The sequence below is a fragment of the Phasianus colchicus genome, chromosome 2, assembly GCF_987193195.1.
Source record: "Phasianus colchicus chromosome 2, bPhaCol1.hap1.1, whole genome shotgun sequence".
Lineage (NCBI taxonomy): Eukaryota > Metazoa > Chordata > Aves > Galliformes > Phasianidae > Phasianus > Phasianus colchicus.
In genome coordinates this window covers 36,953,742-37,489,085 of record NC_143437.1, presented here as the reverse complement: position 1 = coordinate 37,489,085, position 535,344 = coordinate 36,953,742, and the positions used below count along the sequence as shown (strand labels likewise).

General features: G+C 36.0%; 3 protein-coding genes and 2 long non-coding RNA genes across 11 annotated transcripts; 4 read left to right on the top strand and 1 right to left on the bottom strand.

The window, feature by feature from the left end:
- The first annotated feature begins 10,451 nt into the window (after window positions 1-10,451).
- Window positions 10,452-76,011, top strand: ACTN2 (actinin alpha 2). 2 transcript variants are annotated; one of them, XM_090135391.1, is made up of 22 exons: window positions 10,452-10,890; window positions 32,467-32,581; window positions 33,183-33,302; window positions 39,344-39,430; window positions 40,465-40,552; window positions 42,678-42,756; window positions 46,038-46,119; window positions 50,451-50,536; window positions 51,957-52,049; window positions 53,171-53,401; window positions 54,456-54,603; window positions 56,204-56,354; window positions 61,610-61,718; window positions 62,056-62,196; window positions 62,576-62,758; window positions 64,419-64,553; window positions 65,018-65,197; window positions 66,137-66,283; window positions 71,035-71,112; window positions 72,198-72,263; window positions 73,074-73,232; window positions 74,590-76,011. In XM_090135391.1, exons 1-22 carry the CDS (start codon window positions 10,756-10,758, stop codon window positions 74,746-74,748), a joined length of 2,772 nt encoding a protein of 923 aa, XP_089991517.1. In that variant the 5' UTR covers window positions 10,452-10,755; the 3' UTR covers window positions 74,749-76,011. The 2 variants fall into 2 exon arrangements, with proteins under 2 accessions (XP_089991517.1, XP_031448165.1); XM_031592305.2 differs by lacking the exon at window positions 71,035-71,112.
- LOC116228466 (uncharacterized) lies at window positions 68,338-84,863 on the bottom strand. Its single transcript, XR_004166776.2, has 3 exons — window positions 84,001-84,863; window positions 70,965-71,106; window positions 68,338-68,777 (listed from the first exon to the last, which is right to left on the bottom strand). It is a non-coding gene; the product is annotated as an uncharacterized LOC116228466 (long non-coding RNA).
- A 137-nt stretch (window positions 84,864-85,000) lies between these two features.
- On the top strand, window positions 85,001-133,681 carry MTR (5-methyltetrahydrofolate-homocysteine methyltransferase). 5 transcript variants are annotated; one of them, XM_090135387.1, is made up of 33 exons: window positions 85,001-85,167; window positions 90,304-90,515; window positions 92,297-92,386; window positions 93,247-93,316; window positions 94,376-94,468; window positions 94,560-94,666; window positions 95,929-95,988; window positions 96,333-96,427; window positions 100,736-100,836; window positions 101,179-101,240; window positions 102,084-102,151; window positions 103,414-103,490; window positions 104,775-104,887; window positions 106,273-106,413; window positions 106,867-107,052; window positions 107,633-107,812; window positions 108,682-108,798; window positions 108,923-109,063; window positions 111,386-111,475; window positions 112,169-112,321; window positions 112,875-112,982; window positions 117,302-117,402; window positions 118,769-118,836; window positions 119,687-119,807; window positions 122,744-122,825; window positions 123,581-123,679; window positions 124,601-124,676; window positions 126,063-126,218; window positions 126,949-127,145; window positions 129,562-129,762; window positions 130,904-131,096; window positions 131,849-131,961; window positions 132,095-133,681. In XM_090135387.1, exons 1-33 carry the CDS (start codon window positions 85,140-85,142, stop codon window positions 132,179-132,181), a joined length of 3,786 nt encoding a protein of 1,261 aa, XP_089991513.1. In that variant the 5' UTR covers window positions 85,001-85,139; the 3' UTR covers window positions 132,182-133,681. The 5 variants fall into 5 exon arrangements, with proteins under 5 accessions (XP_089991513.1, XP_031448144.2, XP_089991516.1 ...); XM_031592284.2 differs by having other exon boundaries at window positions 90,301-90,515; XM_090135389.1 differs by lacking the exon at window positions 85,001-85,167 and adding an exon at window positions 85,338-85,354 and having other exon boundaries at window positions 90,301-90,515.
- A 21,066-nt stretch (window positions 133,682-154,747) lies between these two features.
- LOC149918962 (uncharacterized) lies at window positions 154,748-160,181 on the top strand. Of its 2 annotated transcripts, none has more exons than XR_016464685.1 (3): window positions 154,748-154,883; window positions 158,547-158,665; window positions 160,077-160,181. It is a non-coding gene; the product is annotated as an uncharacterized LOC149918962 (long non-coding RNA). The 2 variants fall into 2 exon arrangements; XR_016464686.1 differs by having other exon boundaries at window positions 158,544-158,665.
- A 4,277-nt stretch (window positions 160,182-164,458) lies between these two features.
- On the top strand, window positions 164,459-519,560 carry RYR2 (ryanodine receptor 2). The gene is made up of 105 exons (XM_090135386.1): window positions 164,459-164,682; window positions 259,011-259,130; window positions 272,012-272,116; window positions 289,469-289,489; window positions 296,425-296,439; window positions 305,978-306,052; window positions 306,711-306,789; window positions 307,917-308,029; window positions 320,579-320,678; window positions 324,429-324,525; window positions 330,226-330,300; window positions 331,163-331,319; window positions 334,006-334,170; window positions 335,588-335,709; window positions 339,035-339,218; window positions 339,909-340,044; window positions 345,058-345,153; window positions 351,473-351,591; window positions 351,988-352,121; window positions 353,795-354,036; window positions 356,593-356,785; window positions 358,343-358,559; window positions 359,793-359,897; window positions 364,087-364,190; window positions 368,774-368,857; window positions 370,330-370,489; window positions 376,183-376,330; window positions 382,322-382,530; window positions 384,994-385,168; window positions 387,815-388,023; window positions 388,864-389,216; window positions 389,605-389,719; window positions 390,027-390,187; window positions 390,854-391,013; window positions 391,290-391,376; window positions 392,097-392,323; window positions 392,802-393,600; window positions 394,109-394,309; window positions 394,437-394,542; window positions 398,359-398,502; window positions 402,417-402,690; window positions 405,485-405,599; window positions 406,192-406,324; window positions 407,484-407,587; window positions 409,485-409,620; window positions 410,227-410,413; window positions 410,871-410,976; window positions 411,591-411,711; window positions 412,914-413,083; window positions 414,071-414,291; window positions 415,601-415,691; window positions 417,754-417,894; window positions 418,680-418,843; window positions 420,997-421,075; window positions 421,729-421,818; window positions 423,024-423,161; window positions 425,303-425,380; window positions 426,653-426,728; window positions 428,114-428,240; window positions 429,082-429,197; window positions 430,630-430,694; window positions 432,340-432,461; window positions 436,168-436,217; window positions 441,627-441,687; window positions 442,354-442,592; window positions 444,395-444,476; window positions 445,218-445,348; window positions 447,026-447,346; window positions 448,663-448,903; window positions 449,296-449,383; window positions 450,866-450,958; window positions 451,277-451,447; window positions 452,424-452,483; window positions 455,396-455,530; window positions 458,357-458,469; window positions 464,004-464,100; window positions 467,130-467,233; window positions 467,836-467,887; window positions 468,029-468,082; window positions 469,722-469,745; window positions 478,054-478,153; window positions 478,383-478,462; window positions 480,641-480,717; window positions 482,050-482,123; window positions 490,253-490,333; window positions 491,008-491,096; window positions 492,939-493,067; window positions 494,143-494,247; window positions 496,074-496,155; window positions 497,180-498,483; window positions 498,843-498,907; window positions 500,685-500,832; window positions 502,507-502,593; window positions 503,422-503,640; window positions 505,323-505,453; window positions 506,009-506,051; window positions 508,168-508,301; window positions 510,060-510,120; window positions 511,401-511,547; window positions 511,627-511,761; window positions 513,382-513,538; window positions 514,739-514,803; window positions 516,496-516,596; window positions 517,329-517,380; window positions 518,276-519,560. Exons 1-105 carry the CDS (start codon window positions 164,635-164,637, stop codon window positions 518,369-518,371), a joined length of 14,892 nt encoding a protein of 4,963 aa, XP_089991512.1. The 5' UTR covers window positions 164,459-164,634; the 3' UTR covers window positions 518,372-519,560.
- The last annotated feature ends 15,784 nt before the right edge of the window (window positions 519,561-535,344 follow it).

The window sequence follows — 535,344 nt, the reverse complement described above, 5'->3', positions numbered from 1 at the left end:
GTGAGGATGGAAACTGCAGAGCTTCCTTCAGCCTCTCATCTAAGGTTTGGTTATCCTCAGGTTAAACACATGCTCCTAACATTAAAAAAAAAACAAAACAAAACAACAACATGTTGTCCCCTACCAGTTTGCATTCAGGGCAGCAGCGTTTGCACCTTGAAGTGAAAGCCAGAAAGAGAACATGTGCTGTTACAGTCCAGGAGAAACCTGGAAAATTTTTGATGTGAGCAGATGGACAAAATTATGCCAAATATAACAATTCCGGCACCAAGTGTGCAGAATTATTCCAAATATTGTTGAGAAACTGTATGCCAATGTCAAAAATGACAAATGATAAAACTGCCATATGTGATGATAATTTAGCATACAGTAGAAATAATATATAAAGGTATAAACTCAGCTTTGCAAAATATTGTTTATGTGCTTAATGTTATCCATTTATTGTTCTCTTTCTGCCTTCTGTAATGATGTAGCTGTTGCTCTTTGCGTTTGGATTTCATTGTGAAACGATCAGGCAGTGCTCTTCTGCAGTGTGTATGTTGGTAAGGCCTTGAGGCCTGTAGTCCCTTCATTAGGAGCAGAGAGGTTGGAGTCACTGTATTATGTATGAATGCAAATATATCAAACTAGAGAGTTAAGATTTGCTTACCCCATCTTTTTAGCTATGGGCTTGGTTTTTTTTTGTACTTAAACTAGTGTAGCTCAGGAGTAACTTTTATGATGTCAGTAGAGTTGTGCAATTGTGCAGCTGATGTAACTGGAGGCAGAAACAATCAATTGCAGTTCAGTTTTGGTTGAGGTTACAGAAAAATGCAGTACTTGTTGCTGGAACAGGATTGAAGTGAAAATAATTTTTCAGTTGGACTTGAACGGCTGGGAGAAATTTGCTTGCTAGGCATGATATCAGGCATATCATCGACTTACTGACCACTGTGGCAGGCGGTATCATGTTTCCTTGTCTTTTCTTGGAAAATGTACTGCAGCTTCCCCCAGCCATAAATTCTCATGGGTAGCTGCATTCCAGATCTAAAAATAAATAGAAACCCTCTGGATGGGCAGAGAGAAGCTATTTTGTGGATGTCACTTTGTAATAACTTTATAATATGTTGCTACCAACTGAAAGTTTCTAATCAAAATTATTGTAGAGGAGGGTTTAGCATGTTTGCTCTAGAAGTGCTTCACTTAGGCACACGCAAAGAAGACATAGGTTTGAAAGCAGTAGGCAAGGGCCACCTCTGTGTTTCCAAATTTATTTAGCCAAGATAGGTCTACCCTGTCTCAAAAGCACCAGGGAGAGTAGAGTTCTTAAAAATTGGAGGAAAGAAGCAGTTCTTTCATTGCTGAGCTGCTGACAAATTGCGGTGTTTCTGATGTGTGTTGTGTGTATTGTTGTAAAAATCAACTAGAAAGTTGGATTTTCATGACTGCAAAATTGTTGTCAGACAAAACAGGAAAATATCACGTGGTTGCTGTGACTATGATAGTATGTTGTCATTTTACATTTATCAGGCTGAAAAAAAGTTATGTTTTTGTATGTTAGCTACCTACTGCTACAAAAAATATATGTGCCGGGTACTACTGAGAGAGAAGATGATATATATCTGCAATGTAGTAGTTCTGAATTCTGTTGTTTAATGCACTGGGAGAACTTGGTAATCAGTGTGTGGCAGTGTGGCTGTTTGGGTCTTGGATGTAGTAAGCAACAAGGAGACTGTTGTGTACCAGATGTGTAGCAGGGCTATAAATTACAGGAGAGAAAAGAAATGGAAGGTTGGGAGAAGGTAAAGGTGATTACTAAGAAACCTGCTTTTGAATGCAGCATGCTTTTCTTACTGCAGTGTCTTGCTATTACCACTCTCAATTGCCTCTGTTATTTAAGCGAGTGGCAAGTGTTGGAATAACAGCAGATCTTGTATGGTGCAACAAGCCATTCCTGACCTGCAGCTGTTCGAATCTCTATTTACTTGCCAGTCCAGCCAGTTGCTGTTTTTTTGGTTATGTGATTTCACTTTTAATTTTTTTATATGCTGAGATGAATCACATCTTTTTCCCTGAAGAAGAAACAGTTTAATTACCAGCCAGACACATTAAATAGAAATTTCAGCCTTTCCCCATGCCAGCCGTTGAAGCCATCGCCACTTTCACTCCTTCATTTGCCCCAGTCATTTCTAGCCTACACACTTCTCCCTTTTCCATTTCTGATGAACATATTGTTTAATCTTGAACAAGCTTGCAACTTAAGTGATAATACCTGAAAACAGTAGGATCCATGTTCAGTAGCAGAGGGCAGAAAGCATATGTGTTGTTTTTGCTGCTTGATTATATTCAGTTACACTGTAGAATCATGGGATGGCTTGGTTTTAAAGGGACCTTAAAGATCATCTAGTTCCAAAACCTCTGTCATGGACAGGGCTGCCAGCCACCAGCTCAGGCTGCTCAGGAGCCCATGCAGCCTGGTCTTGAATGCCTCCGGGGATGGGGCACCCACAGCTTCACCTGCCTCACCACCCTTGAGTTAAGATTTTCCTCCTAACATCTAGCTTAAGTCTCCCCTCTCACAGATTAAAGCCATTCCCCCTTGTCCTATCACTGTCAGATTGTGCAAAAATTCAGTCTCCTTCCTGTTAATAAGCTCCCCTCAAGTACTGGAGGACTGCAGTGAGATCCCTCTAGAGCCTTCTCTTCTTCAAGCCCAGCCCTTCTGAAGAAGCCCAGCTGCTCTCCCACCTTGGAACAGGTGCTCTGATCATCGCCATATATTTACTGTGCTGGAACTCCAGCTGGATGCAGTACTCTAGGTGAGGTCTCACAAGGGCAGAGCAGAGGGGGCAATCACATACCTCTGTGTGCTGGCCACCCCTCTTTTGATGCAGCCCAGGATATTGTTGGGCTTCTGGGCAGCAAGTGCGTGCTGCTGGCTCATGTCCAGCTTTTTGTCCTTTGGGTCCCCCAGGTCGTTCTCTCTAGGGCTGCTCTCTAGGAGTTCTCTTCCCAGTCTGTATATATATCTGGGGTTGACCCAACCTGAGTACAACATCTTGTACTTGGCCTTGTTGAACCTTGTTAGGTTTGTGCTTCCACATTTCAAGCCTGTCCAGGTTTCTCTGGATGACATACCTTCCTTAATGTATATATTTAGTTATCCAATTTGTAACCTTTGTTTATTTATGCATCTTCGTGTAGGAATGAATTATATGCCTAACACAGTGCCATGTGAACACTGGCAACAATTGAACAACTTTTTTTTTTAATATATGTATGCATATTTACGTATGTATGAGAGAGATTAATGCTAGAATATCTAGAAATTATTGGACAAAATATGTAAATATCTGCAATTACAGAAATGCCCCCAAACTTGCTTTGTGTTTCAGTACAGTTTTAAAAAATGTTTGGGTTTTGTATTTGCATTCCTTGTGCCTTGGAAACTGTTGATGCTATTATGTGCTTTGGGGATTCCTGGCAGGGGGAAACAAACTGTTGTTAAAAGAAATATTGTGTTTGTTTTGGGTATCAAGAACATGCAGCTGAGTGTTACTGATAAGCCCAGATCTCTCAATCTGTTGATTAGCTAGAGGTACCATGTTTTTAGGGTTTAAATAGTGACCCTTTCATCTTGAGTTGGTGTAAAGACTCAGTGCTGCCTTTCATGACTTGAGAAGTGGAAATGTACTTGGTAACAGCTAATAATTTAATTACAAAAGTATTTCTCAGTACTTTCTCCAATGCATTTCTTACTCTCTGTGTGTTTTGTGTATGCCAGTGCTTGAAGAGAGTTCTCTGCAGAGAAACTACTTGAGCTTCTTGAGTGGAGGCTGCAGAGCTTATATTATTGTTAAGCTGCACTGGAAACATTTGTTGCTTTCCTTGAGATGTTGTCTGAGCTTTCTTCCAATTGAGAATTTATTTGTAATTATTTTCTTAATTTATAATGAATTTATAATCAGTTATAGAGCAGATGGCTTAAAAAAGATCACAAGGGTGACCCATATAATGGGGATTGTTGAGCCACGGGAAACGAATGAATGAAAAAGTGCCTTGGTGTTCCAGAAGCTCATTCGTAACTCATTGGTCTCCTCTAGAGAAGTCCAAGGTACGTTTGAATCGGTCCATTTGTACTGCAAGACAAGCTTACTTCTGAATGTGAAGAGCCAGAGTGAAGCTTTGTTGTGCTGGATATAAGGACATTGTTCTGGAAAAGGAAAACTTGTGCTATACGTGTTGCAGAAAGAACACGTTATCTATGTTTGGCAGTAATTCATGTTGAACTTGATGCTGCCTTATACAGGACTGAATTTGCCCCATCTTTGTAGAGTAAGGAGTTAGTATTCATTTTTACCAACTAGCGATTCATTCAAACACGTTGTCATCTTGAGTGCGTGATTTCACTGATGCGAGTGAAATTACATTGGTGTATCTGGAAGGAGGAATGAGGGCACAGTTACTGCAGCTTGTCTGAGGTCATTCGGTGAATCTGTACCAATGCTGAGATTAGAGCACAGCAGTGTCTGATATCGAGTGCCCATATCCTGTGACTATAATCTCTACTTCATACCTCAGCGATTTAAAACCTGCCAGGTCTCCTCTGTGCCCCCATGATAATTATTGTCTGGAAACTCTGACTTAGTTGACAGCCTTTCTTTCTAGATAAATAAAGGCATGCTGTGTATCTATCCCTTATCTCACATGTACATCCAAGTTCTTTTTTTCCCCACTGTGACTAAAACGAATGCTGAATAATGTCGTGCTTTAAAAAAATAATTCTCAAATCAGTTGGGTCAAAGGCTGGCTCACTGAGGGATTTTTAATACTGATAGTATTAATGAAGTGCAAACTCTGTAGTCAGCTGCATAGCCGAGTTCCCCGGTTTCTCCCTTGCTTAGTATCTTTGTGTTCTGAGGCTAAGCCAACATAAAACAGGAATGCAGGCAGGATTCTGAGAACGTGATGGTTTTTCTGGAGGTTTGTAATAGGCCGTGCTATACTTCTAGCCCTGCTCTTATATTCTCATCACTGAGCCATTTTTAAAATCCTGGCTCTGCCTCACCATTTTTTCCAATCCTATGCCAGCACTATTTGTAGTTTCCCCACCTGTTACCCTGAGTATTACGTGGTGACCGTCTGCGTATTGCTCTACAAATTCCATCTGCTAACAGACTGACTTACAGCACTGCAAATAAGTTACCATATGCATTTCCCAGTTTTTTGTTTGGTGTTACATTTTTCATCTATGCAAAATATCAATGAAAGCTTCTGTGGTTTGTTTTTTTTTCTGCTCATTATCTAGTCTGCTTTTTTGAGTTGCACCTATCCATACAAAACCTATTACACAACAGAGGTTCAAAAGATAAGGGAGTTCAGGTATCGTGGGTTTTGTGTGTGTGTGAAATATTTAATAGAGAAGATAAGGACTAAGGCTTAGTGAAGGCTCTCCTCATCCCTGAAAGGTATGATTTTATGTAGTGCTGCCTGGCAATAGTTGTCAGTAGAGGGTTTGTCCTCTGCCCTGCCTTATCTTTCAACACTGACTTTAGAGTTTGTGATTATTATGTCTCACATACTACTGACAGATGCCAGATTTTGAATGTTTCTACTCATATTTGTCTTGAAGCATTTCTGGGAGCCAGGACCATCTGTTGCACCGACTACAAGACTGCAAATGTAACTCTAGGAATTGTAGGGACATCCTCTCCAGTGTATAAGGGACCCTGAATGCCTGATCAAGCCTGACATACTAGCTTCCCCTCAGGCATATTTGGGTGCAGACTAAACACAGACCTCTGAGACAAAAATGGAGATGAGGTAGATGAAGCACACGGCAATTAGACTTGTTCTGTAGGCTCATCAGGGCTTTTTGAGATAGAAAGCCTCTGCTCCATAGAATTTGTGATGAAGGTAGACATGAAGATCCAAAGCAAGCATCGCTGACTGTTTTAGAGATGGGAAAGTTCGGCACAACAAGCCTGTTTCTCTTTCAGTTGGTGGGATCAGTCTGATGGGCCAAGTCTTAGCTTTTGGGGAAAAAATTACTTGTAGTGATTTGCTCAACATTATGTAGAGCATTTAAACTGGGGTAGATCACACAGTGTGTCAGCCTCGTGACTTTCCTTCCACACAAAGAGTTGGCAGCAGTCAGTGGTCCCAGTACAGTCAGCATTTTCTCCATACTCCTGAAGCCCTTGTGCTTTAGTAGTATCTGTCCTTCCTATAAATGTTTCTTGCTACACTTTATCCACGGCTTCATTTCAGGGGCAGAGTAAGTTGTTTCTAAATATAGATGGCGAAGCACTTTGAAATCTTTTCAAGTCAAAAAAGCAATGCATTTTTTCTCCATTTGTATTTCCAATACTTAGAAAAGAAATATATAGTGCACACTTAGCATCTATATAATTAATATTACCATGCATGAGTAGGGTAACGATTTTTCAGAGTGAAAGACTGTCTGTCTTGGTGCTAGATGTGGCAGGGCTACACTCTGTGTCCACAGTGCTGCTCTGACTGAGCTCAGGCAGACTCAGAAGTTTGGTTCCCACATATATGCTTCTCTTTGCTCTCTTTCCTCCTGCATGTGTTCATTTCACTTGTTATATGCAAAAGGACATCTTAAAAAACAGATATGACGTGCTTTGAAAACAACTGCTTTACAATCCATTTAAGCTTCTATAGCAGATTATGTAAGAGAGCACTCTGATTTTATTTTATTTTTTAATTTTTCATTGTTGTCTTTTTTGGAAAGTCATCCTATTGGGTTTGTCCTTTTCACAGAGAAATAGGCTGTGCCTATAGATAGGTAATCACACAACTACTTTTGATTTATAGAGCTCTCATAAGGTCTTTTATCGTCCTGTGGCCCTTCTGAGACATTTTTGGCAGGTGTGGGCTATTGTGTTTTTACAGAAATGTAAAAACTGGAAACTAATGGTGATCACTTTCATGTGAGCTGATTGTTTCACAGATGACTATTTAAGCAGAGAAATCTGGCTTATTTCTAAAGCTCACTCAGTTCAAATAGAAGAATGATGTGGAGAAACGTTGAAATTTTCAGCATTTTTGAAATTTTTATTTAAAAGTTGAGGTTTTATCTTTTGAGAGTTTGTGAGAGAGAAGAACAAGAAATAGGCCAAAGGGATTGGAAGTCTGATGAACACTGAGGATACAGGAGAGCGATTTCTTGAAAGAATTTTCTGACAGCTTTGGTGGAGCAAATGGAAGTTAAAAATAAACAATGTGAAACAATTTCTTTTTCATTAAAAAAGTGTGAAAGGCCAACACAGGAGGTGAAAGCCGTGCTTTGATTAGTTAGAAAAGCCCTTGGATTCTCAAGGAGCTTAGTGCAATTTGTGCCAGGAGACTTTTGCCTTGTTAAGTTGGAGCTGTGATAAGAAATACTGAGCAAGTTCCCACAGATCTGTTGCTCCTGTTTGGGAAGTTCTGTGGCTTTGTGCTCCTCATACATTGAAAGCACAAATAATATCTTATGGCCCTGGTGTTTCTCTGGGGTAAGCCCTTATGAAAATTGATGTTGACGTGAACTACAGCTGTATGCCTCTTGTGAAATATAAAGCAAGAATAGTTGACAATTCAGCACAGCTGTCTCCATTGCTGAGCACCTAGAGCCTTCTTATTTATATTAATCTGTTTGAAAAAACATGAATATTCCTTTTTATCTTACCATATAATAAGCAGCCTGTGTTATTTGTACCTCAAAACTATCTGAATCTCAAAATGTCCTGCCATGGCAGCTTAAAATGCTTATGTGGGTCACCATGTTCCTTTTTTCTTGCTTATTTCTGTTTTCTTTTCCCTTGGAGACATGTAGTTTCTAGCTGTGCAACTTTGCCAGCTTTAGTGGAGGTAGTCTTAACCTACCCGTGATGTGGGGATAAGCTGACTGAGAGCATTACTGCCTGTCCATGTCTGCTTAATTTGTACTACTCTGCTGGGCTCAGCTTTCTTTTCTCTAGGTGATCTGGAATGGGCAACTCCCTTTCCACTTTGAATTTGGCCTCATAATTCCATTTTGGCTCTCTTTCCACTGTGGACCTTCATTCATATGCTTCTCATTACCATCTGCACAGTTCATTTATGAAATTAAATTAAAGTAGTAAACAAAATACCAGATACTCCTCCTAACGCTCCATCTATAAATATCTTCTCTGCCTACTCATGTTGTCTGATTAAAGGGTAGTAAGCAGTTATTTAGAGAACCTAAGACAGACCAGATTCCATCAAAGGAGGTTGTTCTTTTAAAATCAGAATATTGCATTTAGCTGCCTGTTTCAAGCTCGTCTATCTAAAAATGTGTATCGTTAAAGCTGAAGCTCCCTCTTTTGACATTTTCACACACAATCGCAGAATGGCCCGCGTTGGAAGGGACCTCAAGGATCATGAATCTCCAACCCCTCCCGCCAAAGGCAGGGCCACCAACCTCCCCATCTAATACTAGAAGCTTTCAGAAAGGAAAAAAAATAAGCATGTAACCCTGTTCATAGCAAGGGCTTGGAGCTAGATGATCTTTGAAGTCCCTTCTGACCCAAGCTGTTCTATGGTTCAATGGTTTTCTGCAATAAAAATTCTGAAATACTGTTTTTCATCCTGAACATACTAACATAACTTACCCGATGTGGATTTTGAAGTATTTCTCCCTTATGTAAGATGTAAGATCTTGAACTTTTAGTGCTCTCAGACTACCTGAGGTTCTCGGTGTCAGTTGCTTCATATGATGATGATCTTTTGTTGGTTTTGTTATTAAAGTGATGCAGTTACCTAAGTACAAAGTAAACACGAAAAAAGGTCATACCTTTGCAGCAGTGGCTAGCAGTATTCTGAGAAAAATTCAGTTATTAATACACATGTATCCCTCTTGCAGAATTCTAGGAATTAAGGGTAGATAAAGGGTAAACAAAAGCCTGCGCACAGCATTCATCAATGTTTGCTTCATTTTAGAGGGAAATACTATAGCAAATCTGAGAATGTTTGTATTGAGCAGGTGAAAAGCATGCGTTTCTGACCATGAATTTTATTTTTAAATTCTTTATTGCATGGCAAGTACACCAAACTTAGGAAGTTAAGTTTGAACTGATGTTATCAAACAGTTGTATTGCAGTCGTCTTCTGAATTCAAATTTGCAACCTTAGTGCTGCATCTGTGAAGTTTTTTGAGCTGATGGGTAGTTGCTAGCTGTGTACGTATGTATGATCATCTAGATTGTGTGGGCTTACAGGACAGAAGGCAACATGGCAGAAAGCAGAGTTTTAACTAGTAACACAGTGCAAGACATACGCTGTCTAGCTGTTACTTATTCACATTGATTTAGACATCTCTGTTTGCCTTTACTGAACATACTTCTCTTGTACCTGGCTTTGTCTTTCAGGGCTTCTAAAAGCTCAGCTTTGGTGAGAGTTTTTTTCTTTGTAAGCAAGCTTCAAACTGTATCCAGCATGGACACTTCTGGAGAGGATGACCTTGGCTGATGGTAGGTGCAGGATGCAGTGTAGTGAATTTGCCAGTACCCAAAGAAACATTCAGTTGTCACCAGGGAAGGAAGAGAGAGGAGAGGGAGAGGAAATGAGCTTGTCAGTATGTTTGATCTCAGTGCTGTGTTCTCACATTTTACCCTGTGGAAAACACAGATAGTTGGTTGCTGTCACAAATTTGTAAAGTTAATAGTTCCACAGATGTTCTCATGCTCTTTTTGGTGTCTGCTTTTGGGATGCAGTGAGTGTCTTTCCTAGATGAAAAGATGTGTGTTGCTCTTTTAAGTTGTGCTTGCATACTTCTGCTCTAACTCCACACCCGGTCTCTGCTGTTTTATCTCCTGGGCGTCCCTTTCTGCGCTGGCTCTGGTGAGCTGTAATCTGAAAAGCGGCTGACCACAGACTTCACATTGATGATAAATAATGTTGTACCACATCAGCAAATTATTACATGGGTCTTGAGAAATAGTACATGAAAGTAGATTTAAAATAATAATAAAAAATCTAATTAGAAAGGCAGATGATTAGGCAGTGTGTTTTTGTCAGAGTGCTTACGGGAGGTGAATCCCCTGGAACAGGCTGCTCGGAAAGGCTGTGGATGCCCCGTCCCTGGAGGTGTTCAAGGCCAGATTGGATGGGGCCCTGGGCAGCCTGGTCTAGCATTAGGTGGGATGGTTGGTGGCCCTGCGTGTGGCAGGGGGGTTGGAGATTCATGATCCTTGAGGTCCCTTCCAACTCTGGCAATTTTGTGATTCCCCTCTTGCTGTGACGGTCTGTGCTGCGGACAGCAGCAGCACGGAGGTGGGTTCGCCGGTCGCAGCGCGGACCAGCGGCGCTGCCGGGCGCCTCTCGGCGTCTGCCCCGGCAGTGGGGGGGTGGGGAGTACGAGTGCGGGCTCCTGCGGCCGCCTCTCGGAGCGGCGCTGGGCGGCCGCCGGCAGCCACGTGACAGCCCGGCGGGGATAATAAGCGGCCGCAATGAGCAGCGCTGGGCTTCTCCGGAGGGTCGGCCGCAAGGACCTGCAGCAGCAGCAGAGAGAGCGGGTGAGACAGAGGGAGAGCGAGAGAGGGAAGGAGGATCGCCAGCCATCCGCGACTACTTGACAGTTAAAGCCTCCGCTCTCAGCAGCTCATCAACATTAGCATCCTGTCTCCTTGGGAAAGAAAAAAGAAATACACACGTTGCTATCTTCAACCCATCAGCAACCATACTAAGCTTAAATATATATACATATTTAACTGCTAATAGGCAAAGCGATTGAAGCTGATCCCTGTGTAGAATGAACAGCATGAACCAGATAGAAACAAACATGCAGTACACCTACAACTACGAAGAAGATGAGTACATGACCCAAGAGGAAGAATGGGACAGGGACCTGCTCCTGGACCCAGCATGGGAGAAACAGCAAAGGAAGGTCTGGAAATAAAGTAATGTGTGTCTGTGTATGTGCTTCTTTGTGGAATTCTGGCCTCACTTGTAGCCATGCTGCATCTGGAGTTGCTGGTGCTATGCAGTAAGGTGTTCTTATTTTAGAAGAGGATGTAGGTATAAGGTACATATCATGCCGTATATTAAGGGAAAAGCACTCACTTCTTGTATTCTTAAGTGAAATCTATGTAAGATGATAGTAATTAATGAGAGTCAGAAGTGTGTTTTTATATTTTACTGAGAATGTTCTGTCAGTACCTCCACATTTGTGTATTGTTGATAGCGATTCCAGTGTTTTGTTTTGTGGTTTTTTTTAACTTCATAGGTCTTCCTTTTACAAAGTAGTTTCTGAAATGTTGTTTGTGCCTAATGGCTTCTCTAAAGCAGTACGTTGCAGTTATAACCTGAGCATGAAGTGGTTCAAAATTGTGCCGAAAACCCATCAAAATTTACATGCAGTATTTCTGAGTTTTATTAGAAGTTACTCTCAAGATGGATTGAATAATTTTAGAAAGATGTTGTTGTCTGGAAATATATTTAGCATAGGTTTGGAAAACTATTGAATGAGTTACATTCCCATATGCCATTCTGTGCCTGGGCGAAAAAGCAAGTCTGTAACTCCTTGGAATATGTTGTAGAAGAAACTCTTCTCACCTTCTAGGTTTAGGAAAGCAATTATGTCACCAAGTACTTCTTATACTGTTTCTGAACATAGTCATGGGTTGTAAGCTCTTGTTTGTTCAAGAATTGTGTGAATGTAGCACGGAAGGACATTGTCAGTGGGCATCGTGGGGTGGGTTGGTGGTTGGACTGGATGATCCTACTGATCTTTTCCAACTGTAATGATTCTATGACTTCTTAGTAGTTGTAACCCTACCAACAATCTTGTTAGCAGTTTGGTACTTTAGTAATTGCTGCCCCTATGGTGCCTTTAAAATGTGAGAGAAGAAATATCTAATTTCAGAACACTGAGTTTTAAGCAGCCTATGAGAGAGAGGGATGAGAAATATTGTAAAGGATTTGTTACTTCCTAATGATGAAAGTGATGTTGAAATTACAGCTGACAGATCTAGGATTACAAGGTTATCTACTAGTTACTGGAAGGAAAAAAGGAGAGAGGGGGAAAAGCATTAAACTATAGGGCTATATGCTTTTTGCTAAACTCCAGGAAGTTTGATTAGGATAATTTTTAGCCTGTGTGAAATCAAGAAAAAAGAGTTGCAAGGATTTTATCTGAAGTCAGAGTCTTACCCAGTATTATAGTCATGGCTTCTATATGACTGTCAAAGAAAGAGCTGTTAGAACTGCTAGGGCTGTTGTGTTTGCTTTTCCATAGTAATTGGTAGAGCTGATATTTTCCTCTTGTTTTCACTTGTAGCTTTCTGCTTACTGTGAGTTTTACATAATTTTGCTCATTTTCGTGCATTGATATCTGTATAGATCCTGTTGTACAAGTATAGTGTGAGAAGTTCAGCAGCTGCAACTCCTAACCAATTATTATACACCAACAGTGATGCTCATTTTAGTTTGATGTTCTTTATATGGTGAAGTATTCTATGTTTTGCAGTGAGAATGACAGTGATTTAAGTGTTAATGATTAGAAACTGCTCAGCTGTGGTTACATCTGATGAAGATTCAATTGCCCAGCATTTCAAGAAACCCTGTGTTTTCAAAAAAAAAAAGAAATAATGGACTGGTTACTAGGCAATCATCACTCTAATGAAATTTTCCTAGAATACAAATAAGTAATAAAAAGGATTTGGGTTCTGTAGGCTTTCTTATTTTTGCAGTAAATCTCTTGACTATTACGGAAGAACAGAGAGTAGTTTATGAGGCACCATAGCAAGTTTTTTGTTTCCATTCTTCCAAACTAATAATGCTTCAGCAGAAAGTCTGGTTTCTACATTCACAGATGAAAGCTTACTTTCATAGGGTAGAGAGATAGTACCTTTGCTACATCAGGACTTGTTTTTAATATTTAAATGATATTGCATTAAAATAAAATTTAAGAGGGCGATCCTCATTCCTTGCATTGGAAAAGAGTCTGAATTTATTATGATAAGGAAGTAATTTCACGTAAAGGGTCTGAAACTTTTTACAATTTCAGGGCTTCTGTATTCCAAGTAGCACTAAGACAGTTGCAGAAAGTGCATTCTCACTTCCCTTATTTCTTAGGAAAAGATTGCAGATACATGGGCACAAATCTTTGTTCAAACTGGTAACATAATATAGAAAAATGATCTCAGTGGAGCCCTGGCAGTTGGCAGCATATATTTTCTATTAGACAGTCTTGGAACAAACCAGAAATAAATACCATTGTTTCTATTGTGGGCTGCCCTCTCCAGACTTGCCATTTCAGTGATATGCCTGGTATGAGATCTGTCAACAGATGCTGGTAACACATGATGACGTCCATAGGATTACAATGGCCGTGACGCCTAATTATAACCATGGTTCATAGAGTATTATGGTCTGCTGTTATCCAGTCTCCTTGGTGGCTGCAGGTGTCGGAATAAATATAAAGTATGTTATATGAAGGGAGTCTCAGTAGTAGCTTAGCTGTGACTCTCTGGATATGAACACCAATTTATGTGCTTTGGTTAGGGTAATATTTAGCTTGTGTCAAATCAAAAAAGTACAGCAGTTTGATTGTTTGCTGTATTAGCTGCTACTAGTAGGAACTTAAACAGGATCATATAGTTGGAAACTTCAAATGGCAGCTTTAAACAAAGACAGAACAACAGGTCGGTTTGTCTTTATAATATTTGGGACAGACATACTGTCTTTAGCAGGAACTAGCGAACTGCAGCCTTGGTGTCTTTTAAACATGTAGAAGGAAATGATCAGACTAGAAACTTCTAAATTTTGCTGCTTTTCCCAGTACAGTTTTATTGACCATGTGTGCTTAAACAGCAGCTGAAAGATCTGTGACACTGGCCATTTGCTTCATCAATACTGTGTAGAAATCAGAAAGCAGATTCTGGCTGACCAGAAAGACTGGAATACTCTTCTTGACTCTTTAACCTTAATCAGGGTCAGTTTACCTCCTTAGACTTCAGTTTTTCTGCTGGTTAAAAAAAGGACAAAAAAGTGATCATTTGTAACCAAATGATAGTTGTAGTTCATTTTATGGTATGTTAGAGTAGTCATTAGCCCTGTTTCAATCACAGCTATGCTGAACTGGAATGGAATTAAAAATCATCCTCAATATTTTTTGAAGGAACATGGAAAAACTGCAATTCCTCTTAACTTAGGAAACCTAGGACAACTCTACTTAGAATGCAGATATGCTGTATTGTTCACAGCATGTTTGAACTCCCAAGATTGCTTAGTGAGCTGTGTGTTAAACAGTGCTTTTTCTTTTCCCTCTTCTCTTATTAATGCAAGAAAAAAAGTTATGATGGTACAGAGTACCATTGTATCACGGTATGCAAAAAGTAGGACAGGATTACAGAACAGAGACCAAATGGATGTTCTGACAGTGTTGAACTTAAGAGAATACCTGGCAAGTCTAAGAAAGGGAAGGGGTGTTTTTGAAGAACATCTAGAAACAACTGTAAACTCATACAGAAAAAACTTTCTTGACTTAGGAGGTTCCATGTAGACACCTGCAATGAAGTTTATACTTCTACTAAATGGAAACATCACTGTGCCCTAAGTAAAAGGCAGTCAAAATTTGATACATTTTATTTTTAGATAACTGTTATAAATAATTTATTATAGGACTGTACTTCTTTAAGCTTTGACATCAAATGTTTTTTTATTCTTTTTTAAAAGAAGTTTTAAATCTTCAGGACAGAGAAAAGATCTGAAGGTTATGAACAGGTGTGATTCTGTCTTCAGGACAGTTGTATTGTAAAGGACTTAGCTGACTCCACATTGGTATCTCATATGTTTCCTCCAGATGTTTGTGCATGTCTCTGACACTGTTGCACTAATGTATGTAAAGAAAGAAGTGAAAACACGTTCCTGGCCTTACTGATATTATTATAGAGCAGTGTTCACGTTCCAGCTTGCTTTATGGTCCTGATACCACCACCTTGTTGATGCAGAAGAGTTTTAATGTAGGTGTCAGAAGGCCAGTGGTATTGTGGAGTGCATTAGGAAAAGTGTTGCCAGCAGGTTGAGGGAGGTGATTGTCCCTCTCTTCCCAGCTCTGGTGAGGCCACATCTGCAGTGCTGTATCCAGTTTTGGGCTCCACAGCACAAAATGTATGCCAGTGGAGGGCTATGAAGATGATTAGGGGACTGGAGCATCTCCCTTAAGAGGGAAGGCTGAGAAAGTTGGAGACAAAAAGATTGAGAGATGATCTTACCAATGCATTCGAATGTCTTAAGTGTCAAGAGTATGGGACCATACTGCTCAGTGGAGCCCAGCAACAAGATAAGAGGCAGCAGGCATAAACTAAAACACAGGAAGTTCCACCTGAAAATGTGAAGAAACTTTTTTTACTGTGAGTGACAGAGAGGTTCTGGAGTTTCCTTCTCTGGAGATATTCTAAGGCCATCTGGGTATGATCCTGTGCTATGTGATCTCAGATGACCCTGACTGAGGACAGGAGGCTGGACTGAGTGATTTCCAACCTCAGCTATTCTGCGAGTGATGGTCTTTTGTGATGGAATAGAATAAAGAAGACTTGGAGTATTTATTTAGCTTGATATTGCACTCTGTGGATGCAGATTTTGATAACACTGAGTGCAGTGCATGAGTGATGACTTCAGGAAAGTTTCTCTAGGGTAGAAGTTGGCTTTCCAGTTAGATTAGATTTTTAGCATGACCTATAAGGACTTATCTGCATTACCTTATTTCACTGATAGTACAGCTCCTGTTGTCCTTGCACGTCAAATGAATGAATAAATAAATAAAGCAACAACTGTAGCAAATTCTTTGGAAGGTGCTACCAGAACTGTGTATTACGGACAAAATGCTTCTTTTACTTGTCTTGGTGGAACTTAATAATGTTGAGCAGATTAAAGACGTTGATTGCAGCCTGAAAGAGAGATTGACCTTGTGTTCAGTCTGACTTCAGTGTCTATAAATAGAGTTACAGTCAGCGTCCTGGATTCACTCTGAAGTCTGTGTGGTCTTCTGTGGATGGAATCTAAATCAATGTCTTATCAGAAACCTTTTCTTGGAAAAAGTCTGCCTGTGAATGAAAAGACAGATAAACTTGTAGAAGCAAATAGCTACATTCCTCAAACCAGGAACAGGAGAGAAATGGCCATACTTGAATGAGTGAAAAAGAAATGCAAAGCAGAAAAGCATTGACAGGAAAGCCTGGATGCCACCAGGAATATTCAGTGCTGTAGAATCAGTGGATTTAGAGGCTCTGAAATAGTTATGGAGAATATGGCTCTATCTACAGTGCATTCCAGCCTGGATCTTGCTTTCTTTGTGATGTTCTACGGAAATAATCAGTTGTGGAGTGTTCTGATTGTTTTTCTCAGACTGGAAAATTATTTCCTTGGATTAGCAGCCTTGGAGTTCAGATCTCACAGCACACAAAGAGTCCATCTCTTTTCATCTCTTGAGGTTTTTCAGTGAGGTGATACTTCTTACGCATAAAGATCTATGACAACCAGAAGTGAATATAGGATTGTGAGGGAAGGAGATGGTGCACCCCTTTCTAACAAAGTACCATTATTACTCATTGCTACTGCTTTCTATTATTAATTAGCTATTTCTTAGGAAGATTGGTGCTCTGGGTTGTATAGCTCCAGAACTAAGAACTAATTTCAGAAAGGGGTTTCATTTGTAAGGAAGCAAGTCTACCATGTACCAGTGTTGAAAGCAGAATGACACTGTGTGGAGAAATCATGATATACTGAGTCCAGTAGTGTAATTCTCTGTGTACTTTACCTTTTATCCAAATAGTTTCACATAAATGTCTTGGAATTTCTGCAGGTTAAATACGGGGTTTTGTATTGCTAATAGCAGTTAGAAAAGCAAACTATTTCACCTTTTTTAAACGTTTTATTTTTTCTTAGTAATCACTCAGCATTGTACCTGCCTTCCATAGAAGTGCAGTATGATTCCAGATGGTATATGCCACCATAGGTGCAGAGACTGTGCCTTTTGGTAACGTTAAGTTTTAGCACTTCCAAAGCCAAACGCTTCTCCAGGTACATATAGAACTTGTTTTTAAAACAGCAATTGCCAAAAGCTCTAATGTTAAGAATGCACACATGTAAAGCATGCATTCTTTCCTTTTAAGCCCTGCGTGCTCTTTAAGTGTCCTTCTTGGGTAGATGACCCCGTATAGGAGGCCATAGAACTTGGTAGTCAATGGACGGATTCCATTTTTGCTACCAGTATGTCCTGATTTTTCAGCATACGCTCTGATTATATTAGATGCTGATGAAACAGAAGAATGTGTAGTTGCAATGTCTCTGGTTCTATGGAGAGTTGTCATGTTGGTAGCTGGACTCTGTAGAGAAATATGGGATGTGTTTAAGGCTTACCCTGTATGATTGGCCTCCTAGAGATTAGCACTTGTTAAAATAGTAACATGTTAAGTTCCTCTTGCTGATGTTATTTGCCAGGAATGGTGTTTGAGAAGAACATGCTGAAAGGATAGTAGAATTATAATATTTTGTCAATTTGCCTCATAACCAATCTTGGAAGCTATCAATGAGATGTTCAACTGAGAGAACTCTGAATACTGTGGTGCTTGTATTTGAAGGAACATTCAAGCAAAGCTATTATGAAATTCACTTAACGAGAAATGATTATGGAGGTTGAATGAAGATTTTCTTTATCAGTGACAAATGTGACAAAGTGATATATTAATTTTTTTCCTTTTCCTGTTTAAACTCAACGTCCCCCCTCCCCCCAACATCCCCATTGTAAGCTCTGTATGCTTTTGTTAGTGTTGTCAAATGGGTAATTCCTACAGTTCCAGCTCAACTGTTAATTTCTACTAGCCCCCAAAGATCTGCCTGTAACAAAACTGTAAGCCTCACCAACCTCAGTGTAAAGAATTTCTTCGTAATGTGTAATCTAAATCTGCCTCCTTCACTACTGCTTATCGTATTGCTACACACTGATAAAGAATCCCTCCCTATCTTTTTTATAGGTCCCTTTTACATACTTGAAGGCCACTATTAAGGTCTCCCCAGAGCGTTCTCTTCTCTATGCTGAACAACCTTAACTCTCTCAGGAACCGTTTTATATCCAGAAGCAAAGGCTACTGCCTTCCTGCCTGCACTTACAGATAGGCAGTATACAGCTTTATCTGAAACTTGTATAGCAAAATGTCTGCAGATACACCAATCCAATTAGTAAGACAATAAGGATTGGAAGAAAGTATGAATCTAAGTGGGTTTCCATAAGCTGCAACGAAGGTGCTTAAGAGCTAGAGAAAAGCTGTGTTTTAAGCAGTGGGCTTTGCTATAATCTCTTGAGAGAAGGTCTGCATCTTTTGCTCTGGATCTGTGTTTGGGTCATCGAAGAGCTGAGTGGATAGGTATGGGAAGTTTGCTTGGAAGAGCACTAAGGGTCCTCAGCTCTGAGAGTGCATTAAACGAGTCCAGACCTGTAAAATTTTTAGCCCCGTTTAAGCAAAAATGGGGCTCAGATATGTTCTGTAAATTAGTGAATCCCGATAAGAAAGTATCTTGGTTACATCACCAGTTCCCAAATCAAACTAAGATAGCTCTGTGGGCTAAATATTGACTGCTCTTGTTAGTGGGACAACACAGTTCAAAATCTTCCTCCAAAGTGTCTTCGTCCTCAAGTAAGACAAAAGGGATTCATCCCTGTGACGAAAGAAGTCAGATACTGAATGCCTAATAGAAATTTAGTCACTGTTGCACAAATTCAGACACATTCAATGATGTTTAGTATAAATGAGGCATAGCAACTGGATTTTCTTTGGTTATGAAAAGTGAATACTATATAGATAATAAATACTATTCAAGTAAATTCTCTCTATATAGTATTTACTCTTCATTAAGTAGTATAGTAGTATTATACTTTATATAGGTAGTATTTTAGAAATTGTATTGCAGGGCCTGCTTACAGGAGGATGCAAACTGAGTTATGGATCTGAAATGGAGGTGGATCAGTGAAATTTCACTTGTGAAAGTGGAATACAATCAGATAGAAGTTTGTGCTGCTAAGCTTTGTCCCAAGTAAAATGAAGTCTCACCTGCATGTTATTTTATATTGCTGCAAGTAGGAAAATATGAAAATGTTTTATACAACTGGCAAAATTGAGTCATTTTGTATTGTTTTACTGTCAAGTACAATTGTTTTTTTCTGAGTCCTAATTTTCTGGATGAACAATGTCCAACCAATGTGGTACTTCTCTTGAGTGAGTAGGGAAATATTGTTGACTCCGAGTAAATATTTTATGGCATTATTTATCTCAGTTAATACCAGAAGGAAAATGTATTCACATCTAGTACTTCATTTCCTCCTAAATGAAATTTCATTGCTAGTAGCTCAGGGTGATTTTCATATCTTCAAGTGTTTGAAAAAGCACAACATCATTGAAAAACTTTGTTAAAAATATGTAACATTTGTTCTTATAATATATTACTGGATTTGCTGGGTATGCCTCGTATTGAAAGGCTGAAGCATAAAACTGACTGTAAATCTGTACAGGTGCTATACAGTGCTCTTTTTTCCATCTAATACCATGAGACATCTATTTAAAGATAGAAGTTACCTCTTTCCACATCATTTAACCAGCAATACAATGTAATGACCGCTCTCTGTTACTGTTTCCGTACATATTCTGTTGTAGCTCTTTGCCCTGGTAGTACAAGTACCTCTTTAGTACAAATTGGGATAACGTGATCCCAGTAATCCTCAAACTACTGATGTGAGAGGGTTACAGGATAGGTGTTAATGCAGTAATGTTTTCCCTCTGTTATTGTAAGTACTGAGCAGAGCATCTGCAGCGGTAAAGGCAGAAGAATTTGAAATAGAGTGTTCAACTGGAAATTTTTAATTGAAGTAGTAGCTTGTAGAAAAACACTTGGTGCTTCAGAAGGTGGCAGTAGGAACTGCTAGTTAATAGTGGCTAATAATGTTTGTTTTTATATTTGAATCTTAGATGTCCATTCATGCTGCAAAATAGTGGTTGTACTATCTGTGTGCTGGTTTTACAGATGAAAAGTGCTAAGTGTTTTACTTGATGTGAATAAGATGTTCTGTTCATGTCAAAAGCTTTCTCCCAACTGCTCTTAACTGTCAGAATTCCTTCAACTTGCAATTCAATGCCAAATCAGTCTGGCCACCCCTTACTTTGATAACAACTAACGGAACCTAATGTAGAGTACATGGGTTCTACTCTGAGCTGCCTCCTATAAAAGCTTGTTCCTCTCTACTACCATAGCAGGAGCCTGTGGGAAGTGGCTACCCTAGACTAAAATTAGCATCTCTGTTTATTCCTTAAGCGTCTAAGGAAACGCTCGTATTTTTATAGGTGTTGAACACTCAGGCATTTCCAATGACATCAAGAGGAACCTCTGAAAATCAGTCTGCTATTTTGGTACTCACAGAAAGGCCTAACCATCTAGCATTAAGTGATTTCTTTTTTTAAACTCAGTTTTATGTTTAATCTTGACAGCAGTGTAACTTTTCACTGCTGTGAGACTTAAGATATCGCATTCTGGCCTATGAGGCTAGAAGAAAATGGGTACCCAGCTGCATTAAATGCAAATAAAAAAATAAATAGTTGTGGAGTTCTGGGATTATTTTACCTAGACAGGTTTCTTTAGCCTATGGAAAATACATGTAATCAAAATTGATCTTCAGCTGTATTCCAGGATGTAGTTCTACCACACGTCTTCTTAAATGGAGCAGCTGTTCGCCCTTTACTCTACTCTATTTTGTAAATTTACAATCCCTTCTGTTTTATGATACAGTGATTTTAGTCTGCAGACCATATCTAATAATAGAATGGCTTGGGTTGGAAAAGACTTAGATTATTTATTTCCAGCCCTCTGCCTTGTGAGGGTGATGTTGAAATTATTGAAAAAAAAAAATTGCAGTAATCCCATTCACCTAGTTACCACTTCTTAATGCTAAATCAGTAATGCAGTTTGCAATGCAACATCACAAGCAATTCTAGCTGTACATGTATGCATTATGTATAATGCACGTATCATCCACTTGGTGTTAAAATTAGAAGGCAAACAAAACACCATAATCGAGGCTGAAGATTGCTTGCTTTTCTTTTTCCTATGGTCTTCAATTCCATACCCCAGCACAGGTATGAACATGACTCCTGCTAAGGAGTCATACTATAAACAAAGGACTGTGTTCTTAATTGACAAAGCATCTCGCTTATCACAAAACTGTACTGTTGAAACCAGTTTATGCTTTCAGCAATTTACAACCTCAATTGTTTGTTATTTACCCATCTATTCTTAGCTAAGCTGTTGAGAACATGTTAGTTAAATTCTGTATCCATTTAGAATCAAGCTATCTAAAGAACCTGAGTAGTGTTTTGGAGTCTAATCTGTTTGTATGACAATATCAGTAAAAATAATTTAGGAGCTCTGAAATTTTTCAGGAAGTCTTCTGATTTACAGGATATTTTGAATGTTTTAGAAAATGTTACTCTATAGCTCATAAAAACATTAGAGTTTAAAACATAAGCCCAAAGGTACTTAAGTAGTACCTTTAACAGCAATCAGTTTTTTAAAAAATGTGTTCTTAAACACAAATCAAAATTGAAGAGTGTTATTTCCTAGTCACTATCTACTGAAATTTTTGTGTAGATTACAAGTGAAACTAGATTCATTGGTATTCAAATCTACTACATAACTGTGCAAAGACATTATTTACTGTGTAAATATCTCAGGATCTGTGACTTCCCCATCATATGTTGATGTCAGAGCAATACAAAGATGCATGTGCTGGTGTATGTGCAATTCAAAAGTTTTCAAAACCTTTTGATTTTAACAAAAATATGGAAGATGTATTTTTATACTTATGGAAGTGTTTTAAAAATGAACATACTTATATCCCACTTGGATTGGTGATATTGACCAGTTCATAATGGATTTTCTTACCTGGCAATGTGGTATATAATTAGTGGGTAAAGATAGCATGGTGAAGTAAATCAACAGAGAAAGCAAGGGAAAGACATTTGAAAATCCAGTCAACTAAATCCTAGATTAGCCTACTTTAATTAATCCTTCTATTTCCAGAGGGCATATCTTCAGTTCCTTCCACACTACATGGATGTGTGAATGTTTTGTTCATCTCGTCCTAAATTGATTTAGTCATTTAAATATGTATTTGCTGAAACAAAAATGTTAACCATCACTACCTGTGATAGTTCAGAAACTCTTAGGAAACCAGGATGAGGACTCTAGGGCATAGTTGTTGAGAGAAGGAATGGGGTCTTGAATGGAGAATGGGAAGTACAGGCCATAAGAAGGCTAATTTGGCACTGATATTGTAGTGGTAATACATGTTCATTGCTTAATATGCTTAAGAGAAAGCCTCAAGCAAGATAAAGGACATACACCTCACCTTGAAAGCACGCCTGCAGATTTGTCACTTGTAGATCCACCACAGTGGTCAAGATATTTTTTTGGATTACCTGTGTTCCATTCTTAAACCTCACCAGGGAGTGGCAATAATAAGAGATTATATTTTTGTTTCCTAATTAGCGAAGAATTGACCATTCATAAGGCTGGAAAAGAAGAATAGAGGGAGAGAAAAAATGAACAAGCAAACAGAAAATTGGCTGTCCTACAAGTTCTTACATTGATAAAGTTCCTTTCAGAACTACTGGCATTTTTACTGTGAATTCCTTTGCTCAACACTTATTGTTGATAGTCTTGTAATGCAGGGCGTAGAACGGTGCTCCAGAATTAACTGTTTCTGAACCATGTAGAAGCAAATGAATTTCTTTTGACTCTTGACTTTTGACCGTTCAACTTTTACTTTGATATTTTGGTCCTTTGATGCGCTAAATACATTTTTTTTCCTTGTGCTTTCTAACTTCTTAACAGTTAGATCCAAGAAGTGTTCACTAAGCATAGCTGTTGTTTCTAACTAGTATTTATCTTGAGACCTCCCAAATATTATTTTGTTCAAAAGTGATACAGAAAGTACCAAAATGCAAATAGCTCACTATTCCATTAACTCCGGATGTTTTCAAGAGTATCAGAGTTACCTTGATTATTTTGTTCACTTGAGGTCTGTATATAAAAACTTGGAGAGAACAAGAGAGTGAGTGCATGAAAGAGTGATGCTTTGCCAGCATGTATTGATTCAAAGTTGCAGTCTTTATTGCATGGATGATAAGAGAGTCTGCTACAGCTTTTTTGGTAGAACATTCATTTGCTGCATTCAGCTTTTTGTGTTGTAAATACAATTCTACATCTGAAAATAAAAGCCATTGACCAAAAATAGAGTATTAAAAACTTTCAATTTGTACTGTTCCATTAGTCCTTTTTTTTTTTCTTTTGTAAGCTTTACTTCTGTTTAACAACAGAAGGTCAGAATATGCTTGGTTCACAGATTTCTTTTTCAGCATTGCTTTTTTTTTTTTTTGACTTGAAAAGTAAAAGTTCTTTTGCTAGCCGGCATTTTAAATTTGCAAAACGTAGATGAAGCTGTAAGACATTGCATAGTCACTCAATTCTAGAGGTGTGAAATTGAGCACTCCTAATAATGCATTTGGAACTCTCAATCCACAGGAATGCCTGTATTTCACCTCTACAGTGCGGTTAGGATTTTGGATGGAGGAGTAAAGAGGTTTGACTTCTTTAAAAGAAATTGTCCAAAAAAGCTGTGGATATATAAGGATTCTCTGAATCCTTCTGTGTCTTTACTCACTGTCTTACCCTTATTACAGAAAACAATTTAATACGAAGATAGTTGAACTCAGAAATCTGTTAGTAATTTCAGAACTTTGCAGCGGATACCATTTATTTATCATTCGATAGTGCTAATCCTGTACCTTGAACATTTTAATGCATTGAATTATGGTAGATAATAAAAAAAAAATCAGATATAAATTCTGTTATAACAAGAGTCACCAGGAGAAATGAATGTATATTAACATACTCTTTCTTTACATAGAAGGCACAGAAAATAGAGTTATCAGAAAAGTAGTGCATAACTGTAAATTATGTGATACATATTTTTACTGAAGTAGGAGGGAAGATGTAGAGGTAAGTTCATTGCAAACAGCAAAAGATTTGCTCCTTATTACTCATTCTAGCTAGAATAAATTATCTCTAACTACTGTAGGACAGCAACTTGTGGCTCTTGGATGAAAGCCTATCAAAGAGAGTGTTACTTGGATGCTGCTTGTGACCAACTTTTTTCAAGAATTCCTGCATATTTGAATAAAGAAACTAAACTGCAAAAATAGATGTTCACTTCCAAGAAAAAAGCTGCCTTGCAAAACTCTACCCCTTGGCACTACTTAGAAAGGTGGTGAAAACATTAATTAAAAGTTTTCCAGTCTTGCAAACCTGTCTAGTTAAAATATTCTGGTAGCTCCTGTACCCAACTCATGTTAGAAAATAGCTTTGTACTGAAGTTGCACTTATAATTTATAGGGTTAGGTTGTATGGCTGGGGGGAACCTTTCACTTTTAGGTCCCTCTTTTGAAACCAGGCCAGGTGAATAACTGACAAGGTTGCTAACACATGCGTAGTGTCTATGAGATGAGTTGTAGTCCCAGTTTAGCTCTCGAGGGCACAGGTGTCCCCATCATTTAAATGACCAGAAATGGCAGCTTCATTGGAGATGTCCAAAACTGGTCTTATTGATGAGAGGTTGGGGCAGTGACTTTTCATTCTGGAGGTGAAAGCTCAAACAATTTCTATTTGTAAAAATGTGCTCTCAAATTGCATCTGTGCGGTTATTCACAGTCATTGCTATTCTTAACAGTTCCCTGAGTGATTTTTTTTCTCCATACCCAAATGGCTGGCACATTTTATATTTCAGGAACTGTTCAAGGAAGGAAAGATAACTGGCATGCAGCTAGATTTACAGTAGTAGGTAATAGATGTTTAGCACATCTGATATTTTGAACGTAAAATTAACTTTGAGAACAGATACTGAAGATGTGGCAATCTTTTATTTACATGACATAGCTCTATCAATTTTTTAAAATCTTTTTTACTACACTTTCTTTATTGGGATTTTTTTCAGGATAGCATTTGAGTACCTTAAAAGCTGTGGTGAATTTTCACTGCAGTAGTGTTGTGGGGTATGAAGAGTTTATGATTCTCATTATCCTTGAGACATGAGACACTTAAAAGTACTCAACTATGTCTTACATCTGCTCCTATTGTTGTTAAGTGGTTTATGGTCCCATTTAAGAAATCATGGATCATAAAATGCTCAGCTTTTATGCCTATATGTATATATATGTTAATTCATGTATGGTGTGATAAAGTTAGGAAGGCTACATAAGCATCACAATAATACAGACTTTGGGCACTGTATGTACACAAGGAATATGTCATTACATCTGCTTTCATTTTAATTTGCTTTGTGTTTAACTTTCTGTGACCACTCTCCTGCCTACTGACTTTGATTCTTCTTTATTCTGTTGCATTTCCTCAGCCTTCTTTCTTTATTATTCTATGTTCACCTTTCCATTTCCTTTTCTTCGATTTATCTGCCGGATCTCCCTCAGTACTGTATTTTTTTCCTAAGGAAAATTATGGGGTCATAAAATAGTAGAGGGGAGGGTGGATCACTGCAGAAAAAGCACCCTGGCAGCATAGGTTTACAGCTATCTGTTACATGCCAAGTACTTGAATTACTAACTGGTAATTGTCATTTGCTGAATGATTTCTTATTTTGCAATCTTAAGGCCTCTCTATCACAGAACCTGGAAGGAAAACTAGTTTTGGCTATTTTCCCTTTTTAAGGCTGCAGTGTAGTTGTCAATTAGGATTGGAATCTTCCATGAACATTGTAGGAAATATGACTGGGTGAATCCAGGTAGCCATTTAGTATATTCCTCTGCTTTCGGGCAGAAACAAGTATACTGTTCTTGACATATTTAACCAACTTCTTGATAATCTCCAAAAAGAAAGCTGCTATATTTACCCAACTGATCTCTTTCACTACTCTGCTTATAGAGTTAAAAATTGATGTAAATCTTTCTCATGCTTGTTTAAGCTCATGACTCCTCACTAGCTTGAATGCAGAGAACTGATTTATTCTCTTCCCTGTTGTGACCTCTTAAATGGTTGAGACTTAGTCTTATTTTGAACTTTTATTGATTAAAGATTTTTATTGGATTCTTGTCCTTTTTATTTCTATATCACTGTCTTGGGTGAGGTTTTCTTATTTGAGTGAACTGAAATTTCCAACATGGAAAGTAGATTTGGACCGTAATTGCCCTACGGATTGATCCTGATCACTTTTTGGTTTCAAATGGGATTTTAAACATTACATGTACTCCTACTTTTTAAGGTCAGCGTTTCTGATTGAAGATACATTTGAAATAGGCAGAATTATCTACAACTGATTTAAAAAAAAAAAAAAAATGCATGAGTAGACAACCCTGTGGCATTGCTCGTATTTTGAGAAGTCACATTCTTGGATTATTTAGGTACCTGCTGCTGTAAAACTTTAATAAATGATATCATCAACAGTAATGAAAAAGGAAGGAGCTTCCTGCAGGAAACAGAGCAGCAGTAGCATTATACCAGTGATCTACTGAAGTACTGAATTCTATGAAGACTTACCTAAATTTTCATGCTCAGAACTGATTATTCTTTTTCACGCATTAAGGCTTCCATGCCTCAAGACCTCTGTCTCTTTCAGACATCTTAGGTGATCTGATAAAGATATTGTCAGCCTGTTCCTAGCAAAGCAATATTGTAACTATTTTACCCCCTTCTAAAGGCCTTATGAAACCTCACCTTCATTCCTTTCACCTTTCTTGAGGACAGTGCGTGCAGAAAGCTATGCTCAGTTTCCTTATATCTTGCTATCTCGCGAGTTTTCTATTTTATACCAACAGGGCAATGTAACTTTTCTTTCAGAGGAGACAACGGAGAAAAGTCTATAATCACTTTGTAATTAATGGCTCAATAATCTTAACGTTTCTCAGGGTTCAGGTTTGCCGGATTATTCTTGAAGGGATATTTACATGCTCTGTTTGGTTTTGTTTGTTTGTTTTATTTAATAGCGAGCACTGTAAAACAGACGTGCAATCATTCAGTGCTAGGAGGTGGTCACACATTTTACAGGAAACCCTAGACTTACATAGGATTAGGCCACCTGCTCTTTAAGGATTGAGGTTTCCCCAGGGTGTTCCATGCAAACAGAACACAGAAGAATGCTAGCATGACTTGTACTGTATTCTGTGTGATGAATGCATCCCTCGGATGATGTCACCAATGAAAAATAAACTTAAGGAACTGGGACAATATCCCTTTAGGAGCTGATCTGCTGATAGAGGAAAGTACAACATGTAATCTCTGACACCGTTTGTTCAGCTATATAGAGGGATGTGCGGAAGCAGGGAGGGCTTTATTCAACTTGAGATTTGGGGATCTTGTGGTAAAGCTTCTACTAACTTTCCTTGTGAGATGGTTTAATGAGATGCTGTCTGTTGTTCCTAGGAATCTGGCTTTGAGATACTGCCTGTGGTTTGAGGATTCCTTTTTTAAGGCTTTTTGGAACATGCTAAACATTTCCTTCACCTTAGACTTCTGGCATTCTTCACCATACAGTGAAACTGTGCTTCATTTGAGTTGTTACTGTGCTTGAGTCTATTTTAGAGCAATTGAATTGTACATGGTGAACTATCTCTCCTCTTACAGTTACTCTAGTAATGTAACATATTACAAACATGTACCATCTATTGCAGTGGAAACAAGGGGACAGTTAATGATTCAAACCAGTAAGACGTAACATTTTAGTTGTTCTCAGTTCAGGAAAATATAGTTCTGCATTAAATGAGCAAAAGGTAGAAGTGAAGAAATATAATCAATGCCATATGTAGTCACTGGTTTAAATCAAACTAGTTTATCAAGGCTGAACGATCTTCTGCTGTTTTACACCTTCATGCTCCTTTCGTGGGAGGGAGCAGAATTAAATAATTAAGAGAATGAGGGCTAACACAGACTGTACCTCAAGCCTGGGAAGAAACCCTGATCCTGAAGTCATTAGAATGTGGACACAAGAGCTAGGAGGTCATGTTGCAGGATCATGTCTTGTATTTTAAAACATGCATAACAGACAGATGGGCAGCTCTTCAAGGGGGAAACCTCAGTCTTGCCTGTGGGAATGTTCTGGCAGTGCTCTCCCTAACGCTCTTACCGTGTGCTCTAAGCCCAGTAATATTCCATATAACTACAGAATGAATCACTGCATCCCATTTAGACTGGAAGTAATGAAACCCCCCAGCTAGCACAAGCAGAGGGGAAAATTACTTTAGGAGAAGGGCTGTAAAGCACTGTCTTAAGAAACAGCTCTATTAGACTGAGATAATTAGAGACAGCATGTTTGTATATAGAAATGTATTTATACATGCACACAAACATGCTGAATGCTTATAACTGAGACAAATTGTCTACAGGTGTGGTTTCCTTCTCTGGGTATTAGAATTTAAGATCTGCTTAAAATGAGTAATACTCTTCTTTTCTTAACAGATACAGAAATTATTAAGCTTCCTATTAATGCAATCTTTTTCATAAATTTCCTACATTAAAATTGGATTTTTTTCTTATGTTTTCTTATGTAAAGATTACAGAAAGGCTAGACACAAAAAAAACCAAATGTGTTACTCAGGCCAGTTGTCTTTCCTCATTTTTAAGTCAATGTGATTTTTAAAACTTATTATAGCAGACAAATTTGTTTGAGTTGGGAAGTGTGAAAAGTTGTGTTAACCTTTGTTATGAGCTACATATACTAAAAAGGACATGGGTCTCCAGCACTTTTTTGGGGCCAGATCCACTTTTGAGTGCAAATGGGTAAATCAAATAAATCTTTCTGAAGTTGTGAGTTTAAGGATTTCTGAAATTATCTTCTGTGCGTATCTCCATGAAAGTTATGTGGTTATTTTGGTGAGGTACATTTTAGACTGATTGTCAGTGTCCAACTAGAAATTTACTGTATATCTTCAGCGTGTGCTCATCATCATCATTGTCTCATCTGCCTCAAGGATAACTGTATTGGAGAGGATGGTAACTTGTGCTGTCTCAATTCTCTTTATCCTTATTATCACAGACACATACAAAGCTTCTTACCATAGTGTCTTTCTGTTTTTCCTGCCTTGAAGCATTATCAAAAGTGAGTTATCATTACACCCACATGAAAATGCATGTGTGGACTTTCTCAGAAGTGTAGGACAGTTGAGCTCTCAGAGGTATCACTTTTTCTGTTAAAGCACATCCTTCATTGTGCCTGTATAGCAGTGTTTGTACTATGGAGCAGGCATACTCTGTTATTTCTTGGCATTACTTGCAATTGATTGATAGTTAATTGGGGTTATCTTCTTTTTCTGTCCTTTGATTGCAATTCTTCTTGTAAAGTGATTGTAAATTAAGTGGCCTGAGTAAATTGACAAATATTTTTTTTTTCCTCTGGTATTTTCTTCGCAGTCACAGGTCCAAATACTGGCAGTCTTCACAGTGAGAATATAGTAGGCATAGAGTAGGCATGGAGTTTTAGTGCATTAAGAGGAAATATGAGGGTCTGCAAATTTCTCGGCTTCCTGCCTTACATCTCTTCCTATGTAGTCTCTTATAATGTCAGCTAAGTTTCTCTGGTAGTAATAGATTTAGAAAGGAGGGGTTTGTTTGTTTGTCTTTTGTAGAGTCATCCATGGTAAATAAATTCTAAAAAGAAATATCTAGCTTTCTAATCACTTATAGTTTCTGGTATTCAACTTGGTGCCTTCAGTCCTGCCTTATTTCTCTGAGCAATCTGATACTCTGAGATGTGTCCAGCAGAAAAAGGAATTTGCTTTGTGTAAGTCATTTAATAGCTTTTAAATCCCAATGGATTACAAAGTTGCAGGATCCTTTATGCTGGCTGTATCTTGATCTTCAGAACTTAAACGTGCTTTGAATTGCTTCTTAATAACTATTAATAGAACTGTTAAAATCAAAGTGGTGAGAATTCAGGTTTGGAACAAGTGGTACCATAATGAGAAGGGAAGGATGAGGTGTTAAATGAAATGTGAATTGTGGAAAGTGTTAAAATTTAGTGGTAGCTTTTATACTTACTTGCAAATTTTAAGTTGACTGATTGCATCACTGAAACAAATGGTAAATGGTTCCTTAAGTAATATTCCTACAACTGTCTTCAAAGAAAGTAAGCCGACATGGAAGGCACCGGGCTCTGAAGTGATACAAGAAGAGTCTGCTGTAATGTTCTGCATTTACACTTTTCGTGAGACACGAAGGAATTGTTACGAAGGCATAGCAGCATTTCATAGATAGGAGTGCACTGGTCAAACGATGAAAAACTGTGTGTAGATAAAAGATCTAAATCTCTTATTTTAGATATGGAAGATAAAACTAGACTATACAAACACAGTCTAAATAAAGAGTCTGTGTAAAGTGCTTCAGCAGAAGTTGATTTCTCTCATGAATGGGGGCATAGTAGGTAACTCCAAGTTCATCATTCAGAATGCTACAGGTCTAATGATAAATGCCACTGTTGCTGAAAACAATTGTAAATAGCGTACAGATGTAAAACGGCAGCCAAAAAAAAAAAAGGGACTGATATAAAATTATTTATTGAAAGCAGCTTGACTGAGCAGTGGTAGCGTCTCTGTTTATATCATAGCAATGCTGGGTGTCTTCACAGAGTGATCAATATTGAGAAAAAGTGTGGAAGTGTGCAGATCAGGAGGAAGAAATGCTGTCTAGTGATTGTCTTGTTACCTAGAGATTCCACTGAGTGCTGGAACAGCTAGTGTGAATTTTTAATTTTTCCACCAAGATTCAGTGAGCTTCTGTGACTCAATGCTCTTATTTTTCTGCACTAAGTATGATGAGCAAATTTTCTTTTCTGCTGTTGGGTGTGTAGTTGTGCTCATTCTTTCTGTCATGGTGATCTCAAAAGGCTTACTGGGATTATTTGAAATTTGCAGGCACTCTGCAGCTTATCCTCTCTTTTTGACTGGCTATATCCCCAGTATATTCATTACATCCTGCATTTTGTCTGTGAAATATCAATGCCTCACAAAATGACCACAGTTCCCATCACATTGGGGGAAAATTTTGCATTTTGGTCACTTGGTAGGTGCCCAGCTGATCCTTTAAATGGAATAAAGATTAGGAACCTGAAGAAAAAAAATGCAGAGATGAACCTGGAGGTACCAGAACAATGCACATGTCCTGCAAGCTGTTCTTTATTACTGTGGGAGCTCTGAGACAAGCATCCAGCAAGCTGCAAGAATCCTCTATGTACACTGAATCAAAGAAAACAACAAAAATGAAAATAGATATAATGTTGCACTTTTAAAAGAAGACCAGTTTTGAATATTCTTTGTGTACCATCTTAAAGTATGAAATTCGCCCACTATATTCATGATTTAGTTTCAAGGAAGGTTTTTGCTCTTTCCTATTCTGTTTCTGGGATCAAAAATTAAGTAGTCTCATCAGCAGGTGAGAAGAAAGGAGGCCAAACAAAATTTTGCAGTGAAAATAGAGATTTAGGATATCTTTTAATTTTTAAAGTAATTAAAAGTTCTTAAATTTGCAAACAGAACGCAGTGCAATATTGCTTCTAATTGAGCAATTATTTGCATCTTCATGAAAATCTACAAGAAGGATCATAAGGAGGATGCAGGAAACTACAGGCCTGTCAGCCTGACCTAGGTGCCAGGGAAGGTTATAGAACAGATCATCTTGAGTGAGATTACACGGCGTCCTGGCTTGTGTCAGAAACTGCAGCCAGCAAGAGCAGGGAAGTGATCATCCCCCTGTAGCTCTGGTGGTGCTGTACCTCGAGTACTGTGTTCAGTTTGGGGCATCTCACTACAAAAAAGACACTGAGGACCTGGAGCATGTCCAGAGAAGGGCAAGAAAGCTGATGTAGGAACTAGAGCACAAGTCTTACCAACTGTGGCTGAGGGAACTGGGATTGTTTGATATGGTTTTATTGCTCTCTACAACTCCCTGAAAATGGAAGGTGTAATGAGATGGGAGTTGTCCTTTTCTCCCAGGTAGGTAGCAATAGGACTAGAGGGAATGGCCTCACGTTGTGCCAGGGGAGATTCAGATTGGATGTTAGGAAAAATGTTTTTTCTGAAAGAGTGGTCAGGTGCTGGAATGGACTGACCAGGGAGGTGGTTGAGTCCCTTGAGGTGTTGTGTTAAGGAACGTAATTTAGTGGGGAAATATTGGTGGTGGTGGTGGTGGTGTATGGTTGAACTAGATGATCTTGGAGGTCTTTTCCAACCTTGGTGATTCTATGAAAATCTGAGATAAGAATTTTGAACTCAGTGATGTATAAAATGATTGGGTGTTGTACATCCAGATTTCTTAGGCAGCTATGGAAGTTTCTGTTGCATTGTTTACTCAAATGGCTTAGCAGTTGTTTTGGAAAATGTATGTTGATAAGGTTTTAATTATTCATTTATATTTACTTTTACAGACGTTTACAGCTTGGTGCAATTCCCACCTCAGGAAAGCAGGCACACAGATTGAGAACATTGAGGAGGACTTTAGAAATGGCCTCAAACTGATGCTGCTCTTGGAAGTTATTTCAGGTTGGTTGAAATTTGCTATGTTTGCTTCTCCGTTGTTCAGAGATGCAGTCACCAAGGTACACTGAAAATGCTTCTGAATGGGAAGGGAATAGCTCATGTTCTAGACGCACAATGAGGGTGAAAAAGGGAAACGAGGCTTTTTATGAGATTTTGGTGGAGAAGGTTTTAAAATGATCATTCTTTGTAAAATGGAGAGTCATATTTTCTAAAATAATTGTTTTTCATGATAATCTAAGAATGTAAATTCAATCAAACATGTGAATTTATATTCTGAAATTAGTTAATCTACTGCACTGAATAAGGATGTTAAAAGCTGTCAATCTTGGTCACATTTGAGAGGATGCTATGGCTACTCTGGATAGAGTCCAGGTTTTCTTTACAGTTAGGCAGGTAATGGTGATGAGAATATCCTTCCCTCTGACTGATCAAGTACTCTAAAGTAGATGGTAACAGTGAAATAGAGGTCTAGACACAAGAATCACTTGCATACTTTTCAGATGTTTTCAGTGTACAAAGCATGCTTGTTCTTGAGTTCCACTCACTTGAGTGTCTGTAGCCAAGTGTATATAACAATAAGTGCATTCATTTTGTTATCCTGTAGGGGAAAGATTACCGAAACCAGACAGAGGGAAAATGCGCTTCCATAAAATTGCTAATGTCAACAAAGCTCTGGATTATATCGCCAGCAAAGGAGTGAAACTTGTGTCAATTGGTGCAGAAGGTATGTAATAGAACTTGATGGTGGGCCTAACTTAGGTTTTAAGTACTCACATTGCAGAAGTTTTGATAGAGACCCTGGTTCAAATTGTGCTAGCTATCTATGTGTGACTTAATACAGCCTTTATTACTGATGGCTGGCTTATATCTCTGAAAGAACAAGAGATGGAAATGTGTGGACACCTGAGGAGAGTAGGGGCATGACTGTGCTCTAAGATTTGTTTCTATTTGAGGTTAAATTGACTTGTCTGTAATTGTTTCAGTGGGTGTTTAAATGACAGTTTTTTCATTTGGAGCTTTACTTTTTTCCTATATGTTATTAAAAATAAATTGCCATTAGAAAGAAAAGGTTGGATTCTGGGGTATGCTTTATTGAATCTAAGATCTTTTTTTTACCATTAGGAGCTGGGGCTTATTTCCATTTGATTATGGGCATGGGAGGTGTGCTTCTAAAATTCAAATGTAGAGTTAAGGGGGTGATCAAAAGAAATTCTAGCAGCCTGAGAGACTGAACATATGAAGAAAGTGGGATGGAATTTATTAAATAAAGTTGTTACTTCGTTGATGTACTGCTGTGTAAGTCTTAAAAATAAAATAAATAAATAAAATTAAAAATAAAATAAAAAACATGTAGCTAGCTGATAACTGTAAACTGAGCAAAGGAAGACAGGCTCTGACTGCAAGTGAACCTAGGGCTTCTGTGAGATTCAAATGATGTTATAAAAAATACAAAGGTCACAGAAGCACAGAATTTCAGGGATTGGAAGGCAGCTCAAGAGATTGAGTTCAACCCCCTGCTAAAGGAGGTGCTCTACAGTAGGTTACTCTGATAGGTGTCCAGGTGGGCCTTCAGTGTCTCCACAGGAGAACCCACCATCACTTTGTGCCAGTGCTCCATCACCCTTACCTTAAGGAAATTCTTTCTCATGTTAGTACAGAACTTCCTGTATTCAAGTTTTAAGCTATTACTCCTTGTTCTATCACTATCTACCACCAAGAAGAGTCTGGCCTCATCTGTTTGCTTCCCAACTCCCTTTAGATACTTCTAAACATTAATCAGGTCCCCTCTCATTCTTTTTTTTCCCCCTTTCATCATATGGGAGGTGCTCCAGGCCCTTAATCATTTTAGTGGCCCTCTTTGGTCTCCTTCTGGGAGATCCCTGTCTTTTTTGAACTGGGGAACCCAGAATTGGACACAGTAGTCTAAATGTGGCCTCACGAAGACAGGGAAGATCACCTGTTGGGCTGCTGGCTATGCTCTTTATGACTCTGTAGAATTATCTGGTCCATGCATCTGTAGAAGCAATGAAAGAATCTACTAGCATTTGATGATTCTACAACAGATTTATCTAGCCCTCACTAAATATGTTATGGTTTTGGATCCAGTGCTTCAAACTCCAAAAGAAATGGGAGTTTCTCAGGGCAGGGCATTTGGACTGTCTGGACTTATCCTTAATTTGTTGGTATCTGATGTGTGTGGGCCATCTGAGTCCAAAATCATGCCATCTATTTTTAGACATATAGCAGGAACATTTTTGGGACTATATCATCAGTGGGTGTTGTAGTTTAAATTCATAGTGGTCAGCCAGGCTCCACGCACCCACTCTCTCTCTCCAACCAATGAGATGGGGAAGAGAATCAAGAAGACAAATATGAGGAAACTCGGTGGGTTGTGATGGCGACTGTTTAACAGGTATAAAAGCTGCATATGCAAGCAGAGCAAAATAAGGAATTTGTTCACTACTTTCCATTGGTAAGCAAATGTTTAGCTATTTCCAGGAAAGCAGAGCATAATAGTTACTTGGGAAGGCAAATGCCATAACTCTGAATGTCCCTGCTTACTCCTCCTTTCCCTCTAACTTTTATTGTTTGAACGTGCCACCATATGGCATGCTGGGATCAGCTGTCCTGGCTGTGTCCCTTGTCTTCTCTGCCAACTTTTTGTGCACCTCCAGCCTCCTTGCTGGCAGAGGAGTGTGAGAAACAGAAAAGACCTTGACTCTGTGGGAATCTTTAAGTTCCCTTCCAACCCAAACCATTCTATGGTTTATGTTATCAATACAATTTTCATTACAAATCTAAAACAAAGATTCAAGATTCTATAAAGAAAATTAACTCTATCCCACTAAAAACTAGTACAGTGGGAAAAGAAAGGCAATTCTCAAAATCACTTCAGATCTCAGAAGAGCTCTAATGAATTTCAGAAGTCCTTGTGCTCCTCCATTAATTGTACAATAGCCAGGGGCAGCTCAGTTAAATGAAGTGGAATGGAAAAATTTGCTGCTCCCCTGACTCTCTGTGGTTAGGGGTGTTTTAAGAATGACATGGCATTAAGCAGAGGGTACTGAAGAGAGAGTTTATGTATAGAAATGAAAATCAAACATAGAGGAGCTTGTCTGATAGTTGGTGTGGAAATAGAATACAGAATATAGAGCAAAAGAATGGTATTTTCTGTCCTGTTGTGCTGGGACTCCAGCCCTTTCTGACATAAAACAAGAGTGTAACAGAAGGTGACCTTGTCGTCCTTCTCTGATCACAGTTTGCCCAGTAAGGTACTGTTTTCACTCCTGAATTCTTCAGGCAAAGTTGTAGCATATAAGTTGAGATGCATCAACTCTTATCTGCTTATCTCTTATCTCCACTCAGCAGTGGAGCAGGCACACTCTCTGCTATCCTATATCCATCATTTTTCTTAATTATTGCTTCTGGTGGGGTGCTCAAAGTAGAGAGCAGCATGTGAAAACAAAGCACCTGTGTTTTCTCAGATCAGCCATTAGAAAAGTTTAAGCTAATCCTGCTGCTCCCCTTGGAAACATCTGTTGTGAATTTAGACTGTCGAAACAGGTAATTCCCTCTGGAAGGGAGGAATGACAAGGAGCAGTAACCCATTACAGATGATCTGTAAGGTGATGTCCATCCATTCTTTAATATTTCTTGCTGCATGTAACAACAGGCTACAATAAGGGGGAAGATTAAGGGGATGTTCTTGACTGTGCTGCAGGCTCTTATTGGCTGTTTCTGGAATTCTCAATCTGTAAGAAGAGGGGATTAGAAGTAAAGCTTCATTCATTAATATTTTAAAACTATTTTAAAACCTTGCATGGAAGCACAGGAGAAAAATACAGTGTTACTGTCATAGCTTACAAGTAAAGATAGACCTGTCATTGTAAGACATTGCACAATCTCAAGTATGGCTACTAATGCACATTAGATTACATCTGTGTGGGCAGGAGCAGATAGATTCGTGTGCCTTCCCCTCCTACTCTAAACAGACTGAACACAAAGCTAGCTTTGGCCGAGACACGCTTAGTGCCCTATTAAGTTTATTGCATCCTTTCTGCTAAAGTTCTCTAAAGCACAGTGCTGTGCTGATGCAGCAATCTAGTCTTGCATCTGACTGGATATAGTTTCATGGTGTAGGACCTCTGGCACCAGTACCTGTTTAAACAGTCCCTACTCCCCTTTGTCTTGCATTCTTGCTCCCACACTTCTCTGCCCTACCCTAGCATTTGGGCTGACAACTGTTTTTGTAGCTGTCCTGGGGATTGGATCAGTAATCTGATCTGGATTTAAAACACATTCCACCTCTTTTTATTTTGTTAGTTTTTTCAGCATTATTGGCTGGACACTCATTATAGTATGATGGTGGAAAGTAATGCCAGCAAGAAGGCAGAATGCAGGTTTTTTGAGCAGTATATATTGTTATGAATATCTTAACCTCCTAACTTACTACCCATCAATATGGCATGAGCCATGTGGGCTTGTCTACACCCATCAGTTTTGGCATTCTCTGAGTTACATGGATATCTGGCATACTTTTTAATTTCCAAAGCATGAAAGTTTTATATCTAAACCTACTGCAGATCAAGTTTTATTATATGAAATACTGAGCAGAGAGCACGTAGACCCAAGAGGGCCAACTGGCGTTTAAAATCGGGCCCCCCCAAAAAAGATTAAGCTGACCACAAGGTTGAGGGGGGGAAAGAAGTAGCTATGAGCCTTAATTAAGTTTTGAGATTTGAAGATACTTGAGGTCTTTCAAAGCAAATGAGATAGTAATAGTGCATGAAAGACAGGCAAAGTCAGGTTAGAATTCTGGAAAATGAATGTAGAACCCAAAGAGGAAAACAGAAAAACTATCCATTCATTTAAAAAGTTGAGTTATCACACTAACAAAGTATAAACATGTGATGGGTAAGATGTCTCCCATCACATTTGTTAATTCCATAGGTTCAAATGACAGCTTCTGTTGCATACTGGTGCAAACTAGTGTGTATCTCAAGTCCTGGGGCCACCAGCTGTTTTGTTCTTTGAAAGTTGTCCCTGGATTCAGGCGACTTTAAAGTAGCAAAGTGAGTTCAGTTCCTTCTGGCACCTCTTTTGACATTCCATGTTAGACTGATGAAATTCTTTCTGTTCCCTCCCCAGGAGAACATCAGTGGGCCCACAGGCAGCCACAGCTGCTCTACTTCTTGCGTGGGGCTGGAAGTGGCTTTCAGGCAAGGGAGCAGCTGGTGCCTTCCATGCCCCACTGCTCATTTGGTGTGACTGGAAAGACAGCCTGCAGCTCCCCTCCATCATCCTCCTTCTTCCTTCCCTTCTAGTGCTGGACTTTCCTTATAGTCCATTGTGTTCTTTCAAGTTTGCAGACTGATTTCATATTATCAACACACTGAAGTGTTTTGGTGGTATATTTTTTGTAGTTGAAAAACTGAAGCGGTTTTGCTAGTAGTGTTACAGACAACATAGGAGAACTGGATTCTGATTGGCTGAAGGGATGCCTCTGTATCTGTGAGAAGGGTTGGAAAAAATATAGTGCTAGTGCCCTGTAGACTCTAGCAGTCTCAAAACAAGTTAAAAACCCGAAAGTCATAGAATCATAGAATGGTTTCGGTTGGAAGGGACCTTTAAGATCATCTGGTTCCAACCCCCCTGCTATAGGCAGAATCATCTCCCTCAACTCCCTGATCATGCTTCTCTTGATGCAGCCCAGGATACAGCTGGCCTTCTGGGCTGCAAACACTCATTGCTGACTCATGTTGAGTCTTTCATCAATCAGCACTCCCAAATCCTTCTCCTCATAGCTGCTCTCAAGCCATTCTCTAACCAAACTATATCTGTGCTTGGGATTGCCCCCACCCAGATGCAGGACCTTGCACTTGGCTTTGTTGAACTTCATGAAGTTGGCATGGCCCACCTCTTATGCCTGTCCAGGTCCCTCTGGATAGCATTGCTTCCCTCTAGTGTGTCAGCTGCACCATTCAGCTTAATGTCATTTGCAAATTTGCTGAGGATGCACTCAATCCCACTGTTGTGAGAAAAAGAGGTTAAAAATCTCACTTTATATTAAAGATATATAAACATGAATAGACATCAGTGTTGTAAGACATCTACGGTCTCATGGTCATGTTTCTAAACTGCTCGGTAGGAAGCCATGTATCTTAGTCTCTGGAGATGCTGTGTGCATTGAGCTGTTCTTCGTATCTAGCCTTTGCTGGTACCAAGGGATAGAATTTTCAAAAGGGCCAAAACAATATTGGTGGACTTGTGAATATCATTTTATTTGTTAAAGAGGTAATCTGGGTTGTAGATTTCGAAGTCATTTAAAAATTTCTGTCTCCCTGACAAATTCTTGTTTTCTACTTCCAATTGCTAATATTCTGTAGTTTCTTACAATTTGGTGTAAAAGCATTTTTTTTTCCAGTTCTTTCATATTTGAAAACAGCAAGGCTGATAGTATTTAAGCTTTAAATATGTATTTCTCCTTAGGCAATATCTATAAAAGTCAATCTGAAAGGTAACTTTCTGAGACAGTTGCAAATAGCTGGAGAACTGGCTTACTGCAGGGAAGAGATAAAGGGACCATAACCTCAGTAATCTTCAGTCCTACTGTCAGGGTAGCAGAAACATGAGTCTGTTGAAAAATGAACCCAGGTGAACTCTGTGTAGGCAATAAATTATCGTGGAAATATATTTATTAGATACAGATGTTTAGGAGAAAAAAAAATGCATTTAAAAATATGATTTTTATCTTTTCCACCTTAGAAATTGTTGACGGCAATGTGAAAATGACACTGGGTATGATCTGGACCATCATCCTTCGCTTTGCTATTCAAGATATTTCGGTGGAAGGTAAGTGTAATGCTACTATGTTAAACAGGAAATTTGTTTTAAAATATTATTAAATAGATTGTATACAAGTGAGATGAATGTTTTAAGAATGAACTATTTTTTCACAGAAAGTGAACCATGTCTTGTGACAAAATATATTTCTGGAGGGAAGAAGTAATTACTAAGATGGAGAAGTTCTGGACATGTCTCTCAATTATAAGAGAGAGAGAAACAAGTCAACGTTCCGGAGTTTTAGTAGCCTGAATCTGTGCTGTACTCAGTGTAGCTGTCCTATTTCCAAAATGCTTTTCTAGACCTGTACATTTCTATCCTTTTTTTGCTACTTTATCTGACTGTTTTATATCTTTCTGTCATGTTTTTTCTCCTCTACTTCAGGTTTTTTTTCTTTCACTTGGTAGCTCTCTCTAGAAAGTGCATCCTTTCTTTAAATTCTTTATTTAAAAGTATTCTTTAAAATAGTATTCTTTAAAACAAGTTTTATCCTATAAAAAGTCTAGATTTCTAGAAACTAATCTCAGTTTTCAACAGAAGGTGTGCCAATTCAAGGTTAGCATGCTGTTCTGCCTATAATTTGTCAAATGTTAACTGCAGACATAGAAATCTCATTGGCTCAGATGCCTACAGTGTGCATATAATGAGGATAATTTATTCAGAATGTATTCCTTTGCATAAGCAAATGGATTGAGAGCACAAGCATATTTCATGTAGGTGCCAAGTGAATCTGTTATGTTTAGTTCTATTACATTTGTATTCAGGTATTTTTCTCCAAGTATACGTTCCGCTGTCCAGTTAAAGTAATTTCTTAAACTCCTAATATTTCAGAAATATTATGTAGGCTAGGACTCTGAGTTGTTCCAGTTGAGCTGATGTGTCTGTCCTAATGGAGCATCTTTAGTCCATTTGCATGACAATCTCTTAGGATTAAATGTTAGTTTATGCTAACCAGTTTTTGATGAATGTCCACCTTTAAGATGAGAAGAAAAGTATTACTTGAGCTCTTTTTACGTCTTCTTACACTCTGGTGTCTGTTGCAGAGACCTCTGCCAAAGAAGGGCTGCTGCTGTGGTGTCAAAGAAAAACTGCTCCTTACAGAAATGTGAACATTCAGAACTTCCATCTTAGGTAAATTTTCATTATTTCAAGAGGTTAGAAGCAGTCTTACATATATTAGGTCAGTTTTTTTTTCCCCACAATTGGGTAGGCATATTTGACAGCAGAATTTCACTCTTCACTGTTAACCTGGGCTTTTCTTCAAATTCTTATGATCTGTATTCAGAGTCTTACTTTGGTTAGCCTTCTGTGTTATTTACCCTGGTTTATGTTTATTAATATATACCCTATATATGTTTATAATAATAACATAATAATATATGTTTAAATAAACATAATAAATTATGTTTATTTAAAAAAAAAATGCTCCACACAGAACAAACATACAATACTATTAGATGTCCCTTGTATATGGGAATATCTAAGTACCACTGCATAACAATTTAACAAATGATTACTTTCAAGAGAGCCACTGCTAGGTATAGACTGGTCTTGGCAAACATACCAACGTGTTGAGCACATAGATATTTCATTTTGATGAATTCATTATTTTTTAAAATAATAATAAATAAGGAGCCAAAAAAGTTGGTAATTACCCAGCAGTAGTACTTTAAATATGTTCATTTTCATCTCCAGGATCATTATGTAAGCTGCAAAAGTTTTGGCCTGTGGTTCTGCACATTTAATAAGGCCTGTAAGGGATCTCCAGACCATTCATAGGCTGCTTGCTGCTGGGATTTCACTCAGCTGTTTCCTGTACCAGTGTTGGTGATCCACCTAATAAAAAGATGTAATTTGCCATTTGCACTATTTAACCATGGGATTTTACATTCCCTGAAACCTCTGGAGTACTTACAAGGGCTCACAATGATTTGTGTTTTTAGAATTCATTCTTCTTGTGAAGCTCCAAGAGCACATATACTGAAAGAGAAGATACAGTTCACACGTGCATCCAGAGATGAAAGAATTTGATTTATAGTCCCTATTGCCTTGAGAAATCTCAAATTTGCAATGTGTTATTTTCCTTGAAAGGATAGCAGTATATTTTAGCAAAGTTTTATGTGGATGCAGGGAGTAGTATAAATTACAGTACTAGAATCTTAGTGTTTATCTATACATACGCTGGTTCTGACACATGGTGTGGAAATCGTGTCAAACAGAAGTACCTTGATTGATATGTGTTTTTTTTTCTCTTATACAACTTCTTTGTAAAGCAGTGGGGTTTTTTGCTGTCCAGATCATTTTAGTCTAAGCCTTTTGGAAAATTCTTGTTATTTTGATACTCCTTTTGATTCAGTTTTAGCTTCTGAATGATTTGATGTTATACAGTGTACATACATTCTGTTTAGTTATATTACATTTTATTCAGTATGGTTATATTATTTAAATGATTTATCTAAATGATATATCTAGACTTCTCAATGACAGGTATTCTTGACAGTCTTTACCTTTACTATCACACAGTTACTACACAGCATACAAACTCAAGCCCGCAGTCCCAGTGATCTGTTTTCATAAAGTATCTTTCAGAGTAATTGCTTCTAGCTGAAAGGAAGTTCTCATATCTTTCCACATAGATGTTATTCACAGCTCTATTCATTTCCTCTTCTTTCCTTGAAAGGTAGTAGACATGAAGTCACAATGAAGTGTCAGACCTCAGGCCTGATCTGTCATGTCTGTAAACTGTTTTAAATAAACTAAGATAATTTTTTATTCCATACTTTCTAGGAGCACAGCATAGTTGTGTCATTAAAATTATCAGAAATAACTGACATAGAAAAAGTCAATTACTTAAGCAAATTCAAGTAAATTGAAGGTTTGTTCCCTTCTTATTTTTGCACACACATGCTGTAAGCGTAATGGGTGACTATGCACTTTCTTGAATGTATACTTTGAGCTATCCTGGAAAGCTGCTTAATTTAAGCAGTTAAAATCAGGGTCTGTTGTACGTAACGTATACTGCCTAGAATGTGTTATGGAATCTCTAAGTGTATATAGACAACAGAATAAATTATGTGCTGCAGGAGAAAGTGTACTGTGACGAAAGCTCAGAGGAATGGGAGTTGACAGAACATAATTTTCAGGATTTAACAGGGGGTTCCTGCTTGATTTTAAGCCTTGACCAAGGATGAAACTGTAAAGTGCTATGACTATTCATTACTTTTTTTCCATTCTATTTTTTTTTTCTGTTGTAAAGCTGGAAAGATGGCCTTGGATTATGTGCACTTATCCACAGACACCGACCTGATCTTATTGACTACTCCAAGCTAAATAAGGTCAACAGTCTGGATGGTAGAGCATGTTGTCCTGCAGTGATTTGGCTCACTTCTGGTTTGCTCACTATGTTTTCTAAATGACAAGCTGAGGAGTGCATGCTAATTCTAACTAATTTTCTACGCTCGCTCCAAAAAATATTATTTGGAGGAAAGGAGGCTATGACAGTCCCTTTATCTTTCTTTCTTTTCCATTACAATTACTTCAGTATTAATTGCAGAAAATCCATTTCTCAGCGGCCAGGCAGTTTGTCTTTTATGGCATGCTGTAAGGATGTTAAATCAAATACACTGGAATTCTCAATTCACATTTGATGCATAGTATAGGCCATTCTGCTATGTGTCCACTGTAAATAACTGTGTAGATTGCAGAGCAGTAAACAAGGACAAGATAATTAATTGTAGGATTGATTAGAACAAACTCTACTCGAGGAATATGCAATTGTTAGGATTACATAGAAAATATCCACCAGTTCTTACTTAATATTTCATTATACTTCTAACTACCCTTCCAGAAAGTGCAAAAGAGTTAGATATCATAACTTATTTAGGTAGCATCGCATGGGGATTACAGACCCATTTTGTTACTTAGAAAAATGTATTTGTTCTAAAAGATATGAGCTACTGTGGTTTAAGAGTGAGTAATGAAAATCAAGTAATCATCTTGGAATTTCTGGGTCATTTCTGGGTATTCTTAAGAATAAAAAATGAAAAGACAGTGGCATGTTGACGTTTCATGTTAGATCTCAATAAATTCGTATTTTTTTCTTCCTCCAAAATGAACATATTTTGGATTCTTTTGTAAATAACAGTGAAACAGAAAACTTAATCATGGATTTAATTTGTTGAGTGCCACTTTTAATTGGTGAGAGAAATTGGTAAATCATAGATAAAGTTTTTCATTCTGTGCCCCTCTGTGATAGATTCATTTTACTAGTGGAATCAGCTCTTATGAGAAAGCCTTTTGTGACAGAAAAGATGACAGAAAGAAGTAAGACAATTTGAAAACTTTGTCTGCTTTATTATATGTAAAATTTATTCTGGGACCCTCAAATTTTAGTGAAAATTAAATTAACTTAAACACACAGTGTTTAATTTAGGCAGTTGTTAAGACAACTGCAGACCTGAACAAAAGGACAAACAATAAACTGTCAGTACCAGATTATTCTCTAATGCTATATACAAACTTTGGTGTGGATGGACAGGTGCATGGAATAGCTAAGCTACCTGTCTCTGTATGTGTGCTCAAGCATGGCACAAACAAGTTAGTCTGATCAAGTTTGTGCTAAGAAAAATGGAACACAGTACGAAAAACTTCTTGGTAAAACCTGTCTACATACGAGTGCTAAGAAAAGGGAATAGCACATAAGGAGATCTGCTTCAGCATTACTATTTCCCTTTTAGAGGCTTCCAAAATAAGAACAGGTCAGGTTTCAAATGAGGCTGAGCTGTGGCACGTAAAGCACATGCAGAAAAATCCTAAAATAGATCTTGCTTTTCTGACCTGGCTGCATTTGACTGACTAGTCATTTTGGTTACATTAACAGCTGGCTTGGTGCCCTGTTTCTTGGTTTCTTATCTCTTGCATGCTGTCTTTTATTTTTCTCACCAATGTGCTTTGTGTGAATTTATAGCTGGAAAGATGGCCTTGCTTTCAACGCCCTTATTCATAGACACAGGCCCGATCTTCTTGACTATGACAAGTTAGATAAGGTATTTCTCTAGCTGTAGCACAGACTTTTAGTTACTGTGGCTTATAGTTTTGTTTAAAAGTATGGGTGATTGGGATCTCCAGAATCTGCTGATATTAAATAAAATTATTTCTTTATGGAGCAGCATTTACTTATGGGCGTAGTACCAGGCACACTAGGAGGTGCCCATCACCCATCCATAAGCAAAGTGTCTTAAGTCAGTAGATCTCAGATTTAGTGTCTTTCTTCCAATTTAATTTCAGTAAGAGGTTTTGTATACGCATTTAGTAAATGTTGTATTACACAGTGTCTGATGTAACAGCAGAAATAAGTTAATGGGTTTAAAATATTGTCCAGATTTCTTCTTATGTCAGTGATGCTCAAAACTGCTAAACGATGACAAAGTGAGAACTTACGATTAGAGACTTTGTGTTCCACTGTAACCAAATTGTTAGGGCGTTATTACTTATGATACCTGGCATATATATGTGAAATCTAAGTAATTACTCCCATTTTATTATAACTAATCTTAATAAGATCATTTCATAGTAACAAAAGAAGCATGCTTGAGTCTAGATCCTTTTACAGGGCGTGTTTGTATTCAAACAGAAGCCCTGTAAGTTCACTGCAGCAAACTTGTTAACTTTTTTCGAATCCCATCTAGCTTCTCCAATTTTGTTTCTCTGCCCCGTCTTTCTAAACTCTCTCTGTAGACGTTGACGTTGTTCTTAATAGCAGTGATCATTTAGCAGTTTTTGAATACTTGAAAATAATAAAAGCATTAATGTCACGAACTGCCATTTCACAAAGGATGTTTTTGCTCCAAGCTGATATTAGAAGTTTGACTTGAGAGCATCCCTCATCTGACATGATCTTCTGTTGTCAGCAATTGTTGTCTGTAGTGTAAGAAACAAAACGTGTGCTGTTTGACTGAACTTTCCCCACTGTTTCCTTTCTTTTTCCTTCAAAAAACAAAATCAAAATCTCTAAGCAAGAGAAAACTCTTGATTTTCAACAGCTCTAAAATTCAGCTTACACACATTAGTTTCAAATTTCGTTATCCAAGTCAAGACTAGGAGATTTTGCTCCTTTTGGGTAGCTGTTCTGTTTGTGATTCCCTTTTTCTATGCGTACGCTGGACCAACAGAGAAATTTTTATCTCAATAGAATTTTTATCACTGTAATACAATGTTTACTAGGTGTCTAAGTGTGATGAACTAATTTTGTGATGAACAGTCAGTCTGCTATAACCTACTGGACCAGAGACCTTGATTGTATGTTTTACTGCAATGCTTCATTCAGAATTAGCTCTTTGTGAGTATACATTGCATATATTATCTACGTTTCCCTTCAAAATGTATTGGAATGTATTCAGAATTAGAGAGTTCTAGTTTCTTATTAATGTTTACCTTTGAAAGAATAGTAATAGATCAAAGGGCGATATACCCATACTCTGCTTTTTGTAGAACAGTAGCTGTGATTCTAATTTACAATTGGGAAAAACAGAGTAAGTTTTAGTGCACCTATTGCAGTAGACTTGCTTCAAAGAAAAATCTGTGTTTTTGACTTGTTGTGTTTTCTTTTTTCATGTAGGATGACCCCATAGGAAATATCAACCTTGCCATGGAAATTGCTGAAAAACATTTGGATATCCCTAAGATGCTGGATGCAGAAGGTGAGAGCTATAGTGAAGTTTGCATTACTTAGAAGTAAGAGATCATAAAACTTCTGTTGTTTTGTATCTAGCAAATTTTCAACATTCTTTCCACATAAATGGTCATAAAGAAACTTTTCTGCTTTGCTTTCAAAGTCTTTTCCTTCTTGTTCTACATATATTGGATAGTTTCACTTTTTCATCATGCTTTATTCTTTTGCTGTTTTTTGTACTTATTATAGCACTTTGGACCCCAAGTTTGGCACGTGGCTCCACTGACAAATGAGGTTCAAATATAGAATGAAAAGATAATCCTTTCCTATAAGAAAGTATAATCTATGATTAATAAAGATAATACAACTGTTAAGAGTTTAAAGCATATTTACATCTCTAAATGAGAAGACCAGGAAGAAGTAGAAATACCTTTCAAAATATACTACTGATAATGTCACTTCTGTGAAAGAGCTTGATTGAGGCAAGCTTGTTTTCTTCACATGTAGAATCATAGAATGGTTTGGGATGGAAGAGATCTTTAAGATCATTCAGTTCCCAACCTCCTAGTATAGGCAGAGATCTCTCTCTAGACCAAGTTGATCAAAACCCCATCCAGCCTGGCTTTGAATGCTTCCAGGAAGAGAGCATCCACAAACTTCTCTGGGCAACCTGATCCAGTGTCTCACAACCCTCACAGTAAAGAATTTCTTCCTAATATCCAGTCTAAATCTACTCTCTTCCAGTTTAAAACCATTTCCTCTCATCCTGTTGCTTCCTGCCCTTATAAAAAAGTCCCTTCCCAGCTTTTCTGTAGATACTGGAAGGCTGCTATAAGGTCTCCTTGGAGCCTTCTCTTCTCCAGGCTGAAGAGCTCCAGCTCTCTCAGCCTGCCTTGTAGGGGAGGTGCCATCTGATCATTTTTGTGGCCCTCCTCTGGACCTGCTCCAACAGCTCTATGTCCTACTTATGTTTGGGGCCCCAGATCTGGATGCAGTACTCCAGGTGCGATCTCACTCTTGTCTTGATGCAGCCCAGTATACAGTTGGCCTTCTGGGCTGCAAGGGCACACTTGCAGCTCATGTTGAGTCTTTCATCAACCAGCACTCCCAAATCCTTCTCCTCATGGCTGCTCTCAAGCCATTCTCTAACCAACCTTTATCTGTGCTTGGGATTGCCCCCACCCAGATGCAGGACCTTGCACTTGGCTTTGTTGAACTTCATGAAGTTGGCATGGCCCACCTCTTATGCCTGTCCAGTTCCCTCTGGATAGCATTGCTTCCCTCTAGTGTGTCAGCTGCACCATTCAGCTTAATGTCATTTGCAAATTTGCTGAGGGCGCACTCAATCCCACTGTCTGTGTCTACTAAGATGTTAAATAACACTGGTCCCAGCACCAATCCCTGAGGAATGCCACTCATCACCGATCTCCAACTTGGATGCTGTGCCATTGACCGCAGCTCTCTGAGTGCAACCATCCAGCTAATTCCTTATCCAGTGAGTGGTTCATCCATCAAGTCCATTTTTGGACTTGACATTTGGACATTTATTTAATTATAAACTTTTTGCAGGAATCAATTTTAATGAATAGCTTCGTTATTTGTTTTCTCCAATAATCTTTCAATCTGTCTACAAATAACAAGAAGATGCATATAAATGTTTCCTGAATTTCTTCAAGATAACCAGCCTTTTGTATTCCTGGCAAAAAATAGTGCAACCATACTGGCATTTGCTTACAATAGTTCAAAGCATTCTTCCCCAAGAGACTGCTTCTGGTGACTTGACAGTAGAGTGGTGATAACGTGGCAATTATGCAAAACACACACAAACTCATCTTGTCAGCTTCCCTTAAAGTCTTTGGCAAGAAAGGTAGGCCAATACAGGATGAGTTTGAAATCCCAGTTTGTACCATCGTAATTGAATATTTTTCTTACTATCACCTGCACAATTTGTTTTCATTATTTGAATTGTAATTCTCCTTTGAATCTCCACTTAATTATTTTATTCTGAAACACTGTAAAGAATAAATGGACATGATACCTCCTGAGTATTGAACTGTCATTTTCCTTTCACTCATCTTTCTCTTGACTTTAAATGCAGGAAAAATTCCTGCATTTAAATTCCTGCCCCTCTTTTCCCCACCCTCACACCCATCAGACTTCCTAGCCCGTTGTATTATTCTTGATAGTTATGTGGTGGGGAAACGAAATCATGCTTCTTCTAGCACACTTGTGAGTATGTCATCAATTTTTACTCTAGTATTTTCAATGGAAATGTGTTTTCTTCTGAACCATGTGACAGTGATTCAAACCAGTAAATAGATTGGTCCTGAAGTTAGAAAATCTCTTGTTATTATTAAAATTGTCATCTAATGTATGGATCTTGACACACTGCTATTTTCTCACTTCTACAGTGGCAGAAATCTGCAGTTTGCATAAGCATCATCCATCATTCAACCATAATTGTTGTAAAGCTACCTTTTTCTGCCTTTGTCTGTCAAGTAATCAAAAATGTCATTTTTTATTAGTGCATTCATGCCTCAGGCACACCCTCTCTATGCTTTTAATCTTCCTTGCTCTAATAGGGATAAAGCTATCAGTCAACCAAGCCAAACTTTTATGTGATTTATGCTGTTAACAAAAGACAGACTGGCTCAAGAATAGCAAAATGTTTACTATTCAAGCTTTTGTTAGCACAAAATGTATTTCTGAACTGCAAGAGTTATGCAGGTTTCCAGTATGCATTAGTACTTTGTCAGTCACAAGGATCCTTTGCTAATATAGTATATACTCCTACTTTGTGACTGTTGATGGCTGCATTTCTTGTAGTAGAATTACTGTATTGATTTAGATGAAGTTGCTCTGGAGTGGCAGTGAAACTGAATCCAGTAGATCTATGAGCCATGCCATCTGCTCTAGAAATTTCCCTAAAACAGATATTAGCAATACCTTTCTGAATAGTCTCCATCTTCAGATGCTATACCATTTCTAAGAGCCTAATGTATTCTCCATTTTCGATTCCTAAAGCTTAGGTATCTTCACAGTGAAATCAGTAAACTGAGTCAGGATGAAGGATGATATTTCTAATCCTTGTAGCACTGAGCTGGCATCATCAGCATAATCTAATGGAAGTACCTCATAAGAATTTCTGAGCAGTAAACCCTTTTCTCTCTACACAGATGTAGTAAACACTGCCAGACCTGATGAAAGAACAATTATGACTTATGTTTCCTGTTACTACCATGCATTTGCTGGTGCTCAGAAGGTGAGGTTGTAGATAGATCAGATCTCACCCTCAACCTTCTTTGTCATTTCTTTCAGCAATTTTTGTTTTCCCTCTCTTGATCTTTCCTTCACTAGTTCTTAGGACAGCATCTTAGATCCGAGCTCATTTCCTGTTGCCTGCTTTTCTCTGTGAGACACTGTCTCTGTAGAGCCAGTAGTAGTCTATCCATTTGTTCTGTAGATACAAACTTTCCTTTTTCATCCTCCTGTGTATTTACTGATAATATCCAGTAGGTTTTTGCATCTGATCACCAAACTTGGTAGGACATTATTCAATATCCTTTGATTGAACTTTTGTGCTTTGATTAGAAGCACTTTAAAATATTAGAAGAAAATAAGCTCACAGTGATAAAGCTATTCCAATAGCAGAATTTCATCTTTTTTTGCCTGCTGGATATTATTCTTGTTGCATATGTCAAAATCTTCATAACAGATGCTCAGAAAATGAATCCTTTTCTTATGCTTTCAGGATTGTTTTTTAAAATATTAAATACTCAATGGTAAGTACAATCAGCAATATAAAACACTGCTACTATACAAAACAGGGAGATATACCGACATCTCAGAAGAGCTCTGGAATCATGTTCTAATGAGAAGAAGTGCAAGTAGAAAAGGCAAGGCAAATCAGAGAGTTGGATGTATTTTAAGCATTAGTAATATAAGGATTACTGATACATAATGTTAAAGTTAAAACTGATCCATATGTAGCTTCCAGAGGAGATCTCCCCAGATCAAAATTTAGCTTGTCTTTTCTCTGTGTTAGTCAATAAGATGTTCATGCCAATTATTAGGCAGATAGTCTTTTTAAAATTAAGGTAATTTCCTCTGTGACAATACTGCTAGGTCAAAAATTCCATATTTTTGGTAAGAATTTGTGTTGAATTTCTAGAGTATGGATTTTTTTTTCTGTCTATGCTCATTTATTTCAGCCTTGTATACTTTCTGGAGTACCTCTATGTACTCTATCTATGTTCAAGAAAACATTGACAACTATGTTGTGCTTTTATTTATTCTCCCTATCTTCTACTCCTTGTACCTTTTTTTGTTTTTTGTTTTCATTTCTCCCCCACAATATAGATATTGTGAACACTCCCAAACCTGATGAGAGAGCTATCATGACATATGTGTCCTGCTTCTACCATGCTTTTGCTGGAGCAGAGCAGGTATTAATTGATTGTTCCTTCAGGTTGCTGTGTTTTTGCTTGTTTCACTTTTCCACTGGTTTATATTTATAACAAAACAAAAAACAACCTCCCCCTCAAAAGCCCCAAACTCACTAATTTTGTATTTTGTTGTTTAAATTAACAATTGCAAGTTACTTGAGCACTAATACTTGTTTTTAACCAACTCTGAGTGTGTTTCAAATGTTGTGTAGCAAGTTGAACCATTTTATTCTAATAGATATTTGCGACTTTAATCTTGAGTGTCTTTGTTCAGTGATTGTAAAGACCATTTCAAAAAAGCTGTTTGAAGATATGTGAAATGGAATTGTTTGTTGCTACATCAGCATCTTATGCTTTTGCTGCATAAAAGTATGCTTGACTTTTGGAGACAGACTGTTCTGGACTTACTTTACTCGTGCTAAGTAGTAATTTAGGGCTGCCTGGAGATGTGGAGAGGAACGGAGGTTGTTCACAGCAGTATTTGCACCCAGCTCCTACTGAAGTCAGTAGAATTATTTGTAGACCAAAGTGTTGGTATAAGAAACAAGAACATCAACAGAAGATCTATCATACAGGATGGTATTATAACAAATGTTGCATTTCTGACTGCTCTATTTCTTACATTTCTAGACTACAAATGGACACAATCCAACTTATGTAGAGAAAAAAAATGCCTTAAAGTAGTTAATATTTTTCTTTCTTTCTCAGTGCTGAATTCCCCTTCCTATCTGGCAGGCCTCCTGCACCATATTGTAGCATAGCTATGCTGTTGTCCACTCTTCCATCTGGGTGTGCAGATTTTGCTATTAATAGAAAAGAAAGCTTCCAAATACTATTTTTAGTTGATTAGATAAACTTCAGATTCACACTTGCATGAAAGTATAAATTTGTGATGAAGAACTATTAATGTCAATTTTAAATATGGAAGAGTTACAGTGCTTTCAGAAATAAATTTGGCAGGAGTCTAGAAAAGATTTGTTGTCAGTAGTTAAGCTGCATCTGTTTTCAAGGATGTATGTGCATGTGGGTTCCTTGAATGGCATCCAGTGTTTCCTGTGTAGCTAATAAATATAATATCTCTTTAGTGTGCTTTAAAAAATTAACCTAATAGGGTAACTTTAGGAATGCCTTAAGTTGCTTTTGAAAGTAAAGTATTTATTAAACAATTATAATGACAGTGTGAAATACCCCCTTGTATAGTAAGGCTTCATTGTATGACTCAGTGTCTTATCTGCCAATCTATGCCTCATTTAATACCACCAGAGTCTGTGAGTACAGGAGGGTAACCTAGAAGCGTAAATCAACAACTATAAACCAATGCGATTTTTATTTGCAGCTGCCATGTTCTCTTTCTTTCTCCAAGCCTGTACCTTTCTCAGAACGTTTACAAGTATGTCCTGTTTATTTGCTATTTTTATAGGCTGAGACTGCAGCAAACCGGATCTGTAAGGTGCTTGCTGTAAATCAAGAAAATGAGAGGTTGATGGAAGAGTATGAGAGACTTGCAAGTGAGGTAAAGACATCTTTTTCTGTAACATGGTGATAATTACGTTTATGAAATACCAAAAGCTGAAAGATTCATGCGCTGTCTGCAAGACAGAAAGTGAAAATATCATGAAGGTGAATCTCACAGTTGTAGGGTTCAAAGTTCACTATCCCCAAAATGTTAAATCTCAGGTCATTCCCTTGCCACAGATTTCCTGTGTGACCTCCAGCAAGTTATTCAGTCTTCTTTTTTTGTGCCAAAAAGGATGTTTTCAGGACTGTCGTCAAGCTGCTTTAGGGCTAAGCTTGGTGTCTCCATAACCTCCATTGTTAGCTCTTCCTTCACCACGCGTGGAACATACAGAATTCTTTTACTCCAAGCATGCCCGTTGACTTTATGTACTGCAAGCTGCACGTGGACAGGGTCTCAGGGTGTTCACAAAACACCTGTGAACACAGGCATCCAATGAATGATCAAGGCACACTGCTTGCGTTGTTTCCGATTATTACTGGAAGATTGCTTTTTTTTTTTTTCAAAACACATGTAATATAAATTTTCTTCACAAAGTATATACTGCAGACTTTATGAATCAGCTCCTCTTGTCTTTTGTTGGCAAATTTATTGTGTCAGGACTGCACATATGTAATGCACAAGTGAGAGCTCCTTTGTCTTTATTATGCACAACCTCCAAAAACATACACAGATGATAGACACAAAGAGAGTAGTGCTGAATTGGCACTATGGACTTCTGCATAAAAATATTTACATGTCTTGAGTTACTTGGCTGATGTCCATTCTGATTTATGAACTATGACTGCTTGAGACATCAGTACCAATACTTTTTGAGAGTGGTTAGTGACACAAGGGTAACTTGTGTTTTAATTAACTGAAGTCACTTTACATGCATGTCTATGTTCATACCCTGAAAGTGAAGGTGTTTCCAGAAGTATCAAGAATATCTGAGAAAGTTAGGTTTATTGTTCTTTTGAGAAAATGTTGTTCTTACTTGCCATTAGGGCCCTGACTCCAACTGAAGTTAACAATAGTAAGATGAAGCAAACATGATGAAAACTTATGCATTCAGTATTTTTTTTTTTTTGGTTGCTCTTCCATTGCCTTAATTTCAATTGTTTGTGTTGATTTGAAAGCTTTTAGAGTGGATTCGCAGGACAATTCCTTGGCTGGAAAACAGGACCCCGGAAAAAACAATGCAGGCCATGCAGAAGAAATTAGAGGATTTCCGGGACTACCGCCGCAAACACAAACCTCCCAAAGTTCAAGAGAAATGTCAGCTGGAGATCAATTTCAACACCCTGCAGACAAAACTGAGAATCAGCAATCGACCAGCTTTCATGCCATCGGAGGGAAAAATGGTTTCAGTAAGTAAAGGAGGCATCAACATTCCATTCTCCTTTCTACCAACGTTCTCACAAAAATTTCAATATGAAGGACTGAATTACCATTTTGAGTCATCCTCAAACTTTGGTTTGCTGCTCTTTGTCAATATCAAACCACTCTCTTAAACATTCCCTTTCATTCAAAAATCTTTCTTTCCCTTAAGTATGCTCCTTGCTCTTTTGAACTCTCCTCAGTAGCAAACTGTCTTGAGACAGAGCTTTCTTTGGGCATGTTAGTTTACTTAACTACTTTTTTTTTTTTTTTACTTAAGCAAAACTTTTCACTGACATTTTGCTCATCAGACAGAGAGAAACAGCTGTGGCTCAAAAAATGCTTCTGTTTTTTTTCTGAAGATAATAATAGTCTTACTCTGGGTAAGAACATTTCTTGTTTTTACCTGTATCTATACTCTGTTGTAGCACTGTACTTTTGTTGCTTAGATTTTACAAACAGATGGTTGCATTACATGCAAAGAGTGTCTGCCATGCTGCATACTCAGAAAATAAGGGGTCTCTCACTTCAGTTTACTTCTCCTGGCCTTTGAGCTTCTAAGGAAAATCTCAAAACTTTGTACACCACAGAAAATGAAATGAATTTGTATTCCAGATAAAATAAGGATCAAATCTTCTTGATACTAATTGTTTTATTGTCTGCTTCTGAGAGCACAGCACATTAATTCTGACAACAGACAACTACATCATAAAAGAACATGTACTTGGAACATGAGAGGTAAAACTAATGTATCATGAAGACACTGAACAAACAATTTTGCTTGAAAATCATTTGTGTAGAGGATTCTTTCATGATCCTGAGCTCCCTTGGTTGGGATGCTTTTGTCAGGTGCAGTTGTTTGGACTATCTGATTTCCAGAGCTGCCTGACAACTGACATTTTCTAAGATTCTGGTATTTGGCAAAATCTGAACATCCTAACTTTTCTTTTTGGAGGAAAACTGTGAGCAAGTCAGAAATCTGCCAATTTGGATAAAAAAGAGATTATAGTTTAATTCACTCTTTCACATGTATTCTCTTAACAGGATATTGCTGGCGCTTGGCAGAGACTTGAACAAGCTGAGAAAGGCTATGAAGAGTGGCTGCTGAATGAAATACGAAGACTGGAAAGACTTGAACACTTGGCTGAGAAATTTAGACAGAAGGCTTCCACTCACGAGCAGTGGGCATATGGTAAGCAGAGATGGCTTCTAACGTTTTTCACATTTTAACCTTCAAGGTTGAACTGTCAGTGATGGATGTTTGCCAGCCAGGGGCACTCTAGAAATTAGCTTGGACAGCTTTAGAAAAGTAAAATGCTAACAGATAAAATTGGAGGTTCTCTTGCCTACAGTCATGGTCTTCATTTGTAGGCAAGTTGCTAATGAAATATAACTGTGAAAATCATACTCTTTTCTACTAAGGGAGTGAGTCAAACCTAATAAGACTATCTAAGAAATGGGTAAAGACCCATACTGGTAATGCGAATGCATTTGTACTTGTATGTACATACGAATGCATATGTATTTGTACACCAATGATCCAGCCAGGAGTGCAGTGAGTACAGAAATTCGAACTCAAAAATAAACTGGGATCTAAATGTGGAATTACTAACAGCTCTTCTGGTTGGTAATAATTTGGCCACTTGATTTTTAATAGTTCACATAAACTGCATAATAACAGACTCACTTTTGCTTAGCTCCATACCCTGGATTATACCCCATGTGTGGCTCTGTTATTTAAAGATAGCCTAACTTTAGATGTAATTGTAACAGCTACAGGACCACTTCTTTTACAACACCAAACATAACTCCAGTAAGCATAGTGACACTCTATCATCCTTTTTTTTTTTTTTTTTTTTGGCTCTGACAACCATTTTCCTGTTTCTGCCTCACTTTTGGCTGTTTCCAGCTACAGTCTTTTCACACTGTGAAAGTTAAACTGAGGCTATCCAAATAACACAGTTGCTGGAAGCGTGCATAACAGTAAAATGTTACCCAACAGATACTAGAAAAAAAACTACAGTGTTTATCAGCTCTGTGAGCCTATTTTCTGAGGATGTTCTACTCGTGTTGACATGGTATGGCTACTATACAGGGAAAAATTCACATAAGCTTGTACATAGCAAGTGAAACAACAGTCCCTTCTGGCTCTAGAATCTGAAGAGCTATGTAATGTCATATGGTGAGATGCAGTTGTACAGGCTATCTGTATAGATTATTGTCCAACACAGGAGTTACTGAGGAGCAGTATTTCAGTTTCTGATTTTGTTTTTGCTTCTCTTGCAGCTATGTTGGCATTTTCCACTTAAAATTCAGTAATTGATACAAGATGGAGCCGTGTGTCTCTAATCTAATTTTGGCAGGAAAGTGCTGAAATTAATAATGAATTGAAAAGCAGAACATGAAAAAGAGTAACTGTTCCTTAGTAGGAGTGAAGCTGAGCATAGCAGTGTGATTTCTGATTTTGTAAATCAGTAATATACTCTAAAAGATCTGTCAGAATAGTTTAGATCCTTAGTTTTTGCTAATATACCACTTTATGCCAGTTTCTCAAGTAATGCAACACTAGCTATTTTAGACACATAATCATCTTGTGCAATAATCAAGGGATTACTGAGAGATCTTTAAAAATATTTTATTTTCCTAATTAACACTGTTAGGCTGACAAATTGCCACTCATCTTATACATGTGCTTTTGACCATGCCTCAGCTAAAAGAAGTTGACTGAATTTACTATTGTTCTAACCAATAAATTAATAAAAACAGACCAATAATTTAATTTCCTGTTTCAGGCAAAGAGCAGATCTTACTTCAGAAGGATTATGAATCTGCATCTCTGACAGAAGTCCGTGCCATGTTAAGGAAACATGAGGCTTTTGAGAGCGATTTGGCTGCTCACCAGGACAGGGTGGAACAGATCGCTGCCATTGCCCAGGAGCTGAAGTATGTTCCATTTAAAGGCTTGCAGCTGCTGACATTTAACTTTGCGATAAACTCTTTCCAATGAATTTGATAGTGTCATAGGTACCAATGTAAGAATTCCAGAGATAGCTTCATAAGTATATTATCTGAGCTGGTCACTGAGACCTTTCCCTCATCTCCCCTCTACTCCCAACCAAATATAGACATGCAACTGACCAAAAATATTTGAAAACAAGCATTTTCAAATTCAATTTGAAAATGATCTTTTCTTTCTACTAATGAGTCCATTGTGTGTTCATGGGAATGCTGGAGGTGTCTGTTTCTTAGTTCATGTGGTCTGCTGAGAGGTACTGGTTATAAATTGTTAACTTAGAAAAATAGCAATTAGACAAATCACAGATCAAGCATCTTCAATTTAAAATCTGGTGTTTTCCCACAAGTATATTGGTCCTTTAAAAAGACTTGATATCCTTAAATTATCCTTTCTGTATCGATATTGAGTCATGCAATGACATCTCTGAAGATTTAATTGTCTCTAGTATACTCCAAAGCAAGCAAACACACAACCTTTCCTCCTCACTCAGCATTTTATGTCCAGAGAACATAGCTGAGAACAATTCTACAACTTATTTAGCTATATTGACATCAACTAGGTAGTTCAGAGGTGTGAAAAGCCAAGGCCCATGCCTGACAGACACTTTGTGGCAACAGAAGCCCTGTTGGTGCAGTTACTGTGGCTAGGCTCTGTTTTTAACGGTGTCTGCTTTTGTTTGTGGAAAAGCTGTTAATTCACATGGGTGGAGCACAGTTTTGTCAGCAAAGCTCTGCCCACAGTGGCAGGGCTATAGTGTTAGATGATGATGTCTCTGCTCTGGTAAAGTCATTCTCATGTGTGCACCAAGCTAATAAGGACATCTGATTTTATAATCTTATGCAGTTAACTGCAGTGGTCTTGTACTGTAAATCAGTAGCACTACTCCTGATCTTAACATCTGGCACACAATTAAATTCATTGCTCACCCACAGCACAAATCTGCAAAGTCAACAGGAACGTGTGTTAGTGGTTGAAAGAGGAGCCAGCATAAAATTCCCAGACTCTTCCTCGTGGCTTCAAGACTCCAAGTTTCAGTTTCTTGACTCCTTGAATAGACAAACCAGCTAGTACTCAGAAAGCAAAGCAAAAAACATATCCTTTGTTTTTGTTTCTTACTTTGTAAAGGACCTTAAATCATAAACATCTCCACATTCATTAACCATTAGAAAATCAAAGAGCTATCTAAAAATGTTGTTCATACCTAGTAGCAGCTGCACTTATAGTAATTATATAATTAAAATGAATTTAGAGGAAAAATCCTATCTTTAAGAATTGGTTATATGAGGAAAAGAAAAGTACGGTGGGCAGAGTAAATAGTGTTAGTATGTAGTTACTGTGTAAGAGTAGTTAGTATGAAAGAAAGCTCAAAAACAGAGGATGCAGATTTCACTGGTTATGTCAGCTTATGAAACACCTTCTGACGTATCCTGATCTGTGCTGTAAAGTTATTTGTTCCTTTTATGCTAGAATGTTTCTGAAACACCTAATCATTGTTAATTAAGCATTAGCTTTGCAAGTGATAAAAACTTTGTGAATGTAGTATATGTAGCACAGCATCTGCTTACTAGCATTTTGAACCCTGTGTCCTTTACCTTTGCTGAGGCCAGTGAACACTGTATCACGTCTATTTTAGGGTTGTCTCTTCTCAGTTGTTTCAGTAATTTGCTGTATGAAGTTAAACAAGATATCTGTGGCCTTGACGCCAAAGGTGCTGAAAACCTACTGCTTTTAAGATGCTCTACTTTGACGTCTTCTCTAATCCATACAGTACAGCTAGCAGTCCAGTATTTTCAATATTCAGCACTGGTTACTCCCTGAGACTTTGTAGCTCAGTAAGACTTATTGCTTGTGGAGAGTACTGAATGAAAGGTTATAAATGCCAAGTTTTATTATTGGCTGCAAGCAAATGGGCAGCTTATGTTTAAATGTTGATTTAAATTATTTATCCACAGCACAGTTCTTCAGAGAGCCATTGAAATTATGGAGAAAAACTAATTTCTTTTTCCAGTCATATTTTTTCATTGAGCAATAATTGAATGCTAAGGAATGTGCATTGGCACCTTATCCAAAGGCTAATGAAGTCAACGTGGTTATCTTATTGTTGGGGTTTTTTTTGGTCACTGGATCAGACCCTTACAGGAATCATCATCGTCTGAGTTTGAATTACAAGTCAGTAGAACACCTCTTTTTTTTTGCTTTAGTCATCTCTTGTCTGCCTAATGTTACTATTTGAAACTGAACAATTGTTATGTAGCCTTGAACCACAGCAGTTACAGCATTTTTTTTTATCTGCTCTGGTATTCTTTGCTGCAGATTTAAGTCAACCATGAGATAAAGTTGCTAAAAGTTTGTTGATTGGTGTGCGTGTCTGTGTGAAGCAGGTAATACAAGCCAGGATGCTGCTATAGGACTATTATGTGTTCTAGCCTGTATAGGACTGGAAGTCCTTGCCAGTGAAGTATGGAAGGACTTGGTTGGCACTGTATACAAGGCCGGAAAAAAAAGAATTAGGGATTTTTAAAATGGGACTTGCCATTTGTGACATTGCAAATGCTAAACAGGACTAGAGTGAGTCATTCATATGAAATGCTGAATTCACCTATGGTCTTATGTGCTCAATGTTTTCAGTAATCAAGATAATTTTTAGAATATCCATCATTTCTAGCGTAGCAACTTATTTTCAGCCACGAAGACAACTATCTGTAGTTGTTTTGAAGTCTTTTTACTTCTGGAAACCTGGGCTCAAATTTTGCTTACGCGCATGGTATTATAACATGAGCCTGGTTATGAAGCAGTGCTAAAGCATGGTGCTCAGCAGGTTATTTTTGTGACACTATCATGATTCATAAAATGAGCTCATACTTAAATGCTTCTCTGAATCTGGACAAGATCTACTAAATTTTTAATTTGTTAAAGGTAAGACTGAATTATATGAAAGATAAATAAAAATAGGCTCAAGATTTTTAAATTCCAAAGGCTATAGATCTCAATTAAATAGGCTGTTCCTGGAAGTTCTGTAGCCCACGTGCATCAGTGCTTTGTTTATACTTGATGAGAAAAAAATGGTAATAAGTAAGAAATCCAGTGTCTTCACAGCTTGAATGCACGAATCTCCACATTCCATCTACTTAGTGAGCTCACAGCTCACATAGGATCATCTCCTAATGGCCTCAATATGTTAAAATGCAAAAAATAACTTCCATCTGAAACATTCTAGCAATAAAATATCATAGCCTGTTTTATCCAAATGTCCAAGCTCCTGACTTAAAATTTCTTAACTAATTCATGTTTTTTACTGCATTCCTGGAAGGCTAACAGAAAGACTTGCTCCAGAGGAGGAAGCAAATTTTTAAGTTAAGGAGTCCTTGTATAGTGTGTGTAGTCCTTGTGGGCAGCTCTCTCCTTATACATAATGGGATTTTTTTTACAATGTTGAGTTATTTTTTTAATTGCTGTGGTATTCTATTTTCACTTGTTTTTATCATTTTTTGCTTCCAAAGATCAATTGATTTCAGCACGTCTGAAGCCTCTTTTAAACAAAATGATCCAGATATTTCTCAGCTTTATCCCTAACCATATTGTTCCTACCGAACTTAGAGGAAAAAGGATAAGCACTGCCCCTGGCCTACAGGGTACCTTCACAGAGGAAAACTGTCTCTGTGATTCTCTAAGTTACTGGAGGGAAGCGATCTGAACATTCCTCTTGCCTAGAGAAGGATGTTCAAAAGGATAGAACAAATTATATCTGCATTTAACATCTTGTTCAAGCCTTAGAGTAAATCTTAGCTTCTTATTGCCATACTGTCACATAATCACAATCTCTGCAATGCTTAGTACTGTGCGAAATGTCCTCAAGGAGCAGCCAAGAGCTGAATTCAGTGGATGATGATACACTGATAAAAATGAGCTTCTGAAGTGTCTAACGCATATTTTATTATGGTCATGATGGCTACAGCAGAACCACAGGGATTATCTGTCAGTGAGACCCAAAATTCAGTTTGAAATGGTGTAAAATCTCATGACAGAGCTTAAAAAGTTAGTGCAGACGGCATAGTTTTCTGTCAGGATAATAAAAGCATATTAAGTAGTTGAAAAAGCAGTGCTAACTGCTACATTCCTTTTGGGAGGACTAATTTGCACTGGCAGAAAACCTGACTCTGGAGATTCCTGTACCTAACCAGTTCTAGTGTGTGAGGAGTTCCTGGAGAGAAAGATGAAAATTGTTTCCTGTGCCCAGAGCTGGGCAGCCCCTGTTTAAGGTGGATTATGCCTTGAACACAAGCTGAGATCTGTTTATCGGTTAAATGCATACGTTGCTCTGAAAGTAATGCCTCCTATTTATTCCCATGAAAACTACACCAGATACAAAGAGCATAACAACACTAGAGCAATTTCTCAGCTACAAAACACTATTTTTCAATATAGTCACCATCGCTTCCTGTGCATTTTCACCAGTGATGAATAAGAGTCTGCACAACACACTTGTAAAAATCTGCACCAATGGAGGTGACCGACTGTTGCTATTACCACAGCTGCAATGCATCACTGCCTCACTGTGCTCACATTCACTATTTGGTCTCTATCAATACTCAGCAAGTATCAGTGAATGTCAATGGGTGCAACTTTTTTTTCTGCATGGAGGAATTCAATTCCACAACTTTGCTTCATACCCACTTCCATGTCAGACACCGTTCTATCAGACTGCCCTTCTGCTGCCATCTGTCACACAGCAACAACATGTAATGGAATGTTGGTGGGAAGGTTCAATTTCTACTGCCATACACCAACATCTGCTACTGACATTGTGGACCAACAGAATGAAATGGAAGGCATTGCTTTTGGAGCCGCGCTTATAGTTACGCAATGTGTTAGTCTGGAAAGGATCACTGGATTATTTAGAATAAAGCTAATATATTTCAGGCCATTTAGTTTAACACTACCCATCTCCAGGAAGGTGATAAAGCCTCAGACTGAAGGAGAGGTTGATTCTGTTTCTGTGCTGTGCTTCTTGAAATGTGGCATGTTTAAATCCTACATGTCTACATGCAACACTTGCTTACCTGGAGGAGAAATATTGCAAAAAAATAGAGGGGAAGAATTATTGAAGGGCAGTGGAATAACATGCACAACTGTTCCTGTGTCTCAGAAAGCTGCTCAGACTTTTGTCTTCACTTTCTCTTAGTGAACTGGACTATCACGATGCTGCAAGTGTCAATGATCGATGCCAAAAGATATGTGACCAATGGGACAGCTTGGGAACACTTACTCAGAAAAGGAGAGAGGCACTGGAGGTAAACAATATAACAATGATCAGCTCAGCTAAGAGGGTGAATTTATACTTAAAAGAAATGACTAAAGCAAGATTAGCAGATTTAAATTGATTTGCAGATAGATTACAATATCAAAAACAAGTCATTTCATCTGCTAGCCTTGAAAGGCATACATTCCTTTTAATGACTGATATGAAAGTGTCTTTAGTACTATTGCCATAAAGCAAGTGGTGAAATCACTCAATTATATGATCATTTGCTTTTGAAAAAAATGAAGCATGACTTTGTTCATAGGAATGTGTACAGAATTAAGTCTTGCCTCTAATAAAAAGGAATTTGCCTTTCCCAACCTATACAGAGGACGGAGAAATTGCTTGAAACAATTGATCAGCTTCACCTGGAGTTTGCCAAAAGAGCTGCTCCTTTCAACAACTGGATGGAAGGTGCTATGGAAGACCTACAGGACATGTTTATTGTTCATAGCATAGAGGAGATTCAGGTAAATGGTTGTCTTTTTTTTTGGCTTAGTCATAAGAAAGACAAAAAAAGAATTTTTTCTTTCTTGGAGAGTACAACATAGGTAAGATATTCTATCCTGACATTCACATTGTGATAGGTGATGTCTATAATGAATAAAGTTATTTCTTGATGGGCATGAAAGTATTCTAAAATCGTAGAAGAACCGGTAGTGTTGATAAAGTTAATGATGGATTTTTCATAAATATATCTACATGTATTATTTCATGCACATACAGATACATGTAGACAGGGTGTCTGGGAGTCTGAGAGAAGGAACTGTGCTTATTTACAGCAGATCCTCCAGATGCTGGAAGGAAAATTAGAGTTTTTATGCTCTCCCTCTCTGTTTCTGATTTTAGAGTTTGATCTCTGCACATGATCAATTTAAAGCTACTTTGCCAGAGGCAGATGGTGAAAGACAGGCCATATTGTCAATCCAGAATGAAGTTGAAAAAGTTATTCAGAGTTACAGTATGAGAATAAGTGCAAGCAATCCTTACAGCACCGTTACTGTGGAAGAGATTCGTACCAAGTGGGAAAAGGTAATGTATGCTAAAAGCATAAAAGAACGTTGTAACATAGCATTTTGATTTAGGAATACTGAGACTGTTAGAGAACTTAACAATAAATCTGTCAATTTTTCTAGATCATCAAATGCCAAAATGAACCAGTTTCTGTTTTAAAACTGGTGGAACTGGAACAAATTAAATATTTCCTCTTAAATATATTTACTAATGTGGACAGTGGGAAGAGGTTGCAGCATAAGTTATCACTTATTTCACTACAGGCATATTAAATGCAATTAAACATATTTTGCATCCATAAAGTGAAAGTAATAGATTGTATGAGAAGCTGATGTTGAGATGAAATAAATAGTAGAAAGATAAGTTAGCTTTCATAATATATTTTGAAATATTTCAGTGATTTCATATTATAACATAGATTCTAGTTCTGTAGTCTACAGTTTTCTTCAATCGTATGTGTAGTTACACTGAGAGCAAGAATCCAATTGTAGAGACTGTTTCTATTGGTGTCAACAACAAAACTTTTGGAGGTTTCATCTGCATCTAAACAAATTCCTTCTGTGATCAGTAGTGTTAATTAAGCTGTCTTTCTGTCATTTGTCCTATACCTCACTCCAAATCCCGTGCCACTCATACTGTTGGTATTCTATATATTCCTTTACAGTTTCCTTGTAGTATCTCTTAGTATTCCACTCCTAAATTAGTTGAAACTTCCTACAGTATGCTCCCCATTTATTTGCTGGGCTCACTTCACAATGTTTTCTGCTCCCGTCACTCAGTATTACTTAGGACTTCTTTTGGCTTCTTGATGAGGCAAGAAAAATGTGTTGGTGCTAGTACAAGAGAAGGTGTCTAGGCAGTGGGTAGGCCAGTGGTGCTTGCCAGAACAACAGAAGATTACTGAATTCTTTTTCTCAGTATAAGCAGTAGTTCATGTGTCTCTTCTACCCAGCTTTTGCTTTTCACAAAAGCTGTAAAAATCTAGCATCTTTGGGACCATGAATGTACTGTCTGGTAAAACTGAAACAGGCTATTAGTTTAAAAAATTTCTGGAGAGGGATTAAAGAGAAACTTTATTTCCTTAGGAACCAAGACAGATCATTTGCTAAAGGTAAATGATTTTGTAGAATAAATTAATTTACAAAATACCTAAACTTATGTGGACAAAGACATGATCTTTGTGGGTTATAAATACCATGCAAAAAGGACTAAATTCAGAATGTCCCAGGGAAGTCAAGAAGGATAAGCCAAAAAAGTATTTGCAGCATATGAGATACCTTCAGGTATACATTAAGGGTATCTTAATGGCTCTGACTAAATGAAATATTTTCCACTGTTTATTCTTGGAACTGTTCCTTAGAGATTGAATGTTTTCTGTGCTTCCACAGAAAAGCAAAATATCTGCTCTAGCAGCAGTTCAAGTTAAACAATCCTCCTGAACTTGAGTCTTGTCAGAGGTGAGAAATTCAGTCTCTGTAGTCAGGATGCCCAAGACCCTGGGAGCAATTTCTTATGTTAGCACAGAGGTAAATATAACAGCGATAGTTTTTCTGGCTTGCTCTGATGTTAATCTTCAGGTCAATAAGAAAAATTAATAACTGTAGGGCTTATTTGTTCTATTTGTTTTACAAGTATTCAGTCATGAATGTTCACACCTAATTCTTTCTCATTGTAACAGGTGAAGCAGCTGGTACCTCAGAGGGATCAATCCTTGCAGGAAGAACTAGCCCGCCAGCATGCCAATGAACGCTTGCGTCGCCAGTTTGCTGCTCAGGCCAATGTCATTGGGCCATGGATCCAGACCAAGATGGAAGTGAGTATCAGACACTCATGCAGAAGCTGATGAATAAAGTGTTTTATCATTTGTTATCTTTGTTGTGTGTACAAGGCATCAACAATGTCCGTGATAGTTTGCCAGCTGTTTAATCACAAAGAATTTAGTACCTGTTGATTCTTAGAACTGTAAGATTGTGTAAGTGGCACCCTTGATGGTTAGTAGGACACATAGCTTTGAAAAAAATATGACTAAACAGCTATTTTTCATCTGCTCTTTACAGAAAAATATTGGGATCACCAGCAACTCAATATTCCAGAAATAAACAAGTCACGTTTTTTTTTTTTAAATGAGTTTTCTGTAGTAAAGTTTATCATCTCTGTAGGAAGATTTTATTACTTTTGCTTCTTAGTCTGAAAATATTAAATATTTTTGTGAAAATGCAAGTCAATTTAGAAAATCTGAAGCTTACATTTTGCGTGGTGGGGGGTGTCTTTTTGCAGGAAATTGCCCGCAGCTCTATTGAAATGACAGGGCCTTTGGAGGACCAGATGAATCAGCTGAAGCAATATGAGCAAAATATCATTAACTATAAACACAACATTGATAAACTGGAAGGAGATCATCAGCTTATACAAGAAGCCTTGGTGTTTGACAACAAACACACCAACTATACTATGGAGGTAAGCATTTACTCCGTTTTGTACTTGTTAGCTCGTTTTGCCATCTTCTTCCTTATAACTGCCTTCCCTGATCTGAAGACGCTGCTATGAAGGATGAGATTTGGCAGACTTTCTGATAATATTGTAAAACTTTTTGTCACACATTTTATTGTCACACATGCTGATGAGAATGGCCTAGTGCAAGACTGAGAAATAAGATATTTTTAAGAACGTTTCCTGAGTCTGGTAAAGGTGGAACAGGAATTAAGTGCTTATTAGTGGAATGTAATTGGCTTGATTTCTCCTCTGGTTTGCTGCAAACAAAAAAGTTGAATGAAAATATAGCTCATCATGAGTTGTTTTCCTTCAGATAAACAGTAGTACAGTAGTGGATTTTTTTTGCTTATTTTTTGTGGGTTTTTTTTCTGTGACAAAGCAATATTTCATCTTTACTAATTTGCTATGAGAATTTACAGATTACCAGTGAAGGTCCCAGTGCTGCTGATGCGTAGGAGGACAGTTGTTACACACACTCATGGGAGATGCCTCCTCAGTTTTAAAGAATGCTTCCCGTGTCTGTAAAGTGACTTATGAGATTAATTATTTGCAGAATGTTGGAAAATGGCTGAAATTGGTAATGCAGGAAACAGTGTTGTTTGAATACAGTCTCTAACTAAACTGAGATGATAGAAAATAACAGCACTCAAGTCCAAGTCTTATCATCCAGGGAACACTTGCCTATAATTAAAAAAAAAAAAAAAAGAAAGAAAAGTACCCATTTAGAAACAAGTTCCATCTTTTCCTGAAGACTTTTTAATGACCCTGAGTTATGATGTATAGCTAGTGGTATGGATAAGGCATTACATAAGTATTTAGAGCTGGTTTTTGCTGACTGTACTTTTCATAGTTTTAGAAAAATATATTTGACCCTTTAATGAATCAGTCTTTTCTCTCTCATAGCATATCCGTGTTGGATGGGAGCTCCTACTTACTACCATTGCTCGAACTATCAATGAGGTTGAGACTCAGATCCTCACAAGAGATGCGAAGGGTATCACCCAGGAGCAAATGAATGACTTCAGAGCATCATTCAATCACTTTGACAGGGTACAGTACTCCTACCTTTTCTCATCTAACAATATTCATTGTTCCCAAAAGCAAGTCTCCTTCCATTCCATATATAATCTTAAAAATCTGCTAATGCAGTACCAATAGGCTATTTTAAAAATGGTTATAAAGATCAATTAACAAACTATTTACAACCTTAGGAAATCTTCCCATTATACACATACCCTACTCTCTCTAAATGTAATGTAAATTACAGTTCTGCTAGTATTGTTGAGTACTTGTTCAAATAACAGACAAGATTGGATACACTGTGTTTTGGAAAATAATGTGCCCCTTTACATTAAGGCAGTGCAGCATGGCTTCCACTTAATTAAACTTAGCAGTAATCTTGATTACAATATTTTTGTTTACTTCTTTGAATCACAAGTTGTTGCCCTGATAGTTGCCTAGGAAAATCCTTTATTTTCCTGTAAGTGGGAAATAAGAGTCTGTATGTTTCATTTATCTAATAAGTAATGAATAAAAAAATAGGAATCAAAACACTTTTATGAAGAAACTTAACTCACCCATTCTGTGATTTATACATTATTCACATATATAGTGTTAAAAAGAGATCTATTTATAGAAATAATAGCAAAAGAATGGATCTAATATTCTCAGTTGGAGAACCATTATTACATGAGTTAGATCTACTAGCTCTGCACTCACAGGAACACCACCTTCAAAACTCAGTTCACATTTCAGATGCTGAAAAAAGATTACCATAATCCAGCACTGGGCTGCTCTCTTTATTTCAGTATAGATTCCTGTAGTTAATCAGACTGTGATTAACCCCTAACTTGCACTGTTATCATGAGTCAGCTCCTTCAAATTATTTCAGGGTGTAGAAAATGCCGGTTTCTTTTCACCAATATCTTATCCAGCTCTATCCAAAATGGTTACCCATACTTGGACTTGATGTGTGTTGGACACTGACAGTCATCATTTAAGTATTTTTTAGAATATTCTTAACTGTTCAGGAAGAAAAGCAGAATTCAGGAAGAAAAGCTTTTTTGATGAAACACACAAGTATAGAAAAGGTAAGCCGCAAAGGAATCAGGGATGGATTTTATGGAAAATCTTAATGTGATTCTAGTGCAGCATAATTCTTTTTTGTATAAGCTGAGGAAGCTGAAGATACCATTACAGAAGCAGAAGTAGCTTTCTTGGGTAGAAAGAAATATATTAAATGGTTTCTCCAGTGCACTGGAGCAGATGACTGAGAAATTGGAGCTATTAAAAGCAGAGTACCGGTCTGGATAAATTACACATTAGTGTTTAAGATGCCCTATTAAGGGAAACTTTGCATGAAGATTTGACAGCTTCCTAAAGGTAAGGAAGCAAGGTAACTAAATCCTAGAATAGATTATAGTAGATAGCCATTTTTAGCTATATCTTTGTAGTTCATAGATAATTCTCTGCCATGCTGGCAGCAAGGCTAGTTCAGTTACCGAGGAGTTACTGTTGGCATCTTTTGGTACCTTAGAAGGTCCTGAAGGAAGATGCTAACTCCTACAGCAAGCAGCCCTATTAGGCATCTTAATGCTTTGCAGAAATAAAAAGAATTGGAGATACCAAAGATTACAATAGAGCAAAGTCTTAGGAAGGGCTGTATTACCTCAGAGAAGGTGTCACAGAGTGATAATCAGGCTGGAGATGGGCCATGACAATAATGTACAATGCAGAAGTGCTTCTCAGCTCCTAGATTTCTGCCTACCCACATCTGTGTCCTTCTCCTCTTTATAAGCAGAGGTGTAGCTTCATGCATGTGCCCTCTGCTCTTTCTTCTGTCACAAGAAGCCTGAACATGAGTCAGATTCTCCATTATATTCTACAACCTCAGCAACCTGGGTCTGAACTGCAAGTTTAGCTGCACACCTTACCTGCCCTCATGTCAGATATAATCCAAAGGCCTTAAAAATAGTCCCGGAATGTTCACATTAAGAGAATATGTTGCATATGTTCCCTTTAGTATGCTCCTCCCTACAGAGATTGAAAATTAGTCCAGGAGGACTTCAGTGCTGTCACAGTAGAGCAACTACATTCTTAGAAGCATAATGTAAGTTTAAGAAAGGGAAAAAATAAGGTCTAAAACCACTCGGCCTTCAAGCTTTCTGTAAAGGACAGACAACAGAAACACTAAAAAAAGAGAAGCTTATATCGATTAAATTGCACTGTAATTTAAAGAGCAGATATGACATGATCTGCACAGGCTAGGAGGAGACACCAAGCAAAGATGTCTGAGAGGAGCAGGCTTGTTTTTCTTTTTTGTATCCTCCTTGTTCCATTGCACACTTGAAAATTTATTGTCAGTGAATGAAGAAAACCTGGTACGCTTCAGGGATACTTCTGAGTACATGAAATAATGAAGACTCTAAACTTGGAAATTGGATAGAGAGGGCAGGAATTGATTTTTTCTTTGTTTTTTTGGTTTTGATCACCTCAGAGGAATGAAGATGAACATAAGTACTAATATGAAAGTACTGACTTCTCCCTGTAAGACAAAAAAAAAAAAAAGCAATCATTTATACAGTATATGTAATAATTCTGTTGCTCGTAGGAGCATTTCTGTACACCTGATGTAGTTTAAAAAATACACTGAGAGAATTAGTCTGCAATTCATATTGATGAATAGCCAGAAAAAAATTTAAAAACGAATGCTGTCCTTGTCCATGCTTTAAATACATGAGCACAACAGAGTCATTTTATGCATGCTATAGCTCTTATGGTGGCATTTCTGCTGTCTTAATGTGTGTTGAGGATGTCAGCAAAATACTACTGTGCAGAGCTGCTCCCTTCTCCATTGTAAAGAATCCATATTAGTACACATAAACCTAACAATTTCTTATAGAGTACTTCTAAAGACAATTTGCTTTAGTTATATATCTGAGGAAGGACGCCCTTTCTTCCTCTCCAGGAAAGAAAGCAAATAACATGTATGTGTGGTTTTTTTAGTTTATAATAAATCATGGGGCTTATTTCTGTACTTGCTAGCTCTTTGAAAGATAGCTAAGTTATTGTTTTAAATGGCTTCTACATCTTGAATATTTTGCAAGTTTTCTGGGGAGGCTACATGCCCCTGACCCCTAAAGTACACTGAGTAAGGAGGCACCATGCATTGAAGAATAGTAAGGGCAGAAAGAGCTTGTGTTTCTTTCAGTATATCCACCAGCACAGCTATGCTAGTACAAAAATTGAAATTAGTACAAAAAATGACATTAAAAGTCATCTTGTTAAAGTCAAATGGTAAGTACATTATCTCCCTTGAGGCAAGGGGGCAGCTCTCTAGGATCTTCTCTTTTCAATTGCAGGCTGATGCCCCAGAAGTTATTCCTGAGGGTGATGCTGCAAGGTAACTCCTTGCTGGAGGCTATGCCTAAAGGCACAGTCTAGTTGAAGGTGTAAATATAAATCTTTAGCGATGCTGGTATATTTCTTCTCTTAATGTGTTTGCTTAGAGGAAAAAAAAGAAAGTGAAACACAATGGCTAAATCACAGCAATTTAGAAGTGTTGAAAATGGTGCATAGCTGAATAATGGTATGCAGACAAATTGGGACATTGAAATAGTTATGTTGTTAGTCACTGATTTTCAAGTCTTTTAAAGTAGAATCCTTTTTCAGATTCAGGATATTTAGTAGATTCTAAAAAAAATGGGATAAAATGTCTGCAACTGCTTTGCATGCAATATCCAACTGGCTGTTGATTTATTCTACTATCTATTTTTGGCAAACTACAGATTTTAAGTAGGAGTCCTGCACACAGAACAAGAGCATCCTGCCACCCTTTATTTTACTAACAGAAAAAAACAACAGTTTCCCATTAAAAGAACCACATGATCAAGCCTATACAGACCAATTAATATTCATGAAAATGAAGCACACGTGGAAGACGTATTACTTTCACTTAAAATCCCACTTTTTATATAAGGCCACATATAATTCACACAGGAAAAGGAAAGGTTCTCTGGGGACTAATAACGAAACAAGGTGAGATTTCAGTGTTTTAGTTTGTATTGACAAGAAAAGATAAATGAGTCAATTATTTAAATGCTTTACAATGATAATTTGAGTACTTAATGTTGGTTTCTAAATAATGCAAAGAACCATTTTCCAATGAGTAATCTACTAAAGGATGTTAGGGGACACTTAACCTAGAATTTAATAAGGACTCTAAAATCAGTTTTCAAAGCAAAATTTATAGATCATTAACGGACTGAAAAAAAGTTATCAGGTATAAATTTCTTTTGAATCTAGGCAATAAGTCAGTTGTTCTTTTATTTGACACATGCATATTCAGTTTCGAAGTAATATCAGATCAAGAGAGAAGTAACAGTGATTGAGTGTGGAACAAGGTTTTGTACAGATTCAGTGATCTGTTTACTGCATCTCAGATACACTGTATGGCAATAAAAAATGGAAGCAGCAAATGGTAGTTCAGTAGAATAAAAACTCCCTTATAAGCAGAAGTGTTAAAAAAGTACCTGTAGAAGAAGCACGATTTTAACGTTGTAATTGAAGTCAAGCTCCTCTTCCACTAAGGAAAAAACTAAAGCACAAAACTACAAAAGTTTTACACGTTTTAGAAAATTAATTGCAGTAAGTTAACATTACATTTCCATTAAGTTCTATAAACATATAGTTATTAATAAAAATGTAGAATGTTCTTTACTAACCAACTAACCTGGTCTGTGATTTTTTTTTTCCTTCTTTTCTTTTACCTTCCAAATGCATGACGTGTTATGGGATGCTAGGATGAATCTGACAATCTACATTCTGATGAATTTAAAGCCTGTCTCATCAGTCTAGGACAGGTTGGAAATGACCTGCAGGTAGAGGAAACTGATGTTATTCTGTTTTTAGATAGGTCAATATAATAGTTTCCATTTATGAATGTAAGCACCAATGTATACAGCACAATGCTTTGAAAAGATCCTATGCCTGGGAAGGCAACTGGGTTAGATGAACTCTCTTTCAGCATACGTTGGAGCCACGTTTCTCTGTGCATTTCAAACATTTTCTAGGCTGCTTCTTTACTTGATAAGAGACAGCTGTGGAGAACTATTGGCACCCAGACTTCTGTCCATTTTCCTTTCCTCAGTCTCAGTACAAGTCCTGTAGTGTTCTCTCCTTATTTAGAATGATACGTTTCTTTCTAAACCACTGTATTATACTGCAAAACAGAGGAGATGTTTATTTACCTTATTACTATTGTACAATTTATGAGCCAGGAATGCTGCATATGGGTTACTGCCTTTAAAATTAGCAATCTCCTTTTATTTAGAATCTTCCAGTTACCTCCTCCTAAGTCTGATAAGTGTCACCCTTTAAGCCAGTATGTTCATTTCTTTGCTATAGTTCAGGGCTTGATAGCCTGTAGTCAGAAAAAGGAAAATCTCTGTATTTATTTCTCATATATCAGCAGACAGCTTTTATCATGTACATTTCTTAGCCTTGGAGTGGAGTATTTTAGTCAATGATACATTTCAGACTGTTTTTAACTACACTTATATTCACTACACTATCACTTGCAGAACCTTCAAAAGACATTGCTTATCGAGAAGGCAGTTTGTTGCATCTCCTGATTTTGACTAGTTTAGTAACAAATTTTTCTCCTTGCCTTTCTCTTTGTCTTCTCTGGTTGTGCTCTGTGTATTCCTGTGTTCTCCCTGATCTCTCCCCTGACTTTTCTTAATGTTACTTCTTGTGTTGAAAATGTCTGTTTCCTGTGTGTGATATGTTAGTTACTTCTTCCTTCTCTAAAACTGATGATAATTCTGATGACCTGCTTGGGCAATGTCAATGAATACTGTTTACACTGGATCCAATTTCCCAATGGCGTAAACTCATCTCTGAAAATGACTGTGGATGCTTCAAACCTTCCCATCCATATTCCTTATGTTATTTTGGTCAATAGAGGAAGAATGGACTGATGGACCATGATGATTTCAGAGCTTGCTTGATTTCAATGGGTTATGATTTGGTATGAATTTTAAGAAACAATGGCAATCGCTTACAGTTTGTAAAATTAACCAAAGCAACACTAAAGCTTATTTGGGTTGACAGAATACTAATAATACAATTTACAGTAGAGATACTAGTTCCTTGTTTGTTTGTTTTTTTTCTCCTCCACATTCCAATGGTTAAAAAGGAAGTTAAATGTGATACTAAACAGTACAAAATTCTTTTAATTCTTTTAATTCTCACAAACTACCTTTGGGCATTGCATTTGATTTCCTTCAGTTATTTATTTTTATAATTTCCCCCACTCATAACAGTTTGTTCTTTGTAGTAGAAAGATCTGCATAAGTTGAACTGTCCAGTATTTAGCATGAAATTTTCAGACTTTTTTCTTAGTTCTCAGCTCAATGAGTCTGCTTGTGCCTTCCTGGGATATTTTTTCACCTCCCAATGCAATACCTTAATTACAATGGGAACATTACTGATTTTAGGAGGGGAATGAGAAATGAAGTGTTAAAACAAGTTTAACAAGTATTAGAATGGGAAAGAGGAGAAGTTGAAGAAAGTTAATTGAAGGTAAATGCTATGTATTTGGGACAAATAATATTTTTTTCAAAAGCACCAGGGCCAAAGATGAGTAGTCACTTAAGATCCCAGATTTCACTGACTGTGACATTTATGTTCCTAAGTCAGTAAGATGCTTTAGAGTAGCCACTGCTCCATATTGGTTCATGAGAGGTATGGGCTGTCAGAGATTGATATTACGGTGACCTTTCTTTTTTTCTTTCTTTCTTTCTTTTTTTTTTTTTTCTTGTTTTGGATTCTCTGAAAGGGCGAAGCTGAGTTTGCTAGAATCATGTCTCTGGTTGACCCCAATGGACAAGGAACCGTCACTTTCCAGTCCTTCATTGACTTCATGACCAGAGAAACAGCAGATACTGACACAGCTGAGCAAGTGATAGCTTCCTTCAGAATCCTGGCTTCAGATAAGGTCAGTCATCTAGCTGCTGGCTGTAAGGACTCAGTAGCTCTTCCTTTCAGCCTTTACTTGCAGAAAGCCTTGTACAAGGTTTTTAGTAATAATAGAGCTTTGTTTTCAACTCATAAGGGTTCAGAAAAGCATCTACTTTTCTTCTTCTTTGGTACCAACTCTCTTAGATGAAATGTGTACAGAATTCAAGGATTGATCTGTATCCCCTCACATCACAAAGAGCTGACAAAATCAGACTTCTTAGACAATACTTAAACAATTTTGGTATAACTGCACAACAAGCCTATTTCCGTACAGTAGCCTTAATTAGAAGGGAACTCATTCTGCATTACATCAAGTTGTCTGAGTGTTTCAGTGTAGTTTGGCCTTGGATCATAGCCTGAGTCAATTGCATAAGACTTCACCTAATTGTGAGCCAGATTGTGACCTGACAGCTCGTTCAGCAGGGTGATGCAATGTGGCATTATCCTATCCTAGGAGGAGAACGCTTCCTCTAGTTATAGGGTACATGGAAGAAGATCCTGAATATAGCATGCTTTCCTCCTGACAGCAAGACCTACTGCTGAGTGGCAACACAGCAGCCTCTGGAGGACAGAGGGCTCCTGCTGCCGGAGAACCCATCCTGTGCTATTGAGAAATGAGAGATCACAGTAGTGATCAGTATACATCGGTATACAGTAGTATTTGCCCAGGCTTACTCTATTGATTTTCTCAGTCTGGCAGTTTCTACTGATTTTGTGATTCAGTTATTATGGACCACATTTGAAATTCAGGACATGTTCTCAGCACAGTTACTGTGGAACACATTTCGAATTCCAGATATGCTCTCAATAAGAATTCATATGGAAGATGAATGAAAATGTCTCAGAAAAATACAGTTTTCATTATGTTGTTATTTTAAACAATGCTGATTCTGCTAACAGTTGATATGAGTGTATCTTTCATATCATAAATGCAAATCATTAAGAGTAATAGTGCATCTTTCATAATAAATGCATTAGGCTGTTGAAACTAACAGAGTCTAACTGAAAACATGTTGGTCCTATCACTGCAGAAGCAGCAGTGAGGCACTCTAGGGATGAGCTCCTGTATTAGCAGCAGGCTATCTATGGCTGCATAGTACTCACTAGCTAACACACACAGTTACACACACTCCAGCCTGAGACTGGATTTTGAGCTAATCGGTTTGTTGATAGGATTGTCTCCTTGAACTCATCATTAAGAGTAGAGTTGACCAAGGAAAACATATGGTTTCGGAAAGTAGGCAGAACATCCAAACTTATTAGTCACATCATGAATATATTTGATGTCTCTGAAGAATACATACTGAATTTGTCCATCATTTTTCCCCTCACAGCCTTATATCCTGGCAGATGAGTTACGTCGAGAGCTGCCTCCTGAGCAGGCTCAGTACTGCATCAAGAGAATGCCACAATACACGGGCCCAGGTTCTGTTCCTGGAGCTCTGGATTACACCTCTTTTTCATCAGCATTGTATGGAGAGAGCGATCTCTGATTCTATAATTGGCTATATCCACAGTAGACACAACAAATACCACACCTGATTGCCCAGATTGCTTCTCAAAAGGTTTGACAAGCTGATAAAAAAAGGAGTTTTACAAATGCAGTAGGTACCTTCATTGTAAAGTTCTATTACTAAAGTAACTAGTGTATGTTAATGTGTGCAGCACGCTAGATTTCTGCAATGTTGGTTTTAGGTTATCTGTCCTATACAATGCCAGAAAGTATTTAAAGAAAAAGAAAAAAGAAAAAAAAATGCAAGTTATTAACTTTGGAAATATCTATTGTGAAAATAAAATGCAAGACCTAAGAACATTGAAACTGTCGATTGTTAAGAATCACAAAATATTTATCCATTTTTCAGAATGTTTCAATGCCACATATGCTTCTTTTAACAGCGTTCATAAAACTATCTTAAAATCACACATTTTACTTTCATGGAGCAATGTTATTTTCCTCATGTTTTCTGATATTACATGCTTCTGCTGATGAAATTTAGTAAAATGTTAAAATGAAGTTTTTCAGGGAAGAAATATATCAACAAGTAACTACTTAGTTACTGAAACAATTAAGAATGTTTTTGTCTCTTAAAGATGGTTTTATATTCTCACAAAGAATTGTAATATAGGTGAAAAAGGCCTGAAAAGCTGATTAAAATTGCAGGTTTAGAGTTATGTAAGCAGTGCTTTTCTCTTAAGCCTTTAACTTTTACAGCTGAGAGAGTACAACTTTTATAATCAGAAATAATAGGGAACCTAATTTTATGTGAGTTGTTTTGTTTTGAAACCCTCATTCTTGTCTGTGTTGGACAGTCTTTGTTTCTTGGTATAAGAAAGCCAGTCCCTTGTTGCATTAGTGGGAAACATTCATCTCCATTCTGCATAATGCAAAATCCCATCTTAGCAAATGTATTGTAGTTGTCTTACAGCTTTAACTGTTCAACGCTCAATTTACAGTTTGTCTTGATTTCTACTGGTTCACAGGCAGTTCAGTCTGTATTATTGTCTTGACTTCTGCTGGTTCACAGGCAGTTCAGTCTGTATTATGCTCCTGTGCACTAGTAGTTCTACTGTCTTTTTTCCATCTTGAGAAATTATTAAAAAAAAAGCAGTAACTTTTTTACTTGAATCCTACTGTCACTGAGGAAATGCAATGTAATCAAACAAAACCATTTACAAATGGTGAAGTGAGTTGTGCAGCCCAGTGCTATTAAAGCAATGATGTGCCTATTAAATAAAGTCTGCTTTTCAAAACCTTATGAGACTTCTGTCATTGGAATCATCTATTATTTTCCACTAAGGACTTGATATGCATCTGAAAATTAAAGAAAGTTTGTCTGTTGAAAGTAAGAGTTACAAAAAATGTACTTTTTTTGTACATTTCTGTACACCGCTGGAGATGTGCTTAAAGGCCCCATGAGGTGACATGGATCTAAGAATGAATGGGGTAGTGTTACCACTGAAGATGCTGGTATTAACATTTCTGTGTATCTCTTTTTCCTCATGCATGAAAAAGCAATGGTAAGTACACAACAGTGCTTTAGTTGGGCCTTGCTTTGATATCTTTGAGTGGGAAGCATTAAAAATAATCACTCTCTGTATGATTTCACTCCTAAAATAAGCATTCTACAGGTAAGATGCCTGTGGTGTGAGCAATTTTAAACTAACCCCAGAGGAAGACAATGACCAAGTCACTCTTCCTTTACCACCTTGTGTGGAGAGGCCAGCAGATGGCTTCAGAGGGAAAATCAAGGCTAGAATCAGTCACGTCTCCACCAACACAAGTGCAGTCTTGCATGCTGCCAGAAGCTACTACCTCTACTACTTCTGCTACTGACATGGTGCAGCATTGTTCTCTTTTTGTGATGACAATGCCCGTACAAGCAGAGTTTGGAGAGTCTGCCTAAGAACAATGACATTTCCAGCCAAATGGCTTTTGGGTAGGCCAAATCCTATTAAAAAATAAATCTGTCTATCTCTAATTGTCACAGTTTAATGCAACTACTGGGACAGTGCATACTGATGCCAAAGATTTATTCTGTCTTTCTGCTGTTGCTATATCTCTGAGAGCTTTTTATTTTTTCTCACTAGGATCTACCATTCCCATAAATTCTCCTGCATGCTATTGGTATGTTTAAAATAAGGAAAAAAAGTTTGCTGTTTTTTCTTTCATCTTTTGCAAACTGATCCTTAAAGCTTTTGTTTTCAATTATTATCTCTTTATGTTTAACCTGCCAGAATTTCTAATTTCATTTTCCTCGGGCAATCCAAAACAGAGGAGATCCTACCTCCTGTGAGATTAAAAAACAAACAAACAAACAAAAAAAACCCAGCAGCAAAACTCAATAAGGAGTTTTAATAAACTCTGTAGTGATATTGATTATCTAGCTGAAAACCAGTAGTGTTTGGTGGATGCCTGAGTGACCGTGATGAATAGGTATGGCAGACATAATGCTGTCAGACATTAAATTGCTGAGATACTACCCACCTGCATTTTTGTGATCCACTCACCCTTAAGAAGACTATGAACTCTCCAAATTCAATATTTGGAGTACAAATATTTCAGAGTAAATAATTGGAGTAAATATTTTTCAGGAAAAAAAAAACTGAAGGCATTCATTTATGACTGACCCCATTTGACCGCCCTTCAATTCTCTCTTTTCTGGGTTGATTTTTCATTAAGATGTTGCTTCTTCAAGCCAGGCCAAGTGCACCGGTTGCCCAGTTGTCCTTATTTGCACAGAACAGTTGATAGGAACAGCTATAGCAGAACAAATATTCTGTCAAAGTCCTTTTGGAATAGCTTCTCATCTCAATGCCTAGCTGAGAGTAGTTACCCCTTTTGATGACGGTGGCACTTAAGTGTTACTCCACAGACAGAATTTTCTTTGGCAGAGGCTGATAATTTGCCTTTTCTGAAGGGGCATAGCTCTTCATGCAGCTTTCCTGTTTCTTCACAGATTACTCCTTTCTTTCTCAGACACCAGCCCCTTTCTAACTTTTTTTCCCACTTCTAACAGCCATCCTTTAGATTTTCCTGACTGAGAATGCTAACTTAAATCTAGTTTAGTGATCTCAAGGTTCCCTTGAATCTGATTTTGATGGGGGACACTTTATTTCTGCTTGATCAGAAAGAAGTTATTCTTGTTTTATACAGAGGCAATAAACAAAGTACTGTTCCCTTTGGTCTTACATAGTATCCTTAGATTTACCTGCTGTGCTTGGAGCACTCTCTAAATTAGGCCCCTTGATGTGCAGAACTGGTAGTATGCTTCTGTACTGGCTGCACATGGAAAGGCACCAGTGCACTGTGTGCAAAATGAAGGTATAACCAGAGACAACCAGCACTTCTGGCACTGAAATCCAGTGCTTGTGGGTAGTTCAGCTCTTTGCAGCAAAGAGGGGAGAGGAGAATGGAGCCTGATTAACATTATCTGCCAGCTTGTACCCTCCTCATACCCTCAGATGGCTTTACCCTGATCTATTTGCTTTCGTGCATGTAGAAGTACAAATAAAAGAGTCAAGAAGGGAAGGGAAACACAGGATATTTTTATGTGCTATAAAACTCAGAGAGACTGTGGGCAGTCTCAAATCTGCTTTCTCTTATAGTCCTCTGAAGGCACCTAGGAGCTCAGAACATCAGCAAAGACTCTTATTATGTGTGGTGCTGTACAGTATGCTAAGACAATCTAAAGAATAGATGGGACACAGCAATTCTAGTTGACATTTCTGAGGAATTGTCAGGAGATCTTAGACTGCTTAATACATTGCAGACTGTACAAGTGTAAAAGCCCATAAATAAACATTTTAGTTTTAGAGGACAAAAAGTGATGCCAAAAAACAAAAACCACCCAGCACAAGTCAAAGGGATTTATTGTACATGATAGGCTACAGAAGAAGCTATTTACATTCACACTGAAAACCAAGCAGAGAATATGACCTGACTGTTGTAAGTAAACATAGGCTGTAAATATTAAGCCTTTAGAGTGACAAAGTGCACTCAGTTGGCCGTTCCCTGACACCTCTTTTAATATATGAGTAAATTCATATTAGATCAACTAACAAAAGAAGGAGTTGTGCTAGAGTAAGGGTCCCTATCAGTATCTCCTGTTCATGCTTTGGTTACTGCCTGCAGATGCAAGAGGCTTCCTTACAATGCTGGGTGAGATGTAGAATCAACACCGCCTGTGAGTATTTCTTCATATCTCAAGACCTGTAAGATTTTCAGCATTCTGCTCTCCTCTCTATTCTCCTACCTGGAATGAATTGAATGCATTAGATGAGAAGGGATAGCAATGCCTCAAACTACTTTGGAGAAAAAGGATATTGTGGTCTCCTGTAAAAAAGGGTAAAGCAAATGTGACAGCTATGACTGTGATCATAAGCAGTTTTCACAAAGGGATAAAATGATTAAATCTAGCAAGTTAGACTTTAAACCAAACTGATGAATTGTGCAGTTTCAAAGTCCTTTAAAGGAAAGAGGATTGTCTCTAAACACACTTTTCTAACTGTTGATAACATGCAGGATTGTTTTTCTGTGCAAGTCAGACAAAGCTAAGTAGGACATTGGTCTTTCAAGGTGTTTTACACACAAGAGTTCCCTCTGCCCTTTCAGAAAATCTGTAAAGGTTTGATGTTCAGTAAGAGAAAACTACATTAATAGAGGTTGTGCCCCCCCTGGAATGGAGCCTTGGCTGAGAGCTGGGAGTAGTTCTTGAAGCTTCCTAGAGCTAATCATGTTGTACAACCTGCAGGTGTCCATTTTTTTCTTCTCTGTTATGCTTTGTCTTTCCTACCAGTGCAGAATACACACAGTTGTAGTACGTATCTTTATCTGCACTTCTCGTGTTTTCTGTTTTTATTATGTGGCCAGACCTTCCTACAGTACTCCTCTCTTTTCATGGATCTCAAGCTGTGTTGAATACAAGATGATGTACTTGGCAGGTTGAGTGTGGTGCCATTTCTAGTGCACAGGAGCACTAGACTTGGACTTAGGCAGCCCCCTCAACTTGTGTCTGCACTTCTGAGTGAGTCTGTTTACGGTTAAGGCCCTAAATACACCAGTGGTCTCCAACTGCCCTGAGAATCCCCACTCCTTGCTTGTGCTATGTTATGCATGTGCTGTCTTGTATAGTCTGTGAGACTTGGCCTTGGCCTCATCTCATGAATACGGATTGTCAGCGTAGCGTGCACTGGACCATTGGCTGAACCTCCTAGGATCATTGGAACCACTATTTTTGCTTGGCTACTGCAGAACTGTGTCCTTGCCTGTGAGGTCACTGCTCCTGCTTGCCTCCTGCTCCACAACAAAATTCCTCTGAGCTCAATGTTTACCAGCTTTTCCTTGGGGCACACGTCCAGCTGCATGTGTCCTGAAATACACACTGGCCCTATTCCTCATTTTCTATGCTGTTCTGGGATAGCTGGCAAGCCTGCTTCTTCCTCTCTCTTTTATTGATTTGATGTGGATGCCTAAAGACTGCTACAGAATTTTATGATCATATGAAACCTGTAACAAACTAAAAGCAGTCAACACAGCCTTGTGCAGCAGTAAAGATAAGCTGTAAAACTACATCCCCTTTTGAATTCAACTCCTCTTTGTGTTTGCATTTCAGCAATTTTAGGCATTTATACACTTTTTGATCGACTCAGATTCTGTAAAGAATTGTAAAAAAAGAAATTCAGTTCACTTTAATATGTTAAGTGTTTTCAGAGTGATGGAGACTTCAAGTTTTTCTTAAAATAGTGATGTACAAAATCTATTCTGTGGTAAGTAAATTTGTTGATATTCCTCTAAAATGCATAGGCTTAATAGGTTTAACTGGAGATTGCACAGAACTGATCTTGAAGCCATCAGCTTTCTTTTGGCTACTGGTAATATTTTGATACTGTGATAGAAAATGTTAATTTGACGTGAACACAGAAAATCATTTGTATTTGGCCATTAAGATCACTCCGTAAGTGATGGGGTCTAGAAAATTAATTATTGAATGGAAATTGAATGCTTCACTTGGATATAATCCTGTGAAGTGTGACTGTTCTTTGTTGACAAGAATAATCCCACTGTTCTTTATTTATGTGAATATTGGGTCTGTTGGCTGTAGGAACAGAGGCAGGTAAATACAGGAATAAAATCCATTGTTCGGTAATGAATACTACAGAGGTATTTAAAACACACAGTCAAATGCTAAAAGAGCATCCTGATAGTCAGTGTTTGGTCCTACCTACACAAGTGTGCAATGTGAAAATAAAGGTAGTGTGCTATTGGCAAAAGAAGGTGGGTGCAACTCCTTTGGATAGTCTGTAAGTAGAAAAACTGCTGAACCAGATCTCAAAATACAAAGACTGCTTTGCTTGAAACACTGCCTGTTTTCAAAAGACCAGTAAGTTTAGTTGGGTGCAGAAGGTGGGGAAAGAAGTAGCTTGAAAATACCTCCAAATATAGTTGAAATGCCAAAATGTGATCTGACTTGAAGATTTATTTAAATAAGGATATCTATTTTGATTCAGAGTTAAATCCTGTTGCAATGTTAGCTGCACTGAAGTATTCATACCACCTTCAGAAACCAGAGTGCTCAGCATGATGACAGATGTTTGCATGCATGATAGTGTGTGCAACAGATGTTTAAATAGGGCTAACTTGGCAGTGTTACATTTGGTTCTGTTGTTAGTCTCAAGCTGACATAGGAAGCAATTTTTGTGAAATTGCATAAAGGAATACAGCTTTGCATTACAACTCTTTGTAATCATAATATGACTATGTTTTCCCCATATGAAACAGCTAGAAAACATCAGCAGTCTACAGACTATCCAAAGGAGTTGCTCCCACCTTCTTTTGACAGTAACACACTACCTTTATTTTTGGAGACATACCAGCTTTTTATTTATTTATATGCTGACAGTTCAACCCAATAATAGGGCTCTGGTGCAGAACTGACTTCAGATAAGGTATTTGAGAACTTAAGCACTTTTACAAAATGAATATTTAGTGTCATGTTTATTTTTTGCTACCCTTAAATTTCCTAAAATGAGGTCCAGAATACTTAACAGCCACTGCATTTGTTAGGTCGTGTTTGGGGAACAAGCAGTTTCCAAGACCACTATATAGGTTACCTCTAAAGACTAAATAATTCCAAGAACGATGCCAAATTAAAGTTTAATTTGACCACCCATAATGCTCCTAACTCACCATCCCAAAGGGTGTGCTGGAATAGGACGCAAGATTTTCCCAGATGATGGTACCTTTATGTTCTACTTTCCTTTGTCCCATTGCTCTAGCAATTCTAAGCTGCATCTGGTGTTACTCTAAATATCAGACAGGGAAAAGTGCTTAGACAATCTAATTTAGCAAAATGACAACAGCACTCCAAAAGACAAAGCAAAAGCACTTCTCAAGGGTAAGGGCATTCTCACTGCAAGTTCTTGAAGGTTTCCTGCAAACCAACCCTGCAGCAATATAAGGACAGTGACACACACACGACTCTTAGCACTGCTGAGTATAGTAATCACTGAAAATAAGTCAAGATAAAGGACTCAGAATCTTCCAATAAGCATCACAAATCATATTAAAGGCAATGTTTCTTCTAACTGCTCCCTTGTTGGATGATCTGGTTTGATAATCACTGCCCTCAGCCAGTCAGTGCTCTTCCCCTGAGCCTCTGGAGAGTATCTTGCATTGGTTGCACTCACTCAATTGTCCATGAAGCACACAGATTAAGCAGGATCTGAGAGTGAGGTGCTGCTGCCTTCTCTTCCTACTACTGTTCTTTCCTAGCACTGTACAGCTGCAGACGAATCAGACTGGAGAACCATTCTCACTGAAAATCGACGTTTAAGGAAGTGCCCTGTGAAGGCTAGAACCTGCACGGGGACAGGCATGGGAACATGAGAATGGAGCAGGGTAAAATTTAGGACTGTCTTTTTGCAGTGGTGCATTGTCAAACTGGCTCAAACTGGTTGTGAGACTGTGGAGTAAACGGGACTATGTGAAATGATCCTTTTCGGGAGCACCTTCAAACTTTCAGCTTTTCTTTTTCCTTTTTTTTCCCCCGCTGACCTACTTTGCAGCAGTTATACAAACAACTGCATCAGCGCACGCGTGGACGTGCTGATCTGTGGTGCAAAGATCCGTTGCCACAAAGCAACTGTGGAGACTGAGCTTGTTAGCCTGAACTGCTGTCAGAGAAAAATCCCATAGTGTTGTACGGCATGACAAAAAGGCTGGCAATTGTAGAAAGTCAAACAAGGAAATATACTCCCCTGAAATCACCTGATTGAATGGTGCTTAAAGTGTTGCTTATCTCCAACAATGTGTGAAAATTCTGTGTGAAAGTGGTAAAATTAACCAGTCTACAGAAGTAACTGATTTTTGTACATTATTCCACCTCCCGTGTTACACTTTTAAAATATATGAGTTTCCAGCCTATCAGCAACTTACAATGGAATTTCAGGGCACGTTTTTGCAGTGAGAGTTTGGGCTGATCACTGGACTGGTTTGCTCAGAGGTCAGGTCTGCTCTGTTGCAAATCTCATCATTCAAAACCAAAGCCTGGTCTCTCAATGCAAGTTCAACTATGTCCAGTTGATTTTTAGGCTTGACTGTATTTCTTATGAAGTTGAATTAGACATATATTATTTAATCAGAAAGCTACATTTCTGTATGTACTTGCATCACCATTGACTGAAGTGAGAGCTGATTTAAGTTTCTAGATCACATTGGACTCAAAGGGTTTGTAACCAACTGGTTTTATATCTTAAAAATTTACTCTCAAAATTTGAGTGTAAATATTTAGCCTGTAGGATTAATCCAACCAACCATGTAGGATGTCCATGAGCCAGCAGTGTGCCCTTGTGGCTGAGAAGGCCAACGGTATCCTGGACTGCATTTGGAAGAGTGTTGCCAGTAGGCTGAGGGGAGGTTATCCTCCCCCTCTACTCTGCCCTGGTGAGGCCACTGTGTCCAGTTCTCGGCCCCACAGCACAAGAAAGGCATGGAGCTCCTACAGCAAGTACAGTGAAGGGCTGCAAAGATGATCAAGGGGCTGGAACGTCTCTCCTGTGAGGGAAGGATGAGAGAGCTGAGCCTGTTTAGCCTGCAGGAGAAGACTGAGAGGGGCTATTATTAATATGTACAAATTACTTAAGGGAGAGTATCAACAGGATGGGGCCAGGCTGTGAGGGTGACTGAGCACTGGAGCAAGCTGCTCAGAGATGTTGTGGAGTCTCCTCTGGAGATATTCAAAACCCACCTGGATGTGATCCTGGGCAATGCGCTGTAGGTGACAGTACCTGAAGCAGGAGGTGGACTAGATGACCCTAAATGGCTCCCACAACCTCAGCCAGTCTGAGATTGCTGCAAAAGTCTTCATAATAATCACACACAACTGAAGCTCAGACACCTAAAGGAAGGAAACAATTTCTGTTCTGTCCTGATACACAGAATCTGTGGCCTCTGTATCTTCACGTACAGTACAGAATTTTCTTTGTTTGCTGAAGCTACTGAACCGAGGAAAGCAGGGCAGGCTGCTCTGCAGTCTCTTTTACATTCTTCCATTTTCTTTTCTTGTTTTGAAGATGAAACTAGTTAAAACACCAATGCTGTTCATAGTTACTACCAGCATCTGAGCTACTGACATTTGTTCTGAGTGCAGCGGTTATTCCCCTCAGTTATTCCAGCTGTTGGCAAACTTGGGCAGTAGTTCTCCTCAGTGTGACTTCTGAGAGGCTGATCTGCAGCAAGAACAGATCTGCTTCTTTCCTTCACAATGTGAGTCCTCAGATAACAAGCTGAAGGCTGTGCTGACGCAGACAGCAGAAAAAAAGTGGAACTCTTAAGGCAAAACTAAACGCGCTTTATTTGCTTTGTTCACCTGTAAAGCAAACCGTGCCTTAAGTTGTTCATTTCGTACAAACTGGTGATCCACAACACGCAAGACAGATTTCTCGTCACGCGAGATGGGTTTGCTTCCTTCCTCAGTGCCGTGGAGGTCGTTACGGGCGATACAAGCGTTCTTGCCAAGTTCCAGAGGTGCTTTTCCCAGCTTTCCCCAGCAGGGGGCGGGCCAGACTGCCGGCACGTAAGGCTATGAGGACAGCCGGATGGGAGGGAGGGACACGTTTTCCCCAACCAGCCCCGAGCAGAGCCGCAGAGTGAAAGCAAGCCAATCCCTCAGCCTGGCTTTTAGCCCGTCTGCTGCAACAGCGGCGGCCGTTGCCTCACTCCCGTGCCAGACCTCTGCCTGACCCCCGAAAAGCGAGAGGCTGCGGGCGCGTGAAGGGGCTAACGGACGCAGCGGCCGCCCCACTCGGGGCGGGGCTCGCGCGCCGGGGGGTGGCGCGGCGGCCCCGCGGCTCGCGCTCGCCCGACGGGCTGCGTCGTGCCGGCAGCATGGCGCGCGTAGGCGCGGACCCGCCGGGTAACGGGCGCGTGCGCTGTGCGGGGCGGGGAGCGGCGGCCGCGGGGGACCGCGGGGGGCCGGGGTGCGGGGCCGGGCACGTGCCGCTGCTTCGCCCGCCAGGGGGCGCGGCGGCAGCGTGGGGGCCGGGTGCGTGCGGCTGCCCTGAGCGCTCAGCCCGGCCGCGAGCGGAGCGGGGATGGAGCTGGTGAGGGCGCTCGTTCCGGAAAGCCGTCGGCCGCTTCCGTGCGTGCCGGTGCCGCGGAGGGGGTGCGCCCGGACCTGTCCCGTGCCGCCCGATGGAGTTCGGTTCGGGAACAAAATAAAAATGATGGAAAACAGAGCCCGCCTTCTGAGGCTGCCGCTTTGTAGCAAAGCCCGGGCGTGCTGGCAGCTGTTCCTTGGTTCTAAGCCATAACTCACATTTCCTGGGTTAAAGAAGATACTAAAAGCGGAGGGGAAGTAAAATCAGCCCCTTGTGGCGTTGTAGTATTTCTAGGTGGACAGTTCTGCCTGCCACCGCTTTCTGCTCCGTGCAGGGATGCCAGGCGCTCTCCTTTATAGCCCTTCTCAGGGAATTGGCTGCGCAGCCCCCGCCGTGCTCTGGGTGGTGCCCGCCGCTCGCTGAGCAGGCCTGCCGCCCTTCTGCTCGCCGGCTGTCCGGGTTCCTCTGTCTGCTTGCAGCTTTGCCACGCGCTGGGTGCTGTCAGAGCATCGCAGTCCTGCTGCTGCAGAACCTTCGCCTGGCTGAAACGGGAGATGGGAAGAGGGTATTTCAGCAGCCGTGAGCTGAGCCCAACTGTATATCCAAGAGCAAGTGCTGGGTCGCGTGCTTTGGTCGCAACGACACCAGGCAATGCTACAGGCTTGGGGCAGAGTGGCTGGAAGGCTGCATGGAGGAAAAGGATTCGGGGGTGTCGGTTTACACTCAGTTGAACGTGAGCCGGCAGTGCGTCCAGGCGGCCAAGGAGGCCCACGGCATCCTGGTTTGTGTCAGAAATGGTGCAGCCAGCAGCAGCAGGGAGGCGACCGTCCCCCTGCTCTCAGCCCTGGTGTATTCAGTTTTGGGCCCCTCGCTACAAGAAAGACATTGAGGCCTCAGGGTGTATCCAGAGAGGGGCATCAGAGCTGGTGAAGGGTCTGGAGCACAGGTCTTATGAGGAGCAGCTTAGGAAGCTGGGATTGTTTAGTCTGGAGGAGGCTCATGTGAGACCTGATTGCTCCCTACAACTGCAGGAAAGGAGGTTGTGGGTCTGCTCCCATGCATCAGTGACAGGACAAGAGGTAATGGTCTCAAGTTGTGCTAAGGAAAGTTCAGGGTGGATACTGCGAAACATTTCTTCTTAGAAAGAGTGGTGAGAAAATGAAATGAGCTGCCCAGGGCGGTGGTGGAGTCATCATCCCTGGAGGTGTTCAAGAAACGTGTAGGTGTGGCATTGAGGGACGTGGTTACTGATTGTGGTGGGCTGATAGTCAAACTAGGTGGTCTCAGAGGTCTTTTCCAACCTTAATGATTTTGTGATTTTCTAATGCTTGAGAACAGTGGCTGTTGGAGGAAAGTCCTGTTTCAGGTGGAAACAAAAGCTGCCTGTGGGAATGTTTGTGGATCCACACTGCACAGTCATAAAGCAGTAGTTGATGATGAGTATATTTGGCAGTGCAGCAAAGGATGCGTGTTCTCCCTGTCTCTTCAGCAGCAGTGCATGCCACACAGTGAGACCCTGCTTGGGTTGGAGGGGTAACAAGTAGGTTAACAATAGGCTACTGCTGAGAACCTGTCTGCTGACTCCTGCTATGGTTCCTGAAACTCAGTGCTGCCAAGGGGCATCCAGCTGAGGAAGATTTAATTAATCAAACAGCAAGTAATTACAGAGTTATCATCGGTTGTTTTTGGCAGGCTAATAGCAGGAGTGGCCTTTCTAGCTGCTGTTATCTATGGTTGTTGTTTTTCTGCATGCTATTTAATATATATACTTTTTTAATGGTGGAGAAAGTTTGGTGAGACATTTGTGAGTCAGCATTAGTTTGCTGAATTAAAATATACAATGTACAGCTGCTCTGCTGATCAGGGCAGAACCTGGTCAATCTAGTGAATGGTGTTTTAAGTGTCTAAATCTCCTTGTAATTCCTTAATTCGTGTTATGTCACAATAAAGTGATGAAACTTCTACTTTCACAACTTGGTTGGGTATTTAAAACATTGGAAGCAAATTGTAATCCTTTATTTCTTCCCAGGGACGTGTTGCAGGATGATTTCATGCTAATAAACTTATAACACAAGTGCATAAATAATAAAAAGTACCTTTTAAGAATCATAGCAGGCATCAGAAAAAAATGTGTTTTTAGGCAAATTGAAGGAATGTCTTGTTTCATCCCTTGGGCTGTTAAGCTGCTGCACTTGGAAATGTTAGGTTACAAATGGGCAAAGTTTATAGCTTTTAGTCACAGAACAACTGTAAAAGTAGACAGCTGTACTGGGGAGACATCTCAAGTGTTGGGCAAAATTACTTGGTAACATCTAGAAGTGATAAAAGTTGCTTTAGCTGGTTTCATTGTCTTTCCAGACTAGTGATTCCCTTGTTCCCATGACACATCTGAATAAAGAGGGAACCAAATTTCTAAGGCTCTCCAGTGATCTTCATAAAATGTTTTTTTTTTCCCCCAGCTTCTGGATGAGCAATTTGAGGTAGGAATAGGGCTTGTAAGTAAAATAATAAAAAGAAAACAGCAAGAACAGACTGATTTCCTATGCTTAGGAACATCTTCAAGCATTTTTTTCATTCATTCTTTAGCCAGCTCTTGCATCCTGACTTTTCTTGAGAGGGGATTTATGAGAGTTGAATGTTGAATGAGGAGGATGGTTCTTGGTTTAGCAGAACTGACTGTCAGCCTCACTTTTCTCCCAGGGGTAGAATTCAGCACTTTCTAGCATTTTTATGAATTGATCATGTCTGATTTGGACTCTCTTTGGCTTTGTCAGTAGGCTTTATTTCTGACTTGAAAATTGTGTTGTCTGTGTGCCAGAGCATATCTCAAAGCAGTGTGGGTTTCCTAATGGATGAAAAGTTGACCTTAGCAAGGATAGGTGAAATGGATTTTAATGAACTTGAAGTTGTGCCATGCATTTGTAACACGAAGTCTGTCTGGCAGTGGCAGCCACCATCGTGATTCCCACTCTATTTCCTGCAGCCTCTTTAAGATACTCCTGAAGAAGTACAGGTTTTACAAGCTTCTTCGGAGTAAGGCTCCTCTCAGCATTGGGAGCAGAGATTAAGCAAAAAAATCTGCTGCTGTGGGTAGAAAACAGGACACTAAAGTGGTGTCTCTTCAGCCAGGCAAGCTATAGAGAAAGCAGAGCAGGCTGCGTGAGGTGCAGGGTCCAAAACCAAAGAGATGGCTGAATGTCTGTGTGCTTTCCAGTGTGTGAGAGAGAAGCAAAGGGTACAAGGAGCACAGGCCTATGGCGTGGAGACTGCAGTGGCACAGCTGGTGATGCTGCAGTGGTCTCCATGTTGTGTCATTGACCTTGGGACCACTTTAAAACGAAAGCAAGCTCTCATGTGTGTCTCATTGGGTCGCAGCTCTCAGTGCAAAAGAGTTATGTTTCATATGAGTCTGCAGTGCAGGCATGCTTTCTGATATGCAATATTTGGGTCTTGCTTTTGAAAGCCTTTAGATTGAAGATTGATTTTATCTTCATGAATAATTTGATAGTTTAATATGAATAGGTTTAAGCTTTTGTATAGGAAGCTGCTAAGCCTGCCTGTTTGGTGCTCAAAATTTCAACTTGAGGACGAGGTGTTTTTTCCTTTTGGTATTTCCATCTTCCCTTCAGTGGCTTCCTACTTGTATAGAGCAAGTTTATTTGAAAATCTTATTTGGCTTCTCTTTTTGGGAGAGCTGATTTAGAGCAGTTCTTCCTTGGTTTTTGTATAAATGTAACCTTGTAATACTTGTAATACCCTGGGCCTCATCTTCTCTCCAGCATTATTTATTTTGAGTAAATACTGGTGTCAAAACAAAAGTTGCACTACAAGAATTCAGAAGGGAAGAGTCAAATCTGTTAGCGGGCACAATGATTATTAAGTACTCCTGCCTGTGAGTTGTGATGAGATATAAGGACATATTTGTGTTTCAGAAATGATGTTTTTTTTTGATGATAACGTAACATGTTATCAAAAAAAATGCAAAACAGGTGTTTGCTCAGAGTAAGCAAGCACAAGCTGAATGAAAGAGGATGAACAATTACGCTTCACTCATCAGCATGCTTGTAGAAAAATAGGTGGAGTCTCAAGAGCAGGAGTTGGATTACTTACTCTTGTGTTATCATGGGCAAGATATAGTTTGTTTTTTATTTTATCATGTTAGCTTATGGTTTTGAATTTCTGTATTATATTTGGGCTGGGCTTTCATTTAGATCGTAAAGCATTAGAATATTGTATCTTCAACTCTAATAACTGTTCTGAAACTTCAGTTGTTCCCTACTTCAGAGATAACAATGAGGAAACATTGAACAAAAATTTTCCAATCCAATATCTTATAATTAGCACGTGATTAGCCAGATTAGTTTTATTCTGTCATTGCTGCAGAGAAGATCTTGTTGTGGTTGTGCAGAATGTTATCTGGCTCTTATCTGTTTGTGTATTGTAGCATCTGTTCACTAACACAAGTACAAAATCATTATTTTCTGTTCTAATGCAAGAAGGAGGTTCTGTAGCTGTGAATTTGGGACTCAGTTGAAGAATTGCTTTTGTTGCTCCTACCTTCTGGTTGGCACTTGTGTATTACTCACAGTACGGTGCTTGATACCAAGAAGCAGTTTTGTGTCATTCAGATGTCACTCTAGTGGAAGTTATCATGCTTCTCAGTGTTGGAAACTAGTTTATATAAAAGTTTAATGTATGCCCTTCTTATATTGATATTTCTGCAGCCAACTCTATGCAGGTGACTGTACTGAGGTGAAGGACCCATTGAGTCTAATTCTGTTTAGATTGATGTGACTGGAACTCTAGGTGGAGTAAACCAAAAAGTGTTTGATTTCAGTATAGGATTAGTTATTTTATTCTCTTTCTTAAATGAGAAAAACTCAGGTTATTCAAGTGTATAGATTAGGAATTTCAAAAGTTGCTTAAATACTGGTTTTCTTTTCTGGCAGCAGATAACCAGGAAAGTGTGGAAGATGAAATTGAATCAGTTCTGCGAGAACGCATAATGATTTTGGATGGAGGCATGGGGACTATGATCCAGAGGCATGCTCTGTCAGAAGAAGATTTTCGAGGGCATGAATTTAAAGATCATTCCAAGCCTCTGAAAGGCAATAATGACCTTCTGAGCATAACTCAGCCGGATATAATCTGTGACATACACAAGGTAGGTAGTTTTGTCTCTTGACAGCAGAAGGAAGCTGAATTTGGTCTCTGTGCTCCCCATCAGCTTCTGGCTCTCCTGTCTCTTTAGGGATTAGAGAAGTGAGTGCTAGATAGCCAAGTGAAAAAGAATGAACAGATTTGACTTTTCTGGTTACGTGACCACAGCATTTGTGTCTTTGTTTCTAATGTCACTTAGCGTTGTTTTAAAATTCCTTTTTGACTTATGTTGCTGCTGCATTTCTGTTAATTGTAGATTGACTTATTTCACTATTTTTTCCTTTTCTCCTCTCAGACAGTAGTGAAAATGCATCTAAGTAGGACAAATTTGAATTCTAGGTGCATGTTTCTGTAATTGCATATTAAAGGGCTGTTAAATGTGGCTGCCTGAAGCAGACCTCTCCATAGGGAACAAATGGCTTTCTAATGAGTATGTATGCTTCCATGTTCTTTTTTTCCTAGAATATTAATGTGTGGCCCAGAGAATGAAACAGTTTATGTGTGATCATTAGGAATTTGCAAACAGATATTATTATTTCCTTATCTTCAGTTAGACTTAAGAAAACAACAACAACAAACCCTTCTTAAGTCTTGTATTTCTTGAGTTGCAGATATTTCTAGGTCCTTCTGCAATAATTTGAACACTTGAAAAGCACTGCAACTAGTTGATATTCAGCTGAGACCTTACTTTTTTTTTTTTTTTTCTGGGCATTTATTATAAAGATTTGTATGTCATTGTTTAGAATCATGATCGGTATATGTTTGCAAACCTTAGTATGTATTCTGTGTATTTTTGTGTTTACGTTCTGTCAGTCTTTGAATTTTAAGAAAGATGAGTTGAGAAGAATCTTTGGCCTATAAAAATTTTAGGAATAAATATTTGTAGATTGAGCTCAGTCCCAAGATTGTCAACTGAGCTGTAATTGTGAACTTTGGAATTTCTGTAGGCTGCTGGGCTTGTACTGTTAATCAGAAAAGCTGGTTTAACAGTTGAATTCCAGAGAGTTACTAGAGTGTTAGCGATGTAGCTTGAGATTGAGTATTTTAGGTCAAACCAAATGTATAGTTGGATAATCACCTAAGAGTTATGGATGTCACTGAAGATGAAACCTGATTAACCTGATGAAAAAGCAAAGGAGGAAAGCAATTGAGAGAGGTTATCAAAACGAAGGGCAGAATATAAAAAGGTATTTCAGTTTGCATTGATTTCAGTTTACTTCATTTTTAATTAGTCAGCCAAACAGCAGCTGAACACTTAATTATTTCATGAATATGGGTCATTAGTTAAACATTAAATGTGATCTGCACAAAACATAATTCTCCTAAACTTATATTCTGTCACAATGTTCTCTTGTGCTATAAAGTTCCATTCATAACATATAAATTTTCTAATCCTCTGCTGTTGTTTAACTGCTGCCTTTCCCAGGTCTGCTCACAGCAGCCCTTGGTTGCTGATGGTGACTGCATAACTCCCTGCTTTGTCCCTGTGTAAAAATCCAAAATGTTCTTCAGGTGCTGAAATTAATGGCTGGGGTGACTCACTAAATGTCAATAGAGTGTGTGATTGACACTAGAATTCTGGAAGGTGATTATATGGAACACTTCTGTTGCTTTGGCCCCATGCCTTAAACTGAATAACTGCCTTGAGAACTTGATCTCCTTTGATTTCAGAGGTGATTTATGACTTTGTTTTTTCAGCAGGTTGAGACAAAATAGTTAAGTTGCCTTTGTTCCAGCTCTGTTCTGAAAATGTTGGAGACTTTTTTACTCTCTCATGTTTTTCAGGAATACTTGCTAGCAGGTGCTGACATCATTGAAACTAACACTTTCAGCAGCACTCGAGTTGCACAAGCTGACTATGGCCTTGAGCATTTGGTAAGGACTCTAAATTAATTATATGTTTAAATGTTTTTTAATATTTTGGTTTTAGCAGCCAGAATTAACTTATTTGCAGGGTCTGTCAAAACTGTTTATTGCCTGCATGCTGTCTGTTGGGCCAGGTGGTAGGGTTGCAGCTCATTTCTGCAGAAATAAAGGAAGGTGATTATACTCTCTATGTGTGACAGTTGTGGTGTGCTCTTGCTAATGGAAGCACAGGCAATAATGGTCTGTCCTAGATTTTGTTTGAGCAGTAGTTCTCAGTTCTGTGAATGTGATTGTTTGGCTTCAGTGCTTCTGACGTATCAAGTGCCACAATGGAAATGTATTTTTTCCTGGAAGTTGTCTGCATAGTTGACTCTCTGACCTGGAGGTCTGTTGCAGACAGGGTAGGACTGTGTTGGTGTTAATGTGGAATTGCTTTCAAGCTTGCGTATATCATACCTGTTCTGTGGTATGTGTCCTGAAAATCAAAGAGATTTGCAAAAGAAAATAGTTGAAAGTATGCTACTTGAATAAAGAGTGAGTTTAAAAGTAGGTTAATTTTATCCTCAAAGTTCTGTTCTTTAGCTTTTGTTGACTCAGTAGGATTTAATTATTACCTTACGAAATTAAACGTTCTGATTAGCAACTGTAGGCTGGCACATGTGGGATGAGATCAGCCATCTATCTCTCTTGCTGAGATGTATAAAGCTGTTTTATCACGAAGCCTTGAAAGGAACTAGTGTGTTTGATTTGTTATAAGCAGTCTTTAGTGTGTATTACAAGCTTCAGAATGGAGGTGTTGTATTTCTTTAAGGGTGTATTACACTGTATTGAACTCAGGGTTTGTTTGTAATTGTCTGTTACTGTTCTAGGCATATAGATTAAACAGAATCTCTGCACAAGTGGCCAGAAAAGCAGCAGATGATGTAACTGCTCAGACAGGTAAACTGTACTTAAGTTCATATTCATTCGTGGTTTTGACCTCCCTTGCCACAATCTCTTAAATATTACTAACCAGAGGAGGAATATAGTCTGCAGACATGAAAACTCTTCATTTTAGCGATAGCAACTGTTTTAGATCATAATTCATACCACAGGGATTTCAGTATGTTTACAGGATCTGATACTTAATGTGATCTGCAGTAAGGCTATCTTGAGCCTGGCTGTTTTAGACTGCAGGCAATGCACATATGCTAGATGTGTTTTAGAGAAGACAGATTCAACAGGTGGGAAGTTATGTAAGTTTGAAAGGTTTAATTCGTACAGAATTAGGATAGCTGATTATATGTGAATGTGGACTACCAATTATTTCTGGTGCAAATCTCCTGGTTTGACTCTACCCAGCAGATTCTGGAATCTGCTTAATATCTGACCATCACCTGTAAATGTGCAGTCTTCTACTTTCAGGGCTTTGTGTGAGAAGATTATGACTCATTTCTACTGCTGTGTTTCAAGGACAAGGAATTTTGTCTTGTATTCTGGCATCAAATTCTATTTCAAACTAACGTGCTATTGCAGATGAAAGTCTTACTGTTGTAATTCATTGTATGCAGTAAAAATGTAAGATTTGAAATATGCTTTAAAAAAAAAAAAAAGAAACACAGCACTTTTAAAATTTTATGAACACATGCCAGACCATTCAGATCATGTTATCTAACAAAAAATGCCAGGGTAGTTCTATGCTGTGCATTTAGGGTAGTTGAGTGAGGCCTCATATGTCAGAGACAGGTGATACTTAGAAGAAAAACAAATTGAGCCAATAGCTTATGATTGTCTTTTCACAGACATTCTTCTGTCTTATATGTGTGGATTGAACATCTTGGATAGAATTAAAACAGAAAAAGTTGTCTGTACTGGATGATCTTATGTGTTAACCAACGTCCTGGTTTAAGAATAGTTTGATAGTTCTTGATCTTTTTTTTTTTTTTTGCTTTCAGAAAGCTATCATTGTAGAACTAGAGGTACTGTATTTTATTTTTCTTCTTCTGCATGTTGGCTTAGGAATTAAGAGATATGTGGCTGGATCAATGGGTCCAACAAATAGGACACTTTCTGTGTCACCATCTGTGGAGAGACCGGATTACAGGAACATAAGTAAGTATTTATAACCATTAAATTACTTGATTTAGGTGATAGATTGAAGCAGATACCTCCAGGTGAAGTAAACATAATTCCTGTTTTATAGCTTTTGATGAACTGGTTGAAGCCTATACAGAACAAGCCAAAGGACTTTTGGATGGAGGAGTAGATGTCATGTTAGTAGAAACCATATTTGATACAGCCAATGCCAAGGTGAGGCTTGTGGGGGGAAAAAAATATAAATTGGTTATACAAATACTTAGTGTACTACCTAAGGAAATTCAATATGGTACTTGAAAGAGCTATCAGCAACTGCTTCTTAAATATGTGTCAAGACTTCATTTGTTAGCTAACATGAAGAAAGTAAGGAAATATTTTTTAATGATAGAACAGCCTTTTCCAGAATTTTTCTCTCAGTATGTGGTGTTAATATCTTTCTGTTTGTACCAGCTGTTCTCATATTCCCAGAAGCTTTGCTGTATTGCAAGACATCTCCAAATGCATTTGATATTTTTATTTTTCAGTGTAAGCAAATCTGGTATACTTGTGCACATTGGAGAGGAGATGTCCAGTGTATGTGACTGTGGGAGTGGGAAAGCTTGCAAGGCTGTCTTGTTAAAATGTTTGGCTTTTTTTTTTTTTTTTTTTTTTTTTTTTTTTTTTTTGAGGGAGCTTGATACTGCCTTCAAATTTAAAAAAGAAAAGTTGGGAGTAGAGGATTAGAAGGATAAAATAGGGGGGATAAAACATTTCTTAAAATTATTCAGTGTAGTAATAGACTTGCTTAAAACTTGCAATTCTACATAGAAAAGTCAGACTGGATAAACATAGCATTTCTTCAGGCTTTTGCCACAGGCTGATTAACGTGCAGTGTTATGACTCATCCTTTACAGATTTGACCAGTCACTGTGGAGTTTTGGCTAGGACTCCATAGTTTTAACACTGTGCTGAAGGAAGTTCATATTCACGTGCAACATTCCTAAATAGGCAAGCAGTTTTCAGGAACTTCAGGGAGTCATGTCAGTCTTTACTGTTAAAATTAGTGTTGGTCAAAATTCTTTTCAAACAGTATGTCTGGATAGATTCATGAGCAGTGAATGTGTGCGAAGAATAGTATATACAACTTGTGTTTGGGGCAAGGGTTGTGCTGCAGACAGGAGGGAGAACTAAGTGCTGATGTGATTTGAAGTTCAGAAACATCTTGGTCTCATTTGATTATCCCACAGTACTTGTTTTCTACTTGTAACCAAAATGTATTTGAAAATCTAGAAGATATCAGAGATAAGGAGAAAACCTCTTGATTGTGGTGAGATTACAGGCAGTATTGGGGTTGCAAGTTGCATGAACTTGTCATAAAAATAACTAAAAATATTAATGAAAATAAAAGCTAACCCGTACAAACAAAAAATCCCAACAAACCAAAGAGCCCCCCTCCCCAAAAACCGTTAATATTTTTGCACCTTATTCTTCTCTAGGCAGCTCTTTTTGCACTCCACAAGTTGTTTGAGGAAGAATATGCTCCTCGACCCATATTTGTAAGTAATTTGTATAGTACTTAATATTTTACATATATATAAGCTAGATTTGTGAACTAGATGGTAGTTCAGTAAACCCTTCTGAAATCTGTCTTGAAATGAAGGATATCAGTGTCTTGGAAAAGTACATTTTTGTGATTGTGAATGGAGAAACTTTAATGTGCAGAGCTTTATCAAATCGGTCTTAGCTGAGTTCAACTAATTAAAATAAGCCTTACCTTACTTCGGTTGTCTCATCACTTTGAGTGGACTATAGGTTCACCTGTTTTGATTTTCAGCATTTCAGCCTTTTAAATTCTTATTTTTATTGATTTAATTCTTCTCTCTGTTCACTTGATAATTAGGTTTCTGGAACCATCGTAGATAAGAGTGGGCGCACACTCTCAGGCCAGACAGGAGAGGCATTCGTCATTAGTGTTTCACATAGTAAGCCACTTTGGTAAGCAAATGTATCTTTTGCTTAGTAAGTAGTTTGTAGAATGTGTTTCTTTCTTATTTTGACCCCTTGTTCATAGTAAAATGGAAGTTACACTAACTGTTTTCAATTTTATCGCATGTATTGCTATTTAGTTCTGCTGTGGTTCCCTCAGCAGAAGTTATGTTTCTGAAGAACACTGAACTCTTTTAAAACATTGCTGTGAATAATTTGGTGTGTTGTGTTTGCAACAACCTGGAAAACACAATTAGGTCAAAGCATTTAAAAAAAAAATTTCTGGCATTTCTTACTATCTCAGATTGTGCAAGAAGCTAATCTCTGGTGGGCAGAACATACATCTTCTTAGAGGGAAGCAGTGTCAGCTCAAAATGTCTCCGGATGGATTACAAGACAAAATAGTGAGATTTCATTCCAGTGTTCTTTTTACTGAATTTTTACAAAACTGTGTTTTTCTCCAAGATGTGCGTTTTGGTTTTGAGAGCTCCTGACTCCACCGCTTAACTCCTGTTCTTATCTGTTGAGGCCAGAAAGAAAAAAAAAAAAAGTATAAGACTTGTGAAGATGCACACTGCAGTAGATTTTGGTCGTTGTACAAGGTCTTGCATGTTAATTTGAATACTATTCCCTATTTCTCTATTCTGTGTTTCTGTGCCCTTTTCTACTTTTTCCTTGCTTCCACTTGCCTCTTTATCTTTTTTTTTTCTTTCAGGTTGGTTCTTCTCACATAAATTTATGAAGGAAACATGTATTTTTCCTAAGTTATTTTACTTAAAATATGTAATTCAGTGTTAGCAGTGCATGCTATGCACCCTGTGATGAGCCATTGTTTGTTTTTTACAATAAAATTCCAGTGAAAATGTGCAATCTGTCATCTCAGTGATACAAAAGCAGAAGACTGCATTCACAGCTTTACTGACTGCCCTTGAGGCTTCACTTTCCCAGACCAGACGGTGCTCCAGAAGTAACATATGGAGCCTCTTGGAACAGTGGTAGTTGACTCCTTTGCTCAGCATCAGTTCAGTGATATGTATTTGGCATAAGTCTATCTCAGATAAGATTGCTCATAACTGTCTTCTCTCTGAAGGACAGAGAAGGGCACTGGAGCAGAAATTAAGGATTTGTTAAACTGTATTTCATAAAAGCCGTCTTATGTGTCTGAATGCTTAGGGTCTGTTTCTCATTTGTGCAGAGGCTGCTACACAGCACTGTGGCAGAAGGTTCTTAGTTGTGGGAGCAGATTGCATTTAACAGTTCATCTTGCCAGATTGATATTGAGTGTCTTCAGGGTTGAGGAAAAAGCTGATCAGGCATAGTATCCTAGGGATCATGTTCATGTTCATAGGGACATATTTCCTTTTTAGTTTTGTGTTTTCTGTTCAGGGTGATGTGTTGTCCTTCAATCAGTTTGGTTTGGGGTCTGCCTAAAACGTGTGTCCTCTGTGTTTAGTTGACAAGATAGCGGCTGAGAAATGCGTGAGCTATAAGTGCTGAAGGATGTGTTGCCAGATGCTTGCTGCAAAGGAAGCTCAGGTGTGGAATGAGTTTTGTTTGTGTTATTTCTGCTGTGTTACTGTTAAGATATATCCTGAGTTCAGGACTCTCGTGTGGTGTTTGTTCTGGTCCCAAGGGCACTCCGCAGTCTTAGCTTTCACAGAAGCTGATGTATCACTTATAGGAAGAAATGAGCAAGGGAGGGAGATAACATTCAGGATGAGGTTGTGATGGTTATTACATCTTTCAGCAGCACTGTAAACATCTTTCAAGTTTTACAGTGCTTGTAGGATGGTTTCTAGAAACCAGGATCGCAATGAAAAAGATCTCTTATGTACTTTCTGAAAGATAAATTTTCACTTTTAATATCAATACAAACATTTTAAGTAAAAACTGCATTTTTGTATGTGTGGCTGAATGAAGGAAAGCATGATTGTACCTCTTATGTTGGTAGAATTGTGAGAGCTTTAGTCATGCAGAAGCTGTAGTACTGCTTGCATCACTAAGATGTAAGATAATGTGCTGAGCGGATTCATTTGCTGAAACTTAGTGCTGCTTTGAGGTGTCCTGGGGATGCATTCAGTGTCTTTCAAAGTTGACATAATGTATGTATGATTTCTAAGCAGAATTATTGAGTTAGTGGCTTGAAGCAATTCTTGCTCTTCCAACCGTTTTTTTTTTCTTTTTTTACATATTCCTTAGAACATGGCTCTTTTTCAGTGTGTTGTTCTCATTACACGTTCTCTTTTGCATTTAGCAAATAGGTATGTTGCTGCAGTTTGAACTGAACTTGGTAAGGAATGTTAAAGACAAGAAGGGATTCTACAGGTACATAGGTCAGAAGAGACAGGCCAAAGAGAGCATACCTCCTCTGCTAAATGAGAAAGGAGAATTGGCTATAATGGATATGGAGAAAGCCGAGGTACTCAATGGGTTATTTGCCTCAGTCTTCACACTGAGCCAGGAATCTTACCACCTCTAGGTGGGAAGTGGGGAAGCAAACATCTCCCCACTGTAAGAGTGGTGACCAACTCATTAGATTGGATGTGTACAATTCCGTGGGGCTGGATGATATGCGTCCCAGGGTCCTAAGGGAGCTGGCTGATATGGTTGCCAAGCCACTCTCCATCATGTTTGAAAAGTCCCAAGGGATGAAAAAAGGAAACATCACTCCCATTTACAGGAAGTGGAGGAAGAAGGACCTGGGGAACTACAGGCTGGTGAGCCTCACTTCTGTGCCTAGGAAGATCATGGAACTCCTGGAAAACATGTTAAGGCATGAGGAACAAGTGGGTGATCCAAGACAGTTAGCATGGCTTCACTGAGGAAAGGTCATGCCTGACCAATTTGGTGGCCTTTTGTAGTGGAGTGACAGTACTGGTGGACAAAGGGAAGGCGACTCATGTCATCTACCTGGACTTTTACAAAGCCTTTAACATGTTCCCCCACCACATCCTTACCTCTAAACTGGAGAATTTGAAGGGTATGCTATTCGATGGAGAAGGAATGGATTGCAAGGTTGCAGTCAGAGGGCTGTGGTCAGTGGATCTGTGTCCAGGTGGAGGCCAGTTATGAGCGGTGTCCCCCAGGGGTGCATCTTGGGATAATTACCCTTTATCATCTTTATCAATGACTTAGATGGTGGGATTGAGTGCACTCTCAGCAAGTTTAATAATGACTCTAAGCTGAGCAGTACAGTTGATAAAGCAGAAGGAAGAGATGCCATCCAGAGGGACCTTGATAAGCTCAAAAGGTGGGCTCTTGTGAACCTGATGAGGTTCAACAAAACAAAGTGCAGGGTTTTGCACTTGGGTCAAGGTAATCCCAGATATGTATACAGACTGGGAGAAGAACTCCTTGAGAGTAGCCCTACTGAATATAACTTAGGGGTCCTGGTGGGTGAAAAACTAAGCATAAATCAGCAGCCCGGAAGGCCAATGGTACCTTGAGTTCCATTAAGAGGGGTGGCCAGTAGGGAATTGATTGTCTCTCTCTGCTCTGCCCTCGTGAGGCCCCAGGCTGGCATACTGCATCCGAGTCTGGGACTCCTAACACAGAAAAGGTGTGGAAATTTTGAAGAGGTTCCAGAAGAGGGTCACAAAGATGATCCAGGGGATGGATCACGTCTCCTGCGAAGACAGGCTGAAAGAACTGGAGTTGTTTGGCCTGAAAAAGAGAGAGCTGCAGGGAGACCTCATCATGGCCTTCCAATATTTAAAGGAAGTTTATAAACATGAGGGAAATAAACTTTTTACACAGGTAGATGCTGATAGGACAAGGCAGAATGGTTTTAAACTAAAAGAGGGAAGCTTTAGATTAGAAGTCAGGGGATTTTTTTTACTGAGAGAGTGGTGAGGTGATGGAACAGGTTTCCCAGAAAGATTGTGGATGTGCCGTCCTTGGAGATGCTTAAGGCCAGGTTGGATGGGGCCCTGGGCAATCTTGATGTAGTATTTGATCTAGCAGTTGGAACTCGATCCTTTCCAACCCAAGCCTTCTGTCATTCTATGCAGTTGCTTTCAGGATGTTGTGTCTTTACTCCTTGATTGTGAAACAAAATTTTGATTTACTGTTCCCAGTTCAATTCAGAGTTGTCTCCTTCCACTTTGCCCTTTTCCTGTTTCTGATGGTTCTCCTTTTGCACAGGTTTGTTTTATAGATTGTAATTAAAGAAAGGGGAGATCAGACTAGTTCTCTTGAAGATGACTGTGCGAGTTAGTTGTTCCACCACTAACATTCATTTGTCTTGTGTGTAATTTTATCTGATGTTTTAATAATAATAATAAAAAAAACAACAGTATTTTAAATTCTGTCTTTCAGCATTGGCTTAAATTGCGCTTTAGGAGCGGTTGAAATGAGACCATTCATTGAAACAATTGGAAAATGTACAACAGCCTACGTCATCTGTTACCCCAATGCAGGTGTGTTGTGTGTGGGTGCTGCCATACTTAGAAGGGGAAGAAATGTAACAATTGTATCTCATGATATATGAGACTTAAACTACCTTGAGAAATTACTGTTCCTGCCATTAAGAGGAGTTTAACAATTTTCTAAACTGCTTAAAATAGCTATTGTTAGTTCCGTGACAGTGAATTTAGAACACTCTCTCATGTGATTAATAGTCTGTGAGTAATTATTCCAAGTGTGATGAGGAATTCTACTCTTCATGTAAGTGTAGCTTTCTAAAGTATGTCTTTTATGGAATGTAGTTCTGTTCTTGTGGGCTTTAACAAGTTGTAATGCAAAGAAAATTATTTTTCAAGGTCTTCCCAATACTTTTGGTGGTTATGATGAAACTCCAGAAGTGACTGCAAAGCACATAAAGGTATACAATATTTCTTGTGAACATGTCGTAATTAATGTACTTGTAGACAACAATTCTGTGCTTATATTGGATACATACTCGTTACAGTACTGCTTCTTTTCCTCATTTGGCCCTGAATGTCATTTTGATTCTTTATAGACAGTGTATTCAAGATACCAGGTTAGGACAAGCTAGTAAGAAACTGAAAACTATTTTCTCTTTGATTTGAGTAGCCTTCTTGTAACTTTATCTGTGGATGTTACTCATTTGTGCTTCTACATAATTTCCTGTTTTGGAGTCATTCAAAAAGCTGAGTAGTTCTTATGAACTTGGTGAAGTTTTACAGAGTTGTTTGGGTAGAACACCTGATGCTTGAGGTGTTCCAGTGCAAGGTATCTTTTCAAGTGCTACTTGATAAGTGCAGGACAGAACTGTGTGGCTGGTGTTGCAAAAACACAGTATCTATTGCATGTTAATTCCCTTTTTTGCTGTAGTACGTGTGGTCTTTGATATTCATATAAGTTTTTACCTGGGGCTTCATTATAAAATAGACCAGTTTCAGGTCTGGTTTCCTGAAATTAGGTGTTGGAATTTCTGGCTAGCCCTGGGTGTCCACATTTCAGAACAAATTCTAAAGAGCAGAAATAATATTTGTTTCTTCAAGTACTTTTTTTTTTCTTGTGATCCTCAGAATTGCTTAACATTTAGGGGGAAGAAAAAAAGCATATATCTGTATATATATATGTGTGTGTGTGTGTGCATATACGTACAAATATGTTGTGTGTGTATATATGTAAGTATGTATTTTTATAAGATGCCAGTATTAACTTAAAATTAAATTCTCTGTTTCCCTCCCTTTTGCAGGATTTTGCATTGGATGGTTTGGTCAACATAGTTGGAGGTTGCTGTGGTACTACACCAGCACATATCAGGTATTTAATGAGCTATGACTTAAGGTGCACTGGAAATTAAATGCTGCTTCTGAGGAGCAATATTCCATGGCTTCTTACAGTTTTCTGAGAAGATGGATGACTATAAAAAGAAAAAAGAAAAAAAAAAGCAATACATGGAGTAGAATCTGGCTTTCCTAGTAATGTCTCATGAAGAATAAGTAGAGACATGGTTCAAACAAAGATTATACCTGTGCTGTTTTGTTGTCTAAAATTCTTGTTCTATAATTATTCTTCCCTGTTGACCATTTGATAGAATAGAATTCCTATCTTTTCTTCATTACTCTGCGTGTTCTTTCTTTGAGTGCTTTCTGGCACTCTTACTCGTAACAAAACTTAAGGTTTCCTTTGATGGTTGAAGAAATTACAGTGGTGTGCTGGGGGAGTGTATGAACAAGAGATCTGGGAATGTTGTTCATCTGTGTTTATTATTCATTTGCGCTCCTACGTTGCTACTTTTCTGTTGGGAAATCGTTCAGAAAGCTGAGCAGTTTTATGAACTTGGAATTTGGATTGGGAATGTTGAATAACAGCCCTGTTGATTGTCCTGGCCCCTCAGAAAGTGTTTCTCATCTTTCTTACTATAAGTAGGTCAGTGGAAAAACTTCCCTTTTTCACCTAGGCTTAAAAGAGAAGGGGCTCTTATGGTTTATTTTTACTCTGATAACAAACTGAGAGGCGTGTAGAGGACAGCGTGTATCACTTCTGCCTGGAGCAAAGAGAAAGATAACTCATACTCATCATGAGTCATTCCAGCATCCGAGAAAAAAAGTCTCAGCTACAGAACAATGTTTACCACTTGTTTTTTTTGTTTCCCTCAGCAATTACGTGGCTTGATAAATTAGGAATACAGTAAGTCAGTGTGATTGAAGTGAGGGCTGGTGCTAATACCATAAACTTTCCCATTGGCATAATATCTTGCATTCCTTATTTGATGGATCTTCATTTTTGTAGGTTCCCTGCAAATAGTGGTAATAGGATCTTCTAGTAGTGTGTTTTTGACTTTGGCTGCACAAAGTGAAACATGCTTACTAGTCTTGTGTGCTTCAGTGCTATTATATGTCTAGTATAGACATATATAATATGTTTTTTAGTAGTCTATAAACTATACTACTAATATAGTAGTATATAAATAAAAGTAGTTTATAGTAGTAGTATATAATGGTTATATATGGTTGAGTATTTGTTAGTGTTCAATTTTAATCAAAAACTTTCCTATTTACTTTCCTCTTTCTCTAACACAGGAAAATTGCTGAAGCTGTGAAATTATGTAAGCCTCGTGTTCCACCTTCTCTCTGTCAAGGATATATGCTGCTGTCAGGTAAAATAGAATGTGGCTTTATAACTCACGCAGCCTTACTTTATAAGTTAATTAACTGCTTTCTGCTGATCGGAATGGTGCTATGAGTTTGTGATTCTAACCGAATCCAGCAAGCTTATAATGTACAAGTTTATTTAAATCTTACTTATTGTATTTTGTATAATATAATCAAGCCAGCATATTTTACTCTGAAAATCTTAAATACATTGTAGTGGTGAGTATCTTTAACTTTCCTGCACTGTGTACTAAAGATAAGCTGAAAGAAATCAGGTAATCTGCAGGTGGTGGCAGAGTTGGAAGAGTTTGAGATCCTTGTTCACCTGCTATGAAGCAGCTGCCCTTTCTTGCCTAGGGTGTGGGGACACTTGTACTGGGATAGTATTGCAGTAACACAGATCTAGAACATCTTTTGTTTTAGCTAAAGCTGAGTCTATATGTTAATAAGGTAGGCCTTCCTTTAAAGTCTTCAATTTAAACAGCTCCTTCCATATAGGTGAAACACTTTGTCATAAATTAAATCATGATTGGCTCATGATTTTATCTAGTAGCCTACTCTGTTCTGCCATAAAGCTTGCTTGTCTCTGAGTTACCTGCTACCCAAAGTTCCTCCTTGGCTGGTTTATCTGAACTTAGGATTTTGGATAAGAGATGTCCTTGTTTCTCTGTCAGTTCAGTGGGCTCTTTCTCTGGTCGTATTAGTCATGAGATAATGTAGTTAGAAATTGAGACAAGATGTGTGTATATCTGCATATGGACAGAAGCCCAGAGCATCATTGCTTTGTGTCATTTATTTTGCACAGGTTATAATCATAGAATTGTGAATTTAAAGACCATCTAGTCCAATGAACAGAGATATCTATGGCTAGATCAGGGTGCTCAGAGTCCCATCCAGCCTGATTTTGGGTGTCTTTAAGGACAGGACATCCACCTCATTTCTGAGTAACTGGTACCAGTGCCTCACCACTCTTATTGTATTAAATTTCTTCCTTATATCCAATCTAAATCTTTCCTGTTCTGGCTTGAAACTATTTCCCATTGTCCTCCTATGTTTTGTTGATTGGATGAATCCTTGAGAAAGAACAGAAACATTTGGTGTTTGCTGGAAGATGCTTTGTTGTATCTCATTGCCAGTTGTTCAGTAGACCTGTGCATGCCCTGATGTGCTGAGAAATCACTATTAAAGTAATAGAAACTTCTGATTTACAGCATAGAAGAATGCTATTGTTTTTCTTGCAGTGTTTTCTTTTATATTTTTACAAATATGTTCAAAAATATCTTTTCAAGGTCTGGAGCCATTCAGGATTGGGCCATACACCAACTTTGTAAATATTGGCGAACGCTGCAATGTTGCAGGATCACGGAAGTTTGCTAAACTCATCATGGCAGGCAACTATGAAGTATAAATTTTAACAATAATTTTAATAGATGATGTTCTCAATTTATTTATCCTTTTTCATTGATCCATTGTGTTGTGTTATTAGTGGTTCGTTTTGCTGGCAAAAAGTGCCATTCTACAAAAGTAAGAAAACAAGGATAATGTATTTTCTTAGTATCCTTTGTTTCTGCACTTATCGGCTCCTAATTGTGCAAGAACAGTCTTACAAGATTTTTTTGTTTGTTTTGACAAGTGTTACAGTAAACATGACTTTACATTTTGAATTAAATTACACAGCAGACTAGTCTATATGGTATACAGTGCTGTATCTAGGAGCAGATTTGCAGAGGAGAGGAAAATGGTTGTAATCCCTCTTACTTCCAACCTGCGCAATATGTCGGATTTGGAATAGTTTGCAGTGCTGTGCAGCCCTCTTTATTTCCGTCTAATCTCCGATCTGGTCAGCATTTTATTTGCATCTGATCTGTATATACTTTGATCACAGACTCCAGCATGCTAAATGGGAGTTGTTACAGAAAAAAGATGTTTAGACAGTAATTGGTATCTTGAAACAGAAGGGCAGGAATGTGAAGACTGGAGGGCTCATTCTTCATGTGTGTCAATTGTTACTGTAACATTCAAACAAGCAGTAGAGTAACATTTCTTGGCAGCTGAGATTCTGCCCTAAAGTATGCTCTGCTCTTGATGCAATCAAAACTGAAGCCTTAGTTTGCTTGTTAGAAAGTCTGATTCTTAAGCTCTCAGAAGTCATGAAGCAGGTTTGACCTATTTAATATGGAAAGCTTCAAACAGGTTGTTAGGATTCATGAACAGCTGTAAAACTTTTTTTTTCTTGCCTGTTACAGAGTGACAAAAAAGAGAAAGGGAGCTGATGAGTCCTGGATACTTGGTCTGAAGGGAAAGCTTTAGTTTCTTAGTGCTTGGTGATGATTCTGCAGATGGAAAAAATGCCAAATAACCTCCAAAAATAAACTACTCTGTGTTATAAAAGAGCATTGCTTGTGATGCCGAAGGCCCTTATTCGATACTATCACAGAGTCTGTTTTCCTGTAATCATGTGCAATCAGAAGTCCTTGTTACCATGCAAATCTTAGCTCTTTCAATTACGTGTATGACCAGCTGTCTAAAATCAATGCCACATTAAATTTATGTTGTCATGTTTTTGTGCACAAAATCAGTTGTGCCATGCTAGCAACTTTTGTTACATTGCTGTATGTGATAAGTCACTTCCTTATTATTTTTTGGACTGTCCTATAAACTCCTATTTTATTTTTATTTTGAAAATTTGTAGATCTATGCATTTATTGTGGAGAAGTGAAATGTGATTGTGAGAATGAGTAGGCTGTATTCTGCTGACTGCTTTTTGGTTTTAAATCTCTTCTTTAGGAAGCCCTGACTGTAGCCAAATCCCAAGTTGAGATGGGAGCCCAGATTCTTGACATCAATATGGATGATGGGATGCTGGATGGACCTTCTGCAATGACTAGATTTTGTAACTTGATTTCTTCAGAACCTGATATTGCAAAGGTTGTAATGGAGTCGCTCCAAAGCATGCTAGAGATCACTTTCAGTTGGAATTTGCCTTTCAGAAAATTTTGATTTGTTATCCGGTTTAGATGCTTAAAACTCAGATATAGATGCCACCCAACAACAGAAAGGTATCTTAGTAGGGAAGGCATCTGAAGGGAACTGAGATTTTAACAATCTGTATCCAATTTCAGCTAGGTATATGCAATTCTTTTTCATTAGTTAGAGAAGGTTGCTCTTGCAGCAGTTATGAGTATAAACAAATTGTCATAGAAATTCTTGAGTTAAACTTGCTCTGAGTTTTGTGTTTAAAAAAAGGGTATCTACAAACACCATCTGAAAACTTGTTATTCATAAATGCTGGTAAATGTGCGTGCTTTTTTATGTCCAAATAAAGCAAACAAGATACGAAACACCAAACTCATAACTTGTTCATCTTTCTGTTCCTTATAGGTGCCGCTATGCATTGATTCTTCAAACTTTTCAGTGATTGAAGCTGGCTTGAAATGCTGCCAAGGAAAATGCATTGTAAACAGCATCAGTCTGAAGGAAGGTGAAGAAGACTTTCTAGAGAAAGCAAAGAAAATTAAATTGTATGGAGCAGCTGTGGTTGTCATGGCTTTTGATGAAGTAGGTCAGGTGAGTGTTACAGCAAAGCATTTTTTTTTTTTTTGGAGTGATGTCTTTCTTACTCCTCTGCAAGACAAGGTTGGTTTGTTTCATTGGCACAGGTGATATAAAGAGGTCTATATGTAATCTTAACAGTTGTTTGTTTTACTGGTTGCATGTTCGAGGAACTTCATGTTCTGCTTCAAAGATAGTTCTGCTAGCACAGATATGTCTCTTGCTCTTCCACTATGCTTCCTTTCTTCATATATTTTTTTTTTTTAGTTCAGAAACTGAGTTTTGAATACAAATGGAATCTCTGGATTCATTTAGTTATTTCAAAAAACACATATTAAACTTCACATCAGATGGAATAGGAGCAAAATTGTTTTCAGCAAGTTCAATCAAAGCTCTAAATGAATGTGGGGTATTAATGGTCTCTTTAGTAAAAAAAAAAAAAAATAAATACTTGTGTGTGTTTGTTTTCTAATGCTTATGATGTTGCGACTGGGATTCTGTACTCTTGAGCCAGTTTAATTGTAAATGATTTCTGGCAGGCTTTATATTTTGTGCTGTGTGTAACTTTCACATCAGAATTCTTTTTCTTCACCAGGCAACAGAAACAGAAACCAAGATTGCAATCTGCTCCAGAGCATACCATCTCCTTGTGGAAAAAGTACACTTCAATCCAAATGATATAATATTTGACCCTAATATTTTGACCATAGGGACTGGAATGGAAGAACATAACCTATATGCCATTAATTTTATCAATGCTACTAAAACCTTAAAAGTGAGTTTTAAGTTTATTTTAACTCAAAGTATTCTATTGAGGTTATTTAAAAGGAAAGCAAACAAAGACTACCAGCACCACCAACAAAAATCATCACTGCAAATAACAGCCATTTTAAATTACCAAGGGGACTATTCACCTGGAGTGGAGCCAGTTCCCAGTATTGCTGTATTTCCAAAAGAGTTTTGAACATTTTGAATAATATTTTTCAATTTGCTAACTTTAATGTAAATATACTACATTAATTAAAGAAAGTAATAATCACATTCATTGTTCTAGCCAAAGGATTTCTTTGAAGGCTTGCAAAGGTTGTCCTTTTAACATAATTTCAGTTACTGTGTGCGGGTTTCTGCCAGTACCTGACCTTTTATTTAGCTAAAATTTGTGTAGGAAAGAACAGTAATGAAGAAAACCACCTGAATACAGCTAAGTAGCCAACTAGATCAGTCTGAAGATGCTCTGTCAGCAGCAGTCTAGGGTTTGAACACCTCCACAGGATATTTTGTCACCCCCTCCTGTTTCAAGAGGAGAGGCATGTCAGGGGAGTGGGAGAGCCACAGTAGTTCTGCTAGGGGGACGTCTGGAATGCTGCTGAGGACAACCTGTGCATTTAGAATAGTACCAATGAGAATGATGGTAGTTATTTACATGTAGCTGGAGTAGATCTTTCCTTTTTGTTTGTAGCTTTTCCTACAGATATTTTAACTGCTCTCATGACTTCGAATAATTAGAAGGATCTGGAACAGGGAAGAGGGTGCATAGCCAGTGCATCATCACTGAGGTGCCCAGCTCTTTTATGGACCGAATGCTGTGCTTAAGTTTCCTTTTTGGAAAGCCTTTTTCTAAAACACTGTGTGCAATTCCCACAGGAAACACTGCCAGGTGTCAGAATAAGTGGGGGTCTTTCCAATCTGTCTTTCTCCTTTCGAGGAATGGATGCCATTCGAGAAGCGATGCATGGGGTATTCCTATACCATGCAATTCGGGTATGACATGTGTTGGCTTCCATATGTTTGTGCTTGGCAAATGCAGTGCTGCGTCTGACTGCTCTGTTTGGGGGAATTCCTGTACGGTGGTGGGTTTTTTTGTTTGTTTTGTTTTGTTTTTTAGTGTGGCATGGATATGGGAATTGTGAATGCTGGGAATCTGCCGGTGTATGATGACATCCACAAGGAATTGCTACAGTTATGTGAGAATCTAATCTGGAACAAAGATCCTGATGCGACAGAGAAGCTTCTACGTTATGCTCAGGTAACTTCAAATTTTAAGTGTTGGATAGTTGTTAGCTTAACACCTGGGCTTTAATGCTGGCAATAGGTAGATGAGCCTCTGAAATGCATGTCTGTCAATCCAAAGATGAGTATTAGAAGTTCCTGATGATGCTACAAGTAGTTGTGTTGTTAGTATAGAATAAAACGTGAACTCTGTAACAGATTAAAATCGGATGGGCTTACAGTTGCCCTAAAAGATCCAAGAAAATAAAATTGGAAATGGCCAACCCACAGTCAAATCAAATTGTGGAGCTGGAGCATAATTGGAAAGTGTGCTGTGAGAGGCAGAGAGTAAACCTATCTCACTAGTGGTGATATCTTGCTTGGAGTATATGTAAAAGGTGAAGATCCTGGCTTCCAGTTCAAGTTACTTATGTCAGTGAGGATCAGCTGTTAGGTAATTTTGAGATCCTGTCATGGTAGTGTTGGTAAAAGACATGAATTAAACACTTGAAGACTTCCAGCTTATAAGACATAGGATAACTGGTGAAATCCTTTTCTGAATAGAAACTACAGCAAAAATCTCTCTGGGTCAAGTAGCTCTTAAGTGTGCAAGTGTCCACTTCATTTCCTGGTAGTATCACTTCTGTGCATGGCTTCATTTGGTACTTAGTTTACACTACGGTGCCTGCTTTTTAGGAAAAATGACCACATTTTTAAAATCACTACAAGAATACTCTCCCTATCCCTTGTGCTTAGGTAATTTTATATGGTGTTCATAATTTGTCTAAAGGCTTTCTCTTAACACAAAATAGTATTCACTAGTCAGAAAATGCAGATATTATTTTTATTTCCAATTACTGTAGGTTATTCTGCATAAAGAACATAGAATATGCAGTCCTATTTCAAGTATCATACCTCTAATAGAATGCCAGTGAAGTTTTCTCCTAGTTTCTTTGGGTAATGGTAATGTACCTTATCAGCTGCTTGAATGTTAGGCCTTCAGGGAGAGTGAAGAACTTAATCCTTGCAAATTTAGGTTATCAATTTTCATCTGAACTTTGAGATGAAATTTTTTTTTCCATAAAGTGTGTAGCTGTAAGCGTTTTCAAACAGAAGTGTCTCATTTATGGCTATTATGGCAGTTACACCGCCAAACTCTTTTTTTTTTTATATCTTTGGCATGCAGCGTAATCATGTTTTTAATTATCTGCATGTACTTTTGGCCGCTGTCTCTGGTCTAGTCTCTGTATGTCCAACCCACATTTCTGAGGGTTATTTCTAAGTTGAAATGGTTCCCTTGCTGAAATATCTGGCTAGAAGTTCAGGAGCAGTTTGTACATTTTCATGGAATAACAGAAGGGCTGAAGTGGGAAGGGGCCTCTAGAGGTCATCCTGTTCAATGTCCCTGCTCAGAGCAGAATCAGCAAGAGCAGGTTGGTCAGTGATGTGTCCAGTTGGATTTTAATATATCTAAGGATATGGACTCTACCACCTCACTGATGAACATATTCTTTCATTCTGTTTTGACAAACTGGACCTAGGAGCAAATAAGACTTGGTAATGAGAAGCTGTGAAGTTAGCTAACATCTGATAAAATTAAAACTTGTTCTGATTTCTGTTCTTAGGAGTGAGATCTTACTTCCTTGACTTTTTTTTTTTTTCCTCATGGCTTTATCTTTAAAAAATTGCTTATGAGCACTCAAAGGTATAGGAGTTAATTGGGGCCAAAAGACTTCAGATAGGTACTTGTGAGCTTCTTTGCATGAGGGCCTTTGTGAGGCTTTTTGGCTTTCCTTTGTATTCACAGCAAAGAGGAAGAAAGATAGGGAGTATGAGGCAAAGAGTATGTGAGGAGTGGAGCCCACCTATATATATGCATGACAAACAGTAGTTCTGCAGATCTTCAGATTGAAAATGCATCTGTGATATGGACTAATATAAACTATCAAAGCAGTAACTGAATTGTGCCAAATTAATTAGGATTTTAAAATGAAGTGTCATGTGTGGGTCAGAAATCAATGTAAATTATATTCCCATAATTTAAACCCCCAGGATTAGTAATTTCATCATTTTTAGGAGTGTGAAAGTTAATAGAACTCTTCCCTTTCCACACCTTCACTTCCACCTTGTTTGCATCTTTGCTGAGGTCTGTACTCTCTGGGTTATAAACGTACAAATTGTTTGAAATACATCACGTGTTTGCAGTGTGTTTGCATGTATATATGAACAAGAAACACTTCAGAATAATCTGAAATTATTTTGTGGGTCAGTACTTAGTTATCTCCATTTCTTTAAAAGTGGAATCCATAGATGTAGTTTTTGTGCTGATAAGCTCCTGTGGAAGTCTTTTTCTGTTCAGAATCATGCCCAAGGAGGAAAAAAAGTGATACAGACTGATGAATGGCGGAACAGCACTGTGGAGGAAAGACTGGAATATGCTCTTGTAAAGGTATGTGCAGAAGGTTGTCCTACCCAAGCAAATGGTCCATGGCTTTTAGAGATGTATAATTTCAGCTCCTATTCTATAAGGACTACTCTTGTCTTAAAAACTTCCCAGCTGCTATTGTTTTAAAAATTATTAAGAATAAATACCAATTAAATAAAGTAATGAACAAAGAATTACTGTGATTTTTCTTTAAACTTCAGAACTTGATGCCTGTGACTTTTAAAGTCTTATTCTGCTGGTGTTAGAACATGCTTTGGGTGGTTTAGGATTGTTTTTTTGTTGTTGTTGTTTGTTTCTGATAGAGGTTTTTTTGTGTGTGTGGTTTAACAAAACTGCACTGAGTTGCACTTGTGCTGAGGGAGCTTTTAATGTAAATGCATGATGCGTGGTTCTGTTATGATATGGTTCAGAAAAACAAACCCACTAATACTGGACATTATTACTTGGAATAACTTGGTTCCCCAGAACTATAGTCTTTTGCTTGGTAAAAAACTTATTGTAGTTACACGTTTGAGTTACTCTTAAAGTCTAGAAATACCTGCGGTTATTTTTTGTATGTTCATTGTGGCTTTTTTGTTTGTTTTGTTTTGGGTTTTGTGGTGTTTTTTTTTTTTTTTTTCGTATGATGGCAGCTAAATATAAGTTTGGTTTTTTTTTTTTTTTTGAAAGATAAAAGCTTTTCTTTTTCTTACACAGGGTATAGAGAAGTATGTCACTGCAGATACAGAAGAAGCGAGATTAAATCAGGAAAAATACCCTAGACCTCTAAATATAATTGAAGGGCCTCTGATGAATGGCATGAAAATTGTTGGTGATCTTTTTGGTGCTGGGAAGATGTTTCTGCCTCAGGTAAGGAGAATGTTATTTAATGTGTTTTCAAATTTGGCAAAAACTAACGTTGTAAATTGTAGCCAAAACATTCTATGCTGTTTCTTTTTTCAGACATAGTACTTGAATTGTGAAAATTCAGATACTGACAGAAAGTTGCCCTGTTTCTTTTGTACTTTGGAACTTGATTTTTTTCTTTTTTATATAGCTTTGCATTTTTCTTCCCTTTCTCTCTGAGGCTTTTTGCTTATTTAAAATGTAGTCTTAAATCTGGGCCCATGATAAAGAGCAAAGGGGGGAAAAAAGATCCAAGTAAAATATCATTTGATTACAAGCAGGCTGTCATGCTTAGTACCTAAATCTGGGCCTGTTTGTAGCTTCTCATTCTGTTGTGAGCGATCAAAGAGATTTCACAGCCAGCAGCCTATTACCTAACAGTGCTCTGCCAAGATGGAATCTAGGTTTGCAAAAAAAGTTTTGTTGTGTGAATGGATTTTAGGGTATTCCTGTATTTTATCTTTACTATTGATTTTTCTCCCCTCTTCTTTTTTTCTTCTTCCATTTATCTATGCAGGTGATAAAGTCTGCTCGAGTTATGAAGAAAGCAGTTAGCCATCTTATTCCTTACATGGAAAAAGAAAGAGAAGAAAGGAGAGCCAAACAAGGCAGCTCAGAGGAAGAGGCAAGATGCAGTCCTTTGTTTAGTAACTCTTTTATAATATGCAATTTCAAAAACTGAAATTATTTTTTGTTAACATTTACTCAGCTTTTATGCTGTAGAGTTGTTCCAACCATATAAAAACTGACAATCTTGGCTAATTTGAAGTTGGTCTGCAGTTCATGAAGTGCAGATTTTCTGAAGCTCTACTTGGTACATGCCTAACCTGTTGTCAGAGTGTACTGGAAGATGCCACAAATTTTTGTAGGCCCTTAATTCTGTTGTTACTTTTTGCATTTGTGTAGACATTTAATTCTAGTATTATTTATATCTTCTATTTTTAGCATTGATTGTGGCAAATTTTTCCAATGGCTTTTACTGCTCATGCCCATGTTTCCCTTTACTCAGAACTTCCCTCTGACCATTCTCTCAGATAAACTAACCAAACTACATATATATATATATATATATATATATATATATATGTATATGTATATTTTTTTTAAGATATGATGCAAGACCTTTTGTTATGATAGAATAGTATGCTCACTGTATGTGTTGCTATGATCAAGCTGTGGATAACAAGTGCTTTATGAAAAGTTAGTTGTCTTTTCATGTGATCATTGCTCCCTCTTTCTGAAGGCTACTTGTAATATAATACAGTAAATATACAAAGTAATAATACGGAAGCAGAAATACTCAACTGACACAAATAAAAGGCAGGTAATAACTGAGTAGGTAGTAAGTTCCCAGAGAAAGAATCGTGGTTGTTGCAAATAGCAGGTAAATCAACAGTGTCATATGACTGGGAAACAAACAAACAAACCAACAGAGTAGAATGTACAAAATTTTCTGCTCCTCCCAGCTCATTGATAGGACAGGATAGGGAGGACAGTATCAAGTTTTCAAATACGTTAACCAGTAAAAGCATCTCAAAAGAGACCAATAAGAACGATCCAGAAGTGCAGACAGTGAAATCTTCAGTGAAAGTTGGGAGGCATTGACCTGTGTATGAAGTCTGAAGGCAACAAAATACCATGCAATCTTGGTATGTTAGATGTACCTGTAGAGACTGAAGAAATAAAGTTTCTGCATCCTATCAAGAGTAAAAGGATCTTAAATTTCAGTGTAAAGATATTTAAGTTAGGCTGCGGAGGAAACAAAATGCCTTAATGATACTAAAGCATTACAATATATTGCCTATGGAAGTTAAGAGCTTTTATTCAGTGACTTATGATATGGAGAGGCTTTGTAGGGCACCCAACCAACCAGCTCTGTGTTTACCTGAGACTTTGCCAGTGCCAAACAAAATATCTGGCAGTGGGCTTTGTAGTCTTGTATTGACTTTGAATACCAATTTTGCCCTCTAACATGTATTGTGTTTAAATTTTTTGCAAACTGTTGTCTGTTTTACATTTTCTTTCTACCCTTTTTTTTTTTTTAAGCCACTGTCTCATGTTTGTAGTACAGTTACTGAATTTTATCTTATTGATTTTAGAAAGCTTACTGAATGTATCAAGTTGATCTCGAATCCTATCCTGTCCTATCACATCTCTCTCCCTCCCCTAATGTTATTCTTACATTTTATAAATCATCTTAGTTACTTTGGTGACTTTGCTAATGTAGGTTACCAAATTATTTTCTGATTCTTGTAGGCTTTCCTTTATAGCATCTCCTATTTGACAGGCAACAACTGATGATTACTCTCTGAGAAAAGTTGTATTAATTATCTGAGCATATGCTACAAGTGCCTTCTTCCAGATTTGATTGATGGAATGTGTGATGGGAACACTGGAAAATGAAGATATAGGACATCTGTTCTTTCTCTGTACTAGCAAGATTCTGTGCAGTAGAAAAGTTCAGAAGAAATAAGCAAAGTCTTAAAATACTCATGTCTGCTATACTGTAATTATAGGTGCAGTTTTACTGATTTAATATTGGTTAAATATTCTTCTACTCTTGCCTTTGTCTGACTGTCAAATTTATGTTGTGCAGCAACTTTTCTTTTGTCCTGTGGAACATTACATTGTCTTCGTGAGTTCTCAGAGGCAGTAGCTTTTATCATAATCTGGTGTTTAACACAAATAAGAAAGAAGAATGGCTGAGTCTAGAGAAAAGGTGATATTTGTGTGTTTTCTTTGGCTTTTCTTCTCTGGATTTTTGAGTGGTTTCTTATTCCTCCCTTCAAATATTCTTACTGTATGTCTTTCCATTTGCTGTGAACCTGTTGAATGATAAGTGTAATGAGTCCAACTAATATTTTAGAAAGAAAAACAACCTGATAATCAAACCCCACTAATCTCAAAGGAAGCATAGTCTTTTCTGCATGTAAAGACAGTGTCTTCTCTCTAACATCTTAAGCAGATCTGTTCTCTTGTCATGAGTCACCTTTCTGTGTGTCATCTCTTTCCCGCTTGTGCTGTTCCTTAATTTAATTCAGATAACAATGCTGGTATTTGGTACCTTCTGGTTTGTTCTGGTGCTGTTTGGAATCAGTGAAATTTGTTACCGTATTGCCATCCTGGGCACTGGACTAGGACCTACTGGCACTTAATTCTCTGAGTGACATGTTATAAGTGGAATCTAGGAGGTCCTTTAAAAATACCACAAGAGATTGTGAGTCACTGTGTGTGCTTGAGGGGGACAGGAGGGAAAAAGTAGAGCCCCTGTCATTTTGCTTCTTCCACATTCTGCTGGGCAAGGGTTTAGTCTTTCTTTGTGAGTATTTTTGTCACTGGAGAGAAAAAAAAACAGCTGTATTTATCCCCAAATTTAGATTTGGATTGGGAAGAAAATGACTTGCAGACTCTGGTAGCTGATCTGTCTAATGTTACCCAGGCTACTGTAACCTCCAGGATGGTTTTAGTCCCACACTGCCAGGAAATGCATTGTGTTGATAGCTACATTTGAGGATAAATAGCTGTGGCTGTGGATCTCTATCAAGATTAAAAAAAGAAGCATTTTGGATATGTGCCCAGAACTTGAGGACCTTCTTGCTTGAGACAGTTGAAAACACAATGTGCCCTAAGTAGGGTTTATTCAAAGTGCTGAAATACTGTGTGCTCTGGCCCATGTTGTTTGTTGCTCAGCTCACATATTCATTCTTCTCATAGGCAATGTTTTTACTTGCATATCAGTCACTAGTTAAATCATCAGCAGTTCTTGGGGGCAACATTTTTTGATCTCCCAATGTTTGGTTAATTTATTTCCCAACCTTTCTCTTACATTCCAGCAACTTATTTTCAGCTGCAAAAATTTGCATTTCTGTATAGAGATGGCTGACTTGCCTGCATTTTGCATTTGTAGTTCTGTGTTCTTCTGTAAAATGGGAGCACTGGGGAGATGGTATATTTTCAGTAAGCAGCAGCATTGATAAGGATTCCCAATGTCCCAACTAATTGTGTTAGGACCAAGGGAAATGGTAAATGCTATTATCACTCTATATAAAGTCACCCCAGAAAATTTATAGTGTCAAGGAATTTAATATGCTTTGGCCCTCTGCAAAGAAGGTGACGTTCTAGTGGGCTGGTAGGTATTTTCAAATTCAAGGTGCTCAGGTTTCCACTTGATTTAAATTCTGTGCAAATCAGGTAGTCCGCTACTGGCATTTCATCCTGCATCAATGCAAACATGGCTGGAGCTGCTCCAAATGACAGTGTGAATTAGACCTCTAAAAATGTATCACAAAGACCCATGTCTTACTGGAGGATTGTAGAGGAATTTCACTACTACACTTTTGGCAGGACCCTTTGTCAGGGCTGAGTGCCACCTAACTTACGTTCTGTCAGACAGTACGCGTTCCGTTCAAGGAGATTCTTTTTCCAAAGCATTTGTTCAAACTGGGCAGTCTGAAGTAGCCTGATCACTGCACTGAAATGTCTCTTGCTGTTTATGTTGCATTAAGAGTTAGTCTTTTCTGCTTCTCCTGATTCCTCTCATGGAGTTCCTCTCATTCTGCTCAGCATTGCATTGAAGAAAGATTGCCCTTGATGCATGAGCAGATGTATGATTGTGAACATTCGTACCCTATTGTTTTAAATATTTAAAATATTTATTGGTGAGTTTTGCACTTGAAACAGAAGTACTTTATACGATTCCAGTTATTGCACTACACCGAATGCTATCCAGGTCTGATTTTCTTGTAAATGGTGTTGTTTGTGTAATTTTTCTTAACAGTTTTGAAAAACATGCAATCAGTTTGCATGAACACGTCTTGTGCAAGTTCTTATTACCTGCATCTTATGAAGTAGTTGTTAATATTGATTATATAACTTCTGCTAATATTGAGAGAATACTGAAGCTTCTCAGTAATTGAATTCTTGTGCCGTTTGTTCAACTTTCAGGATCCTTATAATGGTACAATAGTACTAGCAACTGTGAAAGGTGATGTACATGATATTGGCAAGAACATTGTGGGTGTCGTTCTGGGATGCAACAACTTCAGGTAAAGAGACTAAAACTGAGTAGTTAGGAGCATAACTGTAAAAAGCTAGATAATTAGTATACTAGGCCTACTGAAGCTGTGGAGATAATAGTTAGAGATGGGCATATATTAGGAACTTTTCTTCCTTCCTGTAGCTGTGACAAGGAACAAAGATCGTACCAGTTATTACAAACGTGGGGGCAAGAGGGACCTTAGCATCTTTCTGTAATTCCTTTTTCCTAAGAAATTGCCATCTGAGATGAATACAGTTTAATATTAAACTGAAAAGTAAATGGGAGAATTAAGTGTTGCATGTAATATTACTTAAGCATATGTATAAAGCCTTAAACATAGAAGTGTATTATCTGGAGAAACCAGACAGGACAGTTCCAGTAGGCGAGACTGCTTGTGTGTGTTTTGTGGTGTGCTGGGAAAAAAGGAAATCTTGGTATGTTTTTCAAGTTGTTTGTCAACTACAAGGTTTTAAAAACTCACTGTGGTATATCTTGTTAAATAAGAGATGAGATTTTAATTCTGAGCTTCAAAAAGTGAAACTTCAAGAAAAGTCAGTACTTTCAAGGCCTGTGTGCATACAGCAGGATTGATAGCAGTGTTGGAACGAATGGTCATATTTCTGTCAGAGCCCTCTGTCCATTGTTGTGTGGACCTGAATGCTCTGGAACTCTGTCTTGTCATTCATTCATTTTGTTTTCTTTTTGACTTGTTCTTTAAAAGAGAGCGAAGATAATTTCACCATTTTAAAACACAAAGCACTGAGGGAAGTAAAAGCATTGTGTATATGCAGCATACCCTGTTTCATTACTTCTTGAAATTGTTTTTTTTTCCAACTTTTTTTTTTTTTTTTAAAGCTTAAGGAGTGGTGTTTTCTGTCACCATGAATACGAGTGAGATTGAATGAAGCCAGCAGGCTTGCGTGGCTCACTTGAAGCAGGGGAGTGGGAAATAGGTAGAAACTTTGATGATGGCTTGGGCTAATAGGAATAGAGTGCTAGCAAAAAAGTAGTCGTGTCTCACTTAATAAAATGCACGACAAAAAAGCAACAACAAAGTAAGTCAGTTCATGTTCCTGACATAAGGTATAAGTGTTGCCTGAATGACCTCAAAGAAAAAAATTTAATCACCAAAAAACCCACAATTTTCTTATCTACTGTGTCATTAGTAACTTTAGTGTATTGAAACTTTTTCCAGACTCATAGGTGTTTCTATATTAGAACTCCCGACAGTTGTGTGGAGAGAAACAAACAAAAAGTAATCTTCATTTTAACTCCAATAAGCTGTTCATAGTAAGAGCAATATGTGTTTGCCCTTTGACAGAACCATCTGACTAGTCTTTAAAAGAATCTTATCATCTCACTTCTTTTCACAGAGTTATTGATTTAGGAGTCATGACTCCATGTGATAAGATATTGAGAGCTGCTGTTGAGAACAAAGCAGGTATAGAGAGATTTCATTAGTACTCCTGAATTATTTAATTTCAGACCTTGCTCTCTGCTTTTTTCAGGTTTTTTTGTTGTTGTTGTTTTTTTTTTTTTTTTTTTTTTCCCCTGCTCATTGCATTTCTGTGCTGCCTATTATTTTATCAGACTACCTTCAGGTAAATCAAAACTTTATTAACAGTAATAACTATTTAGTATTTGGCTCTTCCATGAAATTTAGCCCAAGGAACTGAAAACCTGCATTAAAAGGACAACTCTACTTGCAGAGATGTTTTAGTATTTGTTGTTTAGTATTTGTTTTACACATGGATAAATGGAAATTTGGAAAGGTTGACTGACTTCATGTTGGGTTTTAAATCAGTATAAGAATTTGGCCTTACCAAAGCAAGGGAAGTAGAATGAATTATTCTAGTGAAAAAAAATTGAGGTTTCTGAACTGAGTTACAGTTGTTGTGAAACAGTCTTGTAAAAGATGATTTGTGTGGAACACAAGTGGTGAAATTGGAAAGCATTTGCTGTTTCTAAGAGCAGAGTTCTCAGCCTATGAGGTTTGAAGTTTGCTAATCAGAAATATTGTATGTTTATTGTGAAACTGGAGCAGTGGGTATTCAGCAGCTGTGAAGACTGAGAAATCTCTCAAACTGAGGATTCAGAATCACTTTCTTTCTTGGAAAGCTTTCTGATTTAGGTAATGTCTAATCTAGAAAACATTACCATGCTTTCTATCTCAGTGTTTTCTATCTGATGCATGAAGGTAGGAATTAAAGACTTCCACTTTAAAATGATGCATAAATTTTTACAGGATTTCCTAAACCTTTTATATGTATATGTTTGTAAATTTTAAATAGATATTATTGGTCTGTCTGGTCTCATCACCCCATCTTTGGATGAAATGATATTTGTCGCCAAAGAAATGGAGAGATTGGCAATAAAGATTCCTTTGTTGATTGGAGGAGCAACTACTTCTAAGTAAGATATCTCCTTTGGGAAGGTGGGGAATGTGTGTGATAGTAGAGGGGAGAATCTCTGTAGCCATTTCTCTTTCCCTTTTTCCTTGTTTTCTCCAGATACATGTGCTTGGTATTTATTTGCTTAAGACTATTATTTCTTTTATCAGGTGCTGAAATACAGTACTATGATGTCGTTGGAATAGAACAAATAGCAGACAAACTTTTTGTTTTTGCAAATGTATTTTGTATGTGGAAATACTACTGTGGTAACTTCTAAAAATTAACATGCATATTCATATGAATATGGTTCTGTTATTCTAAAGGGTAGAATGGGTAGCATTCTGAATATCATAGAATGGCTTGGGTTGAAAAGAGTCCCCAGGATAATCAAGTTCCAATCCGCCTGGAACAGACAAGATCATCAACCTCCAGTTCTGGTACAAGACCAGGCTGCCCATGGCTCCATCCAACCTGATCTGGAACACTTCCAGGAATGGTGCATCCACAACCTCTCTGGGCAGCCTGTTCCAGCATCTCGCCACTCTCTCTGTGAAGAACTTCCCCCTGACATCCAATCTAAACTTCCCCTCCTTGAGCTTAAAACCATTCCCCCTTGTCTTCTTACTGTCTGCCCTTGTAAAAAGTTGATTCCTCAGAATGATTCCCCAGTGTGAAAGATAATAGCACCATGATGTCTATATGACCATCTCTTGTCTTAGAGATAATAGCACCATGATGTCTATATGACCATCTCTTGTCTTAGAGATGGTCATATAGACATCATGGTGCTATTATCTTTCATGAAGTTAGTATTTTCCTGGATCATTGTTCAGCACTGTGCTGATTGGGTTGTACCTCCAATCCTGTTCAAGCAGGGTGATAGAGGATACATTTTAGCAGCTTGCCTTTAAGTAGTTACCATTTTGTATTTGTTAGGCTGAACTTTTTTTTTTGTTGTTGATACCTTGTTCTCTCTGATCCATTCAAATGAAATAATGCAGCTGCTATGATATCCTGAAGAGCAGTGTTGACAGTTTGCTGACATCTAGTATGAGTGTTACCGCGGATGTGTTTTGGGCATTGTGTAATGGCCTTGTCATGCTTTGCTAAGTGGTTTATGTACACTATCCTTCAGTAGGTGACAGCTCAGAAGGCTGCAGAGGTCATTCCTTGCGTAACTAAAAGCTGTTAGCAGTATTACTTCCTTCAGCAGAGCAGCACATAGTCCATCAGAACCATTAGCTACATGTATTTTGTATTATTGGCCTTAGCAAACAGGAAATAGCAGGATCACTACCCGTCCTTATTGGTCCTGTGGTTATAATGCAAGGTTCATTACATTCTTTTTCTTCTTTTTCACAAGTCTCTTTAGCTATGATTTCTGTACTGAGAACAAACAAGGAGTTTTTTTCTAAACAAAAAAATGGGTAGGGTATTACTCTAAGTAGAGGGCCTTAGAGAGTCCTTTTTTTTCTGTCTTCTTAGTGTCTGTAGAGAACTGTGGCATAATAATTGATGTAAAATAAGCAGCATCAAACAGATCTGTAAAATTTATAGGTAGAGATGAATGCAGATGGGCAGCATAAATTTTGCCCTTAAATGTGGAAATAATTGGATAATATATAAAATATGTTTTGTATTCATAAACAATTGTACTCACATGAACTCTATATAAATATAATCGTACACATGGTTGGACATTTACAGTTTTTTTAAAATGTGTCAAATGAAGGTATGCTTTATGGAAAACTAGATTGATAGTATGTATTTAATTTTACTTGCACAGCTTTAAGTTTAACCTCATGTATTCTGAGAAGTTGTGTATATGTTAGAGCTTGCTAATGAACTGTCTGCGTTTATTCTCTGAAATAGATAGACATCATGATTTGTAATGGGTAGACCATGCGTACTTGGAAAGGCAGAAAATGAGGTTAGTTTGAAAGAGAGAGACTAGATTCTGACTACAGAATCTACATAATGAAGTTGCACTTCAACTTACAGCAACGTTTGTGTTATTTGCTATGCTGCTTTGTGAAATTCAGATGTTGACAAATAATGGTGATGGTTTTATTGTGGTAATGTTTGTTTAAAAAAAATATGTACCTGATGATACAGTGCCACTATAGGATTATGCTCTGTTTGTTTACTTTATCTGTTTCTATCAAAATGGATGATAAAGTATCTTTCTTTCTAATAAACTGGGCTGCTACTATCAATAGTGCATCACCTAGAATCAAATTAAGGTGTTCTTAGACAATTGGTTACTGAACTGTTGCACAGTCATCATTAACCTTCTGTTCAAGTGCTTTTGCTTTTTGATAGAACCTGAAGAAAAGGGAGGTTAGGCCTGCTGCTTACTTTTGATTGGAATATGAGTATATATTAAATAAACTGGGAGTTCTTAATTTAGATGACTAGGCTGACATAGCAGGTGCAGGTCTGTTCTGTTTTATTGCCATTGGCAGAATTCCTTTTTCAGGTAAATAGGAAAGCTTTTGCCTCTGAAGTAGAGCATTATAGAAACTGAAATAATCATCACTGGAATACATTAATGTTAATCCACACACCCAGAAGATAGCATGCAGGAGGGAAAGCTTAAAATGCGCAAACAAGATTTTACCTTATTTTTTTCTATTTTTTTATTAGGTTTAGTTTGGAACTTTCTCACTGAAATTTCTGAGAATTATACTAATGAATTGCTAACTTTTAGTCAGCTGGTAAGACACTGAGGAAATATAAGCTGTCCCATTACTTGTAAAGTGTTCTGATACTCTTTGAAGTAAAGTTTTTATGTAGCTATTATTAAAAATCTGCTGCTCATCAGTGGTTTCTTGTTTTGAAATTCTGGTTTGTGCGTTGTCAGGATGTATTTCATATTTTGCAGGGGCTATTGTTTGTTTTCCTGCTTTTGTTTGTTTCAGTTGTGAAATGCTCACTCTTTCTTTTTCATTTAAGAACACACACAGCTGTTAAAATTGCCCCCCGCTATAGTGCACCTGTAATTCATGTCCTGGATGCATCCAAGAGTGTTGTGGTTGTAAGTTCTAATTTATAATTTCTCATTTATGAAAATATGTATGCCCTGCTTTTCTTTCTTATGCCTCTCATCTTTTTGTCTAAGATTTAATATTATAGCAAAAAAAAAATAAAATGAAAGAGATACTACAGAAACCACTTTCTAAACTAGTGTTGCTTCAGCAATTTTTTTATAACAATTAGTTTTCTCATTGAGCTGATTTGACTTACTGTCATTGGATACCTTTATTTACATGTCAGTTTATCTAATGGTGGTGACATGATTCACTCTGAATCCTTGACTGTAGTTCTGAGATGTTTAAAAATGAGGAGCAATGTGATTATATGTGATCTGCTGTTCTCCCTGTTTTGAGTATGTTTGTGAGATTAGAGATTTGGCAACAGGAAAGCAGTACTATGAAGTGGCTGACTGAAGATTTTTGGAATAGAAGCTCACTCTGTTAGACAAATAGATAGTCTTAGCAAAAAACCACAAAAAAAACAAAGAAAAAAATAGCTGCGTGTTGTTTATTTGATTATTCAGCCTCTAGAGTCATAGAGTATCCTTCTTTTGGGTCTTTTGAGAGCAGGAGCAATATTCTCACTCATAATCATATGTTAAAATATGTGTTGAATATAGTTTGCTATTTAGTGGCAAAGTTAGTATTGTCAGATGTAATTGGGTAAAGTTCACTGAAAGTAATGTCTGAAAGATAGCTTGGTCTGAAATTCCTACTGTGTTCTCATAGTATATACTTAGTGTGTTCTCTTTTGCAGTGCTCCCAGCTCTTGGATGAAAGTGTAAAGGATGATTTCTTTGAAGAAATATTAGAGGAATATGAAGAAATTAGACAAGAGCACTATGAGTCTCTCAAGGTACAAATGTAAATAATCTAGTTTTTTTCTTGTTTGAAGTGGTAGGTACTTACATAATTACTAACTCTGAGTTTCAGCTCTTTATGAAGACCTTGATGTATACTAGTGCTGATTTTGAAAAAATAAATAAATAAAATTCTAGCCTGTAGGGGATAATTCTGCATGAGTCTAACATACTGCTGGCAAAGTCTTGATTGTCTGAAATGAAAACTCACTGATATCTAGGATAACTCTATGAGGCTGGCAGTCATGTCAGCTTAACTAGTCTTTAGGAGACCAGTGCTCTCCCATGGCAGTAGCTCAAAACAGGGAAATACACTGAGGTAACTAAAATGACACCAATTGCTTTTGCTGATCCTGTACTGTGTTCTATTGTGTATTTCACACTACCACATTTTCCTGTTGTCTTTGTGTTGTTTTGGTTAGGGATCTGAGCAGCTTCAAAGTAGAGAACTTGTACTGCAATTTTAGGAGAGTGAAGGGAAAGCAGAAAGAAATAAAAGATGGGGAGTGGCAGTGTGTATACAGACTTTGTTTGTCTGTTTGGCTTTTCTATCTTTTTTGTAAAGAAGTGTAGAAGTAAACTGAAAGTGATCTGACTCTTAAATGGTCTTTTGATAGAGATAAAGGTTGAGGCCTCCTACTCAGAAGAATGAATCCAGCCAAGTTTAAGACTAACTTTTTTTAAGATCAGTCCACAAACTGAGATGACCAAGCCCTTCAAAACAAGGGCTCTCATTTAAAGAGAATTTTGTAGTGAATTCAGTTAGGAGTTTTTGGAATTGAAACTAGGTTTTTTTTGTTTTTTTTTTCAGAATTGTTCTGTAGAAGATTTTGACTAGAACTGTATGATCACTGCGATGGTTAGAGTTAGTTAGAAAGATGTGTGTTTTCATAAGAGTAACCTTTATGTCTGTACAGGAAAGAAGATACTTGTCCCTACAGCAAGCTAGAAGAAAAGGCTTCCATAATGACTGGTTGTCAGACCACAAACCTGGTGAGTTTATGTGTTGTAGAGGTGGTGATTTTGTTGTGTCTTTGTTTCATTTTATCTGTTGATTTAATTAATTGGATGATGCCTCATTAAACTTCAAGATGTAGTGGCATTGTGTTAGAAATAGGGTAACAACTTGAATAAACTCATGTCTATATGAGCAGACTCTTTTTCATTGCTTAAGTTCCATCTTGCTGATCTATTTCAACTTTATAATTTTTCACAGTAATTAAAAAAAAAAACAAAAAAAAATCTCAAAACAAAAATTAATAAGAAATTGTGGGAAAAAAGTCTAAAACAGAGTCACCCATCACCCCCATATAATCAAAAATCATAGTAATGCATCCTTTCCAAAATAGCACTGAACTGGCTCATACTGCAAAGCTTTTGTACTGCTTTTAGGCAACACTAGTTGTGACACACCATTTTATCAAATTCCTCCTTACAGTTTACTAGAGAACGAGGCAGATTTTTTTTCTACCTGTCTCTGTACCATTTTTGTTATTTTAATACTAAACACCAGAAGTATAAACAACCTTCCACAAGAAGATGCCTCCTGCAGTGGCATTAGCAGGTGGCCGCTTTGTCACTTCATTTACAAGACTATTGCAGGTTAGCCCCTCTTAGGCAGCAAAGCTCCACACAGCTGCTCACCCACTCTCACCCCAGTGGGATGGGGAGGAGAATCTGAAGGACAAAATATAGGAAATTTGAACATAGCCACATGTGCTAGTTCAAAGAGAATTATATCTATTCCAGTGAAAACCAGCACAAAGTCTCAAGGAAATGCTAATTTTCAGTTGCTCGTATTAATAAAAGCTGTGTTATGAAGTAGTGATCAGCAGAGATAAAAACAAATACAAAGTTTGTGGCTGTGTCATATCAAAGATCCATATCTCTCTTTCACTTCTGATGCAAACATGCAACAGTGTGTGATGGTAGCAAAAGCTCTTACAAATTTCATATTAATTGTCGGAGCTATTTTACAATACCACAGCGTATTGTCTGTATATGAAAAGTGGCATTTGTAATTACATATGACACAGGTCTATGAAATCTTTTGGGTACGGATAGGTCGATTTTGGTCTTACACTGAATATTTTGTCCCATGAAATAAGTAGAGAATTCAAACATCAAGTAAGAGTTGATTTACAGGAAATTACAAAAGACCTTACGTTTTCTATTTTGACTTTTTATGGTTTTTTAAAAATTATTTTTTATACCCAGAGTATGGTATGACTTGGGCAGGATATGGCAGTGAGAATTTGAAATTACTTTAGAAGAGTTCATTTGCAGTGGTGGAGGCTGGGAAACATCAATTATGCTGTACATATAAGAGCAATATTAAATAATTGTCTTCATGTCAGATTGTACTTCTGATTCCTACAGTGAAACCAAAATTCATTGGTACAAAAGTCTTTGAAGATTATGACCTGAAGAGGCTAGTAGAATACATTGACTGGAAGCCTTTCTTTGATGTTTGGCAACTTAGAGGAAAATATCCCAACCGCGGTTTTCCTAAAGTCTTTAATGATAAAACAGTAGGTAAGTAATGAAATTGCATTTACTTTGTGCACATGCAGCATTCAGATTATGAATATTTTGAAATAGGCAGAAATGGTGAAAATGCATTCTGGAGGCTGGTGGCCCTACCAATGGCAGGGGGACTGGAGCTTGATAATCCTTGAGGTCCTTTTCCAACCCAAGCCATTCTATGAGTCATTGGCACTTACACAAATTACTTCAGTAACATTTAAAACATTTACTGATGACACATGAGGCAGGAAGGTGCTTAGTCATATTTAAAATTCACCGCTAAAACATGGGTTGCTATTTTAATGACAGAAAATGGCAACAGAGCAATTAGCACATATCCCTGTTAAGGGCAAAAATGTCAAGAGGGCTCTTTCTCTTTTTAATACTACTCAGTAGGCTTTGGAATACATGATGAAGCTGAAGTAAATGTTTTGGATCCACTGCATTGTGGTAATGTAGGCACATGCACGCTTTCCCTATTGCTCATTTCATTCTGAGTCCTCTGCCCCAACTAGGATGGTGATGAGTGTAACGTTTGTTTTGAGATGCATGTTGTTACAGCTGTACAGACATTATCACACTGCTATGCTCACTGTTTGTTGTAGCTGACAGATTGTTGCAGTAGAGAATTTTGTGGAAAATGTACCAATCTTAAGCAGTTCTTAGACTTGTTCAACTGGTTGTGAATGCTTGTCTTTTCTAAAAGTTCTGGGTTTTTTGTTTTTTTTTTTTTTGATAGGTGAAGAAGCACAGAAAGTTTATAACGATGCTCAAAATCTTCTGAAAATATTGATTAATCAAAAGAAATTACAAGCAAGGGGTGTGCTTGGGTTCTGGCCAGCTCGAAGTGTTCAAGATGATATCTATTTGTATGCTGTTGAAGAGGCAGTGGGATCTTCAGAACCAATAGCAAAATTCTGTGGCCTGAGGCAACAGGTAAAGTAACAGAATAAAGTGATTTTTTTCTGAATTGTAGGAGTAGAACAGAAATGCTGTAATAAAATCTATGCAGTAAATAATTGCCATTATCTGTCTGCGCTTGTCTTGCCGTTTCTTTCAGTAATAACAAGATCTTGCTAGTAATGACCCAACTATTTCTAATTGTAGTATTTGTAGTAATCTGCATTGTAATAGTTGTACAGAATGCTTCGTAGACTTGGCAGCTTCAAATCTCTGTTTTCTGTCTTCATTTTATTATTTAAACCATTCTAAAGCACTGTGCTGTATACATTCATCATGTCAATCCTATGTGCTAAGTTAGTACCTGATAATATCCCTGGATTCTACCTTAAATTTCTGTTTGGGTATGTTAAAGATGAAAAATATTTTTAATTATAATATCTGGAAACTAAAGCTCAGCGGAGATGAATGTTTCTGATATTATTATTTTTTTATATGAAATTCCTCATATGAAGAGACAGTTTATAATTAGTTTGCTGCTAATTCCAGTTGTGAGAATCATTATTTTAAGTATTTACGCTCAAATCATACTGGCATTTGCATTTATTTTCATAACTTGTACATTTTCAAGATATTCTGGTTCTCTTCTTTCCCTGCATTTCAGTTTGGCTTCTTGATAGTTCATATATTTTGTCATCAAATATGGCAGAAACAAATCTAACAAATAACTTGAATTTCTGAAATACATTATTCTTACTCTGTGCCAGTATTGCAAAATTGCACTGAGAAATACATAGCTTAAAGTTCATCTACCAACTCCTGGAATAGGTAATGTATTGCATGGAGACTGATCTCAGTGTATCTTCAAGTCCATGGCAGATGTTTATATAAACAGTTCTCAGAAACATTCAGGGGAGGCTGTTCCAGGGCCTAAATACCTAGTTAAATGTTTTGATAGCCCATGTAAATCAAGTTTGCTACATTTTCTTTTCCTGTACTTTTTATCTCATGTGTTTGCAATTTATTGAGGATGTCTGAGAGATTAGGAGCACGAAACTACATTATTGTGGGTACCATTCTTCTGGAATCTCACCCATTTTAGCTGAATGTATTTCAGTCTAGTGTATGTAGTGATCCAGCTGAGGCTTCACCAGATTAAAATAGAAAGGAATACTTATCTTCTGTTCTGTGTATAAAATCTTCCTCTCAGTACACAGAGTTCTCTTCATGATGTTGTCATAATTAAGCATGAGATGGAAATCTAAAAGCTGGAGATGTTTAGTATTTTCTTGCAACTATGATCAAAACAAAAGGACCTTAAATTTAAATAGGGATCAAATGAAGGAAAACAAAAATTCTTCTGTTTTATGGTACTTGTTATAACCTAGTCATATATAGAACTTACTGAGCATTTATCTTTGGTTGTGAGAGGTGATGGTGGCTTTTTGTTTTTTAAACTAAATTTGGGATTGGGTTGAAAGCATTGTTAAACACTGAAATGGTACCACAGAATAAGAAAACTTGCAGAGGATTCTTCAGTAAAGCGATAGCCATGAATTAACTTCATTTCTTTGTAAGTTGCATAGATATACAGGAGTTGTCCCACTTTTATTTTTTATTTTATTTTTATTTTATTTTTAACAGCAGGTATGTTCCTACAATAAATACTGATTTCATCCTCAGCTTCTTGTTAGATGTAAAACTTCTCGTTAGATGCTGTTGCCAGCATTCAGTTATCTGTTTCTATTCCCTTTTTTCCATTTTTGGGAAAGGATGTGGTGAGTGGGTCTTTCTTTTTTGCATAGACCCCCTTGAACCTTGTTTGGGATTCAACTTTTCAGTAACTGTAGATGAATTTTGTTTCAGTTTGTATGTGGGTCGTGCAAACGTACTTCCCGGAGTATTGTTTTTTTCTATGCTACAAGCATGTGGTTTGTGGCATAATAAACAAGGAGTGTTTATAGACTCTCACAGGCATTCCATAGTGGGAGCTGCTGAGGAATTCTGCAGTTTGCATAGTTGAGGTGCAAGCTATCTACTATCCATTTTGTTGACGGATGTGTAGTCTGAGTGTTACAGATGGAAAATTCCTCTTCATCCTCAGTGGTTGGCACGAGAGTGTTTGCTATTTTGTAATACTTTGTCTGCAGAATAAGCTGTTAAATCTTACCAGCTGTAAATAGAACCAGAACATCTCTCTATGCCTGTTCAGTACATGGTCTCCCTCCTTTGACATTTTGTTTTTTAGTGATCTAAACACCCTCAGAAGAGTACAAGTGCTTTTCATCTAATTCAAGGAGAGGAAAGCTGTTGTGGCTCAGAGACTAGTTAGGTATTTGTCAGAAATGCTCCAAGCCCTTTAATCTTAAAAATCTTGGTGTTTGGATCAATAATGCACTAATAATATATTCTTTTAATGTTCTGGCTTGTTTGTTTGTTTATTTTACTTCAGGCTGAAAAAGATTCTGCCTGTACAGATCCATATTACTGTCTCTCTGACTTCATAGCACCACTGGATTCTGGCATTTGTGACTATTTAGGCCTTTTTGCTGTAGCCTGCTTTGGTGTGGATGAGTTATGCAATGACTTCAGGAGACAGGATGATGAGTACAATATCATAATGGTAAAGGCACTTGGAGATCGACTGGCTGAGGTATGAAGTTTTATCATGTTTCCGTGCAAATTTTCTATGTTCTAGATTTGACAAACTGCTGTTTGAAGTTTTAGCATTAGACTATTGCGTTAGTGCATGCCATGTATTGAATCTGGAGGTGAACTGGTTCCCCTGAGCTTCTCTTAAGAGAGAGCATCTTCTGAGCCAGAAGAGAGTCTGCTATCCATACCTAGCAGCTGCAAAAACTCCTCCAAATTCTTTTTGAGCATTTTGATAGTTGGTAGAATTTAGTACGTTTTTAAACAAGGCTGCTTAAACAAAACTATCTTTAAATATTGCTTCATGTACAAGAGAATGAGTGTTCAGACCCAGATTGAAACCCAAAGTATTCTTGAGTTGCTTGACATTGCACTGATGTGCTTTCAGCTTTAATGGTAACCGTGGAGATGGGTCCAGGGCACAAGTCTTTTGACTTAATGTACCTTGGTCTTAGGTGTGCTCTTAAAGCTGTAACTGAAGTGGTTTAGAAAGTTCTGTTCCTTCTCTCCAATTCTACCTCTGTCTCCATGCTTATACCTAAGTAATCAGTGTAAAATTTGTAGGAACTTCAGGGCAAGTAAAATTGGCTGTAGTTGTGTACTTTAAACTGCAAGGGAGTTTTAGAAATTATTATTTGATGCCATTGAAGGATGTTTTCCAAAGTGGAAATTTCTCCTGAATCAAGCCATTTGTGGCAAAGTAGTATAATCTGTAAGAGCAGGTACAAAGCAACTGCCACTCACTTTCAATCAGAGGAAAGATCCAATGCTGAAAAAGAGCAGTAGTTGGTATTTACATCTGGTACTAGTATGGCCAGAAAATCATTCCACAGGTAGATCTCTATTTCACATGAGGAGATATCAAAAATAGACTTATTGTCTTCAGTGTTATAATGATGTAATGCTGCCTTACCTACTGAACTTCATCTTCTTTAGTTACTGCTTTAGATTTAACTGTGTAGCATTTTAAGGTATGATAACAAAAAAAAAAAAAAAAAAACCCGTTATTTACCAGTAAGAGAAAAAACTAAAAGGTCTGAACTAGAAAAGTGAGCACGGTTTGGGAATCTTAATGTGTTTCCACAAAGAAATATATATACTTTTTGCAGAAACTACATATTTTTTTTTCACTATATTTCAAGGCATTTGCTGAGGAGCTCCATGAAAGAGTTAGAAGGGAATTCTGGGCTTACTGTAATGATGAGCAGCTAGATCTTTCTGACCTACGCAAAATTAAATACAAGGGAATTCGGCCTGCTCCTGGTTATCCAAGCCAGCCTGACCACACAGAAAAACTCACCATGTGGAAGCTTGCTAACATTGAGGAAACAACAGGTAACTACATCAACCTTACGAAGACTTTTTTTTTGTTTTTGTTTAATGAGAGAATGAAATGTCAACAAAACAAAATTGGAGTATGAAGAACTGCATGTAAAAATGGAACTGACATGGTTCTGGAAATGGCTGCTTTTCCTCTTCCATTGTTGCTTTTATTTTCCTCATGCAAGGAAAAAAATATAAAATGCTTCCCGTGGTTTTGCTAAAGGACTTTTGTCCTTAATTAGCAAATTACATGCAAATAGGACTTCGCTATACAGAGCGAAAAATTCTAGCATCCTTATGGCTACAAGAAGACATTCCATATATAGACAAAATAAAAACTAATTCTGCAGTGTGTTTCCTAGTCTGCAGTAACCTTGAGGCGGTAACTTTTAAAAAAGAAATTCTATTTGTTTTCCTCTTATATTTTACATATTGAACATTTCACTGTTAATTCACATCCAAAATACCTTCCTATGTTTTAAAAGCTCTAGTTAGCATTTCATTTTCAAAAATATCCTCCTTTTTTTTTTTTTCCTGCGAACGATTCAGTTACTCTATATTAATGCTGTAATGAAAGTCTGCAATGTATTTAAAGTTTTATGTGTTTTCTTTGGAATGGATAAGTAGATAATAGTTTTATCTTTTTAACTTGCTGGAAAGCTTATTGATTGTGAATTTGCTTGAAGCTCTCTGACAGAAAAAGATTCTGAATTTAGACTTATTATCAATCTGAAGAACAAGTATGTTTCCATTCTCTTTTTCAGGAATTGGTTTAACTGAATCATTAGCAATGACACCAGCTTCTGCAGTTTCTGGTCTCTACTTTTCCAGCCCCAAATCAAAATATTTTGCTGTTGGCAAGATATGTAAAGATCAGGTAACTTGCACAGTCTGTTGAGGCACTGTTACAGCATTCAAAAACAGCTTTTGTCCAGATGCTTCACAAGTTTTTGTCAACACAAGAAGACAGAGTTCCCAAATTTTCACAGTGTTTTGTGTTCCCTTTGCAGGTTGAAGATTATGCACTAAGAAAAAAATTGTCTGTGGCAGAAGTGGAGAAATGGCTAGGACCCATTCTGGGATATGATACGGAATAACTGTGAGAGATATGTGGGCAAGCTCTTCCTTCTGATGGTCCATTTGCAGAAGGAAGAATAAGGTGGCATCTAGTCTCTTATCACTGCTCTTAGTATTCCTTGGAAATGTTTTGTTGTTTTTGTCACTGTTCTGGTCCAAAAAAAGCCGAGAACCACAACTATCCTGACAAACCAAATGAATTCAAATGCAAGAAGAAAATCCTTCCTATTGAGAAGTTCCCTTCCATCCAGCTCAGTATTTGGTCTTATTGTTCCTAATTTTTGATCAAGGAACTTACATTTCAGATGTGCCAGGTATATGGGACCATGAAGTCATTACAGATCTTATTTGTAGCAGTGTGCAGGTAGTTGCAGGGTGAGATGTGGAAGTTTCATTCCCCTCTTGTCTTTAAGAAGGCTTTGAAATGAGGGCCATGTAATCTCACTGACTGTGGACTGATGCTCAACAGAGTTTGATTTCTGTTATTTGAATGTGTATTAGCAAGCAAGTCAATGTCATACAGAAATACGATGTGATTTATTTTATTTTTTTTCTGTGAAGTCAGCAAAGGTTTTAAACTGAGTTACCAAGAACAACTGGTGTACAAACAGATCTCCTTTTCTCAAATCTGTCTGCTCCAAATTTAGGTTTTGTGTGTACTGTTGGTTGTTTTTTTTTTTTGGTCTAAATAATAACTCAGGTTTTAAAAATACTTTGTGATGACAACTGTAGTTAAAACTTTCAAAAGAATATAATGTGCTGGAACAATATCAGAGATGCAGTATTATGATAAAACATTAAATGAGATGACTGAGCCTGTTCAGTTGTCTCATGCTTAATTTCAGCTGACCACAGTCTGTTTCTACTCTGTATAAAGTGTAATGATACTTTCCTGTTTTCCTATCTCACAGTTATATTCTGAGGATTAATTCATATGCAAACAATCTTTTGTTTCTGAAAAGTATGAGAAGCATAATTATTAGTATTATCAGGCATTCAAAAATCTTGATGTTGACCAGTGTTATACAAACTTATAAGCTTCTGGCACCTTGATTTAAAAAGCAAATAACAGCAACACTATCATAAGTAACAGTTAATACCATAGGATTATTCTTCAGATTTAACTTTAAGTGAGCTAACTGTTCATAGCTCTTAATAATTCCCTTAAGTGCCTCAAGTATTATTTAAAAGCTAATGTTATAAAATATTATGGAAGGAAAGTCTCATTTTTCTGATCTCTAAGTGTAAAGAAAAGACACATCTTGTGAAGAAAATTTACTTTTAAGTAAACTATCTGTAATCTATTAAGTTACAATTTTTGAAATCTTTGTCTGACTTTATGCTAAAAGAATAATCTTTAATCAACAGTTTAATAAAGGTTAAACTGTCAATCCTGTTATCATTTTAGAATTCTTTCAACTGCAGTAAATATTGCTGTAATGTGAGTAAATGATTTCAAAGTTACTATACATGTTGTATTATTAACCTAAAAGAATAAATGCTGCTATTGGGTTCTTAAAGTAGTTGAGCGTCATGGTTTTGGCAGGGATAGAGCAAATTTTCTCTGAAGAGGTTTGTATGATGCTGGGATTTGGATATTGGTTGAAAATAGTGGTGATAGCAGTGATGATGTTAGTTGTTGCTGAGCAGCGCATACACAGAGTCAAGGTCTTTTGTATTTCTGATATTGCCCTGCCAGCAAGGAGCTTGGGGTGCATAAGGAGCTGGGAGAGGGCACAGTCAGGACAGCTGACCAGAACTGGCCAAAAGGACATTCCATTTCATACAGCCTCATGCTCAGCAATAAAAGCTGGGGTAAAGGAGGAGGAAGAGGAGACATTCGGAGTGGTGGGTATTCTATTCTCAAGGAGTCACTGCATGTGCTGAGCCCAGCTTTCCTGGGAGAGTCTGAACATCTCATCTGCCTGCTCATGCAAAGCAGTGAATGAATCCCTTATTTATTGTTGCTTGCATGTGTGATTTTTGCTTTACCTGGTAAATTGTCTTTATTTCAACCCATGAGTCTTTATATCCTCCTTACCTAGGGAGAGTGAGCAAACAGTCTGTGATGCTGAGCTACTGCCAGGGCCAAACCACAACACTGAGTGTGTTCTTAACTGAATGCTTTGGAATGTGTCATCCTACAATTTATAAAAATAATATCTTCCTTTCTTTGCGTATTAAGAGGCATAAGAAATAACCTTGTTGATCAGCTGATTCTTGTTCCTGGAGTGGTACCTTACTAGAATGATCTTTTATACTGCCAAAATACTGTGGGGGGAAAAAGTCATAATAGTAATGAAAATTTGGCCTTGAAGTATGTAGTCTATAAAAATTGAAATCTGTTTTGGTTTCTTTTTCACACGTGCACCTTTGCCTCAGTTAATATTTGGGATGTCTCCACTCAACCATTCCGTATCTTCAGTGTTTGAAGATGAGTGTCTTATTAGTCTGAAATTCATATTGGGAACATGCAAATGTGGTCAGAGTTTGACTTGAATGATTTGATTTTGTTAGCTTATTTATTTTCCTGAAATCAATAGCAGATCATTGAGTGAGTATGGCTTTAGTGGATTCATACTGACAGAGTAAGTAGGTCCATTTCTATGTAACCTAATGGAGATGTTACCTTGTGTTATAAGCAGTGGCTTTCAAATGCTATCCCACTTACTTTATCCATATGTTGAGAAAGATCTTTATCTTAGCCTGCAAAACTTGTGAGAACATGGATAACAACAAGGAATAACTCTTCCGAACAAGTGTTTTTAACCGGGACAGTTTCGAACTGTCAGTTGTTATCCTGAGTAAGAAATATCTTTGTTCTTCTTTCCAAAGAGAAGGTAAATTATAAAGGAAAATGGTCTCATTGTTTTACTAATTGAGATGTTCACTTATATCAAGCTATACTGAAAAGCTATGGTAAGATTTTACCTCTTTTGAAGTAAGTGAAATGGAACTTGTTACTATGCAGGAAAGACAGACAACTTTAGAATGCATACAAGATTTTTTGCAGTGCTTTTCTCCGTAATACTAACAAGGATGTAAGAGATGGTGAAAAATTAAGAATGTTTTGTAAACAATTGTTTTTAATTTTCATGAATAATTTACTTTCGACACTCATGTTTTGTAGTCGAGCCAGCAGCATGGTGATCAAGTTTTGAAGCAGATAAAATTCACTGGTGACTGTCAAGAGAGAATAATAGAATTATAGAATGGTTTGGGTTGGAAGGGACCTTTAAGATCATCCAGTTCCAGTCCCCCTTGTTATAGGCAAGGACACATCCCAGTAGACCAGGTTGCTGCAAGCCCCATCCAGCCTGACCTTGAATGCTTCCAGGGAGGGGGGAGAATACTGTCCCTAAACTTGCATATTCATTATGAGATCTATTTCAGTGCTGCTGTTACTCCTGGGAAGATTGTAGATCAGTTTATTTTGTGTGGGAGTGATACTGATGGTGAGATGATACTATTTCTCCCTACACACCTCCCTGATTTATTGTGTATTTGAGAATATCTCACTGCTTGCTGATGAAATTTGAGTATTATTTGCATCTTTGTTAAGCAATATGAATCTTTCAGTTAATTTCTTTTCTGAAACACAGGTGGTGTCCAGAAACAGTAACAGTGAGAGGGGGGACTTTGAGAATATTAATTGTTAGAAGTTCTGTTTTTCAGAAAGGGTCTAGTTTACTAATAACTGTGACTGATTTTCATGAAAAATTGATTCAAATGTTGGCTGGTTTATCTGAACATGTCTTGAAAAAAACAGGGTGTTATGTTGTTGGAGCACTGGAGGAGCAAAAGAAGTAGCTTTATAGTTCAGCACATTAGTTCCATACAGAAGCAGCAGAACGTGTTCTCAGTCACTGGAGAAATTATTCCTAGCCCCCTACAAAGTCATTTTATTTGATTGTCAGGCATGTGTAGGTGCCTCTTTGAAAATTAAAATATACTGTGAACAGAATAGAAACATGTTTATCCCACTTTCCCACTTGATTTGTATACTGTCCAGTGAAACACAGAGCTGAAAAACCAATGCAGTAAGCCTCCATGTTCTTTTGTTCTATTAATACCACCGTGGTTGAATATCTTGAGATTTTTGACCATGCCAACATGCCTGTTATAAATAGCTGTGCAAATAGAGCTCAGCTGAGATTACCAAACTTGGTGTTTTGGATTTTTGATCCAACTTCAGTGGGGATGTCTAAAAGCAAGCTAGAAATTATCTCTTGTGGCCCTAATCTGCCATGACAACTGAGAAATTAAAGACCTTGTTTTCAGGAGTTTTTGCCTGACTGCCATGTCACCAGCATGGCCTTTGCCTAAAGATCCTGATCTCATGCTAGGGTAGTGTCTGCCATTCCTTCCTACAGAAAGAGCATGAAATAAGTGGATGGAACATGGAAGTTCAGATATACTTCATCTTAGTTTTTAGCTCATCATCTTTTCTGCTTTTTTATCAAACCAGCCAACCTCTTCTGTTTTTCCTTTTTCCTTCGAGCAGCCCCCTTAACCTGAATGTCATTTTCCTCAGACAGGACCCTTTGTAGACTCTGTTGAACTTTAAAATGTTTTTTAAAAGTCTATTTCAAAGTGTGAAACAGTTATCTGACCTAGGAAGAGGATTTTTTGCTGGGAAGCATTGGACATTAATGTCAATTGGAGTTAATAGCTCTACCTTTAGGAGCCTTGCAATATCTTCAAGGAATTTCTATGCAGGTACGTGTTGGAAAGGAAGCCAGAGGTGTGGGATTCACAGAAGGTAATTTAATTTCAATAGAGTGGGTAGTCCTGTAGATAGGAGATAAAAGACTGGAAGAGTTGCAGCAAGTGCATTTCTTAAAATAGAGGTATTCTCAGGATTTATCTTACAGTAAGTGAAAATAAACACTATAGCCCATATCTTCTGTCTACCATCAAAACATTAGAAATATAATTTGAGAACAAGTCTTAGGGAGTTCTCATTTATGTAGTCTGTGGTTGCAATTATTGAGTTATAGTCATATTAGTATGTGGGATAAAGGAAGAATCAGTACTTAACTTGTAGCCAGCTTACTGCTAGGGGTAACATCCAAGCTGTTGGAAAAAAAAACAAACCACAAACCCAACAAAACAACACCACTATCAACAAAAATCACCTCCTGGGAGTTGCTGGAATTATTATGTAGGTGAAAGTTCTTGACAGAATGCTGGTGTTCTGAGTCTGACAGTATTGTGTTATATGAAAATAAATCATCCTTCTTTTTCCAGGACTTTCAAAGATGTTAAAACTTTGCATCAGCTCTGTATCCGCACAGAGACGTTATTACCCAGATCAGATCAAAGTTGTGAAATATATATATCTTCGGATTTTTTTTTGTTGTTGGTTTCCTTACTCAAGGTGTTTTAAATGTCATTTTTTAAGGTGCGCAAGAGTGCAACTTCATTGAATGTTTTATTCTTTAGTACTTTCCTGTATTTAGTCTACACCATTTTCCCCTTTTCCTCCCCTACAATACAGGTGTGAAGATTTAACTCAGCTCTACTAATGATCTGCAAGTGCCACGTGTTGTCTCTGTGTATGATTTTTTAAAACAGAGTAGAAAATGTATATTACTTTTCTGTTGTTAAATTTCAGAAAGGTTCTCTTCCCGGAGAATGGATAACTGTTTTCCCTTTTAATCCAGCCATCATTTGGGAATCTAGGTTGAGCTTCACAAGTGAAGTACAAACAGAGGGTCTAAAAAGGTGTCAGCTCTCTGTGGTTGGTGGATCTTTCTGTACTTTTATTTCTGTTATGACCTTGTGAGAACAAATACATACATATCTTTTCATATTAGGGCAGCTGTGGTACAGAAAGTAAGAAAAAGCTGCACCGAATGGTGAAAACTCATTTAACAAACTGGTCTTTAGAGATACATCGGTAAAATGTGTACTGTAACTATTGTCATTGATCAGGATACATTTTTCAATTGCTGTCTTAATCTTGTCTGTGCTCAGATGCTTTTATTTCTGGAAATTGTTAACTGTGAAACCTCATGCTTTGCTAAATACTTCACAAGGTTCTTTTCGTTTAATCAGGCATATCATTTAATCAGGCAGGTATAATGTATGGCTTCTCACTAACTGCTGCTGTATTTTTGGCTTTCATAAACCTGTTGTAATTAAATAGATTGCTTTCTTTAGAATATTGTTATATAGCAATTACATTGCTTCTCTAAGGCCCACAAGATGTGAGTTGATTATCAATATCTGATTGAACATGGCCAAGTGTTTGCAGGCCAGTCTCATTAGTCAAGAAGTTTGCTGCTTATGAAAACATGGCCATCTTTACACACCTTATTTAGGAAATAAATGTAAGCATTTAATTTTACTATTATAATTTCCAGATGTTCCTCAAATTGCAGGGCATCTGAAGGAACGAAAGTCTTAATTCAGTGATACAATACTGTCTATACAAACAAGTTGAGAAGCACTGAAACAAAAAAACTTAAAACTTAATACGATGTGAGTCTACCACAAACCTACTTGAACAGTATCTTGTTCTTCAGATAAATATTAGGCAAAGAATCTATAAAACTGGAGGCAGCAGTCAGCTAAGCCTAACAAGATTTTAGGCTTGCGGCGACAGGATCAGCAGCATTTCATGCCATTTTAGGCATTACTACATGCTTTGCTTCAACCTTTTGTCAGTTTCTTCCACAACAGAATCCTGCTGCTGTATCCAAATCCCCGGTTATTCCACGAGAAGTGTTTGACATGGATTTTGTTGAAGATTTTGATGTGCACTTTCAGGATTATTTTTTCAGAAAGGTTTTATAGCGCTGTCCTGAAGATGAACATTTCAAGTTCTTGAACTTTAAAATATTTGTACTTCCTCAGAAGTCTCCAGTCACTGACACATTTTTTTACTACTTAGTAAATGGAATCAAATAGACTGCATTTCTTTCCAGCTCCAAGTAGATTGGAGGAGGGAATAAATAGTGAAAGGAGTTTTTATGGTAGTGTTTTACTCTCAGTTCTTGATTAGCGTATGTCTGCTCTCATAATTGCTGCCTAGGAGCTGAAGTGAGCACCTCTTAGAAGCAGTTCTAGTGTCTGATCCAGCTGCTACTGAAGTCCATGGAAAAATTGCTACTTATCTCAAACACAACTTTGATCAGTCCTGACGCAGTAATCTGGAAAGAAAATTCAGTGTTCAAGTCATGTCAAAAACACTTGAGGATTAAAAGGATGTGCTTTTAATCCTCCTTTAGAAGCTCATTGAAATAGATGGCTGGGACTATGACAGTAATTTTTACTTTCATTCTGGAACACTTGTCAGAAAATGGTCCCCTGTCAGGCCAAGATCAGATAAGCTTTTCAGCTGTGGGTCCAGTATGATCAATTGTAACCATCCATCTCAGGAACATTTGATTGAGGTTGCTGAACAAAACAGCATGGGTATTGATTTGGTTTTTGCAATCTGATTGATTGAAGATGTAAAAGTGCCCTGATTCAGCAGACAAGGATTAGTAAATGCAGGCAGCTAGCTTTTTGCTCCAAAAATATTTTCATGATGCCAAATCTCCTGTGATTTTAAACCTAATACTGTTGAATGAGATTTTGAGCTTCATAGTCCTTGATGCTTACGTGAAAAGTATCTTATTCTTTGGTGTTTTTCAAAAACGAGCTCCTCTTTGTTAAATTTCCTCTTTAAGTATATGTAGGTTGCTCTGAAAGTAATGTCTCCTATTTATTTCCATGAAAACTACAGCAGCTACAAAGTGCACTGTGGCACTATTTGATAGAGCAAATTCTCAGCTACAAAACTATTTTTCAACATATTTTCAGGGCAGTCCTTGTGTATTTCATATTATGTAATTCTGCAGATATCAATAAAATCATAGTACTATCGTATTTTTCATGCTATTTATGCCTGCAGGATGCTGAGCAATGGCAAGGCAAAAACTGCCATTATAGCTATTGCTAATCAATCTGAATAAATTTGAGAAACGTGCTATAGTTTATTTCCAGAAAGCTCAGCATGAAATATACGAAGTGTTTTGCTTTTGTAGCTCAAATGATGTCTGTAATGATGTGAAGTTCTTAGCAACATGTGAAACATTTTATCATTTTATCTCTTCACGTATTAGTAAAATATGCCTTACTTATAAGTAGAGTCTTAGTTCCTTCGTTCTCCCATGGTAATTTTAATGGTTATATACTTCCTTGGAAATAGGTCACTACTCATTTCTTGCTCCTGCTACTTCTATTCTTGCCACTAGAGTTTTTATTCAGGTTCCAGACTGTTATCCTTCTTCTTTTCCACCCTTGCTCATTTGCTGAGTAAAGTGGAAGTCAACGTTATCCTGATAGCTTCAGTTGTGAAATGGATGCACTTTTCACCCAGGCTTTATTGTTCATGGGAATCTTTTTAATCCATCCACCTACTGCACATCTTGGCCTTTATTAGCTGCTAATTTCCTTCTTGAAGCACCACAGTAAAAGATGATAAAAGGATTTTCTGTCTCTGCACTAGAGCTTGGTTTCACAATTCAAGTGCAGATCTACAAACAGTAAGAAACAACACCCCTCTGTGCCAGGCAATTGTACGGCAGCCATGGCAGTTCAAACGCTGGGGAGAACAATTGTTCAAGAAACAGCAGCACTAAGGGAGCTCTTGCTGAAGCAGCTGGGAAAGTGACCTTATATACAGAGCTGGTGTCCTCCTCTCTGTTCCCTGCCTGAGGAGTTGGAGGTGCTGAAAAACAAAGGAGACAAAGTGCATGAACGATACAAACTCTTATTCCACTGAGTTACAGAGGCCCTTCTTCCAAAAGCTTGTAATGGTGTGTTCACTGACTGCTAGAAATTGTTGGACTGCTTTTCTATCCCTTTCTGATGTAAGAGTTCTTTACTAGAAAGCAAATAATAATTACAGAATTGGAGAAAATAAAATGTGCGACTGCTATACAATTTAAACACAGCCCTTAGAAAATTAAGTCTGAGAAGCCATGCAAAACAAGTAAGAAGAAACAGGTATGCTTTATTTTCCTCCTGGAAACAAGTCTTATATAGGATGGTTTGTGGATCAGCATCATGATTGTTCCTCTGAAGAAGAAACTTAAGCCCTTTGCACATCTGTTTCTGTTGCAGCCATCACAAACTTGTTAATTTTTGTGATTTTTTTTTTCTTTGCTGTAAAGCACGTGCATATTTCTTGATGGGTATTATGCAGAAGCCAGCATTTAATTGGTTGGTTATTTCTACATAAATACTAGAATTACAGCTGTCAAGGGAGTGCTGCATAATCACTGTTTTCTTGCTCACTTCCTTCCCTTAGTGGCAAGCAGCATGCCTAGAGATTGCTTCGAGTTGAGGGGACAGAATTTTCTCAGCTCCCATCCCTACGTTTTCTGTAAGCAAAACAGAAAAGTCCATTTATTCCAGCATCTTCAGACAGCTCTGATACTAACTACTGTTACTAGTCCAAAAACTACCTATAAACTCTCGTACACTTCATTCAAACAGGCTCATTTTGTTGATTTGTGTATTCTGAGTCTTCCTAGTTCTCTAGTATGTAATCTGCTTCCTCAGACCCTGGAGACATCCCTGTAAGCACGAAATATTTCTAATTAAGAATGGCAATTTGCAGCTGGATTGGTGAGTGGCAGATACATTTCCATCTTTCAAATAGAATCCTCACAGCCACAATACTTCTGGATTCAGTTCTGATTCAACGTGATGGGGAGTTCCAGTTATTCTGGGGAAAACTGAATTCATTAGGGCTTACGCTCCTACTTATTTAAATAGTTATAAGTCTTGAGTTAAAAAGAGCCTATAACTTTAAATAGTAGATTCCAGGCTAGCCTGTGATAGTTAAGTCTAACTAACATTTTAATGAACTGTTATGGTCTTCATCTGCAGCTACGTATCACACATGACTGAATTGCTGTGTGTTTGCCTCATGATGCTGCTACAGGGGAGCATGTGCTGAATGTCAACTGCAGGGCAAAAAAAAATCCTGATCCATTCATACTTGCTATGGCTGTATGCCTGACCATGGAGAGGAAAGCCAAGTTTGCACAGATGTATAATTTAGACTCCCCCTGCCTGACAGCCAGAAATCGGTGAAATCCAGTTCCCATATGACCTATCTTCTGATTTGCTGTGAATCCTAAATTGTCAGTACAGAAGCAGATTTCCTTCTAATAGTTTGCATGATTTTTATTCTTGATTCTTAGGATTCTTGATTGGCTGCTACCAGATTGCAGTGATTGTGCAAGTTTTGTGTGCTGAAGCAAGCAGCGCTGTACAGTACGCAGAGAAACACCACCAGCAAAAGGAGTGGGGATCCAGCAGCTGGATAACCACATGCCAGGGCTCTTGAGATGTCTTGCTAGCCACCAATTTTTTGTTCCAACCTGAGTGCCCAGGTGAGACCTTTTAAACTAATAAATACAATTCATTCATTAAACATTCATGGGGAATATAATATGTATAATGTTTTTCATCCATTATTTGAAGCCCAAACAGTGGCTGAACTCTAATTTGTGATAAAAACGTGATCTGGTTTAGACTACAATTGACCTGGGTTTATGATATATTCTGCTGGTAGAGTAACCAGGCTGGCCTTTCACAGTAGATGAACATTGCTTAAGACAGGCACTTAATTACTCTGCTGCAGCCAGATACATTGTTCTGTAGTCCAGAGAAATTAATAGTGAACTCAAATTTGAAATCTGCTGTGTGTTCTTTCATCCTAAAATTCATGAACCACAGAAGTTAGATTACCAGACATTACCAGGCACAACCAAGTGTGTTATATTTCCAAAGGCATGATAATTTAGGAAGTGACTTCCTGATGGAAAAATGGTAGGTAAGCATAAAATCTTTCCTGCTGTCAAAAATATAACTGGACAGTATTTATATGAGCAGATGAGGTAAGTACGGTGTTTGCACAATGTGAAAAGAGTAGACTACACAGGAAACAGTTGCTTTTGGACTGTCAGCTTTGGAGAAAAGCAGCCTTGTGGTTCAGAAATATTACAGCTCCTTAGTGTTGTCAACATCATTTAAGCAATACCTTTCTTCTTAAACTGGACAACCAGATTGGATTTTATTTCATAAATATGTATTTAGGAGCTGTGCCTTTCCTACAGGCACAGCCTTATGCTCCATAAGGGAAGCTAGAGAAGTACAGAGTAATTAATCATCAATGCTTGTGCTGATCAGTATGAACATTCTTTAGAAAGAATGAGAATTCTGTATTTAGCTTGAAAGTTTACGACTTTTATATGCTGTGCCCTTAGAGAATAGCTAAGCATGGTTTGTAAGTTTTCACATGCTTTGGGGAAGGGTGGGGGAATCATCCTTTGTTGTTTGTGAAATAGAGTACCAGCCTCTCTTGAAACAAATGTTAATAAAGAATATTTCTTTTTCTACCAGAGCAGGAACTTAATCAAATGTTTGATTGTCTGAAAAATCCAAGTGCCATAGAAAGAATAGATAATTAACAAGAGATGTCATTTATACAGAAAGAACAATCTAACTTGGTTGACGTTTTAATTATCATGGTCCTTAGCAAAGAATTCCTACCATCCATCAACCAAAAAGACTCAGTTTCCACTGATAGAAACTCCAATTCTTGTTTACTTCATCATCCCTGATGTTGCAAAAAGTACTGCAAATGTATATTGTGTAGTCAGGTACATATTTAAGAAACCACTTGGCATCAGAGGGTAAACAGACTAATAAATGCATGTAATGTTGCATGACTAATCAGATAAACAGTTTGAATTTTTTTTCAATTTGACTAGAAACAAAGATTTCTTCTATTTATCTATAGAGAAAATGTTAATATTGCCCTCTTCTATAGGTACCTTATGAAATATTCTCTGCTTAGCTTTACCTTCAGATTCTTGTAGTAGTTATTTCAGAAAAATACACTTTGAGTTCTGTGTTGCCAAACTTTCTCATTTTGAGGTATGCTCAGAAACTGAGATGGCATAATTTAATTTCTATGTATGCAATTACCATAAGAATGTTATAAAGATCTTGTACTTTAAAGCTACTTTTATTTTGTAAGTTTCTTAAAATGGAGTGCACATGTCTATTGCACCACCATAGCTTACAGCAAAATCATGTGAAAGATGGTCCTGTAGTTTTATTGTTCAGTAGTGAAGAGAAATTATAGGAGTTACAACATCAATTAATTGATTTCTGTTACCTAACATGGTACTGAGTGGGCTCTGGTCATGTTCAAATTTTTAATCTTGGTTACTTCTAACCCCATTCTTCTCATTTCCACTGTGTGGTAATAAACTAATTAAAAGCATAGAATAGATTGGGTAAGGACTATGCAAACACTGGCAACACAGATCCCAAGTCTCCTCTGCACCATTGCCTCCAGAATTTTGCCTTCTTTATTGTTTCCTACTTGAAATGAAAAGTGCTTAGCACACAATTAATGACTTTGAGGAGGGAGGTGCTTTGCATGAGATGATGTGAGACTTGCCAAATGCTTATTTAGGCTATGCCAGTGCACAGTAGGTTGTGCAAGCCAGAATCTTGCTAGTGACCTATTGGTGCTGCTTGTGCCTGGAAGCTTGTGCTGTTTTGCCTGGCTCTGTCCCCATCCTCAGCTCTGATCCATCCCGCCACCAGTCTTGTGGCTGATGGAAGGTGCCCCAGCACTGCAAAGCTGACCATCTGCCCACCCTGCTTGGGAAGCCAGAGCAGCTGAAAAATAATCTTGTCTTGTTTTACTGCATGGCTGCTTACTATGAATTAAGCATGCAGAGAGAAAGGTGGATAGGTGTGAAGACTGTTTTTATTTGGTAGGAGTGTCAGCTTTAATACACATTAATTTGTAACTCAGATAGGTTCTAACCGCTAGTTGTGGCAGATAAAATGGGAGATGGGTAAAGAAGCAGTTGTCTTTTAAGCTTTAAGGTAGTACATTACTGAAAGGACACCTAAGTTTCCTGCAGATGTTTATATTCCTCATTTGCTGGTGATAATTTAAAATATTTAGAAATGCTTGATTGAAATGTGTGGTTATGAGATCTAGCTGAGAAGTCCACAGTTTAAATGTTGACTTTTTTTTTTTTTTTTTTTGGCTAAAAGGGTATTTGACTCAAACCAATTACTATCATTTGAGGATATTTATTCAGTACTGAAATATAGACATCCAAGGACTGTGCTTCCGATTATGGCATCACAGTGAATTAAAAAGCATGGTAAAAAAAATCTGTGGAAGATGAGGTTATGGAGTCAAGACCCGTCTGAATGCTTACCAGTGTGACCTATTGTAGGGCACCTGCCTTAGCAAGGTGGTTGAACTTGATGATCTCTTGAGCTCCTTCCAACCCCTGCAATTCTGTGGTCCTGTGTAATTCTGTGAAATACTGCATAAACAAGTATTTTAGATTCTCAGATCTTTGTCATAATCTGTTTAGTTTAAGCACTGAAAACTGGAGGCTTCAGAATTGTTGAACTGGTTAAACGAGGAAATGCAGAAAGAACTCTTTAGAATCCACAAAATATGCTACTTTGGCCCTGCCAAAATGTGGAAGAGTCCACAAGTATAGTGATTTTCACAAGAGCATGAATGTTAACACCAGCTATATTTCAGTATAACAGTTAACAATCATCCTTTTAGAATTCAGCACAATACTCCATAGCCCAGGTCTTAAACTGCTGCACCATGTTCCTCTGAGCTATCAACCACCTGCCTTGCTGCTCAGCTTTGGAGGGCTCTGCTTTGCACAGCAGCATAATGGAACTGCTCTGTACACTACAAGTGCTGCATGATGATGCAGATATGCCTTTGCTCAGGGATTTGTCTACCATGTCAGTGAGGAGCCCACCTCCTCCCTCTTGCAGAACAAGACCAGGCCTGCAGGAGTCTGTAGATCATTTGGCATTGAAATGATTGCTGAGTAGCAGGGAAGGGAGAGAGATGTAAATGGTAGAAAGAAAATTTATAAATCTTAAATAACTAAGCTTTATGCAAGTCTAGATTGTTGACTTTTGGATGTAACCCAGATGTAGTCGGCTCTGAACCTGTGTGACTTTTTTGCCTCCCAGTCAGCCATGTAAGGTAACAGCTGCACAACGCTTTCTGTCAGATCCATGTTATTCACATAAGTTTCAGCTGAATGCAGAACACTGTCAGTACATGAAGCAAGACTCTCTGGGAGAGTGCACTCTATTTGCTTCAAATGTCAAAAAGGTTGTTCTGGTTGTGGGTGTAAGTGCGTGCTAGCATATGCACAAGAGCAGTCACATTGTGTAAGTTTGGGTGTCTAAATTAGGAACATAGCTGCGCAAGGGTCTGTATTGTCTGTGGAGAGAAAAACCTTCCTTAGAGAGATTCAGAGTGGCAGCTGAGCTGTTCTTCTATTCAGCATAATAAAAATGACGCAGTTCAAACCTCAAATAATTGTTATAAAAGTAGCCTGGTAAATACCTACGTTTGCGCAGAGCTGTAAGATCTGTGTTTCTTTACAGCTTCTTTAGTCTATTTTGAATCTTTTAATAGGCTGTGGTGTATGGAATGGAAAATTAAAGCTTTTGATTTATGTGCTGCTGCTTTGCCACTTTAAGCCGCAGTAAAATACTTACGAATGTTAGATGACAACTAATATTTAGTCATATTAGTAACCAAAGAGGTTGTATCAGGGAGTAAAGAGAATGGATAATTTATCTTTCTAATAGTTTCTATATGCTGGAAGAGACAGGATGGTTTTGTAGCAGAGAAATAAATAGAGAAGCATTCCCAGTCCCTCAAGCTGTAAGGATCAGATAAAGACCAAGCTGCTGCAAAACATGTTTAGGTGAACACTGCCAGCATGATGGGCACATTAAGAGTTAGTGTAAAAATAACAGACAAACCTATGTGCATGAAAAATCTTGGTGAAATGCACATCCCTTTCCCTAAACTTATTGTAAGGCCACATTTTTTTCCAAAAGTTTTAGCAAATGTTCTGTTTTTTTGATTGACTTCAGAAGAGAAAAGAAAAAGCAAGGCTTTTGTGGTTTTTAAGCTGAAAAAAGACTTAAAATCACCATCTGCTCTAATTTCTTCTATAGGCTATAGAATCTTCTCAGTTATTTCTGCATAATACCTTTACCTCCTCCTCGAGTTACATCTTTCTTAAAAAGTTATGTAGGCTGTAGGATTAAAATACGTCTTTAGTTGATGCATAATTTTTTTCTGGAATACAGAGAGTTAGGTAATACGATTTTCTGTTCTTGCAGATAGAGAAACAATTGAAATCTGCAGCTAAACATTTTCTCTTCCTGAATCTTGCAATTCATTTCTGCAATTTATTTTCTTTAAGTTGTTCTCTGAAAGTAAGGCAGGACCAGCAAATAACACCAGTGACTGCTCATTAACTTTCTCAGTCATCAAAACCCGTTCAGGGTCATTCTGAGACCACTGAATAATTAGATTTATAAAGATATTAGAAGGAAAAAAAGCAGACATAAGGAAAATTCATATTCACATTCTTAAATTAATTATTGAGAACTGATGTAATCAGGTTTATCTATAAGAATTTGCATTTGCAGTGACTTTCCACTGTGCAAGCATTCAGTAGTTGGGAAGGCACAGATGTGGTATAAAATCCAAGCAAATCTAGAGTTCATTCTTGGTGAGTATGTTTCATTAATTTTTTCTTTTAGTAAATAGTGAAGGCCAGGCATTTTTAAATACAAACTTGAGCACTATAGTACTGTATATTTAAACCAAATAACAGTATATGTGACACCAAGTCCTCACTTTGGCCACTTCTCCTTAGTAGAAAAAAATAATCCTGTAAAAATTACTAGAGTTTGTTTTTGTATGCCAGAATAGAATAAAGTTCTCATACTCTTTCAAATTTTTATTAGTCTCAAGAGATGCTATTATCAGGCTGTTTAGGAAAATTTGGATTTTAGAGACTTCCTTGCATTCCAGTAAGATGTTTCTGAGTTCAGTGGGTTTTTCTTCTTTTTTTGGTGGTGGTGGTTGTTGATTTTTTTTTTTTTTTTTTTAAATTCAAACAATGTCTGCGAACTTTGGCACCTCTCTTCAAATTAGATTTTTTAAATTGACCAAATGTCACTTTCTAAGCTGCTTGAAAAACAGAAAAATGGTTATGAAGGCTAACTAGAGGAATTGTACTCTGAAAGCTGGGTATATAGACACCTTCTCAATTTTAGAGAAATGTGGTTTTTGATTCAGTATATTATGAGTGACTACTAATAGTAAAATTATTCCAATGTGACTTTGAAACCATTAAACCAGTCCCTAAAAATATCTTATTAACTAAAAGCAATTCTTAGTATAAGCAAAGTACAACGATGGATTTTCCAGTATTCAGTAATGTGTATGGCTGACCACTAGAAAATAAAATTTAAGATGGAAAAAGATAATGATAGACTTTGCTAGTAAAATTTAAACTGGCATGATGATATTGAGTGGGAGAGCAAAGTAGGCCATCTGGAACAGTAACTGGCATAAAATACTAAACATTTTTAATCAAGAATTGCATTCAGGTATATGGAATTTCAAAGTGGCAGCCCTAAGAAGTATATTTTGAAAGTGGATCTCAAATGCTCTTATTAACTAAATAGAAGAACTGAGATATTGTGGGACTATTAAGAAAATCAAAAAGGTAATAAGCAGGACAGTCAACCAATTATTTATTCATCAAATAGTCTGCCCTTCAATTCCATCTCTTTCCAATTTAGAGATGAGGATGTGGTGTGGCATCTTGTGAAAGGCCTTGCAGAAATCCAGGTAGACTGCACCAGTTTTCTAAGTGATGCAGAATTTTGCTTTTTTACATGGCTTCAATTTTTTCACAAGTTCATGTGTTTGTGTAGATAGCACTGTTACACAGAATGTAGCTGCCGTCCGTGTTAAAGCATTTTAATAAAAATAACCTCAAGTCTCAGTAACATTAGCGTATTTATTGTGGTTCTTGCAAATGTATCTTTCCATTGTTGTATAATTGATGTGAAATAATGTATTTCTTTTAATTGAAGTTAAATGATCACATGCTAACATGAGAAAAAAGGATTGTACTTGAGACAAAGACAGAAGTAGTGCTAGAGCTGGACATGGCTTAGTATAGGTGGTTTCCAAGTCTGGATTTCTTCAAAACATCTAAGAAACCTTTTATCTTCTCTACAGTGGATTCTGGTTTCTGGTAATTACTCTGAGACAGTGGTTACAGAATAGTTTTCTGCCTGGAAGTTTCAGTTAGGGACCTTAGGTGCAGGATGAGAAATTAATAGTATCAGTATCTACATTGTTTAGAAAACAGGGTCAAGTTACACTCATATCACTGGCTGTCCTTAGCTTAACGCTGTTTCAAGATAGTGTTGAAAATTATGGACTAAAAATATCCACTCTAGCTGACAACTAAATGGAATCAGACCTATACAGCTGTTTTATGTAACACGGAAAGGGAAAGAGAAGCCAACAGACTCAGACCAAGAAGGAAACTTTCCACCAGTTAGCATAGCAGATTTGTATCTCATGAGTTTTATGTTTACTGCTACATGCATGAGTATCTGGAGAATATTATAAGTCAAGAGGCACATAAAAATATACAAACTTCCTGGTAAGTCTAAAAGAAATCTTATAACTCCTTACCTAATCAGAGCTAGGGGGGGGTCAGAGCACAGCTAAGAGCTGCAATTTGTTTGTAGTTTCTGCACGTGTGACAGGGCGAGGTAAGCTCAAATATCTTAAAATGCAGCTTAAAGAAAAGTGGGCTACCTATGAGGGTATTAAAGAAACAAAACATTTAGAGCAGAAACCATCATGCACGTCCTTGAGACACAAAAGTAGTAAGCACATGAATAATGAAACCCATTCTGCCAGCAAAACGTAGATTCAGATCTCAGGGATTCTTTGTCCACTGATACTGTCTAACCTTCTTCTATGCATTTTTCTTTTTCCTATTATATTTGTGTCTCTGTAGCACAGTTGTTCTTCACTGTTTTGATACGTGTTGTATGTAGGACCCAGTGTGTCAAATGGCACAGTATCACACTTTCCTGCTGTCAAATGTCCTTTGCTTCAAGGACATCTGAAGCATCAAGTTCCAGTGTTGCTTTTTTTAATGCAAATACTAGAAATGTGGGAGTTTGTTGGTGGCAAGGAACTTCCTCCTTGCTTGTTTGTTAAGCTGCTATGATTTTTCTCTTCTTTTTTTTTTTTTTTTCCTTCCAAATCTTATCAAATGAAGCTATTACTTAGTTAACTCATTAAAATATTTTGTTCCTTGCAGTGATTTTTTTTTTTTCTAGGATATCATCTTGAGTGAGCTGTGCTGTTTCTGGACACTTTGATGTTCTGGGTCTCATACTTATCTTCTAACTCTTCCAGGAGGCAGGGAGACAGGAGCTGATAAAAAGGCTACAATTTCTCAGCCCAAGTCCATGGCACACTCACTCTCTTAATTCAGTGCTATTTAAAAAATGTCAAATTTATTCAGAATAATTGCATGTGCAATTTTTCCAGCAGATAGTATTAACTGTCTCAAGTGAACTGAATGTTGCAGTTGTTAATCAACAGCTTATTACCCATCTTTGAGATGCTGGGATACTACGGTGTTGAGGGGAAATATTACATAAAAGGGATTGCTCAGAATTTGTACGGCAACACTCATAACACTCATATATCCAAACACTGCACGGGACAGCCTTCTAGGATGAGGCCTTATAGATTCTATAATACACAAAGCTTAGGTAGTTAAAAGATATTTTTCTTTTCTGGCAAATTAGGGAATGAGAGAAAGCAATGGTTCATATTCCAGGCTGTAGATACACTCTAGAAGCTGTAAGTTGAACAGTAAATCATAACCCGTAATGCAAACCTTTAGAAACAAATATATTTGTGTGGTTTTTTTATGCAAAACAGTAAAAAATGGAAAGCTTGTGATTCTTTCTGCACTCTAAGGAAAATTAAAGGTAGATTAAACTGAAAGTGGAAGAGATGCCAGTTGATTGGCCAAAATAAACAGTTTGCTCCACGTAAAATAATAATGATGGAAAGTATTGCTATCTTACCATGGGGAAGATATTTTTCACTGAGGCATCTCAGATTTCTACTGTATCAGAATTATGCCTGTGGATGTGTTTGATCTTGCTCCCATGGAATGAAGCTCTCTCTCCCCACTGGAAATGAATACAGACCTAGGGATTTGTACCTTCCAGACTTCCAGATATTCGCTGCTAGATTTGTGCTGATGGTTTCTTTCTCTAACCAGGAAAATAAATCCCTTTCTCCCTTTTTCTTTGGTTCTGGACTTTCCTTCATCTATGTCATTATTATGTTGTTAGATAAATGAGAGAGATGCAGTTTGAATTGCTTCTGAAAGGAAATTTTCATCTCCTCACACTTCCTCAGGTCTTGACTGGTAAGGAGACTGAGATGTTTGTTTTTCACTGTTCTTGAAAGTCTGAAGTGCTTTTTTTTTTTTTTTTTTTTTTTTTTGGAAAGGCAATAATACACTGCGATATTCCCTTGGGTCTCTTGACTCTTCTCTCCTGTGACAGTACAATGCCTGCACTAGAAGCCTGAAAGAGCCCTTAAGTGTATTTATGCAACAGGGTTAGTGTGGATGGCGATATCTTCACAGTCAGTATTACTTTCCCTTTACTGGACTTTTTCTCTGTAAACAAGACCTCTGTGTAAGCACTGCTACATAAACTTATTGCTGCTATGCTGCACTCTCCAGGAGGTATAAACCTGGTGAACACTGCTGGCCAGCCTGGTTCCCAGTGGACCAGTGCAGGGCTAATTGCTAAATTTCCCTGCAGATCAACTCGTTTCACCCCATAGACGTGACTCTGCTCCATCCCTGCAGGTAGCTGTGGCATTGTTTTTTTATTCTGTCATGCTTTTCTTTTCCTGAGCATGCACTGAATTTTGTTTCATTTTAGAAAATAGGCAGCAAGCACAGAAAGAGGTATTTTTTTTTTCTGCTAACATCACTGCAGATGCTAGTGTAGTCTTCCTGAAAAATCTACTTTGAGTGTATTTCACTAAATGTAGTGAAATAAGGCTTTTTCACAAGTATGTAGCTCCTGTGATTCACACTATGGTAAAAAGATGTGAGCTCATCTGTGTAAACAGATTTTAAAATGAAAATAAAAGTTTATTCAGTGAGGCCATCCAGTTGCTGGGCCATGGTCTGTGTACATCTGTTGATCCTTGTATATTTTGAATGTTGCATGGCAGTCAAAAGGTTGCAGACAAAAATTTTTGTTTCTCATTCTGCAAAAGTTACACTTTTGCAGCTTTATCATATCAAAAGCATTCAGAAGAGTAAGAGTTGGAGGAGCAGGCCCTCTGAATGAAAACAAAATTCTAATATGCATTCTGCCAAATCCTTGGTAATATCTTGAATAATGCATGCTTACAAGGAAAATTATTATCTTCATATTAAGACGAATTAACGCAGAATGAAATTAATAAAGCAAACTCATTTCAGCTTGATAACTAGTTTTAAAAATTTGCAAGATACATGATTAGTTTCTGTGTGATGAAGTAATACTCTGAAGGAAGTGTATGGATACAAATAAACCTCAACAAAATAGCGCAGAAACTGCAACTGTCAATAGCGTTGGATTGGGTAGAAATCTTTGCTATCTCTAAATTTAATCTTCAACATGTCAAGATCCAATACAATCAAGAATGAATCGAGGGTAAATCCTATTGGAATTTTAACTAGCAGCTTTTTTTTATACTACTGAGCAAATCTGATAGTCTAAGAAAACAGAAATATAGGAAATTATATGGTTGAAATGATATCTCTGCTTGTGTTGAAACATTTCCTCTAGTATGACTCCAATGATCTTCTTGCTTTTCCCTTGTTTGAATGGAACCAACCTTTTTCTTTCTAATAATGGAGAAGTGGAACGTATTAAATATTCCATTCCATGAAAACAAACTAAAACATGACTGTTGTTTCTAAAGTAATTCATAGGGAGTAAATACACCTTTTTTTCCTCTCTCTGCTGCCTCTTTGGGTCTACAGACACTGAAACTAAAGGAAAGCACAGGTGAGACTGATGGCTCACTCTCATCTGATCCTAACAGATGTCACTGAGAACAGAAAGAAGGGTATCATCATCCTTCTGAGTTAAACTAAATCCATGATATCAACTGGAATGTACATAATGCACAACAGCCAGTTTTCACCATCACCTCCTATCTCATGTTGATTTTCCTTCCTTCTCTCTTCCTTGAGGTCTTTTTCTGACCTCTGTGTGTCTGTGTTTTCTTAGGAGGTGTGACTTAACTGTTTAAGACTGTGGCATGTTTTGTTTCATTGCAGTGAACACATGACTAAAAGGGCAGCTAAAAGCAGTGTTGTAATCATCAGCTGCTGTTAGGAGTTCGCCAGGTTTTGGAGTGGTTGATAAGACCAAATACTGGGCCTGTCCTTCTTCACTTGCAAATATGAGCTGGGAGTATGAGAATAGCTTTTTCTTTTCATTTTCTGTACTTTCCTCCTTTCCCTGTGTTACTGCCCTCAGCTATTGCTCTCTTTCATACAAAGTTCAAGGACATTCGCTAATGAAAGCTCGCTCTAAGGACTGTAGGTTAAGATAATGGAAAATAAAAATATGTTCTGCTCAAAGTGCTTTATCTTTCCCATTTCTTTCTTATTGTTTAAGGAAAGATTCAAAGCATTTTAGTGATTCCACTGTGAAATCAAACTGACATTTTTAAACTTTAAATTTAGATGTTATGTACTGCTATGCTCAAATAGATGTTTTTGACTCACCTTTTCTTTACAAAGTGATACATTCCTCTCCCTGGTCAATTGACCAGCAAGAACAATTTCTCTGAATACTGGCAAATATTATATGAACTTGGAAAGGAGAAACGAAATAAGCTTATAAACATTTCCCAGCTCTAATCAGAGACCAAAATATTTTCCATCTGCAGGAAGATCCACTAATATGTATTTTCAAAACGGAGCAGACATAAAGCATGGCTTTGCTCTCCGCACCATTTGGTGCATGGGCCTAAGCATAGTACACAAATTGGAGAGATTCTGCTTTTAATTTGGTGAAAAATAAAGCTGTATTTCATGCCATATGTCATGAAACAAATAAGTGCTGCTCTGTGAATAAATCTAGCTTTTTGTGCCACTTGAAGTGGATCAAATAGTACTTCTCAGCTGCACTTCACTCACAATGGGCAGAGCTTATAGGAGCTGATTATGCAAGCACTGCAAGGGAAAATAAATGCATAGAAATATCACTGCAAATAGCTGCCTCCTTGAGATTCAGTATATATTTAGTTCCCGTGTTGTCTCTTTCTTTCACCAGTAGTGAAAGATAATGAGCTTCAAGGACTGTGGGAACCAACAATTGCAGCAGAACTAAGATATCATGCAAAAACAACATTAAAAGGACAACAGGAGATCATGCTTGATAGGAGAGGAAGTGCAGGACTAGGTTTGTGACTATTTGAATGGCAAAGCTTTATGTCAGGACTTATTAAAAGTTCTGCTTTGTGCTTCTTTTTGTTTGCTAAGAGTAATGTGTTATTTGAACGTTTTATCTAGCCCACAAACAATTTTTTTTTTTTTTTTTGGAGAATTTTGAAAGCAGACCTGAAGTGAAGGGGCTAATGTGCAGAGAAGTGGCATTGGTTTCCCTTGCAGCCAAGTAACACTGAAGTACAGCTGAAGAGCCCAACAACCATTGCTCATATAAGCTGGGCAGGGGAGCTTGAGCAGGGTAAGCAATAGCATTATTACTGCAGAGAATAGCTATCCTAGAGCTAATATTAGCTGATAAAGGCAAAAATTGTAGAACAGTTCACTTCCTCCGATTTCTACTGGTCTTGAATGTGAAATAAACATAGTGTGAGTAGACAAGATCTGCTCCGTGGCTCAAATGGGAGCTCATTTTCTTGGCCTGTAATAAAAGTACATTTCCATAAGAGGATCGAAGAAGTTTTGGTTCTTTCACTGTGAAAGTCTAGTTCAGTGAACAGTGCATTTAGTGCTGTCATAGTTGCACTGATAGTTTTATCTTTGCTTAATGTGTAATATACTTATCTTGTAGGATGGGTCAAGAATGTTAGCATTATGCTTTAGAATTAGTAGGCAGGGACTGCAATACACTAGCAAATTATATAATCTTGTTAGCGGGACAAGATTATACTCAATCAGGACAAATCTGAATGCCCTGCTGTTAATTGTTTGGGAGCTCGTTTTAAGTTTTCTGCAGCAGTCAACTAAAAGTCTACTAATATTTTCCTTAAAATATAAGATCTTTGTTCTCTGCTGCTTTGTAGTGAAATACTCTGGGTAATATAGGTGTAAAATATTATTGCACTGTTGTTAGAAAGCTTTACACCTACTTTTTGCTGGTATCAATAACTACACACACTAAGAGACAAGCATAGAATCAAGCCTTTAAAATAAAGTTCAATAAGCAGATTAGGCAAAATTGTCAGAGAAAGCTGAGCACCATAGCTACATGCCAGAAATCATGATGTATTGTTAAAAAAGCAAATGTTAATTGGACAATTAAAATCTCCATTTACAACATGCAAAAAAGCCTGAAGGTTCTGCTTTAAAGTAAAGCTGAGTGTTTCAACTGAAAACACGCCTGCCTTGAAATGAAATGTGGAAATTTTATAAACCTCTCATTTCTATGTTAGTGACTCTGCAGTGCAGTATCTCCTCCTTGTTGACGGATATGCTGGCCTGTTAGAAATGTCGAAGCTGGATGGTGCTCCATTCCTCCTGTGAGAACAGTTCTTCTATTTCAGATGGAGCCATCCTGCCCAAAGCTGTCTTTTTATGCTGTGGTTACTAAGCATTCTGGATTAGACTAATAAAATCTCCGCAGCTATGGAGATGACCTAGGCAGCCTTAAAGGAAAATGGTCTTAAAGTGTGATTCCCTAGGCTTTAATGAAGCAAAACCATTCAGCTCACAATTAATCACTGACAACGTTTCAATAGTTACTTCTTGATACAGCTTTTCTGTGATTTGCTCTATCATAAAGTATACAATCATTGTCATATAAGTAGTTAACAGACTGCACGACGTTTTATTACTGGAAAAAGAGCTGTGCACTAAAACGAGTGAAGAAAGAAGATAATGAAGTGTTAACATTGATTTTACAGTTTTTTTTGTTTCTTTTTTTCCTAGCAAAAGTAACGATGGGATTTAACTGATGCTCACTCACTGTTTTAACGAATATGAAATAGTCTCTGCCTCTGAACCAGGAAAGTGGGCGAACCTTAGTTAAAAATCTTGGGTAGTACAAGAAAAAAATAGTCCTGGTCTTTTCTGATCCCTTATTGATGCATACCTGCATGAGGAAAATGGATCAGAATATCCCAGTTGTTTTTTAAAGCTCCATATTCTGCGAATTGCAATGGAACTTTGATAATGACATCAATCTGAGCTAAGTAAATCAGAGCAGAATCCATTAACTGGGAGAGAGGGTTTAACAGGAAGAATAAGATCTGGAGGGAACTATTTATTACTCCAGAAAATTGTGAGTAAGTCTCTAAAATACTTAAGTAGATATATCTGACATCTTACCGGATAGTTAGTATTATCACTTAAGAAGTGCAAAATATCTTGATATGATGAACAATTAGTGTATTCTTGGACTTAACAACTATTGAATTATTAAGTCATAACTGAGATTAAAATAGAATCTTGTACAAGATTTTTAATAACAGCATGTATTCCTACTAACAAAGATTTTGAATCAGATAGTCAACCACAATCAATTATTTGTGATGAAAGGAGGGGAGAACTAGATGGTTTGCAGTAGATCATTGCTTGCTGCAGAAAGTGACCAGAAACTGGTCTTTTTGGATTTTAGGTCCAGTTTAGCATAGCAAACTATACGTGTCTTTAAAATAACAACAGAAAATCCTATGTGCTTGTCATGGACAGTACTTATTTTCTGAGTCCAGAGTATTATGCTCTCTAGATTTTGATTCAGATGTGTCCAGTTTTTCTCCTAATTTAATTCAGTAAGCAATCACTTTCCAGTTTCTAGATATGAGGTGTTTTATGTGCCTAAACACTATCAAATAGTGTTATTCTGCTCTTCGTATCTGTTGTATCCACTGAGATAAATAGGAGACAATACTTTTGGAGTGGCCTACATATATTAACTATTATTTTTAAATAAACATTTATTAGTCTTTTACCAATTTGTTAATGAATATGTATTTTTAAAAATTGTATAAGTGAAAAGAAAAATTGGATGTTGGCTACTTACTATATAGCACTCTCCAGATACCGTACCTACAACAATTAAGTGCTTGTTGTGACTGGAATGTAAGCACAGTGGTTTTGGTTCTTTGCCTCTTTCACTTCTTAATGACTACAGAGTCTAATCTTGAATTAAGAGCTAAGCATTCTTTTTCCTCTGCATTACTGCAGCAGTGTTTAGATTTGTGGCTTTTAATGTCCAATAAATAAATAAATAAATAAAAATTATAGCCCATGAATTCCCTTCCAGGTAGAGTAGCTCATGCAGGGGACATTAGAATGACTTCAAGGAATTCTGCAGTGGATTCTGGAATCAAATCATCAAAATTTAAAGGAAAACAAATGCAGTACCCTATAAGATTATCATATATTTAAGAAACAAATAATTAACTGTGAAATCTGTGAGCCTCTGTTTTTGTTGGTCAGTAAAATAACAGTGGAAAAAAATATTAGGACAGATTTTTCCTGTGAGTAATTAGGGAACATCTATGTTTTTTTTTTTTTCCCTCCAGTTATCTGCACTGGCATACAAACAGGTCTATTTATGCTTACAGATGGTATTTAACGGTCACCCTATTTTGCTACCCTGTGAAGAAGTAGAAACAATACCCTGTCACTTACATGACACCATAAACATCATAAATATTCTAAGATAAATGCCAAGTGTGTATATCTCAAAATTATGGCCTGATTTTTATTTTTTTTTTTTAACACTTATGAATAACAAATGCATCAGTTGGCTGGTTTGCACATTAATTTTTTCACTCAGACAAGCTAAATTAATCTTTTGATTACAATAAACAGTTTGCCTAGGAACAATTGTAATCCTGCACTTTTGTTGTCATAGTCACAGTTCAAATGAGATATTTGCATTATCTGTAGTTGTGGATCCAAGTTTTAAGTTTCAATTCCTGGTAGTGTTTTGTGTCTTACAGTGTGGCAATATTCAAGTTTTGGTATTTGTTATTATACACTTGAAGATCTGTACTAAAAATGACAGATGAAAGGTAAAAAGATATATATGATGCTGGTCTAATGACATTCTAGTTCCCACATTTAATATAACAACTGAAAATACTTTAAAGTTTCCTCCTTCCCTTTATCCACTTTCTCTCTTTTCTAGACTTTTTTTTTTTTTTCTTCCTAGCAGCTTCCCAGCTTCTCCTGCTAACATTGGTGCCTCTCATAACATCTATGAGAAAAATACATTCCAATTGCTGGCATCAAGGATATCAAATTGGAAAATGGTCACTCCAACTGAATTTTATGGTAATTACCAATTTCTTTTATCACTAATTCATAATCACTTAAAATAAGTTAAATATTTATCTATGCAATTAATATTATTTTCATTTTCTCTGAAGACATGACAATTATTGGTTACTCCTACAGACTTGCCCATAAGTTCCACTTTTGGTATCTGATTAATACCTGTAATATGGAGTTGATTTTCCCTTAGCAGAATTTCCACACTGTTCCCAGTGATAAGTACATACAGTTGTCCCAGCACCCATGGAAATACTTATCTATATCTCCTCAGAGCAAAATGTGAGCCTGCTGTATTGCTGAAACTTCATTTCTTAAAAACAAGCAAACAAAAATGTCATCTGAAACAAGATTCCTTTGAGACTGAATAATATCTTAATCATTTGAGTTCATCAAGGTTCCTGGATATTAATCATAATAATAAGGGGTTTCCCCTTATTATACTTTGTTCTAGGTTGTTATTTAGGTTCCTGGTTGTGAACTCATTCAGAACAAATCAGGAATTCTGAGTATTGAGATGCTTACTTGAAAACACCTTAAAACATCTTGAAAACACCTTGAAACATCTTGAAAACATTACTACAACTCTTTGCAACTGTGTTGATTTTTGAGAGACTGACATATGAATGATGTCAATTATTAGTTTTTTTTTTTAAAAAAAGTACCTTCTGATTGCTATTTAATTGGCTAAGTAGTGATGGAAATCTAATTTCAAGAATGCCAGCAGAAGAGAGCACCAATACATCTCAATTAGTCAGTAAAAACTTGAGAATTGGGTTGGAAGGGACCTCAAAGATGATGAATCTCCAATCCCTGCCACATGCAGGGCCACCAACCTCCACATTTAATACTAGACCAGGCTGCCCACGGCCCTATCCAGTCTGGCCTTGAACACCTCCAGGGACGGGGCATCCACAACCTCCCTGGGCAGCCTGTTCCAGCACCTCACCACTCTCGTAGCAAAGAACTTACCCCTGACATCCAACCCAAATCTCCCCTCCCTCAACTTAAAACCATTTCCCTTGTCCTGCAGTTATCTACCCTTTCAAAGAGTTGATTGCCCTCCTGTGTGTAGGCTCCCTTTAGGTACTGAAAGGCTGCAATGAGGTCACCCCGCAGCCTTCTTTTCTCCATGCTGAACAAGCCCAGCTCCCTCAGCCTGTCTTTGTAGTGGAGGTGCTCCAGCCCTTTGTGGCTCTCCTCTGGACCCTCTCCAACAGCTCCTTGTCTTTCTTGTACTGGGAGCTCCAGACCTGGACACAGTACTCCAGATGGGGCCTTGCAAGAACAAAGTTGATGGGGACAATCACCTCCCTGTCCCTGCTGGCCACCCCTCTTCTGATGGAATGCCTCCAAACAAACCAGAGGAAGAAACTAAAAAAAAAAAATCTTCTTGTTTTGTTCCTCCCAACAGCTTCCAGTGCATTGATCAGAAAGTACATCAGAAGCTTGAAAAAGTAATAAAGGCTCTAAGGAGACAAGAGCATGAAAAGCCAAGCAAATTATAATTCTCCGAGACCTGAAAAAGAAGATTCATATTTCCTCCTTCATGTTACTAATTTCACACACCATAATGAAAAAAGAGACTAAAAGCTTTGAGCTTTGCCAAAATGGATGCTTCAGATAGTGATAATTTCATAGTATAGGGGGAGAAGTATAAATTTTTAGGCTTGGCCACTGCCACGTTCAATCCACATGGCAGTTCAGAATGAGCTCACGATGTTCAGCTGACAACAGAAGAAAAAGTAACAGAGAATGTCTCAGAAAATGGCTATTTATGTCCAAATAAAAAATGCAACTTTTTGGAAAGACTTTCCTATAATTAAACAGGACCTTAATTTTGGGCTTGCTTTTTGGCTTAAAACTGAAGCTTTTCCTCTTTTATGAGAACTTCACTGTCATTGTATTCTTACGTGAACATTTGTTTGTACAAGTGATATATGCTGAGTACAGAACATACACTTAACCACAGACATGTAGTTTATATTGTATTTTATAGGTTCAGGAGCACTACTAAGGAAAAATGCATCATATTTTTGAACTCTGGGGAGATAGTGATTGGCATATAAATGTGTGCTCTTTGTTATAATTATACCTTAACCTTCCTTAACCTCTGTTAATTTGCAATGGGCATTTAAAATTCAGTACACAATCAAGTTTACTCATTTTGTTCATATTTTCTTGTCACAGCTGGGATCTCAATTGGCATTGATTTTGCAATACTTCTATTTCATTCACTTCAGTGGTATTCATGAGATAGAAGGTGATGAAATCATTTTAGTTTTATACCACGTGGAATGATATGCTTTCAGACTAGACTGATATCTGACTAATGGTGACTTCAAAGTGTGACATGCTGTAACAAACAACATGAGGAGGAAGGACAGTATCTGCCCCATGTCATTCCTACTGGCATTGTCTTATTCTGCGCTTCTAGGAAGACAAAGTTAGCATGGTAATACACTCTGGAACAGGTGGAAAACCAGAGGAATTCCCAACTGATGTTACTGAACACTCACTGTTTACATTACTTTTATAATGGGCAGCAGACATCATCTATTTTACATAATTACTATTTTGGATGGGTAGGCACAAACATATTTCTGCATCTTTTCCTAACACTGTATTAAGTTTCCTAATTCAGATGAATAAAAATTATGAGATGGAAGTGCTAAAATGTGCATAATAGTGGCAATGTGTTTTCATTTATGTCCATACCCTTTTGCAGTATCTCAGATACACTGTTGCACTGGTGCTGTATCACTCCAAGGAACCCATTTTCAGTAAAGATTGGTACAAGGGTACTATGTATTGTCACAGTGTTGCTTCCTCAATAAACAAAGACTGTAGGAACAAGAAACTCTTGCTGTCCAAAAGCAAAATGAACAATGTAAATGATGTGTCAGCATGACAGTTACAAATGTGTATTGTGATGGGCAGACTTGAATAGAACTGTAAAAGAAACATGACAAAGACAAGACAACAAAAGAAGACTACATGGAGAGCAGCAAGACACAGGGAAATTATGGACTGAAAATTGGAAAGGCTATTTCTATACTGGAGGAAAAAAGAGCAGACTTACTATGTGTGTTATAGGAGAACTGGTTAGCCAACTAAATGTACATGAGAGTTGGAAGAAATGGCAATTTTCCTGCTAGATTTTCTCCCTCTTTCTTATCTTCAGAGGCTTTGTCTTCAAACTAGCAGAATTCTCTTGGTAGGAGTAGAAGCTGTCTTTTTTCTGTGAGCATTTTTCTGTGGAAAGCTCGGCCGTGAGTAGGTGCTAACAAAAATCTTCAGACTTGTGAAAAACAATGAGTGTAATCTAATGTAATGTAGATTGAAATTGAGCAAGTGAGAGTTGGGAACACAAAGTCATCTGCCATAGGGATGATTGGCATCTTGAAATTTGGGAGTAGCAGTCCTGTAGCAAACTGCCCTTTACTTTCACGTCTACTCCAAAAATGCATTTCCACCAAATTTCACTTGTAAATATCAGCTACGGGAGATATTATCTGGTCTAGAGGGAGGTGTCCCTGCCTATAGCAGGGGGGTTGGTACTATATTTTAAAGGTTCCTTCCAACACAAACCATTCTATGATTCTATATCTGTTATTTTATTCTTCCTAGCAGTTAATCTAAGCAACAATTTTGTGAACTATGCATAAACTCCCAATATGATAGATATTCAAAAAAGAATAAGTTGATTTAAATTATTTAACACAATTGATTCAACACAGCTACTGATTAGAGTCTTACACAATTAAACACAGCTACTGATTACAACCTCACACTAGATAACGTGCATTCCCTTTAAAACACATCAATCCAATCACCTGAATGTTTTAAGAACACTTCTCATCTTTCCACATGGGTAGAGTAAGGCCTCTTGTTTTGAGTGGAAAGAGACACATACGTTGTAGCTGATTGCTGTGGTAATATAGAGAAAGTCCATGGCTAAATAATCTAGTTTTGGCCTTGCACTGATTTTGTATTTTATGCATACTCTGTATTTATTAAGCCATATGTACATGTATGCATTAAAAAGTATGTGTGTGTTGTATGTGCACACGTAAATAATAGTTCCTCATGAATAATGTAATGAGATCTCCTTCCAACTATATTTGGTCTTTTTCACCAAAAAGCCATTAGACTAATCTTTTATTTTTACTACTTTTTGCTTTGTTTCTTATGCAAATTATGTAGCCACATGTGGCATCTCTGTTATCACATAATATCCTTCAACTAACCGGGAAGGTCCAACAAATTTGACAGCATGAGAATTTTCAGCTGGAGTTTGCATCTTGCTAAACAAGGAGCAGCCTAATTATGAGCTCTAAATCTGTAGGCAACCAGGTATCACCAGTTCCCGGAACAAATTTCATTATGTCATAATGTTGTACTGAAAACTGTACAAACTGTTTCAGTCAATGATGTCATAGTGAACTATTTATAGTTTTTTCTTTTCTTTCTTTTTTTTTTTCTTTCTTTAATATGTCCTTGCCTTACATGCAGCAAGTCAAGCAGGCATCTCATCTACCACTCACCTTCAGACCAATATGGAAAGTATCCTCCTTGCTCTAAGACTGAAACAAGAACTGGATCCTGTAAAATGATGTGAACTGACCTTTACATTCATATGAAAAAAAAAAAAAACAAAAAAAAAAAAACCAAAACATTTGCAAATTGTTGTCTGAAACTGACTTATTCTGTAAGTGGGATAAAGTGCAAACAGAAGTGTTATTTGTTCGGTGCATCTTCTTGAAACACGGTTCAGACTCATGGTTTCAAGATTCAGACTCAAGACTTTTCTCTTAGCAGGAGTCTTTTTTTCAAGAAACATTTTCCAACCTTTATTGCTTGGAGGAAGGGATAATTAAGAGGTTTGAGTATTGTGATGATATGAAATTTCAAGTCAAGTATTTTCTTGACTATTTTATCATACGTAGAAAAAAATATTTTCCATCAGGGACAAGTTTGAGAGGTAAAAATCTCTTGGAGTCGATGAAAACAGAAAATTATAAAGGAACTGATTAAGCTATCAACCCTGGAGTTCATCTTTAGAACCTTTGATTCAGTTCTACAGGCCTTGTGGATCATGGCTGCATTTGCAGTTTCCAATCTGTCAGAAGAACTGTTTATCCACAGCTGCCAAGATCTGGACAGAAATTTTAGTATTTCATTTTCACAATGCCTTAAAAGAGTGTGAAGTTAAAGACAGCGAGTATGGCTTCTAAGGAACCTTCTAGGTTACCATCATGCTTCTGTTTAACAAAATTATTTTGATTTCATTACGTTTACTGATTACGGTTCTTCATTTTACTATTTTCTAAGCTTCTCCCTTTCCCTCACCTCATGACCATTGCACCACATGAGCAAAGTTTCTCTGCCGTGTATTTACTCCAGAGTGCTACCTATGCTGGAAGTCTTGCAGTTCTCACGGGCTGCCAAACTCCTCTCTCTATTGAAGGCCTGGTTTCCACACCAACGGGAATCAAGCGTGGACCTCGCAAACGCTCAGTAGAGATGAGCACACATTTACGCTGGTGACCCTCTGCTGCACCCATGGCAGCACGCGCTAGCCGCCCTTCGACTAACGGCAATTCTGCAGCCCGTCGTTGGCCGTGCGTTCACCACACCCGCACGTTCAGAAGCCGACGCCCGGCGAAGCCGCGCCGTGCACGCGTAGCTCCGCGGAGCAGCCGGCAAGGGGCGCTGTGCGGCGGGCTCGGCGCGCGGAGGGAGCGGGCTGCGGATCACCTGCAGCAGCGGGGGGGCCGGGAGCTCCGCCCCCCTTCCCGCGGTTAATCGCATCCTCCTCCGCCCGTAGCAGGCACTGGCGGCGCGGCGGGCAGAGCTGTCCACCTGCGGCAGGCGCGCGGGCATCCGCAGCCCGCTTGCTCCCAGCCGCAGAGCTGCGCGGCCGTGAGCAGCGTCCGGGAGAAGGAGAGAGAGAGAGAGGAGGGGGAGCCATGGCCGAGGGGGGCGAGGGCGAGGACGAGATCCAGTTCTTGAGAACTGTAAGTACCGCGCCGGCTTGGGGCAGGGGCTCGCGGTGGGGATGGCGGCTCGGGGCGATGCCCTGAGGAAGGTTCAAGGGGGGGAGCCGCGTGCACGAGCTGGTAGGCAAGGGAGCAACGCGGGGAGCCCCGCCGGGGCTTTGCTATCCGCTGAGTAGCCCTTGCCCCCGGACCGCGGGCGTGGGGGGGCGAGTAACCGCTGGCTTCGCTTAACGGGGCTGGGAGGGGAGGGTGGCGGTGCGGAGGCGGCGGTGCGGGGGCAAGCGGGAGGGGGAGGCGCGTGCTGGGCGCCCCCGCCGCCTCCGCGAGTATCTGAGCTCGGCTTCTGCCCGCCGCTGTGCTCGCGTACTGCGGATACTCAGCAGGCTGCGCTCCCGGCTTAGGGGGCTGAGACCGCGCTCCTTTTGCAACAGCAGAATCGAACAAATCGCCTCTCTAGGTGCTCGCTAACTTGCAGGCGTTCTTCTCGCTGAGCACGGACTAACACAGCTCTTCTTGGTGTGAGCACCCTCAGCCCAAAGCACGTAAAGGCGCTGGAGCATTTCTTCTCTGAGTATAGTTAATTTGTACGGAGCGCTGCGCTTCTTGCTTTTCTGGATTATTTTACTCCGTGCGATTCTTTGTTTACCTTCTGGGCCATCTCCCAAGTGCTCTTTGTAGCTGCAATCCTAGTAAGTTTTGGAGATGAGTATACTTGAATGGTGCAGCATATAAACCTAGTCACAGTTCTAGGAAAAATTGCTGAGATATCCGTTAGGTAGAGAAAGAGATGCTGAAATGGTGTGGTAAGGCTTATTTTCCTTGTTTTTTTTTTTTTTTTTATGTGCAGTCCGATGTAAAAAATGAAAAAATGTTAATGGCTAATATGCAGCAACAAAATGTATTTAAAAAGGATGGAAAAGAAAATTGCACAGCCTGTGCAAAGCACTTTACATGCCATTTGCAGCATTATGGATCTTAGATCTCAATCTTCTTGTGCTTTTTTTTTTCTTTTTTTTTTTTTTCAACCAGAAGCTGGAAAGTAATAGACATACATCCTGTTATAATAACACTTATTATTATTTTATTTTTTTGTTTTGATTTCTCGGAAACTGTAGTTATACAGGGAGGAATAAGGCTGTTATGCAACACTAGCATGAAAACTGTCAACTTTCTTTCTTCTTGGCATTATTCAATTCCTATTGTAGTGTTGTGTAACACCTGAAGGCAAACCAGAAGATACTTTGTTGATAGAAAATGTGTCAAATCAATGTATAAGTTTTTATTGTTTGTCCTCTTCCTGGAAAATGCTTTTGAAATACTCGTGCCGTCGCAGACAGGCTTACTGCAGTTCTGTTTGTTAGGCTTAGCTCATGAAACGCTGTTATCTGAATACTTAATAGGGAAAGCGAAGCTGTGGACATGATAATGCTGCCGTGCACATATAGAGTAGTGCTGAACTACAGCACCTGACAGCAGCAGCATGTTACGTAAAACAGCACTCCTGATAATGTGCATCAGGCTTAATAGAATTCTGGCCAACGCAGCCTTAGACCATGCTTAAAAAATCTGTAGAATGTTGTACTGGTGGAAAATGACCTTGAATGTGATAAACTGAGGCATGAGGGAATTCATGTAGTGAAGTAATGGAAGACCTGAGAAATAGCCTTTTCATGTAAAGTTTTTGAACCTCTAATCTGTAGTTATATGCAAGTAATAACTTCTCTTTTCCTTGTGCTCTGTGGAAGTTATGATCACAGCTTGGAAAAGTCAATTGTTTTAAGATATAATCTCAGTGTTTCAATTCTTCTGCCCTTAAAGTTTGGCTTAGTACTCTCTAGAGCTGTTGGATACATGGCTTTCTGAATGACATTGATAGAAAGCACTGCAAATCAAATGTTACCTGAGAGTTGCCTCAGTTTCTCCTTCTGGTTGTTTATTTTTGAAAAAGTAATTGGGGACAGATGGATTCATGAATGGCTTGGTAGTTAAAATAGAAGATATCAAAGAACATCTCATACCAGCAAAAATGCTTTCTGTGTGATGAATACCTAAATCATGACATCTGTAGACCTGTTACATATAAACAGTGTTCTTTGAATTTTCTTCTTTTGATACGTCAGAATAAACTCTATGAAAATGTAGGTTCTCTTTCTGACACTTCAAAATCTGTAATATCTTTAATTTTCTCTCGAATTTAAGTAGAATTTGTCATTTGTAATATTTCAAGAGAAATGTGAGACTTCCTTCAATAAAAAGATTCCTTTCATTGTAGCTAGCTATTAAACAGAATTTGTATTTGTCATCTATGTGTTGATGTATATTTATGTGTGTATATACATAGGCAAAGCAGGAATGTGTGAAAACCTAATGATTCCTCTTCTTTTGGTTCTCTTATCTTACTTTTTTTAATGAGGTGGCATCATGCATTTCCTCCTACGAATTTGCTGCTAGGGTGCTTTATGTTTCTCTTCAGAAAAGACTGAGGTTTGAATGTCACTTCTGGAAAGTGAATGTAACTTGTTAATGCTCTGGACTTCTGGAAGCATCAGTCCTTACACTGGTTGAGACAACTTCAGATAGACTGGAATTCAGCTCTCCTTAAGGAAGTCTTGTATAGTCATGTGAATGACATGCTTCTCCACTGACAGCAGTCTCTTTCATATGCTGAATGTTGTGTGGAGGTAGCTTTATGTTATATACATCACCTTTAGGGCTTGGACATGTGTTAGTGTCTTCCTTTACTGAAGGCATATGTGCTATGTGAGGGGAGTGAAAAGGAGCAAGTGTAGCCATCCCCCACATTAGTATGACTTTCCCGTGCAGGATTTTAAATCTTTTTTGATATTAGGAAGTAGAAAGATATGTCCACAATCAATTTTAATTGTTTAGTGTTCAAGAATGTAAACAATTTGTAATTAACAGGGAAGCAACTTGCTTGTTTTCTTTCTTCACTTGCCTAAAGTTAAAATTACTCAGAGTTCCATGAAAGAACATAATGTGCTTTTGCCAAGTGCAAAGGCTCTTTCCATAACATGTACGTGCAAGGAATGTGTGGTGTGTGGGTGTTTTTTTTTTTTTTTTTTTGTGTGTGTGTGTGTGTGTGTGTGTGTGCAGAACCCCCATAAAGGAAGGCCTTTGAAGGGGGAATATAAAGCTATAAAGCCAAGGATGGAATTAAACCAGTTGCATTGTTTCGACATAACACTGCCTGGGAGTATCTTGTACATCGGTTAAAGGTGTCCTGAGTTTTGGAAGCTATTCTGTACCTAGGAGTGATGAGAAATGTTGTAATGTAGCTATTACGGCTTCTGATATTCCTGATGGCAGCATGTATGGTTTTCTGGAGCTGTGGAATTTCTTCCATTAAAGACAAGTGTCTTTCTTGGTGTTCGTGGTAGAGGATATCATCAAGGCACATTGAAGTGAGGCTGTTAGGGTTACAGTCTTTTTCACAATCACTATTGGAATACTGATGTTCTCCCTTGTGCTCTGTGCTGCTGCTTTCTTTTCTTTTTTTTCCCCTCAACCGTCATTTGTTTAATAGTTTCTCTTGAGTGTATTTTGTACTGCCTTATCTTCCATATGGACTTAATTGTTTTGAGTGTGACTGTCAGAGGGAAGTGTAAAGGTACTTTTCAACACTGGAAGTGTACTTTTAAATTAAGTTAAACGTTATTTAGGTTTGATGTGGAAAAGATTTTATTAACTTAGTGCTGGGATGTAATACTTCAGATAATAAAAGAATAGAGGTCATGGCAGAGAATTTCTCTTCACTCAGAACTGAATAATGTGACTTAAATGTGATTGCATTTGAAAAACAGGAGTTCCTTGACTCCAGAATCACTTCTGTTGTAAATGTTCTTTGTTATAAACAACATTTAAACAAGGAACGTCACTCCAAATCTGATTAAAAAATCATATGCTTAGCCCATCACAAATGAAGATACTGTGGAACTACAGAACAAAGAAGGATCCTGGGCAAAGAAGATGTTAAAATTATTGTAAAATAATAAATAAGAATTGTTGTTTTGTACATCAGAAATGGATTTTCCTCCTTTTCCTTTTTTCTTTCCTTGGTGTTTTTCATACACTGCTCATCTTTAAAGGATTTTATCATAATATATTAGGTTCTGGTGGCTGCAGTCATCGAATATACAAATGCAGCTGACAGCATAGACTAAAGAGAATGCTGAAAACAACCTTGGATGTTAGGAACAATTTTAGAAGGAGATAACACTAAAAAACACGTTGGCTACCCTGTGTTTATATTAAGAAGCCATCCCTGTAACTATCAGTACGTGACTTGCAAGGATTCACCAGGGACTGGCACAAGAGACCACGGTTTAACAGCTCATGTGAGGAATGGCGTGCCTGCGATTGCAGCATCTGTACCTTCCTCTCTGAGGCACTGCACTGCAGTATGGATACTGAATATGATCTCAATTTCTATTTTGGAATTGAGCTGGACACACAGTAGTGAATGTGTTTTAGCTAGGATATCTACTTCATTTTTTACTTGGGAATTGTGTGAATGTTTTACATCCAAATATTCTAATGCCAAAACTGTTAGGCAAACATTTTATACCTCCGTTAGGATAACATAACTGGATGAAATCAGTTGTTCTGCCTGCATGCTGTCTTGTCCAGTGTTCTGCATCTGAAGATCACCTGTATCAGATATGTGAGAAAGAGGTTAAAGAAGCTTTGTGGTGAGCAGTTGGCCCACCAGAGAGAGAAGTTTTGTGCTGTCTTGTGAATTGATTGACTTGTGTATTTTGATGCACAGAGATGCACTTATTTTCGGTGTTTGAAGATGCATTGATAATGCTGCTCCTTAGGGTTTTGAAGGTCTGAGAGAAAAGGTATTCCAGGAACTTAAGCTGGAAAGGCTGTGAAGACAGAATTCCAGTATGATCACTGATTAACTTCTGACTGTAGATTTAATGCATCTCAAGATCTATATCTGTCTTTGACTTTTTTATTTTAGTGCTATAGGTATATTTTTTTTTAAAGGTGGTTTTCCTTCATATTTGTATGGGAAGTGCACAGGGTGATTCTAATTAAGAAATTTGAAGAAATATGTAGGAAAGAAGGCTGCATCTAGAAAGTACATGAATTAAATTGAAAATCAGATATCTTTTCCTACTGCTTTTCTTTAAACTTAGGGATGCTTTGCATTAAAACAGTGTTGTTTTTTCTCTAAACTCTACACAAACATTTTCTTCCAGTTTAGTAAATTGGAACGTATAAAAATTAAACTTGGCTATATATAGACAGCAAGAGAAGTTAAAAACTGTGCATATGTAGGCACTGAGTTTTCCTGTACTTTCTAATTAAGATCTTAGCGACATAAATTTGTTCAGTATTATTTGATGACACAATTTAAATGGGTTAATGAAAGAAGTTTTAATTTTTCGTAGCGTGATGTGATTCCAATTGTGATTGATTAAGATTAAGGAGGTCAGCATTATTCTTTCCATAGTGTCTAAGTATTTTTTTTTTTTTTGTATTAATCCATGTCCAAAATGAGTTGTCTTTCCAGTTATTAGCAAATCATTACTTGGAAATGCTATAAAGAAGTCTTACGGAGTGCTCTGCTTAGTAGTATATATGTATGTTTGCTGCCATATGTTTGTTATTTGCTTTAAAAAAAAAAATTGGCCAAAAGAACAAAATATTCTTATAGCACTAGTTTTTTTTTTTGTTATGTTTTTTTTTGAAACATAAACCAAAGAAAAATGTTACTTTTTGTTGATTTGCAATGGATCTCACAGTTGCCATGGTTTAATGAAGTGTTCCAGGTCTCACAACTCAGATCCCACTGAAGGCAGAACTGTTGACTTCAGTAAAACCAGGTTTTCATCTCCAGACCTGGACTGTAGGGAGACTGGCTAGAAGTGTGTGTGTGTGTGTGTGTGTGTGTGTGTGTGTGTGTGTGTGTTAGCTGTTACAATGTAAATGCAAATTTGCTTCTGAAAATTATGAAACTCTGGAAAAATTCAGTCTTTAGTTGGAATTGCTCCTAGCTATGACATTGTTAGGAGATTTTCTTTGTAGCTTATCTGATGAATCTTTTAGTTCAGCACATCTGGGAAATAAAGCTCCGTGAATATTTGGAGACGACTGTCTTTCATGATACTAAAGAGAATAAAATTACTGCAGTTCTGTTTGTATTTTGTATTAGTGAGGAGCTTGTTCTTTTATATATAATCAACAAGAATTTCGCTATTGACTGCAAGGGGGCAGTTCCTTAAAAGAGTAAATTGTCATGACGTATTATCACTAGGAGTGAATGAATAATGATTTCCCGTTAATAGAATTCTAGGCTTCATTTCTGAACAAAAGTATTCTTTGTGAGGAAAGTTCGGTATCTCTTAAGTGGGAGTCATTACTGGAGTATTCTAAAACTTTTAGAAGCTGAGCTCTGGCTCGATTCAGCTACTTGGTTTGAATTTTTTGTTAGAGCATTGAGTGTAGATGAATGGAAGCAATAATTACTTGAATAGATTATCCAGGCACTCTGATTGTTGAGTGTGTCCAGAGGAGGGCCGCAGAGATGGTTGGACATTTGAAGCATCTTTATTACAAAGATAAGCTGAGACAGCTGGGCTGCTTCTTCCTGCAGAAGAGGAGGCTGCAGGGAGACTCACTACAGCCTTCCAGCACTTGAAGGGGGCTTATGGAAAAGATGGAGAACAACTTTTTATGCAGCCTGATTGTAATAGGACAAAGGGGAATGGTTTTAGACTAAAACAAAGCAGATGTAGGTTAGATGTTAGGAGAAAATTCTTTATTCAGAAGGTGGTGAGGCACTAGTGCAGGTTGTCTGAAGAAGCTGTGGGTGCCCCATCCCTGGAGTTGCTCAAGGCTGGGTTGGTTGGGGCCCTAGGCTGCCTCAGCTGGTGGGTGGCAGCGCTGCCCACGGCAGTGTGGTTGGAGCCAGTTCATCTTTAAGGTCCCTTCCGAAGTAATGTATTCAATGATTCCAATAGCATGTGCATCATGTCCTGCCCATGAAGGAAGGAAGGGGTGACCAGATTCACAAATCCATTTGGTTAGATTAAGGTGAAATGACACTCAAGGTCCAAACACAGTCGTCAATCTTCATGAGAATCTCTGTACTGCACTGATCTTAAAATTATTGCCACTCTTACAATTGTATTTGTTTCAACTGTGTGGCTAAGTTATGTGATTCTATGAGTAATCACAATAAGCCTTGCATTACTTAACAACTTTACAAGCAAAAAAGAAAAGGGGAGAAGGAGTGGATAGAGAAAGAGACAGACAAAGAGATCAACATTTTAGTTTCCAGCTCTGGTCCAGCCAATGGAGGGATCCTTGGTCTGTGAGAGTGTTCATCCAAAAGTTCTAAAGTCTTGAAGTCATGCCCAAGCTTCTCCAGGAGGTGCTTTTATGCCTGTTTGATTTACAGGGTTTGTTGTCAACAAGTCTGCAGTTAACAACTCCACCTGTACAAGGGAGTTTTCATAAGAGCAAGGCTGCCCATCTCTGTACAACCATGTTTTCAGCATTTAGTCTCTTGTTTCAGTGATGGTCTTGGAATTGTCTGGGACAATTCTAGCATAGCACAGATAAGACATTATAACAGACCTAAGTAAAATACTTTATGTAGCTCTCTATTTCATTTGGACTATATTTTCCTTTTTTTGTATGGATTTGCATTTAAATAATGAATTCTTTAAGTAATAATATTATTCCCATGTATCACAGAATTTTTTTAATTGAAAGGGACTCTTAAAAGTCATATAATCTTGACTCTCCTGCAATTAACAGGGATATCCACAGCTAGATCACATTGTGCAGAGTCCCCTCCAGCCTGACCTTGAATGTCTCCAAGGGTGGGGTGTTCACTACCTCACCAGGAAACTAGTTAAAGTGCATCCTCACCCTTACTGTAAAATCCTTCTTCCTTATATCCAGTCATTATCTCCCCTTTTTTATTTTGAAGCCATATCCCCTTATCCTGTCACAATGGACCCTCCAAAAGAGTGAAGCAGAAAGAAGTGGATAATGATATTCTTGAATAACAAGAGGACCAGCCAACCTCAAACTAGTAAAATGACTGGAGGAGAAAAAGCAGGACAGACTTTTAGTTCTAGAGTCCTTTCTGTGCTTTTTCTTGTTTAGAATAAAAAGATTTATTTCTTTGTTGTCACTGCAACAAATAGTACAACTTAAGGTCAACCACTGCCTGCAACATCAGCACAGAAAAGATCATTTTAGATTTCTAACAAAAACTAGTAGAAGCTCTCACCTGCTTGTACAGCAGCATAGCTTTATGTTGTGATTACTTTTAATAAGCCTGAATTTTGTTAACCTGCTGCATATTTACATACAAAGCCTTGCTTTCTTTTCTTTTCCTTCCCTTAATAAAGATGGTGTTACTTGTCAGATTAATTAAACTCTTCAGATATATTGTTTCTTCTACTGCCCAATAAGCTGTTATTCAACTATAAATTAGAACAGGTGTATGTTTGAGGCATATAGTGGAAACCTTGCTCAGCTTCTTAGAATTGCTTAAAAAATGTTAATGTCTATGTGTCTACTGTTTGGAAAGTGAAAAATATGACAGGGTGTCATAACAAAGTTTATTAACTTATCTGTCAATTGCAATTTCTGTTTAAATATTGTGCTCTAATGGTCGATTTTACAGAAAAATTAATTTCTGTAAATATTAAATATTAATTAATCTGTGTTGAATGTAGCTGCTACTGTGAAAGTTTCTATAGACTTTTTTTTAAGATGGGAACAGTTCAATTTTGTGAGATAATATAATGTATGTCATAAGAATTCCCTGCCTTCCTTATTCTCTTCAAACAGTCCAATTATAGATAATATAGCAGATCATCTACCTACAAATAAAATAGTCATCTCAGAGAGACTGTGGCAAAAGTTGTTGAGATGCCATTCTGTACAATGTGTGAATTGATGGATGCAAGGCTATACTTTAGTGCATATTCTGAACACAGAAGGACCACAGAGAATGCATTACAAAGTCGTTATATTTTGTGAGGTGCCTTCCTACAAGGCTTCAGAATAATTCAACTGTACAACAACATACTTTCATTACCAGCTTGTTTTTTTTTTCAACTAGACCATGGGAGATAAAATCTGATGGATATTAGTTAGAAGTATTATTACAGGACTACATACTGAACACCAGTGCATCCTATCTACCTCTGAAATCTACTCTGTGAAAACTTCTCTAGAATCCTGCTCTAATTGTTGAATGTACTGAGTTTGAAGGCTGTCTCTACTTAAATCCTTCCTCTACAGGAATAATGAAAGGAAGTAACAAAAATTTGCATTGTCCTGTGAGTTTTCCTGAGGACTGTTAGAAAATCAAGTAGTATTAGTAGAATTGAACTGGAAAGTCTGTCTCCTATAGCCCCATTTCTTCCTTCCAAACCACACATATCTAGTAAAAAGAACCTAGGTCTTGTGTGGGATGCGTTCTTTGGATTTATAAAGGAAGAAGAGGGAAGAGGAAAGTAAATTTCTTTAGCAAATATATCACACAATGGTCTGTATGAACTCCTTCATTCCTGTGGTAACAAGTGCAAGTTCTTATATAGAAATTTAGCTGGAGGAGTGAAAAGAATTTGAAGAGTTTGCGGAGCAAGCCTAGATGATGGATGGTGGATCTGCTTCGGTCTCATTTAACTGCTTTAATTAATTTACTCATAACTTGATCCTCACTCTACATGAAGAATGTAGCTGTACTAATAAAATTGAAAAATCACTTATGGTGTGCCTTTTTTTTTTAGTTGTAAAGTGGAATCTTCCTTTTAGTAGTAGTAGAGACGTTGAGCATGAGCTAGATGCTAAGCCTCTCCATATGGACACACGGTCTTCATCCCAATGCAGTCTTTGATAAACAGCTCAGTTCCATGGGCAGTAATGACCAACTAAATACCTACAAAGATGGATAAGAAACTTTGAGTCCTGCAGCAGTCGTGAGAATACGTGAGTGGAGTTCTAATGCTGAAGGCTAGATTGAAAATACATATAATTTACTTGACTTTCCTCCTCTTTTTTTAACTATGCTTCCACATGTTTTTAGAGTAGACTTTGCAACTCTAGTGCATGAAAAGTAATGTTTCTGCAGTTGTCTTGGGAACAACAGTGAGATAGAATATACGTTCCCTTTTTCAACAGAAAAGTAGAAACAAAATTTCACAACATCTAACACAGGGAAATTCTCCCTAAGAATGAAGTGGAGATCTGAAAACCTTTCCCCTGGTATGACAAGTAACATAATAGCACTTAAAAGAAGACTAATCAAACTTTTTAGCAGTTAAATACTTGTATTAAGTAAGTCTCAGCTGGGGTAGAAAAAAATTATGGAAATCAAAGGCATGTTTTGTGGTTTGACATACACTAGTCAATTCAGCAGAAAGCCAAAAGACCCTCAGTAATGCATTTATATAGACAAGAAATGATTTGTTCATGAAGAGCTATCATAATGGATGTGGATGAATACATCTAACTCTGCTGTTGAAGGAAATAGTAAAGATCAAAATACACCAAGAAAATTTTATTAATTTTTTTTTTGGAGTCAAATATGTTGATGAACATTCCTGAAATGTTATTTTAATGGCAAAAAAATGTCTGCGAAGCAGTGCTAACCCATATCTAAGCATGAGGCTGGAATATTAAGAGTAAAAAGGAAAAAAGTTATATTTATTGGTGTGTATATATTGGTATATAGCAAGCTTATGAAATAATGATTTGCATACTAAAATGTTGTTGAGTAAATCCTGGCATGATGGCTTGATTGCTTGTTCTGGTATGTCAGTCCTTACTGACTCTTTAATCACACTTAAAATGTCAAATGAAGGGAACACTATTTTTAATACTGGTACTTTGATGGAAGAAGAATCTTAAAGCTTACAAGAGGAAAGAATTGCCAAACAAGTCATAATTAAAGGGCTGAGCAGACCAGGAGGCTTGTAAAAGCGTTCTGTAAATTTTGATTTTAATGTGAGAAGGTTTCTGTAGTCCTTTGGAAGAAATGCTCTTGCATTTTAGACAGTTACAAAATATTTCATGAAATGTTATGTCTCTTAGTCCACATCAAAATTGTGTTAGCCGTATCTCATACTGTACTTGTTCTGTAGGTTATATGATATCTATAGGTTCAGTTGAGTTTGTTTTTCTTCAGATGTGCAACATTTGAAGAGTTTTTTATTCAGTCTTACTCATTCTTCCATTTTCTTGTCAGAAGTGCTGAGTGCCCTCTGTGTTTTGGATTTAATTGCTCTTCTTTGTATGAAGTTTTACACAGCTTCAACCTGTCTGTAGCAGAACTTGCTATTGTCTTTAGTTATGAATTTAAATATTCAATCAAACTGGTAGAAAAATGTTTTCCTGAAGGCAACTCTTAATTTTTTTTTTTTTTTCTTGCTGTCATCCTCTTGAGAGTTGTACCTTGCAGTCTGGCTTTTCTCCAGAGTAAAATATATGTTTATGCATAGAAACTGTATCTTAATTCCAAATTTAGAGACGAGTAGAAACTTTCTTCTTTCATGGAGGAGAAATGAGAAATTACATTGTAAGATTAGACTTTCCTGTTTGCTGAAGGGAGGTATCCTTTTCTAGGGGACACATGTGGCTCAATTAAAAAAAAAAACAAAAACAAAACACTGTGCATGTATTTTTAATAATTGAAGAAATTGTGCCTCTTCATTGACTGCAATGAGCTGAGAATAGAGGTTTCTTGTTTTCTGTTTTCATCCTCAATTTAGAAATTTTCATAGCTATGTGAATCATAGTCTGGTTCGGGTTGGAAGGGACATTAAATATCATCTAGTTCCAATCTTCCTGCAGCACTCATAATTTACTGATAATAGTTATTTGAATGTAGCTTGATAATCAATTATATAACATGTAAGATGAATGTGTTAGGCTGCAATGTTGATATATTTTATTGATAATGTTCCAGGTATCACTTTTCTGATTGTTCTGATTGCCAGAAGGGATGTATAGCTTTCTTTTTTAAATTTATTCTGAGTTTTCTAGTTGAATTTTAGCTTATAGTGTAGATGTCTGCTGCGATTGCAGGTTTTCTTCTTTCTCCTTTAAATCTATCAGCAAAGCAAGATTAGGCATTAACTGTTTTCTCTCTATTTTTATTTTACTCTCTGTTCTGCAGTTTGTTTATTTATTTATTACTCGATAGTTACAAAGTTAAGAGCATCAAAGATTATTCTTCCCTTCCAAGCCAGTTTGTTTCAGGGTTTGCCCCTCAGACTGGTTTCAAGGAATCATGTACTTGGTACAGAGGTATATTCTGACTGAGAAAATGGCTAAGTGAGAGAAGCAATATCAGTTTCCCTAAAGCTTTAACCCTGTAAAGTCATTCAATTAATATGGCATGTGAGAAATGCTCAGTCTTTAGAACTTGATGGGAGAGATTTGTTTCCATGCATGGCACTTGCATTTCTGCTTACATAAGAAGGCCTTGGTTTACTTTTTAATTTACTAACAGAATAAACTAACATGGGACAGAACACATGTTCACTGAAGGCGTATATTCTCTTGGGTAGCAAACTGGGAGTATGAGGGCTAACAAAATGACATATTTATGTATTTATGTGATTTCATATTGATGAGTGAGGTTTTTATGATGATTTATGTCTGTTACAGAGTTACAGTTTGACAATTGGAACCACATCTAGAGCTTGGGAAGCACACTTTGTTGTAGTAAGTTCTTATTCAAAAGTTATGGCTTGCTATTAGTAGTTATACCCTCGTCATTTGTTTTACTGGGAAGGGCAGAGAAATAAGAAGTTCTGAGAGTTGAAATTGGTTTGTAGCAGCATTGTATACATTTAAATAAAATAATCAGTTGAAGAAAATGCTTAGTTCCTTACAGATTTTTTACCTGGATCCCATTTTCTGTGACTAAGGAATAGTAAGTCATTTAAGTGAAATAAATACATAAATAAAGCAGGTTGGTATAACAGGTTGTTAAGGGCTATTTCATTAGTAAAAGGGCAGAAGAAAATATTACGGTACAGATTTATTTTTTGGCCAGATGCCTAAAAATAAATGCTGCTTTACAAAGTCTGCCTCAAATAAAGGCATGGCTGTATTACCTATTACTAAAATTCTACTACATTCATAAGGTAAATTAACTGATTTAATGTTTAGCAGAATAATGCATTCTATATAGATTAAACATTTTATGAACCAATTTGCTTGCCCAAAACTTCCAACGTTGTATGTATGTTTCTTTAAGTCTGTTTCTCTTCTCACTGATGTTCAACATCTTTACCAATGACCTGGATAAGGCTTAGAATGGACTCCCAGCAAGTTTGCTGATGATATGAAGGTGGGAGGAGTGGTTGATACACCAGGAGGCTGTGCTGCTGTTCAGTGAGAGCTGGACAGGCTGGAGTGTTGGGCAGAAAGAGAACCTGATGTAGTTCATCAAGGGCAAATGTGAAGTCCTGCACCTGGGGAGGAATAACCACATGCATCAATACAGGTTAGGGGCCAATCTGCTGGAAAGGAGAACAGCAGGTTGGCCATAAGCCAGTTGTGTGCCATTATGGCCGAGAAGGCCACTGGTATCTCAAAGTTAATCATTCTCCTCTGCTCTGCCCTGTTGAGGCCATGTCTGGAGTACTGTATCCAGTTCTGGGCTCCTCAGTTTAAAAAAAAAAAATACAGAGAATTTCTGGAGAGACCAGAGGAGAGCCACAAAAATGATGAGGGGCCTGGAGCATCTTCTTTACAAGGAAGGGCTGGGAGACCTGGAACTGTTCAGCCTGGAGAAGGCTAAGAGGGGAGTTTGTCAGTACTTACAAATATCTAATGGATGGGAGCCAAGTGGATTGGGACACTCTCAGTGGTTCCCAGAGACAAAACAAGGGGCATTTGGCACAAGCTGGAACACAGAAAGCTGTGTACAAGCATGAGGAAACATACAAACGTTTGAGGGGTACGGAGCACTGGATCAAACTGCACAGAGAGACTGTGGACTTTCCATCTCTGGAGGTATTCAGAACCCATCTGTATGCTTTACTGTGGAGTCTGCTGTAGGCAACCTGCTGTAGTAGGGGGGTTGGACTGGGTGATTTCTGAGGTCCCTTCCAACCCCAATGGTTCTGTGATCCTGTGACGTCTAATTGCTTCTAGACTTCAATCAGAGCAGTATCATAAGCAAGTACAATTGTGTACTGATGGAATAAATGGCTCTGAATGCACATCCTTTTCTGTGCTCTTTAGTTGCAGTTTTAAACACAATTATATTTATCTCATTTATGTAACAAAAGTTTGTGGCCTGGTTTTTCTACAATTAGTTTTATGGTGTATATGTCTTGTAACTATCCTTTGAATTATTCACATCTAAATTTTGGTAAACTGTTCCAACTTTGCTATGCAGACAGTCTTGTCCAATTCAACAAAGGTAGTAATCTGTCATGTTCCACTTAGAGAAGAGAGCTAGATGGCTCTTACTTTGCAAATCTTCCTGAAATCTTTATTAATAAGCTAAATATTATTCTTGCAGAGTAGTGTCTTTTAATTAGTGTTAGCAATGCACTTTTACTGTGTACAGCATAATTTTTATTATGTCATCTGAAGTCAGCTCTGATTTGGATTGGAGATTATGTATACTGTTTAATTTATTCAGCAAGTCATATATGCTGTGGTGGAGGACTGCTTTTTAGGTGCTTAATACATCTAAAATACTTACTTTTCTTATCCACTTCTTTTATTCTTCCAGTCTCATGTCATTCTTTAGAACTTCTTTTTCTTCTATTTTTTTTTTAATTTAAAAAAAATATATATTTTTTCCTGGTCTGTATTATAAGATTGTAGACCTATCTTGTCTTTAAGCTTTTACTTTTAGGTGAGTACAGTTTTTGATGAAGAAAGTTTCAATTACTCTTGCAAGTAAGCAATAATTTTGAAATTATCTTACAATACTAATTTTCCATCATGTTCCCTGCTTGAAATAAGATGTGAGTTGTAAACATATATTGAATTTTCCATAAATAAAACTAAATCTTCTGTGCACATTTGTGTATGTTGTATCTACCTGTTCTTTTCCTGTTGTCTAGAGGTTTTTCTGTTACTGGAAACTGAGTATTTCAAATGATGTTTATGGTATGTTCTCATTGTTATGCTTAACAATAAATCTAATTATTAAAATTAATCATCTAAAATATTGAGTAACATTTCTATTTTTATTTTCCTTAAGCACTAACGTTAACTTGAAACAGAGTAAAAAGAAGAAAGTCATGAATAGCGATATTTGCTTGAAAGTACACATTATTTTTGCTTTCTTCCATGTACTTATTGCTAATTTATGATTGTTCTTGATCTTATACATAACATCTTTATTTGCCTAAACTAAGCTATATTTGGCATCTAAACAAATTTTTAATCTTAAATTGTTAAAAAATCACACCTCTCTTTATGAAGGGGAATGTACAATACACACCAGGGTCTTGTCTTGTAAAAGATACTGCTGAGAAAAATTGAGTGTTTATAAACAAATTCTTGCTTTTTTTTTTTTTTTTTTTTTTTTTTTACTTTTGGACTTAGTGCTCTGTTAAGTAGAGTAAGCGCTTATACTGAAGATTTTTATATCCTGAAAAGGTCAGATTACTGTAATAAAATTAGGGTAGTTCTATAGTTAAAAATGTTTTTTTCACAATTTTTTCTCTTGCTAAGGATAAAGAATTATTTTGAAAAACTTAAGTTTTTATCAAGATATGGAAATTACTTTTATGCCTTGATTAATATTTGTCATCTGAGTTTCTTGTGACCTTTTTTTCCTCTTTGCAGTTCTCTTTTCTTTGTGCAAGCAGTTGCAATACTTTGTCTTGTGAAAGTGTTTGTTCTTTTTTCCTCGAGACAGAAAGCTACCTCTATTCTGTAATTAGTGCTTCTCGGTAAGGGGTAGTGCAGTGTAGAAAATATATTTATGATTTTTCTATAACTGGAAACATTTTGCTGAAAGCTGTAGTGGTATTTGGGCCTGAGAACAAAAAAAGAATTACAGTGGACGTGGATACTTCTAATTTGGAAAGTAGCCCAGAACACCTATTTCTTCCACTCCTTATGAAGTGAGGGAAACTGTTGAAAAAGAGATTTTTGTCACTGCTCTCCTGCTTGCAAGATAGAAAACAGAGAGATGAGAATCAGGGTATGTAGGTTTGGTGCTGACTTTGGGAAGAAATTCATTCTCTCTTGACTTTTTATTGCAGTAATGTATACTGTGAGAAAAATTTGCCATTAAAGGGTTTGGTCTTTGGAAGGCAGTTCTCATTGTATATGACAATTTTCTTGGCTATTTCAGCTGGAAATTTGAACAGTTTACTGCACTGTTAACAGAGGATTCTAGTTTCATATGTCCTGATAGCCAAGGAATAGCTCTTTCACTGGATGTATAAGAATTAAAATGAGAAAGTGTAGGGCAGTCAGTAACATTCTCAAGGTTCTGACTGTGTAATTTCTGTTACTAATAAGTTCTCTTAACATCTGTAGTGGAAATGCTAAGTCACAGCCTGAAGCAGTGATTGAGCACCTGGTGGGAAGACAGAGCCAACCCAAGGGGAGCTCAGCTGCATGCAATTTACCTGAGTGACTAGAAGGGGTGGAGTCAGGATCCACCCCTTCCCAGACCTCATTTAAGGACTGGCAGTGGAGACAAGGGTATTTTGTTGGAGATTACTGTGTATCTGAGGCCTTTTGAAAATAAGTAGGTTGTTTCATTTCTGTGCTCACAGCTGTTGCATTTGAGCAAATCCTTGCTTTCTGCAGCCTGTGACCTTGCTGCTGTGCTGTTATTGCTGTGCTTTCTGTTGTGCTACAATATCCTCTCTAGCTGTGATAACAGTTAGTTCTTACAGTTGTTAGCATGGTATATGTTCAGATTCAGTTGTTTGTGCAGAGGGTGGGATTTCTATGAGCTGTGTTCTCACTAAGTATTCTGAGCAGCGGCAAAGAATACAAAGAGCATTGTGTTGTGTTGAGGCTGTTGTGGAACCTTAACGATTGCAGACAGGGATTTTTTTTGGCTGAAATGTGCATAAAATCCACTATCATCATTTCAATTGTAGTCCCTCTGAAGGGCAGGGATGTGTCAATTGAAAGTGTCGCTGTAATTGAAGCATTACAATGCGATGCTCATGAACTGACTGGAGATTGAAAGAGGCTGCTGTTACAAGATTTAGAGATTATCCAGGAGGCAAACAGAATATTATTAAAGATTTACTGATAGAAGTAACTTTCCCACCTGATTCATCATCATAACTTCTGTGTACCGCTTTCAGTGTGGAATTCTTCTCTCCAGAGTTGTTTTAAAATGAAGACTTTTCCTGTAGAGAAGGGGTTATTTTTAGTTTGTATGGTATATACATTTTTAAACATGTTAAGTTACCAAGTTTGCTTAAAGGAACTACCAAACTGCTGAACTTCCTCTTGAAAGACTTTCATGAACTGTATTTTTCTTTTTTTTAGTTTTCTTCTTCTCCAGACTTGGGGCATTAGAAATTCTGTTGCATTGTTCTGGTACGTTTTAGTGCATTAGCTACACAGCTCAGCTGGCAAGGTTTTGTTGTTGGCAACCAGGCTATCCAGAGGAGATGAATCATCCAATTTTATATTCTTGGACTATGTAAGATCAAGAATGAAAAAGCATGTGTGTACATATATCTGTTTTCCCCTTGAAGACAATTGTAGAACATCAGAAATGCTTTACAACTGTTCCTATTTCATATGAATATACATTTACATTTTTATTTTTGTGTAATTTTTTTTTTTAAGCAGTGGGTATTCTGATATTTGTTACTCTTAGTTAACAAATATATCGAGAAGATTCAGCACATTATCAGAAGTATCTTTGTGACCAATAGCTCTGGTTTTGTTGGACTCTTGGTTGTGTGTATGAGTACAGGTAAAAGCACATGAATGTCTTTTTTTCCTCGGTGTTTTCCTATGTATAATGTCTATTGAAATAATTTAAATAATTAGGAGAGGTTCCAGAATGGGTCTAACCTCTATACAGACTGGTGCTTCTTTGTTGCTCTTTAATCTGGTAAGAGTTAAAATCGCCATATACATCTGTATTTCAATTTTGAAACATGCATGTTTTCTTCCTTAATCTGTGGTCTTGAAATAAAGTAGTGGTGAAAGAGAATATGAATTTTGAGACAGACTAAGAAGGAAAAGAGTTAATTACTATATGTTTTTTGAAGAACTGGATATCATCTTCTAGGTATGACAGAGGGGATGAATGGACATTGTTGCTATTGAGACAAAACCTGAAGAATTACAATGTGTAATCAGTTATCAGAGGGAAGATTGCATCTGTTAGTTGCAAGAGGAACCAAGGGACAAAATCTATTAATACTGTTATTGATTGTTTGTTTTACGTAGTGCCCAGAGGGCTCAGCTGAAACGAGGGGCCCCCCTGTGCCACTGTGAGGCATGCGCAATGAGCCTCAGTTCCTGCCTGAAAACACAGATTCAAATAGGCCAGATGGAGAAACACTGAAGTGAAATTAAGGGGCAAAGTGGGTCCAGAGGCATGGAGAGGGTTTGTTCTGGACTCTTCAGACTAATGATGATTTAAGATATAGGAACTTAAGAGAACTGTGCCATTGAAGATGAGTACACAACATGGATATTATGTGAGAGGATATGTGATGTCAGTGCATAGATTCAAGGCCTAGTGGACAGAAGACAGGATGCAAAAAGGTGAATTTATTTGCAACTTACTGGATAGTCTATAACAGAAATATGTTAATTATATTAAAAAAAAAAAATTCTAACTGGAAGTTCCAAATGGTGAACACGTGGCTGTTTTGAAACCTACGAAGAAGTTAAAATTACAACTGAATAAATATAGGAATCCTCTGAGAATGTTTCCAAGGAGGTATGAGTTGTCTTTGCAGGTAACTTTCAGTTATAATGTTGTTTCTTCTGTGCAACTATAAAAGGCTTTTTTTCATGTTTATTGATTTATGTTGTCATTCTGTATTAAAAATGTACTAACGTAACATGGGTGGTCAGTAGGAATTTTATTTGAAATGTGCTTGAAAAATAGGATTATTTAACTGTTATGTCTATGCAACTCTATTCTGTAGTTAGCTTCTGGTTAAGGAGTTGAAGCACACTGAAATTTGTTAAGATGAAATATAGTCATCCTTAGTTATGGGAACTTATGCAGTGAAAAAGAACAGTATTTCATGCTATCATAATTTAAACTCCTAATTTGCACTGTAGAAGTGAAAACCTAAGTTACTGTAGTTAACTGCTGTACTCCCACCCTGCTTTGATATATAATCGTTATTGTAGGATTTCTTGGTTAAAATATTTAAGTGGGGATAATTCATTCTTAGGATCTGTTTATTCTGTTAGGAATATGTATCCTGTGGAAAGAGTGGGAAATCATTATATGATTTTTTTTTTTTTGAACATTAGAAAACGAAAGAGCAATGGGGATATTGTTTGTAAAGTAGTGTTTGTAACTTGAAATTAGAGTAGGAAAAGCACTTGATGGTTTAATACGATGGAACTTGTTCTTTCTGCATGCTACTTTTTAGGAATTTTTGCACTGATTAGGATTTTCCACTTTCAAATACAGTGAAATTGTACTTTTATAGCTATAACTACTCTCTGTCTTTTTCCAATTTAACTTAGTACGCAGATGGCATGTCAGGTGTTAGTGGGATGGAAGAAAAATAGAAGAATGAAAGATTATTTAATAGTTCACATTGGGACATAACCATAACTGGTATTTTCCCTGGATTTAATGACTCACCTGAAATATGAATGCATATCTGTACTGGTGAACACAAAAGGCAAATAGAAGCAAAGATAAGCAACCTGTAATGCACTGCTTCTAAAATAAGCAGAAATACCATATGAAGTTAGAATTTGAAGATTTAAGCAAAATGGGGATGTCACTCAGCATGAAGTACCAACTGTTTCCAGCTTATTTAGTATGCGAGAACATACTTATGGATGACTCACAGCTAAAATGCCTTACATAAGATTATCCAAGTATTTAGTTCACTTCAGGTGATGGAAAGATACCATAAAAATAGTAATAAAATCTGTATCTGGATGCTTTCCTTGATTTATACAGTGTTGTGTTTGCCAGACCCTCTATTATGCTCGTGTATATATGCTTTTATCCTCTCTATGGATTTAAATCACACAAATAATGACTTAAAAGGAATAGTTAAAAAGTTATGTGAGAATGTAATTATGATTTAATGTCACAAGTTCACCTAGCCTGGGAATTAGAAATAGCAGGCTGAAGCAGTGTTTGTTGTCTCGAAAAAAAGGCTGTTCTGTGACATCAACTCTTGCTAACATAATATGTTTCAAAAATCTGTTTGCTTTCTACTTCACCCTGCATCAGTGGTCTAGTGAAGTAAGCTAGACTTTTATCTTTCATTGCAGAACTTTTATATGTTGTATCAATTTACTTATTATAGATTAGATAAAAATAATGGAAGTAATAACGAAGACCAGGGATCCATTTAACTCAGTACAGTATCTCCAGTAGTGTTCAATAACAGATAATGAGGAAAAAGAGCAAAAGTGCACTTTGTCCCTGCTATGTGCCATCAGCCTGTAGTGATTTGTGATCCCAGCAATTAGACTCAGGAGTGGTGACACTGAAATTGGTAGCAATATGAGCACTGCAGCTGAAGTGGATAGTGCATGAAGATGCATTGCTCTTTGTTTTGAAACTACTATGTACAGCTATTTTGAAGCTACAATGTTCAACAACTGATGATCCCTTGATCCCCAGTTGTGGTATGGGAAAAGGCAGTGAATCATGACTGAAAATATTACTGCATGTGTTTGTAACTGCTGTACTAATTTTTATTTCACAGGCTTATGCAAAAGGTGCAATATTTAATAACAAAATCAGAAGATTTCAATTTAAAAAGCAAATGCCCATCTTTTTATGTTACACAGCTGTATAACAGTGACATTTTTTGGAAAAAAAAAAAAAAATTCCCTGAACTCTTTTTCTTCATGTATATTTCTTCCACAGTTTTGCATTTCCTATCTACCTTTCCCCTGATTCTTGGTCTGCTCTTCTGTGGAAGAATTTACAGTTGCAGATTTCCTGGCTTTCATAATCAGAGATCAAAACAGCAAAATCTGCACGTGACCTGCGTTCTGGAGGCTGCCTGACCCTTTGAGCACTAACAGCCCACTTTATCTCTAGCTGTGGTTGTTAAGAACGTTCGGGGCATTAGAAATGCTGTCAAGCACGCTCATGATTTTCACCTGAAAGGAAATCATTGCTACTTGCTTATTGTGTTTTCATGTTGAAATCTTTTTTTGTCATGGATTCATGTGCTAAGCATTCAAAAGTGCTAAGTGTTTTAATCTCAGCATCTCAGCACGTGTTCATGTGCTTGGGCTGAGTGTGGTGAAGCCCACAGAAACATTGCTGTGAAGGGCATGGAGAGGGTAACTGCAGCCTTGTCCAGCTGGCTGCTGCTGCTGAGGCAGGGAAGTCCAGCATCAGTGATGACAGGATGTGCTGGGTCCTGCTCAGCTGGAGGGAATATATGGGGTAGGGGTGAGGAATGTCAAGGAAAAGGATACAAAACCAGGTGCTGTTTTTTTTCTTTTAAGGCTCTGCTTTCTGACCTTCCATTTGCCACTTCTTAATGTTGCTGCTTTTGTATATTTGAGAGCCTGATGGGGCTGTGCTGTGACCAAAGAAACAGAGTTGTGGTGGGCAACATTCCTGGTGGAATGGACTGGGAAGTTAATCGCAACTGTGATCAGGTAATTATGGACAAGTCTGCAGCCAGGTGGGCAGCCAGCGATGAATGTACTTTCATGCTGGCACAGGCTGGCTGTTCTTCAGAGAAGTAGAATCCCCTGACATCACTGCTATGAGAAATGGCAGGAGTTTAAACCCCTGGCCTTTGTGCACGTGTAGATGAGCAGAGCAAATGGGGAGTAGGCAGCAGTTATGCAGTGCAGTGAGGGGATGGGTGACTGTGGCACATCATGGCTAATGCTCACTCTTTAATTAAGGTAGAGGGCAAATTTAGGATCTAAATATTTTATGAGTAAGGCAGTAGAATTTCTTAAGTATCCTATTTTTTTTCCTTTCAGTAATTGTGCTTAGCAATTACTGACACCTTTTCTATGAGTGCTGGAAAGTATCAACTAGCAAGTGTCAGTGTTCAAATAGTAAGTTTTAGAAGTGGAAAATACTTATTTCAACAAACGCAATTTAGAAACAGTTGAAGCAGTATGGGTATTTTCAATTTGATTTTCATTGTAAAGAACAAGTTGAACTGCAAGTGGATTTTATTTAGTTGTGAAAGACTGTTGGATTGGTTAATATTAAAAGTGGATTGCTGGCTTGAAATGACAGTAATAGGAAATAAGAATTCCAATAAAAACAAACAAAAATTAATAGTTGCTGCTTCTCCATATGCTTAAAATTAATTATGGTAACAAGCTCTCTGCCTCTCAGACGAGTAGTCAAAGGCAGGCTCTTCCTGAAGCTCCCAGTCTGAGGTTGGGAAGATGTTGATGTGAGGGGGAATTCCTCAAGCAGCAAACAAACCAGTGTTGTGCCAGCTACTCCTCACTTCCCAACCAGGCAGCAGGCATGGTTTGTAACACCCCCTGCAAAGATTTAGAGAAGAGAAAACAGCTATTTTTGTGCACTGCATGTAACATCTGTAAGTAGGAGGATGCACTGCATGGGAACCCAGCAGCAAACATTTTTGGCTTCTGGTGTTCTGAAATGGAGTTCACCAATGCCTGGTTTTCAGTGGTAGCAGTTAATGCTTGTAGATCCTTAGGGACAGAATTATAAAGTGCATAGCAAGTTAAAAATACTGCTAATTTCAGCAGAGAATAAAGTAAGTTTTTGGGTTCTTTCTGGTTGTGAATTTAATAAAGACATGTTCTTAATGTTTGGCAATATATCCTTTTTCTTGTAGAAGATTTAAGGTGAAATTATCCTAGAGCAACTCTTTTCCATTCATAAAAGCAGTATCTACTGAACAGTACTTAACTTTTCTTTTGTTGTTAAAATTTAAGTACAAGGAAAAACAAACATTATTTTTAATGATTATGTGTGTGCGGGGGGAGGGGTGTGTGTGTGTGTGTGTGTGAATTTTGTCCTTGATGCAGAAATTGTGGTTTTTGAGCTTTTGAATTTTAAAAAGGAGCAAATAAATATGGACAAAGATGATAATTCCTTACCATGTGGCTTTTTTTTTTTTTTTTTTTTTTTTGGAGCCACTGGGCTGCATGTTTGTTTTAAGTGGAACAATGTATGTATCCCTGAGGGATCACAAGTACCCTTTTTCTGGATGTAGTCTTTGTGTCCTCAGACTAATAGGGACAATGATGCGTTTACATTACTGCTCCATTTAAAGAAAAACTGAAGATAAGAAATAAATGCTTCATTCCCAAATGGTGTCTGCAGTATTTAGAGGCTTGGCTAGTTTTCAAGAGGGTAGGCATGAATTCAGCATGAAAGTGCTGCTGTTTCTGTGGAAAGAATAAGCTGTGTCATTTGATCAGGGACAAAATGGCTATTGAGCAATGGGGATTTTGAGGAAATAGCTTTTAATAGCGAAGAAAAAATGCAATATGGGGGTTGCCATTAACTCTGTCTGCTTGTGTAGAAATTTTCACTGGTTGCTCTGTTCTGCTGCTCATGTACTTCCCTACTAGTTTCTCTACTGGAAACACCTCCCTTTGCATTCAGGGCCCCTTGCGTAATTTATTTATTTAATTTTCTTTGGAGAAGCCAAAAAATATTGGTGGTGGTTGTTGTTGTTGTTGTTGTCCTTTTTGGGCTGATGGGAAGATTGTTCAGTGAATGACCAGTGGGAAGTCAGTCATGCCTCTATACAAATGTAATCTTTAATGATCTTTTTTTGGTTTGATAAGGCTTGTGCTACTCAGTGCAGTTTAGCAGTTTTATTTGAAACTAGCACGATATAATAGCTCAGGCAGACTTTGACAGACTGTTTTGAACTAAGTATCTACAGATTGTTCAACCAGGGGCCTGTAAGGCTTGTCTCTTGTACTTTAGAAGGAAACCATTCTGCACTGGGAAGGCTTTTGCTGTGCTGCCTGGTCTGACACTTAAGGCTCTCATTGACTTCTACTGAAGTGGTGAAGATAAATATGTTATGCACTCCCTAAACCATAGAATCTCAAGGTTAGAAACAACCTGCAAGATCATCTAGTCCAACAATCCTCCCACCACCATTGCTATCACAAGCCACTAAACCTTATCTTGTAGTTCCTCATCCAGGCACCTCTTGAACACTGCCAGGGACGGCGACTCCACCACCTCCCTGGGCAGCCATTCCAGTGCCTGACCACCCTCTGGAAGAAAAAGTTCTTATGTCTAACCTAAAACTTCCCTGGTACAACTTGCAGCCATTTCCTCAGGTCCTGTTTGTTGCCTGGGAGAAGAGGCCAAACCCCTCCTCATCACAATCTCCCTTCAGGAAGTTGTAGAGTGCAATGAGGTCTCTCCTGAGCCTCCTCTTCTCCAGACTAAACAACCCCAGCTCCCTCAGCTGGGACTCATAGGACTTGTGCACGAGGCCCCTCACCAGTTTTGTAGCCCTTGTCTGGATACATTCCAGGGCCTCAATGTCTTTCTTGTAGTGAAGGGCCCCAAACTGAATACAGTACTTGAGGTGCAGCCTTACCGGTGCTGAGTACAGGGGATGATTACCTCTCTGCTCCTGCTGGCCACACTATTTCCAATGCAGGCAAGGATGCTGTTGGCCCTCTTGGTCACCTGAGCGTGCTGTTGGCTGATGTTCAGCCGAGCATCAACCAACACCCCCAGGTCCCTTTCCTCTTCACAGTCATCCAGCCACTCATCCCCAAGCCTATAGCACTGCATGGGGTTATTGTGGCCAAAGTGCAGGAGACTGTGCATGTTGTCTCTAAATGAGCATTTCCTGTCTTAAGTCTCACTTCTCCTGAAAATATCATAGCACTTGTGTTTGAACAGTCTGACACATGATAGGTTTAGCTGTGGCTGCTGAAGCTTGATGAGGCCACTTTGGTCCCACTTCCTGTGTTCCCAGGTTTTGGATGGTGACTGGTGCTCACTGAGAGGTATTCCTATGTGTCTGAAGCCAAGTGTTTGGTGACTGGAGATACTAGTTGTGCTTGTGAATTCATCATGCCAAATTCGGTAATGTACCTTTAAGCTAAGTCATATATCTGAAAACCAATCTGAAACACCTCTACAGCTACATTATGAATTAGTACTTACCCTTGACAAATATGTTCCTGTGGCTAGTTACCCTCACAGTTAAAAACACATGTATCCTTTTCCTCTTTGGCACTCTTCCCTACTTCATCCTCCAGTGCTGTCTAATGACTAAAAGATAAATTGAGAGTGCATTCATAATTTAGCACAGTATAAGTGCTTACAGTCTTCCTGTCAAAAATGACTACAGCCTAGTTCACACTTTCCTCAGGTTTAATTTTCTGTGTATGCACAGCTGATTCTTTCCTGCACAGTGGTTTAAACATAGACTGTATTCAAATAGACTCAGTAATTTCCTATATCCTTTATTACTGATACATCTCAGATGCTATCAGTAAATATTTTCTACCTTGGGATTTTATTGCAGGAATATTTTCTTCTTCCTGACCATCCCTGCTTTTGATCTTCTAATGTGTGTGGGGTTTCTTTTCTGTAACTTTTTATTGGTCCTACTGACTTTTCAGTTTCTTTAGAAAATTCAGAAATGCTTTATTTCTGATTTCATGTAGGTTATTTTTTTTTAATTTTTATTCCTAGGTAAGGATCACTGATGCATTGTTTTAATGTTTTAGAAGCTTAATTACTGACAACTTTTTAAAATGCCAAATATGTTTTGAGTTCAGTGTGAGTAATGCTGTATTTCTTATTTTCTGTTTTACTCGTCTTGGATTGTTAAAAATTTTGTTTACCTAGTTAAGAGTGAGTCGATTATTTCTGCATTTCAGTACAAATTTGGTAGGATAATGCTTCTAAAAAAAAGTTATGCACTCTTTTCTGTGTAAAGTATATAGATGTTTCTGTGGGTATCTGAATATTTAAAGGAAGCAGTTTGGGGGAAGTTAGTAATAAAAAATATGCATATTTTTAAAACCTGAAACTCCATCTGTAGATTTTTTTTCTCCATGTCTTTCACGTGCTTTTGCTCTGTACTGGCACACGCAAATCAAAAGGTATCTGTACAAATGAGTGGAAGAATAGGTAATCTCCCGTAGAAGCATGTGGCATTGATCTTAATTTCTAATATTGCAAGTAAGCTTGAATGTAGCGAAGCTTGTTACGTGATGTAGAGAGTATCTATAAGAGTATACGTTAATGGGAGGAAAGTACAGAGGAGGAAACTGGCTGAGGTTTCAATTCTTTGGGGGTCAAGCACTACAATTTTTATCAGTTTATCTTGCACTGCACAGTTGAGTTGCTGTTAAATCTTATGACTTAATAAATGCTTTTACAATGGTGTTTGGTTTCACATAGTTTGTCTCAATGCATAGGTATCTGGAGTGCATTAGTAGTCCTTGCTTTTGTCAGCTGGGGAGATAAATATAGCATATATCAGTGGAGGGAATATATATGCAATCCTAAAATATGGAGCAACTTAAAATACAACATCTGCACATGAACATATACAAGTGTCATGACTTGACATATAAACATTATTACAGTATTTGGGCTTTTACTGTTAAATTAAGAGGAGGTTGGGCTTGAAATTATGGTGAAAACATCCCTTTTCAGAAATTGTGTATGTTTTTGTGGTCGTGTTCCTGGGTGTACCGAGTTCAATTTATCCTTAACACTTGAATTTCTGTCATTTTCCTATGTGATCAGGACAGATATTAAGGCTCAAGAGCATAGATGTACCAGTATTTCATAGTCACAGGCAATACCAATAAAAGCAAATGAACAAATACATACTTCTGTAAACCCTACAAGAAGTTAATTGAAATAAGAAATCCTTCATCTGTTAGTTATGCTTTACATCCAACGGCACCTTCATAAACAACTTCAAATTTTCAAAAGTGTTGGAAAAAAGCCTGGCACCCTTTTACAGTTTCTCAATATGCTATTGGTCTTTGCTATGCTTGGGGTGATTTGTGTCTTTTTGTTTCTTTAGTTGTTAGCAACCTTGTTCAGAGGCTTCTAGGTTAAACTTAAGCCTGTGATAGTGTTTCTTTCTGTCTGAGGTAAAAAAGATGTGCCTCTTTCTAATAAAGAACCTTTGTTTACTTATGTGATAAGCCAATGTGGTCTAGCAGTATTTGCAGGAGGTTTTAGTGAAGGGTATGTTTGACATAACTTCCCTCCTGGGCTGACTGAAAATCTAGTCCTATTTTTGTTTAGACAGATATTAATTAGTTGTATTATTAGCAGATTGATGGGTTGGATACTGACTTAAGTGAGGATGATGTTTTTTCTCCATCTATCAATAAATATGAAATCAGGAGACTGACTTTTCCACTTGTTCTTTGGATACAAGAATGTAGGAGGCAGATGTATGAGAATTGGTGGCATTCGGATTTGATTTCAGAACCTGACTCATTCTCAGTAAACCACTTAATGTTGTTATGACCCCACGTAGCTATGACATCATTCTCTGAAAATCCTGTTGAAATTTGCATGGGTGCTGCTGATAACTTCAGGAGATTTGTTTTTCTTATAATAAAGAGATTTTATATTTAAGTAGATGTGAGACAAAAGATAATGAATGCCTAACTGTTGCCTGCTTGTAAGAAAGGAAGAATAATAAACAAAGTTTTTTGTTCATTGCTAACCAATCATGATCATCAGTGCTCAGCCAGGTGTTTGTTTTCAGTTTGACTTTGATTAATTAATTGAAAAGAAGTATTTTTGAAATATTTGATTTTAGGACCTGAACATATTTGGAAAATTGATATTATTAGTTGTGACTACTGGGGAGGTGGTACAAATGTGTGCTGTGTGGACTTGGGCTCTGTAGTGCTTGAACGCACTCTGTTTGCTGAGACATGGCAAAATTACTGGGAAACAATACTGATTTGAGCTTTCTCTGTCTCTTAGCCTGGAATTTCTTAAGTTGTAGAGTTCCATTCGTCAGCCCTTACATGTCTCAAATTTGCTATTTCAAGAAGAAAAATTCAGTGTTCCCATCTTGTAGAAGGCTGATAACACATGGACGTTAGTTCTGTTTTAAAACTGTCAGTGAATACTTAAACAAATGTTGCATGTCTATGAAACTTGCCTGGGAGCCGTTGTAACTTGTCTTGGAAATTCTTCTGACAGTGTTAAAAGAGATTAATCCATGAATTAATTTTTAAAATCATGTGAATATATGAACAAAGTTGTAAATGTTTTTTTTTCCAAATAGCTAAAATGAAAATGCATCATGGATTTGTAGTGTAAACAACATTTTTTGATAGCAGGAGCTACATTTGCATCTATGAAAAGAAAGTAACATTTTGTACATAAGCAATATCTAGTACTTTGTCATGAGGCCAACACGTAGCTTGCTTGGAAAATTAAATTTATTTTTCTGAATTCCAAAGGTTTGGACTAAGTCTTCTCAGCTTCAATTTTTTCCTCTGCTTTTTAATATCAGATTGTACCAGATTGTGTTTTATGTAGCTGTTAATTGGACATCCAAGTGCTTGATTACTTGCTTAGAGGGCTGGCCTGGAAATTTCAAAGCTGTGACCTCAGGACTCTGTGTATCTGCTGCTATTCCACTGCTTCTGAGTAACAGAGCAATCGTGAGGCTGCTCATTGTGATGGTCCTGTTCTCCTGGGTATCCAGTGTGACCTGATTTGGAAGGATACTGTGTGCTTATATGTGTAACAGAAACCTCTATTAGATGCATTTCAAACTTGTAAATTGTTATATAATTATGAGTATTTCAAATGTGCTGATTCTAGGACATCTTGGAACTTGAAATTGTCTAGCATTTTTACCTTTGCTTAGTCATGCTTACTTTTCCCTGTTTGTAAAATGGATACAGAAACATTTTTACCTGATACTTTTCCTATTATCTGCATGGAATTCTTCCATGCCTATGAAGCTGTGGGTTGTTGGAGCCCTGCTTTCCTATAGAGAGAGTGCTAGGCTGGGTATGAAAGTTGCCAGTGATTGGAATGGAGTGGGGTGCAATAAATACAAGGCACTGAGGCATGTATTGAATACTGAAGAACAAACTATTGAACACTTAGTTCTGTGCACTGTTAGAAAACTTCATTCTGTGGGAAGAGGAGATTGTTGCTAATAAGACTATTAAGAACTACTATGTAATCTGTGCCTGTAAGACAGTTAAAAAAAAAAAAAAAGGATTGCGATGATAAAAAAAAAAAATCAGGAAAAATCTAGAGGGAATAATCTAATGTTATGGTAATTGTGCACATATAGAGTGGTCCACTGGAGCAATTACAGCTGTTATGCACAGTTTGGCCCTCTGAGGGTGATTCCTGAATAAGATCAGAAATTATTTACCCTTTATATATTCCTTCACTTATTTCAGTGCTAATACACTGCTCTGGTGCTTTCCTTCCTGATGTCCTACCTGCCATATTTTCTAAAGAATACATGAAGAAGTAGTTCAATTTAATTTCTTGCACAAATAGGGATAAAAACTACATAGAGGATGTAGGCTAGAATAATAACTTCACTGGTTTATGAATCAACAGATCTCCGGAGATGGATGCAGAACTGTCATGTGTGCCAAGTAAGTTTAGGTGTGGATCAACAGAAATGCTAGGTGAACTGTTAAGTACTTGGGTAGGGGTTCTGTGCATTGGTTCCTCTGACAGTGCTTGCAGCCTTTATGTTCAGATAACTGGCAAGGAGAAGCTGAGTGAGATGGATTAAAGGGATAAAGCCTTCAACTCCACGATAAAACTTTTTGCCTTCCAAGTGATTGCTTTAAGAAAGACTTTTTAAAGAATAGTTTATGTATGTTTTCTGTTCCCAGCACTCTAGTACACCTAAGTATATTTCATGTTCTAGCAACTTTTATGCTAGGTAACAGTTAAGTCTTAGAGGCATGGTTTCTGTACAGTTACTTTAGGTCTCCCTCCTGGGTGTGAAAAATAAATCAGTTGGACAGCTATCAAATTCAAAACTTGTTGTTTTATTTACTCACTAACAGTATCAGAGAGAGAAATACAGGGTAATGTAGGAGAAATTGTAGATTGTTTTTTTTTTTTCCTCAGAGACTCTTGGCTACTTTGATTGCCTCTAGCAAGAATCTTTAGAAATTTTCTGCCTCCAGAAAGCTTGCTTTCACAGCAACTGTATATCTTCCAAATTGACTCATGGCAAGAAGTTGGTCTTAAAATCTGTCCAATCTGCCAGCTTCTCAATATTTTACAGGAAGCTCTTCCCAGGAGTGTAATATTCACACTAGTGTGCTGGTTAAAAGAACTCTGGTTGTCACTGGGCCATTTGCCATCTGGAATGCGGAGAGAATTACAGTCTCTAAAATGGTGACTGCTGGAAGATGCTAGATGATTCCTTTCAAAGAAAGTTAGAAAAAACACCTAGCAATCAGTCTTTAAAGTGTACTATCAGAATTAAATGAATTAAATATATCAAAGGTAAGGATGAAATAATAATAATAAAGCAGAACTAAGGAAATGTTGTGAATTACCACAAGGAAGCTACTACAGGTAAGAGTAATGAAATGATTTGTGAATTTGCTAGCTGAGGTAGGTTGATTTTGTTGAAGAAATAATGACAAAAACAAACACATGAAGTAGCTTTTTTACTGAAGTGGTGCTTTAATTGATCAGAAGATGCTTTTATGCTGTAAAACAAAACAAAACAACAACCCACAAAACAAAACTGCTAAAATGTGGTCAATACTAGAGAAATTTTAAGGGGGGAAAAACAACAAACAACAAAAAGCAAAAAAAACCAAAACAAAACCCCTCATTTTTTTGCAATCCATAGTGGTGTTTTGTGGAGAGAACAGAAGAACAGAGTTCTATGGTTTTCTCATACTCTCATGTGCTAGACCCTATATTTACTACCCATCCTCATTATGGGTTTGAGTCTAGCTGGCAACCCAGGCAGCAAGAGGAGAGTCAAGGAGAAAAGCTGCTGCAGGAGCTACCAGAATTTTGTTATCTTTTGTTTTAGATGGTTTCTGGAGGAAAAAAAAAAACAAAACAGTAAGGTGATTTGGATGACTGATTGTTGTGGTTTAATCCAGCAAGCTGCTAAACACCGTGCAGCCTTTTGCTTGCTTTTCCCAGTCTCCACACTGAAGAGGAAAAATAAAGGAGAAAAAAAAACCCTTGTGCTTTGAGATTTAAGAAAAACAAAACAGAAACCCAAAAAATTTTACTAAGACAGAAAAAGAAAAGAGAAATAACAGCAATAATTGCTTTGTAAATAAATACAATTATAACTACCTGCCAACCAATGCCCAGCCAGTCTCTGAGCAGTGGCTGTTGCCCCCAGCAAATTCCCCTCAGTTCTGTGTTTTTTTTTTCATGTGTTGTTATATGATATGATTTTATATGTTATATGGAATGTGCCTTTGACTAGTTCAGATCAGCTGTCCTGATTCATCCCCTCCCTGCTCCTTGTGCCCCCCCTCAGCCTCCTCACTAGCAGGACAATATGAGAAGCTCTCTACAGCACAGCTCAGCAACAACTAAAAGGTTGTTTTCTTCTGAAAGCTGAAATGTAGCATACTGGACACTATGAAGAAAACCAACTCTGTTCCAGCTGAAACCAGGACAGTGATCTCATTTAAACAAGAGCTTGAATCCCATGTGTGTGGTGCTTAGAAGTAAAATCCATTCAGAAATTTTCCTATCAGAGTTTTCCCAGAGTATGAAGGAAGCTGGGTTTCTGCTGTTATTTCTTGATACAGAATTCCCAGCCTTAGAATGATCAAGCAGATGGACAGACTACTGGCATTATAATGCACCCTTCTCATTGTCTCCGTATTTTTATATTGTTTGTTTTGTACTTAAAATTATTAGAGGTTCAAGCAGAAGGTAAGGCGTTTGTATGATATTACTTAGTGTAGCATCCAAAAATGGTTACAAACAAAAGAGTAAACTGGATGTTAAACTTCCAGTGCTTTTTAAAAATCAGAGATTTTCACAGAGTAGTTATTCTTTACAAGAAGGAGTATATAGACAAAATGTATCTAAGATTTCTCTGTAATAAAATCATTTCAGAGTGAAAAATGCAGACTTAATTAGTATCTGTGGCTCTCTGGAAGGATGTTACTTAACATACTTTTGTTTGCAGAAGCATAAGTAAGTTTTCTTCTTGCCTTCCACTGATCTCAAAGTATTTATATTATAAATAGGGAAATATAGTTGAGTCTGTGTCTCGATTACATAACTGGATTGAAATGGTCATACTGCTTATCCATCTTCTCTCTAAAAGATTATCCTGTGATACCTTTTCCTTTCTGTAACTAATTTTTGAGGCCTTACAGCGGGGGTAATATAATTCATAATGGTGAAAACACTGGAGGATAATATTCCATGCAGAATATGAATAACCCCTTCATTTGTTTGTGCTGATATAACATCTTAAGAAACAAACAAAAACCGAACCACACATTAAGGAAAAGGAAATGTTTGTTTTCAGTAATGTAGAAAAAAATATAAGTCATAGTGGTTAATAAATGTGTCCTGATAGGAGAGACTCTAATCTATATCATTGTGGGTGCTCTGGGGGAAATTGCAGCAGGTCTTATATTCTGGTAAATAGACAGTGTATTATTTGCATGTGTTCTAGTTCACCTGCAGGACATAAATTTTCATCTCAACACCTTCCACATCTTTTCCAAAGCTGTATAGCAAAGTTGAATAAAATGAATGTATGAGATAGAGAAAAGAAAAACAAAAACAAACAAACAAACAAAAAAAAACAACACCCAAATCCCATCAAACAAGCAAAAACAAAACAAAAAAAAAAACAACAAAAAAAAAACCCAACAAAAAACCCAACTACAGTATGCTTGTATTTCAAATCATTGGGAAGGTATGAACCTGTACGGATTTAAGGCCTGGAGAGTATCAAGAAATCAGAACTTCTTAGATGATACTATTTTCTTTAATATGTTCACTAAATGATGTTGATGAAGCTTATAATTTAACAAACAAAGAAAATTTTCCAACCTTCATATTTCAGTGTCTGATATTGCAAAGGAACTTGAGTAGGTCAGTGGTGCTCTGAAGGATACGCAGAAGATGTTCTGCTTTTTCCAAATATGTATTTTAAACAGATGCTTTCAATATCCATCTTGGTTTCTGATTCGGAAAACACTGAGAATCTTCGTACTCAGCAGATTGAAGGTGTTTTAGTTAGAATATGCTTTAATGTTTTTTTGAATTGAGGTCTGAAGAAAGTAGTGTTTTCCCCTGAAGGTCTCATTCCAAGTGGAGAAGTACATCTTAGAGTAAAAGATGCCTTAATTCTAATGAAAGCATCTTGCTGACTTGCAAAAAGCAAATATTAATGGATTACACTCTTAATGACTTATGTACAATAGGGATAAAAAACAAGAAGAGAAATGCTGAAAAGACTGCAGAGTGATTATATCCAAAGTATATTGCTAGTCTCTTTCAGAATGGAATACAGTGGTCAGGGTAATGAGAGCTCTACTTTTTCTTAATACAATAAGGTTGTTAACCAACTAGATCTGCAAGCTTTTGTGTGAGCAGTTTGTTTGTTCAAATGGCACTGCAGAGATAAAACGGTTAATTTCTTTTAGCTCCTGAAGTCACATAAGAGCCTAGAAAACTGTTGTGGATGCAGCTATTTTCAGTGATGCGTTGCTTCATCCAGCCTTAGGTCTAAATAATAGCATGAAGTCACTATCTGGCTTTTATCTCCTTTCAGAAATATGTTGCTTTTTCAAATCCCTCATAACATCATTTAGGGATTGTTTAGAATTCATTCCCTTGTTTGCATCAGGTTTCAATGAAGATAATAGCAGCCAGAGACAAGACAGCAGTAATGTCTTCATGCAACACTACTTTTGTGCAGTAAAATAATCTTATCACTTCTTGGAATGACACTGAGCAGGTTAAATTATGGGCAGGCAAGTTTGAAGCAGAATGCAGGGTATTACATATGTAATCTTAGTGGTGATTAAAATATTTAAGTCTATCAAAGCTGTAATCTGAGGCTGGTGTTTTCTGGTTAATATTTGTTGGGGAAGGAGTAGGGAAGAAGTACAGAGGTGAGGACGTACCTTTTAAATTATTATGATTATTTCCATCCTCTCCCCTATGTCCCTGACTGGAAAGTGTCCGCAACTCATTCTAAAATGTTTCATTTCTGTGTCTTTTTATCTCATAATAAACTATTTCAGTGGTCTTCAAAAGCAAAAGATGGCTTTCAGGTAGAGGCAAAGACTGCATCTTCAGATGGTTTCCTTTAGATGCAGCTGTGTCTGTTGTGCTGCTCTGCAAATCCCAGTGACACTCAACTTCACTATCTCACTGCCACCTTCCTGGTCTGATCATAGTGATTGTTAGGGAGAGTAATTAAAGTCTTCTGTCAAACCTTCATGTATCCTTACTGTCTACTTTCAGTGTGTGTCTTTGCCTGATGAGAGGTTTAGGAAGCAGATGCAATGCAGTGCTTCTGATACTATTATGGTGTAGGCTGATCAGTCACTGACATTGCTTTGTGGGGGGTGAGACTGGCATGCAGATGAAGGCAGGTTGGACTGAATCTAAGTAACTCAGAGGAGGCATCAGTTATCAGAGGGAATCGATAAATACCCTTGGGCACAGTATTGGATGCTGGGGCTGAGAACTGAATGCCCTTTGCCAGCATGGGATGGGGTGGCTCCTACCTGCCACTGCACTGCAGCAGCCACTACTGCTGTTATTGCTGTGCGGCCAGCTGGCCTGTAATGCTGTACTTTGTCAGAACTGCATTTTTCCGCAGGGTAGAGGATTCTACAGTTCTTTTTTTAAAGTGTCCTGCTTTTCCATGAGCTCATTATGTCAGAGCTGCAATATACTCTTCCTCAGATAGTCAAGATCTACAGCCTGAGTGCTGATTCTAACTGTATCTAACTAACAATGTGACTAACTTGTTATTATCTGAGTGCTTTTGAGGTATCTATAGGCAAGAACAAATGGTGGTAGTTCTTTGGTTTCTTTGAAGACTTGGATATTCAAGTTTCTACTAGTTTTCCCCTAACTAAATCACCATGTTTGATTTGTTCAGTCATTCTCCCTAGCCTACTGCCAGCAGCTATATATGATGTAGCAATTTATACACTATGTTCCCCAACTACATTGTCATAAATGGTAGATCATGTTTGTTTGTGGCAGTCAGAATGTGCTGGATGCTGCCTTTCATTGGGTAAAATATGACAGCATACCAGTATGTTCCATCTGAAGAAAGTGTTTAAAAATAGAAGGTGGTTCTAGAGAATTTCCAGGCTCCCACATTGCAGGCATGCTACAGTTTATCTCCTTTCACTAGAGGACTACTGCCTGAGTGGCAAACTGAACTTTGCTCAAGATAGTGGGGTGTTAAGATTCAGAACAATGCTGAGCATGAGGAACACCAGGAAAGGTGATTTTTTTGTGTAAGGGACGTTACTGAATGCACTGGTGGGATTTGTTTGTTTTTAGACGCTCAATCCCCTTATTGTAAATCCAAAACAGAACTTGATTTCTCTTAGAAGTGTCTCAGATGGATAGTTCAAATACTTCTGCAATGTATTTCTACTGCCTTTTCCAATCTGATGTTGCCTTTTCTAGTGGTGTTTTTTTTTTTTTTTTTTTGGCAGTGTCTAAGACCTTGTATATCACTGCAGAGAACACCTGAAGAACTGGGCTATGATATTTGCTTAAGAAAAAAATGTTTTGTACCATGGCTTCTGCTGATATCAGATCTTAGTAGGTGGTATAGCCTTCAATGCAGTGCAGTAGCCATTCTACTGTTTTATAATCTCTTTGGTAAATCTGTATTCCACTTTAATTAAATAAATAAACATTGAATTTTTTTGTAAGATTTTTGTGAAATCTGGCAGCATGATGTTTGCTGGCCATGTAGGCAGGTAAAAATAGGGAGTGGAGCTGATGTGGTACCAGTAGATGAAAACCTCTGACTCGTAGTGGCAGGGAAGAGGCGTGTGGTCCCAGTGCAGCTCTGGGACTTCCTAAGTCATTAGGACTTTTTGTGATGTGTGTTTTGTCTTAAAGCTGCTCAGCCCTTGTAGGTATCTCAGAGCTGCTGTGTCAGTAACCATGTGTTTCTCCTGCTCTTTGTATATGGAGGCTTAAATTGTTTCTTCTCCTATCCTTTTATGAAAATTCAGTGATTGTATCTGAGGTTTATTTTATACTAATTCTGTTCATATGGATTATTGTACTATTATTCAAAATTTACTACATTTTAAAAAAATATTGTTTTATAATTCTTCCCTTGATATAAGTAAAAACTGTATTACTTTGAACTTTATAGCTGCATGTATTAAGCTGTTAGCTTATATAGGTTGTGTATAGTCTTAGTGAAGGCAATTTCATTTGTCAAAGAGCCTTGTCCTTCCTTATTATTCTCAGATTGAATTTCTCTTCAGCAGATGGCAGTCAAATATTTGGCAACCCACAGCAAGGGGGTTGGGATTAGATGATCATTAATGTCCCTTCAAACCGAAGCCGTTCTACATTTCTAGTTTCTAATGAAGATGAGAATATCATAACTGAACCTTCTCTATCGTTACTTACTTGAACATTAAACTAGCTGGTTTTGCTCCCTTCATGTTAACTTTGGATATGTAAGAAAGAACGTTATAAATTGAAAACCTCACAAGCAACATTTCATTCTGAAATTCAGTATACACTGGATCTCTGAAGGCCAAGCATATCCAAGAAGCAAAGCGCTGTGTTTGAAAGCAGCAAAATCATCTCTGGTGTTAGGTATGTAGTATTTCTGGGGTGGCAGATCTTGAAAGAAATGTTTATACTTAGCAGTCAAAGTGTCTCTTCTGTTAAACAGTTTCATGTTCTGCACTGTGTGGTAGGTTCTCATATATCTGCTGCATAAATATGGAACATATTTACATATTAAATTTCTGAGTTGTTAATGTGAATCTTGTAGTGGAGGAATCATCATTTTGCATCTCTATTTTTTGCCACTTCCTGTTTTTAAAACTTGCCTTCTTGGCATGAGTGTTACTTCTTGGTACTGTTGTAACAGGCAGAGATTTTCTTGAGCAAGGAGAGTAAAGAGAGTCACCCCATGATTTGTAGAGTCTGAACCTGGAAAGAGAATCAAGAAATCAAGCTGATACCAATACACAGATTAACATATACCATACTTATCTAACCTACTAGTTCTATGTTTTTCTTTGCTCCCTTTTTTAATATTAAAAAAGAAAAACAACAAAAAAACTAAATAAAAGTTTTGTTACTTCTGTACAGTATATATCTCATATAAAGCCCTGGACAATTCCTCTTCACTCAGTATGGCCTAGGCAAGCCAGGGCACATGTGTATACTTGGAATTTTTAGCATAGAAGGGTTTTTTCTTAATTTTAGGCACTTTCTTGCTGCAGAATAAAAAGTACAGAATGAAAAAGGGCATTTACATTTTCCTATTTCTGTTTTTAAATTTTGTATTGGTACATTCTAGGTAATAAAAAGAAAACTTGTGAGCAAAAGATGTCAGAGATATGAGTTGCTTGAAACAGTACAGCTATGTAAAAATGTTCAAGCTGTATTTTACAACTGTAGGAAATTAAAGTAAATCTAATTCCTATCCAGATCTCTGTAGGTTCAATGGATTGTGTCTATCATTCTTGAAAAAAGGATATTCTATTGTATTAAAAAAATTGTTGAAAAAAGCGATAATTTATCCAGAGTATGTTGTGTCTTAAGTATTTTTGCTCTAAGAATGAGTAGTAAGGGACTTGGCATTTATGGTTTCTATAGCTTTGGAAGGTTAGGTAATGCACTGCATAATGTGTTTTTTTGCTAACATAGTATGAAATTTTTACAGAGATATTTGAATAGCATACAGTCTTGCATTTGCCCTTTGTGCATTCTAATATGGACAAAAGTGGAAGGAACTTTTGCCCAAGTTTTCAACATTTGGGAAATTGTAGTTTGTCACCGTTAATTAGAGATTGAAAATTATCATGAAAATCATAACCATTGGCCTCTGAACTCTTGGCTGCCAGGGAACCCTTTTGCCCCAGACCAAAATGATGGAACTATTTTCAAGGTCTTCCAGAGAGTAACTTGCCTTAAACTGGCATCTGAATTGTTGTATCTTACGATAGAAGTTGCTTAATTTTACTGTAGAATGTTAGGAAAAGTTTATGCTATGTACCACTCAAGAAAACGTGCAAGATGAAGATGTAAAGGTGCTGGATAATTTGAGGATTATGAAATTACCACTTGAGTAAGAGACAGTGTTAGATTAGTCTCTTTAAAATGCAGGGACAAGTGAGCATCCCCCTTGGCCATATTTGCATTCAGTAATAATGCAGCTTGAGTTAAAGCCCTACAGCGCAGATATGCACAGCTATTGCAAATGCAGTCACAAACAGGTCATGCATATGACAACGCTTATGCAGCTGGTTTTATGAACATAGGGAGCTATGTCCAAAATACTTGAAAGAGGCAGCAAAATCTTTTGGAAGAAAGTAAAGAAGCAAACTGCTTAGTTTCATGTTCTCTGCTTTATTGAAAGCTTTCCATCCTGCAAGAACTATTTTCTTCCCTGTCTTCTGAATGCATGTAATAGTAGCATGAAAATCCAGAAAAGGATATACTGCTGTTATCATGATTTCTTGTGTTTTAGGTCGTTATGATTGCTTACTGAGCATGAGAGAACTAACTCCCAGAAAAATGAGACAACTATGATACAGATGCATTATATATATGGCAGTCTGTGTAGCTGCAATATTAACAGAGTAGCAAAAAAAACTCCTGACGGGTGGCAAAAAAAAAAAAAAAAAAAAAAAAAGCTGAGCTATAGAGATGAATTCACTTGAAATCATTAGAAAATGGTCTAGTTCGTATAGGATCACATCACAGTAACTGAACTGGCTTTTCATTCTTTCTTCTATATGACTCTCACTGTAATCTGGGAATAAGAGAGCTAGGAGATTATGTCATGGGGACTCAGGCATCCGAAGTTCTTTCTCTGGTTTTATGGTCCCTGAGTTTTGGACACCAATGGAACAAGGAGCACCATCAGCAGATAGTAAAATGAAAGGGTGAAAAGGGGAAAAAATAACATCTTGGAGGTTGGTGGTGATATAGGCAATGAACAAGCTGAAAAGAATAGGAGAATGTTGATGAAGCTAGAGGAAAAAAAAATCTTTGGGATAAAGTGCAGGGTTAGAAAATGAAAAAATAGAGAAAAGAGTGAACAGAAACTGGATAAGTTGGAAGACAACAGGCCAGAATAAGAAGTGGGGAACACTTCTGAGGGTGAAAGTAGAGTGTAGTAGAAAGAAGCTAAGCTGGAAAGGCATTCTTTATAATTTCCATCCATTTTTTTTCACAAGAGAGAAACTGTGGGGTAAGGCAGAATGAATAACCATTTAGTGGTTCCACAGTCAGTGTTGTTGTGTGATGTTATCCAAAATGGCTTACTATTTCTCTCTGTTTGCAGCCTTTGATGAAATGAGTAGAATATTTGTCCGATTAAGAAAATACAGGTAGGACTAGTGAAGATGCTTGTCTAGAATACAGTAGCATGAAACTTTCAAGAAAGAAAAAAAAGAATTGAAATCCTATTAATCTGCTTAATAATAGTCATTAGGTGACTATACTTTTTGTCCCCTTGCCTTCAGAAGCATAAATCAAAGCTTGAAATGGGCAAGAGATAAGTTAAATGAGGAAGGTAGGAGCAGTAATACAACACTGCAACAAAGTTCTTTTTGTTTAAATTATAGACTTGAAGGCAGAGTTCTGAAGATACTAGTGAAAACTGCTCATTATCTTCTACTTTGTTTGATTGTATGAGGAAAAAAAAAGTCTATAGAAATGAAGTGCAGTGTATGTAGAGCATAAAAAGAGCAGAAATAGTGAGTTCCATTTTCTTGTAAATACTAATTATTTCAGGTAACTAGGTTTGAAATTAACTGCACAGCTCATGCAAAGAATTCTCAAGAGTGGACTGTTCCCTTGGCTCCTATTTGCCTTATTGCATGTTTTAGTGGAGGAAATGATAAAAATAATAATTTAGAAGTCATTCACTCTTTAGGATTAGGAAGATCAAGTTGATACCTTGTGGGGACAGGAGGATTGTTTTTCCTCAGTATTAGTGTTGCACAATTGATTTAAACTCATAGCTAGTATTACATTCTGTTACATTTCATTCTAAAGTTATTAATCAATGTGGTTATTCTAATACAATAAAAATTGATTTACATGATAGATCTTACCATTCGTACAGTTGCTTTTTTCTTTTTTTTTCCCCTCCTCTCCAAATACATTATTTATTTGAAACTTTTAGTCTTGAATTTGTGTCTTGAAAGTTTATCTGGCAATTTCTTAACTGCAATTCAAGTAATATTCAGCTTATCAGTGTGTTCAGGATGGTGACTTCAATTGTTTTCTTTTTGCTCCAGATCAGAGTATAAATGGTTTCTCACTGTTGAAAGTTTCACAACTGGAAAAAATAGATGTACTTATTTGAAGTAGGGGAAAAGTACAGTGTTGCATGTGCAGAGAGAATTACATCTTTTTTTAGTAATAATAAAAATAAGAATAAATCTTGAACTTCATTCGTACACTTGCACATGCAATGTAGATACAGAAGAAATATTTCAAATTGGATGATTTATTTTTTGCAAAACCAGCACGAGGCATGTAAATCAGCTACTGAGTGAAGCTGAGAATAAACCAGTAATGGGATGTATGTGTAGCTATGAAAAAGCGAATGAAAGTGTAGGATATTCACAGAATCATAGGGGTTGAGGAGACCTCTGGAGATCATCTAGTAGATGACTCAGCATAAGGGGAAGAATTTCTGGTAGACACAATTATTAATACAATTATCCAAGTCGATGACAATTCATATTTAATGTTCCCAATTGTTCATGGAATGAGAATTTACATTGGCACTACTGAAAAGAAAGGCTGGGGACTGATTTGAGCAAATGAGAGTGTGTTCTGTGGGTTTTTGGATGAGCTGAGCTTGTTTATCCTAGGACAATAAAAATGTAGATTACGTCCTATAGGAAACAGGAAAGAATAAGGATTAGTAAGGTTTAAAGACAATGTTGTCACTAAAACAAAAAGAATAGAAACCGACCCTGAATAAACCTAGTCTGGAAATTAGAGAAGTTTCTAATTCATAGAAGTGTGAATTAGAATCTTAAGCTGCAAGCAGGGGCAGAGATGAGGATCGAAAGTGTTAAAAGTTTCACCCTGGTAGCTTGGTAGATATTCTCAAATAATGTCTGTAGAGATGGAAGGAGTGGAAATAAAGAGCCAGGAGGTTTATTTTTTGTTCCTGTGCATATAGAAAGACTGTTATTTCACTGGAGTGTGATTACCCAAAAGTAATGTGGAAGTCTTTACTTATTCTGGAGTTGGTTTTCATCTGAGGTCTCTATTTGTTCTATTTGTGTTCCAAGTCATTGAAGAAATATAGAGTTGGTAGCTCCTTTTCTTAAATTACTGAATTTGGAGTTTTTCAATTAGCAAGCCATGCCTCATTAGTGTGCGAACAATTTAAGTGTACATTAGCAAGCTGAAATACTTGAGCAACTGCAGGCTCTTCTAGAAGCATGAGCTGTGACTTTGCTCCAGTATTGCCAATAACAGTGTGGTCAGAGTAGATGGGAGGAGAAGCAGTAGCAGACTAGGAGAGGCAAGGTTGTGGCGTAGGTGGTGACAAGGAGGTGAGAAGGCATCACTCACCTCACTGGGCAAGGTTGTGTGAGGTGGGCAGCTCTGTGTGGCCAGGAGAAGAAAAGGACAACCTTGAAGTGGGAGAGGTGTGAATGAGGGTAAGAGAAGCTCAGAACCCAGGGCTGGGGCAACAGTGAGAGCAACAAAGTACAGAGGAGGAGGAGGAGGAGAAAAGTAGCAGTGAAGCACATCCAAACAGCAAGGTGAATGGTATGATGCTCTTGTTGTCCAGTGAGATTGAAGTTGGCTTTATGGAGGATTTTTAAGAGAATGGTATTGCAGGTGATGTGAATATTGTTCTCTGCAAGGTGTAGGTACTTGTTCCAGCCTTGCTGAAATGATGGGGATTAGGTTTGGATTTCTGACCTTTTAACTGTGTCTTCACAATTTTTTCTTCTTTAGATCAGCATTTTTTTTTTTTTTGGTGCTGGAAAATTCCTTGTATCTTTTTTTCAGCTACTTGAGAATCAATTAATTTTACAAATTAATTCTGGGTGATTTGGAAAGCCCATCTCCAGAAGCCACTAAAAAAGTGAAGAGGAAGGGAGTAAGAGAAGCAGAGTATAGAACTAGTTTGTGCAAAGTACTTTTAAGTATGTGAAGTTGTACAGTGAGTAAATATGAAGATTTCTGCATTTTTACAGATCATCTAAGCATTGTGGACCTACGCTGTCAGCATTGTGTGAGCATTTTCTTAGAATCAGTTTATCTAAGGCTTCTCAGGTATACACATTAACTGTCAGTGTTCAAAAAGTATAATGAAATAACTTGGATTAACTGGTTGCTTACCTTATACATTCTTATACAGGCTTATGTAATAGATTATATAATATGAGGATTTTCCTGTAGCACCATGCTAAGATTATTATTCTTCCTACCAGTGCTATTGCTCCTGCATATGTCATGTTGCTCTCCAGGAGCTGTACCTGAGTGAATCTTTAGGATGATCTTCAGAAAATAATAGAACAGTAATTGAGTCTCTGTACGTTGGAAGAAATTGGTAGTTGAATGCAACCCTTTGTCTTTTGATAATTATACTGCTTATTAGTACTTGAAAGTTAATCAAGTTTGGTTTGCTTCTACCTTTCTATGTGTAACTGATAGCTGTGGCTATATGTTTACGTGGCACGTGAGTGCAAATAATTGTTGTATAAAGCTCTGCTGACCTTCACGCCACTACGTATCTTAACACTTAAGGGCTGTGGTAGAGAATAGTGGGGATAACATAATGCATTTGCTAAGGGGAGCTTAGCATTACTCAAACATGATATTTAAGCCCGACGCTTCTTCTCTGATGAAAGATAACATATGATGTCTGTCATGAGAAGATGCAACTCTTATCAGTGGTGTCATTTTTAAATGAAACGTATGATCTCAAAATTCCCTGAAGTTATTCTGGAGCATTATGTCTGCATTGATTCAGTGGGATTTCTGCCATTTGCAGAATCATAAATCCTGCTGGTTATTACAGACATCCCATGTCCATCATGCCAAGCCGTGTAGAGAAGTTGCTGCACAGGCTTTACTTGTAGCTTGTGAGATCTTGTATGCTTGGACTTTGCTAAGTAAATCACCTAAAACATATCTTAGAGCAGACTGCCTTCCATTGTGGTACCAAGAAAATTTCATCTATAAGCTCCTTTCCCCAACACTGTACAAAAAAGGTTAAGCTGTACAACCTCATTCTTACATTGCTTTTTAAAATCTTCTCTAGATTAAGGTTGAGGGAATGGATGAAAAGAGGAACAGTAAGGGTGTAGCTCAGAGAAGAGTATTAGGTTAAAGTGTTGTAGGCATCATTAAAAGAGCAGCTGCTGAGCAAAAAACCCTAACAAAATGGAAAACAAAGCAGCAATGACAAAAGACACTCAACCCCAAAACAAACAGTAGTAATAAAACAAAAAAAAAAAATCAACAAAAAAGCACATCAAAACTCAAACTCAAACAAATGGAGTTGTGGGAAATGGGAGGCAGCAGGATTTTATTTCTTTATTTTCCTAGACATTGGACGCAGTTTCTCTGCACTGTGTGCATTGACTGCTGCTCTCATTGCTGTTTTCTGTGTGTGGAGGGAGATGTTCTTTTTGCTTCCATGAATAATGGATATCAAAAGTTGTCTTTTGCAGATGCTTCGTTTAGCATTTTCCTCCATATGGGACAATCAACTACATGTGTGGGCAGATTCAAAGACAGTTCTGTAGGCTTATATTTAATGTCTAAACTTCTGCTAATGAGCAGTGCTTCCAGAATGCAATTAAAGTTAAATGGATGAATTTAATTTGGAGGAAAGAAGGAAAGAGGTAAAATGAAAGATTTTCCTGTGCAGGGTTAGAATGAGTATAAAAGCAGACAACTCAGAAAAACTGACTTTCAGGTATTGGTCAGAGTCAAGGCACAGCTAGGGACAAAGGTCAGGGATGCCTGGACAAGGCTGTTTCTGACCACAGTGACCACTGATGTTATGTGAAGCAGCTCTTACCTAGCATTAGGTCACACTGTCAGGAGGTGGAAACACTGTGCACCTTGCTGTTGCTCACAGGTTACCGACAAGCTGACCTACAGAGTGCCAGGTAGTAGGGACTCTCAGTGGCAGATGCCTAGAATGTGGAGATTAGTGTTATTTCTGTATTTGTATAAACGCTTCTCCAGTGTTTCAGAAGCATGTAAAAAAGAAGTGTCTGAACATTGTAATTCGCATCTCAGGAAGATAAGCAGAACTGCGAAGGAGGTGAGATTTTTCCACAATGAGGAGACAAGATACTGCTGAAGTTTTATAACTTTCACTGTGAAATTAGAGTTCCAAATACACTCAGAGGAATCAAGAACAAATCTCTGAGTTTGAACACCTTGCTGTGAGTTCAGACAGGTGGCAGAGCATGCCTAAATGGCACAATGCTTGGTAGGTAGTCTGGTGAATCTGGCACCCCAGAAGGCAGAAGATGACAGCAGGCTGGAAGGCTGCCGGCTCAGCAGCTTGGCTGCAAAGTGGGGAGCAGGGGTCTTGGAAAGTGTGGGAGTCCATGTGGTCCTGAGGAGTGGGACTGTTCAGTGGTGTGCAATGGGGGGAACTAAGTCACTTAGATATCTCTGGGCAGAGTACAAAGTCAAATTTCCCAAGGGAAACTGAGAGATTTTTCAAGTAAAACCAAAGTTTTCTGGTTTATATTTTACTATTATTCTAAGATACTGCATTTTCTGCTAAATAAATATAAGATTGTATTTTAGTGCAAAAACCATGTTCTAGTAGTTGAATGTTTTGACAATTTGAAAATGAGTTGTGTGTGTTTACCCTAAAGCTTTGAGAGAGGGTGGATGTACAATGTAATGTACAATGAAAGTACATTTCTTTCATACATCCCTTTCCTTTGCTCATCTTTCCAGCCCAGCTCACCTTCAACTGTGTTTGTTTCATCTAATGTGCAGATTTCTACTCTGTGAGATTGATGCCTTCTCTTCTGTGCAGTGAGGTCTTTACCCAGAATCTCTAATTGTTGAACATTATCTTCTTTGACAATATTTCAGATAAATTCTGATGAGTAAATATGTAAGAGGCTTTTAAATTTACTTATTTATTATAGAAACATGAGAACTTTATTGCAGGGTACAGTACAGTGAGGTACTTCTTTTGTTCATCATAAGAAAAACTTATCAATGATTTTCAGATTTCCTTTCAGTGATCAATAAAAGGAGAAACAGCTGCAAAGATAGTCCTGTGTTGAGCTTTGCTGCTGTAGCAGTAGTAGTTTCAGTAAATTATCAGCAAGAACTTGGGGGTAATAGTGATGAGACTGGGCTTTTTCAGAATCTTATTAGAATTTGATATGAATTCTGAAGTGATATTATTTAGTGTATCAGAAGTGAATCTGTACTTGTAAAGTAATTCCTATTAGGCATAGCTGCTGATCTGGTTTGTATACACAGGTATGAATTTAACTTTTGTCAAGTTTTAAACATTTTATGTCTTTTTAATTCACAATTAAAATAAGGAATACTCTGTGGTTGATTCTGCAGCAAACAGCTTCCAAATCTCTTGGGCTGGCAGATATTTACTACCTGAACTTGCTTGGATAAGAAGTCTGTGTCCTTCAGGTATTTTGTGTGCTACGCTTTGTCCATTGAGTGATTTTCTGTGTGTTCTCCCTTCAAGTTGGATACGTACAACATGGAAAATATTTCCATGTCAGAATTAGGCATGTATGAACATTTCTGCTTTAATTGGCCTCATTCTGCCTAATGAGTCTCAGTAGCACAGGAGACGTTTCCAAACGGTCAAATTAACCTCCAACAATTTTTGAAATAAGGATTGATGGACTACTGAAAAGAACTCAGGTGTTAGTCTGTCTTATGGTTATCCAGCTTACTGCAGCCAATAGAAGATTTTGCTGCTTTTTCTTCTGAAATGTAATTCTGTTTTCTGTGGAAGAATAATTGGAAATCAATTATTTTACAAAACCATTGAGAAGTAAATGATGCTTTAGAAAGTTATGCAGAAGATGTTTCTGTTCTCACTGTTAAATATAAAAGACCTGGCTACACTGCAGTAAATAAAATAAGCATTAACTACAGCAGCAAACAGAGCACCTCATAATGTAAAATACTTATATGCAGTACGCAAATAATTTTACATGGCAAATTCAGTAGAGTTGAGAGGAAGTATAAAGTTTTATTTTAGCTATGATAAGAGTAAAAAGGGAAACAATAAAATATGTTGTGTTTATAGTATCTTTCATGTTTTTCTTTCATTCTATAAGCCTCGTCTTGTTCTTAAGCAGTCATAGCTTCATCACAGCAGAATTATGGAGCTTAAGTCTATATTGGTGAATTCTTTCAGAGTTTTCAATAGCCAACAAAGGCTCCTTGAGGTAATTAAAAAAAAAAATTTCCTAAAATCCTTTAACTACTTTGACCAACAATTTTGCAGGGCTGCTTTATTTCATTTTGTGTGTGTTTGATGGGGGAATGTTTTGTTTTTGCAGTTCCTTTTACCTTATGCTCATGCAGGAGCCAAGCTTTATTGGAAATGTGCTTAAATGATTAATTCTGAGTCTTGAAGACTCTGACCAATTTCAGTTTGATCAATCAGACACTGCTTACCATTAAAAAAAAAAAAAAAACACCAAAAAACCAAAAACCTTTACATAAATTAACAAGAGTAAATTAGAAATGGAATGAATGATAGAAATTGCTTTTATGTGATTCACCCAGAAAATCTGTACTCAAAAATAAAACCTAAATGCTCCTAAAGCTCTAAATGTAGGGTGTTTCCTGTAACATTATTTCAAATCCTACCTAAACTGAAGTAAAAGCTTTGTAGTTTTGATGGTACCTTTCACAACACTACATTTTCATTTTGATTGTCAGCATTTGGCAAAACCTTTTAAGTTCTTATCATTTAATGAATAAAATCAAAGCAGTTAGCAGGAAACAAAAGTTCAAAGGCTGAGTTGTGTCCCATTTTATACTGTGTTGCTTTGGAAACTGTGTATGGTACTGATGGGCAAGGAAACTTGCTTGAAAAAGAAATAACCTTTTTCCTTGAAAGTTAAATAGCCATTAGCTTATACATGCCCTGATTTTCCTTTGTTGTGTGTATGCCTTCATGAGTGTACATTTATGGTGATAATAAGGTCCTTATTGCAGTATAATTTATGCATGAAGTCTCAGAGATTAAAAAAAAAAACATTTGTATGATTTTTATAGGTAATTTTACTGTAGATAATTACATTAATGATATGATTAGAATTGCACTATTTCGCATGGAAAGAGCAGTCCTTGTGGCAGTTCTGTAAGCTACGTGTAGTTATGTTCAATAAATTGGGAGAAAAGGAGTTTTTATTTTGTGCAACATGTACACTCATTCTGATCTCTGATCCTGTAACTTTGTCCTTTATGGCTCTCCACTTCACTTATGCATTCTTCCTGTTACCAACTTCATCTTTTGGAGACCTAACTGTGCTCAACTTGGTGCACTGGAGGCTACTGTGGTGCTGCTCAAACTGCATTTGTGCAAATGCCTTTGCGGATGTTTGCAGGAACCTTTGTTGGAAGTTGCTGCAGGACTCCTTTTGCATTTTCCATTATTCCTGACTGGGGGTATTTTTTTCTTTGCTCTTTCCACAAGATGCAAGTCATTAGAAGTTAGTAACTAAAATAGTCTTTTTTGAGCCACCTAAGGTATGCAAGTTAGTCTTGTTCTTGTCTTGTGTCATGGTATATATATAATGCTTCCTTATTGCTTTATATGTACTTGTGGAATGGTTCCTGTATTACACTGCCAGCTGATGTAAGAATCTTGTTCTGTTGGACTGTCAGAAGGAAATAACATGTATCTCAGCACTAGTCATATTACTGCCTTACTGAAGGTCTTTGTTTCACTGGAAAAAAGTGTTTGTAAATTGAGGACATTTGATATGCACTGGATACAAGCTCAACTGTTTCCAGCTTATGAATCTCATTCTGTGTTGTGTATTTATAATAGTTTTATATGGTTACCTTATATTTTTTCCTATTGCCTTCTCTCTTTCCTTCCAACAGACTACTAACATCAAATTCCTGTCCTAGAGTTTGTTTTAGTGATAGGAGTTTTTCACCTGAGCTGGAAGCAAAAATATCTTTGGCAAGTTGTGCTTTCTATATTAGTTATCCATAATATTTAATAATGTTTGCTAAAATAATTTTTGCTTGGTGAGAGGAAAAAGTAATACTGCACAACAGTATTAAACATACAATGAAAAATGTAAAGAACGTAGGATAACTAATTTGCTGTTAAAAATTGCGTTATGACTTTTAATCACTGATTTGGTGCAGTCTCATCCATAGAAAATTTCTTGTCTAAATCTGTATATAAATAGTGATGCTAGTGAGTGCAAGGCTTAACTATTTTCTTAATTGTCATCTAATTGCAAAAAAAAAAAAAAAAAAAAAAAAAAAAAAAAAAGAAAAACCACCAAAAAAACCCACCATCACCTACCTCACTCTTCTGCTCCTCGGTATTTAGTTATGTTGTTTTTCATATGCAGATAAATATGTCTATCAATCATCAGAAACTGTTTACCTTTTCTATATGCTGACAGTAAACATCAAAGGAAAGCCTGTGTTTTGTCTTGTTTTCCTCCCATTTTACCTTCTAGAGGGTATGTGACTGTATCCAAATCCTGCAGTGAGCATTCAGCATCTGAATGTATTTGTGTCAAATGGCTGCAGCAATAATAGGCTACGGATGATGCAGTCTGCATTGTGAAGTCTTCAGGGAGTCTTGCTCTGATAAATCAAGCTTTGTTCCACTGCCGCAGTTCAAAGAATAAAGGCAGCAGAAATGAGCAACGTTTTAACTTCCAGATTAAGTTAGAGATGCACAATTTATGAAAGAAGTTTATGTCCATGACTGAGTAGACAGTCTTTTATGTGTATTGTTTGTGTAAGAAAATAAATGCTGCCTCCCCTGTTCCATGCAACTTTAATTCAGGTTCAATGACAAGGTTGTTGACTAAAGTTCTTGCCTTTTCACAGTGTTTCCAATGTGTATGAACTCTCTGTTGCCATGAAACAATTAATGTTTTTACTCTTTTGCACTGATCTGGAAAGATTTACAAGGAAGAAATCCCATTAAAAGGATTATTTTATGATAGTTTTAAGCAGTGTTTTAATAGCCCAATTAATATAACAAGGCTCGACAAATAGTTTTAGCCATAATTATTTGCATAAATTAAAAACTAGCCTGCAATCTTTGAAATATTGCAGTGATCTTATACAGTTTCATTTTTATTCCTTTTTTCCTTAGTGTATCGGAATCAACAATTACTGGTTTGAGTGTCACAGCTGAGAGCATTGAAGGTGCAGTGTTACTACAGAATTGCTGTATTTGTCAATGAAAATGAAATAAGTGACTTCTTCCTTCTGCTTTCCTTTTATTCTTCTTTTGAATGGTCTGTGAAATTCCCATTGCTTTCCAATACTTTCTATCCAAAAGCTGATATTCCTTATATAATAAAGATAATGCAAATTACTCTAACTTTAATTAGCTAGCTACTAGAATATGGATAGCATTAAAGCTGAAGTTAATTTGTCTCTTTTCCTCTGCTGAGTAATTGCTTAGAATTGCCTTCAGCAAGATTTTTTTCTTTAGCTTCTTGTTGTAGCTGGGTAGGCTATGTAGCTGCTTTAAGTACTGATACAGTTCATACACTATAAGATTTTGGCTTTTTTCTGTTTGAGAAAAAATTGATGGTATGCAAACATGTTTGTTGCAACTGTGTGTGGAGACATCAAGACTCCTTCCAAGTGGTTCTCGGCTGTGTGGAGGAGGTTCAGAGTTGTGTAAGGACCTTTCTGAACTTAGACCTTTGTTAGCAGAGTGCTGTGTTGCTTTTGCAGAGAGTGTGGACCTAAATGGCTTATTTTCTGAACATTTTTTAAGAAAACGTGGTTTTTGGAAAACTTGCTCCTAGTTCTTCTGTTGAAATAAGAAGAGAAGTGAAACTTTGCCAATGAGTATTTTTTGTCTTCGTCTCATTGAGCTGTAAACTTCTGTAATTTGCTAAGTCAGATCAAATGACCTGTACCTGCAGTAGCAGCTGTAGATATTCAGAGCTGTGTTTCAGTTTCAAGAAATACATCTAGAAAAAGTAGCTCCTGAGTATTAGATTTTTTTTTGTTGTTACCTTTGAACATTATCCTATTGCTATATTGTTATAATTTTTTTTTTTTTTTTCCCTCTTGTGATGTTCTTTGTAATTACAAATGGTATGGGTAGACTAAATGAAAATTACTTTTTAAATTGTTTTTCTTGTGTATACTATTTCAATTTATTTCTAGTTTTTGGACATAATTGTGTCCACCAGCCTTTTACCTGTCAGATGAACTTCTGTTGGAAACCTCACTCTTCTCACTCATCTCTTAATGGTGCTTCCCATTGTCAGCACAAACAACTATTTGCTTACAACATCCTCCTTGCATAAGAAACACAAATTCTATTCTTGTGGTCTTTTCTTGGAGTTGCTGTGATAATGAAATGGAGATGGAAAAAAGCAGTGGAATCCAAACACACGTATATATATGCATTGGGAAGAGTGAGCATGTGGGCTGTTAGTCATCCAGGGTCTGTGAGGATACATATTAGCAATAAGCACAGCTCACTGGAGATCTCCTAGGCTAATTTTCATCACTAGCAGTTCACATTTGTTACACCTAGGCATAGGTTTCTTGAAGAGGTAATAATGTAGCCCTTAAATGGAAGAAGATAGCTAGTTGCATGTATCTGAGACAGTGACATTCTACATGATATTTTGCTTTAACTCTATTATTTGTTCAGCATATTTGCTCAAAAGTAAAATTCATATAAATAAAAAGCAGAATTCAGAGGTCATATCAAACTGAAGATAGAAGACAGATTTTTATTTTATTATTCTTTTCTGTCATTGTTTTTAAAGCAAGTTGGCAATGTCGCAGATACTCTGCTGCCACTTCAGGGGTGTAGTTTTATTTATTACCTGAGACTCTCTGTTCTGTTTTCCAATTTCTGAGATTGATTTCTTTCAAATTCTGTATCCAGAGGGTATAATACCATTGTGATAAACAGTAAAAGAGCAAAAGGCACAGTCTAACATATTTTGGGATGTCATAGACTACATGGCCAGGTGGAGCTATTGTTATTCTGTTGCCTAACCTCCAGATTAGGAAGAACATAAAGCAAGGCTGTCTGAGCTCTGTTCCAAATTGCTTCTAATCTTTGAAGTGAACAGAAATATAAGCTCTGATGTGAAATCCTGATGATGAGTGTCATGTTCTAATTCTGTTAACAATGCCAGTAGAAATCTGTATATCTGTGGTTTAATATTTACAGAAATTGTTCTTAATATTTATTTTCAGAAGCCCCGAACAGTGAAGCTCTGTGGAAGTAACATGCTCAGTAAATACCTGTATTTTTCTATTCTCTATCTAATCTGAACATCTTTGTGATTGCTTACTGGTTTTAGTGTTTTTGTTGTTGTTCCTATTATTATTAATATTCTGCCTCCTTCCTCTAATACAGAATATTCTGAAGTAGAATTCAGGCTTCTTTTGTGTGTGATATGCGTTCTGCATCCATGTGAATTCAAACCTTCAGATACCACTAATGTTCTCTCACATGAAATAATGAGTACGTGTAAAAATTAGCCTAGGATATTAATTTAAATACATCTCTGAATTACATACAAATAAAATATTTTGTATTACATATTTAAAAATCCTATAAAATTAGTGCAACATCTAAAATTAGAACCATAGAATGCATATAAGAAACTGCTAATAACAGACTCTGAGCAGAACTGTTTAAATGGATTGCAACAGATTCAGTCTTTACTCAGAATTTTATGAAGGTTATTCCACAAGTTTCTATCTTTCATATTGAAATACAGTTTTAATTAAAAATAAAATATTTTTCAAATGGCAAATTCTTTGCGATTAAAGACAAATGCAATCTGGATATAGCATTTGTTCTGCTACCTGTTGTGAATCATGTGAGAAAATACATTATATTCAAATAAGAAGATGGTTTTATTATGACCATCTTGATTATTTTTTCCTTGAAATAAGGTAAGTGGATAGAACCCATAAGAAGGTAAACTGAATAAGATAATGTGTATCATCCATGAATATCTCTCTCAGATATTTCAGATTTCAGTTTAATTCAGATAAAACAGAGCTTGTCTGGATCTTCAGAAGCATTAAACTAGCCTGGGGGAGTTAGTAGCATGATGGCAGATGAAAGTTAACAGAAACACAAGTGAGGGACTCTTTACAATTCAGAATGTGTAATTCTGAATTCTAAAGCTTTGTAAAGAAGATTATTGTACACAGAAAACTATAAAAGAACAAACAAGAAATATTAGAAAAGGGATAGATAATCAGACAGAAAAACAATTTTACTAGTAAGACTGATTTGCTGTCATTGCCATTGCAGTATAGCATTAATGAAATAGTTTTGTGTAAGGATATGGAACAACTGTCATGATGACAGAATTTCAGTCAAAGTGCATGATATATAAAAGGCAATTTGGCAAGAGTCTAAGCACCCTTCACTCTTGATAACAATAACAATAAAATCAAAATGCTTTGCATGCACATTCCTTAACAGAGTTGCGTTATATTTGGCGCACTTTTTAAACATAAGTTGAAGGCTGATCAGAGCCTACTTTTGATATGTTGCTTACAATAATGTGAAGATTCATGGAACATTAATGCATTTTAACTTTAAAAATAGCAATCCTTGCTGCCTATGCTATAGATCTAGTGATGTCTGGAATGTAAAAAGAACTGGACGGTTTCATGAACGCCAAATCTAGCTATGGGCAATTATTTCAGCACCCAAGCACCCAGTCAACTGCTTACCTGCTCCCCACTCTGAATGGCATGGAGTGGAGAACTGGAAAAGTGAGAGGAAGAAAATCTTGTCAGGCAACATAAAGCAGTTTAATAAGAGAAGGAAAGAGGTAATAGAGGATGAAGGACAAAAACCCTAAGTGTGCAGTTGGTCACTGCCTCCCATCAGCAGACCAATGTCCAGCCAGTCTCTAAGTAAGACAGAAGCAGAGAGCATCCTAGGGGTGGCCAGGAGAATGGGACAGGCCACAGCCAGGACAGCTTTATTGAAGTTCCACACCATGCAACACTGTTCTCAGCAAAAACAACAAAGGGGTAGAGTGAGAAACAGAGAAATCCTTGCACTGGGCAGGCAGTATTCAGCATTTCCTAAAGCTGGTGTGTTAGCACAGTTGCAGTCGTGAATCCAAAACACAGAACCATACAGCTGCTAGGAAGAAAAGTATCTCCATCCCAGCTAAATCCTCCATATTCATTGATCTTCTTTAAACCCATCTGAAGTACTCTCTGTAGTAAAGAAACACTGATGATATTGCGTATAGATTTCTTAACTGTGCTCTTGAGGAGCAGCATGTTGTGGTTATTTGTGCTACTAAACAGGCTGGGACTGCATGCAAGAAAAGTGTCACAACCAGCTTTATGCTGTAGAAACAGTGGTGAGAGGCGTCCTGATTCCTTTCTTTCTGCAGTGCTGTCTACAAGATGGTGAAGCTGGATGGGTATCGTATTTTTAAGCTTTATAGCGCTTGTTACTTTGTAAGCTTTAAAACTACTTGTTTTACGAAGTATTTTAAAATAGAATTTATTCTTGGATGAAAAATAAGGTTTTGCAATTAATTGGAAAAATTGTGGACCTCATGAAAACTTTCCTGTATTTTTATTTTATATCTGCTCAATTTCTGCCATTTTTTAATTTAAACCTACAAGAGACTGAATTATAGGAAGAAGCAAAATTTTTTTAGTGAAACCATTATAGCCACAGCACTATTACAGATCTGTTAAATATTTTTTTTTAATTCCAGTTCTCAAATGTTTTGATCTTATTCATAAAAGGTAAAGCGTTACAGTCAGAAAGATTAGTGCAGTAGAAAGGCAATACAGGAATGGAATGTCAAAAGAGACAAACAGGAAAGGAATGCTCACCCATCTCTGAGGATCTAGGCTTGTTGGGAAAAGCTCCACAAGGGAGGGATCTGTAACCAGAGATCCTTCCCCGGTGGCAGTCAGCCCTGAAATGAAGTCTAAGAGAGGTGCAGCCAGACTCCATCCCTTGCAGTCACACAGCTGAATTGCCTTCACCTGTGCTCCCAGGGCTGACTGCATCCTTTCCTCAGATGCTCAATCAGTGATTCAGGCCATGACTCAACAGTTCTACCATACAGTAGAGACGAGGCATTGTTCAATACTTTCCACAGTTTAGTTTACTAACTTAGGATTCTATTTTTACCCAATCTAATTTTCTCCTGCAGAATCTTTGAATCAAGGTGTGTGAAATTAACTTCATTTTCTTATGCATCAAACTCTTTCCAAATTACTCAAGCTAGAGGCATGTTCGTGTGATGGTCAATTATGTTGATTGTCTGCAGTGTTCAGGTTAAGAGAGGAACAATCTGGAGTCCTTTAAAATCTGAGCTATCTTTCTGAAATATTTCTGTTCCGGTATTATTGATATCTGATGAATCCAATTAAGCTGAGTTTTGTGCTAGAAGAACAAAACGAGAATTTTTTTTAAATTTCATAGTTTTATTTCTAATATGCTTGAACTTAGCATATACTATGAAATTTCCAGTGCCAAGACTTTCATAAGTTAAGAACTGATTTTATCACTGTCTTGATAAAATGAAGCTTCTGGCAGTAGCTGAGGATTTAGCTCCAGCTTCCGTGGATCTGAGTGAGCCTTTGACTCCATTGTGGTAGAGAGGAGGCCAAGTGAGGAAACACTTCAGTGCACAATACATGTGTGAGATTTCCTCCTGAGCCTGAAAATAAGATCCTCTAGCTAGGCAACATGTCCTGCTAAAGGCTGCTTGGCTTTTTAGCAGACATGGCTGGTTTAGAGGGTAGCTGCAGATGGTAGCAGCAGCATGACAATTCAAAGGGAGTGAGCTGTGAACTGCGTGTTCTTTTGGTGGAGACATACTGGTATATTTTCTTAAACTTTTCTTATTTTTGTGACTTTCAAGTCTGGTTTGGACCCAACATTTTATGCTAACTTGGTGTTGCAATCTGTTATCTTAAGAACTTATCTTCCTTACCTACTTTTCAGATGACTGTAAGATAAAGTGATCATTGTAAAAAGGCATACTATTTTGTTTTTGAAAGGCTATTATGAGTAGCTGCTAACAGAAATATTGACAATGTTTAAGAGAAAAAAATATGCTTCCCATATCCCAAATTCTGGCTGCTACCCAATGTTTATTTTCAGGGAAAATTGTATCTGATCAAAGCAGGAAGGATTTTTTTTTTAAATCCTGGAATGAACTTCTTAATTCCTTAGACTGATTTTTTTTTTTTTTTTTGTCTAAGATTTTTGTAAGAAAATGTAATTATTAAAAAGGTATGTTTAGGTTCTTAGCATACCTAAAATAAATATGTACTTTGAATATTCATTATGTACATTCTGAAGGCTATCAGTGAGGATTTAGCTTGTGAGTAAAATGGGTATATGAAAGAAAAGCTGCTTATTCATTAGTCAGTATACCAGTTTATAGGCTTGTTCTGTTAATAGCTTCCATTTGGAGACTGATTTATGGAGTTATGAGGATAGATTGAATATAAACCTCTTGGAAATCTTGTTTTTCTTAAGTGGTGAGAAATAAAGGAACTGTCCTACCTCATGTGAATTGAATGAAATTTTCACTGAAACAGATTCATGATTTTCACTCCAGATCTGAAGAGGTAGAAGGCTTTCCAGTAATACCTGAGGACATATAATGTATGTTTATTACGTACTACTTCTATGTAGCTACCTATAAGGAAAATACATACTATTTTGAGTGGAAGGGCAATGAAAAACAAGGGATTTTTTTCTTAAAATGATTGGTGGATTTAGGAGCACAAAAAAGCATATGAACATCTTACTTTGGTGCCAGCCTCTGGCTTTGGTTGAGATTTGAAAATACCAGTGGGGAAAGGGTTATGCCTTCAACCTTCTGTTCTTGGAAATAATTATCTGTTACAGAAAGAAACTGTAAAACCATTAAAATTGTCAAACTTTTCTTTGTTAAATTTATTTAAGTGCACATGAAGTTTTATGGTGTACCATTTTCAAGACCAAGTCTTAGTTCTAATTAGTATTTTAGAGGAACATGTATAAACGTTAAGGCAAATTACATCAAATACACAACCACTTCTCTTCAGACTAAATACTTTGGCAGTCAGCCTGAAGTTCTTGTTTACGTTAGTGGCTCTTGTGCCTGTTTGTGTTGCAGTAAGGAGGCCAAATGTGAGGGATGGTGAAGATCAATCATCTATATGAGTTCTCTTGTTTGTTTTAGAGAGAAGAAACAAATGCGTTATATTAAGATTCTTACTGTTATTCACCTGCTTAGGTGAGGAAAGTGGCTTGCACAAAACACCTCTATTAAATAAGCAGGGCATGTATGTTAACCTTGGTCTTGACCTTAATTGAAGATTATGGTATTTTTCCCCGTTCTGAGGCCAGTTTGTTGTAGCATTTGAGGATGCATACTAAAAGGGAATTCAGATTATTTTCCAGATTTTATTCATTTCAACAAGGAATCAAAATGCTTCTAATCCTGGTAAATATATATTTAAGTATTCTTATGAAAATTTTCCTTCAGAGGTTAGTAGCACCTTTAAGGCCTCTAGATCCCTCAGAAGTTTACGGGTTTCTGTTAGTAATTTACATTGCAATTTTTGAAAAAAATTTATCGAGTATGTATTGTTCTTCAGAGAGTGCTTACATGTTAAAACAAATGTATGCAGTCTGCCCAGTGAAAGTTATTTCCTTCAAAAATGACCAATCATACTGGTTGGAGTTAGTATCACCTTAATGCAGTCATTTGAAATAGATCAGATGAACTGCATTGGACAAGGGCCTGTTTTCCCAGTTTTGACCAAAAAGTGACCTGCATCTAATGAGCTTAGATGTCAGTATCTACACTGTAGTAATCTGTAAGAATATGTCATCTATTTTGATGAAATTGAGGTAAGGAATGTAACTTTCACATTTGCTTTTGCTAGACTTGTAATGTTCCTGCAAGCACGTCACAGTCTTACAAAATCATCTTGTCTGTTAAAAGGTTGCTTCACTATGTGTTCCTCTCAAGACAATTACTGATGGAAGTGTCAAGCAGCACATACTTTGGCTTGACTGCCATCAAGGCAGCACTCAGACGAATGTTCTATAAGGCACCATGTCAGACCACTCAAAGCTCGCCAATTCTGTAGAGATTAAACACCACCAAAATTCTTGGCCACAAGGCCTTCCCCTCCAAAAGGGCTGCGGTTTTTTTTACTTGAATTACATTTTATTTGTGACTGGAAATAACTACTGTATAACAACTAGACTTTCAGAAACTACTGTCCTACACAAAATGTAAAAGTCTATAATAGAGTATGATAGTAGGCTGATGGACACACAATGATGTACCACACTTTGTTCCCTAGTACTTCCCCATTTTCATTTGCTGTGAATAGAAGAGTTAATAGTATGCTAGGAAGTTGTATTTCTTGTTGAGCTTTCCTATCAGAATTCCTTTATTTCATGCTGCCATTGCATGAGGAAGTGAAGAAGAGTGTATGCTTTCTGCGGACCTGTGTATTTAAGTTTCAAATAGGGCTTGCTTCCTGCAAGTTTCATGTGCATAACCGAACCTGCGTGTGCCTGTCATTTTTGACAATGTCTTTTTCTTTTTTTTCTTGGAGTTTTTTTTTCTTTTTTTTCTTTTTCAATCTAACTTGAAAAGTGACAGCATACTTTGAATCTATGTTCTTGAAAACAAGGCCTAGGATAGAAAAGTAGGACATGATTTTTAGTTCAGGAAGAAGGAACAAAATAAATTCTGATATTATTCCACTTCAATGTAAAAGATAAGGCAAAATAAACAACTTACTGTACAGTTAAGGGACAAAAGTCAGAGCATGGCTGTGGCCCTGTGCTGTCAGAGGGGTAGTTACCACGTAGCCTGAAAGTTCTGTGTAAATGTACTTCTGGAGGTATAAAAGCTTTCATGTTGCTGTATTCTGTTCCTGCATGTGATCAACTAGATGATGATCTGATTATTTTATTACTTGTTAATATATTTGATGCTGTTCCAGTGTGTGGTAACTAGCGTTTATACTAAAAGAGAGAATTAGACATGAAATCTGAGAACAGCTGTGTGGCTGACGTTTTAGGTAAACAAAAGCAATTTCTTTCAATGTTTTAAAATTGGAGTTATTTCATTTATAGCCTTATCAAAGTCAACAGAGGATGTATATGAGATACATTTGTCTCATTTTGCAACATCTCTTACACAAGTATAAGACTAAAATATTATCACAACTCAAATATTTATAAGTATATGCAAGCACTCCAAAGCTTTTTAATTTGGTTTAACTTTTCATCAATAATTAAACATATGGAAATGAAATCTCAGGAATTTAATAAGCCTATTGGTTCCTATAATGCACAATTTTGCTCTGTCTTGTACTGAAAAGCAAGACTGCAAAAAAAAAATAAATCTGTCTCTCTTGATCTTTAAAAGGAGAGTTCTGATTCTTTCTTCCTTTCCTAGTGTGATAAGCTGGAAGAACCAAAAATTATACTTGCTAGCATAAGGTCAGTTTAAAACACACACAACTGCATATTAGTATCAGAATTCTATGATTTCAGAAGCTGTTTAGATGCGACCTTTTATGAAAGATATTTAGTTTCTTAATAACAGCTCTTACTGTTTGAACCCTACCCTTTCAATTGCATTCAAGAATTCTTACACAGGCTATTTATATGCAATGTATTTGTTCTTTTTTTTTTTTTTGAGAGGTGTTGGAGAGGGTCCAGAGGAGAGTCACAAAGATGATCAGGTGACTGGAGCACCTCTCCTACGAAGACAGGCTGAAGGAGCTGGTCTTGTTCAGCATGGAGAAAAGAAGGCTGCGGGGTGACCTCATTGCAGCATTTCGATACCTAAAGGGAGCCTATAAACAGGAGGGGAGTCAACTCTTTGAAAGGGTAGATAACAGCAGACAAGGGGAAATGGTTTGAAGTTGAGGGAGGGAAGATTTAGGTTGGATGTCAGGGGGAAGTTCTTTGCTATGAGAGTGGTGAGGTGCTGGAACAGGCTACCCAGAGAGGTTGTGGATGCCCCGTCCTTGGAAATATTCAAGGCCAGACTGGATGGGGCCGTGGGCAGCCTGGTTTAGTATTAAATGTGGAGGTTGGTGGCCCTGCATGTGACAGGAGGGTTGGAGTTTCATGATTCTTGAGGTCCCTTCCAACACTGGCCATTCTGTGATTCTGTGATTTAATAAGTTCATTGAAAATACTCGTTGCAGAAACATGATGAGATTTCCAGGAGTATCAGCTGACTTATTCCAGTGTCCCCTTTGTCATTACAAGGAACATCTGATTAAGACAGTTAAGAGTGAGAAAGGAGTAAGAGATTTAACAATCTCTTTGTCAGTGGCAATTGACAGAAGACTGGGGATTGATTACAGAATATTTCAAGTTTTCTCTTAAAAACAGATCTTGATCAGTTGACCTTCTTTCTCATTTTCTCCGTTGTGTAGCTGTACATAATGGCATTGCCTCTAACTGCAATCGCTTTTGATCTTTCATCTTTTGATGAATATATTTTTATATTTTCTTTCTGAGGAACTCGGCAAGATAGAAAATTTATGCAACTGCAAGTTATATTATGTTAGAACATTAATTTTTAGATTAGTTTTAATGGAGAACACTTTGCATACAAATTACCAGTAGAATTCTCTAGGCTGCTGTTTGAGGTGAGAAACATAAAGACAAATCTTTTAGATTGGGATTGTTGAGTATGTTTGATATAGACAGAGGCGTGATGCATTTCTATCATTTATAGCTTTCTCTTTCAGCGTCTGCATCATACTGAATTTGATGTGATGCTTATTTACTACCTCTTTGGCTTTATTTTTAAGATCTTGACATAATTTTTATTCAAGTTCTTTGACAGCTGAATAGTGCCAACTGTCTGTTTTGGACAGTTGTGGTCAGTTCTGGACAGGTGTTTTTTCCTGAAACAACTGAGAAGCACAAATGCTGAGTACTGCAGAAGCAAAAGGAGTTAATATTTCTTGATTAGTTAATTATTAATTAATATTTTTTAAAAATTATTATTCTCTTCTGATGGTACTCCACTATCTAGTTTGTCATGTAATTATTACTACAGGTAGAACTACCAACATCATCTACCTGTTTTACATTTAAGGTGAGTTCTATGAAAAGATTCAGGATGTTATTCTCATTGACAGACTTCTGTCAGCATCCTACAATGTTTTGTTTTTTTTTTTAAATTTTCGTGCCATAGTTTTTCCATTGAGAAACCACGTCATATGTAAGAATGATACATATTTATCTTGGTGATTTTTCTTGTTGCTTGTTTTTTCTTGCTTGTTTGTTTACTTTAAGACGTGAGCATCTCATCTAAGGTGTTAACATGCAGAGTGCTTAATTAGAATTAATTTCAAATCATCCCCAGCATTAGGAAGGAATAAAAGCAAGGTTGCCTGCTTTGCACTTTTTCCCTGAACCTTGTTTTTAAAAGTAAGTATAGCCTTGATGAACCCACTCCTAAAGGAACCTGTTTTATCAGAAAATATAAACCTCGCTATGTCCTTCTGTGGCTTGCACCTTTCAACAGTCAAATAAAAGCTCAAATAATTACATCTCCATTATCTTGATACGTTAGGTAAATATTTGATATGTTTTACATATCGACTAAGTCTATCCAAAGGAGTGTGTTGTGCAGAGCTGGAACTGCCCTCTGAGAGAATGGCTCTGTGGGCTTAGAGCCCAGGAGTGAGCCTGTGGCCTCCCGGAGGAACCAAGGAGAGGTAGCAGTGCTGTCCTCTGCAGTGGATGAGGGGCTGATCCTGCTGGCATTGCAGTGGTTGTTCCCTCATAGTGTTCCTTGTGCAAAGCTCAGTGTAGCTGCTGCTTGTAGACATGCTGTCTCTTTACAGTAGGGGTGTATGCTTAATCTCACGAGCTAAATACTGTGTAAATTGTTCAAATGCATCGGTATGCCCCCAGTGAGGTCTGTTTAAGCTGTATTGAAGGTAAAAGTTATTGTGGTGCTTGGTTGTCTGGGACTACAGTCTCAAAAATCTTTATTCACCTCACTCCTGTGCACTGCAGACAGCTAAGCTGTGGAAGAACTGTAAGTGTTCCCTGAGATCTAGATGAATTAGTGCTTCCCAGCTCAGAACAGAGTCCCAGATCAACCCATTTCACCACTAAGCAAAGACAATGTCTTGCAATTCTACTGCTGAATTCTGTAGTCTATTCTGTTTGTTTGCTTATGCTTTACAATTATCTTCAGAAGCATTAAATGTATGCTCCTCCTGTCAGTGTCTTTTGTACGAAGTATTTTTGAGAAGGATGATGTGTGAAATTCTTGTGCTCTTCTCCCTCCCCAGGTGGAGTCGTATGTCCGTAACTCTCCTGGAGATTTAGAAGTTTAAAGATAGTTCAGAAATAATAGCTTTCATTTATTTCTGACTAATACTCATCTCATGGAAATCGGTACAACACCTTAATGTAGAAATACAGCAACTTCATACTTTGATTTTTTTTATATAACTTCATGTAGCAATATACACTATTACTTTTTAAGGTATCTGCTGTTTAGAGTTGCATTAATGGCAGTTATCTTGGTATCTATTGGAATCTTAGTTATTTCTAACGTTTGTGCATTTTTATTTTGATTAAGACAGGAAATTCATTTTGTCCTTGGCCAAAATTAGTAATGTTCCTTCAACTAAAAAACTAAGCAACCCTGCCTGTTCCCAACCTATGGGTACTTATTACAGCATATTTTTATGTACAGTGGTATGTTGCTATTTTCTGTTGATACTTAGGGAGCTAAATGTTTACTTTAAATCTTCTTGAACATTAGTGTTTCTTTCAATCAACATACATCTCTTTCAAATACAAAATTGCATTTTTATTTGCTATATGTAGTACAAACAGTATTTTGTTTTTCTTGAAATGTCTGGTGAAACCTTTGCACTCTCACGCTTCAGCACTGAAATGAGATACATAATTTATGAACTAACAAACAAGCTCATAGTACTTCACAGAATTTTACTTCTTATTTGTGTGCCTTATGCACATCTGCGAGACAGAATGTACTATTTGTATTTTTTTAATCTATGCTGGTTTTTTTTTTTTTTATGAGACTGGTAACAATTTTCTATGTTAGCATTCTGGTATTTTTCAAATCTTTTATATATGTTCATTAAATAAATGTGCGTGTGAAAAATCATAATATTCAGAAGGAAATGAGATATTTCTGAATCTAGCTTTTGCCCTGCAATTTTTCCAGTGAATTAATTTAGTTTCCATGTATGACAAATGCTATGGCTATAGACTGGTATTGTTTTTTCCTCCTACCTTTTTAAAAATGACTGTGGGGAATGTTCAGTAAACTCTGTTCTGTAGTCACTGGTCTATTTAGATGGAATGCTACCATGCTGTTTCTATACATAATGCTCTCCAGGTTGGTTTTATGTAATTTTTGGACGTCTCTTATGAAGCTAGCCTTTGAAAATGTGTGAAATTAGAAGAAGATGGGGAGCCAAAAATATGAAAGATTGAGAATTCATTGAGCCTTTCATGCCAGACAGAAGAGATTCATTATTTTTTCCCTAGATGAAGTGAAAAAGCATTCCTTTAACATAGTCAATTTTGTTTTCTTTTCCAAAAGTCTATTCGTTGTTATCATGTCATATGAGATATCATATTGTTTTGTACTAGAAGTTATCAGGAGACCATTTATTTAAAAAATATAACATTCATCATTGTAACTGCTAGAAAATGTATTAAGGAAATCGGATTTTTCTAGAAAAACTGGGAGGGAGGGAGAGAGGAAATAAAGCAACCTGAGAGCTAACAGCTTCTGGAGCTCAATTTAGATGTGGTGAAAGAGAAGGCAAAAATCAAATGTTCAAGTTAGTGCTCAGGCATTTTGAAGCCTCTAAGACTCAAGACTGATGTGCTGGGATGTGTTTATTTCTTTGGATTTTGATGTTATGAAAAGAAAAAAAAAAGCTATAACCAGAAGTTATAAGTTGTATTATTGATGTACAAGTAGAGCCTTTTCTGATTGTATTTTATAGTAGAGAAAAAGCAGTGCTTGCAGTTAGTCAATAAACAAATGCAGAGATTTGAGAAGAGCTGTGTGAAATACTTGCATTTCAAAGTAGTGATTGTGTTCTTCTGTCACAGACATTATAGTTGAAGTCATTCTGTCTCTTACTTGATTTTCAAACCTGACTGTAGATCTGTCCAGGTATCAGAAAGCAGAAAAGTGCTGATTGTGATATCAGTTATTCATATAAATTTTAAATTATGAAATTATATTAAATATTAAGATAAGTCTTCCTTACTATATGAAATTAAAGGATTGCTAATCATCTTTGAGATTTCTATTAAGAACGATCTATTTTGCAGTTTTTTTTGAGCTGCAAATCATGTATGGTATATATTCTACTCAAACTATTAATTTCCCAGTTGAGGAATATTGATGCTGTTGTGCAAATTGCTAGCAAAATTCCATCTGTTCAGGAAAAAATAAAACTGAAGTGGAATACAGGCAGGGAAAAGTATGGTGGAGAAATTATTTTATGAGGTAAATGATAAGATGGTGACTTTCTTAGTCTAGTATTTTTTAAGGCTAAAATGGAGTGTAATTGCTTTGAGTGTAATAATATATTGGAATTATTGAAGCTCAGTATTGTGGTATGTGAACATATGCATTGGATTAAAGAAGAACATAGGGCAGAAATAAAAAATAAATGTCCTAATCACCAGATTTGAGTAGCCTCCCAATACAGGTTAGCATAAGAGAAAGTAAATGCACTTTAGATGGGCGGAATTTAAAGGAATAGCATATTGTGGTATCTTTGGTAGTAGGGGGACTTATTTATTTTCCCAGGAAATCCTTTGCACTTTATCTTCCTAAATGATAAGCTTTTCTATTCTAGAGTCTGTATAGAATTTAGGGGGAGATTTGTTTTTAATGGTGCATGGGAGAAAGTGTAGTTTGAGCACTAGCAATAATTTCTGAAAATCTTTCTTACATTAGTGGCTTTGCCATAGTATTTCAGTACTTCACACAGTTCTCAATTTCCCATGCTGACAACAACTACTACTTATACTAGATTTTCTTTAAATGTAGTTTTAATTGTAGTATTTCCACAGGATTCATGAGGCACTGGGAGATATGTTTCTGAGTGCTTAATTAAGTCACACAAATTTTCCTACCTGGCTATCTCTAAAGCAATGACTTTTTGCTTTGCCAAAAAGTAAACAAATAACTTTCGAGTGGTGCTGACCAATGCTTCTCTGCAAATTCACAGGGAATGTTAGAACAGTCTTCACAAAACAAGAAGCAAGTCTTGGTGTTTCTGCTGCCAGGGAGGTGATCCACTTATGGATTCTGTAAATCTGGGGTAACTCTACACTGCATGAGGCTGTCAATGAACACTACCAGAAGAACTGAAAAACCTGTGATTAAAAACATAAAACAGCTCCAGTAGAAGCAAAGAAACCTATTAAGTGATGACTCCACTAGGTCTGAGTTGAGCAGAGTGCTATGTGATAGTCTTAGTTCTTGGAATTTTAAAGTGAGCAGTGCTGATCGGTAACCCAAACCAGGCAGATCTGCATGTATCTAAACAGACTTGGTATTAGATCTGCAGTTAGTATCATTAATAGAATTCCCTGTTCAGAATGATTCAGAAGGTTTATTTGCTTTGCTTTACAAAGTCCAAGTGCTAAAGATTTCTAGAATAAAGGAAAAGAAGGACCTGAATTATAGAATCATACCTATTTCCTTTATGTCCCTCATTTTTCATTCTTCATTAATTGTCCAAGATGGCCAATGCTTTAGTTCAGAGATGTGAAATGTAGTCCTGACTTTTAAGTTATGGATAGCCTTGCTGTGTTTTTTTTTTTAAATTTATTTATCACATTGTAGCATCATCTAAAAGTATTTTCTGAATTTACACGAACAGTTAAGATTTGTAGAAGTACCGTAATTCTATCCTCATTTTCAGTTATAAGCAACAGAGACAGAACATTTTCCCAAATACAGGTATTATCAGAAAAGTGTAAATATTTAGTCCATTGCCTTAGACTGAAAACCATCATTTTTTTTGTGTTTCCTGTTTCAGTTAACTACAGTATTTCAGAGCTGATAGGCATCCATTCTCTTTTCCTCTGATACAGCATTTTTCCTGTTACTTTACTCTACTTAGTGGTGAATGAGAACAGTATCAAGCTGGGTTTTGTTCCATACATAAGGCAAGATGGATTCTGGAGTCAAGCAAGGTGCAGACAAGTGAACAGAGGAAAGATATACTTGTAAAAATTGTCCATATGATTACCTCACTGCTGTGACTGTCCAGGGAAGGAATGGATGCTACAATGGAAGATAATTTTGTCATGTATGTCTGTCACCTTTCGAGAGTAGGATGATCAGTGTTAATTTTGTGGCAATGCAGCATCTACAGTAGTCTGTTTTCATTTAACTGGGCCATCTGATTTTGCGTTAGTTACATAAGGATAGTACGAACTTCATGAGAATAATTCTAATGCTTGTCACTGGAAATAGTTGTTGTCAGGGAGAGATCCTTTACATCTGGGAGCACTGCTTCTGGAGAGGCTATTATTTTGAAAATTATATATAATACAAGCAAGCTAATATCTTCAGTTTTATTACTAAGCGTGACAGTCTACAGTTATGTTCCTAGCATCACATCAGTCTTTATTTGGAAAATGCTTCAAATATTCCCTTTCTTTTACCAAACACAGCTGCACAACGATCCACTAGCAACCTAAATTGCTTACTCATGGAAAAATTAATAGTAAGGAAAGCAAACATGCTTTCTCATTTGAATATAATGCTTAGGAATATCTAAATTGTATTACTTTTATTTCTCATGATATTATTTTCCTGTCCAATTTGTTCTGTACTTAAAATGAGATTTGAGCTGACAGTTATCTCCCACAGCTTGTCTGCCACCATGGAGTGAAAATGTACATGTGGTTGATTTTCTCTTCATTCTGTCTTTTCGTTCCAAAAAAAAAAAAAAAAATGCTGAAGCTGAGAAAGAAACATGACTAGAAGCATTTGCAAAAACTAGGTGCTAAAAGGAAGCCTCTTATACCAGCAGGATTTTCAGGGATTGGCTATTCCCTTCTGGTTAAAGTTCCACTCTGAACAGAGTAACTGTGGCCTCTAACTTTCATTCTTTTTTTAAATTGGTTTCGCTCTTTTTCCCCACCATTTTTATATTTTCAGAATATAATAATATAAGTGCCATACTGACTCAGACCACTGGTCCATCTAGCCCTGTGTTCTGACACTGACAGCAGAAGATGCTAATTCAGGATGGTACATGAACCTGGGTACTTTCTGCAATCTGCTGCCCTTGTATGTCTTCAGCATCCATAGATGTTTTGTTGGGAGTGTCAGGGGAGCATCTGTGGGTGTTCTCCTCAGTGTTTATGGTGAAATTACTGACCATTGGCAATCGTCGTTTGTTCCCAAAGATGCTATCTGCTTACAAAGCACCCTGTGAGAAATTTCAGAAGCAACTATGAGCTGTGTTTAAAAAACAAAACCAAACAAAGGAAACTTAAGAAAACAAAGACTCGAAGTGAGGGAAAGCACTTAAGTTTTCTATCTCTTGTATACTTTGCAAGGATTTCTTCAGATTTTCCTACCTTCTCCCTTTGATTTCCAGTATATTTGATCTGTCATACTTTGTGTTATTTAGATGAGCTTTCAGATTTTACTTTTAAATCTGTTGACTTTTTCTTTAAGATAGTCTCCTTTATTTTTCTCTTTGACCTTGGAAGGTGTCTGTCTGCTTCTGGTACCGTGGTAGGTGGTTTCATCTGTACATCTACTAGAGTGATTCTTAAACAGGCTAGTGGATATCTATCTTGATTTCTGGACCACACAATTTGCCTTTTTTTTTTTCCTTTGTTTCTTTTGACGGCTTGTACCATTCCCAGGTCATTTCCTTTCTTGAAGTTAATGTAATTAAAATAGAACATGGAAGCGCATATAAGTTTTGCCATACTTTTTTGTTCACTGTTGCATGTGCCAGTTAGTTGGCATTGGATGAGGTTTGACTTGCCTGTCTTGTTTGCTCTTCAGTTCCTCAGTTCGTAGCAACCTTGTTGACACCATCTTGTGGTTGTATTGAGACACAACTTATTTCTTGTGCCTCATGTGGACTTGTAAGTGTTTCATAGAATCACAGAATGGTTTGGGTTGGTAGGGACCTTTAAGATCATCTAGTTTCAACCCTCCTCCTGTAAGCAGGAACACCTCCCAGGAGACCAGGTTGCTCAAAGCCCCATCCAGCCTGGCCTTGAATGCTTCCATGGAGGGGACATTTACAACCTCACTAGACAACCTGTTTCAGAATGCTAAAATGAAGCTTCTTGACTTCATTTTCTTACATAAGAAACTGAATGTAACCTTCAAAACATATCTTTAGACTTGCCTTCTTCCTAAGAGTACCAACAGTGCTGATGATCATGAACATTTCTCTCTCCATGCCCATCTATCTGGCAAGTCCTCAGTGCTTAATTAGTTATATGCCAGTCTCCTGGGACTTTGCAAATAATATCTGCCTGATTACTAAATCTGCCATTGCCATCACAAGCTCTTACCTATTATGGCAGATTCCCACAGTTTCAGGGGTCTCCTTGTTACAAAGAGATGCTGTGATACCAGTTCTCAGCCCTGTACAAAGTGCTGCTACTGCCATGGCATTCTGTTCAACTTCATATATGGGCTTCTGTATAATAAAAGGTGCTAAAGTAAAATACACAAGGGACAGGACAGATACCACTTGCTATTCAGAATGTGATCTGGACTTCTTTCAGTGAGCCTGTGTGAACTCTTTTTTTTTTGGTCATCTAACAGTACATAATTGGAACAATGACAAATGAAGGTGATCATCGGGTAAAGGATTTCTGTGCTTTGTAATTCTTTTGCATTAACTATTCATACAAAATGAGATAGCTCTGCTATTGCATTGAAGAAAGATTTTAGCCTACTATTAACAGTTTGTCTTAGATCTGAATTTCTGAATATTTAAAATGTATTCTTTTCTAATAAATCTTGATGCTTTCAATTCAAGGAACGTTTTTAACGTATGCCAACATCACTTTTTCTGATTCAGTGTATATGTAATTAAAAAAAAAAACAAACAACACTTAATTTCTTTATTTGCTGCTGCTATATGCTAATGTGTTCTGATACTGAAATGATGATTATTTCTTTAATATATCACTAATTCCAGCACCTTATTTAATGCTGAGTGTGAAAATGTCAAGGGAAATTTTTTTTTCTAAATTGCATAATGAGTGGGTTGAATCTTTATGTTAAGCCAAGACACGCAGAAAAATCAGCCAGAATATGAAAGAGGAACCCCTCAAAAGTACATTTTCTTGTGAGCATATTAGGGTCAAATGTGAGAAAAGAAATGTGTAGGAGTTGAAGGAGTGAGGGAGTTAAATATGTCATCTGTAGTTTTCATTTTATTTAACACTGGTTGTGTAAGTCTGGTTATGGTTTCTCTAGGAAAGAAGAGTTGAAAAGTTAGGTTACTATAGGGGAAAAAAGCTTTCTTTATTTTCTTTGTAAACCTGGAAAGTATTTTGCACAGTAGAAAACAATCAGTGTTTGGGTTTTTTTATGCTTATTTTCATTATTAGAAATAATTTAATTCAATGCTGTCTTCTTTCACAAGTTAGCTCCAACTGTATTTCAGTATCTCTGTGCTTCACAGCATTTAACTTCTGCGTTTAAATTTTAATTTAGTAAGTTCATTACTTAAAAATTATACTTAATAAAGAGCTTGTGACTGGGCTGTCATGAACAGGGAAAAAAATTATCTGCATTAGTATTGCCTACATATCAGAGACTTTTATTAAAATGATTTTGCTGCCTTAAATATAACACTTGTTTTTGTTATGCTGTGTCTGATATCACAAGTAAAATGCATTTAAAATCTTAGTTACCACTGTTTGTTTTACAACACTGACACAGAATCAATGAATCATAGAATGACTTGGATTGGAAAGGCCCTTAAAGATCACCTTGTTCCAATTCCCTGCTGTGGGCAGGGCTGCCCCCCACCAGTTCAGGCTGCCCAGGGCCCCATCCCACCTGCCCTTGAGCACCCACAGCTCCTCTGGGCGGCTGTGCCAGGGCCTCAACACTCTCTAAGAAAAGATTTTCCTCCTGATGTCCAGCCTAAGTCTTCCATCTTCTAGCTTAAAACCATTCCTTCTCATTATCTTATTATCAGATCATGTAAGTGATTGGTCTCCCTCCTGTTAAAAAGCTTCCTGTAAGTACAGGAAGGCTGTGGTGAGGTCTCTCTAAAGCTTCTGTTCTCCATGCTGAATGAGACCAGCTCCCATACTCCTTCTTTGTAGGAAGAGTGCTCCAGCCCTTTAATCATCTTCGGACCCTCCTCTGTTCGTGTTCCAGCAGCTCTGTGTTTTTCTTGTCCTGTGGACCCCTGGCCTGGACGCAGTACAGGAGCAGAAAAGAGGGGGACAATCACTTCCCTCTTCCTCCTGGCCACCCCTCTTTCGATGCAGCCCAGAATACTGCTGGCTTTCTGGGCTCAGTGAACACTGCTGGCTCATGTCAAGATCTTCATCCACCAGAATCCACAAGGCCTTCTCTACTGGACTGCTCTCAATTATTTTTTTTTTGTTGTTGTTTTTTTGTGTATGGGAACTGCTGAGTCACGGCCTGAACCTCTGATTAATCACCTGAGGTGAGCAATGAGTCAGCCAGGGGAGCACAGGTGAAAGCAATTCACCTGTGCTGCAGGAAGGGGTGGAGCCAGGCTCGAGCCAGGCTTCACCCCTCCTAGACCCATTTAAGAGCTGACTACCAGTGGCAAAGGATCTCTCTTCTGAAGATCCACTCCACTGGAGTTTCCTCAGTGAGCCCATGATACGGGTAAGCATCCTATCTATTCTCTTTGTCTTGCTTTGTCTAACACTCTTGTTTATTTTGTTATTATAACATCTTAATATTATTTGATTATACAATATTCCTTTATACAATTTTCCTTAATTATACACTATCTTAATATTCTTTGATTATACAGTTTGTTTGTTTGATTTGTTTCCAATTTCCTTAGAAAAGAGAGGAAGATCCTTTTAGTAGGATCGAGGCAGCAAGGATTCAGAGAGGTAGTTGGCATATTTAACTTCAGCAGACTTCTACATGTCTTTTAAAGAGAGAAATTTGTATTGCGCCCGATTGTTAGAGCTTATTCCCTTGGACCTCTAGATGAGTAACCTATAGATGAGACCAACGTTTTAATGTTGTCATCGTTTAAACTTTGTCATCTAAAAGATCAGAATTATTTCCTCTCCAAGTCTGTCTCAGTTCTTTTGTCTCAACTGTTTTAAAAATCATGTTTATAGTAGGCTTTGCTTCCCAGAGATACTTGCATTTTTAATCCTTACTTGGCCTCTGTGTTTAAATGTTCTCATTTCTCTTTGCCAGTTTTTTGGCTGATGGATACTGTTTTGATTTCTTCGGGTTGTCTGTTGTTTGGCAGTTAAGTATTAACAGTTTAATGTTAAATTTGCATAATAGTAGGAATGAGTTTAAGTGCTTTCGTTTCAAGGAGGAGATGTAATTTCTTATGTGTGTCGAGGCATAGAAAATGTAACACCATATCAAGAATGTTTATATTGGCTCAGTATCTTTATTTGGCCACTAGTAAGGGTATTTTTGTGTTTTGCTATAGCAAAAGGTGCACAGTTTGCCATTAAAATGCAACTATGTTTAAGAATCTGGAGTTATTACTCTAATCTCCTTTATATTACGAGACAGAAATGATGGAAAAAAACAAAAGCAATAGATGATTTCAAAATGAAAAGTTTATCTTATTAACCTCAGTCTTTTGCCCTAACTAATCTATAAGCCTTTGCATGAGTTTCAGCAATTCTCAAGTGTTAGGTTTATCAGCAGACTGTTCAGATAATTTTTTTTTGCTTTTGTGGCATTATGGAAAAAATGCTTACGTTATTTCTCCTTAATCTTTTATTACGCTGAGCCTTAGAAGTTGCTACTAGCATGCTTGAAAGTCTTCAATAACTTAGTTCTATGTATGACTTATTTTGTGATTTAATTGGACCAGACCAGACATCAGACACAAAAATATTCTTTCCTTTCTGTGTTTTTTTGATCTGCTGCCCTTTCTTTAAATATTCTTAGTATCTCAGTGATTTTTTTTCTTTCCTTCCTTGCTTTGTACAAGGTTCTTTGCAATGTTGTATTGGAGGATCCTTGATTGCAAATGGGTTTATAGCATTGTTTGCTAAGGGCCATGAATATTTGATATTTGAGCTTGCTGATCTGAATTTGTGGTAGGTAGCTGTAGTAATGGAGTCCTCACAAGTTGAAAATCTTTCAGCCATTATGGTTATTTTGTATCACTGAATTATACTATGTTTCTCTTCCTGCTGCATCTTTTTCTCCTCTGTTTTTCTTCCTTACATTTTCTCTCTTATCAATAAACAGCTTGTTAATCTTGTACTTTCTCAAGCTAGTGAGTCAACAGGGGAAGATCAATGGATTTTTTTTTTAACGTTATTTCCTTGAGGACTACTTAATATTAGTTAAAATATGAAAGATTTGAACTAGGACAACTTGAAGTGTAACAGACTGCAAGGAAACCACCATGACTGAGGAAGTCACTGTTTTTTGTGATTACTTTGGCTTCTATCTAAATAAGTGGTTGTATATGCAGATTTGCAGATGGGATGATTTTGGAATTTGCAGATATCTTTTGAGCCTTAAATAGCAAGTGCTGTAGGAAATGAGTTGGAAGGACGTGAGAATTCTGCATGTTCAGATGTTGTTTCTGTTAACCCTAAAAGTCTGCACTTTATTTTAGCAGTATACAGTGAATTAGGAAAACTAGAAATTTAATGTTAAAGAAATTAAATGGATTATTTGTTACAGCAATATAGCTCGTGTTCATATGAGAATTTCTGTGCTAAAATTCTAAAAACGAAGGCGATTGACTGACCCATAGAACTGAGACTGGAAAACCTGGGAATGTTGGTGCCAACTTTGCAATGGCACTCCTGCCTACTAGGAGCATCAGCCCTTGCTGACAGTGCCTGCTCTGCAGATACCAGAGAAGCTGAGTGTCAGTGCAGATTTGGTCACTGGTCTACTGGCCTCTCTAAGGTCTGCCAGTCAGGTAGACAACTGTGATGCTGTTTTTTGTAGATGTGAATGTTATCTCTATGGAAAGCAGCTCCCTTTTTTTTTCTTTTTCTTTTGGTGGCTTATAAAACAAGCATCTGAAGATAGGCATTAATTACCGTCCTTCAAGACTGGTTTAGATAGGACCAAACATCTACAATTTCTGTTCTTCCTAAATACTGTATTCTGAACTGTCTCTTTTGCACAGGAAGACAGGAGGCCTGTCATTAATGAGTTAGTACTGCAAAGGTGCCTGCAAGAATGACTGTCAGCAGGCAGATCTCGAGTGTGCTATGGTGGAGGCATATTTCTCTTACTGAAATAGAAATGAAGATTGTCTAGGGAAGTTGTGGATGCCCCAAAACTTGAAATATTTAAGGTCAAATTGGGCCCTGGGGAGCCTGATCTAGCCTGCAGAAGCAGGTTGGAACTGTATGACCTTTAAGGTCTCTCCCAACCCAAACCATTCTGTGACTGTAGGAGTTGGCTTTGTTTCTGGTGAAGAGTGTCTTTGGGATGACCCAGGGTTTTGTTAAAAGAGGACGGAAGAGGCATCAGCACATTGAGTGCCCCTGTGAGACTTGCCTCTCACCAGCCTCCATGCAAAACGGGAATCTCCCTGCCTCTGACTGTTATCTCAGGTGGTCCATGTCTACTTGAACAGATAAAGGAAAAAGACTCATCCGTACTTGCCTTTCAGTGTTATAGCAGTTTACAGCCCAAAATGGAGGAAAATATTTGCTAAGTTAGGTTTAGAAATAAAATGGTATTCATAGGATTTGAGTTTTTGAAATATGCACGATAAGAGGCAGAAACTTTTAAGTGGAGATGTTTGAAGATGGGCAGTGCTGGCGGTTTATGACTCACAAATTCAGAGGTGATATCCTTTTGCCTAACACAGCAGTGTCTGCTGTGTTGCTGTGTGTGAAAGAAAAGGCCAATTAGTGCTTTTCATGTAGACAGAGCTGATATAAAGTCCAGTTCTGTGCTCTCAGAAGTGGCTTCTAACTCATACAAATATATGATAGTCCATTAGTATTGTTAAATCTTTTTTTCCATTTTTTTTTTTTTTTAAATTGAACTTTATCACACCTATTCATAATTGCAGCATATTGCCAACCCAGATGTTGGATTCCTGGTCTGGGTCTCTTAACAATTATTGAACTAAATTCTAATACTTACATGATTTCTTTTTAGAAGGACTTCAGGAATGACACAAATTATCTAACTGCTGAGTTATATTATTACCTCAGTATGAGTACAAACTTACAATACAGGAAAATCCACCTCAAAGTTAAGGAAAGACTCAACAGAACACCAAAGGTCTAGTTCTTATGCAATAATTATAAGTTATCAAAATCTTTATTACTGATGAAACAGGTTTTCGGGAACCTGATTTTGAGAACTGCATGTTTTCGAATCAGTAGTACTTTGGTTTCTTGAGGGTCTGCACATCTTTCTTGTTTGCCCTGTTAATTCCAGTAGTTTTTAAAACTGTGTATGTACTGCTTCAGATTTTACCAATCTTATTAAATCATTAACTTCCATGGTATGATAAAGTACTGTATTTCAGACCATAGTTCACTGCTGATGTAGCTTTTGTCTACATTTCCACTTTTTGACTCTGAATAAAAGCAAATAAGCTTACACTACTTTAGTAATGTAAGAAGGTCCTCAGTGGTAATAGAAAAGACTTTATCCTCGTTTTTAAGTTTCATTCATTTTCTGCTTATACTCAGAGATTCAAATACAAGTGGAAGTAGCTATTTGTTGTATGTGATCATAACACATAGGCCGTGCTGCCATTACCATTATTTGAGCATGTGGCTTAACTAAGATAAAATCTTGTTGATAAGCAGAGAATGAACATGATTAGTGGCTTGTGTTCACCTTCCTGCAGCTCTGAAACTGCAGCCCCTTGCACTCAGGGACTGTGCCCTTGCATATGTCCTCACTATGCTGGAAAAAGACTCAAGTTTGAATAACTGATGGAGAAGTGGTTATGTTCTCCATCTGTGAAAGGTGCACAGAGAGGTACTGAATATTCTTGTGTTTGTGCCTGAGCTGGCATGGGTTCACATGCTTTTTTTTCAGTTTTAACTGTGAATAAGGAAAATCTGGTAGCCTTTCCAGTTGTTACTTGATAATGGTGAGTCTATGAAGAGTGTTTTAGAAGGCTGATCCTTGCAAGGAAACTGTTTGCCCATCCTGGTTCAGTGTGAGTAGTGTGGGATACAGATCTGGAGTTTAAATCTATCTGTAGATGGCAAATCAGTGTATTCAGTTTTACCATATGAGAAGTATGGAGGAGGATGATGGGACTATAGCTGCTTGCCTTTTTTTCTTAAGTCTGATGGCAATTTATCCTGTAAAGTATTGTTGTAGTTTGGAGGTTCTAGCAGGGGAGCGCAGCTACCGTATACCCTTGACCGATGAACGGTACCGTCTCTATCGGGGAAGGTCGTCCTCTTCGACCGAGCGCGCAGCTTCGGGAGGGACGCACATGGAGCGGTGAGGGAGGAAGGGGACACCCGCCTAGCCAGCCAGATCAGCCGAATCAACCCTGGCGATCAATGGGGTGACAGATGTCGCAGCCAGATCGCCCTCACATCCACTTAACATGAGCCAGCAGTGCGCTCTGGCAGCCCGGAAAGCAAATGGGATCCTGGGCTCCATCAGGAGAGGGGTGGTCAGCAGGGATAGGGAGGTGATTGTCCCTCTCTACTCTGCTCTTGTGAGGCCCCATCTGGAGTACTGTGTTCAAGTGTGGAGCCCTCAGTACAAAAAAGACATGGAGATTTTGGAAAGGGTCCAGAGGAGGGCCACGAAGATGATCAGGGGGCTGGAGCACCTCCCCTATGAGGACAGGCTGAGGGAGTTGGGTTTGTTCAGCCTGGAAAAGAGAAGGTTGCGGGGCGACCTCATTGCAGCCTTTCAATATCTGAAGGGAACTTACTCCCAGGAGGGGAGTAAACTCTTCATAAGGGCTGATAATAGCAGGACACGGGGAAATGGTTTTAAGTTAAAAGAGGGAAGATTTAGGTTGGATGTTAGGGGGAAGTTTTTTACTAGGAGGGTGGTTAGGTCCTGGAACAGGCTGCCCAGGGATGTTGTGGATGCCCCGTCCTTGGAGGTGTTCAAGACCAGGTTGGACGAGGCTCTGGGCAACCTGATCTAGTAAAGGTGTATGTTTGGTGGCCCTGCTAGGCAGGGGGGTTGGAACTACATGATCCTTGAGGTCCCCTCCAACCCAGGTCATTCTGTGATTCTGTGATTCTGTGATTCTGTTGTAGTTATTAGAGCTCATGAAAATCTTATTTCAAAACAAAAACAACGCGCCACCACCAATAAAAAAGCCATGAAGAAACCAAACCCACACAGCCAACAACCCCAAAAAGCTCAGTGTCTATTTGGTGTATTTACAGGACAAAAAATGGACAGCAGCAACAGTAAGAAATTTTCTTACGCTGTTTGCAGTAGCAAATTAAATGATCCTACTCACTATCTACATTTTCACTAAACGTCTGTATTTTACCTGTAGCAGGTAAAAATATGGTACAAATGAAGTATCTAAATCCAATCATCAGTCATTTTCTGACATCAGAAAGATTGCTAAAATAGGCACCTGTATAGGAAAATATGCCAAAAGACAGCGGCAGTGGTGAGGCAAAAATGAATCATCTCTAGTTCTTGAGAACCAGATGGAAAATTATCTTCTTTAAACTGGAGGTCAGTAATATAGCTATAATAATATGAGAGCTCATTGAAGATATCTATGAAGACAGTTTTAAACAAAATTTCTTTTTCTGCTAAATTATATATTTTTTTGTATTAACCATTTCTACATTAAAAATTAAAATATTTATGGGACAGAAAATTATTTAAAATGGCTTTTTTAGTACACATGCATTATGAAAACAGGGGATCATAGATGAGATTTTAATATATATTTCTCTTAATGAGCTCCAGGAAATATTAGTCCTAATTAATTAGGTTACATTGAACTTAAAAAAAAAAATTTATAGCGATTAAAAATGAGCAAAACAAGCTCAATACCATGGCTACTGAAAAGAATAGAGGGAGAACTCTTTCCTTGCCATTCAAACAAGAAATATGTTGTTTTACAGCTTCTTTTATATGCTGTAGAGGGCTTTTTGTGGTAATTACACTTGTGAGAGCTTCTGTCTGTGGGATTCAGAGTAGGTAAGACAGGGCTGGTGTCCAATATTTTGAGTAAATAGTGAGTCCCATTTCTGTGTAGCATTAAGAAGGAAAAAAAAAAAAACAAAAAAAAACCAAAAAACATAGAAGAACATAACAAAGTCCAAATACCAAAATTATTTATTAACAAGTAAAGGAACTTAGCATAACAATAGGTGAATCAGCTGTAATTTATCCAGGGTAAATCCTGGTCAGATTGTTAAAAATGTTGGATGTCCTAATTTACTAAAGCAGAGAAAATATTTAATCAATTATCTTGAAAGCAAAAGAAATAAAAAGCCATACAGAACAAAGCCAAGATCCCTTCCTCCACAGGCCCCCTTTCAAGAGAGGGAAAGTAGCAAATGCTAGCTAAATTCACATGGTATTTACTCTGTGGTCAGTTTGTCTCCTTCTTGAAAGACTTGGCTGATTTCTTGCTTTTGTCTTCTGTAGTACATTGTAACAAAGTTAAAATATTGCTCTGTTCATTTCATGCAATAAATAAATATCGCTCAGCCAGTCTTCCAGCTGCCTTTCCCTTGTATTTTATATGGAATCCACAAGAGTCTTCTAAGCTTAGCTGTTGGTGCTTTGCCGAGCAGCATCTGCATTACCCTCTGTGTCCTTGTGTGTGCTTGTTACCTTAAAGAGGAGAGAAGTAGGTTGAGATGAAATAAGGATTTTGAGCAAGATGAGCTCCTGAAACAGAGAGGTGGGAAGCATAGTGCTCATGTAGCTTCCTTGTTTGTCCTCTAGAAAAGTTTCAGCATTTGCCTTAGTTTGAATACTAATTGTGTACACTATTTTATTGGTCCAAGATAATTAACAAATGTTTGGGAAGCATCTTTTAATTTTGAATATGTCCTCTCATTTGTGTGCAAGAAGCTGATGAAAATGTTTTTCAACAGTTTACAGTTCTAGGCCTTCCTCTATTTTTGAATGTGTTTTTTTTTCATGTTTGGTTACAATTCTGATGAGAACTTTACATAAGCACAAGCCACTATTATTGTAATATTTTTGTAAATATTTATTTTCATGTTCAGATATCTATTTAAAACTTGTGTAATTCTTAGGGATCTTAATCCCCCTGTAATGCTTCTTACTTGTTCACGATGGTTCTTAGAGAAGTAGCTTGTTTTCTGTCTCTGCCAGAGTGGTTGCTTAGACATTCTTAGGAAATTCGTGTGAGTGTCCTGATTCTTAGTCAACAGCCAGCAAAAATGACAAATAAAGTGGTTTGTGCTATATTTGTACATAACCTCTTCTTTTTAAACAGGACTTAGTTAAAATAGGAATATATTTACTTCTGAATACAAAATGTTTTCAGTAAATGTGAAGGATGTGAATAACTGATAAGCTCTGATGCAAGAAATTTTTGTATTGTAGACGGTTTTCCATTTTTAGTTTTTTCTAAACAAAAACAAAAGACAGCTAACAAACAAACAAAAACCAAAAAAACAAAAACCATAAAAAACCAGACAAGCAAAAAAAACAAAGTCAACCAAACAAAAGGTCAAAACGCAAAACCTGAACATACAAAAATATGAAATGACAAACTTTTGAATTTAAAAGAGATTTTTTTGTAACTTCTTGTTCAGCCCTCTTTAGAGTCCCCAGTAATCCTTTCTCTCCTTCTAGGAAGTTAAATTTCAACTCTTCAGGGAGATAGTAAAGTAAAACCCCTGGGAATCTGTCCTCAAGGACAGGGGAGTGGAGCAGAGCTCTCAGATCATTAAGGAAGCTTTCCCTAGGGCACAAGAGTTCTCCATCCCCAGGTGTAGGAAGTCAAGAAAGGAACACAATAGACCAGCATGGCTAAACCAGGTCAAACTGGAGAGCAAGAAGAAAATGCACAGGCAATGATAGCAGGGACAGGTAAACCTGGGATGAATATAGGAATGCTGCTAGTGCTTAGAATTTAATGAGCTGTAGCATTTGTATATCATGTTTCATTTCAGTAAAACTAGCTTTTATCCAGAAATAGCAGTTCTGCATGCCCCAAACGCCTACCAGTTTCTGATACAGATCTGATATGTCTCCAGTGCCTCCAGTATATACATTTATTTCAGGCATGGTTGATTGTATTTTACTTGACAAAAAAAAGTCTACCACTGAAAGGCAAAGTTCATGTATAGGCCATGAATTGAGAGACACCCCAGAATCTCTTGAGATTTTGTTTCTGTTGTTGATTTTGTTCCCATTTTTCAAGCTGATAAACAAAACTGAACAGATGTGTAAGTCCGTCTGTGTAAATGGAACAGATGCATTTTCCAGAAGAGATTTTCCAGGCTGCAAAATAAACATGTTTTTGTACTATCTTTTTGAGTAAAATTGATCTCATTAAGACACACCTTGACTAACTTAATTCTGATATTGCCACTTTAGTAATGATTTAAATCTGATTTTGTTAGGCTCTGCCAACCATAAGCAATATGTTACAGTGCTATATGTTTCCGCCAAAAGAATCACCTTCCAGAATGCTCTCAGCATGTCACTGAAGTAAATATAATCAGTCTTAGAATGGTATATTATTGTGTTTCTTGAGAATGCCAAAAATGAGGATTGGAATATAAGTGTTCTTAACTTTTTTTTTGTCAGTTAGTGATTCTGCCTCTGAATTCTTATCACTGCATCTGTGTATCTTTTGATTTTCCAGTTTCTAATATACGTAAAAGACTCCAGGCTTTCAAGTCTCATCATCTGGGAAGTGTTGGGTGTGAGAACTATGAAACACAGAAACTTTTCTAGATTTGCAAATAATTTCTGAAATTGTGTAGTCTAAGTCTTACTTCAATATTTACATTTTAAGTAACTTCAAGCTTCTAAATCAAGGGAAAGTTATTTTTCTGTTTTAAGTGCAAGTATTTATACTGAATCTGCTCAAAATTGACTTTATCCACCCGTATCTTTCTTTACAAAGATATATATATATATCACTTTGTTTTGCGTTTACAGTATTGGAATAAATGACCTGCTGAGCAAGGTTTATGAAATTCTGTGTAGCCATAAATATTCTTAAAATTTATGACAGCACATGTTAAACTTTTTATGTCTAATTGTTACTTGAGATGAACTCTAGGGGGTTGGAGACTAAATAAAACCAGAAGCTGTTAATTACAGTAATGCTGGTTTATTACTAATAAATGCATGCACAAATGTATGCATAAATCCAGTTCTATTATCTGTATGCTGTATTTCTAACAGTAGGCTTGGGTATGTTCTTTTTTTTTGTTAAATATATTTGTGTTAGTATAAGAATCAATGATTTCTGATCTGTACTTTGCAACTGTTATTTAAGTTTCATTGTCGTACATTTGCCCATAAAAACTGTTATGAAGAAAACAACCAGGGTCACTAGAGGGGTTCCACAAGGCTACATTTTAGAGCCATTTCTCTCTACTGTTTTTATAAATAAGTAGGATGTGTGACTCAAATGCATGCTTAATAAATTTGCAGATTACACAGGTAGGAGCTGTTGACTTCCTTGAGGGTAGAGAGGCTTTGCAGAGAGAACAAATTACTGAGCTGGGCAATCACCAACCAAATGAAGTTTAATGAGAATAAATGCCAGATTCTGCATCTTGATTGGGGCAGCATTGGCTATATATATTGGGGCATAAGAGGCTGGAAAGCAGCCTTGTCAAAGGGGATCTGGGGGTTCTGGTTGACAGCAGGTTAAATCTGAGTCACAAGTGTGCCAAAAGATCCAACCGTACCCTGGGATGCATAAGGATATCACTTTGACTGGGTAAGGAAAGGAGTTGTCTCATTCTACTCACCTTTAACACTCTGTGTAGTGTTGGGTGTCTCAATATCAGGATATAAAATTACTAGAGATCATTCAAGGGAGGGCTATGCAGAAGGTTTAGATGGTGAAGGATTTAGTGGTCAAGGTATTTGAGAAGTGATGGAGGTCCCTTGATTTGTTTAGCCTGGAGAAGTGGAGCTGAGGGGAGGCCTCACGGAAGCCTACAGCTCCTCCTAAGGGGACCAGAGGAGCAGGGCTGTTCTCTGCTCTCTGATGACAGTGGCAGGACTCAAGGGAACAGCATGGAGCTGTGTCAGGAGTGGGTCAGGTGGGGTTAGGGAAAAGGTCTGCACCAGATGGTGGTTGGGACCTAGAACAGCCCCAGTGCTCATGACCCAAAGTGCTGAAGCTCAAGAAGTGTTTGGACAACGCTCCTAGGCAAAAGGCTTGAGTTTGGGGTGCTTCTGTGTGGAGCCAGGTTTGGACTAGAGCATTATTATGAGTCCTTTTCAGCTTAGGCAATTCTATGATAATGCTGCTTATGAAAAGCATAGCGGTACTTTTGACTTCTAATCTTAATTTTTTTTCTTGTTGCACTAGGGCCATATTAGTCTGCTTCTTAGGATGTGATTAATTGGATCTAGAAGTCTGTCTGATGCAGTTGTCTAACTTCTTTCTGTAGTCAAGAAAGTTCCTGAGCAGGCCCTTTTTTCTGACCGAAAACAGAGTCCAAAGAGGGCACCATCTTACACACGGATTGCTGCAGTTAAGCTTTAGGATGTTTAAAGTTTGCAGCAATCCCACTTCTCTTTCTAGGACAACAGGGTGTGTGGAAGTCCTGCTGCCAAGATTTCATCAGCTTTCTTCCCTTTGTTTTTTTCAGTGATTCCTACTCCTTCTAAATGTTTTGGAGTACATGGTAGAGCGGCTGAGAGATGTTCTGCACACAACTCATGTCACTTGAGTTTTCTGTGGCTGACCATCTCCTGCCCCTCATCTGGGGGCTGATGGTGCTGCATGTGCACAATTTTAAGTTAATACAAAAAACTGTGGAGAACTCTTATCTTGTGACTAATGACTTGAGGTCTTCAGGTTGTTTGCTGAAGTGACCAGTTAAGAGTTTGTGATTATGAAGTGTTCCATGTCACTTGGAATGAAATTCACACACCAAAGTGTACTCCTTTCCTCAGCTTTTATGTAATTTAGCTAGGCAGAGGGCAGTTCTGGTTATGTGAAGCCTCAATCTCAACAGTATGTTTGATTTGTTTGTTATAGCAGAACTTTAATTATGCAAAGCTTCTATCAATTTTTAAAAATTTGATAACCTCATTTATTTTGAGTTATCCTTCATGCTGCTGCTGTTTCACTGAAAACATGGGGAAATTCTGTAGTATTAATTTCAGTTTTTACTGTTTGGAGAAGCTGCTGCAAGTATGCTGAGCCTGAAATTCATCTCACTTGAACTGGAACATTTACGCAGTGGTCGTCCTATGCTGATTATTGTAGAGCACGTGGAGGAGAGCAGGTACTTGCAGAGGGTGCTCATGTTTGTCTGAAATAATAATTCTGTGAGACAGTGGCTCTCTTTCTGGAAAATCAGTCTCCCACCATTGGCTGTAAAGGTAATTTAGGCTGAGTAGATGTAAATAAATAGCTAAATGACTAATGATTGTAGCTAAGTAGATTTACTTGGGTGAATTTTAAATGCCTTAAGTTCTGTGTGATGAATCATAATCTAAGTGGTATACAGGAGCTCAGCCAGCCAAAGGGACTTAGTGCAGTCAAAAATACGAGTAAGAGCTTGTGTTTCTTAGCCTCTTTAATTTAGGGCTTGTTATCTGCCTAGCTTTGCTGCTGTACTTAGTAGTTGTTTAAATTAACTCTAAAATTAGCAAATTAAGAAGGTAACTGTTGAAGTATAATTATTATCCAAGTTGTGTGAAGTTATATATGTATAAGCATGTTTGAGGGAAATGTGAAGGCTTTTATAGGACTTTAAATTAACCTGTGTTAATCTAATAGTACATGTTAGTCATCAGCATACCTAAGGAATGGAAAATGGTAATAGAAACTGATATTAACATGCTTAATTTTTAAACAGAATATACTCAGTTAAATAATTCAGACATGTTACATTCAAAAAGGTATTTTTTTGTAAATACAGCTTTTTTTTTGTCATGAACGCATGCAGGAAATTACCAAAATAATATGGCATAAAAAATTCAAACCTTGATTTCCTTTGGCCAGATGAAACTACTATTCTGAATCCCCTTTTATTTTTGAAATGTTATTTTCTTTTTCTCATATTTCTTTAATTTCCAGTTAGCGTAATAGTGCAATTTTTAGTCAGAGTGGTAGTTGATAAATGGCAGCCTGTGAAAGCTTCATAGGGGAATAGAAGTCTTTATTTTGATCTTTCCATTAGTGTAGCAATTTTAACAGATTTCTTGGAGGCCTTCTTGTAGCTTATTTATGAAAATCTTAAACTGCAGCTCATATCATGACATGATACTGTTTGTCTCAGAACTCTCAAATTAAATTGCCATTGTTTCCATTGTATTATATATTTTTATGTATAATATATTTAATATAAAATACATATAACTTTTTATATCATATAATATGTATAATATTGTATATATAGTATTTATATACTATATAATGTATGTAATGTGAAAGAAATATAGGTAATTTCTTTAAAAAAGAGTGAGGAAAAATGAGATTAGTGTATGATCATGAATTCAGTATTTGAGAATTTGTATTTTGATCTGTGATGAACATCTATTCCAGTTATTGTTTGTTGAATCTAGTTTTAAATGTAATACAAGGCCATGAATTCCACTTTATAAATAAACATGGCCGAATTTTTTTGTATTTAATTTTTGACCTTTTACTTAGTTGGAAATAAAGTGAATCCCACCTTAATTCAGTGTCATGTAGAATATATAGAGATTAATAGAAAATGTGTATACAGTGAGTATTTTTGTATTCCAAAAATGAGTATGCAAATACGCATTTGTGGTTTATGATGTTTGAGTTCATGCTTCTGCACAATCTTTAAGAATTTGCTCATGAAATTTAGAGTAAAAGCAGTTGAAAGATACTCCTGCTGTTATAATATTATTCATTCGTTTATGATAGCTGGTGAGTTTGTTCTGAGGAAGAAACGGGAAATAAATTTAGACTGAACGTTATGTTCTGACGTATGTGAGTTAAGAAGTATATTTTTGCACTTGCTTAGTAACATATTTTTGGGACTTTGTTCGCTGTGGCCTTCTGTCACTACATCTGATTAAAATCTGTGACGAATTACCTGCTGGTGTGAGAACCAGGTGGCAGAAAATCTCTTTACTAGATATCTGAAGATTTACTGAATTTTTCTTTGTTGTTACTGTGAAATGTGTTGTGCCAGTTGAATCTCACAGCTTTTCAGCTCCACAGTAATGCTTTGAAGGACTTGAGATAAATGGCTAAAAATGAAAGAGTATCCTTCAAGCTGGGGTAAAGAGAAAATCTTTGTAAACCAGACATTTTTATTATTTCAAAAGACAGGCTTAGTGCAGATGCATCAGGATCTATTTATAATTCTGTAAATATCAGCGCAGTTTTTAATAACAAATCTTCTACTGCAGTGTGCCATGCTTTTTTATGCAGGAATCTTCACATCAACCAAAATAGTGTTATTTTTCATTCTATGAAAAAGAGCACAAAGCAACCACTGTTAAAATTGCTACCCATTTTTTGTAGTACCTTTTTTTTTTTTTCTGGAGGGGACATTTTTTGATATCAGTTACTGATTGAGTGGTGGCCAGTTGCAGCACTTAGTAAAGTATTTAGAATTTATAATCTGCTGACTAAAAACTGTGTTTGCTTGATGGTTTGGACCAGGAACTTGAATGTTGGCAGATCCTACGTGACAGCAACAGTGTAACATGCAAAATCTGATTTTTCTATATGATCATTTCTAGGTGGAAATAATCTAGTTAGGTTAAGACCTGCTTAAGTGTTTTGATACTCTGTGTACTGAAGTTTGCTTAGAGATGTGCCTGTTTTAGGCTGCTGCAGATGCAGTCCCATGTAAACTTCTGTTCCAGAACTTTTTACAGTTACTGAGAATAACCCTTTAGTTTCAGAGACTGCTCAGGAGCCAGCTAGAACACTTGGCACCTGACAAAGTATTTTTGGGTTGTAGCACCTTGCCTGGTTGCATCTGCTTTATTTTTTGGAAAACACTTCTGCCACTTTGTACTCTCTAGATGTGCTCTTTTCAAAAATAATAATAGGTAAATGACACAATTGTTGTGGGGACACTGTTGCCAAGCAATCCCCATGATCACAGCATGTCTTGTGATATGTCAAACAAAAGGAAGATTTGTTAGTTCATAGCATTGCATTTTTCCTAGGACATGTCAGAGCTAAAGGCTGTTGACGCAGTGGTGTGATTTACAAGCTGTGAATGGCAGGTAGCAGAATCTCACAAAGCAGTTGGATGTAAGACAAGTTTGTATATAAAACAAGATATAAAATAGGTGACTGATTTACATGGTTAGACATCTGAAAATCTTGGAGCAAAACTTTCTGGTCTACTTAACAGAGCTTCAAAGATGGGTAGAATACTCTCTCCTAAAATGGAAATTATTTTTTGTTGCAGAGTATGTGAAGAAACGGCAATATGATAGGTATAATTTTTTTGTGTATGAGATTATGGTATATGTGATTAAGATTTGGACTTTCTTATGTTATTAGTATGCTATAATCTGGTGCTGCAATTTAGTGTGAAAAGACCCCTGATTCCTTTTTCTTTGTTTTCTGTTTCTCGAATACTGTGAGGTTTTTTGAAGACACTGTTGCAAAAGTGAATAAAATACTCTTGCTATCCTGATTCATCCCTGGGTATGTGTGAAAAGACAATGGCTATTGGCCCTCTGTTCCTTTCTTCCTATTGCTTAGTGTGGCAAAGTATTTGCTAGAGTAGTCATGAGGCAGAGGAGAGTTCTTCAGCTGAAAAAGCCTCTCTGAAGTGTCTAATTCTTTTTTTTTTTCTTGGTGAATGCTGTTGCTTCTTAGTCCTCACTACTTCATTGCATCCATTCAGCATGAACAGTCAGTTCTGTGAAATAATGCTCTCTTTACCTGCCATGATCCACTGAGCCGAAGCCCGAATGGCAGAGAGCGGATATGGCCATCAACCATCCCTCAGGTCCTGCAACAGGGCACTCACCATGGTTTGCATACTCTTGTCTGTTCCTTGGACATCCTTGCTCTTGTAGCTTTCTTCAGAAAGCCTGAAAACTTTCCTGAACGTGGAGTTGACAACACTTCTTGAAGACATGCTTATTCTTACTAAACAGAAGGGAAGGAAGAAAGTTTAAAAAAAAATAAAAAATAAAAAAAATAAAAAAATGCACCTTGTAAGGAAGGCTGAAGCAGAGGACACCTTGTGTGTGTTCTGATTGCCAGGGAGAAGACCTGATAGTAGGAGGAGATGTGAGAGAAGGACAGAGGTACAGAGAGAGTTGTCAGCTCAGTGTGTCTGGGTATGGAGTAGTGGAGTTAGAGCTAGGAGGAGCGGTGTGTGTGTGTGTAGGATGGGAAAATAAAAGGCTGAAAAGAGGACATCACTGAACTAAACCAGTGAGTGGCAGAAGGCTGGAAAGCGTGTACAACTTTGTGTGGAACAGAAGGAAGAGATAATCATTCAAGTAGTGGATCATAAAAGTGAGGAAAAAACAGAAAACAACTGAGGATTATTTCCCAAGAGATGTCTGGAAGGCCAGGGGCAAATTTGGTATATTTTTTTCAGGAGATATTTTAGACAGTAAATGAAAAACAAGAAATAAAGTGTTTCATACTGAAGGCAGAATGGTAGTATGTACCTGGTGAACAGCTGCCTGATGGAGCTCTGACCTGCATCAATGTGGAGAAGTCAAAATCACTAACTCTTGCTCTCTTGGTCTGTATTTGTTTTACTATGCTCTACTTCTTTTCTTTTGAAGATGAGGGCAATAAGTTGAATGTAGAAGTGCAGCAACTTGCCAATGGTAGATTGAATACTAGTTCTTTTAATGGAGAGAAGGTGAGTCTCTTTAATGGGAGATTTAAAATCTCCTTTATAGATAATAGTGGGAGTATCTGGGAATTGTCTTTTCAGTGTTATTGCTTGGATTTTCACAGCAAAATACACTTTGAATCCAGAAAAGTTGGAAAATATCAAGTTGGATGGTGCTTTTGTGGCATTTTAAGCAATGTAGAAAATTCATGTTGTTAATAAACCTTTTTGGAATTCTTTATGGTATGCAGGGAAAAAATCAATTACTCATCAAAGATGCTCAAAAGAGAAGTTGAGAACAGCAGTCTGAGGGAATATTTCAAAATGGAATTAAAAAGTCTAGGAAGCAAGAATTCAGAAAGGTGGTAGACTTATCATGGTGACAAGAAAGCGTCGCATGGGAAATGTGTGAAGTGAGAGAATGAATCTTGTAACTTAGAGCAGCTTCAAGATAAAAGCTGGGTAAAAATACACTGACAGAGAATTGGAAGCAGGGAGAGATTAGAATGAATCTTTAACATCGCTCCAGAAAAACAAAGATAACACAGTGGCAGGTAAGTCTTTTTGGTTGGGAATTAGAGAGGAAAAGCTCTATGATCAATCAGGGAGCTGTGAAATATCAGTGTGGTAGAGAGCACTGAAGTGGAATGAATCAAGAAATACTGCTGAAAAAAGATTAAGGGATGAGAAAGTGATCTAGGATTGAATGCGCAAACTCAAGCAGATGGTGGTGTTACTGACTTAGCCTCCTGAGTCTGCTCACAAGATAAAAGTCTAAGAGCTGCTGAATTTATCTCGTGTATTCCTTCATGAAATGGGTGATACAGAGGGGAGGTGAGACATTCATGGCATAAGCTGTTGGTGAGAGGCTGTGTTGTCAATTCCTTGCTCTGCAGAACCTGTTATTGGGATAGGAAGAACACAACAAAAAGAGTGGGTTCAGTTTGAGTCTAAGTGTTGCGTGACCTTGGAAAAGTTGTTTTGATATATGCTGCTTGTTCAGAGGAGGCTTGTAAAGTGCCTGGCTCAGATCATTAATAAGATGTTCTTGTGTTGCCTGCAGAATCTTGTGGACACCTTTTCTAGTGTGCTGTCACCTCTGTCTTTATTGGCATTGATATTCACACTAGCAGAATCAAATGTAGCAAAGATATGTCCCATGCTGTAATCATGCCTTTGATTGCAGAACAGGAAGCTTGGAACTAGTGAGCAAGGGTTTAATGTAATAGCATTCTTACTGAATTCCTAAAATATGCAGAATTACATCAGAGAGAAATTTGGCACACTGGAGCTTTTAAAAACCTGAAAGCAGCCTGCCACATGTTCTGTTTAATTTGGTAAGCTTACTTTATTGCAGATGTTTTCAACCCCTCTCATCTGTCAACTGTGTCAGATCCAGAGTTAGCCACTGTTAGCTACAGTTAGATATGATTATTAATAGGCACTGAAAGCTGAACTTGGCATTTTTTAGGATTGTAGGACTGCAGAGCTAATTGGCGAGAAATAATAAAATGAGTCATTTTGACTGGAAATATGTTCATTTGCAGATGTATTTTTGGTAGTAGAACTCAATTAAGAACAGTAGCACATGCAAAGGCAAGGTCAGCGTTCACTGAAATAAACTGACACTAGTATGTGCTGACCCAGAGGAATACAGAGCCAGAAGAAACTTTGACTTTGAGTGTAGATAGTAAATCAGTTTCAGTTCTTTGCACATTTGATACCACTAGAGGGTGCTCTATTTGAGGATGTTCTTAGCCCATGCAGTTGAGTGTTCGAGCCACCTGGCATTATCACTGCAGCGCTCAGGTCAAATGCAGTCATTTGTTTGCGCAATAGAACAGTGCAATAGTTCAGAGAACACGGGTGCTCATATTGCTCGATTGTACTGAAGTAACTCATTCAGATTTGGTCTTTTGCCTTGTGACTGAGTGTTTCATTGCTGTCTGGTGGCTGTGGAAGCCACTGACTGAGATGGGTCCTGTGCCTGTGACAGTCTGCTCAGTGTTGATGTGCAAGCTCTAGATAAACTCTGCTTTGCCACAGCACCTCACTCTATTTACATAGTGCATAACAGGTTTTTATTTTTGCCTTGTAGATAGGGATTTCTTTCTGACAGGTTCTTTGTATCATTGTTCTCTAGTGAAAACTTTCTGACAAGTACTGAATATGAATCTACATGACTCAAGGTTTTTACATATGTATTTTTAAACTGCCACATGTCTTTATTACTGCAGATCAGCATGACGTTGCTGGAATCTGGCAAAATTATTGTGATGAGTAAGTTATAGAGCTCTGGGAAAGGAGGAGTAAATGAGTTGGTTACTGTATTAGCAGTCTGCTTCCTGGTACTGTAACAAGAGCTATAAGCTTCTGGTCCTCTAGAACTCAATCTATTTTACATGGGATTTTCTGTCTGGAATGTTATTTCCTTTAGAATAACGTTGAATTCTTATGAAATTACTCCTCCTACAGGATAAAACTAAAACATGTACCATAAAATGTATCCAGACTAATCAGAATTATCTGATTGGAAGAGTCTACTCTCTTCTCATCCTACAACAAGTTAAGCTATGCATAAATCCTCCAATGTACTTCTAAAAATCTTTTAATTGTGAAGTTTCTAAATTGGTAGTGAAAATTCTTTGCTGTCCTCAGAAAACTTCTTACCAGTTATCCTATACTAATTGTTTTGATAAAATGAAGAACAGTATTACCTGTTCTTTATGCTGTGTGTTACTGATAACCATTTGCTTTTTGTACAGCTGCCTAATGATGTTGACTACTGATCAACATTTGATTCACCATAACCACCAGATCCTTCTCTAATGCAATGTTGTCTTAGCACTGCTTTTTATCTTGCATTCTTATGTGAAGGATGAGCACTATTCTGAACAGTGTTTTAACACTGATACTTGATGGCTGAGATGCTACTCAGAGAGTTGTAGTATTGTGGTTTAAGATATGATATGGTAATTAAAAGTTTGGGCCCTTTTCTTATCTCTGTCATAAGCTTTATTTGCATTCAGATGCCAGAACCACCATCCCTAATTGGATGGTATTTCAAAGAAGAGCTAGATAATAGTTTGACATTAGTTGGTCAGTCAAGGATGGAATTAAAAGTAAGTAGTATTAAGCCTTGAGCATTTGTTTTGTTGGCACCTCTCATAGGATTGTTCACAAGACAGTTAATCTATGTTGATAGTGATTCTTACACATTATGAATGTAATATTTAATGAACCCTGTGCATCTAGGCTTCTGTTCCTTGTCAGCAGGGATTTTGAGAAAGAAAAGCTCCATCTTAATGTGTTACTTAGCTTCTGCTTTACTGCATTTTACCTTCAAAATCACACAGAACGAAACTCTTGGACAATTAGTATTAAAGCTCCCATAAATGCTGAAAGTTGTTTGCAGTGCATTCTATTCTGATGCTTAACATTAAACCAAAGATAATGTTGCTGTTGTAGGTCATATCACAAGGGTCATTTCAGGGGACTGACATGTAGATCCTGCTATAGCATATGCTTGCCAGTAACTGTGGAAGTCTTGTACTTGATGGCTTGTGGGACTTAAAAATCTTTTATTCCGTTTTATAATTCAATACTTCTTCATTCAATACAACAAAGGGAAGCTGAAGTTTTTAAGTCAAGGAGTATTGTACGCTTTTTGGTGGAAAGCCTGTTGTTGGTACAAGCTTTATTTCTAATTGTAACCTACTTTTTAAAGTGCTTTTTGGCACTGTAGCTCATTGCAAAGTTCAATTGCACAGCTGAGCATTAAATGGGATGTGGTGAAGCATAAAGCTGCATATGTGGAGTTTGAGGAAGCTATTAAAGATTGAGCTATTAGAGTCTGTGCTGAAATCTAGATTTATAGCATGTGTAAATTGATGGAAATATTCCACTAATTGCAGTATTTGCCATATAAAACAGCACTAGAAGCAAGTTGGAATGTACACGCAGAACTTAATAGTTTCAATCTTTGAATACTTTATTTTGCAAATGTGACGTTCAGTGTCTTGAATGCTATTTCAGAATTTGTGTAATCTCATAGAGAAGTAGAAGAGCAGTGTAGTTGACAGAAGTAATTGTTTAATGGGTCAGATAAGGAAAAGTGCAACAAATTATTTAAATTAGTAGAAATTCAAGCGAAATCTCTGTGAAGGAGTGAAGTATATAATTATATATAAAAAAATAAATGATAAATCAACTAAAATAGCAAAAAAATAATGCTTATTTTTGTCCTGAGTTGGAATCAAAATGCAACTGTCAAGGTTATGAAGCACTTTGGAGTGAAGCACAGAATTCTGAAGTTTAAAAAATGTGCATAATTATTGAATGTTTAAGATCTTAGAACATATAAAAGGGGGTAAAAAAAACCCAACACCAACAAACCCAAGCAGATTTCAGAAAAATAATCAAAATGCAAAAATTTTATCATCAAAATTACTTGTCTGTATCAAAGCAGTACTAGCACAGATAACAGTGTAGATAATGCCTACCTGTGGCAGTCAGTTTTGGTCCTTTAATAGAACTGATATCTTGAGAAGCTTGAGCAGTAGTCAAAATGGACCACAGGGGAGGTGTACATTTTCAAGCTTTAATAGCGCAAAGAGACACACTGTATATTACAAGGAAATATATTCTGTGTTCAGCTATAACTTGAAATTGTCAATCCTGTAAAAATATACTTAGTCAAAAAAAAACATCCCTACTGTAAATATGAGGGCATGGTTTGTTCTTAAAGAAGCTAACCTTTTTCTTGACTGGGTAGTATGTGTTTAATGTAATCTTGGAAGATTTGAATGGATTTTACAGGAATGTTGAATAAACACGGGAGATGAAAGTCAATGTTATTAAGGAGCTTTGAGAACTTGCTGTCTTAATCATGCACTGACAGCAGCCTCATACTCTTCAGTCAGTAGTCTGATCTTCTGGAATGCAGTTCTGAGCGTGCACTTTACCAGCTTATGGCGGCGGCTGCTGCTGCTTTGATTTTAGGACACATTTTTGGCAGTAGACACTACTATGATGTGGGGAATTTATTTATAATATATTTATTTATAGTATCTTCTCGAAGTCTTTTTTTTTTTGTTTCTGTGAATATATTCATTTCATGAAAATATTTACATAGCCCATAGTGAATAGATGTAATAAGAATCTACTAGGCTACTAGGAGCTGTTCTTTCTTCAACAACTCTCCTTGCTTTTCAAAATTGGATGTTTGGAAATTATCAGGACTTTGTAACATACACAGAATCTATCTATTTATTCAAAATGTGTCTCCAAGAATCAAAATGATAAATGCAGTTGTGTGATTATCAAAAGCTCTTGCTGTTTGAGTCAGCGCCGATAACTGGCATAATGCAAGCAGAATGTCTTTCTGCTGGAAGATATGGTATCCTTAAAATTATGAGCTGATGTACTGGCTGACAAGGAAGGGTTTATTGGGATTAATGGATTTCGCCAAGATAGTGCTAGAGTGGGAGAATAGCTTTCTGACTCAGGTTATCAGTTTAGAAATCTGAGTAATGATTCTACTTTCCCTTTGGCAAACTCTGTTACTCTGAGTAGGCAGCAGCGTCCTTGCTCCTTACTTCCCGTTTGTGGAACAGAGATGACTACTTCCAGATTCTCAAGTGTGGTTTGAAGAAGTTCAAATCCTGACCAATAGAATAAATGAGTGGTTGGAAGAGCCATCTAATAAAGTACCTACACTAAGTGGGTAGCTTTTCAGGGTCTGTTTTCTTCTTATTTGAAGTAAGTGAAGAAATATAAAGCACTAGACTATGTGACTGTTATGATTAATATCTTCCACATCTGATAATAAATGACAGTACCACTTTCTACACAGAACTTGTGGTTACTGGCACTTACTTTCTCTTACTCTCTTGGTACCATTTTTTTCCTGTATCTGAAAACAGCAAAACAAAAACAAGTCAAGGCAGCATCTGATCTTAGTAATGAAGGCTGCTGTGATTATAGCACATTGCTGTGGAAATAATAACAAATTTTCCAGTTTCCATGGAAGAAACCATTGTGATGAGTATTGTGAATTCACGTGAAACTGAAGTGATGAGTATTCAGCAAAACAAGAATAATAGAACTATCTATCAGTCCATGCAAACATCTGAAGGGCTTTTAGGTCTGTGATATTGCCCTTTCTTCCAAACTCCTTTGGCGTTTTTTCTTTTAAATATAGTATATTCCATACAATTTGCCTGTTGTGATTGTTCTGAATATGAACAAATGAAAGTGCATGCTATTTTGTCAGTTAGAGCAGTATATAGATACTATTTTTAATTAGATCGTTTAGATTGAATATCTGTTAACATCATTCCATTGAGTATGACAGGCAAATACCATTGTTTATTAACATGTAATTAGCCAACATAATACATGTACTTTACAGCGAAAGAAGAAAAAATGTTACGGAAATAAATTGGGAAAATTTGTGCATCAGGGAATTTAGCAGTTACTCTATTCCTTTTCTTAATCTTCCAGGTATTGTCATTTACATAATGTATGTGTGTTGGTGATAGTGTGTAATTGGTTTGCAGTCAACTTGAGCAAGCAAGGTTATGGTACGTTGGCTGGATAACTAAAATTGAGCTTTTTGGAGACTTAATTCAAAACTGAATTATATTTTTGAAACTGTCATTATATAGGGATTTTTGCAGGTAGGCTATGTAGAAATCTTTTAGGACTTTGTTTAAAAACAATGTACAGGGGGAGAGAATGGGTGGTACATAATTACACCGACAGATTTATGTAGTAGATGTAGCGGTCTTGCTCTGTTGTCAGCCTCTGTCTGTGGAGGTACAGTGTTGGCATAGTCTCCAGAAACCTTTTTTTTTTTTTTTAAAGAACTCCAACATGATGTTGTTATGTACCACCATGTATGATGGTGGCAAGGTTACTTGGGCTTTACATCTGCTGATGTTGTTATGTAGGAAGAAAGGATGGGAAGACGCAAAAAAAAATTGTTTTTGCGTAGTTGTGTTCTAACACTGTTAGACACAACTACTATTTTTTTTATCTTGGAAGTAAGCTTTTCTTTTTGAAGTAAATGTAATTGCTATTACATTAAGGATAATTTTGTCCTTAAAAAAAAAAACAAAAACAAAAACAAAACCAACAAACAAAACAGTTTCTGAAAAGGGATTTTCTAGCTTGTGGATATATTCCATTGTGAATATATTCCAAATGGAATGATATATATGTGTATATATATATATATATAGCATGAGATATGTGATATATTCCAACTTGGTATATAAATAGGGGTCTGCTTCTGTTCTATTAGGATTTTTAACATCATCTTCTATGCCTATGTTACTGCAAAGATTTAGTGTTTTAACATTTGTATTTTATACTTAAAGATTTTTATTACAAGGATAGATAAACAAAAAAACCACATGTATAGAAGTTATAATTATTTTCATTGTTTTGCCTACTTTCTCTAATCAGAGAATTAAAATTATGCTGGGGTTCAGTTTGGTTTGTGTTCATGGATAACTGCTTCTAATCATTTAGCAATGAGTTTGCATATACTTCCCCAAGTCAGAAGTATAACCACTCTTCTGTATTTTTTTTTCCAAGGATGATGAAGTGGTTCTGCAGTGCACTGCAACTGTTCACAAGGAGCAACAGAAATTGTGTCTTGCTGCAGAAGGATTTGGCAACAGGCTTTGCTTTTTGGAATCCACATCAAATTCTAAGGTACTGCTGACTATTTTATATGTTGTTTTTGGAGCAAGAATATGTTTATAATGTTGCCAGCTTTGATGTATTATACACACATCTGTATACCAGAATGGACAAAACAAATCTATCAATTTTGTAATGAATATTTCATTCCCTTTTGAAGTTTAATCAACTCTTTGTGATAGCTCTTTGCTTGTATCCTAGTACTGTGTTTTTTATTTTGGGCTGCCTTCTAAACTAACTAGCGTCAGAAGTCCATCTTAGCAATGTGCTTATTATTTTGGTTGCCAGAACTCAGTACAGTACTGCAGTGCAACTTTTATGTACTGCAGTACGAAGACGTGCTTGGTTACTTAAATTTTTAGGCCACAGGAAAGAGTGATTATTCTACTTGTGTAAGTTTTCATGCTATGCCATTTACACTCACATGATTATTACCTTAAGTTCTTCTAACTCCCTAACCTAGCAGAGTAATGATGAAAGCATCAAAGCTGTCTAATAAGTTCATTTTCCAATCCTGCTAACTCTGCCATATGTACAATAGATACAGTATTTTGGGGAAAAAAAAAAAGCATAACGAGGTTTTGTATTTCACAATTATATATGCTCAAATAAATCTCAAAGAATACAAAGACGTGCTGCCTTTGGGTAGAATTAGCTTTGTGACCAAAAATAATTGGTTACACCTGGACTTAATAACTATAGAAAGTCAGGAATGTTTCTTAACTTATTTGCTTTTTCTTCAACTACAATTAAAACGTGTGGTGAGAGAATGAAATAAAGGTAAAGCATTCGAAATGACATCTAGAAAGATTTTGTTCCAGAAGTGATGTTTTTTTTTAGCTTGACAACTTCCATAACATCCCTTTGATTCCCTAGTACATTGCAGAATAATGCTTCATTTTCTGTCTCATCATTTTGAATGTATTATTCATCACAATAAATTTTTCACTAGGATATTAATCATTCATTGTAATAGCAGAGATCTTGATGAAATCATTCATGCTGCCCTGTTTCAAGAGAATCTTTTAAACAATAAAAATGTGCTGGGATGGAAGAGGTTGCAGTGCTAGTTACATGTAAGGTCAGAAAAATCTATTTATTGAATTTATCATCACTCGGTAAATTTGTATGTTAAATCTACAGTCTCTCTCACACTATATAAAACTTATGAACATTCTTGTCTTTAAGAAATACAGTGTAAATTTCATATCAGTTTCCTATGCTTACTTGTCCACACAGTTTTTCTTTTTTGACATTTGGTGAAGCAGTATTCTACTCATTCTTCAGGAGCCTGGGGAAAAGAAGCAAGCAAAAGAAAACCCAAGCAGCTCATTCTTGCTTTAATTTTTAAGTGCTGATTGTTCCTAGGATGAGATCGTTTAAAGCATTAGGAGAAGCAAGTATCGAGGAAGCTATAGAACTGCAGTCAACTTTGCTTTAAAGATTTGGTAAACAGGAGTAAATAAAAATGTTTTCTTCCCTAATGTCTTCGGCCATGCAATGTTACTGTTGCATTATTTAAGAGAGAGCATAGAAAATATTACAGGAGACGTATGGAAATTAGAGGATCCAGCAGAGTTTTTAAGCCAATTAAAAAATTTCTCTCATGTCCTTAAGAATAATTTCTATTTATAATTGGTTGTGGTCCTCTTTAATGCAGGCAGTAGTGTTGCGTATGAATCATAGCTAGATATCAAAGGCCAAGTACCAATCTAAGGTCAAATATGCGTAATAGACATCGGCTATTATCCTGGGCTTGTATTTCTGAGAATTCCTTATACGACCTCTTGCTTTTCTTAAGCATCCTTCAGGATGTGACTTGTACGGGCATGTCTGATGCTTTATTAGTACTGTATTTTGCGTGCGCTTTCTTGCCCTAGGACCAGTGAATAATTCATGCTATAAAAATAGTAGTCCATGATACTGGTGATGCTGAAAGAAAAAGACTCAGCTGTGGGCCAGAGATGTATGTGGTTTTGATCTGCTGTGAATGACCACACAGTCAGTTACACCTTTCTAATGGTATAAGGTTTGTTTTTTCCCCTCTTGTTTTTATGGCAGATTATAAACTGACGTTCCTTAAATCCATGATGCTTAGAGGTATAGACAGTAATAATGTATGCTTTTACATCATCTGAGAATTTGGGCCATACTAATTGAAAGAATAATGCAACTTAGCACAGTTGCATTGCCAGCTGCAGTACAGGGACTTCTTTTAGAAAAGTAAACAAGAAGCTTGATGTCTTGCAAAATGTCATGGCCAGTAAGTAGTACTATATATATCCTATTTGAGAAACACTTGTTCTTATTGTTCAGACTTTTGTAGCAGATATGTTCTATTCAAAATACAAGCGCTGCTTTGAAAATAATGCTTCTTACTTTATCGTGGTGGCCCACGATATCAGAGCCGGATGTTGGTGGTATGGCAATAGAGATTAGATTTTTCCACCAATATTCTGTCACATTTTGCTCCCGTGTGACAGATGGCAGCAGAGGGGAAGTCTGACAAATTGGCATCTGACATAGAAATGCATATCATAGAATCACAAGGTTGGAAACTACCTATAAGATCATCTAGTCCAACCGTCTTCACACTACCACTGCTACCACAAGCTACTAAACCTAATCTCGCAGCTCCTCGTTCAGACGCCTCTTGAACACTGCCAGAGATGGCGACTCCACCACCTCCCTTGGCAGGCCATTCCAGTGCCTGACCACTCTCTGAGAGAAGTTGTTCTTCCTTAAGTCTAACCTAAACCTCTTCTGGTACAACTTGCGGCCATTTCCTCAGGTCCTGTTTGTTGCCTGGGAGAAGAGGCCAAACCCCTCTTCACCATAACCTCCCTTCAGGAAGTTGTAGAGTGCAATGAGGTCTCTCCTGAGCCTCCTCTTCTCCAAACTAAACAACCCCAGCTCCCTCAGCTGGGACTCATAGGACTTGTGCTCCAGACTCCTCACCAGTTTCCTTGCCCTTCTCTGGACACGTTCTAGGGCCTCAATGTCTTTCCTGTAGTGAGGGGCCCAAAACTGAACACAGTACTCGAGGTGCGGCCTCACCAGTGCTGAGTACAGGGGGATGATCACCTCCCTGCTCCTGCTGGCCACACTATTTCTAATGCAGGCCAGGATGGTGCTGGCCCTTTTGGCCACCTGGGCACACTGTTGGCTCATGTTCAGCTGAGCATCAACCAACACCCCCAGGTCCCTTTCCTCTTCACAGTCATCCAGCCACTCGTCCCCAAGCCTATAACGCTGCATGGGGTTATTGCGGCCAAAATGCAGGATCCCGCATTTGGCCTTGTTGAACTTCATTCCATTCACTTGAGCCCAGCGATCCAGCTTATCTAAGTCCCTCTGAAGGGCCTCCCTACCCTCAGGCAGATCAACAACCTGGCAGGCAGATCAACAACCTCCCAGCTTGGTGTCATCTGCAAACTTACTGAGGGTACACTCAATTCCCTTGTCTAGGTCATCAATAAAGATATTAAACAAGATAGGCCCCAGTACCGACCCTTGGGGGGCACCACTTGAAACAGGTCGCCAGCTGGACTTCACTCCATTAACCACCACCCGTTGAGCATGGCCCTCCAGCCAGTTTTTTACCCAAAGGAGTGTGTACCTGTCCAGGCCATGGGCAGCCAGTTTCCCCTGAAGAAGCCTGTGAGAGACCATGTCAAAGGCTTTGCTGAAGTCTAGGTAGACTACATCAACAGCCTTTCCCTCATCTACCAGTCTGGTCACCCACTCTGTAGAAGGAGATGAGGTTGGTCATGCATGACCTGCCTTTCATGAACCTGTGCTGGCTGGACCTGATCCCCTGGACACCACGCACATGCTGTGCAATCCCCCCAAGAATATGAAGCAAAGGTGTGGAACTGAATCCCTCCATGTGGAAAAAATGACACCCATTGACATTTATTGACACTTGCTGAGTGTTTGTGGAGGCAGAAGAGTAGATGTGAGCTCAGTGAGGTGGTGAGTGGTGTGTTTCAGCAATGATGACAGTGGCAATGAGTCACATCCAGTGGTGCAGATTTTTAAGAGTGCAACACACACAGTTTTGTTCACTGCTGGTGAAAGTGTGTAGCTAATGGTGATGACTATGTTGGTAAATAGTGTTTTGTAGCTGAGACTTTGCTCTATCAAACAGTACTATTTGCTCTTTGTTGTAGTTTCCACAGAAATAAATAGAGGGCATTACTTTCAGGGCAACCTAAGTACATCCAGAAGTAGGTTCTTCTGATCTCACAGAAATATTCGTTATTGAATCTCATGTTGTCAAAGATAATGAATTTTAGTGTAATGAGGTCCTATTTAATAAAAATAATTAAATATTTGTAAAGGTATATTGGAAAAACATGAATTTTCTTTTTCAGTCACACCCATTTATTTAATATTTTAAATATTATATGCGTATAGATCAGTGTTCTGGCTACTTTTGAATTGTTTGACAGAGATATTAGTGATTTGATGTTAGTGATTTAAAATCCAGAGGTGCTTACCCAGTACTTTCAAAGTCATACGAAAAAAAAGAACCAAAAAATACTCAGTATGTAAATATGTTTTCAGACTACATGACATGCAATCTAAAAAAAGCAGTGCTGGAACCTGAAAGACAGAATCCTATTAATTTTATTGTTAAGAATTAAATGATCGTAATGCTCCAAGTGATGCCACTGTATGAAAACATAATATGAATGATAATGAATGCATACATTGTATCTGTTACTAGCTAATCAATACAAGACAAATTTTAAATGCTCTTCTTACTTTTAATTTTCTTGATATTTTTTTCAGGCTGTTTGGAACATAAGCTGTCCAACAAGAAAAGTAAACCAAAGCTGTATGGTTTTTGTAATTTAAGAAACAAGTCATGACTTGTAACTTCAGCAGTCTAAAATTTCATTTGCAACTTGCTTCAGTATTTGATTGTCACTTATTGAAAAACCAATAATATTGAAATATTTACAGAAACGTGATGAGGGTGGTGTGCGTGGTGGGTGTTTTTATTTAATGTAGAGATGTATGGAATTCAAGTTGTGACATAAAGTGAATAAGATCTGAAGATCTCATTAAATCAGTTTCCCATTTCTACTATTTCTGCTAAATTTTCAAGCCTCTCATTTTTTGAGGATGAACATATAAAAAGCAGATATTAAATGGACAATCTCAGGGGAGATACAGCTATGAAAATAGAAACATGATGTAAGGAGGTCAGATATGTGGTGTGCAATCCTCTTATTGACTTCGCAAGTCTTCTGCAAGCTGCTGAAGACCTATCAGTTTGCTAAGATTTATTTTCAGAATCCTAGAATTTTCAGTACTTTTCCTTTGAAAAAGGAGTTCTGTTATAATTGTGTGATGGCTTTATTTGTTTCCAAATAGTATTAAAGTCTTCCAACTCTTAATAATCTTGATAATTTCTTAATAAACCTTTATAGCGGAAGTGCTGAAGGCTGGAAGCAGATTATTTGCCCACCAAATCATTCTAATTTTACGAAAAGCTGTAAGCACTTGAAAGTTTAATAAAGTGATACAAAGAGGAAAGCAAGAATATTTAGACTTCTTTTGATGGCAGTTCTCATTTTCTGTATGATTCTTGTTTGAATAGAGGCACAGCCAGTAGTTGTCCAATATGAGCATGACCGCAGCATCTCAAAGCTTGTTGCATTGCCTTGCCTAGATGACACTGACACATTCCACTACTTTTTGAATATTTTTTCTGATAGACTTATAGAAACATGTATTTTGGTTGTATAAGTGGAATAGTTGCAAAGCAGATTTTAATCAGGCTGATATTTGGTTGAGAATCTGAAAACCTGAAATAACTGACAGCTTCCCAATTCCTTTTTGTTCAAGCTAAGAACATATGAAAATACAAATGCTTATTTCAAGCCCTTCAGACAAACGTGTAAAGTAGAAGTGTCAAGTTGGCTATGCAGCTTGAAATTATGTTACTGTTACTTTGTACTCAGCATTTTTAAGCTTTGGGGAAAATGAGTGCAACAAAAAAGTAGCAAGCCATTTGTTTTTTGGGTGCTGACTTGCAAGATCCTTTTTGTGACTTTCCCATGAAAACTAAAGACAAATATTTGTCCTTTTACATCAGTGAATGCCACAACTTGCTATCAAGACAGTAATTGCACCATTCAATTCAGGGTGTTAGTTTATCAATACTCTGGATTGAAAGGGGGAAACTGAGCAAGTTGAAAGGGATGAGAGGTTGAAGTTGTATGTGTTGTGCCTTCATGCTTGAAATTCAAATAGTATGCTAATAAAATACCAGTTGTTTTTTATAACTCTCTTAATGCTGGCAGAAGTGTTGGGATAAACAAATACAGGTGTAACTTTAGTTTCTTAAGCAAAAGTGCATTTACTCTGTTTAGTATTTTTTTTTTTAAAAGCCAAATGTTAAAAAATAATTACATGTTTAAACTATGTATAAAAGCAGAAGGTCAGAGTTTGGGCTACTTTTTCTGAATTTTACTTAATTTTCTATGATAATTTCTGAAAGTTTGCTGTTTGTTTAAAAGTCTGTGTATAAATGGTGGATCCACAGTTGATAGCAAACCACTTTTACATCTCCAGTTTGTTTTTTCTTTTGGGAATCAACACTTATGCAATACCTGGCAGACAGGCCTAATGCTGTAAGAAACTGCATGCAATGTATAGTTGCATGTTTCCATTCTATCTAATATTTCTTAAAATTAATCAGCTTAAGATGTGCTTTCTCTTTTTTTTTCAGTTGGCTTTTCAAAGTACCATATACAAGCTAAACGGAGTTTTATGGTTCCATGTGCTTCAGCACAAGGGTTTTATAAATTGGGGTTGTGTGGGTCTACTTCTTTGCTGCCTTTGCTTGCTCAGTGGGGAGCTGGGTGAGCTGGAAGGGGCTGAAGCAAATGTTTTGCTTGATTGAGTGGGACAGCTTTTTGTGTCTCACAGGAAGACAATCTTGTAAATATGGTAAGTTCTTGATAATACCTAATCAGTGCTTTTCAGATTTTACTCCTTAGTCTTTTCTCAATTCCCAGCCAGTTATAAAGAATACTTGAAGCTTCCAGGTATTTGTACTCTTCTCTTGGCATGCTTACAGAGATGCCATCCATAAAAACATTGCCTTTCTATGAGAACTGGCTTTTTAAACACCATTAAACTAAATATACAATTTGAATGTCACCAGGCTGATTTCAAAAGCCTGATAAAATTTTCTTTTTAACAATCCTGTGAACTTCTGTCCCACATCTGAATGTCTTTTAATGGTAGCAGTGAGTTAGGAATTTGAAGTTTTCTTGGCACTTTTGTGTGTTGATCAGTTCTAGTTGCACAGTTCAATATTTGTACCTTGTGATAAATAAGGGAAATGTGAATAAAAATCACAAGCAGCCATCATTCAAATGGCTTTAGGTTGCATAGGATGAATTGCTTAGGATAGTTCAGGAGACATTAAATCATTAAGGTGTGTACTGATCAGTAAAAGACACAGCAGGGACAAGTTGTTTCTGTGTATAAGAGGAAAAGTGCCAAAGCTCTGTGATAGTTCTCAAACAATTATCAAAATAGTTAAAAAGAAAAATGCAGAGCAGAGGCACTTGCACGAGGAGGATAAACAGAGGTCCTAGAAAGCAAACAGATACTACTTCTTGCAGTATGAAGTCTAGAAAGATCTGCCAAGAAATCATTTGAGTGCCCAGTGTGTACAAAACAAGCTTAATTGTATCTGTGATTAACTGTGCATATGGAAATGAGAAAAAAAAACTATCCTATTCTTTCATGCCAGAGGCAACTTCATTAAAAACTTTCTTATCAAAGCCACGGATGTGAAAGATGAAATTGATTAGTTGTTTAAAAACACCTGTAGTACAGCTATGCAAATGTTAATTTTTAATCCTTGTAATTATTTCTAAAACAATTCATTATTTGAAAATTCTTCCTAAGAACACAAATACAGAAGCCTTTATTTGTGGCTACTTATGCAATGTGTTCTTCCTAAGCAAGAAGTGCCTGTTAAAATCACTGAAAATTCAGTTGAACTTCTTGCCTGCGTACTGGTTACAGTACCGCATGTCACTGCAGCTATTTTCAGCTTTTTTGCTTTTAACTAGAGTAATTTAGAGAAATGTGAATTCCATTTCAGATACTGGTGTTAGAGAAAAATTAAAAGTTTGTGGAAACAAATTGCAATGGAAAAGCATGTGAGCATCTTTGGGAACAACATTGCTTGTTGGTTACATATTGTATCTCAGTTGAAGATAACCTTTAAAAGTTGCCATTACAGATTGGTTAATTTGAGAGAGAAGATGTAGTTTGCTTTTGATGGGAGACTTAGAAAGCGTGCAGCATGCTGCAGCTAAATAATTCCTGTCATGAACTTACTTGATTCTTTTTTTTAATTTATATGAAGTCTCATTAGATTAAATATATTCAATTCAGCCTTCCATATGCAATATGTCATTGCAAAATGATTTGCTTCTCATCTATCTCATGAGATACTAATGTTTTCATTAAAGGATGCCTATTGAGGTCAGAGGAGAAGAAAGAGTAACTGTGAGCCTAGAAAAACAACTTAGAAATTTTCAAATAACTAGGTAAAGAAATAAAGCTGAAAGTAAAGCTGCTTATTTCTAGGGATGGAATTATGTTTGCCGATAATATGTAATATTCTTCAGTCCTGTACTAATCTTTATGCAGCAGAAATTCTGTTTACACTTGCAGGATCACGTGGACCATATTATAAGAGCAAGTCATGTTATTGTGGATTGTTAGCACTGTGTGGTGCTCAGCATAATGACAGGGAGACTGCATTTTAAAACAGCCTCTTAGTTTCATGGTCATCATACTATATTATGCTTCTAAATAATAATTCACTGAAAACTGAAAAAGTGCATAATTGAATGCATCCAGTATCCATGATTCATATGTGGGTTGGACTGCAGTTACAAATATTTTAAAATAGCATTTCAAAAGCTTTGCTCATAACACCTTTTTAATAAAGGATATGACTATCTAATTTGCAAATCTGCCTTCCATGGAGTAAAACATAATTTACTATGCAAATATTATTACAGAAAATGAGTGTACACAGGAAGAATAAAGAATTCTAAAATTCTCTAAATAATCTAGTAATTACTTCATTAGTAAGGAAGAATAAATAATTTAATGTGAGGATTATTTTACTTTTTTTATTTTTGCAGACTGTAAAGTGCTGCTACAGACAATGATGGAATGTCAATAGAAACAGTTAATAGTAATTTTTTCTTCTAGCAGTTCTGAATCTTTTGAAGTGTTCAGATCCTTGTTTATATGTTACATAACTTAGTTTTTTATCAAGCTGTTTGCTTGGTAAAGAAGATAGAAGAAGAGAATAAGATGACAAAGAATGCAGACGATTATTGATGTGCTTATTTATTTCTGTTGATCTCTTCCCATTTGGTCATCCTTTTCAGTATGAATTATGTTCTACTCGAAATTAATGATTAATTATTATCGTTAAACTGCTGAAAATTTGCAACTGGTTACAGGTTGCTTTGGTATTCATTAAAAACATACATCAGTGCTTGGTTGTTCAACACACAGCGAAATATTTTAAAACTTTTGATAATTTAATGATGTATTTATAGTCTATCAGAGCAATTACAAAGCTAAGTACTTAATTGCTTAATCATTAATCTTGTCTGTGCATCTGACTTGTCCTGAGAAAATCCTGTTATTGTGAACTTGTTGCTATAGCTTTCCATTGCAGCCCTCATACTATGGTCACTTTCAGGATTGGATAATAAATCCACATGATTTTTCTGAAGATATTTCCTCTATCAGAAATGTTAGACAGCCATATGCACCACAGCATGCCTTTATATTAAATATTCCATTGCCTGTGAGGTAACATGAAAAACAAGGTAAACAATCTGAAGACTGCCAAAGACTGTAGATGGTTTTCCTTTTTTTTTTTTTTTTTTAAATTTAAATAAAAAAATAACTGGAAAAGGTTTTTCAGTACAGATACCTTCAATCTCTGGTGAAATATCAGCTGGAAAACTCACCTCCTATATCCATAGCTTTAAAAACATCACCATTAACATGGGCTGGATTGAGATGCTCAGAGCTGTAGTTTTCTGAGCTAAATATGTTGTCAGTCCCACATATGCTGTTTCTGTCTTAGCTATGCCCGTGCTGCAATTATTGTATGCAGAATGCAGCCATGCCTTGGATCTTCCATAGAGCGACTGTGGGTGAGGAATTGACAGACAGAAGTGTGATTCAAATGCTCACTGCACTGTGTCAGTAGATACATCAGCCCTCAGATCTCAGAAGAAACGAGTCCACATCACTCCCTGAGGAGCCATGGTGTGTCTGGGCATGCATACAGTGGAGCTGAGGCACTGTTCTTTGCCTGGGGAAAAAGGAACTGGCTCTAACATTTTGCTGTACTCTAAGAGGAATATGCCTCTTTCACTTCATTAAAGCAAAATGATTTCATACGTTTTTCCTTTATCGCTCTCTGGCTGTTCAAAGTGTGCATTACCTGCTAGGAGACTAGCTGCAAAATGTTCTCTTGGATTTCATTCCTCAGATTTAATGGTAAGGGGAGAAAACGCTTGCAGCTTTGTTGAATGTGAAGGAGAATAGAATTGATGAAGGGGGAGTGGCCTCGTTGTGATGGTTTGATCACTGGGTGATGTGATGGAGGATTTTTCTGTCTTTTAGCAGATATAAAATGTAGGGAAAGTTAGCAGTAAAAGTTTTGATAGTTTATGAAATTGTGAGATACATATTATTCCAGGAAAAAATCTTACTTTAAATGATAGAATTAACAGTTAGGAGCATTGTTACAGTGAATTTAATATAAATTAAAACCAAACGCAGGCAAAAAATACAGCCTTGGCTCATTTCTGAGAAGCGTGTTTTGATTGACAGGTAAGATTGATTAAATTCTCACCAAGGAGAACTTGAGGTGAGCTGGGGCATTAGACTGTAAATTTCTGGAAGACTTTCTGTAATGGGGAATTGTACTCATGCTTATTGAGCAGAAACAGCACCTTGCAACCTGCAATCTTTGAATGCTCTCTTTCCCACTTTGTAAAACATAGGATTAAGGTAGTTCTTATGAATCTAACGAGTTGCCTATTGGCTTGCTGCTATTAAGAGGACTGTTATGATATCTGAGTAACCACTAAAAAAAATAAAAATGGTAACAAGAACACTTAAAAGTAAATTGAGACCTGATCCAGGCTTCTTCAAACTGCACAATTTGAATAAGCGTTCATGCTTACAACTTCATTAGTAGAAAGCATCCAGTACCTGAAATTCTGTGATTCTGTGTAAAATGAAACTAAAATAAATGCCAATGTTCAGTAAAAAAAAAATATTCCTATACTAAAATACGCAACTAACATGAGAATGAAAAGACAAAGAACATTGAAAGAGTTTCTGGAAGCAAGAAAAGGTGTGTAGGAGTTGCATTTTTGTCTATTAACACATGAAAAGATAAGATCCTCACATACAGTCTGATTTTTTTTCCTTTGTTATCTTGTAACTTAGACATTCCTATTACAGGCCTGTTAGAATTTTAATAGCGATTTCTCTGATTGTCTGGATGATTAGCTTTTGAAGAGCTTTTTTTTTCTTTTTCTTTTTTCCAATCACAACAAATTTTTATTTTTACAAGACTCTTGATTTAGCCCAGGTAGAATAGAATATGGGGAAGCATACAGTCCTGAAAGGCTGTCAAGTTAGTGGCTTAGCCTTGGTACTCACTGACTTATGCTTCTGCTGAAGAAAATTCATTTTGACCTGGAAACTATAACAAGGATGAAATTATGCTACTACTAGTACCCTAAAGACTCAATATTGTCTCCTTCACAATCCAACCCCTTTAGAGGCTGAGAAAAAATATGAGAACAGAAAAGGAAAGCTAAAATGAGGAAAATAATTAAGAAATTTCTGATGAATGATAATTAGCACTGTGAGGAAGATTTCAAGTTCAGTAGACATCTGAATTGGAAGGGTTGCACAGTGGTGTTTGTTTACCAGTGGTTGAATTTTCAATAATGTCACTGTTATTTTGTCCTTAATTTCTGCTGTTGTCTATGTTGTAATTTGCATTCAATACTGTCTGCCTTCTAAAAGCTTTCTAAAGATAGAAATGTGGTTCTTATCTTCACTTCCATTATACAATAACAGAGCCTTGCTGGTGCAATCATGGAAAAAAGTTGTTGAAACGAATCTTGGAGAGGTCCTGCCCCCTGGTCAGAGCAGGTAACCTTATAAGCTGAGGAATATAAATGATTAATTATTTGAGCTCTGAAGTTAGTTGAGACTGCTTTTGGACCTTTCGCAGATAAGTTTTGAATGCCACTGAGGGTTGAAATTTCATTACTTTTGGTGGCCTTTGACAGTGTTTTTCTACTTTCAGGATGATTTTTTTTCTTTGCCTAATATCTAATTGTAATTTTCTTTGGTACAATTATTTTCTGCTCCTTTTCCTTTCATGAGCATTCCCAAGAAGAGTCTGACTCCGTTTTCTCTATAAACACCCATAGACTGGTAAAGATCTGCAAGATTCCCCTTTTCTCTCCTTCCATTCAAGCTTCTTCAGCCTCTCCTCTTAATATGGGTGCTCAATCTGTGACTGTCATGGTGATCCTCTGTGGAACTCACTGCAGCTTCCTGGTGTCTGCCTCATATCAGGAGGACCCAAACAGGATCCAGCACCTCAGAGGGGAAGAATTGCTTCTACTCACTAGCTGGCAAGTCTTAGCCGTTGCAGCCCAGTTTGTGATGATGGCCTCAGACATGTAGCAGATCTCTTGTATTTGCTGAAATTAAGAGAAATTAGGAGTTTTTGAAATTGGCATTCAGCAGTCACTAATGTATTACATTTTTGTTCCATCTAGAATGTGCCACCTGACTTGTCCATCTGCACCTTTGTGCTTGAGCAGTCTCTGTCAGTACGAGCCCTGCAGGAAATGCTGGCTAACACAGAGGAGAAGGCAGAAGGGGTAAGCTATTAAATCTTCACTGTCTTTTTCATCTTGTAAAATGCAACTTTTTTCTCCACTTAACACTTTTTTTTTTGTGACTGACTCAAGATTCTAGTGTAATGAATTGCTTACATTTAAACTTCTTCCTTTGCTACAGAAATACTGATTTTTGTGAAGTTCTGAACATTTGCAGCTTGTGCTGGAGCTTGCCAGGATTGTAAATACCTACCCTTTTCAACATGTTTCAGATCAATCTAGAGTTACAGGAATGTTTTTTATTCAGTATCCTACAATATGAGAAATATGAAGATGGATCTCTTGTTTAGAACAGTTAAGACTATTCATGACTTCTAACTGTATTAAGTTAGACTGTCAGATGGTTTTAAAATGACTTTTGGTATATGTTCAGGTTTACAGCTGAAAATGTAGTGTTAGTGAGTCTCAGTGGAAACTGACATGTTATTGCGCTCTGCAGGAAGAAAAATATAGGAATAATGATAATTCTTTTTGACTAGCAAATAGCTGTTTACAAATAAATCATATTAGTATTATTTTTGTTCTCTCTTGTGTAATTCATTTGATTTACTATGATGTAGTTTAGTGTTCTACATTCATGCTGTAGTAGTAAAATGAATGCTATGCTCCAATCCAGATGCTTTAAACAGTGAGCGGGGAAGAGTGACATGAGTCACACAAGAGTGGCTGTAGGCACAAGAGTTAATCATATTTCTTTCACTCAAGAAAGCTGACGAGAGAAGCTTGCCCCTGGTTTCTAGGAATGCCTTGAGAAACAAACTTTAAACTAATATACAATAGTTAGTCTCATAAAAAGCTAGGCACTGAGACTGAAAAAGGTATTTGAAAAAGGAAATCTATGAATGTTATCTCATGGATGATCCAAAATGTGTCCTTGGGAATTTGTTCTTCAAAAAAAGATTGACTTCATCAATGGGAGAATGAGAAGCATATTTAAAGAAGAGGTGGTCCCCCCAGAGTATGCAGATCAATACTTCTAAGTTAGTATCTTTCTTTATGTGATTGGAAATAGCAGTTGTACTGAAAAGTAGTGATATGTGCTTACTGGTCTTCTGAGATGCACATAGGAAAGATTAAGCAAAGTCTCTGCACGTATTTGGTTATTACCTTTTTATGGAGTAGTTTACTGTACTCTCAATACCTATTAAATCCCAATACTAGCAGAAGGTGCAGAGCTACAGCTATACATACCTACCTAGATAGCTGATGTTCACTGAATAATGAATAGGTTTCTACAGAAGATTTTACCTAGCTTCTGAACAAATACATTAGCAATCTGCCTGCATGTCCTTTGCATACTGATGCATTGATTTTAGAGTAGAATAACCTCATAAAGCATGGCCTGCATACTGACAAGGTCAAATAATTGTCAGTGCAATTATTTATCTTTCTAGTAAGTCTCTGGAAGCCAGAAATAATGGTAATACTGGAATTACTGAATGTAAGTTTCCTGATAAATTAGCAGAACTGATATTTGATGTGTGCTTTCTATCACAAATATATAAATGTGAATTGATATTTTTCACAGGGTAAATACTTATGTAGACAGATTCATACCTTATTTAACATTTGATGACTGATGTGGTTACTTTAAGTTTTGTGAGAAGTTATTTGTGCATATATCTGAAGCGCTGTATCTTTTTGGTGCAGTGTCAATTTTTATTTAGACCAAAACTATTTTCTATCACCTAGGAGAAAAAAGTATACCAGCTTCTTGAAGAATTGTTACTGTAATCTGAATTCACTATGATTTCAGCTTTCTTGTGAAGAGAATTCTGCAAAGGGAGGTATTTTCAGTCCTCCATTACTTTTCTTTACAATAGAAATCAGTTAGGCTGATATGTATTTGAAAACTATCTTTCTGCATCTTTGGGGAGGGGGTAGTGTTTCTATGTTTGTTACACATTATATGTGCTCTGTCCTAGAAGGTACTACAATTCAGGTAGTATTATTTTTTGTTATTTTGACTTAGCTTTTGAGGACAACTTTTTATTACTAGAAAAGCAGGTGAAATGTGAAAATGGAAATCCATAGGTTTTATAAAGCATTTAGGACTGGAAAATCTCCAGGCCATTGTTGCCGCTCTCTCTGTATCATTCGTTTTCTACCCCATAAGATGCTGCTTTGCCAGCGAAACCGACCCTAACCAGGCCGGGGCCAAATGCTCACACAGACCCCAAGTATAGGTGAAGCAAAATGGCGTTTATTAAAATGTAGCAGGCACTTAAATATTCTTGTCCCGCTTTGTCTACACCCCTTGCATACACGCTGTCCTATTATGGGACAGCACCTGGCAAGCCCTGAGCATAGGGAACCTGACCCCGTCACACACCGTCTCCTCGCCACGCCTACTACATCTCCCCCTCCCTATGCTCAGTAATATCCCGTAACAGCGCGAACGCAAACGCTACAATTGTTCCCGATACCTGTGATACTCTATACTCTATGCATTGGTCCATAAGCTGCTACATGATCCTTAGTAAGCAATTTTGAAAGCACATAATCACACACGGCAGAATAGCGGCAATACACACAATTACTAAGAGTGCTAATACTATGTCCTTAACGATCTTCGCGATCCAACTCCCGAAGTTGCCAAACGTCTTCTTGAACCAGTCTCCGATGGGGTCGTCGTCCACCTGGATCCTCTCCGTGTGGTCTCGCAGGGCTTTCAGCGCTTTATGGATGGATACGCTGTGGTCGCTAAGATTGAAGCAACACATTCCTTCTAGGTCTTCACATTCATGCCCCTGTGCCAGGAGCAAGAAGTCGATGGCTGTTCTGTTTTGCCGCACCGAATGCTGTTTGTGTCCTCTAACATCGCATTCAATACTAATGTTGTTAAATTTGCCTGCTTAACTGACCAACATGCTAGGCGTTCTATCTGAGCCAAGCTCTGTGCCGCAGCAACCCCAGGGTCGTTCAGAGATTTTATCAAACATGCCGTTTGGCTAGCTAGATCGGTAGATCGGAGATCCACGCCTACTACAGGCCATCTATTCTCAGCATGACTGTTAGATTTTAGTCAGTCCTCTTATGAGCCCGGTTATTTATTTTTTTTTCTTCGAAGCAAAATGGGTATGTGAGGCTGGAGAGCAGCCCTTTGGAAATGAATCTGGGGGCTGTGGCTGGTAGCAAGTTGAACGTGAGCCAGCAGTATGCCCTGGCAGCCAAAAACGCCTACCCTACCCTCCAGTGCACCGTGCCTATCCTTGCCACTGAATGAGGGAAGTTGTCCTGCTCTGCTTTACTCTGTGTGGCATCACTTCCCACACTGAGTGCAGATTTGGGTGTCACAATATGAGGACATAAAGCTGACAGAGAAAGTCTAAAATTCCAACACACTTGCCATGGGCAGGGCTGCCAGTGACCAGCTCAGGGTGCCCAGAGCCCCATCCAACCTGCCCTTGAATGCCTCCAGAGATGAGGCATCAACAGCTTCTTTGGACAAAATGTTCTAGTACTTAACCACCCTCTGAGTAAAGAATTTCTTCTTAACATCTACCTTAAATTTTCTCCCCTTTTGGTTTAAAGCCATCCACCCTTGTCCTATCACTATCTGTCCATGTAAAAATACTCTCCTGTTCCTGCTTATAAGCTCCCTTCAAGTACTGGAAGGACACAATGAAGCAAAACGTTCCCAGCTTCATAAGAGTGGTGCTCCAGCCTTACAGTGTTGCAGCCATTTTTCAGATAGAAATACCAGATTTTGCAATATTTTCCACCAGGCTACAAGTTTGTATTGTGACCATTGCAGAACTTCAGAAGAGAAGAGCTATCTGGACGTATTTGACATGGGATAAGAGCAGGTGTTTTCTTAGCCTCAGTTGCTTCAAGAAATGTTTTAGACTTATTTGTCTAGAACTTTTTGAAATCATCTTCAAGCAAAGGTATTACATGACTGGTAATCATTTCAAAAAATTTAGAGAGGTATGCAATTTAAAATGAAGGAAATGTAAGGTAGCCTTCATAAAGGCTAATTGTAGTAATTCTTGATGAACTATGTTTCAAATGTATTTTATTTTGTAGACATCAGTAGAAATGTTTTTCTTGAAGGGTAAATATGAGGATTCAAAACACTGCTACTGTCTGCACTTGCCTGAGTGACTAGCTTGAACTTTCATTCTATTCAGTGTGTTTATTATTTGAAAGAGATCAACGAAGTTTTGGAAATTATCTGAGTAAATACAGGAAATTAGATTAGCTTGGCATTTAAAGGATATTTTCTTTAAGAGAACAATCACAAATTCTTGCATATTTTATTTTGCCTAGAACAGAAACATGCCTTTTTTTTTGAAACCAGTTAAAAGCTTTTGATTTGTAAAGCTACACTTGCTTTGGTGTTTTCTGAAATATATCCAACAGTTTTATGATATAAACATGCAATTCACTTGCCATCGTATATCTTTTACCTTCCTGCATGATAATTCTTGTAATTTAGGTCAGTGAGATGTGAAGCATCTGGGTTGTATGCTAAATGCCAATAGCTAGTGAATATACTTTATGTATCTGACACACATAAATACACATGGTATGTGATTTACTTTAACCTTCATTTATGTTGTGCACCTTAATGTGCACAAGAGATGTTACATTATGTGTTTTCACTGAAATGATAGAGAACTCATAGTATATTTGGTCATGTACAGAAGCTCTAAGTTTTTCTGTCAGCCTTTTCCAGGAACTGCAGGTTTACATAGCTTCAAGGTAGCTGAGGAACAGAAACTGAAGCAAGAATTGCTTTAGGTTCCAAGTGCACCTAGGAAAGAAATTGAGAATATCCGTACTAAAAGCACCTAGATGAAATTGAATGGTGTGCATGAATCTGCCAGTTTGATGTAATGAGCTGCCATGAAGACTGCTGAGAAATATTGGCAGAGAGATTAGTAGGGGTAGCTCAAGGTGTGCAGTGAGTTACCCAAACTGAGAAAGAAAATAAGTTGATTTTCTGCTTCTCTGGTTTTTACCAGTTAGTTCCCTTAGGTATTATCCCCTTGCCATCTATAATCTCTAGCTAGTTAATACAAATGATTACAATGTACTGATGCCATTCAATAAAGATTCCCTTTGAAGTCCTGGAATAGGCGTGCTTCTTTTTTCATTTGTTTTGTTTTTAATACAAATTTTAAACACAAAGAAATTGTAAATAGAGAGGTTAATTTTTTCTTATAGAACCACACAAGTTGTTGCAGCTGTATTCTACTGAATTGCATTTTGACAAAATAAAACAAACCCTCTCAACTCCTCATATTTTGTTGCTGTTCCGGAGTGCTGAAGATTGTTTTGCTACACAATCCTATGTAAAGCTGAAGTTATTTTCTTAAAGCTACTGAATAATTCTCTAAATAAGTCAACACAGTAGGTCAGTCTAGCTATGAAATTATTGCCCAACATGTGAATTGTAATTGATCATTGTGTTATTCCTGGTTTTGTATGTTTTGATACCTCAGGACTAACTTGTCCAGGTGCAGAGCTCTCAGATGTGCATGCACCTGAGGAAGTTATACACAGAATGTGAAATAATGTTAGGATCAAGTCCCAAACTTCTTAAACTCGACTCTCAGATTTGTGTATATTTTCATTTTAATAAATCTGTGCTTTGGAGTCTTCAGTGTATTGATATTTCATCTGGAATACTGTAAAAATTGATTGAATATTTGTGAGATTAGTATAATAGTAATTAGCACTGTGATTTGATGTGATTATTATGCTTTTAAAATAGTTTTTTGTATGAATATCAAGTATAATGTTTGTCTACAGAACTGGGATGATATAAAAATAAGTAACCTCTCTGTTCTACATGTTGAATGAGGCAGAGTTCATATCAAAAGTGTTATCATATACTGTGGAAGGCTATGTTATGAAATAATGATGTGAATTGACTGAAATTAAGGTTTATAGGTAACTTGTCATTTTCTGTCTTGTTAACATTTGCTTTATTGATGAGATTATTTTGTAAAGTTTAGCATCATTCTCTTGAAAATGCCAACCCTGATGCTTATGTTTAGGAGAAAGGATTTTTGAATAGAAATTGTTTGCGGTTGTATATAATACTTTTCTGATAGTGCTTTAAGTGCAACATTAGTGCAACCTATCATTAATTACCAGATGAACTCACAGCTGGGTCAAAGTCTGGATAGCATGCTATTCAGACATCATATTTTCCTCATTCTGTAATGCTCACAGCTGTTATTTGTTTAAACCACACAATATTTTTCAACAGATTGTTTGTAACACTATGTCAACATCTCAAATTATATGTGAAAAAATATCCAAATTTACATTTGTGTTATGAAAACTTTTTTTGCAGACTTTAGCTTTCTGGAATACTCAGCTAGGCTTGTGAAAATTTTCCAAAACAGAGGGATCTTTTATCTCATTATTGAGGCTTATAATGGTAAGTTTAATGTATATTCAGATGGTTGGTACAAAATGCAGTTAGTGCAGCGTTACATGGGCCGGGAGTGGAAAACATTAATGGTGTCTGCAGTGCTGTGTGACAAGAAAGTAGTCTGCTATCAGGCAACTCCATAGGACTTGAGAGCAACTGCATCTGGAAGATTACACAGGGGATTAATTTCTTCTCTTGAAATGTGTTCAGTGTGCTCATTCTCCAGGAGATATCATACCAATACCTTCTGTGGTGATTAGTAGGTTTTCTTAATGTAGCTTTGTTTCTAACTCACTTTCTCCGCAGAGTTCTACACCTCAGGGTGCTTTTAGTGATAATGATACTATACAGGCATCATTGATTTACATATTGTTCAAGTTTGAATGCGTATAGTCCTCCCCATAGGGTTTGTATTTGAATGTCAGCTACATGTGAACCACTTGAAATGAAATAAGTGGTGAAGCTGTCTGTGAGCCTGAATAGTACTGGACAGATAGAATTGTTCGTGTTGGAAAGGACCTTTTAAAGGTCATTTAGTCCAACTCCCATGTAATGAACAGGGACAGCTACAGCTAGCATAGGTTGCCCAGAGCCCTGTCCAGCCTGACCTTGAATGTCTCCAAGAACAGGATATCTACCACCTCTCTGGTCCTGTGCCTTGCCACCCTTATTGTACAAAACTTCTTCCTCATATCCAGTCTGAATCTCTAATCTTTTAATCGGAAGTGATTTCCTCTTGTATTCTGACAGAGTGAAGAGTCTGTCCCCTTCTTTCTTATAATTCCCTTTATAATCCTAAATATAGAATGGGAAACATCAGAGTTTTGGAAGAAGCAGGGGTCATGTCCATGTGGCTTGCGTGTATTTTCAGATTTGGTGATAAATCTGTGTAGTTTCCTGGACAGTTACCACTGAACAGTTCTAGATAGGCTCTGTAGTCATGAGGATACATGTATGTGTGTACGTCTGCAGCTCCCAGTTACAAAAAGAAGTTTGTATCCATGGTGACTATGTCACTAGATGAATCTTTAACGTATCAGCTAAAGTGTGAGGTCCAGTGAAAGAGAATGTTAATTCACACCGAAATATTGTTTATGGAAAAAATGACATGATGCCCAGCCATTCCTTGACAATTGGGTAATACTGTTTTGCTGAAAAGTTTGTTTTCAGTTTTTGGCAGTAGTAGTGCTGGTGAGCCATCAAATAGTTTTCTTTCAGTAGTAGTGTTAAAACCAGAAGCCTCCCGAGCAGGTGGGTCAGTGCCCTTCCTGAGCTCTGATTTGTCAATCAATTTTCAAAGTGAAATTGGAATCTCTGCTTTTAGAAAGAACTATTAATATGATATGTGAGAAGGGGCATTATCCTCTCATTCATTGTTTTTGTAAGGCATTTGATCTTCAGTCATAGTTTCACAGTTTCTTTATTTATTATTTTTGAATTTTTATTTTGAACCAGTTTCTGAGCTTTTGAGGGTTGTCCTCTCCCTTTTTCCATTGTTTGTTGATTGGGTAATATGTTGGTCTTTGATCCTTCATATAATTGTCATTATCTCTGTGAATATATATATAGAAAACATTTTTTTTTTCCTCTTCTATGTGATGGATGGTAGTGGAAGATCTCTTCTTACTATTCTTTATGGAAACAGATTATGAACTAGACAGTACAGAGAAACGTAAAAAGAGCAACAGGGATGGTTTTAGGCTTCTAGCAGTATGCTTGACTTCAGTTGGGGTTGAATGTTGTCGTCTCCTTCCAATCTAATTAAGTTAGGTTTTAAAGCCCTACACAACTGCACCTGATTCTTGTACTTAATACTTTCTTGTGTGGTACTTGTGGTGCTATAGAATATGTCTGCAATTATGGCAGTACTTGCAGCTCTCTGTCCTGAAGCAGTCTTTTGTAGCTGCAGACTACTGTAGATAAACATACAGATCTTAGTTTTCTTGAAAGAAAATCATTCCTAAAAATACTGCGATGAGTCACAAAAGGAAAGTGTGCATACAGGGCAGAAAGAGAGAAATGTAGTTTAAAAAAAAAAAAGAGAGAAATGTGGTAAATTCATGTAACTTGGTCATTTTGGAAAAAACTTTTTCAGTTAACTTGGTATTTGTATTTCTAGTAAAATTTCATTTTCATTTGTTAGCTTAAAAGCAGTTTACTGTGGATAGCTCTGCTTCAGAACTACTTAAGCATTTGTCCAAATTGTAACTGCGCCAGCAGCTGATGCACACTTCTGTTGGAAAGAATTTTAGATGAGGTGAATATTATAGCCCTACATTATCTATATAAAGTCTTGATATTGTAGTCTTTTATACTGTTTGAACATAGAGAAGCAGGAAATATAGGAAACACACTTCCTTCAGTAAGGGGACCTAGAGATGAAGCCTGCCAACTTAATCCATTCTCAGTCATGAGTATGCTGGCATGGATTGATAGGAGAAAGAGTGCATATGGTAGATTACTAAGATATCTTTTGAAATCCCAGTGATTACTGCTACTATTTTTTCCCACGGTGAAATCCTAATCGCTTCATAGGTGATTTAAGGATTTTTTTGGCTTAATGTAGAACAGTAGGCAAAATAATACCTCAACAATAGGTATCCCTTCGGGATATTTAATAGCTAAAGTGAGGGATTAATAGAATAAACTGACCTGGTGCTCTTCATGGTAAAAAGCTGATAATTTTTCCAATCTTACAGTGCAGTACAAAAATTCTGACATTGTGCACTAAAACATTTAGGGATTCATTTTTCACATCTGTTCTTTTCTTTTTTCTTCCTCCTCTTGCTCAGAAAGTCTTTCAGCACAGACTACTTTACAAACATCCTGAGGGTTTGGAGACTACAAATACAGCCATTGTTTTGAGTAGCTGGGGAAGCATATACTATATTTTTTCTTTCATAATTATTTGGAGTGTATTTAAACCAATGTTGTATAGGTTTAACTGCTGCTCATGACAGGAACTTTCAGCCCTTTTACTTTTTAGTTTGAGCAGACTTTTTTTCTTTTCCATCAGTTTGATTTTGGTTTATTGGCTCAGTCCAGACTATGAGCAAGATTGGGCTAATCATAGAATCAGAATAGTTTGTGTTGGAAGGGACCTTAAAGATCATCCAGTTCCAAACAGCTGCTATGGGAAAGATTACCACCCACTAAATCAGGCTGCTCAGGAGTCCGTCTTACCTGGCCTTGACCACCTCCAGATTCAGAGAGAAATAAGCACTTCCTACTAAAAGGAGACTGGGAAAATGATGATTTAAGGGAGTAATACAGAGTCATGATGTTCACTCATCTCTAAATGAATACATAAGCAAATTACTAGCTAAAAGTTTAATTTGTTTTGCAGCTTGATGTTAGCAATTTCTGTTGCCTCTATGCATATTTAATCACATTCTTAGTATAAGAATTATTGCATATTTAATTTATCTTTCCAATATAAATCTGATGCATGTCTTTCAATGTATGATAATGAAAGGCAATTTTCAGTTTCTTTTTCACTGGAATATTTTTTCTTATTCTTATTTAAGATTATTTTTATTTTGTTCCAAATTTCTTTTGATAAACCTCATTTCCTTCATTTATGCTCTAATTTTTGATCTGCTGTGTCCTTTCCATGTCTTCCGGATTGACAGTGTTCTTCCTTTTTTTTTTTTTCCTCATTATTGCTGACAGAAACCTTAACTTTGAACAGGGCTGAATGATCACTGTTCAGGCTGGTTACTGACACTAGTAATGTCTGACTTCTCTTTCCGCTGTTAGTAATGTTCTGGAATGTCCTTGTTTTGCTCTAGCTGTCACAGCATGCCTGCTTTTCCACTTTTTTTTTCCTTTAAAAAAAATCAAATTCCTGATCCAAAATAATTGTTAGGATACTGCGAGGAAAAAAAAAAAGGCAAAAAATTGTTTCTAGACAACATGAGAAAATAACCATAGAACAAATACATTCATTAATCGTTAGTGAAATGTTTCAGTTATATTGTACTAGAACACTGTAATTAAATGCTGTGAGTTTTTCAGACTTCTGCATTCGTTAAATCCATGCCAGATCTTATTAACAGAACAAACATTTGGTTGCACACGTTATGTACCTGTTCTATCTAAACTGTGTCTGTCTCGGGAAAAAAAAATTTGCAACCTCTAAGCCAGTACTTGACAGCTTCATTTTTCAGGAAAGTGTTGTCTGCAAAATCAGTTACAGCAGAGTTCCAGGTAAATTGCATCTTGAGCTTATTAACTCCCATCTAATCATCCAGTCATGACTGATTAATCATTACTCCTGGTGCCTTATTTTAATAAAACCATTTTTCTATGCTACTGACCAGCAAACTGCTGTCTAGTGTTGTGTGGTGTAGTCTTTGCCGAAGGATCCGAATACAACCCTCTTCCACAGATCTGAATGCCCTTATGTGAAGGAATCATCACATACAAGTGCCTTGCATCTGTAATTCTGTATTTCTGTTTAAGAAACAGGGAAAATTTGTGTTTCCTCACAGAACTGAATATGTTTCCTGTGCTGCAGAAAGAGACTGGATGCATTTTGGGGAGGGAGAGTAACTGTCTGCTGGATTTTTGAGTAAGTCAGATCATCTCCACTTTGGAGCTCTGACTTCATTAATTACTTAGTGCAAGACAACACACATAGCTGGCAGCTGTTATTTTCTCAGTATGGTATGGGGAGTGAATCCATCTCTCATGAAGATGGAAAATGGTAAACCTCTCTTTTTCTTAATAGGTGTTGATAAGCCAATTTCTCAAGTGCTTCCCCCAAAAATGCTGAAAATCAGGAGTTAAATGTGCTCCTGACAATTAAAACACTCTGGTTCACAGAGAGCTTAGTTAATAAAGTATCTGTAATCTGAAAACAGTTTGAGATGGCCTCAAAATATTTTAAAGTTTGCTAGCATGACTAGAGGCTTGAGTGCGCCTTCAGTAATTTTAAGGTGACACCAAGTTGGCAGGAAGTGTTGACCTGCCTGGGGGTAGGAAGGCCCTACAGAGGGATTTGGGCAATCTGGATAGCTGGACTGAGGGATGAAGTTCAACAAGACCAAGTGCTGGGTCTTGCGTTTTGGCTACAGCAACCGCATGATATGCTACAGGCCTGAGGTATGTGTGGAAGAAATGGACCTGGAGGTACTTAATCAACGCTCAGCTGAACATGAGACAGCAGTGTGCAAAAATGGCCAAGAAGGCCAATGGGATCCTGACTTGTATCAGAAATAGAGCAGAGGAATGATCATCCCTCTGTACTTGAGTACTGTGTTCAGTTCTCAGCTCCTCAGTAGAAGAAAGACATAGATGCCCTGGAGCGTGACCAGAGAAGAGCAGTAAAGCTGGTGAGGGGTCTGGAGCAGAAGTCTTGTAAGGAGTAACTGAGAGAACTGGGATTATTTAGTCTGGAGAAAAGGAGGCTCAGAAGATACCTTATTGTGCTCTACAACTCCCTGAAAGGAGATTGTGCTGAGGTAGGGATCAGCCTCTTCTGTGTGACTAGTGAATGGCCTCAAGGACTAGAGGGAATGGCCTCAAGTTGCACCAACTGAGTTTCAGTTTGGACATTAGGAAAAATTTCTTCTCTGAAACAGTGGTTAGGCAGTGGAATGTGCTGCCCAGGGAGAAGTGGTAGAGGCAGCACTTCTGAAGGTGTTCAAGAAATGTTTAGATGTTATACTGAGTGACATGGTTTAGTGGGGAAATAGTGGTGGTAGATGGATAGTTGGACTGGACGCTCTTTGAGATCTTTTCCAACACTTCTGATTCTGATTCCCCATTTAGGAGGATCAGAAAGGAATCAGAAGTATTGGCTCTTTAATTTCCTAGCACTGACCAGAATGCTTTCTCTTTTGACAAAGTACAGATAGGGGAAGATAATAATTATCTTTTAAATGAAACTTTTAAGCAAAACATGAATAATATCTTCCTATTTCTGCAGTTAGATTATTTTTATTGGGCTAGGTTTTGTCTACAGACAAAGATGACAGACGTAATTCACTGAAGTAAGAAAACAGTGCAGTAGCACTTTCCTTCAGAAATTCTTAGGATAAGTCTTCTCCAAGTCAGTGATGAATCGTGAAGAGAGTTGCAGCTGTTATGTCCAGCAGACAATGCCTGCATAGCCCTACTGCAAATAAACTTTGAATTTGTGCAACATAAATTCATAGTGCAAAGAAAGAAGAGGGGAAGAAAGGAGAGAAAGAAATGAAGATCAAATCATTTTATGTGTCTGTGAGCCTTTGTATCAAGCAGATAGATGAATCAGCTAGAAGTAGAAAACTTTATGAAAAGATAATGTAATTTAGAAGATCGTTCTACTTAAAGTCTTGATTTTTCTCAGATATTTTAGAGATGCTGCAGTGCTAACAGGAGTAAAAGTTTTGAAGATAAAGCAAATACTGTCATTTTCTACCCAGTGTAGCTTATTTAGTATCAGACATGACTGTTAGCAAGCCATTTCAAAGGAGGCAAAAAATAATAAGACTTGGCTTTGATCTGCTGCCCTTTGATCAAATGTAAGAACTGTAAGAAATCAAGGAGTGCATGCATAGTATTTTTGCATTATGTAAATCCTGAGGGAAAGTCAAGGACAGGAAAAAAATCATTATCTATTTCATCTCAAAGAATTGTGACAAGCAAATATTTCTAGCCTGACATATGTGCTCCTCTTTTGAGTGTGCTGTGTTTGGAATGAGAATATATTTGGGATGAGGATGCCAGAAAGATGAACTCTTATCATCTCAGACAAGTTTGCTGTTTTGGAAATAGATGGCATGCCTTTTTCCTATCTTAACATAATTGTTGGATCTGTAACATGCTTAAGTTTTTCTTCCCAGGATGATGGTCAGTAGAAACTGACTCTGTGACAAAGAGAAATTCAATTCTCTCTTTCCAGTTAACTTTTCTGATGAATGTTGCATGTGGAGTTGTTGCATTGTAAACCTAACAGGTATATAGGCACAGCACTAGAAGTATTTTGTATACAAAATCCTGCAATGGAAGATAGTCCAGAGAAGAAGAGAACATGCATCATCAGTTACCTTGTTGAATACTAAATGCAGCAAATCAAGCTGAGCAGTGAAGATAATCAAGTATTGTAGCAGAAATGAAGACTTTATTTTATCTTACTTATTCTGATTAGAGGATTTTAGGCAGAGGTTTTGCTCAGTTTCCTCAGCTGAGAAATGCAAAAACAAACAAACAAAAAAAACCCCAAAAAAACAAACAACACAAAAGAAACAAACAAAAAAGAAATCCCCAACCACCAACAAAATAACAACAACAAAGCCCCCAAATACATTACTTTTCTCGTAAGAATTTCCGGTTCAGAAAAATGTTTATAAGTGTAGAAGATGATGCAGTGTGTGCTAGCTGGAATTCATTGGTTCAGTGAGATTATTTCAGGTTACAATCCCATCTGTGGGTCATGATAATGTGTGTTATAGTTTTCACAAATAGTAGGTAATGTTATTAGCCCTGCTCAGCTAAGGTTCTCCTATATATAGTGTGGAACAAAGTTCCTTATTGTTTTTGCATTCTGCTCAGCAACATGAAAGGGAACAGTGTACGAGTTGGAACTGAATGGTAGACTGCTGAGTAAAGTTTAAAGTAGCTGACTTTCCAGCTTTATGCACTGCTAGTGAAGGGTGCTGTATGAGCCCACATCAGTGCGGTTCTGTGTAGTGTGAGCTTGTAAAAAATGAGTCTGTGAATGATGCCTCGTAGTGGTGGAATGATGCCTCTCTGTTTTGTTCATAGCTCCTTAGACAGTAGAAAAAAGAGGTAAAAGAACTATGTTCCTGCTGTTTTAACTGGCTTTTATGTCTGGTTAATGTAACATTGGAGATGTGCATCTCACAGTAAAAACTGTTGGAAAACCAGTCTTCCAGATTGGATTAAATGAATATAAGATGAACACTTGGCTGGAAGACTGGAGTTGTTACATACCTCTGAAGAGAAATCAGCAAATGAAGATCATTGAAGTACTTACGAGTGTATGTAGCTAAAAGAATTTTGAACTTAGAATATTTGTTTTTCCTGATTTTTTTACACATCTGTTGAACCCGTACTGGGAAAAGAATGGATTCTATCCGTAAATAGAATAAAATAGAATCATTTGAATTGGAAGAGACCTTTTGAGTCCAACTCCCCTGCAATGAACAGGGACACCTACAGCTAGCACAAGTTGCCCAGAGCCCCATCTAGTCTGACCTTAAATGTCATCAAGAATGGGACATCCACCTTCTTTCTGGACAACCTGTTTCAGTACCCCACCACTCTTATTGTATAAGATGTCTTTCTTATATCCAATCTAAATCTTCCATTCTAGTTTAAAACCTTTTTCCCTTGTACTGTCAAAACAGACCATGCTAAAGAGTCTTTCTGCTTCTTTCTTATAGCTGCATGTTAAATACTGAAAGCTGCCATCACATCTCCCTCAAGCCTTCTCTCCTCCAGGCTGAACAGCCCCAGCTCTCTCAGCTGAAGACAATTATCAGTGTTGAAACTGAATCTGTATTTAGAGGTTCTGTGAGACATCTTTTTGCTTGTTAACTGAATTACAGGTTAAATCTAACACAAGAACTAGGATGACGTGCTTATCATATCTTTTTGTTTCTATTCATGTAAGCTTTACACCTATTTTATCTGCTTTAGATCTTGGTAAAGAGCACTTGTAGTTATTTTTAGTTGAATGTACTTCAGCAGGAATTTCAGGGCAAGAAAATACATTATCAAGTCATGCTTATGATTTTTTTTCCCTGTCAAAAGAGAATTCCAAATACCTTGAAGTTGACATGTCTTCCAGTATAAGTTCCACAGAGTAAAAGCTAACAATTTTAATTACATATATCACATAGGAAAGTTTAGAACTTTGGACAAAGTCGTCTTGTGACTTCAGCAGTTGGAAAAGCACTCTTTTAGATGAGTAGAGAAAAGTGAGCACGCCTGGTTTGGGAGGGTTTTGCAGAAGTACACAGCAGAAGGATGGGATGTGATGAAAACTGAAAATGCAAGATTTTATTGTGCTGTGCGTTGTATTAAGCGGAAGACCATACTTTCAGAAGCAGATTGCTTTGGATTCATTTATAATATTGTATTTTCATAATTACTGTAGGATTTGACAACTGTACAAAATTGGTTCATATGATTGTCCTCTAGAACTGCTGAGTGAAGGTGCCTTTGGCATATGTCAAAGACTACTGATACTTCCCTTTGAAGATGGATATAGAAATATAGTATTCACAGTTTATAAATACTTGACAAATGCTGCACTTGACTTTTGGACCTAACTAGAGCCCAGTAAATTAAGCAGTCAATCCAGCAATTATAAGAAAATTCATTGTACACCTAATAATGCTCAAGGAGCCTTGAGAGGACTCTTTCTGAAACTGATTGTGCTTGAACTGTTCATTTAAATTTTGCACAGTAGCATTGTCGCACAGTCAAATTGCTTGTGATGCTGTGTTCATAATGCATACATAATTTGAACAAAAGATGTATGAAAAGCAAGCTAATAAATAATGTAAAATAAGTTGGTTATTTCTTACTTTTTTTTAAGTTATAATAGCTGCCTTCTTTGCATTAGACTTTAGACTGTTGCCAATTTTTCTAACTTGTCAAGATCTTACTTTTTTTTTAATTACATTGCATATGTTTTAAAACACCAGGTGTTTTTTAGAAGAAATTTCTGCAACTGAAGTTGGTAATTAAACTTGTGGAACTCCTATTATAAATCTAAATGCAGTCAACATCTCACAGGAGAGATAGGAATGATCAAATTAAAAATCCTTACAAGTTGGTATTAATTAGCTTACAGGTCATATGGTGTTTTCAAATTTTTTGTGTATGAGCAGAACCTACTGATATATAAATGCTTTAAAGTATAAAATGTAAAATCATTGCACTTTAAAGTATTTAAAAATGAGGAAATATGCTTTGAATAATATTATTTTTAATAGATGAGAACTGAATTCATTGTTTTCTATTACAATAATTTCAGAAGCATCTGGAATCCAAATAGTTTGCTACTGGTTTTGATAACGTAGTACAAATTTTGAGTAATTTTCTTAAATCGTTCCAAATGTCATATGTAACATATGTTCACAGAATGTCCACATGTACCTGCAGCAAAACCACTGAAGGCTTGATATGCTTCAGTGTATTCTGTATTAAATATAGAGAAAAATCTACTTCAGATCTAAATCTTTAGTATTTAGTACAATACTAACTTTTTAGTAGTTGAAATTTGTTCTAGTTCTACTTAGCTTTCCTGATACTATATGATTGTCCTAATAATTTTTGGAGAGAGTAATTTTAAATCAGTTTATTTAATAAGCATGAAAACAGGTTTTTTATCACAAAATCTTAAGCTTTCAGAATGGTTCTCTGTTATTTTCTGTAGGAAAATGAATGACATTTTGGTTTCAGTTCTCTGTTCTTCTGTTTTCTCGTGCTGCAGTCTGTTGGGTCCAGGTTTGATGTTTGTCCCCTAATTGTAGGTTTCATACGTTTAGCGTTCATTAAATTTGCAAACCTTGAATAGCCACCACTAAAGCCTTTCAAGTAAAAAATATTCACTTTGGAATATTATTCAAGAGAAGATGGAGAAGTGTTTTTTTGTGAAATTGTGTTTAGTAATTTTGTCCAGTTGCTAGAGAATACAATGTACAGCTAGTTCAGCATCAGTCTTCATTTACTACCTCTATCTGAAATTTAAATGGACATTTTTGAACTACCAGAATTTTAAGTGTTTCTCATAAAATAAAGAAGAAAAAAAATTGAGGCTCTGAAATTTTTAAGAGAAGATGCCAAAACAATAGTTCTATTCATACGTTTTCTTTAATGCTAGATACATTTCCAAGGAAGTGAAACATTAAGTTCAAAATAGACTTTGATATGGTGTATTTAAAGAAAGAGATTTACTGATTTCTTGCTTTTTCTTCCTACAGCTAGTTGATGTGGAAAAATGGGTATGTGATTCTGTCTTTTATTCACTTGATCCCAATTGTTTCATGTTGCCACTGAGTCTAAGCTGTCTGTTCTTATACTGTGTGCTCATGAATCTCCAATTTGCTTGGCTCAAAAAGAGAGGCAAATACAAGGCCATATAAGATCTGATCATTCCTGTATTTTTGTACCGAATTTCATGCTAACGTAATGACTTCTCCCTTTAAATTAGATCTTAGAACTCTGCCATACACTCTCGTGGTTATTGTCTCTCGGTTTTGAGCCTTGCTGTCTAGTGTTATTACTCCATTCTGTTACCCACCTTGTCTTTTCCAGTACAGACAACATAATCCTAGAATGCATGACAATAATTGATACTAATAAATAATGGGTGATAATGTTTCTAAATGCATCTATTATATGTACTAAGTATTTCAGATGGAGAACAGCTGCTACAGAATAAAAAAAGTCATAGATCACAACAATTGAAGTCAAAGCACAGTTCTCAGATGGGTGTTTTGCTAAGAGCTTTCCTAATGTGTCTGTGTATGCCATGCATATTTGTGTGGACATCCGATATAAATCCCCAATATGGGACATGTTTGCATATGTTTCTCACAAGTGTAATCATGTGCATATGTATGAGTTAGTGGTCATAAAGGTGTGTGTAAAATTGTTTGTTCATGCTAAAAAAAAAATAGAGGGAAAAAAAGGTAGAAGCCTCTCTGAAAGCTTGGACCATAAAAAGCCTCTATAATTTCTTTGTATTTAATTTGCACTGCACATGATCAAAAATCACTCAGATATCCTTTGGATTATTGCCAATTGCATTGCTAGAGCACTGGTCTTACTTTCTTTTAGCTAGTGTTTATAGAATTCTGGTCTGTGGCAATTACATGTTTATAGCAAGTAGTGAATTAAGTTATAGCTTGCTTGACACGCCTGTAGGTAAGTACATATTTTAAATGGTGGCTTAAGATTTTCAGCTCACTTTCTACTAATGTGTCTTCAGTTATCTATATCACTGTATATATAAATGCCTGTGGTATTTATTAATGAGTAAATGTAATTAAGTTAATTTCAGTTCATTATATCAGTATGCTGGCATTATTCATGTTCAGTGAATCAGATATTTTTCAAAACCAGTACAGAGTCACTTGGAATGTTTTTTAAACCATAATAATGGTGGTTAGATTATTTTCTCATTTTGTCCAACATTTTAACTACACCTGAGAGGACTTGATTCTAGATCTTTGGGTTCTGAAGTTTTATTTCTAGGAACAATTCTGCTGTAAAGAGAAAACCAGCATAATAGGGAAGTTGAATAGTGTACCACTTCTTGTGCTCTAATATAGCTTGTTTTTTGACTGAAGTATTTGAAGAGTGTTTTATTGGAAAATACAGTGTTACCTGAATAAATACAAGTGACATTTGCCCTTTTTTTTTTTTTTTTTTAATTTCAGAATGTAGAAACATCAGAATCTTATCCTTAAGAAAGGCTGCTTTGCAGAAGCGTGTTATTAAACTACGCTTAAATGAGATGTTTCCCATGACATTAGAGCTAAATGTTTCTTTGCAACTCGCATGAGCTGAAGTCTTTTCTTAGTTGATCCACAGCTACTCTGGGCGACCTGTTCCAACGTCTCACTGCCCTCTGAGTAGAAATTTCCTCCTAACATCTAATATAAATCTCCTCTCTTTTTGTTTCAAACAATTCCTCCTTTGTCCTGTCCTCATCAAACCATGTAAAAGTTGTTTTTTGCCTAAGTGCTGCAAGTCCACAATGAGGTCTCCCTGGAGGCTTCTCTGTGCTGAACAAACACAGCTCTCTCGGCCTTTCTTTGTTCTCTTAACATCTTGGTGTCGTCCTCTGGACCTGCTCCATCAGCTCCATGTCTCTGTTGAGCTGTTGGCCCAGGCTTGGAGGTAGTACTCCAGGTGGGGGCTCCCATGAGGGCAAATATAGAGCGGTATGTACAATTGCCTTTCTCTCTCTGCTGGCCCACCCCTCTTTTGATGCAGCCATCATACTGTTGGCCTTCTGGGCTGCAAGTGCACATTGATGGCCTATGTCAAGCCTTTCATCCACCTCAAGTCCTTGTTTGTAGGGCTGTTCTCAATTATTTTCCCAGTCTTCACACATCTGGGATTGCCTTGACCCATGTGCAACATCCTGCACTTGGCTATGTTGAATCTCATTAGATTCTTTTGGGCCCACTCCTAAAGCATTCCCAGGTCCCTTTGGGTAATATCCCTTCCTGTTATTGTGTCAGCTGTGCCATTCAGCACCATACATCTGCAAACTTGCTGAAGGGTACACTTTTTCCCATATCTTGATAAAGATGTTAAAGAATACCAGTCCCAAGACAGGCTGCTGAAGAGCAGCACTTGTGACTGATCTCCACCTGGACATAGAACCATTGTCTCCTGATACTTATAGAGTGGCAGATTTCATGATTTTTAGATTAGATTTTAGGCATATGGCATCAATCATTCTTTCCATTATCCTAACTCAATCACTCACAAATAAATAAGCTATTTAAGTCTCTCTTGAGAACATTAAGGATGTGGTGTTAATAAAAATATTTACAGATTTTGGGAGCTGTTGTAAAATTTGGCTCCTTAGATTTTTGGTTTGCACTTCTAACATGAATTTCACCTCCATTCCTGGACTTCTGACTATATGGAAAGAGCATAATGACGATATTGTACTTAATCCCAAGCTGTTGAGGTTATTGACTCTTAGGTACTTAGAGGTTAATGCCTCTTAGTTTAAAGATTCTCTCTTTTCTACTACTGTTGTAGAAATTTGCTTACAAAGAAATGTCAGACTTTGACTCATAGCTATTAAAAATTATGGAGAACGTGTAAACTGAAAGTGTAGACATGTAACTTCAATTCACAGTACTATTGATACCTGGAACATAGCTTAAAATTCTCAGATCTGTAAAATGAGCTGCAGGAGAAATGCCAAGGCTATGCAGTTAGAAATCCTACCATTTAATTAAAAGAAAATTTGGTCAGATTTATACAGTTTTGCTTTGGAAAGAAAAAAGTTTTTAAAAAATGTTTGTATTGCTTTCTCCAGATGGTATGAATTAGACCTGGACTGCAATTAGCTTCTACTAAAATATAGAGTATACTAAGTTTGGAAATGCAGATGTAATTGAAAATACAGTGCTAGGTGTATTTTTTTAAAACAGTCTTTCTGTAGCTGCTACATTTGTTATCACTCTGATTAATAATCATGGATATGCAATGAATTACTTTAAATGGCACTGAAGTTAAAGTAACTGTTTATCTTCAATGAAGCTTTGTTCATTATTTAAATCATGGTACAAGCCATGGAGATAATCCTCTTGCTGAATGCTCAGAGTTTAATTCCTCTCCAAGTATGGCATTTCTGTAACACTAAGCACTCACACATTCTTTTGTGCCCAAATTTTTCAGCTGCAAATGCAGCTGAAAACTGAAGTTATTGAAATATGAGTATACAGTTGTCAGTTGGATTCAGTTACCAGTTCTACCTCTCAGGATAACTTTTAAAGAAGATGTTAATGTTAGAGAAGTGTGTTCATATAAAACTCACAGTATGTTCTGATTTCTTGAACAAGTCATTATAGAGGTTTAATGCTGTCTTTAATGACTTCAGTCATCAGGCTCGCACTGATACCAGTTTCACAGAATCGCCAGGGTTGGAAGGGACCTCAAGGATCATGAATTTCCAACCCCCCTGCCGTATGCAGGGCCACCAACCTTCCCACCTAATACTAGACCAGGCTGCCCAGGGCCCCATCTAATCTGGCCTTGAACACCTCCAGGGACCCCCATGCATCCACAACCTCTCTGGGCAGCCTGTTCCAGCACCTCTCCACTCTCTCTGTAAATAATTTCCCCCTGACGTCCAACCTAAATCTCCCTTCCCTCAACTTAAAACCATTTCCCCCCGTCCTGCTGTTATCAACCCTTTCAAAGAGTTGACTCCCCTCCTGTTTGTAGGCTCCCTTTAGGTACTGAAAGGCTGCAATGAGGTCATGGATGTTTGATGGAGTTCAGCACAGAGACTTTTATCTGTAGTTCAAAAAGACATCAGAAGTCCAGTTATTACCTTGCTCATTGGCTGCTAGGTGCTTAGTTGAGAAGCTCCAATGGATTCTTGAATTTGCTGTAGACAGCGTAGAATTAGCAAGTTATTTAAGCTGATAACTGTAGTCAAGGCTGAGAATTTGAAGCTTCTGTTGTGTGTTTATTTTCACCCTAAGTAGAATGGCAGCTTAATAAATCTTAATCAGATTAATTTTAGAAATGTTTCTTCCTTGACTAGCTGGAAACTATATAGTGCAGATAAATCACATCCTTATTGATTCTTAAGACTTAGGTTTCTTTTCTTGCATGTCATACTGGATATTACATACATTTGTATGCTTTGTAAGGGTGTGTATAATGCAGAACTTCAAACATAAACATGACCAACCTCTGCTGACAGGAGTTCAAATTCACAGATTAAGAGATTTGTGTATAGCTAATGTTATAGGTCATCACCATTTGATCTCTTCTTTTACTTTTAGCTGATTATTGTTCACTAGTGTACAACAATCCTTTGCTGTACTTGGTGACTGCATCAGTCTGTATAATTTTAATACTTTGGTATCAGTCTTTGGTGAAAAAAACCTTTCAAGAGCAGTGGATATTGGAATGACACCAAGAAATTTCAAATTATAGGTCTATTCTCTCTGATTAATTTTCAAGTATGAAAACTGTGACAGCATGTTGAATTGCAAATGTTTTATGAGAATTTAATGTGCTCATTCTTTCTGTGGAATAAAGAGCAATATGAAGGAGCAGAAAGGAAGTTCTTTCTCTACAGACTGGTTGGAGCAGTGTCCTCTGTAACACTGTTGCACACCTGTAGGTTTATTTTTAGGGGTTATTTTTTTTCCCCCAAACTGAAAGTTGATGTTTTTTTGAAAGTGTTACACTTTACCCTGGAATGGATTTAATTTTAAAACCTGGAAGAGCCATCTTGTAAAAGGATGTGACATGAATACCTGGAACCCTCTGCCCTATACGTTTGATAATAGCTGGGCAGGTGCTGTCCAGTTCATTACAGGTAGTATCTCTGGTTTACCTTGGAGCTTCATAGAGGCATTCACTTCACTCATCATGATAACTGGCATTTAAGTGTTTGCTGAGAAGAGAAAGCATTCTTATAACAGCAGGCTGAGAGTATTTTTCTCCTGATGGTTTTGGCATTAGGTAAATAAGTAAATGTTCACAGTTACTTACCGACTGTCATTCTCTCACCCTTTCTAGCTTGGGGGTGTGACACATTCTATCTTTAAGAATGACGTGTAAATGATCTTCAAAATTATTAAGGAGCCAGAGTAACTAAAGAACACAACACGGCAGCAACTAAGGGATGAATATCGTTTTTCTTTCTCTTGCTACAGTTCACTTAGTATGTTAACAGAAGAGAATTGTTAATTCTAGCATTCCAAAAAATCCAGGATAAAATCCTCCTGTGTCATTTTAGTAATCAGGAGAAGAGATAAACTATTCATGTTAATCTGATGCGAGTTAAGAAATTAGATTCAAGCAGTTAAATTATCAAAAGAGAGTCAGAATGTTCCACAGAAGGGCTGCTGCTTAATGTACTTGTCACATGGAAAAGCAATATGGTTGCATGGTTCTCAGGACAAAATTTCACAGATAAATAGCAGATAGAAAAGCTTGAGGTCCTTGATGAACTTTATTGATTACTTTATTGTAAAGGAATATAGGAATATAGGAAAGTTTTTAAAAAAAAGTAATTAGCCGATTTCTCATTCAGTGAATTTATACACTTAGAGTGCTGTTCACAGCTGAATAAAGAATTCTGGTTAGCTTCTGGAGCCACTCATTAAAAGCAAACAAAGTATTGGGGCAAGAAATGAGATGGAAGAAAATCTACAAATGCTGATCTATGCATATATTTTAAGGAATCGCTTTGTGAGGTTGGTGGACAAGGTTCCCAGTCTTTAGTTTTGCTTAATTTATTTCCAAATGCTTGAACACTAAATTCCTGATTCAGTGAAGATTTTCCAAAAGAGAAGAATGCTTTGACATCATTATTTTATACTGTACTCTTTTCCCCATTTATTTAATATTTATCTACATCTTTTGCATCTCTGAGAACAGACATTTGTTTTAAAAGTCTGAATGAAGTGAAAACACAGTGTTTCCTGGAGGCTACCCACTTAGACTCTTTTCATGTGAGATAGAGATTTACTGCTGGACTTCTCTAGCCTCAAAATTTCTCTAGCTTCAAAATTTCAGATCTCAAAGCATGAAGTAATTAAGAGCAACAGGGAAAAAGGTGACTTTTTAGATCTTGTGCAGAGAAAGTGGGATCACTGCAACTAACCTCTACTCTTACTCTTAAGCATCTCTATGAAAATTAACTCCAACATTTCCATAATTTTCTAACATCAGTTATGTGGTACTTCATTTTTTTTATTAAATGCATGAAACATTATTAATTTCATTTTCCTAACTTTGTCTGCATTTGTGTATTATAAATTGTTACAGTGATAGTGTTGCTTCCCAGCATTGCTCTTTGAATGCAAGACTTTATAACTTGCATTGAACTATTATGCAGACCAAGTATTTAAAGATTATCAGGTATGGCATCTATTTTGCCTGTACTGTTTTATTTTTAAGCTACAAATATTTAATATTGTATATTATTTAAAGTAAAAAAATCTTATATAAAAAAATGAAGCCTTGTTCTTAGCAGCTGTTTTGCTTCACAAGCTATAATTATGCTAATTACAATGATAAATGTTCCTTTTAAATGTGATTTGTAGTTCTGTGTATCCCACTCACTATTTTAGAGAAAACAAATCCCATTTTTAAGCACCTGAAAAGCGAATATTCATTTCACATTTTCTCTTTTTTCCCCCCTCTCACGGCTCTACAGAAATTTATGATGAAGGTAAGCAAGTTAAACATTTAGTACTGTGTTTTCTGTAAATTCCCGATTTCATTTAATTCATTATTTTTATTTTTCACATCAGCATTTAACTTGCCTTCACTGAAAAAGAACATAATGAATTTTGTAAGACTATGGATTTAGAAACTACAGTGATTCTAGCTTAATTTGAGGTTATGACTTCTTCATATCACAAAAGCCCAAAGGCAGGCATCTGTGTCTGTGGAGACAGAGCACTGGGCCAGAACCTGTAGTTCTCAGTTCATCATTACTCTTTCTGTGAGAATGGAACACTGTCTTCTAAACAAGGAATCTTGAGACAATGAGTAAATAGTAGAATTCACTGTAGATCACTTAGGCATTTGACAGATCAGGGGCAGCATGCTCTTTCTTCTGAGACAGGATTACTGTTGTGAGTGGATAGCCCACCAGGGCTCAGGTCAGAGAGCAAAAGCTCTGCTTCCTCTCTCTATTTGTCTTTTCTTTTTTCTTTCCTTCTTTATTTTATTTCCTATTTAACTATAAGACAAGGAGTTTGGAGAGCTTCCAGGCACTCTAAGTAACTGACATTTGGAATAGTTGGATGTGATTTATCCAATGTGTGCTGGTTATACTCTTTTTACTTTTTGCCTTCTAAAATGATTTGCTTATGATTTTCATTCCCTATGAGCCCACACTTCTGATATGGTCTTGCTTGCTTCGTTGTCACTCTGAACTGGGGAGGAATTTGGGACTAGATAAGCAGTGCTATTTCAGGCAGTGAACTTAATGACGTCAGAGGAGTTTTCTTAATATGGCTCCTCTGCTGATCCATCTTTTCTTCCCACTTGGTTGTCTGTCTTATTCTTTATCTGTGAGTTTCTTTCTGAAATGACAAGGATGACTCACATTCCTCGCATCATATTGTAACAGAAAAAGCTTTTCCACAGTCCTTACCCTCTGAAAAATGCCTCTCTCTTCCACTTACTTAGCTCTAAAAAAACCAGGCAGATTTTTAATAATTTCTTCCATCTCCTCTGCAGAGAAAGAGGAGGAGGAGGTGGGAAGGGAAATCTTCACTAGTCTAAGGGAGAAATCAATAAATTTCCTCTTGGGCAATTTTCTCCTAAATTGCTGTAAGTGCTTCAAAATAGGAGTTCATAATGGAAGCATTACCTCAGCTAGAAATATAAATGCTTCTTTTACATTACAAATAAATACATTATTTTACATACGTCAAAACAGATGATCAATATTATTTATTTTTGATTTATCTCCACTGCCGTGTTGGCTTTTCACTGATACTGATATGAAGTTCACCATTGTTGGAGAAGGGTAACATAAATGTAGCACTGGAAATATTAAACACAAGGTGCATCTGAACTGTTTCTAATTATGTGACTGATTAATCTTTTTTCCATCAAGTCAATATTATTGAAATTGAGATAATTTAGCATGGTGCTGGCAGAGATGTTTGTCATCATTACCAATTGTTCCAATCTTTTTAATGTGAGTAGTAAAATATGTGTTCTTACCTGAGAAAGACATAGTCATAATTTTTATTGGCCTGTTAATTTATTCAAGTGATATTTATATGAAGTATAATTACACACTGTACTTTTCAGTCAAGGTAAACTTGGAAAACCTATAATTTAACTGAGCTCCTTTTTCTGTTCTTTGGTTTGGCATATTATAAAATAGGAGGTAAGTGCCAATTGTATTGCAAAAGAAGTGTGGAATGCCTTTTGATCTTGTGTGTCGCAGAGGCCTTCTTTTATTAGAAGCAGGTACCAGCAGAGCTGGTCTCCATCTTATCTCCTGAATTTTTGCAGCACTTACTGTTTTGTAGTGAATTCCTTGAATAAATGTAGCATAATGAAATAGCGATTTAAAAAAAAGGTGTGAAGGCTAGAATGTGTATTGCATAATATATGTATATAATGCCTTATTTCATTTCAGTGTGGTATATAGGCTACAGTGAGATATGGAAAGAGGTTTTAAATGGTGTTGAATATGCCCTTCAGCACTGCTGTTACTTGAGATGAGAGAGGTGAAGGATTACATTAGCACAATGCTGTATGTCAGTGAATTGAGTTACTTGATATCTTTAAATTCTATGTAGCTGCATGCTATGGGTTTGATGCCAGCCTCTGGAAATGGCAGTCCAAAGAACACAGTAATTACAGAAGGGTCTCATTAGCATTTATGTTTTTATGGTAGAAGAATTTCCAGCATCTATGCCTGGATGTTGTTACTTGGAAAAGAAAATTCTGTCATCTTCTCCTCTCCAAATATTTTTGAAGAAAACAGAGATTTCTATAAGCAAGAAGAATGTGGAAAACTCCTCGGCTCACACTCCATAGCTTTGTTTGCAATCTCTTCTTCTTGCACCATTTTCAAGTTTTCTAGTGCTGCTGGAGATGTAATTTCCTAGTCTTGCTATTGCAAGTGTGAATTGTTGCCTGACTAATCTACACTGATTCAAACTGTTCCTGTACATTCTGATTTCACCACCAGTTGGGGTTTTTTAGACTCTTTGGTGAGCATGCATCCTGCAAAACTGAAATGCCTGATCTAGAACCATCCTTACCCTAAGCTTCCACTGTAAACATAAGCAAAAGCATAGATGTTGTCAGTATGCAACTTAAAGTTTAGGTAAATTGAATTACTGTCCAAAACACTTTTTTTCTTTCCACTGGTTCTTCAGTTTCCTTAGGTAGAACTAACTTGAGTATTTGCCTTTTTTTTTTTAATTGCTAAATTTTTTAGCTATCTATAAGCTGTTATTGATCACATTGATATTAAGAGAATCATAGAATCATTAACTTTGGAAAAGACTGCTAAATATTATCTTGTCCAACTGTCTACCTACCACTAGTATTTCTCCACTGAACCATGCCTCTGAGTACTACATCTGCATGTTTTTTAATGCCTCTGAGGATGGTGTCTCAACCACCTCCTTGGACAGCCTGTTCCAGTACCTGACCACTCTTTTGGAGTTCTTCCTAACATCCAATCTGAATCTCCCATGCTGCAACTTGATGCCATTCCCTCTCATCCTATCGCTGTTACCCAGTAGAAGAGGCCAACCCAAACTTTGCTAAAACCTCCTTTCAGGGATTTGTCGAGTGCAATAAGGTTTCTCTTGAGCTTCCTCATCTCCAGACTAAATAATCCCAGTTCTCTCAGCTTCTGCTCCAGACCAAATACAGGGAGACAATCATTTTCCTGCTCCTTCTGGCAGTACTATTACTGATACAAGCCAGGTTGCTGTTGGCCTTCTTGGCCACCTAGTCTCCAGCCACTCTGCCCCAAGCCTGTTCCACTGCATGAAGGAGACTTTCTTTGTTTTCCAGCTTAGCTGTTGCCTGGTATCAGGAGGAAGCTCTTACGCTAGTTTTAGTGTGAAAAGCATTAGACACTGATGCAATTGTGGGGGAGTTTCCATAAAGCACTTGCCTGTAGCGGTCTCTGTTTTGGTCAGCTTGTAGGACTGTATCTTCACAGCTGGTTTTAGGTAAATTGGTCTACAATAGATGGAAAAAATGCATACTAGTAATGGAATGAATTATCCTTAAGTTCCTGTGGATGCATCATTTTGAGTATCCTCTACAGAAATGATTAGAGCATCATGTAAAAATTTGTGTGTAGATTGACATAAATATATTTTTAGATCATGGGACATCCTTCCTTCCCATTCATTGCTAATTCTGCTGTCATGGAAGTTCCGTTCTCCTGAGGGAGAGAGAACTCAAAATCTTTCAAGATCTTTCAGTACTTTTCTTTCTATCTTGCAGGTTACTAAATAGCATCCTTTCATTTGCTTAAATATCCATCTTATTTTATGTAAACAGAGCACGTGTTCCTCACTCATAGTTTTCTTTCTAGAGAACCAGTTGAGGCTACGTGCTAGCATTGGTCTCCTACTTCAAAAAGTTCTATTTGGCTTTTAGTAAAAGGCGTTGATGTTAACTGTCTTACACTTCTGAGCACAGCTAGATTCTGGTTAGGAAGAGCGTACACCAGGGCCTAGCATGCTTTCACTCAGAATGCGTGGCTGATGACTTTTTCAAGCCAATACTTTTTATGAGACTCTAATTTCAAATTTGATTTCTCTTGCTAGTAGATCTAAACATAATTTCAGACTGTTGACTGGTCGTGTGTGGTGAATGTGACAGCTCCCACGTGAGACCCAAAGAATGGAATTTGAGAGACTTTCATCTGTGGTGGCTGCAGTTTTCTGCTTGGTTTTTTTATAGTTTTGTTGGTTCTCAACCAACCCCCATAAGCGTTCGAAGCAGAAAATTGAGAGAGATTCTAAATTTAATGAAATGCTTCTACTTATGCAATTAAATTAGTGCCTTGATTTAGATCTTTAGAATGCTCATTCTGCAGGTTTTTGTATCAGTAAAAATATTTTTAAGATGTATACTCCATAGCTTCATGAAACTTACAGCATGCTCTTGGTGGAGACGATAATGTTTTCACTTTTTTTTTGTAAGAGTTTTTATGGAGTTGTAGGGTGTCCTCTGTTTGACATATTGTCTCCAGCATCTGCTATTAGTGTTAGTTGAACATATTCAGTATAAACGATCAGCTTTTCCCCGCTTTCAAACTTGTCAGGCTGATGCTTAAAAATAGGTTTGCAGTACCTTTATTTAAAATTGCAAGTTGATATATTTTAAGTCATTGTACTGTTACTACATATTGCAGTTTTAAGTTGCTGTTAGCATTTTAAGTATGTGACAAGAATAAATTCAATGCAGAATTATTTTCCAGAATTATCTTTGGAAACAAAACATTAATTTAAGCTACGCTTCAGGGTGTTGCTCCGTTTTAATGAAATGTAAATACCTGATGCTTTAAAGGACAATGTTTTACTACTGTGTACGTATGTTATATTTAAGACTTTCAACTTTATCTTGCTATATTTGCCTTGGAAGATATTTGTGAAGAAAAATGGTAATCATGTTACTTCCTTTACTGTATAGCTACTCTCAGCTGTAATAAAATTTCAGTGCCATGAAAATGGTTTTATAGTACTTTTAGAAACCTATTCAGAGCAAATACCTGAATGACCCTAAGGTTCATCTAGACCATTTGGTTTAACATCTCCTTTGGCTAGGTCTAGGGCACAGAGGAAATAATAGGCATAGAAACTGTTTGAAATTTACCACTATTATTAACTATATGGATTGTTTTTTTTTTTTTTAAGGATTTATTACCAATGTCCTGTAGTTTATTGTTCAATTGATTTTTTTTCTTTTTAACTTTTTTTTCTTGTTAACTCTATCAAAACTGTAGTTGCTTACAATCTGATTTTTGTAATGCCATTTTCCCTACAGCATATACAATTAATTCCATTCTGTTCTACAGGTTCATTATGAAAGATCTTCCAGGCAATAAAAGCTATTACACATTCTTAAAAACACTGTTTTACCTTGTTTGATTTTTACAGAGTGTGCTTAAGTTCTTACTTTGTTATGACTCGTTTAGTGCTAGTGGTTCAAATTTCTTTCCTGGTTGACTAGAATTGTCTGAAACACCATGAATTGATGCAAGTGCATTTCTCAGGCATTATAGTTCTGAATAGTGCAGATGTTGCAAAAGATTTGTCTGTGCATACACAAAGCACTGGAATTACTTTCCTGTTTGAAGGAACATGCTTTCTCATTTTTGTCTTTTGTTGGTATGTCCCTGAAGGTTTTTTTAGCTTTTTTTTTTTAAATGGTTTTTTTTTTTTTTTTTTTTTTTTTTACATCTTTGGGGATTACATGGACTTGTAAAGAAAGAAACATTAGCATTGGTTTGTAGTAGCATACTCTCTGATGTAATAAATCTTTAGTAGAAATTAAGCTGTTCTCTTGAAAAGAACAAAAAGGTAATGTCTTTTTGACTAAAAATCTCTTTGGATGTCTAAGGTATTCACTTTTTGTAATTATAAAAAGTTCTTAGTACAAGTGAGAACTTGCCAGAAGCACAACTGGCTCAAAAAATTTGTTTATTATACCCTGAATAATTTCCTGCAGCTTTGCATGTCTGGATCCCAATGCAGCAGTAGGTACAGTGGTGCAATTGCAACTGTGAGAATTAATTTAATTGAAATGCCTGTTTTAATTTGTCAGGTGATAATACCTATACATACGGCCGAATACAAAACCATTATGCTCTAATTGTCAAATTATTGGAGGATAAAATTCCAAGAAGAGTATTCATATGATTGATATTTCTGAGTGGCATAGATTGTAAAATGTCAATGGTTTCAGCCCTTGATCCCAAATATATTTTTCTACATCCTGCTTTTATTCAGGGAATGTCTAACTTAGAAATGGCTCTGAGTGGTATGAATTAAAAGCATAAAGCAAATCAAAGTCATGGTAGATAATGTGGAACATTTACTTGTAGTAGTCTGTGCAGGATAATTTTTGGAGTTGTTTAGTAGACATGAATGTCATCCATGGTTGCAGGTGAAAGTCATTTTAATGAATGTCTGAAATACATTAAAAGCTTTCAAGTAAAGAAAACTTGTAAAACAAAATATTGTTTTAAATATTATTTATCTGCTTTCAGCAAGTCTTATTTTCAATATATTCTGAAATTTCAAATTTCGAATGCTATCAGAAATTTGCTAAAACTTTGGTGGTGCACTTCATAGGGTTGTAGAATATTCCAAGTTGAAAGGGGCCAAAAAGGATAATTGATTCCAACTTTTGACTTCAGCAAAGGACTACCTAAAATTTAAATGTTTTGCAATGTTGCATCTTTGCCATAAAAGTCTAATAATTAAATTGTATTTTGGTTTTCAATTTTGTTTCATTTGCTTAATTAAATTTTATTTTATAAGTTTACAGTTTACGAAGTTATAGGAAATTCAGTTCTCTATAACATTATAGGTAGGAATGGATTCTTTTGAAAATGAAAGACAATCTCAGTTGACATTATGGCTCAATATCTATTTATTACACGCTTTCTGGCATAAAAATGAGTGCTAAATATTTAGTAGATACAAAATGAGCTTTTAAGATAAAAATTGTCTTACAGACATGTATGTAACCTGGTAATCTTCAAAATGGAAGACATTTTCATAGTCCCAGTTTGCTCTTCCCTTCTTTCCTGCATTTTTCTGTGTTTCAATTTTTCATTCTCCTTCTGTCTATCTGGCTTGATTATAATTGCCTCTCAGAAATGTTTAAGCAGAAGGTATTGCAACTCTTTGTTTTCTGGCTATGAAATAGGAGCAGCAAACACCCTTGTATTTTTTTAATTGGTTAAATAATTTTTTTTTAGTTAACTTTTTTCAAGAGAACTAAAATAATATTTAAAATACAAGCAAACAAACAAAAAAAACCCCAGACAGTCCCCCCATTAACTGGTATTTTTGAGCCAGACTTTCTTCTGATTGTGTAGAAAAGAAGTGTTTAGCAAAACAGTTGTTAACAGATAAATAGGTATGCCCCAAATAAGGGTAAGTTAACACAGCTGTGATATTTCCTACATTCTTCTCAGGTTTTGTACAACTGGCAGCAAAATCTCTATATATATTATGTAAAATTTATGGCTAGTAGCGTGGAACAACTTAGACAGAAATGTTACTGAAATTTCAGGATACTGTCTATATTAGTGATTTTATTGGTTGGATGGCTATGCTTGCTGTTAGTAAAGCATCTGGGTAAATCTGAAGTGTTAATAAGATAGTAACATCAGAGTGGCTTTTCTCCTCTTCCTCATGTGGATATGTAGCAGATTTTCAGCTTTCTTCTTTGGCATTATGTTCCTGACATTATCAAATGTCTCTGTCCTTGTAGAAAAAGCAGCAGTAATGGTGGTTCAAAGCTAAATCTTCATGTCTTACTGTCAAGACTATGTCCATGACAAAGACTCTGACTTATATTCCTTCTTAATAAAAAGCATGTTAGTCACTCTTCCAGAGAGATTGCTGGAAGTGTTTCTTTGCATTTTAATTGGCATTACAGTTTGTTCAAACTCAAAGTATATTTTGTGTTCATTAGGATACTCTCTTCTCATTAAAGATAAAAAGCCATAAATTCTTGGCAGCTGCTTTCTCTTTTTTTTTTAACTACTAGGTTTTTCACTACCTGTATAGATAGATATATAACCAAATAACTCAATGATCCAGAAATATTATATTAATGGATAAAAGTTGAGGAAAGACAATGAGTAAATGAAGAAAAGAAATCATGGGTTGTCAGCAGAGCCATTCAGTGAGATCGATCTTCAGCCCTGAAATGAAGATGCCATAGAGATTGCATAGTATGTCTCTCTCCAATTTATCCTGTAATGAATCTGATGCTTCATTCAAACACAAGGTCAGCCTATTATGGTAAAAAAAAAAAAAAAAAGTGTATGAATGCTTCATGAAAGGAGCTAAATTAGGTGTCTTATGTAAAAGAATATTCCTTGCAAGTAGAAATAGTTATCTCTGGTTGAAGAGTTTGATGTGCATACTGTTGCGTGTAGTTATCAGATAAATGTGGATTTAAGCTCTTAATAGTGTTAAGAGTTGTCAGCCAGTCTCTACTCCTGATTGGTGTCAGTCAGATGTATCTCAGGTTAAGGAATTTGTTGATCTTCAGCAAAAGCTAGAAGGTTGCTTGTGCTTTAATGAGATTATTTGTTCTTTTGAGTGTTTAACCTGATTGTAGATAAACAGAAACTGTGATGAAAGCATTGTGGGGGGAAAGAAGCAAAAAAAAAAACAGAGTAGTTTCTTGAGATAACTTTTACTATCATAATTTGTTTCAGAAAAGATTTATACTGCGCTTCTCAAGTGGAACATTTCTTTGGACGCAATTTCTGAATTTTCTGAACTCCTCAATTTCTCTTGAGTTGTCTTGGATGACTTTGAGCAGTTGTCTGGCCTAGCAGATGAAGAATTCTGTTTAATAGTATTTAAATACTGAATCAAATTGCTGAAGCAATCTTGAAAATGCTGTTCTTAAATGTGGTTGATAAATAATTAGTATTTTCTACTGAAGCCAGGGACAATACACAAGAAGCTCCCTCCCTTGGGAGATCTCTTCTATAAATAAATGAGGAAATAATGAGAGATTTAAGACTATATAACAGTGTAGAGGGTAGTACAAAGTACAAAAGAACTGCAGTTCTCTGGGGGGCCTTCCACGTTAAGCCCAAGCAAGAAGGATTCAAACTTTATTCAATATATTTTATACCTAACTTTCGACTGGGCACAAAATACAGCATTTTCCATTGTTAGTAGGTTGAGGAACTGTAAATGGAAAAAGTCAAGAGCTTTTAGATTTGCTTTTCCAGGTTCTACCCAGGATCTGTCCCAAGAACTTTATATGTTCTGACTACAGCTCACTATATTCATAGGCAATTAAAACTAAGGTGAGAACATTTAAAAAGCTACGTTCTTGACCTAATATCTGAGAAGGATGTTTTCAAGAAAAACACTTCTCTGTGAGAAGGGAGAATATAAACTGTCCAGAGATTTATATTTTTTAAAATTATTTTATTTCTGTTTATTTTGCAAAAGGCTTGAATTTTTTTCCAACATATCAATGTATTATTTCTTTTTCAGTCTGCACAAGGTGGTGGTCATCGAACACTTCTCTATGGACATGCAATCCTGTTGCGCCATTCCTACAGTGGTATGGTATGTAACAGGATTTGATAGCAGTAATGATTTATTTGCTGTATGAAAGCAATGGTTGACTGTATCTAGACTATTACCATTTATTCAAATTGGGAGAACTATTCACATCAAAAAGGCTTTTTACCCTTGCAGAAATGAAGTCCAGTTCCATACAGTGTTGAGTTCTCTGCTCATCAGTCTATGCTAAATTGATAGTTTTCCGTTGCTTTTCCCTTGGATATTACATAGTGCATAAGCTGAATCAGAATCAGAAGCTAGCTGGCAACCTATTGGAAATAGAGTGGGAAAAGAAATTCCTTTGTGCATGTATTTTGCCTTACTTTTTAGTTCCCTGAAGAATTATACAGGTTCAGAACTGCTTAACTATGGATGAGTCTTCATGGAACTGAACTTTAACATAACCAGCTCCTATTTCCATTCTCACTATTCCTATCTCAGTGGAAAGATAACCTGGGTAAAGTCTGAGAGCTTATTTTAGAACACATACTTTGATCAAGTCTCCTTGAGAGCCATACAGATTTGCAAGCATTTATGTCCTTGACAATAACTTGTTGGGATAATTTAAGATTTGCTGTTGTGTTAGCAGATTTTTAGATTCTAGTGTGTTATTAGACACAATTGCAGGCACAACAAATGATGACTGCTTTTTTTCTGTTAGTATCTGTGCTGCCTCTCAACATCTCGATCTTCAATGGATAAGCTGGCATTTGATGTAGGATTGCAAGAGGACACTACAGGTAAACAATGGCTTTTTAAACTATATGATGAGGAATATTATCAATCTAAAAATCAGAATAGAGACCTATACAAACATATAAAGAACATAAAAATTAAGACTATTTTAAGAACTAAAGAAGCAGAAGTTAATATTCTTGTCTTTTACACATTCAATATCTACGTTTTCTTGTAGATTTTGTAACTTATTTTCTATGAAATAGAAGCATGTCTATTGATATTTAAGTATGAATTTATAACAGAGAATATAAGTAAAGGAAAATTTTCAAGTTGCTGTGACTGTAGGAGCCTTCTGTTGAGATTTTTTTTTTTGAAATTGAGTTATTTTTAGTGAAGATTCTCTTAATGTTTAAGAACTTTCAGTGATATGGATTTATTTGTATTTTTGAGAGCAATAAAGCTTCTTATGCTGCCATCATTCTGGTGGAGATGCTTAATTAAAAATTAAGAAGTTTGCTCACTTTTTAAAGCATTGCTGTCGCTAAGATTAATAACAATAAAAACAATTAAATGAATCCAAAGTGAAATAGCTTATTCTAAGAAGTGCACTTTTCTTGCAAGAAGTGTATCTGAAGACTAGGTTTATCATGAGAACAAAATTTGTGACTTTTAAATATTCTAGGGAATTGCCAAGTGTCAGTAAAAACGGAAGTGCATAACTGAATTTAGACTTTTATTTTAAACATTTAGATGTTTTTTTTGTGCATGTTGGTTTTCTTTTTTTTTTTTTTTTTTTTTTCCTTCTCCATATAGTTGTCATAATTCTTGGTGAAATATTTTCGGAATATTTTTCCCAGAACATAGGACACCAAGAAAGTGACAGGAAAATTCTTTAGCAAGGGTAGCCTGGACTGGGTTGCAAAGAAAACACAGGGCCTCCTTCTTGCCCAACTCTGCAATCTCTGTTCCAGAGGTCTTGTTGTCTGCATGGTTGTATTTTTTACACCTTGCGTTTCAGGCAGATTGGTGGTACAGGAATGATGCTGATTATTGAAAACACATGGACACTTGTTTTATCCAGCTGAAAACTGGGTCAAAACTTTTGGACTGAGGTAATTGTAAACTTAATAGCAATACTATTGCACTTTCTTCCCAATTTTTTTTCTCTTGTTACTCAACAATGATACAGGTGAGGCATGCTGGTGGACTATCCATCCTGCTTCTAAGCAGCGATCAGAAGGAGAAAAAGTACGTGTTGGAGATGACCTTATTTTAGTCAGCGTCTCTTCTGAAAGATACTTGGTAAGTAATATAAGAATCTGAATGGTGCCTTCTCTATAGAAGAACAGTTAATAAAGGTATTGCCCTAAAATTTTATTTACCTTTTAATCTCCCCAGAAATATAGTATGGTTTTTAACCTGGTATTTCATGTGTTGCAAAAAAAAAGTAAATTATTTGATTTGTTTTTGTTTAAATAATGGATAGAAGTTGAAAATTTTTCCAATGAAGGAAAGAAGAAAACTTAAAGGAATCTTCTGAGTTACATAACTGAGATATCAGTAGTCCCTATTAAAGTTCTGAAGTTCACAGCACTGTCATATGAATAAAAACTAAACACTAAATTTTTGAAATGTTTGAAATGGTTTTGAAGAAGTCCGTATGCTCCTAGGATTATGAATAGTATAGCATATAATGCTACTGATGTACTGTAATTAAAATGCTTAATGAATTCTTAATTAAATATAACAAAAGTATTTTAAAACTATTTAATTTAATAACCAGTATTTGAGTTAGCTTCCTTTTATCATTTATTTAAATCATTTTCTTCCTCATCTCTTTGGCACTTTAAGACAATTTATTGTTTTGTATTCATAGAATTGTAATCACCTGAGCTATTCTATCTTAAAACAAAAAAAACCAACAACAAAAAACAAACCAACCAACCCCAATAACAACTATGAAAAAGATCTAAAAGTAAGAATGTCAGTCCGCTGGAAGTTTCTGTAAAAATCAGCCCCAGTGATTTGGTAAATGTAGTTACAGATGAAAAAGGAACTTTTAAGAGGGCTCATTTTTAGCACTGTCAAGATGACTGTTACTGTTTACTCTATCTGTAACATTAATGTTTGTTCTATAGTCTTCATTTTTATGTTATGAAATATTTCATAGTTTCTATGGTATTTAGAAAAAGTGAAGAATTTAATGAGGTGTAAAGTAATGTGATTTTTGTCTTTTTGATAAAAATTAAACATGCTCTCCCTTCTTTTGAGAAAGCATAGAAAAGTGAGGATAAAATTATAATTTCAACTCCTAAATAAATCATAGTAATTTATGTAGTGAGTTACCTTTGTAAGTGGAAATTGTGACAATTTCCTGTTCATCTTTAAATTTAAAAATATTTTTAATTACTTTTAGGGTACTTATAATTAGATTCAATGGAAAAGCAATTTACTCTGGATGAAACTAATGAGAAAGTTAATTTCTGAAGAAGTTTTATTGAAAGATATTTTTTTTTTTGAAATATCTCAAATTGCTGAATTTACTTCCTGGAGTTAAATTTTGCTCCAAATCATTTCCCTATGTAGAGATATGCCTGAGCTTATACTCTACCCTTTAATTAGTAAATCAGCTATGCCCTCATGTCATTAATTAGAGTGTGGGTTGTAGCTGTTACTTCTCAAGGCTGTCACATGTTCATTTAGACACAGAGAACCTGATGCTTGTGATTGCTGACTGCAGAGACTGGTTTTCTTCAATACAGTGAATTTTCACAACTCCCGTGGCGTTAATATGTATACTGCATCTTCCGTGCAAAATATCAACATACTCAAATTATTTTCACTGTAGAGAGAAACTACCCAAATCTATTTTCTTCATATTTTAATCTCTGTATTGTAGTCTTAAAAAGATGCATAGCTAAATTTTAATGAATAATTATTAAAGGAATTTCAATTATTCAGTTTTGATTTAATAGTAAGGAGGGACTGAGCAAAATTAAACTTGCTTTTATACTCACTCCCTTGGTTTTATAAATACTTGTGTTTCCAAACTAAATTAAGAGCTGATTAACTATAAACCTTTGCAATCATCAGAATATTTGTGTTTTTACTACTGACTTAGTAATTATATTAACTGTAGACAATTCTGAAGACTGAAGTATCCAGTGAATACTTCTCATGAAAGTTGTCTCTTTATCTTAAGCTATTAGACTTAATCAATTGAGCTGCAGGTTTACAGATCTCAAGTCTAGAAATTGTGAGCTCAAAGATGTTGACTGAATGGCATGTCGTGGTTTCCTCCGGAGCTCACACCATCCTTATAGTCTGTTTTTTTAAATTTTGTTTTGTTATTTTCCCCAGCTACATTAGATTGCTCCAGTGCTATTTCGTAAAAAATCTTGCTTCATCAGCGTAACTTTATTGGAACAACTGAAAATGAGTAACAGTATTTTGGGCACATACTTTAGAAAAATGTAACCTCTTCCAATAAAGTCACATTTAATCTTTCCCGGAATTGTAAAGATAACTCACTGGCACTAAATATATACATCAAGTTCTTATTTTCTACAATGTACAGCTGAAATATCGTAATAATGTATGGAACCTAAAAGTAGTCTCATAGGAAGTAAGCACAGTATTTTCATTTGAAGCGTGGTGGAGTTGAATAGCTCCTATTTTCTGTGACACTTAAAGAAAGTTAGTAACAAATACCTTTCACAATTGCTAGGGCTGTGGATGGATTTTTATAAATCCAATTTGACGTTGAGACCAAGTTTTAATTGAATTTAATTAAGGAATATTTTTTTTTTCTGATGGTGAGGCGTTCCTCAGATCTTTTGATAGAGTGTGAAGTTTGGCAGGTTTCTGAGGGCTAGGTTTATATATGTCGTGTATTTAGTTAAAAGCTGAGGAAAAGTCTTGTATCAAACCCTCTATGTCATAGTGTTGCAAGGAATGCGGTTGTAATATCACCATTTTATATTACAGTTATTCCTCTCTGTTTCTAAGCAGTTAGCTACCTCTGAATTAAAACAAGCCGGTAAACAATCTTGAGGGAAAGACTTGCAAGTCATAACAACAGATGAATAGAGTTCGTTCACAGGCCATGACAATTGCCTTTTTCAAAATGTAGCCAGAATGTAGTTTAATTTGTATAATGTAGAGCGAGCAGGAGGAATACATAATCCCAGATAGCAAATCATCTCTTTGCTCTATACTATCAATAGTGCTACCATCAAAATTTAAGCCAAGTTCTTCTATTTCTTTTCTTGAGGCAGTGCAGGCCCAGGAACTGGTGTAATATTTCCAGCAGGTTTTCCTTTTTTGGATATATTAGCATGCAGTGCTGCACTTGAGTTTTGCCTGTGCCTATTGTTAATTACACATCATGATAACTTTCAAAATTACCAATTTTGAATAGTTTAGAAATTAAGTCAAATTTGTGAAATCTCTGGAAAACAATGGTTCCGGTCTTTTAAATATTCAAGAGAAGTTCCTTAGACGTGAAATCCAAATACAAAATGCATGATGAAAATGAATAGCAATAAGGTCAATGATATTCAGGCTGAGAAGTCAGGAAAGCAGGAAAAAGAATTAATCTTTGAATTCACAGTGCAGAGGTTTCAGTAGGAGGCAGAAATTTCTACACTGGAGTATGTGTGTAGTTGGTGTCCTGACAAATGCTGATCTGCAGCTATGCTATGCAAATATGCATTATATGAAAAGGCTTTGATGTTTATCATTCTTTAACTTAAATGATTTTTTTTTTTGAAACATCGTAAACTAATGTCTTATTTCCTTTGAATTGAAACCTTTTTGTCAAGTCTATTTCTTTGGTCAAGTGATGGCACTGATTACGTTGTTCTCATTAAAAAATAATATTTTCTAAATTGAAACATTACTCCAAAGGCGGACTTGATACCAGTCATGTGTTGTGAACAACTGGGCAGCTTCCTGCATGCTGGAAAGGCACTCCTTCCTCATTCACTTGTAGGGACATATTGTTTATTTCAGCTCTTAGTTTAAATTCTTTTATCTATTATCAGAGATTTTGGACAGTTCCATCTCACAAATAAATATCTGAACCATTCAATGATGCAATCGGACTAGTTAACACAGCAATGTGTGATTTTTTTTTTTTCCCCACTTGCCCAAGAAATTTCATTTTTTTCCCTGATAAGTATGAAACACAGTAGCTGAACTTTGTTTTGTTATTTGTGAGAGCACAATTCCATTCAATTTATAGTTATAAACAAGAAAAAAGGGATTTTTAAAAATTATTTGAATCTGCATAAGCAAACCTGAAATGAGGAGAATACAGGCAACGTGAAGCTGCTCTGTTATGCTGATCACAATGCAGTTCCCACAGAGTCTTCATACCATTTGAAATGTTATTGTGGAGGCTGGTAGATCTTCCCTGTTATTAAGGCTGTCAAGCTGTTCTGCCTCATAAAAGGCTACTGCCAAATGCTTATAATCAAGTGCTCAAAATGTCAAAATTCACTGAATAAAAACAGTAGCATCTATTTCTTCTTCTTTTCTTTCTTTCTTTTTTTTTCTTTTTTCCAAACTAATCTGAGATTTTTTATTTTTTGGTTCATCCAGAAGTGGTCAGAAGACACTAAGGCTGAAGACTGGGATGAAAAATATGATTCACCTCATTAAGAAAATTCATCTAATTTTCTTTAAAGCTTTGAGCATCTCATGCTTTACAACCAAAATATGAAATTAGGAAGGGTCATCTTGATATAGCGCATGTGTTTTTTGATGACTAGGAAGGAAAAAAAAAAACCACCTCCACACTGCACCTAAACATAAGAAAAAAACAGTCTGAAATACTGGAGTTTTTTCTTTTAGTAGGTAAAGATCTAGTGATTTTTTTCTGTTTTGCACCAGCTAGACTTCTCATCTCCTGTGTGATAAACTGTTTAAACTCCCTCCACAGTGAATAATTAAATGCACCCCTACCCTGTTGAAACCAGCTGTTCCTTGTGTCAGTTGGGAAGGTGTGGATGAGATCAATACATCTCGGATGTATTGACATCCAAGAACTCGGTGCATCATGTGCTGTCAGAGATCTGCTGCCAGTTGAGAAGTTTGGGAAACGTGACTATGAAAAAGTAGAAAGTTCAAAATCCAGGTGATCTAGTAGAGACAGGAACCTGGGACTGAAGTGGTAAAGAGGGAAACTGAGAGGAACTTGGTGACTAGTTGAAGGGATCTTAGAATCATAGAATACCTTATGTTGGAAGAGAACTTAAAGATCATCTGCTTCCAAGCCCCTGCTGTGCTAGAGTTTCCGACCACTAGATCAGGCTGCTCAGGGTCCCATCCAACCTGGCCTTGAAAGCCTCCAGGGATGGGGCATCCATAGCTTCTCTGGGCAACCTGTTGCAGTGCCTCACCACTCTGAGTAAGGTAGTTAATCTGAATCTCCCCTCTTTTCATTTAAAACCATTTTCCCTTATCCTGCACTATTAGATCATGTAAAAAGTTGGTCTCCCTCCTGTTTATAAGCTTCCTTTAAGTGCTAGGAGACTGCAATGAAGTCTCCTCAGCTCCCTCAGCCTTTCTTCGTAGGAGAAATGTTCCAGCTGTCTGATCATCCTTGTGGCTGGCTCTGGACCTGCTCCAAAAGCTTCACATTTTTCTTGTGCTGATGCCCCAGACCTTGATCTGCTACCCAGATGAAAACCTCACAACGGCAGAGTAGAAGGGGACAATCTCTTCCCTTGCTTGGGAAGCTGAAGGAAGACAAGCAGCAAAGAGGAGTGGGCCCTAGTGTAAACTTTTTTTTAGAAATTTGGGGCAGAAAATTGCACTGTACTGGCAGGGAGAATTGTAAGAAGAACCTGTGGACTGGGACTCGAAATGAAGAGTGGCATGAGAGGTGTTCAAAGAAGGAGTGGTCTGGCTGAGAAATCCTCAGCTGCTGCACAGAGATGCAGACAGGAATGTCTGGGGCTGAGAGATGAGAAAAAAATTGAGGAGGAGGAATTGTGGTGAGTTTCTGATGCATGGGAAGGAAGAGGTTGAACAAGAAAAATGCCAGAAGGCCAGGCTGAGACTTTGTAGATCTGAAGATAACTTTTTGATACAGAAGAAAATATTAATTAGGATAGCAGGCTGGGCTTTAACTTGGATGAAAAGCTGGTTTGGCTAGATGAGATGCAGAGGATTGGGATAAAGATTTAGAGAGGAAGAGAAAGTGGGAGAGGCCTGGAATGATTAGACTAGATAGCCACCTTCAGCAACTGTCTAGGAAACCCACTGTATTAAAGAACATCTGTCATACATGGTAGTGCTGACAGCCTACTCCTCCTGGTGACTTTCTGTTAGTTTAGGTGATATGTGCCTAAAAAGTTGTTTTAAAAGTTTATTCTCTACATCTCATTCATGTGGGTGTTAGTGTAATGCCACCTACTATAACTGTGATGGTTTCTTTTTACTTAAAAAAAAAAGTTGGAAAATGATATACAAAGTACAGCATAAAAATAATTTTCTTACACTTTCAAAAGATTGTGTTAGAAAATGTAAAAATACCCAGAACTAATATGTGTTATGAAATCATTCAAATGTACAGTCACAGTACTTTGTATGGAACACTATCTCAGTGCAGATAACAGAAGTTTAAAGGCTGTGTCAGTTCTTGGTAGCAGAGAAGCTATAGAACAAAAGACTTTGAAGATGAAATATCAAGCTGAGAACTGAAGTTGGAAATGAGCATTATGATGCTTAACTGATTGTTTTCCTGGAGAGTTAGATTCTCTGTCAGACTTTGCTGTGGAATTTGCTGAGTGGATAGTCTTTTATAGCAGTCTTGTTTTCAAATGGACACTGAGTCTTTTTTTATCTTACCAACTGGGTTCCTGAGTCACAGCTCTGAGGTTTCGTTCTGTTGCCTGAGGTTGAGGTGCCAGAGTTATTCAGTCATGATGTCTGTCACAGATGAGAATGAAAACTGTGCCTTAAGCATTAGGGCTGCATAGAATGCAATTTATGGTGGGAATAAACTGTTTTTGCAATCTCAAATTGGGCTACTCTAGGTTTATGAACCTTTCTTAGTGTAAGCTATGTGCATCCACTCCTCATTGGGAAATGGTGCTATCATGCTATTCCTTTGAGGTTTTGAGAAAATGATTTCATTAGTATTTGTTTTGTTTTTGAAGTGCTGTAATTTATTGTAGCAAGAGAAATGCCTGTGAGGAAATTAATAATTCTCGAGACTTTAAAAAATTAACTATGCTGAATAAAGTGTGAGGTTACAGACTGAAGATTGAGGAGGAAACAAAATGCTAAACAGCTATTCATGAAATGAATCCCTTTATCCTGTATTCCTCATTAATTCTATGAGACAGCAATTCTTGGAAAAAATCATGGGATCATGTCATTGGAGAATGTAATATGTTGCACATACTAAAACACCTTCAGTTTCTATAGACTAATTTGATATTTTTTAACTTTTGATGCTTGCTTCTGCAAAATTGATAATATTTAGTTAATGAAAGCGCTTGTTTCTAATCATAATGCATGATAATAATTTGGAATGGTAGTAGCTGATATATCTTAGTGGTCAACGACTCAATGTCTGGATGGAGATCTATGGCAAGTGGTGTCTCAGAGATCAGTACTGGGACCAGTGCACTTCAGCATTTCATCAGTGAGGTCACTGGTGGGATCAAGTGCATTCTCAGCAAGTTCGTGAATGATACAAAATATGTGGCGTGTTCAATACATCTGGAGGACAAGTTACCATCTAGAGAGACTTAAACAAGCTCATGTGGGCTGAAGGCCCACATGAGGTTCACCTGGATTGTGACAGCCCCAACTATCAATACAAGCTGGATGATTGAGCACAACTGTAATGAAGTAGTCATAGAATCATGGGGGTACTGGTGAATGGCAAGTTGGACATGAGCCAGCAATGTGCCCTTGCAACACAGAAAACCAAGTGTATTCTGGACTGAATCAAAAGAAGCATGGTCATCTGGTTGAGGGAGGTGATCCTGTTCCTCTGCTGTGCACTGGTGAGACCTCACATGGAGTACTGCATCTGAATGTGAAGTCCTCAGTACAGGAGAGATGTGGACTATTGGATAGTGTCCAGATGAGGGCCACAAAAATAATCAAAGAGGCGGAACATCTCCCCTATAGGACAAGCTGAGAGAGCTGAGGGAAATCAACTTTTTACGTGAGTAAATACTGATAGGACAGGGAGGAATGGTTTGAAACTAAAGAAGGCAGACTTAGATTAGATGTCAGGAGAAAGTATTTTGCTGAGAGAATGGTGAGGTGCTGGAACAGGCTGCCCAGAGAGGTGGTGGATGCACCATGCCTGGAGGTGTTTAAAGCCAGGTTGGAGGGGGACGTGGACGATTTGATCTAGTACTTGATATAATGGCAGGGGGATTGGAACTTGGTGATCTTTGGGATCCTTTCAAACCCATGCCATTCTATCATTCTATGAGTCTGTTGTTTTAGTGGTTACAGCTCATAAGGTGAGCTAATATAAAGAAGAAAAATGCAGACTGTCCCTATCTGCTCTCTCTGGAGTCTTTCTGCTTTCCTGCCATGCATCTGGATTTGCCTGCTGCCAGTCATGTGTTAGTGGATTAGAGAATGGAAGTTTTTGTGCATCTGCGGGCTTCAGTTACTACTCTCCCACTGCCACTACCCTTATGCTGTGTGGGGAAGCTGAAAAGGGTTGGTAGAGTGCTGGCTATTCTCCCCTTATCAGTTGAAAAGTTCTCTGCAGATATACCATCCGGCTGTTAAAGACACTTCAAAGAAAGGCAAAGAAAACAGGATGTTTTTAGAACTTGAAATTCATATGGAATTTCCTGGGCTTTTCCTGCTTTAGGACAAAATTTGGATTTCCATTTCTTTTCTGCAGTGTAACTTTGTTTATATTTGTTCAAGCTGTTTAAATCTATAAATAGATGTTTCAACATGTATAAATGACTTGCCACTTTGAGACATAAACACTGAAAACTAATGACATAAAATTTTTGGAGTGTACAGTTTAACACTTATGTTTCTTTCTGGTAACTCTTCCTTGTGACTGGATAATTTTATTTATTTTGACAGCATCAGTATAACACTCAGAGTTACTTACAAAATATTTCTTCATTGCTGAATTGGGTTATAAATGATACCTGATTATTAGAAAGATAACATGTTTCAGATTCTAGAGAGTGCATCATTGTTATTTTTGATTTGTGCTGAAGCTTGCCTCTTTTTATTCTTTGTTTGAAATTTTTTTTTTCCTTTTCTAATAAAAAAGGGAATTTAATTCTTGTTTTTTTCTTTTTTTTTTCTTTTTCTTTTTTGTTATAGATACAGTGATGTGTTTTTTTTGTCGTCTTTGCCAAAATATAAATATCTCTGAGATAGATATCTCTCTGTTGCTTTGCTTGCTCTCAGGCTGTTTAAAAAAAGAAGAGAGACCTGTGAATTGCTTTCCCTCACTCTGATGCATGCATTCTTGTTTGTGTACCTATTATGGGAATGTATCTGTTCAAAATTTGTAACTTCCCAGATGCTCTTGAACATTGAGAAAAGGTGCTTATTGCAATGGTGCAAAACTGAAGTCTATCCTGATCGCTGCAATCACTTTAAGACTGAGAGAAAGGGTGAACAACAAGGGCTGTCAAAATCTGAGTGCAGAGAAGAAATAGACTGAACTTTATCCTTTTCCTAGCTACACAGCTGTGGCTTCCATCTCTGCACCAGCTTACCTAACTCTTATGAAACAGTATGGTTGTTGCCACTGTGTGCAGCATTGAGGCATTCTGGGAAGCGTTCTGCCTTTTACTCAGTTCTCAAATTGTGCCAGAGAAGAAGCTTTCTCAATTTTTTTTTTTTTTTTTTTGCTATTCTCAAATTAGAAGTCTGACAATAAAACTGAAGACATTATAATGTAATGTGCAGATAGAAAAAAATACTGCTAGATGACATGTTGATATCAACACACTTTAGCTAAGAGAAACACTGAAGAAAAGATTGGCTGTCTTTGTATTCCTCTTTACATGTATATGTTTTGGAGAGTAAAAATAATACATTTTTTTCTGGCATAAGGAGTATGTAAGTTGAAATAATTTGTATTTCGAAAGTACAACCTGCATCTTTTATCCATGGCATCTGTGTATTCCTTTTGTGCATACTTATAGCAAAATTGAAAATAAATCATCTTGTTATTTGCAAATGGTAACAATCATCACTGAAAGGTTCTTATGGAAATTACTTTGGTTCCTTAGATCCTCAGTGAGTTTGAATTTGCTGTGCTCTTCTTGAAGACTTGGGAACAGAGATATGATTCGTTACTTTTCTACAGAGCAGCATAGAGTTCATAACATGACAGCCCAGTTCAGTTGGGAAACCTGTAGTATTCTGGGAGATTTTTGTCTTTGAGTTTAAATGTGAAAAACTGCACTTAGACTGCAGTGTTTACTTGTGTTCATAAAATATTGTAATTTATTTCTGAAATATTATTGGAAACCTGTGGCAGGTTAAATGTTATTTTTGGAGATTGTTTTCACGCTGTTAGGGAAGACAAACTTAGCTTTTTGGCTAAGCTTGGACACTTGTGTAGAGAGAATAATTTTGGAGAGAGAGGATGCTGGGGAACCTATCTCTAACAGCGAGATCTAGCAGAATTAGAATAGACATCAGAACTCCCACATCCCAAACATTTCTGCACTGAAAATATTGTTCCTTCATACCTGAAAGATGTACCTGAAGTGGTCCTCATAGACGACAGCAAGCTGCTGCAAGATATGGAGGCTGCTCAAGATCACATGGAGTGTCATGTCCACGTCATGAATGTTGCATTACAGAATTTTTCTTTTTGACAGTTTTATTCTGCTGAAAGTAGCAAACCAAGCAGATAAGCTCCAAATAAATTACATATTAAATTAATTGAGCAGCAAATTATTTTCCAACAATGCTGGGATCCTGAAATATAGCAGTGAAAATCTAGGCAATGACAAAGAGGTTGGCAACTTTTTTTCTTATTCCTTTTTTTTTTTTTTTCCTTCTTTACGCAAGTGACCCAGTTGACTCCTTGATTATACATTGACAAATTGATTCCTCTAGAGGGTCAAGGCTTCATTTCATAATTTGCTGTGGATGGTGTTTGGGGAATAAATTTAGAACTTCATAGTCAAAGGAATCTTTTTATGCCTTCATTTGCAAATTGAAGGATTCACCAACCAATCTAGGGATGTGAGGGAAAGAAAAGAACTTCAGACAAATACTCTCTAATCTGCTCTGGTGGTCATGTGTTAAGAAATGTATTCCAAACATAAAAAAAAAAATATAATTCTTCACTTAAGGCATCCGTGTTATAATCAGAACTGTAATTGGAAGGAAAATAACTGATAAAAATAAATTCTCTCATGAGAGAAGTCAGCAATTAATTTTTATTCAGTGTTCTATCTATAACATGTAGTGTTAATTCAGTTGATACCACTGTGTGTGAAAATAAGTTTGTTAACAGTACAAAGCACCTAGTTACACTAAGTGCTCTGTTGATGGCAGATCTAAGTGATGTGGTTATCCTCTTCCTCTTCTGTTCACCCAAAATCATATGTTCTCCAAAAAAAGTAACTTCTTGCTTGGTAGTGTTGCTTGAATTACTCATTGTCCCTAAATGGATTCTGTGACATGGTCTTAGTTAGACAAAATCTAAAAATAAAAGAGCAGGAATGAGACTGGAGATGTGCTGAGGACTGTATTTCTTGGCATATTCTGCTATTTATTAAGTTGTGTAATTGTGGTAGGGTGAAAGTTGTTGTTTGCTCAATAAACATCCTCTACTGCATGTGTTGAGTGACACTGGCATAGTAGAAAAAAATGGATTTGTGAGTTCTGTTGCTTTGTACGTTCATAACTGTAACAGGCATAGACATGAATAAGTTGTTGTGCTATCTCATATACCTGCAAATAGCCAGAAGATATGCAGCCAAGAGAACGGACTCTACGTGTGTTGTTGGGAATCTACTTCTTTCTGACCTTCACTGCCACTTTCGTCCTCTGTGTTATTAATGATTCTACACCAAATGTGTTAATATCATTCACAACATATAGAGACAAATACTACTGTCCTTATGGTATATCAACAGAATTATGTAGGACAAAGGCTTTGCATAGGTGTGGTGCATAATATGCTAATATGCCTTCAGCTTAGTATTTCTGAGACAATAATGCCATTGCAGGAGATGAAAATCACACAAATGCTAAAAACAAACAAAGTTCTTAGAGGAGAATTCACAGAAAAAGAAATGCACCCATTGAATTCTTAGGCAGTAAGCAAATCTTTCAGGGAAAAATACTTTCAGATTAACTTGTATCATAAAATATTTCTGTAGGAATATATTTTGGAAACTCCCTCATGTGCCTTGTAAAGTCTGTTTTTTTATTTCTTTGATCTAATGACTTGAAGCCAGCAGTCAAAAAATCTTTAGGTGCTGAGTTACACCCAAAATACAGATTAATGTCACATTATAGTATTCAGACTTCATGGAAAATCCCATCATGTACAAAAGGAAGAACACTGGTGTAAGATCCCTGCAGCATTTAGTAACTGCTTCTTCAGAGTGCAGTTGTCTAAGACCCCAAAAGAATTGACCATTCTGTGTAATCTGTGTATGTTTTTTGGAGGCAAATATGCTGTACTAGTTTTCTAGCTTTATTTCTAATGTCTCCTGAACACAGTTCTGTCTTTGTGACTGATTTATAGTCAGGAAAAATGTGTGTATGATATAATGAAGAAAATGTTTAATACTATTACTGCAATTGCAATGAGATTTGTAATTAAGCTCTCAGTAAAAGTCTCTCCTTTCCTGTTTTTAGCATCTCTCCTATGGCAATGGTAGCTTACATGTTGATGCAGCTTTCCAGCAAACTCTTTGGAGTGTAGCACCAATCAGTTCAGGAAGTGAATTTGCACAAGGTAAGATTTATTCTAATGTTGAAAGACTGATGGTAAATGAAGAACCTGAAGAATCATTTTTTTCCTGCCACGTGTGACTGAAATATAAGAATGAGGTTTCTCTTACGTTTATTAATTAAGCTGAATATTTAAATACAAATAATCTAAAAACAGAGAGGGAGAATTATGCTGGAAAGCATACTGGTGGCTTTCTACCTCATTGTTTCTAAATACTGAAGAGCTAATTAAAATCTAATTTTACTAAAGATAAAGTTACATTCACACAGGCTTTTAAAAGACTTGTTTTGGTCCTGATTTCAATTGGTGACTCAGATGCAGTCCTGGTTGCATTTTCCTAAGACTGAGGAAAAAAAAAATCCCATTGCAGAAGTGAAAACTAAAGTATGCAACTGAATCTCTTTTTGCATCAGTACAACACTACTTTAATAGTTAAAAAGTCTAGTCAAACCATGAATCTTAAACTTAGATCATATTAAAATCAAAAAAAGGTGAGAGAACCTGTTAGATAAATTCCCGCGTCCTTCAGGGATATGATCTAAGCATAGATTTTTGAGCATTTTTAGTTTTAGTGGTATAGTCTGGCAAGATAAATGCTAGATTTGATCCAGAAATCTTTGCTTTGTTTTCAGTCACAGTCTCAATGATAGACTGCCAGGTAGAAGGAGAAAAGGGAAAGTAGAGAATTCTAATACAGAAAGTTTGGAACTGAATACAAGGATAGAGAATAAAATGAAGGGTGTGTACCAAGACAGGGCAGGGGAAAAGCAGAACAGAAGGTAACAAACTCGATGCTGAAAACTATGTGCTGATTTAAAGCAACGTATTTTGGTTTAGGGCACACAATACAGAAAAATGGTCTGTTTGTAAGTGGTTGGAATGAATAATGTGTTTGCCCTTAGAAAATAAGCAATAAGAGTAAGGAAACTAGGCAGGAATGCTGTTTCTGAACACAGGATGGAGTTAGAGAAAGAGGAAAAAACCCACAACGTTTGGAAGACTAGAATACATCTTTAAATAGATTACGTTAGGAAGTGGATGTGGAAGGACACAAGATAAAACTGTAACTTGTTGGGCAAGAAGAGAGGACTGGAAGCAGGATATGAAATCCTAGGAACTGAGTGGGAATGGTGTTGGGAGTAGCATATAGTTGAGAAGTATGAAAGACAAGAAAAGATGAAGAGAGACAGTATTGAACAACTTTCAAAATTTATTCTATTTAAAAACTAGGATTTTTTTTTTTTTGATACTGTAACTTCTGTCATGAGAGAACAAAGATCTCTGAGTTAATACTGTCTTCACAGGAAGAAAAAACTCTCATCTTTTGCATCCTGGTTGTTCTGGAAAGCCCTATGGTTTTTATATTCTTGCAGCGTAATTCCTCTTGTAATAGAATCTTAAAGGTCCTTCTGTTATTCCCTGGAAGTTCTGTGTACAATTTTTTAGAAAGACGAAACACTGAACCTTCACATTAGTTCTCTTTATTTTTTTTATTAAGCATTTCTGTTTGCAATTTTGCTTGTTCAAATTTCAGAGACAGCATGACCAAGTCTCTACATACTCTCAGTGTTTTATACTGTGGGAATCATTATGCACATTCAGATTCTCTGAGGTGGCTTCTGTCGTGATAGGTTATTAAAAATGCTAGTGCATTACTTACTAGTATCCTCAACTATTTTGGGAGAAATATTCTGTTGATGCTTTCTACCTTGCAACCTGTTGCTGCATACTATAACTCCATTCTCCTTGTCTTCCCACCAGCACTGGTGCGGAGTTGATATCATTAAGTCCAGTGTCTTACTACTTGAGACTCAGGTTTGTGTTACACTGCATCTCCCAAATTGGCACATTTCAGTATTAAGGCTTGTCTGTCAGAATATTGGGATGCAATGTCAGAATATTGGGACACAATGACAGAATGTTCTGTCCACAATGACAGAATATAGTATTATGTTATGTGTTTGTACCCCCAAGAGATCATGTGAAAATAATGTGATATCGTTTTATTAGCTGTGCTTTTTCTACATTTACATTTCTATGCATTTGCTTTTCTTTGTTGCTTTACGTTTGTATTTCCATTTGTCTCAGATATAGATTTTGTTGAGCAGTATCTTTCTCTTAAGAGAAGACCTGCTAGAGGTCTGTGAGAATTAGAGTAAAACCTCATTCTAGCAAATCCAGCAAATGCTACTGTAATCCAAGATCTCTTCTTGTGATTGCTGAATGACTACGGCATTTAGTGTGTATGATCATACTATATATGCTCCAGTAATACAACAACTAAATTGGAGAAAATTACTTCAAAATAGAGGAAGAAGAAAATAAAGCCAATTTTGTTAGGCTATTCTAGTGTTTGTTGATCCTATCTTAATCAAAACTTCCAATTAACAATAGATTAATAACTTTTTAGGCTTTTGCTATTCCATTTGTGTTCACAGAGAGAAAAAATGCTTTTATCCTTGCAGGACTTTGAAATGAAAATAAACAGTCCATAAAATGAAAAAATGTTGGAGTGAGGTATATAAATGAAAATAACTTCTTTTTATATGCATTTGTGCAAAACTGGTGTCCTGGTTTTGTCAGTGTTTCATATCATGACATCATATGGTAAGCTGTTCAGTAGTGTCAACAACAGTTGGCACACACAAGTCAATTTAACAAGTCAAGAGTTTAGAGTCAGATAAAGTGATTTTGCAATGTTTGTACTGTGATGTAAGCAGGGATGAGGTGGGGGGGCACTTAAAAAAAAACAAAAAAAACCCAAGAAAACAAAAGAAAACTACTAAGGAATGAACACCTCCATATTTATATTGACACAGTTCAATATAACAGTTATTAAATATTATTACTGCTATCTGGATATAGCCCTCTGTATCAAATCAAAAGTTTAAAGTTGAAAAATTAAATGCTGAAGTTAACCATATGAATACTAATCTGATACTCATTTTAAAAGTTAAAAGCCAAAACAAAAAAAACATCCTGAAATGTTTCCAGATATATATCTGGGGAAAAAAATATCTTGACTGCGCATTAGCATCAAAGTAAACCTATGAAATTTGTACAGTTGTGTGTTGTCTTCAACACTGTTTTCCCCTACATCATTGTCTAACTGCAGATCTCTAACTTACACATTGTTTATACAGAAATATCTTCAAATATTATTCCAATGAAATATATTTTTAATGGTTTTGCTATAATGTTTTTGCAAAGGAATTATATTCCCAAATATTGTTGAAACATGGAATTTAATATGAAATAGTTCTAGCAAGAAGGTAAGATGAATTTAGAAATTCTGTGAACTGTAAGCACTTGTTCAGCTGAGAAAAAACACTTGAATTACACTTAAGAACTACTAAGACTTAGTGCTCTCCAGTTACTAGGTTATGATACAATATTTGTAGGATAACGAATTCTTTTTAAAGTCACATCTATGGAACAAAAAAGCTATTGGGAAGTCATTTGCTTTATTAATATTTTTACTGGTTACAATTATGAACTTGTTTTCAGTTCCTGACACCAAATGTTGAGATGCTATGCTTTAATTCTATGTGATCCCTTTTCTGTGACTTTCTCCTGATCTGTTCTCTCCTGCTTGCTGATACTTGAATCTTCAGGGTGTAGGATATCTTTCCCTTCCTCCGACTCTCTTCTTAATGTAACTTCACAGGTCAAATTAAAAAAACAAAACAACAACAACAAAAAACTCAACAAAAAAAACCCCAAAAAACTGATTCACTTTTTTCTTCATTAAAGGATATCTGATAGGTGGGGATGTTCTGAGATTGTTGCATGGTCATATGGATGAATGCTTGACAGTCCCTTCGGGTGAACATGGAGAAGAACAAAGGAGGTAGGATTCCAACTTAGAATAGCATAGTAATGGAAATTACTGATTCAATATTGAATGTCATTAAAAGCATAAATTTTGGAAGGATATTTTGATGAGATAAATCATTCATAAGAAGAAATGTGGTTGAGGTGAACTTTGAGCGTTAACTTATTGCTTTTATCTTTTTTTTTGTTGATCAGATATTTCTGAGTGTAAAACAGTAGTATCTGTTGAAACATGGACTTGGTCCAGCAATATAAAACAAAATGAGCTGATTTGTAGGATGGATACTGAACATTGAGTGTCTGAACTGAACATTTCATGCTTTTATTTTATTCTTGTTTCCTAGCCTAAAATCAAATCTAGAACAAGTGCCTCCAACCTTTACATCTGTTATTAGTTGGGTTGTGATGTATAAAATAGCATGTGAACCTAATATTTAAGGTTATTTTCTCATTAAAAATCTTACTACTGTTGTTTGTTTTATTGTTAATCATTTATTATTTTTGATATTATTTTATAGCGATTTTTGATAACTTACCATCATGTTTACAGACTTAAAAATACTGTGAATGAAATATATTGTCTGTACTGCTTTTTTTCTGTACAACACCTCAGTACACTATATATTAAGGCTACTGCTGAGTCCTTCAAGGCTACTACTATGGATATCAATCTCCAATGTTCTTGATGTGGTAGTCTAGAAATTAATTTACAGTTATTTTGTTGATTAAAGGAATCTAGAATGGAAGTAGGGAAGTGAGGATGGCTCAGTATATATTTTCTCTCTGAGTTAATTAATAAATCCAAATGGTGAGAGGGCTGGCACTCAGACTGCAGGTGTCTTAGTATTGTGATTGCATGGGTGAGTTAAAATGTAGAGTAGAACTAAAATCTCTTCATTTGCTCAAATAAAATACATCATAAACTTCAGTAGATTTATTCATGCCTTCCTCTTGAGAATTTGCTAATTAGTATTTATGTGGGAGAAATCTGGAACTAGATGATTTTAAGGTCCTTTCCAATTAAAACCATTCTAGGAGTATGTAGTACTGCTTGTTTAATCCATCATACCATCAGCTAGGTGACTGCATTTCCATGATAAAGTACTATTCATTCTTTTTCAAATGAGTTTGTTTTGTTATACCTTGTAAAGACAGGAAAGAATGATTGAACAATGACACTGGGAGTAGTAAGACTTTTCTTGAGGTTGTAAATATGAATGAGAAATCTTCAGTTGTTTCCCAGTTTCAGTTGATGAGTTGGTGATTTTTGTGGGTTTATTTATTTGCTTATTTAAGGACAGCTGCTCCCACTTCTCATTTTTGGACTAGAATAGATTTTAAACATACAAGACTTTTCAAAACTTTGAAAGCTTAAAATGTGATCAGCTCCTGTTTAATGTTATTATAATGTAGCAGATCTATTATAGCATAGAATTTATTTTTGCTTTTACTACGTCCCCTGGAATGTAACAGAGAGGATAAGACAAATAGGGTCCTATAGTGTTTGTTCACATTTCAATTCAAATACTGCAAATATCACATTATTAATTCGTAACTGTAGTGCACTTGCACATCTGTAAGATGATTAAGCACTTAGAAATTAACTTTGACTTTTAAGAACGCATGAAGAATTACTTGCAACAAGACTAACTTGCAAAAACTGCAGTAAAAGTTTGCTGAATTGCTAGGCAAGAAATAGACCATTCAATCTGCTTGTGCAGTGTGTTGGATCTTTTTGTCTCAGTTTGTAGACTGCAGGTCAGTGCCTAAAAGTAGATGATTCTTCTCTCTGCACCTTCTCCCTATTCTTGTGGCTGTACAGTGCCCTGAAGTATTCAGAACACATCTATGTCATGTCCTTAATTTTACTGAGAGTAGTACCAAGAAACATCATTTCCCAGTGCATCATATTCTCTTCCCAGTGCTTTCATATTCTCTTGTTGTTCAGGGGCTTTATTTGATGGACTAAAAGTAAAGCTTAGTTTCTTTTTTTTTTGAATTCTCTCTTTTTTGAAGTTCTTTTTTGGATAAATATTTGATATTTTTGATAAAATTATTTTTACTTATAAAGGTTAAATATAATCTATGACAACTTTTAATTTTACAGAGTACTCTGTGCCCCACGTTTTCTGCTCCCTGCATTACAGCTCAATTTTTTTTTTATCTCTATTAAATAGGACTCTAATGTTTAAGAGTACAGTTTGTGAACTGTGTTTTTCAGTTTTCAAGATGGATGTATATTGATGGGTGTTATTCAGCTTCTGGTAGAAATATGTTAGTAATACGGCTAATTTTGACAGGTAGGAAATTGTAGCATAAATTATTTTGTCTTTTACTTTAAGTTCTATAACATTTTCACAAAGCACATGTCGAAGTATGATAGTTTTGGAGTGCAGTAACTCTGTGTTTTCCTTTCATTGACTTTGAAAACTATCTTGTGACAGGTTTCTGTGGCAATGCTTCATTGGTTTTGTTACAGCTAATACCTGAAAAGCAGCTTGGTTCTGAGAAATGCCGGTGTGAAGGAGCACTGAGAAGTTTCACATCTGACATTACTTGCTAATTCACCTTATTTCATTTCTATTTTTCTGTGAAGGTCTTCTCTCATGCCTTTACAAATAAGAGATCAGACAGCCCTAAAATAATGGTTTTATTCTGTCATGTCGCCTGTTATCTAGACCTAGGGATGGATAAATTGTTTTGATTTGAAGGATCCTTCTGGGCAGTTTCTAAAATTAACTGCTGTTTTTCTCTATTCTTAGTATATTGGTACAGGTAAATAAATTTGAATAGAAAAGTGTTCCAGAGATTACCAGAAACCCAAAAGAATACAAAAAAACCCACAACACATTCTCATGCTATTTATACTTTGATGGAACAGCATCTAGCACAGCAGGGACCTACAATACAGTGACAATGCAAAATGTATTTTTAATTACAAGATCTAGCAAAGCTCTCTTCAAGGCAATGCCTCCTCCCCTCCTTCCTCGCCTTTCCCTTCTAAATAGCTTGTTAGCCATCAATAGCCGGTCTGGTCATGTGAATCACTCCACCAGGTTTCAGTGGTGACAACTGCATCATGGTTTTCTAGTAGCATGGTACCTTCTGGCTTATCTTGTTTCTTAAGCTGCATGCTGGTGTAGAGTTTGTTCTTTTCCTCAGAGATTTGAGATCCAGATAGCTGCTTTTTTTTTGTTTTTTATACACACAGTCCAGCCTGTCCTCTGCGGTGGCCCTTGCTTCTTTATAAGTTCATAGTAAGGTTTGGTAATTCCAAGTCTTTTTCTACTTCTACCCATTCATGAGCATCTTCTGTGCACTTTGTAACGTAGATATTTTGTCTGCCCTATCAATGTGACTCTCTGCTAATTCTGATAGCAAATGGGGATTTTTGTTGGTTATTCAATATAATAATATTATTATTGTTCAATAACAATGTTGCATTTGTTGTAGTAATATTATCTGATATGGTTTTACTAGTGTCAATTTCGGAAAGGTAAATGTGTTATGAATCATATTTCCTTTTCAGAACACATCTTTTTTCCAAAATTATATAAAAAGAAATGTGGTGTATCCTATCAATTACAATTCTTATTCAGAGCAAGTATTAAGGAAGTTGGTTCAAACAGTTTTATACATTCATTTTTGTGGAAGGAGTAAAAAGTGAATCTTATACAGAAGATTCTTATACAGAAGATTTCTTATACAGAAGAAAATGATATGAGAATGTCTTGAATATGAGTTTATTCAACTGCTGTGGGATAAGAGTTAGTATGAATATTGTTTTGGTAAAGGCAGCGTGATTAAAAATTGAGATCTTTTATACAAACCTAACTTCTCTACAGTTTTCTGTAGAGAAAGCAGTATCTAGCTAGAGGTTATATTCTAGTGCTTTTTATGCCCTCAATCTTGCTTATAGAAAGTCTTACTGCTCCATTCTTGACCCCAGTGTCTGGGCTTTTGCTTTTGCTTCCTAGTAGGGGTCCTTAATCCCAGCTTTCTCAGTCCATGCTGTTATTGGTATAACTGATTCTTTTGTGGAGAGTGACTGTCTTTATACTTCTATATCAACGTAAGAGATATTTTAAGGATACTTTTTTTTTTTTTTTTTTTCCCCTTTGTCCTTTGATAAGCAAATGGCCTGCTTGTTTTCTTTTTTTTTTCCTTCTGTCATATTTCCCTTCTTCACCCCCCCCCCCCCCTTTTTTTTTGTCTTACGTTACCATTGCAATGCTTGTAAGTTCCCTTGGAAATAATAGAGAATGATTAAAGGACAAATTTATGTTCACAAGAGGAGGTTTTTTAGATATTTACAATTACAGTGATCCAACTGTATAATCCAAAGGTAGTTTCAAAAGAGTACTCAAATACAGAAAGTGGTGATAGCTTCTGGGTTTCCAATGTGAAGAAGGATTTTTTTTTCCTGAAAAGTAACGAAATGTCAGTTTAAAAATGGAATACTCTGATTAATTTATGCCTGTGCTTTCACCAAATTTCTTGTATTTGTAATGACAGGAAAAGTGTTGATTAAACTGGAAAATCTTGTATTATGGTGAGTGCAAGAATTCTGAATGTGTTCTTGTCAGAGAAGTTGATATTAAAGTAAACCAGATGCAATCAGAACGTGGTTAGTGCAGAATAAAGTCATATCTGATCTGCTATTGTTTAAACGTTACAAAAAGCAACCTCGTCAGTTAGTTGCAGAACAAAAATTAGAATAAATGTCAGGTGAAAAGAGAGTAACTGAAAACAAAAATGTCTACATAGAAGATTGTTTATCGTTTTCATTTTACTGTATTTATGAAGGTCAATTTCTCTAAAATGTAAGAGTGACTTCTGTTCCCTTGTATGAGAGAAATATGAGAGGCTTACAGGTATTAATCTGTCAGCTGCTATTAGTGTGTAACCAGAGTAGCAAGTGACTTAAGATAATATTTGGAGAAAATATTTTCTGTGAAATCTAAGGGAGGATTTTGTACATATTTGTACATGTACTTACAATTTCTTTTTAGTACATGAAATACTTGCTTATGTGCTTGTTTTTTGTGCATGGATCATGAATTTTTTAGTTTCACTTCACTGTCTTTTAAAAGCACTCAAATTTCTCAACATACGTACAAGAAATGAGGGTTATTTTGAAATAGGAAGCTATTAGTTTTTGAGATGCATGAAGACTGCATCAGCGTGCTTGTAAAAACTTAGGTGCCACGATAAGATAAAATACAGTACGAATAGGTAAATCTTCATAATTCAATGCAATAGATTGAATAGTAATTTTTATTAAGTAAGTTCTGAGAAAATACTTCCTTTCTTTAGGATAGCATGCAGTGATAACGAACCCTTATCATTTGATGATTGTTTTCTGTTAGAAGATAGAAATATTGTAACTATCAGGTTTTTGCATTTTTTTTTTTCCCATGGAATCTTTGTCCTCAATAAAAACTGTAAGGTATAGTCTAAGCGAACGCCTATAATATATATATAAAATATTTACAATAATGGATGGATGCTAAGGGCAACTAGATAAAAATTGCTTGAATAATTAGATCTCAAGACTTGTTTGATAAGATCTGATTTTGAATATGATAACTTTTGGAAGTTGCAGGAGTTGTCTGTGCTATCTTATAATGAGAGATGCAGTTAAATAGACAAGAAAATATGATGGTTTTTTACCACAGAGATGAACATTTAGTGCATGCTTTTGCTTGTTTTTCAGAACTGTCCATTATGAAGGTGGTGCAGTGTCAATTCATGCTCGTTCCCTTTGGCGATTAGAAACTCTGAGAGTTGCGTAAGTAAAAGCTGTCACAGAAGAATACTCCATTTAACTGGGTATTTTTAGTACAGTGAGAGTGGTCCTATTACATCTGATTACAAGCTATAAAACCAGATTGATAATAAAAAATCTCCCTAAAAAAATGATACATTGCTTTCATGAAAAATGATCTTGTAGAAAGTGTATGTTAATGTTGCTGTTTTTATTAATACACTTGCTGTGTTTTTTTTCTTTTCGGTTGCTATAGCTATCAATGACCTCACAATTTTCTGTTTTCATACAAATATGTGATACTGCACAGAAAACTGGTTCTGATTATAATTCACGTGTCACTCCTAATTTAAGATATTTAGATGTCTTGAAATGTAAAAAATTACAGAAAGGAGACTACCTTGTAAGAGTATTGGAATGACAGTAAGGAGTTGTGCATTTAAAAGAAGATGGTAATTAGGAATGCTGTAAAATTCTATTATATGTATTTGCAATTAAATTTGTAGTGACTGAAAAACAACTACTTTTAGAGACTAAATCAGGGCCACTTAAGACAATGTTATACTCTCATGGTGCTTTTCTCTGAGCATTTAATTTAATGGGATGATGGTAAACATCAGTGGTATAGCAGTGAAATTTTTGCTTTGAACTAAAGTTGGTCTTGGAAGTTCATAAGTGACAGCAATGAAATAATGTAGAGGGAAAAACCCCTTGTAGCTACAAAGAAATAATTCTCTTGCTTATAGTCTGACACGTAGAATTTTATGCTTTTACCATTTTGTACTTTTATTGACTAGTAAGCAATGTATTGTGCTTTAAAACATTTTCCTCAAAAGTTAAACTCCATTTCTTGTTTAAAAAAAAACATTTCCTTGAACTTTCTTAGGTGGAGTGGCAGCCACATAAGATGGGGACAGCCATTCAGACTAAGACATATAACAACAGGAAAATATTTAAGTCTCCTGGATGACAAGAGTCTTCTCCTTACTGACAAAGAGAAAGCAGATGTAAAATCTACAGCATTCTGTTTTCGGTCTTCCAAGGTATGGAATCAGTGCAGCATTATTATAACTTATAGCAATTCCAGTATCTTTTCAATGAATAATAAAAGAACTGAGTGTAATTAATATCTAGTAAACTTCTTCTGTCACATTTCATTGGGTAAGTCTACTTTTTTTTTTCTCTGCTTGCCCATTTTTGAATGATTTATTTAATTTCATTTATTTTTTCTTATGAACTTTCCTGATGCTTCACTTCTTTTCTATGGACTGACATAAGAAGCATTTATAGCATTGCTTTTTCAAAAATTTAATTAGGAAGTCGTTATTTCTTTCACTAGATATGATGTTGCTATCCAGTTTCCAATTGCCATAGTTTAAATTTTCATTTGACACATTCAATAATCATTATAAGTACAAGGTAGTACTTATTGGGGATAAACAGTTTAAAATAATGCTATGATGAAGTCTTTAATATTGTTTGATTTATCTTACTGATGCTGAAATTTTGACAGTAGCAGTCGTATATTTTTTTAAAATTATCTTTAAAATATATATACTGAGAGTCAATAACTTATATAATTACTTGTATATTTTGGATGATAAGAAATTAATATATACCTGGAAGCAAATTTACAGACCTTTGAAGTCTAATAATGAAGACTTGAGAACAGATTGGTTTTGATATGCATACCATATATGTAGGTAACTCTGAAAATAATGCCTCATTTATTTCTGGGGAAACTACAACAGATACAAAGATCAAACTAGCACTAGTTGATAGTTCTTCAGCTATAAAACTCTGCTTCTCAACAGAGTCACCACAATTAGTCATTCTTTTTTTTTTTTTTTTAATCAACAATAAATAAGAGCCTACATTTCATGCTCATAAAAATTTGCACCAGTGGAGGTGACCCATTGTTGCTGTCACAATTACTGAAGTGCACCACCTATCACTTCACTGTGCTAACGTCCACTGTTTGGTATCCATAAACATTCAGCAAACATAAATAGATGTGAATGAGTAATTTTTTTCCTCTTGGGGGAATTCATAGGCGCATCTATAATTGTATGCACTTCCAAATAAAATTTTGTCAGGTTGTCCCTCTACTGCCATCTGTCGCACACCACCAACAAAATGTAATGGAATATTGGCAGGAAGGTTCATCCTCTACTGCCATGCCACAGACATCTGCCCATGTGTATGTGTCAGAATATCCAGACAGAAGGGCCATAGTTATTCCATAAACATTTCAGGACAAGGTAGTATAATTGTACTGGGGAGTTCTTGTTGCATTTTTTTAATATATGTAAACAGTTTTTCTCCTTTGAAGCAAAAAGAACGAAAGAACTCATTTACTGCTGCTTAAGATGGAGTCTTTAGTTGGGGTTGCACCATGGAGAATGGAACAATGTACTGTACTCTATTGTTAGATAGTTTTAGTTCATAAGATAGATGATTGCATTTCTAGCAATACGGAGAATATCAGTAATCTTTTGTTGATGTGGAAAGATGAGTGGTCTGTATTTTTTAAGCAGCATATACATATGTTGACTTAGTAGATACTGACATTCATTTTAAATTAAGACTTATTTAGAAGGAACTATGGAGAAGCCTTAGTAGAGTTCATGGTAGTCTCTTTTTTGCTGGCGATGAATACAGTTTATATGTTGGTGAAGGAATGCCATGTTTTATTTCATTAGGATATTGACATTAGAAAAATCTTTCCTCTTTGTAAAAAAAAAAAAAAAGTCTAAAATGAAAGATGCAAAAACATAGGCATCATCCTCTACAGTCCATATGGACAAAACATACAACTTTTCACATGTATTTTTGCATGTGATTAAACCCAAATTCCTGGGTAAGAGGCAGGCCCTAATTTCCATGGAATACAGAATATTAATAGATTTTTCCTGAATTTGTAACAATTTCTGCTTTTCAATGTCGTGTTCATAATTCTTTCCTTCACTATCTGAAAAGTACACGAAGGTCTTGCTTGTTGTGATACAGAATGTTAGCTCTAAATAGGCAAAAAGTTAAGTGGAAGAGGAGTACCTTTTCTTTACTTAGTGTTCCTACTTGGAGTTCATCTGTATTTTTGTGCTGTCACCTGTTCTTTTGTAAAATTTCATAGGAAATACACTGTAAGCTTAAAAAGCAGTTATGATTTAGCTCTCTCCAGTCAGTGAGATCTGCTGGAATTTCAGTCATAACTTTGTGCCCAGAAGGTAAATACTGGGTCAGATGAAAATATAAGAAATTGAAATGGCAAGCCTTAATCATGTGAAACTTCTTCTGAACGTTGTAAGGAATGACAGAGAAGCATTAGAATGAAATGACACATGTAAAGCTACACTTAACAGATTAATTTTGTTCAATATTAAGATAAAATAATATGAAATAATTTTGCCCATTTAGCCCACAAAAATATGGGAAGATTGGCCCATATTCTTGTATGCATGCAGTAAAAACTAGGTTTATAACAAGCATGTCCATATGGAGAAAATGTCACATTAAACAATAAAATCTGTTCATATCCAGTACATTCTCGTTGCTTTGCATCACTAAAGCAGTTTGCAGACTGTTGCAAAAAACAACTGCTGCTTTTTATGTTCCAGTGCACCAAATGAAGACTTTTGATCTTTATTTCTGTAGAAAAAAAGCTTGCATAGTATTCAATATTTGATGTCAGTTATTGTTTTCGTGTACATTTTTTTTTTTTTATTTCAGGAAAAACTGGATGTAGGTGTGAGAAAAGAGGTAGATGGGATGGGAGCACCTGAAATAAAATATGGAGATTCGATATGCTTCATACAACATGTAGACACAGGCTTATGGCTCTCATACCAGTCTGCAGATGCGAAGTCTGTAAGAATGGGTTCTGTGCAACGCAAGGTAAGACTGTAAATAGGAAAGCACTTCATTCAATTCGTCTAGTAGGGCAGCAGGGGAAAGTAAAGAAAACTAGACTAGGAGAGTGCTAATTTCCAGGTTTAGCCATTTGTTTCTTTCAGTGTAAAGATTTTTTGGTTTTGTTTTGGTTTTTTTTTTTTTCATAATGCAAGTCAGATTTACATGACCTACTGAATTCCCAAACTTAAAACTGAACAAAGTACATCTACTCGCCTCTTGATATTAACTCACAAAGACTGATAAATCGGTATATATTTGATGACAACCTAAGGTATTAGTATTAGCCAGTATTATATGTTAACATTCCTTTCTTCAACATGCTGTAGTTTGGAATAAGTGACTGTTTAGTTTGAAGCCTTTCCATCTTGTATTACTTTTTGGGCTGGAACATTTGACTCTTGTTTCAAGTCCTGAGGAATTTTTCTTCTAAAGAATAATAACTGTGGTTAAGCAGAAAATTATCTCAAGATAATGAAGTGGGAAAAACAATTTTCCATAGCTTAATACATATTCCAGAAGCTACATTTGTATTAGCGTTGCAAATATTCAACTTTGTGGGGAAACTTTTCAGAATGGGAAAAAATATTTTTGCCTTCTTTTATGTAAATGAAATAAATTAAAATGACGTATTGGAATTCTTATCAGAAGTAGTGTGGTGTAGAATTTTCTATTACTGTTTTATATGCCACAAGTGCAAAGCTGGAGTGAAATTGTTATCAAAGTATCTAGGTATTTAAAATTTGTGTGCATGACACCTTTTATCTATCTATCTACATGCATGTATTTCTGTATTCTATAAGTATCTTCTACAAAAGTAGTATATGTTTGAAAGTCAATATTTTTTATACATACATTATTAATGCATATAATTATAATCTTAATTCTAAAACATTTAAAATAACATTTAAAATAAGATATATTATTGAATAATTCTGTAATTTAAGTAACAAAAATTTGTGTATGGAAAAAAAGATTATCTAAAAAATGTTACTACATAGATTAGTTTGAATACTCTTAGAGCCATGGTAGCTAATTACAGATAAGAGTAAGTTATCAGTAGTGATTTGAAGTGTAGTCAGGAAACAAGACCAATAAAATTATCAGTTTTTTTTTTTTAACTTATCTGAACTTGGGAGACCTGCTTCTGAGTAAGTGAACATGTCTTAGGTTGAACAAAAATTGCTTCAAACACCTTAGCCTTTTTAAAATATGTACATGTGTTTATTTGTGTGTGTGTACATATACACATAAATGAACGTGTATATATACATAAAAATGTATTAATATATTGTAAATAATATATCATTCACTTCTCTGCCTTACTGTGTGAATTTTCATACCTCTTATTTATGACACATGTTAAATTTTGCAGTGATAGCTTCTTATTTTTGTATTGCAGGCAATAATGCACCATGAAGGTCACATGGATGATGGTTTAACATTGTCCAGATCTCAGCATGAGGAATCCCGTACAGCACGTGTCATCCGTAGTACAGTCTTCCTTTTCAACAGGTTTATAAGGTATACATGTAAAATGATCATTTTGTCACTGTTCTTTATTTTCTTTTTTAGTGTATTCAAAGTGACTATTAATGGTGCATTTTTAAGTCAACAGAGGAAAAATGGATGAATAATTCTCAGGCTAAACTTTATGACAGCTCTTTACCAGCAAAGTACTGTAGTGGACAATTTTTTTTCTCTTTCTTGATTTCAACATATAAAAGTACTGAAAATGGAAAGAAACCACAACATTTGGTGTAGGCCACAAAGTGCAACATCTAGATTTTTTAGCTCTTTCTTTTCTAAGAATAATGTAAGATTAAAAAAAATAAATGTATCGTAGTTTGAAGTACTTGATAACTTTGTGTAGAAAAACATAATAACGGCACAATTACAAACAAATACAAGAGAAATGCAAGTACTGGTATAAAAGTATTCTTCTATTTTATACTGATCCACAACATCAGAGGTGCATATTGGTGGTGTGGCAATAGTTTGAACCTTCCTGTCAATATCCCATTACATTTTGCTGCCACGCAACAGATGGCAGTGTTGGGGCAGTTCAATAAAATGGTATCTGACATGGAAGTGTGTATGAAATAAAGGTGTGTCACTGAATTCCTTCATGTGGAAAGAATTGCAGCCATTGACATTCATCAACTCTTGCTAAGTGTTTGTGGAGACCAAACAGTGCATGTGAGCACAGTGAGGTGGTGGTTGGTGTGTATCACCAGTGGTGGTGGTGACAGCGGGTCATCTCTATTGGTGCAGATTTTTGAGTGCAGCATGTAGGCTCTTGTTCATGGCTGGCAAAAATGCATACCTACTGGTGGTGGCTGTTGAAAAATAGTGTTTTGTAGCTGAGAATTTGCTTTATCAAATAGTGTTATTGTGATCTTTACCTCTGTTGTATTTTCCATAGAAATAAATAGAAGGCATTACTTTCAAGGTGACATAAGTGTATTGAAAGTCTTACCAAAAGTTCTCATAAATGTGTGAGTTTATATCTTGTTTCTACCATCCTTCTACACTTATTTCCTTTTTCTTTCATAGAATGTTTAATTTTGCCCTCTATGAGTACATGGTATTTGCATTTATTTTCTTACTCCAAATCTTCTCCAATAATACTGATGGATATTACTTTTCAAATGTTTCGTAACTTCAGTAGTTGAAAAAATGTCACACTTGTGAATGTAGTTGGCAGTAGGACATCAATGATAGATGATAAGACTATATTTAATGAAAAGAGTTTCTTAGGAACTCATTTTTCAGAGACTATAGTATGGGCGATGATGACCCAAAACAAGCATGTCTTAACATGAATGCACAGTTGAAGATACAGATGAGTCAATTTATTGAAAAATGTTTACCTGAATACTTAAATAACCGAGGAAAAACAACTATGGGAAAAGTTGTGTGCTGTGTGAGGAAATACAAAAGAAATCAAAGCCCTGGTTAGCTTTTTAAATCAGATGTTTTCTTAGGACTTGCTAAGAATGCAATAAAAGGTAATGACAGAGAAAGACAATATAATGAAGAGGTTTTACAATTTAAGGTACTACTAAATTACAGTAGAGATTTATACAAAGTGCATAGGAAATCCAACATTATGTTTAACAATTTAGTTTTGGCAGAATGTTACTTTAAAAAGAAAAAGGTGAATTGGAGAGGGTTGAAATTATACTCCATAAATGTGTAGCTCTGGAGAAAAATAGGTGACAGCTTCATATAATATGCACATAATAAAAATTAAGTTTTTAAGATAACTTCTGCAGCTATGTTTTGAAACATTGTATTACTTAATCTAACCAATCTAAAAATCTAAGCGATTTTTATTATTCACCAGGAAATATTTCTTCTAGATTTGTTTCCAAATATAGATGTTTTTCAGTTCACAGTTTTCTGAGATGAAAATACCAGGTAACATGTGAGTTTTTTTTTTTTTTTTTTTTGTTGTTGTTGTTGTTGTCGTCTTTGTTGTTTTTTTTTTTAAATTCAAAGCAAGAAATGAACACCAAAACAAACAAACAAAATCACCCAAACCACTGCAGTTGTGAGTCAGGTTTCCAGGATCCTTTAATGCCTAATGCAAGAAATGGGGGAGATATTGCAATGAGGCTGGGGGATTACACCTATGAGTGCGGGGTCTCCTGTGCCAGCTGAAGCTCAGCAGGCTTTAGATCAGCATAAAGGAAGCACTAATGAACATGGAAAGGATCTTTTTGTTTATTCAGATTATTCACGATCAAAAGCTAGCAAGGTAAACTTTTCACAGTGGCAGAAATGCGAATGAGTCCAAACTGAAATCAGGAATGTCAAGTAAGCTGCCCCCTTCCTCTGTCCCCACTGTGTGCCATCAGATGGGCCCTTCAGGGCTGCTCCTTACCCAGTGCTTGAGAGCCAGGTTGTCTCATATGCCCTGCAGTGTTTAATAGGCATGCTCAGAAGTATATTTTCTTTCTTTCCTATTTGAGGGTGGCTGGTGGGTCTGCAGAAGACGAGTATCCCATTTTTATTTTTTTTTTTTGTGCTATGTGCAAACCCTTCTGCTCGTTCCAGAAAGTTCTGGTGAGTCTACTGCTGCCTTGACCTGAGGCAGCAGTCTGCCTTGCCTGCTGCCCACCATTGCCTTCTCCAAGGTCTGTATGGCACTAATGATGTTTCAGCAGGAATGGCTGTGTTTCAGAAAAGATAAGTTTTAAATGGAGAAGAAAATTATTTTATTTGTTATTATTTTCTTTTTTTTTGAGTAGGGATCTGGAGAGCACAGCATCAAAGAGAAATTGGATTACAGAGTTTGTCTGGGATTCAGCTAAGCAAGGGTCAAGTTAAACATGGAAGAGAATGGTCTGCTCTCCATTTCTGGGAGAACGGACCAAGCTTGAATTTTGTATCAGAGTTAGGAAAAGGCTAATGAAGTGTTGGGACAGACTGTGGGAGAGCTGGATCTCCCAGTGCTGGAAATTGCTGAAAAACATACTAGAAATGCGCCTGAGGTATTTACAGTATCTTCTCCTTATCTTCTCTTTATCTTTTGGTCTGCCTCTGAAAATGCTAAACACACAGGTAGAGTAAGAAAATTTGTGTTCTGGAAGTATTTTTTATGCTTCCAGTCATGGGAATGACTGATGATGATGCTATGATTGTTTGCTGGGGTTGTTTGCGAAGGGAAATGTGGATCAATAAGTGGTAAATGGGGAAGACATAAGTCATTGTTAAGAAGTTGTTGTCAGAAAAGAAATTGAGCTATGGAATCTAAATGAAGATTACTTTTAAACTAATGAAGAGTTGTTAAGGTAAAATAAATGCTTTCCCAGTACTCAGGAGACTTTGCATCTTATTTTAGGGGCCTTGATGCTCTCAGCAAAAAAGTGAAGTCTTCCACAGTAGATTTACCTATTGAGTCAGTCAGTCTGAGCCTTCAAGACCTGATTGGCTACTTTCACCCTCCTGATGAACATTTAGAACACGAAGACAAACAAAACAGGCTTCGTGCACTGAAGAATCGCCAGAACCTCTTCCAGGAAGAGGTAACTCTGTTTTTCTTTTCCCCCTATTTTGTCTGCAAGTATTCTTTTATAATGTCTGTGGTATTGATGTCTAATCTGGAGTAAACTTGCAGAGTTTGTCAATATATAACTCAGACTATTTGCTACATTTATAATGTTTTAAGATCTGTTGATTTTCCTGTGTATTCAAAGAAATACATTTAATGCCTTTAAAAAAAAGTTAGATATTAATATAGGCAAACTCTCTGGGCTCTGACTATAATTTACTCGTTTAGTGTGAATTAGTTTCTTCTTTTATAGTTTCTTCTCTTGATACAGGATGTTATAGTTTAATAGGCATACTTCAACTATTATGCTTAATATTATTTATTATTTCTCTGGTAGGGATGGTTGCCTGTGATTTGTCAGATGCTTCAATGTCTTCTAGAATAGGATGCCTGGAATACTGTGTATTTTTTTATTTTTGATCATCTAATTGGTAAATTGTTATTTTCACAGCAGTTGAAAACATGCATCAGTGCTGGTTTTGTTTTTTTTTTTTTTTTAATTACCTTTTCCATAGATATTTCTTTGACTCCACCTGTCTCCTTTCATGGTTGTTTCTATATTTTCTTAGCTACTGGAAAATCTTACATGTTTGTGTCTAGACAAGGTTTTGTTGTTGTTGTTTTCATTTTCTTCTTCTTATAATTTAAGCCTTTCAATTTTTAGGGCATGATCAACCTCGTTCTTGAATGTATTGATCGCTTGAATGTATACAGCAGTGCAGCTCATTTTGCAGATGTAGCTGGGAAGGAAGCTGGAGAAGCATGGAAATCAATTCTGAATTCCTTGTATGAATTACTAGGTAAGACATTACGTAGGTTGCTTTGATTCTTTTAGGTCAAAATTGAAAAGAAATATATATCTGTTTTAGTATGGGATAAATTGGTACCTTACAAAACCCATTGATTTTTGCATTTTTCAGGTCCTTGCATGTGGATAGGAGGAAAGTACACTGAAAACATAACATCTGTTTTTTGTGCTTTAAAAAAAAAAATACTTAAATGAGTAAATGCTTTTTTTTCATGTCATTGTGTTGCTGATTGTCTTGTATGCTGTCCAAAAATGTTTCAACAAATTGTATATGGATTTATCATTCTTGTGTGAAAGGGGCATTATGTTGTGGTCAGTTTTTTAAAGGTCTCTGATTTTTCATGTGTATGGCTGTAGAACTGCAAACTGAAGCAGAAGTTTACATAACCAAGGCACCACTTATTGGTAACTTAGAACTATTGACTCTAATATTTTACTAGGATATAGGATGTTGTGGAAAGATTATTAGCTGTTAGATGCAGTATAACATGAAGATCTTGTTGACTTGCAGTTGCTGTATCTCACAGTGTATTCTGTAAATGCTAGTTAGTGCCCTAATCAGTTTTCTATTTAGATAGAAGTACTCAATCACTTGACTTATTTGCTCAGCAGTTTGAATTGCATATGTGTTATTTATGTTCTACTATGATTAATTAAATAGAGCTATTAATTCACTGCTGTAGCTGCCAGCATGTTCATTTCTCCTAAGTTGTTGTTTACAGAAGGAAATTTAACTTCCTAAAGGATCGTTTTGTCAGTTCCATGCTTCTCTGTCATCCTCAGCTTTTCTCAGTGCCATAATTAAGCCTAAATATTAATATTAATGCTGACCTTAAGTGGCTGAGGACAGTCACATTAAGCATTCCTTTTGTGCAGGCTGCTTATGTGTGCTTATGTTGCTGTCAGTGTTATGCACAAACTGTAGTGTGGGCATGCTTTGCTTGTTTTGGCAAAAACTTGAGTTTGGTCCAGGTCTTCTCTAAGGATTGTCATTTCACTTTCCAATAAAGCAGAAGGCATTTGGTGTGTCATTTATACTCATAAAATTCCACTCCTCAGAGAAATGGTATTGCAAAGATATGTAAGTAATATTGTTATATATCAACTTGATTGAAAACTCCACAACTGAATACTGTAAAATTGAGTGAAATTGTTATGAAGTGCCCACATGAATATAGTGTGTGTAATTGGTTCTCGTGGATGTGAATTGGGAAAAATGATCATATACTAGCTATAGGAACCATTCTTAGTATTCATTTATGATTGCTATTTAATTTTCTCTTTGTTACAAAGTGTGTCTTTGAGTCTCATTTATTGTGAGCCTTTTAAATTATTTTTGGAAAATAAAGCTATTATCTGTAAGTTCCATTGCTGTTCCATTTATGATTAGTGGTCTGAATAATTAGAGTTATAATAAGTGTTCTTGAAAACACTTTTGTAAAAAGGCAAATAAAAGGTATTATCTTCCTTTCACTGAGAAAAAGAGGTGGAGAAATTTAAGTTAAAAGACTAATAATTCTGGATTCGAAATTAAAAGCTGTGAGGTCTAGATTTTTTTTTTAGTATTCAGCAGTATTTCATGTGTATAAGGCATACTGAAAAATGGCATTCCTCCAAATGTCAGAGGCACAGAAATAGGAGTTTAAATGACGTGTCTCACTTAAAATAAACAAATGGTGAAACTGAACTGTCTGGCCTAAGAACAAGGTAGTTTATCTGTTTGCTTACTTATTTCCCTACAAATATTTTTTTCCCTTTCCTTACTATTCAGCAGCAAAGCTAAGCAAACGAGGCTCAGGCAGACTGGAGGAACGACTGGCTTAAGTTCTGAATCATTACTGTAAAAGTCTTAAATTTCCTATTGACAAGACCAAAGAATCACTTTTGTAAAACTCTACTCATCCTGTACCAAACATAGATTATTTCCATGGGCTTTTCTTGCTGTCCCAGCCCTCCTCAATGCCTTCACATTACTTCCCTAAGTACAATATATTCTGGCAGCTGATGTTTAAGAAGCTTGGCCTTGCTCTGGCTATAACGAATGTTGCTTTATTCTGAATAGCCCTGGAGCTGTACAGTAATTGTATGGATGACAAATCAATATTGCTTGCTCTTCCTTCTTTCAGCGGAGTGCTTTGCTTTTGAGTCTGCACTTAAATAAATGAAAGTAGTAATGTCCCAACTCATGGCTTTTGTCACATCACTGACATTATTTTTGACATCTCACTGTGATGACAGTGCAGGCATTTACAGACTTTCAGTAGAGACTGGATATTATCGCATACAAAAATGCTTGCCACAAATCTGCTATGGCGTTTGACCTTCCTGTATTATAAATACAGGCTATGATTCTGAGTTTGTATTTGAAACATTTGTATTACCAAGGAATGTGCAAGAGTATGCACAATGATTTGATTTCAATATCTGTCTGGCCACATCCTGTTGGTTTTTTCCATCCCTTTGAACCAGACACTAGTCTTGTTCAGAGTTGTGGGCAATAAAGAAATGAGTATTGAATATTAATTTGTTCTCAGTGTTGTGTGCCTCAATTAATGTACAGCTTTAACTGTTCTTTCACTTCTGAATACTAATCTTTCCCAAACTTTTTTTCAACTGCATTTGTGAAACCATCTATGATATTTTTTTCTGTTACTGAAGTTAACTTCATTGAAGCCAGGTGAAGCAGTGAGCTATTATTGCCTTTATTTTATCTGGGTACTTAAAGACCAGCACAATTATGTGGCTTGCCTATCATCAATAAAAAAGTCTATTATAGAAACAAGTATTCCTGAACTCTAGTGGTAGCATTTAACAATATACTTCTCCTCTTATAATTCTCACAAATTATTTTTAAATAATATTTGTCATGATTTTAATTAATCATGTAGTATATCATGGTATAGATTTGGTATAATACTTTTGATCTTACTGAACAGTGGATTGTATTGATTATTTCAATGTCCTTCTGTTTTGTGTGTCAGAATGTCAGGTCCTCAAGTAGTGCATTTTATAGATGAATGCAAACTGATTAATGTGTCTTAATTTTGTAACATGCCTCATGAAAAAAATTTAGAAAGTCAAGATGATATTCTAATACTTACAGGGTAATATTACAATACATCTTACTAGAAAATTTGACTTTTGTAGCATGATCCAATACTTGAGAAAAAGAATGAAGTAAAAGGCTGGTTACACATGTTATATTGTTAGGAGAGATAACAGCAACTTAGGTTCCTATTCCAATTATAGAATCTAACTTGGAAACAAATTTTCATGCTATTGAAGAAATTAGAAATTTTAATTGAGTTTAAGAGAGCTTATGTTCACTCTTTCTCTTTTTTTTTACTTCCCCTTCTCTGTCATAAGTTGGGAAGAGTACTATTTCCTTGAATTATTTTGAGATAAATATATGAAGATATAAATATATAACAGATTTTTGTGAAAAATACCACATTTATACATGTAATGGATTTTTTTCCTTAGTTTTTTTTTTTTTTAAAAAAGGAATAAATTATGGTAGTTTTCTTTTTTCCTACTTCTCTGTTTAAAATAGGTTTGTACTGAAAAATTTTCTTCTATTTATATGCAGTATATCATCAAGGTATCAGTTGAACTCGAAACTCTGTTAAGAGTAAATGTATAATGTAATTTTTGGTGTCAAATGTATTTCCCTTCTGTCATGAGGCCATAAGAAAATCTCTTACATCATAAATTAGATAAAATTATAACTAACTACCTTGGCACTAAACATTAGAGGCAGAATGCTCTCATAATATTCTCTATTGAAGCAGCTGCTAACACAGGAAGAGATTTTTTTTTTCTTTTATGGTTTATTTATTTGCTATGAAGCAATTTGATTTTGGTCTCTATCCTCGTGATGCAAAACTGTCAGTGCAGTGACTTATTTGCTGTGAACTCTGAGAATGCTTTTCCACTTTAAAAGCACACTTTCATATCATACTTACAGCCTTACATAAATGAAAAAGCATAAAACCACATTTGGGATACAATACAGTAAATTTCTTCTGCAATAAATTATAAACTTTACAGAGTGCTTTTATCTATGTCCTGCTTGAATAAGTTGAAAACAGTTCAGCAACTTTCCTAAATGAAAATTGCGTGAATAACTGATATTTATAAGCAGAAATTGTGATCGCCATTGACACTTAGCAGGACCTATAACATCTGCTGCTGAAAACAGCCATAGAAAATTGTCAGCAGAACTGAACAACATTTGTATGGTGAGTGGTTTGCATTGTTCCACAAACCAAACAAGCATTAGTATCTCCTTTTTTTTTTTTTTTTCTGAGCAGAACAGGTGCTTCTCTAAGACCTTTTTCATATGCTAATCCAAGCAGATACACATACTACTAGACAGGGAAGTCATTTGCATGCTTGTAGAGCTCAGAGTTTTCTAGTCAGTTATACCCATCAAGTCAATGCATGTGTCCAGTCTACTTCAATCTTCAAGTTAAAGCATGAGTTCTAAATCAGTTACCTTACTTCCTTCTCCTTACTTCTCTGTAAAAATATGAGTTTCTGGACATCCACCTTGTTTAAGTTCCTACTTACCCTTGAAAAGAATTATTGTTCATCCTCTGTTATGTTCATTTTCTTCCAGTGTTTCCTATTGTTACAAAAATGTTGTTAAACAGATTTTTTTTCCTACAGTAGCAGCTGACTTTTGTGATGACGTTCTTCATTTCCCTACTTTATGTAGAATATTCTTCGGTGGTTTTGTGATGATGTTTCTGGGTTTCCCTACTTCGTGTAGAATATTCTTCAGGGATTATTCAAATACATTAAAGGTTAATTTGATGCCAAGGGTATTGTTTAAAAGTATCAATTACGTAAGTAATTTAAATTTAACATGAGGAACATCAATAATGAAGGATTAAGAAACTAGTTTACTTGATTCAAAAATCCTTGAAAATCAGGCTTACTTTAATTCAAATCGATTTATAATTGTGAATTCTTTCTTTCTTTTTTTTTCTATTTCCCTTAGCGGCTCTTATTCGAGGGAATCGTAAAAACTGTGCTCAATTTTCTGGATCTCTTGATTGGCTGATCAGCAGATTAGAAAGACTAGAAGCCTCTTCTGGTATGACTTTTAGTATTATTCCTTATTTTTCCAGTCTTTCACTCGTTTAATCTCGGTGATATACTTATTATTAGTTATCATGAAGTTCTTCCTATGGGAGAGCAAATATATTACTAAATTAAATTTATATTTTTAACACTTTTACATAGTGATTATGGTTGTAGTTCTAGTTTAGGTTCTAGTAATCTTTCCTTTCCTCGTACCAGCAGATTAAGATGCAATTGGTTTGTTCAAGTTTGGTGAAACAATTCTGTGTTTTCAGTTACTAAGTTGTTTTCTTTCTCTAATTCTAATATGTTCCTTTCCCTTCTCTTTGGAATTCTGCATGTTTTTCGGCATTTGTGTCAAAGAAGAGTAACAGTCATCTGGAATAGATGTAGTTTGTGTCATCTTGAAGGAGTGTATTTGTAACGTAGAGAAGTTCACATGATTTCTTTGAATATATGTCATATATGAATCTTCAGTAAATATTTGATTGCGTGTTATAGATGTAACTCTTCTACATATATTTTCTTTTTCATCACATCTGTCCCCTGGTGTCTGACTGTTTGAAGTTAGCAAGAAAAAGTGTGCCTGAGATACATTTAGGATTTGAGAATCCAAATATCACTTTAGACCTACATTTTTTAAGCTATCTTGTTTATTTTTCTTTGACATTTTATAAAACAAAGTCATATTTTCCTCCTGAAACCCTTAGTATTAATGCCTTACTACTTCTTGATTAGCAAGGTAGTAGCGGATAGAAATGTGCTCAAGTTCATCTGCTTAGTGACTCTGTGGTGTGGTTAGTGTCTGTATTGTTCAAAATTACATGTACTTATGCTGGGGTGTACTGTACTTTCCACTGAAATTGTGATCCTGGCTGCTTCTTCCTTGGAAGCATTCCGTTATCTGTAAATCTTATCTGCAAACTAAATACATTATAATTTTAGTTTTCCAGTGGATTTTTTGAAAATATTGGTACTAGACATTATAAAATGTTTTGAACTATATTGGAAAATTATGCTAGGAGTAGAATAAAAAATAAGTAGCATGAACACTGCACGTTAAATTAATGTAAATAATAATTTATCTTGGTGTTATATGGCATTGACATTGCCAACTTGATAATGTGTACCACTTTGCTATTTTAAATATAGTTAACTTGCCTATAAAAGGATTCTGTAAAAGGATTCTAAAGAATGCTTGTTTGGATTACCACATTTAAGCATGTACTTACTCTAAAAAAAGAACTTTGTTGTTTATTTAAAACTATTCTTTAATAGCTTTTTTTAAATGTTACATTTCTTTTTTCCTTACATGTTTATTCCTAGTGCTTTGGTTTGATTTGTAAATAGACAGTAGACAAATCTAATTTCATGAAAGAATGTTTGCTAAGTGTATCCCAAAGTAACTGAAGAGACTTTACTAAGAGGATCTATGTTTCTGTAATTAACAGTGTTGATTTCATGGCTGATACTTTAGTTTCTTGCCCCATTTCAATAATATAAGTACAGACTTCCTTACATAAAATTTTATTTCACATATTTAATATGTTATTGACATAATCTAGAAGCATGTCTCTCAATAGTTAACAATTAAAAAAAACTTAGTTGCTCTACTAAAAAGATATTTTCCAGAGTTGAGAAAACTCTTTACTTCAGTACTGAGTAAACTAGTCCTCTGAGAAGCATAGTAAGCTTCCATGAAACTACAGACAATTTTGTAATGCTAGCACTACCAATAAAAAAATAAAAATCAATCTCACAATATTAATATTCTTCCATTTTATATTTTTCTTTGTAATTTTGTGAACACCATGGTGTATATATTTGTGATGTTCTATATCACTTGTATTAATTCTCAATAGCAATCATAGCCTGAGCAATTTAATAAAATCTTTTGTGTTAAATGCAAAAGCGGTTTTACTGTAACACCAGATAGAATTGTCTCAACCTGACTTTTTTATTGCCTTTTTTATTGACACTGATATCTCGTCAGATATTTTTGGTGTTCTTGTTCTGTTTCATGTTTATCATTTCACAGGGAGTGTAGAGATCAAGGTGGATGTCAGGGGTTTATTATTAATAATAACACATGGAAGGTATATTAAATCCACAGCAGTAGATTTGGACAGTGTTCCATATTTACTGTTTGCTATGCAATTTAAATTGTCATTGTCTGCTTTTCTATTTCTGTAGATTTTATATGTTCTGCTTTGTTTTGCATAATGTTTTCTTTCCTTCCCCTCTTCTCTGCAGTCACCCAGTTGGAGCTATTTCTGAGTTGTAGATTAAGAAATGTTCTTGAATTGCAATTACGACGACTTTGTTTTCTATACAATATATGTTACTGTTTGCTGGAAGATGATTGTTTTGGTGTCTTTTAAACATTATCTTATACAATTATGTTACAATAATTTCAAAACAGGAAGACTTGTGGGCAAGATAGTTTAAACAGCAGTGAGAATAATACAAAATATTCGAACAGAAAAGTGGTTATTATAATTTTTGTTGTCATCTCTTTGTTTTAGTGCTCTGTGTTTTGTGAGTAGGAAGGAACATAATCATCTTTCTTTGAATAATAATTCTTAGTTGATGATAGAATTGTCCTCAAGAACTGCAGTTAGGGAAAGTTATCCTTAAATCAGAGCTCATTGTGTCCAATGAATTTGACTTGTGCCTTCATTATTTTAGCATTTCACATTGACAATAAAAGTGTGATGTTATGCAGTCATTTCTTATATATTGTTTGCACTCCATTCTCAATTAGCCCCTCCCCAAATTCAGTTCTGCTAAGCTAGATCTTCCACCAGAGCCACTTTCTAAGTGAATGCATATACAGATTTTGGAATTCTTAATTTTTAGGATATCTTATATTTGTGGATGATGGAAAGAGAAGATGGGATACTGTTCCAGCATAAAATATGAAATTCATAGCAATATGAAATGCATTAGACAGCTTAAAATGTTGTATTACATGCTTACTATTATATTTATAAAAATAAAAAACAACAAAAAACAGAACTGTCACAAGGTTAAAATCAGTCTAGACAATTAAAACATAAATGTTTATCATGCTACAGTAAAGTATGAGATGAATTCTGTAACCTGAAGTCTATTTGCTCTGTAAGACAGTGAAGGCTTAGCATGTAATAAATCTAATAATACTATGTGAAAAATCTTTCTTTTAACTAAAAATGTTAGGAAAACAAAATAAAGGCATTAAATATATAAACAGTAACTGAGTTAATTGTACAAATTAGGCTGGAAATTGATTGAGTTCATGATCTTCACTGAAGCAAAAGTAAGAAAACTAAGATTTATCGAAGTATAAACGAGCCTGAGAGCAGACTATGTCAGAATTGAGGTATGACAGGTGCTGAGTGAAAAACGCAATGCTAGTGTTTCGGCTGTCTCTTTCAGTGTATAAATTAAGATTAGTCTTTCCTTCTGAAATGTATTTCAGATGGGATTAACTAGTCCTACTAAAATTTCAAAGGGATTAAAGCCTACATGGGGAATCATAAGGAAGGCTGGTTATTCATGTCCTAAATCAAAGATTTTAAGAAGCACATTATCAGTTTATGAGTAGTTTTTACGTATACTTTTTACTCTAGTATTCTACAGCATGAAATTAGAGAAGTCCTGAAAGATATTCAGCTTTTCACTAATCGCTAAGAAAAAATTTTCAGCCATCTTCATCATGACATCTACATATGTTTGTGATGTGTATTTTTTTCAAACACTTTCTGCTTAACTGCTTTGAGCAACTTCAAAGAAATCAAAGCAGGTCCAGCTGTCTTTAAGATAGAAATATCTAAAAGTGGATCAGTCCAAACCAATATTGTATTTTTATATGAATTCATTTTTCTGAATACAGGTAGTTTGCCCTTCAAACCTAGTGTGTTTGGCAATCAGCATTCAACACCACAGAAGCTGAAAAAGATGCTGTGGCAGCCAAGTCTGATTGATAGCACTCATATTTTTTCTCTTGAATGTTTACACCTTTGAAGTATTTTTACTTTCATTGTTGAAAAGATGAAAACTCTAAAAGAAAAAATGTTTTATTTTAAAACAGAATCATGATTATGAATCTACCTGCTGCACAAACCTGAGAAGGATGGTAGCTATCACGCGGACTTTATGTGGTATTGATTCATAATGGATTACTGATTTTTATTCTTAGAAGTGCATTTTAATGCCACAGTGAGAGATAAGAAACCTTAAGATAGCACGTTTTAATCCATTTGTTTCCCTGCATTCCCAGATTACTGTGGCCTGTGATAAAACTGTTAATCATATTATAGTTTACTTCCCTAGTTTGCAGATTTTAAGCTCAAGAAGGGAGGATTGGATATCATGTGGAAATTCTTCACAGAGAGAGTGGTGAGGTGCTGGAACAGGCTGCCTAGAGAAGTTGTGGATGCCCCATCCCTGGAGGTGTTCAATAGCAGGTTGGATGTGGCCTTGAGCAACCTGGTCTAGTACCAGATCTGGCAGGGGTGTTGGAACTTGATGATCCTTGGGGACCCTTCCAACCCATGCCATTCTATGATTCTTTTGAAACACTTTTCTTCTGTAGGTCTAACGTTTTGAAGTGACCCCTGCCTATATAGCTGGCACTGGGTGGACCATAGTCCTGAATGCTGCATTTATTGTGTCCACTGACAAAGTCTGACTTTTAATTTTTTGCTTTTTTTCATTTTACACCTGAATTTTGAGTACAGAGGACACATGTGGATGAGCCACAATTTTGAAATCCTGAAGTTTTATACGATCATAGAATTGTTAGAATTGGAAGGGTCCTCTGAAGGCCATCTAGTTCAACTCCCCTGCAAGGAACAGGGACACCACATTTAAATCAGGTTGCCCAGGGTCTTATCCTGCCTAGACTTGAAAGTCTCTGGGGATGCGGCATCAACCACATCTCTGGGCAGCCTGTCCCAGTGCCTTGCCACCCTCACTGTAAGAGAGATTTTTTCCCTTCTATGTAATCTAAATCTACCCTCTTTGAGCTTGAAAATATTTTTTTCAATATTTTTTACCCTGCTAAAGTCTGTCCCCTTCTTTCCTGTAGCTCACTTTTAGATATCAAAAGGCTGCTCTCAAGTCACCTCAGAGCCTTCTTTTCTCCAGACTGAATGGCCCCAGGTCTCTCAGCCTGTCCTCATAGGAAATTATGTTCAGTTAGTAGTTCTTTAGAGCCTCTTCACCTTAGGTGGGCTTCCTGTTACTCAGCTGTTGGCTTGGTAGTCCCTTACTTGAGATGGAGGGAAGTCTAGGGTGCTCTTAACAAAGGAATGTTTATATCTGATGCCTCTTTTCACACCATGGGGTGTCTGCAGTGCTATGTTTTTCTTTCATTAAAGTGTGGCAGAAGACTGCTGCTATGGATGCTGCTTTGCAAATTTTAAGCATGATTTAAATATGTGGATGAGGATGGAATGATATGAGATGTGTAGCATAAATAGAAGTTACAAATATCTAGATTTAAGACTGCTTCTCAGCTCTCCCTCACTGACTTTTTTCATTGTGAAATTTGATAATAAAGAACATACTTCATACTTGTCTTTGCCAAATGTGGTAACTCCCAAAGCAAGTGACGACTTGATCCAGCAAATGTGGGAACCTATTCTACATCCCCAAGGCTGGGAAAATATAAAAATTCAGTGATTCTTAATGGCAAGGGCTGCTGTTTCATTGATAGTAGAATTCCATTTAATTGGGAGGCCACTTGTGATTTAGTCATTTTTGCTTACACATCTTAGTTTCATGTTGGTCTCTATTTATTCCAGTGTTTCAAGAACAGCCCCGGTTGGCTCCCAGCTTAACTGTTACATACACAAAGAAAATGATACAAAATGGGCCAGTATACTGGGATTTTACCTCTTTTTTTGAAATTGAAGATATAGTTCTGTTAATGATTCAAATGGCTAAGGGAAGAAGCAGAAAACTAAATATGGAGAACATATTTTATGTATAGAATATATATGCAGTGTCAATTCTTCACCTTTTGGGGCCATTGAAAAGCAATTCTTTACATTTTGAATTTTTGAGCATTGATCATCACGTATTTATTGGTAAAGTTTCCAATTATTTTACAGTTTTTTTTTTTTCTCCTGTCCTTTCTGACTTTTACTACACTCACTAATTTTGAAAAATGCAGAAGGATAATACCAATCTTGTTTTGGTTTTATCTATTGTTTACAGGACTTTCTCAAATTAATAAATTTTACTGGCCAAATATTGGAAAGTAGTATTTGCAATTATAATTTTATGTATACTTTGAATTATAATTTCCACCCCTCCCTACCCTACCCTCCCTTTTTTTTTTCCAGGAATACTAGAAGTATTACACTGTGTATTGGTGGAAAGCCCTGAAGCTCTAAACATTATTAAGGAAGGACATATTAAATCAATCATCTGTCTTTTGGACAAACATGGAAGAAACCATAAGGTATGCATTGAGAGGGACATATGTAGTTAAACATTTGTGAACAAATAAACCACATTGCTCGGTACAGAAGTCAGATTTCAAATACTTTAAAACGGCATTCATAGCTAGAAATTAAACTTTTCCTATAGGCACTTTGAAGATGCAAAGGTGGCGATGTTTTGGTTTTTGACTGATACTAACTCAACTTCAAAGGAAGCAGGAAGAAAGTAACAATATTATTAAAAGAATTTCAGAATTGTTGTAAGGATATAAAGTTTATCAATACAGTAGTTTTATCTTACATGTCTTCCACTAATACAGTACAGAGCATTATATTGCCAGAAGTAACTCAGAGTGATTATGATCTCTTTAGCATGAAAATATATTTAAGATGAAAAAGAATTTATTTTTTTCCAGGTTTTGGATGTCTTATGTTCTCTCTGTGTATGTCATGGAGTAGCTGTGCGGTCTAATCAACATCTCATCTGTGATAATCTCCTGCCAGGAAGAGATCTACTCTTACAGACCCGCCTTGTCAACCATGTGAGCAGGTAAAAATAAGTCTTGTAAGCATGAACAAATCAGATTGAAACTTGTAGTTGAAAGAGACAAAAATATCCACTGCAGAAAAACTGTTTTACATCCAAAACTTTTAGTAAGATATTTTACTCTCATTAGGATTTTAAATACTCTGTGCAATTTTTGTTATAATCAAAATATGAATAATAGTACTGATGCAAGATAAAGTTGCTCTAAACTATCTTCAATATGTTCAGTATGAAATTATGGAGTCCCTTCAAAAGATTATTGTCTAGATCTAGCTATGCTTTCAGAGTATCATCAACCACTGTTTTGTGGTTGCCTTCTTCCACTAAAATTGGTCAAAAACAAGAATGTGGCATCAAATACCTTTGCCAGTGTCTTAAAATAATCTTGTTAATTTAGGGAGGGCTCTCTACTTCCTTCCCAATGGAAGAATTATGAAAGTTACCTTCCAGCAGATGTAAATAAGATGTAAATAACTACTTGGAATGTAACATCTTTAACCAGTAAAGTGATATTTATAGAATAAATGTTTATCCAGAGATTGAACTTACACTGAGTCAGAAGAATCTTGCTACAAGTGCAGATTCATGCGGTCTTCCTCTGTCTCAAACTTATATCTATTTGAAAAAAATGTCTGCCATTAGGTGAGAATGAAAATTGAAACATAGAAATATTAATTTTAATTTGTAGGAATTATACTTTATAGGATTTATTAGATGCTGAGAAAAACTAAAAAAATTCAATAATTGTATATTACAAGGAGACCATTTCAGATAAAAATAAATCCAAATATGAAGATGAAATGAACATTTTCTAGCTGACCCATTCACTTACATTTTTCTTACCCATATGTGAACTTACCCGCTCCTCTCAATCCAGTACATCCAATAACACACCAATATGGAAAGATGGTGTAGTGGGAACAGTTCCATGTCAGCAATAACTTTGAGCAATTGATGAGTAGTAGGTAATTAAGATGTGTTAAAAATGCATGAGAAGAAATTTTAAAGGTATGAGAACTGATCGAGCTTTTGAGATGACTTTGGATCTTAAAAATGGGAGGTGGAGCTCTCTCTCAAATATGGCTGTAGAAAAAACTTCTGTACTTAATGCAGTTTTTTGCTGTTTGAATGTGTCATGAATCAGAATATTGATATTCTTGAGCGGTAAGGAAAAACAATTATTTTTCAAAGATAAGAAAGACCAATTAAATGTTGAGAACATTTAGAGAGAGTGAAACTTGCCTTGCATCACAAATAATTGCCAAGGAGGTCTCTAAGATAATGCTTTTTGACAAACTATTTGAAGGTACTGCAAAATTTTAGTTGCTAATCACTATTTAATAAAGAGTAAATTGGATGTTTAGGTTGATTAAACTGTGGACTCTGGACTAAGTATTAAAAAAGCTGATACTGTGTTTAGTCAAAAATTTGGTAACTGATTTTGCTAATAATTTGCAGATGATGTGACCTTTTGGGAAAACAGTGGTTTTTTTTTTTTAATGAAAAATGTTTGCTTTGAAGAAAAAAAGAAAAAGAGGGAGACAAAGGCAGACTTAATTTTACTACTGTTGTTTTAAACAAACACAACGAGCCCTAAATTTGAGTTGAAAAGTCTGCAAGATTGCAGTGTTCTTGAGGTGAGGTTTTAATGTCCACATTTATACTTTATGTTTTAGCATGCGACCTAATATTTTCTTGGGAATTAGTGAAGGCTCTGCCCAGTACAGAAAATGGTACTATGAACTTACGGTGGACCATCTAGAGCCTTTTGTGACTGCAGAATCAACTCACCTACGAGTAGGCTGGGCTTCAACAGAGGGCTATTCACCGTATCCGGGGGGAGGAGCAGAATGGGGAGGAAATGGTGTTGGTGATGACTTGTATTCTTACGGCTTCGATGGTCTGCATCTGTGGTCAGGTACTTTTTCCTTTTTTCATTTTTCTCTCTTTTGTTTTCTCTTTATATTATACAAGAATATTAAGCTTGGAACAGTGTGTGTTTCTCAGCAGTGAATCAAATGTTTGTGTTGACACTGGAAATGTATGGAAAGAGTATCCCACCAGAACATGCTTTGATATTATATCTTGGAAAAAAAAAAGTTTTTTACAAAGTAACAGAAAATAATAATTTGTTTCAGCATGAGAATTTTGGTAGTGGGTTTTTATTTAAAACTTGAAATGTACAAAAAATAATTCTATCAGAAATCTAATCAGAAGTCTATGCTTCTAATTCCACTATGACTGTGGGAGAACAGCCTGAGATTTTAATTCATACAAATCTTTTTTTTCCAAGATACATTTCTTAATAGGAGATTCAAAAACTTATTGAACAATTTTCTACTACAGTTTCATCTATTTGAGGAAAAAACATTCTCCCATTTATATTTTGCAATTATTGAACCATGCAACTGGAAACTGGGCAAAGCTCATTAGACTGGCGATTTGTGCCACTGTGAAAATATGAAGATCCTTAACAGATGGGAAAGACATCTTAAAAAGTCAGCTCTATGTATGATTTAAGTCTTTGAAGATTTGAGGCATTGTGGGTTGATGCTTGGAAAAGACGACAGTTTTACACTTCAAAAGAATTTTCCATCAAAAATAGCAAAAGAATGTATTATTAAGTAATAATATATCCAGTAAAGTGTCTTCTTGGGAATGTAGCTGCCACTTTTGCTCTCATGTATACTGAAAATTTCTTTGGAACAATGTTGCATAATTAATGATGTCAGTAAAGACGTCATAATTGAGTTTACCAGATAGAATCTTATTAAAGAAGAATCAGAAGATTATGAGCCAACCCAACTGACTTATGTTACATTCACTTTTGAGGAGGAAACAAAAGGTTACTTAATATCAAAATGATTTTTCTACTCAATGGTAAATTTTTAATTAGAAATATCACAGATTAAGTAAATTATTTCTGGTTCTTCGTTCCATAACCCATCTCAATCAAAAAATTCAGCCCAACTTTATAAACACACGTTTTATATATTCATCTCTGTTGTGAATTTGGCTTGTTCCCTTGTGAGACAGTTCTTACACTGTGACTTTTACATTGTTCTGCAGTGTTTTGTGTAAATTTCTCAATTTATGAGGTATCTTCCAGGTTTCCCAGTCCTTGTTCACAGAACAGATTACTTTTAAAGCAAATGGACAAAGGGGTAGATGGAAGTAGCATGAGCATGTGAAAATATTTTTCTTCCTTAACTGTACTGCTGACTGAATGATAGAAATCATGAAAACTATGACCAGCTACCTATATGAGTGGGAACTGATTTTCCCACAAATTTAGAGCCAGGTTTAATAGATTTATGCTGAAATTAAATGCATGGGATGTTCAACAAGATGCTTATAAGTTCTGTTGTTTTGGGGAAGACTTACCAGATAAGCATGATTCTGGGAACCAGTCCTCCCAGAAACCCATTTCCTGAGAGACCCAGCAGAATAGGAGGTGCTGTTTTTACATCTACTGAAAAGTTTTCTAGGATCAGAAAGAGGATATGTTGGACTGTTGTTTTGTGTTCAGCTAAAAATGCCTATCTTTAGGCATTTAGGCATTTTAGGTTTTAGGTTAGTCTTTTATGTTTACAAATAGCAGACAACACAGTTAAAAACTCAGCACTGTGTTCTCACTATCCGTTGTTGTTTATCTCATTCAGACATTGCATAACTTGTCTTTGAAAAACATGTCTAGAGTTAATTTAATACAACTTTAATGCTTTTTTTTGTTGTTGTGGATGGTAGTAAATTTCAGAAATGATGATTTCTAATTTCTGTGTTCTTCTCTAGTTTATTTCTCTTAGTAAACAGGTGTACTTACGTAAATGTAATTTGATGCAAGGTAAACGATCATTTAGAATTAATACTACACATATTAGAGAAAAATACACATATTGGTGAATATTTATGCTTCAAAATTGGCGTTATCTTTGATATATGCTGGGAAAATGCTGTTTCAGGGTTTAATTATGAATCCTTTGGTATCATCTTAAACAGGGTACTGTGTAGGGTACTGTGGTCTGGCTTGTAATAGCAAAAAATAGCTTGCTTTTCTTAAATAATTTCAAGTAAAATGTTATTCTTTATCTTGAATAATGTTCTATTCTTTAGCTAAGTGTGCTAGATTTCCTGTTATGCAATAATATTTGTTTTGCAGTTTGCGCTTATACTGCTTGTGGGTAGTGAAATTTAGTTTTTGTTTTTATTGTTTGTATCAATATTTTCGCTTACATTAACTATAATTTAATTTTAATCTCTTATGATTAAAATAATTTCATGGTTTTGTCTTTGTATGTTTTCCTTCACCATACTGCAAGCTTAAAATTCAGGTCTTAAAATCATATGTTCTAGATTAGATATCTGTGAATTAACACATGCTCTCCGTTGCTTTCTTTCTCTTATTTTTAGTCTGCTGTGAACACCTGTATAAATATCAGAAGTTTTTCTAAAGGTATCTCCTTTATATCTATAGGCTGTGTAGCTCGAACAGTAAATTCTCCAAACCAACATCTGTTAAGAACTGAAGATGTTATTAGTTGTTGTTTGGATCTGAGCGCCCCCAGCATCTCTTTTCGGATAAATGGACAGCCAGTTCAAGGAATGTTTGAGAATTTCAACATAGATGGCCTTTTCTTCCCAGTTGTCAGCTTCTCTGCAGGAATAAAGTTAGTATCAAGTCTGTTTTTTCCCGGGATTCTTGTTTTTATTAGACGCTAATATATGAAATTATTTCCCTGGCTGTCTTCACTCTCATTTCCCTTTGACATCTCCTCCTTTGCCACAGCTCCAGTTCTTAGTTATTGAAACTACAAAGGAATCCTGAAAAGATGGTACATCTGTTTTTCATCACTTGAATTAGTTTATTCAAGTGAATTGCAGATTGGTCTCAGAAAGTTTTATCTTCACTACACTGCCCACAGATAGATATGAACTTTATGAATAGGGTTAAATCTATATGGGAAGATAAACAACAATCTTCGATATTAAAAATGCTTGCCCTAAGACAGTTGTTAGAAGCATGTATACTATCAGCACTGACCTTAAGAAATATTGGTACACTTTCTTTTCAGTAGAATGGACTAATAGAAATTCAGTCAATCCATACTCTGATTGTTGTACTGATTTTCTATAAAATTTCAAGTTCTACTTGAGGTGCTGAATATCTACTTTCATGTTTTCCGTAGTTTGAGACAGTAGTATTAAAAAAGATTGCATGAAGTTCCAGCAGGAGGACTGACTTCAGCAGAACTGATGAAAGTAGAGGCTGAAAGTTGGTTTCCGCTGGAAAGAAAACAATGCTTTGTTAGAGATCATTCAGAAACTGTGGTAGACAGTATAGAAGCAAAGAACTAGCATCTCATTCCAGATGCAAAGTGCACTTCTTTAGACTTTGCCTTGCATAATACAATTATGGATGATAAGGTATGGTAAAATTATAGAAGTGAATGCTATGAAATGCAAGACTGTGCTCCTGCATGCTTTATCTCCCTAATCAAACATTTGACAAGTACTATTCACACGCTTTGTCTGCTTTTGGAAAATGTTTAGATGTGTACTAATAACAGTTTTAGAAAACACATAGCAAATACAGAAGAGGACACATTGTGATTCTGTTGCAAGGCTGGCGTTTTTGGTTTTTTTGCTTTTGATTTCTTCTGGTTGGAAATATACATGATTTAATTCAATAAATTTTTCAATGACAAAAAAAAAAAGAATTTGTTGATAATAAAAAAAGTCAAATTTGTATTGAGTAAAGAATTCTTCCTCCTAAGTCTCTACTAAAATAACAGTTGCATGTTTTAGGGAAGAAAATAGGGGTGTTGCATCCTAAACATTTCCTTTTCTGTGAGAGAAAAGGAAGTGATATTCTGCTAAATGTCCAGGTTCATTTTTCAGATAGTAGGGAATTGAGAATTCCCAATGGAGAAAGTTGAGTGGTTGCTGATTGATTAGTGTAGGTTGTAATCTCAGCCTCACTTAGAGGCTGAGAAATGCTTTTGTTGAAGTGAAAATGAACCAAAATGAAGAAAAATGTTTAATTTTCCTCATGTTTTTTGCACTTGCTACTCAAACACTACTGGAGTATAAACACAAACAATGCAAATAAGCGATATATATATATTTTTTTTTTCCCAGTAGCATTCAGTGTTGTGAAGCTGACAAACTGATTAGGTTTGACACTGGAAGTGTTCCAATTATCTAAATTAACTGTGATTTTACAGGGTACGTTTCTTGCTTGGAGGTCGTCATGGAGAATTCAAGTTCCTTCCTCCACCTGGATATGCCCCTTGCTTTGAAGCTGTTCTACCAAAAGAGAAATTGAAAGTGGAACATAGCCGCGAGTACAAGCAGGATCGAAGCTATACAAGAGATCTTCTGGGTCCCACTCTCAATCTGTCACAAGCAGCTTTCACCCCAGTTCCTGTAGATACTAGCCAGGTATTGAAACTAGAAGATAACACTTCATTTCCCAAACACAGATATTATAGATCTATGTTATTTCTCATTGGACTTAATTTAAAAGTCTCAATTTTTTTTCTCAGAATTTGTTTGATGTATTACACATCTAGAAATTGAAAAATGGAAAAAAAGTCAAAGGTTCTGTGAAGTTCTTGTAGTACTCGAATATATTTTCAGTTCACAGATACTACATTGAAGACTTTAATATTAGAGCATGTAAAAAAGAGTATTTTAATTACATGCTTTGTTTAGTAAGTTGCCACGTGTCTTGTCACTAGAAATTTTTATTACAGTTTAATTAAAATTACTGAAGGCTTTGATTTAAGACCTTTAGACCAACTTCAGTTCTATTCCTTTGCTGTCCTTGTAGATTACTGAGAGTGGTATTTAATTCTCTGTAGTCAGGAAACAGCTCTGAAGTTGTATTTCTAAGTTTTTTCTCATAGTTGTTCTTATATTTGACCAGCGTTCTTGGTAATAGAATTTTTGGACAAGATCAGATTTTTGTGATCATGTTTTAACATATTTAGGAACCTGTCTCTGAAACAAAGGAAACTGCTACTGTATTGCCAATATGTGCTAAATACAAGATTCTGCATGTGTCCTTGTGGTTATTGTTAACTACAAATAGGGTAACACTGTGATTATTCATAGAACTTTCTATTTGGGGTCTCTGTTTTTTTGAGACAATATCCAACTGCAGAGATTGGAGGTGATGTCCCAGTCTCTCTTTTTCTATTGAGGTGCACTTCTCAAACTTTTATATTTGTCTGAAGTATTCTGAAGAAAATTACTGTTATTCAGATTTTTACCTTTTTTTTTTTTTTTTTTTTAATCTGAGAAATACTCTTAGTTTGAGTTGTTAATAGCCAGCTGTCATGAATGTGTTCAGTGACATTTGAAGGTATTGGAATTAAAACTGGTTTCCTTTGCTGGTCAAACTCTGGGATTTGTAGATTAGGGTATTTCTTGATCTAAGAATTTTGTCTCATTTTAGGAATGATTGTTTATTATTGATTGTTTTATTTATTATTGTTATTATTGTTTGTCCTTAATATCGATAAGAACGAATGATTAAATAATCATTAATTATTTAATAATTAATAATTAACTGAGGGATGTGACTTATGTCAAGTTTGACAACTGCGGAGGTCTGTTGCTTTGTCGAGCAACTTCTTTGTAATAACAACTTTTTTTTTTCTCTCTCTTTAGATTGTTTTGCCTCCCCACTTGGAAAGAATTAGAGAGAAGTTAGCAGAGAACATCCATGAACTTTGGGTTATGAATAAGATTGAACTGGGCTGGCAGTATGGACCAGTACGTACCTTCTCTATTAACTTTCTGTTAATTATGTGATATTGCTTAGCAGAATAGTTACAGTGTGCTAATGGGACTCATTTATTTATTTTTATTATCTTTCCAAGGTTATTAAGATTTTAGACCCTTTCCACTGCAAGACAGTGGGAAAATCAACAGCACTTGTATAACCAAATTTGTATATTGTAGAATGTTGTATTAATATTGGAAATCAGAATAAAAATGAGGTCCAATATCTAAATTAGCTACGCAGAACTAAAGTGGTTCTCCTAATTGGAGACTATTCTTAGACTTTTTATTGATGTAGATTACTGTAGGTCCTGGAAGAAAATTGCAAGTAACATTTTTAGTGTCTGCTAAAAGAAGCTTCTTGTTTTGTCTGCTAAATGTTTTGAACAAGTTGCTTGACAGTTTAATTGCTTGTATTGCCTGTCCAAAGAACATTAATTTCATCAAGTGCAGAAAAATATCCCATTGAGACTGTTAATATTTTTCAAATGAAAACATAAACAGCTGTCTGCTGTTCAATTCGATAATTATTGTGTGCTTAGATGAAAATGGAAAAATGTGTTAGTAGTGCTAGAAAGGAGTGTGACTTGTTTTTTTATAAGATTAAATGAACTTGAATGAATAGTAATGTCTAATTTAGATATTAAGAACATAAAACTGAAAAATAGAATATGATAAATAGAAAATAAATTTCAATTATGAATGATCCATCTTCATGTTCACTCTGTGGACACTCGTGTAATTAACATGTAGGACTTGAAATTACACAGATTTTATCAACAAGGTAAAGTTTGAAGATGACAACATTTTGATTTCCTGCTCTAACATATAGCATTTGTATGTCAATATTATAATTACTTTATTTTTAGGTATTATCACAGATATTGCATTCAGTTTTATTTTCAGGATGCTCTAATTTTTTTCCTTCAAAGACATTTACAGTTAAAAAAAAAAAACAAAACAGTAAAAAAAACCAACAAAAAACAAATGCAATATGCAAGGCAAGTGATGTGTTTATGAGATATATTAATTCCTTGAAAGACAGAATTTATATGCCAGTTTATGTGCTATTGACTTTCTTTTTTAAACATAAAATATGATTCTGCAGGTGAATAATAGATCAGGCAAAATTATTGAGAACAAATTATACCTAGTTTGGTACAGTTTCATGAGAAATCCAGCAGTGGTCTTTTCTCAGTTAAAATTATTGAAAACCCATTCTGTATTCACTAAAGAAATAAAAACTGATTTGGAAAAAAAATGGTTTTATAATTTTAACATCCCATTTACCAGCAGAATTATAATTGATCAAGAATTGTCAATAATGGTATTTTTGCAATAACTTTCACTTTACATCTCTAAAGATTAATATAAATGGTGAGCTTATGGTCCTTGAAATTTTGAGTGCTTCTCCAAAAGTAATGCCTCCTATTTTATAATGTTGACCCACAACATCAGAGGTGAATGTTGGTGGTATGGCAGTAGAGGTTGAACCCTTCCCACCAATATTCCATTAAATTTTGTTGCCATGCAACAGATGGCAGCAGAGACGCAGTCTGACAAAATGGTGTCTGGCATGGAACTGTGTATGAAACAGAGGTCTGAAATTGAATTCCTGTGTGTGGAAAAAACTGCATGCATTGACACTCATCAGCACTTGCTGAATGTTCATGGAGACCAAAGAGTGGATGTGAACATGGTGAGGCTATGAGTGGTGCATTTCAGCAGTGGCAACATTGATGTGAAAGATGAGCCACTTTCTGGGCAGCTATATACACCTGTCACACCACATAATGAAGCAGGTCTTGATCAGCTCATCTGCATTAATATTTTGTAAAATAGTGTTTTTTAGTTGAGAATTTGCTCTATCGAATAGTGTTATTATGCACTGTTGATTCTGTGAAAATAAATAACAGGCATTATTTTGGAGCAATCTAAACATCTTTTTAAACAGGTTGTGTGCTGAAATGCTGTCTGTGGCACTCCACGTCCTTTGTTGTCTGTGCAGAGTGTATGCCATTCAAACCACAGTGTTATTCACCACTGGAAACAGAAAAAACATTGAATAAAAAAGTTAGAACTCAAATAGTAAAAGAGGATATATTTATATCTACACTATGAATACCTTCAGAAAAATAGCATAATTACATTATTTTAATATGTTTAAAATCATTTTTATGGCAGAACATATTTTTCCACTCTTTGTTAAGTACTGTGAGGACCTGCTCTGTGGCAGTAGCTTGTTTTTATAGCTTGAAGCCATGGAACTGCTTGCTGACCTAGTTGTCTGTGAACTACAGACGCTCTGATAATATGGTGTTCTAGTTTCTGTTTGCTGAGTGTTTGATTTTCTTGGCTAGTTGTACAGAGGAGCCCATGACGACATACTTCTGTAATAGTTCTGAAGCTGGTTAAGAAGTGTGATTGCAGGAGCAAATCAGATTACTATTTCTAATTATTACAGAACAAAGAGAAAAATCTAGTTGAGAACTGCAGCACGTTCTCAAAGACTGGCTTTGGTGTGTTACTTTCACATTGCTCAAAGGAATAAATGCTGAGACTTCTTAAGTACCAACTTTGTCTCGAGCTGGATCACTGGAATAACAGCCACTATTGGAAAGGATGTGAAATGGAGAAGTCTGGCAACATTGGAAAAGAACATATATTTTTAAACTCCATAAAAATGGAAGACATTTTATTTCTGTTGTGCTTTTCTGTGTCTTAAACAAGGATACTCAAGTACAGTTAATGTGGAGCGAGATAGCAGTAGGTGTTGCCAGCTGTTACAGAAGTACAAGACTGCATGAATAGACTTACCTTTCCTCAGGATCTATTAAACTGCAAATTGTTTTTGAGAGCTAAAGGAGTTACAAAAGTGTTTCTGTAGGGTTGTGATGTCCTCTCCTGTGTTGAACTTTTCTTCACAACATACCATGTTGTGGGTAAAACTACTGAGGTTGTCCCCAGCCTATGCCTGGTGAAGTGAAACAGGTTAACTTTTGGTACCTTGTTGGCTGACTTTTTATGTTGAAAGCTGCAGAGGTAATACCATCTCTGTAGCGCAGTTGTCATTTGTCAAGTGAATAATATCACTGCATATTCTGGCTGTCAGGGAGAAGGCATGTTTGGATTTATCTTCTCAGATCTGTTTCTTAAACCTTTTTTTTTTTTTAAAAAAAGTTACAAACTAGTGACTGCCTTATATTTAGTTAATTATTTCTAAAGTGTGTTGTTTTAGTTTCAAATCCATGAATTTGTACATTAATTGAACTCTTTTTGTAGATTAATTGAAGCTCTAAAAACAAGTGGCAATGGAAAAAAATTACAACCTTCATTATTTTTTTTTTCCTGAATTGTAATTTTATTACCAACATTTTCATTTAAATCATTCAGTTAATATTTGCAACTAGTATATTTTTAATCAAGCCTTGTAAGTCATAGTTGTTGGCTGAACTCTCATGGGTTGAAAATGCAAGTCTGAGAACAGTAGAATACTCAGCTATCTCAGCTTCTGAGGTTACCTTTCCCAGTTACGAACAATATTGGGCTAAAACTTTGTATGGATGTGCTGGTTAAAAATATTTTTGATCAAATTTTGAGTTGATAAAAATATGGGTTATTCTAAATTATGGTGACTGCTGTTAATGCACTAAAAGAAAATTAATGTTCCAGTCATTTGTGACTGCTCAGTTGTTGAATTCTTCTTGTATACCATTCGACATAACTTTGAGAATATAAACATTCACTGAAGTAAAGGATAGGCTAGATTTATCTTTAATTCTGTAATTTTTACATTCACAGGCTAATCATAATTTATACAAATTGAATATATAATTTTTCAAACAATTTGCTTCAGATATTTTATAACTGTATGCGAAAACACAAGCTCTATCCTTGAACTTTACTTACTTGTTATGAACTTCCATGATAATTATATGTGCAAATCAGCATGTATTCCACTTGAGATTTGCAAATCTGAAGTTTAATTGCAAATGCTGCCTTACCTTAACAGAATGACTGTACTCTGAGAGTACAGATGTCCTTTTTCTTTTTTTTGGAGTGCTATTAAGTTTGAGTAATGCTGGCAAAATCAGCCTTTAAGTACTTTGTATTTTTGAACTGTTTTGAAATTTCAGCAAGTTTTAAAGATATATTAATTTTTTATTAACTGCCTTTCCAGGTTAGAGATGACAACAAAAGACAGCACCCATGCTTAGTGGAGTTCTCAAAATTGCCGGAGCAGGAAAGAAATTATAACTTGCAGATGTCTCTTGAAACACTCAAGTAAGTTGCTCAGGCTTCTCAAGCTTACAGTAAGCTTTCAGCAAACCTATGGAGTTGCAGTTTCCAAGGTTATAATTTGACACATGATGTTTCCTACTGAGTGATGTATTCAAGCTGCATACTGATCTGCACTTCTTCCATTGAAGATTTTCATAAACAGTTAAATTATTGTGTTAATGGTGTTCCTGAAATGGCAACTCTGACAGTTTTTGTCTAGCTTGGAGGAAACAGAACTAAATTCAAGCTTTGAAAAAAAAAAAATTACATTTTGTTTGGTTTACTTCAATTTAGTCTAATTAGTTTTAATTTTCTGTGTTGATGAAGCCTACTTTGATGATTGCATTGGGCAAGGTTTTGGTAGCGGGGGGGGGAGGGAGATTGAAGAGGTGGTCTGTGTGAGAAAAGCCCCAAAGCTGCCCCATCTGGCTCCAAAACAGATCTGCCCCTGACCAGAGCTGAACCTGTAAAAGAATGAGAAAATATGAGAGAAACAGCTCTTAATACACTGCTGCAGGTGTGGTAAGGTAATGGCCACAGGTGTTGCTCCAGGCATTGAGCAGAAGTTCCCTGCAGCCCAGCATAAGCCTATGGAGGAGGAGGTTGTCCCTCTGCAGCCACCAGGCACCACGTGGAGCAGATCTCTGCATGCAGCCAACAATGGCCTGGCTTGTATCAGAAACAGTATGCACACCAGGTCTAAAGAAGAGATGGTTTTCCTGTACTCATCTCATGTGAGGGTGCAGCTTGAGTACTGTTCAAGTTTTGGGCTCCTCTCTGCAAGAAAGACATTGAAGTCCTGGAGCATGTCCAACTAAGGGCAGCGAAGCTGTGAAAGATCAGGATCGGAGGACTTAACAAGAGCGGGTGAGGGAACTGGAGTTGTTCAGTCTAGAGAAAAGTGGATTCAGAGGAGACCAGATCACTCACTATAATACCTCAAAGAAGGTAGTAATGTAGTCAGTCTCTTCCCAAAAGCATCAAGAATCAGGGAGGAAAAAGTTTCAGGTTGTATCAGGGGAGGGTTGAGTTGGATAATGGGAAAAATTGTGAAGGATAGACTGCTGTGGTGTGAACCGCATGTTGGAACAGTTCTTGAAGAGCTGCTGTCTGTGGAAAGCCCACGTAGAATCAGTTTGGGAATACTAGCATCTGGTGGGAGGGAGCTAACGCTGGAGCAGGGGAAGAGAGTGATTGTGAAGGTGTGGCAGATGACAAAGTATTATGAAAAGACCACAGTCTCCATTCTCCTTTCTCCCGTACTGCTCAGAAGAAGGGAGAAGATGGATGTAGAAAGAAGTTGTTTTTAGTTTGCTTTTAGTCTGTTAGTAACAAGTGCTAAATCTCTCTATGCTGAGTTTTGTTTTATCCATGATAGTAATTGGTAAGTAATCTCCCTGTCTTTATTTAGACCCTTGAAGACTTTTTGTCTTTTGAGGAGGCAGGGAGAGAATGGTGTGGTGTAGTTCAGCTTCTCATCAGTGTACGAAAACCATGACAATTTATTTTTGGACATGACTAACGATGAGCTATTTCTGTCTCTATGTGTATTGCCAAAGAGCAGTGAAATATGCATTACACATGAGCAGTTAAAGGTGTGAATTTCATGAAGCTCTGTAGCCGGAATTCTAGAAAATTTTAGTGGGATTATAATAGTTGTATTGAAATCTTGCATCTTCTTACAGTGTATTTACTTTTTCCTGTACATAATGTTAGCAAAGAATGACTTTATGCATATAATAATACCTTTCCGGGAAGATTTGTAGTCTATTATTCAGAAATTCACCGTCTATAGTGTTTAGAATCATAGTTCTTACATTAGGACTATGCATCTTCATAGTAGAAAACTAAGTAAAAGACTGTTCCTACAATTTTTTTTAATGGATTCCTTTCCTGGTGAGCTTCTCTGTGCTATTTACTGATCCACCATTCTCACCATTCCCCATAGTAAGTTATTCCGCCTACTTCCCCAAAAATATGTCTATGAGCCTGAGTGTTAAATAGTTTCTGAAAGAATAGTTTTGCATTATTTAGAGATAAAGCATTCAGAGACAAATTGAACTCCACTGAAGGCAAGGAGGAGCAGGCGGACTTCAAATTTGTCTTCAGCTAGGTACTAGAATTTCCAGAAAAGCTTTTGAGTCCTTTGTGAACACAACATTCTGCTAGGAATGCAGAGTATTTTCTTTTCCTATTCTGAACTTACAAAATGTAACAATCTTTATTTACAGATTGATCTGTTGCTGTATTAATCCATATAATATGATTCAGGCATCACTAAAGTCATTCTGAGTATTAAATATACACTCATAATGTTTATCTAAATATTAAACAAATTTTAATGTTCTTTAAATGATTACTGGTTCAGGATTAATATTATTCTAATCTAACCCTGACAAAACTAAAAATCCACTTTGCTGCATAAGCGTACGAATTATGAACACTTTCTATTTTATTAATTCTATTACTTAACATAGAGCCTGTTCATTAAATGAACAGTATCCAAAAGATGAAGCATTCTGTCTTTCTGTGGATCTCAAAATTCATATGCTTACTGATCTTAATCTTCATTTTGTTCTTGTATTGCTCTTTGCTTTTTTTCTGAAGTTTACAGTTTTAATTTTGCAATATCATATTGTATTCATTATGTATATATTTGCTGCTTAGGGACTTGAAAATGAACATCATACTTATTTCATTTCTCCAAGCTTGCAAAGGTGAAAAAATAGTGCACTAATTCATTCAAGATATTACTTAGTATGATAACGAATTGCAAGCATTGCATTCAGGCACTTTTCAGTTTTCTTGTTTAGCTCTGGAGTGCTTCAGGTGTCTGTTGGATTCCACTTGTATAATGAGTCTGTTTGAAATCTCAATTGAAGTGTAATTAAGAATCTGACTCAGCCCACAACTGTCTTTTAATCCTGCTGAGCTTTCTGATTTGAATTTGCAGTGTTCAACTGGATATAGGGTTCAACTTCCTATCTTATGCTACAAATAGGTGATGGTTGGTGAGGCTTAACTCCTCTGCATTGCTTTCTGTTGTTAAATATGTTCTATTGCTTATGCTAGTGATAGCTGCATCAGAATCAGATATGGTTTATGTTAAATGAAGTTTATCTTTGTTGTATTTTCTCAGATTGTGTTTTGCAAGAGTTGTTCTCTGCATGTTGACTTCCTGGTATCTAACTACCCGAGTTTAAATAGGGTTTCACATAACAGTAGCATTTAGTCCATGTAGCTAGCGCTAAGAATGCACTTTATGACTCTCCTTGAAACATTTAATTTGCCTGTAAAGAGATATATTGCTAGAGCAGTATTTATGTCTATTTTTCCTTCACAGTCATGTGTAAAGAGCAATAAATATAGTTAGGACAAGTCCAGAATATATTATTTTAAATGGGGACAAGAACAAATGTATTCTTTCTTCCTTACATGTTGGAAGGAATTGGAATTGGAGCCAGGCTTTACAATTGTGATTTGTCTTTCAGTCTAATATATGGGTATAGCCCTCAGATTTTGGGAAACTTCTGAACTTACTCCAAAGTTCTTTCTTGAATTTTGTCATTTCACTCTCAGTATTTCAGTAGTTCATGTAGGTTAAAGATTCAAAATCCAGTTAAAGGTTCAATAATCCAGTATTGAAAGTATGTGCAAGAACAAATGGTTGATGATTTACAGATCAAGATGTATGTTAATATGAATATAAATAAATATAAATATATTATAAATTAATTATAAACTAATTATAAATAATTATATTTATTATAAATAAAAATTAAAATATAAGTTTACACTACTGGATAATGTGACTGTATAGAAAGGAGGAGTTTTGAACTTATCCAAAGTCGCTGTCAACCCTGTTATGAGGCATGCAGGGACCATTTTTCTGAAATTAGTTGCATTTTACAGGGTTGGGTCAGAATGTCTTTCTGGTGGAAGCCCTGTACTACATAGCACACTGAATCTATCTTAAACACTTTACTTTGAAGTGGGTCAATATCAAATGTCCATGCTAAGTATTATGATGGCCATTTTGGTATAATGCTTGGAGTCTATTCTGCTGTCAGATCTTTTTTTAGTAGTGTGACCTAACGAAAACCAGATCCAATTAAAATCCTAGAATAACATCATCTCTTTCTGAAGATAAATTCCAAGAATAACAAGTGACGTTTCCTGTATTTTCTCCTCACATCAGTTTAGGAGTAAATAACGTAACATAAAAAAAGTTTTGATTTACAACAATATGAATCGTATACAAAACATAGGAATAGGTATATAAAGCAGAAATATGTATTTCAAGGACAAGAAATCTTTTAGCTGAGGCCTTGTAAAGATGGCAGACTATATTTTTGTTACATTTTGAAATACTCTCATATTTTTACTAAAATGTTTGAGAACACCTTGTGGCATTTTCTTACCACCATAAAGCTTATTACTTATACAAAAGGGTAGTGTTGATTTTTCTGTGTTATTTTGTCATTCCTGTAGGTTTTGTTTATTTGTTGTAAGGTGTCATTTCTATAGCAGACAACTCTGGATATAGAAACATTGGCAGTAATTTGTCTGTGATTCCTGTGTTCTAGAACCCTGCTGGCATTAGGCTGCCATGTTGGAATTGCTGATGAATGTGCTGAAGAAAAAGTGAAAAAAATGAAACTTCCTAAGAAGTAAGCTGAAATTTAACTGCATTTTTTTTTTGTTAGACAGTATGACTATAGCAAACTGTGTTTGATTTTATGTAGCTACTTTTGTAGATAATTGGGTATATGTATATGCAAATACACTAGGTGATTAGAAATTTATATGTACCTACGCTTATACTTTTCCTTTTAGATATTTGCAATCTGATGTGTAGACAAAGTTGAGGTTTTCTGTAATTTTGTTGAGATGTCTGGCATTCTATTTATTATTACAAAGTTCTTTATTTTTAAAGTCTAGTGTGGCAACTTTTCATTTGATATTTACAGCAAAGTTGTCAATATATTTTGCCATGCTGTAATTTTTAAAGCAACCCTTTTGAAAGTCCTGGAATGACTATCCTGGGCCATCATAATAACTTGATTGCAAAGAATCAAAGACTTGCAACCAGATCCATATTCCTCTCTCTCTCTCTCTCTCTTTTTTTTTTTTTTTTTTTAAATTTGAACGAGGACAGAAATCAACTTCTGATCAGACTAAGAAATTTCTATTTTTGTTGCCAATATTATTATTACTGTCACTGTTATTTTAACATGTCTAAGCATACTTATTAAAAAGATTGAAAAAAACTTTTGAGTCCTGGGCAAGTCTCCCTCATTCAGAAAACTGTGCTTCAAAGGTTGTTGGGCTAGAGGTATTTCATAAATCCTGCAGCTGAAGTGTTCAGAGGTTTTGGCTTTAAATTTGGCAAGTCTTTATATGCTGCATGCATTAGTCTGTGCGTTGTGTTCTTTACTGAAGAAAACCTGGTCATAAGCAGAGTGGGAGATGACTAAGTCTGTGGGAACAACTTCATAAATGCAAACAACACTTCATTCTTAGTACTGCTAAATGTAGTGAGAAAACTCTTCAAGTCACGCTTCAGTTTTAAATATTTGCTTCTAAGGTTTAAAGGCTATCTAAGGATTGAGATATTAGAAAACTTACGATAAATAGGCTTCATGTAATCTTGAGTAATCTTGAGTAATCCATTTAACCTATTCTGTTTTAGGTCGTCTTATGTGAGAATATTTTCTTTCATCAGTAGGTTTTTAGACTGCAATAATTATTAACAAGAGTTCAGAGGAAATAAATAATGTTCGGATAGGTATATAGATATGTAACATCTGAATCCACTTATTTAATATGAGAAAGTACTAAAATACTTCAAAAACATTTTTAGTGCAAATCATTTTGTGTAGCTTTCATTGTTTTTGCATCTACTTCATCCCATCAAGATACAATTACCTTAAAGGCAAAATATATTGACAAGTTTGCTGTAAATATCAAACAAAAAGTTGCTGCACTAGGCTTTATAACAACAAATGTCAATACAGTATTATTATTCACACTAAAAGACAAATTATTTTTTATTGGTATATTGCACGCATATATAGCTTCTTTACTTTCTATTAACTTTTACTTACCGCAAAATAACTTCAAGTTCTCTGTTTCTTGACAGCTACCAGTTGTTGAGTGGATATAAGCCTGCGCCCATGGATCTGAGCTTCATCAAACTGACCCCTTCTCAAGAAGCTATGGTCGATAAACTAGCGGAGAATGCTCACAACGTGTGGGCAAGGGACCGAATCAGGCAAGGCTGGACCTATGGTATCCAGCAGGTCAGTGCCATTTTCAGTCACTTAAAAAAATATCACTTATCTATTGAGATATTTTACTGTTAAATGGGAGGAATGGGTACATAAAAGCAGGAAGAAACAGCTAATGTATGCTAGTCTGTCAGTCAAGATAGAAAATATATTTACTTAAACAATCCTGCTAAATCTTCTTGCAATATGAGAATTTTATTCGCAGAACTAAAAAAAAATTGGTCATGTATTCTTGTATTCTGTCTATACCTCATGGTGAAAAAATTGCATGCAGGAAGTTAGTATGCACTGTAATTTCTGAAAATGACAATATTGACTTTCAGTAGGGGGATCATTTAATTGTTAGCAATCCCGGAATTTGAATGTTTTTGCTTATCCAGCAAAAGCAGAATGTAAACTTCCGGTAATCACTTTGCTGACATATTTCTGGCAAAGGCTTCATTTAACTGAAAACAGATAAATCAGTCTCCAAGTCCCAGTCTTTACTTCTCTTGTTTCAGTGAGTAGGAGAGCTATATGGTAGATATTAGAATGTGTTATAAGGGGATGGAATAAAAATTTAGCATGATGGATTGTTAAAAACAAAACACACAATCTTTGTTTTCCTTTAAAAACCTTATTTTTACTGAGACTAATTTACTATTTTTTGAGACAGCTACTATATCAGTTTTCTCTTAGAAATCATATTTTATATTCTTATTGTGATTATTTTTGAGTTTTTGAGTATCATTGCTTCTAAGAATGTGGTAGCATATCACAGTGAAATACACCCTACTGGGGGGGGGGGAAGAGGTTTCCTGGATTTGACCAGCCATATTTTTGACAAAAATGAAAAACACTTTTTTATAAGTAAACTCTGTTTCCCACCCACATACGGTGTTTTATTTCTGTCAAAAATTCAATTTATAAATTTCGGTTCAGCACATTTGAGACTTTCTGAGACAGAAAACATTTTGACATTTTGAGAGATTCTGTTTGCAAAACTTCTGCATAAAAGAAATCTGATTTTATATATTTTAAGGTACTTGCTTCTGCTGATCACATACTGACAAAAGTACACTTATGTGACAAAATGTATGCCACAAAACATTTCAGCATTGTCCGTTGTATCTTTCTATGAAGTTATTATTTTGTTACTCTGTAAACTATTTAAGAAATCCATGTTCTGTATTTGTGTTTAGGCAGACAATGAGCCAACGTTTGTCTTTGCAGACTGGAATGTGCATAATACTCTCTACTATAGAGATATTGAAGAGTTTTTGTTGTGGTACAACTCTTCTGCTTAAAATAGGATTAAATTTATTCCTATTGCTGCATCTTTAAAAAAGGGAAGGTGGCCCTTTGAAGTGTTGTTAGCATTCCTGATAGAATATTAATCATGAGAACTGTTGAAAGTGACAATTTTCTCCTCTGTTGTCAGCTAGTCAGAGCAGATTAATTCATATTGATCCCACTGTGTTAATCCTGTGTTTATGGAGGCATTGCACAATTGCTTCTAGAAAGAGAATCTGTCTTTTTCCAAATGCTCAAAATAAGTATGTTTGATACATTAGAAATACACTTAATAATTTACACCATGCCTCCTGCAAATTTTTTAACAACCAGGTCATGCTCTAAAAGAAACTAAAAGAAATTCTTTTGCTCTAATTCTTTACTGGGCGTAGCTATATGTGATCAATATTGAACAGTTCTACCCTACAAAGACAGTTACAGGCATTCAGAGAAGAACCAAGATAATTTTAAAAATTAAAAGGTTAACAGCCTGTGAAGATGATCTCATTTAGGGTTGGAAAGATGATTAATTGGGACTACAGTTTTACAATCTTGCATACTTCTGTTTTAAATAACCTAATTTTTTGTTGGATCTGACACATTCAAACTAAAGACTTTTGTGTGTTGAGTGGGGCACTGTTGATGAGCATTTACTGCAGGCAGTGTCACAGTTACAGTTACATAGTTACAGTTTCAACATTCAGGTTGTTAAAAGCAAAAGGATCTTAGGAATATTTGTGAACTTTAGCAAGCAGATCAGCAAGATTAGCAGTGTAGTTCACTCCCCTATGCTTGGAAGATAAATTACAGTAGTCTTATGTATGGGTAAGCAAATAGATGATGTCCTTGAAAACTACTGATAATCTTAGGAGAAAATGCCTTCCAAGTTCCACACATTTTCTTCCTCTAAATCCACCACTGCTTGTCAGGAATTTTTTATTTGCAAGTGATAGCTGCCATTTTTGCTACACTGTGCAGTGTTTTTGTTCTGCTGCTGCAGAGCCAGCCAGCAGAGGCAGTGCAAGTTAACTAATAAATCCTCTTCCAAGCACTGTACTGACAACTATGGTGACACTGATCACAAAGTATTTTTCAGTAGAACAGAGTAGCTGTATGGATTTTGACATTGCATCTTATTCTAATTCTCTGACTGCCTAATTTATTTCATTGATAAGACATTTTCCGTAACATGCTGATTGAAAAATAGCATTGAAGAATAAAGTGATGTGCTTGTGACTTCTCATAGTCATAAATATGAAGATATAAATCTTCATAGTTGTATTGAAAACATTCAGAACTCATGTGGATTTATGCATGAGCTTACAATATGGGTTGGCTTTTATAAAACTGCTATTGCGTATACATGAGCCGCTCAACATTTTATAAAAGTAAAGCAGAAAGGGAAAGAAAAGCTCAGAGATCAGAAAACAAATAAAAACAGATTTAAAGCTGTCCTTTCCCACTTCGTGAATATATTATTTTTAAGTCCCCACAGTGATTTTGGGGGTCACATCCAAAAATTCTGACTTTAACAATTGGTTGTAAAAATCAGCAACCTAGAAAATTCTTCCCACTAAGATGCACTGAAGAGCATCTTAAAAAAGGTTATTCTTGTCCTGGGGCAATTAATCAGGATGATGTTGTCAACTCAGTTTCCTCTTTGGTGCAAATTGCGATGTAAAAGATCAATCTTTTTAAGTCAGGATATTACTTTCTTTAGATTTCTCTAGAAGATGCGTGAATTCACTGTTTGATTTGGAGTTGGTCTTCCCAGGATGTCTTGTGCTGCAACAAAGAGAAGTGCTTTGTTGCTACAAGAAATAGATATATGAGGAAAAATTGCTAGTTCAAAGCATGTCTCTTGTTTTGTCAATAAAGGTATCTGAAGAGGCATCTTGTGTTTTCAAAAACTATTTGTGTTACATCATTTTCAAATTTTACATTATTTATAATGAAGCATTAGTTCTTTCCATTTATAATAAGGGCACATTCTCCCAGGCATTCTGTATGGGTACAGTCCTCAGTGAAGGTGATAGAAGCTGTTCACGTACTTGCAGGGGTACACATACTTCTAAGAATAGAGCTGAGCTTCTAGAATGACAGCTTAGTAACACAATTTCTTCTTTGGGTAGATAGATTTAGGATTTTTTTTAGCATTGGCATGAATATGGTTTTGTGAGGACTTTATGATGAGTATAACTATAACAGTTCTTAGTTGAGTGCTAAATATAACATTCAACACATAGATGTACAAAATTTAAATAGAAAATAAAGAGAAAAATTAGTAAAAGAATAATCCCTACTAATTTTCATACTTCAAGAAGCTGCCACAGTTGTGAATTGTTGAAAAAGATCACAATGTTAAATAAGCTTAGAAGTAAAGAAAAGATTCTATAAAATTGAGCGTGTTTAATATTTGCGATTTCTTTCTGCTTTCTTTTTGCTTACTGTAACTTTGTGCTTAGGCATTTTGAAGGAGCTGGTGCTATGTTTTGTCGTCATACATTGTTATCTGCTGATTGCCCATATGTTAATGTGAATTAATGATGGTTATGGTAATTACCAGGTCATTATTCTAATTGCACTCTATATCATAGATAAGAAGTGTTATAAATGTTTTTCTAGTTATTTCTCGTTCATATTTTTAAAGAAAGTATTTCATAATGCCTTTTTGAGCAGAGTGCTTCAGAGGAAACTTATTTTTTCTTTTATGACCTTTCTGAGACCAATAATTAAAACCACGGCGCTTCACCTCCAATGTTCATGTGAATATTGTTTTATCAGGGAAGTAATAATTGCTTATAACATTTACCTAAATGCTTTTTGGTCCTTTCTGATTTGGAAGCATCCATTTTCCAGATCTACCAAATGAAATATTGGAAAAAGGGGAATGTCAACTTAAAACCGTTTTGAATAAGCATGGGAAGAAGTCCCCTCAAATTATTTATCTGTTCACCCTGACGTTTTTGATCCTATTAAATATAACTAGAGCTGGTATGGTATAGTGCTTAGAAATAACACATTGCTAAAGACACAATCTTCTGGTTGGTTTTCAGCACACAAGTAGTGTCTATCCTGTGATGTTTCTTTACCAAGAATGAAATTCACTGTTAGAAGATTACATCAAGCATTCTATGATAACTTCAGTATTTACTCACCATAATGAACCCAAACGCAGATAGCCTTGTATCTAAGCATTACATAAAGTATTAAAGCATTACATAAGCATAAAAAGACAACAGAAGATGTCTGAAAGTATTTTTCAAAATGGATAAATCATTATCTGCCTACAAATACATGTGGAATGAAGACCACATTCTTAACAATAAGAACTGTAATGATATAAAAGATGGAAGGTATTACAAGCACTGTTTCCTGAAAGAAATAGACAATATTTTTACAGTTCTCAATAAGTCCAACCAAGTGTAGATTTCTCCATATATCTTTGGTCTTTGTATCCAAGTAAACAATTATTTTTGATATATCTTAAATTAAAAAAAAAAAAAAAAAGACATTATGAATAACTTAGCTATTTGTATGGTTTCTGTCAGGACATGAGAATAAATTATAGACAAGTGAACAATTGTATTAGTCACTAAAAATTTTTGTAAGTCATGCATGTAATCCAGTAGAACAATGTTTTCAAATAGAATAATTTCGAACGGAGGAAAGCCTAATCCCTGTTAGTTTATAAATCTAAAATGCAAATTTTAAATTTTACTAGTATTGTAATTTCAGTTGGAGGTGAGTTTGTTAATTACCTATTATAAAAGTTCTGCAGAACATAAAAATATTAATCATATCCTTACAAGAACCTTTATTTTGGAAAAGTAAATATTTAACATACGAAGGCATGAGTGGGTTTTTTTGTTTTATTGTTTATGAAATAGTATTGTGTATGTTTATATTTTAAAAGTTTAGATTTTATTTTGTTTATATCTTGTTTATCTTTTTTGATTTATTTTTTGATATATTTTTTGTTTATCTTTTTTGTTTTATCTTGTTTTGTTCTATAATCAAAACCAAACCCTATTTATTTTTGCTAATATTTTCTCTCTGAGCTTTAATTAGGTACTGGCTTCTTGTGGTAGCTGCTTCTTAAATAGTGAATAAAAGATAATCTGTTCAGTTTTTCACTCACTGCACTCTTTGCATTTTTCCATATTCTTGTTTTCGTTTGTTTCCCTCTAAGCAATTTCTTTGATGGAAAAGCAGCATAAGCCATTTCCTTCATATCTGTATTATTTGGCTTTTGAGTAAATTCACAGTTGTTACTAGTTTCTAGGCCATTGCAATTTCTTAATGTTCTTACTGTATATACAATTATTTCAGTTGGTATAAATAGTGATTTTCATACTACTGCTGTAGCACAATTTTGTTCATATGAGAAGGTACAGTTGCTGGAATTGAATTGATTTTTCATACTTGTGCAGGATGTGAAAAATCGACGAAATCCTCGCCTTGTACCTTATGCCCTTTTGGATGATCGAACAAAGAAGTCAAACAAAGACAGTCTTCGGGAAGCAGTCCGCACCCTTCTAGGCTATGGATACAACCTGGAAGCTCCTGATCAAGATCATGGTGAGTAATTTTGTTGTTCTGCTCGTTCTCTTTCAAAAACAGCGAATATTCTACTTTGCTACTTGATTTCTTGGTCCAGTGGAACAATCTAAACATTTTCAGTGCCTCCAAAGCTTATAAACCCTTTTCTCTGTCTTATGTTGTCTATATTACCCTTTGGATTTACATTCTTTGTTTCCTTTTCTGTAGCATCAGATGCAGTTTTAAAATTTGAAAATATTTGGTGCCTGTGGTACGATTTCTTTGTAATTCATACACTTTTATTCATCGGTGTTTTTTTGTGTTTTTGACTTCTAAGAGGAATCAATTAAAAGCTTAAGTAAATAAAATTAGAATTCTGGATGCCATAGAATACTGAAAATCAAGGAAGCATGTATGCCATCTCAATATATGATCTTATGCCAGGAAAACAATGTCTTAAATATGTGCATAAATACTTGAAGTGTCCAGTCCAAAATCAGGTTTTTAACGAAAACCTTTTTTGTTAGTACTAGCTTTTTTCTTTCAAGGCAGAATAAGAAGATCATACATAAGGTCAGTGGATGTTAATTTTTTGTTTCTGCGGTTCAAGTAGTAAAGAATTCTGCAGTTAGCATACAATCCTCTATATAAACACTTAAATCTAAAATATGAAAATTTCCAAGATATCTGTATAAGCCAAATTTTTATTTCAAACTGAAAGTCTATAGAATTGGACAGTCTACTACAACATGTAAGCTCTCATGATTTTCTTAAGTCTTCAAAATTGGATAGACTCTAAATAAACTTTAAATCACTTACTGATATTTTGTTTGAATTTGCACCAATGATAGTTTAAAAATACTATTGATAACCAGGTCAGTATTTTCAGCAGATATAGTCTGAGATAGAGATGTCCTGGTAAGAAAAATAAATGCAAACTTAATAATAATTTAAGAAACAAATGCACAATATTCACTTGCATTACTGCAGAATATTAAACCTTTCGTAAAATAGTTGTACAATTCAACAATAAAGTGCAAGTAGGACAGACAATCTACAGTTTTTGCCTTTAAAAAACTTTTCTATCTTGCTGAGATCGAGTCACAGGAAGGATTATGTCAGAAGGATATTCTTGATACTCTGTAGTCATTCTGGAATGCTATACACACAGAAAGGAAATGGTAGCATTTGTATATTAGGTATTATCCCTCAGAAACTATATTCTAAAATTGCCTTGGAGATGTGAAAGTACAGATTAATAAAATTAAAACTGAAATTTACGTCTTTGTAATCTCAGCAGTGTGGAAAATTTGAGAAATAGTCAAAACATTATCTGGTCAATATGTTGCTGAATCAATGATTCTTTTTTTTTCATGCTTTTTATAATAACACTGTTAAATTTGGACCTGTTTGGACCATAGATCTTCAGTAAATACTTTCTGCAGAAGGTCTAAGTCATCAAAAATGCTTTTTGGGAACCTGCCATTTTCTTTTTTTTTCCTTCCAAAATGCATATATTATCTAATCCTCTGCTATTAAATTACATTCTTAAGTACGAGCTTTTGCTAGTACTGTGAATGTGTAACAGGGTGCGATTGCTGAACATAACCTGTTGCCTTGCAGAGTGTATTGCCTTGGTGACAAAATGCTGGGTCCATTAAATCTGCTTGTGTTTAGTCTGGAGAGTTTAAGGTTGCAACATATTCTTAATTTTTCCCACTCCTCTTTTGTTGAGAGAAGGAGATATTTCAGGAGGGAGAGTGCAGCTTCTGCGTTGCTCTGAGAAGGTGAGCTGGCTGGTGCAGGAGGTGGTTGACTCTTACAAAGCTTGATAGAGGGTGACAAAGCATACGCTTTTCCCACAGTTTTCTCCACATTCCACTGAGAAATATCGATCTCCTTAACTTATTTGCAGCTATGTGAACCAAATGTTCCTGTCTTTCCACAGGAATGATTGGGCTAGAAAATCTTTTCTATTTTTATTTTTTTTGAAACCATGAAGAGGATCCTTGAGTTACCTCAGTACATACGGTTACTAATAGAATGAAAAGAACAAATTTGCAGTCCTTGCATCTGAAAGGTGTCATCAATCCTGTAGCAATATTCCAGGAGGAAAGGACCTACAAAACAGCGTACTCAAGCAAAGTCTGGAATTGCATTCAGTGATAGGTTTTATTCTTATCTGGGAGGTTTATATGTTTTACAGATTATGAGCATCTGTAGTACATCATGTCAAGAGAATCCCCTTTTGTTAGCCAAAATCCATACTGTAATTAAATGATATGTAGAGCCATCTAGTGGTGTTCTGTATCTCCATTAATGAATTTTATTTTTAGCATTGATTTACAGTGCTAAGTGGCATAATTTTTATGCTTTATTGTAAATATTACTCACTGGCTACACACAGCAACAGTGTGTTAGTGATTGTTTAGAGTACAGCAAGCCTTAGGTTACTTAGAATCTGAACAGACAATGAATTTTCACTTGCCATGTTTTATGGTGGTTAATCTGTATAGGGGAAATTCTGAGGGTCTCCAAAATTGTTTTAAAACTTTCAGTTTGCATAGACCATTGAAGATAAAATTTTACTGTAAAGGGATAATGTGTCAGAGAGTTCAGAGTTGCTTATAGGAAGTACACTGAGCCTGGGACCATGGAGGTCAAGAATTTGAGTAAGATCTGGGAGATATGATTTTATAGGTTATTGAAGAAAAGATTGGACCTTGTTGTGGCTGGAAAAAAAAATAAGAGCGAGGTTCTTAACATTTTTTGGATGTCATCCAGGGGGATCTGACAGATTTGAAAGGTGGGCCCATGTGAACATAATGAGGTTCAACATAGCAAAGTGCAAGGTTTTGCATTGGGGTCAGAGTAATCCTAGGTACATGTACAGAATGAGAGAAATCCTTGAGAGTAGGCCTGTGGAGAAGGATCTGGGGGTCCTGGCTGATGAAAAATTGAACATGAGCCAGCAGTGTGCTGTTGCAGCTCGGATGGCCAGCAGTATCCCAGGCTCCTTCAGAAGAGCAGAGAGTTTATTGTCTCTCTCTACTTTGCCCTTCTGAGGCCCCATCTAGAGTACTGTGTCCAAGTCTGGAGCCCCAATATGCAAAAAATGTGGGGTTTTTGGAGAGGGTCCAGAGAAGGGCCAAAAAGATGATCAGAGAACTGGAGCACCTCCCCTATGAAGACAGGCTTAGGGAGCTGGGCTTGTTCAGCCTGGAGAAGAGAACGCTATGAGGAGACCTCATTGAGGCCTTCCATTATTTAAAGGAGATTATAAACAGGAAAGGAATCAACTTTTTACAAGGGTAGACAGTAATAAGATGGGGTAATGGTATTAAGCTCAAGGAGGAAAAGCTTAGATTGGATGTCAGGAGGAAGTTCTTCACTGAGAGAGAGTGGAGAGGTGCAGGAACAGGCTGCCTGGAGAGGTTGTGGATGCCCCGTCCCTGGAGGTGTTCAGGGCCAGGCTGGATGGAGCCCTGGGCAACCTGGTCTTGTACCAGATCTGGAGGTTGGTGGCCCTGCCTGTAGCAGGGAGGTTGGAGCTTGATGATCCTTGCGTTCCCTTCCAGTACAAGCCATTCTATGATTGTATGAACAGGCAGATAGGTGTAGACAAGTTGGATGAGAGTCTCCACACAAGGAAGAATGACAGTAAAAACACTAGAATAATAAATTTTTAAAGGCTGAGCAGGCTTTGAAACCTTGCAATTTTGTGGGAGATGGTCCAGAATGCCTTAGGCATTCTTTTTTCTAATCTGAGAAAATCAGAGATATTCCTGGGCTGTGTGACTTGACTAAAAGAAAGAAAACTTTATAAAATACCAGAGAATAGAGTAGCTGAGAGGACTTAGGGAAGAAAGATAAAACATTATTTCTTTGACTTTTTGAAAAAATTTTCATCTTTTTAAAATGTAATTTTTGTGATTCCAAGCTACGTTATGCCTTGAATTATTTGTGGAGTCTTGGAATCTTGGAAGGAAGGATCAGAAACTGGCTATAGGACTGCATAATTAGTAAAGAATAGGAAGGGAGGTTTGGGTGTACTCACTTTACAAAGTGTTAATTTTTAGCTATTTTAGCAGAAGATTTTACATAAAGAAAATATGTAAAGTAGGGGAAGGCAGAGTACTGAGGGAAAAATTCTGCTATTTCCAGTTTTCTATTTTCTGTGAAACTTGCTGAGAATGCATTCTGTTCCATTAAGGTCACTAATGTAGATGCAAAACAGCTTTGGCACCAGTACTGTTGTAGGCTACAGTAGCATTGGGGTACTCTACTAGTGATTTCCCTTGGAGGAGACTTTCGGGCTCCTGATTGCAATTGTCTGGGTCTGGCTGTTTTCACTAAGGCTTTAAATCTACTTAATCATGTGCTTATTTAACCCATCCTTCATGAGTTTTTCAAACAGTGCCTAAAGCCTTACTGAAGTCAATGCAAAAACATCCACTGCTCTGCCATTATCCACCAAGGTAGTCACCTCAATGTAAAAGATTTTCAGATAGGTTATGCACAATTTAATTTCTTACCAGGTGCCATGCCAGGTCAATATTGGCATTCCTAACTTAACCTGCAAGGCTAGACAGATACTCTGTAATCTTTCTGGATTCCCTGGCCCTGCTTTCCACCTCTTATTCACTTCCTTTTCATGTCTGAGTTCGTTTAGGAGCTCTTCATTCATGCAGGGCTCCTGTTGCCTTCTTGCTGAATGTATGGCATCTTCTAGTTTGAAGAAAACCTCATTTACTGCTTCTACTGTGACAACAGTACCCATGTTGGTCTGTCCATTTGTCTTTACCTATAAACTCTGAACTGGATCCTGAATCATCTCAAGGCAGCTCTCCATGCTATTCTCCATATAAAGGCTACCTCTTCATCAGCCTGTACATCCTGCCCTTCCTTAAAAGACACGTATCTGTCCATTGCATTGTCCCAGCCATGTGAGGTTTTCCTCCATATCTCTTTGATTCCAGTGAGCATCATAACCATGTAACTGCACTCTTTTTTAATTTGTCATGCTACATGCATTAGTACAGTTATTTGAGATATCCAAGTGTGCTGATTCTCCAGAAGGGGTCAAAAGAGCCCTGTAAGGCTGTTCCGCAGGCACTATCTTCTTTGCATGCTAATACTCAAAGAGTTTCCACTTCAGCTCTTTTTCTTGATTGCTGCATCCCATCTATTCTAATCTCTCTGGGCCCTTAGCTACCTCCCCACCCCTACTTAGTTATTTTCTAAAGAATCACATTCTCTCTTGTTCCTAGTCTAGAGCTTTTTCAGCCAGATTGGCCTTCTGTGGCAAAGATATTTTTGCCACATTTAGTCACATGGATCCTATCTCTTTTAATCAGATTTTATCCCTCAAAAAGGATCCCATGATCATAGAAACTGAAACCTGCTGTCAACAGCAACGAGTTGTTGACCCTCAGGATATGTTGAGTCTTCTTCAGGCCCTTCTTCCTCATTGCAAGGAGGACATCACCTGGGCCTTTTGCCACTCCCTCCAGAGAAAATTCTTGATGTATCCCAAATAATTCCTGGCAGTATCACTGTTTTCTGTATGGAAAAACAACAGAGATTAGTAGTTAGAAAGTCAGATGAGTATTGGCTACATATCCATAACATACAAATGTGAGCACCTGGCAAGGACCAAAGACCAAACAATGTTAATGTCTTTGTAACTCCTATCTTAACTTGCCTCAGGAATAATATGTGAAAATCTGTAGACTATATTTTGAAAAAGAGCAGGCAATCTTTTAAACCTCATGAATATATGTATTACATTCTCGCCCGAGAGATATTTGGATTACTGTTTCACTGCTTTGCTGATGTGATAATAGGTCATTTGTTCCTCAGGATTTTCTTCTGTTACTACTTAATATTTTTCAGCATGCTCTAAAGTCACAGCTGTATATTTATGTATTGTTTTAACTGCTTGCATTTTGTCAGTAGTTGGATACAGTAATTTCTGCTTTTATTGCTTTTTTTTTTTCCTTTAACTTTTTATTTTTTTAAACCTCACAGCAACAAGACTGGATGTGAGCAATGGGATAATGGAAAAATTCCGGATCTTCCGCACAGAGAAAACATATGCAGTGAAATCTGGAAAGTGGTACTTCGAGTTTGAGGCAGTTACAGCAGGAGACATGAGAGTTGGCTGGACAAGGCCTGGTTGTCTGCCGGATCAGGAACTTGGCTCAGATGAAGCAGCTTTTGTTTTTGATGGCTTTAAGGTTTGCTTATGTTTATCTATAATAATATGAGTAATTGCAAAAGTCAATTTTACATCTTATTCGATGTGCAATAGCCTCATTTTAATTGCTTTCTTTTCTTTAATCTATGGTCTATGGAATTTTTTATCTGTCTCTTTGAAGGTCTGAGTTGAATACGCAGAAAAACAGAAATGCCTAAACTATAAATTAATGTCATCTAAGGAATTATCAGAATTTATCGTTTCTAGAATTCTTTTCACAACTTGTGAGAAGAATTTCACTAGTAAAATGTATGTAAAGCACTGAAACAGCCTTAATCAAATTCAAAATACTGGCTGAGCTGTAATTAGCTATGAATTCTTTCTTTAAATTTCAACTCAACTCTTTCCTCTGTGAGAAATCCCTATTAGGGAATAACAATGATTAAGATTCTTAACAATAAGCGTCTGAGTTTTTGGTGCAAGTCTTTTTATAGGAATGTGAAGGTTACAAGGAATATGTCTAGTTTTTCATGAAAATCCTTACAATTTAGAATGAACTAATTGGCAATTTTTGCTCAAATTCGACTGTTCACGAAGTGATGACAGGATGAAATACAATATTAAGAGGATATAAGGAATCAAAATATTTTATATGTTACTGATTTTTGTCAGAATAAATTAAGTGATTTATTGCAACTTCTTATTTCATAATGAAACCAGGTCATACCTGTGTCTAAACTACTGAAGACACCTGTCTTAATGAAAATGTTTACTTTTCTTTTATCTGATGTTGGAATTGATTTTTTTTTTTTTTTAATTACCATTACAGTATTTGATAGAAATTAACAGCCTGTTCATGGTCAAGCTCTCTAACTGTATTTTATTCATGTATATGGATTATCATTTTTTTTTTCCCTTAGTCTTGTATTATAGAAGGAGAATTGAAAAACTGGTTTTATAAAATGTCTATTTGGATTAAGTTAGCTATTGAATTTCTGTGTCTTAACTAAAGTAGTTGAGTAGTTGTTTGCTTTCTGCATTTTGGTTTTTGACTTTTAGATCTCAGTCCACAAAGCTATTATGTTGTCTCTGATTTTGGTGCTTTCTCTGCTTGGTTGAAGAAAAGCTTCATCTTTTGCCTTTCCAGGATACACAGGTTTATTAGGATTTTGAGGAAAGATACAGATATAAAAATCTAGCAGTGGTGGAATACATGAATCAGGAAGATGTTTGTTATTAGCAGCTTTGTTGTATGAACATTTATAACAGTTCTTATTAGATGTTCATTTATTTCAGTTTCAATCCAAGACCCCAGCTAAGGCTACCAATCCAAAGCCCTGCAGTCTTTGACTTGGTCAGTCACACAGTGCATTAATCATTCCCTAATCTATGGTGGTATTTATGAGAAGCTTGGAGAGTTCTTCCCATCCACAGAATTCCATTCCTTCCAAAATTTTGTGTGGCAGCAAGTTTAATTTATTTTGTACACATCATTTATAGAATTACACGTAAGGAAATAAAATTTGTTTGGAAGCAGTGAATTTATAGACAACTAAATAAAATAAAACCAATATTTTTTAATAAGTTCTTGGAACTGCTATGTAGTATTGTAATTGATAGCATGTTATTTTCATTATAAGTCTTTAATGCAGCTTCTGCATAAAAATAAGCTAAGTTCTTACTTGTTACTAAAACACTGAAGTACAGTTTGCCCTGTCAGCTTCCTTAGTAATATTTTGCAATACTGACATGAGAGGTGTTTTACAGGAAGTTACTTTTTGGATTTCCATTCTGAAAGTGTCAACAGTTTACGGGCTGGTTCGGCCCAGTTCCGTGACTAGCGGGGCGGAGGGGTTTCGCAAAATCCGCGCCTCCAGGAAAAAGGGAACAGGGGACCCCAAAATAATTAAAAACAGTGGCAACGATCTGAGGAGAAACAAACTAATCTACTAAATATATTATTGGAATGCAAGATAACACACTGTAATACAATATAATTAAAATTGAAGTTAATAAATCAAATATAATGAGAAAGAAAATGTTTGAAAGGTGGATAGGCCTCACCACAATGCTGAGGTGAGATGCACAGTCCAGTTGAGCAGCAGGGAGATGGGAGGAGAGCCAATGAAGAAGAGCAGGCGAAGAAGAGCACATCAGGTGACCTTGCCAGTAGTTATATCTCCTCTCTGTGACCGCAAAGTCCCCTGGAGAATTTAGTTGTTCTTCTCCTCCGGGCAGGTGCCCAGAACTTGAGCATTAACAGTTAAACTCCCAATGCCCCGCATGGTGTTATGATATGGAATACTGAAAACCAAAAATCACAAAACCATGACAGAAAGTTAACTTGCAGTATTCACAGGCATTGTTTGGGAATGATATGCTGTGGAAGTGTTAATTTTAGTGCCACGTTATTGAGGGCAGATAATTATTAGTTGTACCACTGTGTAGGAGAACACATACATTGTCACTGTTATTTTTTTTAAAGTCTTCAAATTTCTTTCAGGCACAGCGGTGGCATCAAGGTAATGAGCATTTTGGCCGCTCCTGGTTGGCAGGAGATGTTGTTGGATGCATGGTTGACATGAATGAACACACTATGATGTTCACCTTAAATGGTGAAATCCTGCTTGATGACTCAGGTTCAGAACTTGCATTTAAGGATTTTGAGGTTGGTGATGGTAAGTACTGTAATACTTTGTGCCATTAATGTAATTTTTGTTTCAACTCCCTTTTAACTGTGTATTTTCAAAAGAAGGAAAACAGTGCTGGTATAATAGACAAGAGACATGAGTTCAGTAGATCCAGCCAGCATATTACATCATTAATTATGATAACTTTTTAGGATTGCTATGTTAAATTGACATTTATTAACTGAAGACACAGTCCCTATTTCATATCTTTGTGTTATTACTGTATTCTGAGAATTACGATGAGTTGCCCTTATGTGGAAGAAAATTACTTTAAAACCTAGTTATAGTATTTTAAATGATTTAAATCTTTAATGTGTATTTTTCAGTTCAGAATTTCTCTTATGCTGTGTACTGTGGATGCAGATCAACTCTTTGAGTCACTTTGAGACAGTGTTAGTGAAATTGTCAGCAAAGTCACAAGATTCTGAAAATAAATTATTTTGGATTTTTTCACTCATTTTTCAAATATCTTGTAAACTTGTTTTATTAAAATATATATATATATTTATTGTGACATATTCAGTGTATTTCCATAATCTATAAATAAGTTGATGCAGTGAGAGACAGTACGTTTTAGTAATCTGAGTACTCATTGTTTTTCCCAGGATGCTGAAGATAAAAATCAAGAAAATAATTTGTGCTACTCAGTGTGTTATTACACTAACCTATTCCTTACAAGTAATGTCTTCCTTGTCAGTTATTTTGGTCATATGTTAAGTAAGCAAACAGCACTGTTAGATTTTACTGTTATCATGGCTTTTTCTATGTGGCCTATTGGACTAGCTTTTGTGTTTTACTGTTTGATTGGTGTTGATCATTTGGAAAGGTGTCAGACTAGGTACGAGGATGAGTAGAGGCATTTACAGTGAATTTTCCAGCTGTCTTTTATGATCAGACTTTGACTCCATTTCATAGAATCATAGATTCACTCAGGTTGGAAAAGACCTTAAAGATCACTGAGTCCAAGCCTGACCTATCAATACTAACCCTAACTCTAACAATTAAATCATGTCCCTGAGCACTACATCCAAGCGGTCTTCAATCACATTCAGGAATGGTGTCTCAACCACTTCCCTGGGGAGCCTATTCACAGAATCACAGAATGGCCAGGGTTGGAAGGGACCTCAAGGATCATGAATCTCCAACCCCCCTGCCACATGCAGGGCCACAACCTCCTCATTTAATGCTAGACCAGGCTGCCCAGGGCCACGTCCAGTCTGGCCTTGAACATTTCCATGGATGAGGCATCCACAACCTCTCTGGGCAGCCTGTTCCAGTACCTATTCCAGTGCTTAATAGCCCTTTCTGTAAAGAAGGGATGTGCAGGGTTGTGTACAAAGCTTTGAATTCATGAGCTTTAACACTTCATCTGCACTTGATCAAGTTACAATGTGATATAAATTTATAAACGTACATATTTTGTCATATTTGTATGCATCTGTTATGTCTGTCTGAGAAAAATTTTGAACAGTTGAAGCCTCCTATGATGCTTTGGAGTTATTGATCCCTATTCCCATGGGAAAGATAAACACTATATCAATTAGGTATTTCTCTAGTGGAATTTTAACTGCTTGGCTTTTGTCTGGTTTTCAGAGACAAAATCTAATCAGCTTCTTTTCTATACTGTATGGGGAGAATCAAAGATTGTTGCTCCCTTACATGAAATATTTGATCTGTGCAGAAACATAAAACATCTTGTATATACACAGATAAGTGAAAAATACATAAATACCTAAGTATATAAAAATATGAATGAAACTAACTTAAGAGATTTTGATATTTCTTGTTTGTAAAAAGGAAAAGGCTGGAGTTTAACTTACTATTTTTAAGCTTTATTGTTACATTTTGTTAGTGGGACTGAAAGTGGTAGAAGAAATAACAGATTTTCTTAGTCATTTGAAACTTGAGCGGGGCAAAAAATGAGTAAAGGAGGTTACTTAAAGACTGAAAAGGAATCATAAGTGAATTCCCTGTGCTAGAGAAATAATAGGAAAGCAGATGCAGGCAAACGAGAAGTTGATTCAAAAGTAATAACAAACAAGCGACAGAATACAAAACACGCCACCACTGAAAAAAAAAAAAGCTAATTTAAGTTTTTTGAAGTAACATTATCATATTGTTAGTTCTAACTAACCAGTATCATGGAGTGGTATGAATTTTTAAAATTAATTAATATTTTTTTTCTTTTAATCTACAGCATGCTGCTGATGCATTTCTTCCCCCCTTCCCCCCACTAATGTAACTGTATGAACAGGAAATATTGCTTTGGAAGTAATTTCCAAATAAACCACAACTACTGGAATTTTATGAGTAATATAAAAAAAAAAAAACTATCTAGATTTGGGAGTGAAATTTTCAATACTCTATCATCTTAGCAGAAAAATCTGCTTAATGAAGTACTCTTAGATTGCTGTGCGGTGAATTGGCAGTTGCATGAAGAGATTAATGGATATTAGCTTTATTTCCAAAATGATATTTGAGATATGTTACTTAGTGACAAATAGGAGGCGATATGCTACAGGTAACTGCTTGCTTTTATATTGCTTGGATTTATGACTTTTTAAAATTGCATTTAATTGTTTTATGGGAGTGAAGAATTATCTGTTTATACAACTCACCCTTTCTTATTTTCAGGATTTCTGCCTGTGTGCAGCCTGGGTTCATCTCAAGTGGGAAGAATGAACTTTGGAAAAGATGTCAGCACTCTAAAATATTTCACTATCTGTGGCTTACAGGAAGGGTATGAACCCTTTGCTGTTAATACAAACAGAGACATTACCATTTGGCTGAGTAAAAGGCTCCCTCAGTTTCTTCCAGTGCCACAAAATCATGAACATATTGAGGTCTGTGATCCTTATAAAATGTTTCTAAACACTTCTTCTATGAGTCTGTTTTACTTACGTTTCTACTTTTGCACTTCTAGACAAAATTTCTAATTTTGTATGTTGTCCCAATTCTGTATAAATGTTGCACCTCTTTCAAATTTGTTACATTCAGTGGAGTTGATTGATAGTATTTCTTCATCCAAAAATTCTGTCATATGTGTAAACATGAGATTCTTAGAGACAAAATCTAGATGTCCTCAGTGAGATGAGCTCCTTGAGCAAGAAATATATTTGTAAAATAGTTCCAGAAAGTAAGGGTTTCTGCTTGATGAATACCACGTGTTCTGGTGTATATGCTTTATAAAGTGATTTTCTATAACTAATTGGGTTTTACTTTAATAAATATTTCTTAGCTAGTTGTGTCAACATTTACATCCCAGTGTTGTGCATCTTGATGAAATTGAATTTGTCTTTTAAGTCTATCATGAAATCCTTCTGAAATTGATGAAATGGCAGCCAATGAGTATCACTCTTTGTTTTTTAAAGAAGTCTGTGTTCTTTGTCATGCATGTATACTTTGTTATGGTGTGTTATTCTTGGGTATGTTGGACTTATATTTTAAAGAACTGTGATGAGAATGAACATTCCCTCTGAAGTGTTTTGTGTTTAATGAAGTAACTCCTTAAAGTATTTTTTTCCCCTTGAAAAGGGAGTGCATAAATACAATGCATTTTACTGTTAACAGTGTATGGTTGCAAACTTTGCATGTCAAAAGTGTTTAATCTAGACACATGAATTGAATACTTAACCAGGGGAAACGCATCAGCTTCAAAACTACTACATTTTTACATTTGATAGGTGATGAGAATTGATGGAACCATAGACACTTGTCCTTGCCTGAAGGTTACACAGAAGTCCTTTGGTTCGCAAAACAGTAAAACAGACGTCATGTTTTTTCGATTAAGTATGCCCATTGAATGTGCTGAGGTGTTCTCCAGAACAGCTGCAGGAGGGCTACCAGGCACTGGTCTTTTTGGCCCAAAGAATGATTTGGAGGATTACGATGCTGACTCTGATTTTGAAGTTCTAATGAAAACTGCTCATGGTCATCTAGCAGCTGACCGGACAGAGAGAGAGAAGGATGCCACAAAACCAGAGTTGAATAACCATAAAGATTTTGTTCAAGAAAAGCCTTCACGTCTTAAACAAAGGTTTGTAGTGCATTAGATTTTTTTGTTTTGTTTTCTTGCTTTTGACTGAACAAAATGCCAGTTGGATCTGCAGAGATTTTTTCCCTAATTCTATCTTATGTTTGAATATAAAGCAGTAAGAGGAAAAACTAACTTTCATATACATATATTGCTTCATATGCAAGATATAGATTAAAACGAAGCAAAAAACTAGTGCTTTTTTGGCTTGTTTGTTGTGTTGGTTTTTTTTCCCCAGCTGTTAGGAACCAGTTGTTTAGTTTATTGTTAATGATTTTTAATCATTACATGAAATGCACTATCAAAACAATATTATTACAAAAACATTGTGTATATATAATGACCTGTTGAACTTCTTGTATATATTTTGATTTTATTTATTTTATTACAGATTTATGCTTAGGAGGACAAAGCCAGATTATAGCACAAGCCATTCTGCAAGGCTTACTGAGGATGTGCTAGCAGATGATAGGGATGACTATGATTATTTGATGCAAACTTCCACGGTATGGTAACAAAGGATTTCTGTCTTAGCCCTTTGTATAACATGTTCTTGCTTGTAAAAGTTTCAGAAACAAAATTTTTGCCCAAAAATTAAATTTAAACATGTGTTTTATGTTTGGTTTGGTTTGACATGACTGTCAATTCAAGCCAGTTTCCATAGAGAAAACCGTAAATTAAGTTGAATCTTAGTTAACTTGAGCACGTTTATTCTTTTTTTTAAAGAGATGACTGCTTTTTGGATTTTAGAATAAGAAATTGTGAATTAAGAGTAATATTTACTCTTTTTTTTTTTTTATTTTATATATACAGTACTATTATTCAGTGAGAATATTTCCTGGTCAAGAACCTGCTAATGTTTGGGTAGGCTGGATTACATCTGACTTTCATCAGTATGACACAAGCTTTGACTTGGACAGAGTGCGTACTGTTACAGTAACACTAGGAGATGAAAAAGGAAAGGTCCATGAGAGGTTAGTTACAATATTCTTAAAAGCATACCAATTTTACCATTCTCAAAAGTAACAATTTATAGGTTGTAAATCCACTGAATTTAACGTAATTGGCCTTACGTGGGGCTTTTTTGTTGTTGCTTTTTTTTTTCACTTGTCCTCTTTTAACTTTGGCATTCTCTCCTACTGCTTGTAAAGAAACAGACGAATAATGATCTAATCAAATCAATAGACTCTGAAAAATAGAAAGTTAATGCAACTTTTATATGTAGTTTGAGTCATTCAGACAGTGATCCTGTAACTGTTGGTTTTTGATACTAAGTGAAGCAAAATGGCCTTATTTTTGGAATATTTATTTTGATTTTGAGAAACCAAGAACTAATATGAGAATGCCTTTCAGCATTTCAGCTTGTGTTCTGTGTCAGAAACTGTTATGCCTAACACTAAGCAATTTAAACCATTACTTTTCAAAATTATTTTTGTCTCTTGAAATTTCACAACAGATTTGAGCTCCTTTGTGTTTTGTCATCTTCATTTTAATTATTAAATCTAAGTTTCATTGAATTTTGTCATTGATTAGGGTGATTGCACTTTCCTGGTGCTGTTTGATGTAAAAGTTCTTAGCTGACTAGATCTATAGTCTATCCATATCTCCATCTATAAATCTATTTGTTTTTTGAAATTCAGTATAAAACGCAGCAACTGCTATATGGTATGCGCAGGAGAGAGCATGAGCCCTGGGCAAGGACGTAATAATAATGGTCTGGAGATTGGTTGCTTAGTTGATGCTGCCAGTGGCCTGCTGACCTTCACAGCTAATGGCAAAGAACTGGGCACATACTATCAGGCGAGTATTTTTTGATGGTGTCTTCCAATGTGAAGGGAAGCAACTGAATCCTCAGATTGCATTTTATTAGAAAGTTTGTTGTAAGATTGGAAGGAAAAGTAAATACCATTGTTGAAATAGTAATTTTCCCCTTTTATTTGTATTTTCTGGAGTTTTATTCAAAGGTTTTTATTTAATGGCTTTCAATATAGTTATTCTTTCAATATATACACACAATAATATATAATGGTTTTTGCTGTCTTAAGTGATTAAATGTTTTTACATGTTTGATTGTAGGTTGAACCAAGTACAAAGTTATTTCCTGCTGTATTTGCTCAGGCTACAAGCCCCAATGTTTTCCAGTTTGAGTTGGGTAGAATAAAGGTAAATAATGTTGGGATTTTGTTTTGTTGTTGTGTTTTTGCAGGTTTAGAAATAATAAGTGGTATCAGATTTTCTTTTCTGTGGGTTTTTTTCCGTAAATGTTGCATTCATTGTATTTGTGGTATTGAGCCGATATTTATTATTCCAAGTGTTTGCTTAGTGCTATTTCAATTCTTAATTTGTTCACTTGAAATATAGTATATTGGATGAAAAGGACTTTGGAAGCTTTGGAAGAAGATATTGCAAAGTCCCATTGAAGTTTCTAAATCTCATCCTTCATGATGAAATGAAGTCACTTGGATCAGGAGGGCAAATATTTTATTCTGTAAACAGAACATGGATGACCAATGTTACCTGCAGGTTAGGTTAGAGTCTTAAAAGAGTTTTGAGATATATTTAAAGAGCACACTCAATAAGACTGGAATTGACTTTTGTGCTTTGTATATATGAATGACTTAGAAATTAAGAGGTGAAAGAAGAGTCAGATTCAGATATCTGGTCCAAGGAAGAGAACACATTCGATTGAAGCCTCTCTTCCAAATATAGCTATTTAATAATATATATCTATATTGTGGAAGATGTTTGCCGACAGTTACCAATGGATTGTACAAAATACTGAAAACTTCATGTACTGTATGTTGAATATATTTCTTGAGAAATATTATTCCTTGTTTGGTAAAGATGATGAAACTGATTGTCTCTTACATTGGAATTCTCCAGAATGTAATGCCATTATCTGCTGGCTTATTCAAAAGTGAACACAAAAACCCAGTCTCCCAGTGTCCTCCACGTCTCCATGTCCAGTTTCTGACTCACGTGCTTTGGAGTAGAGTGCCAAACCACTTCTTGAAAGTTGATGTCTCTAGGATCAGCGAACGTCAAGGCTGGATGATACAATGCTTGAATCCTTTGCAGTTCATGGCCCTTCACATTCCTGAAGAAAACAGGTTAATACTGTTCATATATGAATAAGTTTATCTGGTTAAACTGGGGTTATGATGTTAGGTATGTAATAAAGTTTTCTGGAAGTGAAGCCCAAGTTCTTCATCTCATTTTTTTTCTCTGTATTTATAACACAAGTAAATAACGAGTAATGTGTTTTGATTTAGATAATACTAAAAATTTACTCTGATTTTATTTTTTAAAGTTTTAAACCCTACATCCTCCTACTTTTCCTCCAAACCCTTTAACAGACTGTGTAGTTTTTGAATTAAAAAGTAATATTGTTTATAAATTATTAAAAATAATCTGCAAGGTGGGCAAAGATCCATTTCTCTTCTTAGGTTTGCAGCATATTAGGAAAGTTGGAAACTGAAAAAGCCCATCCCTATAAATGATACTGTGTTAATGTTATCCATAGGAAGAATTCATTCTCTTAAGTGAGTTTTTGCACTGAAATATACTGTATTGTTCTTTTCTCTGCAGAACAATTGATATTTTAGAGCTGACAGAACAAGAAGAACTGCTGAAATTTCACTACCATACTCTCCGATTATATTCAGCTGTGTGTGCTTTAGGGAACAACCGAGTGGCCCATGCTATGTGTAGCCATGTGGATGAATCTCAGCTTCTGTATGCTATTGAGAATAAATATATGCCAGGATTATTGCGTGCAGGATATTATGACTTACTCATAGACATCCATCTCAATACCTATGCAACTGCCAGGTTAATGATGAATAATGAATTTATTGTTCCAATGACTGATGAGACCAAGAGTATTACCTTGTTTCCTGATGAGAACAAGAAACATGGCCTCCCTGGTATAGGACTCAGTACTTCCTTGAGGCCAAGAATGCAGTTCTCCTCACCGAGTTTTGTAAGCATTAACAGTGAGTGCTTTCAGTTTAGTCCTGAATTCCCGCTAGAAATCTTAAAGGCCAAAACAATAGAGATGCTGACTGAAGCTGTTCAGGAGGGCAGCCTCCACGTCAGAGACCCAGTTGGAGGTTCCACTGAATTTCTGTTTGTCCCCCTCATCAAGCTCTTTTACACCCTCCTAATTATGGGAATCTTCCACAACGGGGATCTTAAACACATCTTACAGTTGATTGAGCCACGGGTTTTTAAAGAAGCTGCGAATCTGGAGGATGAAAGGGATCTCTCAGAGAAGGAGCTGAGTTCAGATGAGCTCAAGTCAGAAGGAGAGGAAGAAACCAGAGGAGAGCAAGTGCCAAAGGAAGGACTCCTTCAGATGAAACTTCCTGAACCTGTTAAACTACAGGTAACTCCTGTGTTAATGGTCGTTCCTGTTTCTTCCCAGATCCTTTCTTCTTTCCCTGGTAATTTGTCTTTCAAGGAACACAGTAATTGAATCGTAGTTAAATAGAGAGTTTATTTCCTTGAGGGAAATGAGAAGATTTAGTATCTTTCTAATTGCATGAACTTTTTCACAGTGAATCAAACATCTGTTTTGTGAAATTGAATTACTTTCTTAATGAAATTAACAGGATTTTTTTCTTGTTTGTTCATTCGGACAGAAAAGAAGTGCATATGCAGCAAGGAGTAAATCTATTGTCCTTTATATTTTTATGTCCATAAATCTCTTGCAGATGGAAGATATTTCTGGTTTAGGATGTATTGATGATCACTTCAGATGCAGTAAATAACTAAAATGAAAATTTGAAATCTATTTATTTGACAGCAACTGCTTCTGTAAGGAATTTAACCTTATTTACATTAATTTACAGAGAAGTCTTCTTGGCTTGATTTTTATGATACTGTTTTCTCAGATGTGTCATCTACTCCAGTACCTGTGTGATTGCCAGGTACGACACCGAATAGAAGCCATTGTAGCATTTTCAGATGATTTTGTGGCCAAGCTTCAAGAGAATCAGCGCTTCCGGTACAATGAAGTGATGCAGGCCTTAAACATGTCTGCTGCCTTGACAGCTAGAAAAACAAAGGAATTTCGATCCCCACCTCAGGAGCAGGTATAGTTTACAACTAACTGTAATTTTTTTTGTTTTATTCCATGTATAGCAGAGTTCCTTTTTATTTCCAAGATTTTCCTTTAGAAATAAGTGTTGTTTGCTTTTCCTTTGTGTTCTATGTCTTAAGATTAACATGCTGCTGAACTTCAAAGATGATAAAACTGATTGTCCTTGCCCTGAAGAAATTAGGGATCAACTCCTGGATTTCCATGAAGACCTAATGACACATTGTGGTAAGTCCTGTTATTGAACATTTTTCCTTATAGTAGCTTTAGAAACTGTCTTTCTAGATAATTTTAGGGAAATAAAAGCAATGAACTAGTGTAGAGGTTGCACTATAACAACAATAAATACTGACAAATAGAAATACAGAGTGTGCAGTTAAAAATATATATGTATTCTTCTCCTCAAATGTGGTCAAACTATCAAACTAGTGTAGAATGCAGTATGTTTTGCTTCATGAAGGAAAACGTTTTGTTTTTTTTTCCAACTATACAAGTCATTAGGAATTCATTCTATGTATTGAGTAAGTCTAGCTCATCTGTTTTTCAAGCAGTTCCATTCGATCATCTCCTCATCTTTGTTCGCACATGTGTCAGTATAGGGTATCTTTGTTTTAAGAAATGGAGTATGACTATCTAACAAGATAACATAATATTAATGGGTCAGTCTTCTAAGACATGATTAAACATGTATACCTGTTGAAAATTCAGAAAAATTCAAAAGAAGCAGTTTAATTTATGTACTTTTGATTTCTTCACTGTATTTCCAAAATACAATTATTAATTTCCTTGCCATATTAAAATGAGAAATACGTTAAAAAAATTAAATACAAAAATATCCATGAAAAACAAAGCAGCAAAAATTTTATATTATACATTATACCTTATATTTTAAATGTCAGGCTCATATCTGTGAATCAGTAATAATGTAGTTTTATTTAGAGTATGTGCTTTGTTGCTTTGCTGTTTGAAGGATACCTATCCTTTCATTTCACTTCAATATACTACTTAAAAAAGCAAAATGAAAGAGACACTACCAGATGGCATAAGCAAACAGGCAGCTCAACATCATGCCTGGTCAGCTAGAAGAAGCTAATATAGGAATGTGTGGTAATGTATCTTTTAAAGTAATTCTCCTGTCGAGGGAGGAATTTTGAGTAGGAGCATCTCAGCACTTTTCCTACTGAATTCCATTCCTTACTGATCGCAGTTTAACCAGAAATAATGCTTTTAATTATTTACTTCACTACACATTAAAATATACAAATAAATAAAGATGTCATCAGTATCTGACATCATAACACATGAATTTCCTCTATTGGTAGAGTAAGGACAGCTGATATCCTGTCTATCATGAGACAATTTGGTTGGATTTATCCATGTCAAGATTGAACTTCTGTTACTGAGAAAATTATGGACACATTAAAGTATCAAACACCATTGAAAAACTTTTTTGCAGTCTCCTTCTCAAACTAGGTTCAAGAATGAATTCAGACTTGTTTACTGAGTGCTTTTTCACTTTGGATCTTCAGAGATATTAAGTGCAGAGATGTCTTTTGACAACCTGTTGTAAGATTTGAGTATCATAATGATAAGTTTTAGAATCTTACATGTTTTAGTTTCACAAGTGTATCTTGTTCACTTCAGAAAGAGCATGGTTATACTGCCCTGACATCTTCCTGGTAGATTTTGATCAACAGCTATTCTGTTCTGCAGGATACCAACTTCAGCTCCTTCATCCTCTCCTTGTAGGATAGTAGTCCAGCTACTAATAATCCTGGTGGGCATTTTTTGGGTGCTCTCCAGGTTTTCAGTGTTTTTCTAGTACTGGGTAGCCCTAACCTACTATTTCAGATGTTGTTTCATGGATTCTGAACACTGAGTCATTTCCCTTGAGCTGCTGATTATGTTTCTGCTAATACAGGATATTTTTATCTCTCTTTGCTCTCACAGTGCCCTGCTGACTGGTGTTTAGCATGTTGTTCAACAAGACCTCCTAGGTTCATTTGCAAAGGTTTTTTAACGACTTCAAACCAATTGTTACTGTCACACTTAGTAGGTCTGTCTATGATGAAGAGCTTTATTTTTTCTTGCTGAACTTAATGAGTTTCCTGCCAGCTCATTCCTATACCTAGCTGACCTTCCCTTGACTGTATTCTGTGCTCCCCCTCCATTTGCTATAAATCAAAATCTTGAAAAGTGTATTCACTTCAAATTAAATATTTTTATTCTGAATGAAAAAAAAAGGGAGAAAAAAAAATTATCAGTTGAGAGAAAACAAAGATGAAATAAATGTTATTTAGAAAAAACATAGGAAAGGTGAATGGGCTTCATTGTTCTCTTAATTTTTCAATATTTCTTAGAGTTGAGTTATGTAAAGATGCTTTATAAAATTTCTTGGCCTAGTTTTGTCATTATTTTTCTTTTCTTTACAGAGAATTAGTAATTTGCATAATCTACAAGTAGAAGATTAATTTTATGGGTCAGACAATGTGTTACAGTTGAGTACAATAAATTAGTCTGTATTCAAAACATGTATACTGCAAAGTAAGTTAAACAGTTATATATGTCAAGTTTCATGTTTCTTGGAGTAGTTAGACACAGTTCATATCTAGTGAAATGACTGAAATAATTCTACTGACAGTTAGCAAATCACTGATGTACTACTACAGCTTGGGGAAGGGAAAACAGACATTTCATATGATTAATTTCAGAGCAGCTTTGCATTCTAACTGGTTAGACATTTCAGTATACTCACTGTTAATCTGTTTCAAGAGATTGCCATCCAAACCATTGTGTAATTGTGATTCCATGTTAAATTTGAATTTACTGATAATTCTTGGTAGTTTAACACTTGCTAGTAACACTCCTAAAGGACTAAATATAATAAAATAACTTCTAATGGAAATGGAACTGTTCTGAATGTTTAAAAAAAAAAAAAAACAAGAACAAGCCTCCCCAAAAAATTGAATGGCATTTTTACTTCGAGCTTATTTTATTGTGAGTAATGTGTGCAGATCATGCATTGTATGCATGAAAGAAGAAAGTAAAAAGTGGTATAATGAGCTCTCCTATACAAGAGTAAATCCAGTGAGAAGCCACAAAGATGTTTTAATTCTTGGAGCACCCTTTGTACAACAAAAAGCCAAGAGGGCTTGATTACTGTGAAGTTAAGGCTCATGGAAGGAATTGTATCAATACATAAAAAAAAAATACAGAATATTCTATCTGAAATTGAAGTGTTTATTATTATCATTACTATTATTTTAATTTTTATTGTAAGGATAATAGGTGGAACTCAAGAACAATTTGATCAAAAATATTGTGCAGTCTCCATCCTGAGAGATTCAGAACCTGAATTGATTTGTCCTGAGCAATCTGCCATAGTTGACCAGTTGACCCTCCTTTGAACAGAGGCTAGAGTAGAAGAACTCCAGAGTCTTGCTCCAACCTCAGCAAGTCTGTGGTTCTGTGAAGTGTCACGTAATTTTTTTTCTTACACTTCTAGAGCTTGCTATAAAGTATATCACATGAAAGAGTTCACTGTGGCTACTATCTTCTGACTAGTCATTAGAAATTATACTTGTAATTTGAGTTCTTTCACTTCTGTGATTTGTTTTACCTAAAAAAATCTCATTCTCTTTGCTTGCTATCATTTGAATCCTACTGTGTCTATAGGCAGTGTATATATACAGTTCTGAGCACAGTTCCAAAACATAGGAATCAACTTTAATGTGAAAACATCTGAAGTGAATTGAGCAGAGAAATATATTTTGCTATGTATTTTATGTATCACAGTACACAATTTCCACAGTAGGTTAATAGAATAACATGATCCTTGTCTGCATTTTCCTGCCTAGTACGTAGACTTCATCTGCACTTTTCCCAAAGCTTCTTGTTAAACTTATGTCAATTTTTTTTTTTATAGTTCTGGTAGAACAGAACCAGTGTAGTTCAGTTTGATTGTTTCTGTAGACAAAATAAAAAGTATTCTGCAACTTGTTTAAATGTATTATTTTACTATTTGTTATATATTTATGATTCCAGGAATTGAACTGGGTGAAGATGGAACTTTGGATGGAAATAATGATTTAACCATTAGGGGTCGCCTCCTATACCTAATGGAAAAAGTTACATATCTGAAGAAGAAGCAAGCTGAGAAGCCAGTTGATGATGATGCTAAGACATCCTGTAAGCAACATTAAATCACAGTTTATTGTGTCTGAATTCCAAATAACTAGAGCAGTGGAGAAGAAAGTTCCATTTTCAGCAAAAATTAGATGGATTTTTAGTGAAACATCTGTGCACCTCAATATTTGTAGCTCTGACTCTAAACAAGCTCAGCTGGAACAATATTTTACTTATATTTTATGATAAGCAGATTTTCTTCCCCAGTGGGATGTATTGGAAACTTCTATTGTGGGTTGTTTTGTTGTTGGTGGTTTGTTTTTTTTTCCCCCACACTTAATCCTCATTTTTTTTATATAATTTTTATAGAACATTTCTTGATTTTTGTTGAGTAAATGCAGACTAATTGTAGCAAGGTCCTCTTTATGAGAACTTGCTTGTAAAATCTGCACCAAATCGGTATTTGCATGAAAGTTGCCAACTAAAAAAGACTGCACAATTAGACCATAATTTACAAAGCTACTCATGGAGAAAGTCTCTCCATCCAGCCTAAAATTAAAAACTTGTTGCTTTGTAATTTTTCTGTCACTTTCTACTCTTCCATCTTTATAAGAGTCATTACTAGTGACATCCAAATTCTATTTGTGGCACATGGATTATGGAAGTGGCATCCAAGTTGTGCTTGCATCCAATGGATGATGGAATGTTATTTACTGTTTTACATGTCAGTTGTGATTTCTTTTTATTTTTTGCCTTTATTATGGTCATAGTACCATGGAATCATAGAATTGTTTGAAAAGTGTGGATCCTACAGTGATCAGGAACACCTACAGCTAGATCAGGCTGCTTAGAGTCCTGTCTTTCCTGACTTTGCATGTCTACAGGGATGGGGTATCCACCTCCTCTTTGGGCAACCTGTGCCAGTGCTTGATCACCCTTACCATATAAAACTTTTTTCTTATGTCTAGTCTAAAGGTCCCCTCTTTTAGTTTGAAACCATTTCCCTTTGTCCTATATTTATCTCTGCTAAATAGACTGTCCCCTTCTTTTTTATAGCCCCCTGTTTAGATATTGAAAGGTATCCCCAGAGCCTTATCTTCTCTAGACTGAACAGTCCCATCTCTCAATTTGCCCTCAGCATCCTTTGGACCATTTTTGTTGCACTCCTCTGGATGCTATCCAACAGGTCCATGTCTCTCCTGTACTGAGGACTCTACATCTGGATACAGTAGCCCTGGTGAGATATCACCATTCTGAGTAAAGGGCTAGGATCACTTCCCTCAACCTGTTGGCCACCCTTCTTTTCATGCAGGCTGGCATTCTGGACTGAGAGCACATTGCTGGCTCATGTCCAGCTTACCATCTGTCAGTATCCCCAAGTCCTTTTTATCAGGGCTTTTTGTCCCCTGGCTTGTGTTGATAGTGGGGATTGCCACAACCTGGTTGCAAGACCTTGCATTCATATTTGTTGAACCTCGTGAGATTCACCTGCACTCTCTGCTTGAGACTCTTTGGATGGCATCCTGTCCCTCAAATGTGTTGACTGCACTCCATAGCTTGGTTTTATCCACAAACTTACTGAAGTGCAAGTAATTGCACTTCATTCTAGTGTTGATGTCACTGAAAATGTTAAAGAACAATGGTCTAGATGCTGATCCCTGAGGGATGCCACTTGTCATTGATCTCTATCCAAACATTGATCCTTTGACCACTACTCACTGGATACTATCTGGTGGTTCTCTCAAGTATTCTAATTTTTGAACCTGCTGTGCTACTACTAGGAGTGAACTTTTAGTTAAATATTTGGCTACTCTACTAGCAGGAATCAATTTCTGGCCTTGTGGATTAATTATCCTGAGTTTGGGAGAAACTTGGTTTTATTTGATGACTAAATAGAATACCTAGGGAAACTGGACTGTTAACTTGATTGTTTAATGTTAGTGCTTAATATTATGGGCTATGATTTCCCTGTGATTCTATATAATGAAAAATCAACTTAACTGCCAGATATTAGTGTTAACTTAGTGATAAGTGAAATATTTTTTCTCCTCCTAAAACCATGCTTTCTAGCTTTGCAGATTTTAACTTATTTCAGTTATCATAGTGATGATTACAGACTAGGTATAAGCAGAGTGCCCTGTCTCTAGAGGTGTTCAAGGCCAGATTGAATGGGGCCCTGGGCAGCCTGGTCTAGTATTAAATGGGGAGGTTGGTGGCCCTGGATGTGGCAGGGGAATTGGAGATTCATTATCCTGAAAGTCCCTTCCAACCCTGGCCATTCTGTGGTTCTGTGACAAATCCTACAATTTCCTTGTTTCATTTTTCTTGCAGTAAAGTTAGAACTCTACACAATATATTTGTTTCTCTAACATATTTGTTAATACAAAGACAATATTATATTGGACTAGTACCACTCAACCCATCAGAGCAAAAAAGCATACACCTGATTCTATGATTCTGTTTTCAACATGATGGCTAGGCTATTTAGATTCAGCATTGCAAAAAAGATATGGATCCACAAGTAACTGGAATGCAGTATTGCATTTATTAAAATAAGGAGGGAAACTGGTAGGCTGCTCCTGTGATACATCACAAAGAACAACTGCAGCATAATATTGTGTTTGTCTCTTTTTGTTATTGTTGGTTTCAGTTCCGGTACTTTCTGAAATATCAGCCAGGACACATTTCATTATTTTATTTATTTTTAAGGACTTTTAGCCTAAAAAATGCTATGTGCTATTATAATGGAAATATCCAGAGTTCAGTAGTTCAATAGTAGTAGAGAAACTGTGCTCTTTTTTATATTTTTCTCTTACGTTGTATTGCCATATAATAGCACAGATTCTTTTCTTTGTTAAACTAAATATTTTCTTCTTCTTGGTCAGTATCTTTTTTTGAGTGCTTTCTCTTTTTTTTTTTTTGTTTGCATTTAGACTGAAATTACACCTAGTTTACTCCAAATTTGTTACATTCATCATAAAAATTTCTAATTTGAAAACATTTTCTATATTTGTGCTACATAAACAATCTTTTTCAGTACCAGAATATTTATCTGCCAGTTCATTGAACTTCAGCAGCGATTATAAAACTTCTCTTATCAAACTTTCTCTATTATCCACTTGACATAGAAGAAAATTGATTAGTTAGATAACTACCAAAGGCAACATTTTCTAGTGTACAACTTGAGGGTCCTAGATTACTTAAGTCTTCCAAACCTAAATGGAAGTTCCCTTAAACAGGGAAAAAAAATCAGTATTCACTTGTTTTCAATAAATACTTTGTCTTAACTCTTTGTTCATGCGTAATTTTTCTAAATTGTGGTATCAAATCTTAACTGATATTATATATTTTATGTGCTTTAATATACAGAATTTATCCAAATCTTTGCAATGGATAAATTTGTCTGATCAGGTATTCTGGATATAGATTCTGGATATGAATTTCTTATTTAGAACTTGAATTCAAACTGCAAACATCAATTTCCCATTTATTTGATTGGAGCCTTTTCATTTATTTCTTTTGATGGCCATTTTCATTTAGTAATAGATTAAATTTAATTGTTTCGTTTTGAAAATTACAAAAATTTTGACTGGATATGCATCTTAGCTCCATAAATAAACGATGCCACATCTTCATTTGCCACAGTATAATTTTCCTTATGTTTGCAATAATATGTATAAAAGAAATAAAAAGAGATGAATTCCTTCAAAAGTCTAAAAAAGAATATATATAAATAAATCTGTTCATTTTGTGAAAAGCTTGTGTCTTCATGCTTCTTTTAGGTTATTAGATTTATTCCCTGTATTTTGATTTTAAGTGGGGACTTTTTTTGTTGAGTTGCTTCTGCTTTTCCAGTCGGATTATACTTTTCTTTAGTGGTTTGCTGTAGAAATCCCTAAAAAAACCTGCTTCAGGGACTATGTTCAGAGATATGAGAAACTAATGGTAATTTTGTGATTTGTATATTTTCTTCACAGCTACTCTTCAGCAATTGATTTCAGATACAATGGTGCGCTGGGCCCAGGAATCAGTAATAGAAGACCCAGATTTAGTCAGGGCCATGTTTGTACTGCTCCATCGCCAATATGATGGTATTGGTGGCTTGGTTCGAGCCCTACCAAAGACTTACACCATAAATAGTGTGTCCGTGGAAGATACAATCAATCTCCTGGCATCCCTTGGCCAAATCCGTTCCTTGCTCAGTGTCAGGATGGGGAAGGAGGAAGAGAAACTTATGATTCGTGGATTAGGGTGGGTAATGTCGCTTAATGTACAGATACTTATCAGCTGTCTCGCTTATATTAATAAAGTTGTATGAAACATGAATGTAAGTAGTCTACATAGATGTAAATGTAGACTTTGGCATTAGTTGTGTAGGATCTTCAGTTGTAGCATTATATGCCTCAGTTTTGGAGAGTAGCAAGTGATATGTCAGGTTTTTCTTGTGAGAAGAGTTCAAAATATAGAAATTGGGAAAAAAAAAAAAAAAAAGAATCACGAAGTCCAACTCCTGGCTCCACACAGAACCATCCAAAAATCAAACCTGAGTCTGAGAGCATTGTCCAAAATGCTTCTTGAACTTTGTCATCTTGGTGCTGTGACCACTACTGTGAGGCGCCTATTCTAGTGGCTGGTGAAGAACCTTTTCCTAATAACTAGCCCGAATGTCTCTGTGCACGGCTGCACAGCTTCATGCTATTCCCTCATGTCCATATGTAAGAAAAATATGTAGAAATAAATATACAAAATATGTACAGAAATATGTTTTGTTGTCATATTTTAAATATTATGGCTGTGAAAATGGACAACTTGACAGAAGATTTTATGTGACTGCAGGGACTAGAAACTGTTGACCCATACAAATCCCTAGAGCTTTCAGCAAATGGAGTCGAATATACAAATGTCTGCACATATGACATCTTTCTATTGTGCTATATGTAGCTGTTACAATTTGAATTATGAAGTAGTTCCACGCAGTATGATTTTTTCATAATTATTTCACTAAAATATAGCTTAATAGGAACTGCAGTTGGAGAAAGCTGTATAAAGAAAACATAATCAGCTCTACAAGCGAAAAGTTTATTTTTTTTATCAGTTTTCTTTTTTTCCAAAGAGGCATTATCATATCAGGGATATCTGGTGAGATTAAACGTCATTATGTTTTAGAAATTTCCAAACAACTGTAGCAATGACCAGAAAAGAGACTGGATTTTTCAAAGAATGACAGAAATACATGAAGAGAAGTTTTGGTTGTGCAAAGAAAAACATTTTTGCTTTTTTCCCCCTGCTTACTGAAAATCTAAAATATGCAAATAATTTGTATAAATAATTTTTGCTGATTCATTATGAACTACTTTGTACAGCAGGTCCAATTGATTTTCCATTCGATGTATTTGATGTGAGGCTTGGTAAAGGGGAAAGTCGCCTGTTCACAGGCAAAATAAAATGGCATTTCTATATCCACTTTTGTACTTGTAAATTTGAATTGTTTTGTTTCATTAACCTAAGACTCAAACGAGTGAGTGATTTTTAGACTCTGATGTGGTCATGTGTGGGGTGGGAGGTGGGAAGCCAATCTCAATAGTTTTCATTTCATATTCTGCTTTCTTTTTGTTAGCGTTTGTTTTCCTTACCATTTTTGTACTACAAAGGAATTTATGAGTCAGGCTGATTTAATTCTAACAGTCTGGGGATATGTGAAATTTTGTTATAGGGAAAATAAAGAGCTATTTTCTGCTAAGATAGTTTACTTGCAGCCTGTTTCTCACACCATTCTTAATAGCTTATATCATAGTTCTGCAGCTCTACATTTGGTTCTTTTATAGCCTAACCTGAGCTCCAGCTGCTATTTAGAAATGCCAAGTGTTTTACTGTGAGTGGAAGACATTTCTTTCTCCCAGATGAAAAATGGAAGACTCACTTGTTCCTCCTTAAGAACTGTTCCCACAGAAATGCCATTGAGTTTTTCTGGAATGTGACATTTCTCAATTAAGTCAGCAATTATGTGCTTTCTGAAATAATTGCTGGATAGTCAATGGGTGATATTTTGAGTTTCTGCATTTAATTATTCCCATGAAAAAAAGCTGCTAAATAGGAATTTAGTATGCTCTGTCAGAATTCCATCATTGAGTTCTTCTTTCGCATTATTTAACATTATTGCAGAAAGGAAATGTGGTATTGGTAGTTTTTGGAGTCAGGCTCCAGGTTTTATCATCTCTGGCCTATTTGGACAACAGTATTTCCTATAGTGACTTGCTAGTTCTTTTCTACCATGACCTGCTTGTCTTTACATTTAATTCTGGATTATGCATGATTTCATGACTAACTACAGTTGTTAGAAATGTAATTACTTTCTAAAATGCACATTTTTATTGGACATAGCACAAATAAAAAATAAAATATTGATGTTATAATACTCAGGACTGATTTCTAAGTATGTAAACCTATTCTGCAGAAATATGTAGAAGTCCTTCTGACTACTAATTCATGAACTAACATTAACATTGGTTAATGTTTCTGATGTTTAGAGGGTAGCTGGATCTACATTTTCTTTTTTAGTATCTTTTCTTCTTAATCTTGAAGGCAGATGTCAAGCATTTTGAGGCTGCAAATATTCTGAAAAGAGTGCTTTATCAGAAAATATGAATTAGTTGAATATAGACTTGAAGCTAATATTATATCATACTTTTGTCAGAAAGTAATTTTAGCTTGGGAATGGAAGTAGACAAGCATCATGCTCAGGTGTAATCAAGTGGTGATTAGAACAGTAGCTTTCATATGGAAAATATGGAAAAAGCATAAAAAAATGTGCATAAAAAAATGGAATATTTTGTAGTGGTGGTAAAGGGCAGGGCAGAGGTAAGGTGAAGAAAGGATGAGAGAGACTGAACCTGGAGAAGTTCCCAAGGTAATTCTTCACTGTAGATGATGATGAATCACTTCAGATGGTGAAGAATTACACAGTACATCACCTTTGCAAATAACACAATAACAAAACTAGTCACAAAATTGTAATCTGTTTTTTTTTTCTTTTGTTTTCCTGTAGAGACATCATGAATAATAAAGTATTTTATCAACATCCCAATCTCATGAGAGCTTTAGGCATGCATGAGACCGTCATGGAAGTGATGGTAAATGTACTTGGTGGAGGAGAATCCAAGGTAAAGCAGTTTACTCTTAGAAGACAGAGAATTTAAAATATAGCTGTTCAAAGCCTTATCCTGTAAGGTGCCAAGCACTCATTGGAGGTACTGAGACCACAACCTTTTACTAATTTTCAATAGCACAATAATTATCATTATGTTTTTAGAAAATTCCATTCTTCTGTTCTAGAAAAAGATGGATTTAGCACTAAATTCAGATGCTTTCAAGAAAAAAATGCATCAATACCACTTCATATGTTTAATGGATTTTAAAGGGATTTGAAGAATCTTTTTCAAAATTAATTAAAAATGGATGAAATATCACTTTGTAAATCTGAACATTCACGTTATTTCATGTTTGAATCTAGAATTTGTGTGAATCCAGCTCTTATTTTCAAGTTGATAATCAGATTTGTGTTATTCAGTGAGCTATTAACGGGCTTGGAGCTCTGCTGAGTTCAGGGTGAAACCTTAAAATATCCTTACTGGTATGCATTGAATACTATGCATAAATACTAGTATGTTAAATGACTGTTACGTAAATAATCTCTTGCAACTTTTATGCTTGTTTTAGAGGTTGAGCTTTAGTCTGTTTTCACTTGATTTTTAGGAAATCACTTTCCCAAAAATGGTGGCAAACTGCTGTCGTTTCCTATGTTATTTTTGCCGCATTAGTAGGCAGAATCAAAAAGCTATGTTTGATCATCTTAGCTATTTATTGGAAAATAGCAGTGTTGGCCTTGGTAAGTAATGTGTGTGGTTTGTGATGTTCTGAACAAAAACTGTTCTTTTTCTCTTCTCCCCCTGCTCACCGTCTCATTTTTTTTTTTTTCTCTGTTCCTCTGTGCTTTGTTTTTGTTTGTTTGTTTGTTTTTGTCTCAAAGCTTCTGCTTTACCTAATTAAAAAATATCTTCATTAACTTTATAGCTAACTCCAGAGAAAACCACAATATTAACATTGAGTTGAGGTAATATTGTATACACCTGGTGGTATATGCCTGGACATTAAGGAAGAATTAGTGTTTAGTTGAATTGTTTATGGAGGAGAATAAAATCTTGATTTTGATAAAGAGGATCATGGATGAATGTTGGCAGTCTTTAACTGGCTCATTTCTCACTGCTGAGGCTTGCTGTACTGTTTGATTCTTTTGAGTTTTCAGTATATTTCTATACCAGTGGGTCAAATACAAAGCTCATTTTGACTATGAGTACATAGGTGCCCAGAATTAAACTTTACAATTTTCCTAAAATGTTAGCTTTTCTTTGCTAGGCTGCTGTGTTACAGAGAAGATGTTTTCTTCCTTCATTTAATTTAGTCATTTTAGTGCAGAATGTATATAAAAAAGTCTTATTTAAATATAAATACAGGACAGAAAAATAAACCAAAATTCCTTTTGGAGAGAAAATGCCAAAGTCAAATGCATTTGGAATGTTAGTAAGAAACTATTAGCTTTTACTGATACTATATTGACTGCTGTTTTAACAGAAATAAATAACATGTTCTAATATTTTGAAGCTGAAAGATATGTTCAGTTTCAGTATATTAGATAAAATGTCATTCTTTTGGACATAAAATTTTCTTCATCTTTTCCTCAAAACAAAGTAATCTCAGTTAAGAATATTGTAAAGAATAACATTTTTAAACAAATTTTGTGATGAGAATGGGAATGTGTGGGACAGGTTTTCTAGCATAAACATCTAAGTTGTGTTTTTGATTCCTATTAATGTTACGTTTCATATGAGTGCAAGATGATTATAAATTGAGTGTTTTAACTGATACATTTATAGTAATGTGCTGACTAATTACAGAATGTTATATTTTATTAACTAGTTTTCGTTATTATACTATTAAATTGTTAGCTTCTATTAAATTACTACTGAAACAAAATGTTATTTCAACAGCCTCTCCTTCTATGCGAGGATCAACTCCTTTAGATGTTGCAGCAGCATCTGTGATGGATAACAATGAACTTGCACTAGCTTTAAGGGAGCCTGATCTGGAGAAGGTTGGTAGCTACTTTATCATGCATATTTTTATACCTTCTGGAAAGGCAAAGATTCCTTTGCTCAGGCCTGTAAAAAGTAGAACGGTATAATCAAAATCCAAGAGAAAATTATATGGAAATTTTAAATAACCTTTGGAGGAAGATTATCAGAATCTGATTGTTTGCTCTTTCTGCTGATGTTCTGGATGATTGAACTTTGAGTTTATGGTTATTACATGTGCAGGAAATACTGACAGGAATTGATTCAAGGGCAATAGTGGCATCCACCCTCAACAAAACACCACTGATAAAATCTTCCTTTGTTTTTCTGTTTTGATGATTACTCTTTTGGGAAGATTATAGAACAAATCATGCTAGAAGTAATTTCTGAAAACCTGAAAGACAAGAAGGTGATTGGGAGTAGCCAGGAGGGGCTTACTGAGGGTAGATAGTGCCTTAAAATTCAGAAAGGAGAGAGAGAAGTAAAAACTACTACTGTAGCTGCCAGTCCGAATTATAGTGAATATAAAACAAATTCATGTTTAAAAAGTAAGAAAGAAAAAAAAGAGTGAAAAGCAAATTTAAAATAAAAGAGCGCACCTGTAAGTTACATATGATATAAGTTTTCAAAGATGGGTAGATATAGTAGGGGACTGTCACCAAGCTGACTAATACTTAATGCTCATGATTGGAAGAGAAATGTAGAGACCAAAGCAGTGATGTATAAAGAGACAAAGTGAAGGCTTTGCAGTTAGTAGTGGTGGAAATAAGGGAATGTTGGGAAGGCGAGCTAAGAAATAAGTTGTTCTTCTGTCTTGCCTAAAATATCATTTGGTTACATTCACAGAATCACAGAATGGCCAGGATTGGAAGGGACCTCAAGGATCATGAATCTCCAACCCCCCTGCCACATGCAGGGCCACCAACCTCCCCACTCAATACTAGACCAGGCTGCCCAGGGCCCCATCCAATCTGGCCTTGAACACCTCTAGGGACAGGGCATCCACAACCTCTCTGGGCAGCCTGTTCCAGCACCTCACCACTCTCATAGTAAAGAACTTCCCTCTGACATCCAACCTAATCCCTCAACTTAAAACCATTTCCCCTTGTCTTGCTGTTATCTACCCTTTCAAAGAGTTGATTCCCCTCCTATTTGTTGGCTTCCTTCAGGTACTGAAAGGCTGCAATGAGATCACCCTGCAGTCTTCTTTTCTCCAGTCTGAACAAGCCCAGCTCCCTCAGCATGTCTTCGTAGGGGAAGTGCTCCAGTCCCCTGACCATCTTTGTGGCTCTCCTCTGGACTCTCTCCAACAGCTCTCTGTCTTTCTTGTACTGGGGGCTCCAGATGGGGCCTCACAGAGCAGAGTAGAGAGGGACAATCACCTCCCTGTCTCTGCTTGCTGGCCACCCCTCTTCTGATGGAGCCCAGGATACCATTAGCTTTCTGAGCTGCAAGGGCACACTGCTGGCTCATGTTAAGCTTTTCATTCATCAAGACCGCCAGGTCCTTTTCTGCAGGGCTGCTTTCAAGGACCGCCCCTTCCTGTATAGATGCCTGGGATTCTTATGGCCCAAGTTTTAAGCCTTGCATTTTGCTGTGTTGAATCTCATTAGGTTCACCTGGGCCCACCTTTCAAGCCTGTTGAGGTCCCTCTGAATGGCAGCCCTTTCTTCCACCGTGTCAACCACACCACTCAGCTTGGTGTTGTCAGGAAACTTGCTGAGGGTGCATTCAATTCTGTCATCGATGTCATTGATAAAGATGTTAAGATGTTCAGGATAACAGAATGTAGAAGTCAAGTTCAAGACAATATAAGTGGAGACTTCGCTTTGCAACTTTACTTCTCTCTCTGTCTCTCTCTCTTTTTTTTTTTTACAAGAAATATCTTTTTTTTTTTAACCTTATCTTGCTTTATAGGTGGTTCGATACTTGGCTGGATGTGGATTGCAGAGTTGTCCTTTGTTGATTTCTAAAGGCTATCCAGACATTGGATGGAATCCAGTTGAAGGAGAGAGATATTTGGATTTTCTTCGTTTTGCTGTATTTTGCAATGGTAGTATAAAAGCCTTTCAGTTTTATAACTTCCTCTAATGTCTGAATAAATAGCTGCATTAAATATTTCATTTAAAATAACACTGCAAGCCAATGTATTAAGATAAATTTATGGTACAGTTCGAGTAAGACTATGCAAGGCATGTAGTGACGTAGATGCCCATTTCACAGATCTGGTAGGCTCCTTTAAGCCTACTCCCTGATTGTTAGACCTATCTTTAGTCCTTGGAATGGATGCATCTCCTTTGGAAGTGGAGCAAATTCCCCTAAATCTAATTAAGATAAAATTTATGCTAGATGTAGAGCCAAAGACCCATCATTTGCTTAAGATTTGAACAGTCCAGCTTGTGTTAGGCAGCTATAGTGCTCCTGTCATTAGCACTCTCACTTCAAATCACTCATGTTTTGTAATTTTGAATAGAATCACATATTTGATTTCATAGCTTTGAATAATAATTAGAGGGATATATTTGTGTGTTTACACAATTTTGTCATGATATTTAAACAGGTTTGTATTTAAGTGTCTACTTAACCTTGCATCCTGCATTTCTGTGTAACTTTTTCTAATTGTAGATAGAAACTTAAATTTTAATATTTCATGTGATAGGAGAGAGTGTGGAGGAAAATGCTAATGTTGTAGTCAGACTGCTTATTCGTCGACCGGAATGTTTTGGTCCAGCTCTAAGAGGAGAAGGAGGCAACGGTCTACTTGCTGCCATGGAGGAAGCAATACAAATATCAGAAGATCCAACAAGAGATGGACCTTCCCCAATTAATGGATCTAGTAGAATCCTGTAGGTGCAGTGTAATTGCTTACATCGTCATCATATTTATATATCAGTTTCATAATCCTAGTCATGAAATGACTTCTTTATTTTAACACACAAATTATTGACTAGATTCTTCCATAGAGAGTAGAGAATGATGTTTTATCAAGTACTGCTTTTCCCACAGTTAGATTTAAATGGCTTTATGTAAATATTATATCCTCTTCAGAATTCTTTTTGCTCAGTTAAGAATTGGTCCTCTGATTGGATGAGACAGATAAATTATTACAATGGAGATGTCACAACAGTCTTCTAGCTACAAATTCCATTCTGTGCATGTCCACTAACAGTGCACTGGATATGAGGAAGCCACCACGTAAAAGCTGTAGCAGCTATAAGAAGTTTTTTATTTATTGCTGATGTAAAAACCTTCTCCTATTTATTTTTTCATCGTTTAATTGTCGTATCGATTAACTAATTACAGTGAAATGGAAGAACAAGAAGATGACACCATTCATATGGGGAATGCAATCATGACCTTTTACGCTGCTTTGATTGATCTCTTAGGACGCTGTGCCCCTGAAATGCATGTAAGTTTTGTTTATTCACATATTGGAAAGTGCAGACAGTTTTACTGGTTGATTGGTTTTCTGCTGTTGGGTTTTTCCATGAAGACGCATGGAATTGGGTACTAAAGCAGTTTTATGACTACATACTATCTCAGTATAGGTAATGTGTACCTTGAACAAAAACAGTGTACGCATAAGAACAAACAAAAGCACCAAAATAAGAAACACAAAAAACAACATCAAACCAACAACTGTTATACCTGAAAGCATTGTTCAGCCAGGAAGGGGAGAAAATATATATTTTTACATCTGAAAGTCTGCTTTTGTTTTTTATTTTTTTCTTCTACCATGTGCTACATTTTTGATGCTTTGTTCACCTGTTTTTCCAAACATTCAATTCTGAAAATGGGTCTAATCTTATAACAAAAAAAAACCCTTTAGATTTCTAGTCTTTCCATATCTGCATCCAAAACACAGCAATTAAGTATAGATTCTCTGAAATTTACAACACTAAACATAATGAGTTTGAGAGCCGTCATTCTTGTGTATTTATGGTTTGCAAAGTTTCCACGTTATGAACACATATACAAGATAAAAAGAAGACCTGTGTAATATTTTATTTATCTTTTCCTTAGCTAATACATGCTGGTAAAGGGGAGGCCATAAGAATCCGGTCAATTCTAAGGTCTTTGATTCCACTGGAAGATTTGGTGGGCGTAATTAGCATTCCATTCCACATGCCAACCATAGCTAAAGGTAAGATGATTATTGTACTGTTTTTCTCTCACCCAATTCTTAAATTTTATGATTAAACTGTATAGTAATATACATATTTCCTTCAGTATTTCATAGTATCCTAGAAATTATGCAATGTATAATTCATATTAGAAGTAAAATCACATTTCAAACGTGTTTCAAAAATGTTTCTGCATGCAACAGTTAATCATTCTGTGTATGCTTACATCACTAATGTAAATTTATTGAAGAGATTTTATGAAAGTCTGTTAAAAATCTGCAAATGTATACTTTTTTTCTAAAGTAATTAAAAAAAATAATCCTTGCATTTGTTGTTCTAATCCTACTGATCGTTTCTACCAGGTCTTACTAAGGCACCAGAGTTGTTCTTCAGCAACTATGGTGAAGTTATAGATATAGCATACATGTAATTCTGCTTACATAGAATTCCTTGCAATACTTGGGCATAAAGTGAACATTAATATAAAAAATATATGCTTTTTGGGGTATCTTTAGAAAAAACCTGGATTGTCTAAAAACTTTCAGCACAGGAATGCCAATAAGTTACAGTAGAAATGATTAAAAAAAAAAATCATTCTGTTATTACAATTATTTATCTGTATTCCAACTAGTAATAATATAGATCTAAAAGTGCTATCTAAATAGCATAGAGAACAGCTCACGGATACCAAATTATTTTATTTTGTTTTCAAAATGAAAATGTAAAGATTAAAAAAAAAAAATACTTCTATTAATTTTTTTCAGGTATTTTGAAAGTTTCCAGATAGAGAACTTTGTTGATTCATTGTCATGCATCACAGGTGTGCTTACCAGTGTCTAATTCCTGGGATGTTTGAGATGGAATTATTCTATTAGTTTCTAATTTTCTAATTTCTTACGAATTATGCATAGGTGGTCTAGAGATTAGTTAGTCTGATCTGAGTGTTTTTCATCTTGTTAGAATATCAACAGTTGGGAGTCTCTTTAAACACAAAGTATGAACAGAAAAGTACTTAAGGACTTAGAGTTCTGTCAGAGTAGAATTTGCCTTATGCATTCTTTTTCAGTTAACCACATTATGTTCCCATTGTGTAAACAAAGCCACGAGGAAGATAATTTCATATCTACAGAAACTTGAAACCTCCAAGGAGAAGTAGCATAAACAGCCTAGTTTGCTGTCGAAAGATGTTCCTTGTCATTGAAGTTTCATTTTTTCCTTTTAGATGGTACTGTGGTGGAACCTGACATGTCTGCGGGGTTTTGCCCAGATCACAAGGCAGCCATGGTTTTGTTCCTTGACAGGGTCTATGGAATTGAGGATCAGGATTTTCTTCTACATCTTCTTGAAGTTGGCTTTCTGCCAGATCTCCGTGCTGCTGCTTCTTTAGATACAGTAAGATTTTGAGACTTTTGTAAATTTTGTTCTTCTATCTTAGTGAACACTAAAACATTTTTCACCCCTCAGAGTTTTGTTGTTTTTTTCTTAAATTTTTTTTTCGTATTGTCTTCTGCTGACTGGGCTGCCTGTTGCTGATTAGTTTCAAGAATATTTGAAAATCAGTGAAAAGGGATTCTTCGGAATAATGCTTCGATTCATATAGTATCCCCTTTGATACCCATATCCATTGAGAACCAATGAACAGTAGATCAGCTGTGCCAGTAAAGAATGAAACTGCAAGTCTCTTCCCAGGGATTTTGCTTCAGGAATTCATTAGGGGCATGTGCTTTGTTTTTAACATCTCTTTTTTTTTTTTTTTTTTTTCCTTTTAACTTCTCCTAAAAATAGCTTTAGCTTTCTATACTTTTGAAAGTCTTTTTTTCCTCTATTTTTTCTTAGTTGGATTGATACAGAAAGGTCAAATCTAGAAAGAATATATGAGGGCTAAGACATGAAAATTGATTTCTCTGACCTTTTATTTAAACTTTTGTTTAATAATTATATTTTTATTTAAGAATAGGTGAGGATCTGTTCCCTGCTTTGAACTTCTGCTTGATTTTACTGGGTTTTGTAAATGCAAACTTTCTGAGATCAGATAATACCAGTAATGTTTTTGTAAACCACTGTATGACATTCTTCAATATAAATTTGAAAACTGTTTTGTTTTTGAAAAGCTATCTTCAGTTTCCAATTTCATTATTTTGATCATGCTTTCATTCATACAACCATAGAAAAAAAGTGCTATCTGTGAGGAGATGACAGAAACACAATAAGGAACTAGACATTCAGTATCCAGTGGGTTTCAAATCTGTATTTGTGCTTTAAGTATTTCCTCTTTTAATGGCTAAAAAGTAAAACAAACAAACAACAACAACAAAAAAACCTTTAATTTGTAACAACATTGACAAAACAAAACTAATTATTTTCTTGTTTACTTTGTAGGCTGCTTTAAGTGCTACAGATATGGCTTTAGCTCTGAATCGATACCTTTGCACAGCAGTCTTGCCTCTGTTGACCAGATGCGCCCCTCTTTTTGCTGGCACAGAGCACCATGCTTCCCTTATTGATTCCTTACTGCATACTGTGTACAGACTTTCAAAGGGCTGCTCTCTTACCAAAGCTCAGCGAGATTCCATTGAGGAGTGTTTACTTTCTATCTGTGGGTAAGAACATATTCTTGTCTGTAGAGGAATGTGAGTTGATAAACTGACCTCCATATAACATGGGAACACAGAACTGTGCCATCAGTAGCAAAATTAAGAATTTCTGCTGAAACATGATTGTGACATTTTAAAAATAATGGTTGTATTCTGCTTGCTATTTTATTAATTGCTTATATGTCTCTAGTTACTTTGCTTTACTGAGTTTTTAAAAATTATATGATGACAATGTTTTGGCATGGAAGATGTACTGCAAAAAACAAAGCTCTGGAAATGTTGAATTGTGCATTCAATGAAGTACAATTTGAATTTCCTCAGCCTTACAGGCTGGCAATGTGGTTTATGATCAATAGATCATACAGTTCAAAGAAGATATGTATTTTGTGTTACATTTGAAATCCTACTCAATGACTGGTATAGTCATATTTCATCATTGACACTTGATGGAGGAATTTCATCTTCTATCTACAAGTTTCAAAAACATTTAGTTACAATCACAGGTTTTTGTAGGTTTACAAGGTCAATTGTAATGCACTGTTGAATGTAATCCCTAATGACAGTTAGCGACATCTAGGCTTTCAAATCACCAGAGCTCTTTTAAATGCTTTACTGTAATTATTATTATTTTTTTTATATTTGTTCAGAAGTGGCATACAATTCATATTTTGAAGCTAAGAGAGAGGAACAAAAGTACCATACAAAAATTTGTTATATTTCACATTGATTGTTCTCTATACACGACCTTCTTAAGGACCAATAACAGAAATGAGTGTTCCCTATTTTTCTGGAACAATTCAATGTCTTTGTCATTCTGAAATACATATTGTATATATTTCCTCCATCCCTCCAGTTGGCACTCACTACTGCATGTCTGATTTAATACATCTGAAGAATTAGTGCTCATATGTCATTGTTAGTTAATAAGATATTTTTCAGTACCTTTGAGGTATGTTGTAAGAAATTCACATTATAGTTTCTGCTTGTGGACAGAGTGACCATAATATATAGTATGAGAATTCAGATATTTTTTTTCCTGATTTATTACATCTCTGTCTACAGGTCAGATGTTTTCCCGTGCTTCCTTAAAGGAGTTGATTTATGACATTCTGAGAAATTTTTCTTTGATACGTGCTTCTTTGCTCTCTTTTTGGACATAATCGTTCAGTGCTGCAAGCAAAATCCCATTACTTAATGAATCTGAATAATTTTAATGTAGAATAGAATTGACAGGTTGCTTTAATATATTTATTATTTATTAATTTATAAGCAACTGTGGTGATACACTCTGTTGAAATTGTCTGTCTGCTTTTAGGCAGTTGAGACCTTCTATGATGCAGCATTTGCTGAGAAGATTAGTATTTGATGTTCCCCTATTAAATGAACATGCAAAGATGCCTCTCAAGGTAAATGTATACTTTAATTTCAGTAGTATTCTTCTCTTGTAAGAAAATTAGTCTGATTTGCATCCATCCTTGTAGAGTGATGAAGTCCATATCTAATACATCTAATGTTTATAAGTCCTTCCCCTCTGTCCCCCCACCTTTTTTTTTTTTTTTTCTCCAAGACCGTATGGATACAGAATAGGGACATCTTTGGGGGGAAAAAAATGATGTAGAAGTGTATGTATGTGCACAAAGATAGTAACTGATAATTTGCTTGTACCTTTCATTTTGACATCTGTATTGTTTTTTGTTTCTCTTGGAATAAAGACTCTTCTTCTGTGGTTTGTGCTTGGAAATCTAAACAATATGTTTTTAATTAATCTTCCCTTTTGTCTTCAGCCCTCAACAGTTTTAATCTATATTTTCTTTCTGATTAATCATGCACAAGAAAAAATGTTGTTTTTTTTTTTTCCTTTACATTACAAACTCTTTAAAGGTTCTTCAGATTTCATTGCTGGTTATAAGAAATATATAATTTACTGCCTGTCATACTGGTGCTTTTCAGCAGCCCTTTTCAATGCTTTTCCACCAGCAGTTTGAATGAGATATGACATCGTTTCTTATTCAATGTTTCTTTTTGTTTCAAAAGCTACATATCAGGATTAATTGCATTATATATGTCTTGTTTGCTATAATACTCTTCAGAATTGTGCAGGATTTTACTATGCAAGTTTATGGATGTCAATGGGTGCAATTTTTTCCACATGGAGGAATATAATTCCACACCTTTGCCTATAGAATTCCATGTCAGACCATTTTGCCAGACTGCCCCTCTGCTGTTATCTCTTGCACAGTAACAAAATGTAACAGAATATTGGTGGAAATATTCAACCTCTACTGCAATACCACCACCATCTGCCTCTTATTTCATGAACTGACATAATAAAATAGGAGGCATTACTTTCAGATCATCCCTCATACTAATTGGTTATATGTATTGTTTTCTGATTCATGTCAAGTTTAGCAAAATTTCAGTGTTAAGAGTATATTGTTGATTAACAGAAAGTCCTCATTTTTGTACTTCAAGAACTTGTTTGTTTTACTTAATACCAGTCCCTATTTCTACAAACTGATATTATGAATGTCTGCACTTTTCCATGTTGTCATTTGTTTTCACTAGAAAAAAAAGAGAGCTTAGCAATGACTTACAATATTTTGCCATCATGCTTTGCAAATTGATGTTGAAACTGTTTTTTAAATTTTTTTCTTTTTTTTCTTTTTTTTCCCCCCCGAGGAACTGTTAAAATTAACACTGAATTGAAATTCTAGCTAACTTCTTCATAAAGAGCATCCTGTACCTTAGGAAAAGCTTTGTTTGTCTGCAGACTAACTTAGGTTAGTCTAGTTTTAATACTTACTTATATCAGACATTCATTATCATTTGGGATTGCCTTTCATAACAGATGACCAACTAATTTTTTCTCAACTTGTTTGTGACTCAGGGACGTAGACGATCCATTAAATGTAAAATCTGTTTTGGTTTGACAAATACCTGCTAGAAGGTCCTTGCACCATTTGACGTCTTAATAATCTGGAATTTTGTAACAATTAACAAGAAACCTGCATGTAATGAATGACAAAGAATAAAGCTCACTGCCAATTTTAAGAAAAGGCAGGAGGGTAGGCTGGTAGCAGGTTTTTACAGCTCACAGAAGAGATGAATCACACAGTTGAATATCTTTCAGACATGTGAAGTGTAACTGGGAGCTAGCTTGTATCATGATTCTCTTCTCCACCCTGCAGCAGTTTTTGGGATAGCAGAATGCTGATTGGGGTGAATTCTGTCAGGTTTCTTGTGGTGGTGGGAAACATGATGCTCTGTATATTTTCTGCATATGCCACTAATGTTAAAAGTAAAAACTGTTTTTCTTGTGTGTTTATCCACAAACAAATAGTAAGTGAAAATCACTGCTTCTTTGTAAAAGTTAAAATTCTTGTGGCAGTGCCTGTAGATGTTGAGTGCCAGAATTGGAGAACATCAGAAGTTATATTTTATTTGCTTTCAAAATATCTTCTGTTTTAGTTGCTGACAAATCATTATGAAAGATGCTGGAAGTATTATTGTTTACCAGGTGGATGGGGTAACTTTGGTGCTGCCTCAGAAGAAGAACTTCATTTATCCAGAAAGTTATTTTGGGGTATTTTTGATGCTTTGTCTCAAAAGGTAATTCATTTTACTATCCATCTACCGCTAATAAAAAATGTTTCTTTTCTGTAATCTGTAACTTTTACCTATCTTCTATTAACCTAGTGCTATCCACCTTAGAGTTAATAATGCATAGTGGAAATATAGACATTAGTAAAATCTCAGTCTTCTAGTTTAAATCTTCCTGTTACATATTCAGATAGGTATACCTATTTGTCTGTTCATTAAAATTAAATTTAAAAAAATCTATATCTAACATAGTAATCTTGAAGTATATCTATATAGGTCAATACTTCAGAGCCCTAAAAGCAAACTCAAGACTCTGAAGATAGCTGAAAGCTGCCTTTTCTGCCTCACACACTCTAGTTTCTTCAACCGGGGTTACTGTCCCTCCAAATAAACTTTTCAGAGAAGGATCTGCAGGTGCTGGTCAACAGTATGCACAGTATGCCCTGTAAATAGGACAAGCTGCGTTTTTGGGGTGCATTAAACAAAGCATAGCTAGCTGGTCAAAAGAGTGATTCTCCTGCTCATTTAGCAATGGTGCAGCTTCACCTTGAATGCTATGTACCATTCTGGTCTCCACCGTATAAAATGGATATTAAGGTACATGCTGTACATGCTACCAGCTGTAGTTCCATAATTTGTTTTGGGCAGTCAGTTGCTTTTATTTTCAGAAAAATTCAATTTCTCACTAAAAAAGCCATTCTATGGCTGCTTGGTTTCATATATATATCAGTTTTAGCAATGATGATGGTTGCTTTCTTTGACTATTCGTTTTATATCCTTTGTGTGGTCTACAGAAGTATGAACAAGAACTGTTCAAACTGGCTTTGCCTTGTTTGAGTGCAGTTGCAGGGGCATTACCTCCAGATTATATGGAATCAAATTATGTCAATATGATGGAAAAACAATCTTCAATGGATTCAGATGGAAACTTCAATCCCCAACCTGTTGATACTTCAAAGTAAGAAATTATTTTGTTGCAACTACTTTTTTTCCATGAGTATATGAAGAAAGGAGTCCACTGTTGGTAAGATGTGAAATCAGTCATGACTCTTCTGAATTCTCATCGTCTAGGTAAAATGTAGACCTTGCATTTTATTTTTATTTTCTTTTTAATGCATTTTCAGCCTGAAGATAGAGCTCTCCAGTTACCTTTGTGCATCTGCTGCTGACAGCTGAGCATGTTTTTAGGAGCTGGGAAAGTAGGAAGCTCTACGTCATCCCTGCCATTATGAACGTGTGCTAAGATTAGTATTCTATTGCCTGTGAATAGCCATGTACCTACAGAAAATGATAGTGATCATATGTTCATATAATCTCTTTTTTACTCTGAATAATGGGGAAATTAATAGGAAGACAGATCTTCATTCTCTCCCGAATGTGAGATTCTGCCCTTCTAAGTTCATAGAAAGAATAGGTATTGGAAAGAGATTTTTTGTCCTAATTTTTTTTTTACCACAACTGGGACCGTGTTTTCCTTTGTATAAAATAGTCTTACAGTGGTATGGTTGTTCACTGTAACTCAAAAAATACTACTTGTAGGAAATTTACTTCAGTTGCCCTTGTGGACTTTCTGTATTAACATTCAAAGAACAGAATGCAGTCAGTATATTCATACCTTTGATGCATAGTATATTGATACAGGTGTACACATGGAAATATGATAGCAGAAGCCATAGTATAGACTTGAGTGTAGGAATCACATTTGTCACCACTGAAATTCATCTATGAGGTATTTAATATATATATATAGAGAGAGAGAGAGAAAGATTTAACAAAATTTAGTGAGGGTATTATCAGTTAATTAATAAGAGATATGACTTCTGGTGTCCTTTCAGAGGAACATTGTAGATAGCCATAATATACTCAAAACGTCAGAAGATGTCCCTTAACAACACTAAAATCATTGGTCACCTCATTTCCTTAAGTTACTGTTTTGTGATGATTCAAGACAAAAAGAAAGCACTGCTTCCATCCGTGTCACTTCCAACCAGTTCTTTATTCTTCTTCATGTCAGTCCTGCAATCATTGCTTACCAGCCCTAGCCCTATTTATATAAAGCTATAAATAATGACCTTGTTGTGCTTGTCCACTTCTTATATTTCTGAAATTATGCAAATTATTATATCACCAGTATTTTCTTCTGAAATGCACACTTTCAAATAAACCAAAAAAACAATCTATTGATGATGCTGGATCAGTGCTTTCTGTCCTCTGTGTGTCTGGGTTCTTGCAAACTGTTATTCTGCCTGTATACAACATCATTTTGTTTTACATACCTGCTTTTTATCACTCTATAAATGAAAATCCGTGCTTTTCTGCTTTGCAGTAGATGGCGCTGTAACACGGTTGCTGCCAAAATTCTGTTTAAGGAGGGAAGATTATGCTATTTCTAAGTGATCAAGAATGCAGATAAATACTGATATTTGAACCATTTTTGGAAGAGGATTCTCTCTGTTTGCTCTCTTGTTTGATGGCCCAGGACAGCTGCTTTTCTTTTATTGCTTAACAAATTTTACTTAAGGGCTAGCATATCTTTTGCATATTTCTATTTTTGTGTGTTTTTTTTTTTTTTAAGTAATATTTTTAAGCTGTTCACTAAGGTGGTGGAAAATAAACAATTAATTTTCATAAATTAATGTTCTTCAAGTATGTAATAAAATTTATAGAAATATGTAAAATTCGTGATGCGTTACAATAAAGGACTGTTCTAGCTCTTAGTTTATTATGGATATGTATAATAAACTACTGCATTTCTGAAGCTATAGGTCGTATTTATATATTTAATCACAAAAAAAAAAAAAAGAATACTAGGAATAGAAATAAGTAACAAAAAGAGTAAGTGCTGGATATCCTTACTGAATTTTTCCTACACATGTGGGTCAAAAAGATTAAAATCCTGTAACAGCTGTAGTTTTCATTCCAGTCATGAAATAGGTCAGATTTCATCTTTGATATAACTGTGTCTTGGAGAAACTGTGTGTAAAGAAAGCATCGCACTAAAATGCTTTGAATTGGGGTATGCATTGCAACATTTTTAAAAAACTTCTAATTGAAACATATTTCAAGTTTAACATGTGTGATATTTTAGCTTTTTTTCCCCTTAACTTTCAGCATTACAATCCCTGAAAAACTAGAATATTTCATTAACAAATATGCGGAACACTCTCATGATAAATGGTCGATGGAAAAGGTAAAATCTCTCTTCCTTTTAATCCTATTATTAAATTTTAATTTATATCCACTTAATCTGAAAAAGATTTAAATCCGAATGTCATTGTTTTTCATAATATTCTAAGTTGTTATGCAGGTAAGAAATAAACAAAAATTTTCTTGAAATAAATTTTTGGCAGTGTAAGATTTCTGTAAGTTCACAGAAATATTTCAGGATAGTCTTTCAGCATTTCATTATTTTTATTGCTGATCATTAAGCTAATATATTTGGTTAATTGTTTGAGAGTTTTGCTGACTTTTTTATTTGTAAAAACATAAAATTTTAAAAAATACAGACACTTCTTGGATTTGTATGATTTCATGTAGTTTCTGGTGTCAAGTATTAAAAACTGTTCCTCAACTGTAACACACTATTCTGCTCTGTGGAGTTATCTAGAGGAAGTCAATAAAGACAAAATATCTTGAAATGTTTTCTTCAAGCAGTTATTAATTTTTAGAAAAGGTGTTTTTTAATAATTCTTTTCATTGCATGTGCATAATACAAAGATTCAGTGAGAAAATTGTAGAAAGGGCATTTTAAGAGAACAGACTGGCAGAAGCATTCTTCTACTCATTTGTACAAAGTAAAAATAGGATTTTTTATACTTTTTCCCTCTTTATGATTGTTTTCAGTTTGCCAATGGATGGACATATGGTGAAACATATTCTGAATCTGCAAAAGTGCAACCCTTAATGAAACAGTATAAATTACTCTCTGAAAAGGTGAGGAATTTTGTCATTCTTCTTGACCCAGAGTGACCAAATTTTTTTAGTTTTTTAATTTCTTTTAATGTGAAAATATCCCATTGCTTTTACATTCCTTTTTTTTTTTTTTTTTACACCACTCTTTTTTTTGTTTTTTAATAGTCCATCCCCTAGTGCGTTGTTGCATTCATCAAAATTATAGAAAGAAGGGATAGTTTTTTATTGTACACTAAACAGGCCATCAAAACAATTTTCTCTCATGGTTCAACATAACTGGCCTAATTTATAGTGAAACTCAAGTGTCATAACACCAGTATACTTTTAGAGAAAGGTCATCCGGGGATGCTTAGTGAAGATTAGATTTAAATTGAGTCTTTGTCTGTTCTTGTCCAGCATAGAATCACAGAATCATAAAATTTCTCAGGTTGGAAAAGACCTTCAAGTCCAACTAGGTTAGATTTGAAGACTGGAAAAGGGAGCAAGTTTGTAGGAGCTGGTTTTGTTCATCTTAAAGAAAGCTCAGAAGAGTCTAACCTCAGTCTTGTGTTACCTAAAAAATAGTTATAGAGAAAATAGTTATTTCTTTCATAGGCATGTACAGTGCCAAGGTGAAGCACTGGGGTATAAGTTGCTTCACCAGAAATACTTTCAGGACATCCTTCATTCCTTGAAAATTCTTTGAATTGGTTGGCTAGAGAAGTGGTAGACTGGAATTATTCAAGACATGGCACAGCAGATTAGATAACTATCTAGATAACTAGATAACTTAATCTTGATAACCTTGGTTAATTCAATTAGGTTAGGTAATCTGACTTTAGCACAAGGATGAGCCAGATGATCTCCAGGGTTCTCTTCTGATGTAGACTTTTTTTTATGGTTCTGTAATTATGTTGTTTTGTTTCATCTAGCAGAGAAAACACCATATTACTCCTGATAATTAACCAGTCTACCTTTGAGTTTGTATTGAGTTAATGCCATTAAGACTCTTATTTATCCCTGTGATCATCAGTTTCTTGCATGGCCGGAATTTTTCTCACCTATAAAATGATAAATAAACACAAATATTTTGTAGGCTTTATTTGCTTCATTGTAGTGCCCTTGTGTCATGATATCGATGCATTTCTTTTCATCTCATTATAATCAAGCAAAAGCACAATAGTTCAGTTTTTGCTCTGCACAGCTGTATGTTAAACAAGATAATCGCTGCCTGTGCATCCTTGTAGGAGAAAGAAATTTATCGATGGCCAATCAAAGAATCGCTAAAAACCATGCTGGCGTGGGGATGGCGGATTGAAAGGACACGGGAGGGAGATTCCATGGCATTGTATAATCGGACGCGTCGCATATCTCAAACCAGTCAAGTAAGTAATTTTGTTGAAACTTTAATAAAAAGTCATGCAAAATTTGCATTCCATTCTTTCATTTTTATAAGTGATAAAATAGTCCCATAGTGCCAAAACGTGAAAGGATTTTTTACAAGGGATCATACAACACCAAAGATTAGTTTGGGTTTCAGTGCACTGAAGCTTGACACTTCTTCACTGTTACAAAATACTGAGCTAACAAACATCTTAAAAAAAAAAAAAAAAAAAAAAAAAAAATTAAACTAGTTTTTTTTTATTTGATTTAAAATTTGCTAAATTATTTAGTAGTATGATTATATTGGGTATTGATGTTTTGGATTTTTTTGGTCATGGATGCCTTCAAATAACTAAACAAGTAAGGAAAGGTATACATATAATTGATTCTTATTTTGTCATTTTAAGAGAAGGAAATTGAGTACAAATATTAATGTTAATGAAACATAATGTTGACATGCATTCACAGCCAAACAATTCTGAAAATGTTAAAAACTTTTTTTTCTTTTTGATGGCCTTCTTAAATCAAAATGCTGCTAAGGTAGTATAATGCCAGTATTTCTCTCTTCTATCTTACAGCTGTATATACTTTGCAAAGTTAACTGAGTGGGGAGAGTAGCTCTTTCAGTTTTAGTCGTAAAGACATATGTGGAACCAGATCAGTGGAGGAAATAAGATGGAGGAGAAAAATCTCCACTTCTTTTCACTCATCTCTGCACAATTTGCATATGCAAGATTGGTAGTGCACCTGTGAAAAATAAGCAGTTGAACCTGCCCCTCCACTGTCTAGAAGTTAGAAAGTGAATATTATGTGATTTGATTTAGGATGAAGTAAAACTAAACTAAAAATTTAGTTTACAAATGATAATTTCATTCTGGAATTCTTCATTTCTTTCTTTTTTTTTCTTGTATTATTGCCCCCAAACAGTATAATGACATATTTTTGTATAAACTTCAAGCATAAGGAGCTTATTTAGAATTAGTAGCTTTATAATAGGGGTGAAATTACTCTAAAAAGAGCTTTTTTTGTATAAATTAGTCTTCCTATACCATAAAAAATTACTTAACTATACTAGGAGAGTTTCTGTAATCTAGAACACCATAGCATTTTAAGAGTATACTATCACATTAATAGTCACTGTATGTTTAAAATGTGCTATAATCACAGGCAAAATCTAGCATTTTCCCTTGTTCAGCTGAGAAATTGTTATGATGTTTAATCAGTAATGTTAATGTAATAATTGTTTACTTTAGGAAACACAGGAAAGCAATTATCAGATTTCTTTTGCTGCTTACTGCGTGTACGTCCATTGTATTATTGTCTTCTCTATCAGAAATACCTTTTTAAATGAACAACTTCTATGCCTCGCAAATACTCATATATGTGCTTCTAACTATGGTGCAAAACAAGGAGAAGAATTCTGTTCTTTTTAAAGGATGATATTCTTGTAGTGGACATGAGTATACCTATTACAGCAAAATCCAAAGAGGAAGGGCACAGTAATTCACTTTTTCTAGCCACATTTCCTGCAGCAATGGTTTTGCCATCCAGATAATCTCCATCATTGTTTATCCTTCTTTGATGTTTTATCAAAGAACCTTTGAACAAGCCTGTGACAAATTTAGGCAGTTGAGAGAATGACAGAATGATGGTATTTTCTGGCTGAGGAAGAGGACTTAGAGTCATGTATCTTGTTTAGTAAATAATATAGGTAGAAATAGAGTTGAATAGAAAAACAGGAAGCTTGATTTTTTTTTTTTTTTTTGCCTGAATTCAAGGTTTGGCCTGCTTTGTCTTTCTTTGGAAAAAAATAGAAAATGCGGAGATATAAATTAAAACTTTAGTACAGAATTATTCACAGTGAGTTCATGTCTTAAACGTTTTTTCAAGTGAAATTTGCTTTTAAATGAGTGGTGTTTACACCTTTTCCCTACATCCAGCTTCAATTTACTGCTATTGGTATGTTTTCAATTGGGCCATATAGGGAGTTCTTTTGCCTTCTAAAGTGATTTTCTTTTCTTAAGTTCTTTCATTACTTTCAGTATCTTGTTAAAGTTCACTTCTTCACATCAAGTACTTACAAATATTTATATACAACTCCAACACAACAACAACTCCACTGTTTTGCATGTTTGTCATTCAGATCTCTGTAGATGCAGCCCATGGTTACAGTCCTCGAGCAATTGACATGAGCAATGTTACCCTCTCCAGAGATGTGCACGTAAGTCAGAAGCACTTTTTAACCCTTTTGATAGTTAAAATGGTGGTTCTTTTTTTTTTTTTCCTCACCATTGCTCTTTGATTCTCTTTTATTTTTTAAAAAAGCAGTTTTTTTCTGAAATGCTCCAAAATTTCTTTTATTCCCAGATTACTTTTCCAAGCCTTGTTTGCAAACATCTTTCATTCTAAAGACAGTTCTGTTTAGAACAGTTTGGAAAATCACTTTTTTTTTTTTTCTGTTTGCTATTAATTTCACCACCAGCTTCCCCAAGTATTTTCTCATTGCTCATTTTTCTAAATTGCATCAGGAACTATTGACGTGACTTGTAATAAGAGATCGTGAGCAGGATTTTGACAGGTCTATCACTAGTTTGCTGTTATTTGGAACATTACTTTTTAGTTGGTAAACAAATGATGTTTCTGCCTTTAGAAAGTTAAGTTTTGTAGTGGTATTTGATGGAGCATGGTGCCAGGTTTTAAAGTCTACTGCTTTACTCTGAGTACAGTTTCAATATTATTTAGACATGTACTAGATCAGTTTAAATTACCATGAGATTTGGCACCAGCATAGTGATGGCAACATGGTGTTCAAAGCTAGTTATAAAAAACTTTTGAAATGCGGGGACTTTGCCTGTGCTGAGCTCTGTTGCAGTACAGTGAAAAAATCAGCAGTAATAAAGTAATTGGCTAACTACTTACTGAAGAATTCTGTTACCATAGGTCCATGAAATATGAAGAGTGAAATTTAGAGAAATTCTAAAGCTGCTTATGTTTAGTGGGTATAGAGTCATGAACACAGGAGGGGAGAGTTTATGTTGTTTTCTCATGCTGTGCTAGTAGTTCCTATTACTTATAGAATGGAGAGCTTTTCTGTGTCATTTGAGATATTTTTTTAGTTGACTGCTCTGACAAGCAGTTTGCTGATAAGAAGTTTGCTGTTCTTTATTTCCGTTTTGAAGTCCTTAGGAGGGTTCTTGCTCTCTTTGTTTTGAGAATCAAGTTCCTGTCTGACATACCAGTACTCTTCCTTCTCTATGTGATTCCTTTTGTTTGGTTTTAACAGTTCTTTTTTTGGCAACTGGTCCCTAATTCCTGCCTGCCCATCCTATGGAAATGCTGTATCATGATAAAAACTCTTATTTTTTTTTAATCATTACAGTGTCACTGCATTTAAACTGCAAATACACAAAAATTGTCATTATATCAACTAGAAATTTGTCCTTCCTTGGGAGCTGACTATTGCAACTCATTGTAAGTTCTCCATTTTTCTAAGGCTATGGCAGAGATGATGGCTGAAAACTACCATAACATATGGGCAAAGAAAAAGAAAATGGAGCTTGAAGCAAAAGGTAACATGAACTATAAGTATTTACTGCATTCTAAATTCTGTTTGATTATCTTAAAGCCCAAACTGGAGAAAACGTATGAGACAGGCTGCCTGAGCTACCACTGCTATAATACAAGAAGAAATCAAAAATCATGAATAACGATTAAGATAAATTAATATATTTTCCTTTTGGTTTTTATCTCTAAGACTATTGCTGATTGGGCTCTGATTTTTTTTTGGAGTACTGCTTTTTACTACAGATAGATCTAGAAGAATGTTTTGAATTGACAAATGAATAAATCTAGAGTAGATTCTTGATTCCACATAAAACAAATTGATTGTGATCTGTTATCTCTATTTACCAAATGATGAATTTTGTGATATACTGTGTGACTGCTGTTTCTTCTGTATTAGATAAATTTGTTCAACTATATGTAAAGGATTTTTTTTTTTTTGGACATAACATTTGCACATCTCCAATACTTGGAGAAACAACAAATTCTAATTTGCAGATGACTGAGTATAGGATTTTGTGTTATCCAAATGGGCAAAGTATAATATTATGCAACTAATTTGATTTTTTTTTTCATGTGCTGCATTTTTTTTTTATTTGTAAATCTCCACCAAATTTTATGGTAATTAAGATTTTAGGAAAAAGTTTGTTTACTTTTTGGCTTTCATGTATATACTATGTCCTATATAAGTGAACTACATCACTTTCTTGGATTTTAGTTGTTTATATATCTTGCTAAGTTATATGAATCCTTGTGGTTTAACACAGCAGCTATCGAAGCACCATACAGACTTTCACTCACTCCTCTTCTGTCCCAACAGGACTGAGGGAGAATAATAAAGAAAAAGTAGATCTTGTAGGTTCAGATAAAAGCTATTTACTAATACAAAAGAGTGAAATGATAGTAATGATAATTACTGTCAGAATGACAGTTCTTGGTTTCGGTATGAAATTCTTATTTACTGAAGTACATTCAGTTACATTAAACCAAGTTGCAATGATAATGCATGTTCATAACAGTTAAGCACTTTATCATATTTCACTTTTTTTTTTTTCTTTCAATAAGATAGCAGGTCTATGTTTAGTCTAGATTATCATTGTCTATTCCAGCCTTAATGTTTTCATGATTCCAAGTCCAACATATTTTCCTAGTTTTTGCAGCAGCTGTTTATATTAAAAGCGTGTATGTAGCCATGCCTAAAGTTTATATCTAAATATTTTACAGAAATATAGGTTGTTTTTTTTGTAAAGAAACAGAAAAATGAATTGTTGGTACTTCAGGCTAGACTGTACCGTAGCATGCTGTGTGATTACAACAGTATTTTTGCATATCAGGTAATATTGTGTCAATAGATGCTCCTAAACTGCCTTTTAATTCTCATGATATTCCATAGTAGGAGGAGGAAACCATCCCCTTCTTGTTCCTTATGATACACTCACAGCCAAAGAAAAAGCTAAGGACAGAGAAAAAGCACAGGATATTCTGAAATTTCTACAGATTAATGGATATGTAGTCTCCAGGTAATAAAACTATATTGTATCATCAGCAATGTTCTTTTTTATAGCAGAAACATGCAGTACAAAGACAGATACATTTAGTAGGTACATGTGCCCTAAGTCGCAAAATAACTATTTGTAGACATTGTGCCTCTAACAGTGGAGTGCCAAACTACCTTACTGGTAAAGCATAACGTCCTTATGCTCAGTCATTAAAGCGAAAAACAAAGCTTATGTTGTTACCAGATTACTAATAGAAGACAAAAGCCTACATCACAAATCCTATTTTTAATCCTAAATTAACTATCCACTGGTTAATTGTTGGTTTGTTGAAAGAAGATGGACTTTTGGAACCTGGTCCAAAAGATAAAGTAACATTTTAGTAGTTCTTTTTGTTTTTACTCTGAATTTTCACAAATGCTAGATAGCTGTTAAAAATTTCTTCTTTACAAATACAATTTTAGTCAAAACTCATGATGACGGAGACTAACTTTTTTTCAGGCATGATTGTTTAAAGCAAAGTGCTTTGGCAGTTTTGATATTCCCTCAGCCAAAAATCAATCAATGGAAGACATTAAGACATTAAAGATGGAAATACCTTACAAATAAGGGAAAGTAATTGAAATAATATTAAATTAGTCTGAGTCATGAGTTCTTTTTCTGTAACCTTCTACCTGGGAAACTTGAATTACATCTTAACAAATTGCTTAAAACCTAAATAAGTGTAAGAGAACTGTTTAATTTTAAACAGAACAATTCCTATATTAGTGAGCAGTTTATTATTACTAGAGAAAATGGCCTCAGACAAGGTAAGACTGTTTTTATTCCTTCTGCCAAGTTAAAAATTGACTTGCTCTTATTTCAGAGGACTTAAGGACCTGGAATTGGACACACCTTCCATTGAGAAACGCTTTGCCTACAGTTTCCTCCAGCAGCTTATAAGATATGTAGATGAAGCTCATCAGTACATTTTGGAATTTGGTACAGTACTACTTGTATAATTTTCTAACAATTCCCAAGATGTTTGAAATCATAAAAACAACTTAAAAATTTCAAAAAAATAAATTCTTTGACCAGGACTTTTTGCTCTAACTTTCTGCAGTCGATGATGATAATGAATTTTGGAAAGTTATGTATTTCACATTCATTCTAGTTTCCCACATTCATTCTTCAGACAAGTATTCTGCCAAAATTTATAATGACTTTCATTGTTTGAAAAACAAAATAAGATATTCCCTTGAATTTATAAACAAATTGATAACCTTTCACATGTGAGCATTGGTATTTACTATTCACATCTATTCTCTTTTTCACAGAGAAGATTAAACCAGTCATTTGTACACATTTCAACTGTTTTTCTGGAGGAGAAACATCTCCGTGAAGGAAAAATCTGTTTTTCTTAAAGTAACAGTTTGGCCCATATCAGATTCTTACGAGAGCAGTAAAAAGGAAAGAACTGGACCAAGAAGCAGCTTTTGTTTGACCTTGGAATTGCAAAGCCACATGATGCATCTTGTACATCATGTCAGGGCATGCATGCTGTAATTGAAAATATTAAGGAGCAGCAGAAAGATTGAATAAACCAGTGCTCATCCAAATACATGACTGATTTTAAAGTGAAAATTATCAAGTTTATGAGTGATTATGTTTAATGATTGCCTACATTACCAAAAATCTAGCTTTCATAAATCACATGGTTGCTTCTGCTATTACTGCCTAATAATCATGGCTTCATTTTCTACTTAATTAGATAGATTTGGCACGACTGCAAAAGTTGAAATGAATGAATGCTGGAAAACTAGAAACACTGGTAGGACAAACGCTATTCTTGTAGTTCTGTGAATAAGCAGAAAGAAGTTAATGAATAAAGGATAAATGTTTCTGTATGCTGAATTCTCTTAGAAACAATATGCAAGTATTATAGCAATAGGGGAAGAGAAGTAAGCTTAATTTCTGTTGGGTAAATTTAATAATTCATTTTGTTGTTTAAACAAAGTCTGTACAAATGCAATAATTTTTGTTTGTTTCTTTTTTATACTACAGGAGAAATATGTTCATTTAGAATCAGATTTCAGTCTTCCAAAAGTGTTGCCAATAAGTAGAAAAATACAAATGTACAATCAGATTTTCATCTTGTATAAATTTTTGTATCTCTTTGAACTATGAGGTGCCTTCACATCTATAGATATTTGGACAGTTTTTCTTTGTGCATTTTATTTGTTGTTTCTTTTCTTCTCATGAGGTAGTCAAAAAATGCATCTTTAACCTGTATGTTCATTATTTGTAGTATAATAAATCAATATGTAAAGACCACCGATATTTTTTATCTGTATTGTACATTTGCTAAGAAAAAATGCGGAGTAGACTATAATTAGGATTTGTAATAGGAAATGTAATTTTCTTCTCTCTTCAGATGGTGGCAGCAGAGGCAAAGGAGAGCATTTCCCATATGAACAAGAAATCAAGTTTTTTGCCAAAGTACAGTATATCTTTGCATATTATTTGTCAACATAGTAAGTAGTTGAGAAAGGATATGTTAGTGAACATGATTATCATTGTTTTATTTGCACCCTTCTGTGTTAACGTCATTGTTTTAATAATTGAAAGCAATAGTAATAAAAAATAGCTTGAAAATACTAGGGATGAAGTATAATCATGATAAAAATTACAGGATTCTATTCTTACTGTCTTTATTCTCTTACTCTATTCTATGTAATTAATCATGTGAATTTATAACCTCCCTACATTTTCTGTTTACTAACAGTGTAGTTCAATAGTTTCTTTTACAGTATTTAGGCAGCTAAATGTGAGCAGTGTTTACTGGAACCAGCCAGTTGTGTGTATCTTTCAGTGTTACCTTCCTTATCTGTTTCCTTGTTTTAAAACAATGCTGATGTCTTCTTCATAGAATCACAAAATGGTTGAGGGTCGGAAGAGACCTCTGGAAATTATCTAGTCTAAGCCTACTGCACAGGCAGGATCGAATAGGGCAAAGTTCTCAGAACTGTCCAGATGGCTTCTGTGTATCTCCAAGGAGGGAGACTCCACAGCCTGTCAGAGCAACATTTACTCATCTTAGTCAACCTCACAGTTGTGGTTTTTTGTTGTTTGTTTTAAAAAAGTCTTTCCTTATATTTGGACAGAACCTTCTGTGTTTCATCTTGCAACCTTTACAACTCTACCTAACTCAGCTCAGGTTGCTATTTGATTTCTTTGCAGCAGAGACACTGTTGATTTATAGTCAACTTGATGTCCATCTGTACCCCAGGTCTTCCTCTGCAGAGCTATTTTCCAGGCAGTCAGCCCTTACTATTTATTGATCCCTGGGGTTATTCCTCCCCAGATGCAGGACTTTTCACATTCCATTGTTGATCTTTGAAGTTCCTGACAGCCCAGTACTCCTTCATATGCCAAGGAGAATTTAAGAAAACCTGATTCTTGCTTCAGCACTAAAAAGCTTGTCTGGATCTTGCATGTTCAAAGTTCCTTTTCAGTTCATTAGTGAATACGCACAGGTAGGTATTTGCAGTGTTTTCTAATCCTCTTATATTTGCAGTAAATTGTAATCTCTTCCAGTACTTCCATAATGTACTATTTTCTGTGCTCATTGACTTTGTCACTGTAGTGAACCATGTACCCGAAAGGAAGCAATCATAAGAAAACTTCTGTGGAAACCCTTAATGAGCAAGGGTTTTTGGAGTTCTGTTTGAGAGCATGTAGTATTAAGTGCCATTAGTGTACAGACAGTTCCAAGGGCTTTTTTTAATGAAACCTCCCTACACTAAAGGCATGAACAGTAATAGTTGTGTCCATTTATGTAGTATTGAACAAATATTAAATTGTGAGGTAAAATGAAATGATGCTTCCTGTTTTATATTCCTCCTAAAGAAAACACAGATCTAAAAAAGATAATGTAAATATTTTTTTTGCTGCTTTTCGTGATGATATTTTAAGCATCTTAGATAATAAAGAAATTTTTTTTAGAAAATAGATACTAGATCAATATATTTGAAAGAGAAAAGACATTTGAAATCTCCTGTCTTCAGCGATGACTTACAAAGAGTAATAGAGGACACAGCTAAGAAAGCACTGAGATAACTGCTTCTTTCTGATGTAATTTCAGGTTGTGCTCCCTTTGATTGATCAGTATTTCAAAAATCATCGCTTGTATTTCTTATCTGCAGCAAGTAGGCCTCTCAGCAGTGGAGGCCATGCCTCTAATAAGGAGAAAGAAATGGTGACAAGGTAAATTTTAAAATAATATTAATTTGTATATGTATATGTGTCATTAAATGGTGCAATTTGTTGTGGGGAGGCGAGAAGTGGGAGGCTGAGAAACATTTTTACAAAAACAAAAATTAACCTTTTTTCACTGTCTTTTCTTTTTGAGAAAATTCATTGTGTGAAATGAGGAAGAGTCCAGAATTAAGGTTATGTGATGTTTTAAAGGTAGTGATGGTGATTTTCAAATGTAGGGAACTTAATTTATGAGAAACAATACATCTGTTGTATGAGATATATAATTGTGTATCGGTTCTCACTGTTGGAAATGGGTATGTTTTGAAGCAACTATTCTTGCAACATTTTATTTAGATTTAAAGGAAAATTTTTCACTAACTGAATTTCAGAAAGGTATCATTATTATTGTCCCCATAAAAAGTAAAATGAGAGTTATGTTCTTTCTCGTCTGAAGTTATCCATTATTAGACTTCTCGTCTGAAGTTATCCATTATTAGACTATCTTCCCAAAATGTTTTCACTTAATCTCATTTCTGGTTGAATTGAAACCCATTTTTCCTGTTTATAATGAGGACTACAAATTTAACACAGGACCATCTGTGTACCTGCATGGTACTGGTGTCACGGATGCCCCCATGGTTGTTATTGGGTACTGAACCAGGCAAAACTAAATTGTAGCTCTTCACAGTAGATAGGCAATTGATCATCATACATATATGAGGGGGTTTGCAAGATTGTGTGAATATTGAGTAGAGTTTCTAGCAGCAATACTGGGCATTAAAAGTTGCTTTTGACTGACATCTCATGAGATGATTTGATCTGGTAGCTTGACTGAATGGCCTTCCTCAAAGAACTGAACAATTATTTTATAATGCATGCATCTAGAGCTCCTGTATTTCTGTCTATAATATACTGGATTAGAACATTTTAGCAGTTGTTAAGTAAAGACTCTTCAATAAATCCCATGTCAAAAAAGGAAATATCAACGATTCTGTATGGATTCAGGAATTCTGCACTTATGCTGTCTAGCTGTATGCATGACATTCTTGAACATGTTGCTCATCAAAAGATCAGAGATGCTGCTGAACACAATTCAGGTTTTTTCCATCTAGAAGTGTCAGACAAAGTCAATAAAACACATGCAAATCTGGATAAATCTTGTGGAGTTCATTTCTTAACTGATAGGCTAATACAACTGCATTACGTAATCCATTTTTGAAAGTGTTTTTTTGGGCTGCTTTAATAGTTTGACAACATTTTTGTTTCTCCCATGCTCTCCAGATTGTAGGAAATTTTTGAAAGCTGAATTTTGGGTCTTCTGTTGAGTTTTTGTTTGGGTGAAAATCTTATCTAGACTTTCCTTTGAATTAAGGGCAGTTTCTGACTTCTGTCTTTTTCCAATGAAGATAAACTTACACTCTTTAAACTATGAAGCAGTATCATTTTGATTGTCAGCAAGTGCTACAACCATTCTTAGTTTTAGCAAACACATTAAATCTACACCAGTTCTAGGGGAACACATGAATCATACCTCTTTCTGAAATATCATGGAATTATCTTTTATGTATTTGTAACCAGCCTCTTCGGGAATCATTTTTTTGCATTTTTTCTCCATTATGTTACCTTAGAATCCTTGTATTTTTGCAGTTGTGTCAAATTAGTTCTGGACATGAGTCCAGAAGTACTAAGTAAGTACTAACCATTTGGAAACTGTTTTTTTGTACTTTTTTTTTCTTTTTTTCCCCTGAACTTACACTTGTTACACTGGAGATAACAGATTCAGTTTGATTTAGTGGAAACAGCATCTGCTGAATGTTACAGTAAGTTGAGTAGCATTTGTGTGCTGAAAGAAAAGATAGATTGAAAGCTGATTAATGTCATTATGGGAAGGGAAACAGGATTTGTAAAATGATAATATACCTGTATACAGCTTTTCTTGTTGGACTGGATGAACCAGAATCCTTATAGAAGAATATGTAGTATATGTCTGCCTTGTGGTATAGGTGAACAGAGAGCTTGCACCATGCACCAATTAGAATCTTTTCTAAAACAGGACAGTTGCTGTTGCTATAATGGATCACTATGCACTGGCTAATAACGTGGATTTGGCAGCACATTAATCTGACCATTCTGATTCTGGACATCACTGTTTCCATTTGTCACATGAGCTCTCATCTGTCAATGGAGCAACATGTGCAGATCTTATCCAAATACTGCAAACATGCTTATGTGTCTTTTGCTTTTAAATCAGTGGTTGCTAACTGACCCATATGACTGCAATTATAAAATAATTAAATAATAATTGAAATAGCTTAATGTGTAGGGTGCTCCAAAAGTAATTCTCCTATTTATTTCTCTGGAAACTACAGCAGATACAAAGAGCACAAGAACACGAGTTGATAGAGCACATTCTCAGCTACAAAACACTATTTTTCAACTTAGTCACCATCATTAGTTAAGCTTTTTCTCCAGGGATGAACAAGAATCTTCATACTATTCTTGTAAAAAATCTGCACCAATAAGGGTCACGCACTGTCACTATCACTGCTTCTGAAATGCACTGTGCTCACATCTACTATTTGGTTTTCTGAAACATTCAGCAGGTGTTGATGAATGTCAGCAGGTGCCATTTTTTCTGCATCGAGTCATGCAGTTATACGTAGTTGCTTCATATACGCTGACATGTAAGTATATACTTACATGTCAGATACCATGTGACAGACTGTCCTGCTGCAGAGCAATAAAATGTAATGGAATATTGGTGGAAGGTTCAGCCTGTACAGCCATATCACCACTTTCTGCCTCTGATGTCATGAACAGCATAATAAAATAAGGGTCATTACTTTTGGAGAAGCCCTCATAAACAGAGAGAGTATCGTTCACATCATTCTAGCAGATGAAGGTTTTTACAGCACAAAAATAGGACCAAAATTTATCACTGTTGGAGAAAATTCTCAGAGTGGACTGGGTTGTAAAGATTGCACAAATATCTCCTCCCATATTTGGAGGCCAGCTTAATATGGGTAGGGCAGTGTGCTTCTGCTTCTATGAATTAATGCAAAACTTCATTCTTTATTGTTTAGAATGGGACACTTCTCATCAGTGCAAAAAGTATTTTACACATATGAAATTAAATAATTGATATTCATTTGTGTTTACTTTTGACCATGTAAGGGCTAATTTTTCACATTAATTTATGTTGTTTCTCATGTTAAGTCGTATTGGAAAGCACTGTATTTAAAAGATTTATGCTGTGATCTCAAGATGGCGAGATCCAAGTTGGATTAGTTAAACATCTGCCATCAACCACTTCAATTAATTTGATTTCTTTACCTTTCATTTTCAAATTGTCAGTGACATCCTGAATAGCATCCTACCATATTTTACTTCTTAAAGCTTTAATGGTAATTTCCTTATGGGTTTTCATGTAAGACGCTTTTATATTAGTTAGCTTTGCTTTTAATTTGATTTAGTTTTTGTATTTTTTTTTTAATTACAATATGTGCTTGTTTAACCATGTTTGTTAAGGATATGCACTTAAAATTTCTTTCTTTAATACTCTGTCCCACATTCTGCTCAGATAATTGATTCTTTCTGCGTGACATCATGTTGCTTTTCCTGCTCATATATCAGCTGTTATTTTTTTCTTTCTTCCCCCTTCCTCCCTTTTATCTTCTTTTTTCCTTCTCTTTTATTTTTCTTTTGTCTTCAGCCTGTTCTGCAAACTTGGAGTTCTTGTCAGGCATAGGATTTCACTGTTTGGTAAGGAGACCCTTGACAAATACTAGCATGGCCATCTCTTGGTTTTATTTGCTATTTTTGCATTGCGTTATGTGTTGCTTTGTTGCATGCTGCATGGCTGCATGGCTGAAATGCACGGTCTTCACAGACCACTAATTGTTGAGGCTGGTAGATCACAGAATTTATTAAATGAAATCGAAAAGCTTTTGTAGTTACCAGTTTTTTGGGGTGGGGGATTATTTCATTTTCTCTATGTCTTAATATCTGGATTTCCTTCTTAAAAAAAAAAAATAAAAAAATCACTGAGTTAATTATAGTTACATATTATAATTCACTTAGAAAAAGCGGAGTATTAGAACTGCGCATTTGTATTGGAAACTTGTTACGAAAAATTAGTAGTGGGCTGAAATGCTTAGTAATGTTCTGTAGAAATCTTAAGTGTTCCCAGATGTGCTTTTATTCCACATACGCATGTCTACTATATCTCTGGTACTGTGTGAATCTATCAGGGGCTGGGTGTTTGTCTTACTTCGTATGAAAATCACTTAATTGAAGTTGATTTGAAGTCTCCATATAGTATAAGTACTACACGCAATGCCTGGCACAGTCATTACTCTGCAAATTTTTCTTATGCCATGATAATAGGACAGTTGAAATAGTGCATCCTATGACGTGTAGCATCTGTAATTAATGGGTGCACAGCAAAATTCAGCATTCATGCATATATCTAATTGGGTAATCATCTATCTGACTAAAATTTGATTAAGATAACATGCATCTAACTCAATTTCTACATATTTCATTCAATTTCATCAAAAAATGAAGAGAAGGAGCTAATTTGATGCAGCATTGTGGTGTTTAAAAAGCTTATAAACCATTACAAAAGCCATTAAGCTCAGAAGGAAGCGTAGAAGTTATTTGTGGACGTTGCTTTTAAATATGTTTTGGGATGAACTGAGTGGTTTTTATTGCTAAGTCAAAAGGTTGTAAAAAGAATTGAGTTATTTGTGCAGCTGTGCGGTGGTGTAGCTTTTTTCTGAAGGATGGAATATGTCACCAACCTGTGCATAAGCTATGGTTTGTACACAAGGTTATTTCTTCTAAAAATGAACTAGTTTAGGTATACTATTAAGTTTTTTATCAATATTTTGTTGTCGTCATTGCTGTGTGAATTTGTTTTTCTGATTATTTTTTTCTCCTAAAATGAATGACAATTCAAGTTCAACATTGAATTCAACATAATTTCTTTGAGTACTAAAGGGAAGACTATTTCATGTTTCAGCTTACTTAATTTCTGTTCTTGGGTTGGATTCAAATAGTAGGAGGAGCTAGAACAGCAGGTGTCAGATGGTGCATGATGTCTATCGTTTGGTTTTCAACTCAGGTTTCCTAGTATGCAGTAATTAAGTGAATACAAAATCTTTGTGCCAACACAGAAATATACTGTCGTTTTCCCATTAGTTATGACAAGATTACAATGAGACTCTGGAGCGTGGTTGCAACCGTGAACCTACTAACTCAAGTCAAAGTCATCTTACTGCTTGCCTGACTTTGACAATTAAATCATATTAGAAAATCTGACTGGATCAATAGGCCTGTGCAGAAGAGGAGAAAATGCTTTTGAGGCCAGCTCAGAGTACAGCTGGAGCCTAGAGGCTCTGTAAATGAACAAGAGTTGCTTGGTAATAAACTTTTCGGATGTTGTGAAATTTGCTATTTTATTGACATTCTTTACAAGCGTTTTATATTTATTGTGAATGCTGAAGATACAGCTGCATATATTAAAGTCATTAGTAAAAGTCCTGTACTGTAAATTCTATATAAGTCTTGATAAAATGAAAAGATAAAACAAAAATACCTTCTGGAGTGAATTTAGGTATCTGATCTGATATCTAAGATTTACAAAGATCATAGAACTGCAGTTCAGCATGGACTTATTATTTCTTGAAAGCATAAATTAGAATTTGAAAGTAGAATTTGACCCCAGTAATTTACTGTTTGTTTGAGAACTGCAATTTCTGCATCAGTAGGATTTGCATCTGAGAATTTGAATTTATATTTTCTCGATTTAAAAAGCAGGTTTCTGTGAGTGGCTTGATTCACTTTTTATACTTTTTATATATAAACCACTGGTGACACCTTATTTCTGTATGAATTCGTAATTAAAAACATCTGCATACAAGTAGTGCAGTGCTATGTTACGCGGAACAAAAGCCTGTTGAATAAGACATCAGAGAAGAATGGCCTGCTTTTGCTTCCTCATTTTGGCTAACTTTAGAAATTAATCAGAAAACCTCCAAAGAAAAGACAGAAGGCTTTATCTGCCTGATAGATCCTGAATTTGTTAGGGTCCTTCCCATCCTGGCATCAATAGCCATGGCATTTTCACAGTGAAGTAAAAATTCTTCCTTCCTGATACAAAAAAAAAAAGAATATTGCTGTCTAAAATACATAGGACATCACTTCAGATACTACATTGTGGTGCAGTTCTTGGGATCAGTGTTTATAGTAGCTATTGGGATACATTTAATCTCAGCCTCTTCAACTGATATTCTAGTATTTGCACATGTATCCAGTCTCCACTGATTTTTGTGGATGTTCAGTTATATGAAGATTTACATTAAAGACAGCTCTTGTTTAAGCTTTTATCCTCTGAATTGTATTTATCTGCTCTTTTCATGATTGAAAGGAATTTTATATACTACATATACATTTCTGCAATTAGAGTATTTCCTACCAAGCTTTCAGGCTTCTGATAAATAAAAATATATTTAATAAAAATAATGTTAATTTGATGAAGGTATGTATATACACATAAATTTTGGCAATACTAACAAAACTATTTTTATTAGAAACCCCCTAATTTCAGATCTTATAACTCAAGTTCCATAAAAAAGTGCTGCCTTCTTAACCTGAGCTCAGGTTGGAAGCAAACTGATTCTTGAGATGTTAACTTTAAAAGGATTCATTTCTTTTTTTAGTGAATTTTAAAAGTTCTACGTAAAATATGCAAAAACCCCACTACTTTTTGTTGTTGTTTGCTTTGATGAAAACAAGTAAATGCATGACATCAAACAAAAGTAAGACTCAGAATTGCCACAGAATCTAAACCTGCATTTCATAGCAAATTATATTTCCTAATTTTGTAACAAATCCTTTCTGAGATTATAAACAAAGGGAGATACTCCAGGAAGGATTTTTCATATAGTTTAGAAAGGCTGATTTCAGGGTTATGTTGATAAAAATGGCTAAACTGTAGTAAATCAATTTTTCATGGTCACAGAATTCTACTCTTATATCCAAGATGAACATGTGAAAGGCTTTTCCAGTTTGCTGAGCACAGTTATTATGTTTATTCCTAAGAAAAATGTTTTATCTCTCTGTTTCTTTTACAGTGGGTTAACTGGTTTCCCTCACTTGTTTCGTTAAATGAAATGTAGTAGTTTCTCATTAATTTGCCCATACCTGTCTAGCTTCCAAAATCTGCAAATTGCTAGGAACATTCAGCTATGTAAACCCACCTCTCGAACTGATTCATTTTTAAAAGTCTCCAAAATTTGCAAATTCTTCTTAAATAGGGAAAAGAGTTTGTATTATGTTGCTAAACTACTGCTACAGCTATTTATGGCAGATGTAGAAATATTCTTCAGAGCTGATTTCCAGTAAATTTAAACTAAATGATTCCAAACCGAATGTATGGTATTTTAACTAAGTGGGAGAGTGATTAAAACTGTAGTTTGTTACTACAAAACAAAATAATACTAAAATTTCAGGAGATTCAAAACTGTTATTCATCTTGCTTGAGTTAAACTAGTTGTAGAAATCTTGTTTTGGGGTGAGGCACTGGAGCGCTGGCTGTTTTAAACATGTTACCTTGCATAACGTTGTAATATTGGTTTAGAACATATTTTTCATACCTCAATAGATTTTACAATAATTTTATTACGGGAGGGGAAAAAAAACCCAAATCCTTCAGCGTTTCAGGTAACCAATGTTACTTTCTGGGAAATGGAATAAGTATCTCTGTACTCCACTGTAGCTCACAGAATATGCACACTTTGCATGACAGTTTAATCTACAGTCTATACTAGGGTCGTCTCGAGTGCTTTCCTCTATCTCTACTGTCATTACCATGGTCCTGAAATATCTTCTTCGTCAGTGCTGGCATTCATGTCACAAGAGCAGTAAAATAATAAAGAGAAAACATAGGAATTGTCAAAAATAGGAGCTGACAAAAACCTTAATCTTTACGGGTACAGTTACTTTTTTTTGTGTAGGATTCATTTGTGATTCCCCAGCTTTGTCATTTGGTTGTTATGTCATTGCATGACCATTAGTGCCAATGCAAAGAGGATGGGTCTGCATGGCTGACGGCAGTCATAAAAGCTGTGGTTCAGGTTTGTTTAATCTGCTGTGGGTCTACACTGCAACAGTACCCCCTAAATTTGGTAAAATGGGACAGCATTCATAGTACTGCGATAAACCTCCCACTCCTTCCTTGCAGCTTATCTTTTTAAATTTTTACTTCAGTGAAACAGCTGCTGCTTTAAATTTTATGTTTGCTGACATTTTCAAGTGAAATAACCACTGGTGATATAGTACAGCTGACCATATTTTCAGAAATCTATCTTAAGCTTTCAGTCTGTTTCATTTATTTATTCATTTTTGAATTGAGAAGCTTGAACTATAGGGAAGGAGAAAAAATTATTTTCATTTTTGCAATGATTTAAATTTCAAAAAAATTATATAAACTGTGGGTCAAATTTTTAAGTCCAAATCTGTCCTGGATTTCAAATGTGAACTTAGAGGTGGCATATAGATGCCAGCATCAGAGGCTGTGCATGTTCATACAAGGCATGTGTGTAAGTTCTCTTTTTACATCCATAACTGTAATGTATATAATGGCAGAAACTGTTACTCATGTAGAAAGCAGATCTGCTTCTTCTATAAATAGTTACAGCCTATTGGTAACTCTAGGGAGCTAACCTTTTTGGTGATGTTTTTTAAGAGTCTTCTCTTCAGGTCAGAGTTGCAAGAGCAGCTTTTAACTAGCTTTTATTTTCCTGAGAGGAGGAAGATAAGTGTTCTGATAAACTTGAATCAATTAAAACAAAGTTTATAAAATTAAATGAAAACTGGACAATACACTATAACTCTAATTAACCCCACTCTTAAGTGCTTCCTTCTTGATTGCCTCAGCTATTTGATGAGAGATGCTTAACTGCCTCTACTTACTGAATTTGTGTGAACAAGGATAAGACAACAAACTGCATGTTTTTTAACTTGCCTGTCAAAATTTTTAAAAAGTTGAATTCCTCTTCTTCTATATAATTTACTCCTTCATTAAAACCAAAGACACGATTAGCAGACTGTAGGTATGCTCTAAAGTATGCTCAGCTAAATTGGTGGGTAATTTTCCTTCCTATTTAGGAAATGATGCAACATCAATAGTCAACTGTCTTCACATATTGGGCCAGACCTTGGATGCCAGGTAATACTGAACATATTTCCTAAAGTACAAAGAGTATAACCTAAAAGAAAACAGTATCCAGTCAGATTTGTATAAGGCTACAGCATTTCAATGGTCAGGAAAGAAGTTACAGTACTGAAAATGATTTCCACTTTCAAAATAGGTTAATTACTTGTTTTACGTATCTAGATTCTGTCAGAACAGTATTTGTAAGTTACACTTCAAGTTTCAGTTCAGATCAGTGGTGTCAAGGAACTGCTGACTTGTTCTTCCATCTGCTTATAATCATGTGATTGTCTCAAAACCACGATAACATTAAAAACATTGTTTATGCTGCTTATTAAAAAGTAAATAAATCAGGAGTTAAGTGCACCTAGAGTGCACTGAATCTGTCTCTATGTCTTCATTGCCAAATTAATTCAGGTTGTATTTTGAGCAAATTATTCCCTGTCTTAAAAAGGATCTGAATTTTTACAATGTAAAACCAAATAAAAATCCTTATGTTGTGTGCCTATGAAACATTTTTTTCATTAGCTTGGTCTGCTATGAGGAGATTTTATAATCTTGGAAGATAAAAGATTTTTCTTCAGATCTTTGTCATCTATTTCATAGAAACCAAGACTAGACTTTATTCCATGCTTGTCTAATGAAATATTCTGCTTCATTTTCTTTGCATGTTATATACAGAACTGTGATGAAAACTGGTCTGGAGTCTGTTAAGATGGCATTGAGAGCATTTTTGGACAATGCTGCTGAGGATCTGGAGAAAACAATGGAAAATCTTAAGCAAGGCCAGTTTACACACAGCAGAAACCAGCCCAAGGGAGTTACACAAATCATTAATTATACCACAGTGGCTCTCCTTCCAGTGCTATCTTCATTATTTGAACATATTGGACAGCATCAGTTTGGGGAAGATTTGATATGTACGTATAATTTAGAAATGCTATGGAATTAATATATTCATAATATATAGTAAGTATTAATAGGCTCTCATTTCAATTAGAGAAGGGCAAAATTTTGAGTAAACCTTTGTGATAAATGGTCTAGAACAGTCTGCAGGTTTTAGTGGACTTTCTGTAAATTTTTAGATGTGGCTATGAAGGCTTAATTTTTGTATTGTCTCTACTATAGATTCACTGTTATTTTGTCACTGAGGAAAGTTACTTGAAGTTAATAGTTAATTTGTCTTTGCTCTGTTCATAACTGAAGATACACTGCTCAAGCAATGATTTCCTGTTATACATTCCCCATCTACCAGTGTCTGTGTCCAGGTGCATCTCAGATCATAAACAAAAGTGGAAAAAATCATTATTTAAAAGTCTTAAAGAATTGTTTTTGAAATTTAGGAGTTGTACTAATGGATTACATAAATAAATGGACATAAATATCCAGTTCTTTTAATAAATTATTTATGTAAAATTCAGGAATTTCCAACAGTATCCAGAAAAAGTGATCTATTACTACCTCATTATAAATATTGTTTTTTCAAGCATGAATATGCTTTGTTTATTTTTTGTCCTCTGATATTTTGTGTTTTGGATCTTAATGACAAGATTTTCATACTTTCTTCCTAGTGAGGTTTTTTTCATCATTTATTCCACATATCTCATGTTGGTGTTAAACTCTCAATATTAGAATTCATAAACTCAGAAAGCTATTATGCCTAAAAATTATGCCTCAGAAAAACCCAAATTATGCCTAATTATAAGATTATTTTATTTGTAATATTCTGATGAAAGGTATCTTGACCTGGTGCTTGTATTGCATTCACAGAGTAGTACATAGCATGGTCATGTACAAAGGTGCATTAGTGTACCCAAGGTTGTTGTTATTACATAAAAATACTCAGGTCTAAAAGATGAACAGAACTATAAACACTATAAAGAATGAGACTGTGTTGCTTTGATGAAGCCTCTTCTAGGCTTTTGCAGCACATTATGTATAACTTGTGTTTTAGTTCCAAAATTTAATTGCATCTTAGGTAAAAATTATGGCACTGTGGTATAGAATACAAAAGTTGTAAAATAAAAATATGGAAAGAATTGGAGTGTTGTCCTTCTTGATGGTACTTATATTGTTGTGACACTAGTACTACATATTATACTGGAAACTCTTTTTTTCAAATTGATGTTAAGAGGAACCTCATTTTCATGATTGAAATGTTTTTAATTTTGAAATATGATTTGGTGAAGTATTCAGAAGAACCGATGGGATTATTTCTCTTTTTTAATCCTTTGTTGGTCTAAAATGTAAATTGAGTAGATGCTATTAACTGCTATATTGGTCTAAATTTTAAAAGATATGAACTGTGATTAAAATAATTAAATACATATGTAATACCATTTTGTTTCCCATGTGTTGTATTAAATTCACTGGTGTTACATTTGTAAATCAATCTTAAAATTATTATTTTTTTTATGCTCTCAAGTACTTTATTTGGTTTGCCATGCAATTTTTCGAAGTGAAAGTGCTCAAGAAAAACTAGAGAAGATACGTTGATGCATTTTCTATAGCAATTAATGGTTATGCAATTAGAAGTTGTTCCTTCAGCGTTGCTATGCCATTAGTTTCTATTGTGACACTGAACGTTTAGAAGACTGTTTTTGTGTTTAGAGAATGGTTGCTATAGATTGTCCTTGATAGCTTAATGTCACTAATGCAGTTGTTGACAAAAGAATTTTAATGAAGTTTTCTCTTGATACCTATCATTTTTTCATTTCTTCAGTGGAAGATGTTCAAGTGTCTTGTTACAGAATATTGTCCAGTTTGTATGCTCTGGGAACCAGCAAAAGTATATACGTAGAGCGGTAAGATGAAAAATTTTTTCATCTATTTTTATTATCTGTATTTATATTCCATTTATTGAATATACGTACTCCAGAAAAGAATACAGGGAGATGTGGTTTTTGGAAACATGCATTGACAGAAAAAAAAATGTGCTCAGCTGAGCGGAATCTGCAGAACTTATTGCATTATACTTAAAACATTATATTATACATTGTCAAAATATATTACTTAATTCAACTAAAAATTACAGACAAAATAGTCTGATTTGATTAAAAGCATCATGATTTAAGGTCCAACTGAGGAACTATAAAAATATGACACTCAGTTCATCTATAGTTTTTATTTTATCTAAGTAAAAGTTAATTTTATCACTCAAATACAGTGTTAGCCTTATGTGCTCTTGACACATCAGTCTATTCAGTGAATTTTTTCTTAATTATAAAATCAGCAAAGCTGATAGAAATGTGATAGAACAGATGTCATTATTGTAACGGCTTTGTGTTTTCCCTGCATATTCCTCACTTGCTTTCCACAAAGTAGTCCATCTTTGACATTTTATGTCATGACATTTAATTCATCTATTAGCGGAGTTTGCTGTACTTTTCATTTTCTATCACCTTTTCTTGTGTTGATAACCTTAATAATGTACAGACTTATATCTTTGAGATGAGCACCTAAGGATAATCTGAAGACTGATTTACAACTACAACAGAGTGTATTCATTCAACAAAGTGTGTAACTTTAATGATGTTTATTAACAGGCAACGATCAGCACTAGGAGAATGCTTGGCTGCTTTCTCAGGTGCCTTTCCAGTGGCTTTTTTGGAAACTCACTTGAACAAACATAACATCTACTCAATTTACAATACCAAGAATGCAAGAGACAGAGCAGGTATTTTCAAAATCTCACTTGATGCTTATTAAAAGACAAAGTTCACTATGAATGTTTCTTTCATTAGTAAATGTATTTTTGCATACAGTTCGTTGTGCAAGAATTTTATTTTATTCTCTTAATTGCATTCTACTTTTCAAAAATGAATGGGCAAATTTTAGTAAAACTGATTGTTTTAAATTTTAAACATACTGATATTTTCATTTTGAGATACTATACCCAAAACATGACTTCAGAATCTATTTGTTATAAGGACTTTATACATTGTTAGCATCTCAGGTATAGTGTATTTGATGCTGAAGTTATATATTCTAATCAGTAACTAGTACCTCAGTTTTTGTATGCAATATTGAATCCCTAAAACACACATACTTGCAATCGAAGCGGAATATCTTTGCCTGTATACATAAAAAAATATAAAGTAAATGTAGTACAGCATAGTATATAAGCTGTTTTTTCTTTGTTGCAAATATGAGACTCAGAATAGATACATTCCAGTTGCGCTAAATATGTTTATTTTGTGCATATCTTTATGTTCCACTTTTGAAACTCTTGATGTCTTCATGCTAAAACAGTTGTGGAATAAAGACCTTTGTGCCACTTTTTCCAGAGGTAAACAGAAGTTATGATAGAACTGTAGAATCCTACGTGTGTGAATTGTAACACAGATTTGTATAATGACAGTGCATAGTGCCAGCTTATAATGTCGTAACTTTTATAACTTCACCTGTATTTAAAAAGAAGGACAGATATGAGACATTTTTGGAATAGTTATAATATCTTATCGTGCAAGTATGAATGCCCATGTTTACTTATCATGTATATTCCAGCTCTTCTTATGTATGTAGCAAGGCAATAAGCTTTGTTTTCTTTGATTTTCAAAGACATCTAAATTGATTTTACAAAATTGCATTGAGCTATTAATAAGGACACTAAAATGAATTTGTAAAATCTATTTGAGCCTAGCTAAAAGAAAATAATGTTTTTGGAAAAATACTATATCTAGCCTTAATCTGTGTTGGTCCGGTTTTATTCATTGGTTGTAGGCTACATTTTCAATATATAGATATCTATTTTTCTCACTGCATATCTATATCAGGATGTCAGTCACTCATGAGCTAATGGATGTACTTAAAGTTAACTGTACATGAAAGAAATTGCCAGCAGAAAAAAAAAAAAAAAAAAAAAGGAAATTGCAGATCCCTTTCAGAGGAAAGAACTGACAATTCAAGGTCTACCATTATAATCAAAAATTCTTCAAAAGTCATTTTCCCAAAATCTTTTCTATTCAGTATTTCAGGGAATGCTTTTCTTTTTGCTATTAATAAAGCCATTTCTCATGTTATGTATTGTGGAGAGATATTCATTATATTAATACTTCTTCAACTGCAAAGCTCATGTTGATTGGAATTTTGAAATTTAATCTTCATTTCATTGTTAAAACTTCCATTTTTACTATAAAAAGATTTGTTATGGAAGCCTATATATAGCCAGTTTATTGCTAAATAGTGTGAAAGCACCTATCATTTTATTTTATTTTTTAATTTTTCCTTTGTATCAGAAAGGAATAAATGCAAATGGAGAAAAAAAAAAAGTGGTATTGAGTATCACTTGGAGAGAATTATTTGCTTTCTGTGACTTAGTGTATTAATTTTGGCTTGTTTTTCTTTTTAATAGTTCTTAATTTACCTACTAGTGTAGAAGAAGTTTGCCCAAATATTCCTTCCTTGGTGAAGCTAATGGAAGAAATTGTGGAACTGGCAGAATCTGGTATTCGCTACACACAAATGCCACATATAATGGAAGTGATATTGCCTATGCTTTGTAGTTACATGTCACACTGGTGGGAGCATGGGCCAGAAAACAATCCTGACAAAGCTGAAGTGTGTTGTACAGCCTTGACATCAGAGCACATGAACACTCTGTTGGGTAACATATTGAAAATCATCTATAACAACCTTGGTATTGATGAAGGAGCCTGGATGAAGAGGTTAGCAGGTAAGATGTAAAAACAAAAAGATAAATAAACATGTATATATAATTGGAATATATATCTATTTATATGCTCTGAATTACTCCGCATTTATCCTGTTGGAGTTGGTTTAGAATAATACTCATATATTTGATTTTTTTTTAAAATAAGAATCTTGACAAATTAGAACTACTAAGCATAAGGGAAGAATAGTATAAGCAGTATGTGTTAATCTCTTAATAAATAATTTAAGAAATATGTTAAACTGTATCTTTTTCTCAAGAATATACACACACACATTCAGCAGTATGTTGAATGTAGCACATTTTCATTATATACCAGGTTACCACTTCCAGGCATTAGGAAGTTTCTTGTTCTTTATGAGACCTTGATCCTTAAAAACCTGTTCTTCTGGCATTTCTGTTACAATGAAATGTGGAAATGCATGTCATTTTTTAAACATGGCATTACTTCTTTGTGACATTTAACTTTATTTTAATTTAGTTTATTTATCAGCGTTGTAATCTTTAAATAGAAGTCACAGTACTTCAGTGTTGTAATTTCTGTTTTTCAAATAGGCTTTTTTTTTATCATTTTTCAGTACTTACTGTAGTAGCTGGTTACAGTTTGGATTCCTAGTTTATTGAGATCTAGTAACATAATGAAGTCTAATGATAAGTTGGTACTGGATATGTTACAAATGGTTTTGCACTAATGGTCCCAGATGAATTTAAGTTCTAATTTTTATGAGTAGATTTGCAAAAAAATTTGCTAAGAAGTCTCTAATGATGGGTTGATGGGTAGTTGAATCAGTATCATTTCTGTCTATGCAAGCCTTCCGTTGTCCTACTGTCTATGAGAAATATAAGCAGGCTGTTTGAGTTGCTTTGTAAATACCTAGAGCATCCTTTCTAACCCTACTTTAGTCAAGCTGAAAAACAAGGTGCAAAAGAGGAACTAATGTCTTGTAAAATTTGTGTGAGCACTCTTTAGCTGTATAGGTATCTGCCCGTGCATACCATTAAACAATTTCCACAGTGTTCAACAAAATTATGCAGGTAATTATCAATACATTGCCAAAATATCTGTAAATAGGCACCTCAGGATTTATGATCTTGTAGGATTGGTCTTTTAAATTTTTTTTTGCCCCCATAGTTACAAAGTCAATTCACTGTGTGAAATCCTGACCACATTTAATTCTTGGCAAAACTTCTGCTGATTTCAATGGGGGCAGGATTTTACTCTCTACTCTAGAAATAAGACACAAGAAGGAGGGAAAAGTAAAAGTTTTGTTCATATTTTGTGGCCAGCTGTACATTATAATATTGATTGCCTTAAATAGTGTTTTCCCAGCCCATCATAAGCAAAGCGAAGCCACAGCTCTTAAAGACACACTTCCTGCCACTGATGGATAAGCTAAAGAAAAAAGCAGCAGTGGTTGTATCGGATGAAGAGCATCTAAGAGCAGAAGGCAGAGGTGACATGTCGGAGGCTGAACTGCTCATCCTAGATGAGTTCACCACTTTGGCACGGGACCTCTATGCCTTCTACCCTTTGTTGATTAGATTTGTGGACTATAACAGGTATGTGGAGAGGAATAGGTTAATAAATCTCATAAAATCTTGTTTATTGATACCATATCTTATACTTGGTATGCCCACTACTGAATTAAAGTAGCTTTTACTCAGCCTGCAAATCTTAAAGTTGATCAAGCTGATGCTTTACAGCTCAGAATAAACTAGAGCCTTTATCAGAAGAGGAAAAATAGTAGGTCCAATTTAAATGTGATAAGTTACAACTAGGTTTATAAGAATTTTAAGAGTTCTGAAATAGGACATCAAAAAGTCACTGCTACTAGAAAAGGATTTGCATGCTTGGTTTTGCTGGGTTTCATCCATGTAAAATGTTGAAAATGACGTTCAATTATAAAGCCAATAAGGATCATCAGCATTTCTGCCCTTTTACCAAATTTTAGGGCAAAATGGCTGAAAGAGCCCAACCCTGAAGCTGAAGAATTGTTCCGCATGGTGGCTGAAGTCTTTATTTACTGGTCAAAGTCTCATGTAAGTAATTCTTTGGTAAATATATTTTAAGGTAGTTTTTCTATTAGGCTGTCAATTGTATTACTTATTTTATTTGAATAAACAAGTTAATTTCAGAGTTAAAAATGTAGCTGTGGAGGTAGTAATAACTTTGTTTTTTTGATGCTTCTTAAATGTCGGCCTAGTTAGGGGGGATTGATGGGTGTTTCTGAAGCATAATAGCAATGACTGGATGTTTTTTGTGTATTGTATTATTGTATAATTACTATTAAGCTAATTCAGGCCTATGTCCTTGCCATATTTTTAATCAACTTCAAACCTGTTTTATAACCTGAGTCAGTGACTGCCACGTTAGAGATAGTTGTCTTGTTAAAAAAGATGACATTTTGTTAAATTCTATAGTCTACATACTTGAGCCTCTAGACAGAGTTAGAATAAAAATTACTTTGAAAAGATCCTCAGCAGTGCTAGTAGAAAGGTTTTCTGAAGGAAGTGCACAGCTCTACTTATAGTGACTTAATTTGTGTTGCAGCACAGACTTTAATAAATGTTAAATGTACATAATTCAATTATTAAGCATAGTTCTATAACTGGATTACATAAACACAAGCCAATAAGCTGGTATTCTATGAGCAAGTAGCAAGTACATCTTAAAAGCAATTTCCAAATATTTTACTTATATGATACCATTTAATGTTTGATAAAGTTAAGTATCTCTTCTTACCTGCACTTCTACCAAATATAGAATCCTTGTTTCTCAAGTCTGATTTCTGTCATGCAAGAACAAAGGAGTCTGAATGTAAGACCTAATTAGGCACTATCACTGATGGTGCAAAAATGAAAATGAAATATGATTCATGCAGTTACTGGAGCAAAAAGAAGAAAAAACTCAAAATAGAAAGAGACTAAACAATTTCAGGAATTTGATCTTGTTATGAACTCTTGTCTGCACTGAATTTCTTTTCTGCCATAAGTTTTTTCAAGTTTCAGAAGGAAGATGCTTTATTATTTTTGTTATTATTTTGTTATTGTGTCTGAATTTTACTTAATTTATTACAAAATTGCTGTACTCACTTTTCTCTATAAATAGGGTCTAGATCACCAAATTATTTGTGTGTTCATAAGTTCAGAGTTTAAATAAAACTTATGTATCTAAATAGTATTGGATCTTGTAATGCTAAAAATTGGAATGGATGATTTTATCAGTAAAGGAAAACTTAAACAAATTTTTATAGTGAATTAGAGATTTTTATCGTGTCTGTTTCATACCCAGGTAAATGTTTCCTTTTCTCTGGTGTAGAAAAATGACAATAGCAACACAAAACTTTGAGCCATGTAACATAAATAACAGAATTCATTGCTGTTCTTGATCATCCATTATATTTTTCTGTCCTTGTCTTATTTTTGTGAATTTTATTAATTTCCAATTCATTTATGTTTTTATTTGGATACTCTCCTCATATGTCGTCTGTGCTTTTAGCTGAGTTCTTCTGTGTGTTTCAGAATTTCAAAAGGGAAGAGCAGAACTTTGTGGTACAAAATGAAATCAACAATATGTCCTTCCTTATCAGTGACACCAAATCTAAGATGTCCAAGGTAGTGTAAATATTTGTTCTCTTTGCAAAGTAGAAGGAGACGAGAACTCCAGGGAAGCATTATTATTATTATTGTAAATGTTGTTTTTTGACCGCTTGTGAGAAGTTACAACACTGGGTTGAGAAGCAATAGGTAGTCATTTGAGAAACACGTTTGGACTTTGAAGATGCTGGTGTAAAATGTTGCATAAATAGCTATTTAGCTGCAAAGGAAGTAATGAATTTAATTTGTCAAGTTAGCTCAATAACTGTTTAATAATAGATTTATTTAATATTTGATAAGTTGTATTTTATTTTCCATCTTTGTCTTATGCTGTAGGCAGCAGTTTCTGACCAAGAGAGGAAGAAGATGAAGCGGAAAGGTGACCGGTACTCTATGCAGACCTCTCTCATTGTGGCAGCACTGAAGAGATTACTTCCTATTGGCCTAAATATTTGTGCTCCTGGAGACCAAGATCTAATTGCACTGGCCAAAAACCGATTCAGCATGGTAGGTGCTCACGTGGCATTTCTAAAAGAATTATTGTTTTACTAATGACATTTTTCAGTTTTTTGCCTCGCTCTCATTTTCACAGTATGGCACAAATACTATACAATCTTTGTTTTCCTACAACAAGAGCATTTTAACTGGGAAATATTTGATCATGTTTCATGATAAACAAGGCTATATAGAAAATATTCTAAAATTTTGTAAATGTTGCTTGACATTGCTCTTCTGACTTTCAACTTCCTAGACGAAGTGTCTGCCCTCACTATTTTCCAGTGTCTTCAGCCTAGAAAGTGAAAAATTAAGGCTAGAATTACAAATGGAACATTCATATTAATTCTACTTGATATGTAATCTTTTTCATTTTAATGTTGCTAACTAATATATAGTTAGAATTCTTATTCATAATAAAGACTAATTTTGCTGTATAAAGGCACAATGGGTGATGATAGCAGTAATCTATGCATTGTTCTCATATTGAAGGCAAAAAAATGTTTGAACTTGTGCATGTTTAATTTTTAAATGATCAGTAAATTGGCAGAGATAATATTCTTAAATTAAAACAGTTATTTCTTACTCTTAATTTTTTATACTGAATTGTTTTCTGAAGTTTATATTTGGAAATTCATGTGAGAACTAAATGTCAATTTCATTTGGTCAAGCTTTGTTCAAAGTTGTAGTGTGTTTATATTTATATATATATATGCATATGTATAAGACAGTATTTTTTATTTCAAATGCAATTTTAGTCTGAGTTAATATGAATAAATATGCGTGGTGGCATCCAGAATGTGTTCCTGTGAGTTTTGAATATGGCTACCTCATCTAAAAAGACATATTTCCAATGAAATTTTCCTCACTTTTCCTCATTTTTTTCCTCATTGTCAATTTTAATTATCATCTGGACTGAATTGAAGCTTAATGTTTATACAGCACTGCCTTCCATGCCTGATTCACATCATTTATAATTTCTTCACAGAAAGATACTGAGGATGAGGTACGAGATATCATTCGCAGTAATCTTCATCTCCAGGGCAAGGTAATTTATAAGTAGTTTTTAAAGATACAATCTTTCTTCCATTGAATTTATTCATTGGTACCATATGATGAGAACCTGCCTCAGTTATTTAGGATAACTTGTAACCTCTTTTTCTCTTTGGTCAGGTAACTTTTTAATTTCAATATTTAAATTTTAGTTATTTAAGTGCTTATGTATGCATTTTGTAATATAGCCATGGCCTTTTGAATTCCTATGAACACAATTAATATGAAACTGGGCATGTAAACAAGGTCTATCACAGTTTAAACTCTACCTTCTAAATATTTGAGATAGAATCTGCAAATGATGTTACCTTATATCAGTTTGAATTGAATGGGAAAAGGAAGCTACTACTTTTGCATATTCTGTGAAGTAAAAAATCACGATGTTCTGTCCCTATCTTTTAGCTCATGGAAAGGAAAGTATTTTTGAAGCAGTATAGATTATTATTTTTTATGGAATTCCAATCTTAACTGATCTATAGTACACAATGATTGATTTTCTTGTTGTAAATTTATAAGGATTGATTCTGATTTTCCTCATAGTAAATGAGTGAAGAATGACATTTAAATGAGACAACACTGTATTTAGCTAACAAAGCCAAATAGCTGTTGTATCTCGCTTTATTTTCTGACTTCCCTTTATTTGAGATCGTATTGCTTTACTAGCTATGAAAACCCTGGTTTTGACCTGTATGGGAATGTTCAGCACATTTAACTGTGGGCAGAACACAGCATTCCTAGGGTTTCAACATTTACTATTACGTTTGTTAGCTTTATGTGGTTTATTAGCTATTTATAAGTTGCTATTTCTCAGTGGCTTGAAATATATCTTATCTTGAATCATTTAGTGATGATGTATTTTCTAGAGTTCAAAGTAAAAATGTCTAATTTAATTATTTAAAGATACAATGCCTAACATTAATTTCAGTACTTATAGTCAGTTACTCTGCAATTCTCTGATGTCATTAGTATTTGGTCATTATATCCTGTGACAGAATTGAGTACACATCAGATGCAGTCAGATATCATGCTTCCTGTTAAAAAAGTGCTAATGCGCAATATGCATACACTGTCCTTCTGTACATGATGCAGTTGGATATAAAAGAAATATAAGCTGAATTAATAGCTTCAATTATTATTTGATGTTAATAGTTAATATGTAACTTTGTTGTAATGATGTTTGTGTAAGATGGATCTCAGAACAGAGGAACCTAACACTATGGAAAGTCTAATGTTCTTTCAAGGAGTTCTGTTAGCATAGCAGTAGTCTTTCCAATCGATGTTTTCATATTGATCACTTTGGTTTCTCACAGACACTGTGTTCAGTCATTTGTATTATATGTGATTTATCTTGATTTCTTTTTGAAAACGACATTTTTTAATAATCTTGCTCTTAAATCTTTAGCTATAAATGTTGCAATGTCTATTTCATGCATTTGTCTTCACTCTATTTCTGTCTTTCCTTTCCTTGCATGCCTGCATGCTGTTAGTCAGTACTGAGCCTTTTATTTCAAGAAATTCATGCTGAAATCTGCATTCATTTTGGCACGGATGAAGCTTGAGTCACCAAAATCTTCTTCCAGCCATTCTAATTCACACCTTGAAATGTCAAGTACTCATACCCTTAGAATATTACCTATACAAAAAATCCGTACCTTGGTAGAATGTGAGGAGTCCTCAGATCAAAAGACATCTCTCCCTGTGCTTAAAAAGTCTTTTGTGGACTATCCTTCCATGATGATACAGTCAAATACACAAATGTGGATGTGACAGTTGTTAAGAAAAGGAAAAGCTAAAAGGTGGAAGAAAAGACTGCCAATTGTAGCTTTCTAGGTTGTGATAAGTGATTATTTAGTGACTGTGTAAGTTTATAATCATTCATGGAACTCCAGTAAATTGTGCATTAGAAGATGTTTTCTGGAGATGAATGAGCATTATCGTCTCTTTTTAGACACAAATTGACATCTGGATCCACAAAAATATTTTAGTAAAGTAAAGGTTGAGTTTAAGCCTTATTTGGATTTTTGGGGCTTAGTCTCCCAAAGTGTGTCACTTACACCTAAATTGCACAGTCGGGAATTGGATCACTGGTCACAGCTCTCAATAAAATGGTTAATGCATTCCATTTGTCTTCAGTGCCACTGGCACAAAAAATAGTTCTTTTAATGTGTGTTTCATTGGTGTTGTATAGTAGGAGCACTGAGGAGACAAAATATATATATATATATATATATATATATAAAAAATAAAAAGGAGATGGGTAATAATAAAATTGAGAGTCAAAGATCACTAAAATGGAGAAAAATAGAAAGAGAAAAATTAGAAAGTGTTTTACTTCATACAGCTTTTTATAATTTGTAGGTCAATCAGCAAATGCATCTTCAATTAATTTTTCTTAAATTAGCATTAATTTCTTTAGTAATCAGTAAAAATAGGATTTTCTAATAACTGAAAATAGTTTAAATGCAAAAAAACAGAAATAATACTTATTTCCATGACTAATACTCAAAACTAAGTTACAAATAACAAAGCAACAATATCATTGTTATTTATTTTAGTAACTGGACAGTTGGTGTATAAAATTGTCTATCTACCTCATTTTCATTACTTTTCCTTAGATAGTATATTCATCACTGATAATAGTTGGCCCATGATCGTTTGTTCTTTATATGATTATAATTATTTTAGTTGCTTGAAAGCTGTTAAAAAATATTGCACAAATCAGTCTGTAGTTTTGTTTCTTGCGTTCTTCCAGTGAACACAGTGGACACTTTGTGGATTAGCCATTTAAGGGTATGGTTCAGCAATATAAAGTGTTTCTTTTGTCCTTTGAAACGATTTCTGTGTTAATTGAACTGTTTACCGCTCTACTTCAATCATTGGTTACATGTGAAATTTTTTTTCCTGCAGCTTGAGGATCCCGCCATTAGATGGCAGATGGCACTTTACAAAGATTTACCTAACAGGACTGAAGATTCATCAGATCCAGAGAAGACCGTGGAAAGAGTTCTTGATATAGCTAATGTACTGTTTCATCTGGAACAGGTTAGGGATATTTTCCCAATTTCATTGCTTCTTATTCTAAACAAAAGTGTTGTACTTTCACCTGACATATTTTATATTCTTTTTTCTTTCATTTGATAGCTACTTAACATATCTTCCCTTGTGGTTTTTAATGCAATATCTTGTGGTCGTATTAATCATGTAATGGTTTTTCAGCATCTCCAACAATCATTTATTTGGAAAGGATCTAGTAACATCTATGCTTCAGATTCTTTCTGGTGTATTGCAGTTAACAGGAAGTGATCACTAAATTGTCCCTGCACAAAGAAATGCAAGTAAAAACAAGATTACTGAAAAAAATGTCTTTTTTTCCCAAGATTCTTCAATTATGGAAATACAAGAAACTTAAACTATGTTAGTTAAGTTGTTTAGTTAAGTTTGTTCTAGTTGAAGTTGCATATTTTAGCTATATAAAGTTGGAGATGAAGTCTCCAACTTTGCATGAAGTCAGATGATTTGATGTATAACTTTTCTATTGATAACTTTAGAGATCAACTGCATAGAGCTATTTACTATATATCAATTAGAAAAAAATCTAAGTGCATACTACAAATCAAAGACTACTTGAAAAATTTAGTTTTCATGTTTCACTTACTGCTATGTTTTTTTCACTTTTCTGTGGTTTCAATATTTTGTTGGCTTTTTTGTTTTTTTTTACCACTTTGCTTATTTGTTTTTGTTTATTTTATATTTTTTTCAATTATTAGTTTAGAGAGTGTGTCCCATAGCTTTATTTCTCTTCTGTAGACAATTGCCCAGGTGTAGTGGTGCTTTTTTTTTAAGATTTGTTTTGTTAGATTTTCTTTTTTTCTCTTGCCAAAATTGATAATCCTATGTCTTTATAATATTATTTATTATAATGAACACTGGGACTGTTTCTATGATAATCTGGGGTAGTCCTTTGTTCTCCACATACAGTCACTCTGACCTTATGGTACTTGCAAAGATCAGTACTTCAGCTATTTTCTTTGTGTTTTCTTTCCATGAACTATTAATTTATTTGTTTTTATTGTTTTCAGAGATCTGCTTGTGTAGGCCGAGGCTATTTCTTCTGGGAAAGTATAGAGAATTTTATAGTTGTTTGTGAAGACATTACTAATTATCTAACTTACACATTTGGATTTGTCTGATTTCTAAATTGCTAGTACTGACTTTGTGTGTTTGCTGTGATTACTTTTCTATGTTTTCTCATAACAAACTTATAACTTGCTTTTTATCTTTTGAAAGGAAGTTATTTTAGAATGTCATCATTTAATCTTACAATTCCCCAGTTTTACTTTGTGGCATTTTCAGTCTATTTAATTAAATGTTTATTGTCTAACTGTGAATTATTTTTTGTATTTCACTAAACTAGTGAAATTGTCTTTGATAACTATGTTTTCATGTTTGAATATTGAGTGTTTATAAACGTTGTTATCACTACATATTCTAAGACAAAATATTTCATTTTATTATAAGTGAGAATCACCAAGTCTTTCAGCTAATGCTAATTTCCATTGACTGTTCCAATGTTCAGATGTTGCTGGGAGCCAGAAAAGCTAATATTCCACTAGCAGAACTGTCTAAAAAATGAAGTAAAAGCCCCTCAGTTCCTCACTCTGAACCTTATTGGATTTGTGAAGGTTAAATCAAATCAATGTTTATTAAGCAGAAGTGAAGTAAATCACAAAAACTATGAGTAGACCATTGAAAAGGATTGCACGGCCTACAATCATTGTTCCCAGTTATCCGGTCAGGCTATGCACTTAAGCATGCTGTTGGTCTTCTGGACCACAGTGAGAAACAGGTGAGAAACAGATCCGTCATTGTATCTCTCCTGTTGGGGCTGTCTACTACCTGGTCCAGGAAGTTATCCTCAGTGCATTTCAGGAGCCGCATGGATTGCCTATAGCTCACCATGCTAATTTTCCAGCAGATGTCTAAGTGGCTGAAGTCCTCCAGCAGGACAAGAGCCTGCGATTGCAATGTCTCCTGTAGATGAAGGAAGAAGGCTTTATCAACACGGTCTGCCTGATCAAGCAGCCTGTAGCATGCACCAACCTCAAGGCTCCCTTTGTTGCCTCAGTCTCTAACTCTCACCCAGAGGCATTTAACTTGCTTATGGCCATTCTTTAGGGACAGCTCTTCACACAATTCCTTTCTCTCTCTTTCTTCTCTCCTTCTACATCTGTCCCTTCTGAACAACTTGGAGCTACCAATAGCCACATTCCACTCATGGAAGTCATACCACCAGGTTTCAGTGGTGGCAGCTGCAATGTGTAGTTTTCTATGGTATTTATATTCATGAAAGTGATCTAGTTCTAAGTAAATCACTGTACCTATGTCTCATTTTAAAATATAATTACTTTCCACTGTAGCTGGTTATGATAAACATTACAAATAAAAGCTTGATGGTGTTCAGAAAAATTCCCTCTGGGCCACTGTGGAGGTGTGCACTCTAAGTATGTAAGGAGTTGTGTACAAAAGAAATAGAGTGAAATTTCTATGTACTAAAATGTAAGATTTCCTAACAGGTGGGCTTGATGATACTACTCTATCTGAAAGATCTAAGTATTAGGGTTGAATAAAAAAGGGGAATATCCATGCCATAAAAGGAAAGAGAGTTTGATTTGATGTGTTTGAGTTGTTGTTTTTTCTTCTTTTTAAATTCTCATCACTTGAACTCTGTCTAGAACACATTTTCCCATCTATAATTTTTGTTATCTTTCCAATTGATTTGTTATCTAACATTTTTGTTGTTATTACTATGCTCAGGGAGTAGAGATACTGTGACATTGTTTATTTTTCCATATATATTTTATATAACAGGTTGAACATCCTCAGCGGTCCAAAAAAGCAGTTTGGCATAAGCTGCTGTCTAAACAGAGGAAAAGAGCAGTAGTTGCTTGCTTTAGAATGGCACCATTATATAACCTGCCAAGGTAAGAACTATATCTGTTCTATCATTGCCAAATGTGTTTATGTACTTAAAATGCTATTTGGTGAGATCTAAAGGAAGAAAAATATGCAAGCAATATCTGAGAAGCTACGTGATAATGCACAGTTTATGGTGCTTTCTTTTAATAGATCTCATTCCTTTCTTTATTATACATTCTGAAAAAAATGACAAAATATCATTTTAAATCTGTGGTTCTCTACTCTCGAACTTGATAGGACCTTTTTGTCCTGTTATGCTCTCTTTTTTGAAAAGTGGATGCGTTTCACAGGAGATAAATAAAAAAATGGTCATATTGGGGTCACTGTATTATAATCTCAGGAGGTGAATTTCCTCCTAAAATGTAGTATAACTCTGGTTATGTACTTTTTAGGAAAGATAGGCTTGAAATGCAAGATGGTTGAGGCACTCTGTGAGATAGCAATTGTAATGAATCAAGCTCTGCCTAGGGATGAATGATGAACAAGTTGAGAGCTTATGGGTGAGAATAATGGGAAAAGCTAATACAGGTGACACCATTGTGGGTGTTTACTACAGGCTGCCTGATCAAGAGGAGGAAGTTGATGAGCCCTTCTACAGACAGCTGAAAGCAGTCTCATGATCCTGGGCACTGGTTCTTATGGGGGACTTCAATCATCCTGATATTTGTTCGATAAACAACACTGCCAAGCACACACAGTCCAGCAAGTTCCTGCAATGCACTGAAGATAACTTTCTGATGCAGGTGGTGGAGAAGCCAACAAGGAGAGGTGTGCTGCTGGACCTTGTTCTTACTAACAAGGAAGGTCTGGGTGGGGATGTAAAGGTTGGGGGCAGTTTGGGATGTAGCAATCATGATATAGTGGAATTCAGAATCTTGTGTTGAAAAAGCAAAGCAGTAAGTAGGACTGGAACCCTGGACTTCAGAAGAGATAAATTTGACTTCTTCAAGGACCTACTTGAAAGTATCCCATGAGTAAGAGCCTTGTAAGGTAAGGGGACCCAAGAGAGTTGGTTGATGTTCATGTACACCTCCTTCCAAGATCAAGATTGGTGCATCTCTAAGAATAAGAAATCAGGAAAAGGTGCCAGGAGGCTCACATGGAGGAGCAAGGAGTTCATGGAAGAGCTCAAATGAAAAAAGCAATTCTACAGACAGTGGAAAAGGGATCTGGCCTCTTGGGAGGAATATAGAAACGTGGTGGGATGCCACAAGGAAGGCTAAGGCCCACTTGGAATTAAATCTGGCAAGGGCGGTCAAGGAAATGAGGCTTCTTCAAGTATGTCAGTAGCAAAAGGAACATTAGAGAGAATGTGATTCTGCTCCTGAATGAGGTGGGTGCCCTGGTAATGAGCACTGAGAAGGTAGAGTTACTGAATATGTTTTGCTTCAGTTTTTACTGCTAAGACTGTTTCTTGGGAATCTCAGATTGTGGACATAAGAGAGAGTCTGGAGTATTGAAGACTAATGCTTGGCTGAGAAGGAACTGATCACAAAGTGGACATAAGAGAGAGTCTGGGTATTGAAGACTTCCGCTTGGTTGAGAAGGAACTGATCACGAAGTGTATAGCCGAAGCGAACATGCAAAAATCCATGGGCCCCAGCGAGATACACCCATGTATGCTGAGGGAGCTGACAGAAGTGACTGCCAAACTGCTCTCAGTCATCTTTGAAAGGTCTTGGAAAATGGAAGATGTGCCTGAAGGCTAAAGGATAGCCAGTGTCACACCAGTTTTCAAAAAGGGCAAGAAGGAACTAGGAAACTACAGGCCAGTCAGCTTCACCTCCATCCCTGGAAAGGTGATACAACTACTTGTTCTGGGTGTCATCTCCAAGAAATTGGAAGAGAATAAGGTTACGAGTAGTCATCAGTATGGATTCACCAAGGGATTCACCATGCTTAACCAACCTGGTAGCTTTCTCTAGTGTCATCACTGTCTGGGTAGATGCAGGGTGAGCAGTGAATGTTGCATACCTTGACTTTGGCAAGGCAGTTGACACTGTCTCCCACAACATCTTAGTAATGAAGCTTAGGAAGTGTGGGTTAGATGAGTGGATAGTTAGGTGGATTGAGAACTGGCTGAACAGCAGAGCTCAGAGGGTTTTGATAGGCAGGGTAGTCTGGTTGGAGTCTGGTGACTAGTGGTGTTCCTTAAGAGTTGCTTCTGGGTCTGGTCTAGTTGAACATCTTCATTAATGATCTGGGTGAAGGCACAGAGTTCACCCTCAGCATGTTTCCTGTTGATACAGAGCTGTAAGGAGTGGCTGACATGCCAGAAGGCAGTGCTGCTTTTCAACAAGATGTAGGCAAGTTGGGGAGTTGGGTGGGGAGGAACCTGCTAAGATTCAACAAGAGAAAGTGTAGGGTCTTCACCTGGGGACAAATAACCATGTGCCTGACCTGCTAGAAAGGAGCTTTACAGAGAAGGAGCTGGGAGTCCTGGTGGACAACAGGCCATGAGTCAGCAGTGTGCCCTTGTGGCCAAGAAGGCCAATGGTGTCTTGGGGTACATTAAGAAGAACACAGTCGATATGTTGAGGGAGTTAATCTTCCCCCTCTACTCTTCCCTGTTGAAGCCAATCTGGAGTACTATCCTGTTCTGGTTTCCCTAAATCAAAATAGGTTGGGATATCTAGAAAGAGTCCAGTGGAGGCCTGAGAAGATGATGAGGGCTCTGGATCATCTTTTTTATGAGGAAACACTCAGAAACCTGAGTCTGTTCAGCCTAGAAAAGAGAAGGCTGAGAGGTGATCTCATCAATGTTTATAAATAACTAAAGTGTGGGAGTCAAATGGATGGGGCCAGGCTGTTTTCAGTGGTGTTCAACTACAGTAAAGGGGACAGTGAACACAAACTGGAGTTTTGCAGAAAGTTCCATACAAACATGAGGAAGAACTTCTTTATTGTGAGGGTGATGGAGCACTGGAACAGGCTGCTCAGGGAGACTGTGGAGGCTCCTCCTCTTTAGATATTCAAGACTTGCCTGAACACTTTTCCTTCTAAATCTACTGTAGGGAACCTGCTTTTAGCAGAGGATTTGGACTTGGTGATCTCCAGAGTTCCTGTTAAACCCCTATATTTCTGTGATTCTATAATATCTTTCAGGAGGATCTGTTCCAGGCACAAAGGAGAGGTTCACTGGTCTGTAGTTCCCTGGGTCTTTCTTTCTCCCTTTCTTAAAAATGGGTTGTCTTTCCAGTCAACAGGGACTTTGCCTGACAGCCACAACTTTTCAAATGTGATGGAGAATGTCTTGGCAATCACATCTGCCATTTCTTTCAGGATTTCAGGGTGCATGTCACTGGACCTTGTAGAATTATGCTTATTCAGTTTTGGGAGGTAGTGTATTGGACTTACTCTTCTCTTACAGTAGGAGAGATTTTTCTCCCACAGTCCCACCTAGGGGTTCACAGATGTGAATTCAGAGAATGTGTGAGAAATGAGAATCCTGACTGCCACCGAAGATGACTGAGGCAAAGAACTTCAGTACCTCAGCCATCTCCATGTCTGTTATAGTCAGTTTTCCCTTCTCATTTATGAGACAAATTACACTCTTTGGCCAGTCTCTTCTGATAAATGTACCTGTAGAGAATCCCTTTTTGTTATTTTTCACATCCCTTGCCAAATTCAGTTCCATTTTGTCTTGGCTCTCTGGATCCTAGCTTTGCATGTCTGGACAGCAACACCTATTCTTCCCAGACACCTATCCCTACTTCCACTGCTTGAATATGTCATTCTTTATTTCTGTTTGACCAGCAAGTCCTTCCTAAGCAATGCTGATTTTTTTGCCTTCTCTGCTTGTTTTCCTATACTGGCGGACAGAGAGCTCTTGTGTCCTCAGAAGAGTGTCCTTAGAGTTTCCAGCTCTGCTCTGCTCCTTTTTCTCTAGGGACAGCTTTCCAGGGGGTCTCATCTGGCAATTCCTTAAACAGCTGGAATTTTGCTCTCCTGAAGTTCAGGGTCCTGACTTTGTTTTTTGGCAGGCCTATCTTCCTCAATATCGCAAACTCAACCAGGCCATTCTCACTACAGCCTAAAGTGTCTCCAATCTTAACATCTTTCTTGAGCTCCTTTACATTAGTTATCAGTGGGTCCAGTAACACTCATCTTCTGGTTGATTTGTCTAATAGTTGGATGAGTAAGTTGCTCCCAACACACTCTATGAGCCTCTGGAATTGCTTGCAGCCTGCTATATTGCATTTCCAGGAGTCATCTGGGTGTTTGAAATCCTCCATCAAGATAAGAGCCCGTGAGCACAGTTCTCGTAATTGAATCAAGAAGGCCTCATGTACAACCTCTCCCTGATCAGGCGACCTGTAATAGACCACAGCCATCAGATGTCCTTTATTAGTCTGGTCCCTGATTTTCACCCATCCATCCCCTGAAATTCTGTGATAACTATTGAATTACCTCTATTATTTGATGCAATATGTTCTATACACAGGAAATAAACTGAATAAACTGGTACTATTTATCTGAAAAGTAGTCTATCTTGAACTTTGAGGAAGAGCATTTCTGTTTTTCTGTTAGGAAATTATGCACATACTGTAGTTGTTTCACACCTATTCCAGAGGTTCCTGTATTTTTCTTTTGTTCAAGAGAGTTTAGAATCTATAGTCAAATGAGTCTTAAAGTCCTAAGATATTCAAAGGAATGAATGTGCAGAAAAAGCAAAGCAATCTGTGTTTCATGCAGTTGCTAAATAGTTTCCAGAACAATTATATCTGATATTTTCAACATAAAGTAGTTCTTACTAAGAATGCATATTGTTGTTATCACATTTAATATGGTGTATGAGTCTGTCCTGGGAAACACAAGGGTATGCAATATCATACTAACCTGAAATGAAGTTTTCTTGGCAGCTGAAAATAGAACAAAGCTAATTCCATTTGTAGCCTCTTACTTCCAATGAATAGATCACCTGTATGTGACTAACATTCCTATATACTTCAATTGTACTTCTCCATTTTCAGTATATAAAACTGAGAGTTACTTTAGATAATTAAGTAATAAAATTCTTCATGGATGCATGTTTTTCACATGGTCTGCTTTGTATTGTATACTTAGGGGAAAAGAAACCACACAGCTCATTCAAAATCAAACAATTTAAGATTTTAATTGTTTAGATGTTAATGATTAGACTTAAACAATTAAAAAAGTTTGTGAGCATAATCCAATGTTATCCATTGCCGTTATCTTAGTATTGAAATTAAAATAATATTTCATTTTATAATAAAATTCACTAATGTGACAAAGTGATTTATTTCTTTAAAGTTCTATTTGTTATCTTTTACAGAAAACATTGTTATTATATTTTAATATAAAGTTTACAAATATTAATGTGTAACTCTTTTGAATAGAAAATTTGAATGTGAAGAGCAATTTTAAAATCAATGCTTATGGCATGGTTTCCAATAGAAATTCTGCTTCCTTTTTAAATGGTAGCCGCAATGTATGGACAGTTCTTCAAAATGAAATTTATATTGACCAGATCTTCTTTTTATGAACTTAAAACTTTTGTTTTAACTATCCTTTATAGGCACCGAGCTGTCAATCTCTTTCTTCAAGGATATGATAAATCTTGGATTGAAACAGAGGAACACTATTTTGAAGACAAACTGATAGAAGATTTAGCAGTATGTCTGGGTGCAAAGGGTTTTGGGAATGTATTATGGATTAATATTCATCTTGTACAATCATAAGTTTCTGAGATGTGTAAGAGGTTATCTGAGCTATCTCTACTCAAAAGTGTGAGATGTAACCAAGACATTCTGATACATATTAAAAATCACAAAAACACTGGAGATTACAGAATTTCCTTAGGCACTCTACCTCGGGGCTTCAGTAATGCCATTATAAAACTTTTTGTCTATGCCAGCTGCTGACATTGCCTTTCTTCACCTGCCCTGTGCAGAAGGGGAACAGTTCGTTGCCTTCTTTCTTCACAGTTAATTTTTATGTTTTTGAAGACCCTGTTAAAGCCATTTAAGTCAAAAGACTAGAGTAGGAAACTAGAGGAGTTCTAGTCTTAGATGAGGCAGTTCCTCAGATACAGATGTGAGAAGGTTGTTTGCTGGACTTATCAGTGCATAAGAGTCCTATTGAATTGCTGGTCATGGAAATAAGGATTTTTACCATCAGTCAAGTGTTAGACTCAATTCCTGATAATCCCTGGGATGATTTTCAGTAGAGGCTTTGTCCTCATCTTTTTATAATCATCTCTCAGAAATCTAGTTTTATGTGAGGGTTGGTAAGAACTGAGATAGGGAATGACTGTGCTGGGAAGTTTTTTTCCATCTCTGTCAGGGCCAAGTCAGTCTTCTTACAATAAAGAGGGCCAAGGCTCATCAGGAAGGGGAGGAAGGAAAGAGCCTTGGATTGTGTTTAAAGTTAAAAGGCCTGGTGTTTCTGAACTGTTCAGATATCGAGTAGAAAATGGAAACAAGCCAGGGCTCAGAGAGTGTAGCCAGGAATTCTCATTTTTTAGCTCTCTCTAGTCAGCAACTATAATGTACTATGCCTTAGTATGTTGTTTCACAGTACTGAGAATTTTGGGCTCTCTTTTCTGTTAAGAGGAAATAGTTTAAAAGAAGAAATGCAATGAAAACTCTCTTTGAAAATGCTCTCCTTCCTGACTTTGCCAGATTCAGACCATCCAGGCCTGTGGAAAGGGCATTTTCTGTATGTAAGAGATGAATGTTTCAGTACATGATTAGGCTAACACAGATCTACTTCCTGAATCTTCTGTCTAAAAGTCTTTTTATACAAATTTGGTAATACCTTTCCTGTATATGAAAAAACTATACGTGAGTACTCTATTTAAGGAATTTAATTCTGGTTGTCCTTAATTCTGATTCAACAGATCAAGCCTCTAGTGAAGCTAGGTTTTTAGAGTTGGAAATTAAAATCATAGAAAAAATTTAAAATTCTTTTGTTTACATTGGTTTTAGGAAATTTTGAACTTACGTGATAAATTTGTTATTAGTTCATTGGTAGGCATCACTGAACCATAATGACTTATGGGAACAATGTGTTTAATAGAAGATTAATAATGAGATTTCTTTAAAAGTTACTCTTTTAGATCTTAACATTTAGAAATGGCAACTAAAACTTCCATGACTTTTTTCTTTCTTATTTTAAGTGCACTTTAAACTTTTTAAATTTAAATAACTATAGGGCAAATGTCTCAAAACACTAAAATTTGAGAAAGCGTATTTTCTCAGAAATGCTAGGAAATGCTTTAGCTTAGTCAGTGGAGAATTTTATCCTCCATTTAATTTGAATTAAATCTGGAAACTAATAACTTTCATTAAATATTAACAGAACTTTTGCCATTTTCTTCATCAATTTTTGTAATATTAGAGAAGTTTTTTTGAATGATAATGTTATGGAATGCTGCCATTTAATTAAAGAGAAAGATTAGCATCCTAAATGAAATTGAAATAAAGAGCAGAAGGGCATCCCCCATAATGGTAAGATGTAATTCCAATTATATTTTGCTGTGTTCAGATTTTGTTACTGATACTGAAAATATGATCATGTCAAGTGAACTTTCCATGCCCAGCATAACTGTCTTTACCTATAATAGAAGTAGGCTAGTTAGTGAAACAGTCATTGTGATTATATGTCAAGGAGAAGTGAATTCTCACCTACAATTTATGTTTCGTAGAACTGAGAGGAAAACGATAACTTCACAGACATATATGAAGTGTAATACACAGAGACATCTAAAAGCGTTCACAGAGGAACATTTTTGAGGCAGCTTCTTGGCAATAACCAATCCTTTTTCCTTACACCTCTTATGTGGCCAGTTCTTGTTGATAATAGATAACATCTGTTATAATTTTAACGTTATAATATTTCTTTTTTAATCCTACAGTCATGACAATGCATGCAATTCTTTTTATCTGTATTGTATTGTATACTGCTAGGTGAAAAACAGAGGAAGAGTAGGCATAATTTATGTAACCAATTTTATGTGACCTGCAAAATGCTTTGTAAAAGAAAAATTAAAGAACTGAAGCAATGAAAAACATAGTCTGAAATATCTTTTGGGAAAAGACAGGAAGTCAGAGGTCAGAATTTACATAGATCCTTTTCAAAACATTGCTTCAGTCATTGCCATCATGATATGTAGGAGAAATTTTCTTTCTACAGGAAGCTAACTTGAGCTATCTAAACCAGAAAGCAAAATAAACATGGGGTGGGGATATACAAATAATTGATTAATATAAAACATATATTATACATTGTTGACTTGTCACCGTGTAAGATTCTTCATTATTGTTGGTAGATGTGGCTCCTTCTGGCTAACGCTATTGGTGAGCTTCAAGTTTGAATAGTGTTCCTCAGGGAACATTATACCTGCCATAGCAATTCCCAGGAGTTTAACTTGTCACCTTGTCACTGATGAAGCTTGTTAACATAGAGAGAAACAGACTACTGTTTCGGAATTTGAAAATGAGAGTTGATTTCTATGAAGAGAGGAGTTCTCAAGCTTTGCACATAATGTAGTCTTCTTGGTGTAGTTGCTTGTCTCCTGACTGACCACGTCAAGATAATGTATGCAAGTGTTTAATGCTTAAGAAAGAGAAAAATAATTTTTACAATAGATAATTTAATATACTTTTTTTTCTTAACCTTTATATTATTTTTTTCCCTGAAGAAACCTGGAGAGGAACCACCAGAAGAAGATGAAAGCCTTAAAAGAGTGGATCCATTGCATCAACTTATTCTGCTATTCAGTCGAACAGCCTTAACTGAAAAATGGTAGGGATAGTGTGAAATGGTATGCTGGGTGTATGTATTTTTAGATTACTTTTGAAGTTATCTGTCTTTAAGTCAAATTGCATGGTTTAGACCAGAACATGTAGATATGTACACACGGTGAGTTTAGATTACACTGAAACCTCTCTAGTCTGTGGTAATATGTAAAGACATTTTAACATGATAAAATAAGATAATAAGATTTAATGAGTTTCACAGAGACGCGCAGATGTCTCATAAACTTTGTCATAGACATGGATGCTGTACTTCCGGCAGGGTTCAGGAATTATCATCTCTTCTGAGTTCCTTTTTGAAAATGATACTCTGATTATTAATTATACTTCAAGAAATAATTGAAAAATTAACCATGCTCTCTTCATTGGAATCTGTTTTTTTTGATATCTGTGCACTGTGTTTGCAGGTAGCCTTACTTTTCATTTTGTATTAGTTAATCAAGTCCTCATTTTTAATAAACATTTTTGTAATTATGAGCATGGAAATACTGGAAAAGTGGATGGAAAGTGATTTTTAAGGTGCTTAAAAATATTTTGGAGTGCCATTTCTACTATTATTGCTCTAATCTTCTTTCTTTTCTCTTTCCCCAGCAAATTGGAGGAAGATTTTCTCTATATGGCTTACGCTGACATTATGGCAAAGGTGACTTTTTCATTACCTCTTACATCCTTTTTGTTTTAATAACATTAATGATGAGGATCAAGAGAAATTCTGTATTTGGTCAACTAATCCTTAGCCTTTCTTGAACTTATTAGTAAATGTTTTCTTTTTGTGTATTATCAGAGTTGCCATGATGAAGAAGATGATGATGGTGAAGAAGAAGTGAAGAGCTTTGAAGTAAGATTATACTTCTGTTTCTTTGGTGATATTTTTCTTGTTGATATTTGTTTTTCTTTCTGTATTTTTTTTCTTCTCACGATAGACATTTTTCATAGCTTCCAATTGACATTTGTTTCTTGGTTCATGGCTTACTGCAGCTTATTATGGCAGTGAACTGCATGTCAGAAACTTAATTGGCAAATATGAGTCATCATATTCACAGCAGTAAAACAGAAGCAGATGTTTTGTCACAAAAAGAAGGTTTATGTAAATGTAGTAGTTTAACACATCTTGCATGTTTAGTTGATTTACTTTAACTGTTTAGTTGCTAAAGAGAAATATTACGGTATTTTATTCTAGAAGTCTGATAGTAACAGACTGTATCTTGCAACATATCAGATTCTTCAGTTTTTACATCATAAAAATACTGAAATAATGAAGAAACAGAAGCCATTCATATTCAGTACCAGTAATTTATGTAGTATTTTTATTTTTATATATACAGTAGTATTTCTTAATAAAAGATTATTTTTTAATTTTTTTAAGAACACTGCCGAGCATCATCTTATCTTGAAAATAGGAAAGCTGTATTTATTGTGGATTAATATAGAGCTTTTTGTTCTATCCTCTGTAAGAGGAAACACAAATACATTAGTTTATTTCAACAGTAAAGGATGTGAGCTCATTTGCTCTGTGATCTATCTCTATTTTTCCACGAAGAAAATGAAAATCAAGAGAAATTTGTTATTCTGAGGGACAGCGAAGAGTTAACTTGTGAAAACTTTGAGGATATATGATTCTGACATTAAAAGCTGTCTTGTATTTGCTAATCAATTAATACTTGTATTTAGTACATATACTAAAGCACAGAAACAAGAAATGCATGATTTTATTATTTTTTAATATTTATAGATATAATGATTTATCTGATATGAAACTACGTATGCTGTTTAGATTTTTGAGGAGGGCTTTGGGGCATGCTTACAATTAACTCTCATTGTTTTGTACATATGAGATGCTATGTATATTTCTTACATGCTGTATGAGATAACAAGGAACTGCTGTAGTGTATGTTCCCTGTTTTGCAATATACAGAAGTTAGAAAAAATACCAGTACCTTTTTGTCCCTCCAGAATTGTAGAACAACTGAATTACAGACTAAACTAACATATCATTTTCTGTTTTGTGATAAATAACTAAGTGTGATTCCAAATTTCCATGCTCCTTTTTTTTAGTTTTATTTTTGGAAATGCAATGTGTGACATTATCATTGACTAAACAAATTTCCGTAAGTTTTTGTCAGTATGCTAATGCATGTTTATTAGATATTTAAAAGACTTATGTTTATAAATGCAAAAGTGTATATATGGAAAGTCATTGAGTTGAATGTACAACATTACAAGTAAGGGTTTAATTAGTGCTCCTTATCTGAATTATACTGAGTTTTTTGTTTAGTATTCAAATTTACCTTTTGAAAGATTATTCTTATTTGTTTACATTATTTTTTTTCTGTATCTATGAAACTTCTACTCAGATAATACATTAGCCCTTCAAAAAACAATTTTGTATATGTATTTGGTCAGTCACCTGCAGAAAAAAAAATTTGGACTTCTTTTTCTTATTGCTATTTCGCTTCTTGTTGTTGCCCTTCCTTAAGGTCACAGGATCCCAGCGCAGCAAGGTAAAACAAAAAAATGTGTGTGTATTTGTCTGGGTCTAGTTTTGTGACTTTTAGGCCCAACATCTTGAATAATTTCATCTAAAAGGTCTTGAAAACATTTCTAACATTTTTGTTCCAGCATGACATCTATCCACCCAACCCTTCTTGTGCGCAGAATCTTATTAAAGACAGCAAGAATTATTTAGGAGAAGTTCATACAAAAACACATTGCCATTTTGGGGAAAACAGTCTCATTTGGGTTGTTCATACTGTTTTATTTACCTTGCTTTTTGTGCTTTAGTTATCTTTTTTTCTGGTTATAATTTAATTTGAATGATTTATCTGATATACATCGCTCTGGAGGGAAACTCCTCTGAAGGCCCTTGTCTTCTGTATCTTAGCAGATGTGCATTTATGATAAAATAGCGGAATTGTTCATCCAATATTTGTCACAGTGATCAGTTATATTGTAGCTTATCTATGGTTTAGATCATTTGGAGTAGATGGAGATCTTAGCCTTCAGTGTCATTATACTTGATAAAAACTCCCTAACTACTCCATAACTGCAGTGATTCCTTGTTGTTCCACGCTTTCTCTAAAATCTTAGAGGCAATTGCTGTAAAATTTTGCAGTTGTAATTAGTATAGTGACTCAGTTTCTTACCTATTCTTATATGACTCTCAACAAAAGTGTCACCTGCCATTTCTAAAAGATTGGCCCATAGTTCAAGCACAATCTTACCAGTATACTTCATGCGAGTAGAAGTCTCAGTTTTCATTGTTGAATCAAACTGCTTGCTGATAATACTGCAAAGCTGATGTTTTGAGCAGAGCTTTAGTGTGTGTGGTAGCTAATTTTTGGTTCTGAGGCTTTTAAATGTGCTTATTTGGTTTGTGGCTAATGGGGGCTAGACTAAATAGAGATGACTTCAGAGAGGAATGCACAGATTTGCCTAATGGTGAGGTTCCCAGCAGTGGTTTCAGAATTCAGTGTAATATGGCAATATGGGGATCTAGACTTCTCCACTGAAAAAAATCAAGATCTTTGTGGTTTTCGGTTTGCACTTACTAACAATCAGCTGGCAAAGGAAAGAATTTCCCATAGAACTTCAGAAAGCAAAGTTGTACTTCAAGATCTATTTCATTCTTACTCCTTTGAAAGTTTGCTCTGTTCTCTTACACCTTCATACATTAAAAGCATTAATCTAGAAGATGAATGTACTCATACAGACTTGCAAAGAATTGTTTAAAAAGTATTATAACTGCTATGAACACATCATACATACTAAAAAAGCCCAGAAGAAGGTATGTAGTCAGTCTATGTAGTACATCTTTATTTCTTCTGCTGAACTATTCAAACACCACTTGTCTGGCACTTTGCCTACATGGTTTCCATACACTAAATGTTATATGTTCCTTAAAAATGAATCTGTTTTTCTGATGGAGAAGTATTTTCAAAAGGAAAAAGATACAAATTGTTGCTTCCTTCATGCATGACAGGAAACTGTTGTAAATTTGTAAGACTATATATGCCAAGTGTATGTGTGCCATTGTGTATTTCTGTCTGTCTGCTTGCCTATCTTGAAGTACAGTGTTATGTCCGTACTGGGTCCTGTCCTGTTCAAGATCTTTACTGATTACTTGGATGAGGTATTAATTTCACTCTCAGTAAGTTTGCAGATCACACCAACTTGGCAGGATGTATTGATCTGCCTGGGGGTAGTAGGGCCTTACAGAGAGGGATCTGGATAGGCTAGATTGCTCAATTGAGGCCATTGGGAAGAAATTCAACAAGAGCAAGTACCTTGTCCTGCACTTTGGCCACAACAACCCCACTTAGTTTTACAGGCTTGGAGCAGAGTGACTGGAAGACTGTGTAGAGGAAATGGACCTGAGGATGTTGGTTGAGGCTTGTCTGAACATGAGCCAGCACTGTGCTCCGATGGGCAAGAAGGCCAATGGCATCCTGGATTGTATCAGAAATAGTGTTGCCAGGAAGGAGCAGGGAAGTGATTATCCCCCTATACTCAGCCCTGGTGAGGCTGCAACTCAAGTCTGTTCAGTTTTGGGCCCCTCACTACAAGAAAGACACTGGGGCAGTGTGTTCAGAGAAGGGCAGTGAAGCTGGTGAGGGGTCTGGAGGGCAAGCCTTGTGAGGAGTGGCTGAGGGAACTGTGGTTGTTCAGTCTGAAGAAGAGGAGGCTTGGGGAGACCTTATTGCTCTCTACAACTGCCTGAAGGGAGGCTTTGTTGAGGCAGAGATCAGCCTCTTCTGCCATGTAATTAGCAATCGGACTAGAAGGAATGGCCTCAAGTTGCACCAGCAAAGATTCAGTTTGGATGTTAAGAAAAATCTTCTCCAAAAGAACCAACCAGCACTGGAACGAACTGCCCAGAGAGGTGGTGGAATCGCTGTCCCTGAAGGCATTCAGGAAACATTTAGATGTTGTATTGAGGAATTGAGGTTTAGTGGGAAATATTGGTGGTAGGTGGGCAGTTGGACTGGATGATCTTGGAGGTTTTTTTCCAACCTTGCTGGTTCTATGATTATATTTTATTCCATGCCTGTATGCAAGTTTAAAAAAACTGACATTCAATCAGGATGGGAATAAAGCTTTCCTGGTCCTCTAGACTTTAAGAATGTGACTGATGTTTGAAGTACTAACTCTTTTCCCAGTCAGATCAAGCAGAAACCTTTGGACAAACTTAGAATGTGGCAAAAATGAGGAGTGCATTTTATCTGCAATTTTCATGCTCATACTTTATGCAGTGTAGTCTCATTTTTCTAAAAATAATCTGTTTCTGAATCATTATGTGGGCAGTCTGGATGCCAGAATACAGATAAGCAATAAAGTCATCTGTCCTTCACAAAATCACAGAATTGCTGGGGTTGCAAGGGACCTCAAGAAACCAGAGTCCAACACCCCTGCTAAAGCAGGTACCCTACAATAAGTCGCACAGGTGAGTGTCCAGATGGGCCTTGGGTATCTCCCTAGAAGGGGAGATTCCATAACCCCTCTGGGCAACCTGTTCCAGTGCTCTGTCACCTTTACCATAAAGAAGTTCTTCCGCATGTTTGTATGGAACTTCCTATGTTCAGGTGAAGTGTTTATAATGAAAGTGGTGAGGTTTTTTTTGGTTGTTATTACTTTTTTCTTTTTTTTTGATGTGTTGCTGAACATCATCTTTTTTAAACACTGTTAGCTAATGCATTCCAATTTAGATTTGTATATTGCATCTTTCTTTGACTGTAGACAGGGAACTACAAACTACCCTCATATTTCTTGAAGACCTAGCGTGTTCCACTGGTGGTTAATTGTTTCCTGTGCTGATTTTCTTAGTGGGTAAAGGAGCCATTATTTTGAAACTTGTTGATGTTTAACTAAACTATTTTTCTTTTTGCAACTGGTGTTTGGGTCACCTCAAATGAACCTTTAGTTTGAGTTCTTACTAGAGAATTTCTGCAGAGGTAAGAAAGGTACAAGATTAAAGTTTTCATTCTGTGTTTACCTGTAATCTCACTTAATTTTTGATTCGTAGTCCAGAGCTATGAGAATAATTTAGGAAATTTAGAAGGTATTTTCACAGTCTTGCCACTGATGAAGATGTTACCATGGGTCTGTTAATCTTGTGGTAGCATTTGGTCATTTCTCTGTTCTTTGAGCAGATTATATATTTCTGTACAGAATGGTATGCATATAAAGTTCAAATAAAACTGAGAATGTTGTTAAGAGAAGAGTCTTAAACTGGAGGACAAGAGACTACGTAGAGCGCATTCTGAAGGAGGCTTTCTATATGCTGACTGAGGAATTATGCCATTCACCCCTGGAGTCAGATTGTTGAAGGAATAATCTGCAGACGTTTTTTCATGAAAGGGGACAAGCTAGGAAGTTGTTATAGCCAGAGTGAATGGCTTTTCTGCCTTACACTTCAAAACACAAACAGATTTATACAGTGTCACTAGTTACATAATGTGTGACATTGTGTCTCTATTTTTTCTTGCGTCATGATGTTGATATTGTGCTATTTTTTATTTCCAGGACCTTCTTTGTCTTGTTTTCTTCCTGTGCTCCCCCAGTCAACCCGTGCCCATTTTCATCAATCACTTTTTTTCTTTAATCATAGACTTTAGCAGAAAATATTTTATGGTTTTTTTTTTCATCCAGCTAGAGAACTTGTGTCCACCACTGGACACAACCTTTCACTTGTCTTTTGCTTCTACCTATTTGCAGTGTTTGGATTCTCCATAATCTAGTTTGTAATATCACTGATCAGTGCAATTATTATAAGGTCAGATGTTTCTCAGTTTTTATTATATCCTGCTTTGGCATATATGAAGTAACATAACCTACAACCAATTGTGGGAAGTATACTACAAAGTCTTAAAGAGAATCTCTTTACAAAGTGAATGATATATCAAATACCTGTGGTTTTAGTCATGTTTCAATTCAGGAACATGGTAATAAATGATTATTTGAGTCTACTCATTAAGATAATTCATCATGTGTTCTGGCTGCTTTTATCTTCTGTGTCTATCAGCATTGCTTTATGCTAGTGTTCCAGCTGCATTGGTGTGGTACTTTGCAAGAGCACTGTCAGGCATTCCACAGGGTTCTGTGATGATTTTAGGTGCAGTAATTCGTTGATTATCTTGCCAAGCCTATTTCTCTGTGGAAGATATGGTGCTTCAGCTAAAGAATTCAGATCTAGTCATAGTGAAATATTGTAAATGATCCATTAAATTTGTGGAGTTTTTCATTTTTAATTAATATAGAGAGTTAAACATCTATTTCAACTATTCCAAATATGTCAGGTTTATTACCCACTGTTAAACAAAGAAGTAATGGCACAGTTTGGAAGTAATGTATGGTTTCATAGCTCTGATTTGTGTCAACAGAAAAAACAAACAAACAAACAAACAAAAAAATAGCTGGAAACTAGAACACAGATTTGAAAGATCCCAAATACAATTTTTTTCCTCTTTGATACTCATAACAATGTTAATTCCTATCTACCTGAATGAGAATTGATACAATGAGAGACATCATTATCGGTATAGCAAGAATATGTTAGCAGTAATGTATGAAAGAAAAGTTCATTGTGAGAGAGAAAAATATAATTGAATTTGACAGGGTAAACATGATGACATCAGTAAAGATACTGCTGCAAGCTGAAATGGAGAAATTTTTACAAAAAGGAAATGTGTAATGAGGGATTGTATGGAATATTTTTGAATTTATGAAGGTATTGAGTTAAAATAGAGTAGATCAAAGCATATGTTCACTTAGTAATATTTAATAATTCCCATTCTGTAGGAATTCTACCAGAATTACTGCATTCAAATTGAGTAGGTTTAGTTTTGAGGAAATTCAAAAGTGACTTAGAGACTGCATGTATCTAAGAATATGGCAGTTAATTAATGAAGCTGTTTATCACTTTTGGTGATGATGCTTAAAGAGCACTTTCAAAGAAGTATTTACTGATGTTTTACTAGTAGTATCAACTGATAGAAGGTTTGTAAATATGTGGTATTATGATATATTCATTAACTATGGAAAATACATAGAGGAAGAAAGTACAGCAGATTAGAGAGAAATGGCTTTAGAATTGCAAAGAACAGTTTTACTAAAAATTCACTTCTAAGATTTTTTTCTTTTCTAGGAATTCAGTAATTTTTCTTTTTAACTTATTACTGTCATCTGGACATTCAGAAATTCCTTTTTATTTTTCCCAATTTGTGTTTTTGGCTTTTTATTTAGTGATACTAATTTCTTAGTATCTTAGTGTGTGTATCTTAGTCTTAGTGTGACTAATTTCTTAGTATCACTAAAAAAAAAAGTTTGAGTCTCTGCTTTCAGTGTGATGGAAATACTTCTTTGTCATGGAAGCTTGCTGGAGAACATTGTAATGTGAGAATACATTTCTAAGTGATCAGCTTTTTTCCATATAAATGTAAAGCACTCAAGAAGCAGTAGACTTGTTTTTAAATTATTTATTTATTTATTTAGGTTAATTACTTCAAGTATTTCAGGTCTTATGAGATATTTTTACTTACTGTTGTGATGATTTTAGTGAATGCCAGAAAATTCAAGCCACTGGTTAGTTATTCTGGTAGTTTTCTTGATGTTAACTGGCAGGCACAATAAAGCACAAAACCCCAACCTGTTATCATAGGTAACTATTAGCAAAAAGTGTACCCTATAGAAAAATGGATAACCTGAGCAGCCAGCAGCTCTATTTGTGTTTCATACCTTCTATATTATGGATTACTTACTAAAAATCAGTGCTTGCCGTGTAGCAGGATTTATACTTCTCTGCTTTCCCAACCTGACTTACATGTTTATGTATTAATGTTGTGTAGGGAAAGCAACAGAGAAAATGCATTGACAAGCTGAAGAAGGCTACGTGCTATTTGGTAGGACTTATCACCAAATGAAGGATTGTTTTCAGAAGAAATGGTTGATTCTTTTTTTGAGTTTTGTTTTATTTTTGTCTACTCTGATTACCTAAACGGCTTGATATCTCATGGGAGATACTACCCTTTTGACTTCAAGTTCTTCAGCAATAGCTGTTTCTTCTGTTCTGCTAAAGTGTCATTGCCAGAATTGTGCAGACGTACTTTTTTAATCTGGAGATTACACAACTATATCCTTAGTGTACCCATTTTTAAGAACTCAAAAATATTGTATAATGAAAGTAGTATATCTAATGGTAGGCTTGTGAGTAATAAATCCTGCAATGAAAGACAACCTGAAAGATTGTTGGGTCTAAAACAAAAAGTAACTCTGAACAGGAAAAGGTTTTTTTTTTTTTTTTTTTTTTTTTTTTAAATAAACAGTGATTGACACAAAGGAAAATATTTTATTGTAGGTGTATTGAACCTGTGATGTCACAATTTTCTAGTGGTGTGTGTGTGTGTGCGTGCACACATAGGTTCATATGTGTGTATGTTTCTGTTTTGTTTTCATTGAACTCCGAGGAAGAGGTTTAAACATGAAGGCAAAACTTTTAAACTTTAGCATGGCTAAATATAAAGCAAAGCTGCCATTTTTTTTTTTATTTTATTTTTTTTACTTTTTTGTGCCTCCATCTAGCTCTGTCACTTAATTTAAGGAAAAAAGAAAAATACAATTTAACCATAGGAGAGCTAATAGTGTGAAAAAAAAACCCTGATGAATTTTGTTTCCGCAGCACGATAATATCAAAGATTTAAGAAACAAATTTGCCAGCCTCGGCGAGAACTCTCTGGTAACAGCATAAATGTCTGTGTTGGTTTGCTTTTGAGTTAAAAGTTTTCTTCATTCATTTAAACGCATTTCTCTTTTTCCCTCTTCTTTTTTCTTTTAATTTATTATTCATACTCTCTATATAGCAAGCCTTCATTTTTTAAACCTCTTCCATCTTCCAATGTCTTTTTTTCTGTAACTTTGATGGAAAGTTTATGGCAGCAAAGCTGTCATTCTGGCTACTTCTGCTGCAGCTGTTCCTGCTTTTAGGTCATACATGTTTTGGGCGTTGTGTTTTTGGACATGATACTAACTGATTGTGTCATGTTCCTGTTGAGTAAGCTTTCTACCACGCCATCTGATGGATTCACTGTCATAGGGCTCTATGCAACGTCCATTTTGCAACTTATACTGCTTAGTCATCCTCAATTCTCCAGCAGACTTCAATTAATTTTGTGAAACTTTAAATTCATCTGGAGTTAACTGTGCCTTTATGTTTGCTCCTTATGCTCTTCTTTGTTTTCTTTTTTTTTTTCAGTAGTATTTTAAATTATAAAGAACAAACTTCACCATTGCTCAAGCAGTGCCATGCAGTATTGTTTGTTGCCGCTATAGGATGTGAAATATAAAAGCACAGTGCATTCTGTCAAATACTCTTTTGGTAGGGTGGGCAATCTGTATTGTGTTGTAATGAGAAGTTGTGAAAAAAAATGTGAAATGCTTTGGTTACTGTGGTATTCAGTAAGAACTTGCAACTCAAGAGCCATGTGCTGAGCAGTATTAAGTTATGGTCCCACTGTAGAAGATTACTGAGTGTCAACTGTTGCACATATGTGCAAGTTTTATATATGTAGTATACATATAATGAACGTAGGCTTTGAACTAACCTAATTATTTACAATTGAAATAACTCTTTTCAGATAAACTACTTAAAACATATTAAAGAAAAATACCAAAGGGATAATCTTTCTTGAACATGTTAAATATCTGTTGGATAGCACTGTCTGTATTAAGTTGGTCCATGATGTTGCCATAGAGCCCATATACTAAGAGAAAACCAAAAACCTGAAGTTTTCATCTTAAATGACTGGAATTTTTATTCAGGAAAAAGAAATGGAAAAGCAAAAACTTCTGTATCAGCAAGCCAGACTGCATGACCGGGGTGCTGCTGAGATGGTTCTTCAGACAATCAGTGCTAGTAAAGGTAATTTTTTTTTTTTTTAATTGATTTCATAATATTTCTGATAAACTTAGAAATTGTAATTTTTAAAAAGTGCTCACAAAGGTCTTAACTCAAGCGAGCTAGCATGAAATGTACATGAGAAACAGAAATGTCCCTCCTGATAACTGCCATTTTAAGTCAGTGCATGGATAAGTTAATAGAAAATTCTTGTTTTAAAGTGTGATCTAAAATTATTTTTTATAATTTTAAGGTGAGATGGGGCCAATGGTTGCAGCTACCCTGAAGCTAGGAATTGCCATCTTAAATGGAGGAAATTCTACTGTTCAACAGGTACAGTATTCATCTATTTTCACTCATTCTAGTCAGTACAGAACTTTATTAAAAAGGTCCTTATTTTTGTAACGAATTTCATAGTAAGACTATTTTCAATTGCTATTTATACTCTTAAAGTCCTCCCCAAAAGAAAACAGTTTACAAAATAATACCTTGATTGTTAGATATATTATTTTTATCTATATACATAATTAATCTGCAGAATGCAAGGCTAAAATAAATGTTTTTCAGTTTGTCTGGAATGGAGAAACTTTATGTTAAATTGTTATGTCTTATGAAGAATTTTGTGAAATAATTTCTGAGGGGAGTTTGCTATTGTCTTGTAGACAGCAGGGAAAAATTGCTGGTCTCAGTATTCACAGAGAAATTTTTGCACATCAAAAGTCCTTAGCTTATACCTTGGACAGTCTTTTTGATAAAAGCAGAGAACTTAAACTTGATTTGTTTTGATTTGTTAGTTTATAGTCATTTAATGTAGAGAGGGGCAAGTCTTGTATTTTAACAGTGTTCTGTACTGTTGAAGAGAAGTGCCTCACACAGACTACATTCAGTGTTCTGTAGTAGTTCAAGATTCCTGAGTCTGGAAGGCTTCAGACTTGCCATTACTACATTGCTGTGGAATGATTTCAAGGAATACTTGAAATTGGGAATAGTTAGGCTCCTCTGTTAACAAGCCATTGAAGAAGTTGAGGAAAGCCAAAAAGATAACCATTTCTGAGGCTATCATTTCCAGGAAGTGACTTGAAAATACATGAATTATCTAGAGAAGTATCTACTTAAACATTTTCCAGTTCTTTGTTTTGTCCTGACAGTAAATGACTTAAAAAAATTATAATGTGTACATAGTTATTTAATCTGAATTTAAAATACAACAATTTAGTTTTTTAAAATAAATTTTAAAAAATTGTCAAAGTTTTTAATCAGAATGCAGGACAGTTATGAATCTGGTTAATATAGTAATCGTTGAGTCTAAGTTACGTATATATATATAAAATAAAAGCATCAATAGTATAATAAAAATTGCTATTTTTTCCAATTGCCTCGTTACTCCTTTCCTCAGGTGTTATGTTCACCTTTCCAATTTTCCTTTGGGCCCTAGCATGAACTCCTCAGTCTTCCTTGGGAATTATGGCAGGGGCAGAGGAAGACATGTGGAAGTAATTTTGAAAAGTCATCATCATTTGGCGTTCTTTAATACAATTAGTTTTCTGTTGATGGTATGGGTTCTTTTTCCACCATCTTCGATCTATGTAAGGTTGTGATAATACATTATGTCGATCTGATGTTTTTCTTTTTTGTTGGACTTTGCTTATTACCTTTTTTTCCTATTATTTTTGTTACTTGCAAATTATCTCATTCATGAAGTGAATTCTTACAGAATCACAGAATGGCCTAGGTTGGAAGAGACCTCAAGGATCATGAATCTCCAACCCCCCTCCAATAGGCAGGGCCACCAACCTCCACATGTAATACTAGACCAGGTTGCCCAGGGCCCCATCCAATTTGGCCTTGAACACCTCTAGAGATGGGGCATCTACAACCTCTGTGGTCAGCCTGTTCCAGTACCTCACCACTCTTGTTCCAGCTGAAATTGATCTTTGACCCCTGTGATTTTTTTCACATCTGGGCCTCCTGTATCTTCACTTCACAGCATATTCGTTCCAGAATCAGTGAATAAATTCTTGTTATTATAATCTATTATCAGAAGAGTAGTACTTATTACACTGCAGCTAAAACAAATGTAAAAACACTCTTCTGACTACTGATGTGCTATTGCATCTAAAATAAGCTAAAATAAATAAAGGCCATGACAATCCCAGTCTGGTGCTGAAATAGTAGTGAATAGAAATGTATTGCTGAGTAGTAGTAAGATCCTATTTATAATTAACACAAAAAAATTCTGGTGACTGAGTTGACTTTATTTTCCATGTTTTAAGGAGAAGGAAACAAAATGAATGTCATCTTCTTTCAAGGATTTGGGCCTTAAATGTTCTTTTTATTTCTATCACCTGCGCTTTTATCAACAAGACTCTTATTACATAATTTGTAAACATTAGAGATATTTTGAAAAACCAATATCACTAGTAATCTAGAATCAATATAGTATTATGTAAAGTAGAATAACGCATAATGTAAATATTAATTCTCTGCACATGTGGTCTGTTTCTACTGCAGAAAATGCTTGATTACCTCAAGGATAAGAAAGATGTGGGTTTCTTTCAGAGTCTTGCTGGTCTTATGCAGTCCTGTAGGTAAGAAATATCTACTTTAAAAATTCATTATTTTATATTTAAGTTTTATTCTGCGGGATATATTCTTTTAAAAAGAACTGGATTTTTTATTTTATTTATTTATTTATTTATTTTGTTAACAATACCCAGTGAGTGCCATGTGCTAGATTCAGGATAGAGGTCAATATGGTATAAAAATCTTCATATTATATCAGTCTGCCTTAGTTAATGATTTGTTTTCAGATATGTTTATGAAACTTATGTCTGCTTGAGATATACCAGAAAACAATTCCAAATTTAGATGCATTCCGCAGGAGTGAATTCTTAACTCTGAAGATATCCTGTAATTCTTCAGAGACCTGTTAATGATCATTGTTAAGTAATCATAAAGATTTTGGGAAACCCCAATTTTGTAAGAAGAATTAAGAGAATTTTAGCGTGCAGAAAAAGGCATAGAATACTGTTTTAATAAACTGAAGAGGTACCGTGCTTTTTTGTTCATTTCTGCTTCTTGACATGTTATGTGTTGATTATAGATAAAATATTTAAATATTTAAATAGACTATGGATAAACCATAGTAATAAATAACGTATTAATGACATAAAATATAGAACTTAATGGGACTTCCTGAATAAAAAGACTCAGCCTTCTGTCATGTCAAGGGTACTATCCAATATCCTTTTTCTTACAACACCAACCTTGGCAAAGTTTCACCTTTAATTCAGTTAGATTGGAATTCATTAACATTCATGTGATTTCTCTACACTTTCTTGCTTATGAAAAAGAAGTGTTAATGGCAAGCTAACGTGGTAAGCAGTAAAAGTCCAAGCCTTTCAATTCGCAGATGGAAATCTATTAAGAGTACAAATTCTTTACATCAGGATAACTGAGTACAGATGCCCTTTTGGTGTCTTCAGTTTTTCAGAACGTGGAGGGAGGGAGGGAGAGGTGAACTTAAAATGACATTGGATTCTTCTAAACCTTTCTGCTTGGGGTTAGTCATTTGGATTATAGTATGAAAGTAGTCAATAATGTGGCTGCTTTGCAGCCCCTGAAAATGAGTGTGTGTGTGTGTGTGTGTATAAATAATCATACACGTTCTCTTTTTTTTAGTCAATTATAAAGAACTAAATTGTATTGTCATTTTCAGGGAAAAAGCATGTTAAGTCTGTAGCACTGAGTTTTGTAATCTTGTAGCAGACGGGTATAGTAAGCCACTGAAATATATCTTTTTTGACACTAGTATGATTATATGCCTAAATGCAATCACAAATCCTTCTCTATCTTTCAAAAAATAAAATACTACATATATTTAATTAATCTCTGAACATATAAAATTTTTCTCATTTCAGTGTTCTTGATTTAAATGCATTTGAACGTCAAAACAAAGCAGAAGGCCTTGGCATGGTGACTGAAGAGGGCTCAGGTAATAATTTGACAGAAATGATCTGTGAACTTTCTTCTACATTTTGTAGAAGAAAATTTGAAAGAGACCTTTAAATATGTGTCTAGAGTCTGAAGCTAAGATGTGATATCTAGAATAAGTATATGTATATCTAGAATATGGATATGTATATCTATATGTAATTGGTCTGTTTAAGCCCATGCTTGTCAATAGTAAATAAGTTTCACTACCCTCTCAAAGGAGGCTTACCCATCATTTTGAAGAAGTGAAGAAATTACATGTCAAGTTGAAAGCAGATTCTAGTTACAGTGTTTATGCATGTATAACATTTCAGAAGTCCTTAACCAGTTTCAGCATAAAATGAAATTAAAAGCTCCCACCTGATTTCTTAAATTGATTTGGCAAAAATTTAAACCAGAAAATTTAGTTAAACAATAGATTAAATAGTAGACGTCAAGAAAACTCTATTTGCTGTTTGGAAAAAAGTCGTCTGGGAAAGCTGCTGCTTTGAAATAAGCATTTCTGTTGGTCTGTGGTAAAATATTTAAAAAACAAAAAAACAAAAAAACACAGAACTTTTGACTTTGTACAACTTCAGCTTTCTACCCTCTGTGTTGTCAGTTCACTGTCAGTTTCTTTCTTCTGTTTGATAGTAAGTTCTTTGATTATTTTCCTATGTTGTCTGAAATGATTAGTCTCATTTTTACCTATTAGGGTTACCAAATCACAATTTCTCCCCTTATGTACAATATTTTTTACAGTGTATTTTTGTGTTTGAATCCTACAGTGACAGTGTACTTTTAACATGTTTTTATCTTAAAAACAAGGTAAAAAAGCTTGACTGCATAATCATCATTGCATTTTGGGGCTCATAGATCATACCTGCAACACTTCATATTTCATTAGCTATTGTGCTGTAACTCTTTTATGTAGCGTATTTCCTGACTATTCAATTGCTTGTATCAAATCAGTACCATAGAATATTAAATTTGGCTGGATTACTTCAAGACTGATAATAAAATGCTGTTTCTCCAAAATTGCTCCAAAGCAAAATTATAGGTTAAATATAGACAGCTAGATTTAAGTGAGTAAACAAAATACAGTGAACTCAAATGGCTAAACTTTAGTCATGTGATTATATATTGAACACTGATACAATTATCTGTAATGCAAGTTTTTGACCATTACTTTCATATTTTACTGAAAATTATTTTACATAATGTTTTAAGATTTTGGACAATATTTCTATTAGTAAACATTTATTTATAATTTGAATTATAAGATGAACAACTACCTCTGTTTCTAGAAATTCCTGCTATTGAATGCAGATATAATTATTTGATCATTGCATAATTAACTCTACTGATGCTAGAGTATTTTTGTTCTTCCTCATTTGAGGGATTTTTTGTTTTTTTTTTTTCCTGTTTATTTGATCCTTACATTTTAGTATAGTACTAATTTTGCCAAAAACAATACTAAATCAATCCTGTATTTGCTGAAAACAATTTATCAATTTTTTCTTTTTTTCTTGTTTCCTTTTCATTGAACTAAATGTCCTCCCTTCCTCAGTCATCACTCATGAGCGTGGTAATTATTAAACACAACTGCATTTTCTTTATTTTTTCTGTTGTTAGCTTCGTGTCAGCACTGTACAGCTCCTGAACACCTTTAGATTTTTTTTGTTTCTGTAAGAGTGTTAAACCAGTGATTCTCTCCTATTATTATTATAATTATGTATTCTAAACTTTTTAATTTTTGCATCAACTCTCCCTGCTTTGTTCTTCCCTCCTTTCTCAGAATTTGCACAGTAACTGGCATGCTAGATGTAAGAGCAGCAAGCTTTTTTAAACTTTTTTTTCTTTTTATTTCTTTTTATTTTAGCAATCCCAGTATTTGCAATGGATGAATGTTTAAAAAAAGAATTAAAACAAAAAAGTGTATCTCTACATACACCAAGTCTCGTGCTATAGTCCTCCTGTAGTATTTATGTTGTGTTTTGAATATAGCTTTATTGCTGCATTGGTTTGTGCAAACACAGGAAATCAGTGGTGGATCCAGTGAGGATTTGAGGGTGGTTAGTGAAGAGAGGACCTGCCACTGGCTAGGTTTATCTAATGTGGTCAGGAGTTGATACCAGGAAGAGGTAGTTCTTCTCTAATTTAGAGGTATAAATGTTTACAGGTAGCTCATCTTTGCTCTGAAAACTACTTGATGTTTAAATGTTCCTGTACCTCAACAGTACTCTAAAATACTGTAAAATGTCTTGTAAGAGTAGTTGCCATGAGATGTTACCATCAACCACGAGAACTAAGAATTTTAAATAAAATATGGATATGCCTTTCAGCAGAAACACTAAGCTCAAACTTAGGAGATGTCTTCTTATCAGCAAAATGTTGACGGAGGAAGGTGAAAGAATCTCAATTTTTTGCTTGTTTTCTCAGTTGAAATTTCCATTTGGCAAACTAACAGAATTCTACAATTAGAATCATGTGTTTTGGTTTTCTTTGTTATCGACAAGCAGCAACTGCAATGTCAAGATACAGTAATTACACTATGCCAAAAATTTCTTAAAGCAAAGGGATAATATTTACTAACATTCACTTTTTGATAGGTTATTATTAAGTTATTGGAAATTCAAGAAAGCAACAGCAAAGCCAAATCAAAAAAAGGTTTCTTATTTTCTTCTTAGAGTTACTTTATTCTTGATATTATGATCCCTTCAAATTATAGTATTTTCTGTATTATGAAGCACACTTTTTTCAATTCACTGAAAAGAAATTTACTTAAGAGTTGTCTAGCTGCTGGTATTAAGACCTGATAGCATTACAAAAGCCCAGCCAGTGCCTGTTTGTGGAAACTCCTGTGGTGAACAGTTTTCAGGTATCCTAGATTTAATAGGATACATGACATCATATGTCTATTTGCAATTGTATGAATAGTTACCTGTAAGATACTTCCAAATTAGTACCAATGACAGATGTGGAACTTTCTCCCGTTCTTTTTCTTCAAGGGAGATACTTATTCTATGAGTAACAAATTACTCGTCATTGACAATCATTTTATTAATTCCCAAGGGAATGGCATAACGTAAAATGTGTATTGTGGCCTCTTTCTCATATCTTCTGAATCTGGCACAGAAGCATATTAATGAATAACTTTAATTGAGTTTACTACATGTAAGTCTGAAATTATTCTTGCAAAATTCAAAGAAAGACTACTGTTTACTCATACAGTCATGTTTTCATGAAGCAGTGCTATATGAAAGTTTGTTTCTGGTCCCACATCAACTTTGGCAATAGGCAGTAAGCCCTATATTAGTCGACATAGATTTTGAGATTCATTGCTCTATTCCAACTGTTTCTTTGTGCTGTCCACGTTTTAAGCTCCTTGTCCTGGTATTCCTCTGACTGGTACTACCTTCCCTTTCCAAACCCTGGAACCCCCACTGGTAAAAATATCAATGGTTCTTTTGCAAATGTGTTTCTTTCTTGTTCTTGTGATGTACTCAATGTTGTTTCTTCTGTACGTATTCTGTTTTGATTTGATTGTTTGTTTCCTTTTTGGGGGAAAAAAAAAAAGAGGATTCAAAACCAAACCAGTGTATAAATGCTTATTATCTTGTGATGGTTTTTCATTTTTCATTTAACACTCATACTCTGTCATTTCACTGTGAGTCAAAATATTCTTGAAAGTGCAGTGTTTTTTTAAGTGCCTTCCTTTATGTCTCATATCACATGGAAAGTTTATGCTTAGTTAATCTTAAATTTGGTAGGCAGTGTTCTAGAAAGATATTTTTAATTTTTAATTATTTTAAGAATTCATAAAGAAACTTCTGTATGTTAAGATGGAATTATTTTTCTTCTGATTGTAATACACAATCAGGATGAACCTACTTCTGTGCATGTTACTTGTAGTTTAAAATTACCTGCTCTCTGAATAGTTATGAAAGTTTGCTTTAAATTGCTGTTTTCAATGAAATGTGTTAAATATATCTGGCGAATAGTACAGATAGAAAATAATAACAAGGATAGTTGTGACTGTCTCTGCTCAGTGCAGGGGAGTTGGCCTAGATAGCCTTTGAAGATCCCTTGCAACTCAAACCATTCTGTGATCACTGAAACTCAGCTAGAATTTAAACAAAACAGTAACATTTTTCCAGTCTTTTAGGTATTGTAATGAAAAGTATTTCTCCAAGTTTTTAATCTGAGGAATTTTTAATATAGCTAAACCAGGTAACTCTCTGTAATAGGCATACCAGCTTATGGTTTGAGTAATGTGAAAAGGTGAATAAGTTCCCAGGTGATCAACATGACAGTTGATAGGGAAATTTCACATCTGAAATTTTAGTCATTTTGATTTCCTGTCCCATTTTCTTATTTTGCTTTATCTTAAAGAGAACATTGCTAGTATATTGAATATTGCTAGTATATCTATGCAAACATAATGTACCAGTCTTTCACTGATACCATTTGTACTAATATTATTGTTTTTAAGGCTCTCAGAAAACAGTGTCTTCAATGGATATAATGCTAGTATTATTGGACTACAAATGTCTGAAATTTTAGACTGTTTTTAGACTAACCTTTTTATCTGTCTAAATTAATGTAAGAATAAAATTCAATTGCATTTAACTGATACTGAATTTGTGAGACATCTTTAAAATATTAACATGAAAATAGAAATTTCAAGAGGACCATTTATATTGTTTTGCACCATATTTGACAATTTTTGTCATGCGCTATTGTGTCACTTACGGAACCAGGTTAGTTGATTACCTCCTTCAGAAAGAAGTCTTGAATTCAGGCAGGGAAAGAACATTTAAGCTGCATGTGTTAGCTTACTACCATAATATTATCTGATGGCACAACTCTTATTTTCTTTATTCATAATTAATACTGGCAAGATTTACATCTTTCCTAAATATGGCTATTATTTTAATAAATTACAACAAATGGAGCTTGCAAATCCAAACCTCACTTTTAATTTTAAATGAAACCTATAATTCAGCAGTAATTATTCCAGGTTAAATTATTCAAGAAATCATACTGAAAAGGGCAATTTTTAAACAGATAAAACTCATGAGTGTAATCTAGATTAATGTCTAGGTTATAATCTTTTAGATGAATGCTGTCAAGTTTAATTTAACACCACAAATTTTCTGTCGTGTGTTGCAAACAGTAACTGTACTACACATGTAGAAATAATGTAATTTTAACATTTAAATTTACTTTTCAGATTATGAAGATTTTTTTTGTTTTTGTTTTATTTCTCCCCAGTTGATAGAAGGTTTTCAGCTAGTTTTTTCAGATAACAGGAAGTTACTGTCTTCGCAGTAATACTATCAGTAAATTGTTGTGCTTTTTTTTTTAATTAGGAAAACTCTATTTTTCTTTTTAGCTTTTAATATTGTATTGTGACTTTCTTTTTCTTTGTAAGTTCTCAGAAGGCTTATTATAATAAAGTATTATTTTAGCATAGAATTTGATCTGATAGTTAAATATGTTTTATTAAACTGATTGGGAATGATGCAAGTACTTTGTAATGAAGACAGTGAGAGAATACATGAGGGCTGTTTTCATCCGTTAATTACATGAAATCAATAAATAAGCCTTTGTTCTCTGACATAGTCCCAGTTAGCGTGGTTTTTTAAGTTCATTGTAATTCTCTGTAGCCTACATTGCAGTTGTATTTTCTACATTTATATTACTGTTTTTGAATCAGTATTTGCATTTATAAGGGGCACTTAAGTAGTTTGACTTCAGACAACTGGTTCTTGGTGAGAAAATCTGTGCTTTTCTTTTTTGAATTAGATTCTTGAAGTGTCAAAGGCATGCAGTACACAGAATCTAATGCAATATTATCAGTAAGAACAAATTTACTTGCTTAGCTGCCTTCAAAAAGGTGTTCTGATCCTTTCTGGAAGATGGATGTATCAATATTTCTGAGTAACAGAAGTCAAATGTGTTCCACAAAGGATATTAATTATAAAGAATCAAGCAATAACAAAATAGAGAATAATCAAACTTGAACACATGCACTTTCAAGCAAACAGACATATTTCATTTTTTCAATCAAACTTCTTTTCTTTTCCTGTATAGTTATACTTCTGTTCCTATACATCACAAACATAGGATATCACTTTTTCCAAAACTACACACATAAATTTTTTCATGTGTGAAGTCATACCATTTACATACAACATGAGCAATGGCAGCATTTAGACTATTTTAACATATGTGTAAGAAAGTATGTGCCAGAATATACATTATATCAACCAAGGCTAAAGAGGACAGTGTCAGGAAAACCTGATCCATGTTGTATGCAGTGTGCATATTTGTAAGTACATTTTCTAAATAAATGTTTGTGTGAAGTGGCATGAATTTCTGTGTGCAACAGCAAAGGTATTCTTAGATTTTCTAGAAAGAAATGGATCTCCACTTCAATTCTGTAGTTTCCAACAAGGCACCTCTTTCAGTCTGTAAGTAACATCTGAAAAATAAAACTCCTGACAATATTGACATTGGTTTTAGTCAGATTTTAGTCAGCTGTAAAAATGGATAACTAGCATTATTTTAAATCTTTATATGCCGAAGCTGTTGGAAGCAGTGCTTTTTATTTATTATTTACTTTAAAATAGAGAAAAAGATTATTTTCGAAAGGATTTACTTTTTCAGCATATGTGAGATTACATACTTGCAATTTGATTTTGCAGAATTGTGCAATGACTTGTATTCATTTTGTGATTTCTCTATTGTACAGCTGAATAAAATGTCCTCTCAAACCTTTTAAATATTAAAATTGGGATTTGTTTTGTAACATTTATAAATTCTAGTGGGTGTACTAAAAGCCGGAAGATATTCTCCATGAACTCATACATGTAATCGTTTTAAATTGAGATTTTTTGTTTTCCTTGTAGTTCTGAAAAATGTGAATTGATGAGAGGTCAAGGGGAAAAAAAAAGAGGTTTAAAAATATTTTAACTCACTCTGTAATCTTATCCATGCAAATGACTTTGATTCAGTGATGTCTTGATATGTAAAAAACACGTAGTTGTGCCCCTTATGAGCTTGATTTTTGCAAGCTGTGTAATATCAGCCATTTTCTCTGCAGTTCTCCTATATTTTTTCATCCTTCCATTTTGCTATCTAAAAATAACACTCAGCCACATATTCAAATCATGTATATTCTCAAAGAAAATAAGTTTTGTGGTTTCCATTTTTATTTCCATATGCATTCCAAATACTTGTCTGAAGTCCTAAAAGGGGGATTTCTTGCAGAACCTTTATTTGTTTTAATCACCAATATTATCATCTTATTATCTTTTATTGGCTGCTGTTCTACCTTTTTTGCAGTTGTGATTGTTTTCACTGACAAATTTTTTTTTCTTCTCATCTCACTTCAGCATACACAGTTAACTGTAGGTGTTGAAATAATTGGAATAGTGTTGTTTTAATACAAGGCTTACTAGTATTTTGATGTCCAATGAAATGTCATGAAAATTGTTTTAAGATTTATGCTTTAGGATATTATCTTTCTACCAAAAAATGAACTAAAGGACCTAAGTCAGTGAAGCACATAGGCATTTGTTCTAGTTCATCATAAGTTTATGGCTTTATTTTGTCAAGGGAAACAAAAGCCCAAGATCCGTTTTATGTCAGCAGCAAACAGGTCTAAATCCTGTCTAAACGATTATTGAGAATGCAGATAGCTATAAATTTCCTGGGTTAGTCTAAGATATTTTAAAATCTTATCATTTATTTGAGGAATGATGTTCATTACCGTTCAGTTTTCTTTTTAAGTACTTTGTTTTGTGATGAGCAGTAACCAAATTCATCTGATCTTAACCTTTGTTTGTAACGCAGTGTCATGCCTAGAATACTCAAACAAGAATGTAAATCATGGATTATTTCTAAAATGTTGCCATGCTCATGCTGCCATATTTATAAATCCAAAGTTTTTTTTTTAAATTAAGACTTTTTGAAACAAACTATCTGTCAAGCACAAGCCATACGTGCTTCAGGTAGATTGGAGGCTATAAATTTTCTCTTTCCTTCTTCCTTAAAATTAAATATGGAGATTTTCTGCAGGGAGCATGCAGTATTAGCTGTCAGCCTGTGATAATCTGTGCTTCCCATCTGGACTTTCTGCAGGAGAAAAGGTGATGCAGGATGATGAGTTCACCTGTGACCTCTTTCGCTTTCTTCAATTGCTTTGTGAAGGACACAATTCAGGTTTGTGGGCAGCCTTCTAGATAAGCCAAGGTGGCACTAACTTAAAGATAACTAAATATTACAGAATATAGTGAAGCTGCTAGACAGACAGAAAAGAAAAATACTTATATGTGATAAATTGTCAGGCTGTTTAAGCTTTGTAGAAAAGGTACCGGTTTCTAAACTGACGAATTTTCAGTCTTAACCTGACTGGAAAAAATTAAAAACAAAAATATAGGGAAATGCACATGATTTATAACTTCTAGCCAGTGTTGAGGGGAGAAGATAATTTGCATTAACCATTGGACATATTTATGACCTTGCAATCAGGAATGATATAAATATGAGATTTGATTTCATTGTCATTGCCATTTTCATTTATATATATATATATATTAGGCGTCATTCTCTTGGTATTGATGGAATTCTAAGGATGTAAAATTAGTCATAAATTTGGCCAAGTCAAACTTCTACAGATGAAAAAAAAATCAAATTCCTGGCTTATGTTTTGCTGATAAATTTACATGATCTCTGCAATAAAATGCTGAAACTCTTAAATACAATTAGTGGAAAAGTAAAAATCCATTCCTTTAAGGTATACTTTTCCTATATCATATTTAATCAGAATTTAATTAGCAATAATTCTGTCAATTTTGCACTTAAATTTAAACTAAAACTTTTATTTGAAATTTCAGATTTTCAGAATTACCTGAGAACTCAGACTGGTAACAACACAACTGTTAATATTATCATTTCCACTGTGGATTACTTACTGAGAGTTCAGGTAGGTTAACTTCTGTACTAATAAAGTAAGTGACGAAGATGACTAGTATTTATGCAACATTTACCATCACACTTTTTATGTTCTATGTGGAAACTCAGAATTTCTTAATTTCTTTGGAATTTCCTTCAGTGGTAAGTGTTTTGTGTAACAAAATGTTCTGTTTACAGCAAGATCAAACTTCATCCTTAAAGCACTGCTCTGCCAAAAAAAAGGACATGGGGGTACTGAAAATAAGCCAGCAGTGTGCCTTGGCAGCCCAGAAAACCAACCATATCCTGGGCTGCATCAAGCCAGCAAGTCAAGAGTGGTGATCCTACCCTTCTACTCTGCTGATGAGACCTTACTAGGAGTACTGTGTCCAGATGTAGAGTCCTCTGAACAGGAGAGACATAGAGCTATTGTAGCATGTGCAGAGGAGGGCCACAAAAATGATCAAGGGGATGGAACGCTTACCTTTTGAGTACAGGCTAAGAGAGCTGGGGCTGTTCAGCCTGGAGAAGAGAAGGCTCCTGGAAGATCTGAGAGTGAACTTCTCAGTATCTAAAAAGTTTCTAAAGGAAGGAAGGGGATAGACTCTTTAGCAAGGTCTGTTGTGACGGGACAAGAGGAGTGATTTGAAACTAAAAGAGGGGAGATTTAGATTGGATATAAGACGGTGGGTTTTTTTTTTTTTTTTTTTTTTTTTTTTTACAATAAGTGTGGTCAGACACTGGAATAGGTTTCACAGAAAGGTAGTAGAGGATATCCCATCCCCGAAGATACACAAGGTCAGACTGGATGGGATTCTGGGCAGGGTCATCTAGCTCTAGGTTTCCCTGTTCATTGCAGAGGAGTTGGACTAGATGATCTTTAAAGGTTCCTTCCAACTCAAATGATTCTGTGATGCAGCGCATGCAGAAGGTAGGTAGGTGCTAAGTGCACGGATCAGTGCATACAATTGTTGACTCGCTCCAGTTTCAGCCAGCTTTTTCATCCATATACTAATTATTTTACCATGTTCTGTTACGTACATGGCACAAAGTGAAACATAATAATAGTTCATCATTTCCTAATGGATGTATGTTGGGGTAAGGGGGAGGAGGAAAGCAGAAGGCTAGTTTAAAAATCTTTCAAGCCTCTACTTTGAAGTTTACCCTTAATCTTTAAATATGAAAGCTTACCATTGTTTCTGGTAATGGTTAATCACTCTACATGATACTCAGTCAGCTTTGTTTCATTTTATTTATCTAGCTAAATTTTCTCTTAACCATTTATGTATTGTGGCTAAGAATTCCAGTCTATTAAAATAAGTATTCTTTAAGTTACTGCTGTTATCAATGTTGCTGTTTGTCTTTACGCATTCTGTAGAAGTTGTAGGGGTAATATAGCAATTTCTATTCCATTGCTTTCTTTGTTGAAACTTTTATGAGGTTTCCTTTGGGGAAGACAGAAACAGGCATCTTGCATACAAAAGTACGTTTGTTCCCTCTACTGAATGGGAATCAAGTGCAGAGTATAAAGATTCTTTCATGAGCACCATGCAGCATCACAGTAATATTGTGTCCTCCTGTTCAGAATGTTATTTTTTCTAAGAGCAGATGGCAACCAATCTCATTTCTTTTTTTTCCCTTTTTTATAGTTTTTTTTTTCTTTTTGTCAGTTCATTATTGTTCATTATTCCTATCAATTTCCTTGAGATGAAAATTCTTGAAGTAATACTTGACAAACTGTGAAGGATCATTTAAAAACATATGCTAATTACTTTTCAGAACTATAGTCCTAGCTAATATTTTTCTGATTTGATGAAGAATTGATTAGAGAAACTTTGTGTAATCTCTTTGTGCTTCTCACAACTGTTTTCAGGAGTCAATTAGTGATTTCTATTGGTATTATTCTGGGAAGGATGTTATTGATGAACAAGGCCAACGAAATTTCTCCAAAGCCATCCAGGTTGCAAAACAAGTTTTCAATACTCTCACAGAGTATATCCAGGTAAAATATTTCATTATAATTTTATGGATTTGTAAGAAAATGAGTAATACTCTAGATATAAAAATAATATAGGAAAATGAAGTATAAATGGGGATATAAAATAGATGGAATTGTACTTCAAAATGAGTTTAGTGCATTTATTCAAATAAGAAGTTTTGCATTACTGGCACTGCTCTTTTGGGACCTTAATAATTCAGACAAATTTACACGTATTAGTAAATAATCATCCTTTGGTTGTTTACAAAGTACAGGTACTGTGGCAGGGAGGCTGGGGACTTGTTTATCCTTGAGGTCCCTTTCAGCCCAAGCCATACTATGATAGTAGGGTGGATTTTTTAATTAATTATTTCTGAGGCAGCTTTGACTTCCTCGCAACAAATAAAAAAGTATTTGAAGTATTTCACTGAATGATTAATCTCAAAATGTACTGAAAAAAAATTTTGTACATATACTGAAGTGTGGTAACTTTGTGCTGAATAAATATGAGTAGCAGCAACTTACATACCTGTGCATACACATGTTTTTTGTATACTTGTTTGGCAAATTACACGAAATATTTTTAGCTAGTAAATATTTTACGTGCTATTGTCTGAAGTTTCAAAAGATTTTGGAATCTTGCTTTTTGGAAGTTGAGATTTTTTGAATAATATTTCTTAACACTGTGTTTTACAAGTAGATTTGCTGGAAATAAGCCAAACCAATGGATCCGGAATCCTACTCTCTAATCTCTTATAACAATTTTGCATCTGTACTGCACAAGGTTATTTCTAATTTACAAGTACATCAGCTTGAAGATTTGAATTCCTAAAGTTGTGAATAGCTAACCTATACTTTCTGTCCTTCTGAATTGTTAATTGGCTCTTGGCTAAAGCAGGGTGAGAATGGCTAGTAGCAATTGGCATTGCTCATGATTTATGGTGTTATGAAATAGGTAGTTCTATTTATGCTTGTTTTTTCAAAGCATTTTTTAAATGACAGAACCCTACTATACCTCTCTGTTTTTGTTTTTTTAATTGACTTTCTTACAGATAAAACCTGCTTTATTTTTTTTCTCTTGTTGCAATGTTAAAAACAGGGGCCATGTACTGGGAATCAGCAAAGTCTAGCACACAGCAGACTATGGGATGCTGTTGTTGGTTTTCTTCATGTATTTGCTCACATGCAGATGAAGCTGTCTCAGGTAACTTTTTGTTTTTTTTTTTTTAAAGTTAATGACTTTTTAGTAAAGATAAACTGTACTTGTTACTGTGTTTGATTAAGTAATAACAGCAGTTGGTAGTGGAGATCAGAGGAAAAATAAAAAAGAGGTGAAATAATAAAAAAACATTTCAACGTGTAAACTATGGAATTAAAGTAGATGTGAATAGCAGACCTATTAAATGGGCTGTGGTTAAAAGCTGATTAAATGAAGCTGAAAATGAAGCATATCACCTGAAATCTGAAAGAAAAAAGACAACTTAGCCAGCTCCAGTGTTTCTTATCAAAGTTCTGCCTCCTTGTTTTCTTTGATTTGCACAAGCCTTTCATGCAGGAACTGTCTTCCCCATTTAGATGCCTAGATCAAAGCAGACATCTAAGTTTTCTCTATTCTCAGTAGAGAAAAATTGTTATTAATCTTAAGAATGAGTAAATTGCTTCTGGATGTGAGTACTCATTTCATGACTTACAGAATATAGAAGACTAGCACAGACAGCTCTGGGAGGACTACAGTTAGAGAAGAAGAGTCCTGTCCTTAAAGTCTGTGTTTTTCAGCTTCTTAATTTTTAAAAAGAATTCAGTTCACCTTATATTATACATTTTTATTCAAATGTAATAATTCTCAGTTTTTTAAAATAATTTGATGTTTTCTGAGAATAGTGTAATAATTATGAAAAAGTTTCAAAAAAGTTGTTAAACAATAAAACTCTGAAGGCTATGATGATTTCCTTATTTATTTATTTATAATGTAGATCAAGTGTTCATGTTAAGTATTCTTTGAACGTGTTGTATAGTTGAAAATAATCTGGTTTAAACAATTTTCCTTCTTACCCTTCAGATTTTACATCTTGGAAAAAAAAAAACAAACTAAGTCAGTTACTTACTTACTGCTACAGATCTTGATTCTTATGGTCAAACAGATGACACCTTCCAGTAGATGGCATAATATTGAAAGCTGTTTTTCAAAGTGATGCATTGAATTTCTGCCTAAGTCTATTTCCAAATCTTTGTATACACTATCATGATTTTGGAATATCTTTATTATATTCAGAATTAAAAAAAAAAAAAAAAAAAAAAAAAAAAATCAATGGTTGGGTAGGCCACAGTGGTGGGACTATTGTGCTTTCTTCCTGAACCACTAAAACAGTATGGAAAGTGATGTATAAGTAGTTATAGACAGCCAAACACATATAAGCTAATTGTTGATTAAGAAACCTGATTTGATTATTAGCAAGATCTGTTTTCACAGCAATGACAAGTATATGGTTTGAGCTCTGCCAGCATGAATTCATATTGTCTACTGCTTCTAGAAAATGATGATACTCACCCTGCCACTCCAGTCAAAGTCAAGAACCTTTGCTCAAAATGATTCATTGTTGTGTGCAGTTGCTCACACTGTTCTGCACTGTGACAGAAACAGCTTGCTCCAAATGTATGATAAGTAGAGGCAGTGTCTTTCTCTTGTATGGAGCTCAAACTCTTAGCCTTTGAGAGCTTGTTTAGTTCCTTTTATATTCATGTTGCATTTTGAGCTCTATGTGCTGCTGCCATGGTTGTTTTTGCAAGGCTTCTAGGTTGTGAACTTGATCATGTCAACAGTAATGCTATTTTAGATGTCATTAATCATTACAGATGCATCACCTATGGGGTTGACATACCCAGTTATTGCTTTATTGCTTTATTACCAATCTCAATACTAATAACTTAATTTTTAAGTCTTATCTTCACGGGGTGATATCTGCATAAACATATATGAATATCAAGAAAGTCAATAGACATCTTATTTATACGTTTCTGTTTATTATTTAGGATTCCAGTCAAATTGAATTACTGAAAGAATTAATGGATCTTCAGAAGGACATGGTTGTCATGTTGCTGTCTATGCTGGAAGGTGGTGAAATTTAATGTTTTTTTTTCTTTTACAGTTATTTTGTTAACGTTTAGGTTTTTAATTTTCGTGTGATAGCTGTCAGACTTGTTAGGTCTTTAATTGTATGAGAGATTTCTGTAGTGTATTTGATATTATTTATATTGTTTCTGCCTGTCATAATTGTATAAAATCCAGGTATAGCAGAAGTTATTCTTTGTTTCTGTGAACTTGGCTTATCTTTTGGCTTGAAGTGAGAAATTTTACTGTTGGAGTTGGAATCCTAAATTCTACAAATTGAACAATTTATCATTTTATTAACAGCTTTAATGGGTTAAAATTATTTTTATAGCCATCTTGGCCATAAATAATAGGTTTCAATTCTCCTAGTGACTTAGTTCAAAGTCTTTGAAACTAGTAATTGAAAATTGTCATTCCACAGAGAATGTCATCGTTGTCAAGAAATACATTTATGGTAGTTCCTATCTAAAGGCTGTCAGTAGTATTCTGCTTAGAAATCCACAAACATAGACAATTGAAAGATAGTTTCTCTTTTTTGCTTCTTTCATGTACATTTATTGTCTTGAAAGACCTAGGAGGGCAGCAAATGCAGCCTAAATTGTAGTGTAACATGAGTTGCTACTGTTTGCTCACATGAGGTCAACCCAAAAGCAAAGTAAATTCTTAGTTTATGTAGACAGTACTCCATGAGAGACCTACTGAACTAGTTATCCTCACTAATGTGATGCTAATTCTGTTTGGCACCACAGTAAAATGCGTAGTGTTAGTATTGAAAATCTGCCCACGTTTAGTACTTTATGAAATGTAACAAATGTGCCTCTCTGTGGCTTGTTTGTTCCTTATTTCTCTGTTGGCAAATACTCAGTCACATTTTTTCCCAAGTCTTAGGGTAGTGGTATTAATAAAAATTTCTGATTTTACAGTTGGTTTCCTAATAAGAGTGTATTAGCCAATGGCTTATTAATGTTCCTCTCTGACGAAATGTTTGCTGCTATCAATATCTCTATCTTCGTGTTGTTATATCTAGGTAATGTTGTGAATGGAACTATTGGCAAGCAAATGGTTGACATGCTTGTGGAATCGTCCAACAATGTGGAGATGATTCTGAAGTTTTTTGATATGTTCTTAAAACTGAAGGATTTGACTTCTTCTGATGCATTCAAAGAGTATGATCCTGATGGCAAAGGCATAATTTCAAAAAGAGATTTTCACAAGGCAATGGAAAGTCATAAGCATTACACTCAGTCTGAAACTGAATTTCTATTATCATGTGCTGAAACAGATGAGAATGAGACTCTGGACTATGAGGAGTTTGTGAAACGATTTCATGAGCCTGCCAAGGACATTGGTTTCAATGTCGCTGTCCTCCTGACCAACCTCTCCGAACACATGCCCCATGATACTCGCTTGCAAACTTTTCTTGAACTGTCAGAAAGTGTGCTGAACTACTTTCAGCCTTTCCTTGGACGTATAGAAATCATGGGCAGTGCAAAGCGCATTGAACGAGTGTATTTTGAAATAAGTGAATCAAGTCGGACTCAGTGGGAAAAACCTCAGGTAAAAGAGTCAAAGAGACAGTTTATATTTGATGTTGTAAATGAAGGTGGGGAGAAAGAAAAGATGGAGCTTTTTGTTAATTTCTGTGAAGACACCATCTTTGAAATGCAACTGGCTGCCCAAATCTCTGAATCAGATCTGAATGAAAGGTCAGCAAATAAAGAGGACAATGAGAAAGATAAGCCTGAGGAACAGGATCCTGGAATGGGTTTCTTCTCACTTGTAACTATGAAGTCAGCATTAGTAGCGCTCAAGTATAATTTAATGACTCTTATGAAAATGCTCAGCATGAAGAGCTTAAAGAAACAGATGAAAAAAGTGAAGAAAATGACCATGAAGGACATGGTTATGGCTTTATTTTCTTCCTACTGGAGCATTTTAATGGGCTTACTGCATTTTGCCTGTAGTGTCTTCCGGGGTTTCTTTCGCATCATTTGCAGTTTGTTGCTTGGAGGAAGCCTAGTAGAAGGAGCAAAGAAAATCAAGGTGGCTGAGCTATTAGCCAATATGCCAGATCCCACTCAGGATGAGGTGCGTGGGGAAGGAGAAGAGGGAGAGAGGAAGCCAGCAGAAACTGCATTGCCTACTGAAGACTTGACTGATTTGAGAACTTTATCAGAGGAGAGTGATCTACTCTCAGATATATTTGGTTTGGATTTGAAACGAGAAGGTGGACAGTATAAATTGATCCCTCACAACCCAAATGCTGGTTTGAGTGATTTACTGAGCACTCCTTCCATAGCGCCAATGCCTGAGGCACAGGAAAAAGTCCAGGTAACCATACCTTTTATTTGTGCTGTATGTTTCTCTTCTTCATATGTGAAGTATAGTCTTGAAACAAAACTTGCATCTATTTTTGTATGGCTTTTGTTGCATTTTCTAGGGAATCACATATAATCACTGAAGTTTGCCTTCTCTGACATCATACACTGGAATGCTTACAGCCTTCTTTAAGTACCTGGTAATTTGGTTTGCTTATAATTCAGGACTAAATTGAAGGATTATTTTTTTTTCTCAGAGCTTCAGCTATTAAAAAAGTTAGAATTTTGCACACTCTATATTTTTTCAACTAACTCTGTTCTATATAATACTGTTTAGATATGTTTAAAAAAAAAAAAATTTGCCATCTCTAGGAACAGGTGAAAGAAGACGAAAAAGAAGAGAAGGAAGAAACAAAATCTGAACCTGAAAAAGCAGAGTATGTATAACTCTAATCAATGATCTTGCAAATACATTTGTTTCACTGAAAAATCAAATTGATTTATACTTACTCCGTTGCCTATAATTTTGTTTCCATTCACATACCACAGTTGTTTTTTTTTAATCCATCTTCATCATCAAGACATATTTGCAAGCAAACTCCATGTAAATAATTTCACTCAGATTTTATAAATATTGGTTTCAGTGAAATGAGTACACTTCTAAAAAATATCTTGAATCTGATAAATCATTTTATACAGTTTATACTGTTTTAATTGGGCTTAATTTCATCTGTTCTTTTAAGGTTTTCTTGGAAAAATTGTAAGAGCATTTGTGGTTATCTATCAGTGGTAGAGACTGAATCTGTTTTGCTCATCCCATTTCCTATGGCATACTTCGAGCTATTTGAATTTTGCAAAAGCCTATTATTCCATTATGGTTTTAATGAATTACTGAATACTTGCACATTTTTATGGGGATTATTAGCATTTGATAAATAATAATTTGAGGCTTTTTAAGACATGATAAAATCTAATGTTAACAAAATTACTGGGAATAAAAAAGTAAAACGAAGGACTTGGCTTTAAACAGTAAAAACATAGCATTGCATCCCCTTTTTTTAATGGTTCTTGCTAAGTGTTTGGTTCCTGTTACTGATATATCACTATCAAAATTCTGAGTGCACCCCTTACTCTCAAGCTATCTCCATATTGCCCTCCTGGGATGATGAGCTCTTGCCTGTAATTATATATTACTCTTTTTTTTTAATCAGTACAGCAAATTTCTACAAATTTGTACTGGCTGCATTAAAGGCGACTTTTTCAGACTTTTGAAGTTCACTGTTGATTGTGCTGTTTGGCTATGTAGTTGCAATGATAGCTGTATTCTTTGTAAAGAGTGCAAGTGTCCGATGCTGTTAGCTGCCCTGAAGCCACTCCTAACATAAGATAAACTTTCAAGTGAAAGTTGCTGAAAATATCCTACTATGAAGCAGCTTAGGACATCAGTTATTCTGTTTGTAGATACTCGGATTAATAATGTAACATATAACTTGTCTCTCACTCTGATTTGGCCTCAAATGGTCTTCTGTGATCCTTTCATCTATCATGATGTCAAGTCTCATTAGCTTCCAAAATAATTCTGAGTTTCTAAGATGTGCTTCAAGAAGGCAGCCCACTGGCTATGATTTTTTGTAAGCATCACGGTGATAATCTCAGATTGAAATGCTGTCAAGCTTTCTTATTCCTCTTTCCTCCTGGAGGGAGTATTTATGTCATCCTCAGCTGGACAGAAAAGGAGAAGTTAAAACATGAAGCTTGGTTTGTAAATAGAAGAAAAAAACAGTATTCTTCAGTTTGTGTGAAAATCAGATTGTTCAAGTGCATGGGGTTGAATAGGAGTGCTCAGACATACAGACAGTTGGACAGACATTTGCCAGCACAAGTATGAACTGCACAATTATGAAGCAGAGCTTCAGGTAATAAGTTTGGAAGATTCTTAGTTACCTGCCTCTACCAGTTAGCAATTCTAACATCTCTAAGGTGACAAACCAATAAATTCAATTATCTTTAGATTTAACCAGAATGTCACAATTGCCAGTGCTTTATGCTGAAGATGGTTATCTATACTTATTACCAATTTGTACGCACTGCATGAATCATGACTACTTCAGCCAAATGAAAGGATGCAGTATCTTCTCATAGGGTGTGGTTTAGTTGTTTTTATGTCAATTTTATTAAATTGTTGTGTTATTTTGGTTTCAATCATATCCTAAGAGGAGAGGATGGAGAAAAAGAAGAGAAAGCAAAGGAAGACAAATCAAAACAGAAATTAAGACAGCTTCATACTCACAGATATGGAGAACCAGAAATTCAGGAATCGGCTTTCTGGAAGAAAATAATTGCATATCAACAGAAGCTTCTTGTAAGTTGTTTTCTACCCTGTGTCTTACATATTACAAGAGAGATATCACAAAATTATTCTACCAAACTGAAAAAGACAAATATACATCTGATAAGTCTCATTCATTCTTCTATCCACAGTTATCCATAAATTAGATACAAAGGCAAAGGTTTGGATTGATAAGTGAAAAACAAAACAAAATCACAAACACAACAGCAACAACAAAAAAGCAGCTGCTCACTCACTATCCCCAGATAAGGCCAGGGAGAGATTTGGAAAGGTAAAAATACTGAGAGCTCAGGGTCTGAGATAAAGACAATTTACTAGCAAAGCAAAAGCATCACATGCAAGCAAGTCAAAGCAAAACAAGAAATTCATTTCCTGTCTTCCATGGGCAGCTTGGTGTTCAGCCATTCCCAGGAAAGCTAGGCAAATCATGTTTAATAACTGCTTGGGAAGACAAATGCCATCAATCTGAATATCCCTTCCTTGCTTCCTCCTTCTTTCCCCTAGTGTTTATTGCTGGGTGTGTGGCCTATATATCACTTATGCCAGCTTTGATCAGCTGCCCCAGCTGTGTCCCATCTCAGCTCCTTGTGCACACCCAGCTCCTTGTTGGCAGGGCAGCACGAGAAATAGAAAAGTCCTTGGCTCTGGGCAAGTACTGCTCAACAGCTAAAAACATCAGTGTTCTGTCACCACTATTTTAATCAAAAATCCTGAATACAGAATCTTAAGAGTCTCCATGATCCCAGCCAAAACCATAACAAAAAAACCCCACCATTTTCCCAGGTTGTAAAAAGCAAGTAGAAGAATATTAATGTACTGGCAATATACAATGACCTACATCAAAAAAATGTTACAACTGGTAAAGGTAACCTCTCAGAAAGATAGAAACAATGTAATGTTGCCTTCTTTTAAATGTGCTTGCTTTCTTAGTGTGATAAGCTATTAGTTAATTATATGATGAGAGGTAAGTGGTAAAAGTTATGTGGGCGAAGGAAATGCATTTGCAAAATTGGGAATAAATTTTCTTCAAATTTTTTCTGGCTTTCTGATTGCACAGTTTTGCAGCCTTGAAGCTTTTGCTTTTTTTAAACAGTTAATTCATTTTTTAAGCTGTTGTTTTCTAGATAAATGGAAAGATATAGATAGAAACTTCTTTGAAGGTGATTCATAAGGAAGTTGTATGTTGTGAAACTTCTTTAAAATGAAGTATCACAACTGACAAGATGAAATGACTATAAATTTAGATACTGTTTTGAAACTTAAATATTCAGTCCACCATAGAACTTAGATTTAAGCAAGAATTTCCTCATTGGAACACAATTTCTCTCAAGGTTTCCTGTGCTTCAGCTTTCATTTTTGATGTTTTTAAAATCAGAAGGGATAGAAATACATGAAAAGTTTATTTAATGCATAATTTTCCAGTCTTCTGACATTAAAGGCACTAAAGAAAACTAGCATGGCTGATATCCTACATACCATATAGTACGACTGAAATCTTGGCAAATTCTGAAGCAGAGTGTGAAAAAAATGATTTCTTTTTCAAATTGGGATTGAACGTTCATCACACTTCTGATAATTTATTAGTTGCGTAGCTTACTTTCTTTAAAACAATGCTTAATAATTAATTTCAGGATTGTGGTATCATTATGAGGCAGGGTGTATTTAAGCTTTATTTTTTTATTTCAGAACTATTTTGCTCGAAACTTTTATAATATGAGGATGTTGGCATTGTTTGTTGCCTTTGCCATCAACTTCATCCTGCTTTTCTATAAGGTATGTTCATCATACTGTTGCTTTTAAAGTTTTTTAAAGTTGAATTCTGAAAACCATTCAGGTTTTATAGGCTGTGTTCTACTGTAAAAAAAAAAAAAAAAAAAAAAAAGTCAACCTAATAGAGTTAATACCTTCTTCAGACTGATACTTCAAAGATCTAACAGTGATAGCTGATGTGTTTGCATGAAATACACAAATAGCTATTTCCTGAGTTCTGTGCAGTGACAGATGCAGCAGTGTGAACTTATCTGTGCCTCGGATGCTCCTTTTCATAGTACAGTGACTCAGCCAAATGCAATTTTCACTGACAACTTAGGCTAATACACCTCAGCTGAGATGTCTTTTTGTGTCCTCATATTCCCTGAGAGGGTGTGCACAGCTGTGTAGAATATCATGACCTTTGTCATGATATTTGACCTTTTGTCAGGGTCTGTAGTAAATATAATACAACTCAAGATTTTTCAGTTCAGTTCATGGAAGAACCCTGCTCATAAAGATTTCATGCAGCAATGTCAGGAGTTCATGGGATTTCTTCCAGGAAGGCTATGCCCTTTCTTGGATTCAAGGTGATAAATTCAGCATGGCCCACACTTGCAATAGAAAGAGTAAAAGAAAATCAACACTGACATGGGTTAGTATAACAAGATAAAGTGATCTCTGTGAAATATTCCCTGTGGACTTTGACCTAAGGGGGGGAAAAAAAAAAATCCTCACAATTCTGCTGTCCTTGATGAGATTGTTTTCAGTTGTACTGTTTAGCTTGTAGTATTATAAAACATCCATCAAAGGAATACACCTGTAATATTAAGATTTAAGTGATTTAAACAGGTCTCCACCTCTGCTGTGACAGAAGAAAAGGAAATCCCTGTAGTGTCTACTGGAGAAAATATGAAGTTGGACAGCTTAGAGAGCGACAGCCAGAGGGTCATTGCAGTACATTATGTCCTGGAAGAAAGCAGTGGCTACATGGAGCCCACACTGCGGATTTTGGCCATCCTACATACAGTCATCTCCTTCTTCTGCATCATTGGGTATTACTGTTTGAAAGTAAGAAAAACACATCACAGTTTTTTCTTCTAACTGCCAACTTTTGTCCATTGAGTGGCATAAATTGGAACAAAGTTGTAGCACCTTTTCTTAAACAAGTTGGGAAATCGTATAAATAGTATTCTGCTAGCGTAATTTGCAACAAAAACTGAGTTAGGTGAATTGTGAATTCAGAAGGTTCTAGGCCAGAGCCTGATTTACTGGTCTGGCATTGGATCATAGGTTCACTGTTTTCACAGTTACATCAGGCAGACAATTATAGCAGGAAATTCTTGTGACTGTCAAGCAATGTTTGATTTTCCACTATACATTAAGTTTCTCTGCAGATCAATAAATTCTAAAAACATTTTTGTGTTTCACTGGTTGGCATGAACAGTGGAGGCTCAGATTTTTGGGTATGGAGAAGTCCTCTTCTACTTCATAGCTTTTTATCCCCTTGAACTCTTAATGATACTTTCCCACAATGTCCTTTACAACTACATTTATTACCTGACTCAAAGTGATAGGTATTCTTTGTAGTAAATAATGATAATAATTGCATTTAATTGCATTCTTTCCAAATCTGAAAATGAGGGAAGGACCAAATGTGGTTTCAATCTCTATCTTTGGAGATGCATTGATTTCGGTATTAAAAATATTTTTAGCTGCAGTTCTATGTACATTTGTTTCTGGAGAGTGTTCCACATGAAATCCACTACATTTTTCTCAATTAGTTCTATGAAAATAAGATCAGTACTATTGTTACTGTGTGTAATGCAACAATCATCTTAATTTAGTCTGCTTTTCAGTGCTATTTTTTCAGTATACCCATGAAATGACTTGACTAGTCATACTGACACCATTGCAATTTTGAATTTTGGATACATTTTGAAGACCTGTGAAGTAATTACAGTGGTTTTTATTTTCAAAATAAAAACCTAATGAAGCAATCCACTGTACATGTTAACACAGAAAAGCATCCATTTTTATTGGAAACAGACTTCTAAGTAAAAAACACTCTACTGGGACTGCTAGTTACGTCTCCCTTCTCAGAATGTACTTTCAATTGTCATCCAGAGTACAAAAATGAGTTGTAAGCTTGATCCTTCCTGTTCAGCTGGCAAAGAAGCAAAGATAACAAATCAAATATATAGAATGTGAACAATGTTTAAGGATTTTACTTTTGACTGTTCACAATCTGTTCTTCATGCTGTTCTTCATGTGAAATGGAATTCTTTAAGGATGAATTCTTAACAAATGAAAGGCAATGTCTAACACCTCTGGGTGCCAAAATGCAATCCAAAAGTGTGATCTCAAATGAATATTTTAGAACTAGAATTTCTAAGGATTTTAGGTTATATTTTTTTAATACTTATTTTAGCTCTCTTTTATACGACTAGTTCTAATAGTTCCTTGGAACTGTGCAATTATTTTTATTGGAAGTACCTTCAGATTTTTTTTGATCATCTTATTACAGCTGTGCAACGCACTCTTAATTCTGTGATTCCAAACTAACTGGTCCATGTGCATCCATATCTTCAGAGTGTTCTGGGCAATTGTCAATTCTTTGGATTTTTTGAACTATTACTTTATACATATTCAGTTTTCATATTTAATTTTTCTAAAGAAACAGCCTTTCCTCTAACTTTTCAGATATCTCAGTGCATTTTTAACTAATTTCTGATATGTTTTTTCAACTGCAGGTCCCACTAGTAATTTTTAAGAGAGAAAAGGAAGTAGCAAGGAAGTTGGAATTTGATGGGCTGTATATCACTGAACAGCCCTCAGAAGATGATATTAAAGGGCAATGGGATAGACTTGTAATCAACACACAGTGAGTTTTTGCTTAGTCTATCTTTATAGTTTTGTAAGGAATTATTCTTTCTTCTTATTATTTCTTGTTGAGCTGCATCAAGAGAAGAGTGACCAGCGTGACAAAGGAAGTAATTGTCTCCCTCTATTTTTCAATATCTTGGAGCAGCAGGAGAAAAAAAAAAAAAAGTAATTTCTTTTGACAAGCACGGTGATGATTGTTTATTGCTGTCAGTTCGAGTAAGCTATGGTTTGGATACTTTAATTGGCTCTTGAATACTCCTTTGAGAACATATTTAAAAGTCGGACTCTTTACCTGTTGGAATTATGTGACTTAAATGCTTTGGAACCTTGTCTGGTCACCATCAGCTCAGTTGCCCTTTTGCAGACATGGTAGTTTGATAGGCTCCATGCCATTTAGTAGCTTTCATTCCAGTGACTATCTGAATTGTCAGTTGGTGATAACAACAACATAGTCTGTAAGAAACAAATCAGTATATAATTTCTATATTGTAAGAATTATTCTATCTCTTCACAACCATCTAAAATGTGCTCTTTTTTCATCTGTATTTTTCAGGTCTTTTCCAAACAATTACTGGGACAAATTTGTGAAAAGAAAGGTAAGGTTTATTTTCAAAAAATATATGTGAAATTAAAGTAAATCTTTAATGCATGGTGGGTTTTTTTTCATTTTTTGAAAGAAGTGTAGTCCACATTTCTTCAAATAAAATTTTGATTCAGTATATATATTTCCATATGTTCCATTTAAATTATACCCACAATTCCTTACCTTATATTAACAGCCAATGGGTGGCTTCTTTCTGTAATTTAGATAGCTATTCTTTACAACATGTTCCATATATCTGACTTGTATTATAAACCAGAAATTTCAGATACATTCATGAAATTCTGTAGAGATGTGTACACTTGTGTATATATTATAGCATGCATAAATAGTTTTGTCTCTGTGAATCTAGTTGCCACACTCACATCCTTGTATGCACATACAAGCACACAGTATAGAGAGTTCCTTAATCACTAAAAAGTAAGTAATTTTATAAGGAGGTAATATAGATTGAGATGATTAGGGTGTAGCATAACAGCAGCACTGACCAGCAAATGATAGACACCATACTGGCCCATTTATTCCCTTAGTCCTTTGTTTCTTCACACTTGTTCCTCTCCAAATCATATAAATCTATCTTACTTCCCACTTTTGATTCCCCTCCATAACAGGCAATAAGTCTCATGCAATGTCCAAATGCTCTTGCCCTCTTTCCCACACCCCCAGGCAGCCTATTAGTCTAAAAGGTGATCTGAAAATCTTCCTATGACTCAACTTGGCAAGTTTTGTGCCTGGATATTGGGAGTTAGTTTTTTCTGGAACAGCTCTGGAAGGAACCATGCAGAAAGTCAATTTCCTGAAAGTCAGTAATTTGAGTTCCTGCCTGCTGTTGTTACTGTGCTCCTCTGGCTTGTGGAGATTGGCCTTTGATGGGCTGATGACTCTGACAACTCCTGTTATGGTTCTGGGAGTAAGAGCAAGGTATTATTTGAACTCTCTCCACACCATTGTCTCTCTGTGTTCCTTGGTAGACATGCGTAAGAGCTTTAGTCACATTGTCGTCTTATCTCTGTAACCAGAGGCTTTTGAAGGTTTATTTTTTTCATATGAGGAGTGTGTCAAATGTTTTCTCAGTGTTTTCTCATGATAGCATACAGTAAAATCAAGTTTCTTATTGTGTTTAGCCATGTTTGAAAAAGTGGGTATATGTGTTGTTGGATCAGATTTACCCTTCTTTCAGACTGCTTTAATGCCAAACTTTAATCACTTCTGGAAATGTTTTCTGAAATACTAGCAGAAATTTTGCTAGTAGAAATTTTAGGTCTCCCTGTCTAAAAAATATATTTGTCTAAAAATATATTTATATATAAATATACATAAATAAAAATATAAACAGCTTGCTTTGCTGTTTAAAGTATTTTTGGTATCTATGGAATTGTTAGTGACAAGAAATAGATTAATAGTTTGAGTTCACTCAATAACATTTTAGCTCTGTCTTTACCAAAAAGATGAATTTGCTTAAAAACATTTAAGTCTAACCCTCTGTTAGAGACCTTGTGATTCCTACATACTTTATCTACATGATATTATTTGTTGTATTATTAACTATCATCAAATCATAAAATTATGCAATGGTGCTAGTTAGTAAGTGAGGGCACTTATCATAACTTTTTCATTGTGAAGTACTTCCCTTTAAAGAAAAATCTGAAAGTGTCCATCAACATATTTAAGCTATTTAAAGAAAATTTAAATGATAAATATTTATTCTTTAGTTTGTTTCTTAAAATAATAATGAGTAACAGTCAAATACTCCCCTCAAGAAATCTTACTTTAATCAGAGCTTTTCGTATAGATACAATAGCTAAAACATCTCTTGCCTGTGTGAGCTAAACATATATTTTGATGGGTTTTTTTTTTTTGCATGTGACAATATTAATTTAGTTATTCTGTTTCTGCTGAGTTGTTTTCCTCTCCCTATTTTCACTGAATGACTAGGAACATCTCATTTTTGACAAGCTCTCTTGGCTCTATCAAGTGATTGATATTAAGCGGGAAAAAATTACTAAATGATATGATAGACAAATAGAAACAAACAAAGCATGTTAAATTTCTTGTCTTCAGAAACCAAACTTCTACCCACTGCTTCTCTTGAATGTTCGTCCTAACTTTAGGTCATGGATAAATATGGTGAGTTCTATGGCCGTGACAGAATCAGTGAATTACTAGGAATGGACAAAGCTGCTCTCGATTTTAGTGATGCTCGAGAAAAGAAGAAACCAAAGAAGGATAGCTCCTTATCTGCTGTGTAAGTTGCTTCTTGTTTGGTTCTGTTTGCTTGGTTTTGTTTGTTTATTTTAGTGTTATTTGAGGGCTTTTTGAGGTGTTTTTTGTTGGTGGTTTAAACAGTGAACTCAAAGTTTGTCATTTAGGTTTGAATTTTCGTACTATGTCTTCTCTTTTGTAAAAAAAAAAAAAAAAAGGCTATATAAGATAAAACAATTTGCAAATTGAATTTCACTGTGAATTAATTCATTATAGAGCCCTTATAAAAAAAAAAAAGAATCCTCTTTTCTTATGTATGAAGATTCAGGTTAATGCACAGATGCTTCTGGGCTAGAAACTCACATTTTTTATTTTTCAGCTCAATCAGAATGAAATAATAAAATTGGCAATGTATATTTTGGTTTCAAGGAAATGGTGGAATATATTTAAGTGATATTGATGGCAACTAGTAAAACCTTGGAAGCTGGATGATTAGTCTTTTTACATCTCTTCATAATTTGTTTTCCCTAAACTACATACTTGTCTGTACTTGCCAGACATGAGAAGAATCTCCTAGACTGTTGAAGTAGTCAGAGTAATAGTAATCATTTTCATTCTTACAAAAGAGATGAAGAGAGATCCTCAGTTTTTGCAGAGCACTTTTAACATTATAATGTAAGGGTATATGGATAATTTTCTATAACAGTAGCACTTACCAGTGTATTTACAAGAATTATATGAAGTAGACAGTAAGGCTGCTAGTAGATAAGAATTGCATTCTAGAAAGGGCTGTTTTTGTAAAGATGAAACTGAAAAGTAAAACTGAAAAAGTAAAACCAAGAAAGAAGAGTCCACCTAAATAACCGAAACTGTAATGCCGAGATGCAAAGGCTCTGTGACATAACAATACAATTTAATAATGTGGCAAAATTACTTTCCAGAATACTTTCCTGTTTTTTTTGCTGTTGGATATATTTGGATTTAGAAAGTATTCTTTCCCTTTCCCTTTCCCTGTGTTATTATTGATAGAAAAAGACAGTGAAACTACCTAATCTTCCCTATGTGCTCATGACTCTTATTTAGGAAGAAAAATAAAATAATATTTGTATTGATATTCTTGGAAAAAAAGAGACCAGAATGAAGTAGTTGGAGAAGACTGATGAAATGCTTATTTTAGAATCATACCTTTCTGTTATATTTCTAATGTCTGCTTTATTTCATATATGTTAACAGCAACAAAAATAAATTATGATTTCATGCATCTTTCACAGTCTCCTTAGAGAAATCATTCCATACTCATAGCAGCTGAATGTGCTGCGAGAAAAAAAATAGCTGTGACAGAGATTTGCAGAAAATCACATTCTTCAGAAATGTACATTTATCTACTTTATACCAGATTCAAAACTGAACATGTATGAAGCTACCCAAACTCATTCATCCATTAGATTCAGTATTTAAATATTTACAGCATAATGAAGAGTGTAGCATCAGTAGAAGCAGTCCTCAAGCTCAGTTGAGTACGTGTTAGCAGATAAGTTCCCTTTGACTTTGCATTGCAGACATTGATCAGTTCCAGGTCTGATTACTCCTAAATAGTATGTAGTAATTTACTTTTCTGCTTTTGTTTCAAGTAGATGCCAGAGTAAAAGTGAATTGGGAAAAGGTTCTGATGTATTTCAGCTTGAGACAAATAAACCGACTGTAATGTCTTCTGTTTATGAGACAATCCTCTTGCTGTAGATTGTGTTGCATAAATTCTTATTTTGTTGTTACATAAAATGTAATTTATTTATTTTTACAGGCTAAACTCCATTGATGTTAAGTATCAGATGTGGAAATTAGGAGTTGTTTTCACTGATAATGTAAGTTTATCAGCGTGTATATATATATATGCACAAATGTATACCTTCTTAAAAATATACCCATCTTAACTTGAAGAGCTTCAGAGAGTATATGAAATATTCTGAATTATATTTAATTTACTACATAAAGATCTTGGATGTTTAAAAAGAGAATGTCCAAATTTTTTCTCAGTTACATGAGTATTAAGAATCTCAGTTTGTTTTGCTCCCTCTCACCTCTCCCCTTCTGAAGTATTTATTTATTCAGGAGGAATAAGCATGTATTGTGCTGTAGAATTGGAAAAGTATCTGTATTTACTCAAATTAAAATTTTTCATGTTCATAATCTTTATATCTGCAGTCACTTGAATATTTCTGGAAAAGTCAAATCAGTATAGTTAATGTGTGTGGAATTACTGTAATTTATATCACTGAAACTGTTAGTAGGGTTTTGCACAAAATGAGGCTAATGATTTTACTCATTTGAAAAATGAGTTTTAAAAAATGGAATGATAAACAAGGCCATTTAAATACCTTGCAGCTTAAAATATTGCTCATCTTGTGAATGCAAACACTCTTATGATCATGATTCGCCTGTCTCAGCTAATTTTTCTGGTGTAAAAATTGCTGGGTAACAAATCATTTTGGAAAAAAGGACTGCTGGAGGATGAAGATTCAATCTATCTTCAGTCAGGAAGACTGAAATGTACAGGTTGAGGTTGGGATGGGAATTCACCAGGTCCACAGAATGCATAACCTGTAACAAGTTTGCATTTGTTCAGGATTATCTTTCCACTAACAGAATGTCTGAAATTTCTCTTGTAAGTATGTACTTGTCTTTAAGTCCAAAAAATTAAAATGACAGAGGAAAAAGTGAAATTAGGATTTCTATGAATAGTAAACTGCATAAATTGTATTAAACAGTTAAGTAGTAGTTTTAGTAGTTTGAATTAACTTTGGAATTACTTTTTATCTTTTTGTTTGTCACTAATCTCCTTAGTGTATCAATATTTAAATGTAAACATCCATAAACTTATAATTAAATCAATTCAAAATAAGTTTTTCAAAATTCAAATGCAAAATTTGTCAATTTTGACCATTTCTTGTGCACTCTGCATTTGCAGATTTGATATTTTTGAACAAAAGAAAAATTCTCAAAGATTGTATAAGAAAAAAGTCACAATTTTCTGTCTAATTGAAAAGCACATTCAAGCAATTTCTACTTTTCATAAGCACTGTGAATTAAGTTATACATAATAGTCATTAATTCTATTTTGTAATGTAATTGTTTTTTCTGTTAGTCTTTCCTTTACCTAGCTTGGTACATGACCATGTCAGTCCTTGGCCATTACAACAATTTTTTCTTTGCTGCTCATCTCCTTGACATTGCAATGGGATTCAAGACATTACGAACTATACTCTCATCAGTGACCCACAATGGCAAACAGGTATGAAATGTCATCTTTTTTCATTGGTCTGTTCAGAAGACCTTCAAGGAAGACAACTATCACTGTATTTTTTTTCCAGCTTGTCCTAACAGTGGGATTACTGGCAGTAGTGGTATACTTGTACACAGTAGTGGCATTCAATTTTTTCCGAAAGTTCTACAACAAAAGTGAAGATGGTGATATGCCAGATATGAAATGCGATGATATGCTAACAGTAAGTCTTAGTTTGCTTTCTCCTTTTTTTTTTTTTTTTTTTCCAAACAGTTATATTTTTATCCTCTTTTATGTAATTCCTGCTCATACAACAGTATCATTGGTCATCAACAGAAAGACTAATGTAAGGGAAAGAAACAAATTCATGAACATCCCTTGAACAACTGGATATACCCTATGCATGTTAAACAAATAATTCTTTAAACAGATGATATAAATATGGTAGTATTCTTTATCATAGTTTCTGCAAAAATAGAGATCAACTTAAAGCCGTGATCTCAGTCAGTTAAAGGGCTGAATCTATAGGTTCAGTAGGTCATTCAGGAGGATGGTCAGTTATAGGCAAGGAATTTCATGAGTAATTTAAATTCTGAAATGATTGTTTAATTTTTAATATCCATTACTTTCCTCTACCAGGAGTTGTCATGATAATCTTCATTTCACTATTCTCTTACTGAAAATTACTACTCAGTTGCTGCGATGATGCCAGGCTTTGGATAGTAATTAGAGCTTAAATACCACAGATATCTAAGATATATTACTATTAAGATCAGTCTAAAAGTAACCTAGAACAAAATCAAATGTATTTTAGTTATTAAATGTATTAAATGTAATGTATTAAATTATTAAATGTATCTTGTTATGCAACCTGAAACACTTCCTGGGAATTCATAGAAGCACCAAGGCTGGAAAAGACCTCCAAGATCGTTCAGTCCAACCATCTACCTAACAGTAATATTTCTCATTAAACCATGTCCCTCAGGACAGCATCTAAACATTCCTGGGACACCTCCAAGTACAGTATCTCTACCACATCCCTGGGCAGCCCATTCCAGTGCCTGACCACTCTGTCAGAGCAGAAGTTTTTCCTAATATCCAACCTGAACCTCCGCCAGTGCAACTTCAGACCATTCCCTCTAGTCCTATTGTTAGTTACATGGGAGAAGAGGCTGATACCACTTCATCACAACTTCCTTTCATGTAGTGGTAGAGATCAATAAGGTCTCCCATAAGCCTCCTCCAAACTAAATAATCCCAGTGTCCTCAGCTGCACCTTGTGAGACGTGCTGCAGACCCTTCACAGCATTAGTCTCAGACTCTTTTCATCATTAGCCTGTCCTCTGCACAAACATCCTCAAAGGTTGTTCGATGTTTTTTGTGATTTTATTGTTCTTGTTTTGTTTTCCTTTATTTTTTATTTTTGTTTTCTATTTTTCTTTAAAACACCAGAAATGGGGCAAGTGATTCAATCTTGAGTGAGGAGAAAGTGTGGTGGAAAGGGGGTTGAATTTGGTGGTGGTGATAATTCTTTCTTGCACAGTACCGCATGCTGAAATTTCTGTACCTCAATCGTGATCTGCTGCTGGGCTTAGGGTAATCAAATATAAAATCTTTTTGAATTGAGACATGAGTATAGACCATGAAATGCTATGGTTACGGCTTCACAGCAGCATTTTTGTTCTCTTTCAGGTTAAGTACACATAACCTGAAAGAGAAATATGTTACATGACATTGTCTAGTTGCAAGAACATAGAACAATTCTGCTAATTACTGAATTTGCTATAAAAGATATTTTTAATTGCAGATGCAGAAAACTTTTCAGACTTTTGGTTTTTTTTAGTGCTACATGTTTCACATGTATGTTGGAGTACGTGCAGGTGGAGGCATTGGTGATGAAATAGAGGATCCAGCAGGAGATGAATATGAAATCTATCGAATTATCTTTGACATCACTTTCTTCTTCTTTGTGATTGTCATCCTGCTTGCCATTATTCAAGGTATATATCTGTAGCTTGCAGTGACTGAAAGCGTTATTTAATGATAGGTGGATTTTGGTGCTTTAGATATTGCATGCTTAAATTTAAACCAGGACACTAGGGCAATCAAAAAGCAGATTTATAAGGTAAATTACACCAACATGTTGTTTATCTGTATGCTGTTCTTCTTAGTCTCCACATAAACAACAGGCTCTGCCTGGATCAGAAAAAAACCAAAAAAGTTTCTTTTGTGTCATTGATGTCACTAGAGTTTCTGTCTTTCCTTTGTCCCTTCTAAAAGACTCCTGTAATGATGTCACAAAGGAAGTGATTAGAAAGAATTATCATCTTCTATCAGCTAACAGTTAGGGAAATCATAAAATTTTTACATCAATAAAAATGCTTTTTCTCACTTCCTTCAAGGGAGTTTAGAAGGTGACTCTGAGCTTCTATAACTCTTAATGAAAAAAGTTGTTTTCAAGGGTTGGGTAGGGAGCTTAATTTTTCATAGACTGCAGTAGCATATCTCAAACTATTTATTCATTTTGTGACTGACCTAAGAGTAGAGGCTGTAGCTATCAAGCTTTGAGTGTAATGATCATCTGGTATTCATCAGTTTACAGCTTAGTAGTTTCAGTAATGATCATGCAATAAGTCTGCATTTGTGTTGGTGTAAGTAAAGGGAGAATTGTTAGAAATTTATAATCTGAGCCACTGAGTCTGTGGTTTTTCTTCTATCTGTATCTTCCTGAAATGGTCACTTACTTCTGTAAAGCTTTGACAGTGGAACCTCAAACTAAATGGCAACCATAGTGACAGAGGATGCATTAGATCTGGGCTTCTCTGCATCTGCTATGTAATAAATTCCTGAACACTGTTGTATGTATCATAGGGTTCTTTGTTAAAGCTTCTATCATTGTAAAATCACGTGTCTTTTCATTCTGAGTAAAGATTAGAGTTCTGCGAATAAAACAGAAAGCTGTTTATACCATATTTTATAATTCCACATTATAGTGACAGTTACAGGTAGCTGTTTTCCTTAATTAGCTCATTTTCCTTCATATATCTAGATGTTTCTGTGTTTTCTTGAAGCTATAACAGTTTCTACTATTTCTATACAAGACTATTGTTTAATGTTTTTTATTGGACTCATCCCTGAATTTCCCAATATTCTTTGTCACAGTTCTTGAGCATTAACTATTATTCTCTCTTAATTTCTAGGGTTAATTATTGATGCTTTTGGTGAGTTAAGAGATCAGCAAGAACAAGTTAAGGAAGACATGGAGGTAATAACATACTATTGCTGAACTATATTCTATTTTCAGGTTTTCTGAACATCTGTGTTGAGTCGAAGGTGATACTGAAAGAATAAACATATGGTTCTTTACAGAATCCAGTGTTCTTTTCATCAGATGAACTGAGATGTAAAAGTGAATGAGACACAATTTTCTTATTGTTTTTATTTTCCGTTTTATTTAATTATCATAAGTACTCATCATAGAATCATATAATGGTTTGGGTTGAAAGGGACCTTTAACGTTATCTAGTTCTAACCCTCCTACTACAGACCAGGGCACCTCACTTTAGACCAGGTTGCTCAAAGGCCTATCCAGCCTGGCCTTGAATTCTTCCAGGGAACATTCACAACCTCACTGAGCAACCTGTTCCAGTGTCTCACCACTCTCACAGTAAAGAATTTCTTCCTAATATCTAGTCTAAATCATCCTGTCACTGTAATAAGTCCCTCTCCAGCTTTCCTGTAGGTTCCCTTCAGGTACTGGAAGATCGCTATAAGATCTTCTCGGAGCCTTCTCTTCTCCAGGCTGAAGAGCCCCAGCTCTCTCAGCCTGTCCTCAAAGGGGAGGTGCTCCAGCCTTCTGATCATTTTCGTGGCCCTCCTCTGGATCCACTCCAACAGCTTTATGTCCTTCTTATGTTGAGGGCTCCAGAATCGGATGCAGTACTCCAGGTGGGGTGCTCATGAGAACAGAATAGAGGGGCAGAATCACCTCCCTTGTTCCCTTGTTCACACTTCTTTTGATGAGAAAACTCTGCTAGAATGCAGGTTTTGAATAACATTTATCACTGTTTGATCCGCACTGTGAAAGAGGCATGTTGTTGACAGCTCTTAACTTGTATGGGGCACAAACTCTGTGCTGTAATTCTGCTCTTAGCGTATTTGGGGTTTATTTGCCATTTCCTAGTGTTCCTTAATACCTTTTGTGTAAGTATAGCCAGTGTTTTGCTGATAAATCAACAACAACAACAACAAATTATTTTTCTTATGATTTTTAAGCTTTAGATTGTGTATTTTCACTTGTGTACATAACAAAAAAATATTTGTTGCTATACATTATAATGAATTCCATATCCACGACTATTTAAGTCTTTTGAATCTTGTGACTAGAGGTGTCTAGCGTCATTAATATTGCGATGATGATACAGTTCATCTCAGGTGTAGTTTTCTTTGATTAATCTATATGTGCAAATGTCCAGTACTTGCTGGTTTTCCGTTCTGTCATTTAAGTGTGTATATAAGAAATCAGAAATATGTTGAGAACTAATGTGTTGTGTAATTTAAAAGTATATTCAGCTTAAAAACTCAAGTATTAAGGTAGATGCTTAATGCCTTGCATTACAATGAGTATTGCTGACAGTGTTCGAACGAAAAAAAAAAATAGGCTTTGGCTGTTCAGTGCCATTCATTCTTCTTATACCTGCTTACCTACTGGTACCAGGATTTATTGGTTGATTGAACATCAATATGTTACTTTGATAGCAGTTAATCTTCTGTTTGGGTGTTTTGGCTGAAGCATCCAGTCTCAATCATCAGAAGAGAAGCTTTTCTGTTCAGTACATATTGCAGTTGATGCATTGGTATTTTGTAGAAAATTATGGCATTTGGGGTGTCTTTTCTCAAAGAGGTACAGAGATGCATTATAAATAAGTGTTGATGTAATCTGTGTTCTTTCTTTTAGACAAAGTGCTTTATCTGTGGAATAGGAAATGACTACTTTGATACAGTGCCCCATGGCTTTGAAACTCATACACTGCAGGAGCACAACTTGGCCAATTATTTGTAAGTACGGTGAAAATGACCAACTCCTGATTAACTCTATTATATAAATAAGAGTCATTATAGATTGGCTTTGATGTTCATTCAGACAACATCAGTGCACAAGGGAGATATTTCCTTCTTTTTTTTTCTTCTTTAATAGAGTCCATGAGAGAGAAAAATGTTTGCTATTAGCAAAGGTTTTTTTGCCTTAGTGAAGTGATAGAATTTCTGTAGAGGTAAGAGCAGGAACTTTATGAACTTCAATATGTTTTTTTCAGTTTGGTTCTGAAACACCCATTTTGTGTGAGCAAGGAGATAAAAGTTGGGAACCTGATATGTGACTAGTAAATATCCCCAGTTTCTCGGTTATATTATGGATTTATTACTTTTTTTAAAAAATCTAATTATTATTCTCTATCTGCAAGTTAGTGTTTGTAGGCAAGAAACGTCTAGTATAATTTCATGACAGAAAGCTTAGGAATTCTTCATATGAGGTAAGTATTTATTCCAAGTCAAATGAAATCTTGTGCATTTTGGTGTATTTTTCATTGAATAATAACTGCAAATTAGAAGTGTGAGGAAAGTATGTTTAATATGTCTGAGAATATCATCATAAGTATAATTTAGAAACTTGTAAAGCCAGGAACAGCATTTTTTTCACTGTACACGACATGTTGAGAAATACACCAGTATCTGTAGATTGACTAGTGCTTCCAAATACTGTATTCACAACTCTTTTTTTTTCCATTGTAGGTTTTTTCTGATGTATCTTATTAACAAAGATGAAACGGAACATACAGGACAGGTAGGTAAACAACTCTTTGAATACCAACAGTTAATAAATAAAACTGATTCTAAAATAAAAATCATTCAGATGTGCCAAAACTAAAGAGTATTCTAATGAATAGCATTCTATGTGGTAGGTAACTTAATTGTTATTCTTCTGAACATTTCTTGGGACTTTGGTTGCTTAATTTTAGATTATCAATTCTCTAATGCTTTTGTTATCTGATCTGACTTTTTGAAGTATTACTTCCAAAAAATATAAATAGAATCTGTAAACAGAAATAATGAGAAACATTTAAGCATCCTGGGAAAGCAACATTCTTTTCACCCTGTTAAATCTCTTATTATTGTCTTTGACCTTTAATATTATTAATCAGTTATATGGTCTTTTATGTCTACATTTCTAGGTAGAGTAGTATGGAAGAACCTAGGCATGTATTTGAAAAGAAATCTGGGAGAACAATTTTAAGAGGATTTTTTTTCATTACTGCTTATTATTCTTTCAAATCTTTAAAGTCCACTTTATTTTATGCATTTTTTGCATGCTTTGAAATGCAAAAATGCAGAAATTCAGTCAAATTTCTGTGATGGAAAATATTATACTTGTGCTGGTATTTGGTCTCGTGATCAGCTTTACTTAAGCTTTACAGTGCTCCTGGATGTGAAATGACCTGGTCCTCTTCTATGTGTTTTCTTTTTTGTGTTTTTGACCAGGTGACCAGATGTAAAATCTACTCTAAACTCACCCCCAAATTAACATGATTTTATAAATTGATGTAGAGAAACCAAAGAATCAAGGAAGGGAAGCAATGTATTTTTGTTTGTTTGTTTGTTTGTTTGTTTGTTTTTGAAGAGGCATGCCTGATTCTTTCTCATTTAAGCAATTTAAGTCACTTAAATGTTGTTTATTTCAGGAATCCTATGTATGGAAAATGTATCAAGAACGATGCTGGGAGTTTTTTCCTGCTGGTGATTGTTTCCGAAAACAGTATGAAGACCAGCTTAATTAAGCAAAGACAAAGATTTCCACTTGAAATATGTCCATGTATTTTCCAAGTCCTTTGGGAATGTTGAACGGATTTCTTAAATCCCCAAAACTCTGTGGTTTTGGAGCACCAGAACTCTGTTTTTAATGACCCAACTGCGCTTTTATTTTCTTGTGTATTTGCTTTGAGAATACTGGAGTAAAGAACAATTAAAAACAACAGCAACTCTGGAAAACAGATCAACCACTTGCACAGACAAAAGATATCCATATAAATAACATGCACACATAAGAAGAGACTTGAGTCAGCTTCTTTCTGAAACTGCCAGATTATGCCCTTATCTATAAAATCACACATGGGGTGACACAGTAGCAACACTCATTCAATCTATTTATTTCATCATCCTGGAAGGAACTATATGTAGTTCACAGAGCACTGTAAAAGATTGTTGTGGACACAAAGTTGTTGGGAAATAGTGCCTTACTATATGTGGGTTGAGCTATGCAGAAGATGAGTGCATGATGACATTGTATTTTTATTTTTCTTTCTGTCTTCCTTTTCTTCCAAGTTAATATTTATTTTGTGATTTTGATGGATTTGGGTGGAAGGGACTTGCTTGTGCACATCTTTTTATTAAGACTGGAGTGTCTCAGGACAAGATTAGGTTATTCTCATTGAGTTCAGTTCACATTTACCTTCCTCTTTAGCTTTTGCTTTTATTTTGGTAATGCTCTGATACAACACTGCAACTTTATGAAATCTTTGTATGAAAATGAGAAGACTGCAAAAAACAAAACAAAACACTTTAACAAGAAATGTTTCATTGCATGTTTATTATGCAAGTTTAAAACAATCAAAGAAACAATCTTCAAAAGCAAGTTGATCAACATGAAAAAAACATTCACAATAATTATCTCCATAGTAATAAAGTGTTGTGGGCTTTATTGTACATCTGAAACAAGTGTCATCAGTCAACAATGTATATGTTATGAATCTGACCATAGTTTTGGTTTCTTTTGTTTTTCTTTTTTTCGTTTCTGCCACCTGTGATTGATAGTGGAGTTGAAGAATTTCTTGTTAAATTATTTTTTAAAATCAAAGCTGAAGCAATATCCATTCAGGGATCCCATCAGTTGCATCACAAAACACCAATGATGTGTACATCACTCCATTTTGAGTCCTTTTCAATTGTAATGCCAGTCTTTACAAATAAAAAAAGAGATTCAGAATGGAAACAAGATGGTCTTGGGAGCATTTGAGGTTTTTCTTATTGAGTCTTTTTATTAATCCCTCTATTAATTGCATCCACTTCAACACAGACCTGAGCTTCTGTTTTATAGAATCATAGAATATCTTCGGTTGGAAGAGACCTCAAGGATCATCGAGTTCCAAGCCCCTTGCCACAGGTAAGGATGCCAGCTGCTGGATCAAGTATTAGATCAGGTTGTCCAGGTCTCCATCCAACCTGGCCTTAAACACCTCCAGGGCAACCTGTTTCAGCACCTCCCCACTCTCTTAGTAAAAAACTTCCCCCAACATCTAATCTAAATCTCCCTTCCTTTAGTTTCAAACCATTCTCCCTTGTTCTATCACTGTCTAGTCTTGTAAAAAGTTGATTTTCCATCATGTTTTTCATTTTATAAACTCCCTTTAGATATTGGAAAGGTACAATGACATCTCTTACAGACTTCTCTTTTCCAAGCTAAACAAGTCCAGATCCTTCAGTCTGTCTTCACAGAGGAGAGGTGTTCCAGCCCTTGGATCATATTTGTGGCCCTCCTCTGGACACATCTGTGGCCCTCCTCCATATTTTTCCTGTTGGGGGCCCCAGGCTTGGATGCAATACTCCAGCTGGGGCCTCACAAATGCAGAATAGAAGAGGAAAATCACTTTCTTCAGCCTGCTTCCATCACTCCTCTTCTGGTGGAACCCAGGATAATATTGGCCTTCCAGGCTACAAGCACACACTGCTGACTCATATTAAGCTTTTCATTAATCAGGACTCCTAAGTCTTTCTCAGTAGGCTGCTCTTAAGGGGTTCTTCTCTCAGCTTGTATATATATATGGGATTACCTCAACCGAAGTGTAAAACCTTGCACTTTGCTTTGCTGAACCTCATTAGATTCACAAGGGCCCACCTTTCAAGTTAGTCAGGTTTCCTGAATGAAAGTTTTATTCCTTCTGGTCTTCTTGCTATCCTGTTGCTCCACTTCATTTTCTTTGTCATAAAAGAAATTGACTGCATCAGTATTCCATTATAACTAAAAAAACTTACAACTATCATTTAAATAATCATTTAAAAATGATAATTCTTCAAAGCCAAGTATTCATTGCAGTGGATTATGAATAGTGCTACTCTGAAATTGTCATCCTGTAGAAGATTCTGATTTTCAATTGTCTTGAATTTTACAGTACTTGAGGCCAAAGGATGGATAGGCTGGTGATGGTGAGAGGAGTGGGTAGAGTGGCTAAAATTTGTATCCAGGTTTTAAAAGATCCCCACCCAATTTCTAGTATTCATTCTAGCTTTATTTCTTCTGATTGGCATAACTCTATAAAACAGTTTGAATACACCTTTCTTGGCTTTGCATATTTGATCTAGAAATCAGGGATTGTAATAATGTTCCTTTTTCGAGTATAAAGCATAAGAATAATTTTCTGATGAGACGTTTATTTGATTTTGCACATTTTGTTGAGAAATAGCTAATGATTCTGAGTCATGTTTCAAAATCCCCGTGTTTTGAAAGCAATTTCAATTGGAATCTGTGAGCAAATAGGAGAATTGAACTGGTGTATTTCTTTAATTTCTGTGTCTTAAGGCTTCTGGAACATTCTTCTAAATGCTGTATACTGTGAGATAAATACGTGTGAAGCAGCAGTTAAGTACTAGGTTCTTTCAGTGTGGCATCTACTGATTATCTGGTAAGACAAATGTTTCCTTGTAAATATTAAAAGTCTTTATTTATTGAATGAAGCTAATTAATAGCTTTCACAAAAGGGACTTCCAGTAACTAAGAATTTGTCTGTTAGAATTTGCAAGATTAGTGTTGCTGAAAGTGACTGGGGATTGGCTTTAGTAGAACCTCAAAGCCTGATCATACATCTCCCTGTGGAATGACTGGATTTTTGGATTCCTGATGCATGGCATTTCTTCTTTGAGTCAGTGCACAAAAAGTTGCTGCTAGAAGCTTTTCTCCTTTTTTAATGCTTAATATGTCCAACTCAAAAAAAGAAACTTGCTTTGAAATTAAGAGTACATGACGTAGAAGAATAGTTCATTTTGAAACTACATATTTCCTGTATTTCATATGATTTCCTACCCTGATGTCCATCCCAGTCGGTCACCTGGTACATGATGCAGACTGAGGTATCTGAGCTCGTACTGTTTGTTTTAGAATTAAAAATATGTAAAAAGAACTGTAAAGAAATAGAAAGTCTTTGCTGTCTGTTGTAAATGTCCCAAGTTTGACTTCAAGATGCAATTGCTGTGGTGAAAGCTCTCTTGGACAGAGTGATGGTAGAGTTCTTGATTCTTGATGGAGCCAGGAGAGGGGACAGCAAAACTACTACCTTGGACTTCCTGAGGGTGGACTTTGAACTGTTCAGGAACTGGCAGGGAGAGTCCCTTGGGATTCAATCCTGAAGGGCAAAGGGATCCAGGAAGGCTAGTTCCTCCTCAAGAAGGAAGTCTTAAGGCACAGGAGCAGTCTGTCCTCCTGAGCTGCAAGGTGAACCAGCAGGGAAGAAGATCAGCATGAATAAACCAGGAGCTTTTCCTGAGGCTCCAGGAGAAAAAGAGAAGGTACTTCTTGTGGAAGAAGGGACAGGCAACTTGGGGAGAGTACGAAGAATTTGTTGGGCTGTGTAGGGAGAAAATTAGAAAGGCAAAAGCCTAGCTTGAATCCCAACTTGGCCTTTGGGTAGAAGAGAACAAAACCCTTTATGAATATTTTAACAATAACGGGAGAGGTAAGGATAATCTTCATCCTGTACTGGATATGGTAGGAACCCAGCCGCTGAGGATAAGGAAAAGGCTGAAGTTCTCAATGCCTTCTTTACGTCTATCTTTGAAAGTCAGACCAGTTATCCTTGGGATACTCTACCCTCTGATCTGGAGGTCTTGGAGGGGGAACAGAATAAAACCCCCACTATTCAGGTGGAAACAGACCTACTGCTCCACCTGGACTGCTGCTCCAAGTCCATGGAGCCCGACAGAATTCACCAGCTGAGAGAGCTGGTGGAGGTGATATCAAAGCCACTTTCCATCATCTATCAGCGTTCCTGGTCAACCAGAGATGTCCCAGATGATTAGAGGCTTGCCAATCTACAAGAAAGGTTGTAAGGAGGATCCAGAGAACTACAGGCCCGTCAGCCTGACCTCAGTGCCAGGTAAGGTTATGGAGCAGATCACTCTGCTGGGTAAAGAATTGACTACATGGCTTGGCCCAGAGAGTAGTGAAGAACGGAGTTAAATCCAGCTGGTGACATGTCACGAGTAGTGTTTGACAGGAATCAGTATTGGGGCCTGTCCCGTTCAATTTCTTATTTGTTGATCTGCATAAGGGCACTGAGTGCACCCTCAGTAAGTTCACAGATGACACCATGTTGGCAGGAAGTATTTATCAGCCTGGGGGTAGAAAGGCCCTACAGAACAATCTGGACAGACTAAATTGCTGGCCTGAGGCCAGCGGGATGAAGTTCAACAAGAACAAGTACTGTGTCCTGCACTTTGGACACAATGACCCCAGGCAACACTACAGACTTGGGGCAGAGTAGCCAGGACTGTGTAGAGGAAATGGACCTGGGGATGTTGGTTGAGGCTTGTCTGAACATGAGCCAGCACTGTGCTCCGATGGGCAAGAAGGCCAATGGCATCCTGGATTGTATCAGAAATAGTGTTGCCAGGAAGGAGCAGGGAAGTGATTATCCCCCTATACTCAGCCCTGGTGAGGCTGCAACTCAAGTCTGTTCAGTTTTGGGCCCCTCACTACAAGAAAGACACTGGGGCAGCGTGTTCAGAGAAGGGCAGCGAAGCTGGTGAGGAGTCTGGAGGGCAAGCCTTGTGAGGAGTGGCTGAGGGAACTGTGGTTGTTCAGTCTGAAGAAGAGGAGGCTTGGGGAGACCTTATTGCTCTCTACAACTGCCTGAAGGGAGGCTTTGTTGAGGCAGAGATCAGCCTCTTCTGCCATGTAATTAGCAATTGGACTAGAAGGAATGGCCTCAAGTTGCACCAGCAGAGATTCAGTTTGGATGTTAAGAAAAATCTTCTTCAAAAGAGCCAACCAGCACTGGAACGAACTGCCCAGAGAGGTGGTGGAATCGCTGTCCCTGAAGGCATTCAGGAAACATTTAGATGTTGTACTGAGGGACAGGGCTTAGTGGGAAATATTGATCATAGGTGAGCAGTTGGGCTGGATGATCATGGAAGTTTTTTCCAACCGTGGTGATTCCATGGTTCTATGTGAATCACAGCTAACAGTTTTTCTGAAAATTGATCTTTAAGTAAAACAGATTGAAAAGTAGAATTTTTATAAAGCACTTTCTTGGTGTAGGTACACATATTCTCATTTTTAAGGCGTTCATGAATTATTTTAAAATTATTTTGTGCTGTAAGTGAGCTTCACGATCCAAATCATGATATAAGGCCTTATGGTATCAGCCACTAAATATGTTCATATCAAAGCAATGTCTTAAAAAACAGAAAGCTTGAATAAGGAACAGGAGAAAAAACATTCAGTATATTTATATGAAAGATCAAAGTCACCATTCGATAATGTCGTGAATACAATAGGTGAAAATGGTGAAATGGTGAAAAAATCTGCCTTATTTTCACCTGCCTTATTATTCAGCTTTTTATACATCTGGAAAAAAAGAATGGTAGGAGGACAAGCCTCTTGGCCTTACGCATAGTAAGTTTTTCCTATTATTCTTTCTCCCTTCACTAAGTTGCCACTGCATAAAATCCCTCAATTCCTGCTTCATTACAGGTTGGTTGTTTTGTTGGGGGTTTTTGTACTATTTTTTTGTCAATATCCACTTAGCGTATGAGATTTCGAGAGTATGCTTGCTTTTAACCTCTGGAAAGCATTAACATTTTCATAGTGTGCTCTGTTTGAATTACAGATAAAGATGAACATTTTGACTCTTTCTCGGCTTGATGTCTTTAAAGGAAGAATATCTTGCTATTTTAACTACCATGTTCATGAACAAAAGAAATATCTGAGTTGAACAAAAGAAATATCTGAGTTGAACAAAAACACAAAGGAAACTTATCTCACTATCTTGGATTTCTAGTTTTGGTGCAGGTGAAATAGCTTGCATATCCACTTGAAAAGATATTTTTTAATTTCACTATGCAGGAATGTTGCTGAAACTTTAGATATAAGTCATCTTTTTGCACTAAAACGTGGAGAACTTTTAAGGGAGTCATTTAAATGATTTCCGGAATAGGCTACTTCTTTGTTACTGATTGACCATAGTGATGGTGTCTTCCTTTAGCTTCTCCAACTTTTCTTTCTACAGACTAGGTAGGCATTGCTCACCTGGTTTTGTGTTTCTTAAGCTGAAATGGCTTTCTGAATTGTAGCAAAACATAATTTATACCATTTCTTTGTCACTGTTCTAATCCCATGTGTGTTATGTAAATATGATCGCTGCCATTTTACAGTATCGGAACTTCTGCATTAACTCAAGAAATTCAGATTGATCTACTTCATTAGAAGGAAAATGCTTGGGTTTCTCATAGGAAATCCATTTAGAGTTGTTCTCAGGTGGCACCCATGGAACAGCTACCACATAACACTAATACACGCTCAATTAAATTGATGTTTTTATTTTGTAACTTGTACAGTTGTTTTATAAAGTGAGAAATGAGAAGAGTAAGCTATTTCAAAGTATAGTTATTTGACGGACAGAAATGTTAATTTTATTTATTTAAAAGCAAAATAATATTATGATTATGTGTTGTATGAGGGCTGTTAAAGTAATGCCTCCTATTTTATTATGTTGACCCATAACATTAGAGGCAGGTGTTGGCAGTATGGAAGTAGAGGATGAACCTTCTAACCAATATTTCATTACAATTTGTTGCTGTGTGATAGATGGCAGCAGAGGGGCAGACTGACATGGAAGTGCATATGAAGCAGTAGTGTGGAACTGATTTCCTCCATGCGAATAAAATGGCACCCATTGACCTTCATCGACACTTGCTGAACATCAGTGGAGACCAAACAGTGGATGTGAGCACAGTGAGGCAGTAGGTGGTGCCTTTCAGCCATGGTAGCTGTGACAGTGGGCCTTCTCTGCTGGTGCAGGTTTTTATGAACGCAGTATGCAGGCTCTTGTTCATTACTGGCAAAAATTAATAGATAATGGTGGTGAGTATATTGAAATACAGTGTTTTGTAGTTTTCCATAGAAATAAGTAGGAGGCTTTATACTCAGAGCAACCTATGTTGCTAGTCTGAAGCCATTCACAGTCCTTCTACAACCAGTTGCTCAGTGTCACCTTGCATTTTTCTCTGTTACAGCAAATGTCTCTGAGGTAAGATAAAAAATGCAGTAAACCAGATCAATAAATACACTGAGGCTTTTCAATCTGGCAGCAAGTTCTTGAACTCACACTGCCATTGTAAAAGTGAACGTAATAGTACTGTGATCTGGAAATCAATAATGCAGAATGAGCATATATACCAAAGAACAAGCAAAATACATACTTAGTAGTTTTTTCTAGTGTATATTCAAGATACTCTAAAATAAGTTTATTTCAAACTTTTGATTTCTAACATCTGATGATAGCTTTGTAATTGCACATGGTAACTAGTCTACTGAGTAACCAGGAGCAGAATGAAACAAAGGCATATGTTTTCGAATAGCATTTACAATTTTTTACTCCAAAACTGGAGAAGAGTTCATATGTTAACAGATTTCCTTTAAAAATAAAATCATTCCTTCTGTCTTCAGAAAATGGAAGAGAAATGTGGGATTAGAGTTCTATGTCTAGCAAAGTTCAGACATGACCTTTTAAAACTACCATGATTAATCCTCTCTATTCTAACTTACTTTCAGTTGAAGAATAAAATTTTGAAATCTTTTTGTTTTCCTACTCATGACATGATCAGCTTTTGAAATATGTTAGAACAATGCTATGAATTTCTTGAAAATTGGTATTGAACAGAAGCCCAGTCATTCACAGTCCATTCTTTCTCACAATTCCCATGCAAATGTCTTGTGATATCTGCAGCTTCATCTTCCATAGCATATGGTAGCAGAAGAAAGAATTCAGCAAAGTATAAGACTTTCCTTATTTTACTATGTGATTGTTATGTCAAGAAAGCCTGAATGTTTTGTAAAGAAAAGACAGCAGTGTGGGGGGGGAAAAAAAAAAAAAAAATTGGAATTGGCTATGAAAAGCTGCTGAGAACTGACTTCATCATGTTACAGTCGAGTATGCACTGTAATGAGAAGTGGATAATTTGATTCTGAGTCATAAAGTAGATAATGAAGTTAGGGGAATATCTAGGAATATCATAATCCTTAGGGAGCTCCTAGTAAAAGAACATACTATATCTTATGAACACTTAACAAGTGTTTTGCTTCCTGCAGTTCAGGGGGGAGAGGTAAAATGGTTTGAAACTATTTTAAATTTTTCAGAAACTGTAAGTGAATAAAACATGATGCGCATGATATGAGTGAACTGAGAGAAGCAAAGACTTATGATTTGCTGTTATATTTTTTTGGAGATTAATGAATTGCAGAAAGTATACCATCTTCATCTTTAAGCCATAGCATGCCCATAGTGCAGATCAAAATTAAGGAAGCAGAATGGATGAAATCTGGATTAAACAGTGGCATCCAGTGAGGTTGCTGCTTGGACCTGTGCCCAATCTAGGCTAAGAGCATTCAGTTCTGAAAGACTCCCTCCTTTATCTACCTCAGTGCAAAGGAAAGGACTGCAAGTCACCATCTGTGTTTTCTCAGTCACACTATTGGTTCTATCCTCTGGCAGTAGACAGCATCCTGATATGAATACTGATACTCAGGCACTTGCAGATACTTTCTCATACAAAGTAGTTAAATTAATTAGGCAGTTGCTCAGCCCAACTGGGAAGGGAAATCCTTATATCTTTTGGTCCACTGTTATGGAAGGAAAAAAGCATATCCACTGAGTATGAAATAAAACAGTGATCTGACCAGATTTTAGTATAATATTTAAATCCAAATCTTGTTTGTTATAGTTCCTAGTTCTTAAAAAGATGATTCTTCTTGATCCTCATCAGTGTACATTGGAAAACTGTTTAAATAGATGTGGCATAACAGAATAAGCGTGGAACAGGAAATACAGACACTACATTTCTTTATGTTTGGAAAAGTGTCAAATTAATAATAATTTAAAGATGATAAAGATAGACCCATAATCTCACAATTTACCTGTCCCTGGTTCAGGCTTCAAGATAATCTCTCTCTCTCTTCATTATTCTTGCCCTTAGTGAGGCAAGTTTTGTTTTCTGTTTGATCAGAATTCTGCTGAAGATCAAAAATTTAATAGAAAGCATTTTCATACGAAACATCACATTTTGCATATTGAAAACACTATTTAATTTCAAATTGGCTTTTATTTCCTCTTCGGCAAAACTTTTGTGAGAAGATCCAAAAATATTTTGATAAGTAGCACTATTGATGCGTTACTTTTTGTTTATTCCTTACAGTGAAATCTGCTCAAAAAAAAAAAAAAAAAAAAAAGAAAAAAGAAAAGACTGCTGCGTTGGCATCCTTATTTGTCACGTCATACCAGATCAAAATTTATTTTCCATTAAAGATGCATTGATTTTTCTTCTAATATGAAATTAATGGGTAATAGGTATAGAGAAGACATTAGTACATCAATTTTCTCCGACTATTCTGCAATTTCAAGACATTAGTATTTTTAAGAGGCTGATAGAACAGTGTTTCATACTGGTACTAGTTCAGAGAAGGTTTTGTTGCAGTGAGCAGTCAAAATTTACAAGAGTTTACAGGTTCTCAGTTGGCAATCTAAGCAGCCACATGATCACAAAAATAAGTAGGTGAACTCAGTAAAACCTATTCTGTCTGATAATCATAATCAATGAAGGAAAGATGATCAGTAATTACAATCAAAATTTTTTGGGGGGAAGAAAGGAATGACTTTAGAAAATGCATATTTAATGACATGGGTAATTAGATGTCTCCTGCAGAAGTGCCAAAAAGCAATCAAAACTGAAAGCTCATTTACAAAGTATATTCTGAAATATAATTGTTGCCTGAAGGAAAAAAATATTTAAGAAGCCTGTTTTCTGGAATAGTTCTTCTGTAAGAACAGGGAACAACCTCCAGTGACACTTGCAACCACAGTGACAATGAAGAAATGATTATTTTTCAACAATTTTAGAAATGACTAAATTTGGTAAAGCACAGATATATCATTGAGCACAGTTTGTGTTGCAGTTATCTAGTATGCCTACAAACTCTGAAGCAATTTAGGAACTGCGTGCTGAGAAACTTCTACCTTCTGTTGTGTGCTCGATTGTATGCAATGCAGCAAAGATGGTCTGGGGTTATGGGAAATTGAAGACATAATATTAGGAGATCATATTTATAGATGCAGAGAGACCAAAATTATTACCAGGATGAATTCAATGAGAACTCTGGAGTCTTTGTAACTAAATGACTCTCAAAAGTCATTGAAACTGTCCACCCTACTTTTTCAAATTCTGGAAGAAAGCTGTAGGAGCAGAAGGCTCTGACACTCTGACAGATCTTTGGACATCTAGCTTTTAAGATAGTGAGAAATAAGTGGACATGTTCCTATTTTCTAAGAGGACAATAAAGTGTTTTTCCATCCTGTGAGTACTTCCTACCAAAAGATTCCTTCTTTATGCTATAATGCTAGATAGAACAGTATAAAAAGAGCCTGATGTCTCTGATTAATAATTGGAAATAAAATATAAACTATGTGAGTACATAGTATTTGAAACTGGATATTTGCTAATAACCTTATAGCTTTTAATAATATGATTTTTGTGCTAGAAGATTGAAACAAGAGGGTGATTTGTTTGTTTGCATGTTTTTAAGGAAATCATCATAAAACTGCTAGATATTTCATATCTTCATTAAAAGAAACAAAATTTAACATGTTACATTCCTACATGCATTTCCAGCACATCCATGTGAAGTGCATGTTTCTTATAGAAGTTTTACTGGACCTGATGCTCACCAGTGCAGAAGAGGTCATTAAGGAGGTTAAGATCAGAGTCAGCTTGGACTACAGTGACCATCCCCTGGTAGAGTTCGTTATCTCAAGAAACATGGGCCTGCCAGTGTGTGGAGTCAGGATCATGAACATTAGGAGAGATAAATTCCAGCTGTTTAAGGAATTATTGGATGTGCTGTCCTGGGAAGATCTCCTAAGAGGCACGGGAATGGAATAGAGATGGCAGTATTTAAGAACACCTTTCTGTGTGTACAAGAACTCTCTATGCCCCAGCAGAGAGCCTGAGCACCTGCCTGGTGCTGAGGGGCCATGAGTACAGGCCCCTGTGGAGGTCTGCTTGGGTTTGATGCTTTGGTATTAATGACAAACATTCTCATGTGCTTTCAGTTTTCAGATACTAGTTGTTGGCATTTTTGTACAATACCTGTAAAGCAACCCATTCTGTTCTCCCTTGACTAATTTTAGAGCTGGCTGCTTGTCAGGTTTTTTGAGCTTTTTTGTTCCATGAGATTAAAATGGCTTTACACAGTGAAGTACTCAGCTGTGTCATATTATAGCACAAGCACATAGAACTACCTGATGTAGTAATTTTAGAGTAATGTGTTTATGAGTCCCACATGGATCATTCAAAACTGGCAGCACTGGTATTTCAGACCAGAAAATGAACGCCACGTAAAGCTTGATGGAAGTCAGTATCAATTTAAACATGTAGGAGACCACTGAACTGTAAAGCTGTGTAGTTTAAGTTGCTATGCAATACTTCCTCTCTGTTGTTTTTGTGTTTTGTTTTTTTTTTTTTAAGTCAGATTAGAAACCCTTTCCTATTGTTTACAAGCTCTGTGAAGTCATTTTACTTTTTTTTTTTTTTTTCCAGTTTGCTGATTTCCAATGCATGAAAACTGATGTTAGAATTTTGCTAAATAATATATTAATTACAGAAATTGGGAAAAAGTTCCTACTCAGAACTTCATATGTTTCTTGACAAAAAAGTCAAGGTGAATTTCCTTGACTTTACATCACATAATTCCTTTTCTCATCAATTTTTATTGTTTCAAATGGTATATTTTTTTCCTTTATTCATTTCTCGTTAGTATTAAAGCTTTTCATGCTGAAGCTTCTATCAATTTCAAAGTTATTCACTGTCTTCTTGAAAGATTGAATTCCAATATATCAGCTGAAAATTTCTTTTTTCTCACTTTTATTTTATATTTTTTGTATGTCTCTTAAACTTTTATTTATTTGGGGATATAATTGGAATAAGTGATATTAAAAAGTACTGTATTCTCTACACCATACTTTTCTACCTTTTTTTTTTTTTTTTTAATCTGTGGAGTCTCTTTGGATACTAAACAAACATTTCAGAATAACATACGCTGCACTGTAATTAATGTAATGCATATCAGATATGACAGAAGAGAAAGTAATTTAAAATAAATTACAAATCCAACACCATTCCTAATTCTTTATTACTTCTATCAACCACTTAAGTTTGAATGCTGTTACATACTTAAAGCTATAATAAAGATACGTCTCCAATAGAGTGGTGCATAATGTTCCTGCTCTGCTAATGTCAACTATGTGTAAGGTTATTTATACAACACTTATACTTAAATCTTCAAATATAACCCAAATAATAAACATATTTACTTCTGTGGGATTCCTTTCATACATTAGGGGAAGCAAGAGAGAAGAATAAACAGGAGCCTAGAAATCTGTTTATTTTCTTTACTATTTTTTTTTGTGGTTTATTTCTCTCACTAATATTGATAGTTATGTAGTATAAGATCAATAAATGCTTATTTAATATTCATTTAATACTGTTAGAAATATTCCAGAGGTGTTGGTGTGAAATGGATCTGAATTCTTTCATGCATGAAACTGAGATCCAAGTTCTTGATATGAAATACTTCTGAAATCACAAAAGAAATCATAAATCATGATAAAATTTAGATTTGGGGCCTATATTCTATATAGGATAGACTATTATATTTTATACTGTTGTTTGTAAGAACTTGCAATTGAAGAAAACATCTTACTCAGAAACCTTACTTTTCAGTTCTGAAGGTAGCAAAATACAGAATCAGACTTTGTCTTATTTATTCCAATGCTGAGTCAGCACAGTTATAGAAATTAAATTCTTATAATGTTACATCATCATGAACAGTAAAAAAAGTATTTTTTTCTGTGCTTATCTAAAGCATCTTTTCATATCCTGTTTTTCATGCCCACTTATGCTCTGAGTCATCTCTCAATTTTCTTTTGATCAGCAGAGCTCACTGAGATCTTCACATCTTTCTGTTAGATTATTTATTCAGACATCATTAACTGTGGATTTTGAAAAACTTTTTTTTTCAAATGTGGGCAGCAGAAGCATATGCACGGTAGAAGCATTTTTAGTGTATCTCTATTTAGTCTCATATAGAGAGAATCAGATGGATGTTTGTATGGCTTATTTTTGCTGCTAGATTTTAATAACTTTTTATTGAAGAGACATGCTGAAAATATGAATGTACCTTCTTGAAAAACTAATGTCTGCGTGTTTGCCAAAGACACTCTTTTCCAGGATAAAGTGAGACTGTGTTAATTAGTCTGTAAACATAAAAGTATGTGATGACCAAGTTGTCAAAAATCTAAAACATAGTATGACTCTCCTTTCATCATTACTACAAATGTAAGAGTTTTTCAGCTGTATGGCCTCTGATTATGATTTTAAAAATAATTTCCATTGCTGGCTACAAAATGAAATGCCATTTCCTTAGAGATATTTTCATTCTAGATCTTCAAAAAGAAGAGTATGTTCTAGGTAAGTTCATGAAAACTGTGAACTTATGCTTCCTCTTTGTTCAAGGCCATGCCTCTAAAAAAATTCAGCACTTGTTTCCAGGAGTGCTTTTCAAACAAACAAAAAAAAAAAACTTGCTGCTCTTTACTGTCTGTGTACCTCATTTGGAGGACATTTTGGTAATGACAGAGATGTTTCCCTTAGAACATCATTAAAATGGGAGGGGTATTTAGAATTGAGATTCCTGAGAAATGTCTTTTCAAAAGTAATATAATGAATAGGGGCATTAGTCATCTCTTTTGATTGATGACACTTTCTTTTCAAAGGAGTTGATCTTTCCACTGACATATGTTATTGTACTTTTCTGAATTCTTCTCAGAATGTTTAGAAATCCATGAGGAAAAGACATTTTAGATGACGTTTGAAAGGCAGGTTATTATTACTTATTTAATTTGTTCAGTTTTCATTCCCATTATTCATATTTCCATCCAAATTAATTTCCGTGTATTTAGCTGCACTGATATATTGACTGTTATTTCAGGCTACCAGATGAATTCTCCCTTGAAGCCTGGTAGCTGCAGTGGCATGTTCAGGAAAAACTGTAGTGTCTGTGGTATAAAGCACATGGCCAAATGCCAGGCCTACCTGCCTTCCCCGGACTCTCTCACCACTAGACCATGCAAATTGTAATTTGCGTGTGTAAGTCATAACAGTACCACCTGCCAAATTTCCCTTCTGGAGGTGTAGAGGGTAATATCTGCATGTTTGAAAGTTGAATATGTACCAGAAAGTATTCTAATATTCTTATTGCTAGGAAAACTTTTGCTTTTAAAGGACTCAGATAATTTAAAAAGATCTGTTAAAAATAATATGTGAAAAGTACCACCAGTATGAACAGTTGTATTTTGCATCAACACAATTAACAACTGAACTCACGTGGTGGTAACATTAATATGAATTCTGTTTTCCCCTTGCACTTAGAAATAACGAGTGTCAACGTTCATTCATTAGAATGTAGTACAGTAATCATTCAGCTTTTACAACAGAGCTGGAAATAATGGGTTTTCTTTATGTTTTAATGTTGTTGGTGTTTACAATTTATTGAAAGTGTCTGCTTTCTAAAAATCATTATTATTTTCTTCCACATACTTCAAGATTTTTAAATGTTTTAAAAATTCCTTCTTGAAAATATGTCTTGGATTTATTTACTGTAGTTTGGGTTTTTCTGTCTTTTCTGTTCAGTTCTTTTGCCATATTGTATTATTCAATTAGGTGATAAGGTAAGATATGTATTTTATTTTCAAACTGTAACTAGAAGGAAATTGTTGTTTCTCACAGAGTAGCTTTTGATTTATGTGACAAAGAGACTATTTTGGATTTGCAGTATTTAAGAGGAGACAAGAAACTGTACATCTGTATAACTTGCTGTAACAACCTAGGATTAATATAAGAGAATCTTTAATGAATGGAAAAGATTGTGTCAGCCAACTAGTGGTCCATTCATCTGGCTCCTTTTGTGTCATGCAACAATCCTTATGACACCTAAATTTTTCTACTCTGTTCTAAGACTACTGTGCTAAACATTTTATATTACTCTGTTCTGTGAACTTTGACTATCAACTTTAAATGTGTCAAGTATTTTATTTGTTGTTTTTCACATTGTTAAAATTTTTCACATTTGTTAGAAATGTGGTATCTACTTTCTGACCTCTTGACATAAGCACTTCACTGTAATTCTAAAGCAAGAACATGATAACCCAAATGGAGTTTCCACTAGACTCAGAAATTATTTTAAAAATCTTCATTATATTTATGTTAACCTGATTCTAAGAGTCATCCAGTGCTTGAAACAAAGCAATTTTGTGTGTCAAAATAATTCTGTAACGTACTCGTTCTTAAAATTAAAACCTTGCGTAATAATTAAAGAGCTGAGGCCTAACATCATTTAATGACTCTGACAGACCTGCTTGATTAAAGATTCCCAGAGAAGATTAATGACTGCAGTAAGTATTTGACCTTATGGGATCTCATAAAATTATTCTCTGAAAAGTTTAATCCAGGCTTAATAAACAGTAATTGTTGCCTTGCTACCATATGGTTGGTACCAGGTAGGCGAGGGTGGAATCCGTTTGAAATACTGTTCACAGACTTGAGTAAATTGAATAAAAACATTAATTGGATGTATCATGAAACATGAGGGTGATTGCTGCTAGGGGATTTATACTTACTTTCAATGGCAAAAGAATTGAGAAATGTTAAGAATTTTTATTTCCTTAAAGATTTTTGTCCAAGAACAGCAAAGTATTTGAAATATTGATACATATTATTTCAATTTCAAAGCTGTTAGTAAGGGAAAATAAGGGCCAACATTTAAAAAAAGTTATTTTTGTATGTAAAAATACACATAAGCATGCAATCTCTTTTCAGTGAAATGTGACATAAGATTTTAAGTGCTTGTTCTCCTGGCCATCCACTGAATTCAGTGGGAGCTGATCAAAACCTACTTCAATGCCAAGATAAAAACTAGAACATACTAATGGAAAAATAATACAAGTACTTCAGACTCTTCTGGAATTGTATTACAGTACTGCACACTGAAACTAGGACTCCAAGCCCTGCAACTTAATGAATTTTTCCAAACATTATTCATGTTGAAAGCAATTCAGATTGCTTAACTTTTAGTCATTAACTGAGGTGATAGGAGCCAAGCAGTCTTGATAGGCTTTGCCTGTGGAGCTTCCTTTTAGATTATCTGATCTGTCCTCTGAAGAAAGACAGTATTTTATGACTGCGGTTTTATGGTCTCTTCAGTCCATGTGCTTGTCCACAAATTGCTTGTATTTTCCTCATAGAGTTTTAACTCAGTGGTAAATAATAGTTCAAAACAGGAAAAAAATATGGGAAATGCAGTACTTTTCTGTGTTATACTTTGCTGTATATATGCAGTTGTGAAAAGTTTTAAGTCCGTAACACAATCCTATAATAG

What these genes read in the sequence shown, in the direction of transcription:
- ACTN2 (XM_090135391.1), top strand. Translation starts at nt 10,756, where the DNA reads ATGAACAGCATGAACCAGATAGAAACAAACATGCAGTACACCTACAAC. An exon ending in TCAAGATATTTCGGTGGAAG is followed by an intron (nt 39,431 to 40,464) that starts GTAAGTGTAATG and finishes TGTCTGTTGCAG; the next exon opens with AGACCTCTGCCAAAGAAGGG. An exon ending in TTTCAATGGGTTATGATTTG is followed by an intron (nt 72,264 to 73,073) that starts GTATGAATTTTA and finishes ATTCTCTGAAAG; the next exon opens with GGCGAAGCTGAGTTTGCTAG.
- MTR (XM_031592284.2), top strand. Translation starts at nt 85,140, where the DNA reads ATGGCGCGCGTAGGCGCGGACCCGCCGG. An exon ending in ACCGGATTACAGGAACATAA is followed by an intron (nt 94,469 to 94,559) that starts GTAAGTATTTAT and finishes CCTGTTTTATAG; the next exon opens with CTTTTGATGAACTGGTTGAA. An exon ending in TCCTATACCATGCAATTCGG is followed by an intron (nt 108,799 to 108,922) that starts GTATGACATGTG and finishes TTTGTTTTTTAG; the next exon opens with TGTGGCATGGATATGGGAAT.
- RYR2 (XM_090135386.1), top strand. Translation starts at nt 164,635, where the DNA reads ATGGCCGAGGGGGGCGAGGGCGAGGACGAGATCCAGTTCTTGAGAACT. An exon ending in ATAAATGGTCGATGGAAAAG is followed by an intron (nt 421,076 to 421,728) that starts GTAAAATCTCTC and finishes GATTGTTTTCAG; the next exon opens with TTTGCCAATGGATGGACATA. An exon ending in AATGCGATGATATGCTAACA is followed by an intron (nt 511,762 to 513,381) that starts GTAAGTCTTAGT and finishes GGTTTTTTTTAG; the next exon opens with TGCTACATGTTTCACATGTA.